General features: G+C 43.5%; 3 protein-coding genes, 1 long non-coding RNA gene and 2 other non-coding genes across 30 annotated transcripts; 4 read left to right on the top strand and 2 right to left on the bottom strand.

Moving 5' to 3' along the window:
* Nucleotides 1-51,679: 51,679 nt before the first annotated feature.
* Nucleotides 51,680-249,632, bottom strand: RPS6KA5 (ribosomal protein S6 kinase A5). 8 transcript variants are annotated; one of them, XM_003902160.5, is made up of 17 exons: nucleotides 249,322-249,632; nucleotides 188,982-189,053; nucleotides 166,108-166,326; nucleotides 128,564-128,679; nucleotides 124,179-124,286; nucleotides 103,517-103,600; nucleotides 100,599-100,702; nucleotides 86,674-86,824; nucleotides 83,044-83,205; nucleotides 80,855-80,980; nucleotides 80,348-80,481; nucleotides 79,571-79,664; nucleotides 74,709-74,879; nucleotides 70,766-70,957; nucleotides 56,423-56,582; nucleotides 54,860-55,023; nucleotides 51,682-53,540 (listed from the first exon to the last, which is right to left on the bottom strand). In XM_003902160.5, the coding sequence occupies exons 1-17, from the start codon at nucleotides 249,422-249,424 to the stop codon at nucleotides 53,292-53,294; spliced, it is 2,409 nt and encodes an 802-aa protein (XP_003902209.1). In that variant the 5' UTR covers nucleotides 249,425-249,632; the 3' UTR covers nucleotides 51,682-53,291. The 8 variants fall into 8 exon arrangements, with proteins under 8 accessions (XP_021797157.1, XP_021797158.1, XP_017816955.1 ...); XM_017961465.3 differs by having other exon boundaries at nucleotides 103,517-103,637; nucleotides 249,322-249,427; XM_009212133.3 differs by lacking the exon at nucleotides 249,322-249,632 and adding an exon at nucleotides 249,008-249,119 and having other exon boundaries at nucleotides 52,720-53,540.
* DGLUCY (D-glutamate cyclase) lies at nucleotides 249,273-408,386 on the top strand. Of its 7 annotated transcripts, XM_031667910.1 has the most exons (15): nucleotides 301,358-301,828; nucleotides 344,168-344,219; nucleotides 347,076-347,207; nucleotides 353,395-353,548; nucleotides 356,141-356,339; nucleotides 359,487-359,641; nucleotides 359,756-359,844; nucleotides 362,030-362,152; nucleotides 367,373-367,576; nucleotides 374,482-374,742; nucleotides 379,546-379,645; nucleotides 382,761-382,909; nucleotides 387,582-387,701; nucleotides 398,372-398,523; nucleotides 407,719-408,386. In XM_031667910.1, exons 3-15 carry the CDS (start codon nucleotides 347,105-347,107, stop codon nucleotides 407,866-407,868), a joined length of 1,959 nt encoding a protein of 652 aa, XP_031523770.1. In that variant the 5' UTR covers nucleotides 301,358-301,828; nucleotides 344,168-344,219; nucleotides 347,076-347,104; the 3' UTR covers nucleotides 407,869-408,386. The 7 variants fall into 7 exon arrangements, with proteins under 7 accessions (XP_031523768.1, XP_031523767.1, XP_009210400.2 ...); XM_031667908.1 differs by lacking the exons at nucleotides 301,358-301,828; nucleotides 359,756-359,844 and adding an exon at nucleotides 249,273-249,693 and having other exon boundaries at nucleotides 359,487-359,637; XM_031667907.1 differs by lacking the exons at nucleotides 301,358-301,828; nucleotides 359,756-359,844 and adding an exon at nucleotides 258,288-258,381 and having other exon boundaries at nucleotides 359,487-359,637.
* Nucleotides 278,250-278,310, top strand: LOC116276056. The gene has a single exon (XR_004185504.1). It is a non-coding gene; the product is annotated as a U7 small nuclear RNA (small nuclear RNA).
* On the top strand, nucleotides 314,630-314,758 carry LOC116276240. The gene has a single exon (XR_004185668.1). It is a non-coding gene; the product is annotated as a small nucleolar RNA SNORA11 (small nucleolar RNA).
* Nucleotides 408,387-416,721: 8,335 nt separating the features above from the next.
* On the bottom strand, nucleotides 416,722-426,873 carry GPR68 (G protein-coupled receptor 68). Of its 2 annotated transcripts, none has more exons than XM_031667903.1 (2): nucleotides 426,760-426,873; nucleotides 416,722-418,427 (listed from the first exon to the last, which is right to left on the bottom strand). In XM_031667903.1, exon 2 carries the CDS (start codon nucleotides 418,326-418,328, stop codon nucleotides 417,201-417,203), a length of 1,128 nt encoding a protein of 375 aa, XP_031523763.1. In that variant the 5' UTR covers nucleotides 418,329-418,427; nucleotides 426,760-426,873; the 3' UTR covers nucleotides 416,722-417,200. The 2 variants fall into 2 exon arrangements, with proteins under 2 accessions (XP_031523763.1, XP_009210402.3); XM_009212138.4 differs by having other exon boundaries at nucleotides 426,622-426,833.
* Nucleotides 424,158-433,136, top strand: LOC110743819. 11 transcript variants are annotated; one of them, XR_002523468.2, is made up of 8 exons: nucleotides 424,557-424,750; nucleotides 425,422-425,956; nucleotides 426,680-427,219; nucleotides 427,339-427,585; nucleotides 428,626-428,867; nucleotides 429,826-429,995; nucleotides 431,759-431,841; nucleotides 432,564-433,136. It is a non-coding gene; the product is annotated as an uncharacterized LOC110743819 (long non-coding RNA). The 11 variants fall into 11 exon arrangements; XR_002523467.2 differs by having other exon boundaries at nucleotides 425,422-426,323; XR_004184811.1 differs by lacking the exon at nucleotides 424,557-424,750 and adding an exon at nucleotides 424,158-424,510 and having other exon boundaries at nucleotides 425,422-427,219.
* The last annotated feature ends 9,594 nt before the right edge of the window (nucleotides 433,137-442,730 follow it).

Genomic DNA, 442,730 nt, shown 5'->3' with positions numbered 1-442,730 from the left:
CCTCAGGGACTGCCGAGGTGATGGAAATTGAGCTGACAGGCCCTGGACACTGTGAACAGCCCAGGGAAAGGGGAACTAGAACGTTAAGAGTTTCAACAGGGGACACTTTAGCGCCCTGGCCCTTAGCTTCCACCAAGAGGGGACAGGAAGGGAAGGAGAAGAAATCTCCACAAGACATGTTTCCTCTCTCCCGACACCCTCCTGTTCTCCCAACTCCAGTCTGTCCTCCAAATTTGCTGGGAGCGTTCTCCGTCTGGTCCAGGAGGCAGACTCCTGTGCCTCCTTTCAGACACAGTCCAAAGATCACAGGGCAGCCTTACTCAACATCTTACAGACCCTGTGTGACAGCACTTGCCGTCTCCCTCTGGGAAGGGGCAGGGTCTTAATCATGACTAATGCGTACACTGCCTCAGTTGCCACACTGGAAGGTAAATGACCAGTGCCATCTGTCTGCCTCCCTACCTGATAAGGTGTCTTCATGAGGGCGGGTGCTGCCTGGGCCACGGCATTTAACCTCCCCAGGCCTCCGTTCCTTGACTGTACTACCTCCCCCTGGAGCTGGTTGAGGAGGAAATGAGGAAATTCAGGTAGGGCACATAGAACAGTGCCAGTGCTGCCGGGCGCTGTGGTTCACGCCTGTAATCCCAGCACTTTGGATGGATCACAAGGTCAGGAGATGGAGACCATCCTGGCTAACATGGTGAAACCCCTGTCTCTACTAAAAATATAAAAAACTTAGCCGGGCGTGGTGGCACGCTCCTGTAATCCCAGCTACTCGGGAGGCTGAGGCAGGAAAATCGCTTGAACCCAGGAGGTGGAGGTTGCAGTGAGTCGAGATCATGCCACTGCACTCCAGCCCGGGAGACAGAACAAGACTCCATCTCAAAAAAAAAAAAAAGAACAGTGCCAGTGCACCAACGGGGTGCCATGTCAGCTGTCATTCTGCATCTCTCTGTCCCTTGCACCCCACATAGGGCCTGGCACCATGTAGGAGCTTAAATGAACGAGGCTGGAGTCCCCAAGGTCTACAGCCAGCCTGCGAGTGTGTTTCCTTAGGATGTAACACCCCAATAATGAATCCATGTCACTACATTCCAAGCTTCCACCTTCATGACAGGCCACCCCCACAGGGGCCCAACGCCAGAATATTCTTCAGACCATGTGCTTGGGCGCAGAGGTTGCTGGGTATAGGGGTTGGGAGCAGAGGTTGACAAACATTGTCAGCCTGAAGCAGGAGAGAGAAGGAACCCTCTGGGCCTTCACTGTGGGAGCCTGAGAGCTGGGCCCCGTGGCCTCTGGGCTTGTTTCCGCCTCTGCCTGCCATATGCTGGCCCTTATCCGTGGCCCAGGCCACTCTGGCAGCTGCCACAGCAACCCTAAAGAGGTACAAGTGATCCTATGAGGACCAAGTCCCCGGATGGTTCTCCAGGTGACTTTACCTGCACGTGGCACTCAGCTAAAATTCAGGAGTAAGAAGGCATTCATGCTCATAATAGTAATTAAGGCAGTATCTTTTCCTCTAGGCATTCAAGTAGTACAGGTTTGACAAGGATGTGGAAAATCACAGCCTAATAGGCCCAATCCCACCATGGGGCCTGGGGTGCCTGGCAGGAAAGAAGTGCAGGACAGCTGGGAAGGGAGTCTGACTTCTGTCCAATTCCTTAAGAACAGCTGGGGTGCCAGCAGCAGTGGAGGCAGGCTGTAGGCTCCTTCCAAAGGCCAGTACAAATAGGGGGCTTGTGTGTTCTGGAGACCTCCCAGTCCTCATCTTGAAAGCCTGGATTCCCTGGGCAAACAGAATAAGGGAAGACATGAGCAGCAGGGGAACAGGCGAGAGAGAGAAAACAGAGAGAGAGAATGAGAGGGATTGTGGCCAGGGTAGGATAGAGGGAGCTTAGGGGAAGGAGACACTGGTGGGAGGAGGGGTCAGAACTTTGCCCTTTCTCCTAGCTCGCCTGGCCTGGAAGGCTCTTCCCCAGAAATCCATGTAGTCCCTCCCTACCTTCCTTCTGAAGGCACGGAGGGAGGTCACATCCTCACAGAGACCTTCCCCGACCACTCTGTGCACATTCGCTCCCGTTCATTCCCTTCACCCTTACCCCCTTACCCTGCTGTAGTTTTCTTCTTGTCCCACCTGATCTATGGTTATTAACTGAGGGTGTATTATCTGCCTCCCCTCACTAGAACAAAAGTCCCAGGAGGGCAGGGATTTGTGTGTGGTTCTGTTCACAACGGCATTCCCGGCACTGAGAACGGTGCCTGATGCACGGTGAGTACTCAGTCAATACAGGTTGAATGAATGAATGAGTCGAAGGAAGGTGGAGGGGCTGGGATTGGGCACGTGAGCATCCCAGTGAACAGCCCCACAGGGAAGTGGGGATCCACTGTCTGAAGCCGATGGGCAGGTTGAAGTGGGAGACAGAAACCCAGAAACCCGGTTCCACAAGGGGCCTCAGTGTGCCAGCAGAAAGAATGATCACCTCTAACCTTTGGCCTCACCCTGCCGGGGCAACAGCCCTGTCATCTCGCTGCCAGAGCCAGGGACAGGCCTCGGAGCCCCGGGAGGTGTGAGCCATCAGCAGCTGCTGCTGTGGGCGGTCGCTGCAGCGATGCTCGTGGGGAACCTGGAAACCATGCCACAGCTCGCAGGCCCCGGAGCGTGAGTAATGAGAGTGCAGTCATGAGAGCTGGCTTCGGCTGGCTTTTAATTATGTAATATTTGACACATACCAAAATACCCAGAATCAAGGAGCACCTACATAATAATAAGATCAACACCAGCAGGGAAACTATTGGCTACCCCAGAGTTAACTACATTGTGACTTTTTTGTTTGTTATACCCTTGCTTTGTTTTTTAGCTAGTTTTATCACTAAACTTGCTTTCTGCCACTTCTTTTTTTTTTTTTTTTTTTTTGAGACAGAGTCTCGCTCTGTCGCCCAGGCTGGAGTGCAGTGGCCAGATCTCAGCTCACTGCAAGCTCCGCCTCCCGGGTTCACGCCATTCTCCTGCCTCAGCCTCCCGAGTAGCTGGGACTACAGGCGCCCGCCACCTCGCCCGGCTAGTTTTTTGTATTTTTTTAGTAGAGAAGGGGTTTCACCGTGTTAGCCAGGATGGTCTCGATCTCCTGACCTCGTGATCCACCCGTCTCGGCCTCCCAAAGTGCTGGGATTACAGGCTTGAGCCACCGCGCCCGGCCTGCTTTCTGCCACTTCTTATAATGTGGGTACAACATGTAACCCTATACACCAGAGGTCTCCAAGCTTTTTGGCACCAGGGACCAGTTTCATGGAAGACAAATTTTCCATGGGTATGGGGAGGTGGGGGGATGGTTTCGGGATGATTCAAGCGCATTACATTTATTGTGCACTTTATTTCTATTCTTATTGCCTTATAATATAACTCACCATCATGTAGAATCAGTGGGAGCCACGAGCTTGTTTTCCTGCAACTAGACGGCCCGATCTGGGGGTGATGGGAGACAGGCATTAGACTCTGATAAGGAGCATGCAACCTAGATCCCTCATATGCACAGTTCACAGTAGGGTTTGTGTTCCTATGAGACTCTAATGCCGCAGTTGATCTGACAGGAGGTGGAGCTCAGGCAGTAATGTGAGCCATGGGGAGCGGCTGTAAATACAGGTGAAGTTTCGCTTGCTAACCCACCACTCACCTCCTGCTGTGCGGCCTGGTTCCTAATGGGCCACTAGCCAGTACCAGTCTGTGGTCCAGGGGTTGGGGACCCCTGCTATACACGATATTGTTTGGTTTCACTTGTATTGAGCTTTCCAAAAATGGCATCGTATCTTCTTTTCTCTAGTGCATAATATTCCGTGGCATGACTATGCCACACTTGAGTTATCCAACCTCCAGGTTTATCAGACCTCGAGTCTGTAGGTTTGCTTTCATGGACAAGGTTATTGTTTATAAAATCCGCATTAGGCTGGGCATAGTGGCTCACACCTGTAATCCCAGCACTTTGGGAGGCCGAGGCGGGCAAATCATCTGAGGTCGGGAGTTTGAGACCAGCCTCACCAACATGGAGAAACCCAGTCTCTACTAAAAATACAAAATTATCTGGGTGAAGTGGCACATGCCTGTAATCCCAGCTACTTGGGAGGCTGAGGCAGGAGAATCACTTGAACCCGGGAGGCAGAGGTTACGGTGAGCCAAGATTGCGCCATTGCACCCCATCCTGGGCAACAAGAGCGAGCGAGACTCCGTCTTTAAAAAAAAAAAAAAAGCTGCATCAGTGCCATTGTCTTGAGCAGGGTTTCTGAGGATGGATTCAAGATGGCTCTGTGCCCCTCCCCCTTGGAGTTCCCTGAGGGTCCCCTGACCTTCTTCCCAAGGGCCACTTCCAGCTGCCTGGAACCATGGTTCCCATTGTAGGGACAAAGCAATGGAAAACTTGCTGGGCGACTTCGCTGTAGGCACCAAAGCTGGTGCTTCTAATTTACCATCTGTTGCCATCTGAGAGGGACAGCCAGATGGAGGAGGCTGATTGGCTGCTCAGGAAGGGCCCTGGGTAGCATGAGTCAGGTGCAGAAACCATGGTCTAAAGTCTCAGCTTTGCAAGTCTAGAAATATGTCAGTGTTCCAGGGTGCTCTGCCTAGTCCCGCTAATGAAGCCCACCAGAGACCACTGTTTCAACCCCGTGCCAACTCTCATTTGCAGTAGAAGCCAACCCCCAGTATCTCATAATCAGGAGACCCCACTCTTAGTGTCAGGATGCATGCAAAGCTGCAATCATCCTTAGTTTACCTGGTGGGCGTGGACTCAGAACCAGAGAGGGGAAGGTCTCAAGAAGGTGGTTGTCAGCCCTGGAAAAGCTCAGAAGGCTATCTGGGTCCCACTGTTGAACCCACTTCTCCAGAGCTGAGAATATCCACATGTCCAAAGCCTATGTTCCCCTGCCCAGAATGAGGCTGGACCAGCTCTGTGAATTTTTACTTCTCATCTCCATACATGCTGACCTTGCACAGGCTTTAGACACCATAACAATTAAACTGATTTTAAGCCTGTATAATAGGAACCTTTGTGTAATAGGAAGGGTTTTTGTTGTTGTTGTTGTTGTTCTGTTTTTTACTTTAGAGACAGGGTCTGTGTTGGCCAGGGTGGTCTCGAACTCCTGACCTCAAGTGACCTCCTGCCTCAGCCTTCCAGAGTGCTGGGATTACAAACATAAGCCACCATGCCCAGCCTTTTTTTTTTTTTTTGAGACAGAGTCTTGCTCTGTTGCCAGGCTGGAGTGCAGTGGCACGATCTCGGCTCACTGCAGCAACCTCCGCCTCTGCAGTTCAAGCGATTCTCCTGCCTCAGGCTCCTGAGTAGCTGGGACTACAGGCGTGCACCACCACACCCGGCTCATTTTTTGTATTTTTAGTAGAGACAGGGTTTTACCATGTTGGCCAAGATGGTCTCGAACTCCAGACCTCTTGATCCGCCTCCCTCGGCCTCCCAAAGTGCTGGGATTACAGGCGTGAGCCACTGCACCCGGACTGTTTTTTGTTTGTTTTGTTTTGTTTTGTTTTATTCTTTCTTTCTGAGACAGAGTCTTGCTTTGTGTCTCTCGGGCTAGCGTGCAGCGGCACCATCATAGCTCACTGCAGCCTTGAACTCCTGGGCTCAAGCGATGCTCCTGCTTCAACCTCCCAAGCAGCACCGCCATCTCCAGCTAACTTAATTTTGTAGAGATGGGGGTCTCGCTTTGTTGCCTAGACTGGTGTCAAGCTCCTAGGCTTGAGTGATCCACCCACCTTGGCCTCCCAAAGTGCTGGCAGTACAGGCGTCAGCTGTCATGCCCTGCCTGTAATAGGAATCTTCATGAGTATTTTCCTTACACTGAGAGTTCTGGGGACACTTCCGTGTTACCCTGTACCCCACCTGTCCTACCTTCTCCAAAAAAGGCATAGAGTGGGCTGGTGATAAAATACCCACCTATATATGTAAATGAACATCAAAATAAAGATGGGAAACTATTCAGATATGGGGGAGAAAGGTGTATCTGCCAACAGGGAGGAGACTGACTGTTCCTCAGCATGAGGCTACACTGATTTCTGAGCTTCCTAGCGACCAGGCACAGAAGAAAACACGTGGAATGGTTTTATTTATTTAAGTATTTTTTTTTTAGATGGAGTCTTGCTCTGTCACCCAGGCTGGAGTGCAGTGGCTCGATCTCAGCTCACTGCAACCTCCGCCTCCCGAGTTCAAGCAATTCTCCCTGCCTCAGGCTCCCAAGTAGCTGGGATTACAGGAATCTGCCACTACGCCCAGCTAGTGTTTGTATTTTTTAGTAGAGACAGGGTTTCACCATGTTGGTCAGGCTGGTCTTAAACTCCTGACTTCAGGTGATCTGCCCGCCTCGGCCTCCCAAAGTGCTGGGATTAGGGGTGTGAGCCACCACACCCGGCAGAATGGTCTGATTTAAATGATGTTGTTGATTCACATATCAGGAGTTTGTTTGTTTGTTTTTGAGATGAAGTCTTGCTCTGTCGCCCATGCTGGAATGCAGTGGTGCGATCTTGACTCACTGCACCCTCTGCCTCCTGGGTTCAAGTGATCCTCCTGCCTCACCTTCCCAAGTAGCTGAAATTACCAGCATATGCCAGCATACCTAATTTTTGTATTTTTAGTAGAGACAGGATTTCACCATGTTGGCCAGACTGGTCTTGAACTCCCGACCTCAAGTGATCTGCCCACCTCAGCCTCCCAAAGTGCTGGGATTACAGGTGTGAGCCACCACGCCCAGCTGACATCAGGAGTTTTCAAGAGAAATCACGAACTAAGTAAGCAGAAGGGACTTGGTTGTTCCTGGGGAGTTGTATCAGCAAACAGGTTTGAAGTTTGCACTTCGGACACGTTTCTATTAAAAAAAAAAAACTAATTCTCATTTTGTGTGAAGGAGCCTGATAGACACAGAATCTGCTTCAGTTAGGAATTGTGAGTGATCTTCCCCTGCACAAGGCCAATAATGTGCAAGGTTTCCACCATTCAACAAACGTTTATTGAGTACCTACTATGTCCCAGACACAGTGTTAGGCCTTAGTGATACAATATTGTGTAGGGTATGGTCATCCCTCAAGGAACTCACAGTCTAGTGGGGGAAAGAAGTGAACAACAGCTCTGGGGAGCGCCAGGAATTAACTGTGGTGGGTGCTCCAGGAAGTCTTCCTGGAGGATGTTACCCTCAAGGCAAGCCTTGAAAAAAGATCTCAGGTCCAGTCTGCTCACCAACCCTCACCGTCTAACAAAGTGGTCCTGGGTTTTCAAAACTCTTGCACTCAAGATAGGGTCACGGTGTTCAGATATATGCAGTTCCAGATCACCCCCGACCATCAGATGAGAAAAATCCAACAATCTGGTCTCCTTTCCTGTAGCAAAGCACTTAGTGGTCAGAAGGGTTGTGGGTGAAGGTTTATGGGACCTGCTGGACCACTGGTGAGGCATACAGACACTTCTGATTGTTTTCTTTCTCCCAAATCAAATGCTAAAGGTACTAAAACCATGCTGACTGCATGAACCATTCCCTGGGGACTGGTAGGGCATTCAATTCCTCGCCACCTTTGGGAGTCCAAACGGGGGTGGAGGGGTAAGAAGTAAAAGGTCGGGTCAAGTGCTGCCCATCAACTTGTTCATGATCAGGTACCCTTCAGTTTCCTTATTTGTAAGAGGAGAGTGCTGGTCGAGGAGGTCCTGGGCTCCGGTCGGTGATTCTGTCCTGTCAAAGTGAGAGTGGCTGTAATGGGATTGGTTTATGGGTGCTCCCATGCAGCTGAGGTTCCTGTTCTGAGCTCTCAGGCAGCAAATTAAAAAATGATAATAATGATTACCAGGCAAGATGGCTCACGCCTATAGCCCCAAGCACTTTGGGAGGCCAAGGTGGGTGGATCACCTGAGGTCAGGAGTTCGAGACCAACCTGGCCAACACGATGAAACCTTGTCTCTACTAAAAATACAAAAATTAGCCTGGCGTGGTGGTGGGCACCTGTAATCCCAGCTACTCGGGAGGCTGAGGCAGGAGAATCGCTTAAACCCGGAAGGCGGAGGTTGCAGTGAGCCAAGATCATTCCACTGAACTCCACCCTGGGTGACAGAGTGAGACTCCATCTCAAAAAATAAAAATAAAAATAAAAAATTAAACGAATAATAATAATAAGGCGTCTGAAAAACTCTTGGAAGTTAGGAAACCTGGATTTGATTTTCATCTCTGTAATTGACCTGCCGTGTGACCTTGTGAAAGGCGTGTCCCCTCTCTCCGGGTGTCAGTGGACTAATTCCCAGGTTAGCTGTGCGGGGAGATGATCACTGGCATTTAACAGTAAGGTGGGGATTCAGAAGTCCGTCTACTGTGAAGCAAGAGAAAACTCCACAGAATACATGGCTGAAACGAGTGGGAAGCGAGACGTGTCAAGGACGTAGGGAGGGCAAGATGAAGTTCCCAAGCAAAATCGCGGGAACACGCCTGTCAAAGGGTCAGCGCGAAAACCAGTCCCTTGGCTGGCTGAAAGGAACACTCGATTCTTTGTCAGAAAGCAGCCTTGAGCTTCTGAGGGGTCTGCTGTCTGTGAGAAGCCTTCGAGGTTCGCAGACCTGAGAAACAACTCAACCTGCCTTCAGCCCGGGGGTACTGAGGTCGGCGCGGCTTTCCGTAGTCGAACGGAACCAGCCGACCGGGCGCGACGGCGGCAGCCAATGAGGGAGCCTCCTGATGAGGTCATGCAGTTCCTGGGCGCTTCATTGGTGGATCCTTCGCGGAGCCGCAGGGCTGGTCGCGGGGCGGAGCCAGGTGGGGCGGAGGCAGTGCCTGCCAGAGCCTGGACCTACGGCGCCGGTTCGATTCTCCTTAGTTCCTCCCAGCGCTTATTTCCCCTGAGCGCTATGGGTCAGGCCCTTCTTAAGGGAGCAGTGAAAATACCCAGAAAAAAGAGCTCTTTCCCACTCCAGAGACCGGGTTTACTTATTTTGGAGGAACCCTCAATTTCTTTGGTAAAAGTGGAGGGTTGGTTTGTTTAGTTTTGTTTCAATCCAGGCCAAACACACTATTAACTCTAACCATTTAGCAACACTGAGAGAATCTCCATTGGTGCCTTTTATTTGCCCATTGTGGTCCCCTAACCCCCTGTGTTGGGAGCACCGAACACCAGCTTTGTTCCACCGACGTGGAAACAGACCAAGGTGACTTGCCCAGGGTTATGTGGCTATTCAGTGAGACAGTGGGGGAACAGAGAACTAAGCTCTTGGTCCCTGGCTGCATGCCCAGGGGACCCACCCTCATGACCCTGGGTCACAGCCCAGGGCTCCCCACAAGGCAAGGCAGTCAAGTCAACCTTGCTGCTTCCTGTTGCAAGCTTTTGATACATCAGTTTCATTTTCAAAATACTGCCCAGAGTAGTCTGCGGTCAGCAGAAAGATGCTGACAGCATTGTCTATTCTAGGAAGTTATTTTCAAATGAACTACAGTGTGAGGGATGGTTGGAATGTCCCTGATGCTGAAGGAGCCTGGCAGCTATTACACTGGTCCTCAGCCCACCAGGCCTTCCTTTTTTTTTTTTTGAGATGGAGTCTCGCTCTGTCGCCCAGGCTGGAGTGCAGTGGCGCGATCTCGGCTCACTGCAAGCTCTGACTCTCGAGTTCACACCATTCTCCTGCCTCAGCCTCCCAAGTAGCTGGGACTACAGGCACCCGCCACCATGCCCGGCTAATTATTTGTATTTTTAGTAGAGTACAGTTAGATGTCCTCACTCGTGGGAGGATGCCATTTGTCATCTGGGATCTTTATCTCCTTTCCTCGTGATTTGAGCGAATCCGCCTCACCAGAGACGCTGAAATTACAGCCATGAGCTAGTGCACTAGTGCCCAGGCTCTCCTTGTTAAGAGCTATCTAGTGAGGGGTGGGGAACCTCAACCCTGCTGCAGTCTAAGGACGCTGACCCTTTGCCCAGAGGGAAGCAGGATGTTAGGAGCGTGGGTAGCCTCAGCCTGATTCGGAGGCATCCCAGGCGGCAGCTGCTCTGGCAGGCCATGTGAGTGGGGCTGGGGTGCACTTGGGTGTCTGTGCCCCGCAGTGGTGGCAGTGCTTTTCCTCCCTGCCAGGGACGGCAGTCAGCTGAGAGAGTGCAGTGTGGCCAGGCGCGGTGGCCCAGACCTGGGCTCCCTTCACTCTGGGAGGCCGAGAATGTGCTGATCACCTGAGCGTGACAAATTCCATTTCTACCTAAATTAGCCAGAGCTGGTTTCTGTGGTTTGTAGCAGAGAACTGGACTGCTGGAGGAGGCTTCCCGTAGGAGGGACAGGCACTGGCTAGGCAAGAAGAGATGGAGACCCAGGTAGAGAAAATGGCACCGGGCTAAGGGTGGGGAGGAGGCAGACGATGGAGAGGCATCGTAGTACCACTTTCCTTCAGACCAAGTCACAAGTTTCGGAGTTGTGCGGAAGGAAGCGAGTCACATTGCTGGATCGGGTGTCCTCCAGCCTCTCACAGCAGTTACAAAGGGTCCCAGGAATCATGATCAGGCTGGAGGGGTTTACTGCAGGTGTGCTTTTTCCCCTTTGCTCCTTCCTTCCTTCCTTCCTTTCCCTCCCTCCCTCCTTCCTTTCTTCCTTCCTTCTTTCCTTCCTTTCTTCCTTCCTTCTTTCCTTCCTTTCTTCCTTCTTTCTTTCTTTTTTTTCTTGAGACAGAGTCTTTGTCTTGTCACCCACGCTGGAGTGCAATGGCGGGATCTCAGCTCACTGCAACCTCAGTCTCCTGGGTTCAAGCGATTCTCCTGCCTCAGCCTCCTGAGTAGCTGGGATTACAGGCGCCTGCCACCACACCTGACTAATTTTTATATTTTTAGAGACAGAGTTTCACCGTGTTGGGCAGGCTGGTCTCAAACTCCTGACCTCAGGCGATCCGCCTGCCTCGGCCTCCCAAAGTGTTGGGATCTGAGCCTTTTATTCAAGAAACTTGGGCTTTTTTTCCCCAGTGGGAAGGGAGGTTAGGTTTAAGAAAGGAGATCAGGCTCCTGGTAGCCTTTACTAGGCGGGCTTCTCTGATTTTATTAGGAAGCCTCAGGGTGCTCCCCAAAAGCTAAGTCCTTCACCTAAATACGATTTTAACTAGGGGAGAAGACTTTCTTTTTAGAATGAAAGATGAGGCTTAAAATGTCCCTTTCCCCAGTCCCAATGCAGCCCTTGCATTTCCACCTTTGATGGGCAAACTAACTCCAGTGGGGCTGGCCCTTTGCCACTGTGTTCATTGACATGGGTGTTGGGAGGACGCCATTCTCTGAGCCACCCTTTCCCGCGTGGAGAAACTCTGGTGGTGCTGGGGGCCTGGGGATGAGCTGCCTTCTTCGGAGCAGAGTTTGAGACAGCAAGGAGGGCTCAGGAGCTTGGGGATGGAGGTGAGGTAGGGAAATCCTCCAGAAGGTGGGCAGGGGCTGGCATCCCGGACCGGCTTCCCATCCCTCTTCTCAGGCCTCCTCCCCAGCAAAGGTGCCAGATGCCCAGGGCTGTCACCTTTCCCCAGCGGGGCACTAGGAGCTCTCTAAACCTCAGACCTCCCCAGACCTGCCTCAGATGGACTCCCAAGAAAGGAGGAAGCCAGCTCTCAGGGACTGAGCTGCGGGTCCACCGTCTCCTCCCTACCCCAGGCTCAAACTATGAATGCCGCACAGCGCTGCGTGCATGTCCACGAGGACGTGCCCAGCAGGCATCTGCCAGCACAGCGGGCTTTCAGAGCACAATCTGGACAGAAGCTGGCGAGGACATAGCCCTCCGGCAGCACGTGCCATTCTGGGTGCACAGCCCAGCACCCCGCCCCTGCTGCCTTGGTGGGCCATTCACTCTGGGCATCAGCTTCTCCCTGATCCCTTCCTGGTGGGCTGTAGAGTCCCAGGTGCCCTGGTTTGTGCCTCGGCCCTCCTTGCTTTCCCCAGGACGCCCATCAGCCATGGGCTCGGCCTTAGCAGGCCCTCAACAGGCACCCATCAGTTCACCTGTCCATTCAGTGACCCGCCCCCCCAAAGCAGGGAGAAGGAACATCCCTGCCGAATGCCACCACCCTCTGCCCCAGGCTTATCTCCTCCCCAGGAGGAAGGACTGGTTGGGGTTTCCAGCTTTTCCTTTCATCATTTTGTCTTACACTTTGTGCCATTCCTGTCATGAGCACCCACAGTTCCTAATCTGGCAGAGGCATTTGAGTATTGATTTGCTTCTCCAAACAGACCATGAGTCTCAGAAAGGCCAGGCCTGGGTCCTGGTCATGTCACCATCTCTCACAGCATCCGGCGTGTCCTTGGCAGGCCATACGGATTTTGAATGAAGGCGCAGTCATAGAGTGGAGCTGTCATGCTGAGAGGCCGCCCACCCCTACGACACTCGGGAAGTGTGTTGGAATGTGTGATTTTTAAAAAAGTTGCCTGAGAGATAGATCCCATAGCATGTGGTTCCCAATTTAAAGCACAGAATTCGGAAGTTAGTAGTATATTTACAGACATGTGCAACCACCACTACAATCCACTTAGGAGCACTTTTTTCTAAATGCTCCCAAAAAAGAGACTCCATGCCCATTAACAATCACTCCCTATTTCCCCTTGTGATATTATATACATATGTATATATAGTCATCATGGTTCCTGATTCATAACGCCCAAAGCCCTCCCCAGTAAAGTAAACAGAGTATCTCTCTGACCTTCTCCTACCCTCCTTTTATCTGCCACAGAGGGTCCTGCCTCATACCCTGGAGAAAAGAATGCTACACAGAGGGGAAAAATAATTGGAACAGATGGCCAGGTGCAGTGGCTCACACCTGTAATCCCAGCACTTTGGGAAGCTGAGGCGGGTGGATCACCTGAGGTCAGGAGTTCAAGAGCAGCCCAGACAACATGGAGAAACCCTGTCTCTACTAAAAACACAGAATCAGCTGGGCATGGTGGCAGGTGCCTGTAATCCCAGCTACTCAGGAGGCTGAGGCAGGAGGATCACTTGAACCTGGGAGGCGGAGGTTGTGGTGAGCCGAGATTGCACCACTGCACTCTAGCCTAGGCAACAAGAGTGAGACTCCGTCTCAAAAAACAAAAAAACAAAACAAAACAACAACAACAAAAAATCGGAACGATGAATCTTGCTGGGTTTAGATGATACTCTTTGGGTCTAATCACATTTCAACACAGTTGTCTGTTGGGAATAGGCCCCCAAATCTGGCCATAAACAAAATCTGTGCAGCACTGTAACATGTTTGCGATGGCCGTGATGCCCATGCTGAAGGTTGTGGGTTTACCTAAATGAGGGCAAGGAACACCTGGGCCCACCCAGGGCAGAAAACCGCTTAAAGGCGTTCTTAAACCACAAACAATAGCATGAGCGATCTGTGCCTTAAGGACATGCTCCTGCTGCAGTTAACTAGCCAGACCCATCCCTTTATTTCCACCCATCCCTTTGTTTCCCATAAGAAGTACTTTTAGTTAATCTATAATCTATAGAAATAATGCTTATCACTGACCTGCTGTCAATAAATATGTGGGTAAATCTCTGTTCGGGGCTCTCAACTCTGAAGGCTGTGAGTCCCCTGATTTCCCACTCCACACTCTATATTTCTCTGTGTGTGTCTTTAATTCCTCTAGCACCGCTGGGTTAGGGTCTCCACAACAGAGCTGGTTTCAGCATTGTCCATGCAGCAATTGTGCTGTGTGATACAAAGCCTCTGTAAGAACCCAAGAGGAGGCCTGGCACAGTGGCTCACGCCTGTAATCCCAGCACTTTGGGAGGCCAAGGCGAGTGTTTCACGAGGTCAGGAGATCGAGACCATCCTGGCTAACACAGTGAAACCCCATCTCTACTAAAAAATACAAGAAAATTAGCCAGGCGTGGTGGCGGGCACCTGTAGTCCCAGCTACTCGGGAGGCTGAGACAGGAGAATCACTTGAACTCAGGAGTCAGAGGTTGCTGTGAGCCAAGATCGTGCCACTGCACTCCCAGGCCAAGTGAGACTCCATCTCAAGAAAAAAAAAAGAGAATCCAAGAGGATTGGGCTGGAGAGCTCTAGATAGCTGACCACAAAGAGGTTCCTGGAGGCGGGTGTGCCTTGTGGGGGGCATGAAAGCTCCGTACCCCTTCCCATGTGCCTCACCCTATGTGTCTCTTCATCTGTATCTTTGCAATATCTTTTGTAATAAACTGATAAACCTAAGTTTTCCCTCAAGTTCTGTAAGCAGCTCTAGCAAATTAATTTGACCCAAAGAGGGGGTTGTGGGACCCCCCGGCTTAAAGCTGGTTGGTCAGAAGTTCCAGAGGCCTGGACTTGCGACTGGTGTCTGAAGGAAGATGCAGTCTTAGGGACTGAGCCCTCTACCTGCGGGAACTGACCCTAGCCCCACATAGGTAGTATGAAACCCAGCTGGTGCCTACTGCTTGTTGGTAGGAAAACTGCCTCCCTTGGTCACAGAAGTCTGTGTTGACTGTTGTGGCATGAAAACAAAAGAACAGATTTGAGTTTTTCCAAAACATCCCTTACCTGCCAGTCTTAGGATTTTCTGTCTCCATGGATTTACCTGTTGCAGCCATTTCACATACATGGAATCATACAACATGAGGTCTTTTATAGCTGGCTTCTTTGACTTAACACAATGTTTTCAAGGTTCCTCCATGTGGTAGCCTGTATCAGCACTTCGTCCAACTTTATCATCAAATAATATTCCATCACGTGGGTGCCATATTCACTCATCCACTCATCAGTAGATGGGCATTGGGTTGAGTCCACTCTTTGACTATTGTGAGTGATGCTGCTATGTACGTTTTTGCACAAGTTTTTGTGTAGATGTACATTTCCATTTCACTTAGGTGTAGAAGTAGGACTAGAATTGCTGGGTCATACTGGTAACTCTATGTTTAACCTTTTGAAGAACTAGTAAACCGTTTTCTAAAACAGCTGCATCATTTTACTTCTCACCACCAATGTATGAAGTTTCCATTTCTCCCCATCCTCCACATCTGTCTTTTGTTTCTTTTCCATATCTGTCATTTCGAGGCTAGCCATCCCGGCGTATGCGAAGTGGCGTTTCATTGTGGTTTTGATTTGCATTTCTTTGATGACTAATGATGTTGAGCAACTTTTCGGGTGCTTATTGGCCATTCATCCATCTCTGAAGAATTCCGATTCTTTGCTTATTTTTAAATTGGGTTACTTGGTTTTTTTTCTTTCATTATTGAGGTGTAAGAATTATTTATGACTGGGCGCGGTGGCTTACACCTGTAATCCCCGCACTTTGGGACGCAGAGGCAGGCGGATCACCTGAAGTCAGGAGTTCGAGACCAGCCATGCCAACATGGTGAAACCCCGTCTCTACTAAAAATACAAAAAATTATCCAGGCGTGGTGGCAGGCACCTGTAATCCCAGCTACTCTGGAGGTTGAGGCAGGAGAATCACTGGAACCCAGGAGGCAGAGGTTGCAATGAGTCAAGATTGTGCCACTGCACTCCAGCCTGGGCGTGACAGAGCAAGACTCCATCTCAAAAAAAAAAAAAAAGTTATTTATATATTCTAGATATAAGTATCTTATCAGATATATAATTTGCAAGTATTTCTTCCATTCTGTGCGTTATCTTTTCACTTTATTGACTGTGTTCTTTGAGGTGCAAATTTTTTTTCTTTTCTTTTCTTTTTTTTTTTGAAATGGAATCTCTCTCTGTTGCCCAGGCTGAAGTGCCATGGCATGATCTTGACTCACTGCAGCTGCCGTCACCCGGGTTCAAGCAATTCCCCTGCCTCGGCCTCCCAAGTAGCTGGGATTACAGGCACCTGCCACCATGTCCAGCTAATTTTTGTATAATTAGTAGAGATGGGGTTTCATCATATTGGCCGTGCTGGTCTTGAACTCCTGACCTCAAACGATCCGCCCACTTTGGACTTCCAAAGTGCTGGGATTACAAGCATGAGCCACTGCACCTGGCTGCAAATGTTTTTGATAAAGTTCACTTCATCTAATTTGTTCTGTTGCCTGTGTTTTGGGTGGTGTACTTAAGAAACCATTGCCTAATCTGAGGTCATAAAGATTTATACCTATGTTTTATTCTAAAAATTTTGCAGCTTTAGCTCTTCGGATGAGGTGTTGATCCATTTTGAATTAATTTTTTTGTATATGGTATGAGGTGGGTGTCCAAATTTACTTTTACATGTGGATATCTGGTTGTTCCAGCACCATTTATTGAAAAGACGATTCTTTCCCTTATTGAATAATGTTGGCACTCTTGTCAAAAACCAATTGACCATAACTGTATGGGTTTATTTCTGAACCTGACTTTTATTCCATTGACTTATATGCCTACCTTTATGTCAGTATCACACTGTCTTGATTATTGTAGCTCTGCAGTAACTTTTGGAACTGGAAAATGTGAGGTCTCAGTTTTGTTCTTCTTTTATAAGATTGTTTTGATTTTTGGGGGCTCCCTTATATTTCTGTTTTGATTTTTGGGGGCTCCCTTATATTTCCATATTAAAATTCAGATCTGTCAATGTCTGCAAAAAGAGCAGGGATTTTGATTGGGCTTGTGTTGAATCCGTAGATCCATTTGAGGAGTACTGCCATTTTAAGAATATGAAGTCTTAGCCGGGCGTGGTGGCTCACGCCTGTAATTCCAGCACTTTGGGAGGCCAAGGTGGATGGATCACGAGGTTAGGAGTTCAAGACCAGCCTGGCCAAGATGGTGAAACCCTGTCTCTACTAAAAATACAAAAAAAAAAAAAAAAAGAAAAAAAAACAGCTGGACCTGTTGGTGGGTGCCTGTAATCCCAGCTACTTGGGAGACTGAGGCAAAGAATTGTTTGAATCTGGGAGGTGGAGGTTGCAGTGAGCTGAGACCGCGCCACTGCACTCCAGCCTGGGTGACAGAGCGAGACTCTGTCTCAAAAAACAAGCAAACAAAAAACCCTCACCACATTAACACAGCCACCTACCTATAAGCCTGCTTTTATACCTAGGGCCTCGGATATTTTTATTGCATAAATAATCAAGTCATCCAGGGAAACACCTCCTGGGGTCTGTTGAAGGGCAGTGAAAAATTAGCTAGGCATGGTGGTGTACACCTGTAGTCGTAGCTACTTGGGAAGATCGCTTGAGCCCAGGAGTTCAAGGCTACAGTGAGCTATGATCGTGCTGCTGCACTCCAGCCTTGACGACAGAGTGAGACCCTGTATGTAAAAATAAATAAATAAATTCTTGAAAAGGAGACAAGCTGAAGGCACCAGACTGAGGGCAGACATGGGGAAGACAGGGCAGAGAAACGGCAGTGAAGGTCTCCTGCCAGGTGGGGTCAGGAGAGTTGGGGGAAGAGCAGGGCCAGGAGCTGGGGCCCCGCCTGCGGCCTGGGAGGAGGTGGAAAGTGGGGAGGGCCTGAGGCTTTATCCTCCCAGCACTGGGACACCATAGAGGGGGTTGCAGTGAGAATGATCAGATTGGAATTTTTATTTACTTTTCAGATTTAAATTTTAGATGGTTATTGAGGTGACTCCAACCTCTAAAATCCCTGATGATGATCTGACGCAGAAGCCCTGGCCCCCACTCTGGGAACTGTGGCCCGGGAGAGCCTCTGGGGAGGCTTGTTCTCCTCTGCGGTCAGATCAGGGGCCCCCGTGTAGAAACCGCAGCCCAAGCTACTTTCATCTACTTAACAGCAGGGGAGTTTCCTTGGCTCCCAGAGGCACCCTGGGCCCTCTCTGAGATGGAGACCCTGGATGCCAGGGCACACGGGGGCATTTCTGGACTGATGGGCTCTGAACTTGTGCCTGGGAAGGGGAAGCTTTCCCGCAGGCCTTCTCTCTTCCTCTCTAAAATCTCAGGAAGTACAGAGCCATCTTCTGACAAGGAAGGTGGTCAGCAGGGCCCAGCTGCGAAGGCAAAGGGGTGCCCAGCTGTGAGGGCAGGCGCCCTGTGAGGGTGGAGGAGTGCCCAGCTGTGAGGGCAGAGGGGTGCCCTGTGAGGGTGGAGGGGTGCCCAGCTGTGAGGGCAGAGGGGTGCCCTGTGAGGGTGGAGGGGTGCCCAGCTGTGAGGGCAGAGGGGTGCCCTGTGAGGGTGAAGGGGTGCCCAGCTGTGAGGGCAGAGGGGTGCCCAGCTGTGAGGGCGGAGGGGTGCCCTGTGAGGGCGGAGGGGTGCCCAGTTGTGAGGGCAGGGGGTGCCCAGCTGTGAGGGCAGAGGGGTGCCCTGTGAGGGTGGAGGGGTGCCCAGCTGTGAGGGCAGAGGGGTGTCCAGTGCAGGCAACTTTGCCTTCATGATTAGCATTTCCACAGTGTGACGGGTGCTGCTGAACAGACAAAATCAGCTCAGACACCCATCCCTCCGTCAAGAAGCTGGGTTCTAGATCACCATACTCCTCCTGTGGGGCCTGTTTATTTGGGGTGTCTGTATACAAGGCTAGGAATGATGTCTCCTTGTCTTTCTCTATGAAAGATTGCTAAATTAAAAAAGAAAGTCAAATACCACGACATGTCCAGGGTCGAGCCATCTCTGAGGGTCTTTTCTGCAGAATATGAGTAGGTCACTCTACAGTTCTAAGCCTCAGTTTTCTTGCTTGCAAAGTATTTTTTGACCGGAAAGTATCTCAGTGTAAGAGTGTCTGGACACCCCATGTTCCCTGGCGGCACCCCATCCCCGGCAATAGCCAACGGTGCAATGTCCCCAGGAAACATCCACTTCCTAAAGGGCAGTCATCAGAGAACAGAGTTTTGTGTGGTTGAAGTTGTTCTTCAAGTACCTTTGGAATGAAAACTATAAAACCGTATCACGATGCATGAGTTGGCCAATGATTCTTCCCGACTCCTGAAAGTAATTCAAGTTTGGTCTTCAGTTGTTCAACACAGAAGCAGCACGATATGTTTATCTGTTCGAACAGAGGTTTTGATTTCACAGATAAAAGAGAAAGGCTTGTTACTTCACATGCGGACTGCGAGATGCAGATTGGCTTGGCCGCGATGGAAGACTTCTCAGAGAACATATATGGCCCCTAATTATAGTGGGCACATAATTGCTTGAAAGTAAAGTGTGTTGGGCTGGTGGTAACCCCAGCACTTTGGGAGGCCGAGGTGGGCGGATCACCTGAGGTCAGGAGTTCGAGACCAGCCTGGCCAATGTGGTGAAACCCCATCTCTACTAAAAATACAAAAAATAGCCAGGCATGGTGGCACATGCCTGTAATTCCAGTTACTCAGGAGGCTGAGGCAGGAGAATCGCTTCAACCGGGAAGAGGCTGCAGTGAGCTGAGATCACACCACTGCACTACAGCCTGGGTGCCGGGTGACAGAGTGAGACTCCGTCTCAAATAAATAAATAAATAAATAAATAAATAAATAAATAAATGAATAGAAGGTAAGGCGCGCCATTGATTGGGAGATAACATGCAGGCTTTGACTGACGTGGGGAATTGTGTTCTTTGCAGTTGTGAAGGGGACAGGTGGTGTGCTCCAGCATCACCAGACTAATGAAGTCAGCACAAACTTGCTGCGGTTTTCATGCCTTTCTTCCTCCAGGATGGAAATTAATACGTGGCCTCTACTGAGCCCCTTTTCAAACTTTATCTCCGAAGAAAACCTTCACATTTAGATGCCAGGCCCTAACAGAACATGGCCAATTATTCCCTTACCCTGCATCACCACAGAGCAACGCCCAGCCCAGGGCAGGTGAAGGAGGGGTCAGAAACACAAAGCCAGTCTGACAGATTTAACTCTTTCCACGTTACCCTAGAGCACCAAGGTGAACTGAACGCTTTCAGTATTTTGGAAAGCTCTGCGCTTCCATTTTTCTTCTCTTGGATTTGATCAAACTCAATTCCATAAGCATTTATTATGCAGCTACCAAGTGTTTGGGATGGCGCTGACCTCCCCTGTCCACCACCAAAGGAAACAAAAGTGGAGGAAAGTGTCCCTGTCCTGGAGTTTGGGATTTGCTGGAAGATAAATGTCTTGTTAAAAAGCCAGACGAGGGGCTGGGTGCAGTGGCTCATGCCTGTAATCCCAACACTTTGAGAGGCTGAGGCGGGTGGATTACCTGAGGTCAGGAGTTTGAGACCGACCTGGCCAACATGGTGAAACCCCGTCTCTACTAAAAAAAAAAAAAAAAAAAAATTGCCGGTCGTGGTGGCAGGTGCCTGTAATTCCAGCTACTTGGGAGGCTGAGGCACAAGAATCTCTTGAACCCGGGAAGCAGAGGTTGCAGTGAACCGAGAACATGCCATTGCACTCCAGCCTGGATGACAAGAGTGAAACTCATCTCAAAAAAGAAAAAAAAATAATAAATAAATAAATAAGGCAGACGAGGAACAGGTAGACCAGAACCCCTCGGTGAACAGCCACTGATTTTGCTTCCGCCCAGCATCCAGTCTCCTGCCCTCGGCTTCTGCTCCCACTTTGCTTTGGAGAAATGATTTCAAACTAGCACCTGGTAAGTACCCATCAAGGAGGAGGATTCGCTGCCTTCCTCTAGCCAAGCCTGAGCATGTGACCCAGCCAGGCAGGTAGAACCCTTCCTCCCTGATATTTCAGTCTAGCCTGGAGAGACCTAGGGATGAAAGAAAAAGAAACTCAAACTCACACACACTCACTCACACACCTCCCTGCCCACTCATGCCGGATTAGATGTGTTCAGCACGGAGGACCAGATGAAACATCCATTTACTTTCCTTTCCCAGGCCCCGAGGGCCACCCAGGCCCTGCCCCTTCCACGCCTGGACTTTGTGCCTTTGGTCATTTGCCTCTCCCGCTTCCTGTTGTCCATTCCCTTTTTGCTTATGTTACTCAGTTAACTTTTTGCTTAAGTTACTTAAGTTAGTCTTTGTTGCTTTTAAACAAAGAACCTGAGGGAGACATCTGGTAAATGATTTTTATACCAGTTGGAGTTGGAAAAGATTTGGGAGACTAAGAGAACTGTCCAGAGCCCAGATCCAGGCAGAGAAATGCTGGCCCTGGGGCAGAGAGCACAGAGAACAGAAGCAGTACTGCTCGTAATGTGCTGAGCATGGACACCTATCTTTGTTGTCTTGGTTGGATGAACAGAGATCTTAATATCTCCTTCTTTTTTTTTTTTTTTTTTCTTTTCTTTCGAGGGTCTTTGTTACTTAGGCTGGAGTACAATGGTGTGATCATGGCTCACTGCAGCCTCAATCTTCTGGGCTCAAGTTATCCTCCCACCTTAGCCTCCCAAGAAGCTGAGCCTATAAGTGTACACCACCACACCTGGCTAATTTCTGTGTTTTTTGTAGAGACAGAGTTTTGTCATGTTGCTCAGCCTTTAATATCTCTTTGATATGGTTTGGATGTTTGTCCCCTCCAAATCTCATGTTGAAATGTGATCCCCAGTGTGGCAGGTGGGGGCCTAGAGGGAGATGTTTAGCTCATGGGGAGGATCCCTCATGAATGGCTTGGTGCCACCCCTTGGTGATAAGCGAGTCTCACTGTTAGTTCATGTGACAGCCGGTTGTTTAAAAGAGCCTGGCACCTCTTCTCCCTCTTTCTCCTCTGCCCCCCTCACCATGTGACACACCTGCTCCCCCTTCATCTTCCACTGCGATTGTTTTTTTTTTTGAGACAGAGTCTCACTCTGTCACCCAGGCTGAAGGGCAATGGTGTGATCTCAGCTCACTGCAACCTCCACCTCCCGGGTTCAAGTGATTCTCGTGCCTCAGCCTCCCGAGTAGCTGGGATTACAGGCACCCACCACCATACCCGGCTAATTTTTGTATTTTTAGTAGAGTTGGTGTTTTACCATATTGCCCAGGCTGGTCTCGAACTCCTGACCTCATGTTATCCATCTACCTTGGCCTCCCAAAGTGCTGGTATTACAGGTGTGAGCCACAGCACCCAGCCTCTGCTGTGATTGTAAGCTTCCTGAGATCTTCATCAGAAGCTGAGCATACTTCATGTACAGCTTGCACAACTGTGAGCCAAATAAACCTCTTTCCTATATAAATTACCCAGCTTCGGTATTCCTTTATAGTGTCACACAATGGACTAACATAGCCCTCCTTGCCCTTCACTGATGTTTAATAACTCACTGCTCAGAGTGGGCCTGTGGTCAAATTCAGTTTCACAGGTCATTCATTCTGCCAGGCCCATGTGCCTCAAACGCCTGATGGACTGAGGGAGTGAGCACGCATAGTCCCGCAAACTGAACTTTGTACAACCTGCCTTCTCACCCCACAGACCATCTAGGTTAATTTTTTTTTTTTTTTTTTGAGACAGAGTCTTGCTCTGTCACCCAGGCTGGAGTGCAGTGGCTCTATCTCGGCTCACTGCAACCTCCGCCTGCTGGGTTCAAGCAATTCTCTGCCTCAGTCTTCTGAGTAGCTGGGATTACAAGCACCTGCCACCACACCTGGCTAATTTTTTTGCTTTTGTATTTTTAGTAGAGATGGGGTTTCACTATCTTGGCCAGGCTGGTCTTGAACTCCTGACCTCGTGATCCACCCGCCTTGGCCTCCCAAAGTGCTGGGATTACAGGCTTGAGCCACCGCGCCCGGCCCACACCCAGTCTTTAGGTTGTATTTTTTTTTTTTTTGAGAGAGAGGGCCTTGCTCTGTCACCCAGGCTAGAGTGCTGTGGTGCAAACTTGGCTCACTGCAACCTCTGCCTCCTGGGTTCAAGTGATTCCCCTCCCTCAGCCTCCTGAGTATCTGGGATTATAGGTGCGTGCCACCATGCCTGGCTGATTTAGTATTTTCAGTAGAGATGGGTTTCACCATGTTGGCCAGGCTGGTCTCAAACTCCTGAGCTCAAGTGATCCACCATCTCAGCCTCCCAAAGTACTGGGATTATAGGCATGAGCCACCACACCCAGCCTACGCTGTCCTTTAAAAAATCATTAGGAAATATTTCATACATGCAAAAGGGTATAAGGATACTATCGTGAACACCTGCATGCTACCACTACGCTAACGAAATCAAGCATTAGAAATGCAGTTGGTGGGCCAGGCGCGGTGGCTCATACCTGTAATCCCAGCACTTTGGGAGGCAGAGGCGGGTGGATCACAAGGTCAGGAGTTCGAGATCAGCCTGGCCAATACGGTGAAACCCCATCTCTACTAAAAATACAAAAATTAGCTGGGCGTGGTGGCACTTGCCTGTAATCCCAGCACTTTGGGAGGCAGAGGCGGGTGGATCACAAGGTCAGGAGTTCGAGATCAGCCTGGCCAATATGGTGAAACCCCATCTCTACTAAAAATACAAAAATTAGCTGGGCGTGGTGGCGCTTGCCTGTAATTCAAGCACTTTGGGAGGCAGAGGCAGGCAGATCACAAGGTGAGGAGTTTGAGACCAGCCTGGCCAATATGGTGAAACCCCATCTCTACTAAAAATACAAAATTACAGAAAAAAAAAAAAATACAAAAATTAGCCAGGCGTGGTGGTGCACACTTGTAATCCCAGCTACTCGGGAGACTGAGGCAGGAGAATCGCTTGAACCTGGGAGGCGGAGGTTGCAGTGAGCTGAGATGGTGCCACTGCACTCCAGCCTGGGTGACAGAGTGAGACTGTGTCTCAAAAAAAAAAAAAAAAAAAGAAACACAGGTGGCGCTCCTGTGTGAATCCCTGTTTAAGGAGCCCCACACTCTAAACTGGAGCTTTGCAGAACTTGCTCCTATGCTTAGGGTCAACAGCAATTCAAGGTGGGCCAAGAGTAAACATGCCTTCCATGTCTGATCAGACAAGACACTCCGCGGAGAGTTGCTAGGATTTTAAAGTTGCTAGCAATTACGATCCCTGTCACCGTGCTTTTCTGCATGCAAAATAGGTCACCTGCAGCAACGTGGGAAGCCTTGTACATTGAGCTGAAGATTTTTTCAGCCTTCTGTGCCTCCTTCTCATCCTAATAATAACCACACTGTAGAGGTGGGGGGTGCTCCTGAGGCCCAAATTGTGAAGTACTGTCCAGGCCTGCGCCTTCCCCTCTGCCCACATCTCATGCAGGGCCACCATGCCTGACGTCTGCAGCTCATGCTGGCGCTTCCTGTTCTAGGCTGCCTTTCAAAGCTTTGTTGCGTACAACTGGCTTTACACCCTCCCTCAGTCTTGGCAGCCTATTAATAACTACTATGATTTTGGAGCATCCCAACTGTATAGACACTTTCTGTAGACTCTACAGTATAAAGAATTACGAATTACCCCAGAGAATGTTCCAGTCTTCTGCAGCCTGAGGAACTGTTATAGAGAAAAACTGACTGAAGGATAACATGACTCCTGTTTTACAGATAAGGACACTGAGGCCCAGAGAGGTTTGATGCTCCAATGATTGGCACTCAGGCAGCACTGAAAGGTGGGAGCAGACCTGCTGAGCAGGTGGGACTTGGAGGCAGAGGCTTCCCCTGGGTCTTCCTTCCACCACAGGCTGCTTCTAGCTTCTGGCCAGGCTGGTCTATCTACTATTTTGGTTGTTTTTAGCCACTTGTGCTTGAGCCGCATTGTTCAATGGAGTGACCCAGGGTGACCTTAATCTGTGTTTCCTGTGAGCTTTTTTAATTTTAATTTTTTTTTTTTTTTTTTTTTTTTTTTATGAGACAGAGTCTTGATCTGTCACCCAGGCTGGAGTGCAGTGGCACGATCTGGGCTCACTGCAACCTCCGCCTCCGAGGTTCAAGCAATTTTCCTGCCTCAGCCTCCCAGGTATCTGGGATTACAGGTGTCCACCACCATGCCCAGCTAATTTTTATATTTTTAGTAGAGACAGCGTTTCACCATGTTGGCCAGGTTGGTCTCAAACTCCTGACCTCAGGTGATCCGCCCACCTCGGCCTCCCAAAGTGCTGGGATTTCAGGTGTGAGCCACCGCATTCAGCCTTAATTTTTCTTTTTTGAGACAGGGTTTCTCTCTGTCGCCCAGGCTGGAGTACAGTCACATGAACTTGGCTCACTGCAACCTCAGCCTCCCAGGTTCAAGCGATTCTCCTGCCTCAGCCTCCCGAGTGGCTGGGATTACAGGTGCCTACCACAACACCTGACTAATTTTTGCATTTTTAGTAGAGACGGGGTTTCACCATGTTGGTCAGGCTGGTCTCAAACTCCTGATCTCAAGTGATCTACCCATCTTGACCTCCCAAAGTGCTGGGATTACAGGTGTGAGCCACGGTATCTGGTCTAATTTTTTTTTTTTTAAGAGATGGGGTCTCTGTCACCTGGGCTGGAGTGCAGTGGTGTGATCATAGCTCACTGCAGTCTCAACCTCCTGGACTCAGTAGATCCTCCATACTCAGCTTTCTGAGTGGCTGGGATTACAGGTGTGTGCCACCACACCCAGCCACTTGTGAGCTCTTGATGCACACATCAGCACCAGTTAGAGCCTCAAACAGCCACAAAAACACAAACTGGGAAGGACTGACGGGTGGTGGTTTGGCTCAGCTGTACCATCTGGGATGTTAATACAAGTCTGATAGAATCGACACTGATATTTACTAAAACACCCAGGGGTGCTTTACATACATTAATTTTAAGAAAATGAGATTCTTGACTCAATCTGAGTATGTGGCTCACCATCCTTTGCCACATCCTGCAGAGAAAGTCCACATGCAGATGGGGCAGCAGCCAGCCAGAGCTACCCCTGTGGTGATCAGTGGTCCAAGGCTAGCCCCTTCCCCCACACCTCTACATGGCAGCTTAGTCCACTGCCTTTGATGTCCTCTGGTTTACCCTGGGGATTACTTCTTCCCTATCTTATAAATAGCCGAGCATTTGCCCTGGTTGGCTGGTAATCCGTGGGGCTGGTTCTAAGATGTCAGCATAGGTGCTGAGTTTCAGCTCAGCATAGGATGCACACAGCATAGGTGACCAAAGTAAAAGAAACACAAAATGGGCCAGATGAAGTGGCTCACCTGTATTCCCAGCAATTCGGGAGGCTGAGGCAGAAGGATCACTTCAGCCCAGGAGTTCGAGATCAGCCTGGAAACATGGTGAGACCTTGTCTCTACAAAAAAAAAAAAAAAAATTAGCCAGGTGTGGTGGCACACGCCTATGGTCCCAGCTACTCAGGAAGCTAAGAGGTCACTTGAGCCCAGGAGTTCAAGGCTGCAGTGAGCTATGATCGTGCCACTGTACTCCAGCTTGGGTGACAAAATGAGACCCATGATCTCGGCTCACGGCAACCTCCAACTCCCGGGTTCAAGTGATTCTCCTGTCTCAGCCTCCCGAGTAGCTGGGGTTACAGGCGTGCGCCACCACGCCCAGCTAATTTTTGTATTTTTAGTAGAGATGGGGTTTCACCATGTTGGCCAGGCTGGTTTCGAACTCCTGAGCTCAAGTGATCCACCTGCCTCAGCCTTCCAAAGTGCCAGGATTACAGGTGTGAGCCACCATGCCCGGCCTACTACGTCATCGTATGTCAGGGTCTTGAGCATCCTTAGATTTTGGTGTCCTCAGATCTTGGTGTGCTGGAGCCCACGGATCCTGAGAGACAACTGTATTTTCATCACCTCCAGTAGAAACCCTGCGTCCTTGAGCTATCCTTCCATATTCTCCCAAACTCCAGTCCTAGACAACCATGAATCTAGGTTCTGTCTTGGCCTGGGAACAACGGCATGTTTCCCTGAGTGATGCCTCAGCTTTACGACTGAGTGCTTAGTGCAAGGGTCCACAGTAGCCTCTGGTCTCCCTGGTTTGCCTCTCCCAGCATGGAAACTCTGCCTCAGGAGCCAGGACAGGCCATCAGGGCTCCAGTATTCACATCCCAGGATGGGGCCCGGCTAGAGCCTCCATCCCACGAGGGGGCAGGAGGATGAAGGGAGCCCCCAACTCTCGCCTGTCCCTGCCCTGAACTTAGCCTCAGCCTCAGCAACAGGAACTGGGGCAGGAGGAGAAACGCTGGCTTGCTGCTTCTCTTGGGAGGGCAGTCCTCCCACTGGGGGCTGGGGAAGACAGAGCCCTGTGCTCTCGGCTGCACTGTTCTGGAGTGGAGTTTCTGTCTTGCTGTGCTGGAGGTCAGAAGTCCAAACATCAGTCTCACTGGCCAAAGTCAAGGCATCAGCAGGGCTGACTCTTCTTGGAAGGGCTTTGGGAGAATCCATTTCCTTGTCCTTTCCAGCTTCCACAGACCAGCTATGTCCTAGATTCATGGCCCCTTCCTGCACCCTCATGACCAGCAGTGTGGCATCTCCTCTCCTCTCTGAGCTCCTGCTTCCCTCTTAGAAAGACGCTTGTGGCCGGGCGCGGTGGCTCAAGCCTGTAATCCCAGCACTTTGGGAGGCCGAGATGGGTGGATCACGAGGTCAGGAGATCGAGACCATCCTGGCTAACACGGTGAAACCCCGTCTCTACTAAAAAATACAAAAAAAACTAGCCGGGCGAGGTGGCGGGCGCCTGTCGTCCCAGCTACTCGGGAGGCTGAGGCAGGAGAATGGCGTGAACCCGGGAGGCGGAGCTTGCAGTGAGCTGAGATCCGGCCACTGCACTCCAGCCTGGGCTACAGAGCGAGACTCCGTCTCAAAAAAAAAAAAAAAAAAAAAGAAAGATGCTTGTGATGACATTGGGCCCATCCAGATTGGCCAGGGTCGTCTCCCCATCTCCAGATCCTTACCTTAATCCCATCTGCAAGGTTCCTTTTGCCACATAAGCTAACATAGCCACAGGTTCTGGGGATTAGGACATGGATGTCTTTGAGGGGGCCATTATTCTGGTGGAAAGTAGGAGAGAGACAAAGCGGCAGCCTCCAGCTGAGAGGCAGACACATCTGCACTAATTCCTGTCTTGGCTCATCCGTGGACCCAGCCAGGAGCAGCACAGGATGTTTCCTGTCCTGTGGGACTGCCTCTCCCCAACCCCCCCCACCCACCACCCTGCTGGAGTTCCATCTTCACCCATGCTGTCAGCAGAGACTCTTGCTTTGGGTCTCCCCGAGCCTGGGTAACAATAACTCCTATTTATGAACACCTACTGTGTGCCAGATATGGTTGGGCTAGAAGGTTTCCAACACTGTCTTGAAGCCATGTAAGTACTCTTCAAGAAGACAGTATTGTTCTCATTTTAGAGAAGAAGAATCCAAGGCTTAGGAGTGTGACTCGCCTACCTCATGTGGTCAGAAAAAATGGATGAGTAAGGATCTGTGGTGGTTTAAAAATACGTCCACAGATTTTTTGGTACTCCACCCTTCCACAGACCGAGCCTCATCTCCTCCTCCCAAGGGTGGTTGTAACTGGTCGTTGGCTTCTAGAGAATGTAGAGATGGGTGCAGAATCTGGCAGAGATGGCGGCCTGTGACGTTTGAGAGTAAAACATCAAAGGAACTGTGGCTCCCTCCTCACCTTCTCTCTCAGATCATTAGCCTGGGGGAGCCGAGTGCCCTATTGCAAGGGCACTCACGCAGCCCTATGGAGAAGCCCACCTTGCGAGCTTCCTGCCATGTGAGCCAAGTTGGAAGTGGATCTGCCAGCCCCAGTCAAGCCTTCCAACGATGGCAACCTGGGCCAACATCCTCACCTTGACTGCAACCCATGAGAGCCTCTGAGCCAGAACCATCCAGCTAGGCTGCTTCCGAATTCATGACATACCGGAACCGTGAAATACTGAATGGTTATTGTTTTAAGCCACTATTTTGGGGGTTATCTGTTGTGCAGCAATAGATAGATAATACAGCATCTGAGTCTGTGCTTATTCTGCCAACAGATGCCACCTCCAAAACTATCAAGTTAGGTCACAATGTCTTCGGAAGGCTGGGAGAAGCTGGCGTGGAGGGAGAGAAGGTGGGAGAGTTTCTGAAGATAAAAAGTGAAGGACAAGTGGCTAAGGGAGTGGGGGCAGGAGGGTGGGCTGAGGAATGACTGGGCCCCAGAAGACTGGGTGGGTGGCAGCCAAGGGGAGTGAGGAATCAGCTACCAAGAACCGTGGGAATGGAGACCCAGGCATTCCCTCCCTGGACCATCTGCTCTGGCGCTCATTTTCGGGAGCCCTCGAAGGATGGCGGCTTGATGAAGGGAGGCATGAACGGGTCCTAGGGGAAAAGTCCTTTGAGAACACTAAACGGGTGAGTGGCCGCCTCCTCCTTTTAAGCCATCCTTCAGGGCAATTCAGAAAACGCTGCATTCAGTTATCCACACACAGTTTTCATTCAAGCATAAGTTAATGTGAGTCTTCTAAGATGTAAATTCACTGATATAGACTGTTGTGGTTCTTTAACACTCTTACTTATTTCCAAGATCCAACATACCTACCCCCACGTCCCGAAAAGCAAGCAAACCAACAAACAAACCACAAGTCCAAGTCAGATATCAGGCATTTGTACATTGACAGGTTTATTCTTAAAGCTTGAACAAATACATCTTTACACACACACAAGTTGGTAAAAAGTAAGCCCTTACTGCTTTGTTAAAAATAAAACCCATACATAAAGCTTTCTGATCAAATTCCCGAAACATGAAAACATCACATTTCTACAATACAACCGCTTTTTTGATTCATGTGTGTTATTCAACATAACTCAACAACTCATTCAGATCTACCCAAACAAACGGAAAACTAACCTCAAGGCCATGACGGGAAAAAAAATACATGCCTCTCCTAACTGTTAAGACAAGGAGCTATAGAACTCCGAAAATTCTCAATAAATAGTTAATAGTACAAAAATGCTTAACTCCATATATCCCACCTTGAATTAAAGGCTGTACCAGTTATCACTATAATAAAGCACTCAAAGAACATCGAAATAGCTATGCATATCTACAGCAACAAAAGGAACATGGAACATTTCGCCCTCCTAAACAATTCCAGAAGAGGGAAAGTTCATGATAAATTAATACTTGAAAGATTCTAGCCCAGCTAGAATAGATTTTTTTAAAACTACAATAAAGCATATAAATACGAAATTCAGAAAAGCAGATAAAGAAAAGTTATCACTTACTAAACACAGGTGGTAGCAAGCAAAAATAGTCATTCCCTCTGGGGGGAATTAATGCTAGATTAACACTAATAAAATAATGGAAAATGACATAAAATGAAGAAACAAAATAAAATTGATCCTTGATGTGAGAATAACTGTATTCCTTGCATGTTCAGAATATTCTTATGTTCTTCTAGAGAGACTTAGAAAAAAAAGCCATGCAAATAAAATTCTAATTACATGCCAGTTGAGTGACTTGCAAAGGTTTGCCCCAGAAGGGCTTTTTAAAGAGGCTAAAGACGTTTACACCAAAGATGTAAAGATGTTTACACCAAAATAAGAAGAAATCATTTACTCCCAAAGCAAATCCTATCTATGGACTTCATAGAATCGCTTATATTTTGTAACATTTTCTGCTTCCTTCTTAAAATTCTGGGGGGAAGGTGAGCCTGTGGGACATAAATATGCAGGGATAGAACCTCATTAAGCCAGGCAGAGGATGGCAAAGATCACCAAAAGAAAAGAGTCCACTGCACTCCAGCCTGGGCAACAGAGCAAGGCCCTGTCTCTAAAAAGTAATAATAAATAAAAGGAAAAGGATGCAAACAAATTTCTGCAAATAGAAGCGTTCACCTCACAGAGGAGAAAAGAGGACTCAGCCGTAACTAGGAGAGTCTGCACAGGCACCCTGATGGTCTGAATCTAACAGATGCCCCTCTCAAATTCTAAGGAGGATGAATTAGCTACTGCTTATCCGGCAACTAACAGAGCCAGCAACAGAAAGGTTACGAGGCCACCTTCACAACCAGCTCTTTGAAACTGGAAACAAAGTTTTGGCCAGAGATGAACATGCACCCATATGTCTGAAGACAAAAGTTTTTTAAGAGGACACGGACTCCAGATCTTTCATCTTATGAATAGATCCACTTTGGTTTGTAATTCTTCTGTCTGACAGGCTGCCTTGGGCTACTGTACAGCTGATGTGACTGGACAGCAAAGAGCTGTGTAAACCTATCTAAAATAGTGCATTTGGTGGCTACATACAGCTAATCGCTGCTAGCGTTTAGAGTCTATCGCTGACTCATCTCAGTACGGTCACCTGGACTGCAGCAAGATCGGGCACAGCTTCCCTTAGATGGAAGAAGGAATACCATGGAGGTGTGTGTGCACACAGGAGAGAGTAGGGGGAGGGGCTGGTGGGGAGGCAGAGAGAGAGAGAAAGGTAATGAAAAGGCCAAAAGGAAAGTTAAAGGGATTTACTTTATTGATGCTAATTTAGGGGTCAGCTAACAATAACAAGCTACTACTATAATTTCCCAAAGATGGAACAAAGGGTGACGTTACCCGTTGATGCTAGATGATGTCCCCAAACAAGACATACTAAAGGAAAATCAACACATTGTCTCACAGCTTTCTTACCTGGCAGCTAGCACCACATTAGAATCTCTATGGCTGTGCACGGTGGCTCATGCCTGTAATCCCAGCACTTTGGCAGGCCCAGGTGGCAGGATTACTTGAGCCCAGCCTGGGCAACACTGTGAGACCCCACCTGTATTTAAAAAAAGGAATCTCCAGTCTCTTTGAAGTACTTGCCTTAGAAGGAAACAGTTTCAGGACACTCTGGCACTTTCTTCTACTCTGGGAAGGGATCTGTGGGCTTTCTACAAGGGAGCGAACAACCCCAATTCTTTCCTCTGGGATCCCGTCGGGTTCCCCTTCCCCAGAGGTCCTGACATTGCTTGCCAGCCATTGACCTGAAATGAACTGCTTCAACCCATTCTGAAGGACCTTTAAATAAGAGATAGTAATAAATCCAGTTGCTACAGAATGACAAGAAGAACAGTCATGATTGCAGTCAATTTTAAAAATAGACATCCTTTCCCTTCTTGCTCCCTCCCATAAATACTAAATGGAAGAAGACACAAATAGAAAGAGAAGAAAGTATTTTTAAACTATTAAGAAAATGAAGAAAACAACCTAATCAATGTGGGAAACCACACACACACACACACACACACACACAAAAAAAAAAACAACCACCCCAGAAAATATTACATAACCAGGCCTTTTAAATAAGGATGGAATTCAATAAAAAAAACTTAAAATGCTTACATCTTCTGAAATAACCCGTGATTAGCTCCAAGTTTTAGAAAGTTCTTGAACAAAAGGTACACATCAAAGTAGTGAGGCAGCAGCCCCCATTTTCCCAAAAACTTTTCAGGAAAAGGCTAAACAAGCACCTGCTGGCGAGGTCACCAGGACGGAATCTGCTTCCGGCAGGAAACTGCACTGGGTGAGCACTGAGGCTCCTAAACCCTAAGATTCTCGTATGTGCTGAAAACACTGCTATGACAACTGTTTGATCTGATCATCTATGCACTCCTCTGAAATAAATGAAGTCAATTCAAATAAGACATTCTACAAATTAGCCAAGCACAATGATATATTTTAAACCTAAACTCAGACCGACAGTGTACAGCATATATTTTTACTAGAACTATTTAGTAGCCGTAAATATACAAAAACTACTTAATTTTATACTTTGTTAGTTTCTACTTCAAAATGCTAGTCAATATTCACTACAGAGAAGTGGGTAAAGATACTTTTTTTTTTTTTTGGATGGAGTCTCGCTCTATCGCCCAGGCTGGAGTGCAGTGGTACAATCTCGGCTCACTCTAAGCTCCGCCTCCCGGGTTCACACCGTTCTCCTGCCTCAGCCTCCTGAGTAGCTGGGACTACAAGCGCCTGCCATCACGCCTGGCTGATTTTTTTGTATTTTTAGTAGAGACGGGGTTTCACCATGCTAGCCAGGATGGTCTTGATCTCCTGACCTCGAGATCTGCCCTCCTCGGCCTCCCAAAGTGCTGGGATTACAGGAGTAAGCTACTGCACCCGGCCCGGTAAAGATACTTTTAAAATTAAATTGCTATATAACAGAAAGTCTTCATTATGAAATATCATTCTACCCATCTTTGGAATCAATGCACCTTATGGATTTTTTTAATCCTCTTTAGTATGCTGGTGAGACAGGGAGGGACAGGTTATCCCCATTTTACAGATGAAGAAATGGAGGCAAAGGGAGACTGAGTGATTTGCTCAGGATCACCAAGTCTGCTGCAGCCAAGCTGGAAATAAAGTACCAAACTGCTTTTTCCACAAAATCCTCAGTAATACTCATGGAGAGTGTCATATCTAATATATTTTACTCTTCACTTAAAACCAAGGGTTCAGGGAAAAAGGAAGGAATTAAGTGAGCTCTTTTGGTAACCTTGTTTTCTTTTAGAGGATGAAGGTGCCTCTCTTTAGATGCTGGTAGATATCATCAGTAAAAACTGAATGGTGAGAAGTAAAGCTGGGCACAGGCCAAGGCAGACATGAATGACAGGCTTTATCTTTCATGGCTCTGTTCTCACAAGAGGCTCACTGTACGAGGTCCAACTTCGCATCGAACTTCAACACACAGCCTTCCCAATCATCTCACAGCGTTTATTTGAACAAAAAAGAAAGAATTTAATATTTTCGTTGATCTAAAGAAATAAACAGTATTATTATTCAGCGATAGTTGTAGAATATAAAAATGTGGCATTCATCTACAGCAAAGACAAATTATCAGTATTTTTTCTTTAAGAAATAACTTTTTTTTTTTTTTTTTGAGACGGAGTCTCGCTCTGTCACCCAGGCTGGAGTGCAGTGATGCGGCACGATCTTGGCTCACTGCAAGTTCTGCCTTCCAGGTTCACGCCATTCTCCTGCCTCAGCCTCCCAAGTACCTGGAACTACAGGCGCCCACCACCATGCCCGGCCAATTTTTTATTTTATTTTATTTTATTATTTTTGTTTGTTTGTTTGTTTGTTTTCCGGCCAATTTTTTTGTATTTGCAGTAGAGACGAGGTTTCACCATGTTAGCCAGGATGGTCTTGATCTCCTGATCTCATGATCCGCCCACCTTAGCCTCCCAACACTTCTTTTTTTAAAAAATGGAAATTTCTTCTAAAATGGTTTTTCAAAGCTATGGCTCATAAGGAAATAACTAATTTTCAATGTCTAAATACCTTCAAAAGAAGCATATACGTAAGTATTAGTCCAAACATGTGAAACCCAATGCCAATAAAACAGGATCTGATTTGAAAACATTTTCAATGAGAAGTGCAAAGTTTAAGGGGAAAACAGCATCTGGTATGTGCATCCTATTGTAAATAATTGGTATTTAATGCTGCAATGGAGTACGAACCCCTAATTTAGAGTTTGCCACATGAAAGGCATACTTACAACTTTTATTTTATCCATGTGAAAAATATTTGTCTTTAAACAAAAATAAATTTCAGTTAGCCTTTGCTGGGAGAAGCATTATTAAGTGTGCAAAGCAGTCGCAATGAAAAAAAGCCCCAGATGTTAGCAAAAAGAGTGAACGTGTTTGCCGTTCTGTAAATAAAATGAGTTCACTATGAAAAAAAATTGTTATGATGCTTTACTTAATTTGCCCATGTCTCAACATAGGCTTTGAAAAATTCCTCTAAATGATACAACTTTATAAGAGATGAAGATGTCATCATGATATTTTCCACTGTAGAAACTTCTTAGGTTATCACTCAAAAAACAAAACAAAAGCCAAAACCTAGCAGAAACAAATGACTAATCAAATTAAAATTTCAAAGAGTAGATTAATCAAACTAAGATCTCCCATTAAGACATCAACAATGAAGTGGCTAATAAAAAAGCAAGCATCACATTTATGATGTCTAGATAAAAGTCAACCAAATAAGTAAGATGCATCCCTTAAGAAAACAACAACAACAAAACCAAAAACAAAACAAAGCACCAATGGATGTCTTAAATACCTAAAATTTAACACTCTGAAGTCTCTATATTAAATCAAAATCATAATCATCTTGAAAACTAAATTAAAATAATCCTGGAGCTCTAGAATGTTATTCCCTCTTACAGCTGTATTAGGGCTTTGGGAAATCAATGTGGTGTTACTGGTTTATGTGTATCGCATTATTCATTTAAAAAGAAACTAACACAAGTATCTCACACCCTTTTTCTTGATTAATCATTTATACCAGAGAGAACTCTGTATATACCAGTACAGGTGGGGGATTACTGGCAGGGCAGACAATTGATTCAAGGAGGCGGGGGGACAGTCTTATTAATTTGGTATTGTAAGCCAATACATGTGTGAATACACATACATAAACACACACCTATGTAATTTTCACAAGACCAACCTATTAAAGTACCTAGAAAATAGAATATCTTTTCCTCTAAGCTATCTGTTTATATGGACTATTGATGCAAACTAATTTTAAGTAATTATAGTGCAAGGAGCCTGAAGTATGAAGATTTCACATTATAATTTATAATTCCTAAATAACTATTAAATGAGTAATGCCTAATCATTAATCATTTAATAATACATGGCCACCAGATTTAGAACAAAACTTACCGTAGCCATTATAACTTGCTAACATTTGAAAAACTTAACATGAAATCAGCGCAGAAACTAATTTTTTAGAAATAGCCTACATAATGAAGATTATATATTATATAGTCACAAATTTTTATTTTAGATTTCATAATGGACACTTGTCTCAAGTCTATTTAATTAGAATTTTTAAAGACTTGAGTTTTTTGCTAAATTATCATCATTAGAAAAATTGTCTGGATGTGTATATGAGCAGAGTTTGATTATTCTGACATCAGACAGCCAACACTAGACTCCACAGCAAGATACTGAAATTTAAAAATCTGGAATACTTCAACAGTAGGCTTTACTCAAATATCTAAAAGATATATCAGAGTCATTCAGTAAAAAATATACTGTACTTACTACAAATATGTTATCTTCCAAGCCCATTCTTATTTTTAAAAATATGTACAACTAGATTAATGATGCCAAATGCTTATACAAGTTCATGCATTTTAGGTATGCTTTATTCAAAATATGTTATGAATAAAATTTCAATACCTAGTTACTTCAAAAAATACCTTCAAAATATTTACCATTCAAAACATATAAAAAGCACTGATTTTATTGTACTCTAATATAAATTCTTCACATAAAGATTTTATGCAAAACAATCTGCAGTTAGAAACAATCTTATTTACATTTGCTATAAAAGTATTTTGAAGTTTTAAAAGTCTAATCAATTTTTTTCAATACATTTCATCTTTGCTTTGCCAGGAACAAAGTTTGAAGTGATATCTCCATCAGTGAATAAAAAGATGTATTAAGTTCACTCATATTGATAAAACTTTTGCATTCAAATGAGTACAGATTATCTAGGATAAAGATATTTCAAATGTATATGATGTAAAATGGCAAAATCATGAATGGCATTAATTTTCTGCAATTTTAAAGGTACTCTGATGAAAAGACAACTGCCACAAATGACTTCATGCATAAATATTTCAGCTAACTGCACAAATGAGCCTGCTTCTGAGACAAAGTTAACATAGGTAAGATAAGAGAGATTTTAGAAAAGCGCTCGCCAAAGAAAAACTGAACTCAAACAAAGGCCTGGTGTTTCCATTATTTTTTATTTTTATTTTTTTTGAGATGGAGTCTCGCTCTGTCGCTTAGGCTGGAGTGCAGTGGCGTGATCTCGGCTCACTGCAACCTGTGCCTCCCGGGCTCAAGCAATTCTCCTGCCTCAGCCTCCCATGCAGCTGGGGACCACAGGTGCCCACCACTACACCCAGCTAATTTTTGCATTTTTTTAGTAGAGATGGGGTTTCACCATGTTGGTCAGGCTGGTCTCCAACTCCCGACCTCAGGTGATCCACCCGTCTCGGCCTCCCAAAGTGCTGGGATCATAGGTGTGAGCCACTGCGCACGGCCTGTGTGTGGTTTTTTAAAATATAAAATTTGTTTTAAGTGTACCATTCATTGTTTTTTACTATATTTACAATGTCTTGCAACCATCACCACTACCTAATTCCAGAATATTTTCATCACCTCAAAACCCCATCACCTGTATACATTAAGTCACTCCCTATTTTCCCCTCCCACCCGCCCCTGAAAAACACTAATCTTTCTGTCTCTATTGATTTGCCTATTCTGGACATTTCATATAAGTGGAATCATACAATACGTGGCCTTGCATGTCTGGTTTCTTTACCTTTAACTGGTAGTTCTTCAGCCATTCCAAAGGAGCTATAATTTCGAGAACACCAAGCCACAGGTGCTCAAGATGGTGAATCTGTCCTCCCAGGGCAGCCTAGTTTCTATGGAGTTACCATATATGACAGTGTCCTATTATCGCTGCCTTTTGATCACATGAACATGGATCGTAATCAGAAGTACAAACTGTTATCTCTGGAATACATCTTTGTAATAAAAAAAATCCACTGGAAAAATTTCACAAGTGGGAAAGAATAACAAAGACAGGAATAGAATTCTTGATCTGACTGTAATATTTTAACAGTGACATGTGCCCAGATTATATTTTTCTCTTGGTAACACTGAAATGTACACTATTCTGGAAGACAAAGACCACCAAGCCATTTTTTGGTATCGCAAAGCATTTAATAAGTGCTTAGTTGCATGTGAAATGTTTTTCAAAAACAGAAGTTAAAATGGGAAACCACAGTAGGCTGATTCTTCGTCAGATTTCATGTCGATATTCATAAAGACACATGATTTCAGAGCTAAGTTTGTTCTCCATAAATCAGTTCCTGGAGTTTCAACTCAAATTGTCAAATAATTGTGCTCCAGGTGAGATTTTTATGTATAACACAGAAACTCATAGTTAGGGAACTGGGCTTGCAAAAGGGAGGCCAAATATTGATGTAGTGTGGGTGAACTGTGAAATGCATTAAGCTCTACAAAGTTTTTTCAAAAGGCTAAAAATATTTATATAAAGAAGATGTAATCATCCAAAAGATTCCAGCCTCTCTTCTTCTCACTCCCAACCCCCAACACAAGAAAAGTCTATTTTAATTACCACAAGTGCGACGCAGCAACCATTTAGTAGCCTTTCTATAAAAACAACAGGCTGCAAGTCCCAAAGTGACACTGGTCTTATCTTAAAAATTGTTATATTGCTTGTGTCTAGAATAATACCTGGCCTGAAAGAGGTGCTCAAAAACTATTTAACGGACAAAGGAACAAATGAAAAAACCTGGTGCCCTCATATGTGACAACCAAGTTGTCAATGCCAGAAGCCACTGCAGAGAAATCCACAATGGCAATTAAAAAAAGACTTGGAATCAACCCAAATGTCCATTAGTGACAGACTGGATTAAGAAAATGTGGCACATATACACCATGGAATACTATGCAGCCATAAAAAAGGATGAGTTTGTGTCCTTTGTAAGGACATGGATGCAGCTGGAAACCATCATTCTCAGCAAACTATCGCAAGAACAGAAAACCAAACACCGCATGTTCTCACTCATAGGTGGGAACTGAACAATGAGATCACTTGGACTCGGGAAGGGGAACATCACACACCGGGGCCTATCATGGGGAGGGGGGAGGGGGGAGGGATTGCACTGGGAGTTATACCTGATGTAAATGACGAGTTGATGGGTGCTGACGAGTTGATGGGTGCAGCACACCAACATGGCACAAGTATACATATGTAATAAACCTGCACGTTATGCACATGTACCCTAGAACTTAAAGTATAATAATAATAATTAAAAAAAAAAAAAAGAAATGACTACCACCAGATTTTTGCTTTTGGCCACAATAGAGTAGCTTGTGATTGGACTAGCCCTCCTACTGAAAACAACCATGAAAGCTAAATTAACCCTTTTCCGGTTTAGAAAAAAAAAGTACAGCTCACTGCCAGCACTCATATAATTCTATGTAAACACATTCTTTGAGGCTAAAGCAAATCTGACTGATTTTCAATGTGAAAATAAGATATAAACACTGTTCTTTTTTTTTTTTTTTTTGAGACGGAGTCTCGCTCTGTCGCCCACGCTGGAGTGCAGTGGCACGATCTCGGCTCACCGCAAGCTCTGCCTCCCGGGTTCATGCCATTCTCCTGCCTCAGCCTCCTGAGTAGGTGGGACTACAGGTGCCCACCACCACGCCCAGCTAAATTTTTTGTATTTTTCTTAGTAGAGAGGGGGTTTCACCGTGTTAACCAGGATGGTCTTGATCTCCTGACCTTGTGATCCGCCCACCTCGGCCTCCAAAAGTGCTGGGATTACAGGATTGAGAAACTGCGCCTGGCCTAAAAACTGTTCTTGATGTTATTTCTAAACAGAACTAGTATCAGAATCATCTGAATCATCAAAATAATCTATTTCAGAAAAAATCGAATTCATTAAATGAATCTCTGGCCAAGAACTGTTCGAGAACCATGTTAACATCACATGTGGGAATGCTACATTTTCTAGGATTTGACATTTTCAGCGATCGAGAATTATTATACTTTGTAAATGGAAATACCACTACTAAAAACAGGATGCTATAAATAGAATGATGTCATTTTCTTAAGTCAATATACTAGAGCTATGCAAAAGTAATAATAAAAGCAAGAGAGCTCGTGGCAAAGTTATCTTGGGGTAAATACTGCAGCAGCAAGTGCTGCTGGCAAACAAGACAAGAGTTAAATAGAACATCTTTTATAGGCATCAGGGAGCAAAGCGATGCAGGGAGAACTTGACGAGGTACAATAAAACAGCTGAAGGCAGGGAAAGAAGGGAAGCACGCTTTGGTGAGCTCTATGTTCATTCTGATGACTTCTTTAAGGCACTGCAAATTCACAACACAGGGAAATAAAGGTCTAGCAGCAAGCAGTAATCCCACTTGGTTGAAGAAACAGAAGTTGGAGCTTGGGAAAGTAGCTAGGATTTAAGGGGCAAAATCCCAGAGAGAAGAAGCTTCAGGGAAGTGAGCCTGAAGTACGGGTACAGTATCTCCTTGAGGTGTCTGCCAATTCTAGACTCCTGTGCACAAGGTGAGACTCCAAGAAATCCAGCAAAAAGCAGCAGATGGGAGGCAAATGAGCTGAGCAGCTCTGGGTACTGAGGAGGGAAAGGTTGGAATTCAAGGCCACAGAGGTGAAGTGGCTCTGATAAACACCCCGGATTTTCAGATGACAGCCCAAAGAGGCCATATGCTAGGAGTAAGAGCAAAACTGAAATATACAAGCCTAACAAAGTCTAAAACCAACCTTCAATAGGGTTACAGTGATCTGCCTGTATTTTATCAGACTGCAAGAAGAAAACATAACCATCTTAGAGGAAGATAACATCGTTCAAAGCCCCTATAGTATTTAACACACAATGTATGACATTTCACCAAACTTATAAGGCATGCTAAGAAACAGCACCAAATGACTGACAACAGACAATAGAAATAAACGATTATAGGTAGTAATTCAGACATTGGATTTCTCAGACAAGAGTTTTAAAATTACTTTGATTAATATGTTCAATAAGATAGAGGAAAATACTAAAGATCTGATCAGAGATCTGGCATCTACAAAAAAGTGTCAATGGATATTTTAGAACCAAAAATACAAGATAAACAATTACATTTACAATCGATTAGGCTCAGCAGAACAGGATAAGTTAATTAGGTCAGTAAAAACTATACAGATTGAAGTACAGGGAGAAATTACGATGGAAAACAAAAGACTATAATAGACATATGGAACATAGTATAACACACAATCCTAGAAAAAGGGAGAGAGAGAATGGATTGGAAAAAAATATTTGAAGAATGACTAGTTAAGAATTCTAATAAGGAAGGACATCAACCAACAGATTCAGGAAGTTTACCCATCTTAGGATGCATGAAGCTGGAAACTATCATTCTCAGCAAACTATCACAAGATCAGAAAACCAAACACCACAGGTTCTCACTCGTAAGTGGGAGTTGAACAATGAGAACACATGGACACAGGGAGGGGAACATCACATGCCGGGGCCTGTCGCAGGGTGGGGGGATAGGGGAGGGATAACATTAGGAGAAATACCTAATTTGGTGACGGGTTGATGGGTGCAGCAAACCACCAGGGAACGTGTATACCCATGTAACAAAACTGCACATTTTGTAACATGTAACCCAGAACTTAAAGTATAATAATAAAAAATAAAAACAAAGACGAAGAGAAAATCTTAAAAGTGACCACAGAAAAAAGACACATTACCTTCAAAGGAAATGTAACTAATGGCTTTTTCCACAGAACTTAAGGATTGGAACGGTATCTTGACAATGGTGAACCTAGGCTGGGCGCAGTAGCTCACACCTGTAATTCCAGCACTTTGGGAGGCCGAGGTGGGCAGATTACTTGAGGTCAGGACTTTGAGACCAGCCTGGCCAATGTGGTGAAACCCCATCTCTACTAAAAATATAAAACTAGCCAGGCGTGGTGGTGTACGCCTATAATCCCAGCTGCCTGGGAGGCTGAGACACAAGAATCACTTGAACCTAGGAGGTAGTCAGCTGAGATTGCACCACTGCACTCCAGCCTGGGCGACAGAGTGAGACTTGGTCTCAAAAAAGAAAAGAAAAGAAAAGAAAAGAAAATGGTCAACCTAGTATTTCATACAAGGCAAAAATATCCTTCAAAAATAAAGGTAACATTGAATTGTATCTGAATGTAATGCTTAGATGGGTATACTACATGACACATGAATTTTATCTTAATAAAATAAAAATACAGAAAAATAAAAGCAAAAGAAAGAAGGTTTCAAAAAACAAAAGCTGAGAGAAGTCATTGTTAGAAGACTGGCACTAAAATAAATACTAAAGAGAATTCTCCAGATGAAGAACAATAATCCCAGATGGAAAGGCAGGACGGAAAGAAAAACACCAGAAAACATAAATACGTGAGCAAACAAACAATATAGAGTCTACTTTTTTTTTCTGAGGTGGAGTTTCACTCTTGTTGCCCAAGCTGGAGTGCAATGGCGCGATCTCGGCCCACTGCAACCTCCCTCTTCTGGGTTCAAGCGATTCTCTTGCCTCAGCCTCCCAAGTAGACAGGATTACAGGCGTGCACCACCACGCCCGGCTAATTTTTTGTATTTTTAGTAGAAACGGGGTTTCACCATGTCAGCCAGGCTGGTCTCGAACTCCTGACCTCAGGTGATCCACCAGCCTAGGCCTCCCAAAGTGCTGGGATTATACGGGCGTGAGCCACCATGCCCAGCAAGTCTTTAAAATATATAGTAGGCTGGGTGCGGTGGCTCATGTCTGTAATCCCAGCACTTTGGAAGGCCTAGGCGGGCAGATCACGAGGTCAGGAGATCAAGACCATCCTGGCCAATATGGTGAAACCCCATCTCTACTAAAAGTACAAAAAAAAAAAGAATTAGCCAGGCATGGTGGCGGGTGCCTGTAGTCCCAGCTACTTGGGAGGCTGAGGTGGGAGAATGGCGTGAACCTCGGAGGCAGAGCTTGCAGTGAGCTACATTCATGCCACTGCACTCCAGCCTGGGTGATAGAGCGAGACTCTGTGTCAAAAAAATAAAAATCAAAAAATAAAATCAAAAATAAATAAAATATATAGTAGTAGTACTACTAATAAAAATAATGTCTTGTCTAAAACACATATAGAATATATAGAGGTAAAATATACATAGAATATAGAAGTAAAATACATGACAACATTAACACAAAAGGAAAAAGGGGGAATGCCTGTAATCCCAGCACTTTGGGAGGCTGAGGTGGGCAGATCACGAGGTCAGGAGATCTAGACCATCTTGGTCAACATGGTGAAACCCTGTCTCTACTAAAAATACAAAAATTAACTGGGCGTGGTGGCACGTGTCTGTAATCCCAGCTACTTGGGAGGCTGAGGCAGGAGAATCGCTTGAACCAGGGAGTCAGAGGTTGCAGTGAGCTGAGATCACGCCACTGCACTGCAGCTGGCAACAGAAACTCCGTCTCAAAAAAAAAAAAGGGTGGGGGGACAGATAAACAGATTTAAACTGTCATAAAATTCCTGCATTGTTGGGAAGTGGTAATGTACCCATTTAAGGCAGTAAGTCAAAGATACACACTGTTATCTTTAAGGTACTAAATGAATTTCTAAAAGTCTCTAACAAACTAACATAGGAGGAAAAAATGGACAAAAGAAAAGATTTGGTTTATCAAAAGAAGACACAAAATACAGGAACCAAGAGGACATAGGACAAAAATGTAAAAGAAATTGTAAGATGGTAGACTTAAAACCAACAATAATTACATTAACTGTAAGTGGACAAGATATATTCCAATTAATGACAACTTTCCCACAAAGAAAACTTCTCATTCAAGTGGCTTCAATGGGGAATTATTTTAAACAGGAGGAATAATATCAGGTGCAAACTCTTCCAGAGTGTAGGAAAAAAGGGAACACATCGCCAACATTTTTTATGAGGCCAGAATAGTCTTGATAGCAAAACTTGACAAAAATATTAAAGAAAGAAAAATTACAGGTCTATTCTTCTTCTTCTCTCTCTCTTTTTTTTTTTTCTAAGTTAGGCTCCTGCTCTGTTGCCCAGGCGGGAGTACAGTGGTACAATCTTGGTTCACTAAAACTTCTGCTTCCTGGACTCAAGTGATTCTCCCATCTCAGCCTCCTGAGTGGTTGGGACTACAGGTGTGCACCACCACACTTGGCTAATTTTTAAATTTTTTGTAGAGATGAGGTCTCACTATGTTCCCCAGGCTGGTATCCAACTCCTGGGCTAAAGCAATCCTCCCTCCTTGGCCTCCCAAAGTGTTGGGATTACAGGTGTCAGATACCACACTCAGTCTAGGTCTATCCTTCTTATGATCCAAAAATGTTAGGCAAAATATTAGCAAACTATATCCATTGATATATGAAAAGAGCAATACATCATGAAAATGGAATTTATTCTATTTCCAGCATTTGAAAATTAGTGTAACTTATTGTTGTAAGAGAATAAGAATAAAGAAGAAAAAATACATGATTATCTCAACAGAGGCAGAAAAAGCATTTAGCAAAAACTCTCTGAAAATCAGAAATAAAAAGAAACAATCTGCTATATGATATCTATAAAAAAATTAAATAAAACATAGTATTAGGCTGGGCAAGATGGCTCATGCCTGTAATCTCAGCACTTTGGGAGGCCAAGGTGGGTGGATCATGAGGTCAGGAATTCGAGGCCATTCTGGCCAATATGGTGAAACGCCATCTCTACTAATAACACAAAAATTAGCTGGGGGTGGTGGTGCATGCCTGTGGTCGCAGCTACTCGGGAGACTGAGGCAGATGAATCGCTTGAACCCGGGAGGTGGAAGTTGCAGTGAACTGAGATTGCACCACTGCATTCCAGCCTGGGTGACAGAGTGACACTCCATCTCAAAAAAAAAAAAAAAAAAAAAAATATATATATATATATATATATATATTATTTTGAGTTGAAGAAGTTAAAGAAGTCCATTGTCATTTCATTTAGCATTTTACTGGAGGTCCTGGTCAGCTCAATAAGGTAAGAAAAATAAAAATTGGAAAGGCAGAAATGAAACTATCATTATTTACAGAAGATATAATTGTAGATTTAAATAAATCTAAAATAATATACAGAATTATTAGAATTAAAAAGTGAATTTAGCAACATTTCTAAGTGCAAGGGCAATATACCAAAAAAAAAATTGTATTTCTATAAACTAATTAAAAACAATTTGATAATAAAGTAAAACTGTCAAAAACCTAGATATAAATCTAACCTCTACATGTAAATCTATAAAACATTGGTGAGACAAATTAAATACCTAAGTAAATAGAGGGATATACCATGTCCATGGATTGGATAACTCAAAATTGGTAAGATACAATTTCTCTGGAAATTATACATTCAATGGAATAGCAATTAAACCCTAACATCCTCTGCCCCAAAAACTAACAAGGTGATTCTAAAATGCATGTGGAAATGCAAAGGGTTAAGAATAGCCAAAACTATTAGAACTATTAGATAAAAGTTAGAGGTCTTACACTACTAGACATGAAGACTTCATAAAAATTACAACTCAGTTTTTCAATACATTGTGCTGCGTCAAGTTAATACTCATCTGGAAATACATAAACTTTGGCTACTATTTCACATCATATACAAATATCAGCAGTAGATGGACTGTAAACCTAATGTGGATGGTGAAACAATAAAGCTTTTATTTTTATTTTTATTTTTTTGAGACAGAGTCTTGCTCTATTGCCTAGGCTAGAGTGTAGTGGTGTGATCTTGGCTCACTGCAACCTCTGCCTCCTGGGTGCAAGCGATTCTCCTGAATCAGCCTCCCACGTAGCTGGGATTACAGGCATGCACCACTATGCCTGGCTAATTTTTGTATTTTTAGTAGAGACGGGGTTTCACCATGTTGGCCAGGCTGGTCTCCAAACCCTGACATCCAGTGATTTACCCGGCTCGGCCTCCCAAAGGACTAGGATTACAGGCATGAGCCACCTCACCTGGCCAATAAAGCTTTTAGAAGAATATAAGAATGTCTTCATAACCTTGGTGTGAACATTTATTAAATATGACACAAAATTATTAGCAATTAAATAAAAGATTGGTATATTGGACTGCATAAAATTTTTGGTCATCAAAGGAAAGCACTTAGAAAGTGGAAAAGCAAACTAAAGAGAAGACATTTATGGTAATATATCAGACAAAAACCCTCATATCCATAAAATATAAAGGACTCCTGCAAGTCAGTAAGGAAAAAGGCAACCCAATAAATATGAACAAATGACTTGACAGGTACTTAATTGAGGATAGCCAAATGACTAATAATATAAAAAGGTGTTCCACACATCACTACTTATCAGGAAAATGCACCTTAAAACCTCAGTGAAATACAAAATCACCAGAATGGCTAAAACCACAATCAAATATACACATGTGTCAGAATGGCTAAACTACTAGGGCTGATGATACCAAGTACTGATGAGGATGTGGAACAACTAGAACACTTATACATTATTGGTGGGTACGCAAATTGGTACAACCATTGTTGAAAACTATTTGGTAATATCTTCTACAGCTAAATATATATTCATGTTATGACTCGGTAGTTTCACTCCTTTTTTTTGGTCTGTTTTTTGAGGCAAGGTCTCACTCTGTCACCCAGGATGGAATGCAGTGGTATGATCATGGCTCACTGCAGCCAGCTGTTTCACTTTTAAGTGGACACACAAGAGAAATGAGTGTACATGTCCATTAAAAGATATGTACAAGAATGCTTATGGCTGCTTTAAACATAAAAGCTAAAAATCACAAACAACCAAAGTGTCTATCAATGGTAGAATGGATAAATTGTGATGTATTTATTAGATGGAATACTACAGAGCAATGAAAAAGAACAAACTATTGTTATTGCTACATGCAATAACATAGATGCATCTCACAGACATAATGCTGATCAAATTAAACCAGACACAAAAATCTATAGACTGTATAATTCCATATATAGGAATGTCAACAACAGTGACAGAGGTCAGAATGGTGGTTATGTCTGAGTATTGACTGGGAGCCTTGTCTTGATCTGAGTGATGGTTATATGGGTGCATACATATGGAAACATTTATTGAGCCGTATACTTAAGACCTGTGCACTTTACATACCATGTTGCAATAACATTTTAAACAATATGATCACCATCCATATGTAGTCTTACTGCTCCATTTGGACTGGTCTCTGGCCACTGGATGTCAGTGTTTGGAGCAGTGGGCAGCAGGAAAAGCTGGGGAAGGAGTGGGAAAACACATGGGCTTCCTAGAGAAAAATAACCACTTTACGAAGCTTTGAGGTTCCTTTATCTACATGGTAGACAAAACTTTTTTTTTTGGATGGAGTCTCGCTCTGTCGCCCAGGCTGGAGTGCAATGGCGCGATCTCGGCTCACTGCAAGCTCCGCCTTCCAGGTTCACGCCATTCTCCTGCCTCAGCCTCTGGAGTAGCTGGGACTACAGGCGCCCGCCACCACGCCCGGCTAATTTCTTTTTGTATTTTTAGTAGAGACGGGGTTTCACTGTGTTAGCCAGGATGGTCTCGATCTCCTGACCTCGTGATCTGTCCGTCTTGGCCTCCCAAAGTGCTGGGATTACAGGCATGAGCCACCCTGCCCGGCCGACAAAACTTTTTAGAGGTTTGTCCATACGGGCACTGAAATAACATTTTTGTAAAGTAGCCTTCTCTATGTTGATTGCAGATGTTTGTATCTCAGAATTGTGAGTCTACTTGCTTTCTCACACAGCATCATTATTTCCTTATTCCTAATAATTTTCATCACAAACATTTCCCAGCTGTGTCCCAATCAAGTTCTTATTTCTCTGATTGGAATTATAATTTATAAATGTAGGTCCACATGCAGATAGCTTAATAAGCAGTGAGTGAAACACCAGTGTAGAAATAAATGAATGTGGACACACAAAAGAAAAACAGAAAAACAATGTGAGAAAAAGTGCATATACTGAATATGGGATGAACTGATACAGTTAAGGAAGACAACTCAAAAGGCAACTCATGGCTGGGCAAAGTGGCCAACACTTTGGGAGGCTGAGGCGGGAGGACTGCTTGAGGCCAGGAGTTTGAGACCTTGTAGCTATTAAAAAAAAAATTAGCTGGGCATGGTGGCTCATGCCTGTAGTCCCAGCTACTTAGGAGGCTGAGATACAAGGATTGCTTGAGTTCACAGTGAACTGTGATCGTGCCACTGCACTCCAGCCTGGGTGACAGACTGAGGCCCTGTCTCACACAAAGGCAACTCATTTGAGCTAAGGCTTGGCTATACTTTTAATTGTCCACATAGAACAGAGGAAAAACAATCTTTTTCATCTTTTTTAATCTTCCATTTACCTTTTAGTAAGACAAATTCTTATCTCTATGTAAAACTGTGGAAGAACAGTTACAGAGATTGTTGCAGCTTAGATTATTTTCAACAAGTTTAAATTCTACACGTAAGGATTCATACCATTTTTACCAGCTACACTTTAAAATGCCAGACTTTAAAAATTCCTCTATGTGTATATGTGGTTTCGTCTCCTTTTCAAAAATTCATGCCTGTGAAATTTTTAGGAATATTTTTCAAAACTTTAGTACTGAAGCATTAACTTTATGTGATATAGCACCTTTAAATTTCTGTTTTTATTCACCCAAAGAATGAGAATTACGGTACATTTAATCATTCCTTTTGCTAGTATTTATAATTTCAGCAAATAGGATAGCAGTATAGTACCTAAACTATTAGGAATAACTGAATGCCTACCACAGCAACAGAGCTTTAATGAGGTTAATTGTCACATACATATCCATGCCAACATAGCAGTGCACATTTTACATGACCAGTCTCTTATGTAGTTAAAAATAAAACTGCAGTTTTAAAATGTCAAGTTCCTCAAACTTACTGGATTTTAAAACAAAGCAAACAAAAGAAACAAGGATTTTCTAATCTATCTACAAGCAGAAATGCCAGAAAATAAAGCTACAGTATTCCATACAACTTAAATTTCCTTTTCTAAGTCATGACATTTCTCTTTTGTTCTCTTTTTTTTTCTTCTAAGATTAAGAAAATTTAAAACATAAATGAAGATAAAAACTTCTTAATATGGCAAGGGATAAGAATGAAACTAGATTTTTTTAGTAAAGAGGGAAATTTTATACCACCACACAAATTAAAAGTGTTATGCAATGAAAAACAATAATGGAAACAGCATAATGCTACATAATATCCCAGTTTCCTGTGTTCTGAAGAACCACTGCTATACTAAATACTAACTTGACTTATCTGAAGTATTCAATACTTTCTGATAACCCAAGCAGCATTATATTAATGCTGTTAGAAAAATACTACAAAATGTCCTTCTACCTCTCCTAGAAGAAATACACCAGGAAACATAAGCCTGATGAATAACTACTAAGAATCTTGTCTTTTAATACAAGTCTCCTTCTAAACACAAAATACTAGCTTTTTGTAATGTGGTTAAAAGGAATAATGGAAAGGAAATGACTGGCAATAAACATTTCCTATTTTGCACTAGGGTGAAGAAGCCAAGACACAAATATTTGGAAGCCACTTTAGTTTCTCACTCCTTTTCAGCCTAATAGTAGGAAAATATTAGGTACCTACTTAATTCACAAATTCATGAAACAGGGTGGACAACAGCCTTGAGTAGGGGAAGCATTTGGAACGGTAATCAACAACTTAATTACATAACAGGGAGCTGGGCACACAAAGAAAAGGGCTCAGAAGAAGTATCTTGAAAAATAAGCAACGTAGAAGCTGAGGACAGAAGTGAGGCTAATCAAATGTTCTTAGGAAGATGTTGCCCCCCTGAAAATATGCTCCCCCAATAAAACACATAAATAATTACTCTTAAGGAAAATATTTTCTCTAAAGAATGTCACAGTTTGGAGTGAAGTTACTTAACAAAACAGGGAATAAAACCTTTATGTTGGCTGTAGCAGTTATTTTCTTTGGGTAGATTATACTTAAAATATTTCCTTCATACATACTTCTGTTAAAAATGTTTTTTTCCCCATTCTTGAGTTTTACAATATCTCCTTCCCAAACTTCAAATTTCATTAGAGGCGGCTACATTTGTTTTAGTGCCAGATAAAGGTATCAAGTGATGACAGACACTTATGTGAGGTATACAATCAATTAAAGACTGGAAATTGGGGTATTATCATGTAAGACATTTGAGGGGCCAAAAGTCATATAATTTTAAGATACTTCATGATGTTACAGTAATAATTCATCTATATGACAATTATTTTGACATAAGTGGCATATCAGAATTTAACTTATTTACTTGGATCTTAAGGAATATTAGATGTATTTTCACATGAACACTCAAATCATGCTATTATTATCAGTCATTGGGAGAATAGCCAAAGTAATCAGGTGGTGTAAGGCACATATAGACCCAATAATTTAGGAATTTTCACCATTATGAAGTACCCTGTTCTTAATAAATATGACAATAACAGGTGCTTGAAATGGGAGCAGTCTGAATTAGTACCCGGTAAATTGTATACTTTTATAAAGTACTGTATTTAAGAACATAAACTGAGATACAAAAGGAATGTCCTAACTTTAAAAAGGTGACTTCTATCTTAGTAGACTTCTGTAAAATAACTTACCTTATATTTAAAAGTCATTTACATACTTGAAATCAGCAGTAATCTAAAAAAAAAATTAAAAGGCAGTTTTCTTGGGTAATGAACCTGTGACTCCAGACAGACAACAATGTGGAAATTAACTCAGGAGACTGACTCTCTACTTTAGTAATTCAGTGGTTTCTTACTTTATAAAGGTTTGGAAGAATCAATGAATTTCTTTTTTTCTTAAGACAGGGTCTCGCTCTGTTGCCCAGGCTGGAGTGCAGTGGCACGATCACAGCTCACTGCAGCCTCGAACTCCTGGGCTCAAGTGATCCTCCATACTCTGGACTCCTGAGTAGCTAGGGCTACACACATGAGCCACCATGCTCAGCTAATTTTTATTTTTATTTTTGGAGACAGAATGTCTCACTATATTGCCCAGGTTGGTCTCTAACTCCTGGCTTCAAGTGATTCTCCAGTCTTGTACTCCCAAAGCACCAGGATTACAGGTCTGAGCCACCACACTCAGCCAATGATTTTCAAAATGCTAATTAACCTCTTTCAGACACAGGATCTGGCGGAGTAATGAGAAGACACTGGTCTTTCTTAACATCTTTCCTCTATTATCTTCCTTTTCTTATTTTTGCCTCTCAATTCGTCACATACAGTTACAAAATACATGAATCAGGATTTGTGTTGGCATGAAAATTATATACAATACAATCAATAAGTGAAGAAGGGAGGGGGTGATGTGGCTCTAGTCCCAAAGTTAATGTCACAAAGAACTAATGTATTTGTATTTCTTTTTTTTTTTTTTTTTAATTTATTTATTATTATACTTTAAGTTCTAGGGTACATGTGCATAACGTGCAGGTTTGTTACATATGTATACTTGTGCCATGTTGGTCTGCTGCACCCATCAACTCGTCATTTACATCAGGTATAACTCCCAATGCAATCCCTCCCCCCTCCCTGTATTTGTATTTCTTAGATCTTCTTCTATTTTACTCTTAATACCAAAAGAGTCCTATCATTTAACGTTTTTATATAAAGTATTTTGTACTGTTTATTTTTGATGTGACCAAATGAAAAGCTTTCTGAATTTTAAAGTGCAATTCACTGTATGTTAATACACAGCCTGCATACAACCTAACTGCTTCAAACTTGGCATCAAATGCTGTCTTTTTGGTACTTACAAGTAGGATGTGGATAAAGATATTTGACGAGAGGGCAACAGTGTTTGTTAAGGTCTTTTCAAAAGCCCATTTGAGATTATTCAGGCAGGCTCATCAGTTGACGGCTAGCCTATCTTTCCTTCTTCCTGTTAGTCTTACTGCCTTTTTACCCATTTCATTGTCTGTCAAGTCCTCCTCCAGAAGAAGAGGCAAGGGAAATAAATGAAAATGAAACCCATTAATTTCCAATATTCACAATGAAATCAATCACATCATCAATCTGTATACTGCCTGGTCATTTTTCTGGATCATTTTCTATTAGCAACATAGTCCCTTTAGTTTGTACTTTACAACTAGTATTTTCTACCAGCATGCACAGTTTAAAAAATGGCTTGAAGAGCCAAATACGTTTCAAATATATCCAATATAATTATAAATATGGTCATTTTCTTGATTACTAGAGATCTGTGCCTGATGGAATCACATTTTGTGAATTAGCAATAGTTTGGTAATAATTCACACAAAATTTCCCATAATTACTAGGAATAACTGAAAGCTGGGAGTACGAAACTTTCATTAACTCAATATTATGTAGTCATTTGGGCCAGCAAAAAGTATAAAATATTATTCCCAATAACCACTGTGGACAAAAATGTGAACAGGATAATATAACATTTTGAAAATATTTTAATATTTGCCATTTTTTGCCTGTGCTATTAATATATACATTGATTTAGTAATAAATATACTACTATTACATAGAGTGCAATATTTTTTAGTATTCATAACTGGTTGAAATTAATGCTGCTATAACCTCAAGAAAGGAATAAATAAATATCATATCCAAATTCCAAACTAATGCTCAAAAGGTTATCATTAACAAAAACTATAAAATAAACATGTTGGGCATATCTCTTTAAGCATGATTCCTGTAAACAAAGCAAAAAAATCACTTTTCTCAGTCCTGACATTTCACATGATGGCTTTAAAAGAAAATATAACATACAAATCCTATCACTTTTTTTTTTTTTTGCATAGGGAATGAATTAATTGTATTTTTTAATGCAGCAATCTTTTAATGAAATGTTTTCATCACATAGTACTTGTTTTCTGTATGAATTCAGAACTTTTGAGCAATAAAAGTGCTCTGCATAAGTTTATAAAATATGCTTTCTGGATTTAAAATTTAACAGAAAAATTTCCAAACAAGTCATAGGTATGATCCTAAAATATTATGTACATAATATATGACCACAGGAGGAAATTCCTCACTGTAGTACAACACAGTGTACAAATATGAAGCACAGTGTTTAGTATAATTTCCCTTTAGGTTTTCCTCACATTGGTGCATAAGAGGCTGACTACATTACACAACATGCCCCATTCTACTTGTTGCATACAAAGTAGAAGAGGGATGTGAGGACAAATTTAAAGTAGAAAATGAAAATAAATGGCAAAAATACAGTGCAAATGCTTTAAACAGTGCACTTTATAAAACAGTTTGCTTTATTCATACTTTTTTATAAAGTGCAATATTACTTAAAACAGAGAGACATGTACCTTAATATTCTGCAATAACCATTAAAACAAATTGCCAGGAAAGAGCAGTGCAAAATTAAAAACATACACATAGCTTAGCATGCATCTCAGATGGATCCCGAATACAGAGTATGGGACCTTGAGTTCTTGTATCTTTTTTTTTTTTCCCACTTTTTAGAAAAAGATTAACAATAGCAGGTTATCATCATATGTAACCATAAAATAAAAACAATAAGTTAAAATCTTCTCTCAAGAAATAAGTATATGCCACACATAAAATTCATTACAGAATCTTTTTTGAAAACAGACCCCTTTCTCTGATAAATCACTGTTTGAAGGGTGCAAATTCCAAAAACCCACATTGTCCACAAGGCAAAGCAAAAGGTATCATCACAGTATGAGTCATTTCTTGTTGGCAAACATCTGGAAAACCTGTGACTTATTCTGCAAGCAGCTCAAATCTAGCCCTAGTTAAATTTACAGGACCTTTGCTCTTTCAAGAATGGTCTTGTTGGCATCATGCTAGCTTGCTAAAAAGTAATATGTGCTCTATTCACAGTAACATTCTCTGTCCAGTGCTTTTAGATGAGGATAACCAAACAGGTTTTCCTGAAAAAAATCATTAGGAGGCAGATTCCAATGAGACCAATGGGAAACATTTTTAAAAGCATAAAAGATCACCTCAGGCATATGCTGAGGGAATAAAGGTGCAATGGATCACTGACACACTCCTACCATGCCTAAGCTACTGAGTCTGAGAACTGGAAGAGGGTCTCCGGGTTATTGCTGTCGGCAGGATTGCTGGGCTGCAGTGTCTTGGTGGGTGTAGTTTTACCATGAGAATGAGAGGAAGAAGAATGGGAACTCTCGCTGGAACTGCTGCGCGTCTCGGTACTGGTGCTAGTCTTTTTCATTTTTCTTCTCTTAGCCAAAGGGGCCTTATCGACATTCTGAAGGCAAAATCCCTCTCTCTTGTATTTATTAAAGGCCTAGGGGAGAAAAAAGGGAACCCCTGTGAAGGTAAAAGTACTGAAGTTTTCCTAGCAGTTACGACTTACAGCAGAAGACAACTTTCCATTGGCAACTGCAGCCCCAAGTTGTTTTAAGGGAACACAGCTCTTAAAACCTTTGTATCTAAGCCTATTGGCAGGGTGGAGAAGTTCATGGGAAAAAATTTCTGAGGGCTCTGTTTAAATCAAACTAGCTAGGTTGTCTGAGAGTCACAATTCTAATAAATCTTTTGAAGAAGTTAGTACTACATCCTAATACGAAACAATTGACTGGAAATTCCTGAAGACCATCAGTAATCTAAACTACTCCCATTACTTTTAATGGTTCTGTGTCTAAGATTTAAAATTCTGAACACAAAGTCCCAATGCAAGAAGACTGGATGCATTATGAGTCTTGGCTCTTCACTCCCATTCAATGTCGTTTGGGTATATACTGGACACTTACACGCACAGAGAAGCACAGCTCTACAGCCTTGCCCTGGCTTCCTCCTCCTGCAGCCTGTCTTCACTCTCCTTGGCCTAGGCTTGGACAATGCTGCAGTTACAACTTGTAGTTGTCACCTTGCAACCTATGTCACTGAGAAGATCTGAATCATCTGATAGAAATTCTTGTAGTTAATCTCTTTACCGTCTCAACATTTCCTAGTTTCTTACTTTTTAAATCCATTTCTGCTGCTGAAGAAGCGCTATCCCTATCCCTTCTCCTTTCTCAAAATAATCCCTTTGAAGGTGACTTTCTGTCTCCCTAACTCATCTTATACTATACTTTACATGAATTATCTTAATGCATTTGCATCTGCTTGGCACAAATATGCATAATCCACAGTTTCTACCAAATAGTCTCAGTCTTTCAAACATACAATCTATACTTAATACCAATGAACTTACTTCATATCCCTCCCAGTTTTAAGAATGTGTGATGTACTAAATGGTTGTGGAATGAATGGGAAAAAATGCCTTAGTTCAAATATGCCTTAGTTCCTAATGTTTATTATGGTTTTTAAAGAAAATGATTTAGTCTATTTGAGAGGAAAAAGTTCTATTATCTCATCTCATAAGGTCATTCTAAAAATTAAATATGTATTTTGTGGGTTAGCAGTGACTCTGGTCCCCTGTGCACTTTTTGTTATAAAGTGTTTATAACCATGAAGCAATTTATAAAAACATTCCTAAAAGTGAAAGGACACATATTATTTTAAATGCGAAACAAAGAAAATGTATCTGAGGCTACAGAGTAAGAACATTTGATTATGATTCCTACTCAAACCGTCCAACATGTACAGAGCACAGGGTCTTACGTGGAAGGTTGCTTTCACACAGGTATGCACGGCAGCTCCTGAAGATCCTAGAATATCCGGAGTCATCAGAGGATTGGAGGACAGCTGACTGCCATCTTGAAGCCATTCATTGTACCTCAAGCCAGACATTTTAAGCCTTTTGTTTGGATCAACTGTGAGAAGTCCTGTGGGAATAGATAGTCTTATTTTATGATTTGTCATTTTAAACATGGTTTAAAAACAAACTCCGAAATAAATCTCAGTTATGTTCACATGACATGGCGGTTTCTATATAGCTTTAATCTCCTACAAAAATAATTAGATTTTCCTATTCATTTAAATTCTTTTATAAATACTGGATTCTAATGATAAAGTCACAGTAGCCTATTTCTAGGAAGCTGCAGGCGAAGTGGCTTTTCAATCAGGAGAAAATAAACACCCAAAACAAAGACTCCCAGTGGTGACCTGGTAAGCTCCAAATGAGCAAAAAGCACACAGATCTACTTCATCCATGTACCAAACATTTACTGGCCATCTTGTACAGGTCAGGGAGTGCAGTAAGGCACTAGAGATATGGAGACGGAGATGCAGAGAAGAGCTATTATTAGAAGACACATAGGCAAAACCCCAGCTATTATAACATCAGGGACAAGTGCAATAGCAAGATACACAGGCACAGTGTTTTAGCAGGCCCAAGGGAGAGTGTAGCCTGGGGAGTGAGGGTGTCCTGGAAGGCTTCTAGGAGATGAGTCCTGTAGGATAAGGAGAAGTGGCTAGGGAAGAGGATTAAGAAGAGTGTGTAAAGACACGGAGGGATCTGAAAGCTCGGCACATCTGAGGAATTCAAATATTCTGCAACAGCAGAGCTGGGGTGAGGAGGAAGCAAAGGCAGACAGGACCAGGTCATGAGGGGCTTTGAATGTTAAATGCTAGGCTAAGGAGTCTGACCTAAAGCAAACAGAGTCTCCAAAGGATTTCCAGCAGAAAAGAGGCATAATCACATTTGGATTCTAGAAAAGTCCCTCTATTGATAGATGATGAACAGCTTAAGTCAGAGGAAGTGAGGCAAGGTGAAAGGATGCTGCAGGATTTGGGGAGAGAAATGGTGATGAGAACAAAGGCAATGACATGTGAACGGGAAGGAAGGGACCGCTATGAGTGCTGCTGAATCTGTAGAACTCTGTGACTGGCTGCGGAAGGCAAGGCAGGTGCAGGTATCCAGGAGGACGCCTAGGTTTCTGTTTTCGTGATCTGGCTTCTTAGCAGTGCCACTGCTGACAGGATGAAAGACAGGAGGAGGAGAGTGTTGGGGGGAAAGGACAGTCAAAAAGTATTGGTTTGTTTTAGATGTGTTTGACTGAGATGCCAGTGGAAGCCAAGTGCTAGCTCATGTTAGAAATGTGGAGACCATTACTAAAGAGGATGTTCTGATAAAAAGACAAGGCTGGAGAGAGTAGCCTGGGAGTCTTTTAGAATATACATGGATTCCTTGAGTAACTGACATACAAATGTACGTGTAATGGGCATGATTCTACTTCAATCACTACACATCATATAAAATGTAAAATTTCATTAGATTCTTACCTTGGATCAAATCTTTAGCCTCTTGGGATACATTCTTCCAGGCTTCTCCTTCAAAGGAGAAATCTCCCTTTTTAATTTTCTTCATGATTTCCACTGCGCTGGTACACGTCAAACTTCGGTCATGAGATTGGAAGGGAACCTGTCCTGACAACATTGTGTACTATCAGGGAAAAAGTAACAAAACAGAATGACTACCTAGATCTGTTAAAGCCATGCTAATAATCTTAACAGTAACGTAATTGGTGTAATTTACCAACTGCTACAACTAGCATGATTGAGTTTAAAGATTACGTGACTTCTATCACTGAGGCAGTGCATACATCTCAAAGACTTGTAAACCAGTGGCATGGCTTATTATGATATAAAGATTTAAAATCACATTTATAACTATATTCAAAGCAATAAGAAGAAAAAAGGATAATCCAACTGCTTCAGAAAAGATGGTATTGATTGTTAACAGAAAATAAGAGAGACAGCAGAACTCCTTAATAACTATGTTTTTCTATTCCATTTCCACCATCCTTTCCCGAGGACATGTAACTATGGTTAAGGACTTGAAAAACTTTATATAGGCCTTCCTATTTGATCTGTAATTACCCCTGTTTTTATTTTATTTTTCTCACTGTTATCTTAAATACAGTGAATTATCTACAGCCACCTGTTTTCATTGTAGCCATATGTTTGAAATCTAAGTTTAAGATTTTCCCCTTTAAAAAGTTAACAGAATAACAAACAAGCCAAGGCTTATCTTTGTAGCAGAGATTGGATTTTAGAAAAGTGATCCTTTAAAATTCTTGGGGGGGTTTCTCTCTGCTCACTGACTTTCAGTCTTGCAGAGATGGCGGGTTGGTTATCAATGGTGGTGGGTTGGCTGGTGTTAAGTAGCTGTGTCTGGGTGTGGACCAGAGAGGACCAAAAGGTGGCCCCACTGGACAGTGTGAGAAGGGAGAAGTGGTGTCGGCAGGAGCCTGGGCTGAGGGAAGCGTATTCATCATGGCACTTAGGAAGGGACACAGAAGGGAAGCTCAGTGTCAACTCCAGCCCTAATTAGGAGACATGGAAGCCACATGATGCTCCGGTGGTCTAGAAACAATATGCCATCTTTTCTGGTCACATGTCTGACAAGTAGGCTCACCCTCACGATGGCAAGATGGTGAAACAGCTCTTACACACTGGCTCTTCAGAAAAGATGGAAACTCCTAGACAGGCTAATAAAAATAACATAAAAAGGACAACCAGGAGATCCAATAAGGTAGGTAATAAACAAAACGTGAGTAAGAAGGATGGAGAAGACAGGAATAAGACCCAGATGCAGAAGGAAGAGAAACTTGACACCTCCGAGGTTACAAGAGACTAGAAGGCTTTGGACAAATTTAGATTTTCTGAAATAGAAAATTGTGCCTGAGAAGAATACAAACTACATGCATGAGAATGCGCAGAGTTTGAAAATAGAAGACATGGAGAAGGAATCTCGGTTTCTAATTTGGAGCAACCTAACGAGGAAGACTAATTGCCCTAAGAAGAGCAATGTCAGAACATCTGTAGAAGGCAGACAAAACTCCCTAAATCCTTGAGGTAGCTTGAAGGCAGGCTACGACTAGGTCTGAGTGAGCCAGTCCGCAGGCTGGCAGTAACTGTCCAAGATTAACTGGAGTCTCATAGCTGATGCCATGCCTCCACCTGCCCCTCACCTGACTTCTTCCCTCCTGTACCCTTCATGCACACACCAGAGTAACAGTCATGCAACTTAAATCTTACAACATTCCCCTATCCAAATCCCTTCACTGGCTTCCTTTAGTCTCTGACTCTTGCTTCTCTTTTTCAGCTTTTTCAGCCTCAGCTTCTGCAGTTCCCCATATTCCAATCCTGTGTTCCCACCAACAGTTCTCGGGGCTCTGGGACTTTCCACATGCTGTTTGGTCTCCTTAAAATGCCATTTTCTTTCCTTAGCTGGCAAAGTCCCATGCATCCTAGGGTGGCTAGAGTGTAATCCAGTTACCCAGTTTGGGTAACTGGGAACTCTGCAGTCCTCTACTCCAGAGAGAAGACATGTGGCACAGACGCAGGGGAAATGAGCATTAGGGTCACACCTGGCTGCAAACAACTGTCAATTACTAGCTTTGGGATGGGCAAATTCATTAACTTCTCTTAGACCATTTCTTCATGGGTAAAAGTAACAAGTGATATTATAAGGTTATATGAAATTATACATTTAACATACCTAGTATTGTGCCTGGCACACAGTAGGTGCTCAGCAAATTGTTAACAAGTTTGTCTCTTAAGGCTTCCCCTCTATGGAAAGAATCCTTTCTTCATGATCTTATCCTCCACTCCTGTATCCACAGAGCTATCTAACAGCCACTGAACTGGTGTGCACACCTGTAGATGTGCTATCACTTTGTGGGGTAACTCAATACAACTGTCCACATTGCTAAACCATGAGCTCCCTAGAAGCAGAACTATGTCTTATGTATCACTGTATCCCCGAACCTTGCATAGTGCCAGAATTTGCTATCCCATGCTTATTTCCTGAATGAGGAAGAACTCTTTGAGAATACTTAAGACAGTGATATGATAGAGACTGTACTGTGGTCTTGATTAAACAGAGGGATGCCACCAAATGACAGCTCTGATGAGTCTGTGGAACTTGTGTCACATGTGTTCCAGATCCCCCACTCTTTCCTCGGATGCCAGAAAGTCCACTCCTTTTCCCTAAGTTTCTAGAATCCTATTTCCCTGACACTTGCCATTGAATAGAATGTAGTTTCCCTACGTCTTGCCTTTCTAGCTGCAAGTTTACCTCCCCAAACATGGAACAAAAGCTCTTCTAATATCTATAGTGAAAGAAAGAAAGGAAAGCAGAGCAAAGTTAGTCCTGTTAATGCGATTAGGTATCATTATAGGGTATTTTCCTCATTCCCCAGAAGTGGAATGATATAATTCTCATTTTGCAGAGCAGAAAACTAGGACTTCAGTGGTCAGGGGCATAATGAAATATCCTCCTCTAAAAGACAACCTACTGTACCTTGTACCACTAAGAAATAGGAATAGAACTTAGTGGGCTTCTTTGTATTTTGGAGGTAGCATACGTTGCACTTGAGAATACTGCTCTAAGAAATTTATCAAGTGACTTGGAAGGCTACCTGTTTCAAGTGAGGCCTAGCATAGGCTTTTGTTATAGGTCCAATCCTGTCAATTAGCAGGAGCTACTTAAGCCATAGGATTCAGTTGCTCTGATTGTACTACAGGTATCTGTGAAAGATGAGACTCTCTCGCCGCCACAACAGGAGTGTCTCAGAGCAGACCTGAAGTATTCTGGTGTAAGGTGGGGCCTTCTGGGGCAGAGAACTATTCTCCAAATAACAGCTCCTAAGATGTTACCAGATCCTGGCAGGCTCTGAGTGCCTCAACATGCAATCCCAAGAGCAGTGCATCATGTGCTAAGATCAGCAGATGCCTTGATTCACCAAGTCAGGTAGGTACAGCAACAAACCAATGCACTATGGAAATGGCACACTCAGAATCTGCCCTGGGCATGAGTCCAGAAGGCATGAGTAAATGAGATGCTTACATGCATGTCACCTGTCTTGGTTGCAATAACACTTCTTCCCTAACTCACACTATGGCCTCACTGAAGAAGGTTCCCTATGATCAACTGATGAGTCTGGTTGACAGATGGTTCACTTACGTGCAGCTGGCCTGTAGAACATGACAGACTCAGCAAAGATACCAGCTGGCTCAGGATAATACCTTGGGGGTCGGGGTGCTGTCTCTGAGAGCTGTGCGGAACCAACGGCTGATGGGTCCAGGTCCCCCGTATCTAGATTCTATGGGTGCATGACCCACTTACAGAACTCATGCTTCCTGGCTCTGCTCAGAGGTCTGTTCCATGAGCTCAAGTGATCAACTGCACTTGGTGACAACACGTGGCCAGCCCAGTAGTACATGCTCTGCTCTCTTTTCCTCACCCCTGCACCCTTGGGATTATGCTCTTTAATAACATAATATGACATAAGTATTAGCTTCAGGTTTCACTTTCTGGGGAACAAAGAATAGAATATCTTTCTCTCCACTCCTAAGGTTTCATTGTGTTAAAATACACTTAACAAAATGTACCATGTTAACCATTTTTAAGTGTATAGTTCGATGGTATTAAATATCTTCATCATCACCATCCATCTCTAGAACTCTTTTCATCTTGTAAAACTAAAACTCTATACCCATTAAATACTAACTCCCCATTCTCCTTTCCCCCACAACCCCGGCAACCACCATTTTACTTTTTGTCTCTAAGATTTCGAACACCCTAAGTATCTTTTCTGAACATACAGTATTTGTCTTTTTCTAACTGGTTTCCTTCTTTAGCATAATATCCTTAATAATAATATTGTTGTATATGTGAGAATTTCCTCCCTTTTCAAGGATGAATAATATTCCAGTGTATGTATACAGCACATTTTGCTTGTCTATCATCTATCCATGGAAACTCAGATTGCTTCCACATTTTAACTCTGTATGTGTCCATTAGATCTAGTTGGTTAAGTCCTCTATTTGCTTACTTATCTTCTGTCTAGTTGTTTTATCCATTATTGAGAGTGGGGTATTGAAGTCTCCAATAATTATTACAGGACTGTCTACTTCTCCCTTCAGTTCTGTCAGTTTTTGCATCATGTACTTTACTGGTCTGTCATTAGGTGTACAAGTGTTTGTAATTGTTATGTCTTCCTGTTGAATTGGATATTTTATTAATATATGAGGACCCTGTGACCCTCTTTGTCTTTTGTAAACTTTTTTTTTTTTTTGAGACAAGGTCTCACTCTGTTGCCAAGGTCGGAGTGCAGTGGCATAATCATGACTCATTGCAGCTGTGACCTCCCCAAGCTTGAGAGATCCTCCCACCTCAGCCTTCTGAGTATCTGGGACTATATGCACATGCTACTATATCTGGCTAATTTTTAAATATTTTGTAGAAATGAGGTCTCATTATGTTGTCCAGGCTAGTCTCAAACTCCTGGGCTCAAGTAATCCTCCTGCCTCAGCCTCCAAAGTGCTGGGATTACAGCTGTGAGCCACCACGTCCAGCCTCTTGTAAACTTTTTTGATTTAAAGTCTATTTGGTGGCTGGGAGTGGTGGCTCATGCCTGTAATCCCAGCACTTTGGGAGGCTGAGGCGGGCAGATTGCTTGAGGCCAGGAGTTTGACACCACTGTGGCCAATATGGCGAAACCCTGTCTCTACTAAAAATACAAAAATTATCTGGGTGTCATGGTATGCGCCTATAATCCCAGCTACTTGGGAGGCTGAGGCATGAGAATTGCCTGAATCCAGGAGGCAGAGGTTGCAGTGAGCTATTTTAGTGTAGCCACTCCTGATCTCCTTTTTGTTTGTTTGTTTCTGAGACGGAGTTTCGCTTTTGTCACCCAGGCCAGAGTGCAATGGCACAATCTTGACTCACTGCAACCTCGCCTCCTGAGTTCAAGTGATTCTCCTGCCTCAGCCTCTCGAGTAGCTGGGATTACAGGCACACACTGCCAAGCCTGGATAATTTTTGTATTTTTAGTAGAGACGGGGTTTCACCATGTTGGCCGGGCTGGTCTCGAACTTCCGACCTCACGTGACCCGCCTGTCTTTGCCTCTCAAAGTATTGGGATTACAGGCATGAGCCACTGCACACAGCCTTGATCTCTTTTGGTTACTATTTGCACGGAGTATCTTTTCCCATAGTTTCACTTGCAATCTATTTGTATCTTTGGATCTAAAGTGATTCTTTTGCAGATAGCATATAGTTAATTATGTGTTTAAATCCATTATACCAATCTTTGTCCTTTGATTAGAGTTTAATCCATTTGCATTTAAAGTAATTCCTGATAAAAAGGAACTAACTTCTGTCATTTTGCTATTTGTTTTCTATATACTTGCCAGCTTTTTTGTCCTTCATATTCTGTATTACTGCCTCCTTTTATGTTTAGTTTATTTTTTTGTAATAAAACATTTAAATTCCTCTTTTCTTTTTGTATACATTCTATAGCTATTTTCTTGGTGGTTTCCAAGGGATTACATTTACCATCCTAAAGTTATAACACTCTAACTTGAATTTATATCAGTTTAACTTTAATAATGTATAAAAACCTCTGCTCCTCTAACAGTTCTACCCAACTTCTTTTGGTTGTTTATGTTACAAAAATACATCTTTATACATTGTGTGCCCCAAAACAAACTGGCAATTCTTTTAAACGCATTCGTCTCTTATGTCATGCAGAAAACAAAAAGTGAAGTTATAAACTGTTGTCACAATAATGCTAGCTTTTTACAACTGGCCATGTATTTACCTTTATTGACATCTTTATTTCTTCACAAGGCTTTGAATTAACTGTCTAGTGTCCTTTCTTGTCAGCCTGCAGGACTCCCTTGAGCATTTCTTACAGGGCAGCGTTAGTGGTAATGAAGTAATGAACTCTCTCAGCTTTTTATGGATCTAGAAATAAATCTTAACTTCTCCCTCACCTTTGAAGGACAGCTTTGTCAGAGATAGGATTCTTGGTTGACAGTTTTTTTTTTTTTTCCTTTTAGTGCTTTGAATGTATCACTCCACTGCCTTCTAGTCTCCAAACTTTCTGATGAGAAATTTGCTGATGATCTAACTGAAGATCACTTGCATATGTGGATCCCTTTTCTCTTGTTGCTTTCAAGGTTCTATTTTTTTTTTTTTTGAGACAGAGTCTCACTCTGTCACCACTCTGTCATGATCTCAGCTCACTGAAACCTCTGCCTCCCAGGTTCAAGTGCTTCTCCTGCCTCAGCCTCCCGAGTAGCTGGGATTACAGGTGTGCACCACCACACCTGGCTAATTTGTGTATTTTTAGTAGAGATAGGGTTTTGCCATGTTGGCCAAGGTGGTCTTGAACTCCTGACCTCAAGTGAGCAGCCCACCATGGCCACCCAGAGTGCTGGGATTACAGGCATTTCATTATAATGTGTTTCAGTGTGGGTCTCTTTCAGTTAGTCTTACTTGAAGTTTGTTGAGTTTCTTAGATGTTTATATTATCTTTCATCAAAATTGGAAAGTTTTCCACCAAAACTAATTTCCAATAGAATACTTCTTCCAATATTCTCTCTGTCCCTTTTTCTCTCTTCTCCTTCTGAACCTCCAACAGTGCATATGTTGATCCTCTTGATGGCATCCTACGGTCCCTTAGACTCTGTTCGCTTTTTTCATTTTTCTGTCTGTTCCTCACACTCAATAATTTTAATTGTCCTAACTTCAATTTCACTGATTCCTTCTTCTGCCTGCCAAATCTGCCTCTGAAACCCTCTACTGAATTTTTCATTTTAGTTACTGTACTTTTCAGCTCCAGAATTCCTTTTCATTTTCTTTTCAGGTTTTCCATCTCTTTACTGTTATTTCCATTTTGTTCATACATTTTGTCTTGATGTTCTCCACATACTCCTTTAGGTCTTTCGATGTCTTTAACACAGTTGTTTTAAGACTTTGTCTAGGCGAATTTATCGCGAGGCCTTTTTCAGGAACAGTTTCTGTTATTTTTTCCTTTGAGTGGGCCATACTTTCCTGTTTCTTTATATACCTTGTGATTCTTGTGAAAATGGGACCTTGAACTTAATGACGTGATATCTCTGGGAATCAAAATTCTCATTCTTCCTGAGGGTTTGCTTGCTTTTTTTTTTTTTAATTTGCTTTTGTTTATTGCTGTTTTTTTTGATTGTTATAGGCTGTCTCTGTGCTGAGGATCAGCATGAGGTACAACCTCAAGGTCTTCTCAGGTCTTTGATGAGCCTGTGGCTTTGCCTGGGCATGCTTGGCAGCTTTCTAATTTTCCGTGTATAAGCAGTTGCTTTGGAATGTATGAGTACTGAATGTCTGGCTCCCAAAGGGAAAAAAGAGAAAAAATGAAGAAAGGAAAAAGGCGGACTGGTCCTTTAAGTACCCCTGGATATCACTTCACCCAGAGGAGGAGGAGGAGGGGCTTGCAATAATGGTGGCAGGCACAACAATGACCACTGCTTCTTTGCACCTCTATAATGAGAAGCAGCAATTACAGCAATTCAGATCACAGATCCTCTACATTTGGAGGAAAAGGTCCTTTTTGCCCATCCTGGCTCCCACAAGCTGTGTGTAGGTTGTTTTAGGAATATGTGCATGGCTGTCTGCTACAGGGTTGAGGGTCGGGAATGGGTGGCTGCTATAAGTTGAGCATCCCTAACCCATAAATCCGAAATCCAAAATGCTCCCAAAACAAACTTTTTGAGCGCCAACATACTCAATGGAAATGCTCACCGGAGCACTTTGCATTTTGGATTTTCAGATTAGGGACGCTCAACCAGTACATATTCTGTAAATATGCCGCAATTCAAAGAAATCCGAAATCCAAAATACCTCTGGTCCCAAGCATTTCAAGTAAGGGATACTCAACCTATACTGTGCTAAGAGCTAAAATTGACCAAAATTAACTGCACTTTACTGTACAAGCCTTTCCCTGGAAGCTGAAAACTTTCAATGGACTTCAGAGTTCCAAAATAGTTACGTCAGAGAGATTCTGCCACTGCAGTTGGTGGTGAGACAGATTCCTGGTGCTTCCTACTGCACTGTCTTCCCAGCATCCTCTCTTTAAAATATCCTTCTATTGTTGATGAACATTGGGTTGTTTCCAGCATGGGGAATTTTGAATCATGCTGTTATATATCTTCTTATACATGTCTTTGTTACAGAAATATACATATTTCTGTTGGATATATTCCTGAATTGGAATTGCTGGGTTATTTGGTCTGCATATGTTCAGTAGATACTGCCAAATAGTTTGCTAAAGTCTGCTCTACTTCTTTGTCCTGCCCCACTTCTTAACAGGTATAGTTGTGGCTAAATATAAGAAAGCAGGGCAAGGAACGGTGGCTCACACCCGCAATCCCAGAACTTTGGGAGGCTGAGGTGGGCAGACTGCTTGAGCCCAGGAGTTTGACACCAGCCTGGGCAACATGGCAAAACCCCACCTCTACAAAAAATACAAAAATTAGCTGGACATGGTAGTATGTGCCTGTAATCCCAGCTACTCGGGAGACTGAAGCAAGAGGATCACCTCAGCCTGGGAGGTCGAGGCTGCAGTGAGCCATGAACGTGCAACTGCCCTTCAGCCTGGGCAACAGAGCAGGATCTTGTCTCAAAAAAAAAAAAAAAAAAAAAAAAAGCAAAAAAAAAAGAAACCAATCTTTATAAATAAAGTTTTCTTGCTTTCTGGCATGTAATAATGCAACAGGTTGTTGGATGAAAAAACTAACTTTCCAACTTTGGAAGTACTGAAGAGGAAATTGATGATAATAGAAAAGATCCCTTTTCTGGAAGAGGTAGAATTAAACAAACTTTAGGATCCTCTCAGTTCCAAGCTCTTAAAATTTTAGTTGATTATCTAGAAATATCTGTTAAGGATAACTTTGTGTCTGCAAATTGTTTGCAAATGGTATAGCAAGGTATAGCTCTATATCTACATATATACATGTATGTCTGTATATATGTATTATATATACTCACATACATACATATACACATACATACAGAGACAGCATGCACACTAGAAATAATTAGAAAGAAAAAGGAAATGCAGCAAAATGTCAGATGTTCATAGTACTATTCTCTCACATTTTCTCTAGCTTTAAAATTTTCAAAATAAAATATTGGGAAAAAATAAAAAAATAAGGTCCTGAGAACAAAACACTTTAAACAAAATTTTATGACACCTCACAGGTATGTTATATATTGTATCCTACTTTCTCTAAATACTGTGTGCTGTGGACTGAACGTTTGTGTTCTCCTCCCACCCCTGGGGATTCATATGTTGAAGCCCCAGCTCTCCATTTGACTGTAGTTGGAGACAGGGCCTTTAGGGCAGTAATGAAGGTTAAATGAGGTTATATAGGTAGGCCCCTAATCCAAGAGAATTAGTATCCTTAAAGGGACAGACACATTCTCTTTGTGAGTGTGCAGACCAAGGAAAGGCTGTGTGCCGACACAGCAAGCAGGTGGCCATCTGTAACCCAAGGAGAGGGCCCTCACCAGACACCAATCCTGCTGGCACCTGGATCTTAAGACTACCCAGCATCAAGAACTGTGAGAAAATAAATTTCTGTTGTTTAAGCTGCCTAGTTTGTGGTATTCTGTTACAGCAACCTAAGCAGATTAATATTACCATGTAAGCTCTATTTTTATTAAAGTCCTATACATTTCAGACAGGGATTGTATATCCATCAGGTATAATGGGTTGTAATCAAAACCTCATAATACTACATGATGCATATTCCTGGAGTATTTATTTTATTCAATGAGGACAATATAACTTGTTTTCATTTTAAAATATCCACATACATGTTTATTAGATGTAAAATATAAAATTTCCATTTATTTCTAAAACAAATTAGGAGACTTCAAACAAATTTTGTGCTTCTTATGGGATGTCAGCCTTTGTATCTAGATATGCATTCACTTATATGGAAAAGTTAGCAAAGCACTCTTTTTTTCTGATAGTTTAATGAATATATTATTTTTGTTCATTTTCATCTGTTAAGCATTTTATCATGTACCTCTAAAAAGCAAGGACTTTTGTTTTTTGGAGACAGAGTCTTGCTCTGTCACCCAGTATGGAGTGTGGTAGCATGATCACGGCTCACTGTAGTCTCAACCTCTGGGCTCAAGTGATCCTCTCACCTCAGCCTCCCAAGTAGCTGGTACTATTGGCATAAGCCACCATGCCCAGCTAATTAAAAATTTTTTTTTTCTCTTTTAGAGACTGGGTACCACTGTGTTGCCCTGGCTGGTCTTGAGCTCCTAGGCTTAAACAATCTTCCTACCTTGGCCTCCCAAAGTGCTGGGATTACAGACGGTTTAAAAATGCAAGCACTTTTAAAACTACAACCACAATGCCAGTATCACATCTAAAAAACATTAGTAGTAATTCCTTTGTATTATTCAACATCTAATCAATATTCAAATTTCCCTAGCTGTCGTGATATAGAGTATATAAATTAGATTTATATGAATTACACTTAATTTAAATTTAATAAATAGAATTTAAATTAAGCTAGGCACTGTGGCTCATGCTTGTAATCCTAGCATTTTGAGAGGCCGAGGCAGGACGATCACTTGAAGCTAGGAATTTGAGACCAGCCTGGGCAACAAAGCAAGACTTTGTTTCTATTAAAAAAAAAATTAGCTGCGGTAAGGTGACATGTGCCTATGGTCCCAGCTACTCAGGAGGCTGAGGTAGGAGGATCACTTGAGCCTGCAGTGAGCTATGATGGTGCCACTGCACTCCAGCCTGGGCGACAGAGGGAGACTATCACAAAGAAAAAAAACAAACAAAAATAAACCAGAATCTAAATTAGCAAGTGCTTGAATCAGGATTTCGGTAAGATGCAAATATTGTTTCTTATGTGTCTTTTCATCTGTAAGTTCTCAGTTTACCTTTTCTTACCATTTATTTGTTAAAGAAACTGGGTTGTTTGTTCAGTAGAACTTCCCACAGACTGGATATTGTAATTATCCTGTGATATCATTTGACAATTAGATTTAGAGAGAAGCACGGCTTCCATCCATGTCATTACACAAAGTTATTTCTATAGTTAAGGAATTCAGAGGCTCCAAAACACCTTGCTGCATGTTTAAGACTGCCTTTTAGGCCGGGTGCGGTGGCTCACGCCTGTAATCTCAGCACTTTGGGAGGCCGAGGCGGGCGGATCATGAGGTCAGGAGATTAAGACCATCCTGGCTAACATGGTGAAACCCCATCTCTACTAAACATACAAAAAATTAGCCGGGCATGGTGGCGGGCGCCTGTATTCCCAGCTACTTGGGAGGCTGAGGCAGGAGAATTGCGTGAACCTGGGAGGTGGAACTTGCAGTGAGCCGAGATCGAGCCACTGCACTCCAGCCTGGGTGACAGAGTGAGACTCAAAAAAAAAAAAAAGACCGCCTTTTAAAACCTTAAAGAGCTTGATGGACATAATTGGCCTTTTGCAAGAGAAAAGAAATTACTATTACTAAAAATGAAAGTCTCTTTTTTATTTAGATTAATCTTTAAGACATGCTACTAATAAAAATGTCTTCAATTTAAGTCCTTCAATGAAACTCAGATCTATAAGTCAGTTTATTTTTGTTTAAAATGTTATTCACAAATATGTAAGTTTAGTTTGAAAATTATAAATGATGACTGAAAACCAATGAGATAAAAACTATATAAAACTTAAAAATAAAAGAACCATCCTGTAGGGACAAGTGACTACTCATTGGGGGAAAACAACTGACACCAAAATAAATCCCAGATTTAAGTATAAACATAAAATAATTCTAGAGAAAAATTTAGGAGAATATTTTTATAAACTTGGGTTGGGCATAGGAGTGGAGTGACAATCTGACATGAAAGCCAGGTATCATAAAGAAAAAGGCTGACATATCTTACTACACAGACATTTAAGAATCTTCTCTGTTTAAATCCTCCTAAAAACAAAATCAAAATCCCATATTACCATAAACAAATTTTTAAAACAAGTAACATACCAGAAAAAACATTTTCTTTTTTTTTGAGACGGAGTCTCATTTGTGGCTCCAGGGCTGGAGTGCAGTGGCCGGATCTCTCACTGCAAGCCCGGCCTGGGTTTACGCCATTCTCCTGCCTCAGCCTCCCGAGTAGCTGGGACTACAGGTGTCCGCCACCTCGCCTGGCTAGTTTTTTGTATTTTTTTTTAGTAGAGACGGGGTTTCACTGTGTTAGCCAGGATGGTCTCGATCTCCTGACCTCGTGATCCGCCCGTCTCGGCCTCCCAAAGTGCTGGGATTACAGGCTTGAGCCACCGCGCCCGGCCTCAGAAAAAACATTTTCAATATTAATGTCAAAGAATGAAAGAATTTAATAGAGCTTTAAAATGCAGTAAGAAAAATCTCCCTATAGGAAAATGGGCAAAGCTCGTAAAGAGCAATTCATAAAAGAGGTCGGTCACAGTGGCTCACGCCTGTAATCCCAGCACTATGGGAGGCCAAGGTAGGAGCATCACCTGAGGTCAGGAGTTTGAGACCAACACGGTGAAACCTCGTCTCTACTAAAAATACAAAAATTAGCCAGGCGTGGTGGTGCGCACTTGTAATTCCAGCTATGCGGGAGGCTGAGGCAGAAGAATCGCTTGAATCTGGGAGGCGGAGGTTGCAATGAGCCAAGATCGTGCCACTGCACTCCAGCCTGGGAGACAGAGCGAGACTCTGTCTCCAAAAAAAAAAAAAAAATCACAATGGGATATCATTTCAGATGAAAATGGATAGCCAATGTACTCCCATACAGTTGATGAGAACATAATCTGTTAAACCTTTTAGAAGGAAATCTAGGCACACTTGTTAGAGGAAAGTTGTGTATGCCCTTCTTCTGGGAATCTATCCTAAGGAAATGGTGAGAAAAACACAAACACATATATAAAAAAATATTCATTTGTGTAGCTTATAATTAGTGAAAAAATGAAAAAAATGCTAACTGCTTATTAGTAAACAAATGGTTAAATAAGTTTCAGAGACTCAAAATACAGGTATAATATAATCTTATTTGTTAAAAAATTCAAATATGTATAGAAAACATGTGGAAAGATGTAAAGCCTGCATATCTACAGGGGAGGAGGGGCTGAAGGGAGAGAGAGAGCTTGAGGTATATCATCCCTCAATGAGAAGATTATGAGTAATTTTCACTTTGTTCCTTCTTTCTGTATCGTCTGAAAATTTCCCAAGATCATGCATTACAAATTATATGCAGAAAAAGTAATGATATTTGGAGGAAAAAACACACAAGATTTTTCTAGTTTAATGTTCTGTTTCTAATCACAGCAGCCAAGGACATTTTGTGAAAAGCATGCTCACATTAAGTTATGTAGTAGAAATACTTCTAATTTTATCTATTTATTTGTTAATTTAGCCTAAATGGTATTCTTTAACTACATTTTAGTCTGAAACTTCACAGAATAGTTTTTTAAAAATGTTTTTCTATTTATGAATCACTTTGCTATTTTCACATTATGTCCAGTATGTGTCTTTAAACATATATACTATAGTTCCTTTAACTCTCATTGATATAAAACACAGCTAACTTAAACATTTTAAAATAAACCAACATAGAAATTCCTACATTTTCTCTAATATAAGTTTTAAGACAGGGAAATACTATTCGATCAGGCCTCTAATTGGCTGTATAGAAAAGAAACCACTTTGCCAATTATTTCATGAATGTAAGGAAACAGTGAAGAGCGAGATAAGGACAGAGGACACCGAAGAAATGAGCAGGTTTAATGACTGTATTGAAAAGGACTCACCAAAATGACACCCAAGCTCCACAGGTCACAGGACTCATCGTAGCCATTCTGATTCAAGAGCTCTGGGGCTGCGTAATGAAGGGTGAAGCATGGAGTCTTCAGGGGCTGATTATCCGGTGGCTTTAGCCGTGCAAACCCAAAATCAATTATTTTAATTTCCAAATTGTCGTTTTCATCGGTGAACAATAAATTCTGCAAGATATCAATGCTTACATTAGTTTCTCACTAGACATGTCTTGGGATTTGCTGATCCTATTTATGTAATACTTTGTATACTGATAGTTGATTCATGTGCAGAGAGGTCTCATGGGGAGGCTCGAGGGCGGGACATCAGTGCACTACTGCTCTCTGCCTGATGCTTTTTGGTATTATTTCAATTTTACCATGTCATGTGAAACATTTTTCAACTGCACCATGCCTCTTCTGATGTCAGACCCTTTGTCTAAGCTTTTCCCTCTGCTCGTGTTTGTCTTCTGCTTCCTCCACCAACCTACCTCCCCTCATCTACTCCTCATTTAGAGATACCTTCCTAACCATCCTACCAAACTGAAGTGAAAACTTTTAATATTTTTTCCTAAGCCTATTTACTTTTCCTTTCTGGGACTTAGCACCTCTGTATTGTTAGTTTAATGTCTTCATCCCCATTATGTCATAGTTCCATAAGGACAGGGACTATGTGTCTACCTTATTTTTGACCCTACCCCAGGGCCTGGCACAGACATAGAGTAGGTGCTTTGGTAAATATGTGTTCATTGAACAAAGTCATAAATAAAATAGCTATATAATATCTAGTATTGCCTACTGAAGACGACATGGTGGAGATATCCACTACATTTCAGAAATATTTTCTCCAACAGCTAATACTTAAACATATTTTGATACTTAGGGATATTATCCCTCAAATATTCAGAAAACATTATTATTTTGAATCATTCATCCACCAAGGCTTCTTGATCACTAAGACTCTGTAGTACTACTTTTGTATTTATCACATAATTAATAAATACTTACTGATGCACAAATTATTTTAATAAGTACATTAAGCTAGTACTGAAAGTAAGCGAAATCTGATTATATCACCTTTAGGCATCCTAACAAAATCCACTATACCTTCATAGTCATTAAATTATTCCCAGCTCTGGAACATCATTTGCTTTGTTAATGCTATTCTAGCTGAAATAAAACACATTATAGAAGGTATCACTGATGCAAAGAAAAAAAATCTCCTAAGCCTTCCATCTGAAAATGAATAAAGTGGGTGGAAAGAAAAACAAAAATATTAACTAAAAATTGTCTTAAATTCTCTAGCATACAGTGTTTAATCATGAATTTGTGACACTGAAGTCACAGCCGGGGTTGATGGATGTGTGCTTGGGAGAATCTTTCAGCAAGTAACACCTGAGCCCCTTTGCACTGCAAAGCACTGTCCACACAGAACAACTGAATGAACCACAGCTGGCCTCGTCTTCATTGACCCTGCTAAGTCTTTGGAAATGACTATGTTTATTCTATATTAAGACTGGAAAAGGGCTTCCCTGATTTTAGTTCCTTTTTTTTTGAGACAGTCTTGCTCTGTCTGTGTGCAGTAGTGCAATCTCGGCTCACTGCAACCTTCACCTCCTGGATTCAGGTGATTCTGGTGCCTCAGACTCCCAAGTACCTGGGATTACAGACGCCTGCCACCATGCCTGGCTAATATTTTTTTTGTATTTTTAACAGAGATGGGGTTTTGCCATATTGTCCAGACTGGTCTCAAACTCCTGTCCTCAAGTGATCCGCCTGCCTCAGCCTCCCAAAGTGCTGGGATTACAGGCATGAGCCACCGCGCTCAGCCAATTTCAGTTCTTAAAGCGGACGAAGTGAGAGGACGTGGCAATCACTTTAATTTGGTGACTTTAATCCACTCCTCCTATCCTGAATATGTAAAATTGAGAAACACTGCTCATTTGCCTACCTCTTCTCTCAAAGTTCAAAGTTACAGACAGTTCTACATGGAGGAGGGTGTGCCTAGTCAGCAATGGTGGGAAGTAACCATTCAATCCCCTTTTATCCTCATCTCAAGTTCTGCCTGAAACAAATTTGATGTATGCAACTTTTCTTAATCTCAGAAGAGTATGGGACAAGTTTAAAAAATACAAGGCAGCTTACTAAGAATGTCAGCCAGCCTCTAAATTTATCTGACTCTTACCTAGACTTACGATTCTGCCTATGCAGAAAATGAATCCACATAGCTTCCTACCAAAAGAAAGATAATCAGACCTTAAAGTGCACATGGGAAAAATACTAAACTTTTAGTTTAGAAATAATATACACTGCCATTTAAAAGTCAAAGTGAAAGACATTTTATTATGAAAATGTTAGTTCAAAGGTACATTTTCATTTCTCCAAAATCTAGTTTGATTTAGAACTATAATTGTAGTAGAATGTCCTAAATAATCTAACAGTTCTGCCCCATTTCAAGTGAGTATTTCAAAGAAAAGCCTTATAATAAATAAGAAGAATTAAGCTACATAAGTATCTTTTTATCAGGAAAGGAGGAATGCAAACCTAAATTCTGCAAGAGAGGACAGTTGCCTCATTTGAGACTCATGAGGTGACAGATGGCCAGTTATCAAAGAATAAAACATGTGAAAATGAATTCTATACAGTCATGGAACAGATCTTTTCAATTAAAAAAAACTACATGCTTGTTCCTTGTCTATCAAGAAAACATTTAAGGGGTGTGCTTTCACATTTAAAAATAGACAGCTAATCTCCAATGTACAGAGCACCATATTTTCAGTGGGCGTTATGTAGGAGAGTGAGAACTATGATGAAGGAAGCAGGGGGGAGCTATCATAGTTGCAAGTTAATAAAACAGAATTTACTTTTGATTAATTACTAGTAATGTGAATAATGGTAATAGAAAATACACAGACAGAAGTTTAAATACATGAAAGGAATAAACCAAATATACTTTAATGCACAGAATTCCATTAAAAATTTTCTTTTCCATGTGAAGTAGAGAAGAAAAGAATTCCATTTGAAAACATCCTCTTTTTCTAATAATTCAAGATACTGAAGTAAAAGGCAGAAACAGCACTTTTAGAGAAATATTCGTTTGTGGCTTAATCACAAAAGGAACATCAAATAAGTTAATATTTTATATATACTCGAGAATGTATTATAATCACATGATAATTAAAGTTCTATTTTGGAGAGAATATGTATAATATTGTATATGGTAAAGGATGAGTCATCATTATCTTTTTATACAGTATTGATTTTTGTTTTTCAATTTTAATTATTTTGTTGATTTTCTAAAAGGAGAGAATTTTCATAGTTTTGATACTAAAAAGGGATCATTCTAAGAGAATGTTCTTTATTAGCCTTCCATAAGAGGAGATATATAAATAGCTGTTACTTTTGCATTGCTACATATAGTTCTATAAATATTATAGCACGATCATAGAAAAGCACATAGAAAGATGGCATAACTAATTAAACCAAGACAATTCTTTAAGTATTTAGAATACAATTATATACATTTTTATTCATGAGCTAACCAATTTGATTACAAATGTAAAAAATAAGTTTTCAAAATACATCATTTGGGAAAAACCCTCTAAAATTATATGTAAGAGATATTATTTTCTGTTATAAAAATTTCCATTGCTATTTTTAGTCCACAACTGTTGCATAAAGTATTTTTTCCATAAAAGGCTCTCCCACTTACAAATATAACCTCAAGATGATCCGCTGGCAAAAAATAAACAAAGACAAATTTATTTTAGACTGAAATATAAAAGAAAAAAAAATCCAAGAAACATATTTTCAATTATCTATTTTACAGCTTTGAAAAGTAAAAAAATAAGGAAACCTCCCCAGAAACTTCCCACATGTTTGGGAGATCTTTAATAATGATGCTAGATTGAATTACATAAGAGATCAAGTGATTTTGTACCTCAGGTTTCAAATCTCTGTGCACCACTCCAACATCATGCATGTGGCTGACAGCTGAAACAAGCTTCCTCATGATATAGCTGGCTTCCGTCTCACTGAAGTGCTTCTTTCTCTTAATGCGTTCAAACAGTTCTCCCCCATTCAGAAGTTCCATCACCAGAAACGTGTGAAGCTAGAAAAGAAAAAGAATAATGTGGAGGGCCTTTCTGAAGCACAGAAGTCTATTAACATATAAAACATTTATTGACTATCTACCACCAACACGTTTAAATAATCCCTTGTTAAAATAATCAGTGGCAATCCTCGTATCTTAGAGGAAAGAGCTGAAAGATAATGTAGCTGTTTTATAATTCTATTTTGGTAATGGAAAATTTCAAGTACTGCAGTGAAATCTTTATACTGTATATCCTTTTTCCCTTCTGTGATGAATTCTTTCATTTGCAGTGTTTTGTTTTAAGAGATGAAGTCTCTAAAAAGAAATCTACCCTTGAATTCCTGGGCTCAAGGGATTCTCTCATCTCAGGCCTCCTGATGAGCTGGGACTATCGGTGTGCAACTGCACCCAGCTAATTCTTTCATTTGAATTCCATTCCAACCCTCCCTTATCAAGTTTACACATCTTTCTTTTTAAACTGCTGACAATAACGTGACAATAATATGAAGTCACTTGCTTTAAATAATATAGAATCTGATACTGACTGAGTAGAATGGGCAAGTGCCCACGTGAAGCCTGGCACACCCATTCAATGGTAAATTAATCTTTTAAAAAAGGTATTGAGGCCGGGCTCAGTGACTCACACCTGTAATCCCAGCACTTTGGGAGGCTGAGGTGGGAGGATTGCTTGAGGTCAGGAGTTCAAGACCAGCTTGGTCAATACAGTGAGACTCCGTCTCTACAAATAAATTACAACATAAAAGTTTAAAAAGGTATTCTTTGATATTGTCATTTTGAACCTCCTGTTAGGACTCAACAGATTAGTTTCAGGGTTCCTGTTAATATTCATTACAAATACCTATAACTCACTATGGGTTTTTGCTTTAATCCCAGTAGTATTATCTTAATAGTTACTTTGTAAATTATATGTTTACCATGCTTTTTCTTCCCCACCCCTGGCCCTCTTCTGTCAGAATGCATAATTTCCAAAGGAACTATCAAAAAGCAAAGGGCTATATAATCCCAGCACTTTTGGAGGCCAGGGTGAGAGGACTGCTTGAGCTCAGGAGCTCAAGACCAGCCTGGGCAACATAGTGAGACCTCATCTCTACAAAAAATAATAACAAAAATTAGCCAGACATGGTGGTGCACACCTATAGTCCCAGCTACTCAGGAGGCTGAGGTGGGAGAATCACTTGAGCTCAGGAGGTCAAGGTTGCAGGGAGCTGTCATTGCGCCACTGCACTCCAGCCTGGGTGACAGAGTGAGACCCTAGCTCAAAAAAGAAAAAAAGAAAGGACTTAATCAGCTCTCAAATGAACACAAATGGTTTAGAAAAAGATATCATGGCAATATACTGAATTCAGGTGCCATGCATTATAAGGCCAACATCACTTCACAAACAAAATGTTTCTTTCTGTATTAGCAAAACTTAAAATAAACTGCTTCATAAAAAAGATAATTGTAAGTACATTATCCTGAACACATTAGACAAATTGTAGAGTGAACGACCCTTCTAAAAAGAAAATTGCTCCCAGCCTACTAGACATCAAACTGAGTTTCTACATCAGATAAAGTCAAGCTTGCAGGTCTGCTACAAATATAGGCTGGTGAGCTTTAAAAAAGATGTAAGGCAATACTCGTAGTGGTGTAAGAATAGATTTAGAGTTCAACCTGGATTTGAAAGTCAATTCTATTATTTATTCATGATCTTGGGATGCTACTTTATCTTATCAATTCTAGTATCTTTTTCAATAAAATACAGATAACAATGAGAAAATGTATGTGTGGTAGAGCTTGAATGATGGCCCTCCAAAGATGTTCATATCCTAATGTACAGAACCTGTGGCCGTTACCTTAGAAGGATGGCAAAAGGGCCTTCTGAGATGTGATTAGTAAATTAAGGATCTTGAGATGCAAGATTATCCTGAATTACTCATCAGAGTTACCAGTATGAGATGAGACCCTGGAGGCAAGATCTTAGAGTGATGCATGGAAGGTTCACAGTCAAGGAAATGTTGGGGGGTGTCTAGAAGCTACAAAAGGCAAGTAAATGGGTTGTCCCTTAGAGCCTTCAGAGCAGTGGTCCCCAACATTTTTTTTTCTTTTTTTTCTTATTTTTTTGAGACAGGGTCTCACTCTATCACCCAGGCTAGAGTGCAGTGGTGCAGTCTTGGCTCACTGCAACCTCTGCCTCCCAGGTTCAACGGATTATCCCACCTCAGCCTCCAGAGTAGCTAGGACTACAGGTGCACAACACCACGCCTGATTAATTTTTTTGTATTTTCTGGTAGAGATAGGGTCTCACCATGTTGGCCAGACTGGTCTCTAACTCCTGACCTCCAGTGATCCACCTGCCTCGCCTTCCCAAAGTGCTGGAATTACAGGCGTGAGCCAGGCCTGCAACTTTTTTGGCACCAGGAAGTGGTTTCATGGAAGGCAATTTTTCCACGGACGAGGGGAGGCAGTAGTGGGGTGGGACAGGCACTGGATTCTCATAAGGAGTGCTGCAACTCAGATCCTTCGCCATGCGCAGTTCACAACAGGGTTTGTGCTCCAGTGAGAATCTAATGCTGTTGCTGATCTGCCAAAAGGTGGAGCTCAGGTGCTAATGCTGGCTCACCTGCCGCTCACCTCCTGCTGTGCACCTGGTTCTGCTCAAGAGGGAACCAGCCCTGGTGACAGCTTGACTTTAAGCCAATGGGCCTGATTTTGGACTTCTGACCTCCAGACTGCAGGATAACAAATTTGTATTGTTTTAAGTTTGTGGTGATTTGTTGCAGCAGCAATAGCAAACTCATGGAGTATGTGAAACGCATATCATGGCACACAAAATGAACTACACTACTGCACAAAGGATGAAGACCTACTATAACCAGTTTCACCCATTAGTTGAAGAAAAGACTGGATACAAGGATGATCTAGGCAACCGTGCCACCATTATGAGAAAACCCAAGATACACTACAACCGCGTATTAGATTGATAATGTATTTATACTAGTTTGTATAGGATTACATCATGTGACAATTTATATTTTAGTAATTCCTGAATATATAAATAGCAAAACATCTACTTAATTTGTGACATAAATAAAAAATTAGAAATGTTGTTCGTGGGACCTGATGTTAGTCTGAAGGTCAGAGATCAAATATCTTTTCTGGGATGTAGTTAGGGGCACAGTTGCTAACCCGGAGGGGAGCATCTAAGATCATCCATTGATTCCTCGAATGATGTCAATTTCCTCTATGTCATCTTCAACAGGAGACTATCTAGTGAGCCTCTTCTTAAGCACCTTCGTGGCCAGGGGACTCATTACCTCCTCTTGTGTTGAGTGGCTTGATGAGGCAACAGGAGGTAGAGGATCAGGGACAGCAGTTCCCTGAGTCCTTGCTTCAGTGGCATTTCTTTTCTGACTATAAGAACCAAAGAGTGAGTAGAGGATGATGCCATTTTGGGATGCTTACTGCCAGATGTGATTCTGCCTTCCCTAAGGCAGTAGTGCAAAGTAAGTAAAAGCTTGTTGGGCTCTGAAGTTGGACTGTGTGGATTCAGATCCCGGCCTTATCACACTTACCAACTGTGAGACCTGTTACTTAACTTCTGTGAGTGTCCATTTTCTCACCTCATGGACCTATGGTAAGGACTGAATAAGGTAATACATGCAGAGTGCCTGGTACAGGACCTAGACCACACAAGATATGTGACAATAAATGGAGCAGCTATTGTGGCTATGGTGCTACTGCTGCTGCTGCCTGGTCTCACCATGATGTATCATTCCTGGCAACAGCACTCAAGGATATTTCAGTGTGGTAGAGAACTGGCCCCCATTGATCCTAGGTCACAGATATTATGAGAGCACAACAGACAGAGCCCAGAACTGGAGTACAGGTTCTCCTTATTAGATTCGCCATTGACGTGCTATGTGACCTTGGACAAGTTTTATGACCATTCCAAATCTCAGTTTCTTCATTGGTAAAATTAGGACAAAGCACATTCAGGATTGGTTCGTTCTCTTGTGCCTCCAAGTTGTCTTAAGTAGGACTGCATCACCCCACCTGGTCTCGGGGGCAGAGAATAGTGTAATGGAGCAATTTTTGTCATGTGTGAGGTTAGCAGACACGAACTGGACACATTGGTGTCCTCCCATAGTTCCTGTTGCAAAGCAAGACTGAGAGCAGAAGAGGGGGCAGCATGATCTGGCCAGGGTTCTCAGCAGAATTTACCACCTGGAGCTAGAAGATAAAAGGAGTATCTTTGCTTTCTGCTTCCTATTTGTCCTTTAGCTTGCATTAATTAGGCTCCAGACTCTCTCAGTTCTATTCTATAAGTGAAAGGGAAGTTGGAGGCTCAGAATTCCTGAGTCCGGAGAAGTATTCCAGGATTAAGTTATGGTGGGTAGCAGCAGCATTGGCAACAAGCACATTGTAGCTAGTGACTGCACCACTGAGCTCCTGTTCCTCCGTCTTCCTGTCATAGGTGGTAACTGCTGAGTGAGAAAAGCATGAGAAGTGAAGGGATAACCTGATTTGGGGTTGGGAAACAGTGTGTGGCTGGGGAGGGTTTGGGAGGGTGGTTTCTCTGCCCTTTCTGGTGGTTGGGTGATGTTCTATATCCCTGACTCTGACCCAGTAGCACCAATAAAACTGGTGAAAAGTACAACCTTGTAAGTGAATTAGTACACACAGGAAAAAAAAAAAAAGTAGGATACCTGATCATGAAAAACTTCATGCAACTTCACAATATTGGGGTGTCCTTCACAGAGTTTCAGAGCTGTTATTTCCTTCTGAGTATTGGCTTCCATCCTGCAAGATGAGACACTTAGCGCCCACATGTCTCTTCAAGAAAGCTTTTACATCAGTACTGCCCCAAGACTAATTTAGTTTTATTTACAGTGCATTCAGAATATACATGCTACCATATACCGTAATGAGGTTTCCATGAAAGTAATGAATTATACCACACACCAGAAAAAGTAACATTCTGGAGAAAATTATTATTTCTGAGTCAGAAAAGTACAAATCATATGAGGAAATGAATGCTCTATTTGCCTGACAATTTAGCAATAAGAATATGCAATCTTAACAATAATCATCAGTTACCAAAACAACTAGATGGCTCTCAGAGCTATCAGTAGCTTGCTAAATAATTTTAGAGAAAAATATTTCAAATACACAACTAGTAGAAATGGCACCAGCTGCCAAAATCACTAAGTGAGGCTGATTAAATATGTCACTGTCACAAAGACGTTTTCTCTAGATAAACTCAAAAGCAAATAAGACTATGATGCCTGTCTAAAATGGATTACTTTATCAGCAAATATCAATTAGAGCTAAAAATATAATGGACCAACTGATGAGCCAAGTGGTTAAACCTATAGGTAAAAAAGCCTTACAATATAATACTGGTTTCATTTTAAATAAATATCTCTTAATTTACAGAATTCATGAATACATAAGAAATAATATTATATTATAAATGATCATACCTTTTGCTGATTATTTTGACTGCAAAAGCTTGGTTACTTTTTTTATGCACGCACTTCCGACAAATTGAAAAACTACCTTCTCCCAGTGGTTTGTCCTTCAAATCTAGGTCATAGTGTTGATAGAATGGAGAGTCCTGTTAAGAAATCAACATCATTTAACTTCAGAAAATGTCAGTAATACACAAGGGATCAATAAAATTGTAGAGTAAAATAAAATCATTAATATTAATAAACAGGAATAGAATACATTTATAATCTAAAATTCATCTTACTTTATAGGTAATTTCTATTTTCATCTACACAATTATTTACGATACATGATTCTCTATAATTGTAAAAAGAAGCTCATTCAACTTGACGTTAATATTCTAGGGAAAACAGTGCTGTATCCCACTGTTAAAATTGCACTTTAGTTGAATTACTAGACTTAAGAACATTAATTAGAGTTGGTATTTAAACACTCACGAAACCTACAAATATGTCATATAAGTTACCACATCTATATACCTTCATCATTGCACTCCTGGCAACATTTGTCACTCCAGGACGTTCAACTCCCATGTGAAACTGAAGAGGGTCTATGACAGCTGCATTACGCTTGAATAGGATGGAAGGAGCAACAAAGGAATAGCCCTAAAAACAAGACAAAGAAAGATAAGGAAAAACAACTTGCAGTTTTCCAGTTTAACACAGATTAGATTGTAATGACTTTTACTTTCTTAGAAAAACACTCAAATATTTGTTGAGATGAGTCTAATTTTATTCTATTTGCAATCTAAAATGCAAGGTTATTTCAAATCATTTGAAAAATGCTGTTCAGAAGGATATAATGCCATCTTCTGGTAGAACTAAACCAATTCAAAAATAAAGGTAGAAAAAGACTTCTTCACTTTTCCACCCCCAAAATCAGACTCATAGATGAAATTCTCCTGGTTTGCTGATAAAAATTTGTTTATAAACATAACTAACTTCTCAAAAAAAGGATATAGTCAAGGTATTAAACAAAGTGGTCTTTATTTTTTTTTGAGACTGAGTCTGGCTCTGTTGCCCAGGCTGGAGTGCAGTGGTGCGATCTTGGCTCACTGCAACTTCTGCCTCCTGCGTTCAAGCCATTCTCCTGCCTCAGCCTCCCAAGTAGCTGGGATTACAGGCACATGCCACCATGTCTGACAGGGTTTCACCATGTCTCGAACTGGTCTTGAACCCCTGACCTCAAGTGATCAACCCACCTCAGCCTCCAAAAGTGCTGGGATTAAAGGCCTGAGCCACGAGATCCGGCCACACAGTGGTCTTTAAATGCTATTGTTTTTCAAATTGGAAAAATGGCAAGTCTCATTAAAGTTAGTTTCTAATTTAGCAATTATTTGATTCTTATTAATATCTTCAAAATAATTAAATTTAAAATTGAGTTTTGGAAAGGAACAAAGTCCAATGGCAGAATGATGCTCTCAGCCAAGTGGTACAAAGATGGATGATTAATCCGTTCAAGTTAGAACATTCACTAATCAACAAACGTTTAAAAAAAAGTTCAATAAGTGCCCAGTCACATACTAGACAGTGATAAGCAAAGAAGAAAAGACACAGTCTGGATGGCCAGATTAAGCCATACTAAAGGTATACTTATAGAGGTCAAAGAAGCTAAGTTCTGATGCCATTTAATAGTTAGAATATTTTACCTTGTGTGACAAATGTCCTTTTCTAAATATAATAAAAATCTAAATCTTTTTAAAGAGTTAGCAGTTAAGATTAGTTACTGAAGGTAACGAATAAGGTAATATTGTGGGAGGCCAAGGCAGGAGGATCGTTTGAGGCCAGAGTTCAAGACCAGTTTAGGCAACAAAGTAAGACCCTGTTTCTAAAAAAAAAATTTTACATTAGGTGGGTGTGGTGACATGTACCTGTGGTCCCAGCTATTCAGGAGGCTGAGGCAAGAGGATCCCCTGAGCCAAGGAGTTAAAGGCTGCAGTGAGCTATGATCATACCACTGCACTCCAGCCTGGGTGACAGAGTAAGACCTTGTTTTTAAAAAAAAAAAAAATTTTTTTTTGCTGGACGTGGTGGCTCATGCCTGTAATCCCAGCACTTTGGGAGGCCAAGGCTGGATGCGGTAGCTTATGCCTGTAATTCCAGCACTTTGGGAGGCCAAGGCAGGAGGGTCACTTGAGGCCAGGAGTTCAAGACCAGCTTAGGCAACACAGCAAGACCCTATCTCTGCAAAAAATAGAAAAATTAGCTGGGTGTGCTGGTTTGCACCTGTGGTCTCAGCTATCCCAGAGGCTAAGGTGAGAGGATTGCTTGAGCCCAGGATTCTGAGGCTGCAGTGAGCTAGGACAGCACTGCTGCACTCCAGTCATCGGAGTGAGACCCTGTATGCATAAAGAAAAAATTTTTAATATGAATAGAGGTAAAATAAAAGATTATTGTATTTTCTATAAAAGAGTCTGAACAAAAATAAAATTTCAGGTATAAAATTAAAACTTCCCTTATATCAAAAATAATCACATCAACAATATCTGCTATTGAGCAAACTATAAGCTTCGGTTAACAATCTGCAATATTTCTGCACTTAATAATTTAGAAGATATTAAAGAATCCTGTTTTTACGGTGCCAACAAAACTACTTCAATATGGGAAATTTAATCTTTCCTTTCAAAGGACATATGGCCAATGTACATGTGCACAGGCTGGGAAATTACCTGAAACAGCTTCTCAGAGCTCTGGGGCAGGGCTGCAGGAGAATAAGTGGGATCCATTTCTGTGAACTCTTCTGCAAAGTTACTCACGTCTAATTCATCTCGAATGACCGGCTTAAATGGTGCAGGCACTTTTTTGGCAGCTAAATCATCCCAATTTATTTTCTAAAACAAAGAAAGTTGGTACAAAGTAGAAATCAACAGTCAAGACGTATTTTCTAAGAATAGCAAAGATAAATTAGGATTTTGACTGGTAGGGAGAGAGGATAAAAATAAGGGAACATATTTTACATCAATAATAAAAAATATATTTTTTCCAAGCAAGATCACAGCAGTTTATAGCTCCAACCAATGCTGTGCCTCAAAGATGAGACTATCGCTGTTGAATCTCAGAGTGTCCTCTGGAGGGCACCAAGACACCCTAGTTTACCTTTAAAGATAACAGAAAAATACTTTTGTCCTGAGCCTCTTCAGAAAGGTGCTAAGCCAAAAAGAAAACAAGCAAAAAAAACCAAAACAAAATAAAAAACTGAAATAAGGGGTTTCCAAATGCTCTACAGATGAGGATATTAGCTCTAAAGGAACATTCCTATTTTCTAGAGGCAGTGTTACTTAGCTCTCCGCCTGCACTTGCTTTTCCTCCTGGGCATCCGGACAGACTGGAAAATAAGTAATCATGCATGTGCCTATGTCTAGAAGTTCAAATGATACCATTATACGGATGTGATCACTTATTCAACTGTGTTCAAGCATTTTAAACACTACCTCTTACATCCCCCATAGAATAATGCAAGCCCCTTTTCCCTCTAGGTCACTTACTGAGTTATATTACTGAAATCCAACCCTTTACTCTGTTTCTTTGTGCTCCTTCTATCATTTAAAACAATCTCAGGTAACACTTACTGAATTAAATCCTACAGATCTCCTACTACCATATTTCTTTAAATCTAAGATGCCATTACTGATAGTAAGATACACAATTATTTTATGTATCATTAAGAAGAAAAAAGTATTAATCATAAGAATATAAAGTGATGGTCATTGTAACATGCATACTGATTTCAGTGACAGTAAAATATGAAAATGTGCACTTCTTGGTTGATAAAATTCAGTAAGTTTAATCAATTACCATAAAATGTTTTTATTATGTTGTCTTGTAGATGCAATAGAAACAAAATAATTAAATTACAGATCTCCAAATTTCTCAGCTAAAATGGAATTGAGATCATTTAGTTCATCTCCTTTATTTGATCCAGTGAAACTGAGGCTGAGAAATAAGAAATAACCTTTTCACTCAAACGCAGTTGATGGAAGAGTCAGGATTTGAACATAGTCTCTTGACTTTCTAGTTAGTGTTTTTTTTCTCTCTCCAGCTGTAATGTTTTCCATTACAAGCACATAACTTGTGCTTGGCTATTGTACATATATTAAAAGAAACTTCTAGAGGAAAGGGGTAATTTAAAGAAACAGGTTGTTAGCAGGAGAATGTTTAATATGTAGAAAATGGAATGCTATTATGATCCTTTCCACCTCCGCACCACTTACAGAGAAAAAGCCCATTTAGGCCTTTACAAGTAGAATTCTGGTCTTTCCAAAAGTGTCCTTATCATTTAAAACGTCAAGGCAATTAAGTAATCTAAAATTACTATTCCAAGCTACTGAAAAGAGAAATTTCTCTAATATGAAAGACAAACTGCAATATTCCCAAATACAGGGAGCCATGGAGAAAAAGATCTTAGGAAAATATGGTAGGGGGTACTTTGCTTGACTTGTTTCTTAAATTTTACTGTTAACTTTTGAGATAAACTTCTGAACAAGATATTTGAAAGTTTGTTCAAAGAGTAATCCTTCCAAGCCATGTGAATCTATGAAATGCATATGAGAGGTTTATTTTATTCTAAATATATTTCTCACTATGTTACTGAACTTCTGTAAGATGTGCAGTATTTAAAAAAAAAATTATATTGACAGACTAAGAAAAATATGCCTTTTTTGAGCATAGAAGTGCAGAGATAATTCTCATTTCTAACCAGTATTTGTTTTTATATATTTAAAAAATAATAAATAACAACATGAAGCTTAACTGACAAAAGAGATTTTCTTCATTTTGATATATTATTTTCATTTGTTTTGGTGATAATCATGTAAAAGTTTAATTTACAGAATAAAAAATAAAACCTAGATGGTCCCTTTAGACCATAAATATTTAGGTCAGGCTTATTGATAAGATGAAGTTATTTAAAAGTTGTATCTCCAGAGTTTTAGAAATCAAAGCCATGGCATCCCCAGTTTTGACGAATGAGGCTGGAAATAACGAGCCAACTCAGTTAAATGTTTTTTCCCAGAAGTTTAATATTTTGGTGTTTTTTTTGTACTAAACTGAGCAGATATGTTGGTCCTCAGTAGAATGGTCTCATTAGGCTTTTTCAGAATAAGAGAAGCACTGTCACAGGACAAAGGAAATAAATGAATAACTCTCTTTGTGTCATGAATATGTAACTGAGAAATAGGTAAATCTAAAATTTTTAAAGATTACTTCTGGGAAAAGAGGAAGTGATGAAATCACTATCTAAAAGGTGAAACATAGTGGCGGTAATAGCTCATGAACTGAAACAGAAGTAAAAAGTACAGTGAAAGTCTCCTTAGTCCATATGGCTAGATCTCAAGATCATAAATGGAAACCATCCCCTAGAAACTCTAATGAATGAGTATGTAGAAAATTGAATGCTATTATGATCCTCCCCACTCCTGCTCCATTGAGGGAGAAAAAGACCATTTATGTTTATACAAGGAGAGTTTGACCCTACCTAAAGGGTCCCTATCGTTAAAAACAAACAAACAAAAAGGGTCCCTATCGTTAAAAACAAACAAAAAAGGCCGGGCACGGTGGCTCACGCCTGTAATCCCAGCACTTTGGGAGGCCAAGGTGGGTGGATCACGAGGTCAGGAGATTGAGACCATCCTGGCTAATACAGTGAAACCCCGTCTCTACTAAAAATACAAAAAAAATTAGCCGGGCATGGTGGCGGGTGCCTGTAGTCCCGGCTACTTGGGAGGCTGAGGCAGGAGAATGGCGTGAACCCGTGAGGTGGAGCTTGCAGGGAGCCGAGATCGCGTCACTGCACTCCAGCCTGGGCGACAGAGCGAGACTCGGTCTCAAATAAACAAAAAAACAAACAAAAGGTGCAATTATGTGAAAATGCCAGTGGAAGATGATCCAAAGGGGACTGTGTTCACTAATTTCACAAGAATGCCAACGACCTTGAAAATGGCAAGGAGGGCCGGGCGCGGTGGCTCAAGCCTGTAATCCCAGCACTTTGGGAGGCCGAGATGGGCGGATCACGAGGTCAGGAGATCGAGACCATCCTGGCTAACACGGTGAAACCCCGTCTCTACTAAGAAATACAAAAAAAATAGCCGGGCGAGGTGGCGGGCGCCTGTAGTCCCAGCTACTCGGGAGGCTGAGGCAGGAGAATGGCGTAAACCCGGGAGGCGGAGCTTGCAGTGAGCTGAGATCCGGCCACTGCACTCCAGCCTGGGCTACAGAGTGAGACTCCGTCTCAAAAAAAAAAAAAAAAAAAAAAAAGAAAATGGCAAGGAGTATGAAACCATTTATCTATTCAATAATTTCACCTGAAAGAAGAGATGTTCTTTGATTTCATCTGCATCGCGTGGACCACATCCCAATCTCTTCTTGGGATCTTTCATCAAAAGACGCTGAATTAGGTCTTTAGCTAAAGCACTCATTTCTTGGGGATATGGAGGCTCACTTTTTAATATTCTCCTGTAAGCAGACAAAACTTGCTGTTAAAACAACCAGAGGATGACCAAAAAACAAAAACAAAAACAAAACCAACAACAACAACAACACGGTGAAATACACTTTGAAACTGAACCACAAGTGAAAGAGAGATATAAATACTTAACATGAATCAATAATACCTCAATACTGTTGAAAAAATATTTAGAATGAGATACCATGAAGTCAAATTTCTGAAATTCAAATGAGCAGTAACAAAAAATGTTGGCTCATTTTTTCAGTATAAGTCAATCCTGGTTGGAGGCTACCATCCCAAATATTTCGCTGGGGGAAAAAAGGAAAAGCTTGAGGCTAGATTAGACATCCCATATATAGACTAGACTCTATGATTAAAGATTTCACAACATAAAACACTCTTAACAAATTCAGGTAAGTGAATGGGAATGCAGAGGGAAGTCCACCAAGACAAGTGGGGTCAGACCCACTTGGAGATGGTTCAACTCTTGACATCTGGAAATGAGCACTAGAGCTGGGGATTTTCATGGGGTAAAAGTATCTGCTTCATTGTTTGCTGCTATAAAACAGCCAGACAAGCCCTATGAGGCAGGTAGAGCTCAGAGATGGAGTAAAGTCCACAATTTATTATGGAAAGTAAAAACGTAAGATGGTAATAAAGTTTCTTGATGAGAAATTTATTCTAAGGTTACAGAAGAAATCAATCCAATCCAAGTGTACCCTTCTCCCTCTTAACATCCAGATCAAAAATTTAGTAAGAGATATTGAAGGGAATGACTGAAATTAAGAACCTTAACACAATATATATGAAGACAGTTACTCCATTAATTGGGTTTGCAAAAAGATTCCCTATTGTGCATTAAAATATTAATAATCGTTATGGAATAAACACAGATAATTAGTGTATAAGAGACAGTATACATTATATACTGAGTTATAATATAGAATTTGGAGTTATAATTCTATATTACATAATATAGAATTTGGTGAGTTATAACATAGAATTTGGAGTCAGACTGAGTCCAACACTGGCTCTGCCTTGACCTTGTGTGACCCTGAGATAACTAAATGTTGTACCTCAGTTTTCTCACCTGTAAAATGGGCATAACATCAGTGCCTACGTAAAATGGGTATTATGATGCTTAAATAAGACCTGTAGAGTACTTAACATAGTACCTAGCACATAGCAAATGCTCAATCAACGTGAGCTACTGTTAAACTCCCTCATTCCAAGGCAAGCATACAGAAAATAGGCCAGATGCTTCATCAAGTAGCCACTGAGAATCAGTGAAATGATAATGAAACTGTAATTTTTTACAAAAGATTCCAGCAGCATTGTTAATCTCAAAGTTAATTCTACCTCTAGCACTTAATTCTGGGAGCCCAATAAAATGTTGGTAAAACAAGGAAAGAAAGGAAAGAAATAAGCAACACCCTCTCTGCTTTTTGATTCTTTAATACTCTCCCATTGCTCACTGCTTGTCTGGGTTTTTGGCATTAATAGACAATTCTCTTCTCAGATCAGACACAGGCATGTCTGAGAGAGAAACTGGGAATCCTGTTTCTCAGGGAAAAATAAACATAGCTTTTCCCATTTTCTCTACCTTTACTGTACTTTTTGCAGGAAAAAATCTTTGCATAAAGGATCAGGGTCGAGATAAGCAAATTGTGACATTTACTTTTGTTGAATCAGGGTAGAAATATATGCACTTTGGCTGATATCATCTTAGCAAACTGAGTCTGCACCATCTATTACTTCTTAAACCTTAAGAACACTTCAACGTGTATTGGAAATCTACTCAATACCAGGTGCTGGGGAAAGAACAGTCAGTCCCGTGAAGACAGAAAGGAGAAATGTCCACCATGGTGGGTTCATCCTCAAAAGGAAAGGACACAAAACCAGAAATGGCTCTGCTGAGATGCCAAGTCTGGGAAGAAGAGCACAAGGAGACCACATGCAGGGAGCTAGAATTTTAAATTCAGATGAGGCAGAGACCACATTGGGAGAAACTGAGTAGAAATCTGAAAGAATGTCGGCGGAAAACAGTGCTGATGAGGGAGCTTGGAGAACGACAGTGATGGCCTAAACCTCTCCTTTTCCTGAGTGAAAATTGTATGGCCAGAGGCAGCAGCAGGAGACCCTAGCAGATGACGAGGAGTATCTTGCCCCACCCTGTGAAAACAAAAGGTACGTGGAAGGAATATCACTAAGGCTCCCTGTTGTCTTGGTAAACAGAGTGCCACGGGCTTTCCTCAGTGATGTGAGGAGGTTCTAAAGCCTATTCCTGCTAGAAAACAGCAGTGACAGGAAGAGAACCAGACACTGGGAGTGGTGTGGTGAGGAGAAAGGGCCTATAGCAGGTTACATCTTTTCTCCACGAGAAGGTGATCCCAGATGTAACTATTTCTTATACCATATCCTTGAACTGTACTGGGCTAAGATGACTGTGGCATGGCAGGTGGGTGAGTTGCTGTGAAAACTCCTCCTGGAAGTGAGCTGCATTTGGACTGAGACATATGAGCAGGCATGCAGGCCCCTGGAAGCCATGCTCACAGGCTGTTATAAGGGACAGTTCCTGCACTCAGCTTCCCATGCTGGGGTGGTCCATAAGCTCCCGCTTATTCTCATCACCAGTGGTTGAGTGTGTCTTCTGTGGGCTGGGAAGCCACGCATAGGTGGTGGGAAGGTCCCCGATAAAGATGTGTTTGATGCTGTAATGTCGATACACTGTTTCCTGTCCTGCATCCTTATATAAAGCTAAGTAAAACTGGTGCCAGATTCCAGTCTATTGTGACATGTGAGTGTGAACATCAATCTGAACCCCAGACCACTGCTGGCTATGCAGAATGGGCATTGCAGAAGTGGGGTTGAGGGTAGAGAACTCTGCGGGACATTTAGTCATAACAATACTAGAGGATCCTGCAACAAGGGTAGGGAGACATTTCTTGGGTGTTGCTGTCACTTTTCCTCCTCCAATGTGCTTGATTTCTGAATTGGTAATATCCCAAAGTTATCTTTTTCTTGCTTAAAAATGGATCTGGGAAACTCCAGAAATGAATTACAATTAGGTAGAGCCCAAATAAATCTTAGAGTCTTCTGTAAAGTCAGAAAAAGCTCTGAGTTGATAAGCCATATTAAACATTTCACGTGTATGTTATTTAATCCATATAATAATCCTATCAAAAGACTTCTATTTTTATCCTTCTTTTACAGATACGGAAAGACTCCTTTCAAAAAAGCAAGAAATGTGAATATTAATTAAACTTGCAACAAGGCCTTAGAACATGGGTGACTTTAATATTCATTTACAAAATACACAGCACAAGTAAGAAAATTTTAAAAAGGAAAATTGGGGTGACTGCCTAGCCACATACTACAATGTATCATGAAATGAAATTGCTAAAGTGAGGTGCTAACAAAATAAATAGCCAAATCAAGTGAACATAGATGACACATTGTGAAAAACAACCAAGCTTATATAAAAACTGGAATTATTACTATTATTATTATTATTATTATTATTATTATTATTATTATTATTTTGAGATGGACTCTTGTTCTGTCACCAGCCTGGAGTGCAGTGGTGCAATTCTCCTACCTCAGGTTCAAGCAATTATCTTGCCTCAGCCTCCCAAGTAGCTGGGATTCCAGGCACCCACCACCACACCTGGCTAATTTTCGTATTTTCAGTAGAGATGGGGTTTCACCATATTGGCCAGGCTGGTCGAACTCCTGACCTCAGGCGATCTGCCTGCCTCAGACTCCCAAAGTGTTGGGATTACAGGAGTGAGCCACCGTGCCCGGTCAAAAACTTGTATTATTAAAAAAAAAAAAAAAAGGACCAGCTCACATAGCAAAAGGCCATAAATGTTGGGGAAACCAGTTGTACAGGAAATAAACAAACAAAAGCAAGACCCTTGCCTTATATTACAACCCAAATTGATTCCAAATGGATTGAGGAACTGCATGGAAAAAACCAAATGAAATAAAATTAAAATACACACCAATAATACAAAAATGAATACAAAATTTCTTCCTACTCATGAATTAACTTTCTGGAAACCTCTGTGGCAAAAGGAAATCACAAGTGATTAGCTTCACAATGTACAGAATAAAGGATAAAGACACCAAAATTAAAATTAAACCTATTATGGGAGAGGTACAGGTTCATAGGCAGACAGGTAATAAGCAAGGATGATAAAATATTCATGGTAGAATCTAGGTAGTGAGTGTGTAGGTGTGCACTGTAACAAATGTTTGAAAACTTCTGTAATAAAATGTTTCAGAAAAAGTAAACCTATGAAGTTTTGTACATGTGTCTTTGTATGTTCACTAAAATATAAGAAAGTCCTGTCTCAAAAAAGAATCACTGACATTTAAGCACAACAGTCTTAGTAACAATGGGCGATGCTCACTTCTTTTTTTATTTTTATTTTATTACTATAATAATTTTTTTTTTTTTTGAGACAGAGTCTGGCTCTGTTGACCAGGCTGGAGTGCAGTGGCGCAATCTCGGCTCACTGCAAGCTCCGCCTCCCGGGTTCCCGCCATTCTCCTGCCTCAGCCTCCCGAGTAGCTGGGACTACAGGCGGCCGCCACCTCGCCCAGCTAATTGTTTGTATTTTTAGTAGAGACGGGGTTTCACCGTGTTAGCCAGGATGGTCTCGATCTCCTGACCTCATGATCTGCCCAGCTCGGCCTCCCAAAGTGCTGGGATTACAGGTGTGAGCCACTGTGCCTGGCGATGCTCACTTCTTAAACCCTCTGAGGTCTTTGTTCAAGTGTCAACTTTTCAGAGAAGCTTGCTCTAACCATCCTATCAAGAATAGCCGATACCCCCATACTCCTTATCCCCTGGCTCTGTTTTATTTTTCTTCATGCATACCATATGTTTATTTGTCTATTATTTATCTCTCCCAACTAAAACATAAGCTCTAATGGAGTAAGAATTTTCTTTGTTTTGTTCACTGCTTTATTCCCAGGGCCTAGAACATTGCTTAGCACACAGCAACTCCTCAACAAATATTTAGTGAATAAATAAATGTCAAATTGTTTTCTACTTACTGTATCTTGCCCACTCAGGATCTTTCTTCCTCACAGTTTCAATGAGATGCCTGCAAATAACTCTTTTGCTTTTCTGCAGATGGCATGCATTCTCATGGATTGTTTACTTATTTCTATTTGTCCTCCATTTAAAAGTTCACAATCTTTTCCATTTCATGACTTAATGTTCTTGACTTTTACTTCCTGGTTCCCATGCGGTCCCAGAATAATAAAATTATTTATGTGCCTGCCTGAGTTAGAAACAGCTCTCAGTAAACTTCACTTACTCTACATTTTTGTTCAACACTAGGGAAAAGTTAAGCATATTATGGTGTATCCACTCAATAGCATGTTATGCAGCCATTACAAAATTATGTTTTGTATTGTAATTAGAGAACAAAACGCTCATAACATAAATTTCAGCAAAAACTGAAAAATATAAAATTATACTTCTAGTATGAGTACAACATTATACAAGTAAAAAAGAATAAAACAAAATATATCAAAACATTAATAGTATATGTCTCTGGCTGTTATTATTGACTCTTTACCCCATATGCATACCTTAAACTATAATGAACATGACATTAAAGTGGGAACAATAAAATAAATTTTCTTACAAGATCATGAACCCGCTGGCAGGGGTACACAGAGTGGCAAGGAGACAATGGAGTCCTGAACCTCCCATGTGCCACTATGGGTAACTCCCCACCATCTTTTCTCTTCTATCCAGCCCAGTCCACATCTCCATCATGAATGCTTCCCTGACAGCCCAGCCCCAGGGAACCAAACCTCCTTTGTCCTCCCCCAGCATTCTTCTTACCTAAAAGCACTCAGACATTTGTCAAAACTCCCTGATATTATGAATTTTCATGTATTTATTCCATATCCTCCCAAATGTTATATAAGTGTTCTTAGGACAAGGACTTTGCCCTCTATTTCTCTTTCTCCTTAGTAAAAAATTATTCAACAAATACTCCACTGATTTCATGAAATCAATTCCCTGCAGTCCGTGGGCCAGTGCTTCCCAGTCCTTTACCTGAAATAAGCACCTGCCAGACTTGGAAAGAAAACAGCAGCATGGAAACAATGTTACCCGTGAAGACAGCATGGAGTAACTTTCCAGTAACTCTGTATTTGATCCCAGTCCAACCTCACAGTAGCTCTGAGTCCCAGGCAAGTTACATCCTAGTTTCTTCATCTGTAAAATTGCATATGCTACCACTTATTTTTCAGGGTTCTGAGGATTCCAGAATATAACGTGGGTGACTTCTCAGCACAAAGGCTGGCACACAGCGGTCCCCAGGTGAACAGTGCTGCTGATGTCACTCTATAGTAGTCTCTCTGCCTTTAGCTATGAGACAGGCTGTCACTTCCCTTTTGGTGTTACTGAGTTCTTCCTTGATCCACTTAACCTGTGTTTCCTAGGCCATACCAGCCAGGTCATTAATAATAAATTGAGATTATTTGGCTGGTATACTTATCTGTTTCTGTGGAATCTGTGACTGCACTCAAAAGTCTCACCCACCCAATAACTCTTGGAGTCGTCCCCAGGGCATGACTTATGTAAGCTATAAATACTCTTCTTCACTGTCACATAAACCATCTTTTTTTTTTTTTTTTTTTTTTTTGGTTAGGCGGAGTCTCCCTCTGTTGCCCAGGCTAGAGTGCAGTGGTGCGATCTTGGCTCACTGCAACCTCCAACTCCTGGGTTCAAGCGATTCTCCTGCCTCAGCCTCCTGAGTAGCTGGGATTACAGGCACTCGCCAGCAGGCCCAGCTGATTTTCGTATTTTTAGTAGAGACGGGGTTTCACCATGTTGGCCAGGCTGGTCTCAAACTCCTGACCTCAAGTGATCTACCCTCCTCAGCCTCCCAAAGTGCCGGGATTATAGGCGTGAGTCACTGCGGCTGGCCACATAAAACATCTTGTTTCCCTCTTCTGCCCAGTATGCTAAACAGGTCTCCTACCACACTGCCTGGGAAGCCATCTGAGAGGTGCACACTCCTGCCATCGCTTCTGGGACTGAAGGAAAAAACTTGTTTCTTACAAAGTTAGGGGAACCAAAGATGAATGCGTGATACTGCAAAGATTTTGCTGAAAAGAGCTTTGTTTTCTTTTTAATCTATAGCATCTTCTATCTAAAAGTGATAGATACTACCAAAAATTGCCCTTCTCTCAATGGCTAAGCCTTCCTTAGTGAAACAAGCTGTTCTGCTGGGGGTCCTCACCCTTAGGCTCTTGTGCAGTTAGATTGCTGGTGGGGCTACTAGACTGGCTTTTAGACATGCTTGGATGTGTCTTAAATAAGATTTAAAAGTTATTTAGTATGACTTTTATTGCCAGACCTCTTCCTGTCTCTTTTCCTTTGTACACTTTTTTCTGTAGCCCAGACAATGCTGTTAAACCTTTACTTCTCCACTCATTCCATTATGGCCCTTAGACTACCTTTCCCTAACAGGGGGAGGATGACAGTGATGGAAGAGAGTGGTAAACCCAGACTCTGAGGGTTCCTTGGAGCCAAGTGGCTGCATGTTATAATAAAACTAAGACACTGTTTGGAGTTCAGAAGCAGACTTCAATGCAATGAATTCCAAAGAGAAAGCTAAACTGAAAAGAGCTGGAGGCAAAGAGCAACAGCCAGAGTATAGAGCTGAAATTATCACCCAAAGTGATGAGACGTTCTTTGGGAGGCCACGGCGAACCATAAATACATGAGAAACAGCAGGTCATCCAGAGACCAAAATGTGTGACAAGAGTCGTGAACACAGAAGGCTACCTTCTTCCTTTCACGGCCCTTTCCAGTATGTATGAGGCTGATCTTTGACTCTGGGTTGACTGTAGTAGTAGAGAACTGGCTGGGGTGGTACACAGAGGTGGTGGCAAAGAATCTACACTGCAGCATCATCGGGGAAACAACAGAGGGCCAGGTCTCCAGTGAGAGACTAAGGCCTGGGAAATGATAGGCTGACTGATGATGTTTCACTCTTTCACCCAGGCTGGAGTGCAGTGGTACAATCTCGGTTCACTGCAACCTCTGCCCCCTGGGTTACAACGATTCTCCTGCCTCAGCCTCCTAAGTAGCTGGGAGTATAGGCATCCATCACCATGCCTGGCTAATTTTTGTATCTTTAGTAGAGATGGGGTTTTGTCATGTTGGCCAGGCTGGTCTCGAACTCTTGACTTCAGGTGATCCACCCGCCTCGGCCTCCCAAAGTGCTAGGATTACAGGCATGAGCCACTGCACCTGACCTATCCCTAGGTTTTATTCAGGACTCCAAATGCTCCACCCCGCTAGGGAGTGACTCAGAGCAATTAATAATGAAGTATGATTCACCCCAACAGGTTGTACAGTGAAGCAGTGCAAAAAAAAAAAAAAAAAAAAAAAAAAATGGAGAAAGGAAAGAAGATACAGAGTTGAGGAATATGAGTGCCAAAGGAAGGGCCATTTCACTCTGTCCTCTCCTTGCCATCCCCTCCTGTTGCTGGACTTTAGTCTGAAGCTGCTGCAATTGCCTCGTGTAGATGAATGTGTATATGAGTAGCTACTGTGACAAACTTAGAAAGTTTTTGGTTAACTAGTCAAAAAAACCCTGGGAAACATAGATGCTCATACTGGGTACAGAAATACCTAAAATGAAGATGAAAAGAATAAACCCCCAGCAAATTGAGAATCAAGGAGGCTTTACAAAATATGCCAATAAAGGATTTTATCGTAAAGACCTAAGAAAGTCAAGAAAAATAATACATTTGATTTCTTCTTAAAACAGGGTAAAAAAAAATGATACTTGTAGTTACTCTATACATGACTCCAAAAGCAACATATCTCAAAATTAATTACCTAGGCAAAGGGTTGGCAATCTTTTTTGTAAAGGGCTCATGGTAGGCAGACTTTGGCTCCAATGAGCACTGTATATTTGCATTCACAGCCTCTTACCTGTGGATTGGACCTAGTGCCTTCCGTATAACCAATACTTGGTACAGAAAGATGACAGGATGTCAATTGCATGATCAGGTTACAAGGCATCCCATCTTCCTAGTGGACTCTACTGCCTTTCCAGCTCACAGGCTCTGACAAAGAGAGCTGTCAGGTTAGAAGGGTCCACATGGCAAGGAACTGAGAGTGGCCATTGGCCTAAAAGATGTTCTATACAGAAAGGCAATAAAAGCTAATGGAAGCCAGGCGCAGTGGCTCATCCTGTAATCCCAGCACTTTGGGAGGCTGAGGCAAGCATATCACTTGAGGTCAGGAGTTTGAGACCAGCCTGGCCAACATGGTGAAACCCCCTCTCTACTAAAAATACAAAATTAGCCGGGTGTAGTGGCATGTGCCTGTAATGGAGCTACTGGGGAGGATGAGGCAGGAAAATCACTTTAACTTGGGAGGTGGAGGTTGCAGTGAGCCGAGATCATGCCGCTACATCCAGCCTTGGTAACAGAGTGAGACTCCATCTCAAAATTAAAAAAATAAGTAAATAAAATAGAAGCTAGTGTAAGACACGTAAGAAAAGCACAGGTACATATATTTAAAAAATAAGAAACAGACTCACAGAAAAGCTAAAACCCAATCATTCCAATCTATAATACTGATAATTTAATATTTGTCCAAAATAGTACCAGGATATGAGAAATCTAGAAATGATTTCTAACAAATAGCTAAAAGAACTAGAAAGATTTATCCTAGATAAAACTATCCTTAAGGTAATGTCTGGAAAGAAATAATAGAATTATTCCATGTTCTTGAGCAGGCAGGACCAAAATCAACATTCAGAAATGAGAAAATAATAATTTCAGTTTAAGTGGGGGAAAACTCATAAACTAAAGTTGTCCATTAATGAACATAGCTTCCTTAAAAACACCTTATATAAGCGCCATCCTTTCCATGATGGCAAAACTATCAGGGATTCTTACAGACAAAGGGATTCTTGTGGCAGGGAAAAGTTGGACTCTAAGATTCTTCTCATTGTAAGTTCTTAGCATATTTTGAAATTTGATATACTGGAAAAATATTCTTATTCTAGGCTACCTGTAGACAAAAACGGCAAACAGATAACTCAGATAATACATTACTTTGAAGGATGATAAAAAGGGGACAGATAATGACACATTTATCTAAATGATACATATAAGATTTGTGCCAGGAAAGATACTTAGAATGATTATTCTGAAAGGAAAATGTAGTGTAGGGTAATTTAGTTATCACATTGTTTGTAAATTTCTGTCACACACACACACACGCACACACACAAACCGTGAAATTACAGGTTGACACCATGACAAAGTGGATAATTAATTGATTAAAGGGAAGGAATCCTATTTAAATTCTTGAAAAGTCTATTTGCTTTAGTTGTAAGGTTTTAGACAATCTGATTCAGGCTCTCTTTCTCTTTCTAAAACCAGAATGCCAACTGATTAATATAAAGGGAATAAAAGCAATTTAAATGTGAACATTACTTTATTCAGAATATTCTTGTCATCATAAGCAATATACTTGTCTCCACACTCAGACCTACAGTGGAAAGGAAAATTATTTTAAAAAGACTGCCCATATATGTGGAATCAGAAAGAGGGAAATTAGAGAAGCCACCACTTAATGTTGTCAGGCTAAGGCCACCTTTAGTACCTGTCACCATGACAGGTATGATCTTGCAACTGGACCCAAATTCTCAGGACCGTGGCCACAGTTTCCTATATTCTGAGGTATTTTCAAACTGCCAAAAAATCAATTTAAAATAAACAAAGTCATATTTATAATTTTTCATAAGAGGTGTGATTTTAACTCACCCTGATTTTAAAAAGAAGTACTGCTCACTTAACTTTGGTACTAAATAAACTGAAACAGTGAGAAATCATTTTTCTAGCCTGTCTTGGAATAGGTACACTTTAAATTTTTAACAGTTTTACTGAAGTACAATTGACATACAATAAAATTCCCATACAAAAAGTGTATAACTGTATGTTTTTTTAATTTCATGGAAGAAAATGTTCTATGTTTGATAAGTTTTGACATATGTATGCACCTGTGAAACCATTGCCACAATCAAGATAATAAACATACTCTTCACCTTCCAAAGTTTTCCTATGTTCCACTGTAATCTCTCCTGACCTCCCCCAATCCCAGTCCCCAGGCAACTGCTATTCTGCTTTTTGTCACTGTAGATTAGTTTGCATTTTCCAGAACTGGAATCATATGGTATATATTCTATATTTTCTCGCTTCTTTCACTTGGTGTAATTATTTTGAGATTCATCCATTTGCAAGTGTATAAACAAATCGTTCCTTTTTTTAAGAGATAGGGTCTTGCTACACTGCCCAGGCTGACCTCAAACTCCTGGGCTCAAGCAATCCCTCCACCCCACCCTCCTCTGCAACTGCGACTACAGGTGCACTACCGAACATGTCTTAGATAAATTCCTTTTCGTTGCTAAGGAGTCTTCCATTTGTATGAATAAACCACAATTTGTTTAACCACTTACTTGTTGACAGATATCTGGGTTATTTCCAGTTTTCGGTTATTACAAATGAAGTTGTCATGAACATTCATGCACAAGTTTTTATATAGACATATGTTTTCATTTCCCTTGGTAATTACCCAGGAGTGGAATGGACAGTGAGTAACGTTTAACTTTTTAAGAAATTGCCTATTTTCCAAAGTTTTTGTACCATTTTACATTTCCCCTTGCAGTGTATGAAAGTTCCAGTTCCTCCACGTCTTTATTAGCACCTGGTATCATCAGTCTCTTTGTTTTTAGCCATACTAGTTGAGTATATAGTGCTATTTCACTGATGTTTTAATTTGCATTTCCCTAAAGACTAAAGGTGTTGATAGTCTTTTCATCTGCTAATTTGCCACCTACACATCTTCTCTGGTGAACTGTCTGTTCAAATTTTTTGCCCATTTTTAAACGTGGTTGTTTGTTTTCTTGAGTTTTAAGAATTCTTTATACATTCTGGATACCAGTCCTTCAGCAGACATATGATTTAAAATTTTATCCCAGTCTGTGGCTTGTCTTTTCATTCTCTCAAACAGTTTTGAAGAGTGGAAATATTTAATTTTGATGAAGTCCAATTTATTAACGTTTTATGGATTGCACTTTTTGTGTCATATCTAAGACATCTTTACCTAAACCAAGCTCACAATGTTTTTCCTTTATGTTTCCTTCCAGAAGTTTTATAGTTTTAGCTTTTACATTTAGGTCTATAATCCATTTTGAGTTAATTTTTCTATATGGTATGAAGTATTTCTTGAAGTTCACTTTTTTCCATCTGGACAGCCAGTGGTTCCAGCACCATTTGTTCAAAACTATCTTTACAGAAGTGACTTTGCATCTTTGTCAAAAATCATTTGCCACTGATCATCTGTCTGTCTTGACACCAAAACCACAATGTCTTAATTACTGTAACTTAGAACAAAGTTTATTTCAAGACTTCTATTTCTTCAAAGCTAATTTGGCTATTCTAGGTCCTCTGCATTTTCATAATGAATTTTAGACCCAGGTGGTCAATTTCTAAAGAAAAAAAAATGCCTGCTGGAAATGTGACCGTATTGAATCTACAGTTCAATTTGGCAAGAAATAACATCTTAACTATATGGAATAGTTCCCTCACTGTGTGCTTACCAATACTCAACTGAATACCTCTGCACATCTCTGGACTTCCCTCTGGGTGCCACTCTTGTCTCCCACACTCTGGCCTGCAAACTCTAGCTGTCTTCATCTTCTTGGACTCTCAGTTCCACCTCCTCAACTGCGTCTGGGTTTTGCAGCCTGGAAATGCTCTCAAGGCAGTAAGCTGGGGCAATCACAGGGCTCACCTCATTTATTTTTCCGCCTCTCAAAGATCATTGTCCTTCACTTCCAGATGTCCAATGTCTTCAAATCTGTTGTTTCATGTATTTTGCCCATTGTTAAAATTGTTTCAGGCAGGAAAGTAAATCTGGTCCCTGTTATTCCATCTTCTTTGGAAGTGGAATCTCAATTTTTAATTTTTAATGCCAAATCTGTTCTCAAAGTTATAAAATTCAAGTAAAAACAGGACAAAAACATAACTAGTAATTAGTATAATGTTGGTCACTATTTACTTATTTGTTCATTAACCCATTTTATCCCTCAAATTTTTATGGAGTTCTATATAGCAAGTACTGAGAATCAAAGCCAGACATGTCCCTTACTCTCACAGAGCTTACAATCTAGTGTGACAGACAGACATTAATCAAATAATTATAAACAAAAATGTAACACTGCAACTGTGATAGCTGCTATGAAGGAAAATAACAGAATAATGCTCTGAGACCTACAAGAGGATAATTTTGTGGTATTTGTTTCTGTTGAGCCTACATTCATGAGTTCAAAAATGCCATTACTGTTTCTTCATGTTAAAGTCACAAATAAATAAATTACATACACAGTGGAGAAAAAAGTATCCATTAAATAAACTTCTCAATATATGACGTATCTACTAAGTGTAAGACAATATTCTAAGTGCTCTGGGGCACACCAAAATCATGACACTACAGATGATAAGTTAAACTTCAGATTCAATTGGACACATACAATCAGTATAAAGAAATATAAAGGTAACATATCTATATGCTATATGATAGAAAAGAAAATTTACCACATAAACATCACTTTGTCTATCCTCATTTAAAAAAATTATTGTTTACATCAGCCTAACTGCAGAAATGTGATCAGTTCCTTTGAGAAAACAATGCATTTATTTTATTTTGTCAAATCTTACCTAGATATCTCAGCTTGGGAATTTTTTTCTCCATCAACAGTGAAAGGAGATGCTCCAGTTAGTAATTCATACATTAGAACACCTAAACTCCACCAATCAACTGCCTATAAAACAACAATAATTTCATTTTATAGAATTATCAACTAAAATATTTTATAAGAAAGAAAAAAATGAAGAAAGCTATCTATTAGGAAAATGTTTTAAAAAATGATTTTGTACACCTCCTTCTATGTAAGGAGTATTAAATTAGCACATGCAAGAAAGACATCTAGAGAACAAATATTCAAGTATCCTCAGCACAGAAAGCATGTTATTTCTTAAACTAGTAACCATTTACCTTGATTAATTAAAAAAATTTAAACTTGATATAAATTTTTAAAATTTTAAGTAGGTGATACTTCTTTGGGCTTATGATAGGGAACTAAAGTATTCAGTTCCAGTGAGCCTTATGAAATGTCCAAAAATCAAAGAACAAAAAATGAAAAAAAAATACCACATCCAAAGGTATGTTATTTTTTCCTAACTGCCTAAATCAATTTTTCTTCTAGAACCTATCACACATAAACCTCAGAGTCTTCACTGATGGGAAGATCTAAAATAATATAAAATAAAATGTGTTCTAATTTGGAAACCTATTTATAAATGCAGTTATCTGAACTGAGAACATAGCAAATGATACATAATTTAAAGAATATTTTATTTTATTTTATTTTATTTTATTTTATTTGAGACAGGGTCTCACTACGTTGCCGAGGCTGGTCTCAAGCTCTTGGGGTCAAGCAATCCGCCCGCCTCAGCCTCCCAAAGTGCTGGGATTACAGGCGTGAGCCACCAAGCCTGGCCTAAAGAATCTTGATGTATTGAAAATTACTTCTTTTGTAATTAGGCAAATCAGAATTTTAATAACTGTTGAACACATGAGTGTACACCAATGAGAAATATTAGCTAGATGTTAAAATTTCAAACTATTTGCTTTGAATTTCCGGGGCCTAAGTTTCAGAGAGGTGACAAAATTTATGGGCTTAGAGCTACTAAGAAAATACAGAGTGCTGACATACAAAACACATCAGGAAAACTAAAATCATGAGAGCAAAAGTATTTACTGAATATCTTCCCCACGCCAGGTGCTATGATGATCACTTTGCATACATTATCTCATTTAATAACTGTCAGGTTGTTCCAGGTGTGGGAAAAAATATTTATTGACTAGCTATATTCTGCACCTTAGGTAGGTAGAAATTCTAGGAGTAATACAAGATTTTCTTATGTGAAAATAAGTTCCATTAGGTCTTTGAAGATAATTTTCAAATTAACAGGTATAAATTCCTACCAAGTTCCCCAACAGCTTCAAAGAATATCAAGAAGCAAACTAAACCAGCAATTAAACTCTTCTATTTATACAAGCAGTTTGACTGCCATTTGAGTCAGAACCCTCAGAATGTTTTGCTGTTGGATTCAAAACCACGTTCTTCAAATGACAAGAGATCAATAATCAGATTCTTAGCCCTGGGTCCCAAAACCAATACCACACAAACTTGAAGAATGTGCTTTTAAATATATGATTAGTCATCAGGAAGGAGACCAGACATTCTCCACAGCCAGATATCTGAACTGCATATGTGGGACTCTGAAAGGGAATGAAGGAGAAGGAAAGATGGGGAACAAAAAATAGAATACCTTATTTGGATAAAGCTATTAATAAAACAGAAGTGTTAAAAAAATGAACAAATTTGTACCCTTTAATACAGAAAAAAATCCACGACCTAGATTTTGTAACATAATTACTTAGAAAGTTTCTTCTAGAATCTTCATTTTGCACATACAAACGGAAGAGAGAAGGCCAAAAAAATTGAGCTTTTTAGAGGGCTTAGGAAAACAAACAAACTATCTAGAACTCAGGATTTTTTCTTTCTCCTAGGGTTGTTAAAATATTTATTTCTGTTGGGAAGATAATCAAGTCTCCAGTGTCTCTGGAAAGTTAAAGGCAGAAACTGGGAATAAGAAAATATCACTGATTCCCTTTTCATTGACCTCTCAGTGACAGCTTAAAAAGCAAATATTAACTAAAGGTGATACAGATGACTATGTTTCCGAATGTTTTTCTAGCAGAAATTAAAAATGCCAATAAATACTGTCCAAAACCATTCATCACGACTCAAACAGGAACCATGTGCAGTTTTACATGCAGTGACACTTCTGTATTGCACTGTGGTTCAGTTGCATCCTAAAAGGCCACGGTCTCATGCAAAAATAAGTAAGCAATTTTTTTTTGAGTCGCTGTCTCACTCTTGTTGCCCAGGCTGGAGTGCAATGGCGCAATTTCTGCTCACTGCAACCTCTGCCTCCAGGGTTCAAACATTCTCCTGCCTCAGCCTTCCGAGTAGCTGAAATTACAGGCACTCACCACCACGCCAGGCTAATTTTTTGTATTTTTAGCAGATATGGGGTTTCACCATGTTGGGTCAGGCTGGACTCAAACTCCTAACCTCAGGTGATCCACCCACCTTGGTCTCCCAAAGTGCTGGGATTACAGGCCCATAATTTTTTAAAAGAATGGACTCACAGTTTGTACTCTAAGAAATAGGCTCTCTCAATGGAAATAAAATAAAAATTATTTGATTAGTTTTAAGCTCTCAACTTTAATAAGACTGTTACTCTATAAAATAAAACACAATTCTCACCAATAAAACCTTTAAAAGGGAAATCTAGAATGTCCTAACCTTTCTATTATCTTTTTCCTCCAAAATACTAGATATCATAATGTGTTCAGGAATACAAAGCAAAAGAGAAAAAAAGGATGGTAAGACAATCAACACCAGAAAGACGGCTCTGTTGAAGAGATGACCTAAGTTGTTAATTAGGATTCTTATAGTACATTTTATAGAAATATATAAAGAAGCATCAAAAATAGAACATACCTTGTCATGTCCTGAATCTCCCCCTCTGACAATATCTGGTGCCATGTATTCAATAGTTCCACAAAAGGAATATGCTCTTTCAGTCTTGAACAAACAAACAAAAAAGGGATTTGATTTCAAGCTAGTATGACAAGTGACAAAAGAAGAAAGTTGATAATACATGTTAGTGGTTGAGATACACTATAGTGGCAAAGTACTGGTAGAATCTACCTGACAGACCCTCTCTTCACTGGAACAGACCACCGTCTACTTAATATGAGTTCTGGGTATATGTTATCCCATCAGAAAGACTTCTCATGCATGAAATGGTACCATCATCCATCCATCCATCCATCCTTTCCATGAATCCATTCATTCATTCTTGTTCACTTTTTGTATGTGTGTATACTTCAGTTGTTGATTTAATCTTTTTTTTTTAAGAATGCAAATAGTCCTAGTAAGGCAACATGAACTGTCTAACACATTAGTATGAATGACTTTATTAGGCAAGACTGAGAAAACACTGGGAAACCTGAAGAGGGAGGAAAGACCAAATTCTAAGAAGGGGGATAGTAAACCCAAAGATAAAAAAAGGATAAAATTTTTTTTTCTACCTTACCATCTTGTGTCTGTTTGACAATGCTAATGTTATGTTTAACGATGGTAAACAAAATCGTCTTAAAAAAAAGATCATTTCTTAAAGGTAGATGTTTATTATAGAATTTTAAAAATTCAAAAGGGCTAATATATCATGCCTGAAAGTTAGCCTAAAAAGTTATTTTTTAGATGATCAATGATGCAATTACGTAGCTCATTTATTATCTCAACTTAGAGGAAGCTCACAACCACCCCAAGTTAAGTGCTTAAAAGATATTTCTTCTTCCTTTTCCATGTAATTTTTGGCCTCTCTTATAATTCATTTTAGCTTATCTGGTGCTTTGGGGGAGGAGTTGATAGGGTATACATTAAAAAATAATTATTTATTTGATAGAAATTCCAGAAGATAGAAAAATTAAGGCTTAAGTGTTGAGAAGTTCCAATCACTGAGAATAGTAGTAAACAAAGACAAACATTTCTTAATTCTCTCAATTATTTTAAACCCTTGCCATCTTACCCATCTTATAGTTCTAAATCTATATTTGCTTCCTCCTGTGTTATTCCCTCTGGGTTCTAACTTTTAGGTCTCTGCCTAAATTTCCTAAGAGTTTATCTTCTATTTGTAAAAATATCACCAATTGTAACTTTTGAATTTGTATTTATTTGCCTACGAAGATGCATAATGCCTTAAAATAATTGTACCAAGAAGACAAACTGATGAGATTTGACAGGGGAAGGATGCACCATAAAACATATTCCAGAGTTTCTGAGAGGAGCAGGAAAGACTTCAAGGTAGCAATTCTACTATGCTTATGGTTTATTATTTGTTTAAAATACAATACTTTTTTCAAGTAACAATTTTCTCAAGGAGACAACCTATTTGACATTTATGCCCATACTATAAGCAACATTAGTTATCACAGTCAAAAAAATTGTGAATGAAAATTTACTTGATTATGAACAAAAATAGCAGGAGTGGGATGTGTGCAACATACTAGCAGATAATATGGAATACTCATGTGTTTTAAGTGATTAGCCAATCAAGGAGGTTTCATTGCTCCTTAGAGAAAAAGATTCCATAACACTGGATAAAAAGCTGGTTTTCTTCTAAGGAGGAATCCCAATAGCAACTCAAATGCCAGACTCAAGTATTTCTCAATAAAGACTTTGATGAATTAATTCCTAGCTTTTATTTGCCAGTGTTTTGTCCTAATCATATCTACCTGTGACAGATAAATTCTGGTGTAAAATCACCAATGAAAACAGTTTTTTTTTTCTCATCCCATATTTAGAAAGACTCTTAATGTTGGCAAATCTCCACACAAATATCTAGAAATGTTTTATTTTTAAAAAGGATTACATATTCCATTGGTAACCGCCAAAGACCAGGCTCACAAGAAAGAAAGGGGAATTCCTGGGTGCCAGCCAGGAAGTGGGTACAGAAAACCAGAGAGGTAGGCATATGACCTAGTGCTGTGGCTACACAAAGGGAGGAAAGGTGAGTTGTTACAGGTCTCAGCAATCCAGAAACTTGAGTTTTAATACCCTGTGAGGATAAAAGATGAGGCTGTCAGCTCAAATGAGATGGTCTAGAATTACCACTCTTGCATAAACCTTGAAAGCAACGAAAGCTAAACCTCGGTGAAAACAAACTACAGAAAAATTAATTCACCTGCTAGCACTCATTTGTTTCTGTCTAGATCCTAGTTGAACAAAGTTCCTCCTGTGATCTTAAATGCCTAGGTTTATGCTTCTTAGATTTGAGATCTGAATTTACTCTTCCGCATGGTATGGAGAAGTAGGAAAATCTGGCCAAACGTGGTGACACCCCGGGACACATGATAGAACCAGAGATATTCTCACAACTTAGCCTGACCAGAATTCCTATAAAGCCCCGATGTCTTGATATTACTAAGTAAGTGAACTAGACTCCACAGACACAACAAACAGAAGGATTACTTGAAACAGCAGAAAAACAATCTGTAAATGACCAGCATGCTGTAAAAGATAAAAGACACAAAAGAAGACAGCCTGGGCAAGATGGCGACACTCTGTTTCTATAAAAAATTTTTTTTTAAATTTGCAGGGCATAGTGGCGCATGCCTGTAGTCCCAGCTACCTGGGAGACTGAGGCGAGAGGATCACCTGAGAGCAGGAGATCGAGGCTGCAGTGAGCCATGATCGCACCACTGCACTCCAGTCTGGGCGAAAGAATGAGACTCTGACTCAAAAAAAAAAAAAAAAAAAAAAAAGAAAGAAAGAAAGAAAAAGAATTAAATAGAGCTGTGCAAATAGAGAAATGAGGCAATAAAAAAGGCAGACTAAACGTATTAGACACAGCTAAAGAAAGACAGTACATTAGAGGATACTTTTGCAACATTTTGGATAATTTTCTCAAGACTTAGTAAAATTGCTGGGCATGGTGGTTCACATCTGTAATCCCAATACTCTGGGAGGCCAAGGTGAGTAGATCACTTGAGGTCAGGAGTTTGAGAACAGCCTGGTCAACATAGCTCAAACCCTGTCTCTACTAAAAATGCATGGTGGCACATGCCTGTAGTCCCAGCTACTCATGAAGCTGAGGCAGGAGAACTGCTTGAACCTGGGAGGTGGAGGTTGCAGTGAGCAGAGATCACACCATTGAACTCCAGCCTGGGCCACAGAATGAGACTCTGTCTCAAAAAAAAAAAAAAAAAAAAAAGACTTAGTAAAATTTACTAAAGACTTAGTAAATTTGAGAAAATTACCCAGAATGTTGCAAAAGTCCTAAGCAGATTAAACAAAAATATATTCCTGAGTGGCCACATTCTATTTCTTCACTTGAGTGGTGGTTACAAGGGTGCTGCCTTATAATAATTCGCTGAGCCATACATTTATTTTGTTTTTTAATCTGTTTTATTTTACAATAAAAAGAGAGACATATATATGTATGTATGTGCATGTATATGTGTGTGTATCTGTATCTATATCTACATATCTCTCTATATGTATATCTCACAGGTCCATTCCTAGATCTATTTATACCCAGCAGCTAAGTTATCAGTTAATATGCAGGGCAAAATAAAGCATTTTAAGATAAAGACAGAATTTATTAATCATTGATCTTTGCTGAAAAGAAATCTAAAGTATGTATTTTAGAAAGAAATAAACTGAACATGAAAGAAAAAACTCAGATGCAAGAAGCAAGAATAAGCAGAGAAAACAAATGTGTAAGTAAATATAAACAAGCATTGAATTTATAAAAGTAATAACTACACAGTAATGATTAACTTGTGGAAATTCAGCAGGTAGGACTAAAATACTAAATAATATAAAAATTAGACAAATAATTGAAGTTGAAGCATTCTAATGTTCTTGTAGTGGTCATGATTGTCTGACAGATAATGGATAATTTCAGATTCTGTTAAGTCAGAGCGCAAGTTTAAAATCAGGGTAATATTACAGAAATGCCTTGTGTATAAAAATAAATGAGCAAATAAAATCAGGGTAATAACTACTAAAAGAATAGAAATAGAATATACATGACTTCTAGACCATTAGGCGGACATGAAATAAAAAGATCTTAGTCATTTAAATAGAAGACAGGAAAAAAGGAAAACAGAAGCAAAGAGAAACACAAAGCAAAAAAAGAGAAATAAAAATATATCAGTAATCATAATATACAGGTATCATAACGCACCAGTTAAAAGACAGAAACTCTTGATCAAAAAATAAAATCCAGCTATATGTTATTTACAAAAGGCACACCTAAAACATAATGACAAAGAAAGATCGAAAGTAAAGAGATGGAAAAAGTCGTATCAGACAGCACTAACCAACAGAAAGCTGGAGTATCTTTATTAATAGGAGAAATGAACTTTAAAGCAAAAGACTTATTAAAATTATGTACATTACAAAATAATAAAAGGAACACTTCACTAGGGAAATAACTCTATTCCAAGCTTGAATATCCTCAAAAATTTGTGAAAAGCCTTAAAAATATATAAAATAAAAATGGAGATATCTTCAAGGAGAAATGGACAAATCCACAATCATCCTGGGTATTTTAACATATGTTTCTTATAAACCGACAGATCAAGAAGGAACAATATTAGTAAAGATATTCAAGATTTGAATGATACTCATGAAAATATACAAAATCCTCTATCAATTAGAGAACACAAACACAGTCTTTCAGGCATATATCTTTTTTATTTTCTTTCTTGTTTTCTTGGAGACAAGGTCTCATTCTGTCATCCAGGCTGGAGTGTAGTGGTGTGATCACAGCTCACTGTAGTTTTGACCTCCCAGGCTCAAGTGATCCTCCTGCCTCAGCCTCCCAAGTAGCTGGGCTCATGATACCACGCCTGGCTAATTTTTGTACTTTTTGTAGAGAGACGCAGTTTCGCTATGTTGTCCAGGCTGGTCTCAAGCTCCTGAGCTCAAGTGATCCACCCGCCTCAGACTCTTAAAATGCTTGGATACAGGTATGAGACACCACTCAAAGAAAAGGTGACAATGAATATTAGAATAACAATAAAAATACTATACATAAGAACTTGTCGGATGCAGCTAGAGCTATTTTTTAAAATTCACAGCTTTATTTTAAAAAGATTAAATATTAGTGAGCTAGATGTCCAAATTAAAAGCTTAGAAAAAGAATATGAAAGAAGTTTATAGAAAGTAAAATGTACAAAATAATAAACTTCATCAAAGAAAGCAAAAAAAATGGAAGGCTTGACATAAGCTCTTTCTTACAAAAGACTAATAAAAGGGACACTTCTAATAAAGGATCAAGAAAAGTAACAAATGAATAATATCAGTAATTTAAAAGAAAACATCACTATAGTTACAGAGGTTTTTAAAAGTAAGGAAATTCTGAAGAAACTGATGTCAAAGAATTTAAAAAGATAATACAATTTTCTATAAAAATGTAACATTTAAGAAGAAATAAAAACTCTAAATATACTTGTAAGTATTTTAAAAATTAAATCAGTATTTGAAAAGCTACTTGTACTCACTTAAAATGAAAAAAAGAAAAAAAAAAAAAAGGAAAAAAACACACTAGCAGATTTGAAAGTGAATCCACACAAACCTTTAGTGGAAATGTATCTTTATCTTACATAAACCATTCCAAATCCATTTCATGGTGCTAAGACAACCTTGATACTAAAATGTGACAAATGCAATTTTATACAGGAAAATTGTAGGTCAACTTAGAAAATAAAATCCTAAGTAAAATATTAGCAAATAAAATCCAGCAATGTATAAAAAATATACATCATGGAAAGTTAAGTTTGTTCCAGGAATTGAAAGATGGTCTAACACTGAAAAAGAAAACAAAAATCTATTCATATAATTCACATCATTATGTGGTTAAAGAGAAAAACCGTAAGAATTTCCCTATAACAATAAACTCTTAGATACTAAAAATATAATTTACCTACCAAAAACCTACAGCAAATACCATACTAAATGACTAAAACACATGTTCTTTAATGTAAAAAATATATATACGTATAAAACTTGGTAGACAAAGCAATAAAACCAAGCCAAACTCAAACAAAATAATCATCCCCAAACACACAGAAACTAAAAAGTGTGAGAAATGAAAAGAAACAAAGTCATTATTACTTACAAATAGTGGTTCTGACTTTTTTCTTTTCAATGTAGTCATCTACACAAAAATCCAAGTCAATCTAAATTTGTGCACCTAATAAGAATTCAACGTTTTATGTATAAGGTCAACAACATTCCTATGCTCTGGCAAGAAAAACATAAATATTCCAGTTTTTAAAGATAATTTTTACGATTGAAACAAAAAGTATAAATAGAAATAAGTCTAATAATATATGTATAAAATATTACAGATAATAGTACAAAATTTTTTGAAAGAAAAAACAACTAAATAAACAGGAAGATTTGAACATTCACTGATGCAAATTCATTGAGGAGAGGTCAATATCCAAAAATTTTGTTCCTTCCAAATTAATTTACATATTAGATCCCACAATTCATGTGGAGGAACACAAAAAGCAAAGAATAGACAGTGAAGAGGGAGGAGGAAGGTCAGGGGAAAGGAGAGGGAGGTAGGGTGAGGGTGAAGAGGAAAAAGACCTCACCTTTTCAGAATCAAGACTTAACTATAAAGTGACAGGCTTTTTTTTTTTTTTTTCCTTTCTTTTTTGAGATAAAGTCTTGCTCTGTTGTCTACGTTGGAGTGCAGTGCATGATCGCAGCTCACTGCAACCTCAAATTCCGGGGTTCAAGTGAACCTCCTGCCTCAGTTTCCCGAGTAGCTGGGACTAAAGGCATGCACCAACACACTCAACTAATTTTTTAAATATTTTGTAGAGATGAAGTCTTGTTATATTGCCCAGGCTGGTCTTGAACTCCTGGCCTCAAGTGATCCTCCCTGCCTCAGCCTCCCAAAGTGCTGAGATTACAGGTGTGCGCCACCACCCCCGGCCAGCCAGATGTTTTAAGATATTTTGGTTCTGATGCAGGGTGAGGCAAACAGACAAATGGAATTCAGTGAAGAGCCTAAAAACAGACTCATAAGTATGCATGGGAACTTAGTTATATGACAGAAGTTGCATTTCAAATAAGCAAAGAAAAGATTAACTGACTAGTCAACAAATACTTAAAGGTAATTGGGTTATCTGTATTAAAAATATAAAGTAATTCCACCTGATTTTATACCCTAAATGTAAGACCTAAAATTGTAAAACTCCTAGAAGAAAATACATGGGAAAAGCTTCATGACATTGGATCTGGCAATGATTTCTTAGATATGACACCAAAAGCACAGGCAACAAAAGCAAAAACAGACAAATAGGACTATATCAAACTTAAAAACTTCTGAAAATCAAAGGAAACAGAATGAAAGGCAACCTGCAGAATGGGAGAAAATATTTGCAAATCATGTATCTGATAAGGAGTTAACATCTAGAATATATAAAGAACACCAAAAAACAACAAAACCCACAAATAACCTGATTTTAAAATGAGCAAAGGACTCTAACAGACATTTCTCCAAAGAAAACACACAAATGGTTAACAGCATATGAAAAGATGCTCAACATAACTAATGATTAGAGATAAACGCAAATCAGAATAACAATGAGATTTCAATTTACACTCATTAGGATAGCCACTATAAAAACAAAAACACCAAAATAGCAAGTGTTGGCAAAGATATGGAGAATCTGGAACCTTTTAGCACTGCTGGTGAGAATGTAAAATGGTGCAGCTGCTATGGAAAATAGTATGAATGTTCCTCAAAAAATTAAAAGTGGAATTACCATATGATCTAGCAGTCCCCCTAGTGGGTATATATCCAAAAGAATTGAATGCAGGCTCTTGAAGAAATATTTGCACAACCACATTCACTGTATTATTCACAATAGCCAAGGGGTGGGAGCAACCCAAATGTCCATCAGCAGGTAAATGAATAAACAAAATGTGGCATATAAATACCATGGAATATTATTCAGCCTTAATAAAGAAGGAAATCTTGTCACATGCTATAAGCATGGATGAACCTTGAGAACACTATGCTAAGTGAAATAGTCACAAAAATAAAATAAATACTGTACAACTCCACTGACATGGGATATTGTAAGTAGTCCAACTCATAGAAATAGAAAGTAGAATGGTGGCTGCCAGGGGTTGGAGAAGGGGGAAAAGGTATAGAGTTTCAATTTTGCAAGATGAAAAAGTGCTAGAGATCTGTTATACAACAAAATGAGCATTATTAAAGCTGCTGAACCATACATTTACAAACAGTTAAGATAGTAATTTTTGTTTTGTGTTTTTTTAACCACAATTAAAATGTTTTTTAATTAAAAAAATAAGCCTTAAAAGAAAAGATTAGTACATTGGATATTAAAATGCTAAATGGCAAAAAATATCATTAAACAAAATTAAAAACAAGTTAAAATTTTAGAAAAGAAATTTACAAAACATTTAGTTATAAAGGGTTGGTATCTATAATACTTAAAGAATTCCAACAAATCAATAACATCTGGGGAAAAATGCAACACTGTGATAGAGAAAACATAGAGAAACCAAAATGTACCTCAGTAGGAGAAAAGATAGACTGGATAACTAATATAAAGGATTATTATACAACAGTTAAAATAAATGAAACATCCCATTTATCAACTTGGATAAATTTCAAGAATAGGTCAAATAAAAAACAATTTGCAATAGAATATGTCATATACGTACATGTAAAAAACATACATAATATATATTGTTAATGGATACACACACATGAAGTAAGGGTACTAAAACACAATTAAATTTAATCCACCACATACTCTTATCTGTACCAGTGCAGCTACACGTTGTTGGAGAAAACCGTATAATCAGGTTGGCCAATTTCATTCATTCATTCATTCATTCATTCATTCATTCATTCACTCACTCATTTGAGACAGTGTTTCATTCTGTCACCCAGGCTGGAGTGCAGCGGCAGGATCTTGGCTCACTGCACCCTCCCCGCCTCCCAGATTCAAGCGATCCTCCCAGCTCAGCCTCCCAAGTAGCTAGGAATACAGGCACGTGTTACCATGCTCGGCTAATTTTTTTATTTTTTTATGGGAACAAGGTCTCACTGTGTTGCCCAGACTAGTCTCAAGTTCCTGGGCTCAAGCGATCCTCCTACCTCAGCCTCCCAAAGTGCTGGGATAATAGGCATGAGGCCAGCCAATTTCACTTTAAATTCATGATCAGGAATCTCATGTGGGTCTTAACAGTACTCCACAAACACATTCATTTCCCTAATCTGTTCACTCTTCCACATTGTAAGTTGGTTATTTTACATTATCTCCTTTCTCCTAAAATCTCGATGTGTCCATTCCCTTCCTCACACTCAGTGAGAAAACAGAAGACCTTTTATAAGCTGCCAGTACATACCACTTAACCTCCAACCATGTGTGCCTAGTAACTCAACTTTCCTCAGTTTCTAAGCATGAACTGACCATGCTACTCATTAAGCACTAGTAGCATGATCACGCACAAACTCACGTATGCGTCTGATGTTATCCTTCTCAAGGACAGTGTTCCAGCAATTTCCCACTTTATCTGCTGTATTATTATAGGAGGTAGATATCAGGGTTTGGGTGGTAGATATTAGTATATCTACCCCACTTCCTTTTCAGGACTATTCTAACTAGTGTATGACATCTGTAATTTCTCCCATCTTAGGGAAAAAAACCCTCTTTTGACCTCACTTCATCCTCTGCTATGCTCTTCACAGAATTTCACTATTCCTTTTAACAGAAAACCACAAGTTGTCTGCATAGGTGGATGACAATAAGGCTACTGGTATTCTCTTTCCTAAGGTGAACTCTGAGTCAGTCAATGCTCAATCTTCAGTCCCCATCTTATTTAACCTAACAATAGCATATGACACAGTTTCATCCTTGAAACATTTTTTCACTTGTCTTCTGAGACAACCCACATTGTTTTCCAAATTCATAGATCCAGACCAGACTTCTCTCCCAAATTCCAGACTCATATAGCCCACTGCTTAACATCTCTGCTGTGTATCTAATAAATCTCTCAAACTTAACCTGTCCAATTGAACTTCTCTCCCCACCCCAGATATCTCCCCATCAGCAGCCTACCCCATATTAGTTGATGGCAATTTCATCCTTCCAGCTGTTCTGGCCAAAAACCTTGGGGCCACACTAGGTTTCTTCTGAATTCTCATACCCCACATCTAACTCATCAAAAAATTTCATTAGATCTAATGCCAAAATAGTCCTAAAATCTGCTACTCCACAGTTTAGGCCAGTTCCATCTCTTGCTGGGATTACTGCAACAGTTTTCTATCTGGACCTCATGTTTCCACACTTATCCCACTACAAGGTTATCACAGTTATCAACCAGAATTATTCTTCCAAAATAGGAGATAGCTACTCTTCTACTCAAAACTACCCAATGGCTCCCCATTTTGTGCAGAGAAGAAGCCATAGTCCTTACAATGATCTTCAATGTCCTGAGTGATCTGTACAATCCTTCTTCCATATGATCACCTCCACGTCCTTTCCTACTACCGTAACTCTCACTCATTCCATAATCCCATTTTAAAGGGCCTTAATACTGGCTGATCCCTCTACCTAGAAATCTCCTTCCTGAGATATCTACATGGCTCACTCTCACTTCCTTCATGTCTCTATTGTACTATCACCTTGGTGAGGCCTTTCCTGACCACCTGATTTCAAAGTGTAGCCTCTTCTCACCCTATTCCCTATTCCTGTTTCCTACTATACTTGTCTTGCAACTTACCACTATTCAACATACTACAGAAATACTTATTTGTTATTGTCTGCCTCCCCGTGTAAAGGAAGAATTTGCGTCCACTTTGCTCATTCATTACAAGATCTCAACACTGAGACAGAACAGTGCCTGGATCACAGGAGATGTTCAATCAATATTCACGGAATCAACGGAAAAAAATTGTAAAATTTCCATAACTGAAAATGTGAATAGTGGGCACATAAACTCAGTCATATCATTTTCTATTTTTATTGTGTTTTATAGCATAACATTTTAAAGAGGAATTTGGAAAATATAAACATTTATTATTCACACTTATGCACATTCTTATTATTCTAGGATATCTTTTGCTAAATTCCCTTATGGGCTTTAAAGTCCCTGACATTCAGCATAGTTTTGAATAATTTTAATTCTTTCTTAGAAAATAGATAAAAATAAACTGTGACTGCTAAATATAGTCATCATGTAAATTTAAAAATACATATTTAACATTATTTGAACAAATGGAATATATAATACTTGGAAGTTTCTGTGAAAATAATCTCATTTCAAAAGTTGTCCCTGTTATTCTGTGTTGTTACTCACATTGAATCTACCTTTAAAAAAATCATATTATGAATAAACTTTACTACAGTCAAAAATTTCTGCCATAAGAATAATTATAAAGGGATCTGCGAAGCAGACAGTTGGCAGGCAATCCCTGTTTACCCCCAATCCTTTGGAGGGGAATCAAAGGTCTGCTCAGATATCTGGGGGAAAAAAAAAATCTCACTAATGAATGGCTCAAGCTAATGTGTTAGAATCTGAATATTGTGTAACAGTGTTTTAGGAGAGGAAGAACTGGGGCAACAGGGTAACACTTTGGTTTCTAGGTTTCCTATCTTCCCAACACCTCCAGCTCAATGTTTACCTTGAAGTAACTAAATTATCTTAGAGTCACTGATTTTGGCAAATGACTGATAGGGCTTATTATCAGAGACCAAATAGATTTTCAGGACACATGCAAATAAAAAAAACCATGACTACATGTCAATACAAATCAATCAGGAAGGGAGACAGAGGTAACTAAAAAGCTGGTTTAGGGTTAGGTTATCTGATTCTCAATGCAAACATGCTCTTTATGGAACCCGACCCTTACCCACACATCTTGAGATACATACATTAAAAGAGCAGAAACTTGAAAGTGGCATGATTAGCTAGGCATTTATTAGAGAAAGATATAATTTAAAACTTTCTTGCATGTAAGAAAATAAAGAGAATAATTTTAAATTCTCAAAGGTATATTTTAATTTTGCTCACAGTAATCTGAAATGTAAACAGTACTTCTCACAAATAGAACGGATATAGAGCTTTACACTTTAAAATGTACTTTCACAAGCGTTAATTCATTGTGTCTGTATGACAATCTTATAAATTAGGTATGATAAATATTATTTTACAGATGATGAAATTAAGACTCAGAGAGGTTAACGACTAAGTGACTTGCCTCATGTCCCAAAGCTAGGAAATAGAGAACCAGAAAAATATCCCCCTAACTAAAATGCCTCTTACATTGCTCAAAGAATTAATCAATAAATAACATTATCTGAATTGAGCAAGGTTAGATTTTTCTACTTCTGAAAAGAGAAAAATAGTTGTAAATCCAGAGGCTTTTCCCTCTAAGTACAGATACTCTGTACTGTTCGGTCAACACATTATTTTTCTTAACTAAACCTTATGGTTGTATTTATCTACCTGGGGATTCATGTTAATGATCTGTTTTGAAAATTTTCAAACGCTCACCGTTAAATTATAAAAACAGAATGCATATACCATAATTAAGCATAAACATGAATGTGTCCTTTCTGACATTATTTGCTTATAAATATGAACAGACATAATTTTGAAGCTATCATCACTTTACCAACACTTTTTTTTAACTGTATTTAAAGTCGTCAACATTAAAATCAAATATCTGGCCGGGTGTGGTGGCTCAAGCCTGTAATCCCAGCACTTTGGGAGGCCAAGACGGGCGGATCACGAGGTCAGGAGATCGAGACTATCCTGGCTAACACAGTGAAACCCCGTCTCTACTAAAAAAAAAAATACAAAAAACTAGCCGGGCGAGGTGGCGGGCGCCTGTGGTCCCAGCTACTCGGGAGGCTGAGGCAGGAGAATGGCGTAAACCCGGAAGGCGGAGCTTGCAGTGAGCTGAGATCCGGCCACTGCACTCCAGCCTGGGGACAGAGCGAGATTCCATCTCAAAAAAAAAAATAATAATAATAGTAAATAAATAAATAAATAAAAAAAATCAAATATCCAATAACTACCAAATTCTCTGATTTGAAGTTAGAACTCAACAAATGTTTGTAAAACTGTACTACCAAAAAAATTCTATGGAAGATATATATTAGCCTGCACATTAGAAATGTTTTGTTATTTTCAGAATCTCAAGAGCCTGATCAAATTTTCTGGTTGAGAACAGAACAGTAAAAATAGCAAATTTTCATTATCATAAAATATGTTTAAAGTTTCTAAAATAAATTTACTTTAACCTGTATGTAATTTAGGCTGCAAACCATTATCTATAAATAATTACATGGGCTGGGCATGGTGGCTCATGCCTGTAATCCCAGCACTTTGGATAAGCAAGGCAGGCAGATTGTTTGAGATCAGTTCAAGACCAACCTGGGCAACATGGTGAAACCCAGTCTCTACAAAAAATACAAAAATTAGTTCGGCATAGTGGCGTGCGCCTGGAGTCCCAGCTACTTGGGAGTCTGAGGTGGAAGGATGGCTTGACCCCAGGAGGCAGAGGTTGCAGTGAGTCAAGATCTTGCCACCCTGGGTGACAGACCAAGACCCCATCTTAAAAAAAAAAACAAAAAACAAACAAACACAGAAACAAAAAACCCATAAATAATTATATGAATATTTGGCAAATATCTCTAGAATACAGGCTTAGGAGGTTAAGGAATTTGTTATGTTCACCATTATATTTCTAGGGTCTAGTGCAATACCTGGCAATGGTAAGTACTCCAAGATTTTTTGAATTACTTATATATATACAGAGATAAGTATAATATCATGAGCAGAAACATCAAACATACATAAAAAGCAAATTCCTGAAGATTAAATATATTTCCCAGACCAAATGAGGCCAGAATTTATAATATAAAATTGTGATATACTGACAGAGAAGCAGATTTTGGTGGAAGATTACTTCCGTTTTGAAAATGTTTAGTTTGAGGAGCCTGTGAAAGAGTCAAGTGGAGATACAACATTCACATACTTGGGTCTTGAGCCCAGAAGAGAAGGTTGGCCAAGAGAAGGCTGGGAATAAGCAGCATGTAAGAAGAGTACAGCATAAAAAGGGATGAGTACCTAGGACTGAGCTGAAGGGAATCCTCAGGTAGAAGAGGAAAAGCCTACAAAAGGCAGTGAGAGAGACAAGGAAAGTCAGGTGGGTGTTGTGTCACAGAGCCAAGCTGAGAGGTGATTTCCACTTCAATACTACCAGGCAGTCAAGTAAGGTAACTAAAAAGTATTAATATGCACGTCAATGGTAACATTGGCAAGAACAGCCTCAGTAGATGGCGGTGGGGTGGGGGGCAAGGGGGTACAAGCAGAATTGGAATTGATAAGGCAGTAAGGGACATGTGAGTAAATAAAGACAAATACTGACAAAGGAGAACAATGAGACAATAGCTAGACGGGAATATGGTATTCTGAGATATTTTTTCCTTTTTATTTATCAGTCCATTCATCTCCCCATTTTTAAAATTTTAAGACAGAAAGACTATGTATGCTTAAACAGTAACAGAAATGGTCAAAGAGGAAGAGGTTAAAGAGAAGAGAAGGCAGACAGAGTGTATCAGTACATTCTCATGCTGCTGATAAAGACATATCCAAGACTGGGCAATTCACAAAACAAAGAGGTTTAACAGACTCACAGTTCCACATGGCTGGTGAGGTCTTGCAATCATGGTGGAAGGAAAGGAGGAGCAAGTCACATCTTACATGGATGGCAGCAGGTAAAGAGAGAGAAAACTTGTGCAAGAAAACTCCTGTTTTTAAAATGGCCAGATCTCGTAAGACTTATTCACTATCACGAGAACAGCATGGGAAAACTGTGCCTCCATGATTCAATTACCTCCCACCAGGTCCCTCCTGCAACATGCAGGAATTCAAGATGAGATTTGGGTGGGGACACAGCCAAACCATATCATTCGTCCCCTGGCCCCTCCCAAATCTCATGTCCTCACATTTCAAAACCTATCATGCCTTCCCATCAGTCCCCCAAAGTCTTAACTCATTTCAGCATTAACTCAAAAGTCCATAGTCTAAAGTCTCATCTGAGACAAGGCAAGTCCCTTCCACCTACAAGCCTCTAAAATCAAAAGCAAGTTATTACTTCTTAGATACAACAGGAGTACAGGCATTGGTTAAATACAGCCATTCCAAACAGGAGAAATTGGCCAAAACAAAGGGGCTACAGGCCCCACACAAGTCCAAAATCCAGCAGGGAAGTCAAATCTTAAAGCTCCAAAATGATCTTCTTTGACTCCATATCTCACATCCAGGACACGCTGATGCAAGAGGTAGGCTCCCATGGCCTTGGGCAGCTCCACCCTGTGGCTTTGCAGGGTATAGTCCCCCTCCTGGCTGCTTTCACCACGTTGAGTGTCTGTGGCTTTTCCAGGCGCACAGGGCAAGCTGTCGGTGGATCTACCATTCTGAGTGTTTCATGTGTCCGTGTGAAGAGATCACCAAACAGCCTTTGTGTGAGCAACATGGCTATTTATTTCACCTGGGTGCAGGTGGGCTGAGTCCGAAAAAGGAGTCAGCAAAGGGCAGTGGGATTATCATTGGTTCTCACAGGTTTTGGCATAGGCAGTGAAGTTAAGAGCAATGTTTTGGGGGCAGGGGGTGAAGCTCACCAAGTACATTCTCAAGGGTGGGGAGAATTAAAAAGAAACTTCTTAAGGGTGGGGGAGATTATAAAGAACCTTCTTAAGGGTGGGGGAAATTACAAAGTACACTGATCTGTTAGGGTGGGGCAGAAACAAATCACAATGGTGGAATGTCATCAGTTAAGCTATTTTCACTTCTGTGGATCTTCAGTTGCTTCAGGCCATCTGGATGTATACGTGCAGGTTGCTGGGGATATGATGGCTTAGCTTGGGCTCAGAGGCCTGACACTGAGGTTTAAAGGACGGTGGCCCTCTTCTCACAGCTCCATAGGCAGTGGCCCAGTAGGAACTCTGTGTGGGGGGTTGGACTTCACATTTCGCTTTTGCACTGCCCCAGCAAAGGCTTTCCATGAGGGCTCCATTCCTGCAGCAAACTTCTGCCTGGGCATCCAGGTGTTTCCACATATCCTTTGAAATCTAGGTGGAGGTTCCCAAACCTCAATTCTTGACTTCTGTGCACCCATAGGCTCACCATCACATGGAAGCTGCCAAGGCCTGGGGCTTCCATCCTCTGAAGCAACAGCCTGAGCTGTACCTTGGCTCTTTTTAGTCACGGTTGTAGCAGCTGGGAAGCATGGCACCAAGTCGCTAGACTGCACACAGCAGAGGGGCCCTGTCCCCGGCCCATAAAACCATTCTTTCCTCCTAAACCTCCAGGCCTATGATGGGAGGGGCTGCCGCAAAGGTCTCTGGCATGCCCTGGAGCCATTTTCCCCATTGTTATGGTGATTAACATCCAGCTCCTTCTTACTTACGTAAATTTCTGCAGCTGGCTTGAATTTCTCCTCAGAAAACAAGATTTTCTTTTCTATTGCATTGTCAGGCTACAAATTTTCCAAACTTTTATGCTCTGTTTCCCTTTTAAAACTGAATACCCAAGTCATCTCTTGAATGTTTTGCTGCTTAGATACCCTAAATCACCTCTCTCAAGTTCAAAGTTCCACAAATCTCTAGGGCAGGAGCAAAATGCCACCAGTCTCTTTGCTAAAACATTACAAGAGTTACCTTCGTTCCACTTCCCAACAAGTTCCTCATCTCCATCTGAGACCACGTCAGGCTGTTTCATTGTCCATATCATTATCAGTATTTTGGTCAAAACCATTCAACAAGGCTCTAGGAAGTTCCAAACTTTCCCGCATTTTCCTGTCTTCTTCCGAGCCCTCCAAACTGTACCAACATCTGCCTGTTACCCAGTTCCAAAGTCGCTTCCACATTTTCAGGTATCTTTTCAGCAGCACCCCACTCTACTGGTACCAATTTACTGTATTAGTCTGTTCTCATATTGCTGATAAAAATATATCCGAGACTAGGCAATTTATAAAAGAAAGAGGTTTAATGGACTTACAGTTCCATGTGGATGGGGGAGGTCTCATAATCATGGTAGAAGGCAAGAAGGAGCAAGTCATGTCTTACATGGATGGCAGCAGGCAAAGAGAGAGAAAGAACTTGTTGCAGGGAAACTCCATTTTTAAAACCATCAGGTCTCGTGAGACTTAATCACTACCACAAGAATAGCATGGGAAAAACTTGCCCCCATGATTCAATTACCTCCCACCAGGTCCCTCCCACAACATATGGGAATTCAAGATGAGATTTGGGTGGGGACACAGCCAAACCATATTATAAAGATACACATTTAACCTGGAAACCAAGGAGGCAGAGTAGGGATGGGGCAGAAAGAACCTTGTACCAAAAAATATGATATTTTGATATCAGTTGGGGCTGATATGTGAAACCAAAAAGGAATGTGAGCTAATCAAAACAGAAATGGTTTCATGGGAATATTTTTAAGGTACAAAGGGTCTAGATAAAGAAACTTCCTAAACAGGTGCCGGGTGGAATCAGAAGAGCAAAGGACAATGATCAAGTTTCAGAGGACTCAGCAAAGGAAAATTCCTACCTGAGCACTGAGAGTTAAACTTGAAGTCAAGCATGATAGTATGTCCTCTAGGGCTAAGCGAAAGAATGAGCAAGCAGTCTAAGGATCAAAGAGATATGCAGCCCTTACAGCTTAATAGTAATGTTAAACTATTAACATAACCTAGAGCGAGGCTGTATTCAGTAAATAAGGGCACCTATTAATTACTCCTCTACTTCAGCTTGAACTGTACTATTTCATTTTTGCACCCAAACCACTAAGTGCTCAAAGATGATGGTATTTGACTGGATCCCCATCATCCCCTTGAAAGGTGGTTGCTGACACGACTAGCAGAAAACTCTTCTCCTGTGAAGAGTGACCTGGCTGATTCAGTCACACAGCATTTCTGACTAATGCTTATTACTGTATTAAGACCTAGCAACTCTGGTCAACTTTGATTTTTGTGTGTTTGTTTACTTTTGGGTCCTAATATTTTGCTGTTCCCCAGGGCCAAAGTCTGTTTCTACCTATTGCCAAATGATCTGCCACACATACCTATAAACGGAGGATTCATTAAGTGATTCTTTTCATGAGTATACTACCAGAACCTAGCCTACCATCTAGCACATGGGCCCCCAGGCCATGGACCAGTACCGGTCAGCGGCCTGTTAGGAACCAGAGCGCACAGCAGGAGGTGAGCAGCAGACAAGCATTGCCACCTGAGCTCTGCCTCCTGTCAGATCAGTGGTGGCATTAGAATCTCCTAGGAGTGCCAACCTTATTGTGAAGTGTGCATGCAAGGGATCTAGGCTGCACATTCTTTATGAGAATCTAATGATAAATGTAATGTGCTTGAATCATCCCATAACCATACCCCCATCCTGGTCTTTGGGAAAACTGTCTCCCAGAAACCAGTCCCTCGTGCCAAAAAAGCTGAGGACTGCTGATCTAGCACATAGAAAGCCCTCAACAAATATCAATGGAATGAGCAAATAAAAGTGATAATCAAATCTCTCTATGCAGGGGGAGTTTTACACATTTACCCCTTGGGCAGTCTGTTGAAGCCTGTGGACCCCTTCTCAAAATAATATTTAAAAATAGATAGCATTATAGAGGAAATTAATTATAGTGAAATACAGTTACAAAATTATTTTTTTAAATTGTGACATCATCATAAACATGCTTCTGTGACACAGGGTGGGCTTGCCAAGCCCTAGGCTTCTCTGCAGAGAGATCTGGCTGGGCCAGTTCAGTGGCAAAACTACTGATGACATCTACAGAGTTTTTGTTCTTGGTTTCTCAGAGAAAACTCCTCCAAACTCCTGCTTGGGAAGCCACTGTGCTCAGAGTGAAGTGGTAGAAAGCGGCTGAGGGAGTTTGCACAGTTCAATGTGTCCATTTTCACCATACCTGTCATTTTCTGTATGGTATCCTCATCCTTAGCTGTGCCCATTATCTCTGAATGCACAGACCTTTTCGGTCTTCCCTTAGGGTGAGGAAGGCACAGCTGCTTATGTCAACAGGGGCAGAGATAGAATCAAGGGGGTTACCTGTTTCTTACATAGACTTACAATCAGTCCTCCTGGGTCCTGCATCACCTGCATTCCTACTTCGAGGGATACCTGCTGCCTCCAATTCTTGAACCTTTTTAGGGGGTCAGAAGTACAGACAGCCTGCTTTTAGGCTTCCCATGTTACTGTCATCCATCTTCTAAAAGGTAGTTGCTATTTTCTCTTTTCCCTTTTGAGTGCATGTCTATCTTATCCCTTTCCTTTTATTCGTGTGGGATGTATTAGGGAGGCAACAGTAAACAGATTTAATCTGCTACAATTTGCCGAAGTCGCCACTAAAATTTTTACAAAGGCATAAAAAGTTTTAAAAATCAAATTTAGAAGTAAATGCCTCAAAATTCATCTATTTTATAACTATGATATTTGTATCAAAGATGATCAATTTACTGTAATAACTACAGCTTCATGAAGGTAGAGATCATTTCCACTTCACTTATTATTGTATTGTCCAGTACCCAGCATAGTAGAGGTGATCAGTAAATATTCATTGTATAAGTAAACTGAATGAATATAGATGTGATTAAAAAATTAGGACCTGGAAGTTTTATAATTTCAGCACTTATCTCACTCACCTAGGATTGCTTAAGCAATACTCCAAAAACCAATCAGAAATAGATATACCTAATTTGGAATCCAAGAATGATGTATTTTATAATAACAAAGTCCTTCACTACAAACATTTTACTATGATTCCATATTCTATACCAGCAATTTCCTGGATAGAAATGAAATTGACATTCAAATTTACTTAGTTATCTTGAATAACTAGTAGTGCAGAAATAAATGTAACTTATATTACAACCATTATATAAACAGTATTTAATTACAACTAATAGATGTACAATTTTAAGTGTCATTAAATGCATTTGAAATATTAAACAAATTCTAATTAATACTGAAAATTAAAGTCCTCCAAATGTAAAATCTGCACATTAGCCACCACATTTTAATTCATGTTGAGCAAACACCAGCAATATTATTTAAAAATTGGGGCTAGTAGATCTGTCATTCTTGTCAAGCAAATTCAAAGGGCCTTCATAGCATGTCCTACTTTGTTATCACAATGTAAACAGTGTGTACTTTGCTTTATGATTCTTTATTGGTCACTATCAAAGCCATAATTCTCCTGAAGGGCCAAAAGAGTTATTTAATTTTTCAGTCATATTTTATATATTTTATGGGGAAAGTTAAATGCATAGTGCCTTTTTTTTTTTTTAAATAAATAGAAATTCTGATATATCCATCATGGTTTACCGTGATTTTAACAGGACGGCTCCATATTAATTTTAAACTAAAAATCTCTACATTTTTCATGGACAAATCTGCACGAAAGTTCAGAATTCATATGGCAGTTTTCTGCTAAATGTTTATTCTACAGTTTTCATCCTTGTTTACATTCTGTTATTACTAAATTCAAATTAAAATATCATACTCACTTCATCAGCCACAAACTCCTTACTCAGACCAAAATCTGTCAGCACTACATGGCCATTAGAATCAAGTAGAATATTCTCAAGCTTAATGTCACGATATATAATCCCCAACTGCAAAAAGAAAGAAATATAAATTTTAAAATAATTTACAAAAAATGAATTAAGACAGTCTTTCTTGTCTACCTTTTTTTTCTTTTTTTAAAGGCACTTCCCTCCTCAGGATCCTGTGATGGCTCTTGGTGACTGGTCAGGGCAAATGGAAATTCTTTTATCTGCTGCGTTCCCTCGATGTCTCCAACCTACTTCTTTATTCTCCTCGTGCACAGGGTCTACCTCGTTGGGTCAGCTTCTTTAGGGCCTCCCTCTTGACTAGTGCGCTTCTTCAAGTCTCTATTCCTCCTATTTCACTCTCACTCTAGATAACCTTCAGGTGCCTTTGCAGCCAATTGTTGTCCATCACTTCCTAATGGCTTCAGAAGAATTTCCTGACTAACCGGATCCCCTGGTCATTTCCTTGTGTTTCATCCTACAACACCTATGTTTACATTGTACTTACCTATACATGACTGATATTTTCTAGGTACTTCCTATAACCTATATATATACCTATATAACAGAATATATAGGTATATAAAGACAACTCTGTTATTCACTTTTTATGTATTTATCAGGTATTTATGCAGCACATCATGTATAAAATAGGAAAATGTATAAAATAGGAAATTCATAAAGAATTGCTGATTAACAGGCTCTTAAACATAAAGGTTGAAGATTATAGGTTAATTTTACTCAAACTTTAGTTTGTTTGTTTTTGTTTTTGTTTTTTTGAGATAGGGTCTCATTCTGTCACTCAGGCTGGAGTGCAGTGGCGTGGTCCTAGCTCACTGCAACTTCAAACTTCTGGGTTAAAGCCATCCTCCCACCTCAGCCTCCAGAGTAGCTGGGATTACAGGTGTGAGCCACTGAACTAGGCTCAAACTTTAGTTCTAAATAAGCAAAGAAAATCAATTAAGTAACATTTATAGATCCCTCTGTTTTACTTTGCATTTATAAAACTTACTTCTTTGTAAGTTCTATAGCAAAACACTTCAGCTATATAACAAATAAATCTATCAAACTCATATAAAAGGTGCTTGATCTGCACAAATTCTGTTTCATGTTTTCAGTTATGTCAGCCTGAATTAAATGTTTCTAAACTTAGAAACATTGCTTTCCTCAATGCTAAGAATATGAGAAAGTTCTTAATAATCTCTTAAAATGGAAATCAAAATTATATACAGAAAAACACGAAGGGGCAGGCACAGTGGCTCTTGCCTGTAACCCTAGTATTTTGGAAGGCTGAGGCAGGAGGGTCACTTAAATCCAGGAGTTCAAGACCAGCCTGGGCAACACAGTGAGACCCATCTCTACAAAAAATTTTTAAAATTAGCTGGGTCGGGAGCAGTGACTCCCGCCTGTAATCCCAACATTTTGGGAGGCCAAGGTGGATGGATCACCTAAGGTCGAGAGTTCGAGACCAGCCTGACCAACATATAGAAACCCTGACTCTACTAAAAATACAAAATTAGCCAGACGTGGTGGCACATGCCTGTAATCCCAGCTACTTGGGAGGCTGAGGCAGGAGAATCACTTGAACCCGGGAGGCGGAGGTTGCAGTGAGCCAAGATAGTGCCACTGCACTTCAGTCTGGGCAACAAGAGCAAAACTCCGCCTCAAAAAAAAAAAAATTACCTGGGTGTGGTGGCACACATGTAGTCCTAGAGCTACTCGGGAAGCAGAGGCAGCAGGATCACTTCAGCTCAGGGTGTTTGAGGCCACAGCGACCTATGATAGCATTCCAGCAAGCGAGACCCTATGTCTATGTTTAGACCCTACGTCTCTATTTTTTAAAAAATGGAACCAAAAAGGGACAAGCGCGGGTGGCCCATGCCTGTAATTCCAGCACTTTGGGAAGCCAAGATGGGAGGATCACTTGCGCTCAGGAGTTTGAAACTAGCCTGGGCAGCATGGCAAAATCCTGTCTCTACAAAAAATACAAAAATTAGCCAGGTGTGGTGGTGCATGCCTGTTGTCCCAGCTACTCAGGAGGCTGAGGTGGGAGGATCACCTCAGCCCAGTAGGTTGAGGCTATGGTGAGCTGTGATCATGCCACTGCACTCCAGCCTGGGCAACGGAGTGAGACCCTGTATCAACACAACACAACACAACACAACAAAACAAAACACAAAAGTACTAGGCAATTTTCCTCTAAGAGTCTCAGTGTTCTACAAGACAGAAAAGAAAATGTCTAGAGCTTATATTGAAGAGACATTGACTTGGAGCATTATATGCATCTAACAACCAGGAGATGCTTTTTCCTTAAAAACAACCTCTTTGGAAAATATTTTAGGAACAAATAATTTACTATCTGCGTCAGCTTATCACTCGCAAGTAAACATCCATTTTTGCCTCTTCCTGTGAAACCCAATGTTAGTAGCTTTATCAAGATTAACATTGCTGGCTTTGCGTTATATTTATTTGTATGTTTTTAGGGTAGTAAGATTAGGAGAAGATTAACCGAGATTTCATTTGCTGTATAACTCTCATTCCGTATCAATTACAGTTATATCCAATATTCATTGTTATATTACTTCTGTGTTTGACAATGAGCAAGTTTCACATAAATTAAAAACTGGATTTTTGGACAAGCACAGTGGCTCACACCTGTAATGCAACAATTTGGGAGTCTGAGGCGGGCAGATTGCTTGAGTCTAGTTCAACATCAACCTAGGCAACATGGCAAAACCTCATCTCTATAAAAAATACAAAAATCAGCTGGGTGTGGTGGCACACGCCTGTGGTCCCAGCTCCTCGGGAGGTTGACATGAGAGGATCACCTGAGCCTGGGAAGGTGGAAGCTTCAGTGAGCCGAGATTGCACCACTACACTGGACTTTCTAGCTTACTCACTGGAGCTATTCATTTCGTTTCTTACTCATATTTATGATGATTTCTACCATCATTTTTATATTATAAACTAATTGTCCTAAATCATAAATTTCAAAGGTCTTTCTTTGCAGTGTATTCCTGGGTCCAATAGTTTCTTGTATGAAAATGTCTTATCTTATATCCCACAAAAATCATCTTAAAGCTTGTTACCGTATCAAGAATTCTATCAAAAGAAGTCCAAGTGTCTGTTCTGCTACCTCAGTTTGAGTGCCTACTTGACTGCACCTCGTTCCCCTTCCTCTCCATTGTACTGCTGCCCTGCTCCCCAATCCCCTATTGCCAAAGGTTTCTTTCCCTCCTTGTTCTCATACATTTTTCATTCAGTCTCCCTAAGATTCCTACCCTTGAACCATCTCCCTTCACCTGGCAGGTCTTGTTTCTGCTCTGGGCTGGATCTGCCCTTTTCCTGATCTCTTTTTTTCTGACATCTTACCATCATTTATTCTCACAGCCTCACCCATCTGTTACCTCCACCTTGCTGCCTGCCCCTTTAGAAATGTCATCCTTCATCCTTCCTTTTTCCTTCAATTCTCTCCTTTCTTTTCTATGCTCCATAATCAGCACTTCAATCTCTATCTTAAACTAGTGTAGGACCTGAATACAACATGATGAGGAAGAGTGGCTTCATGATGTACCTGAATTGTCCTAATTTAAAAATTACTTGAGTACTTTCTGTCTCTGAGGAAAAACACAAGCCTGGTCTACATAATGACTGCTTCTACAATATTTCCTTATTAAGTAAAACAAAAAACGGAGTCAAAATTTCTTGGCTCAAGATTAATGGTATCTGCAATAACATTTCTTAAAGTTTGAACTGATTGTTACAGTTTGAATAGGGTTACAGACATGAATTCCATTTAAAGTTTTTTAGTAAGAGTTCATCCTGCCTGGGGACAATGGAGGAGAAAGGGGGTGGGAGCAAGGGACGGTGTCAGGGACAAAACAAATGGAAAAGAAAGCCAGAGTGCGAGAGTGGGAAATAACTCTTATTCTCCAACCTCATCAGGACACACCCTGAAGGTTTACAGGCAGAGTCTGCAATGCAGTAAATTACAATGAAAGAAATACATATTATGACTGATGGTTTCATTTTATTGGTTATTTTAATAATTAAAGGTTTTTATTTTAATGATACTTTGTAACAAATAAGCATTAGGATTTTTCAGGAAAAAGGCCAAAAACTGCTTAAGTTCTTTTCAATCTCCATCATAGCAAGTACAATTGGAAAGTAGATTATTTTCAAACGGAATTATGAAATTGAGAAAATTGGTAATGTTCTGTAAGTGTGCTTTCATAATCTCCACTAAGACAATAACACGTAAAAACATGAGCTCTTCTAGCTCCATTATTACCTTAATTAACAAACTTCAAAAAAGAAACTTGAAAAATCAAGTGTCTTACCTTGTGGAGATGTTCGAGGGCAAGCACAATCTCTCCAACATAAATCTGCACCTCGTGCTCTGTGAAACGCTCTCTTTGAGAAAGATGAGTAAAAAGTTCTCCACCATTTATATAATCTAAAAATGAAATATATTTTTCTTTCTTAAACTTGTATTCATAAATGAAAAGCAGTGTTTCCTTTTAATCACTTTGGATTTATCATAAGGCACTGATTTTAAAATACTGCTATTTATACAATTTAGCATATAGTTTCATGTAGATTTCTGGATTCAGATAGCAATACAGTTTCACAAAAAAACGATTACCTTAAATATATTCATATGAGATTGCAAAGAGTATTGCCATTAAAACTATTGCTAAAATCTGCATATATTTAAATTTTTTTTCAAATACAGCATATTAGAAACCTCTGCCATCACCACATAATGCATACTTAACCTACTCTGGAGTACCAAAACATCAGCCACCGCAATAACCAAAACCAAAACAAAACACAAAGTCCCATCCTTCCATTTGTAATAATTGCCAGTCACCTGTAAACAGATTCCCTATTTTCCAGAATTGTCTACGTGCACTTCCAAAAATTTATATTAGGTAATAGACACCCTTTTATTTAGCCCAAAAGTATAAGTATTACAACTTGGTCAAATCAAAGATTCTAAAAGTAGAAGATTCCTATTTTCCTTTCAATTTTCTCTGTTTATCCCAAGGGGGAAAATGAAATATGTGACCAAAAGGCTACATTAAGAGATAAATAAGGGAGCTGGTTAATTTTTTAAAAAACCAAAATAGTTATGTTGACACATGGTTGTAGTAAGACATTTCTTTATAAACTCAGAACTTATTTATCATTCATTATTTTAGGTGACAACTATACAAATTAATATTAGAAACTGCTCAAAATCCTATAGAATAAACTTTTGCCAAATAAATGTTGCAAAAAAGCTTTAAATTAGTTTCATCAGAAACCACTGATACATTAACACACAGTATTTGTGTGTGAGAAACTATTAACAACTAGAAAAGTCACAAATGCAATTTAAAGCTTTTCTCCTGAAAAATCTGAAAAGCGTATATCCCAAGTATATTCACTTGTTGAGTTTACCACAATTTGATAAAAGAACGGAATTCTTCATGAACTCACAAATTTTTCTTTTACTTTGTCCATTTAACTTCAAATTCCAAAAAGCAGGTACAACAGAATTAAAGAACTCTAATAGCTAGTTGTTTTGCAATGCATTTTACAAACCACATGTCAGCAAAAACCATTTCCCTTCTCAGGCTTCTGTATTTTACCAAGGAGTTTTAATTATATCTGAACACAAAGCTAATTATTAAAAAAGTATAAAGGAACACAGGATTCCTGCAAATTAATAATGAACTTTTTTCCTACCTTAGTTATTTACTTAAAAACCCAATAGTCGTGTTTATGCATAAATGGTTTCCACAGTCAGTCATGATACAGAAAGAAGCATGCATATATCAACTGACAAACTCCTACATAGCCTTGAATGTCCAATTCAATCATCTCATCTTCTATGGCCACTCCAGCAGAGTTGATTACTTTCTTCTATGTTACCATTATACTTATTTAAGACTTCCAGCACTGCAGTTATCTTGCTATATTGCAATTGTTTATTTGCATACTTACTTTCTCTGCTAAAGTAAGGATTAATATATTCATCACTATTTACTCATCATAGTGCCTGCATGCAGTAAGCACAAAATAGATGTCTATGGCATTAACAATTGAACACAAATTCTTAATACTAGAATATATTATAAACAGGGTCTCTGAACAAAACCACTCTGAAACTTAAGAGGCCAGTCTACTATTTAAAAAATCTAATGTACTCCTGTTTCAAATGCAACATGGCATAGTTAAAAGAAACAGGGCTTTGTAATTGATGGACCCGAACTACACAATGGCTCCACAGCTGTCCTTCCTTAAGCAAATTAAGTCTCTCTGAGCTTCAGTTCTTTATCTATAAAACAGGAATAACAACCACTTATGAATTATTGTTACTTGGGACAAAGTGCTTTATTTTCCACTTACTAGGAGATTACGAAAAAGTAACCAAAAATCTAAGGAGACATACCTCAAATATCAAGTGTCCTACTTCCTCCTTTTGGGATGGATTGACTTGACATCATAAAATAAGTTATTTTATTTTGAGGGGGCAGTTATGGGTTGTATACTTTATAAGTTGAACAGCAAACTCTATGAACTTGAGAATGCATGGGTGATGCAGTGGTGAGCATAGCTGCCTTCAATCCATGAACACGCGATGTCTTTCCATTTATTTAGGTCTTCTTCCATTCTTTCAACAATGTTTTGTAGTTTTCAGACTATACGTTTCTGTACTTCTTTTGTTAAATTTATTCCCAAATATTTTATTCCTGTTGATCCTAAAGTAAATGGTTTTAACTTCATTTTCAGATTGTTAATTCCAAATGTATAGAAATATAATTGATTTTTGTATGTTGATCTTACATACTGCAATTTTGCTAAACTTATATATTAGTTCGAGTAGTTTCTGAGTAGATTCCTTAGGACTTTCTATTTATAAGACGTCATCTTTAGATAAGAGTTTTTCTTCTTCCTTTCCAACCTGAAGGCCTTTTGTGTCCTTTTCTTGCCTATAATGTTGAATAAAGTGGGAAAGTGGATATTCTGTCCATGCTCCTGATATTACGGGGAAAGCATTTAGTCTTTAACCATTAAGCATTATGTTGGCTCTTGGTTTTTCCACAGATGCCTTTATCAGGTTAAGAAGTTCATATCCGGCCGGGCACGGTGGCTCACGCCTGTAATCCCAGCACTTTGGGAGGCCGAGACGGGCGGATCACGAGGTCAGGAGATCGAGACCATCCTGGCTAACATGGTGAAACCCTGTCGCTACTAAAAATACAAAAAATTAGCCGGGCGTGGTGGCGGGCGCCTGTAGTCCCAGCTACTCGGGAGGCTGAGGCAGGAGAATGGCATAAACTCGGGAGGCGGAGCTTGTAGTGAGCCGAGATCGTGCCTCTGCACTCCAGCCTGGGCGACAGAGCGAGACTCCATCTCAACAAAAAAAAAAAAAAAAAAGAACTTCACATGCATTCCTACTTTGTTGAGCATTATCATGAAGGAGTTGAATTTTGGCAAATACTGTTTTTCTACATCTATTGGGAGGATCATATGCTTTGTGTTCTTTATTCTGCTGATATGGTATATTAAACTGACTGACTTTTGGTTGGTAAACCACTTTTACACTATTGGGATAGATTCCACTTGGCCATGGAATATAATTATTTTTGTTACTGGATTTGGTTTGATAGAATGTTGTTGAGAATTCTGCATTTATATTCATAAGAAATAATGATCTGAGCCTGCCACGGTGGCTCACGTCTGTAATCCCAGCACTTTAGGAGGCTGAGATAGGAGGATCACTTGAGGTCAGGAGTTTGAGACTAGCCTGGCCAACATGGTGAAACCCTGTCTCTACTAAAAATACAAAATTAGCCAGGCATGGTGGTGCACACTTGTAATCCCAGCTACTCGGGAGGCTGAGGCAGGAGAATTGCTTGAACCAGGAGGCGGAGGTTGCAGTTGGCCAACTGTACTGCATTCTGGGCCACAGAGAGAGACTCAGTCTCAAAAAAAAAAAAAAAAAAAAAAAAGGGAGAGAGAGATAGTGGTCTGTAGTTGATACCCCACACGTTAAATATAAACCTGTAGGAAGGCTGGGCACGGTGGCTCACGCCTATAATCCCAGCACATTGGGAGGACAAGGGGGGCGGATCACGAGGTCAGGAGATCGAGACCACCCTGGCTAACATGGTGAAACCTCCTGTCTACTAAAAATACAAAACAAAATCAGCTGGGTGTGGTGGCGGGTGCCTGTAGTCCCAGCTACTCGGGAGGCTGAGGCAGAGGAATGGTGTGAACCCCCGAAGCGGAGCTTGCAGTGAGCCAAGATGTGCCACCACACTCCAGCCTGGGCGACAGAGTGAGACTCGGTCTCAACAATAACAAAATACCAGTAGGAGGGGTTCCAAGATGGCTGAATAGGAACAGCTCAAGTCTACAGCTCCCAACGTGAGCGACGCAGAAGACGGGTGATTTCTGCATTTCCAACTGAGGTACCGGGTTCATCTCACTGGGGCATGTCCAACAGTGGGTGCAGGACAGTGGGTACAGCGCACTGAGTGTGAGCCCAAGCAGGGCGAGGCATCGCCTCACCTAGGAAGTGGGAGGGGTCAGGGAATTCCCTTTCCTAGCCAAGCAAAACAGTGACAGACTGCACCTGGAAAATCGAGTCACTCCCACCCTAATACTGAGCTTTTCCAATGGTCTTAGCAAACGGCGTACCAGGAGATTATATCTCGTGCCTGGCTCAGAGGGTTCCATGCCCATGGTGCCTCGCTCATTGCTAGCACAGGCAGTCTGAGATCGTACTGCAAGGCAGCAGTGAGGCTGGGGGAGGGACGCCCGCCATTGCTGAGGCTTGAGTAGGTAAACAAAGTGGCGGGGGAAGCTCCCGGCAGCTCAAGGAGGCCTGCCTGCCTCTGTAGACTCCACCTCTGGGGGCAAGACATAGCCGAAAAAAGGCAGCAGAAACCTCTGCAGACTTAAACGTCCCTGTCCGACAGCTTTGAAGAGAGTAGTGGTTCTCCCAGCATGGAGCTTGAGATCTGAGAACCTGAGAACGGACAGCCTCTCCTCAAAGTGGGTCCCTAACCCCCAAATAGCCTAACTGAGAGGCAACCCCCAGTAGGGGCAGACTAACACTTCACACGGCCGGATACCCCTGAGACGAAACTTTCAGAGGAACCATTAGGCAGCAAAATTTTGTGTTCAGTAATATTTGCTGTTCTGTAGCCTTCGCTGCTGATACCCAGGCAAAAAGGGTCTGGAGTGGACCTCCAGCAAACTCCAACAGACCTGCAGCTGAGGGTCCTGACTGTTAGCAGGAAAACTAACAAACAGAAAGGACATCCACACCAAAACCCCATCTGTATGTCACCATCATCAAAGACCAAAGGTAGATAAAATCACAAAGATGGGGAAAAAACAGAGCAGAAAAACCAAAAATTCTAAAAATCAGAGTGCCTCTCCTCCTCCAAAGGAATGCAGCTCCTCACCAGCAATGGAACAAAATTGGACGGAGAATGACTTTGACGAGTTGAGAGAAGAAGGCTTCAGACGATCAAACTTCTACCAGCTAAAGGAGGAAGTTCGAACCCATGGCAAAGAAGTTAAAAGCCTTGAAAAAAGATTAGACAAATGGCTAACTAGAATAACCAATGTAGAGAAGTCCTTAAAGGACTTGATGGAGCTGAAAACCATGGCACGAGAACTACGTGACGAATGCACAAGCTTCAGTAGCCGATTCAATCAACTGGAAGAAAGGGTATCAGTGATGGAAGATCAAATGAATGAAATGAAGCAAGAAGAGAAGTTTAAAGAAAAAATAAAAAGAAACGAACAAAGCCTCCAAGAAATATGGGACTATGTGAGAAGACCAAATCTACGTCTGATTGGTGTACCTGAAAAGTGATGGGGAGAATGGAAACAAGTTGGAAAACACTCTTCAGGATATTATCCAGGAGAACTTCCCCAATCTAGCAAGGCAGACCAACATTCAAATTCACGAAATACAGAGAATGCCACAAAGATACTCCTTGAGAAGAGCAACTCCAAGACACATAATTGTCAGATTTACCAAAGTTGAAATGAAGGAAAAAATGTTAAGGGCAGCCAGAGAGAAAGGTCGGGTTACCCACAAAGGGAAGCCCATCAGACTAACAGCAGATCTCTCGGCAGAAACTCTACAAGCCAGAAGAGAGTGGGGGCCAATATTCAACATTCTTAAAGAAAAGAATTTTCAACCCAGAATTTCATATCCAGCCAAACTAAGCTTCATAAGTGAAGGAGAAATAAAATCCTTTAGAGACAAGCAAATGCTGAGAGATTTTGTCACCACCAGGCCTGCCTTACAAGAGCTCATGAAGGAAGCACTAAACATGGAAAGGAACAACAGTACCAGCCACTGCAAAAACATGCCAAAATGTAAAGACCATCGATGCTACGAAGAACCTGCATCAACTAAAGAACAAAATAACCAGCTAACATCATAATGTCAGGATCAAATTCACACGTTAACAATATTAACCTTAAATGTAAATGGGCTAAATGCTCCAATTAAAAGACACAGACTGGCAAATTGGATAAAGAGTCAAGACCCTGTATCCAGGAGACCCATCTCACGTCCAGAGACACACATAGGCTCAAAATAAAGGGATGGAGGAAAATCTACCAAGCAAATGGAAAACAAAAAAAGGCAGGGGTTGTAATTCTAGTCTCTGATAAAACAGACTTTAAACCAACAAAGATCAGAAGAGACAAAGAAGGCCATTACATAATGGTAAAGGGATTAATTCAACAAGAAGAGCTAACTATCCTAAATATATATGCACCAAATACAGGAGTACCCAGATTCATAAAGCAAGTCCTTAGAGACCTACAAAGAGACGTAGACTCCCAGACAATAATAATGGGAGACTTTAACACCCCACTGTCAACATTAGACAGATTAACGAGACAGAAAGTTAACAAGGACATTCAGGAATTGAACTCAGCTCTGCACCAAGTGGACCTAATAGACATCTACAGAACTCTCTACCCCAAATCAACAGAATATACATTCTTCTCAGCACGACACCGCACTTACTCCAAAATTGACCACACAGTTGGAAGTAAAGCACTCCTCAGCACATGTAAAAGAACAGAAATGATAACAAACTGTCTCTCAGACCACAGTGCAATCAAACTAGAACTCAGGATTAAGAAACTCACTCAAAACCACTCAACTACTTGGAAACTGAACAACCTGCTCCTGAATGACTACTGGGTAAATAACAAAATGAAGGCAGAAATAAAGATGTTCTTTGAAACCAACGAGAACAAAGACACAACATACCAGAATCTCTGGGACACATTTAAAGCAGTGTGTAGGGGGAAATTTATAGCACTAAATGCCCACAAGAGAAAGCAGGAAAGATCTAAAATTGACACCCTAACATCACAATTAAAAGAACTAGAGAAACAAGAGCAAACACATTCAAAAGCTAGCAGAAAGCAAGAAATAACTAAGATCAGAGAAGAATTGAAGGAGATAGAGAAACAAAATCCCTCCAAAATCTCAATGAATCCAGGAGCTGGTTTTTTGAAAAGATCAACAAAATTGATAGACTGCTAGCAAGACTAATAAAGAAGAAAAGAGAGAAGAATCAAACAGACGCAATAAAAAATGATAAAGGGGATATCACCACTGATCCCACAGAAATACAAACTACCATCAGAGAATACTATAAACACCTCTATGCAAATAAACTAGAAAATCTAGAAGAAATGGATAAATTCCTTGACCCATACACCGTCCCAAGATTAATCCACGAAGAAGTTGAATCTCTGAATAGACCAATAACAGGCTCTGAAATTGAGGCAATAATTAATAGCCTACCAACCAAAAAAGTCCAGGACCAGACAGATTCACAGCTGAATTCTACCAGAGGTACAAGGAGGAGTTGGTACCATTCCTTCTGAAACTATTCCAATCAACAGAAAAAGAGGGCATCCTCCCTAATTCATTTTATGAAGCCAGCATCATCCTGATACCAAAGCCTGGCAGGGACACGACACAACAAAAAAAGAGAATTTTAGACCAATATCCCTGTTGAACATCGATGCAAAAATCCTCAATAAAACACTGGCAAACCGAATCCAGCAATACATCAAAAACCTTATCCACCATGATCAAGTGAGCTTCATCCCTGGGATGCAAGGCTGGTTCAACATACGCAAATCAACAAATGTAATCCAGCATATAAACAGAACCACCGACAAAAACCACATGATTATCTCAATAGATGAAGAAAAGGCCTTTGACAAAATTCAACAGCCCTTCATGCTAAAAACTCTCAATAAACTAGGTATTGATGGAACGTATCTCAAAATAATAAGAGCTATTTATGACAAACCCACAGCCAATACCATACTGAATGGGCACAAACTGGAAGCATTCCCTTTGAAAACTGGCACAAGACAGGGATGCCCTCTCTCACCACTCCTGTTCAACATAGTGTTGGAAGTTCCGGCCAGGGCAATCTGGCAGGAGAAAGAAATAAAGGGTATTCAATTAGGAAAAGAGGAAGTCAAATTGTCCCTGTTTGCAGATGACACGGTTGTATATCTAGGAAACCCATCGTCTCAACCCAAAATCTCCTTAAGTTCATAAGCAACTTTAGCAAAATCTCAGGATACAAAATCAACGTGCAAAAATCACAAGCATTCTTATACACCAATAACACACAAACAGAGAGCCAAATCATGAGTGTACTCCCATTCACAATTGCTTCAAAGATAATAAAATACCTAGGTATCCAACTTACAAGGAACGTGAATCTCTCTCTTCAAGGAGAACTACAAACCACTGCTCAACGAAATAAAAGAGGATACAAACAAATGGAAGAACATTCCATGCTCATGGATAGGAAGACTCAATATCGTGAAAATGGCCATAATGCCCAAGGTAATTTATAGATTCAATGCCATCCCCATCAAGCTACCAATGACTTTCTTCATAAAATTGGAAAAAACTACTTTAAAGTTCATATGGAACCAAAAAAGAGCCCACATTGCCAAGTCAATCCTAAGCCAAAAGAACAAAGCTGGAGGCATCAGACTACCTGACTTCAAACTATACTACAAGGCTACAGTAAACTATACAAGGCTACAGTAACCAAGACAGCATGGTACTGGTACCAAAACAGAGATATAGACCAATGGAACAGAACGGAGCCCTCAGAAACAGTACCACACATCTACAACTATCTGATCTTTGACAAACCTGACCAAAACAAGAAATGGGGAAAGGATTCCCTATTTAACAAATGGTGCTGGGAAAACTGGCTAGCCATATTTAGAAAGCTGAAACTGGATCCCTTCCTTACACCTTATACAAAAATTAATTCAAGATGGATTAAATACTTAAATGTTAGACTTAAACCATAAAACCCTAGAAGAAAACCTAGGCAATACCATTCAGGACATAGGCACGGGCAAGGACTTCGTGTCTAAAACACCAAAAGCAATGGCAACAAAAGCCAAAATTGACAAATGGGATCTAATTAAACTAAAGAGCTTCTGCACAGCAAAAGAAACTACCACCAGAGTGAGCAGGCAACCTACAGAATGGGAGAAAAATTTTGAAATCTACTCATCTGACAAAGGGCTAATATCCAGAATCTACAAAAAACTCAAACAAATTTACAAGAAAAAAACAAACAACCCCATCAACAAGTGGGTGAAGGATATGAACAGACACTTCTCAAAAGAAGACATTTATGCAGCCAATAGACACATGAAAAAATGCTCATCATCACTGGCCATCATAGAAATGCAAATCAAACCACAATGAGGTGCCATCTCACACCAATGGCGATCATTAAAAAGTCAGGAAACAACAGGTGCTGAAGAGGATGTGGAGAAATAGGAACACTTTTACGTTGTTGGTGGGACTGTAAACTAGTTCAACCGTTGTGGAAGACAGTGTGGTGATATCTCAGGGATCTAGAACTAGAAATACCATTTGACCCAGCCATCCCATTACTGGGTATATACCCAAAGGATTATAAATCATGCTGCTGTAAAGACACATGCACACATATGTTTATTGCGGCACTATTCACAATAGCAAAGACTTGGAACCACCCAAATGTCCAACAATGATAGACTGGATTAAGAAAATGTGGCACATATACACCATGGAATACTACGCAGCCATAAAAAAGGATGAGTTCATGTCCTTTGTAGGGACATGGATGAAGCTGGAAACCATCATTCCCAGCAAACTATCACAAGGACAGAAAACCAAACACCGCATGCTCTCACTCATAGGTGGGAACTAAACAATGAGAACACTTGGACACAGGAAGGGGAACATCACACACTGGGGCCTGTTGTGGGGAGAGAAGAGGGGGAGTGGGGAGGGATAGCATTAGGAGATATACCTAACGTAAACCACCAGTTAATGGGTGCAGCACACCAATATGGCACATGTATACATATGTAACAAACCTGCACATTGTGCACATGTACCCTAGAACTTAAAGTATTAAAAAAAAAAAAAAAAAAAACCTGTAGGGAAACCATGTCCAAAAAAGGACATGAGGGCCCAGCTAAAACTTTAATTTGGGAAGACTGTGTTAACTCACATGCAGTAGTATTTAAAAAATGACTCGTATGGTTTAATAACAGACTGGGCACCAAAGGGTTATTTAAAAAACAATTGCTCCTCTGGCAGAAGGAAATGTCTGGAGGCTACTTATTTTATTTCTTACCGGGAAGACAAGGATCATCATCCTATTTTGCACAGAAGGTTCAGCTCGTTCTTTCCCTTAAAATGGGAAGGTAAGGGCATTAACCCTCACCCGAGGCCTTGTATGATATTGCCCATGCTGAGCCCAGAACACTCAGAACTTTGGAAATTGGCTATTGCCATGTCAGGACTGCGGGTATGGGAAGGGGAAACTTTTCTGTCTGTTGTCCCCACTACCGCCCCTCGCATCCATGATTCTGAACACCATGATAAATCCTCTTTGAACCCTTTTCCTCTTTTAGATGCCGATCCCCCTTTATGGGACTTCAGTTGGCATTATGATAATTCTTCTCGACCCAGGCATGCCCCTCTACCTCTTCAGCATCCCTGGGCACCTCGGATTGCTTCTTTATGGCGGAGAACATTCGGCATTGCCACTGCCGCTCCTCTTCCTCAGTATCAATGTAGATTCAAAGATTATGCTTTGTTTACCTTCAATCTGACTATTCCTATACAGAGTTGTGTTAAGCCTCCTTACATGCTATTAGTGGGAAATATCAAAATTTGGACAATCAAACTGTCCAATGCATTAACTGTCATTTATACACTGTTAACTCCCATTTTGACTCCAGGAAAAGTACAATGGTGGTTCAAGCTCAAGAAGGAATCTGGATACTGGTAACTTTACCCAGACCTTGGGAATCTTCCCCCTCAGTACATTTAATTAACAAAGTGTTACAACGGATTCTCAAAAGATCTAAGAGAATTGTTTTCACTTTAATCGCTGTGATCATGGGCCTAATTACAGTCACTGCACTTGCCACCCACTGCTGCAATGGCATTACATCAATCTATTCAAACGGCTCATTTTGTTAATGATTGGCAAGACAATTCCACCCAAATGTGGAATTCTCAACAAGGCATTGATCGAAAATTAGCTAATCGAATTAATGATTTAAGACTGTCTGTTATTTGGCTTGGGGATTGGCTAATGAGTCTCAAACATCACATGCAAATGCAGTGTGATTGGAATACTTCTGATTTCTGTATCACACCATATTCCTACAATGAGACTGATCATTCATAGGAAATGGTCAAAGGACACGTTCTGGGTAGGGAAAGATAGTTTATCCTTGGATGTAACTAAATTAAAGAAACAAATTTTTGAAGCCTCTCAAGCTCATTTATCCATTGTGCCTGAAGCTGAGGCATTAGATCAGGTGGCACAAAGTCTTTCTGGACTAAACCCCACGACTTGGATTAAGTCTATTGGGAGTTCCTCTGTAGTAAATCTTGGAATTATGTTTCTCTGTTTAATTGGCTTGTTTTTAGTGTGCCGGACCAGTCAAAGAATCCTGTGACAAAACCGAGAAAATGAACAAGACTTCATCACCTGGCACATTTATATAAAAATAAAGGCAGAGATGTTGCAGGAAGTCAGGGACCCCGAACAGAGGGAACAGCTGGAGCCGCAGCAGAGGAACATGAATTGTGAATATTTCATTTTAATATGGACATATATCAGTTCCCAAATAATACTTTTATAATTTCTAATGCCTGTCTTTGCTTCGGTCTCTGAACATAAATTATGAAGATTTCATGGACATTTATCAGTTCCCAAATAATACTCTTATAATTTCTTACGCCTGTCTTACTTTAATCTCTTAATCCTGTTATCTTCGTAAATTGAGGATGTACGTCACCTCAGGACCACTATGATATTTGTGTTAACTGTACAAATTGCTTGTAAAACGTGTGTTTGAACAATATGAAATCAGTGCACCTTGACAAAGAAAAGAATAACAGCGATTTTCAGGGAACAAGGGAAGACAACCATAAGTCTGCCTGCCTGCAGGGTTGGGCAAAATAGAGCCATATTTTTCTTCTTACAGACAGCCTATAAATGGACATGCAAGTAGAGAAGATATCACTAAATTCTTTTCCTAGCAAAGAATATTAATAATTAATACCCTGGGGAAGGAATGCATTCCTTGGGGGAGGTCTATAAATAGTCGCTCTAGGAGTGTCTGTCTTATGCAGTTGAGGTAAGGACTGAAATACGCCCTGGTCTCCTGTAGTACCCTCAGGCTTACTAGGATTGGGAAACTCCACCCTGGTAAATTTGTGTTCTCTGCTCTCAAACCCTGTTTTCTTTTGTTTAAGATGTTTATCAAGACAATACATGCACAGGTGAACATAGACCCTTATCAGTAGTTCTGATTTTGCCCTTATCCTGTTTCCTCAAAAGCATGTGATCTTTGTTCTCCTTTTCGCCCTTTGAAGCATGTGATCTTTGTGACCTATTCCCTGTTCTTGCACCCCCTCCCCTTTTGAAATTCTTAATAAAACTTGCTGACTTTAAGGCTCAGGTGGGCATCACGGTCCTACTGATATGTGATGTCACCCCCGAAAGCCTAGTTGTAAAATTCCTCTCTTTGTACTCTTTTATTTCTCAGTCGGTTGACACTTATGGAAAATAGAAAGAACCTATGCTGAAATATTGGGGGTGGGTTCCCCAACATTCTTGTGATGTTTTTATCTGCAGTTGGTATTGGCATAATACTGGCCTCATAAGTTAGTGTTTCCTTCTCTTCTATGTTTTGGAAGAGTTTGTGAAGAACTGGTAATTCTTCTTTAAATGTTTGGTAACGTTTACTAGCGAAGCCATCAGGGCTGGACTTTTCTTTGTGTGTAGTTTTGTTTTTTGTTTCATTTTGTTTTGAGAGGAAGTCTCCCTCTGTCACCCAGACTGGAGTGTAGTGGCGTGATCTCGGCTCACTGAAACCTCCACCTCCCGGGTTCAAGTGATTCTCCTGCCTCAGCCTCCCAAGTAGCTGGGATTACAGGTGCCTGTTGCCACGCCCAGTTAATTTATGTATTTTTAGTAGAGAGGAGGTTTCACCATGTTAGCCAGGCTGGTCTTGAACTCCTGATCTCAAGTGATCCAGCTGCCTTCGGCCTCCCCAAGTGCTGGGATTGCAGGCATGAGCTACTGCACCCAGCCTGTGGGAAGTGGTGGTGGTGGTAACAGTAGTAATAGTTCAATTTCTTAACTTGTCTATTCAGAAGTTGTATTTCTTAAGTAAGTTCTAATAGTTTGTGTCTTTCTTGGAATGTCTTTATTTCATATAAGTTATCCAACGTGAAATAACATAAATAACAAAACTGTATGTTGGTATACAGTTGTTCATGGTATTATCTAATGATCCTTTCAAATTCTGTAAGTGTCAGGCCTCTGAGCCCAAGCTAAGCCACCGATGTATCCCCAGTGACCTGCACGTATACATCCAGATGGCCTGAAGCAACTGAAGATCCACAAAAGAAGTGAAAATAGCCTTACACTGATGACATTCCACCCTTGTGATTTGTTTCTGCCCCATCCTAACTGATCAATGTACATTAATCTCCCCCACCCTTAAGGTTGTTTGTAATTCTCCCCACCCTTGAGAATGTACTTTGTGAGATCCACCCCCGGTCCCAAAAACATTGCTCTTAACTCCACCTCCTATCCCAAAACCTGTAAGAACTAATGATAATCCCACCACCCTTTGCTGACTCTCTTTTCGGACTCAGCCCTCCTGCATCCAGGTGAAATAAACAGCCTTGTTGCTCACACAAAGCCTGTTTGGTGGTCTCTTCACACAGACACATGAGATAGTAAGGTCAATAGTAATGTCCTTTCCTTCATTCTTGATTTTACCAATTTGAGTCTTCTTTTTTACTGGTCAGTCTACCCAAGGTTTGTCAATTTGTTGATCTTCTCAAAAGAATAATCTTTTGGTTTCATTGATTTTCTCTTGTTTTCATATTCCATATTTGACTAATTTCTAATCTTTTTTATGTCCCTCCTTTCCAGTTGCTTTGGGTTTAGTTTGCTCTTCTTTTTATGTATTTTAAGGTGGAAGATTGGGTTACTGATTTCAAATGTTTCTTGCTTTTTAAATTTCAGCAATTACAGTTATAAATTTCTCACTAAGCACTGCTTTAGCTTCATTCTGTAAGTTTTAGTATGTAGTGTCTTCATTTTCTCTTATCAAAAAAAAAAAATTTTTTTTTAAACCTCGAGACAAGGTCTCACTCTGGCACCCAGGCTGCAGTGCAGAGGAGTGATCATAGCTTACTGCAGCTTCTAACTTCTGAGCTCAAGAGATTTTTCTGAGTAGCTAGGATTACAGGTGTGTGCCTCCATGCCTGGCTAAAATTATTTTTTTGTGGAGACGGGGTCTCACTTTGTTGCCCAGGCTGTCAAGTATTTTTTGATTTCTCTTATTTCGTCTTTGACACGTTGGATATTTAGGAGTACGTTGTTTTATATGGTTGTGAATATCCCAAATTTCTTTTTGTTATTGATTTCTCTTCTCATTCCATTGTGGAGAGGCAATATAATTTTTATGATTTTAATGTTTTAAAAGTAATTAAGTTCTTTAAAAATGGGCTGGCATATGATCTACCCTAGAGAACATTCCATCTGTATATGTGTATCCTGCAATTGCTATTTCGAGTTCTAAACATGTCTATTATGTCTAGGTGGTTTATTGTGTTGTTCGGGTTTTCTATTTCCTTGTTGAATCTTTTTGCATTATTGAGAATGGGATATTATTGCTGAATTGTCTTTTTCTTCCTCCATTTCTTTCAGTTTTTGCTTTATATATTTTGGATCTATGTTGTTAGGTACGTCCATGTTAGGCTCTATGTTGTTAGGCCCTCAATCTCTGTAGGTTCTGCATCCACAGATTCAACCAACCATGGTCAAAAATATTCAGAAATATAACAATACAACAAAAGAAAATAACGCAAAGAAAAAAACCGTTTAACAACTATTTATATACCATTTATATTGTATTAAGTATCAGAAGTAATATAGAGATGACAAAGTATACTGGGGGATGTATATAAGTTATATGCAAATATTATCTCATTTAATATAACAAACTTGAACATCCGAAGTTTTTTTCTATCCATGGGGTGTCCTGGAACCAATTCCCTGCAGATAATGAGGGATGATGATATATATTTACAATTGTTATATCTTCATGGATTGGCTTTTTTTTTTTTTTAAACATTATGAAGCATCCTTTTAAATCTCTACTAGCATTTAAAAATATCTATTTTGTCTGCTATTAGCATAACCACTCCAGCTTTCTTGTGATTGCTGTTTCCATAGTTTATCTTTCTAATCATTTTTCCCTTTAATCTATTTATATCTTTGACAGTCTATCTTTTGTAAACAGCATATAGTGAGATCTCCCTCAGTCTGACAATCTCTGCCTTTTAATTAAAATGTTTAATCCATTCACATTTATTGTTATTAACATAATGTCTGCAATTTTACTTTTTGGTTTTCTATATATCTCATATCTTTTTTGTTCCTCTAGTTTAGTCTTCCTTTACTCCTTTTTTGTTAACTGAATATCTTCTAGTGTAACATTTTAATTCCTTTAATATTTTCTCACTTTATTTTTATTTTTTATTTTTTAGTTATTTTCTTAGTGGTTGCTCTGCAACTTGCCATACAATGTTAACTTATATATAAACAGCTTTGGATTTATACTAACTTCTGGTTATACATAGAAACATTAATTCTATATAGCTCTATTCTTTTCCCCTTTTGTGCTATTATTGTAATACACAGTACAACTACATATGTTGAAAACCTAACAATACATTACTACAACTTTATATAATTTTGTCTTTCAAAGAAGCTGAGAGAAGATAGAAGGGCAAATACATAATTGTAGTTTGTTATATTAGCCTTCCTACTTACCATTTTTCTGTTTTCTTTTTTCCCAGTGAATTCAAGTTACAATCTGATTCCAACCCCCAGTTCCATCCCCACCCCTGGTGTTTTGTTTTGGTGTTTTCTGTTTTGTTTTGTTTTTTGTTTTGTTTTTTTGAGACAGAGTCTTACTCTGTCACCCAGGCTGGAGTACCGTGGCACGAACTCGGCTCACTGCAACCTCCGCCTCCTGGGTTCAAGTGATTCTTGTGCCTCAGTCTTCTGAGTAGCTGGGACTACAGGTGCATGCCACCACGCCTGGTTAATTTTTGTATTTTTAGTAGAGACAGGGTTTCGCCATGTTGGCCAGGCTGCTCTCAAACTGCTGGCCTCAAGTGATCTGCCTCCCACAGCCTCCCAAAGTGCTGGGATTACCAGCATGAGCCACTATACCCAGCCTGTTTTTATAGCTATTTTTTCTTTATTTAATAACTTGGCTTGACTATTTTAGTAAAGTATTTTATCTGCAGTGTGAAGCCTCCAATGTTGCTCCTCAGAGAGCAGAGCCCTAGGCATTTGAACAATGGTTCTAGCAGGGCTCTCTTTGCACTTTCTTTCCCTGATCTGTTAGAGGCTGTCTGCCTCTTGCTAGTATCACACCAGCTGTTATGACCCACTAATTGCTGGCTGGTCGCTCTACTGTTTTCAATAATGCTCTGGAGCATAAACTACTCCATGATCTAGCCCAATAAATTCAGGCCCATTTGCAAGAGTAGCTTTTTAGGACAGTGTTTAAAGTTTGTTCTGACCCCAGGAGGACCCTTCTTAGTTGTCCACATACAACAGAGTTAAGCTTGTTGCTCTAACAGAGCTACAGGCTTACTCTTCAATTGCTTACCACCAAATTTCCTTTGTTGTTGTTTTTTTTCCTTTCTCCAAAAGCACCCTTAGTTTTAGGTCAGGTGTGGTGACTCATGCATGAAATCTTAGCACTTGAAAAGGCCGAGGTAGGAGGATAGCTTGAGGCCAGGAGTTTGAGAGAAACCCAGGCAACATAGCCAGACCTCATCTCTAGAAAATAAAAATAAAAATAAAAATAGCCAGGCATGTAGTTCCAGTTACTCAGGAGGCTGAGCCAGGAGGATCGCTTGAGCCCAGGAGGTTGAGGCTGCAGTGAACCATGACTGTGCTACTGCACTCCAGCCTGGGCAACAGAGCGAAACCCTGTCTCAAGATGATGATAATAATAATAATAATAAAGAAAGAACTAGATGGGGCTATTTGAGCTCCCTTATATTTGCATAGGAATTTTACAGTCAGCTTGCCAATCTCTACAAAAAAGTCTGCTTGGATTTTTATTTGGACAATTTTGCATCCATAGTTCAACTTAGGAGAACTGACATTTTTTAAATATTGCATTTTCCAACTCATAAATATGGTGTATCTCCAATAATCAGGTTTTCTTTCATTTCTCTTAGCAACACATTATAATCTACAGAAAGAATCCTGCTTCTGGACTACATTTTGATCTCTGATTTTGCATATCCTTAAGAGAGGAATATTTTTATCTTTAGAAAGGAAGACTGATGCAGTAGTTAAGCACATCTTTGGTGTCAGAAAGTCCAAAAATCTTAGCTATACCTTATATCAACTGTGCGATTTTGAGCAAGATGTTTAATCTCTCTGAATCTAAATCTGTGTTTTAAAAGAATATATCTTCCTAAGGTTTGTTCATTTCATTCAGATATGTGAGCTCTTATCACGTATCAGCCACTCTTCTAGGCACTGCACACACAGCATTGAACAAAACAGACAAAAATCTCCAACCTAGTGAAGCTTGCATTCCAGTGAGGCTCCTAGTGAGGCTTATATTCCATTCAGGAAAAAAAAAGAAGTAAGTAAATCAGCTATTATTAATAAGTTGGAAGGTCATGATTACTATGGAAAAAGTAGCATAGATACAAAGGTCTAGGGAGTACCAGGGTAGAGATGAGGATTGTGTTTAAATAAGGATGGTTAGTGTAGGCCTCAGTGAGGTGACTTTTGAGCAATGACTTTAAAAGGGCAAGAACATGAGCTGAGCACATATTTGAGGAAAGACTGTTCCAAGCAGAAGTAACATCCAGTACAAAGATCCTGAGGCAGAGCAGGCCTGGTGTATTTGAAGGTTAGAAAGGAGATCAAGTGGCTAGAACAGAGTGAATGAGGGAAAAGCAGGAGAGTCAAGGTCACAGAAGTAAGTGAATTAGGGGGGTGGGGCATATTACAGGGCTTATGGACCTGTACTGGAGCTGCTGTGTACATCATCTACTGCACAACATATTGTGATCTACATGAACAGTTGCCCTTGCGGCTGTGCAGTACAGAGGCCCTGGCCATCATCTTTTACTGTGAATGAAATGGGAAGACTCTGCAGAGTTCTGAGTAGGATAGTGGTGTGATATGACTTTCATTTTAATAGGAGCAATGACTCTGGCTACTGTATTGAGAATAGAAAGGGTAGAAGTAGGGAGATGACTTGCAATAATAAATAAGGTAATAAGGTAAGAGATGACTGGCTAGGAGGAAGTGACAACAGTAGTAGTGATAAGGACCCAGCATAACTGAGCAACTAAAGAGATGGAGTGGGTGTTACCTGAGATGAGTGAGGATGGGGGAAGAACAGGTTTGGAAGGGGCTATCCAGAGTTCACTGTTGGATATGAAGAATGAAGACTGCCTGACTAATAATACAAGCTAAATAAATGGTAGTCATCACCACCACCATCATCATCTTGAATTATACATTCTAAGACTGGTAAGAGGCTCAAGAGAGCACTACTGGAACATCAGGAGGGGAAGATCAATTTCTTGTGGCCAGTTGTAGAGCATTAAGAGTAGCTTCCATGGACCATTGTGAAAGTGCTTCACGCTAATTCCTTGAAATTATGTAAACTGTAGGCCTACATGCATTCTTCTGAAAGAGAGAATCCACAGCTTTTATGAGATTTGCCAAGGAGTTGTTAGCCAAAAATTTAAGGAACATCACTTTAAAGACAGCATTAAAAATTTGAATGGAAAAGTCCCTATCAAGTTTATTTACAAACAAACAAGCAAGTGTTGACAGCACATGGGAAACCAGGGCAGGTGCCATAGCTCTGCCCTGAGAGCCCACACCACCAACTTGATCACGCCCAGCATGCCTACCAGTGCCACACTCCCTCACGGTCTTTGGATTAGTTCTCCCTGAATTTTACCCCTGCTTGGCATAACTATCCTAGACATTATTTATGTTCACATTTGGATCAGTGGGGTTCAGAGCTTAAGAAAAGTGAGACGGAGCAAGGGATTTTCATTTTCAACAAGAGCTCTGACTACTGAGAATGTGCTAAAACTGCATCTCTGATGTCTTTACGCCTCTTTGTTTATCAAGAGATCTATCAACTCTGTTAGGGAAGGGCTCGGGCTTGCCCCGAAAGTGAAAACAACTTAGCCAGGCAGCGAAACAACAAATAAGACAAAATATGTAAAAGACTATCAGGGATATCGTTAAATTTGAGTTGAATTTTAAAATTGTTATTCTCTCAAAAGGAATGTGGCGGATTCTGGGCTAGAGTGAGCAGTGGCATCAAAGTGGTCAGTGATATCGTGACAACCCAGATCCTCACTGACATCTGAAAGGAGGAGTCTTCCCAGCTTTACAGCCTAAGGAAAACCTCCAGACCTTTTAGACCCCCAGCCCCTTTTTAACTGGGCATAAATTATATTTCCTCATATAAAGTACATATTAAATAGCTCAGGTTGAATAAAGCACTTGAAAACTGTCTACTGCTAGAATTTATGGTCCAATCTACCTGGTGGACTCTTGATCCACGCCAGCTTATCTACCCTGACTAACTTTTCTGCCAAAATTATGATCCATTAGATTTCTGAATATTCCTTCTCAAGTCTCTGCCATTTCTTCCACAACAAATTGTAAGCTTGAGCATTCTTGTAATTTTTAAAGCCAATGTTGTTTTTCTTCTCTTTATTATAAGAAAACTATCAGAAAATAGTATGAGATTGCTCAGTTTTTACTGATACTCCTTCAGCTTTTTGCCTCTGTGGACATACAATGAAAATGGGCTAAGTGGTATTGTTCATATGCACTCCTGGTTACTGATGCTTGTACGGAAGTAGCGTAATAACCCCAGATAGTCAGGGGAAGTGGGAAAGGGCTCCCGACAGACAAGAATCCGGATGTAAAACAAGGACTGGGGTAGCCCTCCTTAAAAATTTGTATCTGAACACAGCCCACTGCTTCTGAGATGAGACAAAGAATAACAATAGCAACTATAGATTTTGGGCACTTCTTTCATGCCAGTTCTAGTTAGGTATGATGAATCTGATCCCAATAAATAATGCTACAAAGTAGGTACAATTAAAATAATCATATAATCCCCAGAGAAAATAGGTATCTCCAGAGAAAAGTAAAACTGAGAGTAGTTAAGTAAATTTTCCAGAGCTGCACACCTTATGAAGGAGAGTAAGGATGATGAACGCGTCTGACTCTGAAGATAGGGGGCTTAGACGTTGTCTTAGAGCTGCTCTTTTCCCCTTTCCAACTTGGCTTTCCCGCTGCTTATGAGGAGCAGCCTCATCAGGCAGTCGGACTTGCTAATTTTTGTCAGAAAAACTGTCTTAAGATCAACTATTCTTTGGAAGACAGCTTCCAAATATTTAAATGACTTAGAACCAATAATTCTATATATCTTTTAATTTTGCTGTCTTACATGCTTTTTCTGGTTAAATTTTGGAGGGCTCATCTGAATGTCACAGTAATCTAAAATAGACATTCTATGTCTACTGAGTTTTTTTTAATGGCTGCAGTAAACAATGAGTTTAAACCTTTTTTTAGACTGCCAAGCTAAAATTATCGCTCGTAGATTTTATGGCACAGAACTTAAGGACAGCAATTTACATCTTGTAGTAGTGAACCCTGGGTTGTTTTCTCGAAAAAAGTACTGTACCTTGAATGTAGGAGTATCTACAACCTTGCAAAAAGTTCCTTAATTTTTCCTAAGAGGTTATCATTTTAACCCACCTGCCTGTTAAGGCAGAGGATCTGAATTTGGCAACACAGAAGAGCTACATTCATGGTTCTTGCCAGAGATTAGAACCTCAAAGTATCTGCAGACCAAATATCATTAAATGTTCAGTTGTTAGAAATAATACATATAAAAGACAATGCATATGATCAATACATCTCTCTTGACACGTTATATTACGGCTTTGGACCAAGAGCAGCAGAAAGCTATAAACACAGATTATACTGTTTTGGAAAAATTATACTCTCCCCTCATGTTCCACAGGTTTACATTATGAAGCTTGAAGAGTGGCATGCAACTTCTCATTATCTTTAGTCTAGGAAGTACATAGTGGCTCCTAAATGAAGCCCTATTGAAGATTCTTTTTCTAAGGGCTTTTTTATAAAAAACTTACCTTGGCACAATTTTTTTTGTTGTTGTTTTTGGTTTTTTTTTTTTTGAGACAGGGTCTCACTCTCTTGCTCAGGCTAGAGTGCAGTGGCACTATCACGGCTCACTGCAGCCTTGACTTCCTGGGCTCAAATGATCCTCCTGCCTCAGCCTCCCAAGTAGCTGGGACTATAGGTGCAAAATTTTGTACTTTTAGTAGAGACAGGGTTTCACCATGTTAGCCTGGCTGGTCTCAAACTCCTGACCTCAGGGGATCTGCCTCCTTGGCCTCCCAAAGTACTGGGATTACAGGAGTGAGCCACCACGCCCAGCCTAGATTTTTTTTTTTTTTTTTTTTTGAGATAGGGTCTTGCGCTGTTGCCCAGGCTGGAGTGCAGTGTGAACCCTGGGCTGTTTTCACACACAAAAAAACACTGTACCTTGAATGTAGTACAAAATGTTGGCACAATTCCAAAATTGCAAGAACAGTACAAAGAATCCCTATATACTCATTATGAAAATTCACTAATTGTTTACATTTTGTTTCATTTGCTTTAGCATTCTGTTTTCATATATGTGCATATTTTTCCTGAACCAGCTGAGAATACATTGGAGATATCGTGCTCCTCTACTCCTAAACTTTTCGGCGTACATTTCCTAAGAACAAGGACATTCCTGCATATAACCACAGTATAATTGTAAATATCAGAGCCATCAACCACGATAGAAATACCATTTCCTAAACTACACTCCCTATTCAAATTTTGCCATTTGCCCCAATAGTGCTCTTTGTGGCTACTTTTTTCAAGTTCAGTTTCTAGTTCAAGTTCACACAAAGAATTAGAAATCATATCTCTTTAGTCTGGAATCCGTGGTCTGTCTTTCTTGATATCTTTGAAGAGCACAGACCTGATATTTTGTGGACTAACTCTGAATCTGTGTTTTATCCTATGTTTTCTCATGATGCAGGTTATGCATTCTTGGAAGGAATAGCAATAAAATGATGTTACCCTCACTACGACATCTCAGGAAGCATAGATGTTGGTTTACCCAACATTGGTGTTAACTTTGATCACATCATTAATGTGGAGTCACTAAAGTGAAGTTTGTCACGTTTCTCCACTATGAAGTTACTATGTTTCCCTTTGTAATTAAATGGTAAATTGTAGGGAGAGGAATTGAGACTATGTAAAAATCTCCTCCTCCTCACATCACCCACTCATTTTAGCATCAACTGATGATTTTCCAACTCCATCATTCCTCTATGTTAGTTGGCATTCTCCCATAAGGAAGAGCTTTCCCTTCGCCCCCAATTTATTGCACTTTCTTCTTTCTAGCATAACAAGATGTTCTAGTTTCATCTTGTACTTTTCAAGGCTTTATTTTAATATCACCACCACTCACGGATCACTATCCGCCAGGGGTGATACGACACACTTTACATAGGGATCATTCCATTTAAGCCAATCAACTCCAGGTAAATGGGATAGCAAAGTATCAGAGAGATTAGGCGACTTGCCTAGGATCCTGCAGCTAGGATATATTGAAATCCAGAAACCCAGAGTTGAACCAAATTAGTACTTAAGTAAACTAGAGAAAAATACATGTTCACAGAGGAGTAGATTATTTGGCTTGGCTGGTGCACAGGTATCAGAGCACAGTAGTGGGAGACCGGGAGGGAAAGACAAGCTGAGGCTGGAGTCAGATAGAGAGACTTACTATGGACTTTAGAATACAACCTCTTCAAGTAAATAGACGTCACTGCGAGACTTCAAGCAGTGGAGTGATCCAATCAGGGCTATGTCATAAGAAGACTAATTAAATATTAATGAAAAAATGGACTGGAAAGGATTGAAAGGGGTCAAAAAATAGACATTAGCACTATTTCTAATTTTCTGATAATAAAAATAATGCTGCTTCTCCTGATAAAACAAAGAAGGCAACACATGTGGCTAAGCCGTGTATAGCAATGAAGTCACATAGCTCCTCCACATAATGGTGATGTAGCCTTGGACACCTTTTTTTATTCGCTGAGCCTCAGATACCTTATCTATAGAAGATGATAATCTATTTCTTCAAGAGTTGCTTTCAAAGACTGAATAAAATAATATATAAAAAAAGGCCAACAGTACTATAAAACCTAAATATTACAATAAAAATATTTGCCACCTTCATCTAAAATGCCTTTATGATTGTGCGCACAGAAGTGTAGGATTTTCTGGCCTACAGACAACCTTAGTTTGTACTGACATTCTCATTCTAATAATAGTGCCACAAGAAACAACCTTGTACATATTTTTTATCTACTTGGGCAGGGATAAATTGGTAGGATAGATTCCTAAAATTGGATTGCTGAGGCTGCACGTGGTGGCTCACACCTATAATCACAGCACTTTGGGAAACTGAGATGGGAGGATCACCTGAGCCCAGGAGTTCACAACCAGCCTAGGCAACACAGTGAGGCTTCGACTCTGCAAAATATAGAAAAAAATTAGCCAGGAGTGGTGGTGTGCACTTATAATCCCAGCTACTTGGGAGGCTGAGGCAGGAGGATCATTTGAGCCCAGGAAGTCAAGGCTGCAGTGAGCCGTGATAATGCCACTGCACTCCAGCCTGGTCAAGGGAGTGAGACCCTGTCTCAAAAAAAAAAAAAAAAAAAAAAAAACCAAAACAAACAAACAAAAACTTGGATTGTCAAGTCACAACAAACATACATATTAAATTTTGATAACTGCTGCCAATTTTTGGTAAGTACCTCCTCAAAAAGGCTGAAGTCATTTATATTACCCACCAACAGTGAGTAAATACCTCTTAAAAAGTTCTCGTACTGGCCGGGCGCTGTAGCTCACGCCTGTAATCACAGCACTTTGTGAGGCGGGCAGATCACGAGGTCAGGTCGAGACCAGCCTGGCCAACATGGTGAAATCCCATCTCTACTAAAAATACAAAAATGAACTGGGCGTGGTGACGGGCGCCTGTAATCCCGGGAGGCAGAGGCAGAAGAATCGCTTGAACCCGGGAGGCGGAGATTGCAGTGAGCCAAGATTGCACCATGGCACTCCAGCCTGGGCAACAGAGTGAGACTCTGTTTAAAAAAAAAAAAAGTTCTCATATCAAATACCTTTAATTTTTGCCAATCTTATATGCATTTCCAAGATACAGAGTATTTTAAGGTGCAGAAGAAAGAAGAAAGGAGGAAAACTTGAGAGCTTGCAGCGAATGGACCTGATCATCTCAGACACTCGGAAGACAGTAATGGGACTGTGGGTTTGAGAAGTAATAAGAGGCTGGGAAAGTTCACACGCAGTTCACGAGAGAGGGGTAAAATGCTTGCTAACCTTCTGTGAAGCTCTGCTGAGATTGACAGCATAAGTTTCATGACAGACCCAGGTGACACATTTTGTTGACACACGAGGAAAGTTTAGCAATCTAGTACTGGGAAGACAAGTTCATAGAATAATCAAAGTTGACTGCAATGTCAGGCAAGGAAGAAGGTGAAGAGGGTAAGTGATGCCAGTGTGCCAGCCAAGGCAGATACCAGGTTAGTAAGGGTACAGATGGAACCCAAAGGAAGTAGGAGAATAGGAAAGGCTCAAAAGAAGGTAGGGCTCAAAGGGGATTTTAAAAATGTTTGGGAAGTATGAGAAAGGAAAACGATGGAAGATTATGGTTAAAGACTCTGAGGTCTTAGAGGTGCAACTGGTTTGACTGATAAGGCCTAATGTGCAGCTACACTTGTAAATGAAGCAAAAGAAGTGAAAGAGGTTTGGCATGGTATTGAACTGGTTATCAATACTGGTACTAAAGTTGTAGAAAGTGATGGGAGGAAACTGGAGGAAAGGGAAACTAAGTCTGATGAATATCACTGGAAATGCAGGTATGTGTCCTGGGAGTCAATTAGCTACAGAATTGAGGGAAGTGGCTTAGAAAAGCTCTTTCAAAAACAAGACTGTTGAGAAATGATTTTTTAAAATGATGTTTAACCATCATCGTGTTGTTGAGTACAGGAAGATGGTCTTCTGTGACAGTGGCTGCTAAAGAAGCAACATCCTCCAAAAACAGAAGGTTTTACTTTAGAGAAAAGGATAAATAAAGCATTTCAGGAGTTTGTGCACAGTTACTCATAGAATACTAACCCTTTCTGTTAGTAGAGGAAGATGAAGAGGAGATGTTTGAGTAGGGGGAAGAACACAAAATTCCTAAAGACATAAAAAAATCTCCAAAGCTTCTAAAATAGTAGGCACATATAAAATTAAGCTTTAGAGAGTACAGTGTACCAACGGAGTCATACCTCTTTATTTACATATTGTACATTTTATTCTAAAAGCTAATTTACATGTATTCTGCCAGAAAGTCAAGTTGGGATCTGGCACCGAAGAGGCAGACTAAAGTCCAAGGACAATTTTCTCTCTGCCAGGCACAGGGTCTAGTACTATCGAATACAAGGCACTAATACTAGTTGCAAGGAAAGAATAAACATGTAATATTGCAGTAACTAACTGCTGTAACCAAATGGGTATTAGGGTAGATTCTTCACCTCAAGTTTCAGCATTAATAAAGAGTACAGAGAAACAGAAAAGAAGGCAGAAAGCAAAAGGGAACTGGTAATAACAGTAAGAACATCTTTCTTGATGGGCATGTCTCAAGCTATGAGCTCTTCCAAGAGATAAATTCAGGACAGGTCTTCAGACTTACTCTGTTTACAACTGAAGAACAAAAGAAGACTATCAATAGTCCATCTTTATGACAATAATTAAAAATAAGTAGGTAGGGCTAACTCTAATACATGTTCTCAGAAGCTGTCAGGCAAATTTCATTAATGTGACTCTTCCAAAAAACATTTATCATCCCACTGAAACTGATTTACAGTCCATACAATGGAATACCTTATACGATCCTTATGCCAATGATTTGTTTCTTGATTAAAAGAAATTTCTTTGTCATGTAAATGATTATATCTTAATTCTTTTGTATTTCTTAAATGATCTTCTTTATATGTAGGATGACTAATATTCTATAACTGCAAAATATTAATATAAATAATTCTAACTTTCACATAAGATTGTCATGAGGATTAAATGAGCTACTGAGGATTATGGGGCAGGCATACAGTAAGCATTTGTTAAATAATAACTAATAGCTATTATTATATACAGGCATCAATTACAATTTATAGACTTGAAAAATACTGTCAAGCTTCATTATAATTACTTAAATATAAAAATCAAATTTATTGTGCCCTGACTTACATATTCAATGTAGTCATAATTTTAAGACTTATGAATGTTTAACATATATTTCCATAAAGTACTACCAGGGTCTAATTACTTAGTATTAAGCTAAAGAGAGATTTTCTTATGTAACTGATATTTCAGGCAATCCTAAGTTTTAAAATTGCAGAGATATCTGGTTTTTATTCAAGTGCAATTAACTTGCTTTTAAAGATTTTTATGTGCTGGTATTTGGAATGCCAGATGAAGCACTCTGATACTGTGTCTCTAAGAAGCATAAAAATAACACAGAAATCACACAAATAATGTGAAAATTCAAAAACATAAAATTTCTCCCATTTTAAAACACACTACCATCCTCCCTAAATCCCACGTGTCCCATCTTGTCTTTCTTCTTTATTTTACTGCCAAACTTCTTTAAAGCGTGGTCTACATGGCTGACGCTCCTTACCCACTGTTCCCTTCATATTGCTGCTATAGCAAGTTACCACAGACTTAGTGGCATAAACAATATGAATTTATTATTTTATAATTTTGTACATTCGAAGTCTGACATGGACATCATTGGACTAAAATCAAGGTGTCAGCAGGACTGCATTTCTTCTGGGGCTCCAGGGAAAAATCTGTTTCCTGGCCTTTTCCAGGTTCTAGATTCAGGCCACCCACATTCCTTGGCTTCTGGCCCCTTCCCTCATTCTAAAAGGCAGCTATGGCAGCTGAGTCACTTCTCACATCACATCACCTGACCTTCTCTGTAGACACATCTCCCTCTCACCCTCCTCTCTCCTCCCTCCCTCCCTCCCTCTTCCTATTGTGTAAGGACCCTTGGGGTTACATTGGCTCCACCCAGATAATTCAGAATAATCTCCCAAGTTTAAGGTCAGCTGATTAGTGATCTTAATTTCATCTGTAATCTTAATTCTTCTTTACCATGTAGCTCAACATATTGACAGGTCCTGGGGGATTAGAATGTGGGTGTCTCTGAGAGGCCCTTATTCTGTCTACTACAGCCTCTATTCATTCCTTAACATACTACAGTACAACTTCCACCTCCATAGTAACACCATAACCTAAAGTTAAAAATAACCTCATTACTAGAGTCAATGAATACTTTTCAGTCCTCATATTACTTAACTTTTTGCCCTTTGAAAACCACGGAAAAGAGTATTTTAAGGGCAGCACAAAGTGCACAAGAACTGCCTTTATGGATCAGTCCAAATTGAGCCCCTCAAAAATGTTTATGTTAACCCACTGAATTTTGGGGTAGTTATGCAGAAAAAGACAACTGACATATTAGTAACTTGTAGATCATGCTTGTAACTTAGTGACTTGTTCAGGATCACACAGTTAATAACCAAAACAATCTTTTTATTTTAGCAGAATGACAGCCCCTTTAATTTAGGTCACACATCTATCATGATATTAGGAAAACAATTGATATTTCGTTTCAGTGACACATAATTTATGCAGATATTTAACCGTAACAAGTATATTTCACTTTGTTATTATGAAATAACAACACTTCCTCCTTGGATTCAGAAAAGCAAGCCGTGTGTGTGTGTGTGTGTGTGTGTGTGTGTGTGTGTGTAGTACTCTTATGTATATGGAAAGGTAGATAGAGAATGGAGGAGACAAAAATAGCCTTTAAACCAGTAAATTTGTTTCTTAAAACAGTAAATTAATTCTGAGAATTTGAACTGAAGATCTCTACAGAATTTCCAAGATTCTTAAGCAACTCATGTCATTCTGACAATTAATACCTTATGGGATTAATGTGAGGGTAAAACAGCACCTGCTCTCAATCAAAATTCTGACTTTCTAAGTACATACTGGTGCACAGTTTCAAGCTGCTCGCCTTCGCACATCTAATTTGACTTAATGTTGAACCCATAAATCTCTCCATTGTTCCGCAGTTCATACACTTTTATTAGCAGATAAGAAACTGAAATTCATGGAGACACTGGGTTACATAAGCTTTAAAGTATTACTAAAAACTACAGCCTAAATAGCCCATTTTCCATTGAAGATGCAAAAGGATAACCACAGAAAGGGCTAGCAAGCTTATTTTAAGGCTATGTCTTGCTCGTGCAATTGCATGGAAGTCAGCTTGTAGGAGGGGAAGTCGCAGAGTTAACAGAAATCCTACATCTCCTGCTTTCAAGGAAAGATTCTGTTCTGCTTTCACTCTCCAAACACCCAAACACCTACTTATTTCCAGTAATACTCTGGCTGACCTCTAGACATCTAAGCTTTCTATTTCAAATTCTCCTACTCAGAATTTCTCTCTCTCATATTTCTTCTTATGGTAGCACCTTCCAAAGAGCTATTATTAATTCCCACATGCCCCCCATGATTCAGACCACTTCTCTCTTTTTTTCCTCTCTCTCTCTGCACTGTTACTTGGTCTTCTTTTTATTTTTTTTCCGACAAATTTTCCTCTTCCTTCAGATATGCTTCACTTCCATGAACTCCCATACCTTCTGTTCTCATTTCTACCTACTCTTTCTCCGCTGGTAGAGGAGAAATCTCTCCTGATAGCTCTCTTTTCTTATCTTCTATCTAAAATACAGTCTTAATGTGGCATGCCACACAAACGTGAAAGTCATTTCTTTTTAATGTCATGCCAAAACTATCTCAGTTTATTTTTTGTTTGGTTTTAGCTCAACATTCTAATAGCACACTCTATAAATGCATTCCAGCTTATCAAAATCATTACAAAGTTCTGACTAAGAACATCTATCAATCTTGTGAATTAGTCATATTTAGTTCAAAGCAAGGAAGTGCTTTCAGTTACTGTCGGTTTTGTCATACTAGTGACTGTAATATATCATGAACCACTCTGTTACCATCTCAGCAAGCATCCTCACGCTTACAATTATTGAGATGAAACTAATACTCAAAAGTGAAACTTTAATTTTTAAATACCTCTTAACTCCATTGAAAGGATGACTCATGATCACAGAACTGCCTACAAGGTTGGGACGGCATTCATTACTGGGAATGATCATTGGCATTACCTTTACAAACACTTTTGTGATTTGCTTATTTAATGTCTTGTGAATTCTACTGATTAATGTAACAATTTATTACATAGATTAGCTGGTGTTTTAACAAAATCACCACTAACAGAAACCAGACAGCATCAAAAGAAAAATTATTTTTTACAGATTATTTGCCACATAGAATTCCCTCCCAGTGTTAGTTGAAATAAATATGAGTTTTAAGAGGCAGAGAATAGATAAAAATATTTTTATATCTCTTGTTGTAACCATGCACAGGTACAGAAAAAGTTGTAAAAGGAGACATGATCTCCACGTTACAAGATTTGGGAAAAGTAAAAGAAATATAAAGGGAAAAATCCATCAAATCCAGTATCATTAGCTATAAATTAGAGCCTTAAAAGATACTAATGTTGTAGAATTTTAAAAAAATCTAGTCCACCACCATTTTTGTAAATAAAATTTTATTGGAACTTGGCCGGGCGCGGTGGCTCATGCCTGTAATCCCAGCACTTTGGGAGGCCGAGGCAAGCAGATCACCGATGTCAGGAGTTCAAGACCAGCCTGGCCACCATGGTGAAACCCTGTCTATACTAAAAATACAAAAATTAGCTGGGTATGGTGGCACACGCCTGTAAACCCAACTACTTGGGAGGCTGAGGCAGGAGAATCACTTGAACCTGGAAGGCAGAGGCTGCAGTGAGCCAAGATCACTGCACCGAACTCCAGCCTGGGCGACAGCAACCTCCATCTCAAGAAACAAACAAACAAACAAACAAAATGTATCGGACCCCTGCCATGTCTATTTGTTTACTACTGCCTATGGTCAAAGAGACCTTAAGACTTGCAAAGCCTAAAATATTTACCATCTAGCCCTTCACTGGTCAAAGTCCTGATGCCCGATTTAGAAGATGGCAGATACAATATAAATGAGATCCAGCTACTCAGGAGGTAATTACAAGTAAATACAGCGTATTGTAGGAAACAATCACATATACTCAGTTCAAGTAGAAATGCTAGTCTATTCTGTATCTGGCTACTAAAAGCAAAATGTCACAGGTAAGCAAATGGCAAGATAATACTAACATTGTAATAATCTTATCATTTGGAGAAGCCTGTGCAAACAAGGCAAATTTTATCCCAATGGAACAAACCCCATCAAGAAGTCTACAGTGAGCCATGAATACTAGTAGGTGCACGATGGCAGCCTAGACATGAATCTCCACATCTGCTCCTAAACACCTTTAAAAACAGCAAGAAAAGCTGTAAATCTCCATTACCTACTCCTTCACCAAAACTTGAGAGGAAGAAAACCCATATACACCAAACAACATGCTGCAGGGCAGGCTAAGAAGGAACAGGGCAAGACATGAGCAATGTGGGAAGGTAGGAAAATGTAGTAAGATAGCAGGATATAAAACTAATACATAAAGTAATAGCTTTCAGCTAGAAGGTATAGTGGAAGAGAAAGTAGCATTTACAAAAGCAACAGATGACAGAATATCTAAGATTCAGTAAAGAAATGTGGCTAGGAAGTAAACGCTAAAACACACCTGAAGGTCTTCGAAGGATTCCAACATGAGCAGACATACCATGTTCTTGAATAGGAATAACCAATATCATAAAAATGTCAAGTCTCCCTAAATTAATTTTTTAATTTACAGCAATTCCAATGAAAATACCTTAAGTTTTTTCTCCACAAAACCAGACAATGTGATTCTAAAGTTCATGCTGAAAAAATAAACCAAAAGGAAGAGTCCTCCAAAAAGCTCTGAAAAATAAAGGCAATGAAAGATCAGGGCAGGTAAGGTTAGAGGGCAACTAACCTTACCAAGAATAAAAATATACTGTAAAACCTTGATAAATTAAAACATTACAGTACTGGCACATGACTTAACAAACCAAACAGAAAAAAATCAAATAGACCCAAACATATATGAGAATTTCATAGAGGAAAAAGGAAGCACCTCAAATCAATGTAAACACGGACTTTTAACTAAACAGTGTTGGGAAAATTAGCTATTTGAAAAAGATTAAGTTGGATCCTTATTTCATGTCATACTCCATCCACATGGATCCAAGTTCTCTATGCAAAAAATAAAACCATGCAAGTACTGGAAGAACACATCAGTGAATTCCTTTATAAACTCAATAGAGGAGCAGAGAAGGTCTTTTGAGTATGACTCAAAATCACAAGCCATAAAAATAATTTTTAAAATAAGTTCTACTATACATAAATTTCTGCATGGTAAAAGCATCATAACCAAACTCAAAAAAACAAACAAACAAACAAAACAAAACGTGGGAAACAGGGGAAAAAGTATTTACAACGCATACCAGAAATGATTAATTACTTTATGAGCACCTAGAAATTGAGGGGAAAAAAGAGGCAAAGGGTACAAATAGATAATTCTCAGAAGAAATACATATGGCTTTTTAGGCATGTGAAAAGATGTTTGGCCTCATTCAGTGAAGAAAAAAAGAAAATGAACTCTACAATGAGACACTACTACTCACCTATGAGACAGGCAAATACCCAGAAGTTTGAGAATACATTCTGTGGAGAAACAGGCACTCTCAAACAATGCTGGTGGGAATGTAAAATGGTACAACTTCTATGGAAATGTATTTGGCAAAATTAGAGATGGCAAAAACGGATGGGTGTGGTGGCTCACGCCTGTCATCCCAGCACTTTCGGAGACCGAGGCAGGCAGATCACTTGAGGTCAGGAGTTGGAGACCAGCCTAGCCAACATGGTGAAACCCCATCTCTACTAAAAAAAAATACAAAAATTAGCCAGGTGTGGTGGCGTGCACCTGTAGTCCCAGCTATTCAGGAGGCTGAGGCAGAAGAATCGCTTGAACCCGAGAGGCGGAGGTTGCAGTGATCTGAGATCAACATCACTGCACTCCAGCTAGGCAACAGAGCGAGACTCCATCTCAAAAAAAAAAAAAAAAAAAAAGGAGAAATGGTGAAAACACAGACCCAGCAATCTCCCTTCATCAAGCCTACAGGTTTTTTCCCCCACATAAGTAGCAAATGACATATGTGCAAGTTATACCCTGAAGCATCCTCACAAGAAACAATAACCCAAGGATCCCTTCACAGGGAACCAGTTAAGTACACAATGGAATGGAACAAAGGACTATGCAGGAATTAAAAAAAAATAACAAGGAAGATCTTTATGAATTATATGGTGTTCATACGTTATATTACACTACAACCACATGTTATATTATGTTAAAACCAGTATCGGGCTGGGCGCGGTGGTTCATGCCTGTAATCCCAGCACTTTGGGAGGCCAAAGCGGGCGGATCACCTGAGGTCAGGAGTTCAAGACCAACACGGTGAAACCCTGTCTCTACTAAAAATACAAAAATTAGCCAAGCGTGGTGGCAGGCGCCTGTAATCCCAGTTACTCGGGAGGCTGAGGCATGAGAATCACTTGAACCCAGCAGGTGGAGGTTGCAGTGGGCCAAGATTGTTCCACTGCACTACAGTCAAAGTGACAAGAGTGAGACTCCCATCTCAAACAAAAACAAAAACAAAAAAACACAGTGTCCAAATACCACACAGAATATTTTCACTTCTAGGAGAAAAAATATAACCTTATGATGAAGGGATCAGGCTGTCACTATGTAATTTAATCTTAGAATCACTAACTGGGAACAGTCGGATAACAGGTTTCTCCTAACGTGATATAACATGAAATATATAACATCATTTATGGTGTATTCCAGCTCAAAACGTTTAAGTTTAACCTACTGAGCCTTTAGATCTAGCTTCCCAATTACTACTAGAATTCAGCAGAGGCAGGAATAAGTTAAAAGATATTATAAGAACACAACCAAATGAGCATTCCTGGATTGGACAAACAGCTGTAAAGCATAATTATGTTACAATTAGTAAAATATGAAAATGGACTTGTGTGACAAATGGCCATGAATTCTTTCTAGTTCCCCTCTTTAAGATGTGAAGTCTATTTCCGCATCCCATGAATCCAGCCTGGTCTTATGTTGAGAGAGAGGCTGTGTGAGTTCCAGTGTCTAGGCTCAGGAGGCCCTGCAGCCTCCATTTTTGCCTTCTTGGCAGTAGTTGCTCGCTGACCTGATACTACCATGCTATGAAAAAGCTGATCTACTGTACTGGAGGATGAGAAGCCATACGGAGGAGAAAAGAGGTGGCCCAGCCAACAGCTAGCACCAATTACCAGACATGAGAATGAAACCATCTTGGACCTCACAGCTCAGCTAACTCTCCATCTGAACACCCGGTGAGTGAGCCCCAGGTTAACCATCAGAGAACTGCTCAGCCAATCCATGCGATCATGAGAAAATAAATCATTGTTTAAGCTATGAAATTTTAGGTGGTTTGTTATATAGCAATAAATAATTTGTACAACTGGCTTTTAAATGAAAATTTATTAGCTGGGAAAGGTAGACATCATTAACTGAAAGACCTGCTTACAAATCATATATAGGACAAACTCATTTTGATAAAACACACACACAGACATATAGACAAAAAGACCTAGAAGAATATATACTGATAATAGAGGAGTATATAATAAGGTACACGCTGGGTAGTGAAAATGTTTTTATTTTCTTATTTTTGCTGTCCTGTATCTTCTGTATGCATATATACTGCTTTTGCAGTAATAAAACTTTAAGAAAACATATAGTTTTTTAAAAAAGGTTTATAGTATTTACTTAGTCATCAGACAAACTGTCAGCAAGGTCCCTGAAGAGCTAGACATGTAAGTTCTTGCTAATACCTCACAAAAAGCTGGATCAATAAACCTTTTGGGGCTGTTATAGGCTGAACTGTATCTTCCCAAAACTCATTATGTTGAAGTCCTAGCCTCCAGTACCTTAGAATATGACTGTAAATGGAGTTAAAATGAGGCGCCTAGGGTGGAACCCAAAGCAATCTGACTGGTATCCTTACAGGAAGAAGAAATTTGGGCTCAAAAAGAGATACCAGGGCACACATGCATAGGGGAACAACATGTGAAGAGGCGATAAGACAGTGGCGATCTGCAAGCCAAGGGAAGAGGCCGTGGGAGAAACTAACCCTAGTGGCACACTGATCTTGGACTTCCAGCCTCCAGCACCGTGAGAAAATAAATGTCTATTGTTTAAGCCACCCAGCCGTAGCAAACTAATATAGGGACCAAGTGTATGGCACGATGTTTGGGAAACTGTGCATTAGAGCACTGCAAACAAATAACTGAAACATAAAAACAGTTTATGGTCCTCTTCTAAATTCCTGAAAAGTTTTCATCTTTAAAAGTCAACTGCTGAAACAGGCACAAAGAATAATTGTGTTAAAAAAAATTAATGTGAACAGAAGATAGAAGGGCATGATTTCTAAATGCAATGCCTCACTCACTGTGGAATAAATATGTTGTCTAGTTCACGTTCCATTTTTGAGTTAGCACAAGAAATGGGTTTTCTTGTTTCGTTTTGGATTTGTTTATTTAGGGCCAATGACAAAGACCAAAAGTAATGGAGAGCCAACAATGAAAAAGCAACATGATTAAGGACTACTGTTTTCTAGTCAAATACAAAATATTTCACTCATATCTATCTACTTCTAAATTTAAAATGTTTTATAAAAATTATAATTTTAAATAATTTAAAAATGCACATTGAGTATAGTTAACAGAACAGGAAAAAAAAAAGAAGAGAGGAGAAAGAAAGGGAAGGGGCAGGATAGCACATAATGGTGCAGAGTCCAAGAACCTGTTTTCTTTACAGCTTCTGACTCAGACAACCTTAGACACATGATTTAACTTTTATGAGTTTATTATCAAGGGAGAAACTTGAAAAGATAATCATTTCTCAAACAGTCCTCATGGACTTCCTAAGGCTTTCCTGGAAATTATTCTAGGGTAAAGAATAGAAATAAACTGGTAGGGCCTGGTACCCTTAGGCCCAGATACAAGCAGAGCTACTCCTTTCCATTTGTTTTCCACTTGAATTTCTGTTTGTTCATTTGAGGGAAGGGTCCTGCACTAAAAATGTTTGAAACCGCTGCATTAGAATGCTCTGTCACCCACAACAGTCTTATTGTTCATGTGGGTAGATACTGAAGACATATTTACGAAAAAAATCGATAACATAGCAGATACACACAGGAGGCAGAATGAAGGGTCAAATGATATGGACTCACTGGAACAACAGGCAAATGGTAACATTAACGGGGACTCTAAGAGGAGAGAAGAGAGTGTGTCCTACATGAATAAAGATTTAGAATTGTTAATTGATGGTAAGCATTGCAAAATGAGCATGAAGTGTAACATCATGGCTCAAAAGGTGAATGCAATCTTAGGTATCATTAATAAAAATATAATTCCTAAAATAAAAGCATTAATAAAATGGCCAAATGTATATTTAAAAAACTGGTTTGTATTACCAGTAATTAAAGAACACAGGCAGCAATTTAGGGAAACAGAAGACAGACACTGGAATAAGTCAGACTTGAGCTCCAATCTTCAAGCACACACAAGATATGTAACTTCAAGACATATAGCTTCCAGAATGTTGACATCACTAATGAGAGGATCCTGCAGTGTCTTTGTGTGGGTCAGTAATATTATGGAATACACCTAGTGTAAAAGCTGGCATACTGTAGGCACTTAAGAAATAGCTAATGCTTGCAAAGCACTATGTGAAATTCCAGCTCATTTAATCCTTACCATAATTCTAGAAGAGAGTGATATCACATACATGCAAATTAACACAAGCACAGGACCAAAATGGTCACAGATGAAATCTTTAACAATGGTAGAATACTAGAAGCACTGCCATTTATCTAGTGGGAACAGAAAATGGTGCAACTTTTCTGCAAAGCAATCTGGTAATGTGTGCTGAGGACTTTTCCAAAGATCATATATAAAGGTCCAGTTCTATTTGAGAAAGAAATGGATTCAGAAAGTGCTTAGGGTAGAAATGGGAGTGTAAAGGGCTGACTGATTAGTAGCTAATCAAGTTTTTCACCAGAAATGCAAAGCATCTGTAGGAACAGAAGTATTTTCTTTCTTTTTTATTTTCCCCCATTACTGGTTTCCACGAACATCCCCTTGTCAGCCTAAACCTGTTCATTCTGAGAACTTCTAAAGCAGAAACTGGCCCACTTCACCAATCAGTTCCTCATATTTGAACAGAAGCATACTGCCCAGGGAGGTAGATACCCCTAACAATTCAAATGTTTCTTAACATTAATAAAGGAAGGGCTGGGATTGTCAGTTCAACACCTGTAATCCCAGCACTTTGGGAGGCCAAGGCATGCAGATCACTTGAGTTCTGGAGTTCGAGAGCAGGCTGGCCAATATGGTGAAACCCCATCTCTACTTAAAATATAAAAATTAGCTGGGCATGGTGGTGCATGCCTGTAGTCCCAGCTACTCAGGAGGCTGAGGCAGGAGAATTGCCTGAACCTGGGAGGCAGAGGTTGCAATGAGCTGAGATTGCACCACTGTACTCCAGCCTGGGTGACAGAGCTAGAGACTCTGTCTCAAAAAAAAAAAAAAGAAAAGAAAAGAAAAGAAAAGAAAAGAAAAGAAAGAAAGAAAAAAAGACTAAGAAAAGAGTGTGAAATAGAAGTATGTAAATTCTTTCATAATGGGAGGCCTCAAATCCAGAGTAATGCATGATATTCCAGGAGATGCCACCACAAAGAATGAGAATCAAAATATTTCACTTCTAAGTCCGTAGTATCTTGCCCTTCGAGAACATTATAACTTAAGACCCAAAGAAAAATGCTTTCATAAAAAGTCTGATAACAACTGACACTTACCTAAAATGAGATGAAGTTTGGTTTCTGTCTGGAAAGCATAATGTAATGTCACCAAAAACGGCGACTGCCTAATGTGCTCCAGGACTTGTCGTTCTGTCCTTGTATGCTCTGTGGTTTTGGCCTTTTGAACTATCGTTGCCTTTTTCAAAACTTTCATGGCATACAGCTTTCCAGTATCATGACCGCTTATTTTACGAACTAGAAATACTTTTCCATAAGCTGAAAATGAAAAGAAAAAAACAAAAAGAATTAAAATGCTACACAGGCAAAATGGCAATTTAGTAGAACTAAATTTATTTAATGCACAAAAAAATATACTCTTTAAAGGAAAAAGCATCCTTGGTACCAGTTCAAATAGTTCTTTGATAGATTTCTTCAATTTTATACCAAATATATTTCTAGGTCTAACCCTCAATGTTTACATATCTAGCCACTGCTGACAAAATTATGCTTTTACTCTTTTACTGTTATTCTCTCCTCAATATTTTTAGCTGTAGGAAACTAGCTGTTATTATGGCCAACTAACCACAACCCAATTCTGGAACAACCAGGACATTTTAGGCATCATAAAACTTCGAGGTATATATATATTTGTTACTGATGTAGATAAATGAAGGCAGTTCTTAATAAGAATTTCATATATATATACACACACACACATATATATATAAATCAAATGCCTCAATTATTCCTCTATAGTTATAAAAAAGCCTAAAGCAACATAAGCTGACATTACATGAACAAAAGACATCTTCAGACTTAAAACATGAGAAGATCCTAAATTGCATACAGAAGCCCTTTTGCATCTCTGGGCAATAATCTACAGCTTACTAGGTCAACCTTGCCACACTTTTCATAATAAGGACTCTATTGGGCACAATCCTATGTGTGGTGCCCCTCCTCCAGGTGGAGGAATTGGGGTCATGTGGGCACTGTGCCTGTGGGCAGAGCAGGTTCTCTGCATTTATTTTCTTAGAGAAGTGGGCTAGGGCAGGAAGAAGTGGAAGGAAGAGGGAGGAAGAAGGGAAGGCAAAAAAAAACAAAAACACTTTGGGAATGAAAAGGTGAGTCCCCTACTTCATCCCTGCAAGGTATCAATTCGCTACAGTTAATCTGTTTTAAAAGGCAAATGCTTGCTGGGATGTTTAAGTCCAGTCTCTCTTAAATGCTTTAATCAGATCATTATTGAGTTAGTTAGAATTCGGGCCCAGATCAGTGTTCACACTCTACGGTATTTACCACCTAATTCTATTGTAATCCACCCACTAGAAGAAGGGAGCTTTAAGGGAAGGCTCTTGTACTCCGTATGTTATTCAGTTTCGTACTTTGGGAACTGGATTAGTAACAACACACAATGTGCAAGAGATCGTTGAAAGACTAATAATCCCGAGAAGGAGAGCCAACATTTATTAAGGACTTGTCGATGCCAGGCTCTGCACTAAACATATTGATTCACTTAATCCTCACAACAGCCAGTGAAGCTGGTGCTTTTAGCAATTCTACTTCACGCATGAGGAAATGTGTTCAGAATAGTTACAGAACTGGCCCAAAGACTGAGGCAAGAAGCAGCAGAACTGATTCAAATGCAAGGAGTGTGACTCCAGGGACCACACTCTGAACTATAAATGAACCAAAAAGTGATTCCTCACAAGTGCAAGTAATCAGACATTCTGGATCTTAATATAACCAGTACTGTAAACATACTGAACACATTCCAGGGCACAGAAAAAGTTCACAAAGGTTTGTGTATTATATAATCGGAAATACAATAATTATAGGTTGAGACCTTAGCGAGGCAGAAGTGAACCAAAAAGATGCAATGACAACTTCTGGAACCTAACAAATTAGAGTATAAAAATAAAAAAATGTTTATTCAGAAGCAACAAAATGAAGCCAGAAAATACTATGCACTATGCCTTCCAACAGGGCAAGCCACTATATAAACTCAGGAGAAAGTAAAGTCTTCCACAAGCAGCCCTGCAACTTCTGCGTTCCTTACATACACATGGCACCTACCCTAAATTCTTGTTATCCCAGGTTTCTATCTCCAGAGCACTGTGGTTTTTAGAAATCAGGAAATCCACCTATGCTCTCAAAACCAGGAATTCTTTCCACAACATCACTGAAACATGGCTGTTCAGCTTCTTCCTGCTACATCTGCCCTCAACATAGGTGTTGACCATGTGACACACAGACTGCTGGGTGTTAGAATCTAACATCTGAGTACTTGTCAGGCACTTATGATATATATTAACTTATTCAATTCTTGACAACACTCCTATAAGGAGGTGAGAACTATTATCTCCATTTTATAAATGAAGAAACTGAAGTAGAGAAGAGTTGGGTCACTTGTCCAAGATCACACTTGCCATTTAGTCTTGACTCCTGGGCCCACAGTCTTACCTGTGGTCCAGCTGCTTCACTTAAGTGAATGACCTCATAGGCAAATAAATAGGGAACCAGAGATTAAACAGAAGTCACAATGCAAGTTAGCTGTTTCAACAGTGGATGGACCCAGTGCTCCTACCTCCAAGAGGAGGAAGTTTTGCAAAGTGGCCCATTTTATTGATGGAAGGCTCTATCAGAAAATCTTCCTTATATCGCCGGGTGTGGTGGTTCATGCCTGTAATTCCAGTACTTTGGGAGGCTGAGGCAGGTGGATCATCTGAGGTCAGGAGTTTGAGACTAGCCTGACCAACACAGAGAAACCCCATCTCTACTAAGAATACAAAATTAGCCAGGCATGGTGGCCCATGCCTGTAATCCCAGCTACTCAGGAGGCTGAGGCAAGAGAATCGCTTGAACCCGGGAGGTGGAGGTTGCAATGAGCCGAGATTGCACCATTGCACTGCAGCCTGGGCAACCAGAGTGAAACTCAGTCTGAAAGAAAACCTTCTTTATATTGACTGGAAGCAGAACTTTTTATAATTTTCATTTGTCCTTCTATACCCTCTGGACTTAAAAAAGAATATCACTCTTCTTAAGATAATCTTTTAAATATTTAAAAACACTATCATGCCATCTCCATACTCTTTCCTCCTTAAACCAATCTCAAAGTAAGATGACTCTGAGACCTCTCACCACTAAGAGGTTCCACTGATATGTTCTGTGGGGTTGTAAATATTTTTCTCTTTGATTTCTTTCTGTTACTTTAGAAACTATTGTATTTCACTCCAAATATGCATGAGGTAGGATGTCAATATATACGATCAAATAATATAAAATCAGCCTGATTGCTATGTTACACTCTATATGGTCAAATAATACACAATCATCTTTGCCATGTGAGAACATCCAGAAGTTTCCCAATAATATGAATTAAAGACCACGTACTCTGCCAATGCAATTGTGTTCATCTGTCAGACAATGTCAGGGAAAAACTATAATGAAGCTCATAAATATTTTGTTTTTACTTTTATAGTTGCCATGATTAACATTTAAGCTACAATGCTTCATCACATAGTAAGTACCAGTGGTTGCTTATTATCAATAACATTCAAGGAGTGTCTTACAACATTCTAAACAGTAAGTATTTCAGATAACGATCTTACTTCTAAGAAGGCTGTGTAACTAAAATGTAGTTGCCTCCAAACAGTTTTGTTTTTAAAGCACCCAGAAGACTGTTTATCACATTGCCGAATGGGGAGAAAACACATTCCGTACTGGAGAGATCTTGAAGAAGTCACCTTACCTGGTTAAGCCAGTTTAGAGCTCAGAGCAGAGAAAGAAAGTAAAGTAGTCCTTCTGTTGAATAATGCTATCTATTCCAGAACCACCTTTTTGTTCTCCAATATTTCAAGAGTGGCTATTGAAACTGGAATTGGTTGCAATATTCTTTTCTTTTAGTTTGCAACTGGATGAATGACTGCCCGCAAGTGCAGCCAACTCCTGCCTTTCATTCATTATGTGTGCCCTGACATTATTAGAGTAATCTTATTTTTAAAGTATCTTTAAGAAACTGCAAAGACTACCATAGTGAAAACTACTTTGGCCAAAAAAAAAGATAAACAAAATACGGACTGGGTTCAGTGGTTCATGCCTGTAAAGCCAATACTTTGGGGGTCTGAGGTAGAAGGATCACTCGAGGCTAAAAGTTTGAGATAGCAGTGAGCCATGATTGCATCACTGCACTACAGCCTGTGTGACAGAGCATGATCCTATCTCCAAAGGAAGAAAAAGAAAGATAAAACAATAGTACTTCCTGCTTGGATGGAGCTGCTTCGGTAAAAAAACTACCTTCACGCCTTCATAGGTATAACTCTCTAATTTCTGCATCAACATGCAATGGCATGAAATGCTCAATTAGCAATCCTCACAGAAGTCATGTCTGCAGCTGTTAATCTTTTCAACTACATCAGAGCTAAGGTCTTTTCAAGATACTCTGTTAAGAAATATGAACAGGGGGCCGGGCGTGGTGGTTCACGCCTGTAATCCCAGCACTTTGGGAGGCCAAGGTGGGTGGATCACCTGAGGTCAGGAATTCGAGACCAGTCTGACCAACATGGTGAAACCCTATCTCTACTAAAAATACAAAAGTTGGCTGCGCGTAGTAGCTCATGCCTGTAATCCCAGCACTTTGGGAGGCTGAGGTGGGCAGATCACGAGGTCAGGAGGAGACCATCCTGGCTAACACAGTAAAATCTTGTCTCTACAAAAAATACAAAACATTAGCCGGGCATCGTGGCAGGTGCCTGTGGTCCCAGCTGCTCAGGAGGTTGATGCAGGAGGATGGCATGAACCCGAGAGGCAGAGCTTGCAGTGAGCCGAGATCGTGCCACTGCACTCCAGCCTTGGCAACAGAGCAAGACTCCATCTCAAAAAAAAACAAAAACAAAAACAAAAATTAGCTGGGCGTGGTGGTGGGTGCCTGTAATCCCAGCTACTCAGGAGGCCGAGGCAGGAGAATCGCTTTAACCCAGGAGGCAGAGGTTGCAGTGAGCTGACATCACACCACTGCACTCCAGCCTGGGGGACAGAGCAAGACATCGTCTCAAAAAAAAAAAAAAAAAGAAATATGAGTAAGGTACGAGCACAGTGGCTCATGTCTGTAATTCCAGAACTCTGAGAGGCACAGGCAGGCAAATCACTTGAACCCAGGAGTTTGAGACGAACCTGGGCAACACAAGGAGACCCCTTCTCTACAAAGAATACAAAAAATTATGTGGGTGTGGTGGGGCGTGCCTGTGGTCCCAGATGCTTGGGAGGATGAAGTGGGAGAAATCGCTTGAACCCAAGAGGCAGAAGTTGCAGAGAGCCGAGATCATGCCACTGCACTCTAGCCTGGACAACAGGGCAAACCCTGTCTCAGGGGAAAAAAAAAGAAGAAAGGAGAGAGAGAAAGAAAGGGAGAAAGAAAAAGAAAGAAGGAAAGAAAAGGAAATGGAAGGAAGGGGAGGGGAAAGGGGAATGGAGAAAAGAAGAGCAAAAGAAAACATGAAGTTCTAAACACACTTTATTTATTTATTTATTTATGACCAAGTCTTGCTCTGTTGCCCAGGCCGGAGTGCAGTGGCATGATCTTGGCTCACTGCAACCTCTCCCTCCCGGGTTCAAGCGACTCTCCCGTCCCAGCCTCCCAAGTAGCTGGGACTACAGGCGCCCACTATCACGCCCAGCTAATTTTTGTATTTTTTGTAAAGATGAGGTTTCACCATATTGGCCAGATGGTCTCGAACTCCTGACCTCCGGTGATCCACCCACCTTCGCTTCCCAAAGTGCTGGGATTTCTGGCGTGAGCCACCGCACTCGGCCTAAGATCATGAGGTTCACTGGTTTTCCAGAGGACTAGTCCTGCAGCATTTGACTGAACTCGAGGTACAGGTTCTACTTTTTGAGCTTGAGGGAAAGTACATTCTAAGAACAAATGATAGGAATGATTACTTACTGATTTAGCTTGGCTGATATTTGAGACCACATGAATGAGGTAAATCTTTCAATTCATGGCCCTACAGACACCATTTTGAATGCTGCGGAAAACGTCTGTGCTCTTTTAGCTAAGCAGCCATTTCAGAAGAGAGAATTGGATCAACTATGTCAATTTTTCCAAAGCTGGAGATAGCTTTCTATAGGTTGGAAGAACACTGCAGATACGTTATAAAGGTCACTTCTGTTCAAATTGAAATGCGGATTTATAATTCTATTCTACCTGATGTAGATAGCAAAATGTCAACAATCTTTGTTGATAATGATTTCAGTGGCTTAATGACAAGAAATAATATAAACTGAACCAAAGGAAGTATCACAGAAAAATTTCTGGTTCCTTGGAGTAGGTTTCTTTTCAGCTTGCTTTTCCAAATGTGTGGCTCTTATTCCATTTACCACAATTATTGTGAACCAGGTTTTAAGCACTTGTTGCTATAATAAAGAAAAGTTAAAAATGACTGACAGTTTTAAAACAAGAAGACATTCATGCTGCCATGTCAGAAAGCACTGCAGAATTCCACCTTATTTTTAAAGCCAAGCCAAAGTAGTCTTCTTGAGCATAAACTTATCTTTTCACTTATTTGCAAAATTTGAATTTATTAAAAATGTTCATAAGTAGCCTTTAATCTTTTTTTATTTTTGAAACGGAGTTTTGCTCCTGTTGCCCAGGTTGGAGTGCAATGCCACGATCTCGGCTCACCGCAACCTTGACCTTCTGGGTTCAAGCAATTCTCTTGCCTCAGCCTCCCAAGTAGCTGGGATTACAAGGCATAAGCCACCACGCCCGGCTAATTTTTTATTTTTAGTAGAGCTGGGGTTTTCCATGCATGTTAGTCAGGCTGGTTTCAAACTCTTGACCTCAGGTGATCTGCCCACCTCAGCCTTCCAAAGTGCTGGGATTACAGGTGTGAGCCACCGCACCCGGCCGTGTTTAATTTTTACATTAAAATGGTATGAAGTTAATTTGTTAAAAAATATTTTAAATTTGTAAAAACAATCAATTTAAAATGTAACATTATTAAATGCATGCAACATTTCGTGTGTGTACACATTTACATGCATTATTCTGAAGGAAGCAACCACGAGCCAGGAATAAGAGCCATTGTTCAGAGGCCCCTGGTTTATGTCCTTCCTTATGGTGCTCAACTTGGACATGCTGTTCTCACTAGGACCTGAATTGCTCAACCAAGGTGAGAGCAATGTTTTCTTTCATTCAAACTTTTGTTAATGCAGCTTAAAATTACCTTGAATAGAATGTTTACTAGGCATGCTGCACTTTGGGTTCATAACAAACTTATTAACTATTGAACTTGAACTACCACTTAAAAAAATACAGTAGAAACACTCTTAAATGACTTCTACTTAGCCAGCTCCTAACACTAACTTAGTCTTATACTCCCCTTTCCCTCTGAAAACACCCACTGCACACTGACAATGTATGACTAGTCTACCTGTGTATTTCTGCACCCATGCAGTTTCATGCCAGTCACTGATACTTGTTGCTTTGCCTGTTTCTGCTTGTTGTATCTGTTATTCTTATTATGCAAATTCATTAAATATTACATAAACCACTGAAATGTGCATGTGAAAAAGAAAAATGAGGATGAATGCTTTGAAAGGACTAGATATAAACAAAACACTTTGAAGAAAGGAACTGCTGAAAAATTAGGTGTGAGTGAAACAACTATAAAAGGCTAGGGGGAAACTGAAAATCTAAAAGGATTTTGTACTCAGACTACTTCAAATGTGTCTAGTTCTCACTCTAAAGAATCTGAAACTGTTATTTTTAGATATGGATTCAACCATGGTTTATGCAAAATAAACCACTGTTTTGAACCTATACTCAGAGTCCTGTGCTTACATCCAAAGATTCACAAGTGAAGTATTCTTATACATTTTAAGTAAAAAATGTTCAAAAAATATATAATGATTTTTTTTTTTTTTTTTTTGTATTTTTTAGTAGAGACGGGGTTTCACCATATTCGCCAGGATGGTCTCGATCTCCTGACCTCGTGATCCGCCCGTCTCGGCCTCCCAAAGTGCTGGGATTACAGGCTTGAGCCACCGCGCCCGGCCTATAATGATTTTTAAATGATTCCCACTTGAACCAACTTTTTAAAATTACCTACACATACCAACTGTGTCATACGAGAGAATTTCTACTAACTGAAGAATCACATTAATCACTGTGAAAATTCATCTTTCCAGATTATTGGAATCTTGTGAAATGGTGACTTGGTCATCAACCATACTAGCTATGCCTCCCGGTGTGCTTATTTCAATCTGGTAAACATGATTACCACAGCATCTTACTAAAAAAGAAATATGATAAAACAGGAATCAAAAGAAGACTAAGAAGCATATTCATAAATAATTCTCTATTTATATCTCAGAAGACAAGCTGTTTTCCTAATGAAATAGTGATGTCTTCACTGCTGGAGTTAATGACCATCTGTGGTGGGTGCTGATGGTGTCTGCCAGATCCCCTTTATAGGCCGGGGCACCTATTGTCCAGCTGCTGTGAGTGCTGGCTGCTGGAGAAAGACTTCCAATGGACAGGGACCGCCACACCCGGAAGGTTATATGCCATCATTCTCTACTTCACCCTCACTCAAGCAGCCTGCAGCCAATGACTAACACAGGTATAAAAGGCCTGCCTCTTTGCTCTTGCTCCAAAACTTCCCATGAGTCCAGGCTGAATCCAGACCACTGCTTAGACCACAAGCTTGTTTAGGCTCCTCCCCTGACCACCCTCCTTCCCTCACTCTTGTTCTCCTGAGAGCGCTCCTGCAGTAAATCACATATGCCCAAATCCATGTCCTGGGCTCTGCTTCTAACTAACATGACCTAACACAGTATCGATAATAAATAAAATTGTATTTATACCAGAGAGACAATGTCAATTGACACTTCATATGGAATCATCTTCTTACTATGGCATAAAACATCACAAACATTTAACCTCTAAGACTTACATAAATATTGTAGGCTTACACTGAAGCATAAGGTATAGTGGATACACACATACACAAATGCAAAATTATAAATTTTTTGAATGACAATTTTGACAATTTAATGAATACATGCTTTTAAAGGTATTATTTTAATACGGATACTTTCCAAACACTTAAAAGAATAAAATGACAAATGATGACTAAGTCCTCATACTTTTTAAAACAGTCTTTTACATGACTCAACTAAAGTATTTTTCCCTCTATCATGTCATCAAAAAGTAGCAATGTCTTTAAGTTGCCTAGTGCAATTTATAGCACCCTCTAGTAACAAATTACCCATGAGAAACAAGTGTGTCTCATTTAATAAATGAAATGTGTTACTGTAAATCTGTAGTTTTAAAAAAAAAAAAAAAAGGTTGGAGGAAAAAAAGCTACCTTATCAGGAATATTCATAGCGTCTAGGACCAATGAGTAAAGAAATATCACACATTACATTTCAGGATGGCACTTAAGACTGGGGTAAGCAGCCCAAAGACAGCCTCAACTGGAAACCAGTATTTCCACAGAGCAAACTTACAAGATCTACTGTTGATTAGATGACAGCAACAGCAACAACAACAACAACAACAAAGGAAATCCACATAAGGAAAAAGTGAACTTCTTAAGAGGACGCGAGGGACCAAGGTAGGCACAAACGGTTATTGCTTATTAGACACTATCATAAGCAAGGCCTTCGGAATTTCTACACTTTGCCAGCACTCATGCCAAGGTTTCATAAACTCAGAAATAACTCTGCATTACATAAAGACCAGCTCCATACTATTCCATTTACAAGGTTCTATGTTGTATGGTTTGTGTGTGTGTGTGTGTGTGTGTATAACACATACATATTTAATACTCACTACTCTTACCTCCAGCACCCAGAACAGTGTTTGCCTCTTGGTAAATACAAATGAATGAATCCCAAGACCAACGGGAATGAATTGAAAAGTTTTAAATTGAAAAGTGACAGAATCAAATTTGCCCATCAGAAAAATCATTCTGGCTGTAGAGTGGAAATAAATGCACCAGCAAGGCCTGAAACCAGGAAGACCTTTGGTGGTTGTTATTTCTCTATTTACTGCAGGACACATTTTAGGCTTTACAAAAAATACTCATTAAGAAATGATATTCACTTATGTATAAAGCTAATCTGAAAGCTTGGTAATGTACTACATTAACACTTTTAGAAGCTGAGCTACATTCCCTTTCAGCTTCCCCAATAACAGCTAAAACTGAAAAACAAAATAGCTAAAACTTACATAGCATTTATTATGTGTCAGGTGATCAAAACATTTGATTACTCATATCATGTATATCTTAGCAGAGGAGTGTTAACCTACAATACACTAAGATGATTCAGAATCTACGATGTTTGAATAGTTAAAAGAAAACAAATAAGAGGCTGGGCATGGTGGCTCACACCTGTAATCCCAGCACTTTGGGAGGCCAAGGTGGGTGGACCACCTGAGGTCAGGTGTTTGAGAGAAGCCTGGCCAACATGGTGAAATCCCATCTCTACTAAAAATACAAAAATTAGCCAGGCGTGGTGGTGGGCGCCTGTAATCCTAGCTACTCAGGAGGCTGAGGCAGGAGAATTGCTTGAATCTGGGAGGCGGAGGTTGCAGTGAGCTGAGATCATGCCACTGCACTCCAGCCTGGGTGACAGAGAAAGACTCCGTCTCAAAAAAAAAAAAAAAAAAAAAGAAAAAGAAATATAATCTTTCAATTTGACATGTTATGCTTAAGATAACATACAAATCAACTTCTCATAAATGCTAACAAAATTGCAATTAACAACATTTCATTTATGAGGTATTTTCTCACTTGTTAAATTTTTATTATTAAAAATATCACTTTAGTTGAAATTACTCCCAGAGATGCTAATAAAGTAAGTGACTATATAAAATAATAAATAAATAATCTCTTCTTATAAGTAAGTCCTAAATAATTTTGTTTTTTCAATTTAGGTTACAGTTTTACAATGGAGTTCCCTGTTCAATAAATAACCACAACCCATGGTTATCTAGTAATTGGCAATTCATATCCATTATCTTATTAATATTATAAGAACATTGTGAGATAGGTAATATTATAATAACTTATGCCAAAGGGACTTGAGCTCAGAGTTCATATGATTAACTCAAGAAACTCAAGTAAGCAACCACAGTGTCAAGATGCAAACCTGAGTCTTCCACATCATCCTCGATACTCAAGTACTCTACAACCGTGTGAAAGCACCAAAACCAGAAGAGTGAATCAACTTGGCTGCATCCTTTACTCTTACATGGCAAAATTTTTCTTTTTTCCTTTTTGTCAAGGTAAGACAAGACCACACCAGCTCTTCAAAGTACATGACCATATATGATAAAAAAAAGAAAATTCAGAGAATACTAAAGTCTTTAGCTGAGACCTTCATGCTGCACTTCATTATTAGAATTACTGATAATGCACACCCACAGGTACGTTTAAACACCTTCTTCTCCCATACTTGGACAGATAGCTCAAAGAAGGCAAAATGGTCAAAAGGAAGGCAGCAGAAGAGATTAAAAAAGATATAAAGGGCCAGGCACGGTGTCTCATGCCTGTAATCCCACCACTTTGGGAGGCCAAGGCGGGCGGATCACAAGGTGAGGAGATTGAGACCATCCTTGCTAACATGGTGAAACCTCATCTCTACCAAAAATACAAAAAATTAGCCGGGCGTGGTGGCGGGCGCCTGTAGTCCCAACTACTCGGGAGGCTGAGGCAGGAGAGTGGTGTGAACCTGGGAAGCAGAGCTTGCAGTGAGCAGAGATCGTGTCACTGCACTCCAGCCTGGGCAACAAAGTGAGACTCTGTCTCAAAAAAAAAAAAGAAATAAAAATATAATCAATATTCCCCAAAATAACCCAAAATTTCATCATCACACAAATTCTAAAAGATGAACCAAAGATATTTCCTGGGCTTTTGCGTATCAATCTGAAGAGTAATGCCAGAGACAACAGCATAAATGACATACTTGATAGACTATTATTATACTTCATATGATGCTGGATTATGGGCAGGTAGGGGCACAGAGCAACAGGGTTGGAAAAATATATAGGGATGATCTTAAGAGCTTACAATCTAGAGGAAAGATTGCAGATGTGAAGAAAATTCAGAGAACAAGTCAGTGCTATGCTCTCTCTGGAGGGCTCAGTGCAACAGTTCAGAGAATAAAGCAATCTGGGCAGGATTTGGACAGGTGGAAAAAAAGATGAGTACTACCAATGGGGGAACAAGATAAGGCAGGGCATCAGAGGGTGGAAAAATACACATAATTGTAGGCAAGTGAAGGAAAACAAACCGGACTAGAAAGTAGGCGGACAAATCAACAAGCAAAAAACAAATGACCCCATTAAAAAATGGGCAAAGGAAATGAATAGATCCTTCTCAAAAGAAAATATATACACGGCCAACAAGCATATGAAAAAATGTTCAGCATCACTAATCATCAGAGAAACGTAAATAAAAACCACAATGAGATACCATCTCACACCAGTCAGAAGGGCTATTGTTCAAAAGTAAAAAAATAACAGATACTGGTGAGGTTGTGGAGAAAAGGGAGCGTTTATATACTGCTAGTGGGAATGTAAATTACATCAGCCACTGTGGAAAGCAGTTGAGATTTCTCAAAGAACTTCAAAAAGAATGACCACTCAACCCAGAAATCCCATTACCACATATATACACAAAGGAATATAAATCATTCTACCAAAAAGACACATGTACTCATATGTTCATTGCATGTTCACTGCAGCACTATTCAAAATAGCAAAGACATGGAATCAACCTAGATGCCCATCAATGGTGGACTGGATAAAGAAAATATGGTACATATACACCACAGAATACTATGCAGCCATTTAAAAAAATGAAATCATGTCCTCTGCAGCAACATGGATACAGCTGGGGGCCATTTTCCTAAGCGAACTGATGTAGGAAAAGAAAATGATTTCACTTATAAGTGGGAGCTAAATATTGAGTACACGTGGAAATAAAAATGGAAACAATAGATACTAGGGCCTACTTGAGGGGAGAGGGTAGGAAGACAGTGATGGCTGAAAAACTACATATAGGGTACTATGCTCACTACCTAAGTCATTTTTACACCAAACACCAGCAACAGACAATTTACTCAGGTAACAAACCTGAATATGTACCCCCGAACCTACAATAAAAGTTGGGGGAAAAAAAATAGAAAGTAGGCAGAATATCAGGGTAAGCTGGGTGAAAAAAGGTAACACGGGAAACTGAAAGCAAGGCAAGAATTTTGGCTTGAATAGTTAACTGGGAAAAAATGCAGTATAAGTTCTTAAATAGGAAAACTGCATGAAAATGTTGTATTTTAATAAGACTGTATATTATGTATAACAGTATGATATTAAAATGCATAAATGGAAGAGAAAGCATACAGAAAGGCAGACAGGTTAAGACGCCCCTTGAAAGAATCCATACATAAGGTAAAATGAGTGATAGCACTTTCTGTTCATAGGCCCAGAAAAGGTAAATCCAAGGATCACTTTAAAGGGAAAATTATAGGACTCTGTGAGAAAATAGAAGTAAAGAGGCTGGGCTGGGCGCAGTGGCTCACACCTGTAATCCCGGCACTTTGGAAGGCCGAGGCAGGTGGGTCACTTGAGGTCAGGAGATTGAGACCAGCCTGGCTAACATGGTAAAACGCTGTCTCTACTAAAAATACAAAAAATAGTTAGGCATGGTGGTGTACATTTATAATCCCAGTTACTTGGGCGGCTGAGGCAGGAGAATAGCTTGAACTTGGGAGGCAGAGGTTGCAGCAAGCTGAGATCACACCACTGCACTCAAGTCTGGGTGACAGAGTGAGACTCCATCTCAAAAAAAAAAAAAAGAGAAAGAGACCAAAATAGAGAAGAATCCAAAAAGAATCCAACATTATTTAAAAGTTTCCAGCTTGGAAAACTGATCAAGAAGATTAGTGATAGGCCAAAGGAAACTAGACAGTTCAAGAGAAGCAAGTCAATCTGAGTAAAAAAGATTTTAATGAATATTATATGTATTTAAATGTCAAAAAGTAAATCTTTCATATTTAAATATTCCACAAAGCCTTCAAGATATTTGATGAATAGCATTTTTTCTAGTTTAAATATATAGAAATTAATTCATCAGAAGAGTTTTCAGTTTCATTTCCAAAGAAAACCTTACATGACACATGAAGACATCTGATGAGGCTTCTCTATTATTCTAAGTAGTGCTGAAAAAAAAATTATCTTAAAAAGGTAATGAAACTGAAAGATTAGTGGTAAAATTTTTGAATAAAAATTGAGATTTTATTATATTCATAATAAAAGCTTCCACCTACTCCATTTAGTCATCAAAACTGTGATTTTTTAAATGAGATATACTCACAATGACATTTCTTAGTTATCCCATTTTCTCATAAGAGACTACACTGTCAGCTGGCGAAAAGGAAAAGCAGTCTCCATGGCCGACAACTGATCCATTATAAAACTGCACACGCATGAAATGGAAATGCAAAGGTAAAAAAAATTACAGGTGAACTGTTTCCTAGCTTTGTAGAATTGTCTTCAAGGCCTGTGACCAGTCTACTCAATGTGGAGGTATAATAGATAATGAGTCAAAGTATAAAATGTGTTGAAAGAAAATACACACAAGGTTTGATTATACAAATTTGGTATTAAAATTTTCACATATACAAAAATGGGCTGATAATCTGCCTTTTTTTACTGTCCTAGTGTATTTTTTGAAATCAACGTTATACTGGACCCATACAATGAGTTGGAGGAAATAATCCCCCTTTTCCTGTTCTCTGAAAGAGTTTGTGGAGATCAGAATTATCTATGCCTTGAACGTGTGGCAGAACTCATTCTTAAACTGTACCGAATGTCTTCCCAATAGAAGGATTTTTACTTACTGACCAATCTAACAGTTATAGGACTATGCAGGTTTCTCACACCTTTTTCAATCAGTTTGGTAATTTACACATTTCAAGATTACTATGCATGTTAAACTTTGAGGAACATTACGTCAGAAAACTAACTCCTGTCCACCTCCCAAATTAAATGCTATTTTGTCCAATTTTTTAGTTTTCTTTTTTCAACTCCAGAAATGAGACATCGTGACCACAGCTTTACACAGTCAGTATGCTTTAGACTGTTTGTTCGGTAATCCTTTTTGCATCTCGGAAAATTCTCCAGGGATTATTTTCCTTCCTCCTAAAACTACTTCTTTTAAAATTGTCATAGGGGACCTATTGGTAGAAAACACATTCAACTTTTGTATGTTTGAAAATTTTGGCTGAGTGTGGTGGCTCACGCCTGTAATCTCAGCACTCTGGGAGGGCAAGACGGGCGGATCACGAGGTCAGGAGTTCCACACCAGCCTGGCTAATATGGTGAAACCCTGTCTCTACTAAAAATACAAAAATTAGCCAGCCATGGTGGCATGCGCCTGTAGTCCCAGCTACTCAGGAGGCTGAGGCAGGAGAATCACTTGAACGCAGGAGGTGGAGGTTGCAGTGAGCTAAGATCGTGCCACTGCACTCCAGCCTGGGTGACAAAGCGGACTCCGTCTCAAAAAAAAAAACCAAAAAAAAACCAAAAAAAACCACAAGTGTCTTTTTGCCCACACTTAGGGAAAACAGTTTTGCTGAGTATACAATTGTAGATTAACAGCTATTTTCTCTGGGCATTTTGAAGATATTATTCCACTTTACATGGCTTCCAGGGTTGCTGTTGTAAAGTTCACTGTTTAATTGTTGTTCCTTTATAAATAAGTCTTTTCTCTTTGATGGCTTTTCAGGTATTTCTCTGTCTCTTGTGTTCATCAGTTTCTCTCTGATGTATCTACATAAGAATTTCTTTATATTTGTATGCATAGATTTGCTCTCTGCAAATTCATGTTTAATCCTGTAAACTCCCAGCTATTATTTCTTTGAACAGTGCCTCTACTCATTCTATTAGATCCTTCTGAAAGTCTGATTAGAAAAATGTTGTATCTTCTCTGTCTATTCTCTATTTTTTTTTTTTTTTTTTGAGACAACCTGTCAACCCAGGCTGGAGTGTAGTGATGTGATCCTAACTCACTGTGGCCTTGACCTCCCAGGCTCAAACAACCCTCTCACCTCAGCCTCCTGAGTGCCTAGAACTACAGTCATACATGCACCACCATGCCCAGCTAAGTTAGTTTGTTTTTCTAGAGACAGGGTCTCACTATGTTGCCCAGACAGATGGGGATCCTTCCACCTCAGCCTCCCAAAGTGCTGGGATTACAGTTGTGAGCCACCATACCTGGCCTATCCTCTATGTCTTAATAGTTCTCTCATATGCTATCTCTTTTTTCTCCATTCTATATTCTGCATATTATCTTCAAATCTATCTTCCAATCCACACTAATTTTCTCTTTAGCTATATCTCATCTACTAGTAAACCATCCATTGAGTTTATACTTTGAATTGTTTTTTCACTCCTAGAAGGACTACTGGTTCTTTTTCCGATCTGGTCATTTTTTAGCATGTATTATTCCGTAATATTACAACCAAATCTCTTTTTAATTAAAAAAATACACATTTATATTTGATATCTAATAATTCCAACAGTCTCTTTAGGTCTAATTCTACTATTTGTTGTTTCCACTTCTTTCACTCATAGTGCTTTGCTTCTTGGATGTTTGTGATTTTTGATAGTAAAATCATGTCTGTAAAACTTTCTTTGCTATTTCCTTAAGATCTAAGTAAATCTTCCAGAGAAGATTTACGTTTGCTTTGCTAGTGCTGTTGGGAACACTACCAACTCGTAAGTAGAATAAACTATATTCATACTTGTTTGTGTGATATACATAATATATGATGGAGTCTTCCTCTGTGCAGTGACTCACTGCATCCTCCACCTTCGGATTCAAGCAATTCTCCCTGCCTCGACCTCCACAGTAGCTGGGATTACAGGTGCCTGCCACCACGCCTGGCTAATTTTTGTATTTTTAGTAGAGATGGGGTTTTCCCATGTTGGCCAGGCTGGCCTTGAACTCCTGACCTCAGGTGATCCGCCTGCCTCAGCCTCAAGCAGTGCTGTGATTACAGGCATGAGCCACCGTGCCTGGCCGGGATTTTTTTTTTTTTTTAAATCACGTAAGTGGATAACAAACTGAAGCGCTGCAAACCTGTATGATGTTTGGTTTAAGGTTGTGACTCAGGGAAGGCTTTTACTACTTATCTGTTTCCTTCACCCAAAGCCAATGCGAAGCCAGAAAATTTTCCCCTCCATCTCCCTTTGCAGGCTAGATTTTTATTTTCTCATTTACTCTTTTACTGAGCAGTAGCCTTCTCTACCTCTTGAGTGCCTTAGAGGCTGTCTCCTATATACAAAGTATGAAAATGGTAAACCCAAAGAACTAGTTCACAATTCACTGGTGGATTTCTCCAGCATAACTTGTGCCCTCAGGCAGCTTATTTGCTTCTCTAAATTCCTGCTCCCGTTTTATTTTTTCAAGCTTAAGAACTTTTCTTACTCTTGCCAGGTGATCTATGCAGTTGATAGAAAGACTACTCAACTGCATAGATCACCTGGCAAGAGTAAGGAAAATTCCTTATCTAGCACTTTAGGGGTTTAATAATGGCTGTGGCCACATGCAGTGGCTCATGCCTGCAATCCCAGCACTTTGGGAAGCCAAGGCAGGAGGATTTCTTGGGCCCAGGAGTTTGAAGCCAGCCTGGGCAACATAACAAGACCCTGTCTCTACTAAATAAATAAATAAACACGCAAGCAAGCTGCGTGTGGTGGAACATGTTTCCAGTCCCAGCTACTCAGGAGGTCGAGGTGAAAGGACTGCTTGAGCCCAGAAGTTCAAAGCTATAGTGAGACAGGGTCTTGCTCTATCTCCCAGGCTAGAGAGCAATGGCACAATCATGGCTCACTGTAGCCTCGACCTTCCAGACTCAAGAGATCCTCCTGCCTCAGCATCCCTAGTAGCTGGGACTATAAGTGAGTGTTACAACACCTCAGGCTAATTTTTTTTTTTTTAAATTTTCAGTAGAGATGAAATCTCACTATGTTGCCCAGGCTAGTCTCGAACTCCTGGGGTCAAGTGATACTTCCACCTCAGCCTCTCAAAGTGCTGAGACTACAGGCATGAGCCACTGCACCAGGCCCTAAGATTGCCTTTTTCTTTCTGCTTCTGTAGTTGGAATATACTGCATACATTAAATTAACAGATCAATGGATAGGATTAGTCTCATTGTTCTTGTTATGTACTGTAAAATTCAATGGTGAAATTAATCATTAATATTACATTTTAATAGTGTCCTTGAGAAGGTTCTGTAGATGCTATGTCTATTTTGCTATAGAGAAGTTATCTATTATTACAGATTAAACTTGTTTAGCTTTGACCATATCTATCTCAGTCTGAGATAATGTTTTCTTTAAAAACTGCTATAAATCTATTTTTAAAATAAATAAGAATTGGGTTAATTAAAAGTATATAAACAGCAGTTTCATTTGATCAATTGTACTAATATTTTTACTAAGTTTTGCTTTTGATAAAAAACATAAAAACTGACATTTCTAAAACTTTAATATGAAAAAGGCATCTCTAAAACATGGAAAGTCATGGAAACATTGCAAATAAGAATAGCAATTTGTTTTCAAATTTTCAAGGACCTTTACATATAACAAGGTCCCTTACTATATGGAATAAGTATACTCATCCATTCATTCAAAAATATTTGAGAAACTACTATGCATAAGTTACCCACTAAGAAAATTTCTGTTTACCCAAATCCTATTTTCCTGGCAATTTTATAGTATTGGATTATAGATAAGTTAGATGGAATTCTGCCATCTAAATGGCAGATGGCAGGAAACATGCCAAGACACTATGAACTCTTCAGGCAATATAGATTATGATTAAAGTTTAAGCATATAATATTTTTCTGTCACAGATTTCTTCCTGTTTTAAAATTGTTTAACCTAACCTGTAGTAAAAAAGGAAGATCATTCAGATTTCTTCCTGTTTTAAAATTATTTAACCTAACCTGTAGCAAAAAAGGAGGATCATTCTCACATCAAGGATTACTTTAAACAGAACCTGAGAGAATTTACAGAACCTTGTATTCAAAATATTTAAAAGTGTGCATGACTTTTTATAAAGTATCTGAAAACGAAAAACAAAAACATATGTTCATACAAAAATTTGTACATGAACGTTCATAGCAGCATTATATTTATCTATTTGTTTATTTTTTAGACAGAGTCTTGCTCTGTTGCCTAGGGTGGAGTACAGTGGCACAATCATGGCTCACTGCAGCCTCAAACTGTTCAAGCAATCCTCCCACCTCAGCCTCCCAAGTAGCTAGGACTACAGACACATACCACACCATGCCCAGCCAATTTTTAAATTTTTGTCAAGATGGGTGTCTCACTATTTTGCCCAGGCTAATCTCCAAAGCAGCATTACTTATAACAGCCAAAAGATGGAAACAACCCAAATGTCCATCTCCTGATGAACAGAGAGACAAAATGTGGTATATCTGTACAATGAAATAGTAAGTCATAAAAAGTATGAAGTACTGGCTGGGCATGGTGGCTCACATCTGTAATTCCAGCACTTTGGGAGGCCGGGGCAGGCGGATTGCCTGAGGTCGGGAGTTCACGACCAATCTGGCAAACATGGTGAAACCCCATCTCTACTAAAAATACAAAAAAATTAGGCGAGCATGGTGGTGTGCACCTGTAATCTCAGCTACTCCGGAGGCTGAGGCAGGGGAATTACTCGAACCAGGGAGGTGGAGGTTGCAGTGAGATCGGGCTACTGCACTGCAGCCTGGGTGGCACAGTAAGACTCCGTTTAAAAAAAAAAAAAAAAAAAAGGTATGAAGTACTGATGTGTACTACAACATGAAAGAACCTAGAAAACATTATGCTAAGTGAAAGAAGTTGGTCACCAGGGACTACACATTTGTATGTTTACCTTTATATGAAATGTCCAGAAGAGGCAAATATATAGATACAAAAATTCAGTTACTGGTTGTTTAGGACTGGGGAGGATGGTGAGCTTGCTTGGGCATTAATAGTTAAAGGGTTCCGGGTTTCTTTCTGAGGTAAGGAAAATGATATAAAATTCACTGTGGTGACAGCTGCACAACTTTGTGAATATACTAAAACCACTGAATTGCACACTTTAAATGATGGAACAATATGGTACATGAGTTATATCGCAATAAAGTTGTTACCAAGAAAAAAAGCCACATACAGATAAAACAGATAAAAACATGCAGATAAAAGATATTATAAAAACAATCTATAATATATATCAACCTTAAGAAGTTTTGACCAGATGTCACAAGCACTATTTTTAAGGGAAATGAGTCAGAACAGAACTGTGACCCTCTTTCCCCTTTGAGTAGATATTGCCTTTGAAACAGGAAACAAAGGTAGAAATAAAGGATATTATTTTGATATTTTGAAAGCATGATTTCTTAGGAATGCAAGTGGGGTAGAGCTTGGGTTTTTAAAAAATACATATGAACAAATTATCTGAAGGTGGAAATGTACAATAACATCTCCAAGTTGACAGTTAAACTAAATTTCCGACAATAACATGCTTAGTTGATGGGAATAAACTATTCATTGTGCTTATTCACTGGTAGCTGTAAAAATTGGGCCTATATGGCATGCTAAACTACTCAGGGAGGTTATAAAGACCTTATACAGCAGGGCCGTAGATGAAGGCTCATTACTAAATGATCTAAAGACAGCTTACATAAGTGAACTCAAACACACGTGAGGCAGGCCGGGTGCGGTGGCTCACACCTGTAATCCCAGCACTTTGGGAGGCTGAGACAGGCGGATCACGAGGTCAGGAGTTTGAGACCAGCCTGGCCAACACGGTGAAACCCCGTCTCTACTAAAAAGACAACAAATTATCCAGGCATGGTGGCGGATGCCTGTAATCCTAGCTACTCAGGAGGCTGAGGCAGAAGAATCGCTTGAACCCAGGAGGCAGAAGTTGCAGTCAGTCAAGGTTGAGCCACTGCACTCCAGCCTGGGCGACAGAGCTAGACTTTGTCTCAAAAAGCAAAACAAAACAAAACAAAAAACAGACATGAGGCTAGAGAAGTGGCTGGTATTGATTACAGAAGCCTCAAGAGAAAGGCTTTTTATCTTGCTATAATGCTTGGCATTTTGGAAGGGATGGGCAGATACCCCTATATGGACAGGTGTAATCCATCCTGTCAGGGGCTAGAACTCTGAGGTCCCTGAGAGTGTGAAGCTAAACTGCAGTGGAGAAGAAAAAAGGTCTGTCGTCTGAGGCTCTCCCTGGTCTTCCAGGACAAGAGATTCTAGGCCTGCTGAGAATGGGGGGGGGCCGAGGGGGGGAAGAGCTAAAGGCCTCCTTTGTACCTTGACCTGATGGGAGAAAAATGACAGAAGCCAGTTCTCATAGCAGCAGTGACTGCAGAGCAACACAGTCCAGGGAGAGAAGTGAATAGGAAACATACACATGACAAGAGGCTGCATAACTGGCAAGGCCTAGCATAAAACTGAAAATGCGGTGCTTTGTTCATGAATTACTAATAATTTCAGAACAGTGACAGCAGAGCATTACACCAAATGTGGGGCTCTTGTACGTGCAGGGATCTCTACAACTGCATAGGTCATATCCCCCTTAAGTCAGTCCTGATTCCTGAGCAGCAAGAGCAGCAGTGGTAGCAAAAATCCAGAAGGCAAAGGAAAGTTCAAAGCACAAAACCAAGATCATGTAAAATCCCGCTACCACTAAGATTTTAGTGTACATAACCATGTATATCCCAGAGATTTTTCTTTTCTTTATTTTTTGTAGAGATGAGGTCTCACTATATTTCTCAGGCTGGTCTTGAACTCCTGGCCTCAAGGGATCTTCCCATCTTGGCCTCCCAAAGTGCCTCCCAAAGTGCTATGGTGGCATATGTCACCACACCCAGGCACCTAGAGATTTTTCTGCATACATATATACATGCAGATATTTTCCACATCCATATATACATGTAGATATTTATATTTACTCATATAATGTTTTGTATATTGTACATTCTCTTCTGTAGCTTTTTTAAAACTTATTTTGGAGAGCCTTCCAAAGTATTAATAAAAGTAGCTCATGTTAATCCAGTACATACATTATAGAACATATAGACCCATGTTCCATTTAACCAAAGCCCTACTGTTGGGTTTCTAAACAGTCTTAGGTTTTTCATTATTACAAATTATGTGCATTGAATATCAATAGAGTTAAATGAAGATTGAATAAGACAATCAATACAAAGCCCTCCACAGAGTACTTGGCATCTAACAAGCACTCTATCAATGTTAGTGATTTTTAAAAATATTGCGTCCTGGATGGGCGCAGTGGCTCACGCCTATTATCCCAGCACTTTGGGAGGCCAAAGAGGGAGGACTACTTGAGCTCAGGAGTTCGAGATCTCTCTGGCCAACATGGTGAAACCCCATCTCTACTAAAAATACAAAATTAGCCGGGCGTGGTAGCAGGCACCTGTAATCCCAGCTACTCAGGAGGCTGAGGCAGGAGAATCGCTTGAATCGAAGAAGCAGAGGTTGCAGTGAGCCGAGATCATGTCACCGCACTCTGGCCTGGGCAACAAAGCTAGACTCCATCTCAAAAAAAATAAATAAAATAAAATAAAATAAAATATTGTGTCCTGTGTAAGGCTGAACTAATTTACATTCCCAACAGCACAGTAAAAGGGACTGGTTTCCCTAAATCTTTGCCAATTCTTGTAATATTTTGCCTTTTGTGCTTCTATGAATAGTCTGTTCATGTTCTTTGACAGTTCTCCTAATGGATTCCTCATGCTTTTTAAATTTTAATTTCTATATTGGGGATATCAATCCTTCATCATAGATATAAGAAGTACTTTTTTTTTTCCTTAAAAATTAACTTAAGACTTACCTCCAGTTCCTAGGACCTTCAGGAGCTCAAAATTTTCTATCCCCACCTTCTCTGCATGTCCTGTCAAATTAGCTAAAAGAAAAAAAGAGAGAGAAAAAAAAAATTAAGAGGGTCAGCAATAGAAGAAGGCTCCTGGGGGCTTCTCAGGTACCAGCAATGCTCTATTTCTTGACTTGAGTGATTAACCAGGGGTTGCTTTATAATTATTTGTTAAATGGTATAGCATATTTTACATAAATTTCTGTATGTTATACATTACAATAAAACTTTTTTTGGAATTTAGGAACTATATATATCATTTGTACCAAAAATTAACATAAATTAAAGTGTTTATTAGACTCTCTACTGACCAATATACTCCAAAAACAAATGAAAATTCTAATATGTAGACAGATACATAGTGGGGAAACACTGGATGGATTGAGAAGATGTATTAATTTATTCAACAAACATTTACTGAGTATCAATTAAGTTAAATGCCATCCCCAGGTTCTAGGGTAGGTTCTAGTTCCACTTCTGCCACTAAATACCTGGACATGATATAGTATGCATTCGTCACTTGAATACTCTATGTCTCCATTACTACATCTCTGAAATGAAAGTGTTAGTCTCAATGAACTCTAGGATCCCTATCAGCTCTAAAATTTTAGGACTATGTTTAAAAATATAAACTCTTCAAAAATGTATTCTGTCTTGAACAAATAAAATTAGGATATCTTATAAATTAGCATTTTCCATAACATATTCCATTGAATTCTAGTCCTATCTTAAAATAGGTGTTCTGTTTGGGGGAGAGGTGGGGAGCAGAGTGCTTTGGTAGAATAAATGTGGAAATGGTGGGCTTAAACAAAGTTACATGATTTCTTTACTGCTGAACCTTACAGATCCTGTGTTATGAAAATATGCATGTAGATCATCAAGACTAAGATACATTTGTCAATTTATTTAACCACAAAATTATTTTTAAGGGAGTATCTATTAATATTATGTGAACTAGTACTCTGCAGAAGTGGTTAAGAAAGGCTTGATCCAAATCCTAGTTATGCCATTTAAAAGCTGTGTGACCTTGCCAAATTACTTGTCTGTGTCTCAGTGCCCAATAATGTAAATGGGCATAAAACTACTTATCCTCAAAGCATACTGATATCTGCGATTTACTTTGAAATGTATTTTTTTAAATAAGATAAATTTATAAATAAATATAGCTATGAACACGTATGTCAAAAGCAAATACAACAAAATACTACTTGCAGAATTTAGGTAGTGAGTATAAGGGTATTCAACATACAATTCTTTCAAATTCTCTGTATATTAGAAAATGGCCATTATAAAATGACAGAAAACAAAATAATACCTACCACATAGAATTTAATGAGGATTAAATGAGTTAAATTTATACAGTGCTTGCTGTGTGCCAATAAGCAGTATTATATATAAGGGTTTGTAAATAAATTAATGCTTTGGGACTACAACTTTAAGAAAATAAAACTCAACTAAGAACTTTTGGAATTAAAAGCTTCAGGGCATAAATAATTTCAGTGTCTTTCCAAAGTTTAACTAAACTCATAATTTAAAATTTTAAAAAATTGTGGTTGAAAATACGTAACATAAAATTTACCATCTTAACCATTTTTAAGTATACAGTATTGTTAACCATATGTACGTTGTTATGCAACAGATCTTTAGAATCTTTTCATTCTGCAAAATAAACTATATCCATTGAACAACAACTGCCCTCTTCCTTCTTCTCTCAGACCGGGGAACCACCATTCTATTTTCCATTTTTAAGAGTTTTACTGTCAATGTATAATTTTATAGTAAGAACAAGTCAATGTACATGGCCCAGCCTAGAGTTCACATTGACATCAATATAGATCTAAAATTAATACCAAAAACATAGGTAGTATTTTAAAATAAACACACAATGGCTTATTTTTCTCTAATATGTCAAGCAGATTTTATAAAAAGCCAAACTCATGAGAGACAACCACTTTTGAAATAATGATTTGGCTCTCTTCTAACGTTAAATTCTATTATTTTATTATGTTAAAAAAGCTTAAGACATTATTATTAAAGAATCATGTGTTAAAAATAACTACTCCTAGTTCTTACTATTAGGACTCCTTTTTTATTTACTGAGATATGTACAAGCCCAGCTTTCCAAAAGCATTGTTCATATACTAGATTACATCTATATTTATATTTGCTTTATATTTATATATTACTTATCTATATTTGCTGTTACACTAAGAAGATAAGGAGTTATTTTTTGATACACAGAATTAACTTTCATAGGAAATTTTTAAAAGGTTATAAATTAATTACCCTTTCTTTTACAATGTATACTACCCAGGAAACCCTAGTCAATCACAAAGATTGTTCAGATAATTTGTGAAAGGCTGTTTTTGTTCATTATCTACTACCTCTATTATTTTGTTTCTGACATAAATTAACACTTTGCCCGCTACAGGAACTCAAGGCTTCTCCAACCTCCTATCCCCAGGGCTCAAGATGAAGGGCATCAGTGCCTTCTATACTCAGGGTTGAAGGTTTCCAGGTGATGAGAAGCAGCTTAAGGTATGTTCTCTTTGGCTCCTCCTCTCATTACTTCGGCAGCTGAGTTTCGTTTACTCTTTTTATTGCTTTTCCACCAATACTATTCCCAGGTGGCTGGTAGGTAAGGCAGAGCTTGGGAGAGGTTCTTCTTTCTCCCATAACTCAAGTCCTAGGTCTTAGAAAAACTCAAGAATGCTGGTCCTGAAAAGAGTTTAGCCCTAGGCTTATGAAGAAAAACCACTCTCTTCCACCTCGGTTCTGCTAGAGTTTAGATTTTTTGGAATTTCCTTGCTTAAGAATGGCAAGATTCCAGTAAACAATCTTAAAGGGTATCTGCATAGGGCAAAGGAACAAGTAAGTCCTTAAGCAGGTCCATGTGATCCAGCCCAGATCACCAAGGTCAAGGTTTCAGTTTGGGGTACAGAACCAGAGATCAAGCTTGCTATCATGTACTCCTTTATTTTGTCTTCACTTTCTTAATCTTACCTGGGAACCATGCAGTTGAAACTACGATAGGGTAGGATACAGAAATCTTAATCCTTACGATAGCCCTCAAAGCTATTGTCTGAGACTGTAACATTCCTTTGGTTCTTATGTTTGCTCAAAGGAAAAATTAAAGACATTTGAGCACCAAAAATCTATAGTTAACATATTTCTAAGTTTTACTAAGGTACAACTTACATATAATAAAATTCACTTATTTAAATAAACAGTTTGATGAATTTTGGTAATTGTACATAGTCATGGAGCCACCACCACAAGCATGATAGAAAACAGTTCCATCACCCTGAAAATTTCTGTTCCATTACCCTGAAAAGTTTCTGGATGTCCTTTTGAAGCCAATTACTTCCCGGGTAACTAATAATCTAATTCCAGTCATTATAGTTTCAGCTTTTCTAGAATTTCTTTTCTTTTTTTTTTTTTTTTTTTGAGACGGAGTCTCGCTCTGTCGCCCGGGTTGGAGTGCAGTAGCTGGATCTCAGCTCACTGCAAGCTCCGCCTCCCGGGTTTACGCCATTCTCCTGCCTCAGCCTCCCGAGTAGCTGGGACTACAGGCGCCCGCCACCTCGCCCGGCTAGTTTTTTGTATTTTTTTAGTAGAAACGGGGTTTCACCGTATTAGCCAGGATGGTCTTGATCTCCTGACCTCGTGATCCGCCCGTCTCGGCCTCCCAGAGTGCTGGGATTACAGGCTTGAGCCACCGCGCCCGGCCTAGAATTTCATATAAATTAAATCATACAATACATAGTTTCTTGGCTTTCAACTTCATTTACTTAGGCTACAGTCTTTGAGTTTCATCCAGGTTTTTGACAGTCTACTATTTTTCCACCAGAATCTTCACAGTGTGTGCTGTACTTAGCCTTTATTTCAGTTACTCCCCTCATAAATTAATCTTAAAGAGTAAAATAAAAATTTAAAAGGTGATATGATATAGGCCCATCTCAGAGCTCTTGAACTTAGTAACCACATGATTTTTTTTTTTTTTTTGCCCCTCTTCCTGACTCTGAGTCTTTTCCATTACATCTATTAAGCAAAGTAAGTAAACACACATATGACAGCAAATCAGTAGTAAGCTCTATCATATTTAGGCATGGGGGAATATTTGTCCATTATAAAGATTTTTTTCACTGTGTTGATGACAAAACACGTAAGAGGAAATGGTAAATATCATTACTATATAGAATCCTAAGCAACAAAAAACACATTCGAGCATGTGAGTCTAGGTGTCTAGTTTTCATTCCTATGCTATTATTTTGTCATTGTGATTAAAGCTTTTGTGCATGAAAGTCTAAAAATAAATTTAATTTCTCTTAATTGTTAACCTAAGAACAAGAGCTCAAACTTCTCTACAATAATATTAACAATATTAGAACAAGACTTATAATATTTACACATTTATTTCACCCTAAAGGTGAAATAAAACATTAACCAATTGCAGAAATTTGCACGTGTGAGTCATTCACATGCTTTAGTAAAGTCCAAAATATGCTGCTCAGATGATGTGAAGCTACCTGCATGCCTAGGACCAGACTGTACCAGAAACAGACCTGTTAGAATTGTACACTGTCTTTCTTCACACCCAAAAGGAGATGGTACTTTAGTCTAGTTGTAGGAAAAAAGGACGTTTGCTCCTTTTCCTATGCCAGGCATGCCTTTGCCCAACCCCCTTTCTAGTTCTCCCCAAAGGTAAGAAATGTGACTAATTCATTTACTCAAGAGTCAAAACTCCAAATGGGCACAATTAATAGGTAGACTCACTGTGTTAAAAGATCAGCCTCCATACAAGTTCTCTTTGGTTTTTTACCTCACATTTCTTCCATGGCCTGACAGATTGGCCATTCTCTTGCACTTCTCTCTTCAACATACATAGTAGTTAGTTAAGCAGATTCGGGGGTTCTCCTGGGACCTGGTGCTATGATCTGAATGTTTGTATCCTCCAAAATTCATATGTTAAAATCCTAATCTCCAATGTGATGGTATTTAGAGATGGGGCCTTTGGGAGGTAATCAAGTCATTAGGGTGAAACTCTCATGATAGGATTAGTGCCCTATAAGAAGAGACAGGAGAGACCATGCTTCCTCTCTCTCTGCTTTCCCCAGGCAAGGACACAAGAAGACTGCCATCTGCAAACCAGGAAGTAGGCCCTCACCAGACACTGGAGCTGCTAGCACCTTAATCTTGGAATTCTCAGCCTCCAGAACTGTGAAAAATAAATGTTTGTTGTTTAAACCAGCTAGTATATGGTATCTTTGTTAAAGAAACCTGAAACTAAGACACCTGATGCTTCTTCTCCATTCTAACCTTTTTTTTTTTTTGAGACGGAGTCTCACTCTGTTGCCCAGGCTGGAGTGCAGTGGTGCAATCTTGGCTCACTGCAACCTCTGCCTCCTGGGTTCAAGCAATTCTCCTGCCTCAGCCTCCCGAGTAGCTGGGACTACAGGCATGCGCCACCACACCCAGCCTTTTTTTTTTTTTTTAAAGTAGAAACAGGGTTTCACCATGTTGACCAGGTTGGTCTCAAACTCCTGACCTCAGGTGATCCGCCCACCTCAGCCTCCCAAAGTGCTGGCATTATGGGCATGAGCCACCACACCCGGCCCATTCTAACCTTCTAAGTCACATACCTGAACATGCTGGTCTCAAGATTATAATTAGATGGAGTTAGTTGGAAGGAAAGTAGGACGCCTCACTTAGGCCTTAAACCTAAACTACCTGCACCAATGCAGCTTCTACAGAAGAGTTTTCCACATTGGTGTGCTGGATGTTTGCACAACTCTTATTAAATTTGTACTCTGATTCAGCTATTTGTGCCTTGCAGATGGATCACTCATGACTCCTGAGGGAAAAGAGGGGCCTGGGAGAGCAGGGTTTGGGAATTTGTGGATGTCTGACTATAACAGCATAGTGGCACCAAAACCTCACCTTCAGCCTCTAAATCCTAACTTAGAAAAAGATTAACTCCTTCCCATAGAAAGAATGCCTTATGAAAACTTTTCGCAAATATACAAAACAACAAAGAGTATCAACAAACTAAAAACTTAGAATAGAGCTAATCAACTGGTACACAGCAGTATGACCATATCATAAGTTATTTGTTTCTGGTGTCAATTCTGATGACCACATGAGTTGTTAAATATTAGTAAATTTGGACTAAATCAATAAATATTTTAAATCTTTTCAAGGTCTACTTCAGGCATATCTCTGTCATGAATCAGCTTAAACCATGCTCCTTTCAAAAGCTCTCAGAATTTTTTTACATTAATACCTTAAGTTTAATCATCTAGGGAAAAAGAGGTGTAAATAGTTTTAATGCTCTCACAAAGGAATTTTAACCAATTTTTCCATGAATTTTGTGAAATCCCTTCATATGTACCTTTTCACATTCCCATCAACAGTGCAAGAGGGTTCCAATTTATCCACATTCTGTCCAATACTTACTATTTTTTTTTTTTTTTGGTAGTAGCCATCCTAGTAGATATGAGGTGGTGACTGATGTAATTTTAAAAACAGTAAACTTAAGGATAAAAGGAAAATGGTCTTTTCCTTCAGATTTAAATAACTTTGTTGTTGTTTTCTTTATAAAATTATCCAGGTTCACTGTTTTTTGAAAAAATAGGCCTAAAGCAGACCTTGAAAATCTCCCATAATCCCAACACTCAAAGGTAACTACTGTTAACCCTTGGCATGGTCTTCCAGGATTTCCACCACAAACCTATGACTGATAAATGGCTTCTGAACTTTCTAAGCAATTCTACTGTAAGTATAATTTGTATAATAACTTTTTAAAGTTGTGAGATGTTTGACTTGGAACTTCCCACTCCTATGGAGGAAAATGATCAGTAAAAACGCATTTTTCACTCTGTTGCCATAGTTTCAGCTAAGCGGCACAAATGTAATTGCACAGAGCATGTGCTGAAATCATTTGATTAGATCCAATGATTCACTTATGTTAAAGGCTTAATTTAAAAGCACTTTTACAATTAAGATAGAAATAAAGAGAACAACGCTTTTGAAGCCATTTCAAATACGTTTCTCAGTACATGACTAAGGCACTCATATGCCAGATTTTATTCAACGAATTAATCATTTATTAAACTTGAAATAAGATATGAGAAATGTAAGTTAATAAACAGGCCTGTGGAGTCTGTGGACATGAAGGAGAATATCATCATGTGAAGCTGGTTAGAAAAGCTCATTGAGAATACAGGTCCCCATTTACTCAATATTCAAGAGTGCCTACTAAAGGCCAATGTTCCAGGCTATGTGTTGGTCTTTAGCTAAGAAGTACAGGATTTGTACTGGCCAAAAAAAAATGAGAGGATGGCTGGGAAATTCTGGATATAAGTAGAAATAACTATGTTCCTAGGAAAGAATAATAAAAGGACTGTTCTAACTAGCTACAATTGATTTATGTGGGAAAAACATAACATAAAATAGGTACATGTAACTAGGTGGCTCAAAATCTGGAAGGCCAGACTAACTAGTTTTAATTGAATCCATAAGTAATAATGGCTCTCGACTTGATAAAAGTAATGCTTTAGAAAAATTCTCCTGGCAGTAGTGTACAATGTGCATAGAAGCAAGGAAAAATGATTGCTCAAAAATGATGAAGTATTGCAGTAAAAAAGATGTGTACTAATGAGGGTCTGGTCTGAGTAAAAACTAGAGGAAAGAGTGAACCCAAGAATCAATGTAATGCTCGGTTTAAGAAACATCCATTGAATACCTGTCTTGGGTGCTGAAACTAAAAAAGGCATAGGACAGGGTCCTCCCTTTCAAAGATAAATTAATTCAATTTCTGTTCCATTTTTTTCCCTATTGACCCCTGCTATGGTCTGAATGTTTCTCTTCAAAATTGTATGTTGAAATCTAATCCCCAGTGTGTTGACATTAAGAAGTGGGGCCACTGGAAAGTGATTAGGTCACTAGGGCAGAGCCCTCATGGATGAGATTAGTGCTCTTATAAAAGAGGCTAGAGTGAGCCTGCTGGCCCCTTCCACAATGTGGGGACACAGCTAGAAAGCACCATCTATGAAGCAGAGAGCCCTCCCCAGACACTGAATCTCCTGGTGCCTAGAACTGTGAGAAATACATTTCTGTTGTTTATAAATTACCTAATACAAGGTTGCCGGGCTTTTTCTTTTTAACAGAGACGGGGTCTCACTATGTTGCCCAAGCTGGTCTCAAACTCCTGGCTCACGCAACCCTCCCTCCTTGGCTTTCCAAAGTGCTGGAATTACAGGCATGATGCCTGGCCCTGTCTAAGGTATTTTATCATTGTAGCCTGAACAGACTAAGACAGCTCTATATCTAAAGCATAAGAAATGCAAGTCTGGTGAATGGTAGTGTTACCAACAGAATAAGGAAGTGAAAAGAGGAAGTTTTTTGGTTTCAACAGCGATTTTGAAGTAATGGCAAAAAAATCCCAAAAGACCTGTCATGTAGGCAGCTCTAGACAAGGAACTAAAGTTCTCCAGAGACACCATGCACAGTTACTAGGAGAAAGGCAATGGCTAAAGCTTTAAGACGAACGCCCTTCAAGAGACCACTCGAAAGGAAAGGCAAGTCTTGATGATTACCTAGAGTTATGAAGCAAGAAGAAAAAGAACCAGAGAAGTGGTTCAACTAACCATGTATGAAATTCAAAGAAAGAACATCAAAAAAGAAGTATCAATGCAGTCAAATGCAGCAAGAAGGTGGAAGTGCATGAAGACTGAGACACTCTAATTTGGTTAGGTCAACAGTGATTTTTTTTTTAAAGAACGATTAATAGGGGAAGAATGAGAAAAAAAGCCAGATTTCAAAAGCATAATGAAGGAAGTGAATTTTCACTACATCTTTTACTAAATTTTTTAAAGTTTACTAAACTTTACTAAATTTTTTAAAGTTTAAAAGGAGGAGATGTTATTTTTAAAAATAAAACAGTCAAAACAGAATGTGGATTATTTGTATGATGGCCTACCTTGACATACCATGACATAACTGTTAAATAGGATAGTGACCACAGAAATAACCCCCTTTGAACTATAAAGTCAAACAGCATTGGCTGGACTCTAACCATTCAGGCCGTAAGCTGGGAGCTAGAAAATTTTTCCCAGAATAAAAACAAGCTAGCTCCAAGAACCATGGGTTTTACAAGGAGATTTCATAGAGTCATAATATCCTGGATCATCAAATTGTTCAATAACATTGTAACACAATAACACAGCCCACAATAAAAATCCAAGCCTCAGCCTAAAAGTACGTGAATAGAAAAGCTTGAGCCTAAAATTTACACAGGAAGGTTGCATTACAGGGGTGTGGATGGAAAAACAAAACAGTAACAATTCTGTTCAAGGAATTAGGGTGTAATGAAAAGGAATACGGGGGAAATGGGAAAGAATCATATGAAACTTTTTTCCAACTAAAGGCAGATGACAGAGAAAACCCATGGAAAAAGGGAATGTGGGAAAGGCTAGAAAAAGTAGAGACGGGAGGGGTGGTTCCTAAGGGAGCAGGTTCTTCAGGCAGTGATAAACAATTGGATCCAGGACAGAAGGGATTTAAGAATTCAAAAATACAGAGAAGGATATGTTAAGGTGTCAACGGCAGGAAAAAAACAAACCATAGGCTTTCTCACCAACACAAATGGTCTCTTAAGGAAGCACCAGAGAAGCAGTACCCTGGAGCAACAGTAAAACGCCTCAGCAGTCAGCTTGGCTAAAAACACACCTCAGAGGATGAAATGAGATCTATGCGAAGTCACCTTACGAAATACAAATCACTGTATGCAGATTGGAAGAACTTGAACTTTCCTAATCAAAAGAACAAAAATGTATAAAAGAATGGACAACAAAAGATAGACTGGACAAAATGGAAACTAAAAAACAGGCCGGGTGCAGTGGCTCAGGCCTGTAATCCGAGCACTTTGGGAGGCTGAGGTGGGTGGATCACGAGGTCAAGAGATCGAGACCATCCTGGCCAACATGGTGAAACCCCGTCTCTACTAAAAATACAAAAAATAGCCAGGCGTGGTGGCATCCAGCTACTCAGGAGGCTGAGGCAGGAGAATCGCTTGAACCTGGGAGGGGGAGGTTGCACTGAGCTGAGATCGAACCACTGCACTCCAGCCTGAAGACAGAGTGAGACTCTGTCTCAAAAAAAAAAAAAAGAAAGAAAGAAAAGAAAACTAAAAAACAGAATTCCAAATTAGGCAATGTGTTTCTAGCACTATCCATGGGACAATCTAACCTGTCGATTCAAACATCAGGTTCCCTATCATGGAAATGGCTGCATCATGCTCTCAAGCCTTACTGTCTTTAGCTATTAGACCACTTGACCAATTCCTTTTTTCTAATTCCATTCTCACCATGGAAAGGTATCATTTGAGTCCTTCCGTCTTTTGCTTATAACTATAGTTGTCAGCATGAAATCAAGACATGAAAACACGAATAGCATAATGATCCAGTGTTGAATGAATCCTATTTGCCACTACCAAGGCACATTTAATTAATAGCAATATATACATAAGATTGCAGTAAGTAAACCATGACCTACTCAATTATTTTCTAATTTTTTTATATCAGAAAAAGGGAGAACAATTATAAAAAAGCAACATTGTGAGACTTAGTTGTGAATGCAACAGAAAGGACAGAAATGTATAGTTTGTTGTAGCTAAACTTAAGCCATAATTTATTATAAATGATCTACAGAACATCAATTTCCAAAACTTACATTTTGTTCAAAATCTTGTCCAATTTTCAGTTACTCGACAGATTTTTTTTTCCTTTGAGACATTAGTTCATCAATTAAAACAAAAAAAGAAGGAAACAAAGGCTAACATGTTAATAAGAAAGTTCCTACTTTTGGCAAAGAAAGGAGTTTCAGTCCTAGCCCTTATTCCCTATTCCTCAATAAAAAGTTTCACTTTCTCCTTTCCAACACTTTTGGTATTAATGAAATCTCAATACTAACTTCTAATTTTCAAGTTCTGGTATGAATAAGATCATGACATTGTATTGCACATATTTTCGTCTTTTTAAAACTGTTCCACCAGGCGCGGTGGCTCACGCCTGTAATCCCAGAACTTTGGGAGGCCAAGATGGCACCCATCACCTGAGGTCCGGAGTTTGAGACTGGCCTGACCAACATGGAGAAACCCCGTCTCTACTAAAAACACAAAATTAGCTGGGTGTGGTGGTGCATGCCTGTAATTGCATCTACTCTGGAGGCTGAGGCAGGAGAATGGCTTGAACCTGGGAGACGGAGGTTGCTGTGAGCCAAGATCACGCCATTGCACTCCAGCCTGGGCAACAAGAGCGAAACTCCCTCTCAAAAAAAAAAGAAAAAAACTGTTCCTATATTATGAACGATGACAAAGAAAGTCTCCAGGGGGAAAAAAACAACTATATATGGTAATCCCATCTCCCAAACACTAGCTGCTCTCATTTTTATATGTCCAATTCCAGTCTTTTCTTGTTGTATGTGTACTCTAGTTGTTACGTTGGTCTTACCAGCCCCTTATAATCTACACTCAGTTCTCCAATCTGCAGTGCCCAAGGCCTGTGCAAGTCCAAAGCCTCCCCTGTCTGCCAGGGTTTCCCTCAATTACTGGGAGAGCTGACCTTCTCAGAACTCTTAGAGCTACTTGGTCACCATCGCTTTTGTGCACTGCAATAATTCAGTGAGGACACAGCTCACCAACTTCTACCAAGATAAACAAAAACCAAACATGTTCAAAAAGCATTCCTTAGCATACCAGACTTCAGTGAAGATTTCTGAAGCTAGGCAGAAGAGTGGTACACCAGGCAACAATTAAAACAACCCCCTCAAAAGGAGCTGGAGGAAGGAACCTTCTCAATCTGTCTTTCCATGATCTAACTGTGGGGAAGGGGATCTTTATCTCACCTATTCCCCACCTTATACCACTTTTCTGACTTTTGTTTTTTCTCTCCTCTTCCTTATTAGGAATAAGACCAGCAATTCCATCCCCTTGTTTGCTCTACTTCTTCTGATCTCTCAGACCCTGTGAACATCCATCCTCACAGGACTCCCTACTCTCAAGAGAGCTTGATGTCAAGGCAACGCCCCCAGTGTACCTCCCTTCGTATAAGGAATTCTGGTGTCCACTGATGCTATCAGACATTTTTCTTCTCCTTCCCTATTTCATAGGTTTCATGTAGTCACCAGACTCCACATGTCAGCCACAGTATATTAATTGAACAAACATCTTGAATGCTTACTTATATCCAACACTGTGCAAAGCACTGACAAGACTGGAATAGACACACTCCCTGACCCCAAGCAGCTCAGGGTCCAGAGGGGACACTTAGGCAGGTGACCAAGTCCAAGGAACAAGCACTATTAAAGAGAAATGAGGTAAACAGCACCAGAAGAGCATAAGACAGCATCTCAGCCCATCCAAAGGTTTGGAGAAGTCAGGCAGCTAAGGAACAGCAGAGTAGAAAAAAAAGCTGTGAGTAGGAAGGAAAAGCATACAGAAAACCACCAAAACAACAGAGAACATGGCATGTCTGAGAATCTGCAATTAGTGCAGACAGGCAGATGCATGGGAAGGAAAAGGAAAAAAGGCACTGCAAGACACCAGGCAGGAGCCAGCTCATGAAAGAATCTGTGTTTGATATGAAAAAGTAGTATTTTATTTCTTCCCTTCTAAAGAAGGCAAAGGAGAGGTAATAAAAGATTTTAAGCAGAAGATTATCAGTTCTGCATCTTAGAAAGACCAGCAGCAGCAGCGTGGAAAACAAACTAGAAAGGAATTGAGATGGAAAACTGCAAAGCCAATGCACAGGTTGAAACAACAGTCAAGGCCAAAATTCATAAAGGTTATACTAAGCCACTGAAGGTAGGGAAAGGGAGGAAAAACCAAATTCCTTAATATGTATTCACTAATTCTACTCAGCACAAAGAGAAAACACTGGAAAGTATTAAAATTAATCTATTTTGAACAGTTGCAGTGCAATCATTAAAGTTCACAATGATAATCCTGGTGACCATGATGTCATAAGGTACTAGGGATAAAAAATAAGATCAACTTTCCAAACGTTTTGCATGAACTATTAGCATCTGTTAAAACTCACAGAACCATATACCAAAAGGAGTGAAGTTTATTGCACGCAAAGTATAACTCAAAAGAAAAAATTAGAGCTTTAAAGTAAAAAACCTGAACATATTTTTAAAACGCGAGTATTACAGGGCCAGGCGCAGTGGTTCACACCTGTAATCCCAGCACTTTGGGAGGCCAAGGCGGTCGGATCACAAGGTCAAGAGATAGAGACCATTCTAGCCAACACGGTGAAACCCTGGGCTCTATTAAAAATACAAAAATTAGCTGGGCATGGTGGCGCACGCCTGTAGTCCCAACTACACGGGAGGCTGAGGCAGGAGAATCACTTGAACCCGGGAGGTAGAGGTTGCAGTGAGCTGAGATCACACCACTACACTCCAGCCTGGGCGACTGAGAGAGACTCCATCTCAAAAAAAAAAAAAAAGAAAAGAAAAGAAAAAAAGAAAAAAAGATTATTATAAAGAAATTTTCAGACTCAATCAGGATTTTCTTAATGTTTATTTGGTCATAATTTTGCATGCACGTATTTACTTATCAAAGTTAATCCTTACTTATTAGAAAAACTGCTTATTTCTAAATAGCGATATAAAGTTCCTAAGGCTTATTTTTCTAAATGCACACATTTTTTATATACCTTATCCTACATCCTCTAAAAAAAATTTGTTTTTATAAAAAATTTATTAATGCACTATTATTAAATATTTCAAACTTTTATGTAATTGCTTTAATAAGTTGATTTAACAGCACATTACTATTTCACATGCAGCTTTATAGTTTATATTTGATGACCATAAACTTTATAAAATGTTTTAGAAGTATATGAAGTATCTAGGGGATTTCCAAATGAAGATGGCCAATGGACAGTAATTTATTGTAGTCAAATTATTTGAAAATTTACTATTACAAAACATATAGTTTTACTGAAGAGAATGGTTAATTCAAATACTTCATTTCCTGACCATGTCGTATGTCTGAACTTAATATACACAAAAATGTGAAGAAAAAGATTTAGAGAGCAATAGAGTAAATCAAAAGGATTGCGTAGAGGTTTTTAAGACTTATATTCAAAATCTAGTTCCTTCAGTGTTAGTTTATAAATCATTAACTATTTGACAGATTGGAGACAATCGCGCCTGGAACCTGAATCTAGACATGTAAAGAACAGATACATTCTATCTACACTCAGCACGGCATTCCTTATCCTCAAGTTAAGGCATACCTTCACTTACAATAGAAGTCTTGCTTGAGTATTTTAGCAAGTAAAAATTAGATAACTTGTGAAAGATTAAAAAAAAAAACAAAAAACTAAGCCATTACAGCAAGGCAAACATTCCAGCTTCCAAAGTGCTACCAAATTTATTTTGTTTATTGATATTTTGAATTACACTTTTCATACAAGATATAGTTTCTTATAGTCCAAAGTACTATTTCCAAGGATAAGATTTCAGTTTGATGTAAGAAAATATAGCAGCACTTTGTTCCCCTAAGTCATGACCTCATTTTCCCACCGCAGTTCTACTGTCACGTCTACACTTAATTCTATTGTGAGAAAGTACTTTATCAACACCTTTTCCTTTTTCTGTTTTCTAGACTACATGCTGCTAACAGTGCCAATTTGGTTTCTATTAGCACATAAATATGGCAGCCTTACATCAAATAACAGTTTGTAATAACTTGTTCTTACAGCAATAAACTTTCATAGGACTACAGCCAACTCATTTTTCAAGAATAATCCTACTTTTTAAAAAAATATCAACTCGGTGAGCTATATAATCTAATGCTATGAAAACTGGTGACCAAAGAAACTAGATTCACCTTGTCTTGTCCCAGCCTTCAGCTTTCCTTTCTTACCTCATTCTGACTGTTTAATCAACTACAACTGTCCTCCAACCCCAATTCTGAATTTAGAAGAAAGCAGTCCAGGGGTGCTGTGGAGGGACTTAGAGGCACTAGAGAGCTAGAGCAGTGTGCAGCCCTGGTGTCCCCTCCTGCTCTCATTTCAAACATGAAGTGCGTAACCCATTCCCCTGAACCAAGTTAAGCGATTAATGCTTCTAATTTTATGACAACGGTATCGACACAATTATGCTGTCATATAAAAGTCAGATATTTAGTGCCTATAAACACAATTACAGTGCTCACTGGTAAACTAATTTTTTTTTTTCTTTTCTTTAGCGATGGGGGTCTTACTACATTGTCCATGCTGGCCTTGAACTCCTGGGCTCAAGAGATCCTCCTGCCTCAGCCTCCCAAGTGGTCAATTAATTTTTTAAATGATTTAAAATCCAAAGTTGCCAGAACAATAGACAACTCTCATATTCATAATCTTTTTGCTTATTCAAAATAACCGTTTGTTCATAATTACCAATTTTTAACATTCTGTCATATTTTTCTATCTTATTAATATACCCATACATACTACATACTACTATTTTTTGGTTCTAGGGTACCCAGATGTTTAGCTACGTGTGTGTTGTGTGTTTCTGTGAGGCTTTTTGGATGAGATCAATATTTAAATCACTGGGCTTTAAGCAGACTGCCCTCAATAAAGTGAGGGATGCACAGCAGCATTCCACCATCAAATGAAAGTGGTATACACTCGGTTCCTCACTTTGCTTGAAGGAAAAATGACCAGACATCGGATTACATATCAATTTGTGGGCTATCACCAATAGTTTGGTTGGATGGTCAGGGACTTAGAAGGAACATGATTGGAAAATCAATGACAAGAAAGTGTAAGGAAGAGGTACTTGGCTAGAGCTCTCTAAACAGGCAAAAAAAACTGCAGGTATTTGTATCATCCTATGTCAATGCCCACCAAAGGATGACCTCAGCACAGAAGCATATTAATCAAGTAGATAGGATGACCTGTTCTGTGGGTACCAGCCAGTCTCTTTCCCACCTGTCATCCTATCTACTGTCATCACCCAGTGGGCTCATGAACAAGGTGGCCATGGTAGCAGAGATGGTGGTTACGCGTGGGCTCAGCAACATGGACTTCTACTCACCAAGGCTGATCTGGCTACAGATGGTGCTGAGTGCCAATCTGCCAGCAGCAGAGACCAACACTAGGTCTCGATATATGGCATCACTGCTGAGAACAGTAAGCCAAGCTACCATGCCAGGCTGATAACACTGAACTGCTTTGATCATGGAAGGGGCAATGTTTTGTTCTTGCTGTAACAGACACTTACTCTGAATACAGATTTGCCTTCCCTGCACACAAGATTTCTGCCAAAACTACCATCCACGGTATTACAAAAAGCCTTAATTGCTGTCATGGTATTCCACACAGCATTGCCTGTGATCAAGGAGCTAACTTCACAGCACAGCAAATGAAGTGTGGCAGTAGGCCCACACTCATGGAATTCACTGGTCTTACCATGTTCTCCACCATACTGAAGCAGGTGGCTTGATGGAATGGCCTCTGGAAGACCCAGGTACAGTGCCAGATGGATACCATTTCCTTGCAGGGCTGGGGCAAGGTTCTCCAAGAAGTTGTACATGCTCTGGATCAGCACCCAATAAATAGTGCCACTTCTCCCACAGCCAGAGTTAATGGATTCAGGAATCAAGGGGTGGAAATGTGAGTGGCACCACTCACTATTAACCCTAGTAGCCCACTAGCAAAATGTATGCTTCCTGTTCCCACAACTATACTCTGCTGGCTTAGAAGTCTTAGTTTCAAGAGCAAGGAGACACAACAATGATTCCACTGAACTGGAAGTTAAGACTGCCACATGGCCACTTTGGGCTCCTTATGACTTTGAATCACCAGGCAAAGAAGGGAGTTACAGTGTTGGCTCAGGTGACTGATCCTGGACTGCTACTCCGCAATAAAGGTAAGGAAGAGTATGCTTAAAAGACAGGCAATCTCCTTTGGATGTCTCTTGGTATTCCCATGCCTTGTGATTAAAGTCAATGGGAAACTACAACAACCCAATTCAGGCAGCACTACTAATGGCCCAGACCCTTCAGGAATAAGGGCTTGGGTCACCTCCCAGGTAAAAAACCACAAACATCTCAGGTGCTGGCTGAAGGCAAAGGCATACAGAATGAGTAATGGAAGGAGGTAGTTACAAATACCAGCTAGGACACAGAAATGGGGACTATGATTGTCATGAGTATTTCCTTATGTTGTTTAAAAAATGTTTGTGTCTATGTATTAATATATGTACTAATCAAGTCTTTGTTCTCTACTGTGACGGTTAATAGCAGGTGTCAACTTGATCGGATTGAAGGATGCCTACATAGCAGGTAACGTATTGTTTCTGGGTATGTCTGTGAGGGTGTTGCCAGAGAAGACTGACATTTGAGTCAGTGGACTGAGAGAGGAAGACCTACCCTCAATGTGAGTGGGCACCACAATCCAATCGACTGCTAGCATGGCTAGAACAAAAGCAGGCTGAATTAGGTGGCATAAGCTGACTTGCTGAATCTTCTGGCTTTCATCTTTCTCCTGTGCTGCATTCTTCCTTCTGTTCCTCCTGCCTTTGGACATCAAGGCTCCAGGTTCTTTGGTCTTTGGACTCTTGGACTTAAACCAGTGGTTTGCCGGGGGCTCTCAGGCCTTCGGCCACAGACTGAAGGCTGCGCAGTCAGCTTCCCTGCTTTTGAGGCTTTTGGACTTGAACTGAACTACTACTGGCTTCTTTCTTCCCCAGCCTGCAAGATGGCCTATCGTGGGACTTCATCTTGTGATTGTGTGTGCCAATTCTCCCTAATGAACTCCCTATCATGTATACATATAGCCTATTAGTTCTGTTCCTCTAGAGAACCCTGACTTATAATACATCTGCCCTCTCTTTTCCCCTTCACATGTAACATAAGATGTATTAACTAGATATCATAGCATATAAATTACAAGATATCAAGCAGAAGAATAAACATTATCCAAAGGTTTTGCACCCTCTTCTAGGGAAAAGGTCAATGCATATTTGTACACAGGATAGCTGTATCATGTTAGGCAGATTTATGACCGTGTTGTCACTTTATTTGGAAATTAAGCAAGGCCTAAGGAGATGTCTACGGGTACTAAGTTGAAAAGGGGTAGACTTGTGATAGTTAATTTTATGTGTCAATTTGACTGGGCCATGAGGTACCCAGATATTTGGTCAAACAAACGCTATCCTGGGTGTTTCTGTGAGGACATTGTTGGAGGAGATGAACATTTAAATCAGTGGACTTTGAGTAAAGCAGATTGCCCTCCATAATGTGGGTGAGCGTACTCCAATCAGTTGAAGGCCTGAATAGAACAAAAAGACTGTCCTCTCTTGAGCAAGAAGGAATTCTTTAGCACAGTCTTCAGGCTTTATATGCAACACTGGCTCTTCCTGGTTCTACAGTAGAAGGTCTCCAGACTCAAATGGGAACACTGACTTTCCCGGGTCTCCACCATGCCCGGCCACCAAGCAGAGTTTGGACCTGCAGTCTCCATAATCACAGTAGCCAATTCCTTATAATAAATCTTTTCATATTTATACACACACATAGTCCTTGACTTACAATGATTCTATCTACAGTTTTTTTACTTCATAACACTGCAAAAGTGATACACATACAGTAGAAACTACTTCTCTCACAATGCTAGGCAGTAGCGTTAAGCCACAGCTCCCACTCAGCCAGACATTTTCATCTGAGGATATTTTCAACTTATAACGGTGTTATCGGAACATAACCTCATTGTAAGTCAAGTAGCATCTGTACATACAGTCATGCATCACTTAACAATGGAGATCTGGTCTGAGAAATGCATCATTAAGCAACTTCATCATTGTATGAACATCATAGAGTGTGCTTACACACACCTAGGTACAGCCTACTATACACCTAGGCTAGACGATCTAGCCTGTTGCTCCTGGGCTACAACTCTGTACAGCATATGACTGTAAGGAATACTGTAGACAACTGGAGCACAATGGCAAGTATTTGTCTAACTAAACACATCTAAACATAGAAAAGGTATAGTAACAACACCATATTGTAATTTAATGGGATTACTGTTGTATAGCTGTCCATCACTGACTGAAATGTCATTGTGGCACATGACCGTTTGGGTTTATGTGTGTGTGCATGTACGCGTGTGGGTGTATGGCCCTCCATGTCCATGGGTTCCAAATCTGTGGATTCAACCAATTGTGGATTTAAAATATTCAAAAAAAAGTGATGAAACATAATGATACAACAAGAAATAATACAGCAAAACAACAATTTACACACAATTTACATTGTATTAGGTATTTAAAGTAACGTAGAGATGATTTAAGGTATGAAGGTGGATGTGTAGATTATATGCAAATACTACGCCAATTCATATAAGGGACTTGAGCATCCGCAGATTTTGGTATCTATAGGGGTCCTGAAATCAATCTCCTATGGATGCTAAGGCATGACTGTGTGTGTGTGTGAGTGTGTGTGTTTATATGTGTATGTGTATGTACATATCCTATTGGTTCTGGTCTCTGGAGAAGCCTAACACATTATTACAGCACTTTTTCCTTGAGTATAACATCCACTATATAATCACATATTGCCTTTATTTTGTCATGTCTCTTAAGTCTCATTTCATCTGGAAATTTCTTGATTTCTGTCTTTTCGGACTGACTTTGAGAAGAATCTTGTTTTTTGTTTATTTAAATCTAAGTTTTTGTTTCACTGGCACTTCTTCATCATTTAGGTTATGCATGTTCAATACTTAAGTGATGTGTGCTTTGCAGGGTATCCAAACCAGAAGCATACGACGTCAGCCTGTCCCTCATTAATGACATTGAATTTATCACCCAGTTAAGGTGACGTCCAGTTTATCCAATGTATAGGTACTAATTCTCCCTTTGCAATAAGCAACCCATAGGGACACATTTTAGGGCCATGAAAAATATCCTGTTCTTCATCAAAAGGTCCTACCTAGATTGAGCATTCACTGACAATTCTTGCCTGAACTAGTCCTTACTATAATGGTTACGATGGAGTAACTTTCTGACTCTTCCACTTCCTCCAAGTTTTATCAGTCAGCATTACACCATAGGGAAGAGCCCTCCCTTATTCCCGCTTAGATATCTACCCATCAGAGTGCTCATGAATCACCATTTTTTCAATGCTTTAATACTCATTCTTGGTCAGGCGCAATGACTCATACCTGAAATCTCAGCACTTTGGGAGGCTGAAGCAGGAGGACTGCTTGAGCCCAGGAGTTCAAGACTGGCCTGGGCAACATAATAAGACCCCTCTCTATTTCAATTTTAAAAAATAAGCCAGGAATGGTAGCTCACGCGACTCTCCTGCCTCAGTCTCCTGAGTAGCTGGGATTACAGATGCATGCCACCACGCCCGGTTAATTTTTGTATTTTTAGTAGAGACAGAGTTTCATCATATTGGTCAGGCCGGTCTCGAACTCCCGACCTCAGGTGATCCGCCCACCTCGGCCTCCCAAAGTGCTGGGATTACAGGCATAAGCCACTGCAACCAGCCTTTCCCTAATCATTTTAATGCACAACTTGTCCCAGATTTGGTCACTGGAAGCACTTTCAAAAGCTGGCTCTGTGTCCTGACATGCCCCCTTTCTTTACTTATCTTTTTCTTTCTCTCTTTTTGTTTTTGAGAACTTCATTTGTTCTCTTACAAGTAGCCTTGACTCCTTTTAATGGGAAATAATATTAGAAACCAAGATTTGGGCATCAGGTATGTTCCTTGCTACTGAGGTACCTTGCCTTCTAGGCTCTTTCATGAACAGAGCTAGGACATATATATTTAGATCATACATTTATGCATATTTAGGTCATTTTATATACATTTAAATCTGCTGCACACATATTTATTCTGTACATGAACTTATATTGTATATATATGTGGTATGCACATTTCATATTGTAAGGAATGCCTAATTCAGGTAACTTGTAACCATTTGCTTATAATTTCCTCATGCAGGAAACTATCTGAATGTGAAATTGACTTTAAACTTGTTTACTGATTTAAGTCATCCCAAAGGAACCAATAAGCATATAGCCAACTTACCCAGAACAAGAACATGATGTACAAAAGTAATGATCGAATTGAATGGTGAAACCCAAATATTGTAAGGGGGATCTAGTGGAATGTGAAGTATATCAACAATGTCTGTGTCTCTACCTAGTATAAAAGCCTGGCCTGTTACCCATCACTAAACCACTTATCAAACAACCTGTCTGCTCACTTCGCTGTGTCTTTCCAATAAATATCAGAGTGGCAGCAACTAGAGGATGTTTGGTGGCAATTAAAGCAGAAAAGAAGGTTGAGCATCTAAGAATTCAGGTCCTATATCAGTTTCCTACCACATTTTTAGACTGGAAATAAATGCCTGAATTTGAAAATGTTTACATAGTTTGCACGGTTTCTGATTCTGTTTTTGTGTTACATTTCAAGGAACTAGATGTTTGTTAAGACTTCAAATGAAATTGAAATTGAAACTAAAATCGGGAACAAGTATGCACATGTACTTATGCTCTTTGCATACTCATGTAATTACAAAGATATATTCAATATAATTTAAGATTTGTGTACTACTAGCCGGGTGTGGTTGCTCACACATGTAATCCCAGCACTTTGGGAGGCAGAGGCAGGCGGATCATGAGGTCAGGAGATTGACACCAGCTCAGCCAGCATGATGAAACCCTGTCTCTACTAAAAATGTAAAAATTAGCAGGGCATGGTGGCGCACGCCTGTAATTCCAGCTACTCGGGAGGCTGGGGCAGAAGAATCACTTGAACCCAGGTGGCAGAGGTTGCAGTGAGCTAAGATCACGCCACTGCACTCTTAGCCTGGCGACAGAGTAAAACTCTGTCTCAAAAAAAAAAAAAAAAAGATTTGTGTAATACTCTTCTATCTATGGGCCCGTCCTTGTTCCTTAGTCTCAGCTCTACAAATAAATATATTAAGTGCTCACCATCAGGTCATTTCCTCAGTCTGTTTGGATGAAGTTCATTGTCTAGTAGATCCTCAGGGAGACTACCTGTGTAGGGTATTCTCTGAGCTCTTGAGTACTCACGGTTTTTCTTTCTTTTTTTTTTTGGAGACAGAGTCTCACTCTGTTGCCCAGGCTGGAGTGCAGTGATGCGATCTCCTCACTGCATCCTCTGCCTCCTGGGTCTACCTCCTGGGTTCAAGCAATTCTCCTGCCTCAGCCTTCCAAGCAGCCAGGACTACAGGTGTGCACCACCATGCCTGGCTAATTTTTGTATTTTTAGTAGAGACGGGGTTTCACCACGCTGGCCAGGCTAGTCTTGAACTCCTGACCTCATGATCCACCCGCCTCGGGCTCCCAAAGTGCTGGGATTACAGGCATGAACCACTGTGCTCAGTCTCAAACTTTTTTTATAGCCTTAATCTTGAAGGCAGCTAGTTGGATATAACTCTTGCTTTGTACTTTCTTTCCTTAAGTTTCTTTAAACAAAACAAAACAAAACAAAACAAAACACACACAAAGTTGCTCCAGCGCTGCCTTGCTTTGTATTCACTTTTGAGAAGTTGGATGCCAACCTAACTATCCTTCCACTTTTAATTTATTTTATCCTTTTGCCTGAAGCCCTGAGGATTTTTTAAATGTTAAAATCTAATACTATCACTCAATATTAAAGTCTAATAGTATTAATAGGATATATCTCAGAGCTGTTCATTATAAGAACTGATAATTGTATCATTATCAATTTTCCCCAGTACCTAGTAAGCCATTTCAATGTGTATACTCAAGTCTTCTTTTATTCTCAGAATTACGTTTGTTGAATAGTTTTTCTTCTTTAAGGACTCCAGTTGTACATATGTTACATTCTTTGTCTGTTCTCCATTTCAGCCACTCGTTCTCTGACATTTTTTCTTTCTGTATTTAATTTTTTTAAGTGTTCCCCTGCTTTTCTTCAATGCCCTTATTAAATTTCTATTTAAATTTATTCTTCCTTGGGGAACTTGTAAATATATTCATCATTTCTGATAAAAGTCTGTCTTTTCCTTCTTCTTTTTTTCCAGAATCCATTGTCATTGTCATTTTTTTCCAGAATCATTCCTTTTCTTGTCCATTTCTTTCTTCGTTTTTAATACCTGATTCCAAGTGTTATGTTTTCCTTTTCATATCATCTAATGCTTGTCTTAGGACATTTATTCAGTTTGGAGTACCGTATTCCTGTTTTTCTTCTTCTTCTTTTTTTTTTTTTTTTTTTGAGACGGGAGTCTCGCTCTGTCGCCCAGGCTGGAGTGCAGTGGCTGGATCTCAGCTCACTGCAAGCTCCGCCTCCTGGGTTTACGCCATTCTCCTGCCTCAGCCTCCCGAGTAGCTGGGACTACAGGCGCCCGCCCGCCACCACGCCCGGCTAGTTTTTTTTGTATTTTTTAGTAGAGACGGGGTTTCACCATGTTAGCCAGGATGGTCTCGATCTTCTGACCTCGTGATAAGCCCGTCTCGGCCTCCCAAAGTGCTGGGACTACAGGCGTGAGCCACCGCGCCCGGCCTCCTGTTTTTCTTCTACATAATGGTTGGATTTGGAGGAGTATTTTTATTTGCATTTTCTGTTTTCCTTTTACAGTAGTTTCTTAGTAATTTTTTTCTATGTCTCAGCATTTAGTACACAGCATTCTAAGTATAAAAGGTCACTAACAGTTCAGTGAGGTTCACTTTGTTTAATGAATGATAAAGAAAAACTAGTAATTTTTCCTGTTTCTGCAAAATGTATAATTTTCTCTTTCTCTTCACTGGTCACATCTCCAAGGTGCCAACCCCTTTTCTATTTATCTGATTCCCCTCTAGACACAAGGCTTCTTAGAGGCTGCCCCTTCTGGTTCTGCTCACTTTAACACTCTTTTCGTTAGCCACAGGTGTAAACTAACAAGTCCCAGGCCAGGGTTCTGTATTTTGGCACATTTTGTTGACATTTTCTCTTTCTGAGAATGATTTCTGCATGTGTTTTGTCTAAAGTTTTGGGGCCTCTCTCCTTTTTTCCATAGAGCCTCTTTATTTTATTTTATTTTATTTTTTTAATTGTTTTGAGACCAAGTCTCGCTCTGTCACCCAAGCTGGAGTGCAGTGGTGTTATCTCAGCTCACTGCAACCTCTGCCTCCTGGGTTCAAGTGATTCTCCTGCCTCGGCTTCCCGAGTAGGTGGGACTACAGATGCACATCACCACGCCAGGCTAATTTTTTTTTTTGATGGAGTCTCGTTCCGTCGCCCAGGTTGGAGTGCAGGGGTACGATCTTGGCTCACTGCAACCTCGGCCTCCAGGGTTCAAGCAATTCTCCTGTCTCAGCCTCCCGAGTAGCTGGGACTACAGGCGCCTGCCACCACGCTCGGCTAGTTTTTGTATTTTTAGTAGAGACAGGGTTTTACCTTGTTGGTCAGGCTGGGCTTGAACTCCTGACCTCAGGTGATCCACCCGCCTTGGCCTCCCAAAGTGCTGAGATTACAAGTGTGAGTCACCGTGCCCAGCCACTAATTTTTGTATTTATAGTAGAGATGGGGTTTTGCCATGTTGGCCAGGATGGTCTTGAACTCCTGACCTCAGGTGATCTGCCCGCCTCAGCCTCCCAAAGTGCTGGGATTATAGGCGTGAGCCACCATGCCTGGTCTCCTTTTTTTCATAGAGTCTCTTAAGTTTCCCTTTCTCCACTATTCCATACCCAACAAGACTACTGCAGCAAGAGCTCTATGAAATTTGGTACTGTTTTCCTTTCCCTGATTACATGTAATCTGAAGATTATCATACTCCCTACCTCTGAGCAATGCTGAAGGCATGGGTCATGTGTGGTTTTCAGCTTGTTAATATTATTTTGGGGAGGAGGCAGGAAAGATGTACATGAAAATTTGTAATCAGGTGACTGAATTATCCTCCAAACCTACAGTATCTGTCCTTGCTCACTGTTAAAGTATCATTTCTGAAGTTCTTAAAAAAAAAAAAAAAGAGCAAAAAAATCGTCAAGGTAAATGGGAAGTTTCCAGCTTGGTCTGAGAGTCTCTCAGAGGTGTTCTAAAGATTTAAACCCTCCCAACTCCATCTCCATCTGCCCTCAGTGGAAAGCTAAATGCTAATATCCTTTTTCTCTAAAAAAAAAAAAAAAGATGAATTTATATAATTTGAACTTTTATTTTAGATTCAGGGGGCACCTGTGTGGGTTCGTTATATGAGTTATACAGTGTAATGCTGAGATTTGTGATACAAATGATTCTGTCACCCAAGTAGTGACCATAGTACCCAATAGGTAGTTTTTCAGCCTTTTCCCTCTTCTTTCTCTCCACTGTCTAGTAGTCCTCAGTATCTACTGTTCCCACCTTAATGTCCCTGTGTACCAATGTTTAGCTACCACTTACAAGAAAGAACTTCATATAGGTTTAGATGTTAATTCTGTTCCGGAATTAAACTCTTTTCTAGGATAATGGCATCCATCTGCATCCATGTTGCTGCAAAGGACATGATTTTGTTATTTTTTATAACTGCATAATATTCCATGGTGTATATGTACCACATTTTTATTTTGTTCTCTGTTGCCCAGGATTTTTGGCTCTCACTCTGTTGCCCAGGTTGGAGTGCAGTGGCATGACCATGGCTCACTGCAGCCTCCATCTCCCGGGCTCAAGGGATCCTCTCACCTCAGCTTCCCTATGAGCTGGGACAATGGGTGTACACCACCATACCTAGCTAATTTTTTTTTTTTCCAGTAGAGACAAGGTCTCACATCTTGGCTTAGGCTAGTCTCCAACTCCTGAGCTCAAGCAATCCTTTCTCTTCAGCCTCCCAAATGCTGGGATTACAGGCATGAGCCACCATGCCCAACATACGTACCACATTTTCTTTATCTAATCCACCGTTGATGGGCAACTACACTAATTCCATGTCTTTGCTATTGTGAATAGCACTGTGATGAACATACAAGTGCATGTGTCTATTGTGATATTCATTTAGGCATATACTCAGTAAGGGGACTGCTGGATCAAATGGTAGTTCTAAGTTTTTTCAGCTTTCCACAGTGGTTGAACTAATTTACATTCTCATCAACAGCGTATAAGTGTTCCCTTTTCTGTGCAGCCTCACCAGCATCTGTTATTTTTTGACTTTCTAATAAAAGCCATTCTGACTGGTGTGAGATGGTATCTGTGGTTCTGATTTGCATTTCTCTGATGATTAGTGATGTTGAGCATTTTTCATGTTTGTTGGCCACTTGTATGTCTTCTTTTGAGAAGCATCTGTTCATGTCTTTTGCCCACTTTTTAATGGGGTTATTTGTTGTTTGCTTGTTGAATTGTTTAAGTTCTTCATAGATTCTGGATATTAGGCCTTTGTCAGATACAAAGTTGCAAATATTTTCTCCCATTGAGTATGCTGTTTATTCTGCTGGTAGTTTTTTCTGCTGTGCAGAAGTTCTATAGTTTAATTAGATCCTATTTGTCAATTTTTGTTTTTCTTGCAATTGCTTTTTCAGGACTTAGTCAGGAATTCTTTCCAAAGGCTGAGGTATTTCCTAGGTTTTCTTCTAGAATTTTTATAGTTTGAGGTCTTACATTTAAATCTTTAATCCATCTTGAGTTAACTTTCACATACGGTGAAAGGTAGGGGTCCAGTTTCATGCTTCTGCATATGGCTAGCCAGCTATCCCAGCACCATTTCTTGAGTAGGAAGATCTTTCCCCACTGCTTTTTTTCCCACTTTGCCAAAGTGGGAAAAGGCTGCGGTGTGAGGCTGTATTTCTGGGTTCTCTATGCTATTCTATTGGTCTATGTGTCTGTTTTTGTAAGAATGGTAGATTATTTGCAGCTCCACAGTCTTAAAAAAAAAATTCTGAGACGCTTCATACCAGACTTTCTACATGGGAGGTTTTATCACTCATAATTATCTACATTATATTACAGTAACATATTACTCCAAAATTTCAGTGGCTTAATACAATAGTTCACTTCTCCCTCATTCTGCATGGCCAGTGTGGCTTGTCTAGGGTTCTGTTCCATGTCTTCTTCACTATAGAACCTATGTTTAAAGAGAAGCTGACATCTAGAGTACTGCCAGTTGATGAAGTAGTGGAAATAAAGTTTTTAAAGCAGTTACACTGACAGTTAAATACACCAGCCCTGAAGTCTTACATGTAACCTCTGCTCAATTTCATTGGCAAGAACTGATCACCTAACCACAAATGGGCCTATCTTGTGTCAGATGGAGAGCCAGAAATCTCCACCAAAGAAGCTGTATCTTAAACCTAAAATATTCCTAAACATTTCTGTTAGCTGCAGTAATATACTTAGCATATAAAAGCATATAAAAACTGCAATGACTCAACATTAAAATCAAACATATCAAGTTCTAATGAAATTCAAATGACATGCAGTAAGACCTGTCAAATAAATGTAATATTTTATTTGGCCAAATGATGAAAACTAAAATGCTTTAATTAGAGTTCCCAGAAAACAAAGTTAGCTATTGCCAAAGCAAGCTATTGGCAACTTTAAATTATGAAAGATGACTGTATCCATAACACCCTTACAAAGAAAATTTGCATGATTTTTTTTAGACAGTCTTGCACTAGAGTGTAAAGGCACAATCAGGGCTCACTGCCACCTTGACCTCCCAGGCTCAAGCAATCCTTTCACCTCAGCCTCCAGAGTAGCTGGGACTACAGGCTTGCACCACCAAATCTGGATAATTTTTTATTATCTATAGAGGCAAGGTCTTTCTACATTGCCCAGGCTGGTCTCAAATCCTGGGCTCAACCACTCCTCCTACATCAGCCTCCCAAAGTGATGGGATTACGGGCATAAACCACCATGCCCAGCTTTAAATGACTTTTTTTTTTTTTTTTTTTGAGACACTGTCTTACTCTGTCGCCCAAGCTGGAGTGCAGTGGTGTAATCTCAGCTCACTGTAAGCTCCGCCTCCTGGGTTCACACCATTCTCCTGCCTCAGCCTCCCGAGCAGCTGGGACTACAGGCACCCGCCACCACGCCCATATAATTTTTTTATATTTTTAGTAAAGACAGGGTTTCACCATGTCAGCCAGGATGGTCTCGATCTCCTGACCTCGTGATCTGCCCGCCTTGGCCTCCCAAAGTGCTGGGATTACAGGCGTGAGCCACCGCTCACGCCTGTAATCTTAATTAAAAATCTTAATTAAAAAATGATTTTTAATAAAGAGAATCACTAATATATACACACATGGGTTTACTTTATATACATAGAGATATTTATCTTCATATAGGTTTAGATGTCATTAATTACCCGTTTACTTAGCACAAATACATGTGAAGTAATATATCTGAAGGGGTAGTAAACACAAAGTAAGATATCGATTTAATTTTTTATTTATAGTAGTTATTATTTTGGGTCGCACCTCTGGAAGTAAAAAGGCAAGTTTTAAAGTATCTATAATATCTGGATAATAGCATGTTGGTAAATATAAACATTAAAAAATTCAAGGACATCCATAGAGAAAGACAACTAACCACAGAAAATGACTTATTATTTCTTTGTTGTGTGCCCATAAAAGGGAATTTTAAACTCACTAAAAATGACACAAAAATTCAATGTTACTTTCCCACTATTTGCTTTATTATTGTCTTCCATGTTCTAAAACTTTTTAAAAATGTGAGTGAAAAACATACTACCTTTTAAAAACCTTACACTTTACTAAACTTTTACATCCTTATTTATGATACTAAAACTGACTGAAAATAATGAAAGAATGAAAAGCAAATTAGCAATAGCTAACCAAAGGACATATCTACAAAGATACCTTAATTAAAAAGTTAAAACCCAGAGTATACTCTAAAATTTTCATTGTACAAATATTTAACAAGTTTACATTGCATGTAGGCACTGTGCAGAGCTACCTCAAACAGTAGTGGCTTAGAGTCTCACTGCATAGGATCCATTTGCTGGCTATAATGTATACATTCTCAAGCAAGTTACTTAACCTCTGTGCCTCTCCGTACCCTCATCTGTAAAGTAAGACTACTAATGGTACTGGCCTTACAGGATTTGTTGTGGAGATAAGACTTAAAATATAATTTAAAAATCTAAAGTAAATGCCTGACACAAACCAGATGTTGTAAGGATTAAATAAGATAATAAATGTACACCACTTAGAATGGTGCCAAGTACATAGTAATTATACAATATATATATACATTACATTGCTATAATTCATTAAAAGGAAGTCACTTATTGACTTCCGATTTTAAGATGGTAAAAACATTTCCATACCCCCAAACATAAAGGTAAACAAGAAATAGAAACACTTTCAATAACCCACAAAGACATTTATAACCCTAAGCTAAAATGCATGAGGATAGAAAACATTTGAAAGAAAGGTAAATGACTCAGCAGAATGGGAAAAGGTCAAGTTAAAACGCCTGTAGAGGAAACTGTTCATGTGAGCAAGCTAAATCACCCCCAGAGAACCCCAAAAGGCTCCAAATTATAGAAACACCGGTAACCACCAAAGGCAAAGGACTGGCGAGGGCAAGATAAAGAATGCAAATAGGGGAAATGTCTTAAAGGGATTTAAGGAGTTTTATTCCCCCAAGTCCTCACCCTCCTAACATTAAGGATTAATAATTTCCCAGCAGAGTTAGGCGCGGTGGCTCACGCCTGTAATCCCAGCACTTTGGGAGGCCGAGGCGGGCAAATCACGAGGTCAGGAGATCGACACCATCCTGGCTAACATGGTGAAACCCGATCTCTACTAAAAATACAAAAAATTAGCCAGGCGCGGTGGCGGGCACCTGTAGTTCCAGCTACTCGGGAGGCTGAGGCAGGAGAATGGCATGAACCCGGGAGGTCGAGCTTGCAGTACGCCGAGATCGTGCCACTGCACTCCAGCCTGGGCAACAGAGCAAGACTCCGTCTCTAAAAAAACATAAATAATAATAATAATTTCCCAGGAGAAGAACCAGATTTGGGGTCACTGGGTATAGAGAGAAGCAAAGATGATGTAAGAACTGAAAATGCAGAATAATATATAAGTCTACACATGTGCTGTTGGTTTCAGAAAGCAGAGAGCCAGGCTAACGTTCCCCAGGAAGTCCGGAGGATCTTTTTATGGAAAAATGAACAAACTTGGGTAAAAGTTGTTGATATTGACATATGGGGTTCCCAGTGAAAAACTATACCATGTAAGCGTCCAACCAGCAGGACAAGTACTCCTCCCACAGGGTTTCTAACCAGCATTTTGGTGTCTTATTCACATTAACTGTCAAGGATCACCAGACAACTGGGAGAAATCCTTAACATGCAAGACACCAAAACAAATAGGAAAAAAGAAAAGGAAGTTCAGAAGAAACAGAGGCAACCCAGGGTACTAGGAAAATAACTTCACAAAAAGTACACTTATCCAGGAGGTATATAGTTCAACCATAAAATAGAAAAAGAGAGCAATTAAAAAGAAATAAAACAAAAAAGCAAGCTCTTAGAAAATTTTTAAATCTGTATGGGGGAGCCTATTAAACGTCTAGATAATAAAGTTAAAGAGACCAAATGTAAAGTAAATGATGCAAGGAGATAAACAACAGGAAATTTAAAAAAAAAAAAAATTGAAAATACAGAATAATCTTGGAAATCCAGTATCTAAGAGAATTTTAGAAAAAGTGAACAGAAGAACCTAGAGGAGGATTAATTCAAAAAATATCCCCAGAACTAAAGGAGTTTTAATGGGCACACTCAGTGCTTAGCAAATAAATTTTAAAATATAAATGTAAATGTAAATTTCCAAAATTCCAAACCAGGGATAAAGAGAGGATTCTAAAACCTTCCAGAGATTTTAAAAAACAGGTCACATACAAACCACTGGAAATGAGAATGGCATCAAACTTCTCATCAGCATCATTAGAAGATAGAAGACAATGGGATAATGCCTTCAAAATCCCAAGTGACCACTCCATCTACACCTTTACACCAAGCAAACATATCACAAATATGAGAACATAATGAAGACATTTTAATATTTGAAAAAGCTTTTCCAAAAAAAAAAATCTCCTATGCAAGCTTTCTCAGTAACCTACTGGAGGAAGTCCCACAGATATAATACTAAAAAAGAGGACAGCCATTGGATCCAGGAAACAGGATTAAGCACATAATTCCCAGGATGATAGTGAAGGAAAATCCCATTATGACAATTATGCAAAGTTGAGAAAGAAACCAATCTAGAATGGAAGAGACGGAACAGAGTTCCAGAAAGGACTGTCTTTAAGAAAAAAAGAGCTCATGGGTTATCCAACCTACAGAAAATCATAATGAAAAGTATTTTACAAAATTGTTGAAACATGTGGAAACACTTAAGAGACTCAAAGAAAGCTAAGTGAATGAAAAGACTGGGGTAATTTAACTCCGGGAAAAACAACCAAAAAAAAACTTATTTAAGGAAGGAAAACAAACATAAAACACTTGGCCCCACAATGAATATTCATATAGCCATTAAAAACTGAATGTGGATTCAACCAAAATTATAATATAACTTCATTAAGTAGACGGGCAGGGAAATAAAAGACTTCTAAAATTGATGACTCAAGAGTTTTAAAATGCCACTTCAAACTGGTAGAAAATATTAGAAGAAAGTAGAAACTGGGTATAAAATCCCTCTTGTACTATTTGACTAAGTATTTATGTGGACTGTTTTAATAAAAATTTTAAAATTAAACAAAGAATATTTATTGAGTACTCTTTGTGGGTGACATTATAGACAGGTACATTTATACACTATTCTCAACTACCTTCTCCCCTTGGAAAGCTCAATATCTGATTTCATAGCCTCCCTTGCAGAAGGATGGCCACGTGACACCATGTGACCAAAAATTCAACATACAGAAAAGACTAGTGAAGAGAATTTCAAAACCTACATACAAAGAAAATGCCTCACAAATAGAAACTGTTTTCCTCTTCTCCCATATTCTTATGTGAATGTGAATACTCAATGAGGGCAAAAGCTAAAACACACTTAAGCCTGCCAGAGCAGAAAGCCTAGATTCTTAGGGGTTTGGGGTTCCTGGCTCCAGACTCCCTGTTACTTGAGGTTTTTAAACAATCCTATTCAGTTAAGCCACTGTAGTTGAGTTTTCTCTTACTTGCAGCTAAACGCACACAGTTACTATGACACACACTGGGAAACAAAGATGATGAAACAGTTCCTCCCCACAAAGCACACTATCTGCTAGAGTAAACATAATCAATTATAATACCTAACAGTATGCACTACAGCCAAATCATGGTGCTGCATGAATTCCAAAGAGGGAGGGGCAGTACATCTAGTTGGAATTTCAGAGGTGGCTTCATGCTTGACTGCTATGGGTCCTGAAGAACTGAGTGAGTTTTAACAGGAATATACATTCCACATCAAAGAAACAGCACAAGCAAACATGCAAGCAAAAGACAGAACATTTTCAAGAAAAGCAAGGGCTTCTGAGTTGACAAAGAACTGCTATACAGAATTCATTAAAAAAAAAAAATCACACCACAGAAAAATAGGAAAAAGACACAAGCACTTCACAAAAGAAATCTAAACAGCCAATTAACATATGAAAAATGTTCAACCTCAGCCGTGCGCAGTGGCTCACACCTGTAATCCCAGCAGTTTGGGAGGCTGAGGCGGGTGGATCACGAGGTCGGGAGATTGAGACCAACCTGGCTAACATGGTGAAACTCTGTCTCTACTAAAAATACAAAAACAATTAGCCAGGCGTGGTGGTGGGCACCTGTAGACGCAGCTACTGGGGAGGCTGAGGCAGGACAATGACATGAACCTGGGAGGCAGAGCTTTCAGTGAGCCGACATCACGGCGCCATTGCACTCCAGCCTGGCCAACAGAGGGAGACTCTGTCTCAAAAAAAACAAAGGAAAAGAAAAAGAAAAATGTTCAACCTCATTAATAATAAGGAAAATGTAAATCTAAAATCACAATAAGATGACAGTAAGATTCACCCCTACCAGACTGGCAAAGATGTTTTTTCAAGGTGACAATAAAAACTGTTGGGCCAGGCACTGTGGCTCACACCTGGCTCAGGCTGAGGCGGGCGGATCACTTGAGGTCAGGAGTTCAATACCAGCCTGGCCAACATGGCGAAACCCTGTCTCTACTAAAAATGCAAAAAATTAGCTGGGTGTGGTGGTGCGTGCCTGTAATCCCAGCTACTCCGGAGACTGAGGCAGGAGAATCACTTGAAACCAGGAGGCAGAGTTTGCAATGAGCTGAAATCACGCCACTGCACTCCAGCCTGGGCAACAGAGCAGGACTCTGTCTCAAAAATAAAATAAAAATAAAAACTGTTGGACAGAATGAAGAACAACCAGATTACTTACACAGTACTGTTAAGAGTATAAATTAATAAAACTAATTTGAGATAAAATCAGAATTATCCACTACAGGTGAAGATGTGTATACCTCCATGATCACTAGAATATTTGATTTCTAGGCATGTATCTAAGAGAAACTCTCATATATTTATACCAGGAGAGATGAAACAAAAAATGTTTACAGCAATATTGTTTTTAATAGGGAAAAAGAAAAAGAAAACAACTCAAATGTTCATTGACGGTAGATAAATTATAGTCTTCATACACATAAGTTTAAATCCATGATAATGAATAAAATACACCTAACACACAACAATGTAGATAAATCCAAGAACATAAGGCTATGCTAAATGCAGCGTAAAGAATTCCTTTTAGGCGAGGCGCAGTGGTTCATGCCTGTATTCTCAACACTTTGAGAGGCCGAGACAGGTAAATCACCTGAGCCAAGGAGTTCGAGACCAGCTTAGGCAACATAGCAAAACCCTTACAAAAAAATACAAAAAAATTCACTGGGCACGGTGATATATACCTGTAGTCCCAGCTACTTGGGAGGCTGAGGCAAGAGAATAGCTTGAATCCAGGAGGCAGAGGCTGCAGTGAGACAAGATCACACCATTGCACTCCAGCCTGGGAGACAGGAGTAAAAACCCTGTCTCAAAAAAAAAAAAAAAAGGATAATTTTGATCCCAAAATATTCATATTATTCATAGCTGTCTGAGGTGATGAGAGGTGAAGCCAGCTGGACTTCCTGGGTCAAGTGGTGACTTGGAGAACTCTGTCTAGCTAGAGGATTGCAAACACACCAATCAGTGCTCTGTATCTAGCTAAAGGATTGTAAATGCACCAATCAGCACTCTGTGTCTAGCTAAAGGATTGTAAATGCACCAATCAGCACTCTGTAAAAACGCACCAATCAGCATTCTGTGTCTAGCTAAAGGATTGTAAATGCACCAATCAGCACTGTGTAAAAACGCACCAATCAGCATTCTGTGTCTAGCTAAAGGATTGTAAACGCACCAATCAGTACTCTGTAAAATGGACCAATCAGCATGACATCGGCGGTGACAAGGAAATAAAAGCCGACCACTCCAGCCAGCAGCAGCAACCTGCTCAGGTCCCCTTCCACACTGTGGAAGCTTTGTTAGCTTTGTTCTTTCGCTCAACAATAAATCTTGCTGCTGCTCACTCTTTGGGTAAGCGCCACCTTTAAGAGGTTTAACACTCACCACGAGGTCCATGGCTTATTCTTGAAGTCAGCAAAACCAAGAACCCACCAGCAGTTATAAATTCCGGACACTGTGACATTCATCAACTATTCCTCTATTCTGCTTTAAGTCAATCCATTTAGTGGGCACATAGTATGTATCACAAAAAAGAAAAAAAAAAAACAGTTTGCTGGTTTAGAGGTGTTCACAATTTGATGGGGGGAGGGGAGACAAATATATAACTACAACGCAATATAACAAATGTAATTAGGGAGAGGTAAGGTAGTTAGAACACCAGGAAACAGAATATCTGAGCATGGAAACTGGAAAGCTATATGGAAAGGCTTCGAAGAAAAGATGATAATTTGAGCTAAGCCTTTAAAAGTACAAAAAACTTCTGGATGTGGGCATCGATGAAGTCTGCCTGATTTCAAATCTCCCCACTCACTCTTAAAAAAAAAAAAAAGACCATAAAACCAACAAATAAAACTACGTATGAACCATGCAGTACTAGGAGACAGAATATTACAACCTTCAAATTACCTGTCATAGAAAAATAGACCAAATTCCAACAGAGCTGCTGCCACAGCAAGTCTACAGGTTTGGAGACAGGAAGGGAGGCTTATGGGACACTAAAAATGAGTAGAGGGGGCATGGACTTAGACAAAGCAACACAAAATCATCCCCCAGAAAGAGTCCAGCCGTGAAAGTCAAAATATTACACGTAGGTCAGGACGTGGGTGCTTTAAAGCACCAGACAGGAAACAGGTGTGAGGGTTAGCCTTGGAGAAGCACAGTTTGTGAGGGCAAACCAGATAGAGAGAAGGGTAGGTACATTTGGAAACACTGCAGTAAAGGGAAAGAAAGAAACAAGAGGAAAAACAGAAAGGATCCAATAGAAACGAAAGAGAAACAAGATACACCAAACCCATCTCCTCCCCCAACATCATCTATAAAAGCTACTGCACAGGAGGGGGCTATGGAATGTTTTAAGTAGAGAATGAAGACATATACCCAAAAAAGCCAAACAGAGACACAGAAAACTGTGTAAAAAGAAAATCAAAAAATGCTAATCAAAGCATTTCAGCTGATGAAACCCTCACCCCCTCAAAAAAAAAAAAAAAAAAAACACCAAAGCTGAAGAAAATGGTAATACAACACTCCAAACTGAATTAGATATCTTCAAGCAAGCACTTAGGATATGAAAAAAAAAAAAAAAAAAAATCCTGAAGCAGAAATACAAAAACTAAGAACAGAAATGAGCAAACAAACAAAAAAGAAAGAAACGAAATGAGTTGACAGAACTCAAAAAAGAAAGAGAAAAAAGTACACAGACATTTTCAAAATAGACTGGGGGGGGGGGTTGCAACTCCCCACAGTGAAGCACAGGAAAAGGAAAATAATTTATTGACAAATGGATGGGCATGTGCATGGCCCAACTTGTGTACTGGTGAACTATAATCAACCTATATGGACAGTTAAGAAGCTCCAGACCATTGAGGACTTGGAAAGACAAGCTAACTAAGGCCTACTGATTTCATCTTCAAAGGTCAGAAGACAGTATAATGAAGGAAGAAGAGAGTATGTTTTGGTTCAGTTAAACTCAGTTTAGAACTAAACTCTACCATTTACTAAAGCTGTGCTGATCAAGTATTTTTACCACTCTAAGTCCTTTATTTGTACTCCGTAACAGGATGGATGAATGGGTAGGTGGGTGGATGAACAGGCAGATTAGACAGGAAGGCAGGTAGACAGACAGATCCATGCACACAAATAACAAATGTACTTGTATGAGCCTGGGTTCTTCCCCAAAGCAGGGCATCAGAAAAGGACATTTACATGCAGATAATTTAGCTGGAAGGTGAAGTAAAGGACTAAGGAACATGAAACTGGAAAGAAGCATATGCCAGTAAAAAGCTACCTTTACCGAGGTCACTGCTGTGGGTAACTGGAGCTCAATTTTGCCAGGATTCCCTAAGGAACCATTAGAGTGCTCTCAGAATTGTCAATTGTCTGTGCAAGGACAAGGAAAAGCATTTCCCTACTGGCTCCTGCCCTCTCTAGTTCAGGGTTGCCCAAGGGGAGCATTAACTTCCTAGCACTTCTAGGCTGTATATGCCCATATGCTCTCTCACCTGTACCTTCTGCTGAGTGGACAACGGAGACACCTTGGAGCAGAAAGGAAAAGATGCACAGTGAGCATGCTCAAGACAACAGGGGTAACATGAGTCAAAGCTTGTATGAGGGAGTTTGAAGATGATGTCAAGTGGTGCTTAAGAGACAGCTAACAGAATATAGCTTGAATCCCCTCCTGCCCTTGGTCACTGAGTCTTCAAGGAGAGGCTACTACCTAATGGGGACAGGAAGGAACTTATCTTGAACTCAAGGGATATAGTGGAATGTTTTTTATTGCTTCCATTCCTGGTGAATAATTCTAAACAGGCAATGGAAGCAACCACAGCCCAACAACAGCAAGGCAAGAAAAGGCTCATATCCCCCAGAGATGAAGGTCTGAATCATACAAGTCAACTAACATCCTGGTTGGCTGTCATCTTCCTTGCCCCATGACCTATACTAGTCACTGCCCCAAATCTCGGTGGATAAAAAGACCCTGAATGCCACTGCGGCCCATTATGGTAACTACATCCACCCTAGCCCTAACGGTATCACCATCTGGCCTCTGCCATTCCCAAATCCTATCATTGCTATGGATATTAGGGAACACAGCTCCATGGAAGCATCTCCTATCAACTCCAGCCTGCGTCCCCTCACCAGTGCATTCTTCATTGCCTTGGTTAATGAAGTGTTTTCTTTGGACCTTCCTAAGAAGCATGGTCAGATAGTGTGTTCTCCAGTCTCATACAGTAAATCCATTCTAATATTCTCTCTTCTCTGTGAGGTCTGACCTCAATATACTCTGCCAAAGCAGTTCTTGCATATTTATCTAATTTACTGTAGGTCATACTCATGTCCAAGTTTCAAGAAACCATCCCACCAGTGTATCCTAGGACCAAGTTATTAGGATGTCAAATCCCAGTTACGAATAGCGTTCGCATGTTAATAAATTCTCCCTATTCATCCTTATTATTCTTCCAGCCCACTCCAGGCAAGACCTGCAAGATCCACCTCCCTAAATGTTCCTTCTGTTCCTACTGGTACATATTAGCCAGGTCCTGGGATTAGTTGCTTGAGTATTTTCTCCCAGAATAAGAACAACATCCCTGATTAGGCTATGCTGAGATTGTGTCTAGCTATTCTTCTGGAGGAAACAGGGGTGAGAGATGGGACAGAGCTTAAGGAGAACAAGTATCGCCTTGTAAGAAATTCATCTCTATGCGATCTCTGCCTAGTTTCCAAACAAGGAAAAGTTATTCTCTCTAACAAGGTGTTGATCCTGCCTATCCAGAGGACTCAGGAAAATTCAGGAGTTCAAGATTCTCAGGTCATCCACTTAGAAGTCTCCTTCTGAGATTTCAGGGTCTTACTCTTCCCATGTTAGGGTCGGACTTTGGTCCTGAACACCCGTCAAGGGTGTATGAAAGGTAGGACCACTATGAATTATATACAGTAAGAGACTTATATAGGAGTTTGGCCTCACACTGGTGTAGGAGTTGGTTAAACAGTCTGTATAAGACTGCTTCCACATCTGGAGTTGGAAAGGAAAGATTAATACAAAATAGAAAAGAGCAAGAATAGACTGGAATCCCAAAGACAATCTGGAACCCATGAGGACAAACAAGAGTCCATGTCTGTCTCTCACCACCTTCAGGCTTCCAACCTCAACGATGCACATAACCTGCAGAAAAGCTGTACCCACCGGCCCAGAATTGCCAGAAGCTGATGGCAGTGATGCAACAAGAGCTGAAGGAGCCACAGACCTGGCTAGTGCTCCAAACCAACAATATGACACAGCAGATTAGCAACCATGTGTGGGAGCTACAACAGTGCCTAGTACCAGCACCAACCTTCAGCCAAAAAAGAAATATATCCGGCTGCTGCTGCTTCACTCTGTCTTCCAAATCTCACTCAAAATGTCTCATGGCCAGTGCTAACCCAGAGCCTAGAAGGGAGTTCTGGGAAACATAATTCCAGCTTAGCTCAGTTGACACAGTACAAACCCACCACAGAAGGTATACAGCTCTTTCACTCTTATGATTAAGTCTTCAGTCTGATTTTTAGCATAATCTGTCCTATAGTCACAAGCAATGGGGATCTTTCCAAATGCTGCCATATAGGCCCTCTTTTCACAGTGTACCCTGCATTGATAACTGGCTGATCTCTTGTTCTCAAGGTTTCAAAAGCTAAAAGAGGTCCATTAACTCAAAGTCCTTATTAATTTCCACCATCCCCATACCATTCAAGTCCTAGAGCTATCAATTAACCCAACTCTTCACCTTCCATTCAATTCTAGTCCCAATACCCTGAAGGTAAGAGTCTTAGGAACTGTGCTGCCATACATGCAGGGGGCTATTAGTACCCATTACCACCAGCAATGGGGTCCTTGTTGCAGTCTCACCAGTGAGTCATCCACTCTAAGATCCCAATAGATATTGTCAATTTCTAGAACCACGGTAGATACTAAATGTCTTAGCCTGGATTCACGAAAGTGATTTGGAAGGTAATCCCAATGAGAAGTGAGGAGGAATTGAGAGTGAAATCGAGAATAAAGAAAAACCAATACAAAAATGCATTACCAACTAAATCTGATCTGGATCTTTTGAGTAACATATGGAATGCCCCTCAGAATTTTCTATCTAGGATCAACACAAATAAGCATTTATTTTCAGTTCTCATACTCCATTAGTTGAAGGTTGCCCCAGTGGGACATTAAGGTCCTTATGTTTCTGAGATGCACATTTATGCTTCCTGAGCCAGTGCCCACCAGGTAACTAAGCCTTGGAGGAGTCAAAAGCCTGGGATGGAAAGTAAAAAATGTGCAGCAATATGTGCTTGAAACCAGGTGCCATCACCTTGAAGTGAGTTGAAGCCCAAACAGAACTGTCTGTCACAGCCCACAGCCACAGCTTGACTCCAGAGTAAGACAAATAGGAGAATGAGGTTGTGCACCACAGGTGTCAAATACAATACCCATCACATATGTGTGCTGTGAAAATGAAGTAAGATATGCAAAATCTTAGAAAAGGCCTGACACATAAAGCTAAATAAATGATAGCTATTATCATTAGATTAGACACTGAACTTAGACTATGGTAATGGCAATGATGAGCAAGAAACAAATAAAGGAGGTATTAATATTTCAGAGTTATAACTGACACAACTAGGAGAGTAAGTTGCTGGGTGGGGAGAATGTGAGAGAGAGGAAGAAATCTGGGTGTTTCTAACTAGAGTTCTGGCAGAATAGAGAATGGCGTGCCACTAAATAAAACATGGGGCCGGGCACGGTGGCTCACGCCTATAATCCCAACACTTTAGGAGGCTGAGGCAGGCGGATCACTTGAGGTCGGGAGTTCAAGACCAGCCTGGAACCAATATGGAGAAACCCCATCTCTACTAAAAATACAAAAATTAGCCGGGCATGGTTGCGCATACCTGTAATCCCAGCTGCTTGGGAGGCTGAGGCCGGAGAATCACTTGAACCCAGGAGGCAGAGGTTGTAGTGAGCCGAGATTGCACCACTGCACTCCAGCCTGGGCAACAAGAGCGAAACTCTGCCTCAAAAATAAAATTAAATTAAATTAAAAATAAAATAAAATAAATAAAATAAAATAAAATAAAGGAAAGCTGGAGGAAGAAGTATTATTAAATACCTCAGAGTCTAAGATACCTGTGGACTATCCAAATGTTTTATGTTTAGTGCGCTGCTGGAAGTGATAAGAAACTCAAGAAAGGGTCTTGAAAACCTGAAAGAGATGTAGGCTGAAAATAGGGCCTGGACAGTAGTTTAAGCAATGATAACATTTGCTCTCCCAGGAAGAATGTGTACAGTTACGGGAAAACAGGGCTGACAATGGAGTACCAATATCAGCCAATGAAAGGAGATGAGGCAGTCACTGATTGAGAAGAACCAGGTAGAAGAGCACAGTTTGTCACTGGGCAAGGGGAGGAAAGTATCAATATCCAAGCACTGAGTGCTCTACAGAAACCAGGTTAGATTCAAACTGAGACATTTCCACCAGATTAGGAAACAGCGAAACATTAGCAACTTTAGTGAGAGCAGTTTCAGTGGAGTGTTTGAGATGGAAGCCTGATGTTCCAGCACATCCAGTGAATGGGACATAAAGAAGTAGAAACAGTTGGCATCAACTGCTCTTGCAAAAACTAGTGGAAGTGGGGGATAACAGCAATAACTAGAGGGCGACAGAGAATTTTTTTTCCTTTTTCTGTTTACAAAAAGACTCAAATGTGTTTGTGGGAAGGAGAACTTGAGGATCAGGAAAAGGGGAGAACAGGGAGTAAAGTCTCTGAGGAAGCGGAAGATTTCAAAAACAGGTGCAAAGCACAATCTGACTCAATCATCCTTATTTAATAGGCTTGGATTTGCTTTTAATATGCCAACTAGGAAATATGTATTTAGTCTCTCATTTACTGGGACAACCTTATAAAGTTGTGAAATAACTTTTTTTCATTTCCCTTGTCTTTTTTACTCAACATCACAAAACATAAGCTTCTTAGACTAATTTAGCTTCAGTCAAAAGGTGACAATTGTATGCAGTGAGAAAAAAAACTTTTTCTGCTATTTGAGATTTTTTTTTGTCAGGCGGAAATAAATTATTTTTTTCCGCTGCATTGCAAAAAAAAAGCAATTTACCAGATAAGCTCTAATTTAGGGGGTGCCCAGTATAGTATTGACAGCACATACATAACTCTGAAATCTAAACTCTTTAACTCCTGTCTACAGGGTCCAATTAGCCCAAGTCTAGGGAACACGTAAGTTTAAAAATAAGCTAAATAGCTAGCACATTCAAGTCCTTTTAACTGCCAGGTGGTAAGCTATTCTGAAGCTGTTTAGATTTGTGGTCGGGCCTCAAACCATGTCTCTGGACAGCACTCTGCTGGAGGCAGAACAAAGTTATATTTAATATCTGTGTACTTTAAAACAATGCTGCCCACTTTTCTCTTATTGCTGGGTCACTTACCTTGAAGACTCACTGTACTTCTGGTGTATAAAACGGCAGTGTTTACATATCCAACTGATTTTGGAATTACATGATTGAGCCAGTATAAAAGCTGAGTCAATAAGAAAACAAATGCTTATAAAGCTGTAACAAACAGGCTTTTTTCCCCCAATACGTGTACCAAACAAATTTAACTTAGAAGAACTAAACTAAATATAAAACACTTCAAAAAGGAGAAAGAGAACATTAAGCTTACTAAGAATTTTGGCATGATCCAGAGAACATGTTCAGGGAACTGACCTCTGTGGAAAGCACAGAAGCATTTCAATGGGTAGGCCTGAAAACCTCTTTCAGTAAGTTGTTCTATAACATTCTATAAACTTCCGTCTTATAGCATATACATTTTGTGTCAACTTTCTGTGTTTTTCCATATCTAAGAATTTTTTTGGCTGGGCGTGGTGGCTCACACCTGTAATCCCAGCACTTTGGGAGGCCAAGGCGGGTGGATCATGAGGTCAGGAGTTCAAGACCAGCCTGGCCAAAATGCTAAAACCTTTTCTCTACTAAAAATACAAAAAAAATTAGCTGGGCATGGTGGCACGCACCTGTAATCCCTGCTATTCCAGAGGCTGAGGCAGAGAATTTCTTAAACCTGGGAGGTGGAGGTTGCAGTGAGCTGAGATCGTGCCACCGCACTCCAGCCTGGGCACAGAGTGAGACTCCATCTCAAAAAAAAAAAAAGAATTTTTTTGAAGACCGGAATCACAATTTTTAAAAAACAATGATGCTATTTTTCTCCTTTTGGATAAAGAATTGCCTTTTCTTCATAATTTGAGAAGAAAAAGAATCATGCTGGAAACTCAAAACTCCCATATCTTCCTGCCACCAAATCTACAAATGCATCTGTATGCTCTCCCTCTTTCTTCCTATTAAACAATAAAAGCAAGTCTTTTATTAGACCTCCTAACCCCCCAGGTGCACAACATCCCATCCCCCTTCTCAGGGACCATGACACCATCATCTATCCCATCTTGTGTAGTTTTAATAGCTATGAAACTATAGCACTAGGCTAGGTCCAGCCTAGTAATATTTAAGCATGCTCTACCATCACTCATCTTAAAACAAGGAAACAAAAAATAAACCCTTCCTGAACCCCATATTCCTCTCTGACTAAGTCCCTCTCTTTAATATCCTCCAGAACCAAGTCTCTGAAAAGTTATCTTCACTTGCATTCACTCATCAGTCCATTCCAATCTGGCTTCTCCCACCAAATCTCCACCAAAATTGCTCTTGATAAGGCCATTAGTGGTCAGTCAAATTGATCCCCTGCCACCTCCTAAAGCATCTTTTCTCCTTCACTTCCAAACACCACAACTTTCCTAGGTTTTCTTCTAGTTTTTCTTCTAGGTTTTCTCCTGGTTTTTCTTCTGGCTGTTCCTCCTCTGTATCATTTCTTAGCAACTCTTTCTATCAATTCCTTAAATTTTAGGACTTTTTCGGGACTCAATTCTGAGTCTTCTTCCTCTCCACTCTAAAATCTCTCCTAAGATGATCTAACCTACTACCTTGGCTTTAAATGTCATCTAATGGTCAATGATGCTAGGACTTTTATCTGCAACCCAGACCTCTTTTCCAAGCTCCTGACCCATATCCTACTGATCCCACTAAGCACAGTGCTTTAGATGGGCCCTGTGGTCAAACTGCTTCAGTTTCACAACGGATTCTTCTACTTACTTCTTGAGTAACCCTGAACAAGCTGGTGAGCACACTAAGACTCAGTTTCCCTATATGTAGATTGGAATAATAATAATAATAATTCTCACTTCATAGGATTGCTGTTTAGGTTAAATGAGTTGATGAAAGCATCTACTACCTAGCACATTATCTATGATTACTATTACCACAGATGTCAATCAGAATATGTCAAAGGCATCTCAAATTTACTTTGATAGGTACAAAACCGGATCCTATCTTTTCTGCCCACCCCGATATGCATTTCCACTGGTTCACCATCTTCTGTGAATTCCAAGGAGGAATTCTTAGGTGGCCCCAATGACCCTAACCTTTGTATAATCTCCTCCCCTTGAGTGAGTGAATATCATGAAATCTCACACTTGTGATAAAGGGATTTTGCAGATGTAATTATGGTCCTAAACCAACTGACCTTACGGTAAGAAAATTATCCAAGTAGGCCAGGCGCAGTGGCTCACGCCTATAATGCCAGCACTTTTGGAGGCCAAGGAGGGTGGATCACCTGAGGTCAGGAGTTCGAGGTTGGCCTGGCCAATATGGTGAAACCCTATCTCTACTAAAAATATAAAAATTAGCTGGGCATGGTGGTGGGCACTTGTAATCCCAGCTACTTGGCAGGCTGAGGCAGGAGAATTGCTTGAACCCGGGAGGTGGAGGCTGCAGTGAGTCGAGATCGCGCCATTGCACTCTGGCCTGGGCGATAAGAGTGAAACTGTCAAAAAAAAAAAAGAAAAGAAAAGAAAAGAAAATTACCCAAGTAGGCCTAACCTAATTACATGAGTACCTTTAAATCTGGGCCTAGAGGTCAGAGAGAAGGGGGTTCAGAAGTCAGGGAGACAAAGTATTGAAAGGATTTGACACACTTTTACTGGCTTAAAGATGGAAGAGCCAGGCCGGGTGCAGTGGCTCACGCCTATAATTCCAGCACTTTGGGAGGCTGAGGCAGGTGGATCACGAGGTCAGCAGTTTGAGACCAGCCTGGCCAACACGGTGAAACCCTGTCTCTACCAAAACTATAAAAATTAGCCAGACGTGGTGGCAGGTGCCTGTAATCCCAGCTACTCGGGAAGCTGAGGCAGGAGAATCGCTTGAACCCGGGAGGCAGAGGTTGCAGTGAGCCGAGACTGCGCCATTGCACTCCAGCCTGGGCAACAGAGCAAGACTCCGTCTCAAAAAAAAAAAAAGATAGAAGAGCCAAATGAGAACATGAAGATCCCCAGCTAACAGCCAGCAAGGAAACTGGAACCTTGGAGAACAAATACAAAACTGAATTCTACCAACAAAAATGAGCTTGGAAGTGGATTTTCACGCACAGCCTCTAGGCAAGAACTCAGTCTGGCTAACACAATAATTTAGGCCTCATAAGGATTTATAATCTACTAAACTGAGAGCTAATAAATGGGTGCTATTACAAGCTACTACATTTGTGGTAATTTGTTATGCAGCAATAGAAAATAATTACATCATCTCAATAAGCAGCATCTTCAAACACACATTTGTTCCAGCCACAAAACCCCATGTCAATATAATACCAAGTTCTGCTGATCCTTTTTTTATTTTTTAAAATTTTTAATTTTTTTTTTTTTTTTTTTTTTGAGACGAGTCTCCCTCAGTTGCCTAGGCTGGAGTGCAATCAATGGCATGATCTTGGCTTACTGCAACCTCCGCAATCTGGGTTCAAGTGATCTCCTGCTTAGTCTCCTGAATAGCTGGGATTACAGGCACCTGCCATTATGCCCGGCTAATTTTTGTATTTTTAGTAGAGATGGGGTTTCACCTTGTTGGCCAGGTTGGTCTCCAATCTCTGGCCTCAGGTGATCTGCCCACCTTGGCCTCCCAAAGTGCTGGGATTACAGGTGTGAGCCACCACACCTGGCCTTTGCAGATTCTTATTTCCTAATTACATCTCAAACACATTCACAATTGTTAACCTCAATTGTTACCAATTCTAAACCTTTATATTCCGTTTGAACTTCCACAGTAGTTTCCTACCTGGTTTCCGTTTGTATAATCTTTCTACCCACTGTCCTTATAGAAATAGGAGTCATCCCGTTACAAAGCAAAACTAATCTCAGCATTCTTCAACTGGAAATCTTTCAATGGCTTCACATTGCACTCAATGTCTAAACTCTAGAAACCCCTGCATGAAATGGCCCTGGCTCCCTTTTCAGCCCCATTTCCTGTGACTCTCCTGTTTGAATGTCACACTCAACCCAGACACCTTCCTTCCAGTAACCCCAGTGTGCCAAGCCATTTCCCACTGTGTTGGAAGACCATCTGTGTTGCCTCCTTTGACAGAAAGGCTTTGTTCCCCAACTCTTTACCCCACAATAGCCAGGGCCTCAGCTTCAACACGACTGCTTCCCAGAAGCTTGTCATCATCCCTTTTGGGTTCTCTCACAGAACTCTGTACTTCTTAACAGAGTTCATCATAATTGCACATAGGGTTATTTAGTGATTATGTATTTAAGGTCTCTCTCTTAGGTATTATACAACAAGTGTGGCAGCCAGGTCTAATATGCTCCCTACTAAAACCCAGCATCTAGTGCAGTGCCAGACACACAGCAGGAATTCAATAAACCCTTATGGGTGAATAAAACTGGCTGTTTTGCCCAACTTACACAAAACAAAAATAGGTCAAAGTTAGGAGTTTGATTTGCGTGTGGCCCCATTATGTTTGTTCTGTTTTAGCCCTAATTATGATGCTTCATTACACACAAATAACATTAGTATAAAGGTAAAAACACACGTAAAATCATGGGAGTGGGCTAGTGCAAATTTACCGCTAAGACTCTGTTCATGCTCTCTTCATGTAGCATCATATTTAGATAGAAAGTGTGACACTATCCTTATTACACATCTTAAATATTTCCTGTAGAAAAAAACACATAATCTCACTTCAGATTATTATGATGTGATTAGAGGACAGAGTGCTTCAGTTGACTGAATTTTCCAGGTAATGACGGAGAATTCTACTGACACAGAAAACTGCATGGTACAAAGACAGGCCTGTGTATGATTCTCCACCTTTTTACCTCTAGCATTCTTTTAAGCATGTCCATTTTATTGTTTATCATTAGTATTTTTTAAAATTAAAAGTGCTTCTAGTTAATCAGAGACCTTACTACTTCTCTTTTTTGAAGAAATATAAAAATAGCATGAACATCATATGACAAAGATTTTATTTAAGAAGCAAAACAGGCCCAGCACGGTGGCTTACGCCTGTAATCACAGCGCTACGGCCGAGGCAGGTGGATCGCTTGAGCTCAGGTGGTTGAGGCTGCAGTGAGCTGTGATCACATCACTGCACTACAGCCTGGGCAACAGAACAAGACCCTGTCTCCAAAAAAAGAAAAAAAAAAAAAGAAGCAAAACACTGGACATAAAGTCAAATATCTTCCCTACTACTTATGTTTATATATAAAGTACTTATTTAATTATATATTTACCGAATCCTTGCCTTGGTCCAGAAAAGATGTAAGGCGAATTACCAGCATTAATTAAAGCATAAGAAAATAAGAAAGGCCGGGCGCGGTGGCTCAAGCCTGTAATCCCAGCACTTTGGGAGGCCGAGACGGGCGGATCACGAGGTCAGGAGATCGAGACCATCCTGGCGAACACGGTGAAACCCCGTCTCTACTAAAAAATACAAAAAACTAGCCGGGCGAGGTGGCGGGCGCCTGTGGTCCCAGCTACTCAGGAGGCTGAGGCAGGAGAATGGCGTGAACCCGGGAGGCGGAGCTTGCAGTGAGCCGAGATCGCGCCACTGCACTCCAGCCCGGGCAACAGAGCGAGACTCTGTCTCAAAAAAAAAAAAAAAAAAAAGAAAATAAGAAAGAACAAGGGCACAAAACACTGCCAGGATAAGATTCAATATGCATGCCAAACCATGACTGAGATTTGACGCTTTCTAACAATCAACTTGATAAGAGGTCTGCTCAGCCACCCACTTCAGGGCATTCCTGTGAAAAACAGAACAGCTGGTCAAAAGCAGCACAGCTAGCCTTGGTGCTGAGATCAGAAAGGAATGCCTCCCTGGAGATTCATTAGAGAAGACACCATTCTACTTCTACAAAGAGTGACACTTGCTACCATTTTCTGGCAAAACAGTTGTTTATATAACTGACTGCTTCACATTCTGTTATCACCCTTAGTCACCTTTATCTTGGGGCAAAATTATCTCCTGGTTAATCCAATCTTAGTAAGTTGTATTAGTTTCCTGTTACTGAAGTAGAAAATTAACATAAACCTGATGGCTTATTAACACCACAAGTTCGTTTTCTTACAGTTCTGGAGATCAAAAGTCTGAAACTGGATCTCATGGAGCTCATATCAAGGTGACAGCAGAGATGTGTTCCTTTTGGATATGCTAGCGGAAAATCTGTTCCCCTGCTTCTAGAGGCTGTCTGCATTCCTTAGCTCATGGCCTCCCTTCCAGCAATGGCATCACTCTGATCTGTTTCCTCATCACATCTCCTCTTTTTCTCTGCTTCATCTTCACATCACCTTCTCTGACTCTGGCCCTCCTGTTTCCGTCTTATAAGGACTCTTGTGATTTCATTGAGCCCACATGGATTACCCAAAATAATCTCCCCATCTCAGGATACTTAATCACATCTGCAAGGTCTCTTTTGCCATGTAAGACAACTCATTTGCAGGTTCCAGGGATTAGGATGGGGATATCTTGGGGGAGTGGTCATTACTAGCCTACCACACAAGACTTCATCATTTATTTGCTTGAAGCTACCTAAATTGTAAGAACAGTATTAGGAAAATCCATGTAACAGTAAGAGCCACAAGTGGAAAACTTAAAGTTTTTAAAATACAAGAATTAATGATATAACTATTTTAAGTACCAAATTCACTTTCTGTATTCCAGATAATAGGACACACAAAAATGTTATTTACACAGTTTTTGCAGAAAACACACTGACTATATAAAAAGAAGCACACCTACACAAAAACTTGAGTGTGAAATAAAATAACTGCAATACCCCAAGTATTATACTAAAAATCAGGAACTTTACTTCCTTATTCTCCCTGCAGTCACAGGGGAGGATGCCTACTGAATACTTTTTTAAAAAAGAAAGAAAAAAGTGAGACAGCCAGCTCACTCACAACTTTAGGAGTATATAAAATAGAGAGAACTTCTGTGATTTTTGGAGGAACAGCTGGCTACGCTTGAACCAAGAGGGACACTGCTAGAAACAAACATAATGAGGCCAAGGTTCTATTTCAGACCCTATTCATCTTCCCCGAAAAACAAAATGAATGTAGGAGTGATCATACCTTTGAGGTGCACAGAGAGATCTGGAAATCATGACGGGAGCTCAAAGGAGATAACTGTGACAACCCCTCCCTCCCACAGCACTTTAGGATTGACATCTCTCAACAGTGTATTTAATTGTGAAGCTTCAACTAACACATGATGTTATTATGTTAGATTTTCCCGAGAGCAGTTTTCACCAAGAATCAGCTTCTTCTTCACAGGGAAGAATTCAATCCTGTCCATCAAACCGCTTGTGTCTCCAGGAAGCCGAAGCTTCAGAATATTTCCTTGCTTTGGAGCAGAGGTTAACATTAGACTTAACATCTGAGGCTTTTCCCCGCTACAGACTACAAATACAAACTATACCTGAATCCCCCTTGACAGAAGGGGTAAGACGTCACCTTCTTTGCCCCAATAGATCATTTTCTTAATCTCTAAAATTCATGGTAGAAAGTTAAGAAGGGATTTTCTTTTAAGGTCTAGGCTCTAGGGAACCAAGTTAGAGTACTATTAATAATTTATTCATATTTTAACCATCCCAATATACCCTATCAACAAAAGATAGAGCACAAGTTCTTCCTACTCTTCTCAAAGTGAGGAAAATGTGAAAAAAGAGCAAGTACTACAAAATAAAAATACAAACACACACACATGTTCAGTCATGTGTTGCTTAACAATGGGAACATGTTCTGAGAAATATCATTAGGCAATTTCATGGTCGCACAAACACCATAGAGTTTACTTACACAAACCTACATTGTACAGGTTACTACACACCTGCTGTATGGTATAGCCTATTGTTCCAAGGCTATAAACCTGTACAGCATGTTACTGTACTCAATACCATAGGCAACTGGAAAACAATTTTAAGTATTTGTGTATCTAACCAGAGAAAAAGTAGAGTAAAAATACAGTAATGCAATTTCATTGACCACAATCCATATGCAGTCTGCCATTGACCCAACTGTCATTATGCAGCTCATGAATATATATATTTACACATGTATAGTATAAAAAGGAGAGCTGCACTGTATTCATACATAACTACAACTGTCATTGAAATCTTTCAAAGTTTCTTACTGGGCTGCCTATAATCTCAGCACTTTGGGAGGCTGAGGCAGGAGGACTGCTTGAGGCCAGAAGTTCAAGGACAGCCTGGGCAACATAGCAAGACCCTAGCACTACAAAAAATAAAAAGAAAATTTGCCGGGCGCGGTGGCTCAAGCCTGTAATCCCAGCACTTTGGGAGGCCGAGACGGGCGGATCACGAGGTCAGGAGATCGAGACCATCCTGGCTAACACGGTGAAACCCCGTCTCTACTAAAAAATACAAAAAAAAACTAGCCGGGCGAGGTGGCGGGCGCCTGTAGTCCCGGCTACTCGGGAGGCTGAGGCAGGAGAATGGCGGGAACCCGGGAGGCGGAGCTTGCAGTGAGCTGAGATCGGGCCACAGCACTCCAGCCTGGGTGACAGAGCGAGACTCCGTCTCAAAAAAAAAAAAAAAAAAAAAGAAAATTACCCAGGCATGCTGGTATGTGCCTATAGTCCTAGCTATTTTGGAGGCTGGGGCAGAAGGTTCACTTGAGCCCAAGAGTTTGAAGCTGCAGTGAACTATTATCACCACTGTATTCCAGCCTGGGCAATAGAGTAAGATCTTATCTTCAAAACAAAACAAAACAAAAGCATCTTACTGGCTTGTTTGTTTTTTGTTTTTGACGCAGTCTGACTCTGTCCCTCAGGCTGGAGTGCAGTCGCGCAATCTCAGCTCACTGCAACTTCCACCTCCCAGGTTCAAGCAATTCTCTTGCCTAAGCCTCCCAAGTAGCTGGGATTATAGGTATCAGCCACCATGCCTGGTTAATTTTTGTATTTTTAGTAGAGACGGGGTTTCACCATGTTGGTCAGGCTGGTCTCGAACTCCTGACCCCAGGTGATCCACTTGCCTCGGCCTCCCAAAGTGCTAGGATTACAGTTGTGAGCCACCACACCCAGCCGGTTTGCTTTTGTAAGCTATGTTTGTTTCAAAAAAATAAAATAAAATAAAAAACAAGTATCTTATTGGAAGTAATAGTTATGTTTCTTAAAAGCTAATTACAAATCAAATCATTATTAATGGAACCACATTCAAAACGCAGCAACAACCATTGTTGTTTTTCAATGGATCCAACATGAATCCTTTGGTAAAACAGGATGATCTTTTAAAGTAAATCACAGGGTCAGGCGTGGTGGCTGATGTCTGTAATTCCAGCCATTTGAGAGGTCGAGGCAGTTGGATCACGTGAGATCAGGAGTTCAAGACCAGCCTGGCCAACATTGTGAAACCCCACCTCTACCAAAAAATACAAAAATAAGCTAAGCATGGTGGTGTGTGGTGGTGCACACCTATAGTTCCAGCTAGCTGGGAGGCTGAGGAGGGCGGATCACTTGAACCCAGGAAGCAGTGGTTACAGTGAGCTGAGATCACACCATTACACTCCAGCCTGAGCGACAGGGTGGGACCCTGTCTAAATAAAAATAAATTAATTAATTAATTAATAAAGTAAATCACTAGCCAGGTATGGTGGCTTGTACCTGTAATCTCCACACTTTGGGAGGCAGAGATGGGAAGCCTGCTTGAGCCCAGGAGTTCAAGACCAGCCTGGGCAACATAGTGAGATCCTGTCTCAATAAAATGAAATTTTAAAATACAACAACAATAAAGTAAATCACCACTCTGGACTTTTTATCATGACACATCCTTTTATTTTATTTTTTATTTTTTTGAGACAGAGTTTTGCTGTTGTCGCCCAGGCTGGAATGCAATGGGGCGATCTCGGCTCACTGCAACCTCCGCCTCCCGGGTTCAAGCAATTCTCCTGCCTCAGCCTCCAAGTAGCTGGGATTACAGGTGCATGCCACTGCACCCAGCTAATTTTTTGTATTTTTAGTAGAGATGGGTTTTCACCATGTTGGCCAGGCTAGTCTCGAACTCCTGTCCTCAGGTGTTCCACCCGCCTCAGCCTCCCAAGGTGCTGGGATTACAGGCATGAGCCACCAGCTGAAACATCCTTTTATGATTTAAAAAAAAAAAAAAACCCACCCAAACCAACTAGGAATAGAAGAGAACTTTGTCAACCTGATAACATCTATGAAAAACTCACAGCAAACCTCATACTCAGTGGTAGAAGACTAAAGCCTTCCCCCCAGGATCAGGAAAAGACAAGGAACTAAGTTTGTTTATAAGAGAATTTCCATGGAAATGCCACAGAAGAGCCTTAATGCCGGTAAATACTTTGATTATAACTCAGTCCAACACCTTTACTTTATGAGCCAAAAAACATTTTGGCTCAGAAAGGCAAAATGACTTACCCCAGGTCACATGGCAAATCAGGGGCTGACTTAGAACTACAGTCCACTCTCTACCTCTGTTAAATCTTTACTTCAGGCCAGATGCAGTGGCTCACACCTGTAATCCCAGCACTTTGGGAGGCCCAGGCAGGTGGATCATCTGAGGTCCGGAGTTCAAGACCAGCCTGGCCAACATGGCAAAACCCCATCTCTACTAAAAAAAAAAAAAAAAATTAGCTGGGTGTGGTAGTGGGTGCCTGTAATCCCAGCTATGTGGGAGGCTGACACAAGAGAATCACTTGAACCCGGGAGGTAGAGGTTACAGTGAGCCAAGATCAGCACTACACTCCAGCCTGGGCAACAGAGGAGACTCCATCTCTTAAAAAAAAAGATTTCCTTAAAAGACTGTAAATATGGATACCAGTAACCAAATAGATAAGATCTTTAGTTGGTGGCAGAAATCAATCAAGAATATTTTAGGGAGACTAGACAGAGGTATCACCAAAAAAGAAAACTACAGACAAAGATTTCTTATGAATATAGACACAAATCCTTAATAAAATACAAGGAAACTGAATCCAGCAACAAAGAAAAAGGATTCTATACCATGGCAAACAGATTTATCCCAGGAATACAAGGTTGGCTTAACATCCAAAAATTAATTAATGTAATACACCATATGAATAGAACAAAAAAACATGGTTATCTCAATAGATGCAGAAAAAAGTATCTGACAAAATCCAACACTCATGATTTAAAAAAACACCCAAACAAACTAGGAGCAGAAGGGAAGTTCTTCAATCTGATAAAATACATCTATGAAAAACTCATAGCTTAACGTGCAGGTTTGTTACATATGTATACAACTTACAGTATAATAATAATAAATAAATTAAAAAAAAAAACACACACACACACACACACACACACACACAAAAGAAAAACTCATAGCTAACCCCATACTCAGTGGTAGAAGACTAAAGCTTTCATCCTAGGATCAGGAATAAGACAAGGATGTCTGCTCTTGCCAATTCTAATGAATCACACTGAAGGTTCTAGCTAAGGCAATTAATCAGGAAATTGAAAGAAAAGGCATCTGGACTGGAAAGAAAGAAGTAAAACTATCTCTATCCATGGCTAACACAATCTTATAAATAGAAAATCTTAAGGTGTCCACTAAACTATTAGAACCAATAAACTAATTCAGCAAGGTTGCAGGACACAATATAAAAAGTGTGTCTCTACACTCTTGGAATGAACAATCCAAAAATAAAATTAAGAAACCAGTTCTTTTACAATAGCATCAAAACAATAAAAAATACCTAGAAATAAATTTAACAAAAGAAATGCAAATTTATACTCTGAAAAATGAAAAACACTGTTGAAAGAAATTGAAGACAACCAAAATAAATGGAAAGACATCTCATGTTCATAGATCAGAGGACTTAACATTGCTAAGATGGCAACACTCCCAAAGTTTACCTACAAATGCGATGCAATCCCTATCAGAATGCCACTGAGCTGGTTTCTTCGTAGACACTAACAAGCTGATCCTAGAAGCCATATGGAAATATAAGGAATCCAGAATAACCAAAGCAATGTTGAAGAATAAGGCTCACACTTCTCAATTTCAAAACTTAACTAAAAAATTGTAGCAGTCAAGGCAGCATGGTACTGGTATAAAAAGAGACATACAGATTAGTGGAAGAGAACTGAGAGCATAAAATAAATAAACCCATACATCTATAGTCAACTGATTTTCAATAAGGGTGCCAAGACAATAAAATGGAGAAAGCATAGTCTTTTCAGTTAATGGTGCTGGAATAATTGGATATTTACATGCAAAAGAATAAGTCTGAATCATTACCTCACATGATATCCAACTATTACCTTAAAATGGATCAATGATCTAAAACAGCTAAAGCCATAAACTCTTAGAAGAAAACAGAGACATCAATCTTCATAATCTTGAATTAGTCAATGATTTCCTACACACAAGAATAAAATGGGGAAAAAAAAAAAGTTTCATCAACATTAAAGACTTTTAGGGCCAGGAGCAGTGGCTCACGCCTGTAATCCTAACACTTTGGGAGGCTGAGGCGGGTGGAACCCTTGAGGACAGGAGTTCAAGATCAGCCTGGTCAACACGGTAAAACCCCATCTCTATTGAAAATACAAAAATTAGCCAGGCATGGTGGTACATGCCTGTAATCCTAGCTACTCGGGTAGCTGAAGCATGAGAATTGCTTGAACCCAGGAGGCAGAGGCTGCAGCAAGGCAAGATCATGCCACCGCATTCCACCTGGGCAACAGAGCGAGACTCTGTCTCAAAAAAAAAAAAAATTAAAGACTATTAGCCCAGGCACAGTGGCTCACGCCTATAATCCCAATACTTTGGGAGGCCGAGGAGGGAGAATCACTTAAGCTCTGCAGTTTGAGACCAGCCTGGGCAACATAGCAAGACCCCATCTCTATTATTTTTTTTAAAAAAAAATTTTTTTAATTAAGACTTTTGTGCTCCTAAGGATACCATCAAAAAAAGTGAAAAGACACTCATTTATGGAAGAAAATATCTGCAAACTATATTCCTAATAAGAGACATGTACCTAAAATACATAAAGAACTCTCATATCTCAATAATAATTAAAAAAAAAGACAAACTAGCCAATTTTTTTTTTTTTTTTTTTTTTTGAGACGGAGTCTCGCTTTGTCGCCCAGGCTGGAGTGCAATGGCCGGATTTCAGCTCACTGCAAGCTCCGCCTCCCAGGTTTACGCCATTCTCCTGCCTCAGCCTCCCGAGTAGCCGGGACCACAGGCGCCCGCCACCTTGCCCAGCTAGTTTTTTGTATTTTTTAGTAGAGACGGGGTTTCACCGTGTTAGCCAGGATGGTCTCGATCTCCTGACCTCGTGATCCGCCCGTCTCGGCCTCCCAAAGTGCTGGGATTACAGGCTTGAGCCACTGCGCCCGGCCTAGCCAATTTTTAAATAGGCAAAGGATCTGAATCAACATTTCTCCAGAGGTATACAAATGGCCAATAAGCACATGAAAAGATGCTTGTCATTAGGCATTCGGGAAATGGAAAATCACTTCACACTCCCTATATAGGATAAGCAAAAAGACAGACAACATTGTTTAGGCTGTGAAGGAATCAGAGGCCTCATACATTGCTGATGGGAATATAAAATGGTACAGCCACTCTGGAAAACAGTTTGGCAGTTTCTTACAAAGTTAAACACAGACTTTGTTTAACTTTGTTTTAACAAGTGATCCAGCAGTTTTACTGCTGTTATATACCCAAGAGAAATAAACATAGGTCCACGCAAAAACTTGTCCACAAATGTGCAAAGCAGCACAATAGCCAAAAGGTGGAAACAACCCAAATTTCAAACAACTGGTGAATGGATAAACAAAACTTGGTATATCTACACAATGGAACACAATTTATCAACAACAACAACAACAAAATGAAGTACGGATGCATGCTACAGATAGATTAATTTTGCCAGCCATGTTGGCTCACGCCTGTAATCTCAGTACTTTGGGAGGCCCAGGTGGGATGATCACTTGAGCCCAGGAGTTGGAGACCAGTGTGAGCATAATGAGATCCTGTCTCTACAAAAAAATAATAAATTAGCCAGGTGTGGTGGTGCATGCCTGTAGTCCCAGAGTTACTCAGGAGGCTGAGGCAGGAGGATCTCTTAAGCCCAGGAGTTCTGAGATTATAGTGAGCCATGATCACACCACTGCACTCCAGCCTGGATAGATTCCGTCTCTAAAAAACAAAACAACAATGAAAGACATAGCATGGTAGGTTCCACCTTGCTCTCTCTCGGATCACTTGTTCTTGGGGAAATCAGCTCCCTGTCATGAGAACGCTCAAGCCACGCTATGGAGAGGTCCACATGGCAAGGAACTGAAGCAATCTGCCAACATGTGGGTGAACCATTTTGGAAGGAGAATCACTAGACCCAGACAAATCTTCAGGTGACTGCAGTCCTGGCCAACATCTTGACTTCAACCTCATGAGAGTCTCTGAGTCAGAACCAAGAAGCGTCCTGTGTTAATTCACTTAGGATTAAAAAAAGAACCAACAAGCTAAGCCACTCCTAAATTCCTGACCCACACAAATCATGTTGTTTAAGCCACTAAGGTTTGGAGTAATTTGTTACACCACAATAGATAAACTTCCTCGACCTTCTCCTCAATGTTAGGCTCTCTCTCCTAATAACAGGCATCTAAGTAAATGTCTTCCCAGGAACTCCTCCTCTTCTTAGAGTTTAGTTTTATCCCTATCCATGTTTACAGAAATTGCTGCCATGTTACAAAAACATGATCCCATCCCTTGGCCTTAGGTGAATGATCCAAAAGTGGATACCTCACCAAAGGCAGGCCAAAAATGCCCTTCCCTGAGATCTTTATAACTGAAGCTGAGAAGAAGGCGGTGTCTTTTCAGTAGCAGAAGCTGTAGGACGTAAAACTTGGAGTCTATCAACGCCATGATCTTTCCCACGTGGGAAAAGTGGCACGGTGGTGGGGAAGAATGAAGCCATCACATAGGGACAAGCAGAGATTCAAGGTAGACAAAATACAGACAATGCTAAGTTTCTGGTTCCAATGGTTCCTGATGCAACCCTGTTCTTCCAGTGGACAGACCATACATGTCCTATCACCCAAACATCTAAAATGGCACCCAGTATGTAAGAGGAAATAAAATATTTCCTAAACAAGTGGGTAAGATAATCCAATATCCTTCCAACAATATCCTTTTTGTTATTGTTGTTGAAGCATCAGATTTGATTATTTGAAAGCTAAAAGTCCTAACCTATTCTTTGCTAACTTAATACTTGTATGTCCCTTTACTATTATACTTACAGCAGTATTATCTTTTTTTTTTTTTTTGGAGATGGAGTCTCGCTCTGTTGCCAGGCTGGAGTGCAATGGCAATGTCGGCTCACTGCAATCTCCTGCCTCAGCCTCCCGAGCAGCTGGGACTACAGGTGCGCACCAAAATGCCCAGCTAATTTTTAGCCAATTTTTTGTATTTTTAGTAGAGACAGGGTTTCAGCATGTTGGCCAGGATAGTCTCCATCTCTTGACCTCGTGATCCACCCGCCTCAGCCTCCCAAGGCAGTATTATCTTAATTACTGGTTTATATGGCCTCCTCCCCTACTACTAGAGGGCAGGACATTTTCTTAGTCGATGCTTAAGAAATGTATGTTTAAGTGATCTGTTCAATCCTATAATCTGCATTCTTCAGCTTTTACAGTCACTGTCATCCACTTATCAACCATCTAACATCTGCAAGGCATTGGTAATACAATAAACTTACTAGACTTGCTCCTGGATTCTCATGCATTCCATGAATTCATTCAACAAATATTAAGTACCTACTATATGCCAGGGGCTGCAAATAAACAAAGGACATGGTGCCTGCCTGCCCTCAAGGACCTTACAGTCTAATACAGACAAGTAAATGGACTACTATAGTACCGTGTGTTAAATGTTACTGAAGAGATACATACAGGCGGCTAAGCAGCCGCAAAGATTATGGCGAATTTACACTCTACATGAGAAGACTGGACATATACAGAAAAAGATAATAGCCAGGCAATGCGACACAGGCTAAGCACTAAATGAGTGATTTGTTTCCCCAATTACACCGGATTAATTCACACACTTCCAGATAAGACACTATTATGGAATGATTTTTATATATACATTCAACTAACATTTCCTAAGGGCCCACTATATGCCAAGCAACCCACTTAGCACTTTTCCAACAGTGTCTCATTCAATTCTCACATTTTGTAGATTAAAGATGTGAATCTGAAAGGGTGAAGTGACTTGTCCATGTCTACATATTAAACCGCAGAGATGGGATTTATAATCATGTCTTCCAACTCCACATCCTTTCATGGGACATATTTTGCTTTTTCATTCATCCTACGGAATACAACAAAGTGTTCTGCAAAAATGAGCAACCACCAACTGCCAGTCTGATATAACTAGATGCTTGTCCACATTCTGAGATGGGACCATATCAGATCAAATTACTTTGGTGCCTATTATAGCATCATGTGCTGAAAGAAGTGCAGTTGGCTGAAGATGAGCAACTCTTTCAAGTTATATTTTAACAGTGTTTTTGACCACTATATCCGGTCAGTTGTCCCAGTGTTCAGTAATAAATCAAAACTGTCATTTCCTTTGACAGTTAACAGCACTAATGAATTCAGTATAATCTCACCATCCATCAGAAAAATTTCTAAAATGCAAACTTGAAGCTGATGATTCACACAGTTAGAAGAGAGGGGGAAATAAAGCAGTACTCACTGTTTTCTACAAAACTAGCATTGTTTGCAAAATCCAGAAACCGAGCAGTTGGTTAACTACTAATAACAAGCAGGTTGCTCCTTGGTCATTTAGCAAAAAGCTGCTTGTTGCACCACAGTCGATAGCTGAGAAGCATATGACTTCAAGTACTTTTGCTGTACAGTAGGATTCCATACATATAAATCAGTGGATCATTATGTAAGACAAGAAAAAATTCAAAATCTTCGCACCAGAAAGCACCTGACACTGAGCGTGGCACAAATCCGAATAAATGTATATTGAGTAAACTATATAAAAGCCTTTTGAAAATATCAGTTGTCTATGAAATTGAGAGAAGAAAAAGCAAATTACCTGAATCCATATAGGTTATGTTAGGAACTAAAAAATATGGAATAGCTGGCTCAAGAGGTATAACAGATTCACAAAGACCAAAAAAACAATGTTTACAAATGTTGAATTAAGAAGCATGAATTTGAGATTTCTCTTGAATTAAGTCACCACACTGGCACCCAATGGAATGCTAATAGGCAATCTCAGTAGAAATAACAAAAACTGAAAGAACTGATGGACAGAGCTAACTTTCCAATCTGTTCAAAACAGAAACAAGATGTACTAGTGAACACCTGAATTCTGTCGTTTCAGCTTTGTACCTTCACAATTAAATAATATCCTGGCCGGGCGCAGTGGCTTACGCCTGTAATCCCTCCCGCACTTTGGGAGGCCGAGGCGGGAGGATCACCTGAGGCTGGGAGTTCGCGACCAGCCTGACCAACATGCAGAGACCCCCTACCCTCGCCCGCCTGTCTCTACTAAAAATACAAAATTAGCCAGGCGTGGTAGCGCATGCCTGTGATCCCAGCTATCCCAGCTACTCGGGAGGCTGAGGCAGGAGAATCGCTCGAACCCGGGAGGCAGAGGCTGCGGTGAGCCGAGATCATGCCACTGCACTCTAGCCTGAGCAACAAGAGTGAAATTCCGTCTCAAAAAAAAAAAAAAAAAAAGAATATCCCAATATGCCAAAGCAGCTCTGTCAAAACCCTTCAACGCTCACAAACATATCTAATAACGAACGCCTCATTAAAATGTACTATCTGTTCAGAGAAAAAAAGTATTAACATATCTACAATACGAGACTGGGCTCCAAGAATATAAACCCAAATTGTACTGATTGGTCTGAATAAGCATTTTCCAAAATGAACAACCCGAACCTACACAACGAATACATTTAATTAGTTATAAAGCTTAAGACAACGCTAGTGATCTCAAACATTAGAACGTACGCGCTTAAGCCTGCTCCTTAGTTCCTTTTACCTGGAGCTTTAAATTTACGGAGCCATCATCTCCAGAGACCTCTGAAGGAAATTCAAGGCCAAGTATAGTATTTCATAAGTGAGAATAAAGGCACTCAATCCCTGGAGCCCGCGATTCCCGTTCCTGTCTCTAGACTGGACTCGGTAAAAGCCCGAGGCGCAACACCCCGTTTATCTCTTATGGGACCCCAGCACCTTAGCGGATGGCTCCACAGAGCCCACCCGGACCCCCATCGATGGGAGCAGAGGGGCGGAGCAGGGAGTCACGCTCCAAAACAAAGCGCCGCTCGCCCCACGCTGAGGCAGGCGCACCTTTCGCCCCGACAGGACGCAGACACACATGTGTCACCTGTGCGGGAAGGGGGAGCAGCGACATCCTCGGAGGTGCGTGCCACAGGCAGCGGTCGGCAGCTGCTCTGGCCCCGATGCCTGGTGCCCGCGGCTCATTCCCGGGCTGGGGAAAACTTTCGGCCGCCTCCCCCCGGGCGCGCCCCCACCTCCCGGGACCCCCGGGGCACGCGCCCTGACCGCGACGCCCCGCCCCAGGCCCGCCCCTCCGCGCCCACGGCTCCGGCCCCGCGCCCCCAGCCCCGCGCGGGCACCCGCGTGCCCTCAGGCGCGCCCCCGCGCCGGGCCCGGCCGGCAGAGGGCGGGGTCGCTCACCAGTCCGCAGCTCGTGCTTGACCGTGAGGAGCTGCTCTCCCCCGTCGCCGCCGTCCGCGCTGGTCCCCGCGGCGCCGCCGCTGCTGCCGCCCTCCTCCTCCATCTTCTCCTTTTTTCCGATGCCGCGGGTCGCTACGAGGGGAACCCAGGAGACAGCAGACGCCCGTCCCCTCGCAGCCGCTGCCGCAGCCCCAGGAGCCGGGGTGCGGCGGCTCCAGAACTCGGACGCAAAGACGAGTCTCTTTCCCGCTCTGGCCGCACGGCTCGCTCCTCGCCTCCTCCCCCTTCGGCGGGCACCGCTAGTACCGCGCAACCAAACCGCCCCCTGCTCTACCGCCGCCTCCTCAGGCCGCTCCGCCCACAGCCAGCAAGGTAAGGGAGCCATTCGAGCCGCTTTCGCTGATTGGGCACAGGGCGCGCGCGTCTGCCAACGCCGGCTCCAATTGGACACTCCGCTGTGACGTTTCACTAGCCGCCCCGCCCCGCTCCTGGAATTGTTGTTGCTTGGCGGGGAGGCAGGAGAGGGAGGAGCGCAGCCACTCCGATTGGTGAGACCCAAAGTTCTGCCCCGCCCATTTCCTCTGGTGCGCCCGCGCAGTCAAGACCTTCCCTTCCCTGACCTCCCCAGAATGGTCACACCCCTTATTCCCCAGCTTCGATCTGTTAGTAAACAGTGTCTAGTAGTCAGGAGGCGCTCGGGGTCTCTGATTGGCTACTGCCGAAAGAGGCGGGGAAGGATGATTGGAACATTTGGTCCGCCAATCACCGTGGACAGAGGAGGGGCCTGGCGGGTAGCGCTTATAACCCACGTGTTTGCAGATAAACCTAAGGGTCCCGGCAGCGATACAAAGTTGTGTGACCACCTGCAAGACGGCGTTCCCTAAAAAGGTCTTACTCGCGCTAGTGAACCCTAAACAAGTTAAAGCGGAGTGTTTGTGCTTAAATAACAGATAGTTCTTAAACGTTACAAAAATTCACAGTCCCAGCTCCCGATGAGGAATTTTGCAAAGAAGAGACATTTCCATTTGGTACAAGACTCTTCCTAGACACCGAAAGGATACAAAGATTAACAAAATAGAATACAATTCCTCCCCTAAGCAGCTTTCAATAGAACGTGAGAAACAGACTGTGTGTATACACAAAAGAGCTATAAAGCAGAATTTGGAATAAAGCAGTCGTACAAAGCGTTAGAGAATCTCGCACGGATGGCAATAATTATTCCCAGACGAGGAACTGGGAAAAGCTTTTAGAGCAAGGAGGCATTTGAGATAACCAACGTAGAGGATGGCTAAGAGAGAAATACCAGCAATAGACATTTCATACAGAGACAGTAACTGTGAACATTGGCCTACAGCAGAGAAGGCAAGGGTGGTTTAAGTGATTGATAAGGTTAGATGAAAGTTTGATGTAAGAGATACAGCTGACCAGGTGAGATGTGGTAAGATAATGGAGAACTAGGGATGCTGTGCTGAAGAGTGCAGATTTTTTTTAGTACACAGTGATGAACTGAAAAGAAGAGGAGAGAGAGAGCAGGGCAGGAATCCTGCTGCAAGGATAGAACTAAAGGGAACCTGATTTCTAGTAGCAGACACCAGAATGGGAAGACGCAGAAACTTAAAGATGTACAGTTGGACGTAATTCACATAGACGTGATCTTTTAAACTCAGCATGGATTGGATCAGGAGTCAACACACTTTTTTTCTATTAAGGGCCAGATAGTAAATATTTTAGGATTTGCAAGCTGTATGACCTCTTTCACAACTACTCAGCTCTGCCATTGTAGCTCAAAAGCAGTCATAGACAATAAATAAAAGATGTAGCTGTGTTCCAATAGAATATTTTTTATGGACATTGAAATTTGAATTTCACATAGTTTTCGTGTATCATAATATATTTTTCTTTCAATTATTTTTCGATCACTTAAAAACATAAAAACAGGCTGGGCGCAGTGGTTCACACCTGTAAGCCCAGCACTGTGGGATGCTGAGACAGATGGATCACCTGAGGTCAGGAGTTCGAGACCAACCTGGCCAACATGGCAAAACCCCATCTCTACTAAAAATACAAAAAATTAGCCAGGCATGGTGGCAGGCGCCTGTAATCCCAGCTACTCAGGAAGCTGAGGCAGGAGAATTGCTTGAATCCGGCAGCAGAGGTTGCAGTGAGCTGAGATCACACCATTGCACTTCAGCCTGGGCAACAAAGCGAGACTCCATCTAAAAAAAAAAAAATATATATATATATATATATATATATATATATATAACAATTCTTAGCTCAAGGGCCGTTAAAAAACAGGCAATGAGCCAGATTTGGCCTACAGGCCATAGTTTGCAGACTCCTGGATTCGATTGCTGTGAAAGAGAAAACACAGAAGCCTTGCAAGTTCCTTCAGGTTGCTGTCACAGCTCCCTGGGCTTACCTGCCTGGAACATTTATCACTACACTAAGCCATGACTGCTTACTTACTTGTCTTTCTCCTGCAAAAGTCATGTGCTATTTGGAGCCAGGCAATGACTGTGTGCAACTGTTCATTTGTTCACTCAAAAACTTTTATGCCAGTTATATACCAAGTACTGTGATAGGTGCTAGAGACACAGTGGGAGCAAAACAGATTCAGTCCTTACTCCTATAGAACCTACAGTCTAGCAACAGATATAAATATTATCACATAAAGAAAAATAAACTTTCCATTGTGATCATGCTGTAAAGGAAAATTACAGGGTGCTACAATAGGATGTATCAGGGATGCCTAATTTAAGTTGGAGGAGCTGGAAGACCTTTGTAAGTAAGTATTATTTAAGCTGAGTCTTTAAAAATGAGTAGGTTTTAACCAGGATGTGGCAAAAAGTAGCCTGATGTTCACCAATCTCATTTCCTCTTCTGGACACACAGGAAGACTTTTTTTTCTTCCCCTTACTGCCTTTGCAGTTAAGTTATGGTCATATGACTGTGATCTGGCCAATGGGGTATGGGCAGACCCTATTGGTGTGATATATACCATTTTCAGGCCTGACCAGAAAACTTCTTGCATAATCACTCACACTCTCTTCTCTTTCGACTGCTATAACAAAGGCCACATTTTTAATATGGGTATGCCACAGACTGGGAGGACTCTCAACCCCTGAGTTTCCACTTAATTCTTTAAGGAGCCACCTGACCTATATCAGACTGTGATGTGAGCAATAAGTACACAGTTTTAGGCATAAGCTAGTTAGATGGGATGATTTGCTACCAAAGTATAATCTAGCTTTATACTACTTCATATGTGAAATATGGAGGGATCAAAATTTTAGGAAGGTGTCCTGAGGCAGGCAAAGAGCCTACTCTGTTGAGAGATTGAGAAAGTCAGTGGAGCCTTAACGCAGTAAGCAAGGGATGAGGTTAGGGAGGTAAGCAGAGGCCCAGTCATGAAGTATGTGGTTGCTCTTATTAATATTTTTGGACTTTATCCTGTGGGAAGTGGGAAGCAATAGAAGGAATTTAAACACAGGAATGATATAATCGTGGTAGTATTTTCAGAAGGTCACTGAAGTTAGTGTTTGGAGACTGCACTGGAGAAGGCAAAATGGGATACAAGGAGACCAGTTAGGAGACTATCACTGTAATCTGGGCAAAAGATGAGAGTGGGTGCAGTAGAGATGGAGAGAAATGGAACGTTTCTGCATTTATATTTTGAACTTGAAGGATTAGATTTGGTGAGTGAGAAAAATGGAAATATCTGAAATGACACCAGCATTTCTAGCATGAGCAGCTGGGTGGATGGAATAGGATGGCAGTACCATTTAATAATGAAAGCGGCAAATTGAAGGAAGAGCACATATGAGAGAGAACGTCAAGAGTTTAATTTTGAGACATCCAAGGCCAGAATCAAGTAGCTATGTGGATATATGAGTCTGGAGCTCTGAATAGAGGTCTAGCATAGGGATGTAAGCTTAGGAATCACTGGCACATAGATGGCATTTGAGGCCAGAGGTATGAATAAGATTACCTAGGGAGAAGTCTGGGTGTGGTGGTTCATGTCTGTAATCTCAGCACTTTGGGAGGCCGAGGTGGGCAAATTGCTTGAGTTGAAGACCAGCCTGGTCAACAAGGTAAAACCCTACCTCTACTAAAAATACAAACATTAGCCGGGCATGGTGGTGCATGCCTATAATCTAAGCTACTCGGGAGGCTGAGGCAGGAAAATCACTGGAACCCAGGAGGCAGAGGTTGCAGTGAGCCAAGATCGCGTCATTGCACTCCAACCTGGGTGACACAGTCAGACTCTCTCTCAAAAAAAAAAAAGAAAAGAAAAGAAAAGAAAAGTTGGAATAAGAAGGTGGAGTAGAGTTAGAAGAGGAAAACCTGGAGAGTTTTTTATCTTGGAAGGCAAAGTATTTCCAGAAGGAAAGAATGGTCAGCTGTATCAGATACCCTAAGATGTCACATGAGGTCTAGAAAGATCCAGTGAATTTGTCAACTTGGGTGCCACTAATGACAATATCCAGAGCAGTTTTGGCAAGGCAAATGGAAGGTGAGGAAGTAGTAACCATGTGTGGGGACATATTTTACTCCGAAGGAAAATAGAGAACAAAGGTCCTAACTGGAGAGATCTGGGGAGTTTTTTTGGTTTTTTAATCTTATCTTCAAATAATCTTAAAACTGCAGAAGAGTTGCAAAACTTAGTAACATTAGGAAAGCAGAAGCACGCCATGTGATCACTTAGATGTGCACACGTGTAGGAAGAGTTTCTTCCAGAGACTTAAGCACTGTGCTGAGTGATAGGAGGGAGGGGAGGGCATGGGTTAGGGATCTGAGGAGACTGGAAACAGGTTGGAACAGCCACTGTGAGAAATAGATCTATCCGGGCAGCTTGTATAAACGCTGGCTAGCACGGGGCTCCAGCGGAGTTAGAAAACCTGAATCAGGATAGTGAAGTGTCTTTCTCTAGCAACTTACATATTCCCTCTGGGTGGGAGATGAGCGGTTGGACAACAACCTAGTTAAAATGAATGGCCCTGGGGCCCAAGCTGGGTGAGAAGGCAATGAAGCCAGGATAAACTGCTAGCCTGGAAGAATAGGATGGAGTCCAAGGAGTTGGCAGTAGTATGGATGAGTTCTCAACCTTGGCTGAACATCGGGATCACCTGGGTTACTTAAAAATAACAACAAAACAAAACAAAAAACTCCACCACTCCTACCCCTAAAAATGTGACTTAAATTGGTCTGGGGTGGGGCCTGGACTTTGGGATTTTTTTTTAAAGCTCCCCACATCATTAACCTAATGTACAACCAGGTTTGTAATGCAGAACTCTTGCACAACTATTAGAGCAGAGAGTGGTAAATAACAGCAAATTGGAGTTTTGGTAAAAAACAGCAACTTTTCAGAGTTAGTGATGACGCTAGAGAGAATAGGAGGGAAAATTATAAATGAGTAGCTGAAAACACCAAATTAAATGGGTGGGGGGCTTGAGTGATAGTGATATGACCGGACAGCTTGGAGTCAAATGAGGAAAAATTGTTGAACTGGGGTGAGATAACGGACTATGGCCTGGAGGATGCAGCAGCTGGAAGTGAGGAAAACGTCACTGTTCCCTCCTGCTCTGAGAGATGGAGAAGTAGAGAGGGAGGGGTCCATGAAAAGGCTGGGGCAGAGAGGTTGTCCAACAAAAGGTCAGATTTCTGCTATGGCCAGAAGAGTAATCAAGAAAAGACCTTGAAAATACGTTTCTTCCTTTCAGAAACTGACTTTATCGGCTGGGCGCAGTGGCTCACGCCTGTAATCCCAGCACTTTGGGAGGCCAAGGCAGGAGGATCACCTGAGGTCAGGAGTTCGAGACCAGCCTAGCCAACATAGTGAAACCCTGTCTCTACTAAAAATACAAAAATTAACTGGGCATGGTGGCACGTGCCTGTAATCCCAGCTACCAGGGAGGCTGAGGCAGGAGAATCCCTTGAACCCGGGAGGCGGAGGTTGCAGTGAGTGAGATTGCGCCATTGCACTCCAGCATGGGCGACAGAGCAAAACCCCGTCTCTAAAAAAGAAGGAGAGAAAAGAAATTGACTTTATCCAGGCTGGCTTGGTACCTGCTGCCAGAACAGGGTCCATGCTCACCCCCTTTTGTTGTAGGCCTGTGTCTGTGGCACCATTCTGTGTGGTCTCACCTATCCTTAGCTTTACCCCTCTTCACTGAGAAGTGGAGAGGATCACTTGATCCTCTCCCAGGAGTTCTTGAATCCAGCCTGGGCACATAGCATGACCCCATCTCTAAACAAAAGGAAAAAGAAAAGCCACTATCACTTGCCATAAATAGGAATCAGGAAGTAAATATTAAAATAAATACAATGAAAACAAAATGATAGTAAGTTCTAGCTAGATACAGTTGTCTGCTGGTAGCTGAGTCTGTGGTCTATACTTTCCTTGTTAGAAGGAGCTACTTCATGTTGAGCAGATGAGGAAGAACAAAAAAAAGAGTGATTGGTACAAATTAGAGAAAAGCTAAAGACTATTGGCACCAAACCCAGGCTTTCTTCTTGGTATAATCACAAATGAAAGGGAACCAAAACACCAAAACACTTTTTAATTAGGAGAGATGAGAAGTTTAGGTGGTACATGGACAGTCGTTTATTTATATAAGTAAGCAGAGCGGGAGAGGGACTCACTTGGTATAAGCCACTAGGACTTGATTAATCTCATCATTTAGGCAATGTGAGCAGGAAGTTCCTCACCTTTGCATTCATAGGAAGTAGGAAACACCCAAGGCCCACCACATCATACTTCCCTGTAACTGGCTCTATCAAAACACTCCAAAATATACATAGATAAGAAACAAAAAGTCAAAAAGTCAAAAGTCAAAAACGACATTACCAGTATCTTTTTTTTTTTTTTGAGACAAGGCCTTACTCTGTTGCACAGACCAGAGTGCAATGACATGATCTCGGCTCACTGCAACTTCTGCCTCTTGGGCTCAAGCAATCCTCCTACCTCGGCCTTCCAAGTAGTTGGGACTACAGGCATGTGCCACCACACCCGGCTAATTTTTATAGAGATGGAGTTTCGCCATGTTGCCCAGGCTGGTCTCTAACTCCTGGGCCCAAGCAATCCACCCACCTTGGCCTCCCAAAGTGCTAGGATTACAGGCCTGAGCCACTGTACCTGGCCCATTATCAATATCTTAATACTATTTTTGACCCTGTCAGTACCTTCGCCATGTGATATAGAGCCAGTAAGTTGAAGAGACTCACTGCAAGATACAGAGACCAACATGGTTAGGGGGTGTGAAGTTCACACTTACTGAAGACACCCACCACTACTGAAGTTGACATGTCACCACTGTTCCGAAGTGAGAAGTTTGGGAATGTACTCGCGCGCGCACGCACGCACACACACACACACCATGCATTCACAAACAGAGAGAGACAGTCTTGCGAAGGCAGCAGCAGCAAGTAAGCAGTGTCCTCACCTTACCTTTTGATGCACCAGATACTACCTTCCTAGCTTAGCAACCTTCCTAGCATTGCAGATGAGGAGCACTAGGATGAAAGGGAAGATTCAAGTTTAAGATGTGACTCCATCCACCTCCATTTGAAACTGTGCCAACCAGCACACAACCGTGAGAGACTTCAGAGGGATGCACATCACATATATCCAGTTAAAAGATATAGAGATATTTGGGGCCGGGCGCAGTGGCTCACGGGATTAGAGGCACCTGCCACCACACCTGGTCGACACTTTGGGAGGCCGAGGAGGGTGGATCACTTGAGGTTGGGAGTTCGAGATCAGCCTAACCTACATGGAGAAACCCCATCTCTACTAAAAATACAAAATTAGCCAGGCGTGGTGGTGCATGCCTTGTAATCCCAGCTACTCAGGAGGCTGAGGCAGGAGAATCGCTTGAACCCGGAAGGCAGAGGTTGCAGTGAGCCGAGATTGTGCCATTGCACTCCAGCCTGGGCAACAAGAATGAAACTCCGTCTCAAAAGAAAAATAAAATAAAACAAAATAAAGATATTTGGACTCCCTTCCTCTCTCCTCTCTTGAAATCTTCTGGAAGGAATATAAAAAGAAAGCAAAGCAAAAACACAGAAAAGTTCCCATTTTTAATGAAACAAGGAAACTCTCAGAACCTCAAACCACAAACCATGAGGTATGCCTGCCAAATACTGCAAAGTCTGTACTAAAATTGATGAAATGCTAATAGTCGATGTACGCTGCCTATATCTATGAGCAGGAAATATATTTCCTTAGAGGGACGAAATCATTGATCCTTGGATTGGAGGGGTGTTTCCCAAAGGGGAAAGGAGACCTGTGTTACTAGGGAAGAATGAAATAAGTTTAGGTGGTACATGAAGAGTCATTGAATTATATTAAATAACTTAATGAAAAAGTGATTCCTTTTTTTTTTTTTTTTGGTTCCCTTTCATTTGTGATTACATCAAGAAGAAAGCCTTGGTTTGGAGCCAGTAGTCTTTAACTTTTCTCTCATTTGTCCTAATCACTCTTTCTAACAAGGAAAATGCAGACCTCAGACTCAGCTCGCAGCAGACAACTGTATCTAGCTAGAACTCACTGAAGTTTTGTTTTTGTTGCGTTTATTTATTGTTTATTTTCTATTTTTGAGACAGAGTCTTGCTGTGTCACCCAGGCTGGAGTGCAGTGGCGTGGTCTCAGCTCACTGCAACCTTCACCTCCCAGGTTCAAGCAATTCTCCTTCCTCAGTCTCCCAAGTAGCTGGATTACAGGCGCCCACCACCATGCCCAGCTAATTTTTTTTGTATTTTTAGTACAGACGGGGTTTCACCGTGTTGGCCAGGCTGGTCTCGAACTCCTGACCTCAGGTGATCGGCCCACCTCAGCCTCCCAAAGTACTGGGATTACAGACGTGAGCCACCGTACCCACCCTCATTGCATTTATTTTAATATTTACTTTCTATTTATGGCAAGTGATACTTTCTTTACTTTTCCTTCTTTTTTTTTTTTTAAGAGATCGAGTCTTACTACGTGCCCAGGCCAGATTACAGAACACATGGGCTGAAGTGATCCTTCCACCTTAACCTTCCAAGTTGCTGGAACTACAGGTACATGCCATTGTGCCCAGCTTGGTATTTTTCACTTATGATAATGATATACCTCTTTTTTTTTGTTTTTGACAGAGTCTTGCTCTGTCACCCAGGCTGGAGTGCAATGGTGCAATCTTGGCTCACTGCAACCTCCACCTCCTGGATTCAAGCGATTCTCCTGCCTCAGCCTCCTGAGTAGCTGGGAGTAGAGGCACCTGCTACCACACCTGGTCAATTTTTGGATATACCTCCTTTTTAAATAAGAAGGCATTTAGTTGAAAAAACTGGGAATTAATTTAAAGAAAAAAATTGATTTTAGTATAGGTGATCTACAGATAAGGCAAAAATTGTGGAAGAGGTACTCAGATGACTGAAATTTATATTTGAGTTACAAGACCCAGGAAAAACTGGTAGTGTTCCTTTGAAGAACGAGTATGATAGCAGGGAGGGTAGAAATCAGGGAGAAGCTGGGAAGATGGTTATTTATTTCTATTTTTTGTGACCTGGCCTCTAAACCAAAAGAGTCTCTTGGAGATGAGGGGGTGAAGGGGGTAGAGAAATTATTTCTAGATTAGAACCCAGAGAGCCTAGAGTGACAGGGCTTTGCTGGGGGCCTTGGCAACCTCCTGAGAGCCAAAACCTGAGAATCTCAGACATTCTCTGAGATGGAGAGGAAATACTGTCAATAGATTTGAAACACACTAAAGTGAAGCAGCTAATTGCCTCAAAGTCCTTCTTCTTCCTCTACCCATGCTATTTAACAAATAATTCTCCATCACATCAGAGAAATTACAAAGTTACCTCTTTTTAAAATAAAAAAAAATACTCAAAGGTGAGGTTCAGAAGTAAAAATAACGAATTATAGAACAACAAAAGAGGAAAAAAATGAATGGCAGGTCTCAAGAAAAGAAAGGCAGGAAAGCCACTTTGGAATCAACCAAAAGAGAATGAACAAAAGTGAAAACAATGGAACAATATGGAAAAGAACAAAGAAATAAACATAATCATAAATATTTGATAGTTATGAAAAATAAGCAATAGAAATCCAGTAGATGCATAATTGGCATTCCTGAAGACCAAGTCAGAACAAATGGAACAACACAATAATGGAGGAAATGTAACCAAAATGAAGACTTGAGTCAGCAGGTAGAAAGCACACACTGTGTCAAGGTAAAATGGGTACAGAGTGATCAATTAAAAAATACATCAGATTTTTAAAAATCAAGAGCAACACAACGTTAAAGGATAATGAAGCAAGGTTTATAAAATTTAACAGCATGAAGATATGACTCATGAATTTTGTATTTTGCCAAATTGTCCTTTAAGAACTCTAAAGGCTGACCTGTAATCGCAGTACTTTGGGAGGCTGAGGCAGGCAGATCCCGAGGTCAGGAGATTGAGACCATCCTGGTGAACACGGTGAAATCCCGTCTCTACTAAAAATGCAAAAAAAAAAAAAAAAAAAAAAGTAGCCAGGCTTGGCCGGGCATGGTGGCTTACGCCTGTAATCCCAGCACTTTGGGAGGCCGAGGCGGGCAGATCAGAAGGTCAAGATATCGAGACCGTCCTGGCTAACATGGTGAAACCCCGTCTCTACTAAAAATACAAAAATTAGCTGGGCATGCATGATGGCAGGTACCTGTAGTCCCAGCTACTCTGGAGGCTGAGGCAGGAGAATCACTTGAACCTGGGAGGTCGAGGTTGCAGTGAGTTGAAATCGCACCACTGCTTTCCAGCCTGGTAACAGAGCAAGACTCTGTCTCAAAAAAAAAAAAAAAATTAGCCAGGCGTGGTAGCACGTGCCTGTAGTCCCAGCTACTCAGGAGGCTGGGGCAGGAGAATGGTGTGAACCCAGGAGGCAGAGGTTGCAGTAAGCTGAGATCGCGCCACTGCACTCCATCCTGGGCAACAGAGCGAGATTCCATCATTAAAAAAAAAAAAAAGACGTCTAAAGGCTATTGGCAGTCATTCTTGAGCATGAATGAACTCAGAGTTTCCACATTCTTGAAAAAAAAACTTATTTAAGTTGAAATTATTCAACCAAGAGATTAATCAAAACGGAGGAATCAAGGAAAGAATTGAGGATTTAAAAAAATACTGAAGATGAGTTTTGAATTGTTTTAAATACAGAACCAAGAATAAATAGCTGTGGAATTTATGGTCAAAGAACAAAATGTAGGCCTGGGCATGGTGGCTCACACTTGTAATCCCAACCCTTTGGGAGGCTGAGGCGGGTGGATCAAGAGGTCAGGATATTGAGGCCTTCCTGGCTAACATAGTGAAACCCCGTCTCTACTAAAAATACAAAAAATTAGCCAGGCGTGGTGGCGGGTGCCTGTAGTCCCAGCTACTCAGGAGGCTAAGGCAGGAGAATGGTGTGAACCCGAGAGGTGGAGCTTGCAGTGAGCCAAGATTGTGCCACTTCACTCCAGCCTGGGCGACAGAGCGAGGCTCCGTCTCAAAAAAGAAAAAAAAAGAAGAAAATGTAAAAATGTAGGCTGGGTGTGGTGGTTCACGCCTGTAATCCCAGCACTTTGGAAGGCTGAGGAGGTTGGATCATGAGGTCAGTCGTTTGAGACCAGCCTGGCCAATAAGGTGAAACCCCGTCTCTACTGAAAATACAAAAATTAGCTGGACGTGGTGACGGGCACCTGTAGTCCCAGTGACTCGGGAGGCTGAGGCAAAAGAATTGCTTGAACCCAGGAGGCGGAGGTTGCAGTCAGCCGAGATCAGGCCACTGCACTCCAGCCTGGTAACAGAGCGAGACTCCGTCTCAAAAAAAAAAAAAAAAAGAAAAAAATGTAAACATTCCAAACTCTTATACTATAAACATAATTATATACATAACAAAAACGGGGAAGTGAGGGGAAAGGGCAGTGGGAAGATTTCTAAGCATGTAAATTTACTCATCTTTAGTGTCTGGAAAATAATCCACTGTAAAAAATGAGCTCCAGCCAGGCGTGGGGGCTCATGCCTACAATCCCAGCACTTTGGGAGGCCCAGGCAGGAGGATCACGTGAGCCCAGGAGTTCAAGATCAGCCTGGGCAACCTGGGGAAACCCCTTATCTACTAAAAATACAAAAAATTAGCCAGGCATAGTGGCATGCACCTGTAGTCCCAGCTACTGGGGAGGCTGAGGCACAAGAATCTCTTGAATGTAGGAGTTGGAGGTTGTAGTGAGCTGAGATCATACCACTGCACTCCAGCGTGAGCGACAGAATGAGATTCTATCTCAAAAAAAAAAAAAAAAAAAACAGAAAAAGAACTCCATGAACTGCAGCTTTTTCAAACAAACACAATTCTAATTTCGTGATGATTTTTGTGTTCATTTTTCTTAAGGGGGTTATTTTAGGAATTTTTGTGGTTTACAAACATTTAGCTGAAGTTCAGCAATTCCTTCTATTTTACTTTGTTTCTGTTTTCTGTAAAATTAAACTTAATTTTACTTAAAAATAATTTGTAGAATAAAATTCCACTGTTATCTATTGATCTTTTTGCTCTGCATGCCCAAGTTCAGATGACATATTCCAAATATTGGTGGCTGTTTCCAGAAAGTGAGATTTGAGACACCAGAAAAAAAAAAATAAAAATAAAAAATAAAAAATAAAAAAAACTTCCTCATGGTGCTTTTTAATGCTCTTTAGAAAAGCTCATTATATATTAAAAAACAGTCATTTTTCTTGAGTAGCGTGGAATAGAAGGATAAGATGGCCCCCATGCCTTTCGTCACCAGATGTTACACCCATGATTATGTGATTTATGTGCTGAAAAGGATTTTGCAGATGTCATAAAAGTTATGAATTACAGGCCAGGTGAGGTGGTTCGTGCCTGTAATCCTAGCACTTTGAGAGGCTGAGGTGGATAGATTGCCTGAGTTCAGGAGTTCGAGACCAGCCTGGGCAACATGGAGAAACCCCATCTCTACTAAAAGTTCAAAAATTAGCCAGGTGCGGTAGCACTCGCCTGTAGTCCCAGCTACTCCGGAGGATGAGGCACGAGAATCAGTTGAACCTAGGAGGCAAAGGTTGGAGTGAGCTGAGATCGTGCCACTGCGCTCCAGCCTGGGAGACAGAGTGAGATTCCATCTCAAAAAATTAAAAAAAAAAAATTAACTCTGTCATCCAGGCTAATGTTTCTGCTTTTAGTAGAGATTTTTGTACTTTTGGTAGAGACAGGGTTTTGCCACGTTGACCAGGCTGGCCTCGAGCTCCTGACCTCAAGTGATCCATCCCCGTCGGGATTACAGGTGTGAGTCACCGCTTCTGGCTGCGTGAGAAAGCTTTAATGCAAAAGAGGTATCTGGTTGCTGGCTTTGAAGATGGAGGGGACCAAGTGGAAAGGCCCTGAGGAGCAGCCCCCAGGAGTTAAGAGCAAGTCCCTTGCCAACAACCAACAAGGAAACAAGGACCTCGGCCCTATAACTTCAAGAACCTTCAAGGCAGGAGGATCACTTGAACCCAGGAGTTCAAGGCTGCAGCGAGCTATGACGGTTTCACTGTACAAGATAAATGGAAGATAAATGAAGTTAGTAAGGCTAAGGTGGGAGAATCCTGTGAGGCAAGGAGTTTAAGACCAGCCCGGGCAATATAGCAAACCCCCATCTCTACAAAAAAGTTTAAAAATTGCCTGGCACGGTGGCTCACACCTGCAATCCCAGCGCCTTGGGAGGTTGAGGTGGGCAGATTGCTTGATCCCAAGAGTTTGAGACCATGCTGGGCAACATAATGAGACCTCATCTCTACCAAAATATATATATATATATATCACTTGAACCCAGGAGTTCAAGGCTGCAGCGAGCTATGACGGTCTCACTGGACCCTAGCCTGGGTGACAGAGTGAGAACCTGACTCAAGAAAAAAAAAAAGGATGAAGGTAACAGCATCTTTGTTCTTCAGACAGATTCTCTCTAACATCTACCTCCCAATTTCTGCCCCATATAATTTTATGGATAAAAAAACATTTACCTTCTATTCTTAACCATAATTAAGTATTCTGCAGACTAAAACATGAAAATCACTTAAACAGCATTTGTTAGATTGGTGCAAAAGTAATTGTCGTTTTTGCCATTGAAAGTAATGGTAAAAACCATACTACAGTATTCTGTAAATATTTTTCTCTGAAGAGGCAAAATATTTATAAGAATTACTCTTCTTGGCTGAGTGTGGTGACTCATGCCTGTAATTCCAGCACTTTGGGAGGCCGAGGCTGGCGGATCACCTGAGTACAGGGGTTTAAGACCAGCTTGACCAACATGGAGAAACCCCCTCTCTACTAAAAATACAAAATTAGCCAGGCGTGGTGGTGCATGCCTGTAATCCCAGCTATTTGGGAGGCTGAGGCAGGAGAATTGCTTGCTTGAACCCAGGAGGCGGAAGTTGCGGTGAGCCAAGATCACGGCATTGCAGTCCAGCCCAGGCAACAAGAGAAAACTCTGTCTCAAAAAAAAAAAAAAGAACAAGAAGAAGAATTACTCTTTTTATTGTACAAACTTCTTTCCCCTTGGATCTTCTATTTGCCTTTCTTGCATTTTTTCTTTATCATGATTCATTTTACTCTAGTTTCTTTATCCAGTTAGGTATTTTGTTGAGTTTTTAAGCCTTCCCCTCTGGGGCTCATCATCCTCCTCCTATAGGGTTGTCATGGTAGCATTTACCTTTATGGCTTTCCAGGGCCAATTGTCTTTTGTATTTAGGGTAGAGACAAGGTTTCACCATGTTGGCCAGTCTAGTCTCGAACTCCTGACCTCAAGTGATCTGCCCACCTTGGCCTCCCAAAGTGCTGGGATGATAGACATGAGCCATCGCACCCTACCTAGAGTCATGTTTTTAATTAATTAGAACCCTCATTTGTCCTTTGTTGGGCATCCTATCTTTCTGAATATATTAATTGGAGCTTTTTAGTTTAGTTTGCTTTAATTTGGGTTCTCTCCCTCAAAATAAATGCATCCTCCAGGGTTGTTGTTTTATTTTCCTGCTCGTTTTAGTCTTTCTAACTGGCTGACTGTGGGAATGGACAACAGGAAATGGAGTAAGGGCTGCCCCTTACTCTTGACCAAATGCATCTTATAATACCTGAAGTCAGTGTTTGCTACCACCAAAGAAGCAATCAGCATTAGCCCAGGTGGTTCATTTCCTTATTTATTCAGCATCTTTACTGGACCCTTTCTGTGTGCCAGTGCTACAGAGGTTATAAAGATGGATAACAGGCCAGGTGCGATGGCTTACGCCTGTAATCCCAACACTTTGGGAGGCCCAGGTGGGCAGATCACCTGAGGTTGGGAGTTTGAGACCAGCCAGGCCAACATGATGAAACCCCATCTCTACTACAAATATAAAAATCAGCTGGGCGTGGTGGTGGGTGCCTGTAATCCCAGCTACTTGGGAGACTGAGGCAAGAGAATTGCTTGAACCTGGGAGGTGGAGGCTGCAGTGAGCTGAGATTGCACCACTGCACTCCAGCCTGGGTGACCGAGTGAGGCACGTCTCAAAAAAAAAAAAAAAAAAAAAAAAAAAAAAGATGGAAAACAGTGCCTGCCTTTCAGAAGCTCATAGCTGGGTAAGAGGAGACAGACATATAAACAAGTACAGTCTCTCTCAGTATCTGTGGGGGATTAATTCCAGGATCCCCAAGGATACTAACATCCGTGGATACTCAAGTTCGTAGCATCTGTAGATGCTCGTTTTACGCTATGTATAAAATGTAGTATTTGCATGTAACCTGTGCACATCCTCTCATGTACTTTATAATCTCTAATCTCTAGGCTACTTATAATACCTAATGCAGTGTAAATGCTAGGTAAGCAGTTGTTATACTGTATGGGTTTTTTATTTGTATTTTTTATTGTTTTTTTCTTCCTGAATCTTTTCCATCTGAGGTTGGTTGAGTCTGCAGATGTAGAAGCCACAGACAGGAAGGGCCACGGTGTGTGCAATAGTGTCTTGAGTGTTCCAATAGGAACCCGTTTAGGACCCGGTGGAGGTGGAAAAGGGCAAGTGCTCAAAGCTACTGGGAAGGGAGGATCTGGGAAGCTCCACAGGGGTGGTGATACTTGCATCAGGATTGAAAGATGAGTGGGCGTGGGTGAGGGATGGAGTAGGAATCCAGGATTCCAGGCAGAGGGGGCAGTGAGAGCAAAAACAAAAAAGCAAGATGCCATCCCAGGAGTGCTGGGGACTGCAAATTCCCAGAACCCCAGAGCAATGAGGCTGCGTGAGGGAGGGAGTCACGGGCCAGATCATGGTGTCCTGTGTTCCGGGTCACGGTGCCCGCATGACTCCACAGGAGTGGGAAGTACTAACAGCCTGGACACAGGACAGTGCCATGATCAGATTTTTGTTTCAGAAAGTTCCAATAGGCTGGCACAGTTGCTCATGCTTATAATCCCAGGCCTTTGGGAGGCCAAGGTGGAAGGATCGCCTGAGCCCAGGAGTAATATCAACCTGAGCAACATCATGAGAGCCTGTCTCTACAAAAAATGAACAATATTAGCCAGGTGTAGTGGTGTGTGCCTGTGGTCCCAGCTATTCAGGAGGCTGAGGTGAGGATCACTTGAGCCAAGGAGGTAGAGGTCGCAGTGAGCCATGATCATGCCACTGCAGACTGAGTGTCAGAGCAAGACAAGCAAGCAAGGAGGGGGAGGTGTGGGGGGAGAGAGAGAGAGAGAGAGAGAGAGAAGCAGAAAGAGAAGAAGGAAGAAAGGGAAGAAGGAAGGAAGGAGGGAGGGAGAGAGGCAGAGAAAAAAAAGAAAGGGAGAAGGAAGGGAGGGAGGGAAGGATGGAGGGAGGGAGGGAAGGAAGGAAGGAAGGAAGGAAGGAAGGAAGGAAGGAAGGAAGGAAAAAGGAAAAACAAAAAGAGGCTGGGCACGGTGGCTCACACCTGTAATCCTAGCACTTTGTGAGGTCGAGGTGGGAGGATCACAAGGTCAATAGATCAAGACCATCTTGGCCAACATGGTGAAACCCCGTCTCTACTAAAAATACAAAAATTAGCTGGGTGTGGTGGCACATGCCTATAGTCCCAGCTACTTGGAAGGCTTAGGCAGGAGAATCACTTGAACCCAGGAGGCGAAGGTTGCAGATCTCGCCACTGCACTCCAACCTGGGTGACAGGGCCTCAAAAAAGAAAGAAAGAGAAAGAGAGAGAAAGACAAAGAAAGAAAGAAAGAAGGGAAGGGAAGGGGAAGGGGAAGGGGGAAAATGAGAAAGAAAGGAAAAGAAAGAAAGAGAGGAAGGGAAGGAGAAAGGAAAGAAGAAAGGAGAGAGAGAAAGAAGAAAGAAAAAGAGGAAGGAAGGAAGGGAGGGAGGGAGGAAGGGAGGAAGGGAAGTTCCAATCATATTAACTAACTAAAATAACTTTCTTTTCATAGCAAACTATCCCCACAAACAGACTCTGCTTGTAGTGTCTTACTGGTGCGATAAACATCAACAGGCCTTAAAATACTAAGCTATTTTGTTTTTGTTTTTTATTTTTTGTTTTTTATTTTTTTGAGACAGCTGCTTAAGCCCAGGCTGGAGTGCAGGGGCTCAATCTCAGCCCACTGCAACCTCCGCTTCCCGGGTTCAAGTGATTCTCCTGCCTCAGCCTCCCGAGTAGCTGGAATTACAGACGCCCACCACCACGCCCGGCTAATTTTTGTATTTTTAGTGGAGATGGGGTTTCACCATGTTGGCTAGGCTGATCTTGAACTGTTTCCATTACTTTTAAATGGCAGTATGAATCAGTGTTAATAAAAACTACTTTGAATGGTATGCTAATGAGTAATTAGATTGAGTTTCCCTCAAAAACTGGATTTAATAACCTTGGCCTACATTTACTTTCAAGGAACTTGGTTGTCTGCCTTTATCCTGAAGATGAAAACTTGTGGTTTTAGAAGCTACTGTTTGATGGGGAGGTTGCAGTGCGGAAGAATTTCCCCCTGCAGCGGGTCTCCTTTGAGTTCTTTGCTCCCTCTATCCCCCCATGCCTTCATTCACTGTCTTTCTGTGAACCAGCATGTGCCTCATTTTGAAAACACTAGTGTGACCTCAACAACTAAGATTAAAGTAACAGTTGTTAGAAAAGAGCATAGTCTTGTACCCTAGAGGATGTGGTAGCCCCAAGTAAGCAAGAACTGTGCCACATTGAAGTTTTGGGGTTTTGGTTTTTGGTCTTCAAAGAAATTCATTTTCTCTGAAGAATGCTGGAGAGTCAGGAAACTAAGAAATGGAGCAAAGTAATCTTTAACTGTCCAGGGACAACCTCTGATAATACATTGGAATATTTTCTTCCAAAGTTTCTATTTTGTGTCTATTTATTTTTAATATTTATTTATTTAGAGACAGAGTCTCACTCGGTCACCCAGGCTTGAGTGCAGTGGCACGATCTCGGCTCACTGCAACTTCCGCCTCCCGGATTCAAGTAATTCTCCTGCCTCAGCCTCCCAAGTAGCTGCAACTACAGGCACCTGCCACCATGGCCGGCTAATTTTTGTATTTTTAGTAGAGATGGTGTTTCACCACATTGGCCAGGTTGGTCTCAAACTCGTGACCTCAAGTGATCTGCCTGCCTTGGCCTCCCAAAGTGCAGGGATTACCGGTGTGAGCCACCATGCCCAGCCTTATTTTGTGTTTTTTAAAACTTTTTAACACTTGGGAATCATTCCAAGCACAATATTGTACCCTGCCCTTTTTGGCTTAACATGATAATTATCAGCATTTCCCTACATCAGTAAAATATCTTCATAAACATGATTTCTTTCTTTTCTTTTTTCTTTTTTTTTTTTAAGGCAGAGTCTCGCTCTGTCACCAGTCCGAAGTGCAGTGGTGCAATCTCGCTCACTGCAACCTCCACCTCCCAGGTTCAAGCAGTTCTCCTGCCTCAGCCTCCCAAGTAGCTGGGACTACAGGCACCCAGCACCACGCCTGGCTAGTTTTTGTATTTTTAGTAGTGACAGTGTTTTGCCATATTGGTGAGGTTGGTCACGAACGTAAACATGATTTCTAATGACTGCCTGATAGTCCATAACTTGGATTACACTAATTTCCTAACAAATCACCTACTAACAGACTTTTAAGTTCTTTAGAATATTTTATGGTTATAAACAACACTGTGATGAAGAGCTTTATGCAAAAAGAAAAATGGCTCATGTGTCAAACTATTGTATTAGAATAGATTCAGAAAGAAAAGGTTTGAATGCTTTTACGGCTGTTAAAAAATTACGGTAAATATATATAACATGATATATATCATTTTAGCCATATGCAAATGTACTATTCAGTAGCATCAAATACATTCACAATGTTGTATCACTATCACCCTATCTACACCCAAAACATTCCATCTGGACCCATTAAACAATAACAGCCCCATTTTTCCCTTCCCCCAGGTAACCTGTATTCCGCTTTCTGTCCTTATGAATTTGCCTATTACAGGGACTTCATAGAAGTGAAATCATATAATATTCTGCTTTCTGTGTCTGACTTATTTCACTTAGCATCATGTTTTCTAGGTTCATCCATGTTGTAGCATATATCAAATTTTCATTCCTTTTTATGGCTGAATAATATTTGATTTTGTGTATATACCATACATTCTGCTCATCTATTCATCTGTGGATGGACATTGTGATTGTTTCTACCTTTTGACTATTGTGAATACTGTTGTGATGAACGCTGGTGTACAAGTATCTGTTTGAGTCTCTGCTTTCAATCCTTGTGGATATACACCTAGAAGTAGGATTGCCGAATCATACAGTAAGTCTATGTTTAACTTTTTGCAGAAACTCACACCATTTCTTTTTTCTTTTTTTTTTGAGATGGAGTCTCGCTCTGTTGCCAGACTGGAGTGCAATGGCGTGATCTCAGCTCACTGCAACCTCCACCTCCCAGGTTCAAGCGATTCTCCTTCCTCAGCCTCTTGAGTAGCTGGGATTACAGGCGCCCACCACCATGCCTGGCTAATTTTTGTATTTTTAGAAGAGACGGGGTTTCACCATGTTGGTCAGGCTGGTCTCGAACTCCTGATCTCACGGTCCACTCTCCTTGGCCTCCCAAAGTGCTGGGATTATAGGCGTGAGCCACCACTCCCAGCCAGAGAACATATAATTTTTAATGCTTTCCCATTTTAACCAACCATCCCAAACTCGTGGTGTAAGAGAGCTTCAACTACCCATGTGAAACCAGGGCAAAAGTGGAGTCCTAGTAAGAGTGCTTTAGACTTTAGGAAAATCTTCAACAAATATGAGTGACTTTTGTGTGCATTGTGCAACATCCAGTCCTTTGAGAAAAAACAAGTCTAGAAAAAGAATTCCATTTCATTCATTTATTCAAAAGCATGTATTGGCTGGGCACGGTGGCTCACACCTGTAATCTCAGCACTTTGGGAGGCCGAGGTGGGTGGTCACCTGAGGTCAGGAGTTCGAGACCACCTGGCCAACATGACGAAACCCCATCTCTACTAAAAATACAAAAATTTGCCTGGCGTGGTGGTGGGCACCTGTAATCCCAGCTACTTGGGAGGCTGAGGCAGAGAATTGCTTGAACCCATGAGGTGGAAGTTGCGGTGAGCCAAGATCGCGCCACTCCACTCCAGCCTGGGGAAAAGAGCAAGACTCCGTCTCAAAAAAAAAAAAAAGACCCAAAACCAAAAGCATGTATTAAGAGAATAATAATGGGTAAGCCCTGTTCTGTGTGCTACATAAACAAGTACAAGTGCCATGTTAACTAAGCTGAGAGAAATGTTGAAGAAAAAACAGGAGGCACATCCCACAGCAATACGGTACTAAATCTCAAATGACTTCATCATAAGTAATAGGGATTCATACATGGGAACAAACCTTGACGGCCATAGGCCAGGGCCAGCATGACCTTTCCAAAGGGTGATATTTTAGCAGGTATATTAGTTTCCTACTGCTGTTGCAAATAAATTACTACAAGTGGCTTAAGACAATACACATTTATTGTCTTACAGTTCTGGAAGTCAGAAGTCCAAAATGGGTCTTATGGGCTAAGATCCGGGCATCGGCAGGGCTGTGTTCCTTTTTGGAGGCTCTAGGCATGACTGTTTCCTTGCCCTTTTCAGATTCCAAAGGCTGTCTGCACTCCTTGCCTTGTGGCTCCTTCCTCTGTCTTCAAAGGCCATCTCCCCAGCCTCTGTTTCTTTATTTTTATTTTATTTTATTTATTTATTTATTATTTTTTTGAGACAGAGTCTCACTCCATCACCCAGGCTGGAGTGCAGTGGCACCGTCTCAGCCCATGCAACCTCCACCTCCCATGTTCAAGCAATTCTCCTGCCTTGGCCTCCGGAGTAGCTGGGATCACAGGTGCGCGCCACCACGCCTGGCCTCTCCAGCCTCTGTTTCTGTCGTCACATCTCCTCTCTCCTCTTTGACCCTCCTGTCATCCCCCTCATAAGGACCTTCATGATTACATTGGGCCCACCCAGAAAATCCAAGATAATAAAGCCACCTCAAGGTCGTCAACTTCATCATGTAAAGTAACATATTCACAGGCTCTGGGGATTAGGATGTGGACGTCTTTTGGAGTTGGAGGCAGGGGCATGTTATTCAGCCTACTGTAGCTGGGTAACATTTGGAAAAGCAGAGAAGAAGGAAATTGTGATAGAGCATGTAGAAGGTATTTGTCAGTTTGACTGCATGCAACACCCTTTCTTATATGGGAGGAATTCCAAGATAAAAAGTGAGACACACCCCCCTCTTCCCATGAAACAGGTACCTGACCCAAGCGTAGCCAGTCTGATGTTCTGACCACCATGGTAACCAAATGTCTTCGCTTTTACTTCGTTGCTCTTGGGCTTGTGTTTGGAGGCCTTATCAGAAACAGCCACGTGAAGCTTATTATTGTGATTACTTCGGGAACATTGTTGAGAACAAAGTCCACCTCGATACCAGGAATAGCAGCAATTCTTACGAGCACATGGCTTGCTGTCAACTTACAGAAGTGGTGATTCCTATAATTGGACATTTCCCCATCCTTATCATGTTCTGTAAGGTTGAAGCCAGCTGTTAGAAGTTTGACGATGACCATTAATTGCAAGCCTCTTCCTGTCAGTGTTCGAAGCTGATTAAAGGCAGGCCGAAGGATCCTCATGAAGTTCCTGGTGGTATCAGTTTCATTATCACAGGCCTTTGGTGAATGTGTTAGACATGTAGGTTGCACATCTTGTTTTGTTTTGATTTGTTTTTTGAGACAAGGCCTTGCTCTGTCACCCAAGTTGGAGTGCAGTGGTATGATCACAACTCACTGCAGCCTCGACCTCCTGGGCTCAAGCAATCCTCCTGCCTCAGCCTCCCGAGTAGCTGGGATTACACACATGCACCACTATGTTTGGTTGATTTGTAAAATTTTTTTGGTAGCGATGGGAGTCTCACTATGTTGCCCAGGCAAGTCTCAAACTCTTGAGCTGAAGTGATCCTCCTGCCTTGGCCTCCAAAAAGGCTGAGATTACAGGCATGAGCCATCATGCCCATCAGAGTTTGCATCTCAGAAAGATCTACAGGCATGCATGCCCTGCCCCAACTTTCAACCCTACGTCTACATGTTGGGAACAGTGCAGGGAAAAGAGCCACATTTGTGCCTGCCCTTAGCACACTTATATTTCCACCACATCGGAGGTAGTGGTCTGCCTCCCACTTAAAGAACAAAGAGAGAAGGCTGGTCACAGTGGCTCACGTCTATAATCTCAGCACTTTGGGAAGCCAGGGCGGGTGGATCACCTGAGGTCGAAGTTCGAGACCAGCCTGGCCAACATGGTGAAACACCGTTTCTACTAAAAATGCAAAAATTAGCACGGTGTTGCGTGCCTGTAATCCCAGCTACTTGGGAGGCTGAGGTGAGAGAATTGCTGGAACCTGGGAGGCCGGGTTTGCAGTGAGCCGAGATCATACCACTCCACTCCAGGCTGGGCGACAGAGAGAGATTCCATCTCAAAAAAAAAAAAAAAAAAAGAACAAAGAGAAAACGATCCATAAAAGAGTGTTTTTTAATAATGTGTCAGAAATACGTGTTTCCACCTTGAGGCCTCCAGATCTTCCATGGCTCATTGTTAAAGCATCATTCAGGGTTTAGCTCAGCTGTCACTTCTTGAAGTCACTTCCATGGCCCCCAGTCTAATGTAGCTTCCCTCTATCCACCCCACCGCTATTACTCTCCATCTCATCTCCATTCTCTGCTTTAATGGCTTCATAGCATAGACCACTATCCAAAATGATCTTTTTCATCTATGTATTTTCTTCTTTGCTGCTGGTGGTCTTCCTCCTTCAGGAAGTAGGGAGTTTCCCTGTCCTGTTCGTGCTGTGTCCTCAGTGCTTAGCATAGTCTCTGGCACACAGTAGGGCTGGCAATACATGTTGTTGAATGAATGAGGGGTGCTGCCTGGGCCAAGACTTGAGCTCCTGGCCAAGACCTGAGCCCCCCATCTATTCCATTCCAAGCATTAGCAGTTCTCTCCACCATCATCTGTCTTTCTCTCTCTCTTTTTTTTTTTTTTCTTTTTTTGAGATAGAGTCTTGCTCTGTCACCCAGGCTGGAGTGCAGTGGCCTGATCTCAGCTCACTACAACCCCTGCCTCCTGGGTTCAAGAGATTCTCGTGCCTCAGCCTCCTAAGTAGCTGGAATTACAGGCGCCCACCACCATGCCTGGCTAATTTTTTATATTTTTGGTAGAAATGGGGTTTCACCATGTTGGTCAGGCTGGTTTTGAACTCCTGACCTCAAGTGACCCACCCGCCTTGGCCTCCCGAAGTGCTGGGATTACAGGGATGAGCCACCATGCCCAGCCCATCTGTCTCTTATGCATCTCTTCTTCTCCATCCCTCCCACCTCCTAGCACTAATGTTCAAGCTCTAAGGCAATTACGATGGTGGTAACTGCTCAGTCCGCACCAATCTCTAGCCCACCCTGTTACCAAATGTTCCTCCTGAATCTCACCAGGGTGCTTTCCTCTCTGTAATTCTTAGCTTTGGTCTGCTCCACTCCAACCAGTGGACTGTAAATGCTATATAGACCATTGTAACACTGTATCGTTTAGGTAATAATGACAAGAAAAAAAGCCTGTACATGTTCAGTACAGACACAACCTTTCATTTTTTTCTAAATAATTTTGCTCCATAGTTGGTTGAATCCACAGAGGTGGAACCCACAGATATAGAGGGCTGACTGTATTTTATACCTGTTCAGATCCCCTATCAGATCAGGTGAGCTTCGAGGGCTGGACACTCAATAAACACTTTTTTATGTTTTATTTTTTAATTTAATTAATTAATTAATTTTGAGACAGGATTTCACTCTGTCACCCAGGCTAGAGTGCAGTGGCTCGATCTCAGCTCACTGCAACCTCCACCTCCCAGGCTCAAGCCATTCTCCTGCCTCAGCCTCCCAAGTAGCTGAAACCACAGGTGCACACCACCACACCTGGCTAATTTTTTGTATTTTTGGTAGAGATGGGGTTTCACCATGTTGCCCAGGCTATAGACTTCCCTAAATTCCTCCAGGACAAGGACAAGACTGACCCCAGGGTCCAAATCAGGGCTGCACCTGCAGGTGGCTACAGTTCATGGGAACCACCTTTGAAAGTCAGAGGTGAACAGAGTCTAGAAGTTTGCCACAAGATTGATGTCAGCTAGTCTTGTTCCCTGGTCTCCACAGACTAAAAAAGTCGAGCCCCCCAAAAGTTCAAAGGACTCAACCAATGTCTTAATCTTCTCTGTGCCTAGAATCGAATCACGCACTGCTTACAAAATCATCTTTGTCCATTCAAAAAATATTTATTGATCACCTATTGCGTGCCAGGAATTGTATTGCCCTACAGAAGCCCCCTGTCTGATGGGTATATAAAGTAAAGTAGAGGTTCCTCTTCAAAGACTTTCCTTCCCATCTAATTAGGAATAAATAGTAACTTCTCTTAGAAGCAAAATGTATTCAAAGACCTGTGCTAACATTCTTAAGTATCTGCTATCCGTAATAAAGAAATCAATGTACTTTATGTTCTTAGCTCCCACAATTTAGCTGAAATATTTGCCCAAGCATGCTTATACTGGTCCAAGCAAGCATTAGGTCATAGCCTGTTCCTCTTCCTTATTTGAAGGTGTTTTTACCTTTCTCAGCATTCCACAAGTTACTTCCTCCTTCGTTTGTTCTCCTCTGCCTTTGCCTCTTTTAAAAAGTTCTAAGTTGCCAGCCATTCGGGACAAACACAGAATGTGAGGTCCCATTCCAGCCAATGGAAACTGGACACAGCAGTAGGGTGGGTGTGTCAGGTTATAAATGACCCTGTCTCCTTTGTTCAGTGTACTCTCGTGACAAAACTGCTGGCGAGTGTACCCTTTCTGCAGAAAGCAAAAATGGCCTTGCTAAGGAAATTAAATTTATGTTCAAGTGCTGTTTCTTTACAGCACCAGGGAATAAGAAATGCTTTTCTAACCTGGGGAAGACAGACCTATAGCCAGCTACAATGAGACAGCCCAGGGATGGAGCCTCTAACCCAGCCGGGGGTCAGAGGAGGCATCTTGGGGAGGTGAAAGCTGAGGGGAGTCTGCAAGGAGGAGGAGGAGCTGGGCAGGCAAAGGGTCAGAGGAAGATGTTCCAGGCAGAGAAGGTGAGCTGGGAGCCAGGGAGAAGCGGACCCCATTGGAAATTGCAAGTAAATATAGAGAAGTCAGTATATGTGCAAAGTGCTTTGTCCAGTTTTGGAACTCCAAGGAATTAGAAAACAGTGACCCTGACCTCAAGGAATTTACAGTAAAAGATATGTGAAAAGGGAAATAGATAATGATATAGAGCATCATGTTTTGCTTCACCTTCCTGTGGGTTACATAATACAGTTTGAATGTGAGTCGGAGCTTCTAGCCCACTATTATAAGAATACTTTTCTTTCCTTCTTGGAGCACGTCAGTCTTCCATGTTAAGTTCCACAACCACAGGGTTCTACTCAGTCACTAGGACAGTCCTAGAGCTTCTGCCTATTAGAGAGAAAAAAATCAGAGAAGCAGATGAGTCCCCCTCAGGGTCTTGTTCTCTGCTGTTGTTATTGCTGTTGCTGTCAGTAGTGCCTCTGGTGAGACCTCAGAGCCTGGGGCAGAGCTTGTCCAAGGAAGAAAGTGCTTCCAGGACAGAGATGGGGGTTGTGGTCAGGGAGAGAGGGGAAAAGAGGATCCTTTTCCATAGGGTCCCCCTAAGCAGGGATTGCTGCAGGCCATGGTGACCTCAGCTCCCAGTGCCTTGGCCTACTGGCCCTGAGCCATTTCAGATCCTGTGAACACAGGCGTGCGCACAGCCAGAGTCACCCCCAGGGACAGAGGGCTGCCAACCTGAAGCCACATGTATTCTGGGAAGCAGCATCTATCTTTCCTCGGGGACCTCGCCCTCCCAAGCAAGGAAGCTCCTCTGTCTTCTGTTCCATGGCCAGCTCTGTCCCCAGGATGAATGGCATCTCTCTGGAGACTAATGGGGAATATTACTTCGCTCTGGTACACATTTGACAAGCAAGTGGTTAGATCAATGCCACAGGGCCCGCTCAATAAATACTTGATGCTGATTGTACCAGACACTGAAGGAATTGTCCATTCCGCACCGGTTGCCCCTCCTAAAAACTGCCTCTTCCTCCATTCTCGTCATGGTTCCCTAGACAGCTGCAAGGTTCTGGAACCATCTTGCCCTCCTGCCCACCGTGGGACAGTAAGTTTCTTCCTGAGTGTTTTTGGGGACTTGCAACTGAGAAAGTCAGGGTTCTTCTGATGATGGAAACTGCCAAATGTCCACCTCAGGAGCTGGTGGCAGCTGTCAGGAAGAAAAGGGTAACTGTGCAGACAGAAAAGGCAACAAGAGCCACAGGGGAGAAAGAAGCAGGAGAGATGGTGGGGGACCCCTCAGGGGAGTCTCTGGTTCTCATGATGTCTGACTTTCCTGTAGTTCTGGCAATAAAACCCTCTCTTTGCTTAAGCGACTTTGCGTGCTTTATGTAAATCTGTCACCTTATAAACTAGGGGGACCAAGCAATTTATTGTCAAAATTAAGACATTTTAAGAATGAAAGGGGTGGCCAGGCACAGTAGCTCACACCTGTAATCCCAGCACTTTGGGAGGCCGAGGCGAGTGGATCACCTGAGGTCAGGAGTTCGAGATCAGCCTGGCCAAGATGTGAAATCCCGTCTCTACTAAAAATACAAAAGTTAGCCAGACATGGTGGCGCATGCCTGTAATCCCAGCTACTTGGGAGGCTGAGGCAGGAGAATCACTTGAACCCTGGAGGCAGAGGTTGCAGCCAGCCGAGATTGTGCCACTGCACTGCAGCCTGGGTGACAGAGCAAGACTCTGTCTCAAAAAAAAAAAAAAAAAAACAATGAAAAGGGTCATCCACTATATACCCACAAAAATTAAAAATAAAATTTAAAAAAATAAAAGAATGAAAGGGGACATTACTAATAATTACTCTGGGATAGCAGATGTAACCTGGAATGGTCTCAGACAAGCCAAAACCTCTATGCACCCTACTTACAACTCACTGATCCAATCATGGGACAGTCAGTCTGTCCAACTCTACTGAGGTGCACAAGCGGGGCCCTGAAGAAGGAGGAAACATCTGACTATGCAGGTATCTGGCTGGTGGCTGCAGAAACACGTGCCCTAATACCCATTCCTCTCTCCTCGCCGGCTAAGCACACTTTCATTGCACCTCCATAGGGAGGAAAACACCTTGTTCCAGACTGCTTCCAAAATTAGGTCAGATTCATATGGGGGAAAGCCCACAGACGAGCCCCAGACTGGCTACCATCCCAGTCATGGATCTCGGTGAGGACCACTTACTCTCCCTGGACCTCAGCCAGAAAAAGGAGTGGTGAGGGTATCTGTTGAATGACAGTGATATTGCCTCCATATGCTCTGTTCTTTTGTTATAGATGCCACTGCGTCCCAAGCTACATCCTCTGTGAGTTGTTTTTTTTGTTTTTTGTTTTGAGATGGAGTCTCGCTGTGTCTCCCAGACTGGAGTGCAGTGGCGCGATCTCGGCTCACTGCAAGCTCCACCTCCTGGGTTCACGCTATTCTCCTGCCTCAGCCTCCCGAGTAGCTGGAACTACAGGCGCCCACCACCATGCCCGGCTAATTTTTTGTATTTTTAGTAGAGACTGAGTTTCACCGTGTTAGCCAGGATGGTCTCGATCTCCTGACCTCGTGATCCACCCGCCTCGGCCTCCCAAAGTGCTGGGATTACAGGCATGAGCCACCGCGCCCGGCCCCTCTATGAGCTTTTAAAACCTTCTCCCAGCCTCCTGCATGACTTTGGCCATAAGCATCATTCCTCATCTGGGCTGAAACCAACAGGGAGTCCCTGAGGGTCGGGCAGCGTTTGGTCATGAAGGGAGGGACGCTCTGCCTCCTGCCATGGCTCTGGGGGAGCTCTGTCCTAGTTAGCAAACTAAGAGCCACTGGCAGGAGCTTGTTGATCTCAGGAAAGTCCACCGGTAGCCATGGGGTGCATGATCCAGCTCCCCTCTGACCGTATTTGGTCACAGGTAGGTTCTCTAGGACTGATGGGAAGAAGGAGACACTGAGGAAGATGCCTAAGACATCTGGTGGAGCCTTGGCTGTTCCCTCTCCACTGTCCCTATCAGACTCCCAGCAAATGTGCACAGGGAGGGTGGGGATGGCTCTGTCTTCCAGGGTGACTTGGGGTGAGCATTCTGCAGCTCAGCAGCTGCATCCTGCAGGGCGAGTCCACCCGTTTCCCTGGCTTCTCCAAACACCTCAGCCTCTTGGTCTTCTACCCTTTGCCCTCTGCAAGAGAGGGAGGAACGTGTGGTCAGTGTGGACTTTACCCGTGAAGGGCTATTGCTTTAAGGAGTGTTGAGGGTAGGAAGATATCTATTAAGCTAGCTTGGCAAATTCCCCGACCAGTGTTACAACTCTTTTAGAATTTGTCTAGCAGGTTTCTGGTCTTTACTGAAAAGCCCCAAATAAAAATACAATGTAAGACAAGACAAGACAATACATTCCTTTCCATAAATTCCTCTTCCGGAAAGCCCCCCTTTACCTCCCCACCCAAAAAAAAATTCTGGCCGGGCACAGTGGCTTACGCCTGTAATCAATCCCAGCACTTTGAGAGGCCAAGGCAGGTGGGTCATTTGAACTCCAGAGTTCAAGACGAGCTTGGGCAACATGGCAAAACCCCGTCTCTACTAAAAACTACAAAAATTAGCCAGGCGTGGTGGCAGGTGCCTGTAATCCCAGCTACTCGGGAGGCTGAGGCCAGAGAATCGCTTGAACCCAGGCAGCAGAGGTTGCAGTGAGCCTGGATCGCACGACTGCACTCCAGCCTGGGCAACAAAAATAAATAAATAAAATAAAAATAAAAACTTCTGTCCATTTGTCTATTCTCAGAGGGCATATGCCTTTTTCTGAACCTGGAAATAATGCAAAAAGTTCTGACAACTGGACAAAGGTCCATAGTCTGTCTGGACAATTCACATGTGCATGTCTGGGGCAGAAGACAGTTGATATAGAGGGCAGACACCCAGGTGCTGTCGTAAGAGATCGATCTGAGTACAGAGACCCCTGTTCCATCCCTTATGGAGTCCCTTTAATGACTGTATCTGGGAATGAACATGCCCAAGTCCCCTGAACACAGACTCTCCTGCCTCAGCCAGGCTGAGCATTTTGGGACAAGGCCTTCCTTCAACCCTCCTCTGCTCTAAAACCTCAGTGGCTTTTGACTGCCCCTCAATCATCCTTGCACCTCTAGGGCTCTGTCCTCTGATGTCCTTCCCATGGAAATTGACCATGTCTTCCAAATCAAACTCTTGCCTCCAGGCAGGCCAATATCTGTACTCTAAGACTCCTTGCTCATTCCTGTCTCTAGCTACCTGGAGCTCCCTGCCCCTTTAAAAATGTGCCTATTCTTCAAGCCAGACTCTTCCTTGGAGCCTTTCCTGATGACTTCAGCCCATGTTAATTTCATGTGTTAGCCATAGGACTAATTTAACGCTTGATCTTGTGCTGACACATTCTTGACTACTGTACTGGCCTATGGCTGCTCTTTCCAACTACTGAGTGTGCAGGACAGAAACTATCTTCTGCATATCCATATCCACACGCCCCCACTATGGTGCTTAGAATAGTACCAAACTTGTAGTAGGTGTTCAATAAACTCTTGTTAATCATTTGATTTCCATACTGAGTTGAATTGTTTTGGTTTCTTGTAGCGTTGCTGTATGCTAGTGGTTTCTAATCTTCTCAAATATGAGGATCTCCCCATGAGAAAAGTGGTATCTTATGTATTGGTTAGATTGAGAAGACACATGATGATAAAAGGCTTTTATATAACTTATCTTTTATTCATTCTCAACAAAGACTGCACACATTTGAGAAACAGTAGTGCCCGTATATGTGAGAGAGAAAGGATAGCCACTGAGTACTGGAAAATGCTTGCTGCAGACGTGGTTCATGAACTCCTTGCTATAACGGTATAATAGAGATCTCATGACTTCATGGCCCAAGATTGTGAACCAAAGGAGTATGCAATTCAGCATAATCCTTGCAAGTACCTAATCCAGACATCTCTCTGCAGCTATCCAATCCTGATTGCATTTACGATGTTTTGTGGGCCAAGTGCAGTGCCTCACACCTGTAATCATCCCAGCACTTTGGGAGGCTGAGGTGGGTGGATCACCTGAGGTCAGGAGTTCAAGACCACGCCTGACCAACATGGTGAAACCCTCCCTACTAAAAATACAAAAATTAGCCGGGCAATGGTGGCGGGTACCTGTGGTCCCAGCTACTCGGGAGGCTGAGGCAGGAAACTCACTTGAATACAGGAGACAAAGGTTGCAGTGAGCCAAGATCGCGCCACTGCACTCCAGCCTCGGCCATAGAGTGAGACTCAGTCTCAAAAAAAAAAAAGATATTTTGTGAAACAAATGAATAGATACAACAGAAAACGAGAGGTTAGAGGAATTTATATGATCATAATGATTGCATAATGACTATAATGATGATATAATAATTAATAATATATTATTGAGCACTAGTTGCTAGGTGCTTTTGTCACTTTACCTGCTGTGTATTATGTAACCCTTACAGGATAACGATGAAGTATCATTATCCCCATGAGGAAACTGTGAGCAGGGGTCATTGTGGAAATGGAAAGGGCCAAGTTTTGTATTTGGATAGATGAGGTACAAAACAGCACCAGCAGAAAAACGAAATGTGGTAGATCCATGAAATGGAATATTATCTAGCTATAAAAAGGAATTGAGGACTGATCCATGCTACAATAGGAATGAACCTCAAAACATTATGCTAGCTGGGCATGATGTTCATGCCTGTAATCCCAATGCTTTGGGAAGCCAAAGTGGGTAGATTGCTTGAGGTGAAGGTGGGTGGATTGCTTGAGACCAGGAGTTTGAGACCAGCCTGGCCAACATGACAAAACCCTATCTCTACTAAAAATACAAAAATGAGCCAGTTGTGGCGGTACATGCCTATAATCCCAGCTTCTTGGGAGGCTGAGGCATGAGGATTGCTTGAACCCAGGAGGCAGAGGTTACAGTAAGCTGAGATCGAGCCATTGCACTCCAGGCTGGGTGACAGAGCAACAAAAAAACCAACAGAAAACCATTATGCTGAGTGAAAGAAGCCAGTCACAAAAGGCCACATCTTGTATGGTTCCATTTACATGAAATGTTCCAAACAGGTGAAGCCATAGAGGGAGGAGGCAGATCAGTGGTTGCAGGGACTGGGTCTGGGGAACTAGAAGTGACTGCTTAACAGGTGTGTAGGGTTTCCATGTGGGGTGATGGAAAGTTCTGGAACTAGATGGTGCTGATAGTTGCACAACACTATGCAGATACTTAATACCACTAAATTGTACACTTGAAAACGAGTACATTTTATGTTATGTGCATTTTACCACAATTTACAATAAAAGTCAAAAAGAGCAACTACAGGCCAGGCGCGGTGGCTCACGCCTGTAATCCCAGCAATTAAGAGGCCAAGGTGGGTGGATCGTGAGGTCAGGAGTTCAAGACCAGCCTGGCCAATATGGTGAAACCCCGTCTCTACTAAAAATACAAAAATTAGCCGGGCGTGGTGGCAGGTGCCTATAATCCCAGCTACTCAGGAGGCTGAGGCAGGAGAATCGCTTGAACCCGGGAGGTGGAGGTTGCAGTGAGCCGAGATCACACCACTGCACTCTAGCCTGGGCAACAGAGCAAGACTCTATCTCAAAAAATAAAAATAAAAAAAGAGCAACTACAGCCCATGTGGAAACAGGATCCCAGAGGCAGGGGTGACCATGCAGACAGAAGCTGGGAGACACAGGTGGGAGTGCTTCAGAATGTCTTCAGGCCTGGGCTGGGTACAGTGGCTCACTCCTGTAATCCCAGCACTTTGGGAGGCTGAGGTCAGGAGTTCGAGATGAGTCTGGCCAACATGGTGAAACCCCATCTCTATTAAAAATACAGAAATTAGCTGGGTGTGGTGATGGGCACCTGTAATCCCAGCTACTCAGGAGGCTGAGGCAGAAGAATCACTTGAACCCAGGAAGCGAAGGTTGCAGTGAGCCGAGATCTCGCTGTTGCAGCCTGGGCGACAAGAGCAAAACTCCGTCTCAAAAAAAAAAAAAAAAAAAAAAAAAAGTCCTCAGGCCTGGAGTGAGAACTCAAGCCATGATCTCATGAGACAGGGCTGTCATCAGCCTGTGTGGGCATCTATATAAAGGATATACCACTTTGTAAAAGGATCCAACACACTGATGAATGGAACCTGCTCACTCTGAGTCCAGGCATGGGTGATCTAAAGCAGCAGCTGCCCTCCAGCAGCCGGTCATCTCTCCTAGCTACACAAAACTCTAGCCATCTTCTCTGGTCATGGGACAGCACCCATGAGAAATTCCCCCAGCCCCCCAGTTCATTTGCCCCTGAAAGCAGACCATGTGCCCACTTGCTTTTCTTCTCAGCAGCAACAGAGCAGATGTCCTTCCTTGGCGGTCCTGCTTTCTAGAACCGCTTTCTGTTATATCACAAAAACAGTGACTATTGCTGAGAAATTAGTCCACCTGTTCCTGAAGAGCTTCCAGGAGTCATGGTTGGGATATGCTGATTCCTAGGGGCACCAGGAGGGAGGAGGAGGCTGGTTCTCAGGGTCGGCAGAGGCTGCCACTCTGCCTGTGCCCTGTGCTTGCCTGGCTCTCTTCCTGCCACAAGGCCAGTGGCTAAGGAGACTAAGGGTGCTTGTCACTGCCTCATTACACGTGAAGGCAAGTGACTATGACATGTACTCCATGTTCTTTCTTTGGTAAGGGAGCTTTTTTTTCCTAGTAGAGTCAAGCCTCTTAAAAAGAATACACCATAGTTCAATCTGTTTCTTTTGTGGATTTCAAAAGAGATGCTTTATTCAGTTCAGAAATGTGTGGCAACAGCTGGAGAAGCTATTCCTAAGGCAAAGAACAAAGACTTGCAATTATTTATAGTGTGGGTTGGGAAGAGAGAAAGATGGAGTGGAAGAAGACTGCAAATAGCGTGGTGAAAAAAATGGCGGCTCTCCTTTATACACCTCTTCAGTGGCCCACTGCATTGGCCCATCCCTCCCTCCCCAGCTTTCTGTCTGGGCCCACCTTTCCCCAAAACACATCTTCTATATCTTTATCACCTAGAACCATCACTGCCTCAATCCAAAGCTCACATCTTCAGGGTCCCACCGCATGCAGAGTCCAGCCCCTGCTTTCCAAGGTAAAGTCTTGCTGACCCTGAGCCAGGTGCCCCTCCACCACCTTCCAATCCCCTACATCAATTTCACCCATGGCCTCTGGGGATAATGGTATAACTCAAAGGAATGACAAGGATTTCAGATGCTAGTATTTGGTAGTAGAAATGTTTTGAGACAGGTGGGGGTCTTTGTCATCCCCTCACTTTATATTGCACAAGTGGCCAATTGAACTAGTAGGGAGGCTGGGCATGGTGGCTCACGCCTGTAATCCCAGCACTTTGGGAGGCTGAGACAGGCAGATCATCTGAGGTCAGGAGTTCGAGACCAGCCTGGCCAACATAGTAAAACCCCGTTTGTACTAAAAATACAAAAATTAGCCAGGTGTGGTGGTGCACACCTGTAATCCCAGCTACTTGGGAGGCTGAGGCAGGAGAATCACTTAAAGCTGGGAGGCGGAGGTTGCAGTGAGCTGAGATTGTGCCACTGCACTGCAGCCTGGGCGACAGAGTGAGACTTCATCTCAGGGCCAGGGGTGGGAAGGAAGAACCAGTAGGGAGATGCATTATTGAAAATTGGGGAGTGAGACCCTCTCACTGGTGACTCCTCCTGGGGCCAAGTCCGGGACGGATAGAGCAGTTTGTATAGCCATACAGGTTGTGACTTTTCTTGAAAGTGCCTGGGGACTGACCACAGCACAGTTCTCCAGAGAGGCTTCTCTGCCCTTAGAGTATCTGGGTCCACACTCACACTCAGGCCCATGTTCAGCTGAGCGCCTTCCCCTGCCCACCTGCCCGCCCCCCGCCCCCCACCCCCCGGCTTATTCCTCCGACTTCTGCACCTACCAAGGTTTCAGCTTGTACCTTCAGCCTGAGGCTGACCACTCAGCTCACCTGTAGGAACTTTTCTCCCTTGATCCTTCCCAGGGGAGAGAACAAGTTGGCCTACTGAGAGGGAGTGGGTCAGCTGTGGTCAGAAGGCAGTTTTACTGAGCTCGCACTGGGAAAATTGGAGAAATTGCTGGGTTGGCACAGGGCGTGCTGCCCATGAAACACTCTCCAAGATTAACTCATACAATTTCAGATTTCTGTGTCAGCTTAAAAAAATAGCCTTAAATCTATAGAAGCAGAAAATAGATTGGTGGTTGCCTTCGGCTGGGGAAAAAAAGAGATTGGCGTAAATGGGGAGTGACTGCTAACAGGTCTGGGAGTTTCTTTTGGGGTGATGAAAAGTTTAAGGCTGGGGACAGTGGCTCACACCTCTAATCCCAGCACTTTAGGAGTTCAAAGCAGGAGGATTGCTTGAGTCCAAGAGTTCAAGACCAGCCTGGGTAATATGGTGAAACCCTGTCTCTACCGAAAAAATATGAAAATTAGCTGGGTATGGCACATGCCTGTGGTCCCAGCTACTTGGGAGGCTGAGGTGAGAGGGTTGCTTGAGGGCAGGAGGTGGAGGTTGCAGTGAACTGTGATTGCCTCACTGGACTCCAGCTTGGGTGACAGAGCAAGACACTGTCTCAAAAAACAAAAACAAAAACAAAAAAACAAAGAACATGTTTTAAAATTGTGGTGAGGTTGCAAAGCTCCTGAATACGCAAAAAATTATTGAGTTACACCCTTTAAATAGGTGAATTGTGTATGTTTGAGAATTACATCTCAATAAAGCTATTTGCTAAGCCTCATGTTTCCCTCCAAAAATAATTCAACACAGACAGTCCCCACAAGGCAGGCTTGTAGACAGCTTGCCCACCCTCACCTTCACCCCATCTCTCTCTACTTGGCGTTCAAGGACCCCCCCCAACCTTTTTTTTTGAGACAGAGTTTCACTCTTTTTGCCCAGGCTGGAGTGCAGTGGCGTGATCCTGGCTCACTGCAACCTCCACCTCCCGGGTTCAAGCAATTCTCCTGCTTCAACCTCCCTAGTAGCTGGGATTACAGGCATGCACCACCACGCCCAGCTAATTTTGCCTCTTCCTCCAAATGTTGATTACTCATTTGACTCTTCCTACCTTGTATGATGTCACTTGTATCCAGTGGTGTTTTAGTAAGTGTTTAACAACCAGCTTTCTGGAAGAAAAAGAAAAAAAAAATCCTAGTGTGTAGCGTTTGCCAATGTTTATAATATAAATATTCCCCACTACAGCCAATGTCAAGCTGTTAACCTGATGGCACTGAATGCAGAGCTAGGAAATGCCCCACAGGCCACCATTATGTAGCATTTCTACCATATAGATGTAAAAGGCCCCAAGAGCAGACATGATAGTAAAGCATCAGAAAATGATTAGGAAGTGGCTAGGCACCATAGTTCATAGCTCATGCCTATAATCCCAGCCCTTCAGAAGGCTGAGGCAGGAGGATCACATGAGCCTGGGAGTTCGAGACCAGCCTGAGCAACATGGTGGGACCTCATCTCCAAAACAACCAAAAATTAGCCAAGCATGGTGGTGCGCATCTGTAAGTCCCAGCTACTCAGGAGGCTGAGGCGGGAGGATTGCTTGAACTTGAGGTCAAGGCTGTAGTGAGCTGTGATGGCGCCACTACACTCCAGCCTGGGTGACAGAGTGAGACTCTGTCTCAAAAATAAAAAATAATTAGGAGGTAATGAGCTTTGAGTATGTATTACCTTTGCTTTTTAATATAACTTATTAAATTATGTTTATATGATTTAATTTCTAATAATGGCTGTATTTAACAACTGGCTCACAAACTTCCCGAAAATTTAACACTCAGCTCCTATAAGCTTGTGTGAGCCAACTCCAGCCTCAGGATGAGTACCTGCCTCATCCTGACCACTGCTACAGGCCTGTCCTCTTGCCAAAAGATGTCATTTCTTAGAAGGCAGACTGGATACTCTATGAGGACGGGATTGTGTTACCTTGTTGATCATTGAATAACCCATGTGGCCCATGGCCAGCACATCCTGGGTACTCTCAGTACATATTTGTGGAATGAGAGTAAGGGACTTTCCTTGTAAGCACAGTGACAGTTAATGAATGCTTAGCAAGTAACAGGCTTCTATAAATATTGGCTGATTGAATAGTGGAAAATAATGGAATACAAGAAAATTTAATGTATTTAGGTCTTTAGCTTATTTATCTTTATGAGTTAGGTAAAGGTAAAAGATATCTATTCTGCTGTGGGCACAGAGCAAGCTCTCTCTGCATTTGGGGTACATTGTAAGGAGAATGAGAGAAGATGAAGAGCAGAAGAAAGGAGGCTGCTTGATGCAGGAGGTAGCTTTAGAAGAATTAAGGCCAGCAAATGGGACTACCTCCTAACCTACTGAAGAGAATAGCAGTTTAACAAAGGAGGTCACATGGTGTGGGGTCAGAGTTTCCAAACACTTTTAAACAAATGCCCTTCACTGGCCAGGCACGGTGACTGATGCCTGTAATCCCAGCACTTTGGGAGGCTGAGGCAGGCAGATCAGATCACTTGAGCTCAGGAGCTTGAGACCAGCCTGGCCAACATGGTGAAACCCTGTCTCTACTAAAAATACAAAAATTAGCCGGGCATAGGGGCATGCACGTGTAGTCTCAGCTACTGGAGAGGCCGAAGTGGGAGGATTGTTCAATCCCGGGAGGTCGAGGCTGCAGTGAGCAGCCACTGTACTCCAGCCTAGGCGACAGAGACCCAGTCTCCAAAAAAAAAAAAAAAGGCCCTTCGCTAATAAGCATAAAAATCTCCCTTCTTATCTTAGAGATTCTGATCTGTTCCCTTAGGGGAATATCACCATTGCCTTAGAATGAGAATTATTCCTACTCAGTTCTGGGTATCCCCACCAACCCAGGAGATCTGCAGTTTTATTTAGGAAAGCATAGCATTTTGGGTCAGTTGGGCTGAGAGTCAGGCCATGAAAGTCTAAGCCAGGGCCAGCAGGCAGCACACGTGATTTCCAGGTCTGCCCTTGCCCTTGGACTCGCTGTGCCACCTTGGGCAAGTTGCTACCCCTCCCTAGGTCTCAGTTTCCTCACCTTCGACATCCTCGCCTTTAGCTGGAAAATGAGATGGTTTCTACAAAATTAGCTGGGCATGGTGGCACATGCCTGTAATCCCAGCTACTTAGGAGGCTGAGGCGGGAGAATCACTTGAACCCGGAAGGCAGTAGGTTGCCGTGAGCCAAGATTGCGCCATTACACTCCAACCTGGGCAACAAGAGCGAAACTCCGTCTCAAAAAAAAAAAAAAGAAAAGAAAATTAGATGGTTTCGAAGTTTCCTCTCAGCTCTAACATTTGATGAGCCCAAGTTCAATATTCATCCTGACCCAGATTTTAAAGATAATGTACTTAAAATATTACAAAATTTGAAAGTGATCAGTTATCTCCTCCGCTTAGAAATGTCATTGCTGGCAGTGCATTGGTGGGTGTTAGGGGCTATTTTGGTGCCTGGGTGTTCAGAAGAGGAGGAAGAGAGGGTGGAGAGATTACCAATTCAGTAACCTCCTCACGACTTTTGAGGCTAAGTCAATGCTTGTCTTGAATGCCTAATCCAAACAGCTGTGAGTTGTGGAGGTGTGTTAAAATGGTGACAAAAATAGCAACTGCTTTCTTTTACTGGGTACCTACTTAGGACCTTGGACTTAACATGACTTCTCTCTGATTTCCAAAACAGCTTCTCAAGGTATACCATACTCTGATTCCCATTTTAGGTGAGCATTGACATTTCTTGCTCGAGCTTGCAAGGCTGGATGAGGCTGGAATTCAAACTCCAACCTGACAGCATCCCATCTTCTTCCACTGTGGTAATAAGGTGTGGTCCCCAGACCAGCAGCACCAGCCTCCCCGGAAGCTGAGAAATGCTAATTCTTGGGCCTTACCCCCAGGCCTGCTGAATCAAGAACTCTGGGAGTGGTGTCCAGGAATCTGCGTTTTAACAAGCTCTCCAGTGAATTCTTTTTTTTACCAATTTTATTTTGGCCAGGCACGGTGGCTCATGCCTGTAATCCCAGCACTTTGGGAAGCCAAGGCAAGTGGATCTCAAGCCCAGGAGTTCAAGACCAGCCTGGCCAACATGGTGAAAACCCGTTTCTACTGAAAATACAAAAATTAGCTGGGCATGGTGGCGCACACCTATAGTCCCAGCTACACGGGAGGCTGAAGCAGGAGACTCTCTTGAACTCAGGAGGCAGAGGTTGCAGTGAGCCAAGATCATGCTACTGCACCCCAGCCTGGGCAACAGAGTGAGACTCCATCTAAAAAAAAAAAAAAATTTATTTTATTGTGGTAAGAACATTTAGCATGAGATCTATCCTCTTAACAAAGTTTTATGGGTATCAATAAAGATATTTGATAGATCAGTGAGGTAACTGTGTTAACATCATTGTTGGCTATGGCTATAGGTACAATGCTGGGCAGAAGATTCTATAGCTTATTCATCTTGCTTAACGGAAACTTCATGCTCCTGGGTTAGGAGCCCACTCTTCACCCTCAGCCACCTCCCTGACCCCTAGCAACCATCATTCTACTACTGGATTATCTAAATTTTACTCTTTAAGAAACCTTATGTAAGTGGAATCATGTGATATTTGCCTTTCTCACTTCATTTGAGAGCCACTGTGAGGTTAGGCCACCTCTCGGCGATAGCCTGGCCAGCAGCCACACTGTGGAGATGCTCAGAAAGCAATCATCCCTGATGCCCTTACACTGATAGGACGTTTCCACCAGGACATTGGAAGTCATGCACTCCTGTGCTGCTGGGCCACATCCTAACACTTCAGGGATGTTCCAAATGCCACACAAATCATAAAATTGGCTTATGGACGCATTCTTGAGTTGAGTCAAAGTAAATCATCAGATATTTGATAGATCAATGGGGTAACTATGTTAACATCAATCTATTGTACATTTCTTTCTGGGGAGGACAGGCTCTTGCTTTGTTACCCAGGCTGGAATGCAGTGGCACGATCACGGTTCACTGCAGCCTCAAGCGATCCTCCCGTATCAGCCTCTCAAGTGGCTGGAACCACAGGTGTGTGCCACCATGTCCAGCTAATTTTTTATTTTTTTAGAGATGGGATCTTACTATCTTGCTCAGGCTGGTCTCAAACTCCTGGGCTCAAGCAATCCTCCCACCTTGGCCTCCCAAAGTGTTGGAATTAGAGCCGTGAACCACTATGCCTGGCCTTATTGTGTATTTCAAAATAATCAGAAGAGAATAATTCAAATGTTCCTAGCATAGAGGAAAGATAAATGTTTAAGGTGATAGATATCCCAGTTACCTTGATTTGATTATATGAATGTATCAAATTATCACATGTGCCTCAGAAATATGTATATCTATTATGTATCAATAAATTTAAAACTGGCTGGGCATGGTGGTTCATGCCTGTAATCCCAGCACTTTGGGAGGCGGAGGCAGGTGGATCATCCTGGCTAACATGGTGAAACCCCATTTCTACTAAAAGTACAAAAAAATTAGCCGGGCGTGGTGGCGGGCGCCTGTAGTCCCAGCTACTCGGGAGGCTGAGGCAAAAGAATGGCGTGAACCTGGGAGGCGGAGATTGCAGTGAGCCGAGATAGCACCACTGCACTCCAGCCTGGGCGACAGAGCGAGACTCCGTCTCAAAAAAAAAAAAAAGTAATTAATTAATTAAAAACTATAAAAATATTAAATAAGTGAATATAGTTTTAAAAAATAAATCCCCAGAGATTTTCTGATTTGACTTTCTGGCACCAGTGAAGTGACCATTGTTCAAGGCTTCTGGAATGTCTTACTGTTAAGTTCTCTGTGAGGCGATGGATGAAGTCCAGTATTAGGGTGAATTTAAATCCTTCTCGAGAAAGTGTCCTTTTGTCTTGTGTCCAGTAGTGAACTTCCCTCGTTTTAAGACGAGCAGATCATAATATCTAGAATTTTGTACATTGATTTCTACCTGGACTCATTGCTCATACCTGCCGCCCTGCCCCCGCCCCGGAACTGTCCATGGGAGCCAAAAGGAAAGTGGCATTGGGGGTAGAGGCAGGTGTGAATGGCAGAGGAGCAGTGGTATCCGCTGAGAGACTGTGGAATGTCAGCAGAGTTTGGTTTTCTTCTTGTTAGGGTAAAGTAGGGGCTCACAGGCTCTACAGGGCATGGATATGGGGAATTGCATGTGGTCTAGCAGATTTGTGCATCTGCTTCTGGGGATGGGAGGATGCTGCTGGGACCCCCTCCAGTTTGTGTGTGTGTATGTGGTTTTTTTTTTTTTTTTTTTTTTTTGAGACTGAGTCTCACTCTATCACCCAGCAGTGGCGTGATCTCAGCTCAATGCAACCTCCGCCTCCCAGGTTCAAGCAATTCTCCTGCCTCAGCCTCCCAAGTAGCTGGGATTGCAGGTGCCCCCCCATCACGACTGGCTAATTTTTGTATTTTTAGTAGAGATGGAATTTCACCATGTTGGCAAGGCTGGTCTCGAACTCCTGACCTCAAATGATCCACCTGCCTCAGTCTCCCAATGTGCTGGGATTACAGGTGTGAGCCACCCTACCCGGCACTCCCTCCGTTCTTGATCTTGAAAGTGCAAAGATACCCCCATGTGTCTCTCAGGCCCAAGGGAGAGCAACTTAATGATTGGTCCTTAATGAGGACCCTGCTCCTGTAGGCTGCTTGGGAGCTGCTGCCAGTCACCCAGCTTCATCCACGCACTCCATACTGCTCCCAGAGCAGATGAAGTTGCCAGAGAAAATTCTCACACCACATGGGCTGGCCTCATTTCAAATTCCTGGTCTCAGACTGCAAATGGGCTATCAACACGGCCTAGCAATCCTTCCCCCTTCTCCTTTTAGCCTGCTTTGCTGCACTCCAAGATAAGTATTCTGTGCCTTTTCCTCCCTCCTCCTCCGTCTCCATCCCAGCTCTGCCGATGACCCTGTCGCAGGCTTGGCTGGGAAAATAGAAGCCAACAGATGGGAGCTCCCTCCTCTCCCCATCACCAAATACACACGCCTTCCTACATCTACTTCTGCATAAGGCCTCTCTTTCTTCTCTTATACCAGAGCAAATGTCTCTACTCCTGCAAAGGCAAATCCTGCAACTTGTAGTCTGGATCCCATTTCTTGTTGCCTACCCCAGAAATTCACACCTGCTGTTTCTCTCTTTCTCTCTTTATATATCTCTCCTCTTCATCAGCAAATCAGCAAACGTTCACTCTCTCCTGTGTCATTGCCATCAACCTACAGCCCTTCTCTGCTATCTCTCATCATATATATAAACACACACACACACACAAAAACACATATATGAAACACACACGCACATATGTATATACACACATACATACATGAAAGTTTTGGAACATTCCCTTGGCTCCTCCCCCACCTCCAGCTCTCACTTCTGCGCATGTCTGTGCAGGCTTTCTCCTCTCCCTCGCCTCCCATTCCCTCCTCTGCCTACTCCAATTTGGCTTCCGCCCACCATTCTACAGAGCAGTAGTGCTCAACCTAGGATGATTTTGTACCTGGGGGCATCTGGCAGTGTTTGAGAACCTAGGGACATTTGGCAATGTTTGAGAACATTCTTTATTGTTGCGACTGGGGAAGGGTGTTGGCTACCAGCATCAAGTGAGCAGAAGCCGGAGATACTGCTGAACATCTACAATGCATAGGACAGCCCCCCACGACATGGAATTATCTGGCCCCAAATGTCAGTAGTGTTGCAATTGAGAAACCTGGATGTAGGGGCTGCTCTTGTCAAGGTTACCAAGAGCATCCATGACGCCAAGTCCGAGAAACGGCTTTCCACACTCATCACACCCAGCTCATCTCTCTTAGTTTCCATGACACTTCTCTCTCCTGGTTTTCCTCCTGTCTAGTGGCCATTCCTTTGCAGGTTCCTCCTCTGCCTGACTCTGTCCTGGGCTCTCGAATTTCTCTTTCCTTTGTCTTCCAAATTGGCCTGTCCGGTGACTTCAGATCATTTCTAAGCTGGCTCTGGAGTTAGACTGTCTGGTTGGAGTCCCAGCTCTCAGCTTCCCCGCTGTTGTCTATAGCCACAATTTCTCCCCTGTGATCTGGCAGCCTTAGTTTTTTCTTCGGTGAAATGGGGGTATAACAGCACTTACTGCATAGAGTTGTGATAACTGAATGAGGAAATCCAAGTACATCTTATGACACAGAGTTTAATTCGTATTAGCTGTTATTTTTATTTATAACTTCTATTACATAAAAATTGCGTTATTGGCTGGGCGTGGTAGCTCATGCCTATAATCCCAGCACTTTGGGAGGCTGAGGTAGGAGGATCTCTTAAGGTCAGGAGTTCGAGACCAGCCTGGCCAACATGTTGAAACCCCGTCTCTACTAAAAATACAAAAAGTAGCTGGTGGTGCATGCCTGTAATCCCCGCTACTTAGGAGGCTGAGGCAGGAGAATTGCTTGAACCTGGGAGGCAAAGGTTGTAGTGAGCCGAAATCGCACCACGGCACTCCAGCCTGGGTGACAGAGTGAGACTCCATGTCACCAAAAAAAAAAATAAAGAAAAAAAAATGCACTACCGTTTTACTTTTCACCAGACAACTCAAGAACAGGTGCTGAGGACTCACCAGATCACATCGAGATAGGTGTTTAATTCAATTTCAGTGAAATGACAGCAACAGCAAACCACTGGCTGACCATGAGCCCTGTGCCAGGCCTGGTACTAAGTTTTTTTCCTGAGGTGCAAAGCAGGATTTCTGCTCCAGAGAGCTTGCTCATGGTGAATAAACAGGAGAGCAACATAGAGGAATACGTGGAAAAGTCAGGCAGCTATAATAGGTGCCCAATTATTAAAAGACCAGTAGTTGCCAAATAGTATTCTATGAAACTCATTCTTCAGAGATGCTTCAAGGGGCGTCCTCAAACTCTTGAATTCCAATTTCTGTTTTAAAGTATATTTTAAACTACAGTCAGACATGACTTAACAAGGATAAGTTCTGAGAAATGCATCATTAGGAAATTTCCTCATTGTGCAAATGTCGTAGACTTTGCTTACACAAACCTGGGTGACATAGGCTACTACACATCTAGGCTATATGATATGGCCTATTACTCCTGGGCCACAAACCCATACAGCATGTGACACTGACTACTGTAAGCAATTGTAACACAGTGGTAAGCATTTGTGTACCTAAACATGTCTAAACCTAGAAAAGCTACAGTAAAAATATGGCATTATAACCTTACAGGGCCGGGCGCGATGGCTCACTCCTGTAATCCCAACACTTTGGGAGGCTGAGGCGGATGGATCACCTGAGGTCAGGAGTTTGAGACCAGCCTGGCCAACATGGTGAAACCCGGTTTCTACTAAAAATATAAAAATTAGCCAGGCGTGGTGGCGTGCGCCTGTAGTCCCAGCCACTTGGGAGGCCGAGGCAGGAGAATCACTTGAACCCGGGAGGTGGAGGTTGCAGTGAGCCAAGATCTGCCATTGCACTCCAGCCTGGGCAACAAGAGAAAAACTGTATCCCCTCCCCTCAACAAAAAAACTTATGGGACCACTGTTGTATATACAGTCTGTCATTAACTGAACTGTCATTATATGGCACGTAACTATATTTTAAAACTGTAGTTAAAAAAACTAACTTTGGCCAGGCATAGTAGCTCATGCCTATAATCTCAGCCCTTTGGGAGGCCAAGGTGGGCAGATCATCTGAGGTTGGAGTTTGAGACCAGCCTGGCCAACACGGTGAAACCCCGTCCCTACTAAAAATACAAAAATTAGCCAGGCATGGTGGTGTGCACCTGTAATCCCAGTTACTCAGGAGGCTGAGGCATGAGAATCCCTTGAACCCGGAAGGTGGAGGTTACAGTGAGCAGAGATGCGCCACAGCACTCCAGCCTGGGCAACAAAGCGAGACTCTGTCTCAAAAAAAAAAAAACCTCACTTATGAATATATTGAAGGTGAAATTTCAAAACAGTGGAGATCATCAACACATTAAGTTCTGTTTCAGGTTAATAGATTTTTGTCCAGGCTGTAATGAAGTGTCTGCTTCCCTCTCTATTAAATAAAGGAAAATCTTGATTCACCCAGATAAAAGTTGCAAGAGGAACTATTTTTGACAGCGTTATTGAGATATAATCCACATGCCATAAAATTCACCCGTTTACGTTTAAAGTTTTGGTTTTTACACAGTTACAATTTGCAATTGCTTATCTGAGTGAATCAAGGTTCTCTTGAGTTTGTGCAAAGAAAAATGCAAATTTAGAGTGAAATGAGGATGCTAGGAGATGGTGCCTGAATGTCCACAAGTGTCCATAGCATCAATTTTCAAATTTTTATGTACAAGCAAGCTAAAACATTTCATTTGGCTGCCTTTCTAAGTAATCATATACATTTGAACATACACTGTTCTTATATGTTCTCGTGTCTTATTTCATACTAACTGAAAACCTTTCTTTTGACTGGGTGTGGTGCTCACACCTGTAATCCCAGCACTTTGGGAAGCTGAGGTGGGTAGATCATCTGAGGTCAGGAGTTCGAGACCAGCCTGGCCAATGTGGTGAAACCCTGTCTCTACTAAAAATACAAAAATTAGCCGGGGTGGTGGCTCACACCTATAATCCCAGATGCTTGGGAGGCTGAGGCAGGAGAAATCGCTTGAACCCAGGAGGCAGAGGTTGCAGTGAGCTGAGATCGCACCACTACACTCCAGCCTGGGCTACAGAGCGAGACTCCATCTCAAAAAACATAAAAAAATAAAAACCCTTCATTTATCTGCTTGATATATTGAGATTGCAGCTGAGAGTGAGTGTGAAGAGATTCTGTTTGACACGTGTTTACTGACTCTGTGCCATGTGTCAGGCTCTGTTGGAGGCTCTGGAACTCAGCCATGAACAGGCAGACATGAAGACCTGCTCTTGTGAAGCTTAGATTCCAGCGCAGGGAGACGGAGACTAGCTAGAGAGAAAACAATGGAATGGTGTATCAGATGGCGATAAGTGCTGTGAAAACTAAAGCAGGTCCAGAGGGATGAGGAGCTGGTGGGGGTGGGAGACATGAGACAGGGAGCTACTTTATGGAGGGCGCCAGGCCAGGCCTCACTGAGGATGTGACCGTGGAGCAAAGATGTGAAGGAGATCAGGGAGTGAGGCTTGTGCTTGCCAGGTGCTGCTGCCAAGGAAGCCTGAAGCCCTTGAAAGGCAATAAGAATGAGAGGAGCTCAGAGAAGCGAAAGCAAAGGGAAGGGTTTGTGACGCAGATGAGAGCTGGGAGAGAAAAAGGCTTTGGTGAGCAGAGGAGTGGGGTTGGTCTTCTGGGGGGTGCTGGGGGAGAAGGCAGTAGGAGCAAATGTGTGCAGGTGGAAGTGTCTGCATGGTTCTGGAAACGAGGAGTCGATTGATTGGCTGATTAGCTCAGTGAGGAAGCAATAGGGCCAGGCGGGAGCCGAGCGTACAAGTGTAGGGTCAGTCCCTGTCCTTGTTTAAAATTTTGGTATTGTGTTCATCGTGGAATTTTTTCGTTAACTTTGATTTTTAAAAAATTAGCATTCTTATTGGTTACTGAGTTGTTTGGTGCTCCCTTAAACTTTGCACCAGTTTCATCCTAGTTTTAGCCCTGGGAGCAGAGTCTGTGTCGCTAAGTTCACAGTCCCTAGAGGAGGGCCGTCTAAGTCTTTAGACTTGACTCTGTGGTCACTGGAAAGGCCCTTGAAGAATTTTTTTTTTTTTTTTTTGTGAGATGGAGTTTTGCTCTGTTGCCCAGGCTGAAATGCAGTGGCATGATATTGGCTCACTGCAACTTCACCTCTCAGGTTCAAGGGATCCTCCTGCCTCAGCCTCCCTAGTAGTTGGGACTACAGGCATGTGCCATCATGCCCGGCTAATTTTTGTATTTTTAGTAGAGACGACGTTTCATCATGATGGCCAGGCTGGTCTCGAACTCCTGACCTCAGGGGATCTATCCACCTTGGCCTCCCAAAGTGCTGGGATTTACAGGCATGAGCCACCGTTCCCAGCCCCTTGAAGGATCTTGAGCAAATAAATGATGTAACCAAAATATCCTTCGGGGACGATTGGTCTAGAAGCAGTGTGGAGGATGAGGAAAGGGACCAGAGAGCAAGGACCTGTCAGGAAATGGATTGTGATGCTCCAGGCCCACGGTATAGGAACAGGAGGTGTGGGAAGGAAAACTGGCTGCTCCTTGCCTTTCGTGGGTCTTTGCCTGCCTCTAAACCACCCCCAAAATTCATCATTTCCCAAACGACTGAACAGACATAATGAATGCGGGCCTCGTGCCTCTTTCTGTTTTTATTATGACTGACTTGTGCAAAACAGGAAGTGCTACCGTGACAATGGTATTATTTGTGGCTGAGAAATGTACTTTTGAAAACTCAGCAAACCCTGGAACCCTTGCACTGAAGCCTAGTTGTGCGTATGGAGTCTCCCCGTTGGGTGGGCTCCGTTCCAACAGGGACCATGACTTTCCTCTGCTCCAATAGCAACATGGACTCAAGAGCCACTGTGTTCCTAGGACAGGGGACAAGTTGCTTCACCTTTCAAGAAATTCCAGCTAGTGAGGGCCTGGCACTGTTGAGGGGAGTGGCTAGCTGGATGCCACCAGGCACCATGAAGACAGTATGATTTAAGAGCAGGTCACAGGAAACCCTCCCTGCCCCAGGCTTTTTGGTCCTAGATCAACGTTTTCATCAGCGGTAGTTAGTGGCTGCAGGCTGCAGGGAACATACCGGTAATTCCCTGAGGCAGAAGTGGATCAGAAAGTAGGTAGTTGGGTTCTGATGAGGCTCCTCTTCCTGGCTCCCAGATGGCCACCTTATCACTGTGTGCTCACAGGGCAGAGAAAGAGAGAAAGGAAGATCTCTGGGGTCTCTAAAGGTACTGATCCCAGAAGACCAGGGCCTCACGCTCATGAGCTCATGTAACCCTGACTCCCTCCCAAAGCCCATCTCCAGAACCCATCACATTGTGGGTTAGAGCTTCAACACAGGAATTTGGAGGGGATATAAACATTCAGTCCACAATATTCCCCATTTTCAGAGCTGACCACGTCTGGAGGCTTCATATCTAATTCAAGTTGAGGAACCTCTTTGGGAAAAACATCTCGAGTTCCTGTTTCTATCAGCTCACTGAATCCCTTCAATTGCCTTCTCTTTTTGAACTTTTAAATAACTACGATTACTTGGCATACAATTGTTACCTAGGTTTAATTTCTTTTTTTTTTTCCCCCTGGAGGGGGCCTCATTTTAGCTAAGCAATTGCAAACAATAGCTTGATTATACTTTCTACATTCTTTTGACACAAGCAATTGCTTCTCTTCCCAAGCACACTGTGAACACCAGCTGAATATTGTAATATTTCTCTTCCTGAGCAATTTTGCCCGGATCTCACCCACTGAAGAAACCAACTGTAAATATTAATATTTGGCATTCCTTGCACCTCTGGCCATACACACAGTTTAACCTTCTGAGGCTCTGCATCTCATCTTTAAGCCTTAAGAAAAAATGGAAAAGGAAAGGCTAGGGCATGTTGCAAGCCCTGCTTGGTTTCAAGGAATCCTCCAAGCTCTGCTTGGTTTCATTTTCTTTCTGTCTGTCTTTTTTTTTTTTTTTTGGATACAATTTTCGCTCTGTCACCCAGGCTTGAGTGCAGTGGTGCAATCTCAGCTCACTGCAGCCTCCACCTCCAGGGTTCAAGCGATTCTCCTGCCTCAGCCTCCCTAGTAGCTGGGACTACAGGCGCCCGCCACCATGCCCGGATAATTTTTGTGTTTTTAGTAGAGACGAGGGTTCTCCATGTTGACCAGGCTGGTCTCAAACCGCTGATCTGACCTCAAGCCATCCGCCTGCCTCAACCTCCTAAAGTTTTGAGATTACAGGTATGAGCCGCTGTGCCTGGCCAATAGTTTGGGTTCCTAATCAAGTTTTTTCACTGTAGTAAAATATGCATAATGTAAAATTCAATCATTTTTAAGTGTAAAATTTGGTGGCATTAAGTACATTCACAATGGTATGCCACCATCATTACTATCCATCTCCAGGACTTTTTCATTTCAAACAGAAACTCTGTAGCCATTAAACAGTAGTAACTCCTCGTTCTCCTTCTGCCAACCCTTGGTAACTGCTATTCTACTTTTGTCTCTATGAATTTGCCTAACTCCAGGTACTTCATATAAGTGAGATCATACAATTTGTGTGTGTGTGTGTCTGGCTGATTTCACTTGGCTTGATGTTTTTGTCTTAGTCTGTTAAGGCTGCTAGAATAAAATACCATTAATAGAGTGGCTTATAAACAACAGAAATTTATTTCTCGCTGTTCTGGAGATTGGGAAGTTCAGGATCAAGGTGCCAGTAGGTAACATGTTTGGCGAGGGCCCATTTTTTTTTTATTTTTCTTTATATATATGTGTGTGTGTGTGTGTGTGTGTGTATGTATATGTATTTATAACAATAAGTGTTTTTTTTTTTTTTTTCAGACGGCGTCTCACTCTGTGGCCAGGCTGGAGTGCAGTGGCACCGTCTCGGCTCACTGCAACCTCTGCCTTCCGGGTTCAAGTGATTTTCCTGCCTCATCCTCCCAAGTATCTGGGATTACAAGCGCACACTACCACACCCAGCTAATTTTTGTACTTTTAGTAGAGATGGGGTTTCACCACGTTGGGCAGGATGGTCTCAATCTCTTGACCTTGTGATCCGCCCTCCTTGGCCTCCCAAAGTGCGGGGATTACAGGCGTGAGTCACTGCGCCCGGCCTTTATTTATATTTTTTAAAACTTACTAGGCTATCACTCTCAGATCTTAGCGAGGGCCTACTTTCTGATTCATAGATGATGCCTTCTGGCTGTGTCCTCACAAGGTGGAAGAAACAAGGCAGTTCTTTGGGGCCTCAATGCCATCATTAGGGCTCAACATATAAATGTCGATGTATGAAGTTTGGAGGAATACAAACATTCAGACCATACAGCCTTCAAGTTTCATCCATGTTGTAGCATGTATAGGAATTTCATTCCTTTTCATGGCTGAATTGTATTCCACTGTATGTATGTATCACATGTTGTTTACCTACTCATCTGTTGGACACAAATTTTTTCTACCTTTTGACTCTTGTCTAATAAAGCTTAACATGGCCTGGCGCAGTGGCTCACGTCTGTAATCCCAGCACTTTGGGAGGCTGAGGCAGGCAGATCACCTGAGGTCGGGAGTTCGAGACCAGCCTGACCAACATGGAGAAACCTCTACTTAAAAAAAAAAAAAGGCAAATTTAGCCGGATGTGGTGGCGTTTGCCTGTAATCCCAGCTACTCGGGAGGCTGAGGCAGGAGAATCACCTGAGGTTGGGAGTTTGAGACCAGCCTGACCAACATGGAGAAACCTCTACTTTAAAAAAAAAAAAAGAAAAAAAAAGAAAATGCAAAATTAGCTGGGTGTGGTGGCATACGCCTGTAATCCCAGCTACTCGGGAGGCTGAGGCAGGAGAATCACTTGAACCCGGGAAGCGAAGGTTGCAGTGAGCCGACATTGCACCATTGCACTCCAGCCTGGGCAACAACAGCGAAACTCTGTCTCAAAAAAAAAAAAGAAAGAAAAAGTTTAACATAACAGATGGGATCTCTCTCCTTTGTGAGCCTGGCATCAATTTAACAACTACCTTTTGATTAATTCTATTTCATTCTCTGGAAACATGACACCAAACAGAGCAACTTAGACACAGGGCTCTGCAGGAAAGCTGGGGCTGGAGAACACACACAATGGGTAGCTGTGGTCATTAGGGACCTTCGCAGAGCGATGCCTGAGGGTCCAGCAGGTCAGAGATGGCACCCTGGGTGGGTGAGGCTGCATGACATGGGGTTTTTGATTCTATAATAAAAGACACCTTTCACTTTTCACTTTAACCCGTTCATTTATTCATTCACTCACTCACTCATTCCAACATTATTGAACACTTACTTAAAAAAAATAAAAAAGAACAAGATGCATAATAACAAAAGAGAAAAAGAAGCAAAAACAAAAAAACGAAACCAAAATAAACAAATTAAAAAAAAATAGGCCTGGCACGGTGGCTCACACCTGTAATCCCAGCACTTTGGGAGGCCAAGGTGGGCGGATCACGAGGTTAGGAGATCGAGACCATCCTGGCTAATAAGGTGAAAACCCACCTCTACTAAAAATACAAAAAATTAGCCAGGTGTGGTGGCGGGCGCCTATAGTCCCAGCTACACAGGAAGCTGAGGCAGGAGAATGGCGTGAACCTGGGAGGCAGAGGTTGCAGTGAGCCAAGATTGCGCCACTGCACTCCAGCCTGGGCGACAGAGTGAGACTCCATCTCAAAAAAAAAAAAAAAAAATTGGCCTGGTGCGGTGGCTCATGCCTGTAATCCCAGCACTTTGGGAGGCTGAAGCAGGTGGATCACAAGGGCAGGTGTTCGAGAGCAGCCTGGTCAGTATGGTGAAACCCCGTCTCTACTAAAAAATACAAAAATTAGCTGGGCGTGGTGGCGTACACCTGTAGTCCCAGCTACTCGGGAGGCTGAGGCAGAAGAATCGCTTGAACCCGGGAGGCAGAGGTTGCAGTGAGCCGAGATCGTGCCACTGCACTCCAGCCTGGGTGACAGAGCAAGACTCTGTGTCAAAATAACAACAACAGCAAAAGTTATACATGAATTTTTGACTGCACGAGGTTCAGCGTTCCACGTTGTCCAAGGGTCAGTTGTACGGGGTCCAAAGGTAAGTCCTGATGGCTTTGAAGCAGGAGAAAAACAGATCAGGAGAAAATCATGGTCATAGTCAACATCTTTTGAGCACTTTCTAAGTGCTGATGCTGTTCTAGTGCATAATGCTTATTATCTCAGTCAATCCTCAGAGCAGCCAAGCAAGATAAGTGAGGAGGAAACAGGCCTAGAAACTTACCAAGACCTCTAAACGTGGGTGGCAGCATGCAGATCCAAGCTCAAAGCATCACCCTTGCTATTCACAGTGTGGCCCACGGACCAGCAGCTGTGTCTTGTGGGAGCTTTTTAGAAATGCAGAATCTCTGCCTGACCCCAGATCTTCTGGATCAAGCCTGCACTTTCACAGGATCCCCTAGTGATCCCAGTGCACACTAAAGTTTGAACAGCACAGATGGCGATTCGCCAGATCGGCTGCACATTGGAATCACTTGAGGGATTTCAAAAATCCTTAGTGCCCAGGCCATACACCCGTAGATCAATTACATCTGCATTTCTGGGGCTGTGACCCAGCCATCAGGATTTTTCAAAATTATGCCTCTGTTGACGCAGGGAGAGCAAGTTAACTCTTGCAGGGAGAACTGGGCTTGCAGGAGCCAGCCAGCTGCCAGCAGCTCTGCAGCTTTAAGAACTGGGGCGGGCGGGCTGCCGAGGAGAGCACGCTGCTGCATGGGCCACGTGAGCTCAGGCTGTGGGAGCGGATGGAGCTGCCATAGTCAGCGCTTAGGGCTGGCCCCAGCTTGTAGACCCGAGTTCTGCAGAACAACCCCCCATGGCGCGGGCGAGCAGAAGAAAGGGGGCCTTTATGCCCTTTTGAGGGAAGCACACATTCTGCAAGGCCGTGGAAACAAAGAGAAGAACTGTTTGTAGCCCTCGTCCAGACGCCCCAAACAAACAGTAAGTCAGAAGGGAACAGAGCACAGCACAGTCCCTCCTTCTGCCCCAGGCAACATCCACGTTGCCCCACCCCACCTAAGAAGCCCAAGGGTATTCTGGGAGCCCACCGCAGGACAATGGCAGGGCAAAACCAGTGAGCAAGGCAGAAAATTCCCTGAAATTCTCCACTGAGGCCCAACTCTTCCTCTCCTTGAAAAGTCAAGGCTTGGCTCAAGCCAGATAGCACCTGAGGATGGACAGAACACATCAGGTATTGGCAGTGTTTCTCCTCTGTTCTCTCTCCTGCAAGGCCCCTTCAGTCCTTGTCACTGCCCTTGAGAACTCCCAGGTCACGTGAAGGCAGAGAAAGTAAAACTGAAACTGCCTTTTAGCCACAGGCTTGCTGGGGATGAGGTGACAAAGCTAATCGAGGGGGCAGCTGGGGAAGGGGTTCCGGGCTGCTGCAGGCACACTGGCCAGAGCTTCGTGGATACCTGCAGGGCCCAAAAGTCCCTCCCTGTTTTGAGGAGTGAATGATGGCTGTGAGGTAACAGCCAGGCTGGTCACCCCCGCGTTGGCTGGAGGCAGAATTCTGTAAATCCTCTCCAAGTCTTTCTCCAGGCCACTGGTTAGCTCATCTCAGCCTCCTCTGGGAGCATCAAAACCAACATGGCACAGGGGACTGCAGTGGTGTGCTTTGGACCTGTGTACCCACCCAAGGTGTGCTTTGGACCTGTGTACCCACCCAAGGCTAAAGGCAGAGCCAGGTGACTTTGTGGGGGTCTCTTCTGTAGGATTATCTGTACTTCCCCTCTGTCTTCTTTTACTATGGGAGATCGAGAGCTGGCTATAACCCACCTTCCTTCATAAGAACCACACTAAATTGCAAAAATTATCCCAGTGCTGGAGGAGGGCAGCAGGTTGAGATTACGTTGGCAGGAAGAATGTTGGCATTGATTGGCACGCAGGGGAGGAGAGCTGCTTTGTGCTTTAAAGGTAACCGAGTATGAGCTAAAAAGAAGGAAAGGAGAGGCCGGGAGTAGGAAGAAGGAAAGCTGGCTTCACTGGAGGGGTGGAGTGAAGTTGAGGAAGCAGGAAGGGGAAGGAGGTGATGGGTGGGAAGGGCAGGGCAGGGTGGAGTTAACTGAAAGAAGGCTAAACTGTGGCTTGTACATAATTATGAGGAAGCATCTTTTTTTTCCCCCCTTCATTTTGAGACGGAGTCTCTATGTCGCCCAGGCTGGTGTGCAGTGGTGTGATCTCAGCTCACTGCAACCTCTGTCTCCTGGGTTCAAGCTATTCTCCTGCCTCAGCCTCCCAAGTAGCAGGGACTACAGGCACGTGCCACCACGTCTGGCTAATTTTTGTAGTTTTAGTAGAGACAGGGTTTTGCCATGTTAGCCAGGCTGATCTCAAGCCATCCACCCAGCCTGGCCTCCCAAAGTGCTGGGATTACAGGCGTGAGCCACCACACCTGGCCAGGAAGCATCTTAAAAGAGTCAGATGTCACTTCCAGCTGAGGGCTGGATCCCAAGAGGCCAACTGGTGGCCCCTGACATGTTTTATTTGTAAGTGTGAGGACTCTTGGAAATTTGGGAAATTGTACACGTGTGAAAGAATGGGCTCACGTTTCCGCAGGGCAGCTGGCGCTGGAGCTGCTGGTTTGCCAAAGTCCCCACCTCTCCTGCACTCTGAGCTTTGCATTCCTTGACCCACCCCAAAACTTCTGTGCCTGCGCGGTTCCTGTGGGCAATGCAGATTGCTGCTACTCCTGGTTTGATAATAATGATTCTCGTCCAAGTGCACAGGTATAAGCTCTTTCAATTAATTTCAATTAATACCTCCCTTTTTCAGTGGAGCATGACAGATACACAAAACCAACCCTCTCCTTGACAGATTTCTCAGCCTTTCCAGGCGATCTGCCAAGTTGCTAGAGGGTATTTGCATTAAAAAAAAAAAAAGTTTATTTTCTTATTTTGGGTTTAAGGATTTTCCAACCTGCCTTAAGGCAATATTTCATTTATGCCACATGTTACAGCTTTCAAAGCATTTCTTAAACAGACTTGAATTTGTTTTATCCTTCCAGAAGCTCCATGAAGTCTGTAGTTTGGATCTCCTCATGCTGTCTTGGAGGAAACAGAATTGTAGAGAAACTAAATGACTGCCCTTGGTCCTTCAGTAATGTTGAGGTTCACCTTCAGGCACAGCTCTCTGGAAGACCAAGCTGTGTCTTTTTGACTGTGTGGAATTGTAAAAAGTTATGCTTTGAAAAGCATAGTGACTGAAAATATGATCTCAATCCAGAATACTTGTGTTACCAGAAAGGGGCCCCAAGAGTTCTTGGACCTTGTGCAAGAAGAAATTGGGGGCAAGTTCATAGTAAAGTGGAAGTGAAAGCAAGTTTATTAAGAAAGTAAAGGAATAGGCCGGGCGCAGTGGCTCATGTCTGTAATCCCAGCACTTTGGGAGGCCAAGGCAGGCAGATCACAAGGTTAGGAGATCAAGACCATCCTGGCCAACATAGTAAAACCCTGTCTCTACTAAAAATACAAAAATTAGCTGGGTGTGGTGGCGTGCACCTGTAATCCCAGCTACTTGGGAGGCTGAGGCAGGAGAATCACTTGAACCTGGGAGGCAGAGGTTGCAGTGAGCCGAAATCGCCCCACTGCACTCCAGCCTGGCGACAGAGTGAGACTCCATCTCAAAAAAAAAAAAAAAAAAGAATGGCTCCTCCATAGGTAGAACAGTGGCATGGGTTGCTTGACTGAGTATACTTATAGTTATTTATTGATTATATGCTAAACAAGGGATGGATTACTCATGAGTGTTCCAGGAAAGGGGTGGGCAATTCCTGGAACTGAGGGTTTCTCCCCTCTTTATACAATATAGGGTAATTTCCAGACGTTGCCATGGCATTTGTAAACTGTCCTGGTGTTGGTGGGAGTGTCTTTTGCCTGCTAATGCATTATGGTTAGTGTATAATAAGCAGTGAGGACGACCAGAGGTCACTTTCATTGCTATCTTGGTTTTGGCAGGTTTCTTTACTGCAAAGTGTTTTATCAGCAGGGTCTTTGTGACCTGTATCTTGTGCCTACCTCCTATCTCATCCTGTGACTAGGAATGCCTAAGTTCCTGGGAATGCAGCCCAGTAAATCTCAGCCTTATTTTACCCAGCCCCTATTCAAGATGGAGTGGCTCTGGTTCGAAAGCCTCTGACACTTGGACTTGACTGCTGGTTTGGCCACTCAATACCTATGAATCTTTAGGCAAAGTGCTGAATCTTCCCTCGCTTCCTTTTCTGTAAAATAGGGATAACAGCCCTCATCTAGGGAGTGTTGTATGGATTAAATGACATAGTACATGAAAAGTGTTTAGAACAGTGCCTGGCACAGAGTAAGCTTTTGTTGACCAAAAAAAAAGGGCCAAACTCTGTAAAATATTTGAAGAGACTTATTCTGAGCCAAATATGAGGACCCAGGAGGTCCTGAGAACATGTGCCTACGATGGTTGGGATACAGCTTGGTTTTATGCAGTTTAGGAAGACATAGACATCCATCAATACGTGTGAGGTACACATTGGTTTGGTTGATTCAATCCAGAATTGAGGTGTTCAGGTCATAGGTAGATTCAAAGATTTCCTGATGAGCAATTAGTTAAAAGAGTTAAGCTTTGCTTAAAGTTGAAGTTAGCAGGAAGAAACACTTGGATTTAAGATGAAAGGGGTTGTGGAAGCCAAGGGCCAAGGTTCTTGTTATGTAGATGAAGCTTCCAGGTAGCAGGCTTCAGAGAGAATGGATGGTAAATCTCCCCTTTTTTTTTTTTTTTTTTTGAGATGGAGTCTCACTCTGTCACCCGGGCTGGAGCACGGTGGGATGATCTTGGCTCACTGCACCCTCCACCTCCTGGGATTCAAGCGATTCACCTCCTTCAGCCTCCCAAGTAGCTGGGATTACAGACGCCACCCCCCCGCATCCACGCCTGGCTAATTTTTTGTATTTTTAGATTTTTAGTAGAGACGGGGGTTCACTATGTTGGCCACACTGGTCTCAAACTCCTGACCTCAGGTGATCCACTCGCTTCAGCCTCCTGAAGTATTGGGATTACAGGTAAACCTCTCTTATCAGACCTTAAAAGGTGCCAGACTCCATTACTCTCTTCAGGGTGGGAGGACTTAGAAGGGGAAAGAGCTAGTTATGTTAACAGATTCTTTACAGATGCAGAAAGCAGTTTCAAAATATGGTGAAGAAACATATTTGGGGGTAAGATATTTTGATTTCCTCCTTTATCTGTCATTTGATAGAGTCAGGTTGGAATTTGGTATCTTATGGCTACAAAGAGTCTCTTTTGTCAGACTTAAGATCTCTGTTTCAATGTTAATGCTGGTCAGTTGTATCTAAACTCCCCAGTGGAGGGGGTATAATGAGGCATGTTCAGCCATTCCCCTCCCATCATGGCCTGGACTAGTTTTTCAGGTTTCTTTGGAATGCCCTTGGCTGAAAGGGGGTTCATTCAATTGGTTGAAGGGCTTAGAATTTTACTTTTGGCTTATACTTTCAAGAAATATTCCTATCAGTGGGGACAGGCGCGGTAGCTCATGCCTGTAATCCCAGCACTTTGTGAGGCCAAAGCAGGAGGATTGCTTGAGCTCAGGAGTTCGAAACCAGCCTGGGCAACATAGTGAGACCCTAAAAAGTCTCCCTAAAAAGTTAAAAAAATTTTTTTTCAATTATACTACTACTACTAAAATTATTATTATCTGTACCTTTGGGAGACACTCTGTATTACTTAGGGTACAGGCTAAATTGTAAAAACGATCCCAAAATACATTTGCTCAAAAAGGAGAGAAAATTTTTCCTCTTTCACATAATAGCTAAGAGGTAGATGGTCAGTCCAGGACAGGCAACCAACTCTGTTCCACAGGGTCATTCAGGAACCCAGGTTCCTCCATCTTGTTGCCTCCTTTTCTGCATAGTCAAAACTGACTCAACATCACCATCACCTTCACCTTCTGTTCCTGCCTGTAGTGGGAAGAGGGAAGGAATCAGAGGGCAAACAGCTCCCTTCTGAATGATATAACTCAGAGTTGTATATATCCTTTCACTCATATTCCCTGACCCACTCTGTTCCTCTGATCAAACTTCCCAGGCTTTTCTACCTTGATCTGACCTTTGGTACCACTGTGCTCCCATACCTGAAGACTCTTTCTCACTGCAGTGCTACTCTTTCTAGGTTCCCATCCTACTTTGCTGGACATTTTTTTCCATTTATTTCAAGAGACCTCCTGTTCCACTCACTCCCTAAATATCCTCTGGGTCTTCGTGTTCCACCCACGGCCCTTCTTGCCTTCTGCCCTCTCCCTCTCCTGTGAGGGTGTTGCCAAAAGGAGATTAACGTTTGAGTCAGTGAACTGAGAGAGGCAGACCTGCCCTCGATCTGGGTGGGTACCATCTAATCAGCCGCTGGCTCATCTAGGATAAAAGCAGGCAGAGGAACATGGAAGGACTAGACTGGCTGAGTCTTTTGGTCTTCATCTTTCTCCTGTGCTGGATGCTTCCTGCCCTCAAACATCCGACTCCAAGTTCTTCAGCTTTGGACTCTTGGACTTACACCAGTGGTTTGCCAGGGGCTCTCGGCCTGACACTGAAGGCTGCACTGTTGGCTTCCCTACTTTTGAGGTTTTGGGACTTGGACTGGCTTCCCTGCTCCTCGGCTTGCAGATGGCCTATTGTGAGACTTCATCTTGTGATGGTGTGAGTCAATACTCCTTAATAAACTCCTCCTCTTCATGTATTAGGCCTGTCCCATCTAGAGAACCCTGACTAATACACTTAGTGTCCTCAGCCACGCGGAAGCTGATGACTTGCAGCTCTCCCTCCTCCAGGCAGGTGTCCCTCCTGACTTCTGGTGCTGAATGTCCACCCTGTCATGGACCTCTGCCTGGGGCTGTCTCACAGGCTCCTCCTACTTAGCATTCTAAAACCAAATTCCTCATCAGTCTCTTCTTGTATTTATTTTCATAAATGTCACAGTTAGCTGGTTGTCCATCCCTGGAAAAAGAAATCTGATAATAATAATTATTATTATTTGTTGAGATGAAGTTTCACTCTTGTCACCTAGGCTGGAGTGCAATGGCGCCATCTCAGCTCACTGCAGCCTGCAACCTCCGCCTCCTGGGTCCAAGCCATTCTCCTGCCTCAGCCTCCTGAGTAGCAGGGATTACAGGCACCCACCACTACGCCTGGCTAATTTTCATATTTTTAGTAGAGACAGCATTTCACCATGTTGGCCAGGCTGGTCTTGAACTCTGTCCTTAGGTGATCCACCTGCCTCAGCCTCCCAAAGTGCTGGGATTACAGGCATGATCCACCCCGCCCGGCCCTGATAATTATTTGTGATTCCTTTCTTTTGTTGCACGTTTTGCATACATTCAATCCGGTATCAGGTTCTGGCGAGTCTCCTTCTTCCAGTTCCTCAAATTAGCCCTTCCTCTCATTCTCTCACTTTGGGGAACACCTTGATAGCTTCTCCAACAGCTACGACAAAGGGTCCCTGAGGGATATTCTTCACATTCATCTTCCACCGAGTGCTGCCTGCTCAGGGGATCCTCCCACCCTTAGTGCTCCTGGGGCTCTTAGATGAAGCTCATACTGCTTCAGTTTATTCATATGCTCCTTCCCAAGCATCTTGTCTATCTTCCCAGCCCCTCTGCCTCTTTCCCCAGGTGTGCCAACCACTCACACTTTCACCTACAGAGACTTCTTCAACCTTTCTCCTAGTGCTGATTTCCAGTTGTTTGTCAAAGCTCATGCAATGCCTCCCAGACCATAGCTGCCTGAGGCTGTCAACACAGTTTTCCTTGCCTCTTCCTCATTAGCAGCTCCAGTGCTTAAGCACATTGCTGGATACACAGAAGGTGCTCTCTGAATGGCAAAAGAATGAACTGTATGGCTCTTTCCATGGCCTACTCCACCATCCAGTCTTGCCACTTGCTCTGTACCCAAGCTTCCTAGAAGACCCTCCTCTCCTGTGGGGATGTCTGTAACTCTTTCTTCAAGAAATAATATTTTTGGCTGGGTGCAGTGGCTCACGCCTGTAATCTCAGCATGTTGGGAGGCCAAGGTGGGTGGATCACCTGAGATCAGGAGTTCGAGACCAGCCTGGCCAACATGGCGAAACCCCATCTCTACTAAAAATACAAAAATTAGCCAGACATGGTGGCGATCGCACCACTGCACTCCAGCCTGGGTGACAGAGTGAGACTCCATCTCAAAGATAATAACAATAATAGTAATTTCAAGAACAAACTCAACTAATGTCTTCGGTGAAGCTTTCTCCTACTTCCCCAGCCAGATTTTCATTATTTATTTATTCGTCAAGTATTTTTTAAATGCCTGTAGTGTGCCAGGCACTGTTCAGTATACTGGGGATAGAGGAGGGGGAAAAAAATGACAAAAACCCCTACCCTTAAGAGGTTTGCAGTATAGCGTGGGGAATTAGAAATAAGCATCTGTCTCTTCTCTGGTCTTTAAGCGCCTCACAGGCACGGGCCATGTCTGCTCATCTGTTTATTCCCATCATCTAACAGAGTGCTCAAGACATTTGCTTGATGAATGCGTTTTGAGCACTGGGAGATGATCACAGAAGAGCTAAGAAGTGATAACAGTTGTATTTAGTGGAGAACGGTATTCACACTTTGTTGTCTAGATTGCCTTGAAATCAGGCTTTGTATTATATCTTTTGGGTTTTTTTTTAATTTCTTAGAAAAACTGTTAACCTATTTAGAGTAATTTTATTAAGGAGTCTTTTTTTCTTCTTCTTTTTTTTTTGAGACAGGGTCTCACCCTGTGCTCCAGACTGGAGTGCAGTGGTTCAACAACCACAGCTCACTGCAGCCTTGACCTCCTGGGCTCCCACCTCAGCCTCCTGAGTAGCTGGCAACACAGATACGTGCCACCCTTCCCAGCTAATTTTTTATTTTTTGTAGAGATGGGGTTCCACTGTGTTGCACAGGCTGGTCTCAAACTTCTGGGCTCAGGCAGTCCTCCCGCCTTGGCCTCCCAAAGTGTTGGGATTACAGGCATGAGCCATGAACCTTTAAAAGAGAAAAAGAAAGATTTTTTTCTTTTAAATTAAAAAGTATGACATTGCAACTGGGTGCGGTGGCTCACGCCTGTAATCCCAGCACTTTGGGAGGCCGAGGCGGGCGGATCGCAAGGTCAGGAGATTGAGACCATCCTGTGAATGGTGAAACCCCATCTCTACTAAAAATACAAGAAATTAGTTGGGCGTGGTGGCGGGCACCTGTAGTCCCAGCTACTCAGGAGGATGAGCCGGGAGAATGGCGTGAACCCAGGAGGCGGAGCTTATAGTGAGCCGAGATTGCACCACTGCACTCCAGCCTGGGCGACAGAGAGAGACTCCGTCTCAAAAAAAAAAAAAAAGTATGACATTGCATAACACTGTGAGTGTATTTAATGTTACTGAATTGTACACTTTAAAATGATTAAGATGGTCAATGTTATGTGTATTTTAACTATAATAAGAGAAAAAAAGTTCTTTTTTTCTTTTTTTTTTTTCTTTTTTTGTTTGAGATGGAGTCTCACGCTGTTGCCCAGGCTGGAGTGCAGTGGCTCGATCTTGGCTTACTGCAACCTCTGCCTCCCGGGTTCAAGCAATTCTCCTGCCTCAGCCTCCCGAGTAGGAGTAGCAGGGACTATAGGCGCCTGCTACCACGTCCAGCTAATTTTTGTATTTTTTTTTTTTTAGACGGAGTCTCGCTGTGTCGCCCAGGCTGGAGTGCAGTGGCCGGATCTCAGCTCACTGCAAGCTCCGCCTCCCGGGTTCACGCCATTCTCCTGCCTCAGCCTCCCGAGTAGCTGGGACTACAGACGCCCGCCACCATGTCCAGCTAGTTTTTTGTATTTTTTTAGTAGAGACGGGGTTTCACCGTGTTAGCCAGGATGGTCTCGATCTCTCGACCTCGTGATCTGCCCATCTCGGCCTCCCAAAGTGCTGGGATTATAGGCTTGAGCCACCGCACCCGGCCAATTTTTGTGTTTTTAGTAGAGACAAAGTTTCACTATATTGGCCAGGCTGGTCTCGAACTCCTGACCTTGTGATCCGCCCGCCTCGGCCTCCCAAAATCCTGGAATTACAGGTGTGAGTCACCACACTTGGTTAGTTCTTTCTTTTCTTAAGGCTGCATTTTGTTCAACAAGGAGGCACTCACTATGTACCCAGCACTACTCTGGGTTTGTGGGCTATAAAGACAGATAAGACACAGTCCCTGTCTTTGGAGGACTTGGGCTTAGCAGGAGACAGGCACCTGAGCCACAGAGACAATCAAGAGTTGCTCCCTGTGCTCGGGGAGAACTCTGTTCGGCCCACACCACCTTAGTTACTAGTGACGGCCACCAGACTTGAAGCATCATGAGTACCTGGATCATCACAGAGGAATCAATCCGTCTTTATAGGGCTAACTTGGGTGTTTCTAAAAATACCAAGTAACAAACACACAACAGAACATTTATAAGAGCAGGATTCCAAGGTATCAGTTTGACAGTAAACGGAGGGGCCCAGCCAAGCATATTCCCATGCTGCAAAGCCACTTGATATTAGCGCACATCTTGAAGCAATAAACTGCCCTGGCAGACCCTGGCAAATGGACTTGTGAATATTTAGAAATGGGGCACCCTTGTTTGGGAAAACTGTCATATTGATGGTAGTTTGGGAGAAATGAGGTAGAGACAGTTAAAAAAAAAAAAAAAAAAGAACGAGGCCAGGCGCAGTGGCTCACGCCTGTAATCCCAGCACTTTGGGAGGCCTAGGCGGGTGGATCACGAGGTCAGGAGATCGAGACCATCCTGGCTAACATGGTGAAACCCCATCTCTACTAAAAAATACAAAAAATTAGCCGGGCATGGTGGCGGTCGCCTGTAGTCCCAGCTACTTGGGAGGCTGAGGCAGGAGAATGGCGTGAACCTGGGAGGCGGAGCTTGCAGTGAGCCGAGATCGTACCACTGCACTCCAGCCTGGGCGGCAGAGCAAGACTCCGTCTCAAAAAAAAAAAAAAAAGGAATGAAAGAATGAACTGTATGCTTTCAGAAACGTTAAACTCTCTCACTCACGTAGCCTAATGCATCAAGTTTAGGTCCATTGTAACAGTACTTCAGGTTATTTCTGATTATTTTTTTCAAGACAGGGTCTCACTTTGTCCCTCAGGCTGGAGTGCAGTGACACAGTCATGGCTCACTGCAGCCTTAACCCCTTGGGTTTAGATGGTCCTCTGACCTCAGCCTCCTGGGTAGCTGGGACTACAGGTGTGCACCGCCAGAGCCAGCTGATTTTTTGTAGAGACAGGGTTTCGCCATGTTGCTAGGCTAGCCTTGAACTTCCGGGCTTAAACAGTTCGCCTGCCTTGGCCTGCCAAAGTACTGGGATTACATGCATGAACCACTGCACCCAGCCTGTTTTTTTGATTTTTTAAAGGAGCATCATTTGGCTTTAATAGTCAGACTTTTTTCTTTTCTTTTTCTTTCTTTTTTTTTTTTTTTGAGATGGAGTCTCACTCTGTCACCCAGGCTGGAGTGCAGTGGCACAATCTCAGCTCACTGTAACCTCTGCCTCCCGGGTTCAAGCAATTTTCCTACCTCAGCCTCCTGAGTAGCTGGGACTATAGGCACACACCATCATGCCCAGCTAATTTTTGTATTTTTAGTAGAGACGGGTTTCATCATGTTGGCCAGGATGATCTCGGTCTCCTGACCTCGTAATCCACCCACCTCAGCCTCCCAAAGTGCTGGGATTACAGGTGTGAGCCACCTTGCCCGGCCAATAGTCAGACTTTTAAAAGCAGCAAACCCAGCCAACTGGAAGTGAAGCTCACTAATTTGCTGTCAAGGAGCTGAGCAAATGGAAGCACCAACCTCCCTCCTCCTGAGGCCTCCTCTTCTCTCTGGGGTTTCCACATTTATTGCATTACTGCATTTGGTTTGTGGGGTTGACAGTTCCGCAGGACTTCAGGCTGGAGGTAGGAAATGGGTCCACTGTGGGCATAGCTGCTTGTTAATTCATGGCAGATTAGGCTTTCTGTGAATGGCATGGCTTTTTTCAACCACGAGTTCTCTGAGGCCTGAAGAAAGTGCTGGTGGAAGGCCATGTTGCCCGGGCCAAAGAAAGTGTCCTGTTACACAGGAGTTGGTTGTAACTCAGTCTGATTCTGTGGTTAATCAGAAGCAAATCAGCCTGTTTTATGGAAGCCTTGGTTGTTTGTTCTGATGAGATTTTTATCTGCTGTACTTGAGACATATGTAAAAAGTAAAGTAGAGGTTCCTCTTCAAAGACTTTGCTTCCCATCTAATTAGGAATAAATAGTAACTTCTCTTAGAAGCAAAATTTATTCAAAGACCTGTGCTAACATTCTTAAATATCTGCTATCCGTAGTAAAGAAATCAATGTACTTTAATGTTCTTAGCTCCCACAATTTAGCCTAAATATTTGCCCTGGCATGCTTATACTGGTCCAAGCAAGCATTAGGTCATAGCCTGTTCCTCTTCCTTATTTGAAGGTGTTTTTACCTTTCTCAACATTCCGCAAGTTACTTCCTCCTTCCTTTTTTCTCCTCTGCCTTTGCCTCTTTTAAAAGGTTCTAAGTTGCCAGCCAGTCAGGACAAATACAGAATGTGAAGTCCAGCCAATGAAAACTGGACACAGCAGTAGGGTGGACGCATCAGGTTATAAATGACCCTGTCTCCTTTGTTCGATATACTCAAGGGGCAAAACTGCTGGCGAGTGTACCCTTTCTGCAGAAAGTATAAAAATGGCCTTGCTGAGGAAATTAAATTTATGTTCAAGTACTATTTCTTTACAGCACTGGGAACAAGCCTGTCAAACACATACTGGCTGCAGAATCTGCCCTCTGAAATGGCTGTGATCCTGTCTCAAATTGATTTGAGCAGAAAAGGGGAAGTGACTGGCAGAAAAGCCCAGAGGTAGATCTGTATTTAGGTACAGTTGTTTGTCCAGAGATAGATCTGTGTTTAGGTAAGGTAGTTTGTCCAGAGATAGATCTGTGTTTAGATAGGGTTGCTTGTAGGGCCAGAGATGACAGCATCAAGCCCTGCCTCTTTTTACTCTTGGCTCTCTGCTTTCTTCTCTGTTGGCTTCCTTCTCGAGCCACCTCTCTCTGTGGGGTGACAAATGACCACTGGCAACCTAGGCTCACATTGTACCGGTGTCTAGCAATTTCAGAGGTAAGAAATAACTTCTTTCCCAACATCTATACAAATTCAAAGAGTAAGGCTGGGCACAGTGGTTCACGCCTGTAATCCCAGCAGTTTGGGAGACCAAGAAAGGAGGATCACCTGAGGTCAGGAGTTCGAGATCAGCCTGGCCAACATGGTGAAATTCTGTCTCTACTAAAAATACAAAAGTTAGCTGAGCCTGGGCTACTCAGGAGGCTGAGTCGGGAGAATTGCTTGAATCCAGGAGGTGGAGGCTGCAGTGAGCCAAGATCTTGCCACTGCACTTTAGCCTGGGTGACAGAGCGAGACGCAGTCTCAAAAAAACAAACAACAAAAACAAACAAATTCAAAGGATAACTCTGATTGGCTAGCTGGGGTCATGTGACCATCCGCAACCCTAACATTGTGCTAAGGAGGATGGGCTATTTTGATTGTCACCTAGGTCTGAGATAATGACTCTGTTCACTATCAGACAGCCACACTGGGTAGTAGGGGACCCTTTTCCAATTTGCTGGGCAGGTAATTGTTTCTTAGGGCTGCCACAACGAATCCCAACTTACTTGGTAGCTAAAAACAACAGACATCTCCTATCTCACAGCTCTGGGGGGTAGGAGTTCTACGTCAGTGTATTAGGGGGACTATATTCCCTCTGATGCCTTGAAGGAATGATCCTTTCTTGCCTCTTTCAGCTTCTGTGGCCCCAGGAAATCCTTGGAGTTCCTTGGCCTGTAGCTGCGTCACTCCAATCTCTGCCTCCATCTTCACAGGATGGCCCCTTCTGCGTTTCTCCTGTCATGTCTGTGCCTTCTTTTCTTATAATTACACGTGTTGGGGTGTGCTCAGAGCAGGGGGCGCGAAGAATGCCTCCTCTGTTTACAACACACCCAACAGTAATCTGGGGTCATTGTGATAAGGGACACAGAGCTTGTGACCTCCCTACAAACAAATGCCCTACACATGAAAAAAAAAAAAAAAAAAAAGAACATGTGTCAGGCCCGGTGTGATGGCTCAGGCCTGTAATCCCAGCACTTTGGGAGGCCAAGGCGGGAGAATTGCTTGAGCCCAGGAGTTTGAGACAAGCCTGGGCAATATAGCAAGACCCCATCTCGACCACACACAAAAAATGTGTTACTGGTTTTAGGGTCCACTCAATTAATCCATAATAATCTCATCTCAAGATCTTTCACTTAATTGCATCTGCAAAGACCCGTTTTCCAAATAAAGTCATATTCACAGGTATAGGGTGAGGGTTAGGCCTTGGACTTAGATTTTTGGGGGCCACAATTCCACCCCCTGTAGGGCAGAAATAAATAGATAGCCACTGCACTCCACCCCTTGACTGCCTGGCATCCACCCATGGCCTTTTCCACATAAACAATTCCAGAAATGCACCACCCCAGTGTGGTACTGGCTGCCCACATCCAAGCAAAGCTGGCTGATGTACATTCTTCTCAGTCAGGCCTTGATGCTACTCTTTTTTTTTTTATGAGATAGAGTTTCCCTCTGCCACCCAGGCTGAAGTGCAGTGGCACAAGTATGGCTCACTATAGGCTCAACCTCCCAATCTCAAGCCATCCTCCCACCTCAGCCTCCTGAGTAGCTAGGACCACAGGCATGTGCCGCCATACCTGGCTAATTTTTAAATATTTTGTAGAGACAGGATCTTGCTGTGTTGCCCAGGCTGGTATTGAACTCCTGGCCTCAAGCAATCCTCCTGCCTCAGCCTTCCAATGTGCTGGGATTACAGGCATGAGCCACCATGCCAGGACCTTAGTCTATTTACTGATAACTCTGTAAGCTGCCAACTGGAGCTAGAAACTCAGTCAAGTCATGCTCTAGAATCTGGACCTTGTTCCCCCTACACCTGCCGCCTCTACACCCCGTTCTCCTGGAGCCTTCCTTCAGACTGCAGCCTTCTGGCCTCCGCCCCAACACGCTGGGCCGGCGCCAGAGGGATGAGGCCTGGGCTCTCTGGCCCCTTGCCTTCAGGCTGTTTGTGGTTTGGCCAGGCAGGCGACGCAGGGCAGAAGCGGCTGGCAGGGAGCCAGGGGAACTGCTTCTTCGAGTTTCTGTCCCCTCTCACACTGTGTCCTCCTTCTCTCAGCCTTCACCTGTGCTCTTAGCCTGGGGCAGGGAAGCTGACTTTTGCAATCCTGAAATATGATTTTCTGGTTCTCAGCTCAGTTGAATTGCTTGCCCCAGGCGGAAAGAGAAACTCATGGCTTGCTTTTCTCCTTCCTTGCTTTCAGAAAGGTGAACTGGGACTAAAGTGCATCTTTTTCTCACAGAACTTACTGAAGGCTGAAGAAGGGGCAGCACACCCCAGGCACCTGCCTTTTTTTTTTTTTTTTTTAACAAGTCCTACCAATTTCCAGCCTCATTGAGCATGTGGTCTGACTCACTGGGCTCAACAGAAGAGGCTTTGGCTACCTTGCACCACTTGATAGGTGTTGCTCACCCCCGAGTCAGGAAGGGGGACCCTATCTTACACCCACCTCAACCCAGCAAATTCCAGATATTAGGGTCTGTCATTTGCAAAACCCTGCTCCCGGTACAGAATTCTGAGTTACTTAGGACACTTGATTGCAGTTGATGTTAAGAAAGATCCAGGCCAGGTGCGGTGGCTCACACCTATATTCCTAGCACTTTGGGAGGCTGAGACAGGTGAACTGCTTGAGCTGAGGAGTTCGAGACCAGCCTGGGCAACATGGAGAAACCCCATCTCTACAAAAAAAATACAAAAAACAAAAAAATATTAGCCAGGCATGGGGGTGGTGGCATGTACCTGTAGCCTTAGCTACTGGAGAGGCTGAAGTGGGAGGATCACTTGAGTGCAGGCACGGAGGTTGCAGTGAGCTGTGATCACGCCACTGCACTCCCACCTGTGTGACAGAGCGAGACTCTGTCTCAAACCAAAAAAATAGAATAAAAAATGAAAGAAAGATCCAGAAAGGGGATTGTATTAGGCTATATAACTGGGAAGCAGGAAAGGTTGGATCCAGATACCTAAATGACAGGATAAGGACTTTGTCTGTTTCTTACCCACCTTTGTCCCCTGTGACTCTCCGGCCCTTTTTCTGCTTTCCTTTCTACTGGTTTTAATGGGTTTTCAGGCCGATTTTCATGGAGCTCTAGGCTTACAATGCATTTATGTCTAGCAATCCACTTAGATTCTGAGTTGTTCCAACAGAAGACACAGGGAGGGATCTGACTGGGCTCTCTTGGGACCTCTGCTCACCCCCTGTATTAAGTAACCACCGAGGCTAGATGAGTGGAAATACCCTGGTTAGTCTGCTGAGTCACATGGTTCTATTGATGGGACAGGTAAGGCCACATGATTGGCAGCCCTTCTGGGTTGGGGGAAAGACAGTTTCTGAAAGAAAAAAAAAATGCTAGGGAGACAAAATCAAATGTTGAGGGGCTGGGCTCTCAGCACATTCTTGGTTTGCATTCTCCAGTGGGTCAGAAGCCTGACAATCCGCCCAGCCTCTGCCTTGAGCCTCAGGGGACCCAGTTCTATTCCTGCATCCTTAGCCATCATCTACACACTTTTTATCTTTTAAGTTTTTAAAAATTGTGAAATCTACATACATATAAGCCATATGTTCAACTTAAAGAATAGTAAACAACTGTGTCCCTACGATCCAAGTTAAGAAATAGATCAGAGTCAGTTTCTTGGAAGCTTCTATATGTGCTTCTCCCCAGTCATGTGCTCTCCTGTCTCTACCTGAGGAAAATTACAGACTTCGTGCTTTTCTTTATAGTTTTCCTATATACACACACCCTTAAGTCTCTTAAGTACTATATGGTTTGGTTTTGCAAAGCCCAGAAGCCTATTTTAATGCTGTATATAAGAATATGCTAGCTGGGTATGGTGACTCACACCTGTAATCCCAGCACTTTGAGAGGCTGTGGCAGGAGGGTTGCTAAAGCCTAGGAGTTCAAGACCAGCCTGGGCAATATAGGGAGACCCCTTCACTACAAAATAAAAAATTTAAAAAAAAAAGAATATGCTGTATTTCTGTGACTTTTATTCAACATGATGTTTTTTGTTTTTTGAGACAGAGTTTCGCTCTTGTTGCCCAGGCTGGAGTGCAATGATGCGATCTCGGCTCACCCCAACCTCCACTTCCCGGGTTCAAGTGATTCTTCTGCCTCAGCCTCCCTAGTAGGTGATCCACCCGCCTTGGCCTCCCAAAGTGCTGGGATTATAGGCATAAACCACCATGCCCAGCCTCAACATAATGTTTTGGAGCTTCATTTGTGTTGATGGAGGTAGCTGTAGTTTATTTTTCACCACTGTAGAGTATTATGTTGTATGATTTTCCCACATTGCATGTACTCTTTAGAGTATATAACGAAGAATGGAATTGCAAGGTTTAAAGGTGTTTCCATGCAATGGGATAATGCTATTTTTTTTCCCTAAAGTGGTTTATAACAATCAACCCTTGCACTACAAGTCAGTGATAGTGTTTCGGTTGACCTCATTCTTGTCAATTTTAATTTTTGTCAACACCACGAGTGTGGCCTGTGTCTCATTATAGTTATAATTTGCATGTATTTAATTACTATTGAAGTGAAGAATCTTTTCTTTTTTTTTTTTTTTTTTTTTTTTTTTTTGAGATGGAGTCTCGCTCTGTTGCCAGGCTGGAGTGCAGTGGCGCAATCTCAGCTCACTGCAACCTCCACCTCCCAGGTTCAAGCCATTCTCCTGCCTCAGCCTCCCGAGTAGCTGGGACTATAGGCGTGTACCACCATGCCCAGCTAATTTTTGTATTTTTAGTAGAGACAGGGTTTCACCATGTGGGCCAGGATGGTCTCGATCTCTTGACCTTGTGATCCGCCCGCCTTGGCCTCCCAAAGTGCTGGGATTACAGGCATGAGCCACCACACCTGGCCAATAATTTTTTCTTCTTTATTTATTTTTATTTGAGACAGGGTCTCATTCTGTCACCCAGGCTGGAGTGCAATGGTACGGTCACAGCTCACACAGCCTCAACCTCCTGCATTCTGGTGATCTTACCACCTCAGCCTCCCAAGTAGCTGGGACCACAGATGTGCACCACCACGCCCAGCTAACAGAGGAGAACCTTTTCGTATTTATAAACCAACTGTTTTTTCTGTACTGTAAATGCCTGTTTATAGCTTTCCCCCCACTTTTTTAATGAATGGGTGGTCTTTTTCTTATTGATTAATAAGAGTTCTTTATATATTCTGGATGATAATTATTCCATATCAGTTTTATGTTTTTTTCTTTTTGTGACAGGGTCTCACTTTGTTGCTCAGGCTGGAGTGCAGGGGCAAGAACATGGCTCACTGCAGCCTCAACCTCCCCGGCTCAAGCAAGCCTCCTGCCTCAGCCTCCCGCCTCAGCCTCCCAAGTAGCTGGTATTACAGCCACATACCACCACGCCCAGCCAAGTTTGGTATTTTTAGGAGAGATAAGGTTTTACCATGTTGGCCAGGCTGGTCTAGAACTCCTGGCCTCAAGTGATCTTCCTGTCTTGGCCTTCCAAAATGCTAGGATTATAGACATGGAATATCATGCCCGTCCCAGTGTTATATGTTCATACATCTACTTGCAGTTTGGGAATGCTTTTGCATTTTATTGATGGTGACTTTTGGACAGAAGTTCCTAATTTTGATGTCGAATTTATCTTCTCTAGGAAACCTTTCTCAACTTGGGATATTCTTTTCTATTATCTTATAAAAGTTTCTAATTTCATCCTTCATATTTCATACTTCATATTTAAGTATTTGATCTACCTGGATTTGATTTTTGTGACTGATAATTAGCTTCCAATTTTACTTTTATTTATTTATTTTTTTGAGACGGAGTTTTGCTCTTGTTGCCCAGGCTGGAGTGCAATGGCGTGATCTCAACTCACTGCAACCTCTGCCTTCTGGGTTCATGTAATTCTCTTGCATCAGCCTCCCAAGTATCTGGGATCGTACTCAGCTAATTTTGTATTTTTAGTAGAGACGGGGTTTCTTCATGTTGGTCAGGCTGATCTTGAACTCCTGGCCTCAGGTGATCTGCCCACCTTGGCCTCCCAAAGTGCTGAGATTACAGGCATGCGCCACCACACCCAGCCCCAATTTTACTTTTGTACCCACTTGTCTGCAATTCCCTGTCTGTCAGAAATCAAGTTTCCAGACATGACTATGGGTTTTATTTTGTCTTATTCTCCCTGAGCTTTCGAATTTCCTATGTTGAACTTCATTTTTTTCCAAAATTCATTGTAGACCAATATTTGTGTAAATACAATAAATATTAATTACTATGGGCAGGGTATGGTAGCTCATTCCTATAATTCCAGCACATTGGAAGGTGAAGGCGGGAGGATCACTTGAGCCTAGGAGTTCAAGACCAGGCAGGGCAACATAGTGAGATCCCATCCCTACAAAAAAAATAAAACAATTAGTTTAGCATGGTGGTGCATGCCTGTAGTCTAAGATATTTGGGAGACCCATAACTTTTTCTTTTTTATTTCTTGAGACGGAGTCTTGCTCTGTCACCCAGGCTGGAGTGCAGTGGCGTGACCTCGGCTCACTGCAACCTCCGCCTCCTGAGTTCAAGCGATTCTCCTGCCTCAGCCTCTTGAGTAGCTGGGATTACAGGCACCCACTGCTACGCCCAGCTAATTTTTGTATTTTAGTAGAGACGGGGTTTTGCCATGTTGGCCAGGGTGGTCTCAAACTCCTGACCTCAGGTGATCCGCCGGCCTCGGCCTCCCAAAGTGCTGGGATTACAGGCGTGAGCCACTGCGCGCAATCAGAACTTTTTCATCTTCCCAAACTGCAATTCCACAGTCATCCCTCCCTTCCCCCAGCCCCTGGCAACTACCATTTTACTTTCCATCTTTATGAATTTGACCATTCCAGGTCCCTCATATCAGTGGAATCATATAATATTAGTTCTTTTGTGTCTAGTTTCTTTTACTTATAATGTCTTTCATGTCTCCAAGGTACATCCATGTTATGGCATATATCAGAATTTCATTGTTTTTTGGCTGGGCGCGGTGGCTCATGCCTGTAATCCCAGCACTTTGGAAGGCTGAGGTGGGCAGAGCACCTGAGGTCAGGAGTTTGAGACCAGCCTGGCCAACATGGTGAAACCCCCGTCTCTACTAAAAATACAAAAATTAGCCGGGCATGGTGGCAGGCCTCTATAATCCCAGCTACTTGGGGGTCTGAGGCAGGAGAGTCGCTTGAACCTGGGAGGCGGAGGTTGCAGGGAGCTGAGATCTTGCCACTGCACTCCAGCCTGGGTGACAACAGCAAGACTGTCTCAACAACAACAACAAAAATAATTTCATTCTTTTTAAAGGCTGAATAATATTCCATTGTCGGTACATACCAAATTTGTTTGTCTGTTTATCCATCAGTGGACATTTGCTTCCACCTTTTGGCTATTGTGGATAATACTGCTGTGAACACTGGTATAAAAATATCTGTTCGAATTTCTGCTTCCCATTCTTTTGGGTATATACCAGAAGTGAAATTACAGGATTACATGCTAGCTCAATGTTTAATGTTTTAAAATTATATCTATTTTTTCTAGAGATAGGGTCTCACTATGTTTCCCAGGGTAGTCTCAAACTCCTGGCCTCAAGCAATTCTCCCGTCTCAGCCTCCCAAAGTGCTGGGATTACAGGCATGAACCACCGCCTGTAGCCCAGTGTTAATTTTTTGAGGAACGGCCATACTATTTTCACAGAAGGCTACACCATTTTACCATCACACCAGCAATATACAAGGGTTCCAATTACTCCATGTCCTCACCGATACTTCTTTTCTAATTTTGCTTTTGTCTTTGATAGTAGCCATCCTAATGTGTGTCAAGTGGTAGCTCGTTGTGGTTTTGATTTGCAGTTCTGTAATGAGGTCGAGCATCTTCTCATATGCTCAGTGGGCATTTGTATAGCTTCTTTGGAGAAAGGACCATTCAATTTAATTCATTTAATTGGACTATTCATTTGGTTTTTGGGTTGAGTTCTGGGAGCTCTTTCACTCCATCTTAATTACCATGGTTTTCTGTATCTTAATATCTGGTAGAGGACAAGTCCCCAACCCCAACACACACCTGTCTGTTACTTTTGTTTAAAAGTGATTTGTTATTTTTTGGCCATTGACCATTCCCTATAAGTTTTGGAATCAGTGTGTTCGGTTCCCTTTTAAAAGCCCATTACGATTTTGATTGGAATTGCCTAGAATATACAATTTAGGGAGAACAGATATATTTACAACATTGCGTCTTTCTGTTGTGAACATGCTGTCTCTCCATTTATTAGTTCTTCTTTAATGTCTTTAAGTAAAGTTTTACCATATTTTCCATAAATGGTCTTCACATATTTTGTTAGATTTATTCCTGGGTAATTGATATTTATTCATGCTATTATAGATTATATCATTCAAAATTACATTTCTTTTTTTTTTTTTTTTTTTCTGGGATAGTCTCCATCTGTCACCCAGGCTGGAGTGCAGTGGCGCCATCTCAGTTCACCGCAACCTCGGCTTCCCGGGTTCAAGTGATTCTCCTGCCTCAGCCTCCTGAGTAGCTGGGACTACAGGCATGTGCCATCACATTCGGCTAATTTTTGTGTTTTTAGTAGAGATAGGATTTCGCCGTGTTGCCCAGGCTGCTCTCAAGCTCCTGACCTCAGATGATCCACCCGCCTTGGCCACCCAAAGTGCTGGGATTACAGGCATGAGCCACCGCGCCCAGCCTCACAATTACATTTCTAACTGTTACTGGTGTATAGAAGTGCAGTTGACTTTTACATATTTATTTTGTATACAGAAACCTTCCTGAACTCACTCACTAATTTTACTAATTTATTTGTGTAGATAATGTTGGGTTTTCCATGCAATCATAATATCTGCAAGTTTTTTCTTCCTTCCCAAGCCTTTACACATTTTTTTCTTTTTCTTTTTGTGACAGGATCTCACTCTGTAGCCCAGGCTGGAGTGCTTTGGTGTGATCTCTGCTCATTGCAACCTTCCCCTCCCCAGCTCAAGCAGTCCTCTGACTCAGCCTCCCAAAGTCCTGGGATTACAGGCGTGAGTCACCGTGCCTTGCCGCCTTACGCATTTTTATTTGCTTTCTTATTCTTGTTCTACTACACAGGCTGGTATAATGTGATGATATTGGGAGTTCTTAGGCCTTGCTCCTGATCTTCACTGGGGTGCTTTCAACATTCACTATTAAGTATGGTATAGGCAGGCCAGGCACGGTGGCTCACGCCTGTAATCCCAGCACTTTGGGAGGCCGAAGTGGGCAGATCACCCAAAGTCAGGAGTTTGAGACCAGCCTGGCCAGTATGGCGAAACCCTGTCTCTACTAAAAATACAAAAATTAGCTGGGCATGGTGGTGCATGCCTGTAATCCTAATCCCAGCTACTCAGGAGGCTGAGGCAGGAGAATCACCTGAACCCGGGAGGCAGAGGTTGCAGCAAGCCGAGATTGCGCCACTGCACTCCAGCCTGGGCAACAAGAGCAAAACTCCGCCTCATTTAAAAAAAAAAAAAAACCAAGTATGCAAGTATGGTATAGGCTTTTGTTCTTTTTGTTTTTAACCTTGCTAGATGTTCTTTATCAACTACTAGTTCAAATTACTTGAGTTTTTATTATTGACAGATACTAAATGCTACTAGTATTTTTTTCTGCATTTATTGAGATGGTATCTTTTTGCCTTTAATATGGTAACGTGATGAAGTACGTGAATCGCTTTTCTAATAGTAAACTAATCTTGGATTCTTGGGGTAATCCCAACTTGGCCGGGATACATTAGCATTTTTTATACTACAGGGGCAAAAAAAAAGCTGTGATACCTTTCCTTCCCATCAAAGCCAATACTCCTAAAACAAAAGACAAATTAACAAGAGAAAAGCATAAGAGATTTTCTTAATGAAAGTTTTATGTGACACAAGAGCCTTTAGAAATACAGACCCAGGCCAGGCGCTGTGGCTCACCTGTAATCCCAGCACTTTGGGAGGCCAAGGCAGGTGGATCACTTGAGGTCAGGATTTCTTTTTTTTTTTTTTTTTTGAGACTGACCTGCCCCTTGTCGCCCAGGCTGGGAGTGCAGTGGCCGGATCTCAGCTCACTGCAAGCTCCGGCCCCGGTTTACGCCTTCTCCTGCCTCAGCCTCCCGAGATGCTGGGACCACAGGCGCCCGCCACTTCGCCCGGCTAGTTTTTTGTATTTTTTAGTAGAGATGGGGTTTCACCGTGTTAGCCAGGATAGTCTCGATCTCCTGACCTCATGATCCGCCCGTCTCGGCCTCCCAAAGTGCTGGGATTACAGGCTTGAGCCACCGCGCCCGGCCGAGGTCAGGATTTCAAGACCAACCTGGCCAACGTGGTGAAAACCCTTTGTCTACTAAAAATTCAAAAATTAACAAGGCATGGTAGTAGGAGCCTGTAATCCCAGCTACTCGGGAGGCTGAGGCAGGAGAATTGCTTGAATCTGGGAGGAGGAGGTTGCAGTGAGCCGAGACGCGCCACTGCACTCCAGCCTGGGCGACAGAGCGAGACTCTGTCTCAAAAAAAAAAAAAAAAAAAAGATTGGGCATGGTGGCTTACAGCACTTTGGGAGGCCAAGGCGGGTGGATCACCTGAGGTCGGGAGTTCGAGACCAGCCTGACCAACGTGGAGAAACCCCATCTCTACTAAAAATACAAAATTAGCCAGGTGTGGTGCCTCATGCCTATAATCCCAGCTCGGGAGGCTGAGGCAGGAGAATCGCTTGAACCCGGGAGGCGGAGGTTGCAGTGGGCCAAGATTGCACCACTGTACTCCAGCCTAGGCAACAAGAGCGAAACTTTGTCTAAAAAAAAAAAAAGAAAGAAAAAAGAAAAAGGAAAAGAAAAAAAGAAATGCTCAAGACTGGGTATTATAAAGGAAAGAGGTTTAATCCCCAGTTCCACATGGCTGAGGAGGCCTCGGGGAACTTAAATTCATTGCAGAAGACGAAGGAGACTTAGGCACCTTCACAAGGCGGCAGGAGAGAGCGAGCAAGAGGGAGGGGGGAAATGTCGCACTTTTAAGCCATCAGATCTCGTGAGAACTCACTCACTATCATGAGAACAGCGTGGGGGAAACTACCCCATGACCCAGTCACCTCACACATGGTCCCTTCCTCGTCATGAGGATGATAAGGATTATAATTCAAGATGAGATATGGATGGGGACACAGAGCCAGACCGAATCAGATGGGGCATGAGCTAAATCAACAGCTCCTGAGCAGGAGCTCAACAAACTTTTAGGAAAAGAACCAGATGTTTTAAATATTTTAGGCTTCCGCGACACATGCATCTCTGTTTCTATTAGTCATTGTTCTCCAGAGAAACAGAACCAATAGGAGATACAGATATAGACAAAGAGATTTAGTATAAAGAAATAGCTCACAGGATTATGGAGGCTGAGAAGTTCCACAATCTGCCATCTGCAAGCTGGAGATAAGGACTAAATTCCAGCCTAAGTCCAAAGGCCTGAGGACCAGGAGTGCTGATGGGGCAAATCCCAGTACAAGGACAGGAAAAGACCCAGCTCAGTCAGCCAGGCAGAGAGCAAGTTCTCCCTTCCTCCTCCTCCTTGTTCTCTTCAAGTCCGCTGTAGACTGCATGATGACCACTGCCATTGGTAAGGATGGGATCCTCCTTACTCAGTCTACTGATTCAAATGCTAATTTCACCCCAAAACACCCTCGCAGACATACCCAGAAATAATGTTTAAGCAGACCGGGCGCAGTGGCTCATGCCTGTAATCCCAGCACTTTGGGAAGCCAAGGCAGGTGGATCACTTGAGGTCAGGAGTCGGAGACCAGTCTGGCCAACATGGTGAAACCCCGTCTCTACTGAAAGTACAAAAATTAGCTGGATGTGGTGGCTCGTGCCTATAATCCCAGCTACTTGGGAGGCTAACGCAGGAGAATAGCTTGAACTCGGGAGGCAGAGGTTACAGTGAGCTGAGATCGTGCCACTGCACTCCAGCCTGGACAACAGAGTGAAGCTTTGTCTCAAAAAAACAAAATTTAACCAAATGTCTGTGCACGCTGTAATACAATCAAGGTGACACATAAAATTAACCATCACACTGTAAACCAAAAAGTATCTGAGACAGGTCTCAATCAATTTAGAAGTTTATTTTGCCAAGGTTAAGGACAAGCCCAGGAGATGGGTCTGTGCCTTTCTCCAAAGATGATTTTGAGGATTTCAGGATTTAAAGTGGGGAAAAGCAGGATGGAGGGGGAAGGGGAGGCTGTGGTCACATGACTGAATCCACATGTTGCAAGAGAAAGGGAGCAGGTAAAGGAATAGTAAGTCAGCACTCTCTGTAAGATAAGGTGAACACAGAGTAGCTACCTGCAGAGATCTTTAACCTTTTATCTGTAGCTATCTGCTTAGGAACAAAAGGAAAGACAGATTCTTGCATGACTCAGCTTTCAGCTTCATTTTCTTCCTTCTGGCAGAGTGAACCAGGGTTCAAGTTTTTGTTTTTCCTTCACAATATTGTTGTTTCTCCTCTTCCTTTTCCTCCTCCTCCTACTTCTCCTTCTTCACAACCCTTAAAAATGTAAAACCTATTCTTAGCTTACAAACCTTACAAAAAAGTTTGCCAGTTTGATTTAAACTATCTCCCCAAATCTACATCTCAGTGACATTTTGTTGTTTCCTACAATATAGTGATGCTTGAGTGATTATCTAAAGAAAATAATTTATGGGCCGGGTGCGGTGGCCTAAGCCTGTAATCCCAGCACTTTGGGAGTCTGAGGCAGACAGATCACCTAAAGTCAGGAGTTCAAGAGCAGCCTGGCCAACATGGTGAAACCCTGTCTCTACTAAAATACAAAAATTAACTGGGCATGATGTCACATGCCTGTAATCCCAGCTACTAGAGAGGCTGAAGCGGGAGAATCTCTTGAACCTGTAAGGTGGAGGGTTGGAGTGAGCCTAGATTGCACCATTGCACTCCAGCCTGGGTGACAGAGTGAGACTCCATTTCCAAAACAAACAAACAAACAAAATAATTTATGAAAGTCAAGAACCTCATAAACAGTCACCACCCATTCATCATCTGTGCTGCCACACCTCTACCCAGCAGATTTGCCATCTTTTGAAATGAGTATCAACCTGGACATTCCCAAGTAAAATGCCCACAACACCTAGAGGTTGTGATTAGAACAGCAACAGTTAGACTCAGGCTCTCTCTTGCTGCCCTCTCCTGGCTGGCCCATTGTTGAGGATCAGATACGAATCCTGTTGGATTTCATGAGACTCAGGAAACCTTCAGACCTGATTGCTGACCTGTAGACTTGTGAAAATTTCTACCAGTGGATAGTACTTAAGGCTGGTCATGATGGCCGAGTTTGTCTGTTATTTCTTGTAGGGTGCTCTGACTTTCTTGAGTGTAAGTGTTATAGAAAAAGAATAGTTATCAGGCTGGGCACAGTTGCTCACACCTGTAATCCCAGCACTTTGGGAGGCTGAGGCACGTGGATCACTTGAGGCCAGGAGTTCAAGACCAGCCTAGCCAACATGGCGAATCCCTGTCTCTACTAAAAATACGAAAATTACCTGGGCGTGGTAGCTCCAGCTACTTGGGAGGCTAAGGCAGGAGAATCAGTTGAACCTAAGAGGCGGAGGTTGCCATGAGCTGAGATTGCACCACCTCACTCCAGCCTGGGTGACAGAGCGAGACTCCATCTAAAAAATAAAAAAAAAAAAAGAAAATAAAAAGAGGAGTTATCATATATTGAACATTTACTATGTGCCAAACATTGCTAAACAAGTATTATTTCATTTCATCCTTAGAACAATCACACGAGCTCCATATCCCTGGACTGTTCAGCATTACCTTCACACAGGTGATACAATGGAGACCCACAGACGTTTCTTTTTTCTTTTTTTTTTTTTTTTTTTGAGATGGAGTCTCACTCTGTCGCTAGGCTGGAGTGCGATGGCGCCATCTCGGCTCATCGCAACCTCCGCCTCCCAGGTTCAAGCAGTTCTCCTGCCTCAGCCTCACAAGTAGCTGGGATTACAGGCATGCACCACCACACCCGACTACTTTTGTATTTTTAGTACAGACAGGTTTTCACCACGTTGGTCAGGCTGGTCTTGAACTCCTGACCTCAGGTGATCTGCCCACCTCAGCCTCCCAAAATGCTGGGATTGCAGGCGTGAGCCACTGCGCCCGTCTTTTTCTTTTTCTTTTTTCTTTTTTTGAAATAGAGTGTCACTCTGTCGCCTAGGCTGGAGTGCAGTGGCGTGATCTCGGTCCACTGCAACCTCTGCCTCCCAGTTTCAAGCGATTCTCCTGCCTCAGGCTCCTCAGTAACTGGGACTAGAGGTGCACAGCATCACGCCTGGCTAATTTTTGTATTTTTAGTAGAGATGAGGTTTCACTATGTTGCCCAGGCTGGTCTTAAACCTCAGGTGATTCATCTGCCTCAGCCTCCCAAAGTGCTGGGATTAGAGGCGTGAGCCGTCATGCCCGGCCGGAGAGGTTAATTAACCTACTCAAGGATCACAGGTGGTAGAGCTGGAGCTTGGCATTCAGTCCATATTTATCTGACTCCAGAACTTGTGGTCTGAATTGCTACCCAAGTAGACACTTGTCTGAATTGCTACCCAAGGTTCACAATCATTTGTGCAGAGTCTAATTCAGTAGGAATAGTATGGAGCCAGAAATTTGCATTTTTAACAAGCACTCTAGGGTCCTGGAGAGCTACACTTCGAGAACGCTGCCTGTGGCAAATAGAAACTGCACTGCTTCCAGTAGAAAGATGAAACTCTTCAGCAACAGAAGACTTATTCTGGAGTGGAACAAAATGCTGGACTTTCCCTCCTTCTTTGAGTACAAGAGGAAGTTAGAAGAGGATAATAAGATGCAAAGATTTCTTATCTCTTCCTGTCCCTCAGGGCTCCGTGCCCCCACCTAAGCCCCAGAAAAGTGCACCTCAAATGAATTTGCCTGAAGAGGTATAACATTGCCCTTTGCTGACAAACCCCTGAGCAAACATATACTGGTTATTTGGTAACACTCAAAAATCTAATTGCAGCTGGGCATGGTGGCTCATGCCTGTAATCCCAGCACTTTGGAAGGCTGAGGCACGCAGATCACCCGAGGTCAAGAGTTCGAGACCAACCTGGGCAACATGGTGAAACCCCATCTCTACCGAAAGAAAACCACACACACACACACACACAAATTAGCCAGCATGGTAGTGCATGCCTATAGTCCCAACTATTCAGGAGGCTGAGGCAGGAGACTCACTTGAAACCGAGAGGCAGAAGTTGCAGTGAGCCAAGATCGCACTACTGCACTCCAGCCTGGGTGACACAGCAAGACGTCCTCTCAAAAAAAAAAAAAAAAAAAAAAAGATCTAATGGCAGTTTTGGCAGTTCTAAGGAACAGTTTTGCATCTTAATTGAAACCGCATGCCAGGCCACCAGGCAAATCTCCTTCTCTTTCTTTAATCAGACTTGGTGATCAGGCTGTCAGATCTGGAAGTGTTCATGGCTTGCTGAGCAGAGACAAGAAGACGAAGGCTTAGGTGTAATCTAAATGCAATAGATTTGCAATGAAACAAGTGGCCTGGGCTACAACCGTTTCTCCACACGCTCTGCCTTTCTGACACCAAATCTATGTTTGGCAAGGAATGGGATGGAAACTTCTTCCCACCTGGTGGCCAATGTTTTCTTGAACCTCTATATCAGCCTTCAGCTCCTGGGTAGGGTTGATGGTCGTCCACCGAGAATGGGGGGACATATACCTGTGAGGGCCCAGCCACTGGTCAGTGTTCAGCAGAGGAGAAATATAGTAGAAAAAGAGCAAGACTATGCCAGGCACTGTGCTGGGTATTTGACTAACATGATTTAATCTTCCAACAACCCAGAGAGGGGTTGGAATTCCATCTTCATTTGCCACATGAAAAAACAGAGACACAAATATGCAAAGTAACTTGCCCAAGATCATCCACGTAATAAGTAGAGTCAAGAATTAAACCTAAAGGCCTTTCCCTTTCCGTCCAGCTCTGTGCCACCATGAAGGGCCACCACTCTCTGCGTTAGTTCTTCTGTATAAGATCTCTTCCGATCCAAACAGGCTCCACTCACAAACCTTGGAGAAAAGCCACCAGCCCTTGGGGTGTAAGAATAACATAAATGCAGTGAGCCATTTTCTGAAAAGGAGATGACATATGTCAAGCATTCAGCCCAGAGCCTGGTACTTTTCAGACTGCGCAGCTGGGGTGGGAGGGTCCCTGGGACAGGGTGTTTCTGGTTTCAGGAGATTCTATTGGCCATTTGGTAACAAACGTTTATCAAGTACCTATATAAATGTTCAAAACAGGAAGAGCAGGGCTGGGTGCAGTGGCTCCCAGGACTTTGGGAGGCGGGTGGATCACCTAAGGTCAGGAGTTTGAGACCGGCCTGACATATATGGTGAAACCTTGTCTCTACTAAAGATACAAAAATTAGCCGGGCATGGTGGCGGGCACCTGTAGTCCCAGCTACTCAGGAGGCTGAGACAAGAGAATTGCTTGAACCCGGGAGGCAGAGGTTGCAGTGAGCCAAGATGGCACTACTGCACTCCAGTCTTAGCAACAGAGCGAGACTGCATATCAAAAAAAGGGAGTCATGGGAGTCATTCTGATTGGACCAGCTTAGATCTCAGGAATCAATCCCTGCCTGCTGGGGGGATGGAATGAGCTGATTGGCTTAGCTTACGTGGCATGCTCTGTCCTTGGAAGCACGTGGACCCTCAAATGAAAATTGGGAGCTCTCGTGGGAAGTGGGGTTTGTCAAGGAGACAGCCACAATGATCACAACAGGAAAGTTCCTTTTGTGAAATAAAAAGGCAGGAAGGCACAAGCAGTATATGATTGTAGCCCACAGATTTGTTTGGCTAGAGCAGAGCGTTCTTTGTTCTTGAAAGTGAGTTGTGAGAAATGGAGCATTTGGGAGGGAGCTGGGGGTGCTGGAAGGGGCCTTGTGGGGAGCCTGCGGGGCCTCAGGCTTTGTGTGAGTCTGGGAGTTTTAGTGCAGCATTTACCGGATTACTAGCAAATTCAGGAAATAAGCCTGTTTCCTCCTATTGTGGAACCTAATCCTTTATTCATTAAATGGAGTATTTACTCAGCCTTAAAATGTTCAGTGTCGGGGGTTAGAAAAGAAGGGAGGCCACAGCTGCTGAGAGCCCACTATGTGCTGACTCTGGGCTGGAGGCTTTTCCTACATTTTCTCTTTTAATGCTCCCAACCTCCCTCTTTGCCCCATTTCACAGATGGAGAAGGAAAGGGAAGTGACTTGTCCAAAGCCACTCTGTCAAAAGGGGACTTGAGTCCTCAGGGCTGTTGACACTAAAGCTGACAAGCAGGTAACCACATTGGGGTTTTCTCCAGGACATGAGAATTCCTTTGTCCCGTGTATCACATCAAGCACCTGGGCTGATCACCCTTTTGCATGGTGTACTCACCTCACAGCCTCAGGCAGCCTCAGCTTATCCTCAGCTACATCCACTATGCCCAGGGACACTGATGAATGCATCTGGGATTCTGGAGAGAGGGGTCCACTCATGAGTTGAGGCCCCGTTTGTACTTGCTCCACCAGGACTGAGGACAGGAAGTCACACCTAGGAGAACCAAGACACAGTTGACACAAATGGTACCCACAGAGCATCCTTGTCCCAACTGTCACCACCGTCCCCCTCTTCCTCCTCACACCTGCATCTCCAGCAGTTACTGAGCACTTGCAATGTACCAGGTGCTCTACAGCACTTTATATATATATCATCTCCTGGAACCATCCCAAAGCTGCTTTGAAGCAGGTGCCATTATCCTCCCCATTTTATGGATGGGAAAGCCAAGGAATGACCATGGAGGCCGAGGTCACAGCAAGGGGCTTGTCCCTATAAGGTCTATACACTCATCCCCATTTCCTTTTCTCTCTTTCATTTTCTTTTTTATTTTTGGAGACAGGCTCTCACCCTGTTGCCCAGGCTGGAGTGCAGTGACGTGATCATGGCTCACTGCAGCCTTGACCTCTAAGGCTCAAGCAATCCTTCTGCATCAGTCTCCCGAGTAGCTGGGACCACAGCTATGCACCACCATGCCTGGCTAATTTTTGTATTTTTTTGTAGAGACAGGGTCTCACCATGTTGCTCAGGCTTGTCTCAAACTCCTGAGCTCAAGCCATCCAGCCTCCTCAGCCTCCTAAAGTGCTGGAATTAAGGCGCGTCCCACCATGCCTGGCCCATGCTCCATTTTAAAAATGAGTAAATTTAACCTTTGAGAGGTTGCCCACTCATCTCACATGGCTGGCAGGTGGCTGAGTTGGGATTTGAACTCGAGTTCTGTCTGACTACAGTGGCTGGGCTGAGCACTGCTGTGAAGGATAATTGTTGAGTTAAAGAAAACCTCTGGAGAAGTGATCTGGCCTTGTGGATCTTTCCCTGAGCACAATTTCCAGCATGTTCCTGAGAAAGCTTAGGATCCTCTTTGTTGGAATAAGCGCAGGTCCTTCCTCGGGGCATCTATGCCCACTAACGTCACGGTCGTCCTCCATCCCCACTTCTTCCCCTTTCCCAAGAACATCTGATATGGGGCTCTGGGCAAGCCCTGGGAGGAGCTGCTTCCCAGGTGAATGTGTGCCCCAGAGGAATGTACGCCTGCAGCAAGGCGAGTGGGACACTTTTGAAGCCTCAGGTCACATTGTCCCCAAGACAAGGCTGATGCGGATAGTAAGCCTCTTGTTTTTGAAGGTCACATACAACAAAAACATGGAAACTCAGGATGGAAGAGGCCCGTGAGAGCAATCATGAGGCATAACAACAGCTGCAGAAGGTGACTGCAGGGAAGCGGACTGTGCTCCTTTTCTTTATGTTCTGTTTTTAGCTGTGTTTTTCAGAGCAAGTAGGTACCATGGTGATAGGTACCATAGAAATAGATGGAGCGCACCACCCAGCACGGGGCTGCTAAGCTGTTCCCCTGGAAATGCACCGAGAGCTGCCAGGGAGAGCCCAGGGACTCTGCTTCCTGGGGCCTGTCAGCTGCACGGCCGGGGAAGAAGGCCCCTGGAGAGTGGTCCCCGGAGGCTTCTCACTGTCTCGCTGTGATTGTCCGAGGTCCCTGATGGTGCATCCTCCCTCCTGGAGCACCTATGGCCTTTCTCTCTGAGTCCTCCCAGGAAACTCACTTAAGAAGGTTTGCCTTTGCCTAGTGAAGCAATTATCTTGGCCAACAGTGACCTCAAAAGTAACACTGCCAGCATTCCCGTCTCCATAGTTAGGAGTGCGTGGTCCTCATCCTGCCTGGATGTGGCACTGTCACTGGTTTTATGCAATGGGTCATAAAGAATTTGTGGGGCAGGAGCTGAGTTCTGAACATTTGGTAATCAGGAATACTCATAAAATGAAATCTCAGAGGATCTAACCCAGAAAGCCGAGCACGGTAGGGCATAACCATGTCTGATATGGTGGTTTTCAGTTTGTGAAGCCGCAGGCAGTAAAGAATAGGGCCCAGCCTCAACTATTTTTGGATGCAGCTTGAATGGACTGAAAGACCCTTTGAAACAAGTGCTGGAACCATCCCGTAGCACTTATATAACCATTTCTGCAAGGCTGTTGATAGATGAATGTAAATTAACCTAGGCAGAGCTTAGCTCATTTTTATTTAGATTTAGACCAATTTCATGTCTTCTGAAATGTAACCATATATATACACACTAAATCTAACTCTTTTATTTTAGACCTAGCATGAGAGGATCAAGTTTAAAGGGCATCTGTTATTATATCTGTCCCATCCATCATATCTGTTTCTGTGATAGCTTTATTATGTACATTTCTTTCTATACATTTGTGCTCTCAGGTGGCATTCTTCTTCAGAGCAGGGCAAGTATAATTCTGGACCAATGTGTGATTCGGAGATCAGTAATTTTAAGCACCAACCAACTGAAGGTAATTTTATTCTCGATGAAAGAAACATACATGGGGCACAGTGGCTCACGTGAGCCTGTAGTCCCAGCACTTTGGGAGGCTGAGGCGGGCGGATCACTTAAGGTCAGGGGTTCAAGACAGCCTGGCAAACATAGTGAAACCCCATTTCTACTAAAAATACAAAAATTAGCCAGGTGCGGTGGCACGCACCTGTAATCCCAGCTACTTGGGAGGGTGAGGCGGGAGAATCGCTTGAATCCAGGAGGTGGAGGTTACAGTGAGCCAAGATCACACCACTACAGTCCAGCCTGGATGGTAGAGTAAATCTCTGTCTCAAAAAAGAAAGAAACACACATCTCTAACAAAGGATTTATTTATTTTTTCCTGAGACAGGGTCTCTCTCTGTCACCCAGGCCGGAGTGCAGTGGCTCCATCTCGGCTCACTGCAGCCTGCACCCTCAAGGCTCAAGTGATACTCCTACCTCAGCGTGGGACCACAGGTGTGTACCACCATGTCTGGCTATGTTTTTGTAATTTTAGTAAAGACAGGGTGTCACCATTTTGCCCAGGCTGGTCTCAAACTCCTGAGCTCAGGTGATCCACCCACCTTGGCCTTCCAAAATGCTGGGATTATAGGCATGAGCCACTGTGCCTGGCTAGGAACTTATTTTAAAAACCAGAAACTTAAAAATCAATAACATCATTAATTCATAAATTATTGTTTAGTTATAGATTATGAAAATGATAGAACCAGAAGGTGCTAACAAAATGTCTGTCCCGCATGTGTGGCATTTGATATGAAGAAACTGAGGCCCTTGCCGGGCATAGTGGCTCACGCCTGTAAACCCAGCACTTTGGGAGGCCGAGGCAGGAGGATCGCTTGAGCTGAAGAGTTCAAGACCAGCCTTGGGCAAGATGGTGAAACTCTGTCTCTACCAAAAAATACAAAAGTTAACCAGGTGTGGTGCAGTGTACCTGTAGTAGCAGCTACTGAAGAAGCTGAGGTGAGAGGATCACTTGATCCCAGGAGGTCAAGGCTGCAGTAAGCCGTGATTGTGCCACCACACTCCAGCCTGGGCAACAGAGTGAGATCCTGTCTCAAGAAAAGGCCAGGTGCGGTGGCTCATGCCTGTAATCCCAGAATTTTGGGAGGCCAAGGCAGGTGGATCACCTGAGGTGTGGAGTTTGAAATCAGCCTGACCAACGTGGAGAAACCCCGTCTCTACTAAAAATACAAAATTAGCCAGGCGTGGTGTTGCATGCCTGTAATCCCAGCTGCTCAGGAGGCTGAGGCAGGAGAATCACTTGAACCCGGGAGGCGGAGGTTGCCATGAGCCGAGATCGCGCAATTGCACCCCAGCCTGGGCAACAAGAGCAAAACTCCATCTCAAAAATTAAAAAAAAAATAAAGAAACTGAGGCCCAAAGAGTTGGCGTACTTTGCTGTTGTTTTCTGTGTATGCAGGTGGTATCTCTAGGTCATTATCACTCTGGCAAGTTCTCTCCCAGTGATGGAGATGTGTGGAGACCCCAGTCTCTCCAACCAGGGAGTGGTACTCATGGTGACCTTGAAGTAGGCTTGTGAGTCAGGCCGTTGGTTGAGCTGTGCAGTGCAAGAAGTAGCTAAACATTAAAGGAATTGCCTGGTTTATCGTTAGGACTAACCACAGAACCGATGACTCAGCGTTTACTGTTGGCAGTATCATACACTCAACCTGCATGTAGATTTCATGCATCATATTTTGTGGTTACAGGAATTTGGCCTGATGGACCCGTTGCAGAAACCCTGTATTAAATAAGCAAACACGTGTGCTCTAGTTTTACAGGCCAAGCAAACTGTGAAACAGAAGGGTTGGCCTTTCTTGCCCAAAGGAGTCATACCTTGGACTTTTGCCACTGGCTGGGTTGGGTTTATTGGCCAAGTAACTAAAAAAAAAGCAGATTTACTTTTTTTTTTTTTTTTTGAGACGGAGTCTGCCTCTGCTACCCAGGCTGAGTGTAGTGGTCGATTCACTGGGAAGCCCGGGCCCCGGTTTACCATTCTCCTGCCCTCAGCCTCCCGAGTATTGGGACTACAGGCTCTCACCATTTCACCCGCTGTTTTTTAGAGTTTTTAGTAGAGACGGTTTTCACTGTGTTAGCCAGGATGTCTGATCTTCCTGATCTTGATCCTCATGATCTGCCTCCTGAAGTGTTGGGATTGCGGCTTGAGCCACCATACCGCCAGCAGATTTTACTCTTTTGAAGACTGAGGCTCTCAAATATTCTAGAACTCTCTAAGAATGGACATTCACAGTTATGCTGGGCAGACATATTCTCAAATTTTTGGAGTCATAAAGCTGATGTTTGGGCTGGGCGCGATGACTCACACCTATAATCCCAGCGCTTTGGGAGGCCAAGGCGGGCGTATCACAAGGTCAGGAGTTTGAGACCAGCCTGGCCAATATGGGGAAACCCTGTCTCTACTAAAAGTGCAAAAATTAGCCAGGCATGCTGGTGGGCACCTGTACTCCCAGCTACTCTGGAGGCTGCGGCAGGAGAGTTGCTTGAACCCGGGAGGCGGAGGTTGCAGTGAGCAGAGATCGCGCCGCTGCACTCCAGCCTGGGCGACAGAGCAAGACTCTGTCTCAAAAAAAAAAAAAAAAAATCCAGTTTGGCCTGGGTGAAGCACACACACACAACCTTCCTTTCCCAAGATAAACACCTTCGCATGGAGCTGGAACAGGAGCCCTGGGATTAGAATATTTGATATTCAAGACACACACTGAGTCTGGTGTGTTGCTTTTCAGCAACACACTGAAAAATTTTGCTTTTCACACCAACAGTTTGAAACTAAACATTTAATGTGAATGTTTCTTTTTTTTGAGAGAATGTCTCACCGTCCCCCAGGCTGGAGTGCAGTGGTGCAATCATGGCTCACAGCAGTCTCGACCTCCAGGGCTCAAGCAATCCTCCTGCCTCAGCCTCCTGAGTAGCTGGGTTTACAGGCGCATGCCACCATGCCTGCTAGTTTTTTTAGTTTTTATTTTTTGTAGAGATGGGGGTCTTGTACTCCTGGACTCAAGGGATCCTACCGCCTCAGCATCCCAAAGTGCTGAGGTTCCAGGCATGAGCCACCACACCTGGCCTTAATGTGAATGTTTCTTAACAATCACAACTTGATTTTTAACATTTTAATTTAAATTTTTTATTATGAAAAAATGTATAACATACAGTTTACCATTTTAATCATTTTTAAGTGTCCAGTTCTGTGGCATTAAGTACATTCACACTGTTGTGCAACCATCATTGCCTTCCATTTCCAGAGCTCTCTTCATCTTCCCAGACTGAAAGTCTGTGCCCATTAAACGATAACTCCCCATTCCCCACCCCATCTCCTGGACCCAGCCTGTGGTCACCACCATTCAGCTTTCCATCTCTGTTCATCTGTCCGCTGTGGGTGCCTCGTAGAAATGGAATCACAATATTTGTCACTCGTGTCTGACTTATTTCAGTTTGCATAACGTGCTCAGGGTTCACCCATGTTGTAGCATGCATCAGAATTTCCTTCCTTTTTAAGGCTGAAGAGTATTCTACTGTATGTATATACCACATTTTGTTTATCCATAATTTTTCTATACTTTTTTTTTTTTTTTTTTTTTTTTTTGAGACGGAGTCTCACTCTGTCTCCCAGGCTGGAGTGCAGTGGCGTGATCTCGACTCACTGCAAGCTCTGCCTCCTGGGTTCATGCCATTCTCCTGCCTCGGCCTCCTGAGCATCTGGGACTACAGGCGCCTGCTACCATGCCTGGCTAATTTTTTGTATTTTTAGTAGAGACGGGGTTTCACTGTGTTGGCCAGGATGGTCTCGATCTCCTGACCTCGTGGTCCGCCCGCCTTGGCCTCCCAAAGTGCTGGGATTACAGGTATAAGCCACCACGCCCGGTCTATTTTTTTATTTTAAAACAATTGCAAAGCGACAGAACATTTCAAGAATGGTACTAAAGAAAATCTTTTTTATATCACATTATTCATCTTTTTTCTTTTTTCTTTTTTTTTGAGATGCAGTCTTGCTCTGTCGCCCAGGCTAGAGTGCAGTGGTGCGATCTTGGCTCACTGCAACCTCTGCCTCCTGAGTTCAAGAGATTCTCTTGTCTCAGCCTTCTGAGCAGCTGGGATTATAGGCGTGCGCCTCCACACTTGGCTAATTTTTGTATTTTTAGGAGAGACGGGGTTTTGCCATGTTGGCCAGACTGGTCTTGAACTCCTGGCCTCGGCCTCCCAAAATGCTGGGATTACAGTCGTAAGCCACCCCACCCGGCCTTTCTTTTTTCTTTTTAGACAGGGTCTCATGTCATAAGAGATACTACCTGCCGTTCCCCACCACGGAGTCCTACCTTACTGAGCTCCACCTTGTGGCTTTAGGACTGAATTGTTTAGAAAGGGGAGGAGAAGGGACCACCATTTGCTTTCACTGAAAATATTTGTTTCGGCCAGGTGTGGTGGCTCATGCCTGTAATCCCAACACTTTGGGAGGCCAAGGCAGGAGGATTGCTTGAGCCCAGGAGTTCAGAAAATACAGCCCGGGTAGCATAGTGAGACCCCCATCTCTACAAAAAAAGAAAAGAAATTAGCTGGGCATGGTAGTACATGCCTGCGGTAGTCCCAAGCTACTCAGGAGGCTTAGGTGGGAGGATGGTTTGAGCCTGAGATGTTGAGGCTGCAGTGAGCCATGATTGCACTCCTGCACTCCAGCCTGATGACAGAGCAAGACTCTGTCTCAAGAAAAAAAAAGAAAGAAAGAAAATGCTTGTTTCATTAACAATTCTTTGCGTATGGGGAGCCCTTGTATTTAACCTATTTAAATAAACAAATCTTAATTATGACTACCAGCATTTCCCCAATCTTTTGTCTCTGCTATTATAATACCATTTTTTAAATAAAACGTTTATACAGTTAGGATGCCTTCTTCCTTGCAGCAACACTTATTTTGCAAATTTGCAGTTGTATTTAGGCTACCACCAGCAACTCTCTTGGCAAACATTGAGCAACTCCTACCACAAAAATTAATGAGTAGAGAGACAAGGTCTGTACACCTACTCATTTTGTTCTTCCATTATCAAGTTGTGGGACTCTGGGGAAGTGATCCAGGGGACATCTACAGAAACCAAAAATGGAGTTTTGTAACACTGTGAGTTGTTTGTTCTTGTGAATAATAGGATCTTCTTGACTAGACTGAAGGCTTCAAGGAAGCTGTGTCTTCTGTTTTTTGTGTGCACCCTTCGAGGTTCTAAACATGATGCTACATGAATATAAGGTGTTCCCTGTGCTTGTGGGCTGGCAGAGCTGTGAGGGCTTCATTGGGATGAACTGGGAGAAGGAGCCTGGGTTATAACATTCCGTGGATACTTCTTGGGTTTTATCTTCCTTGACCTCCGTGGACCGTAAATTCCTCCTTGAAATACTTGCTTCTGAATCACAAGCAAGTGTGATTTCCTACCTCCCTGGCCGCCTTTTCTTAGCTGCCTTTGTGTGAGCCACATGCTCTGCCCATCCCTCCTTACAGTGAGCTTTATTTATTTATTTATTTATTTATTTAAGACACAGTCTGTCTCTGTCACCCAGGCTGGAGTGCAGTGGCGAAATCTCAGCTCACTGCAACCTCCGCCTCCCTGGTTCAAGCGAGTCTCGTGCCTCCGCCTCCCCAGTAACTGAGATTATAGACATGCGCCACCACACCCAGCTAATTTTTGTATTTTCAGTAGAGACAGGGTTTCCCAATGTTGGCCAGGCTGATCTCAAACTCCTGTCCTCAAGTGATCCGCCCGCCTCGGCCTCTTAAAGTGCTGGGATTACAGACGTGAGCCACCGCGCCCAGCTGACAGTGAACATTTATTGGGCACGTTCCATGTGCCAGGCACTGTTGATGCTGCGTGTCCAGCAGTGAATACAACGGATGGAAAGCCTTGTCTTCACCGAACTGAAAGGAAATGAGGAAAACCCCCTCCCTTGGGTGTGAGCCTGCTTGTTTCTGCATCACACGGACAACCTCAGCTGCTCCCCAGGGTGTGCTGAGCACTTGCCTGCTCATGCAGGCCTTGCCGGGCTCGTGAAGGATGAAGGCAGCCTCTTCCCTGCAAGGTTCTTTCCTATGCAAACCCAAAAGTATCTGAGACAGAGCTCAATCAACTTAGAAAGTTTATTTTGCCAAAGTTAAGGACACAGCCTTAACCTACAGCCTTAACACACAGCCTCAGGAGGTCCTGAGGACATGTACCCAAGGTGGTCGGGGTACAGGTTTTTATTTTTGTTTGTTTGTTTGTTTTTTGAGACAGGGTCTCACTCTGTCACCTAGGCTGAAGTGCAGTGGTGCGATCTCAACTCACTGCAGCCTCTGCCTCCTGGGTTCTCCTGCCTCAGCCTCCCAAGTAGCTGGAATTACAGGTGTGCACCACCATGCCCAGCTAATTTTTGTATATTTAGTACAGACGGGATTTTGCCATATTGGCCGGGCTTGTCTTGAGCTCCTGACCTCAAGTGATCTGCCCAACTTGGCCTCCCAAAGTGCTGGGATTACAGGCGTGAACCACCATGCCTGGCCACCGCTTGGTTTTATACATTTTAGGGAGACATGAGAAATCAGTCTATGTGTGAGACTGATCAGCCTTTCACTGAATACACAATTTCCATGTGAGAAGGGGGTAGAGGAATAGTCACTTATGCCTTAGTCTGGCTCAGTGAATCTACATTTTTACGTAAACAGTAGGGCAAAGGAAGCAATTAGATACGCATTTGTCTCAGGTGAGCCTCAGAGGGATGACTTTGGGTTCTGTCTATCCTTTGCCAGGCACCCATGAAAATAAGTTGTCAATTTACATTGCCAGGGTGAAATTCAATAGAACTGTTTTAGGGTAAAGATGTTGAAGCCCACAAGGGAATTTATCTTTTAGCAATCTTATTTGGGAATAAAATGGGAGGCAGGCTTGCGCAGTTCCCAGCTTGACTTTTCCCTTTGGCTTAGTGATTTTGGGGTCTATTTTTGTGATTTATTTTCCTTTCACACCTGCGAGGGAGACTTTCTGATGCTCCTGTCTCTGCCCTGCACTCCCCTCTCATCTGCCAACTTCTTGCTTTGGCTGCCCTGCCGTCCGTCCCCCACCTGCAGCCCTACTGATCTTCCTAAAAGGCAAGTTTCACAAATCACTCACTGCTCAGTACCTTCTGTGATTTCCTGAGGCTCCGGGAGAAATCCAACTTCCTTCACACGACAGGAGGGTCCCCACGAGCCGGCCTCTGCTTTCCCTCCCAGCCCCGGCTCCTGCCACCTCCTGCCTCATGTCAGGCTCTGCAGCACGGACAGCTGGTCCCCGCTAATACCTCCCTACCTTGCTCCTGCTGGCCCCTGGGTCTAGAGGACCTTCTCCTTCCCCAGCCTGCTTCTAGTCTGACCCCTACTCTCCTTTTAGACTCAGCCCCTTCTCCTCCTCCACCCTGAGTCCACGGGCCCGGGAGTGCTAAGCACATGGTGTTATAGTTAACTATTTACTTTTCCATCTCTTCCTGGAAGACAGACATGATGGTAATTATGCGTTTAATGTCTGTCTCCTGGGATGGTAAACCCCTGCGAGCGTGGGCTGTGACTGTCTTATTCACCACTGTTTCTGGCATGGGGCACGGAGTAATAAACACGGCTAACGCTTCCCCAGCGCTAACTGTGAACCGGCCAGAAGTATCCTGAGAGCCTTACATGCATTTACAACTTTAACCCTTACCACCACTCAGTGAGGTACTGTGATATTATGAGGTATGTATTTGGTCTTCCTCTGGTTTCCTGGCATACAACTTCTAAAATCCTTGGAATCTCCAAAGAGATAAACGTGTTTTTATAGGCTAGAGAGTTGACCGATGGCCAGGCATGGTGGCTTTGGCCTTGCACAGCGGCTCACTCCTGTAATCCCAGCACTTTGACAGGCCAAGGCTGACGGATCATTTGAAGCCAGGAGTTTAAGACCAGCCCCGTCTCTACAAAAAAAAAAAAAAAGGGCCGGGCGCGGTGGCTCAAGCCTGTAATCCCAGCACTTTGGGAAGCCAAGACGGGCGGATCACGATGTCAGGAGATCGAGACCATCCTGGCTAACCTGGTGACACCCAGTCTCTACTAAAAAATACAAAAAAAAAAAAAAATTAGATGGGCGTGGTGGTGCTCACCTGTAGTCCCAGCTACTCGGGGGACTGAGGTGGGAGGATCGCTGAGCCCAGGAGGTTGAGGCTGCAGTGAATTGTGATTCCATCACTGTACTCTAGCCTGGGCAACAGGGCAAGACCCTGCTTCCAAAAAAAAAAAAAGTACAGAAAAGATAAAGAGCAGAAAGCCTCTCTTTCATCAAGGCCACCCCAAGGCACAACTCCAGAGGGCACCATTCACATAAAATATAGTGCGACAGCCACTCCCGCTCAGGCCCCAGCCTCCCACTTTCCCCTCTGAGGGCACCACTGATACCAAGCTCTTCTCCATCCTTCCACAGATGTCTACGTGGATGTGAACAGAACATGGCATGTTGGTTAATAGAGAATTCTCCACCTTGCCTTGTTAACTTTGCATCATTGGGAGATTGTTTCAGATAAGGTGTGTAGAGTAGCCTCATTCTTTTTTTTTTTTTTGAGACAGAGTCTCACTCTGTCGCCCAGGTGCAGTGGCATGATCTCGGCTTACTGCAACCTCCACCTCCCAGGTTCAAGCAATTCTCCTGCCTCAACCTCCCGAGTAGCTGGGATTACAGGCATGCACCACCATGTCTGGCTAATTTTGTATTTTTAGTAGAGACAGGGTTTCTCCATGTTGGTCAGGCTGGTCTCAAATTCCTGACCTCAGATGATTCACCTGCCTTGGCCTCCCAAAGTGCTCGGATTCCAGGTGTGAGCCACTGGGCCTCGCCCTTCCTTCCTTCCTTCCTTCCTTCCTTCCTTCCTTCCTTCCTTCCTTCCTTCCTTCCTTCCTTCCTTCTTTCCTCCCTCCCTCCCTTCCTTCCTTCCTTCCTTCCCTTCTTCTTCTTCTTTTTTTTTTTCAATAGGGTCTTGCTCTGTCACCCAGGCTGGAGTGCAGTGGTATGATCATGGCTCACTGAAGCCCTGACCTCTGGTCTTAGGTGAGCTCTGGGCTTAGGTGATCCTCTCCTCAGCCTCCCAAGTAGCTGGGACTATAGGCATGCGCCACCACGCCTGGCTAATTTTTGTATTTTTTGTAGAGACAGGGTTTTGCCATGTTGCCTAGGCTGGTCTCAAACTGCTGGGGTCCAGCGATACTCCCACCTTGGCCTCCCAAAGTGCTGGGATTACAGCCATGAGCCACTGTGCCCAGCCTGTTTCTAAATCATTTCTATTACAAACGGTGCTGCTATGTACTCAGTCATTTCATCACTGTTTGAGCACATCTGTAGGATACAGTCCTAGGATTGGATTGCTTGGGTAAATAGAGACATTACTTTCTAAAGGTGGAATTTCAGAAATCTGTGACAAGCATGCATGAGATATTTTTACACTGAAGTTTGGGGCGTGTCAGATCCAGCTAGAAGTTGACTGTCTGTGGGGCTCCTCTCTGATATATTTGATGTTAGGGAATGATGTTTCTGGGTTTGATAGTTTGTTCTCTAAAGAGAAAAGAGAGAGCTCACAGCAGAAAGGTAGCTTTTTGGATTCTAGCCAGGGCTCACTAATTGGATCCCATCTCACTTCACTTCTAGAGGAAGACCACTCAGGAAAACAAGATACCTGGTCCATGCAGCAGTGGGTTCCCCAGTGCCCTGATAGAAAGTTTGAGAAGTTTAGGATTCAGTCCCTAAAAACATACGGACTGAAGAGGCTCTGGCCCTAAAATCACCTTGTTGGGGATAGTGGGAAGGTCCCTGCTATTTTAAAAATATACTGAGGATGTGATTCCTAACACCACAAGATGGGTGGGTGGGTGAATGGATGGATGGCTGGGTGAATGGATAGATGGATGAACGAATGGGTAGATGGATGGATGCATGGATGGATGGATGGATGGATGGATGGATGGATGGATGGGTGGATGGATGACTGGATGGGTGGATAGATGGATGGATGAATGAATGGGTGGATGGATGGATACATACATAGATTCATACATATAGAAAGGCAAATAGTGATCAAACAAGTATGAACTTAGACCTGCTTTACCTAATAAGGTAACTTCTTTGAGCTCCTTGAACCTCAGTCTCTGACTGTAATAGGATTAACAATGCCTTTTTTGTGTGTGGGACTATAGTGACAAACCAACAGATGATGTACGTAAAGGCCCTAGCATGGTCCTGGCACACAGTGGGTACCCATATATGGTGGTATTTGCTATCATTTACTATGAGTGGGCATTCTCTGATTGGTGTACACTGAAGGCATTTTTTTTTTTTTTTTTTTTTTTTTACTTTGCAGGAGCCAGGTTACACCCTGTTTGACCCTGCCTTCAAAGGGATGACTCTGTAAGGTAGGGGCTCTCAGCCTTCTTTCCCTCCCAGCGTGCACGGTGGGTGACACTGGGGTGCCTGACACACTCGCAGCATGCATTTCACAGGGCAGGATTTCTGGCAACAGTCATTTCTCTCCAGGCCAGGAAAGCAACCTAGAATCAACTTATATTTACATTAAAACAATACATAAATAAAGGAAAGAGAAGGCAATAACCCTCAGATTTTGGTCTCCTGGCTAAAATGTATTTGCAAAACAGCGCACAGCTTGCACCTGCTGCCCTCTAGCGTAATAATGAGGGTGGGTGGAGGTACCTATGGGATGGCCTATTCCAGTGGGTTTGGGTAAATGAAGACAGTTGTCAGAGGGGTGGCTGCTATTCCCCACATGGTTATGGAATACTTCTCTCTTGGGCCTTTGCTGTGTGCCAGGCGAGGTGCTAGGTCCTCTCTGCAGTGTGCAGTGACCCCGGGGAACCACAGACATTCAGGACCCTGGCTGGTAGCTCAGTTGCTTGACTAAGGGGGTCAGGCTTGCCAGGCCCAGGCGTTAGGCAAACCCAGGCCTGACCTGCCAAAGCAGCTGCTTTAAGCCTCAGAATCTTCCACTGGGCAATGGAATCCTACCTCACCTGACTCCTCCCAGCACCCCCTCCCCTCAGTCCGTGGGGACTAAGTGTTCTCTCCCCTGTGTCCCCACAGCACTTTGTTCCCACAGCTATTAAAGTACTCATTGTTGGCTCTAAATATATCTCTCCTCCTTCCAAAGCAATATTCTTTTTGTTTTGTTTGCTAGAGATTTTATGCAGTCTCAAATTCTTTGTTAAAATGGCCCTGGGGTTTACATTATTTTCTATCTAGGAGATTAGAGTTGAAAACATAAATTGGTGGTTTGGAATTCCACTGAGTTCTTCTCTTTAGATAGAAAGAATTGTGGAAAGTCCGGCTTGTCCAGAACCCTCACTATGGGCACTGTCCTTGAATCCTGCTCTCATTCATTCTGCAGTCAGCCAGTCATTCAACGAACACTTACTGAACTCCCACCTTTGTGCCACTATGCTAGGCGCTGGGTATATTTGGATGGAAAGGACCTTGGCTATGCTTTAGAGACCAACACAATGTGGTTATCTAGCTTTAGACTTTGCTGACGTACTAAAATCTTTTTTTTTTTTTTTTTTTTTTTTGAGACAGGTCTCACTCTGTCGCCCAGGCTGGAGTGCAGTGGCATGATCTTGACTCACTGCAGCCTGACCTCCTGGGATCAAGTGGTCCTTCCACCTCAACCTCCCAAGTAGCTAGGACTACAGGCACGCAATACCATGTCTGGCTATTTTCTTTTTTTTTTTTTTTTTTGGTAGATGTGGGTTTTTGCCATGTTGCCCAGGCATGTCTTGAACTCCTGGCCTCAAGCAATCCTCCTGCCTCAGCCTCTCAAAGTGCTGGGATTACAGGCATGAGCCAACACACCTGGCCGAAACCTCTTTTTTTACAGCATAAGAAGTCAATTTCGGCCAGGTGTGGTAGCTCACGCCTGTAATCCCAGCACTTTGGGAGGCCAAGGTGGGCTGATCACTTGAGACCAAGAGTTTGAGACCAGCCTGGTCAACATGGTGAAACCTCGCCTCTACTAAAAATACAAAAACATAAGCCAGGTATGGGGGGCACAGCTATTCAGGTGGCTGAAGCATGAGAATCTCTTGAAGCCAGGAGGTGGAAGTTGCACTGAGCTGAGATCGCGCCACTGCACTCCAGCCTGGGAGACAGAGTGGTGAGACTCTGCCTCAAGTAAAACAAACAAAAAAGAAGTCTTATAGGATTCCTTTCTGAACACAATTTCCTAGAGATTTAAGACCACCTCTATTTTTTACAAATAATATTTTTTAACTTTAAATTGTGATTTAAAAAACACATTCTACTTTTAAAAATCTACAACATCTATTTACTCACCAAAGATTGTATAAGGCACTGGGCTGAGAGAGGGGTTGGGGAAGCACAAAGAAGAAAATACAAAGTCCCAGCCAGGCACGGTGGCTCACGCCCATAATCCCAGCACTTTGGGAGGCCGAGGCGGGCGGATCACGAGGTTAGGAGATCGAGACCATCCTGGCTAACACAGTGAAACCCCGTCTTTACTAAATATACAAAAAATTAGCTGGGCGTAGTGGCGGGTGCCTGTAGTCCCAGCTACTCAGGAGGCTGAGGCAGGAGAATGGCGTGAACCCGGGAGGCGGAACTTGCAGTGAGCCGAGATCGCGCCACTGCACTCCAGCCTGGGCGAAAGAGCGAGACTCCGTCTCCAAAAAAAAAAGAAAACACAAAGTCCCTATACCTTCTAGAAACCCAAATCTAAATAATGGAAGTCGCATGTCGACAAAACTCAGCCTCTTATTTCACTTGCGACTGCAGTGGTACTCATTCGTCTGTTCATTCAATCATGTGTATTTGGGGCACATGCTATGTGCATAGGCTGTGATAGGTGCTCTGGAGCCTGTGGAAGAGGTCTCACATGTGTCCCTGCCTTCGAGGCCCTAGGGAGAGAAGGGAGTTCAGAGTCAAGTAGAATAATAGGCCACGGTGACTCCTGGCCAAGGAGCCCGGCACCAGCATTTTGGAGAAGACTTTGCAGCTTCAGAGGAATGGAAAGCCCTTAGGGGAAGGAAGGGGGACATTCAGGTTTGCGTTAGGAATTTCTCATCAGAAACTGAGGTGTGACAAGGGGGAGAATGGGTTCTGAACAATGCCCACTGCAAGGCAGGCCCAGGAACAGAGCCAAGAAAGGGTGGGATATGATGTGGAATGTGATGCTATGTGAGGCTGAATCTGCTGCCTTCAGGGGCCACCCTTTCTAATTTGTTCCTTTTTCTCCCCTCACCCAGATTCTCTGCTACTTATTCAAGGTGACATAATGTCCTTCACACTCCACCTGAAGTCCCGCCTTCCTACTGCCCTAAGGAGTTTGATTCTACAAAAGAAACCAAACATCAGAAATACATCCAGCATGGCTGGGGGTAAGTGGTGCCAGATAGTTAAAAAAAAAAAAAAAAGAAAGTTCCTGGGAAATACCAGCTGTGTAGGGCCCACAAACTCCTGAGACTTCTAGATTCTGCATAGGAAACAGAAAGTAAGAGCAGAATGATATTAGCTTCAGTCACTACTTAACTTCCCAGAAGAAACTGGAACCTTGGATTAGACTCAAGGTGTGGAAACCCATCAGATGGGTCTAATGACACCCAGTTCTGCTTGGTCACCTCAGCCCCATATGGGGAACCACCAGTGGGCTCAGGTGATGAAAAGGGTTGTCCCTTCCCAGAAAAGTGCCCCCAGGTTACACTGTAGTTTAATCAGATTTTGATTCAGACCAATTCTTCCTACCCTTGACTGGTCTTATTCTCTGGGTGGCACCCATCTCCCTACTGTATTCCGGGAGTGAAACCGAAGGCTCTAAAAAGTCCTGCAAGAGAAAACAGATACCAAATTTGTCACTGACCTAAGTCCAAGCAAAATTTCACATTAAAAAAGACTCTTCTGGTTATGGTATAAGTGCCCAAGGAAAAACCATCAGCACTGTCTAAAGTACTAGAGCAAGACCATTTTCCTTTAGTTTATTAACATGCCTGGCCTCTGTTGCTATATATGGGCTAACAGAGTTAACTGTTGAATAACAAAGCACTCTTAAACTTAGTGGCTTAAAACCATAATTCTCACAATGCTGCAATCAAGGCTGGTCTTAGCAGGGCGCCTCTTCTGCTCCCTGTGGTGTCTGTTGGGGATAGACCATCCAAGATGGCTTCTTCCTGACATGTCTGGCATCCAGTGGGATGGCTGGAACATCTGAGACTGGCTGAACATTTCCTGTCCATGAAATCTCTTCAATAGTGATAGCCAAACTTCTTTACATGGGAGCTCAGGACGCCATGAGACAGATTCCAAGAGAATAAGTCCTAATGCCCAAACTCATACCAAGCGTCTGCTTGCATCACACTTACTAAAGTCCCATTGGCCAAAGCAAGTCACACGGCCAAGGCCAGAGTCAATGGGGAAGGGGCTACAATGGGGTGTGAATACTGGGGAGCAGAGTTTATATAAATTGGTGCAAAAGTAATTGCAGTTTTTGCCATTACTTTTATTTTATTTTATTTTATTTTATTTTTATTTATTTATTTTTTTTTGAGACAGAGTCTCGCTCTGTCGCCCGGGCTGGAGTGCAGTGGCCGGATCTCAGCTCACTGCAAGCTCCGCCTCCCGGGTTTACGCCATTCTCCTGCCTCAGCCTCCCGAGTAGCTGGGACTGCAGGCGCCCGCCACCTCGCCCGGCTAGTTTTTTGTATTTTTTAGTAGAGACGGGGTTTCACGGGGTTAGCCAGGATGGTCTCGATCTCCTGACCTCGTGATCCGCCCGTCTCGGCCTCCCAAAGTGCTGGGATTACAGGCTTGAGCCACCGCGCCCGGCCCATTACTTTCATTTAAAAAAAAATGGCAAAAATCACAATTACTTTTGCACTACCTAATATATACATAGAGCGCCACCAAGGTATTAGTCTACAACAACCCGTTATATATGAACAGCGAACACCAGCTTAACCCCAGGTTGACAACTGCTTGCTAAGACTCTGGGGAGGCAACAGAGTGGATCAGCCAGGGCCTTGGAGCCTGGAGGGAGAAAACCTGAGTGTGAGTCCCAGCTTCACTCCTTACTAGCAAACTGCGACCTTTCTAAGCCTCACCTACACAATGAAAGTAGCAGCAGAACCTTCCCAGTGGGACTGTCGGGAGGGGCACCTGAGCTGTTCCCGCTGCTGTGAAATGCTCCTCAAGTAGAGAAGCTCATTTTACCAAACAGCTGGAAAACTCCAGCTTGGAGCTGTCTTCTGGGGGCTTTCATTCAGATTAGACATGTTAAAGGGTGTTTTTTCCTCTCTCTTGTCATTAAGTTAAAAAAAAATGATTTTGAGGTAAAAGGACTCAGAGAAATTACTCAGTTTATCTACAAAGAAAAGTGTCACTGCCTTCCATGGAGCCCAAGGCACCTGGGGGATGCACAAATCACCAGACCATAAAGTATCCTCCAAAAAGGTGAGGCCTCCAGAGTCCGCCATCCTCTCCAGAAAGAGACCATGCAGGCTTCTATTCTGTGTCTGTTACTAATGGGGACAACTTGGGGACTTTTCTGTTCATCTCCAGCCATGGAGATGAACAAAACCAAAACATAGTACCCTGCAAAGTTCATTTAATTAAAAAGGAAACAAAGGGCCAGACACGGTGACTCACGCCTGTAATCCCACACTTTGGGACGCCAAAGCGGGTGGATCACCTGAGGTCGGGAGTTCAAGACCAGCCTGGCCAATGTGGAGAAATCCCATCTCTATTAAAAATTATACAAAAATTAGCTGAGCATGGTGACATGCGCCTGTAGTCCCAGTTACTTGGGAAGCTGAGGCAGGAGAAGCACTTGAACCCAGGAGGCAGAGGTTGCAGTGAGCCGAGGTCACACCATTGCACTCCAGCCTGGGAAACGAGCGAAACTCTGTCTCAAGGAAAAAAAAAAAAGGAAACAAAGAAGCTTTGTGCACATACCATCCTGATTTATTGTATTAAAAATACAATTTGTGCTGGGTGTAGTAGCTCACACCTGTAATCCCAGCACTTTGGGAGGCCGAAGCGGGTGGGCTGCCTAAGGTCAGGAGTTCAAGATCAGTCTGCCCAACATGGCAAAACCCCATCTCTACTAAAAATACAAAAACATTAGCCGGGCATGGTGGCATGCGCCTGTAATCCCAGCTACTCAGGAAGCTAAGGCAGGGGAATCGCTTTTAAACTGGAGGTGGAGGTTGCAGTAAGCCCAGATCCCATCACTGTACTCTAGCCTGGGCAAAGAGGGAGACTCCATCTCAAAAAAAAAAAAAAAAAATCCAGTTTGTTCTCACAAGGGGCTTTGGTGGTAAGAAGCGGGTGAGTAGGGAGTGGGAGGCCTCTAAGCCAGCTGAATCCTCTCCCACCTCTCTCCAGATCATTTTCAGAGCCCTGCTGGGCTCACTTGAGACCGGCATCAGGTTCCTTGGGCTTTCGGCAGCTGGGGGTGTCTCACGTGTCCTCATTTGGAAAGTCTGCTTGTAGCATTGGCAGGCACTGTGGCGACTGTGATAATGAGCTCCGGGCACCACAATTCGAGTAGGAGCCGATCCTGGACATTCCCAACAGATGGTTGCATCTGTTTCACTCCCCAGTCCCCATGGAGGACAGCGCTGTCCTCCTAGGGAAACCCAGTGCCTGAAGCCCAGCAGGGGCCACTCCGTGATGAAGTGAGGCGAGCTCCACGGGCACCCGTCCCAGGTTTAAATGCTGGCTGTGCCGTGCAGTAGCTGTGTGACCCTGGGAAAGTCACTTCATCTCTCTGAGCCTTGTTCCCCTCATCTATAAAATATAATTACATGTGCAGATGACTTGGCATGGGGAGTCTGGCACATAAAAAGCACTCAGTAAATATTCGCCAACAAGATTATTGCAGGAGAGAAAGGGACGTGGGTTGATACGGCAAATCTGACAGGGCAATTTGTCGTCAAGGGTATTTCTCTGGTAGAACATAATTATTATTATAATTTTTGGAGATGGATTCTCACTCTGTCACCCAGGCTGGAGTTTAGTGGCGTAATCTCAGCTCACTGCAGCCTCCATCTCCCAGGTGCAAGCAATTCTCCTATCTCAGCCTCCCAAGTAGTTGGGATTACAGGCACGCACCACCATACCTGGCTAATTTTTGTATTTTTAGTAGAGATGGGGTTTCGCCATGTTGGCCAGGCTGGTCTCGAACTTCTGACCTCAGGTGATCCGCCAACCTCGGCCTCCCAAAGTGCTGGGATTACAGGTGTGAACCACCACACCCAGCCCGATAGAACATAATTATGTTTTTCTTCAGGATGGTCTTAATTTTAGAATATTGTGAAAAGCACAGAGAAGCAAATGACCAGCATGCACAGCTCTGTCACCTGAGGCATTAACTTGTAATGTCCTTCCTTCTAGTTCTAGTAGATGTTCTTTGGTGTCTGCGCATTCAAGGGTTAGGTATTTATTGTAGTCTTCGCTATCTGGGCTTATTTATAGCCCTCTGTTTTGGGAAGGCTTTCCAGTTATTTGAAAGGATTTGGGTGTTGTGATCTAAGCTGTTTCTGCTTTAGGGGGCACCTGAAGCCCAGTAACGCTGTCATTCTTGCAGCCTCAGTACAGGTATGGCTTTGATGGTCTTGGACAAGATCTAGGAGGATTCTCTGGTTTACCAGGCAGAGACTCTTGTTCTCTTCCCTTACTTTCTCCCAGAGTCTCTCTCTCTCTATTTTGAGCCACCTAAAGCTGGGGGTGGAGTGACACAAGCACCCCTGTAGCCACCACCACTGTGAGTGTGCTGGGCCAGACCTGAAGCCAACACAGCACTGGGTCTTACCCAAGCCCTGCTGTAACCGCTCCCTGGCAACTGCCTGTGTTCGCTCAAGGCCGTAGGGCTCTGCAATTAGCAGGTAGCAAAACCAGCCAGGCCTGTGTCCCTCCCTGCAGGGCGTTGAGTCCCCCCAGGCCCTGAGTGAGTCCAGAAGAGCTGTCTGGGCATCAGGGACTACAGCCAAAAACCTTAGATGTCTACCCAGTGTTCTATTGTATTGCGGCTGAGCTGGCACTCAAATTACAGGACACAGTCCTTTCCAGTCTTCCCTCCCCTTTCCTTCTAGTTCTTTCACTGACTGATTTTATAAAAAGGAGAATTTGTCCAATACATTGTTTCATTACCTAGTACAGTTCCTTTAATGACACATCACAGACATCTTTTAACATAATCGTTACATATTTCTTCTGTAACCATAATTTTAAACATCTACGCAGGATTTCATTGAACAGTAACTTTAGTCCCTGCTTCCTGAACACCAAGGTGCTCAATAACTTACATACATTACCTCCCTGAGGTCTCTTGGAGGTAGGCATGGTTGCTGCCATCTTATAGATGGGGAGGCCGAGGCTAGGACATGCAAAGCCACAGCCCAGGGTCACACAACTGGTCAGAGACAGGATCAGTATTCGAGTGCAGGTGTGTTTATCTCCAAAGCCAAAGGACTTCCATTGCGGAGGAAGGCTGGCTGCCCCCAGAGGAGGCTACAGCATGTAGTAGGATTCATTTCATGGCAATTCATCAAGCTGTAGGTTTGTGTGTGTTTGATTGAAGCGTTACCTACACTTTTTTGAGTGGGGCTCTGCAATTAGCAGGTAGCAAAACCAGCCAGGCCTGTGTCCTTCCCTGCAGGGCGGTGTACACTTTTTTGAGTGTAGGTAATGCTTCAATCAAAATTTACATTAGGCCTGTTGCAGTGGCTCACACCTGTAAGCCCAGCACTCTGGGAGTCCAAGACAGGCAGATCACTTGAGCCCAGGCATTTGAGATCAGCCTGGCCACCGTAGTGAAACCCCATCTCTACTAAAAATACAAAAATTAGCTGGGCACAGTGGTGCATGCCTATGGTCCCAGCTACTTGGGAGGCTGAGGCATGAGAATCACTTGAACCCGGGAGGCAGAGTTTGCAATGAGCCAAGATCAAGCCACTGCACTCCAGCATGGGTGACAAAGCCAGACTCTGTCTCTAAAAAAAAAAAAAAGAAAGAAAAAAAAGAATTCCATTGGAAGTTGGGTATGGTGATGTGTACCTGTATTTCCAGCTACTTGGCAGGCTGAAGCGGGAGGGTCACTTGAGCCCAGGAATTCAAGGCCAGCCTGAGCAACATAGCAAGACCTTGTCACTTTAAAAAAATCAGAAAGGGGCCAGGCGCAATGGCTCATGCCTGTAATCCCAGCACTTTGGGAGGCCGAGGCGGGTGGATCACCTGAGGTCAGGGGTTCAAGACCAGCCTGGCCAACATGGACCAGTTGGCCCAACATGGGCCAGCAAATATCCCATGTGTATTTTTAGTCTGTACTAAAAATACAAACAATGAGCTAGGCGTGGTGGCAGATGCCTGTGTTCCCAGCTACTCAGGGGGCTGAGGCAGGAGAATTGCTTGAACCCAGGAGGTGGAGGTTGCAGTGAGCCAAGATTGTACCATTGCACTCCAGCCTGGGCAACAAGTGTGAAACTCCGCCTCAAAAAAAAAAAAAAAAAAATCAGAAAGTGTCTGCCAATAAACAGCTGACTATACATTTTCCCCTTCTCCCGCCATACCCAGAGCTCCGACCAGCCAGCCTGGTGGTCCTGCCCAGGTCCCTTGCTCCAGCGTTTGAAAGATTCTGCCAGGCCAACACTGGTCCTCTGCCCCTGCTGGGCCAGAGTGAGCCAGAAAAGTGGATGCTGCCCGCTCAAGGTGCTGTCTCAGAGACCAGGTAAAAAGCTTGGGTTACTGTGAGTTAAAGCTTGGGAGTGTCCAGGTGCTGTAGCCGGGTGTCTCTGTTATCCGGGACCTCTCTGTCCAACCTCAGGGACCTTCACAGTGCCTGGCACAGAACCTCACTCATGACTGTTGCTCAGGAACGAGCTGCCCTCCCCACTGTTCTGACCCCTTCCCCATCACCTGGCCCCTGCCCTGGCTAAGATCTGTGGGATCATGGAGAAAGTCCAGCCCTGGAGAAATCCCACTGACTCCACCATCTGTCCACTCCATCGCCCAAGCCAGAAACCCGCCTGCACAGGATTAGGAAGAAAATAAAAAATACTTGCATTACCAGGACCCAGAGACAGATATTGTGTCTATTCTCCCAGGCTTTTAAACTAGAACCTATCTAGCAAATGGCCCCACTGATTCTGGGTCGGTGTACCTCTCCTGAAGTCTGCCTTTCCTACAGCACCAGCACAGACTGGCATCTTCCCTGGCCTAGCCCTAGTCTCATCCTTCTTTCCCCCACCCTGTCATCGTCTGCTCTCCTAGCAAAGTGACTTTTTCTAATGCTAAACCGGATCATGTGGCTCTCTTCTTAAAACTCCTTCAGACTGGGTGCCGTGGTTCATGCCTGTAATCCCAGTACTTTGGGAGGCTAAGGCAGGAGGATGGCTTGAGCCCAGGAGTTTGAGACCAGCCTGGGCAACATAGGGAAGACCTGGTCTCTACAAAATTTTTTTAAAAAATTAACTGGGCATAGCGGTGCACACCTGTGGTCCCAGCTACTTGGGAGGCTGAGGAGGATCGCTTGAGACCAGGAGGTTGAAGCTGCAGTGAGCTGAGATCATGTCACTGCACTCCAGCCTGGGCAACAGCGCAAGACCCTGTCTCAAAATATATATATATATAAAATAAAATAAAATTCTTCAGCATCTTCTTATGGCTTGGACCTCAGCCTGATCTCAAGATCCATGGTGACCTGGCCCCAGCTCAGTTTCTCCCCTGACCCCTGACACTCCAGTCATCCCCAACCAGCTCCCGAGACAGAAAGCTCCCCAGGAACTTTCTGTCATGATCATTTTAGGATGGGAAGGTCCTTTGGAGACCCCATCTGGGTCCACGATTGTGCCTTTACATTTTTCCCTGGTGCCTCCTGTGCTGCCAACTTGGAGACTCCTAGAGCAGATCGCCCAGTGGGCTTCCACGTGCCGCTTCCTCTGCCTAGGTGTGCCTTCTTCCTTGCCCAACTGGCGAACTCCTATTCATGCCTCAAGACCCAGCACCTAACTCCTTTGTGGAAGAGAATTGATTTCCCCCTTCTCTGTGTCACGCTACCCAGACTGTTGACATTCACTGCTGTGTATTGCCAGTATCTGTTTTCAATGAAGTCTCACCTATCAATGTAGGATTATGAGCTCTTTAAACGCTGGGATGGGCCAGGCACGGTGGCTCACGCCTGTAATCCCAGCACTTTGGAAGGCTGAGGAGGGCAGATCACCTGAGATCAGGAATTCGAGACCAGCCTGGCCAACATGGTGAAACACTGTCTCTACTAAAAATACAAAAATTAGCCGGGCATGGTGGCGCGGGCCTATAATCTCAGCTACTCGGGAGGCTGAGGTGGGAGAATCACTTGAACCTGGGAGGCGGAGGTTGCAGTGAGCCAAGATCACGCCATTGCACTCCAGGCTGGACTACAGAGCGAGACTCCATCTCAAAAAATCAAAAAACATTAAAAAAAAAAAAAAGACTGGGATGGTGTCCTCCATTACTCTAGCCCCATCACCTAGCATGTGCCTGACATGGAGGCATGGCTCAGTAAAAGAGTTTGGAGTGAGTAAAGAATAAGCTTGTAACCAAAGAAATCTTTGAGCCCTATAGAAGAGTTTCCTCTAAGGGAAGAGAAAGGCGTCACCCACTGCTGGCCCTGAGACGTTCCCCAAGACACATGTTCTCTGTCCCCTTGGGCTACTGGCCCTATCTCCATAGCAGAGAGGGCACCATTTACTTTTCTTCTTCTTTTTTTTTTTGAGACAGTCTCTGTTGCCCAGGTTGGAGTGCAGTGGCACGATCTCGGCTTACTGCAACCTCCACCTCCCAGTTTCAAGCGATTCTCCTGCCTCAGCCTCCTGAGTAGCTGGGATTGCAGCTGTGTGCCACCGTGCCTGGCTAATTTTTGTATTTTTAGTATAGACGGGGTTTCACCATGTTGCCCAGTCTCGTCTTGAACTCCAGAGCTCAAGTGACCTTCCCGCCTCGGACTCCCAAAGTGCTGGGATTACAGGCATGAGCCACTGTTCCCGGCCACCATTTGCTTTTCTTGGTGGTTTGGCTTGTCTTGGATTGCGGGTATAGGAGACACACTGGGTGGGAGGTGGGGGTGTGCTCTATACATGCTGATTTAATCGTTTCTGATCTGAGGACATTTGAAGGATGCCAACAAGGCCCCCTGCTGAAAACTATGCTCCCTACTCAGGTGCCAGGGCTGGAAATTTCAGCACTAGACATCCTCTTCTCTCTCCACAGTCCTTCTATAGTGTAATATCAGGGGCCACAGTGAGGGTCTGGGGCCCTGCCAGCTTTCCCCTTGTGTCTACAGGGTGGACCGTCCCCAGTTCTGGAAATACGAGTTCGGTGCCTGCACCGGCAGCCTGGCTTCGCTGGAGCAGTACTCAGAGCAGCTGAAGGACATGGTGGCCTTCCTCTTGGGCTGCAGCTTCTCCCTGGAGGAGGCCTTGGAGAAAGCAGGGCTCCCCAGAAGAGACCCAGCAGGTCACAGCCAGGCGGCTGCATACAAGGTAGGGACACAGCCCACAACCCACAAGGACAGAATGGCCTGAAAATGCAGATCAATTTACATCTTCCTGGGGCAGAGAGAACACGGGCACGGGAGGTGGAAAACCTAAGCTCCAGCCCCAGCTCAGCCACTTTCTAGCTGTGCAACCCAGGAGAAATGATCAATCTCTTTGAGCCAGCTTTGGTCCCACGCACCTCTGGGACCGCCGTGAGCACCCAGTGTGGTCCTTCTTCATGGTTCAGTGCCGTAAACCAAACCCGCTTGGGGTTTCTCTGGCTCCTTTAACTTCAGGCACCTCAGCAAGATTTTTATGAATCCTCCCTGGCTCGGGTGAGCCTCAGCCACGGGGAATGAGCCTGGCTCTGTCAATACCCAGGGATTTGTGGCAGAGCCTCGGCCAGGCAGTTCCTCCTGGGTTAGGTCTCTGTCCAGAAAGCCGGGTCATGTTCCTGGCCGGAGGTTGCCTCTGGCAGTCACAAACACAGCACAGCCGGCCTCTCTGGGACGTGCCTGCTGTGCCTCTTCCAGCCCTTACTTGTCAAGGTGAGTGCACTCGATTCCCTGGTTCCACAGACCCTTCCTGGACATCTGTTGGTGAAGTCTGAGAGTTCGCTGTGCTCCAGCGGTGGTCAGCCAGCATAAACAGCCAGGCTCCAGGCTTCTTCATTTATGGAGGACTTGGATCAGAGATTTTGTCTTGGACTCTGGGACATTTATTAAAATGTCTTGGTTTGGGCTCCTGCCAGAGAGGCCCCAGCTGCCTCTGATCAGAAACAAAGCTACCCATAGTCTGTGCTGCCCTCATGGGTGAAGTGTGTGCCCGAGCAGTTCTCTTGAAGCTAGGGAAGGGTGGGGATGGGACCCCAGCGGCTGGCGGGCACCCACGGCAGGCTCTGGCTCTGGAACACACCACTCTTTGTAGGAGGTGGGAGCTGAGAGGGCCCCATGGCTCCACACGCAGATTCTCATTTTAGATGAGGAAACCGAGGTCTAAAGAGAGAAAAGGACTTGCCCAAGTCCCAAAGCTCGATGGGAACCCGGAACTCCTGGCTCCCATCTGTACAATGTCAGTAGCAGAGATGTGACAACTAAATGATGCTTTGCAGTCACAGGGTCTGCTGATATGGAAGCTGTTTGTTGCCTACAAAGGTGCAAGTAAGTGCCCATAGTAAGTGCTCAACACGGCCTCACTGACCCCAATGCTTATCAAATAACTTTCAGTCTAATATCGACCCCTCTGCCCGTGGGCTCCAGGGAGAGATGGCCAGGCAGCCATCTGGGATTCCACTGGCCACCCCCAGACGGAATGTGTCTCAGCCTTGGGGAGCACTGCCTGGGTCTGCCAGTGGCTCCAGCACGTCCCCTCTCCTGGGTGCTATTATGCAGACACTGCTGGCAGGCACCCTGAGGTTCCATCCCGCTGCCGCCAGGGTGGTGATAGCAAGCTCTTTAGGTGGTGGCCAAGACTTCCCAGTGGATTACAGTCCTGGCCATGTCCTAAATCTTTCATAAGCTCTATTGCAGGCACCAGAAACCATTCAGAAGGTGGGGTAGGGGAGCGAAACACCAATGAAAGTCACACTGATCAAACCAGGCAACATCTGTTAAGGCAAGAGGAACCAGGCCATGCTCCATGGGGTCTGGGGACAGGCTTGTCACTGGTGTGGATTCAGAAGGCAGAGTGGACACCAGCTCCTACTGTGATGTTCTCGGTTGCCTCCCTCTGCCCCTGATTCACCAGAGGCTGTTTACCTGTGGTCCACGGCCCTTGCAGTCCCTGGAAAAATTCAGAGGCTCCATGATACTGGATAGAAAAAAAAGTACATTTTTCTTTTCCCTCCCTTCCTCCCTCTCTCCCTCCCTTCCTCCCTCCCTCTCTCCCTCCTTTCTTTACTTTATTTTTATTTTTATTTTATTTTATTTTTGACAGTCCTTGCTCAGTTGCCCAGGCTGGACAGTGGCACAATCACAGCTCACCACAGCCTCAACCTCCTGGGCTCAAGAGATCCTCCCATTTCAGCCTCCTGAATAGCTGGGACTACAGGCATGCGCCAGCATACCCAGCTAATTTGTGGTTTTTTGTTTGTTTGTTTGTTTGTTTGTTTGGTAGAGATGGGGTTTCGCTGTATTGTCCAGGCTGGTCTTGAACTTCTGGGCTCAAGCGATCCAACCTTCTTGGCCTCCCAAAGTGCTGGTATTACAGACACGGACCACTGTGCCCAGCCTCATTTTTATTTTCATAACCTCAACCCACATTTAGCATTTCCTTCAATTATGAATGTAGGCAGCAAACGGCTGTCATATCAGCAGACCCTGTGACTTCATGGCTGGCAACGGAAATCACAGATATCTTCATATCACATTAGAGTTCCTCCTGATGTCTCAAAAATATCCTATATGCTGATCACTACTTCAAAGTTACAATGATAGTCGAACTGGCATCTTGTTTCTTAGGCTGCTACTGAGGAAGCATGCATATTGTCTCACATTTTTCCTTTTTTTTTTTTCTTTGAGATGGAGTCTCACTCTGTCACCCAGGCTGGAGTGCAATGGTTTGATCTCGGCTCACTGCAACCTCTGCCTCCTGGGTTCAAGCAATTCTCCTGCCTCAGCCTCCTGAGTAGCTGGGACTACAGATGCGTGCCACCATGCCTGGCGAACTTTTGTGTTTTTAGTAGAGACGGGGTTTCACCATGCTGGCCAGGCTGGTCTCGAACTCCTGACCTCGTGATCTGCCCACCTCGGCCTCCCAAGTGCTGGGATTACAGCTGTGAGCCACCGTGCCCGGCCACATTTTTCTATTATTTGATAACTGTGCTTGCAGGATAATTGGTTTCCTTTGGAATCCTGTGCATTTTCTTGTATACAGTTAAAAGCATTACTTTGACCAGGGGTCCACAGCTGTACTAGTCTACCAAAAGGGTCCGTGGCACACAAAAAGTTAAGGTTCCGTATTTTAAACCAGTAATTAGCAGCAAACTCCCCCTCTCTATGTCACATAAAAATAGAAGCTAATTTCTATAACAGCTACTCCTCCTTCATTTAGCTGCCTTGAACTCTTGGTGCTCAGAGCTTGGATCTGTGCTAATTCCATTTTTTAACATTTTCACTTGATTTTTTTTTTTTTTTTTTTTTTTTTTTTGGTCAGACAGCAGTGCCTTGTGTTACCCATGCTGGCTTCTGCTGCCCTCTGGTGGTCACAATGAGGCCCATTCCCAAGGACAAGCTGGAAAGGCTGGTGCAGGCCTGCTGCTCCCTAGGGGGTGAGCAGGGGCAACCTGTTCACATTGGCGACCCAGGTCAGTGTCTCTCGCTCCTGCCCATGATCCTGACAGCCTCTCTTGGTGTTGGGCCTGAGGAGCAGACAAGAGCTTGCCATGCTCCTGAGCTCCCACGGCTTGTCTTTCTTTTTACCAGGGGTCTCCAGGGGCAAAGCCCTGAACAAGGCTCAAAGGCTCCGGCAGCTGTCTCGGGGCTGGGCTTACAGATGCCCCTCAGGTTTAAAGGTGCCACCCTTGGCAGAATAGCCAGTCTCACTGTGGTGTAAGTTTACATATATCATATCCTCTTGGGTTTTTACGGAGGCTTAATATATATAGGAAAAAATATATATATATGTGTGTATATATATATAAAAAATGAATATATATTGGGTTTTGTCCACAATTCCTGGCTCATAGCTCCTAAAATTCTTGGAACTTCCAAAATGCTATATTTTGTCTGATAGGTTCAGGGTGGGGCTGGTCACCAGAAAGACTAAGGTAGGATTAGAGGGTTGGGACTTTCAGCTCCACCCCTCCCCCCAACCTCCAGGGAGGAAAGAGGGGCTGAAGGTCAAGCTGATTACCCATGGCTGATAGTTTAATCAATCATGCTCATGTAATGAAGCCTCCGTAAAACCCCAAGAGGATAGGCTTCAGCGAGCTTCTACATAGCTGAACACATGTAGGTTCCTAGAGGGTGGTGCCCAGGGAGGGCACGGAAGCTCCACGCTCCTTCCCCCACACCTCGCCCTGGGCATCTCTTTATCTATATCCTTTGCAATATCCTTTTATTTTATTTTATTTATTGTTGAGACACAGTTTCCCTCTGTCGCCCAGGCTGGAGTTCAGTGTTACAATCTCAGCTTACTGCAACCTCCGTCTCCTGGGTTCAAGTGATTCTCCTGCTTCAGCCTCCCAGGTAGCTGGGATTACAGGCGTCCACTACCACGTCTGGCTAATTTTTATACTTTTAGTAGAGATGGGGTTTCGCCATCTTGGCCAGGCTGGTCTTGAACTCCTGGCCTCAAGTGGTCTGCCCGTCTTGGCCTCCCAAAGTGCTGGGATTACAGGTATGGGCCACCGCACCCTGCCTGCAATGTCCTTTATAACAAACTGGTAAACATAAGTAAATGTTTCCTCAAGGTCTGCGAGCTGCTACAGCAAATTAATCAAACTCAAAGAGTTTGGGTTTCATCAAACCCAAAGAGGGTTAATCAAACTGGAGGCCAGTTGGTCAGAAGTTCTGGAGGCCCAGACTTGCAACTGGTGTCTGTAGGGGGGTGGCCTTGGGGACTGAGCCCTCAACCCATGGGTTCTGATGCTATCTCCAGGTGGAATGGAATTGGAGGGAACCCAGCTGGTACCTCCTGCTTGATGGTGGGGAGAAACCCCCACAAATTTGATCACAGGAGTTTTCTGTGTTGGTGACTGTTATTGTGGTGTGAGAGCAGAGGAAACACACCATTTAGATAGAGTTTTTTTTCTCTACATGCTCACCCACTGGGGAGATCTTTGATAAATGTAAGGCTCCTATGAACTTCCAGTGAATCTGGGGTTGGGGGAAGCCAAGGGTGGCAGCAGGACTCTTTATCCAGAGATTTGAGCTCGAAGCAACGTCTAATCTGGGCTGCTATTCATTGGTATATTTGGGTAGGAGATGGCTTTGTTCCAAATGTTAATTTGAGCTGAAATCCATTGATCCCCAGCATATTAACTCAATCTGACAGTGAGTGAATAGATCCAACATGAAGAGCCAGTATCAAGAAGCTGTGCAGGCCCCTTAGAGGGCCTGATGAGAGTTTGAGACTGGGCCTTGGATGAGGGTCCAAGTTTGGTATACCTGAACTTGCTCAGCTGCATAACCAACAACATTAGACAGAACCTACCCTTTTGTGAAAACGCAGTCAGCACTTGCTAGCTTCATCACATGAGGGTGATTGCAGAGCCACCCACCAGGATGGTGTCTGCTGAGGAGTTTTATCATTAGTGGGGATGGATTGGGCCCAGCACATCCATCTTTGCTGTCTTCAGGATTAGGTTGCTGCTGGTAGTCAAGCAGCTGAGGTTAGGTGCATGAGATGTGACCCAGCCTGGACCAAGGTCAACCCCCCAAGGCTGGCTTTGGTAGCAGCCTGCATGCACAATGAGAGTACTAGGTTCAACGCACCCAAGGATCCTTCCAGAAATCATGCCGTGAAGTTTGAAATTCTGTGTTCTGAAACCAGCACTCCACATGGACTGTAAATTATGGAGAACCCCGAGTTATCAAAGCCTCAATCCCTATTCTCCTTCACCTCTTCCTCAAATACCATTTACAATAATCCTGCAATTTGAGTTTCTGTTTTAGAGAAAGAACCATAAACTACTCAACCAGTTCTAATTGGATGCTGCCTGCTGAGGGAATTACATTTTCCTTTTCCATCTGCAGAACTGTTGGGAATCAAAGAGCTTTCCAAACCTGCCCATGGGGATGCCGTGGTATGTTCCCCAGGGGAGGTTCCAGTGTTCTGGCCTTCTCCACTGACCAGTCTCGGAGCTCTCAGCAGCTGTGGTATGTTGGGGGATACTGGGGCAATCGCTCTGCCCTAGGATGGAGCCCAGTGGGGTCTAGTTCTTGAAAGCATATTCTCATAGTACAGTGATTTAAAAATAAAGCCATAAAACAAAACACAAAACAGAGGCCTATAGCTGCAGTGATTCTCTCTCTGGATTCCTTCTTTTATTTATTTATTTATTTATTTATTTATTTATTTATTTATTAAGACAGAGTCTCACTCTGTTGCCAGGCTAGAGTGCTGTGGTGCAATCTCGGCTCACTGCAACCTCCAACTCCCTGGTTCAAGCGATTCTTCAGTCTCAGCCTCCTCAGTAGCTGGGATTACAGGCATGTGCCACCATGCCTAGCTAATTTTTGTATTTTTATAAGAGACAGGGTTTCACCATGTTGGCCAGGATGATCTCGATCTCCTGACCTCGTGATCCGCCCACCTTGGCCTCCCACAGCGCTGGGATTACAGGTGTGAGTCATCATGCCTGGCCTGGTTTCCTTCCTTTAATCCCAGGGCTGGAGCACTTTGTCTTACAACTCAATTTTTTTGTCGTCGTTGGTTTTTTGGTCTTGTTGAGACACAGTCTCACTCTGTCACCCAGGCTGCAGTGCAGTGGCACGATCTCGGCTCACTGCAACCTCCGTCTCCTGGGGTTAAGCGAGGGAGGCATGCCTCAGCCTCCCAAGTAGCTGGAATTACAGGTGCATGCCACCACACCTGGCTAATTTTTGTATTTTTAGTAGAGACGAAGTTTTGCCATGTTGGCCACGCTGGTCTCAAACTCCTGGCCTCAAGTGATCCTCCCACCTTGGCCTCCCAAAGTGCTTGGATTACAGGCATGAACCACCGCATCCAGCCTTAAATATGTTTTGATTAAATGTATTTCCTTCCTTCCTTCCTTCTTTCCTTCCTTCCTTCCTTCCTTCCCTCCTTCCTTTCCTTCCTCTTTCTTCTTTCTCTCTCTCTTTCTCCTTTTCTTTTCCTTTCTTTTCTTTCTTTCACAGGGCCTCACTGTATTGCCCAGGCTTGAGTTCAGTGGCATCATCATAGCTCACTGCAGCCTCAAACCTCTGCAGTCAAGTGATCCTCCCATCTCAGCCTCCCAGGTAGCTGAGACTACAGGCATACGCCATCATACCAAACCAATTTTTAGAATTTTTTTGTAGAGATGGGATCTTGCTACAATGTCCAGGCTGGTCTCAAAGTCCTGGGCTCAAATGATTCTCCTGCCCCGGCCTCCTGAGTCATAGGGATAACAGGCAGGAGTTACTACTTCAGCCGTTTTAATTAAACATATATTTTTATCTGCCGAAGCATCCCAGCCCATTCTAGCAGGAAAACTAACCTTTAGCTTGGCTTTTTGAGACATTTTGGAGATTGATGGGGCCTTGAAAACAAAGGTGAAGCCAAGAAATGTAACTAAACAAGTAATTTCCCATGGTATTTGCAAGGTGATTATAAACAAGGCCTGCAGCAGTACATTTTTTCCAAAGCCTAGGTGATATTACAATGAAGAGACACACGAGGGCGCCCTCCCTAGCTCACAGTACGATAGGAAGGGGACAGAAACATGAAAAATAACAGCCATTGCAGACCATGGTCATGGACACTGGAAAATTCTGGCCAGGCCAGCCACACTTGCACTGTAAGCATAGAATCTAGTGTTATTTTAATTTACTTTGAAAGCATTCATGAGAGTTCAGCTATCAGAATGGCCTCATGCGAGGGAAAGATCATCCCTAATGTGGTGAAGAGGCATGGCTGCCAAGATCTACAGGATTCCATTCGTTCGTTTATTTAAGTACATGTGTTGAGAACGTGCTGTGTGCCAGGCGTGCACCCAGGCCTCGGGACTACAGTGCTCCGTGGGACAGGATGGAGTCCTCTGGGAGCTCATGGTCTTTTCTGAGTGTGTGTGTGGGCAGTGTGTAGACACATACACCCACGTTTAGTAAACGTCCGCCAGCCCACTGGCCTCACCACTTTCCCACCATCAGCCTTGGCAGATGCCCTGCAGAGGAGATCTCACTGCCATGGGCACCCCAGCATGTTCCAGCCCTTTAATTCTGACAGCAATAGCACAGTTGATCATAGATGAGAACAAATGACATCAGACAAGGACAACCTTGAAAACCTTGAATCATTCTCAAACTTCCTTTTTTTTTTGAGACAAGGTCTCACTCTGTCACCCAGGCTGAATGCAGTGGCACGATCACAGCGCACTGTAGCCTTGACCTCCTAGACTCAAGCGATCCTCCCACCTTAGCCTCTGGAGTAGCTGGGACTATAGGCATCAGGCATGCACCATAGAGATGGGGTCTCACTGTGTTGCCCAGGCTGGTCTTGAACTCCTGGGCTCAAGCGATCCTCCCACCTCAGCCTCCCAAAGTGCTGGGATTATAGTCATGAGCCACCATGCCTACCTTGAACTTCAATATTTAAACTTCGATTAGCAATATATTATTTGCTGCAGACCTCACAACTGATGGGGACAAAACTGTGTCATGCTCTGAGCTGACTGTTCTGATGTGTAGCTGGCTTTGGAGTGACCAGTTTTAGGTGCCGTTCAAAACACAGACAAGCGATGATTACATTCTTCAGATTCATGACTTCTTTCCCTTACACGTCAAATCGAAAAGTTATGTATCTATCAGATTTTTATTTTGAAGTGCTGGCTGACTCTGGCTTTCTATTAAATATGAAACTTTAAGCCAGGCATGGTGGCTCGTGCCTATAATCCCAGCACTTTGGGAGGCTGAGGTGATTGGATCACTTGAGGTCAGGAGTTCAAGACCAGCTTGGCCAACATGGTGAAACCCTGTCTCTACTAAAAATATAAAAATTAGCCAGACATGGTGGCACACACCTATAATCCCAGCTACTTGGGAGGCTGACACAAGAGAATTGCTGGAACCCTGGAGGCAGAGGTTTGCAGTGAACTGAGATCGCGCCACTGCACTCCAGCCTGGGTGACAGAACGAGACTCTGTCTCAAAAAAAAAAAAAAGAAAAGAAAAGAAACTTTATTGTTCCTGTGAAATCCAGTATTTACCCAATTCACATGTGCATTTGTTGAACACCTATTATGTGCAAGGCACTCTGGGATCCTGAGATGCTTGAGCAATGGTCGCTCTTCTCCAGGAGCATACAGCTGAGTGGAGATGAGTACTCAAAGATGATAATGACACTGAGGAAGGCAGAAGAGGTAAATAGTATGGTATTAAGCACTTAATGAGCCAGGCACAAGAAACTAAGAATGAGTAAGATACTGTGTGATTCAGGCCAGGCTCCATGGCTCATGCCTGTAATCCCAGCACTATTTTAGGCTGAGGCAGGAGGCTTGCTTGAGCCCAGGAGTTTGAGGCTGCAGTGAGCTTTGTTGCACCACTGTACTCCACCCTGGGCAACAGAGAAAGAGCCTTGTCTCTTTAAAAAATTTATATATGAGGCTGGGCGCAGTGGCTCACGCCTGTAATTCCAGCATTCTGGGAGGCTGAGACAGGAGGATCACCTGAGGTCAGGAGTTCGAGACCAGCCTACCCAACATGGCAAAACCCTGTCTCTACTAAAAATACAAAAATTAGCCAGGCATAGTGGCACACGCCTATAATCCCAGCTACTCAGGAGGCTGAGACAGGAGAATTGCTTGTACCCGGGAGGCAGAGGTTGCAGTGAGCCGAGATCGCTCCACTACACTCCAACCTGGGTGACAGAACAAGGTTCTGTCTCAAAAAAAAAAAAAGTGTGTGTGTGTGTGTGTGTGTATATATATGGCGGATACATATATACACAGTGGATACATATATATGGATATATATATATATGGTGTTTGTTCAATTATGCAAACCATCATTTATTGAGGGCTTACTCTGAAATAAGCACTTGGCTGAATACTTTTTAAAAACTTATTTTTTTTTTTACTTTTTTAAACCACATGAGTGTGCTAAACACTTTTTTTTTTTTTGAGATGCGGTATTGCTCTGTTGCCTAGACTGGCATGCAGTAATGCAATCTCGACTCATTGCAGCCTCTGCCTCCCAGGTTCAAGCAATTCTCCCACCTCAGCCTCCCAAGTAGCTGGGATTACAGGTGCACCACCACGCTGGGCTAATTTTTGTATTTTTGGTAGAGACAGGGTTTTATCATGTTGCCCAGGTTGGTCTTGAACTCCTGACCTGAGGTGATCCACCCTCCTTGGCCTCCCAAAGTGTTGGGATTACAGCCATGAGCCACCGTGCCTGGCCTGCTAAACACTTTTATGTACATTTTCCAGTTTCTTTCTGACAACAGCCATATGAGGCATTATCATTGCTTTACAGTCAAAGAAACAGGTTTAAAGAATAAAGTCGGGCCAGTCGTGGTGGCTCATGCCTGTAATCCCAGCATTTTGGGAGGCCAAGGTGGGCGGATCACCTGAGGTCAGGAGTTTGAGACCAGCCTGGATAACATGGTGAAACCCCATCTCTACTAAAAATACAAAAACTAGCCGGGCGTGGTGGCAGGTGCCTGTAATCCCAGCTACTCAGGAGGCTGAGGTGGGATAATCGCTTGAACCCGGGAGGTGGAGGTTGCAGTGAGCCGAGATTGTACCACTGCACTCCAGCCTGGGTGACACAGCAAGACTCTGTCTCAAAAAAAAAAAAAAAAAAAAAATAAAGTCAATAAAGTCACATCCCAAATTCAAGTATATTCACAATGCTAAAACCACTTCTTAATAACTATGCTATAGTGTTTCACATTGCCTGAAATCTAACAAGGAAGAGTTTTTAAAGAATAAAATTAACATAAACGAAAACAAAATGTAACTGCCATAAGGAAAAATAGAAACGATGCTCACAGAGGGTTCCAAATCTAACGTTTGCTGGAAAGCAAAGCAAGATGGCGTCATAAGTTTTAAGAATCCAGTAAATACTTCCTGACCTCCATGGGTTAAATTGATGGAATTGCCTAGAGCTCTAGCTACAGCTGTGGCTGTATCGCACTTCTTTTCAACCCATACTCAACTCATCTTTACTTTCCTAGAGATTAGAGGCAGCTGTGTAAATGGAGCTCGATGTAGCCATCAACCAGCTCATTCTGACCTTGGTGCCAACAGGTGGTATAGGGAGTGCTTAGGCTGAGCTGATGACCAGGCGCCATCTTGCCTATCAGCAGTGGGCTAGATGAGGGTAGGCTGGACTCGATGAAGTGGCTGGGCTCAGATCCTCCTGTTGTGTGTTTTAGAGACCCCACTGGCTTTTGCCAGCATCCCAGGCTGCACGGTTATGACTGACCTGAAGGATACAAAGGCTGCAGCTGGTTGTCTCACCCCAGAGAGAATTCCAGAGGTCCATCACATTTCCCAAGATCCTCTGCACTACAGCATCGCGTCAGTGTCCGCTTCTCAGAAGATCAGAGAACTAGAGTCTGTGATCGGCATAGACCCAGGTAAGAAACAACGCATTTGCACCTGGAGAAACTGACCACTGACATAATTTTCAGTGAAAAAGGCAGGATGCAAAATGTCTCCACAGCATGATTTTTTAAATGTTGATACTGCATATAAATCTCAAAAGGACTAAAATTAAATACACCAAAATACTGATATTGATGGTCTCCAGGTAGTGCTATTATGAGTGATTTTTTTTTTTTTTTTTTTTTTTTTTTTTTTTGGAGACAGAGTCTCACTCTATTGCCCAGGCTGGAGTGCAATAGCGTGATCTCGGCTCACTGCAACCTCTGCCTCCCGGGTTCAAGTGATTCTCCTGTCTCAGTCTCCTGAGTAGCTGGGATTACAGGCACGCACCACCACACCCGGCTCATTTTTGTATTTTTAGTAGAGATGGGATTTCACCATGTTGGCCAGGCTGGTCTTGAACTCTTGGCCTCCCAAAGTGCTGGGTTTACAGGCGTGAGCCACTGTGCCCAGCCTTGCTTTCTTTTTTGTTTGTTTGTTTGTTTGTTTTGAGACAGAGTCTCGCTCTGTCGCCTGGGCTGGAGTGCAGTGGCCGGATCTCAGCTCACTGCAAGCTCCGCCTCCCGGGTTTATGCCATTCTCCTGCCTCAGCCTCCCGTGTAGCTGGGACTACAGGCACCCGCCACCATGCCTGGCTAATTTTTTGTATTTTTAGTAGAGACGGGGTTTCACCGTGTTAGCCAGGATGGTCTCGATCTCCTGACCTCGTGATCCGCCTGTCTTGGCCTCCCAAAGTGCTAGGATTACAGGCTTGAGCCACCGCGCCCGGCCCCAGCCTTGCTTTCTTCTTTGTGGCTTTTTCATTTTTTTTTTTTTTTTTTTGAGATGGAGTCTCACTCTGTCGCCCAGGCTGGAGTGTGGTGGTACAATCTCAGTTCACTGCAACCTCCACTTCCCAGGTTCAAATGATTCTCCTGCCTCAGCCTCCTGAGTAGCTAGGACTATAGGCACATGCCACCCCACCTAGCTAATTCTTGTATTTTTAGTAGAGACAGGGTTTCACCATGTTGGCCAGGCTGGTCTCGAACTCCTGACCTCAGGTGATCCACCCATCTCAGCCTCCCAAAGTGCTGGGATTTACAGGTGTAAGCCACCACGCCCAGTCGTTTTTGGCTTTTTCTTGTTGTTCTAAACTTTAAACATGTGAGGAAGTTCGTTGAGTTTGTTTGCTGGGCATGTTGCCAGCCAGAAGCAGATGGAGTTAGGTAGGTAAGAAAAAAAGAGAGAATGGTTTCTAGGTAGGCAACTGCCACCATTTAAAAAAAGTTATTTATGTAGTTTATTATTATTATTTAGAGATGGGAGGGCGGTGTCTCACTGTGTTGCCCAGGTTGGTCTTGGACTCCTGGGCTCAAGTGATTTTCCCGCCTCAGCCTCCCAAAGTGCTGGGACTATAGGCGTGGACCACCCAGCTTGTCTTCTATGGGTTTAATGATGTCCCTAATCTCTCCGTTTTGTGCCATTGCCCTGGGATTGGGCATGTAATAGATTATTTGTATACTAGGCAGCAGTGATAGTGTTAGGGGCAGGATTACTTCTCTGGGGATCCCAGTGGGGCAGGACCCTACAGCCACAGCCTCACAACAGTTTGCAGTCAACTTGTATATTGTATAACGCATCTCAGAGGAAGGATAGCCCTTCTGTGGCTTTGGAACCACTGGCCTTCTGTACATGGGAGAGGGCTGGTGAGATCCCCTAGGGGACCTGCTGATTCCAATTAGTTGTTTATTTTATTTTATTTTATTTTTTGAGACAAGGTCTCACTGTTGCCCAGGCTGGAGTGCAGTGATGCAATCTTGGCTCACTGTAACCTCCACCTCCTAGGCTCAAGCAATCCTCCCACCTCAGCCTCCTGAGTAGCTGGGACTACAGGCCGGCACCACCATACCCGGCTAATTTGTTGTTGTATTTTTAGTAGACACGGGGTTCTGCCATGTTACCCAGGCTGGTCTCAAACTCCTGAGCTCAAGTGGTCTGCCCATCTCAGCCTCCCAAAGTGCTGGGATTACAGGCGTGAGCCACCACGACTGGCCGTGCTGATTCCAGTTAGAAAGAGATTTGCTGAAAGCTGGTTGAGGGGCTTTTAACTTCCAGCTGTGTCTTCATTTAAGGGCTGAATTTCTAATCCCAGGTGGCCAGCAGAGACTGCAGTTTCACCTGCCATTGTGCGGGGTAATTTCCTTTGTTGGCAAACACTCATGAGAGAATTATGGCATAGACCATACCTCAGTTTCCTCATCAGCATAACAGGAGTAATGACAATTATGCCTCCCTCTCTGGGTTGTGATGCATAAAAAGGATAATGATGTCACCTACCAAGTTGTACTGTGCCAGGCATCAGGCTGCTAGCAAGCATTTAAGCGTTTCATCTTGTTAAAGTCTCCCAATGACTCTATGTGAGGCAGCTATGATTAACTTCATTTAACAGGTGAGGAAACTGAGGCAGATAAGGTCCAGAGACTTACCAGAGTCCACATACCTAGTAGGTGGTCAGGGCAGAACTTGAACCCATGTCTGCTGACTTCAAGCCCATGATTTATAAATATCAGCTAAATTAGAATCTGAATGTAAACGGTAAGTCACAGTCTTGCCTAGGCAGTTGAAAGAGTGCTCCAGTGACTCCTGGTTCACACCCTAGTCCGTCTTCTGGACCTTCTCATGGGCCGTGCTCCTAAACCTGGGGTACAAACCACCCTTGGCACCTGGAATGACTGGAGAGAAGGCATATGTGGCCTCCCCACCAGCCCACGTGACTCTCATTCCCCAAAGTCAGGTGGACTGGTGGGGAGATCCAGGTAGCTACCTGGATCAATGGTGGCCGACCTCCGTGGATTGCTGAGGGGTGAGGCCAGCCTGCACATCAGCAGTCAGCTCTCTGGGCCAGACTCCCAGGGCCCAGACAGGACTGATTCCAGTGCCAGTTTAAAGCCTACAGCAGCTGGGCAGAGCCCCAAAACAGACAGACTGAGACCTTCCCCTGCTGGCCAGCACTGTCACGAATCTGACAGTGCAGACCAGCCCTAGAAATGCCTAATTCTTGGGAGGCTGAGGTGGGAGGATCACTTGAGGTCAGGAGTTCAAGACCAGCCTGGGCAACGTAGAGAGATCCTATCTACAAAAAAATAAAAAAATTAGCTAGGTGTGGTGGTGTCACACACCTGTGGTCCCAGCTACTGGGGAGGCTGAGGTGTGCAGATTACTTGAGTTCAGGAGGTTGAAGCTGCAGTGAGCCGTGACTGCACCACTGCACTCCAGCTTGGGCAATAGAGCAAGATGTGAGAGAGAGAGAGAGAGAGAGAGAGAGAGATGGAAAGAGGGAAGGAGGGAGGGATGGAGGGAGGGAAGGAGGGAGGGAGGGAAGGAGGGAGGGAGGGAGGGAAGGAAGGAAGAAAGGAAGAATGGATGGAGGGATGGATGTAGAGATGGGATCTCCCTGTGTTGCCCAGGCTGGTCTTGAACCCCTGGGTTCAAACAATCCTCCCTCCTCAGTCTCCCAAAGTGTTGAGATTATGGGCAGGAGCCACCGCTCCTGGTGCTCTGGGTGGATATATTTTTTTTAATTTCTGCCGTACCTTCTCCTTCACAAAACTCTTACCCAAGCTGATGGCTCTCCATTTAGCACAGGGTCATGAGGGAAGATGAATTATTAACTCTATCATTAGCTCAGATTAAAAAAAAAAAAAAGTAATTGGGAAGTAAATTTATTGCGGACGTGGTGTGCCCACTGCTTAATAAAATGAGCTAAGAGTTCAGCCACAAACACCGTCCATCAATGCTGTGCAGACTGCAAGATGAAGCTTGAAGAATGATGCTGGGGGAGGCAGATTTACAGTTGTTGGATGTGTTGATGTCATCTGTTAAGGACCGTCTTTAATCCTCAAGAACAACAGATGCTTTTGATCCCCACTATATTAAATAAGCAGATAGAAGATTCATAACAGCGTCTTGAGCATTACTCACTGGGCATAAGAATAGGCCCACTCAGTCATTTTTGAGAGGATGTTGGCTTGCATTTGAGGTGCCTGGGGAATATGAAGGGATATAGGGTTTATAGTAATGATTTTAGCACTGATGATAAAATCATCATAAATTGACCAATACAGTCAACTGTATTGACCAATTTACAGTTGACCAAGTTCTCACTCTCCTCTTCTCCCTCTGGTGCTCATGCACCCTAGGAAGTAGGTTACATCCCAATTTTTTTATTTAAAAATGTTGTTATTCTTCTCCTCGCCCCCCTCCATTTTTTGAGACAGGGTCTTGCTCTGTCACCCAGACTGGAGTGCAGTGGTGCGATCTCAGCTCACTGCAGCCTCTGCCTCCCAAGTTTGAGTAATTCTCCTGCCTCAGCCTCCTGAGTAGCTGGGATTACAGGTGTGCACCACCATGCCCGGCTAATTTTTGTATTTTTAGTAGAGATGGGGCTTCATCATGTTGGCCAGGCTTGTCTCGATCTCCTGACCATGGATCAGGTGATAGATCAGGTGCTCCATCTGCCTCAACCTCCCAAAGTGCTGGGATTACAGATGTGAGTCACCGCGCCTGACCTAAAATTTCGTTTTACAAATGTTCTGCTGTTTTATTTATATGCTGTTATTTAATACCATAAACAATGCGGTGATGAATATCCTTCTGTTTGTGAACATGCCTATGATGACTTTGTTAGGAATAGTGGGCACGAGAAGTGACTCGCTGGCTCCAGTGGAATACACAAATCTAAGAGAGAAATCACCCTCCAGATAGCACTGCTCCAGTGTCCACTCCTCCCAGCACACTATGTGAGGGACTATGTCCCCGTGACCCTCCTACACCTGGACTACCTCCCATTCTCCATGTGGGAAAACTGAGGCTCAGAGAGGTCAAGGGATGAGGCCAAGGTCACACAGCTACAATATGCCAGCACCTGGACTGGAATGCAAGTTTCCTGGTCCTAAGTCTGGAACTGTTCCTCCATAACAGAAATCCAAACCCCATGTCTTCTTCTTTTTTATTTTTTTATTTTTTGAGACAGAGTCTCACTCTGTTGCCCAGGCTGGAGTGCAGTGGCACGATCTCGGCTCACTGCAACCTCCACCGCCCAAGTTGAAGCGATTCTCCTGCCTCAGCCTCCTGAGTAGCTGGGATTACAGGTGCCTGCCACCGTGCCTGGCTAATTTTTGTATTTTTAGTAGAGATGGGGTTTCACTATGTTGGGCAGGCTGCTCTTGAACTCCTGACCTCGTGATCAGCCCGCCTCGGCCTCCCAAAGTGCTGGGATTACAAGCGTGAGCCACCCCGCCCAGCCAACCCCGTGTCTTTCATATTCTCCAGGCACCTCAACTGTAAGCCAGCATCCTCTCACGTCCTTTCAGTCCACTGCTGATTTCAGCCACCGCCAGAGTGGAAGTTCTGTGTCACACACTCTGCCTTCGCATGCACTGTTTTGCTCTGAGGTGACCTGAATGTAGACAAAGGCACAATGGAACCTCATGAGAGTGGCTGCCTGGCTTGGTGGCCACTGGTGGGCATCTGTAGCACACACCGCAGCTTCCCCACTCGTATCCTCTGGGCCACCTGGGTTCACTTGCATAGAATTATGGGTGGCTCCCAGCATGACAGCCTCTTACCTTAGGGGTTCGGGTCTCTCTGCTCCATCTGAGGATGCCCTCTGTCCCTCCAGAGTCTCCCTCATCACAGCAGGCACAGCCTGGAGGTGCAGAGGACTCAACGCCCTAACGGGCAGGTGGGTAAATGCCCAGTCTCCCTGTCCAGGACCCCACCGTTTCTTAGAGAATCTCAAGCCGCGCTGAGCCCTGGTTGCCTTTGAAGTTAACTTGCTCACTCACAATCCTTTGCTGTTTTTTTCCCCTTTCCCCATCTTCTTGCTTGCATTTCCTGGAATCACCTCCCACTGAAATACTTGTGCCCAGGTCCTTGTGCTAGGGGTCTTCTTTGAGGGAATCCCCAGCTAAGACAGTACTGTTTCCCTTCCCTCTTATATTTTCCCTGTATTAGTTAGAGTTTGCTAGATTGCTGTAACCTAGAAGCCCCGGGATGCTTTGCTCAAATACAACAGAAATGTGTTCCTCTCTCACACAGCAGGCCAGGGTGGGTCTTCCAAGGTGAGTGTCCTGGGTCAGCAGGAAGGGGACCTGCCCCACTCAGTCACTTAGGGACCCTGCAGGTCTGCCGTTACATCCTGTGACCCCCAGGAGGTTCTGGTTGTCAGTACTCCAGCCGCCAGGAAAAGGGAACGAGCTTGGAGGTGCATGTGGAGGTGCATGCCAGGCCCAGAGGTGGCATGTGTCACTTCCATCACGATCCAGTAGAGAAAACCCAATCTTGCAGCCACACCTGACTGAAGGGAGGCTCCTCAGCCATTTACCCCTCTCTCTCTCACTGCTGGGGTCAGGGAGCGGGGGTAGAATACACTGTGGTGAGCAATTTGCAGTCTCTGCCGCAGCCCTCAAAAAAACAAAGCAAACAAACTAAAAACCCAAACTACTCTTACTATAAAGTTTCTACTTTAAAAATAATCACTTTTGGCTGGGTGTGGTGGCTCACGCCTGTAATCCCAGCACTTCGGGAGGCCAAAGTGGGAAGATCGCTTGAGCCTAGTAATTTGAGACCAGACTGGGCAACATAGCAAGGCCCTATCTTTTAAAAAAGTGCCAAAAAAAATTAGCGGTATGTGGTGACGCGTGCCCAGCTACTCGGGAGGCTGAGGCGGGAGGATCACTTGAGCCCAGGAGTTCAAGGTTGCAGTGAGCTGTGATCATGCCACTACATTCCAGCCTGGATGACAGAACAAAACCGCATCATAAATAAATAAATACATAAAAACAATTTTAAAAGTAAAGAGTCAGTTTTACATTCTATTTTATTTTTGTCATTTCAGGGAACCGGGGGATTGGACACCTGCTCTGTAAAGACGAGCTGCTGAAGGCCTCTCTCTCGCTGTCCCATGCCCGCTCAGTGCTCATCACCACTGGGTTCCCGACGCATTTCAATCATGAGCCTCCGGAAGAGACAGATGGCCCACCAGGAGCTGTTGCTCTAGCCGCCTTCCTGCAGGCCTTGGAGAAGGAGGTAGCCATAATCGTTGACCAGAGAGCCTGGAACTTGCACCAGAAGATTGTCGAAGACGCTGTTGAGCAAGGTGAGCAGTGAGATGCGCTTGGTCCATTTCCCCAGATGGGCTTTGTGGACGGAGGCTGGAGTGAATTCGCATCTGCAGCACAGAGCATTCTCCTTCCAGCTCACAACTCCGTTGTAAGCTGCATAGCCCGATTTTATAGACGAAGAGACCGAGGCTCTGGGAGGTCCAGGGGATTTTCCCAGGTGGAAATGGCGAGCTGGAATTTGAACTTGGATCCACCAGGCTCCAAAGCATGGGATCCTTCCTGCACACCTGCTGTTCTCCCTGTGCGATGGGGGGAATGATCTGCCGAGTATTAGCCACCAGGGGCAGCCCTGGACCACCAGAGCTGGGGAGGGTAGTGGAGTGTGAAGTGGCTGAAAGGCTCAGACAGCAGTCCCACCTGGTTGTGATGGGCAGGGCTGCACCTGGAGCACCCAGTGGGCGTTATTGCTGCAGGTGTTGGAGACTCGAGGCTGTAATTCCACTATCCGTGTAACCGAATCAGCCTCAGGCTCAATGTGAACAAGCGCCGCTCACCTCACCTCCATCCTGCAGGAAGTGTTATCAGGCATGAGCTGGAAGCCTGGTGAATCTCACCTGCCTCCCACTGCCGATCGCTCTGTGTCCCTCAGAATGCATTCTTCAGAGGTATGTTTCTTCCTTTTAGCATTTAAAAAGGGCTTTAAACCCAGTAAGGCATACCCTAAAGCAGCCATTATGTCAGAAGTTTCCAAAAGCCTGTGTCTGTACATGCAGAATCCATTTCATGCAGCAAATGTATGTTGAGCTCGAGTATGTGCCAGGCACTCTGTTAGGTTCTTGAGATCCACCCGTGAGCAAAACTGACAACAGTCCTGCCCCCACGGAGAGTATCTTCCAGCAGAGTGTGACAGACAAGAAACAACATGTAAGATGAAGGCACAGTGTGTTCGAGTGATGATGCCATGGGGAAAATGGACCAGGATGAGGAGACTAGAGAGTGAGGGGCTGGGCGGTGGCAGCAGTGGGGGACAGCTGTCACTTTAAACAGGATGGCCAGGAAGACCCCCTGGAGGAGGTGGCCTTTGACTCCAGAATTCAGGTTGATGATGAGGGCGTGAGGCTTGGGCTGGCTGAGGGAAGGGCATCCTGGGCTGTGGCAATGACTGGGGCAGAGGCCATTAGGTGGAGTGGGGGCCAGTGGGTTTAAGAAAGGATGATATGCTGGCTGACTGGCCTGGAGTGAATGAGGAAAAGGGACAGAGAGGTAACAGGGACCAGATGGGGCAGGGCCTCACAGGACCCTGTGGGCAGCTGGGCTTTTGTTCTGGGTGAGATGGGGAGGCTGGGATTTCTCTGAGTGGGGGACAGCCGTGTTCTGTGTGAGTTGTAAGCGATCACTGGGGTGCAGAGACAAGGGTGGAAATGGGAGACTGGTGAGTTATGGAAGGTGGGAGAGGAGGACGGTTTGGAGTGGGGGTGCCTCATGGCACATCCCTTCAACCCACTTCTGATTTCAGCCGCCACTGCAGTGGAAGTTCTGAGTCACATTGACCGGATTGGGCCGCCCACAAGCTAGGGCCCTGCAGGGCCTCTCCAAAGCCGTGTGGAGTCACTGGCTGATGGCTTCAGGGCACCCTCAACCCCTGGGGGACAGGACCTGAGGTTAAATGACCTGTCCCCTGTCTTTTGGACACTGGTGGAACTGAGCCCCCACTCCCTAGAGCAGCAACCTTGAAGGTGCACGTTCCCTCCTTCCCAGCCTCACCCTGTTCCTCCCACATGCTTCCTGGCACCATCTCCCAAGAGACCATCTGCACCCACGTCTCAAGTTCTGGTTTCAAAGGAACCTAAAGAGACACTAGGTACAGATACAGAGGGCAGGGGGTATTGTGAGAAGTAGCCAGATGCTGTATCTATTTTGCAGTCAACATGATTTCCAGATGGATGGGATGTGGGTGTGAGGAGAAGGATCAGGGCTTGCTCTAAGGTTTGCGGCCTGGTAACTGAAAGGATGGAGTTGCTGTGAACCGAGATGGGGAAGACTGGCATGTTTAGGGGTAAATCAAGAATCCAGGTTTGACATTTGCGCCCTGATGGAGGGATTGTAAAATGGTGCAGATGCTATCAAAAACGGATGGCAATGGCTCAAACAATTAAAAATAGCAAATACCATAGGGTCCAGCAATTCCACTTCCAGGCATATACCCCCTAAAAAGGAAAGCAGGGACTCAGAGGTATTTGTCCCCCCATGCTCATAGCACTTTATTTGCGATAGTCAAGAGGAGGAACCAAATCAAGTGCCCATCGATGGATGAATAGATAAACAAAATGTGGTAGATAATTATTACTGAGCCTTAAAAAAGCAGGAAGTTCCGACACATGCTATAACATAGATGAACCTTGAGGACATCTTGAGAAGTGGATTAAGCCAGTCATATTGTATGACTCCACTCATATGACGTGCCTGGAGTAGGCAAACTCATAGGGCAGAAGGTAGAGTGGTGGTTGCCAGTGGCTGGGAGGAGAGGGGAATGGCGAGTTGTTTATAGGTACAGGGGTCCAGTTTGGGATGATGAGAAAGTTCTGGAGATGAATGGGGGTGATGGTTGCACAACGATGTGAACATACTTTATTCTACTGAACTTGAAAATGGCTAAAACAGGCCAGACGCAGTGACTCATGCCTATAATCCCAGCACTTTGGGAGGCTGAGACAGGCGGGTCACTTGAGGTCAGGAGTTCAAGACCAGCCTGGCCAACATAACAAAACCCCATTTCTACTAAAAATACAAAAATTAGCCAGGTGTGGTGGCGCACACCTGTAATCTCAGCTACATGGGAGGCTGAGACACAAGAGTCGCTTGAACCCGGGAGGTGGAGGTTGCAGTGAGCCGAGATCATGCCACTGCACTCAAGCTTGGGTAACAGAGTAAAACTGTGTCTCTAAATAAATAAATAGGCTAAGATGGTAAATTTTATGTTGCATGTATTTTACCATAATTTTTAGAAGAATGCATGTTTGACCCTCTTAGGCATGAGGTGTCTATTAGCCACACAGTGGAGAAGTCAAGGAGGCAGTTAGTGATATATAAAGGGTTCAGGAGAGCAGCACGGGCAAGGAGAAATTGGGAAGCTGTTGGCGTGTCGGTGGGCTCCCAAGTCAAGATACTGGGTGAAATCACCGTGGGAATAAATGGAGGCAGAGCGAAGGACCCAGGATTGCGTCCTGGGTCTCCCAGTGTTAAGAGGACAAGGAGAAGGGCGGAGCAGGTAGCGAGGGAGATGAGAAGGAGCGGCGCTGAGGCCAGAGGAAAGGCGAGGGGCTGTGTTTCCGCAGAGCAGAGATAGGCCTCGGGAGGAAGGGCTGGCAACGGCATAGAGCACCACTTGCAGGCCAACCCTCATTTCCATCGGACAACGGCGTTGCTGGGTATTTTCAGCTGTCCCCTTCCCAGAAGTCGCTCTGCCCTCTCTGCTCACCTGACAGCCTGGCTTGGAGATGCCTGCCAGACTCCACTCAGAGCTGGGTCTTGTCTCTCGTCCTCATGGGAGCTCAGAGGGTGGAATTTGCTATATTGGATTTTGCAGAACTTCCATTACATTTGGATGAAGAACGTAAAAGCAATTTGGCCTTTTAATGAAAATTGTTTCAGCTCCCTGCCGTCTTAAGCTCTGTGTGGAGACTTTGTGTTTGGCCAGTGTATATGCTGGGATTCTACCCCAACCTGCTGTGAGATAGATCAGTTAATGAAAACCAAGTTCATTTTATTTTATTTTGGGATTTTTTGTGTATTTCCCACGTATTCTACAACAATATGTGTTCTTTTTGTAATTAAAAACTCCTATTTTTAAGAGTCAAATTCACTTTGATTCACTTTTGGAAATCACTCCAATATAAGTAAGTAACCCAAGGCACAGACTCTGGGAATTTCCTTCAGTTGTTCTTAACCTTCCCTGAAGGTATGCAGGAAGGTGGGGAGTGGGTGGGAATTTGGGGTGAGAATTGGAGCTATGAAACTGATATATATACATGGCCTTGCCCAAGTTGTTTGGCATCTCTGAGCCTCAGTTTTCCTCCTCTTTAAAACGGGGATAAGGATGGTTTTTGGGGTTTTTTCTTTCTTTTTTTTTTTGAGATGGTGTCTCGCTCTGTTGCCCAGGCTGGAGTGCAGTGGCGCGATATCAGCTAACTGCAACCTCTGCCTCCCAGGTTCAAGCAATTCTCCTGCCTCAGCCTCCTGAGTAGCTGGGACTATAGGCGCCCGCCACCACGCCCGGCTAATTTTTTGTATTTTTAGTGGAGTCGGGGTTTCACTGTGTTAGCCGGGATGGTCTCAATCTCCTGACCTTGTGATCCGCCCACCTCAGCCTCCCAAAGTGCTGGAATTACAGGCATGAGGGACCGCACCCAGGCCATGATGGTTTTTATCACATAGAATTGTTGTAAAAATTAAATCAGAGTGTTCACATTGAGTGCGTAGCAGAGGGCTGGCGCACTGTCACCAAGGGCACATAAATGTGTGCCCAGCCCTCGTGATGGCAGTGGGCCAGAACAGGCACTGTTCCCGCAGTATTATGGGCACCTTGCATGGAGCATATCTGATAGGCTGTATTAGCCCGATTCTGCCTCCACCCCTGTCAACCCTAGAGTTTACCCAGGACCAAAAGTCAACTTAAGTATCCTCTGTGTCGTGGCCTCGGCTTACCTAACATGTTCTACAGATAGATGTTGTTCAATAACAGTAATGATAGCCTTCAAAGAAGCTTTTGAAAAGCTAACGTGAATTTCCAAAATCCAACACTAGAGCTGATGTGTGCCCCGCTTGTCTTTATTTTCAAGGTGTTCTGAAGACACCAATCCCGATATTAACTTACCAAGGTGGATCAGTGGAAGCTGCCCAGGCATTCCTGTGCAAAGACGGAGACCCACAAACACCTAGGTACATATGTCCCATTCCAGTTTAAGTGGCGGATAGTAGAAACGCCCATATGCGCTCTTAACTTAGCCAGCAAAGCTGAGCCTTTCAGAGGGAACGAAGCCATGAGCCAAGGAAGATGGGTTCTCATGGACCAGACTAACAAATGAAGCTGGGGGGTTTCAAGGTGTTCTGGGGACCTCACAGAGCATCTCTGGAAGTAACAGATCCCTGGTCAGTAGAGAGGGACAGCATATCTTCCTGACAGAGGGGAGACATAGAAGTAAAAAATAAAGACTAGAAGTTTCTCAGTCTCAAACTATGGGTCATGACATGTTAGATAATAGTGAAATCATTTCAGTTGGGGTATCCAGCACCTTTGGAAAATGAAATAGAAATACAGCATCATTGTATATCTTGTATAGTAATGGTAAGTACTCCCTCATAAGACTGTGTACGTGCAAGTGTGTGTATTTCTTACTATGTGTTATGGTCAAACTTTTTTGTTTTTTTGGATAGGGGGATGGAGTCTTGCTCTGTCGCCCAGGCTGGAGTACAGTGGCACGATCTCGGCTCATTACAACCTCCGCCTTCCAGGTGCCAGTGATTCTCCTGCCTCAGCCTCCCAAGTAGCTGGGATTACAGGCACACACCATCACACCCAGCTAATTTTTCTATTTTTAGTAGAGATAGGGTTTCGCCATGTTAACCAGGCTGATCTGGAACTCCTGACCTCAAGTGATCCACCTACCTCGGCCTCCCAAAGTGCTGGGATTACAGGTGTAAGCCACCGTGCCTGGCCTCTCTGAACCATTTTTAAGCTTACACTTCAGTGGCATAAAAGTACACTCACATTGCTGTGCAGGCATCATCTCCATCCATCTTCAGAACTCTTTTCATCTTGCAAAACTGAAAGTCTGTGCTCCATTCAAAGATAGTTCTCCATCTCCTCCTCAACCCAGCCTCTGGCAACCACAATTCTACTTTCTGTCTGTCTGAGTTTGACTATTTGAGGCACCTTGTGTAAGTGGAATCATCCAATATTCGTCCTTTTGTGACTGCTCATTTCACTTAGCATAATGTCCTCAAAGCTGATGTCGCAGCATGTGCCAGAATGTCCTGCCTTTAGAAGGCTGAATAACATTCGCTTGTGTGTATATACCACATTATGTTTGGCCTTCATCCAGCAGCGGGCTCTTGGTCTGCTTCCTGCTCTTGGCTACGCTGAATCCTGCTGCTATGAGCATGGGTGGACAAATATCTCCTTGAGTCTTTCACTTCTCCTGGACATACAAGTCGAAGTGAAATTGCTAGATCATATGGTATGTTCTATTTTTAATTTTTTGAGGAACGGCCATACTATTTTTTATAGCAGAGTTGAGATTTTTGAAGAACACTGTCTTGGAAGGATTGAGAGAGATGTAAAAGTACAATATGTATATTCTTTTTTTTTGAGACAGAGTCTTGCTCTGTCACCCAGGCTAGAGTGCAGTGGCACAATCTTGGCTCACTGCAGCCTCTGCCTCCCGGGTTCAAGTGATTCTCGTGCCTCGGCCTCCCAAGAAGCTGGGATTACAGGCACCCGCCACGGTACCTGGCTAAGTTTTTGTATTTTTAGTAGAGACTGGGTTTCACCATGTTGACCAGGCTGGTCTTGAACTCCTGGCCTCAGGTGATCCACCCGCCTCAGCCTCCTGAAGTGCTGAGATTACAGGCATGAGTCACTGTGCCTGCCTTTTTTTTTTTTTTTCCCTTGAGACAGGGTCTCACTCTGTCACCCAGGCTGGAGTGCAGTGGTGTGATCTTGGCTCACTGCTACCTCTGCCTCCTGGGCTCAGGCGATTCTCCCACCTCAGCCTCCCAAGGATAGCTGGGACTACAGACACACGCCACCACACCTGGCTAATTTCTGTATTTTTAGTAGAGATGAGGTTTCACCATGTTGCCCAGCCTGGTCTCAAACTCCTGGGCTCAAGTGATCTGCCTGCCTCGGCCTCCCAAAGAGCTGGGATTACAGGTGTGAGCCACTGTGCCCAGCCTGCATATTCTTAAATTGGATTGTCAAAACAATATTCCTGCTAGTAACAATAGCAACAATAATCACTGTAACTAATACTGACTGAGCACTAAGTAGGTTCAAGGCTTCATGACAAGCGCCTCCTGTGCATTTTCTCGTTTCTCCCTTTGAACATTGTGTGAGGTAGACGCTGGGGTCATGTCACCTTACAGATGCAGAAATGAAGGTTAGGAAGGGTAAGCAATTTGCTCAAGGCCCATGGCAGGAGGACCTGGAATCAGAACCCAGATGATCTGCTGCCACAGTCCACATCTGACCACTATGGCATCTGTGCCCCTTATTTCTCTGTTTCTATCTAAAGAAGTTTATCTTTGTGTTAGACTCATTCCTTTTATATTTTGAGCCCTTTTCTTTCTGTTTTGTGTCTGTAAACTGAACAAGTTCCTGGAAGGGGCCAGCGGCAGGCCAATAGCAGCCAATACTCTCAGCCTCTCGGCCTGGCTGTCCCTGCTAGACAAAGGGGATCTGGGTGGGCACCAGCAATGTTCCTATCCCCCATAGCAACCCTGACCATTGGCCTCCTGCTTTTATAGCCTCTGACCCTACTAAAGAAATTGCTGAGGATTCCAATGCTGGACTTTTTTTTTTTTTTTTTTTTTTTTCTTGAGACAGTCTCACTCTGTCGCCCAGGCTGGAATGCAGTGGTGCAATCTCGGCTCACTGCAAGCTCTACCTCCCGGGTTCAAGCGATTCTCCTGCATCAGCCTCCCAAGTAGCTGGGACTACAGGTACCCACCACCAAGCCCAGCTGATTTTTTAGTAGAGATGGGGTTTCACCATGTTGACCAGGCTGTTCTCGAACTCCTGACCTCAAGTGATCCACCTGCCTTGGCCTCCCAAAGTGCTGGGATTATAGGCATGAACCACCGTGCCCAGCCCCAATGCTGTATCTTAAATGGATTTGATAGACTAGCCTCCAGCACAGGTCCTGGCCCAGAGTAGATGTGCCACCAAGTTCTGCAGTAACGGAGGAAGCAAAGAAAGAGAGAAGCATCCTTCGCACAAACACAAGAAGGCATGACCCAGCAAAGCAGCCACCCTCTGACCTTTGCTTCCTGGCAGATTTGACCACCTGGTGGCCATAGAGCGCGCTGGAAGGGCTGCCGATGGCAATTACTACAATGCAAGGAAGATGAACATCAAGCACTTGGTTGACCCCATTGACGATCTTTTTCTTGCTGCGAAGAAGATTCCCGGAATCTCATCAACTGGTAAGTATGGAGTACTGGGGATGCACCAAGAACGTGGCCCCGTGAAGTATCTTTTTGTTGTTGTTGTTATGGAGTTTTGTTCTATCACCCAGGCTGGAGTGCAGTGGCACGATCTTGGCTCACTCCAACCTCTGCCTCCTGGGTTCAAGTGATTTTCCTGCCTCAGCCTCCCAAATAGCTGGGATTACAGGCACGCACCACCACGCCTGGCTAATTTTTGTATGTTTGGTAGAGACGAGGTTTCACCATGTTGGCCAGGCTGGTCTTGAACTCCTGACCTCAAGTGATCTACCTGCCTCAGCCTCCCAAGGTGCTGGGATTACAGGCGTGAGCCACCGTGCTCAGCCGAAGTGTCTTTTTATTGACTATTGAACACATGACCAGAAAGAGTTATGTGGGGACCATCATTTTCCACTGCAAAGACAGTTTTTGTTCATTATGGTTGGTATAGACACGAATGACACCGCCATTTAGAAATCCAGCATCCCCACAAGCAAGAGAGGGAAAGCGTATTCTATTTGCCTGCCTCTAAAGTAATAAAACTAATATTAAAGTAATATCAATAGTGAAATTGAAGCATGGCATATTATTTTGGTCATACAGGACAGAATGTACCATATATTATTTTATGAAGCATGTTAATTTAAAAATTATCTAACATATGGTTAGTATTTCAATTTTTTTTTTGAGACAGAGTCTCACTCTCTTGCCCAGGCTGGTGTGCAGTGGTACAATCTCAGCTCACTGCAATCTCCACCTCCTGGACTCAAGCAATCCTCCCATCTCAGCCCCCCGAGTAGCTGGGACTACAGGGTGTGCTACCATGCTTGGGTAATGTCACGTGCGTCCGTGTGAAGAGAGTCCACCAACAGGCTTTGTGTGAGCAACAGGGCTGTTTATTTCACCTGGGTGCAGGCAGGCTGAGTACGAAAAAAGTCGGTGAAGGGTGGTGGGATTATCATTAGTTCTTATAGGTTTGGGATAGGTGGTGGAGTTAGGAGCAATTTTTTTCTGGCAGGGAGTAGATCTCACAAAGTACATTCTCAAGGGCAGGGAGAATATTACAAAGTACCTTCTTAAGGGCAGGAGAGGATATTACAAAGTACCTTCTCAAGGGTGGGGAAAATGTATAGTACAAAGTACATACACAAGGGTGGGGGAATATCACAAAGTACATTGCTCATATGGGGCCGGGGAGGTGTATTGTCCTGAAGTCAGTGGAAGTCAGGGGTAGGGCAGGAACAAATCCACAATGGTGGAATGTCATCAGTTAGGCAGGAACTGGCTATTTTCACTTCTTTGTGGCTCTTCAGTTGCTTAAGGCCATCTGGATGTATACGTGCAGGTCACAGGGGATATGATGGCTTAGCTTGGACTCAGAGGCCTGACAGGCAACTTTTTTTTTTTTTTTTTTTTTTTTTTGAGACAAAGTCTCGCTCTGTTGCCAGACTGGAGTGCAGTGGCGCGATCTCGGCTTACTGCAACCTCTGCCTCCCAGGTTCAAGTGATTCCCCTGCCTCAGCTTCCTGAGTAGCTGGGACTATAGGCACATGCCACCAAGCCCAGCTAATTTTTGTATTTTTAGTTGACATGGGGTTTCACCATGTTGGCCAAGATGGTCTCGATTTCTTGACCTTGTGATCCACCTGCCTCGGCCTTCCAAAGTGCTGGGATTACAGGTGTGAGCCACCATGCCCGGCCGCTTGGCTAACTTTAAAAAATTTTTTGGTAGAGATAAGGTCTCACTATATTGCTCAGCCTGGTCTCGAACTCCTGAGCTCAAACTATCTTCCCACCTCAGCCTCCCAAAGTGTTTCAATTACAGGCATGAGCCACTGAGCCTGGCCTCCAATCGTTAATAATATAATACTGTGGGCTGGGCATGATGGCTCACGCCTGTAATTCCAGCCAAGGAAGGCCGAGGCAGGTGAATCACCTGAGCTCAGGAGATCCAGACCAGCCTAGCCAACATGGGAAAACCCCGTCTCTATTAAATATATAAAAAAATTAACCAGGCATGGTGGTGGGCACCTGTAATTCCAGCTCCTCGGGAGGCTGAGGCAGGAGAATCGCTTGAACCCAGGAGGTGGAAGTTACAGTGAGCCGAGATCGTGCCACTGCATTCCAGCCTGGGCAACAAGAGGGAGACTCTGTCTCAAAAATAATAATAATGTGATAATTTGTGTTTGCACAAAACTTTGTACTTTTCCAAGAGGCTTCACATTCATTGTAGTGTTTAAGCCTCTGTGAAAACCCCGTGAGGCAGGTAAGGTGAGTCCCAGGAGGTTTTCTCAGATCATCCAGCTAATTAGTGTTGCTGGTAGCATTAGGAGTAGACTGCAGACTCCTGGGGCCCCAGCCCTTTATCAGGGAATCTGCCTTTATGAATTGCTGAAAGGTTTAGTGTAAGCCCCAAGGAGAACCTTTCTTCCCTCTGGGTGGGTCTCAGGCCCTGGGGTAATGAAGGCTTGTTTGTCATTCCGTGTTTCCCAGTGTTTCCCAGACTCATTAGTCTCCTTTGGCTTTTGAGGTTTTGATGAGACAGTGAGAGCCTTCTAGGCTGATTGGAAAGTTTCTGCAAATCTCCCTGGCCTTTCCCAGAAGAGGCTGTGGGTGTGGTGCACACAGTGAGGTTGGCTTCCAGCTTCCTGTCCCTTGGGTTGCGCAGGCGGAGGACCTCAGTCTGTGCGGGAGGGGTTCTCAGAGTGGAGAAGGAAGAAAGAGGTCTCTGTGGCTACAGGGGCAAACAGGGTCTGAGGGAGCTGCTAGAGCAGTCCCATCCTCCCATGCCCAGAATGGGACCCCCATCTGTGCTGTGACAACCCTGAGATCCCAGAGGAAGCAGGTGGAGCTGGCTGTTCATGGCTTCGAACTGCCCGCTTTGTAGATCCTTGGGCCTTCTCTTGGCCTCAGGAGCCCAGTCTCCTCCTGTGGCCCCCCCCAGACCCTCCTGCCCAGCAAGGCTACCTCCTGAATTTTCCTGTTTCTCTTCTTCTCCATCAAACCCCCTATTCCTCAGGTTCCATGGGCAACTGCCATGTCATAGGCATAGTGCTCAATTGAGAATCAAGTTACCTGGGTTTAAGTCTCCACCTTCCACTGACTGCCCAGGTACTGCCCCCATCAGGGACTGCCAGCTCTGTACAGTGAGGATCACGATATCCATGACAGGATGGACGTGAAGCCCAAACGAGATGGAATTCATAAGATGCTAAAAAGAGACAGCTATAGACGAGATAACAATGTTACGTGGTGGGTGTTATTCCCCTCATTCAGTGGGCTATCATAGATCTAGAGAACTGTTCTGAGAAAAACCATCAGGATATAAATCTAAGGTGTTTGGTCCTTCACAATTGTGTCATTCTTTTGGCCAAATCCAGTCCCTGATGCTTGAGATGGATCAGATCTAGATCCCACAACAGTGAACACTAGCCTCTGACAGAATTCTTCCACATCTTCCAAGTCTTTATAGAAGCAGACACAAAGACAATGATGTACCTGTTCTGCAGGCTTGGGGAGTCCAGCCCTCTGGGTTGAACATCTAGTTTACAGAATCCTCCAGAAATATCTGGACACAGGAGCTGTGTCTCCAGATCTGCAGCACCACCTCAAAGGGTACATGCTTCAGGGCTTGCTAGGGTTTTTGTTTTTTTTTTTCTTTTTTGAGATGGAGTCTTGCTCTGTTGCCGAGGCTGGAGTGCAGTGGTGTGATCTCAGCTCCCTACAACCTCTGCCTCCCAGTTTCAAGCGATTCTCCTGACTCAGCCTCCACAGTAGCTGGGACTACAGGCATGTGCCACCGTACCTGGGTAACTTTTGTATTTTTAGTAGAGACGAGGTTTTGCCATATTGGCCAGACTGGTCTCGAACTCCTGATCTCAAGTGATCTGCCTGCCTTGGCCTCCCAAAGTGCTGGGATTACAGGCGTGAGCCACTGTACCCAGACTAGATTTTTAAATCTCATCCATACAAGGGAAGAAGTACCTGCTAGTTATTTTTAGCCAATCCACCTATCTTGAACACCGTTCATTTCACCAATGAATTAAATCATTTCTAATATGTATTTATTCTAGAGTTCATTTATTATGCTAATTAACAAATTCTCTGACGTGGACTATCAGATGGGCCTCAAGACTATGGGCTCTTTCAAATGCTCACTAACCACACTTGGAGTGTGTATTCCTGATTATGATATTTCAGATGTTCACCAGGCACCCCTCTGGTATAGATTAAAATGAACTAAAACACATACATTTCACATTCTTTCAGCAGAAGCCTTTAAAGTAAGCTCTAGAACTGACTTTGCACCAGATCCCCCAGGGGGCTCAGTGAGCGGGAGCCACTGGAAGGGAGGTCCTGAGTGTCACCATACCCACATCTCCCATGGGCCTGGCACCAAGAGCATGGAACATGCTCCATCTTGGCTGGAGAATGTGACCCAAAAGGGGACATGCCCACACTGTGGTGTGTTCCAAACGTGGACTCATTTTTAACTAAAGAAGTTTCTAGAAGGCCTAAGGGGAAGAAACACAACTCCTGGTTGTCTGAGAATATATCCAGAGCCAACGTCTTTGCCTTCTGAAAGGCAACAAGCACACGTAGGGCTGCCTTGCTTCAGGCCTCCCCGTTTTGCCCTGGTCCCGGGCACTGACTCAGCTCCCCTTCCCTTCAGGAGTCGGTGATGGAGGCAACGAGCTTGGAATGGGTAAAGTCAAGGAGGCTGTGAGGAGGCACATACGGCACGGGGATGTCATCGCCTGTGACGTGGAGGCTGACTTTGCCGTCATTGCTGGTGAGCACTCGGATGGCCGCCCAGTCCGGCCGGCTACCCAGGGTGAGGGATCCGGCTTGGAGTCTGACCAGACCAGAAGCTCTTCTCTGCGAGTAGTGCAGAGGACACCAGGGGAGGGAGGGGAGGTGGTGCTCAGTCTCTGACCTTTCATTCAGTCATTCAACAAACACTGACGGTGTGCCAGGCAGTGTTCTGAGCACCGGGGTTATAGCTGCAGTGACCGTGCTCCACAGAGCTCCCATTCTAGGACTGGGAGATAGAGAATGAGCCCTGACGAATAAACGCATCAGATGATTCTAAAGAGTAATGAGAGCTGTGGGGGCGATAGTACAGAGCTGAGAGAGGGTGATGGGAGGGCTACTTCAGACCAGTGGTCAGGAAGGCCTTTCTGAAGAGAGTCATCTGTGCTTTGATCTGCATGGACAGTAAGAAAACTATCTGGTAAGTGTTTGGAGGATGCAAGAAGCTTTCCACCTTTCCTTTCACCTACTTCTGCCATGGGCTTCCCTGCGCCTCCCACTGTTGCTCCTTTCCCACAGGACCCACCTTTCCTGTGTCCAGGTCCTTCTAGGTCTGGCCTCCTCCTTTGACCTCACCCCAAATTTCAAGAAAATTGGCAGATCCCCGAAAAAGGCTGTCTCCCACTTCATGATCATAGTCTGGAGAGGAGTGGAACCTTGTGGGAACCAGTGCCAGGGTGGGAAAACCTTTTTCGTAATTGAGAAATGGCTGGAGGCTCAGTACGGGCAAGTATGAGAGTTTAAAACTCCAGGGGACACAGTGGTCTGAGGGCCCTCGTGCTCTTGTGAGTTTTGCCTCTGGGCGCTCAACCAAGTTCTCACAATGAATATCAGAGAAAAATCCCCTCATTTGCATCGGGGGAGGGAAAAATGAGTCATTTTCAAGTAGGCCAGGGCATTCTCCTTCTTCTTCTTCTTTCTTCTTTCTTCTTCCTCCTCCTCCTCTTCTTCCTCTTCCTTTTCCTCCTCTTCCTCCTCCTCCTCTTCCTCTTCTTCCTCTTCCTCCTCTTCCTCTTCTTTTTTTTTTTTTTTTTTGAATGCTCTGTTGTCCGGGCTGGAGTGCACTTATGCCATCTTGGTCACTGCAACTTCCTGGGTTCAAGCAATTCTCCTGCCTCAGCCTCCCAAGTAGCTGGGATTACAGGTACATGCCACCACACCTGGATAATTTTTGTATTTTTAGTAGAAACAGGGTTTCACCATATTGGCCAGGCTGGTCTTGAACTCCTGCCTTCAAGTGATCTGCCCACCTCGGCCTCCCAAAGTGTTGGGATGACAGGCCTTAAATCTACCTGGGGAAAGGGAACTACCCAACCCCACCTCTCTTCAGCCTTCCACGTGGGAGAGGGACATACCCAATTCCAGCTCCCTCTAGCAATCTGTGCCACATAAGGGGGAGAGGACAAAACTGAAAAGCAGTGGTGAAGTTCACAGTCCAGGGCACAGGCTTACTAAAAGGCAGAGACCTAATCATAGGACTATAGAGCCCTTCCCCTCCCCGCCACATCTTACTGCCATCACTAAAGGTCCATTTGCTACAGTTCCTTTTTTTTTTCTTTTTTGAGACAGTCTCACTCTATCACCCAGGCTAGAGTGCAGTGACACGATCTCAGCTCACTGCAACTTCTGCCTCCTGGGTTCAAGCAATTCTTATGCCTCAGCCTCCCAAGTAACTGGAATTACAGGTGCGCACTACCACGCCTGGCTAATTTTTGTGTTTTTGGTAGAGACTGGGTTTTGCCATGTTGACCAGATGGTCTCAAACTCCTGACCTCAGGTGATCCACCCACCTCAGCCTCCCAAAGTGCTGGGATTACAGGCATGAGCCACTGTGCCTGGCCCAGCTGCAGTTGCTTTTACCAAGTAAATTATGTTGACCTTTCAACAACAAAAAAAGTTTACAAGATACACTGATAAGCAAAAACACAATTTGAAGAGAAGGAACAAACATGTCAGAAATGATGGGATTATCAGACCGGGAATTCTTTTAAAAGTATGATTAATATGAGACTTTAATATGGTAAAGTCTTAACTGCAAAAAGTAGGCAGCATGCAAGAAGAGATGGATAATGCAAGCAGAGACGTGGAAATTTTACAAAAGAATAAATAAGAAGTAGTAGATCAGCTGGGGCAACATGGCAAGATACCATCTCTATAAACAATTTAAAAATTAGCCAGGTGTGGTGGTGCATACCTGTAGTCCTGGCTACTTTGGGGGCTGAGGTGGGAGGATCACTTGAGCCCAGGAAGTTGAGGCTGCAGTGAGCTGTTACTGAGCCATTGCACTCCAGCCTGGATGACAGAGCAAGACCCTGTCTCAGGAAAAAAACAGACAAACAAAAAAGAGGAAGTAGTAGAGATCAATAACTCTGTAACAGAAGAACTGTGTTAGAGAAATGCAGAATGCCTTTGATGGGCTCATTAGTAGACCGGACATGGCTGTGGAAAGAGTCTCTGAGCTTCAAGATATCTCAACAAAAGCTGCCAAAACTGAAAAGCAAAGGGAAAAAGTGCTGGGGTGGGGGGAAAAACCCACAACAGATCAGAATATCCAAGAACTGTGGGACAACTACAAAAGGTATAACCTATATTACTGGGAATACTAGAAGGAGAAGAAAGAGAGCGATAAATAGCAGCATTTGAAGCAATAACAAATGAGAATTTCCCCCACATTAATGTCAGACACCAAACCATAGATCCAGGAAGCTGAGAGAACACTAAGGAGGATAAATGCCAAAAAGCTACATCTAGACATATCATATTCAAACTTCAGAACACCAAAGACAAAGGAAGAATTCTGAAAGAAGCCAGAGGCAGGTGGGGAAAAACACTTTACCTATACAGGAACAAAGGTAAAAATTACATTCATTTGACTTCTCTACAGAAACCCTATAAGCATGAAGAGACTGAACTATTTTTTTTCTTTCTTTTTTTTTTTTTGAGACTGAGTTTTGCTCTTGTTGCCGAGGTTGGAGTGCAATGGCGTGATCTTGGCTCACTGCAGCCTCCGCCTCCCGAGTTCAAGCGATTCTCCCGCCTCAGCCTCCCGAATAGCTGGGATTACAAGCATGCGCCACCACGCCTTGCTAATTTTGTATTTTTTTAGTAGAGGCGGGGTTTCTCCATGTTGGTCAGATTGGTCTTAAACTCCCGACCTCAGGTGCTTCCTCCTCCTTGGCCTCCCAAAGTGCTGCAATTACAGGAGAGAGCCACCGCACCTGTCCACCTTTAATCTTTACGTTACTGAACTATTTAAAGTATTGAGAGGTAGCAACCAACGCAGAATTCCATGCCCTGCAAAATTTGCTTTAGAAATAAAGGAGAAATAAAGACTATCAAACAAATAAAAATTGTGAGAATTTATTGCCACATCTGCCTTGCAAGATATGTTAGAAGAAATTCTTCAGAGAGAAGGAAAATTTTATTTGTCAGAGACTTGAATCTACATAAAGAAAGGAAGAGTATCAGTGAATAAGTGAGGGTAAAATAAAAATTTTCATATTTATTTTTGACCTAAGAGATACCAGTTTATTCACAATAACAGCACAAAATAATAGCAGTGCATTCCATTATATATGCCGTATGTGTATATATATGCTGATATATGTTTGTGTATGAGTGACCCAAATGACAGGCTGGGCACAGTGGCTCATACCTGTAATCGTAGCACTTTGGGAGGCCGAGGCGGGCAGATTGCTTGAGCCTAGAAGTTTGATACCAGCCTGGGCAACGTGGGGAAACCCCATCTCTACAAAAAATAGAAGAATTAGCTGAGCATGGTGGTGGATACCTGTAGTCCTAGCTACTCGGGAGGCTGAGATAGGAGGATCACCTGAGCCTGGGAGGTCAAGGCTGTGGTGAGCCATGATTGTGTCACTATACTACAGCCTGGGTGACAGAGTCAGACCCTGTCTCAAAAAAATAAAATAAGTGACATAAATGACAGCAATGGTACATGGAATGAGAGGGAAGAATTAGCAATATTTTGTTGTAAGTTGCTTGTGCTACCCCTGAAGTGGTATAGTGTTATTTCAAAGTGGACTTTGTTGTAAATGTGTGTTGCAAACTCTAGGGCACCCACTAAAAAACTAATTTGAAAAGTAGAATTTATATGCTAAGAAAGGAGAGAAAATAGAATCATATAAAATTCTCAGTTAAAACCACAAAAGGCAGAAAAAGTATAGAAGACCAAAATGGGGCCAGGTGCGGTGGCTCACACCTGTAATCCCAACATTTTGGGAGGCCAAGGCAGGTGGATCACCTGAGGTCAGGAGTTCGAGACCACTCTGGCCAACATGGTGAAATCCCGTCTCTACTAAAAATACAAAAGTTAGCCAGGAATGGTGGCTTATGCCTATAGTCCCTACTACTCAACAGGCTGAGGCAGGAGAATCGCTTGTACCCGGGAGGCAGAGGTTGCAGCGAGCCGAGATCATGCCACTGCACTCCAGCCTGGGGAACAGAGTGAGATTCGATCTCAAAACAACAAAACAAAAAACAAAACAGAAACATGGAACAAAGAACAAAGGCAATAAAGAAAACAGCAGCAAATACGGTAGCTACTAATCCAACTTATCAATAATGACCATAAACATCAATGCCACAGTGAACTTAAAAAAACAAGATTGAGGCCAGGCACAGTGGCTCACGCCTGTAATCCCAGCACTTAGAGGCCGAGGCCAGGTGGATCACAAGATCGAGACCATCCTGGCTAACACAGTGAAACCCTGTCTCTACTAAAAGTACAAAAAATTAGCTGGGCGTGGTGGCGGGCGCCTGTAATCCCAGCTACTGGGGAGGCTGAGGCAGGAGAATCGTTTTAACCTGGGAGGCACCACTGCACTCCAGCCTGGGTGAAAAAGCAATACTATGTCAAAAAAAAAAAAAAAAAAAAAGATTGAACTATATATTGTCTGCAAGAAATTCACTTTAGCTATAAAGACACTACATGTGTCTTTCTATTTAAACAGATTAGCAATAAAGAGATGGAGAAAGATATGCCATGTTAACACTAATGAAAAGAAAGCAGAAGTAGCTACATTAATTTCAGACATAGCAGACTTCAGAACAGGGAAAGTTATCAGGATAAAAAGGGGGATTACATAATGATAAAGGGGCCAATATTCAAAGAAGACATAACACGCCAGGCACAATGGTGCACGCCTGTAATCCCAGCATATTGAGAGGCTGAGGCAGGTGGATTGCTCCAGCCTAGAAGTTCAAGACCAGCCTGGACAACATGGTGAAACCCCATCTCTACAAAAAATACAGAAATTAGCTGGGCATGGTGGCATGTGCCTGTCGTCCCTGCTGTTCAGGAGGCTGAGGTGGGAGGATCACTTGAGCCCAAGAGGCAGAGGTTGCAGTGAGCCAAGATTGCACCAAAAAAAGTTGATAAGGAGGAGCATAACTGATAAAACTGCAAGGAAAAATAGACAAATTCACTATTACCGTTGGAGACTTCAACACCCCTGTATCAGAAATGGGCAGATCAGCCTGGGCAACATAGCAAGACCGTCTCTCTACAACAAAAGCAAAAAATTATCTGAGCATGGTGGTGTGCACCTGTAGTCCTAGCCTCTCAGGAGGCTGAGGCAGGTGGATTGCTTGAGTTTAGGAGTTGGAGGCTGCAGTCTGCTGTGGTTGTACCACTACACTCCAGCCTTGGCAATAGAGTGAGACTCTGCTCTAAAAAATAAAAATAAAATAATTTTTAGTTAAAAAATAAAAATCAAGTAATATAATCCATTGCATCAGTAGGCTAAAGAAGAAAAATCACATGTTCATGTCAATAGATACAGAAAAAGCATTTGACAAAAGCAACACCCATTCATGATAAAAACTTTCAGCAGACTAGAAATAGAAGGGGAACTTCCTCGACTTGATAAAGAACATCTACAAAAACTCTACAGCTAGCATCATTATTAATGGTGAGAAACTAGTTTTTCCACTAAGAGTAGGAAAAAGGCAATGATGTTCCCTCTTACCACTATTTTCAACATTGTATTGGAAGTGCTGCCTAATGCAATGAGACAAGAAAAAGAAATGTAATATATACAGATTGGGAAGGAAGAAATAAAATTGTCTTTGCTTGCAGATGGCATGATCGTCTGTGTAGAAAATTCAAAAGAATCAACAAAATCTCCTAGAACTAATAAGTGATTATAGCATGGTTGCAAGATACAAAGTTAAGTACTTTAATTGTATATGCCAGCAATGAACAAGTGGAATTTAAAATTAAAAACACATTACCATTTACATTAATCCCCCAAAATGAAATACTTAGGAATAAATCTACAAATATGAAGAAAAATACAAAACACTGATGAAGGGTATCAAAAAAGAACTATATCAATGGAGAGATATTCCATGTTCATGGATAAGAAGACTCGATATTGTCAAGATGTCAGTTCTGCCAACTTTATCAATAAATTTTATGTAGTCCCAATCAAAATCCCAGTAAGTTATTTTGTGGGTATCAACAACCTGATTCTAAAGTTTATATGAAGAGGCAAAAGATACAGAATAATAAACTGAATATTGAAAAAGAAGAACAAGATCAGATAACTGACACTACCTGACTTTAAGACTTACTGTAAAGCTACAGTATTCAAGGCAGTGTGGTATTGGTGAAAGAATAAATCGGTCGATGGAACAGAATAGGCAGCCCAGAAGTAGACCCACACAAATAGGACCACACAATATTTGACAAAGGAGCACAGGCAATGCAATGGAGCAAACGTAGTCTTTTCAACAAATGGTGCTGGAACTGGAACTACTGGACATCCACATGAGAAAAAATGAATCTAGACATATAGACCTTACATCCTTCGCAAGAATAAACTCAAAATGGATTATGGACTTAAACCTAAAACACAAAACTATAAAACTCCTATAAGATAACGTAGGAGAAAATTTGGATGAGCATGAATATGATTATGACTTCTTTTTATTTTAATTTTATTGATTGATTGAGACCGTGTCTTGCTCTGTTGCCCAGGCTGGAGTGCAGTGGCATGAACTCAGCTCACTGCAACCTCCACCTCCTGGGTTCAAGTGATTCTCCTGCCTTGGCCTCCCGAGTAGCTGGGATTACAGGCACATGCCAACATGCCTGGCTAATTTTTGTATTTTTTTAGTAGAGATGGGGTTTCACCATGTTGGCCACACTGGTCTCAAACTCCTGACCTCAAGTGATCCACCTGCCTCAGCTTCCGAAAGTGCTGGGATTACAGGCGTGAGCCACCATGTCTGGCTGATTATGACTTTTTAGATAACAACACCAAAGACATTATCCACGAAAGAAACAGTTGATAAGCTGGACTTCACTAAAGTTTCAAACTTCTGCCCTGCAAACGACAATGTTAAAAGAAGGAGAAGGCTGGGTGCAGTGACTCATAGCTATATAATCCTAACACTTTGGGAGACTAAGGCAGGAAGACCATTTGACGCTAGGAGTTTGAGACCAGCCTGGGCAATGTAGCGATAACTTGTCTCTACAAAAAAAGTTTTAAATATTAGCTGGGCTTAGTGATATCTCTGTGTCTGTTTCCCAGTTTTCAAATGGAGATAATAACAGTACTTACACCTCACAAGCTTCTTGTAAGGACTCCAGGAACTAGTCTGTGTAAGGCATTTATAACAGTGCCACATGTTGTAAATATTCAATCAAAGAGGATACTCTATTCCATTCAATATAAGATATCACTGATGGCCAGGCATAGTGGCTCATGCCTGTAATCCCAGCACTTTGGGCAGCCAAGGCAAGAGGATCACTTGAGTCCTAGAGTTCCAGGTTACAGTGAACTATGCTTGTGCCACTGCACTCTAGCCTGGGTGACAGAGTGAGACCCTGTCTTTATTTAAAAATTAAAAAAAAGGCCGGGCGCTGTGGCTCACGCCTGTAATCCCAGCACTTTGGGAGGCCGAGGCAGGCAGATCACGAGGTCAGGAGATCGAGACCATCCTGGCTAACACGGTGAAACCCCGTCTCTACTAAAAATACAAAAACTAGCCGGGCGTGGTGGCGGGCGCCTGTAGTCCCAGCTACTCAGGAGGCTGAGGCAGGAGAATGGCGTGAACCCAGGAGGCGGAGCCTGCAGTGAGCCGAGATCACGCCACTGCACTCCAGCCTGGGCGACAGAGCCAGACTCCGTCTCAAAAACAAATAAATAAATAAAATAAAAAATCCCAGCACTTTGGGAAGCCAAGGCAGGAGGGTCACTTGAGTCCAAGAGTTCCAGGTTACAGTGAGCTATGATTGTGCCGCTGCACTCCAGCCTGGGTGACAGAGTGAGACCCTGTCTTTATTAAAAAATTAAAAAAGCCAGGCATGGTAGCTCATACCTGTAATCCCAGCACTTTGGGAGGCCAAGACAGGTGGATCATTTGAGGCCAGGAGTTCAGGACCAGCCTGGCCAACATAGTAAAACTCCATCTCTACTAAAAATACAAAACTTAGCCAGGCATGTTGGTGTGCACCTGTAGACCCACCTACTTGGGAGGCTGAGGGAGGAGAATCGCTTGAACCCAGGAAGCGGAGGTTGCAGTGCGTTGAGATCATGCCACTGCACTCCAGCATAGGCAACAGAGCAAGACTCTGTCTTAAAAAAAGAAAACAAAATGTAATTGATGACAATAATTACCAATAATTTACATACTACTAAGAAAGGAAAACACAACCAATTATAACTGTAAGATACTATTAACTGTAAGTATCTTACAATTAATCTCAATCTGTAATCTCAATTGTAATCTCAATCTAATTATAATTGAGATTACAATTAATCTCAATCTGTAATCTGTAATCTCAATTTCAGAGAGGTAAGTGTAACAAAAGTACATCTTAAAATCAGTAAAATACAGTATTATTTTTAGCGCATGGTCTTTACCTGCCACATTTTGATATATGCCTTGTATTTTCATGCCACATGCCTTTGTACTCACTGAAGATTTTTTGTTTGTTTGTTTGTTTGTTTGATATGGAATCTTGGTCTGTTGCCCAGACTGGAGTGCAGTGGCACAATCTTGGCTCACTGCAACCTCCACCTCCCAGGTTCAAGTGGTTTTCCTGCCTCAGCCTCCTGAGTAGCTGGGATTACAGGCTCCTGCCAGCAAGCCCTCCTGATTTTTGTACTTTTAGTAGAGATGGGGTTTCACCATGTTGGCCAGGCTGGTCTCCAACTCCTGACCTCAGGTGATCTGCCCATTTTGACCTCCCGAAGTGCTGGGATTACAGGCGTGAGCCGCCGCGCCTGGCCAAGGGGGTTTTTGTTAGTTTTTTGTTTGTTTTTTTAAAACTGGAATTACTCCCATTCCTCCACCCCTCTTCTGGCAAAATTTTACCCAACCTACAAGGCCCATATTAAAAGACCCATTTTCTGTGAATCTTTCCTAAACCGGTCAGAATGAGTGCCCCCTCCTCATGCTCCCATAATCCTGCATGAACATCTCAGTCACAGTGACCCATGGCTGGCGGTGTGCACAGTCCCTCCTCTCCTGGACGGGAGTGACCTCTCTTTCGTGGTGCTCTGCACCTAGAGCTTAGCAGGGCCTTCATCAGTTCTTCTTCAACTGCATGGAGAACTCAAGCAGGTTTCAGGGAAGAGCCAAGGAGATGGTCCCAAAACTGGGGAATAAGCCCTTTGGGCCTGTGATGGAAAAAGAAGGGAAGCCTGAGGCTGATTTGGGAGTGATCTTTGAGCACGTGAAGAGGCCACGTGATCCAGCGTGACGGGGCTGTTTCCCGCCCTCTGAGGGTGGACTTCCATGTGGCACAGGGGACTCAGCTCGGCCAGAAGGGAGGGTTTCTCCATGTTGAGTGTTTTGGAATGGGTTTCTCGGGTTATTGCCTAAACCTTTTTTTCTGATGGTCATTAGCAGGGTATTAAGTAGTTTAGAGCAAGGGTTTTCAAACTTTAGCTTGAATCAGACTCACATAGAGGGTTTATCAAAACTCAGTCAGGTGCAACTATAATCCCGGCTACTTGGGAGGCTGAGGCAGGAGGATCACTTGAGCCCAGGAGTTTGAGGTTCTACCCCAATGAGCTATGATCATGCTAGCCTGGAGGACAGAGGGAGACCCCATCACTAAAAAAATTAAAAATAAAAATAGGCCGGGTGCAGTGGCTCATGTCTGTAATCCCATAACTTTGGGAGGCCGAGGTGGGTGGATCACAAGGTCATGAGTTTGAGACCAGCCTGTCCAATATGGTGAAACCCCGTCTCTTCTAAAAATATAAAAATTAGCTGGGCGTGGTGGCACACACCTGCAGTCCCAGCTGCTCAAGAGGCTGAGGCAGGATTGCTTGAACCCAGGAGGCAGAGGTTGCAGTGAGCCGAGATCACACCACTACACTCCAGCCTGGGCGACAGAGCAAGACTTCATCTCAAAAAATAATAATAATTATAAATAAAAATAAAGAAAATAAAGAAAATTCAGCTTGTTCCTCTCCCCTCCTTTCCTGCTGAGCTTTTTATTCAGTAGTTCTGGGCTGGGGCCAAAGAGTTCGTGTTTCTAGCAGATTCCCAGGTGATACTGGTGCTACGGGTCTGGGGACGAGTCCTGAAGATAGCTCTGCTTCCTAGAGGCAGGCTGACAGACACACGACTTTTCCAATTCCATGATGGAATCTTGTTTTGCTGTTTTAGGTGTTTCTAACTGGGGAGGCTATGCCTTGGCCTGCGCGCTCTACATCCTGTACTCATGTGCCGTCCACAGTCAGTACCTGAGGAAAGCAGTCGGACCCTCCAAGGCACCTGGAGATCGGGCCTGGACGCAGGCCCTCCCGTCAGTCATTAAGGTAACAAACCCCAGCCAGCCGCTCGCCTGGAAGCAGCTTTTACCCTGGATGAGCAGCAGGCCTGAGGTCCCAAGCCATAAGCCAAGGGCTGGCACCCTGCTGCCCCTCAAAAGCCAGAGGCAGAGCCAGCCTTGAAGCAGAGGTCTCCTGGATTGGGTGCCCTTTACACTACTCGTGGTCCTGAATCGTATGTCAGGCCTGATCCAAGTGACCATATTCCTTCTAGTTTGACTTTAGGTGAGTTGCTTAGCTTCTCTGAGCCTCATTTTCTTCATCTGTAAAATGGGTGCTGTCAGCATTGTTGAAGGAACCGAATGCTTGAAGTATCACCCATGGTGATACTTCATACTGGTAGTGGTGGGCAGGTGTCCTGTCAGCCTCCTGCAAGGAATACACCACCCAGTGAGGCCACTAAAACCTCCAGAATGAGTCAATCAGTCGTACTAAGGAAAGTGCTAAGGGGGACAGACAAGGTGGGAAGAGAATCCTGTGGGCTGGAGGCTGCAAGGAATAAGCCGGGTAGAAGGAGGGGAATCCCAGTGGGAGGAATGGGGGGAGCAGAGGCTTGGGAGATGAGGGCAGGCTTCGTGATGGTTTGGGGGAGATAGCTCTTGAGGTGGAGAGCAGGAGGCAAGGGGTGAGGCAAAAGTAGAAGAGGGCTTCAGACCCCAGGGCCCATAAGGAGGACGTCCATGAGACCCTGAAGCTGTTTGCACAATTGTTCCTGTACATGTATTTTTCTGGGCAAGACTCTGTGGTTTCATCAGATTCTTCAAGTAGTCTGGGGCCATTAAGAATCCCTGGTCCAACTGGGTGTGGTGACTCGTGTCTCTCAGTACTTTGGGAGGTCAAGGCAGGAGGATCACCTGAGCCCAGAAGTTCAAGAACAGCCTGGACAACATGGTGAGACCTCGTCTCTAGAAAAAAAATTTAAAAATTAGCCGGGCCCGGCAGCATGCACCTGTAGTCCCAGCTACCTGGGAGGCTGAAGTGGGAGGATCGCTTGAGCCCAGGAATCCAAGGCTGCAGTGAACTATGTTCACACCACTGCACTCCAGCCTTGGAGACAGAGGGAGACCCTGTCTCAAAAAAAAAAAAAAAAAGAGAGAATCCCTGGGAAGGGACAGATCATATTAGCTGGGCCCAAGAACACTGTGACTTTCTCCTGAGGACTCTCCCTGAGAGGCAGCAGCAGGTAGCTTTTGTCTGAGCTCCTCCAACTGCAGAGCCCATGCTCTGAAGTGTGTGCAGTTCTAGGTACGCTCTAGCCCAGTGCAGAGGAAGGCCATCAACGTGTGCCTGTCTAACTTATGTGAACTCACACATGCATATGGGGAAAATGCAAAAGAGAGGTGGCCAGCGCCCAGCACCCAAGCCTGAGCAGCAAGGTGGCAGCGGGACTGGCCCTTCCTTCCTTGGTCCTCAATTTCCATGGCCCTCGTAGAGCAAGCCCCGCCCCTAACACCAATTCCAGGCTCTAACCCGCCTCCTCTGGGGCTCCTCAAAGAGATGGGACCCGCCCCTCCTGGAGGAGAAGCTGGTGGACCAGACTTACGGGACATCCACAGTGCCTCAGTCCCTAACGGGACACCTGCTTGGAGAATCTTCCTGGGTAATTTGGACCTTGGGAAAATGGGGCCAAAGCTCTGACTTTCCATCTAAATCCTGGGTTAGATGTGACTCCACCTGTGAGCAGACAGCAGCCTGAGGGATTAGAGGTGGGTGTCGAAGGTTGTGGAAGAGGGTGTGGAAGGTCGGGGGAGATAGGAAGGCAAATCCAAGGGGCAGGAGGCTCCTGAGCACTGAGCCTGCAGAAGAGCCCGAGATTGGGTGGGCCATTGCTACAAGTCCCCTGCCAGTGGGCAGGCCCGATACCTCCCAACGCCTGCAGCCAGACATCTGCATTGCTGCCTCTTTTCTGTCTTTTTTTTTTTGAGGCAGAGTTTCACTCTTGTCACCCAGGCTGGAGTACAGTGGCACAATCTCGGCTCACTGCAACCTCCACCCGCCAAGTTCGAGCAATTCTCCTGCCTTAGCCTCTCGAGTAACTGGGATTACAGCTACCCGCCACCATGCCTGGCTAATTTTTTTTTATATTTTTAGTAGAGACAGGATTTCACCAAGTTGGCAAGGCTGGTCTTGAACTCCTGACCTCAGGTGATCCACCTGCCTCAGCCTCCCAAAGTGCTGGGATTCCAGGCGTGAACCACCACGCCCAGGCTCTTTTCTGTCTTTCTTTTCTGTTGTCTTGCACCTGTCTCTTCCCTTTTTCCTTCTGTCTGTCTCTCCCTCTCTGTTTCTCTGTGTCTTTTTCCTTCCTGCTTCTGGCGTCTTTTTCTTCCCAGCACCTGCCTGGATTGGTGGTGTCATTCCCATTTTACAGACAAGGGAGCTGGGGCTCTGAGAAGCTGGTGGCTTGCCTGAGACCACCCAGCTGAGAGGCAGAGCTGGGATCTGAGTCTAGGTCTCTGTGACTCCGTTCTCTGGGCTTTTCCCAATACCGCTCAGAAGTGTCCCAGTTCCTGGTAGTGCCAGGGAAGAGGGATGGGGGAGGGGGAGCTCAGGCAGCTGTGGTGACATTTTCAGAGGGAAATGGTCTGCCCTCGAGGGGCCCAGAGGGCCTTTTGTGCTTTCTTTATACTTCCTGGATCTGAACTGGAAAAAAACACGCATGGGCTGCTTCACACATGATTCCTGATTCACGCAGACACAAAAGAACAAATCCAGCCAAAGAAATCCACACACCCAACATGCAATGGAAACTTTGCCTTCTGCATTTCTACCCAGTCCTTCATAAATTGATTAATAATGTACCACCCTTATAAAGAACATAAAATGGGGATTTTTTTTTCTTTTTTGAGACAGAGTCTCGCTGTGTCACCCAGGCTGGAGTATAGTGGAGCAATCTCGGCTCACTGCAACCTCTGCCTCCCAGCTTTGAGCGATTCTCCTGCCTCAGGCTCCTGAGTAGCTGGGATTACAGATGCACGCCACCACACCTGGCTAATTTTTGTATTTTTAGTAGTGACAGGGTTTCACCATGTTGGCCAGGCTGGTCTTGAACTCCTGAGTTAAAGTGATCTGCCTCAGCCTCGGCCTCCCAAAGTGCTGGGAATACAGGTGTGAGCCACCGTGCCTGGCCTAAAATGGGGATTTTTAAAAGCAAAAGCACAAACACATGTTTGTTGAGCCCCTCTCCTGGGCCAGGCCCAAGCTTGCTCTAGGGGACAATGAGGAGTCTCCCTGGGTGGGGGACTCAGAGTCCACTGGGGAGACTACACGTGACAGGCAGTTTCAGGAGCCAAGGTGTAATGGGCACAGTAAGCTTCAGTGGGAGGCCGGGCGTGGTGGCTCTCACCTGTATTCCCAGAACTTTGGGAGGCTGAGGCGGGCGGATCACTTGAGGCCAGGAGTTCAAGACCAGCCTGGCCAATATGGTGAAACCCCATCTCTACTGAAAATACAAAAATTAGCCAGGCGTGGTGGTGGGCGCCTTTAGTCCCAGCTATTCGAGAGGCTGAGACATGAGAATCATTTGAACTTGGGAGGCGGAGATTACAGTGAGCCATGATGACGCCACTGCACTCCAGTCTGGATGACAGAGTGAGACTCTGTCTCAAAAAAAAAAAAAAAATTTTTTTAATTTTAAAAAAGCTTCTGTGGGAGCACAGAAAACAGTGCTTAGCTCAGAGAGTTCAGGGAAGGCTGCCTGGAGGAGGTGGCACTGAGCTGTCTTGAGGAGTGAGTAGGATATAAGTAGCCAGGTAAGGAAGGGTGGAAAACGCCTTCTAGGCAGCAGAAACCACATAAGCAAAGGTATGGGGACATGAAGCCATACAGTGTGCAGGTGAAATAGCTAGAATCTAGAATAGCTAGAGTTCTGCGGGTCACTACGTGGGGGTCCTTGAGTCATCTAGAGATGCTGGGCAGAGCTGTGGCCTGAGCTAGTGGCAAAGCTTGATTGGTTGGGGCAGAGAAATGTCCCACAGCTCTGCTCAGTGAGTTGCATTTGGGGACACGGGTTCTTAGGGATCTGACTGTGAGTGTGGTAGAAGTGGGCACCTTGCCGAGGAGGCCAGGGAAGGTGGACACCACTACCCAGGCACACCTTGCCCACTCTGGCTCTTGGCCCAGGGGAGCCTCAGAGTGAGGGAGAGGCAGTGCCCTTGGGTTGTACTTGAGGGTAAGCATTCCTCAGACGTCATCAAGAGCCAATTGATGACACTTTACAGGGACACTCAGGTGGTACCTGCAAGGGCTGATAAGGAGGGCTTGGAGCTAAGGAGCTGGAGAACTTGGTCTTTCTCAGCTTGGGGGCCAAGATGCTGCCGTTTGGCAGGGAAACAGAGCTCTGGGCAGGGGTGGGTCCCTGGGAGGGACTGAAGGCCTCCAAGGATGAGGCCTTGGGAAGCCCCGTCATGGGGCCGTCTTCCCCTCAGCCTGATGGAGGCCTCAGACAGCAGACAGCCAGGCCAGCTCTGCCTGGATGCTGGTCTGGATTAGGGCCACTCTCTTCTCTGTACGTCTATAGTTTGTAGACTTCTCTGTTTCCTAGGACCAAGTCCTTTATAAAAACATCCGGCCTGCCTTGGGTGAGTGAAGTGGTGGTTAGGAAGGTCACAGGCCCTGACTGACTGCCTGGTTCAAGTCCTGGCTCCACCCACTTCAGCCTTGAGCAAGTCTCCAACCTCAGCATTCCTCAGTTTCCTCGAGTAGGGTCATAACAGATCTACTTTTTGGGTGATTGGAAGATGAAATGAGTCCCTTTGTGTAAAGCACCTGGCATAGTGTCTGGCATGGATTAGTAGTAAGTGTTCAATAAATGCCAGCCATCATTATCATCATCATCCTTCTTATCATGACAAGGTCCTTTCTTTACTTCAGTCAGGCTGGGGCAGCTGTCAGGGTGTGATAGTGGCAGCAGGTGGCCTATGCCAAGGAGAGCTCCCATAGCCAGAGCAGAAGGAGGTGAAGGCCAAGACAGAGCTGGGGCCTCCAGATGCCGTGTGGTGTCACATGGGACTGCCTGTCTTTCCCTGTGTGGCCAGGAGGCAGATGGAGCTATTTCTCCCGCTGCCACACTCCCCAGCCCGGCCCAGGCAGCCAGCTCCCCCCTGCCTATTGCAAGGTGAGACCATGATTATACCAGCCCCATCTTGCTCCACAGGAAGCCTCAGCACCACATTCCCGCCCGCCTCGTCATTGCCTGTGCCAGAGCCCAGGGCCAAGGGAGTGCCTCATCTCACATCCCAGCCCATCTCATGCCAGCCCTTTACAAGAGATCACAAAGAAGAGGCACTCCCTGGGAGGGGTGAGCCAATGCCAGGAAGCTGATGCCTGGGCAGGAAAGAGGCTAAGGAGACATGGGGCTCATGGTATAAACAAATACCAGGAAAGGTTTCCTGGACTTCCCCCACCTCAACCCAGTACTTGGGGAAGAGGAACACAGCAGCTGGGCCTGTTTTGCATCACTGCCTTGAAGTGGAGGCTGAAGGGGGCTGCCTGAGGGCTCTGGTCAGTCTCCCAGCCCCTCTCTGCTCCATCTCGGCTCCAGGGCAGTTACTGAGCACCCATGGTGAGCATGGATGTGCAATATTCCATCAGCCCAGGGCATAGCAGCCATGTGGGTTGGGGAAACAGAAGAGGACCCTGTTATTCACATGCCCAGTGGTAGGCAGGGAGTGAGGAGCCAAAGAGTGAGAGCTCTTGGAGGAACAAATGATGACTTATTTGTCCCTACTTCAGGGCCTGGCCCAGGGAAGGCACTCAGGAAATGTTGGATGGAGAGATGATGAATGCATGGATGGATGGTAGGAGGGATGGAGGGTTGGAGGGATGGATGGATGATGGATGGATGGATGGAGGGATGGATGCATGGATGGATGGGTGGATGGAGGGATGGATGCATGGATGGAGGGATGAATGGATAATGGATGGATGCATGGTTTGATGGATGGATGGGTGGATGCAGGGATGGATGGATAATGGATGGATGATGGATGGATGTATGGGTGGGTAGATGGGTGGGTGCATGGATGGATGGATAGATGGGTGGGTAGGTGGGTGGATGGAGGGATGGAGGGAGGGATGGATGCATAGATGGATGCATGCATGGATGGATGGATAGATGGGTGAGCAGATGGAAGGATGAATGCTTTGATGGATGGATGGTGCAGAGAGGCAGGAATAGCCTTGGGCCTCATTCTGGGCTCCCATTCTCTTTCAGCACTTTCATTCTCCCTACTATTCTTTATAACTTATTTTTGTTAAAGTATAATTAACATACAATAGTGTGTACACCTTAAGTGTACAGTTGGATGAATTCTTACATAGGTATACACCCTTGCAACCACCACCAAGATTAAGACACAAAACAGTTCCAACTTCCCAGAAGGCACCCCACTTTGAACAGCATCATCACCTCCCATAAATATCCACCCACCATGCTCCCATTGTGACTTAATAGCAAGCACCCGTACACTCAGCCTCTACACACTCAGCATCCGCACACTCAGCAATCCTGGGGCCTCTGTCCCCATCCAAGCCCTGTCTACTCTCCGTCACTTGGGTCCTTCATTCCTCTCCTGCTCTGTTGTCTCAGCCTGGACTGGTGCAGTGGCCTCCGGGCCCCCTGCCCTCCAGCTGCTACCTGGTGATTCTCTTCCACCACTGTTACCACCTCTGCCTCTTAGAAGATGGCATGGTCATTCCGTGATTCTTGGAAATCACTGGGCTATTGGCCCAGCTGGTCCCTGTGTCTCTTAGAGGCTGGGTGCCAGTCAGCTCCAAACCTGTTGGCTGATCACGTGCACCCTGAGTACCCCACAGCCCTTCCTGGAGGCCAGAAGGATGAGAATGGTGAGGGAAAACAGTGTACTATGAGGAAATGGCCCCAGGAGTCCCAGAAACATTCCCCCATAAAGAGAGGATATGACCAGTGGAGAAGAGAAGCGAGAGGAAAAAGCCCAAACAAAGGGCGGGAAATGCCATTCTGGGTGGGTAGCTCCTGAGAAGGGACTGTTGGACAAAGGCCACATGTGAAAGTGGAAATGATTTAGGGCCCCCCTCCCACAGAGGAACATCCTTCTTGGCCCCCAGGGCAGAACAGAAATGCAGGCTCTCAGGCCAGCTGTGAAGAGACAGTTTGCAGTTGACATTTGCCAATGCTTTCTTTATTATTTAGAAAAAGTTATCAGTGAGTGACCCTCCAGGGCTCTCAGCTGGCTCATTTTTATTCTTTCATCACCTCTGATCCTAGTTGCCCCTTGTCTTAGCTCAAGCTGCTATTAAATAAAAAATGCTATAGACTAGGTGGCTTGAACAACAGAAATTTAGTTATCACAGTTCTAGAGGCTGGAAAGTCCAACATCAAGGTGCCAGTAGTTTTGATTCACTGGTGGGGACTCTGTTCCTGGCTTACAGATGGCCGCCTTCTTACTGCGTCTGCATATGGTGGAGAGAGCGAGAGCTCTGGTTTCTCTTTTTCTTATAAGAGCACTTATCCCATCATGAGGCCTCACTCTCATGACCTCATCTCAACCTTATTACCTCCCAAAGACCCCACTTTCAAATTCCAACAACTGAGGATTAGGTTCAGCATACAAAATTTGGGGGTACATATTCAGTCCATAACACCCCTTCTCCAGAAAATGTTCCCTGAGCCATGCCAATAAGCTGGGTTGGGTGCCCCTGCTCTGTGCTGTGACATCCTGTACTATGACTACCTGATTACTCATCTAGACTATGAACTCCATGGGGCAGGAACCATGTCACATTCACCACTGTATCCCTGGTTCAGGGCCTGGCACATACACAGCAGGTGTTCAGTAAACCTTTGATCAATGGTGGGATGAATAAGCTAATGCCTGAGCAGGGAGAGAGCCTTGTTATATCTGTCCTAATGTCGTGTTCTAGATTCCTTAGGTTCCTTCCTCTCACCTCCTGCCTTTGTTTGTGGAGGAGGAAGAAGACAGGGAGGAGGAAGAGGCGGAAGAGGAGGAGGAGGAGGGAGAAGAGGAAGGATGTGTTTGACTTGCTTTATGCATTCACTTAAGACTCACTGTCCTTAGGGGAACTTGAGCTGTTCACTAGGGACAGACACATTAGTGGCTTAGGCAAGTGGTTCTTTGGGACTTTATTTTTGGAAGGAGGGGGATGGAAGAGGATCAAACCACTTTTTTTTTTTTTTTTACCAGCAGGAAAGCAAAGGGAGAAAGCTCTAGGCTAAATGCCAGAAGACCTAGCTCTGCCAATAAAATCAGCCTCATTTTGTGAATACCTATTGTGTGCCAAGGACCCTGCTAGGTGCTTTGCTTGCACTTAATCCTCAGAACAACCCTCTAAAGGAGGTGGGATGAGTACTTTTATCATCACCCTCCCCATTTTACAGATAAGCACGCTGAGGCACAGAAAAGTTAAAATTCCTGCCAGGAAAGACTCAAGTCAGATCTGTCTGAGCCCCAGACCACTCTGCCTGCTAGGCCCTGGGCTGCGGCTTCAGGATGGGGGCTTGTATTCTCTGTGGCTCTGCTACACCTAGATGCTCCCACTCCCACAGTCACACTGGTCATGTCTAGAAGGCAACAGCAGCAGGATTTGGCACGTGCCCCACATTAGGCTAACAGAGGTCGCAGAAGAAATGGGGGCCTTTGGCACAGAGACCATTGGCAGATAATCCAGGGCTGGGAGGAACTGATTGGCAGGAAGTAGCCTGCACTGCACCTGCAGGAGGAGTGAATCTTCGGGGCTAAGGAAATGCAGGCTAGCCGGGCGCAGTGATGTGCACCTATAGTCCCAGCTAGTCAGGAGGCTGAGACAGAAGAATCACTTGACGCCAGGAGTTCGATACCAGTCTGGGCAACATAGCAAGACTCCATCTCTAAAAATGGACAAACTAAGAAACCGTATGTTTCCATTAAAGCATATTTAGTTACATAACAGTAACTACCAAAAGAAGCAGCCCAAACTATTCCCCTGATTGCTTCTGGGGAGTGGATTTGGGGGCCAATGAGCTATGATGGAGGACACTGTTATTTTTCATGACTTTTCCAATGGTATTAATATTTTAAACCAAAATTTTACTTTTTAAAAAAGCAAGTATGTCAAGGCAAAGGATCCTTCTCACTTATAAATGTGTATAAATGAAATTTCTTTTTCCTCTCCCTCCACTCCTATTTCTGCCCCATTTTTTTCCAGGAAGAAAAAATGCTGGGCATCTTGGTGCAGCACAGAGTCCGGAGTGGCGTCTCAGGCGTCGTGGGCATGGAGGTGGATGGGCTGCCCTTCCACAACACCCACGCCGAGATGATCCAGAAGCTGGTGGACGTCACCAGGGCGCAGGTGTAACCGTCCATGTTCCGTGTGAGCAGGGTCCCTACCAGTGGGCAGTTCTGCATCCGGGGAGAATGCAGCTGCTTCTGGCCACAATCCTGCTAGTAAACACTGGTCTTCGGTAAGCAATGAACGCTCGCCTGGCCTGGGAAACTGCATGCCCACTTTCTGGGAGGGGTTAGTGCAAGTGCCATGGACAAAGGACAACATTTCTCTGGGGCTTGCCACAGGACAGTGCCTAAGACTCTCAAGGCATTGATTTCAACCCTCCTTCACGCTGGCTTCTTCAGGCCACCCCCGTGGTCTCCTGCGAGAATCTTCTCGACAGTTACTTCTGGGGACACTTGTGAGCAATTAACTGTCAGGCAGAGCATGAGAACAAATATTCCCAGGCCATGTAGGATACTCCAGACTCCAGTCATCCTCCCTCATCCGTGGTTTCTGTTAATCGTGGTCTCGGTTACTTATGGCCAACTGCAGACCGAAAATACTAAGTGAAAGATTTCAGAAATAAACAACTCCTAAGTTTTAAATTGTGTACTGTTCTGAATATTGTGATGAAATCTCGCACCATCCTGCTCCATCCTACCTAGGACATGAATCCTCCCTTTGTCCAGGGTACCAGTGCTGTATACACCACCCGCCTGCTAGTCACTCAGCAGGTGATCAGATCCACTGTCATGGTATTGCAGTGCTTATATTCAAGTCCCTCTTATTTGACTTAATAATGTCCTCAAAGTGCAAGAGCAGGGATGCTGGCAATTTGGATATGCCAAAGAGAGGCCATAAAGGGCTTCCTTTAAGTGAAAAGGTGCAAGTTCTTGACTTAATAAAGAAAAAGTTCATATATTGAGGCTACTAAGATCTATGGTAAGAATGAATTTTCTATCCATGAAATTGAGAAGGAGGCCGGGCGTGGTGGCTCACTCCTATAATCCCAGCAGTTTGGGAGGCTGAAGCGGGCAGATCACTTGAGCTCAGGAGTTTAAGACTGGCCTGAACAACATAGTTAAACCCTGTCTCTACCAAAAATAGAAAAAATTAGCCAGGCCTGGTGGCGGGTGTCTGTAATCCCAGCTACTCGGGAGACTGAGGCGGGAGAATCGCTTGAAACCAGGAGATGGAGGTTGCAGTAAGCCAGGATCGAGCCACTGCACTCCAGCCTGGGCGACCGAGTGAGACTCTTTAAAAACAAAACAAAACAAAAAAAGAAAAAAAAAAAAAAAGGCCGGGCGTGGTGGCTCAAGCCTGTAATCCCAGCACTTTGGGAGGCCGAGATGGGCGGATCACAAGGTCAGGAGATGACCATCCTGGCTAACACCGTGAAACCCCATCTCTACTAAAAAATACAAAAAAATAGCCGGGCGAGGTGGCGGGCGCCTGTAGTCCCAGCTACACGGGAGGCTGAGGCAGGAGAATGGCGTAAACCCGGGAGGCGGAGCTTGCAGTGAGCTGAGATCCGGCCACTGCGCTCCAGGCTGGGCAACAGAGCGAGACTCCATCTCAAAAAAAAAAAAAAGCCAGGCGCTGTAGCTCATGCCTGTAATCCCAGCACTTTGGGAGGCCGAGGCGGGCAGATCACTTGAGCTCAGGAGTTTGAGACTGGCCTGGGCAACATGATAAAACCCCATCTCTACCAAAAATAGAAAAAATTAGCTGGGTGTAGTGGTGGGTGTCTGTAATGCCAGCTACTCGGGAGACTGAGGCGGGAGAATTGCTTGAAACCAGGAGATGGAGGTTGCAGTGAGCCGAGATCACACCACTGCACTCCAGCCTGGGCGACAGAGCGAGACTGTCTCAAAACAAACAAACAAAACGAAAAGAAAGAGAGAAGGAGGCCGGGCGCGGTGGCTCAAGCCTGTAATCCCAGCACTTTGGGAGGCCGAGATGGGCAAATCACGAGGTCAGGAGATCAAGACCATCCTGGCTAACCCAGTGAAACCCCATCTCTACTAAAAAATACAAAAAACTAGCCGGGCGAGGTGGCGGGCGCCTGTAGTCCCAGCTACTCGGGAGGCTGAGGCAGGAGAATGGTGTAAACCCGGGAGGCGGAGCTTGCAGTGAGCTGAGATCTGGCCACTGCACTCCAGCCTGGGCGACACAGCGAGACTCCGTCTCAAAAAAAAAAAAAAGAGAAGGAAAAAGAAACGTGTACTAGTTTTGTTGTCAAACTTCAAGCTGCAAAAGTTCTGGCCACAATGTGTGGTAAGTGATTAGTTAAGAGGGAAAAGGCATTACATGTGTGGGTGGAAGACGTGAACAGAAACGTGTTCCAACTGACAGCAGTCGAGTTCAGTACTATCTACTGGGATCTTGGAACATATTCCCTGCGATGAGGGGATATTATTATGATTAGGACATAGTCAAGCAGCCATGCATGGTGGCTCACACCTGTGATCTCAACATTTTGGGAGGCCAAGGCGGGAGGATCCCGTGGGCCCAGAAGTTTGAGACCAGCTTGGACAACATAGTGAAATTCCATCTCTACAAAAAAAGTGTTTAAAATTTGCCAGGCATGGTGGTATGTACCTGTAGTCCCAGCTACTCATAGGGCTAAGGTGGGAGGATCACTTGAGCCCAGGAGTTTGAGGCTGCAGTGAGCTGTGATCACACCGCTGTACTCCAGCGTGGGTGACGTAGCAAGACCTTGTCTCAAAAAAGGAAAATGGTAAAATGTACAAATGTAGAATATATATTTACAAAGTTTTTGGGCTTTACAGAAGATTTACTCCTACCACCACCAAAATATTTATACCTTTGAAATTTTTTTCCAAACAGCATTTTACTAAGGCCAAAAGGTGCGAGGTCTGTCTGTAAGCCAGGCTGGGGAATGCAATGGCCGTCAGCTCACTACAACTCCGCCAATTTACACCAATCTCAACCTCCCAAGTAACTGGGACTGGCGCTCCCGCTCATAGGCCTGTTGCAATGAAAGTTCACCATCGCTTTCAGGATAGTCTTATTCTCGACCTGTCGTCTCGGCCTCCCAAAGTGCTAAGTTGAGCTTAATCCCTACCCGGCAACTAAGGTCGCTTTGAAGAGCCTAACGTTTATCACCATAGCTGCCCCTCACCTCACCCTGACACTATTCCACCTCCTCTCTATCTGCTCCCTTGCACCCCCTGAGCCCAGACCCTTGTGTAGGAGGACAGCCTCACCCTGTGGGTGAGTCAGGCCCGTCCAGTGCTCGGGTGGCTCAGAGTCCTCCTGAACAACTCCAATCACTTGCCCTTATCTCTTTCACAAGCTCCCACTGCACAGTGCCCAACAACATTAGAAACTGAGTCACTGACAGTGTCCCATTACACTCTTACAATATCCTGTGCTGGTTGCACTGCTGAGTGACAGCTGACTCACCCAGATCAGGGGAGTCCAGCTTGGCAGCCATGACCCCAAATGTTTGTTGAACCTGCTTAGTTTTCCTTCATTTCCTTAAACAGGTTGAGTTTCATTCTTTAAGGAGCAACAGTTGTGAGAACAGAACACAGGGTGAAAATGAACCCTGCATTGTATACGCAGCAGTTAAGCATTAGGATATAGCACAGTGGTTCTGGGACTGACTGCAGTTCTCCCTATGCAGGGGTGTGATGCAGCCCTGGGCGGAAGCCGCTGGGGTTGGGGCTCTCCAGGTCTCCCTTGTCATTCTAGGGGAGTTCCCACCGGCAGGGGCTGTGCTCATGCTGGTGCAGCAGCAGGGCTGACACCTCCGACATCCTGAGAACTCAGCCACATGGGCCTCTGTGGCATCTCATGGCTCGGTGAAGCCACCTCAGCTCTGCAGCCTCCCTGCTCATGTGTCCTCCGATTAGGATTTTTGTCCCTGATTTGGGACTGCAGAGTTCCAGGTAGCAAGGGCCTCTGAGAGTGTACCCCGACCTTTCTGCAATCTTTTTTTTTTTTTTTGAGATGGAGTCTCGCTCTGTCGCCCAGACTGGAGTGCAGTGGTGCGATCTCGGCTCACTGCAAGCTCCACCTCCCAGATTCACACCATTCTCCTGCCTCAGCCTCCCGAGTAGCTGGGACTACAGTCACCTGCCACCATGCCCAGCTAATTTTTGTATTTTTAGTAGGGACGGGGTTTCACCTTGTTAGCCAGGATGGTCTTGATCTCCTGACCTCATGATCTGCCCATCTCGGCCTCCCAAAGTGCAGGGATTACAGGCGTGAGCCACCACGCGTGGCCTGTTTCTGCGATCTTGATGTCTAGAAGAGAGAAGTCCTCACTATGGTCAAGCTGCCAGCACGCTTCTAACTCATGTTTTGGGGGAAGACACAAATGGGCCTTTAGTTTTGCAGTAGTAACAGCAGAATTCTCTTCTGGCATGGAGGAGTCTGAGGCATAAAACCACGTAATGGGTTATCTTCACGGTGGGCAAAAATTCATGGGGAGAGGATTTCAGTTCTTTGGGAAAGAGGCTGACACCAGGTTGAGCCCAGAAAAAGCTGAGAATAGGGGTCCTAGACTCAGTGATACATCCCCGCTACAGGGAGAGGCAGGCCCGTGCTCCCACATCAGGGGCTCGGGTGCAAGGGAGGGTCAGGAGAAGACCCCTTAGCAGGGCCCAGCCCAAGGACCACAGGAGCTCTGTGCGCCAGAATCCAGTTTTGATGCTTGTCCATTCCACTATAGGATTCCTGCTCAGACCTTTAGTAAAGTTTTGCTCAGCTTTGCTCTTTTGTCCTAGCCTTGACTGTGCTTTGGGGAGGCACCTATATCCATGAGGTGGCCATGGTGAGTGTGGCTGCAGCCTGAAGAAGCTGGTTACAGGGGGATAGGAGATGACATGCAGGGAATGATGGGGTGGCTTAAGGTGAGATATGGGACTGGTGCCAACCAGAATGGATTTGTGGGACGTTGAAGCATCGCTGGGCATTTCCAAGAACACTGAGGGGAGGTAGTCCTGGTGAACAGTGCATAGGATGCTCCATGGATAACAAGGGCAGCCTGGAGACCTTGGCACCTAGAGGAGAGAATGAGCCACACAGACCCTGCAGGAGGTGGATCAAAGACAAGTGAGCCAGCTAAGCAGGTCAGGGCTCCTTAGTCCCCTGGAGGTCCTCTGGCCCCTCCATCACTCAGCAGGGAAAGGCATTCCTCTGAGGTTGTTCCTTGCCCCTCATTGCACGGGCTCCGTTGACCACCAGTCCCAACTTGGTCCAGCCTGCTGCATTCTGCTACATCCTGCCCACTCCATGTGGCTTCCACTGGCTGCACAATGAAGTCTAACTCTTAGATTAAAAAAAAACCCACTGCCTCTAGGCAGGGTGGAGAGGATGTGGCTTACCAGCAATTCACATGAACTCAATGTGTGTCAGCAATAAGCTTTCTCACCAGAAGTAAAGAAGCAGAGAGGAAAATGGGCCTGTTCTCCACGGGGCAGGTCAGACAGACTTGGTCTCACTTCACATTCCAGGCATCACATTTGAAGAAGGGGATTTTGTTTAGATGAAGGTACAGAAAGGTGGGTGCTTAAAACCTCTTAAGTTTAGGGTTGGATATGGTGGCTTATGCCTGTAATCCCAGAACTTTGGGAGGCCAAGGCAGGTGGCTCACTTGAGGCCAGGAGTTTGAGACCAGCCTGGCCAACATGGCAAAACCCTCTTCTCTACTAAAAATACAAAATTTAGCTGGATGTGGTGGCACACACCTGTAATCCCAGCTACTTGGAAGGCTGAGGCAGGAGAATTGGTTGAACTTGAGAAGCAGAGGTTGCAATGAGCCAAGATTGTGCCACTGCACTCCAGCCTGGGTGACAGAGCAAGGCTCTATCTCAAAAAGTTAAGTTGAGGTGGCTTGAAGAGCTGCCTATCAGAGAATGGCCAGATGCTCACCAATTCTGCCTGCATCCATAGGAAAACTACCTTTCCCAGCCTCCCTTGCAGTTAGGTTGAGGCCACATGACTGGGATCTGACCAATGGAGTGTGAGTAGCAGGGATATTCGCCATTTCCACACTTGGTCAAAAACCCCTGTGAGATTCTCTTTTTGCTGCTTCCCCTTACCTGTGTGGGTGAAAAGGGAAGACCCCAAGATGATGGACTCTGGTGATGGAAGGATCCTGAATCACTGCCATCACTTTGGGAAATACTTGCCAGAAAGCAGCCTCTCATTGGACTTTGCATGAAGTTTTCTGCCCAACCCTGAAATGAGTGGTCTTGGGTAGTGGTGAGTTGTCATTGGCGGTGTTTGTAGAGAGACTGGACTATCATTTTTGGGGAATGCAGAGAGGAGACTTCATGGAGAGGGACTGGATATTATGACCTCTCTGGTATATGCCAGCACTGATATCTAACGTGTAATTTAGCAGTATTCTTCTGAAAGTTGTTGAATTAAAGCAAATGGGATTGAAATCTCAACATTCCCCCAGAGTACTGGGCACCATCATAACCTCAGGATTAATGCCATCTGTCTTAGTCCATTTTCTATGGCTATAACAGAATACCATGGACTAGGTTATTTATAAAGAACATATATTTCTTTGGCTTATGATTCTAGAGACTGGGAAGTCCAAGAGCATGGTGCCAGCATCTGGCAGGGGTCATCTCATGGCAGAAAGCAGAAAGGCAAGCAAGCTCTTAAGAGAGAAAAAAAGTGGGCTGAACTCCCCCAATAACAAACTCTCTCCCACCATAACAGCATTAATCCATGACCTAACATCTCTTAAAGATCCCACCTCTTCACATAGTTACAATGGCAATGAAATTTCAGCCTGAGTTTTGGAGGGGACATTCAAATCATAGTATCATCAGAGACCAGTGTCTTGCCAGATGAATTCCAGGGATGGAGGCTTCAGGATCACCAGCTACAAGAAGCGGGTTTTTCAGAAAAGCAACGAGCCAAGAGGGTCAGAGTCTAGCTCTCTTTTGGTTGGAACAGTCAGAGAAATCAGCAGATGGGGATGTATTTCGTGCTGAAAATTTCTCCCACTCTTGTCTGGCCAACCCACAGACCAGTGTGTGTAACAGGAAGATGAGCCCTGTGTGTAAACAGGAAGATGAGCCCTCATCTGACTAAACAACTCTGGTGAATAAGAAGTAAATCCTAATGGCTTCTGTCACCTTCCAAACCAGATGGACTTTTTCTTCCACCCATCCTCTCAGGAGAGAAAGGAGTCATAATCCCCAATATTGTCCTTAGTCTGTTTAGAAGAAGTATTTACTCTTCTGGAACACTCCAGGACTCTAGGAGCCTGACCCAGAGAGGGATTAAATGACCAAGATCGAATTTACGTTTTAATATGATGCAGTTAATCCTCAGTGATAAACATGGCATATGCCACTGTTGAGAAGATGCTCCAGCCTAAAGAGGTAGGTCAGCAAATGTGGGTCTCTCCAAACAAAGCCCCGTCACCGAGGACAGCCCCACAGAGATGAATGCGACAGGCCCTTCTGCTTTGGGAATCTTCTCTAGTGAGGAGGGGGTGGTCTGATGGAGCCCTCCCTCACTGTGGGGAGCAGCTACCTAGCAAGTACAAGGCGTCATGGGGCCAAGGACAGAGTGGGTGATATTCTCCAAACCACATGACTGGGCTCTAGCCTCAAAAGGGAGTTGACCAAGTTAAACCACAGAGCAAATTTGCAACACCACACTGTAGGCACTTTATGAATCTCAAGTGGAGGGAGAGAAGGCTCTACTTCACTCGAGGGCTGTGTCCTTCTTGAACATTTTCTGGGTAATCAAGTGCAAATCCCTAATTGCTCTGCTTGAGTTTGCCCTGAGAAGTTCAACCTCTGCCCTTTCCTGACTCCTTTGGTTCTTCAAGGACCCTCTAGACCCCTGGTGTTGAAGACCCCCTACCCCATAAGGACTGCAGCATACTCCCAAGGTGTCCAGTTACTTTGCTTTATTTGCAGACTGAAGTTGGCTACATAAATCCATTGCACAGTCAACACATGTAGACTTGGCAAAAAGAGAGGACAATACAAAAATACAACTCTTGATAGTAAATGAGAGTGCCCTCGGCTCGTCCCAGTCTGTATCAGTGGGGAGCCGGTGTTTAAGGTCAACATAGGAGGAGGTGCTGTGGAATGAGGAGGCATGGAGGCTTCCACCGTCATTGACCCAGTAAGATCCTGGGCTGAGCTGCATGGGCTCTTCTTGGCTGTGTGGTCATTTCTGCTGCCTTCAAACTTGGTCACTTCCTCCTCTAGGAAGGGGAAGAGAACCTCCCCAAGTCATCGGACACCTTCCACAAGGATCTGATCAGGGGCTGTGCAGTCGAAGCCAAGTGTATCCCTGGGACCACTGTGAGCACCCTTCCCTGGGGCACCTCCAGCCTGGGCTGTCTGCCTCTGGGCATCCCCGATGAAAGGGCTAAGAGACACAGCACAAAGGATCAACCTCTTAAAAGTTGGGGGGAAGAGGGGAAGGGAGACTGAGGAAGGGGTTCTACCTGGGCCTCCCTTTGGTAGATTCCAGAAATGTTCACTGATGCCAACTTCTGCTCCTAGCCACTGGTCCCTTCTTGGAGGAAGCCCAGGTAGCCTCTTGGTTCTGAGGAACTGGAGTCCCAGGCCTTGGAGGACATCCCCAGTCAGAGCTGGTCCCAGCCCACTGACCAGAAGGTCTGAAGGGCCAGCATTTCTGTGGAGGTGGCAGGTCTTCTGGAGCGGCAGGTGGCTCTCCCTGTTCTTGTGGCTGGAGCCAGGGCCCTTCTCTGCCTATAACTACCCCCACTCCCCCAACCCAACACCCCCTCCCTTCCTTCCCCCCTCCTCCCTCCCTTCCCCCTCCTCCTTTCCTTCCCCCTCCTCCCTTCCTTCTCCCCCTCCTCCTTCCCTTCCCCTTCTTCCTTTCTTCCCCCTCCTCCCTTCCTTCTCCCCTCCTCCTTTCCTTCTCCCCTCCTCCCTTCCTTCTCCCCCTCCTCTTTTCCTTCCCCCTCCTGCCTTCCTTCCCCCTCCAGTTTTCTCTTCCCACTGTTGTGGGCGGGGCTCCAGCGCTGATCCCACCGGGACACCTGGACAGGCATTGTCTGTGACAACGGTGGCATTGGAAGGCCCTGGCAGGTGAACGCCCAGCCTCCCACCCGCCAAGTCGTCACACTCCCCATGCACAAACTCTGCGGAAAGCAGGCCAGGGAGCGCAGCTCACTGTCTTCCCCCCACCAGCAGCCCCAGCCTGGCCACATTGCAGCCGCAGCAGAGGACACCATGAGCCAACGGGGGCTTATTCCCACCCTCGGCGGTCCCAGCGGGCTCAGCAAGGGAGAGCAGACTTCTGGAGTCACGGGGCCTCGCTGCCTCCGCAGAAAGTGGCACTGGTGCTGGGGGAAGCAGGAGGCGGCCGGCCCTGAGGCCCATGGGCTGAAGGCTCAGGCCTCACAGGGCCCCACCCGCGGGGGACCCAGGCTAGGCCAACCCACCCGTGGCAGACCCTACCATCCCTGGCGAGTTAGGGGTCTGGAAGGCCGGGTGGAGCTTGGTCAACAGCTCGGGCTCCTCGCCCTGGGCCCCACTTTTCCCGGAGGCCTCGGGGGCACCCAGCGGGTAGGCCTCCCGGGCCCGGCCGGTCCTAGAGCAGGTGAGGAAGGCCAGGCAGGCCCCGCGGAGGCGGGCCAGGTCCCGGTGGGTGGTCTCGCTGACGAAGCAGTAGAGCACCGGGTCGGCGACGCAGTTGAAGCTGGTGAGCAGGAGGGAGAAGTGGTAGGCGTTGAAGACGCCCTTGGCGAAGTCGCAGCTGGCCTCCCAGACGCTGCGCACCAGCAGCAGCACGTGGTAGGGCAGGAAGCAGGCCAGGAAGATGACCACGGTGCTGAGCACCAGCCGCTGGATCTGGTCCTTCCGGCTCTTCTGGGTGCCGTGGCTCCGGCGCACGGCGCGCAGGATGCCCTGGTAGGACGCCAGCAGCAGGCAGATGGGGAAGAGGAAGCCCACCAGGAAGCGGTAGTAGTTGATGGCGCGCTGCCATGCCTGGATGGGGTAGTGCTCAAAGCACACGCGGTGCTGGTCCTCGTCCTCGATGACCTCCTCGTGCATCAGGAAGTAGATGCTGGTCAGCAGCTCCTTGGCCCAGATGACCACGCTGACGCCGACGGCCGCCTTCAGGGTCCGGAACTGGTGGAAGCGGAAGGGATGGGCCACAGCCAGGTAGCGGTCCACAGAGATGCAGCAGAGGAAGCCCACGCTGATGTAGATGTTCTCGTAGAGGAGGATGCCGCACACCTGACAGGACAGGTCGCCGTGAGACCAGTTGTCGTGCTGCAGCACGTACTGCAGCCAGAAGGGCAGCGAGCAGATGTAGAAGAGGTCGGCCACCGTCAGGTTGCACAGGTACACGCCCAGCTCGTTCCGGGCCTTGATCTGCAGGTAGCCGAAGTAGAGGGACAGGCAGTTGGCCGGGAAGCCTACCACCAGCACGGTAACATAGACCACTGGGGCCAGCGTCTGGTGGATGGTGTGGTCGATGGTGCAGCTCATGGAGGAGTTGTCTGCAGTGATGTTCCCCATCTTTGGGCCTGAGGGGGCCACACTCCTCATGGGCTCAGGGACTGGGCCTGTCTCTCCACTGCCATCCTGTTTATAGAAGGTGGTTCAAGTTCTACCAAGGGCTGGGCATCGCTGGTGGTGGGCAAGACCCTGAAAGTCAGAGGCAGGAAAGGCTTATAATAGTAGCTAACATGTATGTAGCACCTACTGTGTGTCAGGCACCGTTCTAAATTCTTTGCTCATTTAATTTAGAGGCTGTAATCCCAGCACTTTGGGAGGCCGAGACGGGTGGATCACGAGGTCAGGAGATCGAGACCATCCTGGCTAACACGGTGAAACCCCGTCTCTACTAAAAAAATACAAAAAACTAGCCGGGCGAGGTGGCGGGCGCCTGTAGTCCCAGCTACTCGGGAGGCTGAGGCAGGAGAATGGCGTGAACCCGGGAGGCGGAGCTTGCAGTGAGCTGAGATCTGGCCACTGCACTCCAGCCTGGGCGACAGAGCGAGACTCTGTCTCAAAAAAAAAAAAAAAAAAAAAGAAGGTGTACTAGCCCACCAACTCCAATTCAACTACAGTATCTGAATGGTCGGACATGATGGCTCACACCTGTAAGCCCAGCACTTTGGGAGGTGGAAGGATCACTCGAGCTCAAGAGTTCAAGACCAGACTGGGCAACATGGCAAGCCCTTGTCTCTATAAATAAATAACTAAATAACAAGAAGAATAGATCTGAATGGGAGCCCCAGGCGCGGTGGCTCACATCTGTAATCCCAGCACTTTGGGAAGCCAAGGTGGGTGGATCACTTGAGGTCAGGAGTTCGAGACCAGCCTGGCCAATATGGCAAAAACCCGTCTCTACTAAAAATACAAAAATTAGCTGGGCATGGTGGCAGACACCTGTAATCCCAACTACTCGGGAGGGTGAGGCAGGGGATTCACTTGAACCTGGGAGGCAGAGGTTGCAGTGAGCCAAGATCGTGCCACTATACTCCAGCCTGGGTGACAGGAGGAGACTCTGTCTCAATTAAAAAAAAAAAAAAAAAAAAAAAGAATATATCCAAATGGGTCACATACCAAGCCACTATAGGGTAGTTTACATCTCCCCTCCCCATTCCCTAGCTTTGCCTATTTATTCCCCATCCTTTATATATTTTCATGCTCCCTTGCTGTAGCAAGTAAGGCTGGAGGTTCTTTTTTTTTTTTTTTTTTTTTTGTGATGGAGTCTAACTCTGTCGCCCAGGCTGGAGTGCAGTGAAGGCTGGAGGTTCTTATGAGCATGTACCCACCCTGAGCCTGCTCTCCCAGGGAGACATGGGGCAAAGATCAATTCTAACCCACACGCGACAGCACCGGCCACCCTCCTCATCCACAGCAATAGGCGGCATTCACATTAGTCCTATTTGCTCACAGGAATGTACTACTTAGGTCCATTTACACTGAGGCCACCGTCCCTCATGGGGGCCTCTCCAGAAGAGGCCCAACCTTGTCCACATTTTACCGCGTCCTGGCAAGAAACAAAAGCAGTTTCCCACAAGCACAGCCTGCACTCCTGGGTGCTCACCCAGCAGGAGCTACCTCTCCTCTCCTCCATGGAGCTCCGGGAAAGCTCCGGGCCAAGGCCCCAGGACGTGAGCGCCAGGCCAGCCAGGTAGAGACTGTGCAAGTCACTTACCTTGTCTCAGCCTAGGTTTCCTCACCTGTCAAACGGAGATAAAAACACCTGCCCTTGGGGGTTAGTATCAGGGCCACATCAAATAATGGGTATGCAAACAGGGCATTGTTTTTCCAGGAGCAAAGAGGAGGAGTAAGAGATTATAATCTTATTGGAATCAGTGAAAAGTTCCTATTTATTAGCCAGATGCAGTGGGCTCACACCCGTAATCCTAGCATTTTGGGAGGCTGAGGTGGGCAGATCACTTAAGGTCAAGAGTTTGAGACCAGCCTGGCCAACATGGCAAAACTCTGTCTCTACTGAAAATTAGTCAGGCATGTTGGCGGGCTCCTGTAATCCCAGCTACTCAGGAGGCTAAGGCACGAGAACCGCTTGAACCTGGGAGGCAGAGCACGCGGTGAGTCGAGATCGCACCACTGCGCTCCAGCCTGGGTGACAGAGTGAGACTCCATCTCAAAAAAAAGAAGTTCTTATTATTGAGAATTTAACAAAGACGATTCCAGATATTTGAATAAGTTTGAGCAAGATAGAATACAATGTTTTGGTGGGGCGCAGTGGCTCACACTTGTAATCCCAGCACTTTGAGAGGAAGAGGCAGGTGGATCACCTGAGGTCAGGAGTTCGAGGCCAGCCCGGCCAACATGGCGAAACCCCGTCTCTACTAAAAATTCAAAAATTAGCCAGGTGTTGTGGCGGGCACCTGTAGTCCCAGCTACTCAGGAGGCTGAGGCATGAGAATCACTTTAACCCGGGAGGCAGAGGTTGCAGTGAGCTGAGATCATGCCACTGCACCCCAGCCTGGGTAACAGAGCAAGACTCCGTCTCAAAAACAAAAACAAAAAAACTTCTTGGATGAATAGGTGAACGACACTTCCCATCTTCCAGGTGAGGAAACTGCGGTTCTAAAGGGCAAGTGACTTGCCTGAAGCCAGCCTGAGGAAGGAAGAAGCGTTGCTGCTAGAATCCAGGACTTCTTGCTCCACATCCCACCTCCCTGCCACATACAGTCTCTGCCTGAGACTCAGCTCCCAACCTCTCAGTTCCCAGAAAACAGGGACTCCCAGTCGCTGACTCACCTCTTCCGTCCTCTTCAGGGCACTGGCCTAGAATTCCAGTGATGGTGGTGGAGGGAGGTGCTTCGTGTTTTTGTTGTGGTAAAATACATGTAAAATAACATTTACCATTTTAGCCACTTTTTTTTTTTTTTTTTTTTTGAGACGGTATTTCACTCTTGTTACCCAGGCTGGAGTGCCATGGCATGATCTCGGGTCACCGCAACCTCTGCCTCCCAGATTCCAGTGATTCTCCTGCCTCAGCCTCCCAAGTAGCTGGGATTACAGGCATGCGCCAACATGCCCGGCTAATTTTGTCATTTTAATAGAGACGGGGTTTCACCATGTTGGTCAGGCTGGTCTCAAACTCCCCATCTCAGGTGAACTGTATCCATTAAATAATAACTCCCCAGCCCCTAGCAACCACCATTTCTGTCTCTATGAACTTGACTATTCTAGGTACCTCATATAAATGGAATCAGACAGTATTTGTCCTTTTGTGTCTGGCTTATTTGATGTAGTATAATGTCTTCAAGATTCATCCATGTTGTAGCACACATCAGAATTTTCTGCCTTTTTAAGGCTGAATAATAGTCCACGGTATGCACAGCCCACATTTGGTTTATCCATGCATTGATGGACATTGGAATTGTTTTTACCTTTTGGCTATTGTGAATAAAGCTGCTATAAACATGAGTGTACCAAGATCTGTTCAAGTTCCCACTTTCAGTTCTTTTGGGTACATAATCAGAATTGGTACTGCTGGATCATATGTTAGTTCTATTTTTAATTTTTTGAGGAACTGCCCTACCGTTTTCCGCAGTGGCTGCACCGTCTTACATTTCCACCGGCCATGCACAACTGTGGGTTTTGGGTTTGTTTGTTTGTTTGTTTGTTTTCATTTGTATGTTTTGGTGGTAAGAAAAAGGGGGGAAGGAACAGCTGAAGTCCATGATCCCAAAACTCTGCCCAGAGCCCAGTGAATCAGAATTCGGCCCTAGTCACCTTCTCTTGTCAGTCTGCCTGTCCCTGAATGCAAGCTCACACCTGTGGGGCCAAGTGCTTTGCCAGGCTTACATATAAGGAAATCCACAGAAGCTCATGTCCCCGAATGGTCCCCAAGGCACCTATCCAGGGCCGTTCCTCTTTCTGAATTTACTTCAGGTTCTCCACAGTCCACACAAGATCCACCCACAGGAAGATAAAATCCATTCACAAAAGCACAGGCCCCCAGGCTCCCCCCAAACGGCAAATGAAGCCCCCATGAAAGCACAACCAGTCATCTTGGAAATTCACTGAGTGTCATCAGGCTATGGTTTACGAGTGGTGGGTGTATATACGTGTAGGGTGGTGCTTCCTCTTCCCTAGGCCAACAATAAGCTAATTCTGGCAACCAAAGTCAGAAACATTCAAGCCTACAGAACAAAGAAGAAACATTTACTGCGTTTAGATGAAAGCACCTCCTACGTTTATTTTGGAGAGAAAAGAGGGTTTTGGTATTCTAACGCTGCAGTGCTTGAACTTAGGTGCATCAGAATCCCCTGGGGAATTTGTTATGACAGATCGCTAAGCCTCACCTCCAGAGTTTCAGACACAGTGAGTCTGGGCTGGGGCTCAGGAATTTTACATTTCAAACAAGCTGCCAGGTGATGTGGATGCTGCCAACCCATGGACCACATTTTGAGTAGCAAGGTGCTAGGACAGTCTGGAAGGTCCAGGGTTCAGCTCTTGAGTACATGCCCTACAAGAGCTCCCAAGGCAGGGAAACAGAGGAAGCTGGCAGGGGAGTATGATCCAGCGGGACCTTGTGGGCACAACCAGGTCACAGCCCTTGGGATGTCTCCCAGCTGATTCAAGGCCCCAAGAAAAAGCCATTAAACCTGAGCACTTACACCTTTTATTTGCAAAATACTTTACAGTTTACAGAGCTTTTCACCTCTGTTCTCTTGTCCAATTTTAAAAACAGCCATTTAGAGATGTGTCCATTTTAGAGATGAGAAAACCGAGGTCAGACAGATGAAGCAGCTTGAACTATCCAGTACCCTGGCTTTCACTGCACAAGTGTGTGTAGAGCATCTCCGATGTTCACAGCACCAAGCTAGACATGGGGGACCTAGAAGTCCACAAGAAATGGGCCGGGTGTGATGGCTCACCCCTGTAATCTCAGCACTAGCTGAGGTGAGAGGATCGCTTGAGCCTAGAGGTTCAAGACCAGCCTGGGCAACATAGCGAGACTCTGTCCCTACATAAAATTTACAAATTAGCCAGCTGTGGTGGTGCACACCTATAGTCCCAGCTAATCAGAAGGCTGAAGCGGGAGGATCGCTTGAGCCCAGGAGGTCGAGGCCACAGTGAGCCATGTTCATGCCACTGTGCTCCAGCCTGGGTGACAGAGTGAGACTCCCCCATCTCAAAACAAACAAAATGCAAGAAATGGCCCCCAGTTTCAAGGAACCTCCAAGCTCGAAAGACAGGAATGTCCCATGCACAAATTACTAGCATGCAAGGCAGTGTATGGCAGGTGCAGTGGGCAGCTCTCCCACACACATTCAACACTGGTTTGCCCTTTTCACTCCCTGTGGGATGGCTGCTTCTCCGTGGTTTCAACCCCACCTACACTCTGATGACTCCCAGGTCTCTCCCAGGATGGAGGCATAACCAGCTTCCTGCCATTCACAGGACACACTCAGTGAGGCCCACGCTGGGTCCATCATTTTCTCCACTGGTCTGTTCTTGGAAGGGGCATCTTCACCTGCCCAATCACTTATGTCAAAAAATGGCTGGCCTTCAGCTTTCACCCACATCTCATCCACAGCATCCAGTTAATTTCCAAGTTCTACCACTTTCAACTCCTAAGTATTTCCCACATCCATCTCCTCCTCTTCAGCTCTCTTGTCAGCACCCTAGATGGGCTTGGTCAAGAGCTCCTTCCCAGAGTCAGTGGAACAGCCTCCTCTTGGGCTGCTTCCTGTCTCCATCTTACCATCCTCAAAGCCATCCTCTAAACAGAAATCTGAGCCAGTCACACCCTGCGGCAAAGACTTCCATGGTTCTCCAATCATCCACTCATGCATCCATCATCCAGCCATTCACGCATCCATCCAGCCATCCATCCAGCCATCCATCCATCCATCCACCCATCCACCCACCCAAGTATTCATTCATACAACAAATACTCACCGAGTATCTATTATACAGAAGGCACAACACTAGACACTGGCCCCTAGTAACAAGTGGCTTTTAGTCTTAAGGGGGAGGAGAGAGGACAAGTGAAACAAGCTCACAAAGAGAGTGCAGGATTTTGTGAGGGTTCATGGGTGAGGACCTCACCCTGTCAGGAAAGGCCTTCCTGAGCATCGGCAGTTACAGTAAGATCAGGAGAAAGAGGAAGCGCTGCCCAAGCAGAGGAGAGTTTCTACCTGTGGAAAATGTGTGGAAACAGCCGAAATGCAAGAGGAAGAGAAGGGGCAGCTCTGCGGAATTGAAAGTAGACTGGATCTAAATATGAGGTAGGCAGGGCGAGAGAGGAAACGGCTGTAGAACTGGCGAGTGATTACAAGCGAGGTGGGGAACAACCAGGGGCCAATCGGAGATTTTTCTTGGTGCCTGGTCCTTATAACCTCCCCAAAATTATTCGCTGGATGGATGGTGGAGAGGTGGGTGGGTGAATGAGTAAATGGAGGGATGGGGTAGCCAGATAGATGGATGACTGGATGCCTGGACAGATGGACATATGGGCAGCTGGAGAGGTGAGTGGATAGATGGGTGGGTGGATGGATAAGTGGATGGGTGAATGTATAAAGGGATGCATGGGTGAGGGATAGAGGGATAGCGGGATGAGTGAATGGGTGGACAGGTGGATGTATGGGTGGGTGGATAGGTGAGTTGATGGAAGGGTGGGTGGGTGGATAAGTGGGTGGGTGAATGTGTAAATGGATGCACGGGTGAGGGGAAGATGGGTAGATGGATGAGGAAATGGGTGGCAGATGGATTATGGGTGGATGGATAGGTGAGTAGGTGAGTAAGTGGATAGGTAAATGGTGGGGGGTTGAGGCTGGGTGCTGGGACAGTGGGGGTATCATTAATAGAAACAGGAAAGTGAGGAGGAGGAATGACCGTGGTCCCCTCTCTGCTCAGGCTGCCTGAGCTGGTCTGAGGGTCCTGATTTTTCACCAGTGCCTTCCCTTCTACCGTTCCCTGAGGACAGGCACCCTCAGATGGAAACTCCGACTTGCCCTCTACCTCATCTCTACAGGAACCTTGCTCCTCGAAAATGAAAGAACACAGTGGATACAAAAAATATTTCATAAATGGAAAAACATAGATATCTAGAAGAACTAAGCCACGTCTGTCGAGGGCCCTGCACTTGCCAGGCAAGTTTCTGAATGTCTGTTCTCTCTTTCACCACCACTCTCATCAGCACCCGCTTTACAGATGAAGAAACTGAGGCTCAGAGAGATGAACCAACCTGCTGAAGACTCCGCAGCTGAGATGCGGCAGGCCAGGTCCACACTTTCCTTGATGCCGTGCTGACTATTATGATCATCCTGGAACCACCACCCTCAAGCCGCCAGCTCAGCCAAGCTCCAGTCCTCACAGATGCTGCAGCAATGGCCACCAGGCTTGGTCCGGGACTGACCCCCTTCACCTCGACTACGCTTTAGCACATCAACCATGTTTTCAACGCCCACTGAGGAAAACCAGCCATGTGTCCAGTCCGTGGTTTGGGAGGGCATTGGGGAAAAGAATCAAAATAACACTTTATTACCCAGCTAAGAAATTGAGAAAAACTATAGAGTGACTCAACGCCTGGAAGCAAATCTTTAGCAAATGCAAATCAGCATAGAGGCCTCTGAGGACTTCAATGACCAAGAGAAATTAAGCTCCCAACAGGAAGGAAAGGCCTCTCTGACTAAGCTAGGAGTCTCGTGCATGTCCCAAGTCAGAAGGCAGAGGTGCCTACCTGCTGGATTCCAGCTAGCACATAAATAATGATCTAACTCGCTCCCCCTTCCGTGAGGCACACACCAGCACGCACACAGACAGTTACTCATGGTGCCAGGGCTGCTCACGGAGCCCCAAACCCACAAGAGCTGGGGAGTTTCCCGAGGGCCCAGCTTCCTTTTCCTTCAGTTGGCCAAACCTCTGCATGCTTTAAACAAGACTGTTTCATTTTCTGAAAGTGCTTTATTTTTCCCTCTGAGGACGGGAAAAAATCAGGATGCATTTTTCCTTAGTCCCCATTTCCCCCAGATCGCCTCACTCCAGCAACCGTGTGGACCATAGCATCTGACTTCTAGAACCCCTGTCACTGTTTCAAAGGTCAGTCCCATCTGGGCTCACAAAGTCCCTGTGAGTCAGGTGGGGCTGGCATTGCTAAGCCATTTCTGAGAACCTGAAGCCCAGAGAGGCTAAAGCAGGGAGGCTCAAACTCACACAGTTAGTTGGGGTGGATCTGAATCCAGAACCCAGGTGTCTAGGCACCAGCTTGCTGCCTTTGAACTTTCTGGATCATAAGCAATAGCAAGAAATACACCTGACATCATGACCCAGCACACAGAGACACACACACCCCCACACATCTGTGCAAAGCAACAAACTTCCCCAAAGCAATACTTACCCTACTTCTTGCCACGCACTCTGATCATTTCTATTCTATTTCAATTTTTAAAATGCAGGTCATGAGTTACGAAGTTGATTTACTGACCCATGAATGGGTCACAACCCGCAGTTTGGAAACAGCTTGATGGACCCCCACCTGTGCTTTCCAGCTTCTCCTAGAGCCTCAGGGCCCCAGGAAGGCGGTGTGGTCTCTGAAGACAGGTGAGGAGCAGACAGCTGCTGAAATCAGGACGGAGGGAGTCCTCTGAGGGGGGAGTCTGAAACGAGTCCTCTCTGACTCTGCCTGCCTCAGCTGGGCTCTGCCCTCAAACCTCAAACAGCTGGGCTTCCTGCAGAGGCTCTGCAGGAGCCTGGGCACCCTTGCAACCACGACCCCAGCTCTCCCTCCAGCGACTTCCCGCAGCTTGAACCTCCCAGCTCTGGCTAGAAAATCCCCAGCCGGAGGCTGCCCATTCCCGAGCTGAGGCAGAATCATGTGAACTCCAATCTGGTGTCAGGCTGGGCGGTTGCCGAGGAACCACTCGCCAGCCAGAGGCTGAGGGCGGCGGAATGGCTCTCTCCACGCATCCTCCTCTGCTCTCCACGCAACCCAGTCAGTGAGCAGCCTCACCGGGAATGTGAAAGCCTGAGCTAGGGGCGGGTGCCCTCAGGACTGCGGTGGGGGGATACAGGAGGAGGGGGTGGGCTAATTCTAGCCACCTTTCCGCACCTACAGGATACCAGGATCCAGGCAAGGGCGGGGGAAGCTGTCAACATCTGGGTCACTGGGGCTCAACCCTGGCCACGTGCATGAGAACGTACCTGGGAGCCTATAAAAAAAAAAAAAAAAAACAATGCCGGAGCCCCACCCAAGGCTGGTTAAATCATGCTCCCAAGTGAGGTGCCAGCATCAATGGCTTTAAAGCTCCCTGGACTGTTCTAAAGTGCAGTGAAGGTGGGGAACCATGGATGTGGTGAAGCAGGTAGGATCCTGTTTGGCAGAGCAGCAGAGTGAAGGCCATGGAGCCAAGGCTCTGGGCATGAGTAAGGATAGGGTGAGCATCAATGTTTGCAACTGTGTCAGTCCCCAGAGCAGGAACCAAGCCCGGGGCTCTGGCCGCGGGGGGCCTTCTGGCTCTCAGGAGCACTTACTAAACTCCCTCACACACATAACACAGAGGATGGAAAGGCCCAGCATTTTGGCGCAACCACCTCCCTCCAAGGCAGGCTCCTTGGAAGCTAATTATAAGCTACAATGCCAGAGCCAGGAAGCCAACAGACACACGGTGCATGGGGCTACTGGGGGCGCGAGTCCTTCCTGCCGGAAGCGGCCACAGCCCTGTGCTAGGTCCCTGATCTGGGGACTAACACAGTTTAAAACATGCCCATCTTATTCATGCCAAGAGCCTTGGCTCCACTCCCCTTGCTTTGCGGTAGGGGGTCTAAGGAAATCCCCTTCAGTGGAGCCTGGGCCTTCCAAGCAAATGCTACCACATAGCAAGCCTTTTAAAAACTATTTCTAGCCAGGCGCAGTGGCTCACCCCTGTAATCCCAGCACTTTGGGAGGCCAAGGCAGGTGGATCACCTGAGGTCAGGAGTCGGAGACCAGCCTCGCCAACATGGTGAAACCCCGTCTCTACTAAAAACACAAAAATTTCCTGGGGGTGGTGGCATGTGCCTGTAATCCCAGCTACTTGGGAGGCTGAGGCAGGAGAATCACTTGAACCTGGGAGGTGGAGGTTGCAGTGAGCCGAGATTGCGCCACTGTACTCCAGCCTGGGCGACAAAAGCAAAACTCTGTCCCAAAAAAAAGAAAAAAAAGTTTCCTATGTCAGTTGCTTCTTGTAGGCCTTATGTTACAAGCAAAAGCTTCAGCTTGGTGTGGTGCAGTAGTGTGCATTTGGACACACGTGCTATTTCTGAGTTTCGGAAATGTGGCTGGCTTTCTCTGATGTCATATAGGAGGACTCGGGGGTTAGGAGCACAGAACTGACTGAGCAGTGACTGCCTGGCTTACCCCTAGGACACGACCTGCCAGAGAGAGCACCTCTGGCCCTCTACAGGGTGACCCGGCCTAACAGGGTGTGCACACGCAGGCCGTCTACACCATCATCATCTATACCTGCAGGAACCACTAATGGCATGGTGTCCCAGCCCACCTCCAGCACCGCCAGGGGCCAGCAAGCTGCCCCAGCCCCTCTGCGAGCACCACGTGCCCTACTGCACCTGGAGGAAGGACCATGCCTTTGGGATGAAGAAGGAGGGGTGAAACTTTCTTTGGTTTTACTCAAATCGGCTGAGCCCGGGTCTTTGTGAAATGCTAGCTCAGTAAGAGAAAAAAGAACCCACGTTCTCTCATGTGCCTGGCCCTCGAGGGGTTAGGAAAGAGCCTGGAGTGGCTCGCTACCAAGAGCTGCCTTTACCATTTCCCCAGCATTTGCTTTTTGCACTAGGTGCTGTGCTAAGCACCTTCCCGATCCTTTGTTTAATCCTTACATCAACTCTGTGTGGCAGGGATTATCCTGTTGCCCAGGCTGGAGTGCAGTGGTACGACCTCGGCTCACTGCAACCTCTGCCTCCTGGGTTCAAGCAATTTTCCTGCCTCAACCTCCCAAGTAGCTGGGATTACAGGCATGCACCACCCGGCTAATTTTTTTTTTTTTTTTTTTTTGAGATTCACTCTTGTTGCCAAGTCTGGAGTGCAATGGCGTGATCTCGGCTCATGGCAACTTCTGCCTCCCGGGTTCAAGCGATTCTCCTGCCTCAGCCTCCTGAGTAGCTGGGATTACAGGCATATACCACTATGCCTGGCTAATTTTGTATTTTTAGTACAGATGGGGTTTCTCCATGTTGGTCAGGCTGGTCTTGAACTCCCGACCTCAGGTGATCTGCCTGCCTTGGCCTCCCAAAGTGCTAGGATTACAGGCGTGAGCCACCATGCCTGGCCCTAATTTTTGTATTTTTAGTAGAGATGGGGTTTTGCCATGTTGGCCAGGCTGGTCTCGAACTCCTGGCCTCAAGTGATCCACCTGTCTTGGCTTCCCAAAGTGCTGAGATTACAGGTTTGAGCCACTGCACATGGCCAAAACAACATCCATTTCTTATCTTGCAGTTCTAGAGGTCAAAAGCATGACGTGGATCTTACTGGCTAAAATCAAAACTGCAGTCTGCAGGGCTGCATTCTTTCTTAAGGCTCTAAAATCCATTTCCTTGTCCTTTCCAGCTTCTAGAGGCTTCTAGCATTCCTTGGCTTGTGGCATCTTCCAACTTCAAAGCCTACAGCAGTCGACTGAGTCCTTCTCACATCACATCTCCTCCTCTGACCCTCACGTTCCCTCTTCCACTTTGAAGGGTCCTTCCTTGTGAAAATGCTGATCATCTCCTTACTTTAAGGTCAGCTGATTAGGAGTCTTAACTCCACCTGCTGCCTTAATCCCCGTTTGCCATGTAAGGTAACGCAGTCACAGGTTCCGGGGATTAGGAACTGGACCTCTTTAGGGAGGGCATTATTCTGCCTCCTACACCCACCATGTGATACTTACTTAAAACCCTGTATAGTGCTGGCTGGGTGAGGTGACTCATGCCTATAATCCCAGTACTTCAGGAGGCTGAGACAGGCAGATTGCTTGAACTCAGGGGTTTGAGACCAACCTGGGCAAGCTGGCGAAACCCCGTCTCTACAAAAAATACAAAAAATTGGTGGGTGCGGTGGCATGTACCTGGGCAAAAAAGTGAGACTCTGTCTGTACAAAAATTTTAAATATTAGCTGGTTGTGGTGGCCCGCACCTGTAGTCCCAGCTAGTCGGGAGGCTAAGGTGGGAGGATCCCTTGAGCCTGAAAGTTTGAGGCTGTAGTGTCCAGCATAAGCAACAGAGAAAGACCCAAAGGAAGGAAGGGAGGAAGGAAGGAAGGGAGGGAGGGGAGGGGAGGAGGGGAGGAAGGAAGGAAGGAAAGAAGGAAGAGAAAAGGAGGGAGGGAGGGAGGAAGGGAGGGAGGGGAGGGGAGGGGAGGAGGGGAGGAAGGAAGGAAGGAAAGAAGAAAGAGAAAAGGAGGGAGGAAGGAAGGGAGGAAGGGAGGGAGGGGAGGCGAGGGGAGGATGGGAGGAAGGAAAGAAGGAAGAGAAAAGGAGGGAGGGAGGGAGGGAGGGAAGGAAAGAAGGAAGGAAGGAAGGAAGGAAGGAAGGAAGGAAAAGTTGAGCTCTGAGTGTTTTTATCACTGTGGTACAAGGGAGCTGGGATAAGGGCTCCTCACACATGCTTCACACAGAAGGAAGGTGGCCTGAGGTTGTGAATGACAAATGGGTGCTCAGCAAGGGGATGCAGGGTGGGTGCTCACCTGTCTGGAGCTGCCCATATATACAAGGCATTGAGCTTTCCATAGGCTGCCTTGATGCCTCACAGCAACCCGCCAGGTAAATATCATCCCAGTTTTATCACTGAAAGCTCAGGGCTATCCAAGACCAAGGGTCACACAGCTGGCAAGCAAGCAGCAGGGCTGGGATTCAATTCAATGTCCGAATTCACTGTGTTTTCATTTTTAATTAATTAATTAATTTTTAGAGATGGGGTCCCTATTCTATCACCCAGGCCTGAGTGTAGTGGTGCAATCATAGCTCACTGCAGCCTCAAAAATCTGGGTTCAGGCAATCCTCCCTCCTCAGCCTCCCCAGTAGCTGGGACTCAGGTATGGGCCATCATGCCCAGCTCATTGTATTTTTTTAAAAAAAATTTAGTGTATGCAACGGATTGGTTTCACCATTGTATTTATTTTTATTTATTTATTTATTTTTTGAAACAAGTCTCCCTCTGTTGCCCAGGCTGGAGTGCAGTGGCACGATCTTGGCTCACTGCAACCACCACCTCCCGAGTTCAAGCGATTCTTGTGCCTCAGCCTCCCAAGTAGCTGGGATTACAGGCGCACACCACCACACCTGGCTAATTTTTGCATTTTTAGTAGAGACAAGGTCTCACCATGTGGCTTATGCTTGTCTCAAATTTCTGAGCTCAAGCCATCCGCCCACCTTGGCCTCCCAAAGTGCTGGGATTACAGGCATGAGCCACCACACCTGGTCCATCATTGTATTTTAATATTTACCAATGTAACGCATGGAAATATGTATGACTATTGGTTAATGCTTGTCTTCTCCTTTACACAGGAAGCTGCCTGGGGAAGGAGGAGCTGGATCTATTTCGTTCTTTGCTAGGGACCGTGCACACCAAAAACATGCTGAATGTTTGGGTGAATAAATGAATCTAAATTCCACTTCTTCCTGTAGCCTGCTGGGAAGACCAGCGTGGCTAAAATTGAAGTCAGAAGCTAACAATCTGAGGGAAACAGTCAGGATATAGGATGAGGCAACAAGAAGAGGGTTGGTTTGGACTCTCAGAGTGTGAGTGGGTGGCCTTAAGCGGAAGTGCATTTCCACGAAGGCCTGGTGCTGAACCGGGGACTTCCAGCCAGGAGGGCCTGTGGTCTGAGAAGGTCTGAGCTGCCTGGGGCATGTCTCCTGTCTGCAGCTGCAGCACAGACCACAGACCTGGAGGTTGCCATGGCAATCCCTGGGGCCTGCTGCCCCCACTGCCTGCAGAGCGCTCCAGCCTATCAATTAGTAACCTAATAATGTATGACAACAGTCACTCCAAACACACAGGAAGCAGCCCTCTTGAAAAACAAACGACTTCTCCAGCAACTCGAGAGCTTCGAAGATGCTCATTACACTCAACCCCGGGCCACCCGCTCAAATCTATTTTCTTGAATCCAAATTGCTCTCTCATTGGCTTCTCCCTCTTGTTTTGAAGGCCCAGGGTTGACAAAGCTGGGGACTGAAGCCTCAGAGGTTCCAGGGCTAGAGAGGCCACTGGGTAGGATGCCTGCTCCCTCAGCCCTGTGTCAGGTCCAGCGATACTGATTCTGACCAAAATAGACTGTGTGTGATAAGGCCCATGTCTCTGTCTCTGCAGGTCCTCTCCTGGGAGAAACACTTCAACTTTTGCAAAAGATTAATTCATCACCATGGCGCCCAGAAAAAAAATGCAAAAGAGAAGACTCAAGTTGTGGCAGACCCAAGGTGGCTGCAAACTCTTTGAGATTTTCCTCATTGAGAGGTGGGGGTCTAAATCCCCTCCCTTGAACCTAGGCAGGCCCTCTGACTGCCTGACCAACAGAATAGGGTGGAAGCAACGCTGTACCAGTTTTTGAGGTTAAGCCTGAAGAGACTGGCAGTTCCCACTTCCTGTCTTTTGGGAATAATTGTTCTTGAAACCTAAGTGCTATGCTGTGAGGAAGCCAAGCAGCCTCGTTGACAGGCCCACACTGAGCAGAACCAAACCCTGGCCAGCAGCTCCTGCTGTGCCCCCAGCTGACAGCCAGGTTTGACTTGTCTTGCATACCAGTATGTCATGTTGGATGAGGATCCCCCAGCCCCAGTAGGGCCATCTCAGCTGATGCTCCAAGGAGCAGAGATGAGCCATCCCCACCGAGCCCTGCCCAAATCACAGATTTGTGAGCAAAATAAATACGTTATTTTAAGCTAATATCTTCGCTCTTTCTTCCCCTCCCTCCCCCTCCTTCCCTCCCTCTTTCCCTCTCTCCCTCCCTTTCTCTTTCTTTCTTTCTTTTTTTTTTTTAACGGAGTCTCGCTCTGTTACCCAGGCTGGAGTGCAGTGGTGCCATCTCGGCTAACTGCAACCTCCGCCTTCCAGGTTCAAGCGATTCTCCTGCCTCAGCCTCCTGTGTGGCTGGGATTACAGGCATGTACCACCATGCCCAGCAAATTTTTGTATTTTTAGTAGAGACGGGGTTTCACCATGTTGGCCAGGGTGGTCTCCAACTCCTGACCTCAAGTGATCCACCTGCCTCGGCCTCCTAATGTGCTGGGATTATAGGCATGGGCCACTGCACCCGGTCTAAGCTAATATCTTTAAATATGGTTTGTCATGCAGCAATAGATAACAGAAGCATAAATTATTTGTCCCCCCAAATCGCTTTAGGGCCTATCATGTGCTGGATTTATTCATATAATTATTTGATTTCAAATCTTTTCAAATTGTATAACAAGTCTTTGAGGTGTAGGTATTATCATCTCCACTTTCCCTAGGAGATACTAAGACTCAGAAAATTAAAATATCTTGTTTGAGGTCAACCAGCTAGGAAAGACGAAACAGGAATTCTGATGCTAAAGCTCATTCCTCTACCACCATCATCATCATCCTCATCGTGGCTGGTGCCAAGCGCTCCTCCTTCCCTCCAGGGTCTTCAGTCACCAGCCCCTCTTTGGGTCCACCCACTGAAGTCCACCAACCTCTGGACACCACCACACTTTGCATTTGTTTTCTTTGAACGTGTTTTCCACTTCGTTTCCTGTTGGCTGAGTCTTTTCTTCTGACAGTGTGCACCTTACCCAGAAGCGTGTGGTATGATAGTAATAATAAGAGTGGGCAGAACTGACATTCAGAGGGCATTGCAAGGCTTTCAAGGTCGGATTTCACCTGTGCAATCCCATAATCGCCCTACTATGATGCCCATTTCACAGGAAACTCAGAGGCTTAGAAAGAGACAACATGGGCTGGGTGTGGTGGCTCACACCTGCAATTCCAGCACTTTGGGAGGCAGAGACGGGTAAATCACTTGAGGTCAGGAGTTCAAGACCAGCCTGACCAAGGTGGTGAGACCCCGTCTCTACTAAAAATACAAAAATTAGCTGGGCGTGGTGGTGGGCGCCTGTAGTCCCGGTTACTCGGGAGGCTGAGTCAGGGGAATCGCTTGAACCAGGTGGTCGAGGTTGCAATGAGCCAAGATTGCACCACTGCACTCCAGCCTGGACGACAGAGCAAGAATCCATTTAAAAAGAAAAAAAAAAATTGTGACTTGCCCAAGGTAATAACTCCAAAATATGGAAGAGCTGGGATTGGACCTAGACTATCTGGTTCTGGAACTGGGCTGGCAATACAGTCACACAGTCCACAGCATCCTCACTGTCCAGCTCCACTTCCACTGTTGAGCTCAGGAATCTGTTTCCCTCCCTCCTTTTGGAAGCGATCCTGTGTGTGGAGGTGGGGGCAGAGGGATTAAAGCCAAACGTAACTATAGCATCTCAGATTTGCAGACTCTTCAAACCAGCCTCACACCTCAGTGAGGTGACAATGGCTAATATTTCTTACCTCAGTTTTACAGAGGCCCAGCCACAGCAAGTTACCTGCCCAAAGCTACACAGCCTCTGGCTCCAACGCAGGGCTCTCTCCCCTGCCTGTGCCCTTTCGCCACCGCAGCCCCTGTTCTCCAGCTGAAGGACCACCTGGACCCTGCTGCCTCGTTGGGCCATTTGCTTGGTGGAGTAGCTGGGGGTGTGGGGGGCCTGCAACCAGGGACCCCACCGGCGCTGCCCCTGCCGACCAAGCAGTGAGCCAGCTCTCCCCTCCTCTGTGGCAGGGGGTGCTGTCCGGGTCTCAGGGCTGCCCTGAGGGGCCGCGCAGATCTGGGGGACAGAAAGGCCCAAACGGACTCAGAATGGCCGGTGCTGCCAGGCTCTGGGAAATGAAGGGCTCGCGGTGTCTCGCACTTTTTGTGGGGGCGGGAGTAATTACCAGGTGGCCGCGGAGCCAGCCGAGGGGGCGGCTGCTAACCCGGGCGGCGACCGCAGGCGGAGACACCCCGCCCGGGAGAGGGACCCGGCCGCGCCGGCGCTCGCGGACAGACACCCGCGGCCGAGTCTCCCGCCCCCGCCACGCCCCGGCGGCCTCGGCTCGGGGCGCGCCCCCGCCTCGCACGCGCACGCGCCTGCACCCGCACTGGCCCGCCAGGTTCCCGCGCGCTCGCGGGGCCGCTCCGGGGGAGGTGCCGAGACCCGGCCTTGGCCCTCGCGCGGTTTCCGGGGTCCGGCTCGCCGGGGACCCACAGGCGAGGCGAGAGGAAGGGGTCGGCTCGCTGGGACACTTACCTGCGCGGCGCAGGGCTGAGGCGCCGGCCACCGTTACCCCGCGCCCCTCCTCTTGCCAGCGCGCACGCAGATGGCGGGGTGGCCTGGGGACGTCCCCGGGCCCCTTCCTGGGAACGCAGGGCCAAGTTGTGCTCCGATTCCACGGCACCCCCGCGTCGGGCACACGCAGCCCTGAGTGAGGGTCCACGCCCTGCCTTTCACCCTGACCACAGTCTCTAGGCTCGGCGCCTGCTCCCACTACCATCCTGCCCTGGGGAACAGGGTCTAGAGCACTGCGTGGGGCTCAGAGTGGGCCTGGCTGTAAAAGGACAAGGGTCCTTCTCCAGCCACGTCCACTCCCGGGTGCCCTGGCTATCAGCAGCCTCTCACCACAACCCCAGGGTGAGAAGCCTAGAGAACAATCCAGGAGTAGCCTTTCTGTCCTTTTCCACGTCCGTGTGCCCAGCACACGCAATAAATGAAGTGCGGTGTTGCAGCTCTGGGCCTCTCTGCACCTGCCCTGACCGCAGCCTGGCCAGCCCAGCCTGGGGCTCTGCACTTAGGTTTGCAGCCCCCTGGGTCCCTGCCCGGTGCTCCCCAGAGCCGGAGCCTGCCTGCCACAGGGATGGCTTAGAGGACCACCTACTGACCTTCTTGATAATTCAAGAAGGCCTTAGTGCCCTCTGCCCCACATGCTCACAGATAATAGTAATAATAGTTCCAGCCCGCATCTATTGAGCTCTGCTGTGTGCCGGGCACTGTTGTAAGTACTTAATCGCATTAACTCATTTGATGTTCAGGGGTGTATGATGTAGATACTATTGTTATTCCCATCTTATACACGGGGGAATGAGGCACAGAGAGGGCAAACAACTTGCCCAAGGTCACACAGGTAGTACTTAGAGGCCTTGGGATTCAAATCCAGGCAGTTGGGTACAGAAGCCCTCTTCCTACCCACTTCCTGTCCCAAGCCACCCTTAGCTGTTTCCTTCTGCTTTTTCGCAATTGCATATCTTGGTTCCTGTGGCCCTCCCCACTCCAGAGACCTCCTGTTTCCCATCTCTTGAACTCCTGCCTCCATCTTAAGACCCCAAATCACTTCCCCTAGGGAGCATTCTTGGTTGCCCCAGGTAATGTGTGCTGAACCCCGCTGTGTGCCCTTAGCCCCTTTCCCAGCATTGCACTGCCCCGGGGTTGGTGGCACACAGCTGTCTCTCTACAGGGCCCTTGCTCTCAGCCCAGTTATCCTGCTCAAAGCAGGGTGCCCCCATTCTTATTTATGAAATGAATGTCTGGAACTGTCACTGCAAGAGTCTGCAGAAGCTTAGGTGGTTGTCAGGACAGATGGTTGCAGGTTAGGGACGAAGGGTGATTGGAACTGCAGGCAGGGGAGGTAGAAGGAGAGAGACAGCAAACATCTCACCTTCTGCTAACTCCTCTGGGTGGCTCAGCGCTCCACACGGTGTGACTCAGCCTCTAGGTGAGTCTCCGGAAGGATGGACAGTGGGTAAGAGGACAGAAGGTACCCTGGCAGGGGAAGGCTGGGGAGCAGGAGGAGGGAGAGAGAGGCACAGGGAGTGTGGAGGCAGGGGGATTTGCTTTTCCCACTGGACACTACCCTAGCCACATCCCAGCAGGCTAAGAGGCTGGATAAGCCGCCTCTGCTGGTCTTCATTTTGAAATTCCTCCTTCTTAGAAAGTCCTCACAAATGGAATTTTCTGGATTGACTATTTATGCCATAAAAATTCACATCTGCTTTCTAAAAGTTGCCAAACTGAATGTAGTTGTGAAGAGTTTGGCGTTGAAAGCCAGAGTGTTGGCATTTAAATCCCAGTTGTACTACACACTAGCAGGGTGACCCTGGACAAGTCTTTTAACCTCTCTGTGCCCGTTTCCTCATCTGTGAAATGGAGACACAACTTCAAAAGAGGGCTAAGATGATTACATGAGTTAAGTCAAGTAAAGCCCTTAGCTCAATGCCCAGCACACATGAGGGTTCAATAGATGTTAACTGTTATTATCACTGTCATCGGACATTCCAAATATCGTCTTATTTGCAGCTCTTATCATTTATCTATCTATTTATTTTTGAAACAGGGTCTCACTTTGTCGTCCCCCAGAGTACAGTGGAGTACAGTGGCAGCTCACTGCAGGTGCAATCACTCTTATCTTTTAAATGCTTCCTGTGTCCTTAGTGCCTGTGCACAATCTCCTTTCATCCCCAGAACAAGTAGTTTTATTCTCTCCATTTCACAGATCAGGAAACTGAGGTTTCATAAATTGCCTGAGGCCACTCAATTCCCAAGTGACTGAGCCAGGACTTGACAGGAGTTCCGACTCTGAAGCTGTTTCTTCCAGTGATTCTGTTCTGCCTCATCTCATCTCTCTAGGAAAGAGGTGGGCTCTTTTAAAGCTCATTGTCAGTTGCCAGATCGAGGACTCTGACTGTCAGGAGTACAGAGCATGCCCTGTAGAAAATATATTACAGAATGAATCCTGCCAGGGCTACCACACTGCACAACCTCAAGGGTGCCGTGCATGCTGTAACCTATCTGGTGGTCCCTGGAGTTGGCACAGTGTGCCAGTACTTGGTGGCCCTGTCTCCCGCCTCTCTTTTTCTTTTCTTTTTTTTTTTTTTGAGACAGAGTCTCTGTCACCAAGGCTGGAGTGCAGTGGCACGACCTCGGTTCACTGCAACCTCGGCCCCTGGGTTCAAGTAATGTTCATACCTCAGCCTCCTAAGTAGCTGGGATTACAAACGTATGCCACCACGGCCAGCTAATTTTTAGTATTTTTAGTAGAGACAGGGTTTTACCATGTTGGCCAGGTTGGTCTCAAACTCCTGGCCTCAAGTGATCCGCCTGCTTCAGCCTCCCAAAGTGCTGGGATTACAGGCGTGAGCCACCGTGCCCAGCTATGCCTCTCTTTTTCACCCCACATTCTCCGTTTACAGGTGCCTAAACATATCCATTGCCTTTCACAGTCTTGATGCTGTTAAATTAAAACAAACTCACTTTTGATTCGTGTTTCACTTTTTAGAGACAGACAGCATGGCTCTTATTATAGTTACTTAAAGATCTGGAACTGGCCAGTGGAGTGTGAGATGCTTGGGCCATTGCCAAAATACAGACTTGGGCATTTCTGGCCATGCTTTCCCTTAGAAAATGCGGGAGCTGGAGAACCATATAGAAATTCATCATGCTGCTTGCAAAGTCACTTTTGGCTGGGTTTTGCTATGTTTCTTGGTGTCAAGATGTCCAGTCCTTGGCAGAGGCAGCAATTTGTTGTTTTGTAAATAAAACCTGGCCTTACAAGCAACAAAACAGCTCACTGATGGTAAATTAAGCACATATTGTCTTCCAGAACCTTCCTGAGCCTAGAGAATGTAAATTATGACCCATGCTCTTGAAATGCTGATTGGAAATGCTGCACTAATAACTGTCTCGCCCACAGAAATTATCTCCCACATTGGGCTGGGCTCCAGAGACATGGTCTGAAATTCACCACCCCCAGTGCCAGTGATGCTTGTATCCATTTCTTCTTTTCCAGTCACTTGTGGTTTTTCTTTTTATCTTGGCATCTGTAAAGGCAGAATCTCTACACAGAGCCTGAGGACAGCTCATTCACTGCATTTCCCCAATGTCAAACCCAGAGTGACACACTGCAGGTGTCCAGAAAATGGAGCCAAAGGAATGTGTGAAAGAGGCTCCTGCACCAGCAATGTGCTGTGCACTTTCTATCCACCTATCCAGATCCAGTCTCCATCCCCCTACTCTAAGGATGATGTCACCGGGCTCCCTGCCTTCCAGCGTATGCTAGATTTGGGCGATAGGAAGCATTAACTGGAGATCAGAGGATGGGAGGAGAGTGAAGACCCGGGAGTATTTATCCACTCTGCCGGGGTCACTTCAGGTTGGCTGCCTCCCTTGGCTGAAGATGTCAGCTCAGCTCCTGTTGGAGTCCCTCTCCTGCACTTCTCTCTCCCTTCCTCCTGCAAGCCTAGGGCTAGTGAGCTCCCGAGGCATGCCAGTCCCACCGTGTGGCACCATCCCTTAGCCCTGTCCACACCTTTGTGTTAAATTCTTGTCAATTACCCTGCTTGAGGGTGCCATCTGCTTCTTGCTGAGTCTGACTGATACAGAAATGGATGCATCAGATACATCCTCACTGCAAACTCATACTAGTGGAAGAATGTGCATATATTTCAGAATGTGCACAGATGATCTCCTTTCGAAAATTACTGTTTTTCCACTTCGTTCTTCCAATTAGCACAGCTGGCTAGCCTTAGCGGAAATCTCTCTTTATCCCCTAAACAACAGAATGAGTTCCTACTTCCTCCCTCGGTTCTAGCGCCAGCTCATCTCAATCCCTGCTTAGGCCCAAGCCTTCTCTTGCTGATCCACCCCTGTCCTGTGCTTCCCGTCACCGTGAGCTTTCTAGAGCAGAGCATGTGGCTGCAGAATCAGGTCGGTAACTTTCCTTCTGGAAAATAATTGCCGATGCTGAGTCAAGTTTCAGGACAGTTTCAGGCAGAAAGAGACTGTTTTCTTTCCTAAGAGTTCTTGTTTTTGGCAACAACCACACTCCAACAGGCTCGGGCCTGAGCTGATGAATGGGACAAACTGATGACCACCACAAAGTTGCGTCTGCTCCGATCCAGCTAATCCGAGGGCTCTCAGACAGACTGTGACTAATGGGGACATCTGAGGGCGGAACGTTCGAAGGCCAGGGAGGAACAAGTCTAGACGAAGTGTGAGCACACACATCTGGAGGGCTGGGGAGCCCATGTCACATTCCTGGCTGGACTTTGGACTCCAGGAGGAAGGCTTCAGGTTGGGCTTGCTCAGGCTGAGGCAGTTTGGGAGAGTGGGAGTGCAGGGGACTTGGGCATCTGAATGCCTGGGTTTGAATTGCACATCTGTTGCTTTTTAGCTCTGAGAGCTCTGCCAAGTTATGTAGCCTCCCTGGGCCTTGGTTTCTGCTTCTTTAAAATGGGGTTAACAGTGAAGACTGGTGTAAGAATCACATGTAAAGGTGCTGTCAAGAAATCTGGTTGAAGGCTGGGCATGGTGGCTCATGCCTATAATCTCAGTACCTTGGGAGGCTGAGATGGGAGGATCACTTGAGGCCAGGACTTCAAGAAGAGCTTGGGCAAGACTGTAGCCATAGCCATAGCAATAATCTGTCTCTATTTTAAAAAGAAGAAGAAAAAAAAAGGAATGGAAATAAATGAATTAAATGGAAGTGTGGTTGACATAGAAACCAGGATACCAGCCTTGCCAGGTCCAAAAACAACAGGTTTTGCTGGGAAGGCACAAGAGGGGGCTTTGCTGACGGAAGGAGTGTGGCCCAGGCTGGGGCTATTCAGCTCTGTTTAGCCTCTGCCTTGGTTCTCTGCTTAGGGAGAACAGACCCAGTCCTGGCTCCTCCACTTATTGGCTATGTGACCATAAACAAGTGACATTCACTCTGTGCCTTAGTTTCCTGATACATAAAATGGGAATAATAATAGTACTGGACCAGGCACAATGGCTCATGCTTATAATTCCAGCACATTGGGAGGCCAAGGTGGGCAGATCACTTGAGGCCAGGAGTTCAAGACCAGCCTGGCCAACATGATGAAACCCTGTCTCTACTAAAAAATAAAAAACTTAGCCAGGCATGGTGGTGCCCACTTGTAATCCCAGCTACTCGGGAGGCTGAGGCAGGAGAATCGCTTGAATCCGGGAGGCGGAGGTTGCAATGAGCCAAGATCGTGCCACTGCACTCCAGCCTGGGCAACAGAGCAAGACTCTGTCTCAAAAAACAAAAACAAAACAAAACAACAAAAAAAACAGTACTGCACAGGCTTGTTGTATTAACTGAGTAAGTATAAAACTCTTAGAACTATACCTGCCCCTAGTAATGCTCAGTTAATAAATGTTAAGCCATCCCTTCTTCCCCTGATGCCCATGGAAGGCTTATGTGTTCCAATCTCATTTAAGGGTGTAGGCTTCTTTGTGGCAGTGAGCTGGGTAAATGGTGATTACTTTTCTTTGATTTGCTACGTAAGATTTGCCTCCCGTGGGGTTCATATGACTTGGTGTGTGGATGCTGGGGGAGGACAGGGATGGATTTGAGTGGTATTTGGCACACAGAAACTTTTCCAGCCTTAACTGCCTGGGACCCCCTGAAGAAAACCATTGGCAGCTCTCCCTTCAGCCCTCTTGGATCATGGCTTAGGTTCCTATAATGGGGTGTGGATGGTGTGGGAGGGTGAGAAAGGGCTGAAATGAGAGAGTACTGGCAGAGAATTTGTAGCCTATACAGGGGCCTTACCTAGAAAACCTTGGAGAAAATTCTCCTCCTGATCTGGGCTTCAGGTCTTCTTGGCCTGTTCCAGGCATCTTGAGGGCAATAACGGTGCCAGAGAGGCAGTGTAGCCTACAGGCCAGGAAGGTGCATCCTGGACCCCCACTGCCTAGGTTCAAATCCCAGCTCCGCCACATGCCAAGTTATTTAACCTCTGTTCTTCGTCTGTAAAATGACAATGATGGCACCTAACTCAGGGAGTGTTGTGTAATGTGCCTGGAGCAGTAAATGTCAGCTACTAGGAATATTCCACCAGCCAGCATGTCCTGTGACTACAAGGGACAGTTCCTACTGTGGTAGGCAGAACAACAGCCCTCAAAGATGACTGTGGCCTTGGCTGGACACGGGGGCTCATACCTGTAATCTCAGCACTTTGGGAGGCCGAGATGTGTGGATCACTTGAGGTCAGGAGTTCGAGACCAGCCTGGCCAACATGACAAAATCCTGTCTCTACTAAAAAAAAAAAAAAAAAAATTAGCTGGGTGTGGTGGTGCACGCCTGTAGTCCCAGCTACGTGGGAGGCTGAGGCATGAGAACCACTTGAACCTGGGAGGCAGAGGTTGCAGTGAGCCGAGACCGTGCCATTGTATTCCAGCCTGGGCAACAGAGCAAGACTCTGTTAAAAAAAAAAAAAAAAAAGATGACTGTGTTCTAATCCCTGGTACCTGTGAACATGTTACCTTACACATTAAATGGACTTTGCAAATGTGATAGAGATTTTGAGATGGGGAGATGATCCTGGGTTATCAAAGTGGACCCAGTGTCATCACAAGGGTGGAAGAGGGAGGCAGAAGAGAGAATTTGAGTGATGTAGAGAGGGGAGGGCTCCACCATCCATTGTCAGCTTTGAAGATGGGAGAG

Source organism: Papio anubis, chromosome 7 (genome assembly GCF_008728515.1).
Source record: "Papio anubis isolate 15944 chromosome 7, Panubis1.0, whole genome shotgun sequence".
In the NCBI taxonomy this organism is placed as follows: domain Eukaryota; kingdom Metazoa; phylum Chordata; class Mammalia; order Primates; family Cercopithecidae; genus Papio; species Papio anubis.
The sequence above is the reverse complement of the archived record's forward strand: the minus strand, read 5'-3'. Positions and strand labels throughout refer to the sequence as shown.

Excerpts from the sequence above, each read along its gene's own strand:
- RPS6KA5 (XM_003902160.5), bottom strand. The coding sequence starts at position 249,424 with ATGGAGGAGGAGGGCGGCAGCAGCGGCGGCGCCGCGGGGACCAGCGCG. Across the intron at positions 166,327-188,981 it reads GAAGGTCCTAGGAACTGGAG|CTTATGGAAAAGTATTTCTA; the intron begins GTAAGTCTTAAG and ends TTTCATTTTCAG. Across the intron at positions 128,680-166,107 it reads CAAACTTCATCTCATTTTAG|ATTATATAAATGGTGGAGAA; the intron begins GTAAGTGTCAGT and ends TTTCATTTTTAG.
- DGLUCY (XM_031667910.1), top strand. The coding sequence starts at position 347,105 with ATGTCCTTCACACTCCACCTGAAGTCCCGCCTTCCTACTGCCCTAAGG. Across the intron at positions 359,845-362,029 it reads GATGCCCCTCAGGTTTAAAG|AACTGTTGGGAATCAAAGAG; the intron begins GTGCCACCCTTG and ends TTCCATCTGCAG. Across the intron at positions 398,524-407,718 it reads CCCTCCCGTCAGTCATTAAG|GAAGAAAAAATGCTGGGCAT; the intron begins GTAACAAACCCC and ends ATTTTTTTCCAG.
- GPR68 (XM_031667903.1), bottom strand. The coding sequence starts at position 418,328 with ATGAGGAGTGTGGCCCCCTCAGGCCCAAAGATGGGGAACATCACTGCA.